Source organism: Patiria miniata, unplaced genomic scaffold (genome assembly GCF_015706575.1).
Source record: "Patiria miniata isolate m_02_andy unplaced genomic scaffold, ASM1570657v1 HiC_scaffold_30, whole genome shotgun sequence".
Classification (NCBI taxonomy): Eukaryota; Metazoa; Echinodermata; class Asteroidea; order Valvatida; family Asterinidae; genus Patiria; species Patiria miniata.
The window spans coordinates 7,959,648-8,524,465 of record NW_024037070.1 but is presented as its reverse complement, the minus strand read 5'-3'; the positions used below and the strand labels follow the sequence as shown (position 1 = coordinate 8,524,465).

The 564,818-nt window shown below is 39.4% G+C and overlaps 35 protein-coding genes and 1 non-coding gene across 45 annotated transcripts; 13 read left to right on the top strand and 23 right to left on the bottom strand.

Moving 5' to 3' along the window:
• Positions 1-11,703: 11,703 nt before the first annotated feature.
• LOC119739387 (CKLF-like MARVEL transmembrane domain-containing protein 7) lies at positions 11,704-17,192 on the bottom strand. Its single transcript, XM_038214321.1, has 5 exons — positions 17,100-17,192; positions 15,376-15,546; positions 14,195-14,362; positions 13,422-13,517; positions 11,704-12,395 (listed from the first exon to the last, which is right to left on the bottom strand). Exons 2-5 carry the CDS (start codon positions 15,490-15,492, stop codon positions 12,276-12,278), a joined length of 501 nt encoding a protein of 166 aa, XP_038070249.1. The 5' UTR covers positions 15,493-15,546; positions 17,100-17,192; the 3' UTR covers positions 11,704-12,275.
• An 8,472-nt stretch (positions 17,193-25,664) lies between these two features.
• LOC119739113 (dynein heavy chain 5, axonemal-like) lies at positions 25,665-67,065 on the bottom strand (the record flags this gene model as incomplete). Its single annotated transcript, XM_038213943.1, has 51 exons — positions 25,665-28,818; positions 29,451-29,663; positions 29,886-30,038; positions 30,780-30,936; positions 31,214-31,374; positions 31,688-31,789; positions 33,017-33,133; positions 33,642-33,797; positions 34,344-34,726; positions 35,332-35,497; positions 36,046-36,167; positions 36,970-37,160; positions 37,562-37,676; positions 38,369-38,612; positions 39,441-39,623; positions 40,287-40,442; positions 40,617-40,772; positions 41,269-41,437; positions 42,045-42,172; positions 43,158-43,295; positions 43,867-43,953; positions 45,066-45,194; positions 45,767-46,009; positions 46,597-46,698; positions 47,264-47,486; positions 48,140-48,366; positions 48,843-49,007; positions 49,567-49,720; positions 50,254-50,384; positions 50,764-50,956; positions 51,444-51,550; positions 52,465-52,644; positions 52,798-52,907; positions 53,354-53,567; positions 54,551-54,673; positions 55,219-55,353; positions 55,454-55,596; positions 56,202-56,451; positions 56,627-56,767; positions 57,115-57,356; positions 58,005-58,251; positions 58,883-59,044; positions 59,666-59,800; positions 60,157-60,351; positions 60,502-60,868; positions 61,603-61,775; positions 62,437-62,661; positions 63,738-63,899; positions 64,650-64,857; positions 65,811-65,974; positions 66,877-67,065. Coding segments are annotated over 51 exons (9,123 nt in total), but the record flags the coding sequence as incomplete, so codon positions are not given.
• A 2,920-nt stretch (positions 67,066-69,985) lies between these two features.
• Trnaa-agc lies at positions 69,986-70,058 on the bottom strand. The gene has a single exon. It is a non-coding gene; the product is annotated as a tRNA-Ala (tRNA).
• Positions 70,059-113,689: 43,631 nt separating this feature from the next.
• On the bottom strand, positions 113,690-152,587 carry LOC119739282 (dynein heavy chain 5, axonemal-like). Of its 2 annotated transcripts, none has more exons than XM_038214157.1 (27): positions 145,085-145,185; positions 136,154-136,288; positions 135,132-135,219; positions 134,791-134,826; positions 134,089-134,249; positions 133,490-133,618; positions 132,640-132,867; positions 131,779-131,955; positions 131,153-131,266; positions 130,258-130,365; positions 129,558-129,867; positions 127,639-127,775; positions 127,373-127,458; positions 126,338-126,659; positions 125,340-125,546; positions 124,695-124,866; positions 124,036-124,181; positions 123,318-123,474; positions 122,342-122,620; positions 121,386-121,573; positions 120,695-120,812; positions 119,773-120,111; positions 119,005-119,240; positions 118,089-118,307; positions 117,033-117,334; positions 114,640-114,880; positions 113,690-113,916 (listed from the first exon to the last, which is right to left on the bottom strand). In XM_038214157.1, the coding sequence occupies exons 1-27, from the start codon at positions 145,139-145,141 to the stop codon at positions 113,713-113,715; spliced, it is 4,896 nt and encodes a 1,631-aa protein (XP_038070085.1). In that variant the 5' UTR covers positions 145,142-145,185; the 3' UTR covers positions 113,690-113,712. The 2 variants fall into 2 exon arrangements, with proteins under 2 accessions (XP_038070085.1, XP_038070084.1); XM_038214156.1 differs by lacking the exon at positions 145,085-145,185 and adding an exon at positions 152,209-152,587 and having other exon boundaries at positions 113,691-113,916.
• A 2,417-nt stretch (positions 152,588-155,004) lies between these two features.
• LOC119739057 (carbonic anhydrase 1-like) lies at positions 155,005-165,541 on the bottom strand. Its single transcript, XM_038213892.1, has 7 exons — positions 165,279-165,541; positions 158,972-159,163; positions 158,177-158,295; positions 156,834-156,992; positions 156,194-156,245; positions 155,886-155,995; positions 155,005-155,574 (listed from the first exon to the last, which is right to left on the bottom strand). Exons 1-7 carry the CDS (start codon positions 165,307-165,309, stop codon positions 155,437-155,439), a joined length of 801 nt encoding a protein of 266 aa, XP_038069820.1. The 5' UTR covers positions 165,310-165,541; the 3' UTR covers positions 155,005-155,436.
• A 1,804-nt stretch (positions 165,542-167,345) lies between these two features.
• LOC119739501 lies at positions 167,346-177,154 on the top strand. Its single transcript, XM_038214476.1, has 6 exons — positions 167,346-167,783; positions 170,212-171,636; positions 171,900-172,019; positions 172,555-172,665; positions 173,048-174,367; positions 174,675-177,154. Exons 1-6 carry the CDS (start codon positions 167,666-167,668, stop codon positions 176,021-176,023), a joined length of 4,443 nt encoding a protein of 1,480 aa, XP_038070404.1. The 5' UTR covers positions 167,346-167,665; the 3' UTR covers positions 176,024-177,154.
• Positions 177,155-178,590: 1,436 nt separating this feature from the next.
• On the bottom strand, positions 178,591-185,260 carry LOC119739389 (palmitoyltransferase ZDHHC3-like). The gene is made up of 8 exons (XM_038214323.1): positions 185,169-185,260; positions 184,004-184,198; positions 182,910-183,095; positions 181,887-182,032; positions 181,482-181,557; positions 181,117-181,198; positions 180,544-180,677; positions 178,591-179,710 (listed from the first exon to the last, which is right to left on the bottom strand). The coding sequence occupies exons 2-8, from the start codon at positions 184,160-184,162 to the stop codon at positions 179,546-179,548; spliced, it is 948 nt and encodes a 315-aa protein (XP_038070251.1). The 5' UTR covers positions 184,163-184,198; positions 185,169-185,260; the 3' UTR covers positions 178,591-179,545.
• A 289-nt stretch (positions 185,261-185,549) lies between these two features.
• On the top strand, positions 185,550-189,213 carry LOC119739388 (exosome complex component RRP42-like). Its single transcript, XM_038214322.1, has 5 exons — positions 185,550-185,697; positions 186,372-186,805; positions 187,210-187,333; positions 188,033-188,188; positions 188,516-189,213. The coding sequence occupies exons 1-5, from the start codon at positions 185,641-185,643 to the stop codon at positions 188,609-188,611; spliced, it is 867 nt and encodes a 288-aa protein (XP_038070250.1). The 5' UTR covers positions 185,550-185,640; the 3' UTR covers positions 188,612-189,213.
• Positions 189,214-190,059: 846 nt separating this feature from the next.
• LOC119739258 (schlafen-like protein 1) lies at positions 190,060-197,010 on the bottom strand. 2 transcript variants are annotated; one of them, XM_038214116.1, is made up of 7 exons: positions 196,814-197,010; positions 194,554-194,690; positions 193,226-193,401; positions 192,609-192,711; positions 191,745-191,865; positions 191,433-191,513; positions 190,060-190,761 (listed from the first exon to the last, which is right to left on the bottom strand). In XM_038214116.1, the coding sequence occupies exons 2-7, from the start codon at positions 194,664-194,666 to the stop codon at positions 190,741-190,743; spliced, it is 615 nt and encodes a 204-aa protein (XP_038070044.1). In that variant the 5' UTR covers positions 194,667-194,690; positions 196,814-197,010; the 3' UTR covers positions 190,060-190,740. The 2 variants fall into 2 exon arrangements, with proteins under 2 accessions (XP_038070044.1, XP_038070043.1); XM_038214115.1 differs by having other exon boundaries at positions 194,554-194,687; positions 196,806-197,009.
• Positions 197,011-197,128: 118 nt separating this feature from the next.
• LOC119739256 (AFG3-like protein 2) lies at positions 197,129-211,637 on the top strand. The gene is made up of 16 exons (XM_038214114.1): positions 197,129-197,607; positions 198,307-198,487; positions 198,993-199,279; positions 200,463-200,531; positions 200,867-200,991; positions 201,349-201,516; positions 201,684-201,786; positions 202,079-202,216; positions 205,682-205,835; positions 206,349-206,478; positions 206,917-207,014; positions 207,606-207,716; positions 208,561-208,676; positions 209,059-209,259; positions 209,543-209,737; positions 210,706-211,637. The coding sequence occupies exons 1-16, from the start codon at positions 197,515-197,517 to the stop codon at positions 210,931-210,933; spliced, it is 2,397 nt and encodes a 798-aa protein (XP_038070042.1). The 5' UTR covers positions 197,129-197,514; the 3' UTR covers positions 210,934-211,637.
• Positions 211,638-213,478: 1,841 nt separating this feature from the next.
• On the bottom strand, positions 213,479-223,736 carry LOC119739169 (E3 ubiquitin-protein ligase MYLIP-like). Its single transcript, XM_038214001.1, has 4 exons — positions 223,457-223,736; positions 222,399-222,592; positions 218,364-218,747; positions 213,479-217,199 (listed from the first exon to the last, which is right to left on the bottom strand). Exons 1-4 carry the CDS (start codon positions 223,541-223,543, stop codon positions 216,536-216,538), a joined length of 1,329 nt encoding a protein of 442 aa, XP_038069929.1. The 5' UTR covers positions 223,544-223,736; the 3' UTR covers positions 213,479-216,535.
• Positions 223,737-226,503: 2,767 nt separating this feature from the next.
• On the top strand, positions 226,504-230,877 carry LOC119739168 (glycine cleavage system H protein-like). The gene is made up of 5 exons (XM_038214000.1): positions 226,504-226,802; positions 227,958-228,043; positions 228,624-228,687; positions 230,048-230,179; positions 230,630-230,877. Exons 1-5 carry the CDS (start codon positions 226,616-226,618, stop codon positions 230,728-230,730), a joined length of 570 nt encoding a protein of 189 aa, XP_038069928.1. The 5' UTR covers positions 226,504-226,615; the 3' UTR covers positions 230,731-230,877.
• Positions 230,878-235,020: 4,143 nt separating this feature from the next.
• Positions 235,021-238,427, bottom strand: LOC119739112 (peptide methionine sulfoxide reductase-like; the record flags this gene model as incomplete). The annotated part of the gene is made up of 3 exons (XM_038213942.1): positions 235,021-236,961; positions 237,468-237,719; positions 238,327-238,427. Coding segments are annotated over 3 exons (576 nt in total), but the record flags the coding sequence as incomplete, so codon positions are not given.
• Positions 238,428-239,174: 747 nt separating this feature from the next.
• Positions 239,175-259,168, top strand: LOC119739221 (homocysteine-responsive endoplasmic reticulum-resident ubiquitin-like domain member 2 protein). Of its 2 annotated transcripts, none has more exons than XM_038214072.1 (9): positions 239,175-239,527; positions 248,367-248,561; positions 250,448-250,700; positions 252,380-252,457; positions 253,022-253,326; positions 254,239-254,367; positions 254,865-255,203; positions 255,887-256,001; positions 256,387-259,168. In XM_038214072.1, exons 3-9 carry the CDS (start codon positions 250,557-250,559, stop codon positions 256,585-256,587), a joined length of 1,311 nt encoding a protein of 436 aa, XP_038070000.1. In that variant the 5' UTR covers positions 239,175-239,527; positions 248,367-248,561; positions 250,448-250,556; the 3' UTR covers positions 256,588-259,168. The 2 variants fall into 2 exon arrangements, with proteins under 2 accessions (XP_038070000.1, XP_038069999.1); XM_038214071.1 differs by having other exon boundaries at positions 248,367-248,769.
• On the bottom strand, positions 241,306-246,964 carry LOC119739222 (cathepsin Z-like). The gene is made up of 7 exons (XM_038214073.1): positions 246,677-246,964; positions 245,714-245,877; positions 244,814-244,993; positions 243,834-243,990; positions 243,415-243,493; positions 243,115-243,204; positions 241,306-242,530 (listed from the first exon to the last, which is right to left on the bottom strand). The coding sequence occupies exons 1-7, from the start codon at positions 246,802-246,804 to the stop codon at positions 242,417-242,419; spliced, it is 912 nt and encodes a 303-aa protein (XP_038070001.1). The 5' UTR covers positions 246,805-246,964; the 3' UTR covers positions 241,306-242,416.
• Positions 259,169-259,936: 768 nt separating the features above from the next.
• Positions 259,937-271,804, top strand: LOC119739219 (charged multivesicular body protein 4b-like). Its single transcript, XM_038214070.1, has 5 exons — positions 259,937-260,255; positions 268,362-268,539; positions 269,012-269,126; positions 269,567-269,681; positions 270,570-271,804. Exons 1-5 carry the CDS (start codon positions 260,084-260,086, stop codon positions 270,626-270,628), a joined length of 639 nt encoding a protein of 212 aa, XP_038069998.1. The 5' UTR covers positions 259,937-260,083; the 3' UTR covers positions 270,629-271,804.
• Positions 271,805-272,549: 745 nt separating this feature from the next.
• On the bottom strand, positions 272,550-276,762 carry LOC119739218 (thymidine kinase 2, mitochondrial-like). The gene is made up of 4 exons (XM_038214069.1): positions 276,402-276,762; positions 275,368-275,749; positions 274,735-274,895; positions 272,550-274,418 (listed from the first exon to the last, which is right to left on the bottom strand). Exons 1-4 carry the CDS (start codon positions 276,618-276,620, stop codon positions 274,335-274,337), a joined length of 846 nt encoding a protein of 281 aa, XP_038069997.1. The 5' UTR covers positions 276,621-276,762; the 3' UTR covers positions 272,550-274,334.
• Positions 276,763-277,084: 322 nt separating this feature from the next.
• On the top strand, positions 277,085-280,636 carry LOC119739217 (deoxynucleoside kinase-like). Its single transcript, XM_038214068.1, has 6 exons — positions 277,085-277,488; positions 278,227-278,355; positions 278,826-278,989; positions 279,567-279,655; positions 280,266-280,426; positions 280,535-280,636. Exons 1-6 carry the CDS (start codon positions 277,156-277,158, stop codon positions 280,616-280,618), a joined length of 960 nt encoding a protein of 319 aa, XP_038069996.1. The 5' UTR covers positions 277,085-277,155; the 3' UTR covers positions 280,619-280,636.
• Positions 280,637-282,809: 2,173 nt separating this feature from the next.
• On the bottom strand, positions 282,810-286,224 carry LOC119739365 (deoxynucleoside kinase-like). Its single transcript, XM_038214280.1, has 6 exons — positions 285,864-286,224; positions 285,579-285,707; positions 284,966-285,129; positions 284,747-284,832; positions 284,467-284,624; positions 282,810-283,932 (listed from the first exon to the last, which is right to left on the bottom strand). The coding sequence occupies exons 1-6, from the start codon at positions 286,065-286,067 to the stop codon at positions 283,849-283,851; spliced, it is 825 nt and encodes a 274-aa protein (XP_038070208.1). The 5' UTR covers positions 286,068-286,224; the 3' UTR covers positions 282,810-283,848.
• A 377-nt stretch (positions 286,225-286,601) lies between these two features.
• LOC119739364 (dehydrogenase/reductase SDR family member 4-like) lies at positions 286,602-297,363 on the top strand. Its single transcript, XM_038214278.1, has 9 exons — positions 286,602-286,878; positions 289,168-289,345; positions 290,053-290,130; positions 290,974-290,997; positions 291,352-291,422; positions 292,511-292,562; positions 293,689-293,823; positions 294,531-294,586; positions 295,343-297,363. Exons 1-9 carry the CDS (start codon positions 286,709-286,711, stop codon positions 295,455-295,457), a joined length of 879 nt encoding a protein of 292 aa, XP_038070206.1. The 5' UTR covers positions 286,602-286,708; the 3' UTR covers positions 295,458-297,363.
• An 810-nt stretch (positions 297,364-298,173) lies between these two features.
• Positions 298,174-298,692, bottom strand: LOC119739111 (pulmonary surfactant-associated protein A-like). The gene has a single exon (XM_038213941.1). It carries the CDS (start codon positions 298,690-298,692, stop codon positions 298,174-298,176), a length of 519 nt encoding a protein of 172 aa, XP_038069869.1.
• A 17,461-nt stretch (positions 298,693-316,153) lies between these two features.
• Positions 316,154-334,433, bottom strand: LOC119739304 (purine nucleoside phosphorylase-like). The gene is made up of 6 exons (XM_038214189.1): positions 334,140-334,433; positions 327,277-327,446; positions 326,478-326,581; positions 323,716-323,891; positions 322,278-322,465; positions 316,154-319,973 (listed from the first exon to the last, which is right to left on the bottom strand). The coding sequence occupies exons 1-6, from the start codon at positions 334,166-334,168 to the stop codon at positions 319,762-319,764; spliced, it is 879 nt and encodes a 292-aa protein (XP_038070117.1). The 5' UTR covers positions 334,169-334,433; the 3' UTR covers positions 316,154-319,761.
• A 1,498-nt stretch (positions 334,434-335,931) lies between these two features.
• LOC119739214 lies at positions 335,932-344,227 on the bottom strand. Its single transcript, XM_038214065.1, has one exon. It carries the CDS (start codon positions 343,608-343,610, stop codon positions 340,905-340,907), a length of 2,706 nt encoding a protein of 901 aa, XP_038069993.1. The 5' UTR covers positions 343,611-344,227; the 3' UTR covers positions 335,932-340,904.
• A 2,060-nt stretch (positions 344,228-346,287) lies between these two features.
• On the top strand, positions 346,288-401,261 carry LOC119739226 (membrane-bound transcription factor site-1 protease-like). The gene is made up of 23 exons (XM_038214078.1): positions 346,288-346,372; positions 348,610-349,067; positions 350,255-350,406; positions 350,935-351,058; positions 351,249-351,355; positions 352,551-352,665; positions 353,132-353,352; positions 354,028-354,144; positions 356,121-356,188; positions 356,907-357,009; positions 357,612-357,763; positions 358,419-358,583; positions 359,321-359,417; positions 363,520-363,612; positions 365,201-365,338; positions 366,808-366,980; positions 368,293-368,408; positions 368,805-368,961; positions 369,156-369,280; positions 369,667-369,882; positions 371,451-371,573; positions 390,304-390,433; positions 400,175-401,261. The coding sequence occupies exons 2-23, from the start codon at positions 348,863-348,865 to the stop codon at positions 400,506-400,508; spliced, it is 3,231 nt and encodes a 1,076-aa protein (XP_038070006.1). The 5' UTR covers positions 346,288-346,372; positions 348,610-348,862; the 3' UTR covers positions 400,509-401,261.
• An 8,631-nt stretch (positions 401,262-409,892) lies between these two features.
• On the bottom strand, positions 409,893-444,211 carry LOC119739396 (calbindin-32-like). 5 transcript variants are annotated; one of them, XM_038214337.1, is made up of 13 exons: positions 443,825-444,210; positions 442,876-442,934; positions 430,508-430,594; positions 422,589-422,675; positions 418,500-418,556; positions 418,171-418,239; positions 417,506-417,561; positions 416,847-416,886; positions 416,042-416,068; positions 414,335-414,355; positions 412,308-412,364; positions 411,350-411,424; positions 409,893-410,993 (listed from the first exon to the last, which is right to left on the bottom strand). In XM_038214337.1, the coding sequence occupies exons 1-13, from the start codon at positions 443,931-443,933 to the stop codon at positions 410,862-410,864; spliced, it is 876 nt and encodes a 291-aa protein (XP_038070265.1). In that variant the 5' UTR covers positions 443,934-444,210; the 3' UTR covers positions 409,893-410,861. The 5 variants fall into 5 exon arrangements, with proteins under 5 accessions (XP_038070265.1, XP_038070264.1, XP_038070266.1 ...); XM_038214336.1 differs by lacking the exons at positions 414,335-414,355; positions 416,042-416,068 and adding an exon at positions 415,495-415,545 and having other exon boundaries at positions 443,825-444,211; XM_038214338.1 differs by lacking the exon at positions 414,335-414,355.
• Positions 444,212-449,669: 5,458 nt separating this feature from the next.
• LOC119739110 (alpha-N-acetylgalactosaminide alpha-2,6-sialyltransferase 6-like) lies at positions 449,670-450,997 on the bottom strand. Its single transcript, XM_038213940.1, has 3 exons — positions 450,728-450,997; positions 450,043-450,428; positions 449,670-449,781 (listed from the first exon to the last, which is right to left on the bottom strand). The coding sequence occupies exons 1-3, from the start codon at positions 450,995-450,997 to the stop codon at positions 449,670-449,672; spliced, it is 768 nt and encodes a 255-aa protein (XP_038069868.1).
• Positions 450,998-454,543: 3,546 nt separating this feature from the next.
• Positions 454,544-460,942, bottom strand: LOC119739109 (alpha-N-acetyl-neuraminyl-2,3-beta-galactosyl-1,3-N-acetyl-galactosaminide alpha-2,6-sialyltransferase-like). The gene is made up of 4 exons (XM_038213938.1): positions 460,937-460,942; positions 456,016-456,392; positions 455,314-455,421; positions 454,544-455,074 (listed from the first exon to the last, which is right to left on the bottom strand). Exons 1-4 carry the CDS (start codon positions 460,940-460,942, stop codon positions 454,828-454,830), a joined length of 738 nt encoding a protein of 245 aa, XP_038069866.1. The 3' UTR covers positions 454,544-454,827.
• LOC119739250 (dual specificity protein phosphatase 22-like) lies at positions 460,563-465,276 on the top strand. The gene is made up of 8 exons (XM_038214109.1): positions 460,563-460,718; positions 461,867-462,069; positions 462,416-462,449; positions 462,724-462,806; positions 463,240-463,289; positions 463,583-463,657; positions 464,144-464,315; positions 464,934-465,276. Exons 2-8 carry the CDS (start codon positions 461,884-461,886, stop codon positions 465,120-465,122), a joined length of 789 nt encoding a protein of 262 aa, XP_038070037.1. The 5' UTR covers positions 460,563-460,718; positions 461,867-461,883; the 3' UTR covers positions 465,123-465,276.
• Positions 465,277-469,125: 3,849 nt separating this feature from the next.
• Positions 469,126-474,773, bottom strand: LOC119739248 (tRNA-specific adenosine deaminase 1-like). Its single transcript, XM_038214106.1, has 8 exons — positions 474,546-474,773; positions 474,208-474,282; positions 473,696-473,750; positions 472,703-473,524; positions 471,972-472,165; positions 471,011-471,110; positions 470,740-470,826; positions 469,126-469,697 (listed from the first exon to the last, which is right to left on the bottom strand). Exons 1-8 carry the CDS (start codon positions 474,676-474,678, stop codon positions 469,568-469,570), a joined length of 1,596 nt encoding a protein of 531 aa, XP_038070034.1. The 5' UTR covers positions 474,679-474,773; the 3' UTR covers positions 469,126-469,567.
• Positions 474,774-474,875: 102 nt separating this feature from the next.
• LOC119739249 (dehydrogenase/reductase SDR family member 1-like) lies at positions 474,876-483,805 on the top strand. 2 transcript variants are annotated; one of them, XM_038214108.1, is made up of 10 exons: positions 474,876-475,031; positions 476,333-476,462; positions 476,832-476,902; positions 478,791-478,850; positions 478,908-478,934; positions 479,581-479,660; positions 480,997-481,129; positions 481,900-482,043; positions 482,326-482,392; positions 482,620-483,805. In XM_038214108.1, the coding sequence occupies exons 2-10, from the start codon at positions 476,342-476,344 to the stop codon at positions 482,832-482,834; spliced, it is 918 nt and encodes a 305-aa protein (XP_038070036.1). In that variant the 5' UTR covers positions 474,876-475,031; positions 476,333-476,341; the 3' UTR covers positions 482,835-483,805. The 2 variants fall into 2 exon arrangements, with proteins under 2 accessions (XP_038070036.1, XP_038070035.1); XM_038214107.1 differs by having other exon boundaries at positions 474,877-475,031; positions 478,791-478,934.
• A 2,625-nt stretch (positions 483,806-486,430) lies between these two features.
• Positions 486,431-490,638, top strand: LOC119739153 (dehydrogenase/reductase SDR family member 1-like). The gene is made up of 8 exons (XM_038213984.1): positions 486,431-486,669; positions 487,087-487,151; positions 487,644-487,787; positions 487,945-488,024; positions 488,120-488,252; positions 488,624-488,773; positions 489,354-489,420; positions 489,662-490,638. Exons 1-8 carry the CDS (start codon positions 486,555-486,557, stop codon positions 489,874-489,876), a joined length of 969 nt encoding a protein of 322 aa, XP_038069912.1. The 5' UTR covers positions 486,431-486,554; the 3' UTR covers positions 489,877-490,638.
• Positions 490,639-491,755: 1,117 nt separating this feature from the next.
• LOC119739166 (dehydrogenase/reductase SDR family member 1-like) lies at positions 491,756-496,569 on the top strand. Its single transcript, XM_038213999.1, has 8 exons — positions 491,756-492,022; positions 492,839-492,900; positions 493,332-493,475; positions 494,223-494,302; positions 494,585-494,717; positions 494,860-495,006; positions 495,473-495,539; positions 495,723-496,569. The coding sequence occupies exons 1-8, from the start codon at positions 491,908-491,910 to the stop codon at positions 495,935-495,937; spliced, it is 963 nt and encodes a 320-aa protein (XP_038069927.1). The 5' UTR covers positions 491,756-491,907; the 3' UTR covers positions 495,938-496,569.
• A 19,704-nt stretch (positions 496,570-516,273) lies between these two features.
• On the bottom strand, positions 516,274-520,364 carry LOC119739135 (N-acetyllactosaminide beta-1,3-N-acetylglucosaminyltransferase 3-like). The gene is made up of 2 exons (XM_038213964.1): positions 520,094-520,364; positions 516,274-518,488 (listed from the first exon to the last, which is right to left on the bottom strand). Exon 2 carries the CDS (start codon positions 518,032-518,034, stop codon positions 516,436-516,438), a length of 1,599 nt encoding a protein of 532 aa, XP_038069892.1. The 5' UTR covers positions 518,035-518,488; positions 520,094-520,364; the 3' UTR covers positions 516,274-516,435.
• Positions 520,365-521,543: 1,179 nt separating this feature from the next.
• Positions 521,544-534,562, bottom strand: LOC119739075. The gene is made up of 12 exons (XM_038213911.1): positions 534,164-534,562; positions 530,851-530,998; positions 529,925-530,061; positions 528,147-528,282; positions 527,459-527,542; positions 526,117-526,247; positions 525,826-525,926; positions 524,422-524,572; positions 523,831-523,935; positions 523,002-523,160; positions 522,689-522,784; positions 521,544-521,910 (listed from the first exon to the last, which is right to left on the bottom strand). The coding sequence occupies exons 1-12, from the start codon at positions 534,314-534,316 to the stop codon at positions 521,779-521,781; spliced, it is 1,533 nt and encodes a 510-aa protein (XP_038069839.1). The 5' UTR covers positions 534,317-534,562; the 3' UTR covers positions 521,544-521,778.
• A 5,417-nt stretch (positions 534,563-539,979) lies between these two features.
• Positions 539,980-546,006, bottom strand: LOC119739543 (N-acetyllactosaminide beta-1,3-N-acetylglucosaminyltransferase 3-like). Of its 2 annotated transcripts, XM_038214523.1 has the most exons (3): positions 545,616-546,006; positions 541,602-543,684; positions 539,980-540,350 (listed from the first exon to the last, which is right to left on the bottom strand). In XM_038214523.1, exon 2 carries the CDS (start codon positions 543,225-543,227, stop codon positions 541,632-541,634), a length of 1,596 nt encoding a protein of 531 aa, XP_038070451.1. In that variant the 5' UTR covers positions 543,228-543,684; positions 545,616-546,006; the 3' UTR covers positions 539,980-540,350; positions 541,602-541,631. The 2 variants fall into 2 exon arrangements, with proteins under 2 accessions (XP_038070451.1, XP_038070450.1); XM_038214522.1 differs by lacking the exon at positions 539,980-540,350 and having other exon boundaries at positions 541,362-543,684.
• A 1,075-nt stretch (positions 546,007-547,081) lies between these two features.
• On the bottom strand, positions 547,082-564,553 carry LOC119739137. Its single transcript, XM_038213965.1, has 12 exons — positions 564,261-564,553; positions 556,703-556,850; positions 555,778-555,914; positions 554,132-554,267; positions 553,437-553,520; positions 552,112-552,242; positions 551,821-551,921; positions 550,293-550,443; positions 549,685-549,789; positions 548,860-549,018; positions 548,230-548,325; positions 547,082-547,455 (listed from the first exon to the last, which is right to left on the bottom strand). Exons 1-12 carry the CDS (start codon positions 564,411-564,413, stop codon positions 547,354-547,356), a joined length of 1,503 nt encoding a protein of 500 aa, XP_038069893.1. The 5' UTR covers positions 564,414-564,553; the 3' UTR covers positions 547,082-547,353.
• Between the last annotated feature and the right edge of the window lie 265 nt (positions 564,554-564,818).

Below are 564,818 nucleotides of genomic sequence, written 5' to 3'. Positions count from 1 at the left end.
GCATGCGTACATCCCGCAATTAAGGATTCCATGCTTACAGGGTAAGTGCATAATTTTTCAGCTAGTGCAGAGACATTGAAAATTGCTTAGCGCAGAAAGTCTTTGCAGGGAACTTGCCAAATGTCATGGGATTTACGTTGCTTAGACTTGGCCTGATCTCAGAGCTCCACCATGATTGCTCCTTACCGGAACTTTAAAGGGGCGCTGTTACTTGTTCTGATGTTATGCTTGAAAATTTGAAGATTTAAACCAAAATTTAATGACCAATTTCAGCCCTTTTGGGACCACTGCTTACAATATTTACATATAGGACCAACTACCACAAAATGAAAAAAAAGAACTCTTCTGACATTTTACTTTTTTGAAGATATTGACCAATTGTTAGAAGTTGTTAGATCTGTTAAGGTTCTTTAATATAAAAACAAAACTTAGACTAATCATGATGTTGAAGGTTTTTATTGACAAACACTTGAGATTCTAATTGTTGTGAATTAAACAAATTAATTACAAGTTTAACTTTTCCATGTGTTAACGAATCAGTGTTTTCTAAAATATTGCTTTAAATTGAGTGTTGTGGCTGCCACCAAAATATTGCATTATAATTTAGCTGAGTTTTTATTGGTGTTTCATATTTTCTTATTACTCTTTAATTGTCAGTGACAGATTTTTATTCCTTTATTTGGTGATTGACCAGCTCCTCTTGAACAAAGACATTGACAAATAGCCAACAAATTGGGAACTGCCAGACATAGGGCTGGATAGCTCAGTTGGTAGAGCACTGGAACGGCAATCCAGAGGACGCAGGTTCAAACCACGCTCCAGTCAATGTCTTTGTTCAACCTTATATTGATTGCTTTGGTGTTGGTGAGCAATTTTACAAGTTAGGTATTATACTGTACGGTGCAAGGGTTTAATATTAACAGTTATGGTGCTTGGTGTATAGGTAAGGTGCTTTGCTGTAAGTACATTGTAACACTGTTTTCTCCCTGCCTTTTGTAGGTTATGGTTGCTAACTTTTTACTGCTTTTTGTAGCTGTGCTGCTTTTCTACTACTGTTTTCATTGCACACCAATGGTGATATTCATATTTTTTTTGGAAAGATATCTATATGGGTAGCAAGTTTGTTTTGTGGAGTTCATTTTGACTTGGCCTGATGAACAAACGCATAGATGGATAAAATAAAAAGCATGTTTGCCTTATTAAACACCAAAAATTGTGAAATTATTTCCTAGCTTTAATAAATTACGAATTAGAGGCTAACCCCCTTGAATTTTTTTCAGTTTTGGCCAAAAATTTAAATTGCGCCCAAACTTCCAGGAAAGATGCCTAAGGGACCCTAGAAGACATTCCAACTCACAGATGTGCCGATAGACAGGAACAATGCGTCGAAAATTTGGGTCAAAATAAGTTTTAAATATCATTTTTTTTCTCAATATATCAATTATTTTTGCCAAAATCTTCGAAATATTGGCAGTTAAGTCTGAATTTTGTATGATACTCTCCTTGCATCAAGTCATTTCTGCGTCGTTTGGAGAAAAGTCATTTTTTGACCAAATTTGATTTTTTTCAATTTTGGCAAAAAATTTAAATTGCGCCGAACTTCCAGTAAAGATGCCCAAGGGACCCTAGAAGACATTCCAACTTGATGTACGGACAGATGTGCCAATAGACGGGAACAGTGCGTCGAAATTTTGGGTCAAAATAAGTTTTAAAAATCTATTTTTTTATCAATTATTTTTGCCCAAATATTAGCAGTCTGAATATTGTATGATACTCTTCTTGCATCATACATGTAAGTTATTTCTGCGTCGTTTGGAGAAAAGTCATTTTTTGACCAAATTTGATGGAAAATGTAAGGCTTACCCCTTGCATTTTTTTCAATTTTGGCCATAAATATAAATTGCACCAATTTTTCCAGGAAAGATGCCTAAGGGACCCTAGAACGCATTCCAAATCGATTACAGGACAAATATGCTATTAAAAGGGAATTTCCGTCAAAATATTAAGGTATAATCGCTCAAAAATTTATTTATTTTTTCTCGAAAAATTGTTTATTTTTGCCCAAATCTTCAAAATTATGCTTGTTAGAGTATTGTTTGATGTTCCTCTTGCATCCAGATGAATTTCTGCCTTGTTTTGAGAAAAGTCAATTTTTGGCTGACTTTGACTAAAAATGTAAGGCTAACCCCTTGCATTTTTTTTCAATTTTGACCAAAAAATGAAATTTCTTGAAAGTTGCTTGAAAGATGCCTTAAGGGCCCTATAAACACATTCCAAATCGATTGCAGTATAAATGTGTTGTTAAAGGGGAATTTCCGTCGAAAAATTAAGGTAAAACGCTCAAAAACTATTTATTTTTCTTCAAAAATTGTTTATTTTTGCCCCAATCTTCAAAATTATGCATGTTCGAGTATTCTTTGATGTTCCTCTTGCATCCAGATGAATTCTGCCTTGTTTTGAGAAAAGTCAATTTTTGGCCGATTTTGACTAAAAATGTAAAGCTAACCCCTTGCATTTTTTTTCAATTTTGACCAAAAAATGAAATTTCTTGAAAGTTGCTAGAAAGATGCCTTAAGGGCCCTAGAACGCATTCCAAATCGATTGCAGGACAAATGTGCTGTTAAAGGGGAATTTCCGTCGAAAAATTAAGGTAAAATCGCTCAAAAATGTATTTATTTTTTCTCGAAAAATTGTTTATTTTTGCCCAAATCTTCAAAATTATGCGTGTTAGAGTATTGTTTGATGTTCCTCTTGCATCCAGATGAATTTCTGCCTTGTTTTGAGAAAAGTCAATTTTTGGTCGATTTTGACTAAAAATGTAAGGCTAACCCCTTGCATTTTTTTTCAATTTTGGCCAAAAAATGAAATTTCTTGAAAGTTGCTAGAAAGATGCCTTAAGGGCCCTAGAACGCATTCCAAATTGATTGCAGGACAAATGTGCTGTTAAAGGGGAATTTCCGTCGAAAAAATAAGGTAAAACGCTCACAAACTATTTATTTTTTTTTCAAAAATTGTTTATTTTTGCCCAAATCTTAAAAATTATGCGTGTTCGAGTATTCTTTGATGTTCCTCTTGCATCCAGATGAATTTCTGCCTTGTTTTGAGAAAAGTCAATTTTTGGCCGATTTTGACTAAAAATGTAAGGCTAACCCCTTGCATTTTTTTTCAATTTTGGCCAAAAAATGAAATTTCTTGAAAGTTGCTAGAAAGATGCCTTAAGGGCCCTAGAACGCATTCCAAATTGATTGCAGGACAAATGTGCTGTTAAAGGGGAATTTCCGTCGAAAAATTAAGGTAAAATCGCTGAAGAATTTTATTTATTTTTTCTCGAAAAATTGTTATTTTTGCCCAAATCTTCAAAATTATGCGTGTAAGAGTATTGTTTGATGTTCCTCTTGCATCCAGATGAATTTCTTCCTTGTTTTGAGAAAAGTCAATTTTTGGCCGATTTTGACTTAAAATGTAAGGCTAACCCCTTGCATTTTTTTCAATTTTGGCCAAAAAATGAAATTTCTTGAAAGTTGCTAGAAAGATGCCTTAAGGGCCCTAGAACGCATTCCAAATTGATTGCAGGACAAATGTGCTGTTAAAGGGGAATTTCCGTCGAAAAATTAAGGTAAAATCGCTGAAGAATTTTATTTATTTTTTCTCGAAAAATTGTTATTTTTGCCCAAATCTTCAAAATTATGCGTGTAAGAGTATTGTTTGATGTTCCTCTTGCATCCAGATGAATTTCTGCCTTGTTTTGAGAAAAGTCAATTTTTGGCCGATTTTGACTTAAAATGTAAGGCTAACCCCTTGCATTTTTTTCAATTTTGGCCAAAAAATGAAATTTCTTGAAAGTTGCTAGAAAGATGCCTGAAGGGCCCTTGAACGCATTCCAAATTGATTGCAGTACAAAGGTGCTGTTAAAGGGGAATTTCCGTCGAAAAATTAAGGTAAAATCGCTCAAAAATGTATTTATTTTCCTCGAAAAATTGTTTATTTTTGCCCAAATCTTAAAAATTATGCGTGTTAGAGTATTGTTTGATGTTCCTCTTGCATCCAGATGAATTTCTGCCTTGTTTTGAGAAAAGTCAATTTTTGGCCGATTTTGACTTAAAATGTAAGGCTAACCCCTTGCATTTTTTTCAATTTTGGCCAAAAAATGAAATTTCTTGAAAGTTGCTAGAAAGATGCCTGAAGGGCCCTTGAACGCATTCCAAATTGATTGCAGTACAAAGGTGCTGTTAAAGGGGAATTTCCGTCGAAAAATTAAGGTAAAATCGCTCAAAAATGTATTTATTTTCCTCGAAAAATTGTTTATTTTTGCCCAAATCTTCAAAATTATGCGTGTTAGAGTATTGTTTGATGTTCCTCTTGCATCCAGATGAATTTCTGCCTTGTTTTGAGAAAAGTCAATTTTTGGCCGATTTTGACTAAAAATGTAAGGCTAACCCCTTGCATTTTTTTCAATTTTGACCAAAAATGAAATTTCTTGAAAGTTGCTAGAAAGATGCCTTAAGGGCCCTAGAACGCATTCCAAATCGATTGCAGGACAAATGTGCTGTTAAAGGGGAATTTCCTTCGAAAAATTAAGGTAAAATCGCTCCAAAATGTATTTATTTTTCTCGAAAAATTGTTTATTTTTGCCCCAATCTTAAAAATTATGCGTGTTAGAGTATTGTTTGATGTTCCTCTTGCATCCAGATGAATTTCTGCCTTGTTTTGAGAAAAGTCAATTTTTGGCCGATTTTGACTAAAAATGTAAGGCTAACCCCTTGCATTTTTTTTCAATTTTGGCCAAAAAATGAAATTTCTTGAAAGTTGCTAGAAAGATGCCTTAAGGGCCCTAGAACGCATTCCAAATTGATTGCGGGACAAATGTGCTGTTAAAGGGGAATTTCCGTCGAAATATTAAGGTAAAATCACTGAAGAATTTTATTTATTTTTTCTCGAAAAATTGTTATTTTTGCCCAAATCTTCAAAATTATGCGTGTTAGAGTATTGTTTGATGTTCCTCTTGCATCCAGATGAATTTCTGCCTTGTTTTGAGAAAAGTCAATTTTTGGCCGATTTTGACTAAAAATGTAAGGCTAACCCCTTGCATTTTTTTCAATTTTGGCCAAAAAATGAAATTTCTTGAAAGTTGCTAGAAAGATGCCTTAAGGGCCCTAGAACGCATTCCAAATTGATTGCAGGACAAATGTGCTGTTAAAGGGGAATTTCCGTCGAAAAATTAAGGTAAAATCGCTGAAGAATTTTATTTATTTTTTCTCGAAAAATTGTTATTTTTGCCCCAATCTTCAAAATTATGCGTGTTAGAGTATTGTTTGATGTTCCTCTTGCATCCAGATGAATTTCTGCCTTGTTTTGAGAAAAGTCAATTTTTGGCCGATTTTGACTAAAAATGTAAGGCTAACCCCTTGCATTTTTTTCAATTTTGGCCAAAAAATGAAATTTCTTGAAAGTTGCTAGAAAGATGCCTTAAGGGCCCTAGAACGCATTCCAAATTGATTGCAGGACAAATGTGCTGTTAAAGGGGAATTTCCGTCGAAAAATTAAGGTAAAATCGCTGAAGAATTTTATTTATTTTTTCTCGAAAAATTGTTATTTTTGCCCAAATCTTCAAAATTATGCGTGTAAGAGTATTGTTTGATGTTCCTCTTGCATCCAGATGAATTTCTGCCTTGTTTTGAGAAAAGTCAATTTTTGGCCGATTTTGACTTAAAATGTAAGGCTAACCCCTTGCATTTTTTTCAATTTTGGCCAAAAAATGAAATTTCTTGAAAGTTGCTAGAAAGATGCCTGAAGGGCCCTTGAACGCATTCCAAATTGATTGCAGTACAAAGGTGCTGTTAAAGGGGAATTTCCGTCGAAAAATTAAGGTAAAATCGCTCAAAAATGTATTTATTTTCCTCGAAAAATTGTTTATTTTTGCCCAAATCTTCAAAATTATGCGTGTTAGAGTATTGTTTGATGTTCCTCTTGCATCCAGATGAATTTCTGCCTTGTTTTGAGAAAAGTCAATTTTTGGCCGATTTTGACTAAAAATGTAAGGCTAACCCCTTGCATTTTTTTCAATTTTGACCAAAAATGAAATTTCTTGAAAGTTGCTAGAAAGATGCCTTAAGGGCCCTAGAACGCATTCCAAATCGATTGCAGGACAAATGTGCTGTTAAAGGGGAATTTCCTTCGAAAAATTAAGGTAAAATCGCTCCAAAATGTATTTATTTTTCTCGAAAAATTGTTTATTTTTGCCCCAATCTTAAAAATTATGCGTGTTAGAGTATTGTTTGATGTTCCTCTTGCATCCAGATGAATTTCTGCCTTGTTTTGAGAAAAGTCAATTTTTGGCCGATTTTGACTAAAAATGTAAGGCTAACAATAACCCCTTGAATTTTTTTTCAATTTTGGCCAAAAAATGAAATTTCTTGAAAGTTGCTAGAAAGATGCCTTAAGGGCCCTAGAACGCATTCCAAATTGATTGCAGGACAAATGTGCTGTTAAAGGGGAATTTCCGTCGAAAAATTAAGGTAAAATCACTGAAGAATTTTATTTATTTTTTCTCGAAAAATTGTTATTTTTGCCCAAATCTTCAAAATTATGCGTGTTAGAGTATTGTTTGATGTTCCTCTTGCATCCAGATGAATTTCTACCTTGTTTTGAGAAAAGTCAATTTTAGGCCGATTTTGACTAAAAATGTAAGGCTAACCCCTTGCATTTTTTTCAATTTTGACCAAAAATGAAATTTCTTGAAAGTTGCTAGAAAGATGCCTGAAGGGCCCTTGAACGCATTCCAAATTGATTGCAGTACAAAGGTGCTGTTAAAGGGGAATTTCCGTCGAAAAATTAAGGTAAAATCGCTCCAAAATGTATTTATTATTCTCGAAAAATTGTTTATTTTTGCCCAAATCTTCAAAATTATGCGTGTTAGAGTATTGTTTGATGTTCCTCTTGCATCCAGATGAATTTCTGCCTTGTTTTGAGAAAAGTCAATTTTTGGCCGATTTTGACTAAAAATGTAAGGCTAACCCCTTGCATTTTTTTCAATTTTGGCCAAAAAATGAAATTTCTTGAAAGTTGCTAGAAAGATGCCTTAAGGGCCCTAGAACGCATTCCAAATCAATTGCAGGACAAATGTGCTGTTAAAGGGGAATTTCCGTCGAAAAATTAAGGTAAAATCGCTCAAAAATGTATTTATTTTCCTCGAAAAATTGTTTATTTTTGCCCAAATCTTCAAAATTATGCGTGTTAGAGTATTGTTTGATGTTCCTCTTGCATCCAGATGAATTTCTGCCTTGTTTTGAGAAAAGTCAATTTTTGGCCGATTTTGACTAAAAATGTAAGGCTAACCCCTTGCATTTTTTTCAATTTTGGCCAAAAAATGAAATTTCTTGAAAGTTGCTAGAAAGATGCCTGAAGGGCCCTAGAACGCATTCCAAATCAATTGCAGGACAAATGTGCTGTTAAAGGGGAATTTCCGTCGAAAAATTAAGGTAAAATCGCTCAAAAATGTATTTATTTTCCTCGAAAAATTGTTTATTTTTGCCCAAATCTTCAAAATTATGCGTGTTAGAGTATTGTTTGATGTTCCTCTTGCATCCAGATGAATTTCTGCCTTGTTTTGAGAAAAGTCAATTTTTGGCCGATTTTGACTAAAAATGTAAGGCTAACCCCTTGCATTTTTTTCAATTTTGGCCAAAAAAATGAAATTTCTTGAAAGTTGCTAGAAAGAAGCCTGAAGGGCCCTAGAACGCATTCCAAATCGATTGCAGGACAAATGTGCTGTAAAAGGGGAATTTCCGTCGAAAAATTAAGGTAAAATCGCTCAAAAATGTATTTATTTTCCTCAAAAAATTGTTTATTTTTGCCCAAATCTTCAAAATTATGCGTGTTAGAGTATTGTTTGATGTTCCTCTTGCATCCAGATGAATTTCTGCCTTGTTTTGAGAAAAGTCAATTTTTGGCCGATTTTGACTAAAAATGTAAGGCTAACCCCTTGCATTTTTTTCAATTTTGGCCAAATGATGATATTTCTTGAAAGTTGCTAGAAAGATGCCTTAAGGGCCCTAGAACGCATTCCAAATCGATTGCAGGACAAATGTGTTGTTAAAGGGGAATTTCCGTCGAAATTAAGGTAAAGTCGCTCAAAAATTAATTTATTTTTCTCGAAAAATTGTTTATTTTTGCCCAAATCTTCAAAATTATGCGTGTTAGAGTATTGTTTGATGTTCCTCTTGCATCCAGATGAATTTCTGCCTTGTTTTGAGAAAAGTCAATTTTTGGCCGATTTTGACTAAAAATGTAAGGCTAACCCCTTGCATTTTTTTCAATTTTGGCCAAAAAAATGAAATTTCTTGAAAGTTGCTAGAAAGAAGCCTGAAGGGCCCTAGAACGCATTCCAAATCGATTGCAGGACAAATGTGCTGTAAAAGGGGAATTTCCGTCGAAAAATTAAGGTAAAATCGCTCAAAAATGTATTTATTTTCCTCAAAAAATTGTTTATTTTTGCCCAAATCTTCAAAATTATGCGTGTTAGAGTATTGTTTGATGTTCCTCTTGCATCCAGATGAATTTCTGCCTTGTTTTGAGAAAAGTCAATTTTTGGCCGATTTTGACTAAAAATGTAAGGCTAACCCCTTGCATTTTTTTCAATTTTGGCCAAATGATGATATTTCTTGAAAGTTGCTAGAAAGATGCCTTAAGGGCCCTAGAACGCATTCCAAATCGATTGCAGGACAAATGTGTTGTTAAAGGGGAATTTCCGTCGAAATTAAGGTAAAGTCGCTCAAAAATTAATTTATTTTTCTCGAAAAATTGTTTATTTTTGCCCAAATCTTCAAAATTATGCGTGTTAGAGTATTGTTTGATGTTCCTCTTGCATCCAGATGAATTTCTGCCTTGTTTTAAGAAAAATCAATTTTTGGCCAATTTTGACTAAAAATGTAAGGCTAACCCCTTGCATTTTTTTCAATTTTGGCCAAAAAATGAAATTTCTTGAAAGTTGCTAGAAAGATGCAACTGTCGAAAATTTGTGTCAAAAAAGTTTCAAAATCAATTCTTTTTCTCAATATATCAATTATTTTTGCCCAAATCTTTGCAATATTGGCAGTCTGAATATTGTATGATACTCTCATTGCATCAAAAGTCATTTCTGCGTCGTTTGGAGAAAAGTAATTTTTTGACCAAATTTGATGAAAAATGTAAGGCTTACCCCTTGCATTTTTTTTCAATTTCGGCCAAAAATTTAAATTGCGCCAAACTTCCAGGAAAGATGCCTAAGAGACCCTAGAAGACATTCCAACTTGATTTCTGGGCTGATGTGCCGTAAGACAGGAAAAATTACGCAAATACTATCATAGCTTTTGCCTTGGACAAGTGCATGTATTGCCCTTTAACCTTAAATGCTCCTCTGAAATTTTTTTTTTTTGGGGGGGGGGAGTGGGGGGTTGGTAAGTATGATATTCAAAACAGTAAAGGTAAAAAACGATGACATAAGTTACTGGAAGACTACTTGGGTTTAATTAACCAGATATACACTGTACACACGATAGCCAATGATGGGTCAATATTCTAAACACAATGGAATTTAATTAGCTGCTATAATGGAACTACGTCTGTAATAACAATTTAGTAGGCAGGTCAACGAACAAGACTTTGAACCAAAAACAACCAACTAAATTGAATTTGATCCAACAAAAAGATGATAAAATTGAAATTTGCTGATTTTCCCTCTATAGATAAATAGTAAATTTTAACATCCTTTGTATAACATGTAGTTTCTGTCATGATCTACTACACCTTTAAACTAGACATGAATATGTAAATTCATAATAACAATACAATGTACTAGAAACACACTGCTGAATCCAAACAGATACATATGTAATACTGTATCTATCCGCTCCGTTCACAAGTACCCCCTCACCGGCAAAGAAAGTACAGTTGGGGGTGACCAACCGACGCCATCTTGCCTGACTGCAGTATTTTGCAGTGGAGCGCGGCCACTGCGCGTACATAGTACAAATCCCCTGGTGTACGTGCGTCACACACAAGGAACGGTGCGCGTGCGTCAACCAGCGAAATGTATGTGTCCCGCCCATGGGACATCATTGCTAGACAAAAGGGCGCCCTCTTTCGTGCTGGCACACGGTGCCCATAGAGTAGACTTTGCATGTGTATCTCTCTTGAAATGTGATTGGTGTTAAAGTGGTGACATTTATAATTGTTTAATGTGGAAAAAATAACATGCAAAACATACTTAAATGTTGGGGCTGCCTGTCGGTTGGCTATTAGTATGATGTCACAGGTTAACCATTCACAACTCCGGGATGAAACATCAAATAAAACTTAGTTTTGTTTCAAATAGCTTTCCGGAATTCCTGTAGTATTACCGTGTATTCTCGTGAGCAAGTTTACGGCAATTGGATGTTTACTAGTTTTAAAGTTTTTCATTGTAATGCCATTTCAATTCAGCTTTTGGGCTGCGATAGTGGCTTTAATAAACCAGAATAATAATAATGATAAAAAGATGGCCCCTGATCCCAAAGAGCCAAAATTGTGACAACGTATTTTTACCTCATAACGGAGCACTTGTTTTTTACTCCAATTTTGGGATAAAATGTCAAAAAACTAAAAGCCATTTTAAAGTCCCTTCCCCAAATATATAATAAGAATACAAAAATTGATGTAAATTTTCTGATTGGGGCATACCCTGTTCCAGTATCCACAATGACATCAGACCCTGTCCCATTTAAAACTTTTCCCTAAGAACGGATCAATCTTGAAATATATGTTTACATTGTAATAAATGTATAAATGTAAGAAAATACAAACAAAATCCAACCCTGTTCTAAAATCCATAATAATGGGGATCCCTGTAAGGATTTTAATCCTTCCCCGTCAATGATATAATAATAATAATAATAATGTGTATCTATAAGCACACGTATCCACCAGTATTGGTGTTCAAGGCGCTACATCATTATTACCCTGCTCATTGGGCCAGTGAAACATTCCAACGACAATCTCAGCTCCCTGGGGAGTATACAGCTCATCATCACATCATCATCATCTTCAAGTCAGCCACAGCCGGGCTGCGATAGTATACAGGGAGTATAAAGCTCAATGCTTCCATTTCAGCGCAAAACAGCTAAATTCAGTCACAATAACCATCTCTGCCCTCACAGGTACCCATTTAATCCTGGGCGGGGAGAAGCAATGAGTGACATAGTGCCTTGCCCAAGGGCACACGCACCGTAACCCCAGGCTGGACTCGAAACCAAAACCTACAGTATTGCCGGCAGACCACAAATTCAATGCTCCAGACCATGAGGCCATGGCACTCCACAAAATGCCTTGTAATACCTTGTAAAAACCTGGAACCATTAAGTAGAATGTTTGAGCAAGTTTTGGGGCAAGAAAGACAAGTGATTTTATTGCCAACTGAGGAAAAAAATCACCTTTTATGCAGCACACTAAATGACGACAAAATATAACCAATGTTCACAACAATTCTAAAAACAAGCTAATGAAAGCTAACAAAAACTTATAGTACCCTTGCAAATACGTCCAACTATAACCTAACTCCTTAGAATTCCTTAAACCACCAAAAGCCATCACTGTGCAGTAAACCAATGGAACATTCTTGTCAAAAATCCCATGTCAGGAGTGCAGAACCAAATCCTTCAAATTGAAACAAATTCAAACAATGGAGTTTGGAGGATGTGGGACAACAGAGAGTGTAATTTGACCTCTAAAACCCGCAAGATTTTACGAGAATACAGCACATCCGAGCACCATGTAGGATGGGACGCCCTATTATCGCAGTATTTATCACATTTCTCATTCCGAATAGATATTGCCCACTAACCTTCCCGAATTGTCCTGTCCTTTGTGTTAAACTCTTCCTTTTCAATTGATATAAAACAAATCCGACGGTGGTGTGGTTTATTCCGTGTAAGATGCCTGTGAAAATAGACATGCTCGGAGTATGCGAACGGATATGGACTCCCTAGATATATTATCGCGGTAGACGGGAAGTGTTTTTTATAATGATCTCAACTTTTTTATTCATAGTTAATGTTTGACCAAAACATCCCCTGATTGTTGAAAATGTTGCGAACTGATGACTATTACAAGATTAAAAAGGTTGGCCTCAACTTCCGTTCAATTGATCACACAGATTATTGGGTAAATTCAAACACGGGAGTCTGAGACTAGACTAGTCAGTGTTTGGTACCCAGACTTGCACGCTCTATTCTAATCCAATCCTGTTACCTGTACGTTTGTTTCTAATAATTTGCGTCATAGCTTTGGTTTGAGGTCGGGGGTCGTGGTTTCAACTGACGCCACCTCTGGAAGTTGAACCAAATGCTGGCGCCGAAGGACAACATCGCGATAAAACCAAAGATCTGCGGAAATAGAATCAAACCAACAAACACTGAGCATGGGCAGTGGAAAGTACAAAATGTCTGTAAATTGCACAGTGGTGCATGAAGATTTGTTATACCTCTGTCTTGAATACTGTATTTTCATTGGCCTATAACGACCACGTGTTCAGCTTATAAAAAGTCATGGCACACTCCCTGTTGGATATCACGCACGTGATATCCCACAGGGAGTGTGCTATGACTTTGTATGTACGCTTGTATCGTTGGTACCCACGCTATTTTCACCATGTTTTTACACATGAGTGGGAGCAGCCGACATGCATGTGAGATGACGTTCGATTGTCATGACTGTTGTGTTTACTGCTGTTTGTTTTCAGGATTTTTACATCAAAATCCAAAGAATCCAAAACAGAGGTATAACAAAACAATTGTTAAATGAAACCTGGGGTGGGGACTCTAGGGTGAGGGCTGTGGGGTGGGGGTGGAAAGGGGGTCGGGGATGGTGGGCTAGGGGTGGGGGCTGGGTTGGGGGCTTGGGGTGGGGAGAAAAGTAATCATCTCCTTTCAGCGTGAAAGTCAATCTTGAAAAGGACAAAGATTCAAGGAAACTGTACTACATGTACATACAAACAAAAAAGTTTTGTGGGACATTTCTTTATCATCAGCGCCAAGTTTCATGTATCAGATTTACCTGTCCCTTCAGCAGTGGCCTCACTTGGGGGGAGGGGGGTCAGATTGGGGGAGGGGATTAAAAAAGGTGGCTTTAGACAAAGATAAAGTTGGTGGAACATTTCTGTAAGGGTGGGGAAGCTGAAATGATTTTGTATCCGTGATGTGCGCTGCAGTTTGCTCAATGTTTTGAGCACTGCACTTCTCATATCCAGTGGGGCGCTTGGGTATCCTATAGCTGCACCAGTCGGTGTGATGGGAGCGCAATACTTTAGTATGTCTGTTGAGACTGCTTCTCTGAAGGCCGAGTGTTGACTCCAATCTTTCACAAAGAAAAGGGTGTTTTTAATTATCGTGCCCAAATTGTTCTGTACTTACGGCAGCAGCAATCATGGCAGGTTGAGCAATGTTGAATACCGAGGCCAGACAGACGATGAAGTAGGCTATCGTTCCAAGGATACTGACCAGAAAATCCTGCAACACAATCACAACAAGAAGTAATGAGACGGCATTTCAAAAGAACAAGCTGTTCAAATGAATTGTCAAAGGCATTCCCGTGTTCTTATTCACCCCGTTACTTGTGACTGGACTTGTGACTGGACTTGTGATTTGCAAATGAAAAGACTTGTGGTCGCTTGAAAACAACAGGGGAGTCAGGCTGGCGTAGCAGTACTTTCCTCGCCTTCCACCGCTGTGACCCGGGTTTGAATCCCGCCTGGGCCAATAAGTGGATTGGTTTTCAGTCCCTACCTGATTCTGTGGGTTTCCCCAGAATATTCTTCTGGGGTTTTCCTCCCACCTCTAAAACTGTGATTTCTTCTCATTATCTCCTCTCTAGAGGTTTCTTCAGGCTTGCGAGCTACAATGCCGAGGGCGCTTTTGAGGAGTCCTTGGTTTCAGTACCAAAATTTATAATAATAATAATCATTAATAATAACAAGACTGTGAAAAAATAATAAATTAAAATGCGCCCGTCTGACACCAACATTTTACAACAAATTTGATGTAACAATTATGGGCATTTTCATTCTGCAATGCTCCTGCAAGTTTCAAGGGGGAATCATAACGTCTTATCATCCCTGAAATATAAGGGAGCAGGGCGGGAAGGGTTGAAACAACGAGTGTTTACTACACACGTCAGGGCTACTCACAAATAAATAAATGTTTATCCTCGTGATGTCCTTGTCCTTGGAGTACGCGAAGACGATGAAGAGGCCAATACTCAGGAACAGACCGCAGAATATGACAACGCCAAAGAAGATGTTAGCAATGCTGACGCCAGACACCAGGCAAAGAATGAAGGCGATCAGAGACCATCCCTGAAGAAAAAAGACACACAATGCATCATGGTTCTGTCTTAATTTAGTTGTTCTAATGAGCTATGAACAAATGCATACGTAAATGGGTTGTCATTATAGAGATTGATATTACTACATAACAGTACAGAGTCCATACGATGAATTTTCTTAGGAACTCATTTTGTGCAATATTTTACTCCTCTTAAAATGTATGAAAACTATTTGACATCCCGTTTTGGTTTTATTAAAAAATGGATTTCTTTAAACATTTGAAAAATGTCCATTCAGGACAACTGAGAGAGGGCGGTGTTGCTGTGATGTCATTTCAGGAAGACACTGTTCAGTTTAGGGGTTTTCTGTTCAAACTGTGAGCCCAAAATTTGCTCTTTGAAAACATTAGTGAGAAAGGGTTGCTCATTGGCTTAATCATGCCATGTACTTACACAAAAAAGAATAACCAAAGAAAAGGAAATTTATGACAGCAAAATATCCAAAATTCTAGCAACTGTTTGTGCAGAAATAGCTGTAACGTTGAGGTTTCTGCCCAGAATGACATCACATCATTTCCAACGAAAGATTTAAAAAAATGTACATTGCAGGGCCCTTTATCTCCACATTCCTTTGTGCAACCTTTGTACAGTCATCTTAATCCCAAGGCTTCCAGATTCTTCAAAATCCACCACGAATTTGTAAGGAATTCTCAGGAATAAGAAAGGCTGGCCACTACAATAGAATGTCGCTATAATCAACTCCACTATAGTCCTGAACATTTGGCTAAATAGCGAACATCCCCTTTGCAGGGTTCCTACATCTTCAGGCCAGTAAAACTCCACAACTTTTCCTTGCTTTCTGCCTTTGCTTTAAGAATTTTATTGACTGATCGTGTCAAATGTCAAATGGCCACCATACCCAACATTAGACCAGTTCTTTTGAAGACCCCACTGCGTTCAATACAGTGACATTCTAGTGACTCTACTATATTACTTTCCATGGGGCTTAATTAACAAAGAAGTTTATTTGGAAAAATTCAGTACCATCATCTTTGCTTTGAGCACACCGTTGATAGACTTGACATAGCCCATGTCCATTCCACATTTGCGTTCAGCCCCACTGCTTCCACCACCAGATTCTACTGTTTCTTGGTCGGCCATGACTGATGGTTAGTTTATCACCAAACTGCAAACTTCTCAAGTCAAGCACTATAATCAAATTTCAAGAAGAATATTTAAAGTATGATTTCATTTTAACGGGCTTGGGTAGTTTTTCTTTATTATATCATTTTGCAATGCATAATTCCAATTCCCATTAGCACAGATTTTTTGGGTCAAAATATAGGCACTGGATCTTTGGCCGGCACTGGCTTTCTTTTAGGAAACAATATTCAGCCGGCACAGCAGTGAACATGCACAGTGACTGTTTTTTGGGACTTAAAAAGATTTTTATCATGACAAATCTTAGTCTGGTTCTGCATCAACATTGTGACTTCATAGATGGGAATCAAACCACATTTACAATTTTGGACTTTACTTCCCTTTAAAAAAAAACTCCAGAGCCACGAATCAGAAAAAGAAAATGTAGGCCTAATACTCTGCAATTAAATATAGAATATTCTTATTTTTTGGGATCAAAAATGAATTTTTGAAAATGTTGAACAGTAGTCGAACGTGCCTAACCAGTCGAGCTACTGAAGAGTTCTGTTTGGACGGGCAGTTATTAATGTCAAATAGATTCGCAATGGTGCAATACCATAATGATAGCAGTTGAAAATTGCGCTACGGCTGCCATAACAATAGCCTAGGCAGGTTATGACGTTCAATTCATTGGATGACGTCAATCAACCCTGATCATCATCATTTAGGGTAGTCCAAGTAACTAGGACTCTACGTATCGCCTTTTTTAACATTTGGACATGGTCTGGCGTCAGTAGAGTCCTACTCCTACTCCTAGGATCATCCCCTTATCGCGTGTACCATTAATCAGTTACACTCATACCCCCAATCAAAATCTTCAGATTTCACCACAAAAAGTCCCGAAACTGTCTTTTGTGCCCCCTGTAGGCTTTTGAAAGAATTTAATATTCTAACAGTGGTGGTTAGGTTCACTTACCTTTGGGAAGAAAAGAGAAATTTTCCGTTCAATTCGGAAACCATTAGGCCTAGGCCATTTTTCAAACCCCAGCTTCGGCCTGTATCCGGGTCCAGCCCCATTCCTAACCTGTATGAATGGACCAGAGACGGAGCTGAAGCTGGGCCTGGGTTTGAAACGGCCAAGATGGCAGCCTCCAGCACGACGACTGCTAGTCTCAGTTACAGGCTAGACTAGCTGACTACGAGGGTTCCGAACTGATGGACAATTTCTATTTTCTTCCCAAACGTAAGTGAACCTAACCACCCGTTAGAATTTTGGAAAGAATGTTGCAACCTGACGCCACTTTTTTCTTCATATATCCCTTCAATGAAGGTCAGTCATTGCAAAAAAATAAGAGTATTAAGACATGAATCTGGGACTGAGAAATTTCCAATTTTGTTAGGGAGGGTCGTCTTCTTCAGCTTCATCATTCATATTCTTAAGAAAATTTTCTTGACTCTCCATGCTTTGTACACAACCGCTGAAGAAGTGGCGTCAGGTTGCAAGTTGCAACACTCTTTCCCCATTAAATTCTAATTTTGAGCTTGACATACGTACAAATTAACCACACTTCAGAAATTATGTATTCGTCATTTGGTTTAAAATAAAGACATTTTTATAGGCCAACCTACCTGATTATCGATCGCCAGTCCACTCCCACCATTGATGTATGGTGGATACCCTGACGACCATATCGGTTTAGACATAGTTTCAAACAATCAGTTAGAGGGACCTGCCTATCGAACGTGCGAGAATCCCCACACCGCATGGGGGCGCACTCGACACCGAAATAAACACGCCTCTCCCAATTTTTTTTGGGAAAGATTACTAATTTTTAATTATTAAGCCATTATGAGAAATTATGAGAACTGTTTACAAAACTAGTTACCCAGAAGAGTTCCCCTTCAAGAAGAAAAAAATGGTAGTTCGGATTTGTGATTTTTTTAAGCGACTGGTAACTGAGAACTTAGTAGTGTGACGTAAGCGCGCGCGCGCTTTCAGCTTGTTTACAAACACGTCACTTGGTTGGCATGTCACACACATTCGACGAAGGATCCAGAGCAGACGAAGACGAAATTTCACGGCAAAAATCGAGCGAGTATTTCCCATTCTTTCTCTGTGATTATTGATGTTTGAATTGAATACAGGAAATATTAACAAAGTATGTGAGCGGGATTACCGTGGCTGTTTTGCCATTATAATGAGCGCAAGCTTACTTAGATTATGCTGCAATGATTTTGAAGTTGAACACAAAACATAATATGCGCGCTTTAACATTCCATACTGCATGCTTGACCGATCGGAGTATCATCAGCATCAACCGTAGTAGAAGGTAACAATTTCATTTAACTGCAAACGGTAGAATTAAAAAAACTCAGCTCATTTCAGCTCAGGCTTGCTTGCCCAGGCCCTATGTACCAATTTCCTGAGGAGAAATTGTTTTAATTAGATGGCTAATTATCACTTCCTTTTTTAGTTTTTTTCACTTTATTTTTTTTTTTTTTTTTTTTGACGGTAGACAGAACCATGTAGAATAGTGTAGGCCTATCTCCTTTTGAGATATATGCTTGTGAGAACCTTTGTTTCCATTATTTCATATGAAAACCTTTCTTTTAATTAGGCCTATTTTATAACACTTACAAACAAATGTAGGCCTATTTTCCTTTTTCTTATCCTCGACGGTTTTCATAGAAAAACAAGTTGAGTCCGCCTTGACGACGCACACGTACGTGGTGACGTATGCTACACGTCATCTGTGAGAGCGCGAGTTTTCGATGAGTCGATTTTCCCCGACGACCATAGTGACGTCATAAAATGTCACTCATTGTAACCAAGAACTTGACACGCGGTGCATGCATTGTGTGTACAAAAGTTGTGAAGTTTTCCATAGAGTATTTTGTTCTTGAACGTATAGGCTAGAGAATAAGATTAAGATTTAAAAAGAAATTCCATACTGTGGAATTTTCGTCTAGTTTCTCACTTGCTTTTTGGGGGGTAAGCTCCAAAACGATTTGGGATACGCCGTAACTTGAACATTATGGAACCAAAAGCACTTGACTAAAAGGCAGGAAAGGTGAAGTGTTGGCATAAATGAAATCACTCGATTATGGTAAGATGATATTGTTGGTATTTCTCTCTCTTTTTTTTATCACGTAGGCCTATTCATAAATACTCAGTTATTTGTGTAATATTTTAATTCATAATTTTGACTTAGGCCTAACATATTAAATGTATATATATATATTAAATGCATATTGTAAGGCCCATGCTTAGATCAAGCCCTGTAAATTTATAAAACCGTGGCTTAGTAAATAATGTTGTTAGTCTAGGCCTTCACTATTTCGACAAATTCAACATATTTCTTTAGGCTCAGCCTGTGCATTAAAATTCACAATCTAAATACAAAAGGACCTTTATTTAAAGACCATAGGCCTACTTCCAATGGGTGTTCCTGAAGATGATGAAAGAGAAATAAAGGAAAAGGGGAACAAGGAAGAAGATGATGAAAAAAAGGGCAAAATTGAAACAGAAATAGAAGAGATCGAATAAGAGAAAAAGAATCGCACATAAAAGGAAATAGGCCTAAAAGAAAAAAGGAAAAAAGAAAAAAAAGAGGGGAAAAAAGAGAAGAAAACAGAGCAGGGTTCCCAGGAAGAGCAGTGTCATGTGTTGATGCTGATGGGTCTACGCACTTAAGACGTGCCTATACCCTGGCCGATAGAAAAGGGGGAGAACATAAGAAAAAAGAGGGGGAAAAGAAAAAGAAGCTAGAAAAAAAAATACGTACAAGACTGAAAAGAAAATAGAACACATTGATAAAGAATAAGAGAAAAAAGAAAGAAGGAAAAATGAAAAAAAAAAAAGGTTTTAGGAAGAAACAGAAGATGCTGAGAAAAGATGAAAATGGCAAAAAAGAACAAAAAGATGAAGGAGGAAGGACAAAAGGAAAAGCAACAGTCAGCATTTCTTCATTTCAGGTTTGTCTACTTATATTCTGTTGTTTGTTTGTCTGTGTATTGTTTGTTTGTCTTCAGATTTGTTTGTTTGTCGTCAGCAGGGTTCCCAGGAAGAGCAGTGTCATAATTGTGGATGCTGATGGGTCTACGCACTTAAGACGTGCCTATACCCTGCACTAGGGCCTAGATAGCTAGTTTAGACAATTTCTTGTTAAGTCAGTTATAAGTTCACTGTCTTAGTCCGGCCACAGGAAATAGGGGGTGAAGAATGACAAACTAATTGATGCTTTTGTCTGAATTTACTTGGATAACTTGTTTCTTGAGACCGATGACAAATGCAAGATGAGTTAAAACACACTTTAATGAGTCGAGGATTCAGGCAAATGAGTTGGGGGGGGGGGGGAATGGAGGAAAATCTCAGAAAAACAGGACGAATTTAATGAGAATTACACAATATGTGCTGAGGTGGCAAATCTATGAATGTCTATCTGGTTTTTGCATTTTTTTTCAGTGTGGCAGGTTTCAAGAAAGAGCAGTGTCATGAGCTGATGCCGATGGGTCTATGCACTTAATACGTCCCTATACCCTTTTGAAAAATGTAAAAACAGACATTAAATTTGTAATTTGATTGGATGCACGGGTTGGCGGAGGTCCTCAAAAGTAGATGGGAGGGTGGATCTTAATTTAATGATGGTGTAATAAGTACATATTAATGAAGTATAAAACTGTGTATTTAAATGCATTTATGTTGTGTCAGTCTTAAGCTGTTTACTTAGTGTTCAAAAATTTAAATTTGAAGCCACATTTCAAATGAAACTTAGTTTGACCTTTGACAAAGGTCACTGATGGCAAGTGTTCTTAAAATATCATTCAGTGTATATTATTTTATATATAAAGGGTGTGTCTGCATAAATTAGCTATACCACCATGAGTAACAGGTGTCTGTGTGAAGTGACAATGGTCCTTTCCACGGGCGTATGTTTGCTTCATGTTGGAGCCAAGTAATGGGGTGCAACATGTTACATAAATGGGTCACTACATCTACATCTTGAGTCGTATGTGCAGTTATCTATTTGGGCCTTATAGTATATGATCACTTAGTTTGTCTACAAGTTTACATATTTGTGTCTACTTACTATTTATACATTCTGTTTTAAAGTGTTATAGACCTATGTATTTGTTTGTCCGTATATTTGTCTGTTGTTTGTTTGTTAGTTGTAAGCAGGGTACCCAGGAAGAGCAGCGTCATGTGTTGATGCTGATGGGTCTACGCACTTAAGACGTGCCTATACCCTGCAGTAGGGCCTATGTAGGTAGTTGAACCATGAAGATTTTTATGCATTAATTTAAATTGAGCAATCACAGGCAAATCACAAGTCAATCACAAGTCAATCCTAAGTCAATCACATGTCAATCACAAGTCAATCACAAGTCAGTCACAAGTCAATCACAAGTCAATCATAAGTCAATCACAAGTCAATCGCAAGTCGGTCACAAGTCAATCACACGTCAATCACATGTCAATCACATGTCAATCACAAGTCAATCACAAGTCAGTCACAAGTCAAATCACAAGTCAATCACATGTCAATCACAAGTCAATCACAAGTCAATCACAAGTCAATCACAAGTCAATCACAAGTCAATCACAAGGAATAGGGAATGAACAATGACAAAAGAAGGGCTTTGTCAGAGTTCATGTGAGTTACTTGTTACATGACTTGAGACTGGATGACTAGTGATATTCCTTAGATGACTTGACTAAAACTTGTAGGTTTACTCTGACATGTAAATGATGGATGGTTGGAGGTGGTAAGATTTAGGAGGGTGGACCATCAAACATTTTGTACATTTAGTGCGGCTATTGTATTTGATAACCTGAATATTATACATGTAAATTTATGTTTATTTCCAATTATATTCAAGATGATGGAGATGAATTAGGACATTAGAGCAGATCTCGAGATTCAATTGAGGGAACACCTTTTTAAAAGCAATATGTCAGATTTGACTACAATCTCCCAGGTGAAAATTCCAGTTAGTAACCAACTCAACTGGTTTCAACTGGTTTCATCTGGTACCAGTTAAACTGGAAATTAGTGACTGGTTGTGATCTGGTAAAAACTGGTTTTGAACTGGTAGTTAACTGATTTTGAAGCAGTTAACCCAGTTCAAACCAGTTCTAAAAACCAGTTACCAAGTTCCAGTCAACTGGTTTCAACCGGAATTTTCACCTGGGCTGTCTGTTTTTGCAATGTTGTTCATTTTCCTTGATAGGGTTCCCAGGAAGAGCAGTGTCATGTGTTGATGCTGATGGGTCTACGCACATCAGACGTGCCTATGCCCTGTTGAAAATGACTGTAAAAGCAGACAGACATATTGTTTTGTAATTTGATTGGTTGGATGGTCGGAGGCGGTCCTCAAAAGTGGATGGGAGGGTGGACCATGTTATGCAATCTGTAGATGTATTTGAAAGTAGGCTTACCACAGCGCACTTTTACTTTTACAAATACTCTTGTATTTTATAATTGTGATTGACTTACTGTATATAGGCATTTCAGGAAATTATTAGTCCAGCAGTACTTATATTCCAAGGTTGGTTTTGATCTGTTTGTTTACTGTTTATTGTCCATTTGTTTGTCTGTTTGTAGACAGCAGAATTCCCAGAGGGTGTAGTGCAATCAGTCGATGCTGATTGCCCTAACTACTTATAATATGCCTGTACCTGCTTGAAATTTAAAAAAAAAAAAGGAAAAGAAAACAAGACAGAAAAGAAAACAAGAAAGGAAGGAAAGAAGAATAAAAAAGAAGAGACTGAAGAGAAAAGAGAAAAGAGTGAAAGAAGAAACAAAGAAAAAAAAAAAAAAGAAGAGGAAAAAAAAACATGAAGAGAAGATAATAAAAAGAAGAAAAAAGGGAAAAAAAGAAGGAACAAAAGTAAGAAAAGATGTCAATGAAACAGTTGCCAGAAGATAAAAAGAATATAAAAAAACGGCAACCAAGATAGAAGATGAAAAGAGAAGAAGAAAAAAGAAAAAGAAAAAAAAAGGGTTCCCAGGAAGAGCAGTGTCATGTGTTGATGCTGATGGGTCTACGCACTTAAGACGTGCCTATGCCCTGGCTGGTTGAAAAAAAAGTAAAAAAAAAAAAAAAAAAAAAAAAAGAGAGAGAGAGAAAAGAAGAAAGAAAAGGATTAAAAAAAACCCCCAAAAACAAGCAGAACAAGAAGATAAGGAAAAAAAGGACTGGGATTCTAAACAAAGTAGGCCTACATGTATTTTAATTTGGCTAGTGGGTCATCAATGGAAGATTATTGGTAAGTATCATTGCAACCATACAACATTACAAAACCACTTGTTCGTATGTGTAGACTCAAGATCTAGCGATCTATAGCCAACATTTCTCTTCCAGGGCTGTATGCACTTGATGTAGTTTGTCTGTGTATTGATTGTCTGTCTGTGTGTTTGTAGTTACTAGATTTCTAGCGTGTCTTTACCCTGCATTTAGGCCTGGAAATGTTCATTCGTAAATTTTTATTTCAATATTCATTTCATACAACAGTAATTGTTAGGTGCTAGGGGCCATATTTTTTTACCAGATTTTTCATAACTTCTTTTCTTAGGTTTAGAAGTCAGGTACGCAATTGCATTCCTTTTTCAAATGTGTAGTTTTCTGTCTCTAAATTTTGTTTACCCTTCTGTTTGTCCGTTTGTCTAACTACATGTATTTGTTTTTGTCCCTTTGTGCGTCCGTAGTCAGCATGGGTACCCAGGAAGAGCAGCATCATATGGATGCTGATGGGTCTACGCACTTAAGACGTGCCTATACCCTGCAGTAGGGCCTAGGTGGCTGGCTTTCCGTTATGAAATGGATGGATGGTTGGGGTGGTCCTAAAAAGTGGGTGGGAGGGCGGACCAGGAATTGTTTTACAGGTTGTTAGGCTATGGTAAGTCTTTTAGTTATGTTACCTTGTTTGTCAACATGTTTATGCTGTCTGCTTGTTGATTGGTTGTATTTTTGTTCTTTGAAATTCTTAACACATAATTTCCAGGAATTTTTTTTTTGGGGGGGTGGCACTTATGATTTGTTCGATATGGAATTGTGGACATGTTTACTCTTCAGATTGAAATATACTGAAAGTACTTTGTACTTGGTTTTGGAATTTGTGAACTTTTCTAAATATATCTTAATTTGTAAAACGCTAATGGTATATATAATATATGCCAGTGTGAATGGATGGTTCAAGTACATGAAGATATCTTTTGTCAAATTTGTACGTACGAGTGGTTTCTGTGCCATTGTTTATTTAAGTCACATCATATAAATAGGGTATATTTATCCAATAAATCGAGTTATCAAAGACATTTGTGCTGGTGATAGATGGGAAGAGACACTCAAACAAGATCCAAGCTTGAGAAAACTTGCTGATATTCAAATACACAAGAGCAAATCAAGAATTAGAGGCAAGATCAAGACAAGCTCGGACAAGGGCAGTAAGAAAGATGCAGAGTTGAAGACTTCAAAGGATCAAGTCAAAGAGTTTATCAAGAGGGGGAGATTGCAAGATCAAGAAAAATGATATAAGATCAAGACCATAGGGAAAGGCCCAGCAGAGACTAACTTTAAGAATTCTTTTTTTTTTAGCAATGAATGTAATTTTTAGTTTTGATAAACTTTGGTTGATTTTGCATATCTGTCTGATTGTGCATACATATCTGTCTGATTTTATGATTTTTTTTTGTCTGCGTAACTTCATTTCAAAATGTTTAATCACACAATGTAATTGTCAAATAGTTGAGTGAAAACAATTTCAAAACATTAATCTGTGGATAAAAGTGCACATAAATTAGGTCAAGAATTTAAAAATAAAAATGGATGGATGGTTGGTTGGAGTGGTCCTTAAAAGAGGGAGGGTGGGTGGACCATTGTTCTTTACGTTTTTATGATTGTAGTTAGTTGTCATTGTTTAGAAATCAAAAGAATTATTTTAATATGTGAAAAAATTCTTCAAAAATTCACAGAGTCAAGTAAAATAGAAAATTACACATATCTCTTTTCCTTCATTTCATTCAACATGATTTTTCTTGACTCTTTTTAATGACAGGAAAGTCAGGTAGGCAATTGAAGTCTGACAGTAGTGTTTCTAAAATTTGTTTTCTTTGTTTTGTCCCTTTGTTTGTTTGTCTGTTCGTCTGTCTGTTAGTTGTAAGCAGGGTTCCCAGGAAGAGCAGTGTCATAGTTGTTGATGCTGATGGGTCTACGCACTTAACACGTGCCTATACCCTGCATTAGGGCCTAGATAGCTAGTTTAAGCAATTTCTTGTTTACTACTACGTTGTAAGTCAAATTACGAGTCAATGTACGAGTCAAGTCTGGTCACAGATAAAGAGATAAACAAATATGGCATTCCTTTGTCATTCTTCATCCCCCAATACTTGTGACTTGGCTTATAATTTTACTTGTGACTGACTGGACAGGGTTTGGTTCCAAGTGGGGGGGGGGGGGGGGGGGGGTGTTAGACAACAGGTGTTAATAGGTGTCTGGTACTGGTTTTTCCTGTGTTTTCCCCCATTTTTGGCGGCCCAAGAGGTGGGGTTTACATCCCCAAACCCTCTTCCTCGATCTGCCACTGCTTGATAAAAAAAAAAATCCTGGCCATCTAATACTGTGAAATTATATTGAGATTACATTGTATTAATAATGAAGAACAGCTTGGTAGCCATTGCAAAAAGGTGCATTGTGACAATGACATAAGTATTAAAGTTAAGCAAACGTGACAGTTTTGTTATTGTAAGACATAACTTTGCAAACACTTGTAGTGCTCTTCAAGAGTTTGTAAGAAAAACTACTTGACTAGGTTGCTTAGGTAAGACTTGCATGGTGTTTGACATAAGGTGTGGTTGGATGGTTGGTGGGGGTCCTTTACAGAGGGAGGGTGGGTGGACCCGTACATATTTACTTTGCTGCTTGTAGTCACATTGGTCATTGGGATAAAAGATTTGATAAACGTTGGGCAGTGATCCTGAAATGTTGATGAATTAGTGGTTATAAATGAAATCTTCTTAAAACAATGATAAACATTTTCAACCACAAGAAAATCATGTAAAATCAAATGTAAAAAATTGGTGAAATTTCAACTATGAGGTTAGGGTTATTGGTTCAGAAAATGGACGTGACACCTTATACGTGAAAGAGAGCAACAAACTCTAGATTAAACTGAAAACTTGTTGACGATCAAATTTGTAACAAATCAGAACATTTATTGAATTTTACTCACTGCAGAGTGCGTGCTTATTCCATTTCACACAAACAGAGCAATAAGCAAAAGTATGTTAAGAATGGATTGTTCATAGTAACAGAGTTTAAAACGAAACTGAATGACAAAATCTTTAAATTGTTTATGCGAAGTAAAAAATGAATTTTACTAAACAGGACACTATTATGGGTTGAAGGAACAATGCAATGTAAGTACATTCACTAGGCAAGAAACAAAATTCTGTAAAAACTTGTTCTAAAGGAATGTTCATTTTGCGCACAGCATTTTTTGTTACGTATCACAATTCAAACCATTTTTAAAAAAACAACACTTGAATATCACAATTTGTAATGATTTTTTTCAATAGAATGTTAAAAAATAAATTACATGGAAAATTGATTCAACTTCGATAGAGAATTGATGAAAATTGACAATTTTGAGAGCAAAATAATCTACATTTGCATAACAATAAGGTTCATACAATTCTAATTTAGATCCTACACTTAAGAAAGACAGAGGATTCCTTAAAGCTAAACGCTATCATCTCAACATTCTGAATGCATAGAATAAAGTTACTTTTGTTCATAAAAATAAAACAATTACTTTGAATTCGGCTATCAAATCATCACAGCACACACATGGAAAAACATCACTACAATTTAACCAATTTTACCAAATTTGATACTTTCATATTTAGTCATACACTTTGTCCGAATGTAAGTGCATAATTTTTATTCGAATTCAGTATGCAAGTTACCTGACATTTGCAAAATTACTAAATGTGCAAATTTTGTATCGTTTTGTCTGACAACGAAAACTGTTGAAAGCCTCCATTTAACAAGTACGCTTAAAACTAGTCCCAGCACCACATTAATTCAATTTTAGGTACTTTTTATTTTTAAATTTCAAAACATATCTCTTCAATCTGCCAAAGCTCTTATTAACACAAAGTTAAGAGTAGATAAGCACATCTACTGGTCATGTTCCAACAGGTAAATAGAAAAAAAACTTTCTCAGTGCTGGAATTTTAGTTGCCATTTCATGAAACTCTTATATTTTCTCTGAATGACATTTCAAAATCCATGTAAAAACATTTGCCATTGTTCGTTAAAACTGTCCCTTCAAATTTACCAATTCACGTTAAACCCAGATTTTTTTTTATATTTACATCTTCTTGTCACTGAATTTTCTGCGTGTGTAGTATTGACTTGCAACGTCCCGCAGTCCCTCTAATTGTTTTTTTACGGGTTTATTTTCAGCTTCACAGGATAAACTGGTTCGAATACAACAATACAATATAACCAGTTCCACATGAGAAAACTGAATCATAAACCCGCAAAAAAAACCCTAAGAAATGGCTTTTATTCATGGGAAGCATGAGCTACTAATGTAGCATGTTTGAGAGTATGCAACTAGAATACATGAAGTGAGCATGGACGGAATCAAGCAATGAACAGCGAAGAAGCACCATGTCCACATGGTGGTTAAATAACAAACAATGTGATCTTTGGTTGATTTTTCTTAAAAAATATGATCCTATAAATGTTTAGAATTTAATTAAGCACGTTTAATAAGCCTCTGTACTGATGATGTCACGCTTTGTTTGCACATGTGCTTTTGGATGGGAGCCTGGTGGGGCGTCGGTTTTGAAGCCTCATAGAAAAGCGCACAAGTAAACAAAGTGTGATGTCATCAGTACAAAGGCTTATTGAATAATGACAAAATGATTAAGAGTGACATGATATATTAAACTACGTGGTGCGAAATAGGAGTAAATGTGCAGAGAAATGGACGGATTTATAAGATTAGCATATAACTTGAACTCGATAATCTAGTTATGATTAAATTTATTCACAAGATGGAATGTCACGTCGGCTGATTTTGATCTTTTTAAAAAGTAGAAAAAATAGAACATGTACAAGTGAAGTATCAACGATGCATAAGCAGTACAGCGCAATGCTGAATTCTATCAAATTTATATGTACAATAGATTGTGCAATAGACAGGCATTTTACTTTGTCGAACAAGTATTTAACAACTTAATTTAAAAAAATTGCAGGATTTAAGAATTAATTTTAGAGTAGCATTAATTTAAGCATGCTCGCACAGTTAGTATGGTGTAAATTTTACAATGGGTTGCACTTAGTTAAGCATGGTGGATGGAATAAGTTAGTTATAATACTAATTTTCCTGTTAACATGATTTGAGCAAAAGAAAGGTGTGAACAAAGAAATTGACTGGAGTGGTAGTCGGACCTGTGACCACCAGAATACAATTCAGGCACTCTACCAACACAGTTATTCAGCCCTGTGTTATTCGAGTTATCCGACGTCCAGTTTCTCAATGTCTTTGTTTACTGGGTTCTAGCGTCAAAAACCATAAACGTTGTCAGTTTCTCTTCGTTGTCTGTTAGATGATAAGCATGCAGTGAGAAAGCTTGTTAGGCTTTCTAATGTCCATCTTGCTTGAACATTTCAAGGCAAAGTTACTTTTTGGGTGATTTTGTGGCTGCATCAGGATATATTGACAGGAATATCAGAAAATGAAAGAGAAATACTGCAGGTCTTTGCATGGAAATGCTTTCGTTTCCAGCAGAATGGCAGAAAAGTGCAACTGAATTTGACGCTGTCAGGCACATGCATGAAATGAGAAAGACGAGAGATAGTGTGGGTTTTTGGAAGAAGTTAACACCTTGTGTACTGTTCACATGGTGTTAATCATTCCAAAGAGACACACAATACAAGAGGGATCTACTTGATGTCGCAGAGTAACGCCACACCACGCAGAATCCAGTGATCGGGATTCTGGGTCGTCTTGAGATCAACAGTCGCGATGAACGTCAAATCCGTCCTGACAGGCTTCTTGTAGATGGGACACTCGTACATCCTGGGGTCCTTCCCTCCCGTACTGTTGATGGCGTAGATGTGAATGACAGGCAGAGGCTCAAAGAGGACTTTGGGTTTGGGTTCGATGAGGCGGATACCACGACGGTCCCAGGATGCTCCTTCTAGGAAGAGACCACTGACGTAGACGCCTTCGGCTGGTGGCTGGTTGATGTCATCTTTGAAGAATCTGGTGACGTCGTTGTGGAGGATGACACTGTCCAAGGCCCAGCCCTTGTGAGCACGGGTCACTTCCTGGAAGGTTTTAAAAAGCACGGTACGATGCATGAAGGATAAGCTCTTGCGATATTGAAATAATACTTTAAAAGAGGCCTCATCCTTAATTTGACAGGTTGCAATTGCTTAATTAAAGAGATTGTTATGATTGTAGGTGTAAGCCATGCTGTCACTGACTATTTTAGTCATAACCAGTTGATTTCAGTGTTTTACTTGGGTCAATATTGGTTAAGTGACCCATTGGTTTGTTATTAAGTAAGCCAGGGAAAGTGGAAGGAAATTTGTTTGACCATTTGTGACCTTTTAAACAGCAGGAGGGTTAATTGTTCAAAATCTTGTCCCCAATCATTATCTGTTCGACTAATCGGGTAAAATTTCCTTTTTTTCATTCACACTCCAAGCAGAATATGCAAGATCAGTTTTCAGTAGCATATTGCGATATTTTCCCCTTATTGTAAACTTTCACGATTGATTAAGGTTAGAACTCCTTGTCACTAAGTGTCTTTATTGATATGGTTATAAATGCCATGATCCGTTTTGATGGGATTACCAGCTTTTTTAATCCTTTACAACAGACAGCAAAATGAAATGCAGCAAAAAGATGACACGGACAAGAAAAGATGGGAAGACAATCTTCAAGGAGCACCCACCTGTCTCATGGCCGTCAAGAATCCCTGAGGATTGAAGAAGCCTGTCATCCAGAAGGTGTTGGGCCGACCGTCGAAGCACCATGAGCGGAACTGACCGTTGCGCTCTATCAACTCGGAATACCAGAAGCCCAGGGTGGAGGATGCCCAGGAGATCTTCTTCCAAGACTCTGGGATGCGAGCATCAAACATGCAGTCAAGGGCATCTCGTAGGTTCTGCAAAGGGGAACAACAATTAAATTCAATTGAAAAGTCTATGTAAAGCTTTGTATGTTGGATGGACAGGATTTTAAGTTGGATAATGAAGACGTATACCCATTCTCTTCAAAAATTTGACGTTTTTTTTCACAACAAATTTCATTACTAACGAACAGTTCATTATGTCCATGTTGCTTAAAGTTTGAGTTTAAAGCTTAACTCGTTGAGTAAAATCCTGACCTCATTCATGATGATAGTTCCATCGATAGCCAGCTTCAGATCTGTCAGTGTGGTCCTAACCAGCGTAATAACTCGCTGCATGCGATCTATCTCCTGTTTCAGGAAGATGTTCATCGGCTGTAAAGCTCCCATCTTGACGATCCGATCCTTGACCTGTTGGAGAAGAAAAAAATGACAAGCTTGAGAACAAATTTTAACGTGCAGGGAGGAGGCAGTTATGATGTTTGTTTCTGTTACTTAATTATGAATTCTTTCAACTCAAGACAGAGTTGAGCTCTACATAGCTTTGTTTTTTTTTCCCGAGGCCAGAAGGTACGTTGTCAATCCATAAGCATTTCAGGCACAGGTCTGAACAGGTCAAATAAGCGTTTCTGTTTTGAGCATTTTAAAACATTAAGGAATGTTAATATATTGAATTGGTTTACATGTATAATGGAGCTCTCTCATAGGACACCGTCTTTGTAGGAAATTTACAACTGCTGGTTCAACGTCATCAGGTGCGCGTACGCGCAGTGTGCAAAATGCTCTAAACACGCATGTGTGTTGCTCAAAATTTCTTTGAAATACGGCGCAGCCAATGCGCGTCACGAAAACTTGACGCCAAAATGCCTATGTACGTGGCAATCAGTAGGAAGCGACGTCATTTGAGAGGGGCCTATGGCCATTAAGACAATTTGTGTGGATCTTTTTAGCTAGCGATTTTATTTCAAGATGTCTGTTTATCTTAAGATTTCACATACTTTTGTACATCTATAAGCACTTTCTAGACATTATATACGATTGTAATGACACAAAATATTTTTCTAATTTGTGAGATTTCTCTTCCGTAATACTAGGGAGCAGCCTCATAAGCCTTTAAGACATTCTTGATACAGATAAGAGTTGTTATCGTACCTCATATGCGATATAATCCTGAGGTAGTTTCTCCAGCATGTCGTCGGCCATTCTCTGTACCACCACCTCCCTGGTCTCGCCTCCACTCCCTCCACTGTCCTTGGGTTGGATGCTCAAGATGGTGCTCAGTACTTCCCTGGCCGTGTTACTTTGATATCTGTGTGAGGTATGAGATATTGAATTTAAAATTTCTCCTTAGCAGATGGTGCTGCCGTCAAGATACAGGTATTGGCTGTAGTTCTTGGAGAGTTTTTTTTTTTTTTTTAGAGTTGCCTCAAAAATTGTAAGGATGATATTATTCTCTTTCTCAATACCCACAAACCCTCGTTAGACCTCTGCCCAGTTCTGTCTCATTTTTTGCCAAAACGCCTCACAATTTTCCAAACTCATAATTGAACTCAATGTTTGTTTTTGTAGTCTTCATGTGTACTAACGTGATATCAGCGTTAGGGTGTAGCCCAAAGACTTCAGGGGTGTCAGCGTTGGGCAAGCCGTTGATGTAATCCACGTAGTGCTGGACCTGGGTCCCTTTAGGAATCTGGTAGCCCTTGTAGAAACAGAAGCTGCTAGTGAACATCTGCTCACTGAACCATACCTGTTAACAGAAGAAAAGAACAAATATGTAATTTAAGGAAACATACTTGCATTTGCTTGTGATATACACAGGAAATAAGAAAGTAAAAGTACAAAGGCTTAACTCTAAAACAGACTGAATGTTAAGTAACTTGTCTTGTTTGAAGTATTTTGTTTTAATATGAAGTATGTGAAGTGTTGGCAATGTTAAAATATTACCTTGGCATAAATTAACTTCGTTGAACACTTTCTGTTTTAGTCTCCAGGGACAGAAATGAAATGTTACTGAAAGACAAACTTTCCCTTTAATGATTTTAAGCAAGCGGAATATTTACCCTTGCAAATGTGTTCAGGAGGCGCTTGTCAAAATCATCAGTGACACGACCCCCATACTGGATCTCTCCTATCATGTAACGTACAGTCAGCCACGACACACCCTGAAGGTAGGAGACAAAATATCAGAAATCAGTAAACAAGTAACAAATCAAAAATAAGCTAGTTAATTATGCAAATTTTTTTGTAGTTTCTTTTTCAACTTTTCATACGTTTTGTTTATCTTTACCAATCTGCTGCAATTTTGGTTGCAAAAATACGCTACAAAAATATCTATTTCATTTTTAGACTTTTTTTTACTCAAAATGGTAAATAAATTCTCATTCATAATACCGACCCACTACCTGATGCTTATTTGAGACTTGGTTATTAATAAGGGAATAACAGTGTGAGGAGCCGGTCTTCACTGCGTGATAATGACCGGGTGTGGGGGTGACCGCTGTTAATGGACCGTGTGGGGGTGACCGCTGTTAATGGACCGAGACGAAGTCGAGGTCCATTAACAGCGGTCACCCCCACACCCGGTCATTATCACGCAGTGAAGACCGGATCCTCACACTGTTATTCCCATTAATAAATACCTTTTTAACGAAATAAACAGTTAAAATGCTCCAATTTTGTGACTTTCTTTCGGCGATATTTCCAGACTTTTTTGTGTTCATGTTCATGGGCCATATTTTAGCTTAACAGCTATAACGACGTAAACTCAACAGAAACTGCTGCCGTAGCGAAACAAATTACAACAATGTTTTCATATCTTCACCTGATGGAGGAAGCTGAAATCTCGTTTACACATTCCTTGTGTCCGGAATTACAAAGATGCTTGGTTTAGGAAAGGTAAATATGTCGGTGGGTGAAGTGTTCAAAGAAAATAAATCGTAGATCTACGCTTTCGTCGTAAACATCCTCAGTATGTACTGCACTGCTGTATACGATGTCGTTTCAAAACTTCCTTACGCGCGCGCACGCACGCATCCCTAGCAACTGTGTTGCGTACGCGCGCGTCAGTCTCACGCGATGGGGGTTGAGCGCATGTGCAGTGCTCAATTGTTACAAGCTACCGCAGGACTGTTACTATATTTTGACCAATCATTGGCTTGCATGGGGCTGAACGGGGCTGGATCAATGCTGATTCAGGGGCCATTTATTCGCTTGATCTTTGAAGCCGGTCCATTATCACCGTTAATGACCGGCCACGTGATCGAGTCTCGGCCAATCAGAAACCATCAACTCTCCAAGGTATTTATTAATTTCCTTTAAAAAACACTGATAAGGGTAAAACGTCAATTCTCAGTGTTATCTCACAAAACATAGTAGCTATCTTTCAATACCTTTTTAATATCCATATCATCCAGGTGATTCTGCATAAACTGGACGGTGGCAGTGAAGTCAGCCGAGTTGAACTCATAGGGGATGTTCCAACCAAGAGGACCAAACTTACGTCTCTCCTGATTAAGACAAGAGGAAAATGAAAAAATGACAACCTTCTAATAAATGTTCAGAATACTCAGGATTAAAAAACACGATGTCATCAAAGTTGAAATAAAACTAATTTTCTAATCACAAGCAAATTTGATCAAACAAATTACAGTTATATTCAAATATTAAAGGCATAACTTTGTAAAATTGCACAAAATTTCCCAAATGCCTCAGTCAAATCTGTCATGTTAATCTAACTCTGAGCTGAATATATTCTCCTCACTGAGCTAAAATTGTCTTAGAATGCTTATGGATAAAGTAAAATAATGGTACAGCACATTAAGAAACAAAGTTGTCAGAAGCGGGTGCTTTATAAATGCACAATATTTTATAATTATCTACATTTCTTAAATATTGCTTATTTTAAACTATGCCAAAGAGAATCTGGTCTCTGATATTGATTTTGTTCAGAGCTCAAACTCAATTACTTAATTGGCAGGTGTTGCGCATGTACTGAAAAAAGTAGGGTCATTTCACCTGTACGACTGTGTGAAGTACAGCAGTAGCATACAGCATTGGTTTCCACTGGGGCATGTTGGAGACGTCCAGCTGATCCTGACTGATACCTGCATAGGTTCGCTTCAAGCCTGCCTTGACTCCTTGAGGAGGCTCATTGGTAAACTTGATGCACATCTGGTGGGTGAGAAAGGAAGTTACAGAAATGTTAGGAAAAGACGAGGCCATCAAACTGTAAGGCAGAGTTGTGGTCAAATAAATCATGAGCCACACCTGTTTCAGAAAGGCGTTCCAGAGTCATGCAAAACCAAAAAAGTCGACCTCAAATAGATTTCTGACGAACTTATATTAATTAAAATTTGAGCGAGACGGTTGAGTCATTCCGAATAACTGCAATAGTCCATCTTTCAATGAATTCTATATGATGTCACCTTCCTGTTTCAAACATCAAACTTATATAAATCTTGGGAACAATTTGGTTTGGTGATTAGACTTTTGGTTTCAAACAGTAGAACTTTGTGTATTAATTTTACTTTGACTGGTCTCTGGAGTAATTCAAAATGAATGCAGCAATTGATTTTTCCACTGTTCCAAACGTCAAACTTTTCATGTACAAAACTCAAATCTTGGGCATAATTTGGTACGCCGCGACTCTGTAACACCAATCTAAAGTGAGTATTACTCGATTTCTAGAAGGAATTCACTCAGTTTCTCATAACTCACCTGCAGTAGACTGATAGGGAAGCTAGGATGTACCTCCGTAGTCATCCACAACCTGAACGAGTCATGAACGTTCTCTGTCTCCACCACGGAATCCATGACCTCACCGAGGAACGACAGCGACAAGTGACAGTTCTGCAGCAGCACCCATCCGCCGTTAGCCTGGGATTGACTCATCAGGCGTCGGGCGTGGACCTCCTGCCCCTGACCCATGGAAATAGATCGACATTCGATCTTCTTTTTCTTAGCCAAGGACTCGATCATGTTGGTGGGGTCGCTGCCCATGGAGAGGAAGCAGATGAGAGGAGTGCGCATGTCTGATTCCTCCCAGGTTGTCTCCAAGTCTAAGATGACTCCCTCTGCGTAGCGTTCGCCCAACGAGTCCACTGTGGTATGGAAGACAAAAACGTGTCAATTTCTTGTGATGTATCTGTAGGGTTTTTTTTTGGTATAAAGCGATAGTAGGTATGCCTTCAAATTCCAATAGTTATTATGGAATGATTTGAAAAGATCTGGGGAACCATGCATCTTGCAGGACTTGAGAAACTCGGCCAAAAGTTAGAGGAACCACTCTGCAAGCCATACCTGGGTCAAATATCAAGGCTTGCTTACTTTGAGCGACGAACCTCCTCTATTACAGAATTCTTCAGGCTAACGGTTGGCATATCTCACAGGTTAGACATTGGTTACTTTGGCTTGTGAGCATGCGTAGGCCTGCATTCCATAACTTGGGATTACGTGCACACAGGATTAGTGCAGACTTTCTGTCCTGCCGCTGTACGCACAAACTGGTGTATCATAAGCAGAGAAGTCTTTGGTTGAAGTAAAGACATCATGATAGTTTAGATGATCATGATTCACACGTGTGAATGCAAACAAGACACCTCTCGGTCCAGGTGCATGTTGAAGCTGCTTTGACCCTTTGATTTTTAATATATCTTACGAGATGTTTTGCATGGGATGTCTGAGTTCTTGTTGGCAGTTTACTCACCGATATACTTCCTAGCCTGTGACAGCGTCCTATCAGGGCACCAGGATCTGACTAGGAGCAATCTCCTGAAGACATCCAAGGAGTTCTGGTATCCGTCAGGTATGATCTCATCTTCGGGCGCTTCCTTGTCAAACCAATGCTTCCACTGCTTCTCATTGCGAGCAACCTAGGATGGTTCCAAGGAGCAGTGAGTACAAGTGTCTCCACATTTACAAAGGGAACCTGGGAATGCTTGTAATGCAATTTTGACATGCTTGCTCTTTTTTCGAAAAACATCTATGAAAAAAACCCTTGGGTTTTAAGACTTGGAGGTACTAGTAGTGATGAAAAAGCAGGCTACTAATGAGTCTGTGTTTCATAGCATCCTAAATTCACACTACACCGGCACTGCTGCGTTCTGCGCCACATTGCGCAGCTTGCGCCACATCGCGCAGCTTGCCCCATATCGCGCAGCTTGCGCCATGCGCATGCCAATCTCCTTATAAAGAGATTTTTAGTACTATTTGCGAGAGGCACATAGCTAGAGGGGTGTTTCAAAAACACGGAGTAAAATTTGTTGAACAAATTCACTGGACATTTATAATTGTTGACTTGTTTTGATTTTTTGACCGAAAGGTATTTCGAGCCATAATCGGCGACCGGGCCCCAATAGTTTTAAACGAACTTGTTTAAAACCGGCAAAGCACATATTTATTGCCTTATTATTGTTCTGACCTGGTTCAGGACGTCGCTGAAGTGCTTGAGTTTACTAAGCTCCACCAGGTTCAGCCAGGTGATGTCAAGGACCCACTTGCAGGGTTTGGGAGGACAGGCCTTCAGGTCCAGGGAAGCACCACCTGTAGGCACAGACACGTGGGATTAGCAACACTCATGAACCCATACACCCTGGCTGGCCATGATTCCTGAATCTTCCTAAAATACTAGAAACCCTTCCTGAGGGGCCAATCCCTACTACAGTGAAATCCCGATAAGGCAAACCTTAGGGGAATGGACTCAAATTTTTAATTTAAGCAGAGTTTTGAGTTAGCAAATGGATTTTCTTTTCAACAACAATTGACGGGAATAAGTTCTTACTATGATTAAGAAGGGTTTTCGAGTTAGCAGGTTTTGACTTGTCGATATTTCACTGTATTCAAATTCATGGATCCATCCAAATTCAGTGCTTTACCTTACACAATGGTACATTATTTGGACTTCAACAAAATTTGGACATTTAGCACTGTATGAAGACGTAGTGCTAGGTTGTTCAGTTCATAATACATAAAAAAAATCAAACAAACCCGAGAATTAAATTTCGAATGTGAGAGTGTTTGAGTAAACGATTCACCCTGCCACCCCCACCCCACTCCCCCCCCCCCCCTAATAAAAATGAATACAAGGAACGATACTGTCATTCTACAACACAAAATAGTTGTAATTATGTACGAAATAAAAAGCTTCCACAAACAGCTTACCAACAAGAGCAAGAAACACACACATCGTAAACTTATCCAGGCCTGGCATTCAGTCCTAACACAATCTTTCGCAAAAGGACCTTGGAGAGGATACGGCTTTGCGAGATAGTTCTAGGATCCGAGTTTTTTGGTCCTGTAAAACTTTTACAAATATTACAATAACTTCTGACGTCAATAAGAATACCTTTGATGAGCGTGCTGAACTCCTCATGTTTGACCTTCCCACCGACCATATCGACCTTGAGGGTCAGGAGAATGGTGAACATCAGCTTGTCACTCTCGTACAAGCCACGAGCGGCGTACTTGTACACAGCAAAGGTCATGAACTCAATGATGTTGGCAATACGCTTGCTTGTAATGGGGCTCTTCGTTGAACTGTGAATTGTGAAAGAAACATTATTTTACCAAAAGAGACACTGATAAACTGGCAAAACGGAAACAAGTGTCAATACATGGTCCGATTATAATTTTAGATTAAGCAGAAATGTTCAACTTGTGACCTCCACTGAAGTTCGTGATTTCTCCTGAAGAGGCACCGCACAAGGTCTTTCCAATTAAAGTGACACACTACCACCGAGTTCAAAAAGTTCGCACAACATTTCAAAAAGTCCCCAGAATTAAAGTAACTATCACCAAAAGATATGCCTTAGTAAAACTAGTTCTTGTTTTTTTTTAGTGAGGCTTAAAACTTTATTGGCATAAACTTTCCAGCTTTGTAAAATGTTAAGTAAAGCTTCAGTGAAGGTTTTTTTTTTTTAATGGATCGGCAAACTTACTTTGTCATGGACAGATCAAACAGGCCCAGGAACTGCTTCAACGAAGTCTGGTACATGACGTTCACCATGCTCATCTCAGTGATCAAGAAGTACAGGATACTGCCTCTGTTGGCCACTGGTAACACAAGTACAAAAATATCACATAACTATCCAACTCGGGACATTACTGGGCTGTTACTATGTGACTTCACATTTTGCAGGATACAGTCCTCCCATTATCCACATTTTCGTGACCACAATGATCATGACGGCTTCTTTAAAAATGTCCCCTTCTGTAAAACTAACAGAATACCAACTATCGGGGAGGATCATAATTTAGGAAAAGGTAGGAGGTTAGCTGTAAACGAGAGCAGTAGGCATGTCCATTCTTGAGGTTTCCAGTGGCATACTGCTACTAAAATTGCGAAACACAGATGCACGTCTTGCACTTGGGACATCTTTAACCCTAACCCTCCAGGGGATTTTGACCAGAAATCCTGCCAAACGCAGCAACATGCAACACTTGTCTAAGTGACAAGCCTGCCCAGTGTGGCAAGATCCATCAGGTCAAAAGTCTCAAGGCCACACTGCCTCAGAGTCCCCATGGTCACCAAATGCAGCAGGATACAACTGTGGCATTGGTCTAAGGGACTAGCTCTCACTGTCTCAGAATTTGCCGTTTATGAGCTGGTGTTGGTAGCTGAATGCATCAAAGTGCAACAGACTTTTCACCTGATGCACTGTTCCCTCTGGCAGGGTTAGGGTTACGGAGAGATTGGGTTTTATTTACGCGATGTTTTCATTCACCACCGAGTATTTATCCCTTACCTGGTCTGAATTCTTCTCTAGCCGTATTAATCTTGACTTCCGTCTCAGCAGCCACCTGTAGTTTCTGACTGACCTCCTCCGCGGTGGTCTTAGTGTTGGATAAGACACTAATCAAGGACTCATCGTCCACCAGAGACCCCTGGGTGCTCGTCAGGCGGTATAGCAGGTTATCTTCTAGCTCTTTCATCTTACGCTTGTTACTGGTGACGTCCTCCACCAGTTTGGTGCGTTCTGCTTCCAGTTCCTAAAAACACAACAAATGGGAGGTACCTGTTTTGAGTATCTTGATGCAAATTATTTGAATGTGTTGACTTGTAACAATGTTCCCAACATTATACACTCAAGTTTCAGAACCATTTCCCCACATGTTTTAGGACTTGGTTGATTCTTTCTCTCTTAAATAAGAAAAAGTTGAACGAAATAAGGGCCCAATTTCATAGAGCTGCTTAAGCAGAAAATTTGCTTAAGCACGAAAAAACTTTGCTTAGTAAAATTAGGTTACCGGCCAAAACTCCATGTGATGTACATTGCTTGTAACTGGTATTTAGCTGTTGTTTACTTAGCATAACAATCGCATGGAGTTTTGGCCGGTAACCTGATTTTATTAAGCAAGACGTTTTTGTGCTTAAGCAAATTTTGTGCTTAAGCAGCTCTATGAAATTGGCCCAAGGTCTTTTCCTTTTGCATGTTCTTCACAACCCACTTTAATAGGCAACATCACCATATTATTTTACTAGCCCTCATGAAACTTGACTAACCTAACTTGAAGATTATTTTACAATTTCAAAAATATTCGAATGAGATATTACAGTTTCATACAGGTGTTTTTAGTGGGTTTTTTTCCATAAGCCCATTTTGAAAGTTGAAAAATTATTTTCATAATCTTCCAACAGTTTGTCCAAGTGTATGTACCGCAGGCTAGTACATAAGGCCTGATGGTCTTTGAAAGTCTAAGGACAAAGAATTAACTATGGCTTACTGCATACTGAAAGACTTGAAGGATTCCAAGTAAAAATGCCTGGAGATATTGGTTTTAGGAGAACACAAACCCAAGACAAGTGTCTTGACTTACGTTCTTCTCAGTCAGGATGACCCGGCCCAGCAGCTGATCCTCAAGACCCTTCATGGTGACAGTGAAGTCAATGATGGATGTCTTAGCGCTGACCTCCGGAGTGTATGCTGGATTGGGTAGCTTAGTAGTGATGTACAGACGGAAGCCGTCCATGACGTCAACTTCCTTGTCACCTACTTTGACCTGTTGGACCGACAAAAATCAATCCTTAGAGAGGGATCCAGATTACAACCCTAGATTATCGGAGAAAGTGCCACGCTGCATTGTCTGACTTTATCGTTCAAAATCAACACAGAGTTTTTTTTCAGGAATTCACATTTAGATGTACTGTCCAAACACTGTGACTTGACCGAGGGCTTGTTTGTTGACTGTTAAACATTTCTGTGGCGGATCTGGGGGGAGGTGTGTTTGGGGGTTGCACCCCCCTCCCCCTTCAGCCGCTGACCGAATGGAATGTTTGAGTTCCTAAATTTATTCTCAAATTGCCTTAGAATGCAAGAGCAAGCATCGCAGGGTACGCCTCTGGATCCCACTAGCAGGGCATGCTTTCGGCACGCCTTCACTCAACACCAACACCCCTCCCCCCGTTTCATGAAAGCTGGGTCCGCCCCTGCATGTTCACTTATTGGAGTACATATTACAATATTAACAAGAAATACAAGATTGTTTTGCACATCGGCTCAAAGAGTTGCTCAATTAATCCGACTTATTGCAAAACTAACATCCATAGAAGAACTTTATGCTCAGTGCTGGCCAAGTTCTGAGACACGAGATTTCAGACAATAAAGAGTATACAGAACATAAAACCAAATGATATTGTCATCTGATCTTTGCTACAGTGTTTACCTTGAAGGTGCTTCCACTCTTGATGAAGTTCTTTTCCAGGACGTTGTCCAACGCAGGGTCCAGCTCCTCACCGATGTCTTCGATCATTAGTGGTCTGCCCAGGGATAGGGAGTCCTCAAGATGGGTCCTGAAGTACTTGTGGTTCAAGGACGTCAACTGGGATTGCAAGAGGAGGATGAAGTAGGAAATTATTTTTTTATATAAACTATTTTTTTTTTAAATATCTACCGCTGATAAAAAGCTCAAATCTTGACCCATATCTTCTCCTGTTCCTGAGGGTCATATACTTACTATTACCCAAAGCAGAAGCTTCTTACACCAACTACTGACCTGCATTTCATTCTTGGCCTCTCTATTCTTGATCCATATCTTCCCCTGCCCCTGTGGGTCAATCAGCAATGGGAAGCGAGCAGCCTTGGTGACAATGATACCGTTCTGGATGGACAACTCATCGTTGGGCAGACCCTGCATGTTCCACTCCGCAATCTGGACAAAGAAAGAAACAAGGATCATGATGTCAATGTGATCTGAGACTTTGTATGGTAGAGAGTACAACTTGGAAGAAGTTTGTGGATATGCCAGAAGTCGGGAGAATTTAATTGATATGTGAAGTGACTACTCTGAAGAGGAGGTGGTTTGAAGAAATAACAGCGACTTTATCTCAGAACCATTTGCCTTTGCAGTCAATTCACACGGTTGATCTACAAACTCAGTTCTGAGGTCAGGGGTTCAAATCTTATTATTAGCCATTATTTTGTGTCCTTTGGCAAGCCACTTCACCCCAATTGACTCTCTCCCCCCCCCCCCCCCCCAGCAGAATAATTGGCACCAGCATTAGCTGGGAGCAATCTGCGATGGACTGGCGTGCCTTCCACGGGGAAGAGAAATATTCTCAGTTGTTTCATGCCTCTGAAACCGGAGATAAATGCCGGCCTGATGAGCCACATTTCTTTGGGATGACCTTTACTATCAAGGAGCTTACCGTAGGGTTATCAACCAGCATCTCAATCAGGTTGATGTTGGTGCTGTAAGGAATCTTGCGTGACTTCAACTCTTTCTTCCAATCCTGGAGAAGCCGAGTACGGAACTCCTGGTTGAACGGTCCCTCGTAGGATAGGAAGCCGGTGGCTAGTAAGACGTCTCCAACCAACCTGTAACGAGTAAAGTATAACACACAGATAAGATTCATTTGTTCTGAGGTCAGGGGTTCAAATCTTATTATTAGCCATTATTTTGTGTCCTTGGGCAAGCCACTTCACCACAATTGACTCTCTCCACCCAAAGACAAACATCATACGGTTCAGTAGTAAAAGGTTTATTTTGATTTTAAAGAAACAAAGCTTTTTCTTGAATATATCAGTTAGCTATTTTCTCTTTAAATTGATTGTGGGATGATCAGTAGCTTGCAAAAAAATTTTTTTAACAAGAAAAAGAAATGTATTTAATTTGTTTTCCTTACGTATGTAAGTCATAATTAAATGCATTTAAAACCGGATGAAGATATAACGTTAGGACTCAATAGCACATTACTTAAATATCAAATTTTCAAAAACCATAGAGGAAAACTGACTAGGTACATTTATAATATTTTTGAAGTTGAATGAAAATATTGACCGAAGCGGGTTTTGAACCTGCGCCCTCTTGAATACCATTCAGGTGCTCCACCAACTGAGCTGTGTATAGATAGGGCATTGGTCACACCTTAAATCTTTCGAGCAGTTTGTGTTTTAAAGTGTGTTTTGGATTTCTGTAACTAACCTTCCGATAGCGGCTTTGAATTCTTTGTTTTGTTGCGTCCACCGTTCCTTCTCACCACCCAAGCCGTTGATCAGAGCTGAGGCTGAGTTCATCTTACGGCGACACGTCTCCGCATCATCAAGAAGGTCCTAAGAAAATAATCACATCTTAAACATTTAGTATTGTTGATCAGTGATTATTATTATTATTACTCCAGAGATGAAACTGGCTTTGGCAAAAAGCACAGCGCATCAATGTCATAGGTCAGTATTGAACCTTTTCTCCAGCCGGAAAGCATCTGATCAGTGTTAGTCTAGTTGTTTTACACTTGTGCACATTTTACTTGCCATTTTCATTGACTTTTCTTGGAAATAATATTTAAAAAAACATTTTGTGGAAAATCCTTAAAAAAAAATCATTTTTGAGGGATGGTTAAAAAATCTGAAATTTCATTGGAAAAGTTTTAAAAATCTGATTTCAGATTAAAATCTGAAAAGTTTCATCTCTGTTACCCATGGTTTATTTTTATTAAACTTTCGAGGCCAAAATGCCCAATAACAGTTGAAATTACAAATACTACTAAAAATTACACATACATCCTAAGAATTAGTCATATGTCAAACATTTACTCTGATAGCTCATTGATTATAAGAATACATCCAAAGCAAGGTGTATAGCATTTGCAGTGTTATTGAAGCAAGAAGGCAGGTTTTTGAAGACCAACTTGAAGAAACTGTGTATTGCCATTATATATTAAGAAAGCAAGAATTCTTTTCCATATAATCCATGAACCAAAAAAACCCTGAGAGAACGTGGTCACAACAGTAAAGCCTTGGATCACTTGACACGACACTCAAGTTTGATCAAACTCAAGTCAGGAGTTTATTACAAATAATACAAATACAGGAGACATATGAGACTCAACATTTATTGCTGATTACACCAAAAATGTGATTGGTTAAATTACCAGGCCTTCATATCTTCATATTTTTTTAACGTAAGACACATCCTACTGATAGTGTGCTCCATAAAATAACCACACATAATGGCGATGCTGTCTGAAACTTTTCCAGGTATAGATTGTCTCACTTTCTCCGTATCATTTCTGATTTCTGATAAGAAGTGTTTTCCTACCTGCTTCTTCTTCATGGCAGCATCGTACTCTGCCTGGGCGGCATCCAACTCCTTCTGTTTCTCGTCAAGTTGGGCCTGGGCTTTAGCCAAGTCTTTGTTAGCTACCTCCAGCCTGGCTTCCTGAACTATCAGATTGGCCTGGTGAGAGACGCAAAGTTACATCAATTTACATTTTTAACAAGTACAAATATCTGATATGGTGTGGTCACACGGCTGTAACACCATGGCCCAATTTCATAGCGCTGCTTAACAGTTAGCAGAAACGCTAAGCTTACTATAGCAGAAAATCATGCTGCTTGCTTTAAGCACTATTTCATGGCGTGGATGTGCTAACGGTTGCACGCACATGGAGATTTCTATTGTTACGTCACAGATTCAAGCAACTTATCCTGGGGTTAAGCGTGCTCTTGCTGTGCTTACTGATTACAGTCTCTTTGAAATAGATCGAGGCTTAGTAAGCACAAAATCGGCTGTTCAGCAGCGCTATGTAATTTGACCCAGTTGTTCAGCATAAAGTCTTTAAACATGAATGTACTACTTTCACAACGATCCCCCTGGCAGACCTTCATGTACCCCACTGCTCTTGTGTGTGCATTTTGACTTGTTAACCATACCCTGAACCCACGACAAGTGAGACTGCATAATCCTTCAACTGGCCACCATTACTAGTTCTAAAATATTTTGTAACAAACAAAGAAGAGTTGTTTACCTTAAGAGGAAGCACTTCTTTATTGATTCCATAGAAGAAGGCCATGGCTTTGGTCCATGAGCACAGACCAGCCACATTGCCGCACACCTGTCAAACAATCACAGCCAAAAACAAATTATATTCATTTCTTACCAATTCATTAAACAATTCAATGTTTGTCACTCATTTATAATAAGGCCAAAAAAAAAAATAAGTCGGTCTCTGGTCAGCGCGCGTCGATTTTAACCATGCGCGTCAATTTTTTTTTCAAAAGATGTTCCGCGGTAGCTCCAACAGCGCCCTCTATTGCCGCACCTCCTCAATTTTTTTTACCAAAGAGCACCGAGGAATGGGAAATTGCAACAAGGCAAATGATCGAGAGAACCAAGGCAAATTATGGAGGACACCAATGTACATGAGGACACCAAAAAAGCAAAATAGTACCCCACCTTGTCTGTACAATCCAAGCTTGAAGAAAAAAAAAAAAAGCAAAAAAAAAAAAAAAAAGCCGCGTCCCCGCGTCAATTCCGGAACTTTGGTCTGACCAGAGGCCGAATATTATTTTTTTTTGGCCTAAACTAGAGAAAATACCTGAATATTAGAAAGTAAGAAATGAAACTGTATAAAATGTGAATAAAACAACAATTTATCAGTATCTGTCACTCTCACTATGTGAGGAACCTATCAAAATCCCCCTTAATAAGCCATTTGCGAGTGACCTATACCCTTTGGAATTTAAATTTGAAAAACATCTGGTACACTGACTTGCTCAGAATGCTTGGCATTTTTTAATGTTGAATTCTCCAGACCAAAGACACTGTTGCTAATCACATAATTCGGGGCAAGCTCTTGCATAGTTACGTAAGAGACACTCAGCACCAATACATTGCTCACAATGGGTGAGAATGGCACAAAGACACCAGACCATGCCGGAGCTGGGGTTGCTAGCATAAGGCTTGCCCCGAATCACGTGATATAGTAACAGTCTCTTTGGTCGGGAGATTGCAAAGTTAAAACATGCAAAGCAAGACAGCGTTCCAGATTTTATTCAAATTTAACTCGCAAATGGCTTATTGTCTACTCTTCTTGAAACCAAAGGCACCTTTTTGTACTTGAAACTTTCAAGATGCATTGACCCTAAATATAAAGTAATATTGGCTGTGCACTACCTTCCTGAATCTTGGCGGGTTAGGATTAACCAGAGAGTATTTCTTTCTGACCTTTTTGGCAGTTTCCAAGTTGTAATCTTCGGAGTCTAGGTACGGTCCCAGCAATTCCACGGTCTCTTCGTTGATAGAGTCCTTGGGGAACTTCAGAAGATTACCCAGAAATCCACCACCACCCATCAACTGCAAAACAACATCCGTTAAATATAGTGATAAACGGTATGGTAAGTAAGTAACATGTTCAGAGAATCATCCAATGCATGAACATTTATGATGAAAATGGGCCTTCCCCTAAATAAAAAACCTCCGATCCGGGCTTACTTCTGTGTGCCTACCATACAATCTGTGTGATGACGACTAGTAGAACAAACTGGCAATTGACCTATCGCCGTTTGCGAGTTAGCCACGCCCATAAGACAACCCTATGGAATTTTGTATGTTAAGTTTTGCTTGTCTCAGACTGCGCGCATTCCACGTCCATGTAATTGGACAATATTTCACAAGCTGCATCGACGCGATTCTACCGTGATAGGTCAATACAGATATCGCGGTGCTGTTTTCATCAAATTCGTTGAAATTTAATTAAAAAGTCAAACTTTGCAGGGCAAAGATCATTAGAAAAAAAACACAGTTTTGGAAATAAATTTGAAAAAGTCGGTATTCCGATTACAATCGGAAAAGTTTAATTTCTGGGAGTGGGCGGGGCTAATGGATCAGTTTGTTGGGTCAAGATAGAGATCTAGTAGGTGACCTACCTTGAGTGAGAGACCCCAAGAAGCCTTGGGACTCGGCCGATCAGGATCCATGGATGTCGGCTCAATCTTGACCTGGAACAGCAGCAGTACGCAATCCATAATACGCTGGATCAGCGACGGTGGCTTACCCAGCTTACGCACTGTGGCTATGTCTGCCGGTTTGATGGTGTTAAGGGCTGCTTCAGCTTCCTCCAGGGCTGGCTTAGCCGCTTCTAGTTTAGTCAAGGCTATGGCTTTATCCGCCTATAAACAGAAGTCATTTTTGATTTTGTTATTTATTTCATTTTCTGTACTTTAAGACGCTATGGATATGATGCTTCATCACATTATGGAACCCACAATATGACTTTTATTCAAAATTATGGATAAAGGAGGAATGAAAAGAAAATGGGGTCCACAAAATCTGCTCTGAAACCATACTCACAATTAGGTCACGAAAAAGAAATCTGTACTCCAAATTTCTTTCCAGAATAGGAATTGAAGGTTTGCATGGTGACGATAGCAATACGATTCATATTTACAGTAGCACCATGTCACAAATCTCTTTTGTGAGTTTGTGAGATTCTGAAAAGAACCGGGGGACCCAATCTTTTTGGACAGTATACTCTGCCCGTTGTGAGCACTCTTTACAGAATGCTACGCTTGTAGGCTTACAACGCAGTTTTGGTGTGAGAACATAAAATTGTTGACGTCAAAATAATGTTGTTCTAATCCCCTTTATCATCCTGAAAAGAACATTCATATCAGAAGATAGTTTCATCAAGAGCTGATGACAAGCAAATGATTAACTTTGCCAAGGTCAAGTGTCATGGGTCAGGGGTCACACTTACATTGATCTCATCCACAATGGCCTGGGCTTTGTCCTTAACCTTCTGCACCTGGGCTTTGACCTTTTCAGCAGCCTGCGCCTTTTGGGTCACAGCTGCCAAAACCTAGCATTTAGGGGAAAAACAAAATCCATTAAAAAAAGTGCTTCACCTATGACTAAAGAAAGGAAATAATTGTAATAATTCAGTGGTAAGTATGAAACACAATTGACTGATCATTTAATCCACGCCCCATAATGTTTGGACCAATCACAGCTATGACTGCAAGGCCAAATACCCAACCAAAGTCCGAAATGCGTGGTCTTAAACACGTCGCAAGTGGTTGGAACCTAGGCCAAATCAAGAATGGTCCAACGGTACAGATGAAACTTCAGTTTACAAGCATTTTTGACCAATTCTTCATTCCTAGATTAGATTTAGTACCAGAATAATGAACTTGTCGAGGCTCAAACATAAACGATAAGCATAATAATTTTTTATCGTTTTATCTGCAGTGAGCATGACATAGAGTTTGGAAAGCTCAAAAAATATTTGCTCAGCAGAAACGGGTTACCAACCAAAACGTCATACAATGTATACTACTCAGCAAAATTTTGTTAAGCACATAAATCTGCTAAGCAATATTTCTTTGCTTAATGGCTCCATAAAATTGAGCCCCGCAGTTACTTACCACTTCAGCTTCTTTGGAAGCCACAGCGAGCTCCTTCTCTTTGACGGCCAGCTCTTTGCTGAGTTCAGCGACAGACAGAGAAGCCTCCACTAGCTTATCCAGACCGGTGGTCATCCGGTTGGACAACTCGTTGATCTCACCAAACTTCAGGGAGTAGATGTTCTTGTAGCCGGCGATGAAGGATAGATAGGACTTGGGGGTGACGTGGGTCGCCCGACGGAACCTGAGGAGTGAATTTTTGGATTGTGAATACAAAATTTGTCACTATGGCTCCCTAGATATGTTGTCAACCTGCAAGATCATTACTGCGTCTTTTCATTTATTATTAAATGTACAGCTTTCTACCTTGACTACCTTTTTAACTGGCATTTATTTTGCCATTTCTACATGTGCTTCAGCCATTTCGACATGTGCTTTAGCCATTTCTACATGTGCTTTAGCCATTTTAACATGTGCTTTAGCCATTTCTACATGTGCTTTAGCCCTTTCTACATGTGCTTTAGCCATTTCTACATGTGCTTCAGCCATTTCAACATGTGCCTCAGCAATCACTCGTAGCTTTGCTAACAAGCTTTCAAATGGATTTTTCAAAAAATTTGATGAAAAGTGGTACAGTTCTGACAAAATTCTTTTTTTTCCAGTAAATAAACCATGTTTTATTGCAATGAGAGCTCTCATTGGACATTTTATTATACTTGTGACCAATGGTCAACACTTCAGCATGTGTATGAAGCAAAACCAGGGAATGCATATGCATGATCACAGCGTCAGGCAACCCACAATGCTTTGAGTTTCCTCCTGAATAATTTGCAAACTGGTTAACTGTCACTAGAACACTTCAATAAGGAAACGTTATGAAAATGAAGTTGATCTTACCTCTCGAAATACTCCACGCAGGACTCAGCCACGCCATCCTGAAAGGTACCCATGGCTTGGACCAGCTGTTTCTTGACGGGGTCCGTACACGCGATGTCAAACGACGCCAGGAAATGGTCAGCGACAGCAATGAGGGCGTCCTTGGGCCATCGGCTGAACCAATCAATGGTACAGCCTGAGATCAGACCGGGGAACTTCAAGGCTCGGTTGCGGAATTTCTCTCCTACCTACGTTTCAAGAAACAATGGGAAGATTTAAAAGTAAAAACAGAATACAAAACTGCTGTTGCATTGTTCTAAATGACTGTTGCATTGTTCTAAATGACATAAATTAGCTCAGTCAGAATTTTGAAGTGAGTATTCCAAAATTATAATAACACCATTCTGACTCTTAGTCAAAACTTATTTTTAAAAGCAAAGTTATATTTTTACAATATTTTTGCTAAAATCAACGAAATCTCTAAAAAAAAAGTGAACCCTGAATTTTAATGGGTAAAATTTTTGGCGAGCTTCCATTTCGAACTGAAGAAGTCTGTAATTAAATAGCAAATTTGAGATAAAAATCAAAATTAGAAGTGGCCTTAGAAGATTAACTCTGCCATTGAGGGAAATTTGAATTATGCAGCTCTTGGCCAAAATGTACACTGCAAAATGCTAAAATTACTGAGCAATTTTGATTTGTAAAACAAAAATCATTGGCTTACAGGTGAGAAGCAGAGTACAACGTGGAGGTTCTGCCTGGAGCGAGTGATGAAGTAGTCGTAGAGATTCTCAGTCGTCGGCGGTCGGCGTGGGTATTCCTTCTTCATGATTGGAATCAATTCTTGCTGGATCTCATCAATCTCATCACGGGCAAACAGGTTGGACACCTGTCACAGAAATGTGGAAGTTGTCATTACAAAGAAGTCACTGTCACAAGGACTGACCATTGTCATTTTCAAATCCTTGGTACTCCTTGAGGTACCCCTTTAGGTATTCTAGGATACTGTCCTTAATTTCGACATCTTCAAAATTAAAACTGTCATTTTTTCACCCACTGTTCCACTCACCTGTCCAACGGGTGACAATGAGACGTCCTCCAAGACTTCCTCTGTAATGTCATTGTCACTTTGTGGCATTGTCCCTTTTCAGTCACTGCCAAAGTCTACTCTGGAAATTTCCACTCATTTTTCCTGAAGACTGCACGTTACTGAGCTATTTCAAAAAGCTTTCATCTTGATGTCATTGTCACCATTATGGTTGTCGTTACTATCACTACTGGCACAAGTATTACAACAATCACTGTGACAATTGCTATAATTGTCTCTGTCTATTTAAGTTCAACACACCTGTCAAGGTTAGTTATTGTTGTCATTTTTGTCACCAATGTGTCACCAGATTTTTGTGATCATTACCGTCATTGTCACTGTCTGTTTAAGCCTCACTCACCTCTCCCGATGACAGCACGTTATTGAGATACTCCAAGAAGCTTTCCTCTTTGATCTCGTTGTCAGTGAAGATGAAGGTAATTCCCTTGCCTTGCTGGCCGGCAGTCCGGTACAATACCTTCAGATCTTCCATCAGGTTGGACTGGTTGTAGGATCTTGACATTTATAAAACAAAACAATTAACATTATTTCATTATTTTGCAGTTGTAAAACCCGTACTTTTAAAAAGCCCGAAAGATCTTAGAAAAAGGAACGAAGAACTTGTCAAAGATGGCATGACAAAAGATAAATTTTTTGAGACTGAGATATTAAATGGTAAAACAGAAGGATTATACCCAATAAATATCATCTCTTGAAAGTCAAATAAAGAATGGCCAAAAAAAAAAATAGAATAGAAGGCATGAATCGGGGATCAATTTACAACTTTGCTAACATTTAAATTAAAAGTGTTTTGATCTGTTGATTCTATAACTGAATAAATAAAAAAAACAATGACTCGATGCGTTAAAAAGTGTGGTTTAAGCTCCTTTCATGTCTCCACTGTTTGAGCACACCAGATTCATAAGAATAGTAAGCACTGATATCACAGAGGAATCTACTAAGCTACCGCCTCTAGTCCAACAGTTGAATACAATGGACTTTTCCACCACCAATCAATTAACTAAATAACGGGTAGTTTTAGCTTTACCTTGTTAGTGTGATTTGGAATGTCTTGTAGCCAGCTATAAAGGACGCAATCTTGGTGAGACTCTGTTTGCCTGAGCCTCCAACACCCACCAGAAGGGAGTTACCTCGAGGGGTGCGAATCACTCTGGAAATCTGAACAGAAAGAAACAGTGTTGTAGTTGAATTCTTAACGAGTCCTCAGATGTCTACACTAGCCTCCAGTCTCAAGTCAAGTAACAAGCTATCCAGGTGAACTGTAGATAACGGCTGTCCTCTTTCATTCATCCTCAGTTACTGAGATCTGACTTAGGAAATTACTTTTAATTGACTTTGAAAACAACAAAGGAAAAATAATGGTGTATTTTTGTGTCACATTGCAGGTTTTTCACAGGTCTTTCAATAAAAGCGAAACACTTCCAAAATCGATCTAAATTTATTGGATTAAGTCACATTTTATCACTGCGTTAAAAAGATCGAAGTCGAATTAGGCAGCCCCCAGATTTTTTTTGGGATGAGAGCACATTTGAACTACCTTGACAAGATGTATCATGGCATCCCTGAAGAACACCAGATCCATGTTGGCTCCTCGGATGCTCTCATTGTACTGCCCCATGAACATCTGTAGGCGTTCCTCCAAGACTTCAAACGACTCGATGGGCTCGTAGACCTTGGGCATGTCAAAGTCTGCGTCGTCGGGCTCCTCGCCTGTCGCTTCCGCTGCATCCCTGTTGGGCGGAAAATAAAAGTTTACCAGTCAAAATGCAATATGAGGTGTACGAGTATGTATGGTTCTTGGCAAAATTTTGCTTAGCAAATATGCTATGCAAAATAGTATCTGTATAGTACCTCAATGAAAATTAGACCTTGATTGTTTAAAAAAACATCTATTAAGAAAAGAAAGTGCAAACGCACAATAAAACCCTCATTGGTGCAAAATCACAAAACGCTGCAAGAAAATGTAGGAATCGTTTCTGGTGTGCAACAATCCTCAATATACAAGTATGAAAAATCTGTGACAACAATCTATGGTAATTGCTATTTTGTGGGATGTAATTTTCCATTTGGGAGTTGCAAATTCAATATTTCGTGTGAAAAAAAAAAAACAATATTGAATCTATAACATGAACCAGCACAATAGAAGCTCTTACTTTAAGATTGGTTTTGGTCCTACAAATGTTGTTTGCAATTTCCTGAAAAGTCTAAGACTCTCACCTCATGAAATCCACAAAGAAGTGATCATGTTCTACATAGCTCTGTAACTGCTCCCCTAACTCCTCTCCTATCACACGAGACATGGTCTTCTTGAACCACTCAGTGTCCTGAAGAATTGACAGAGAAAAAGAGGTTCATTTAAAAGTTTCTTCAAAGGGCTTTAAGAGGGAGTGTCTTAGCATTAGACTGAGCCTACCTAAAAGTATCTCAATGAGGGTATTGACTTGTGATTGACTTGTGATTGACTTGTGATGACTTGTAATGGTCTTGTGATTGACTGGTGATTGACTTGTGATTGACTTGTGATTGACTTGTGATTGACTGGTGACTGACTTGGGATTGGCTTGTGATTGACTTGAGATTGACTTGAGATTGACTTGTGATTGACTTGTGATTGACTGGTGATTGTCTTTTAACTGACTTGTGATTGACTTGTGATTGACTTGTGATTGACTTGTGATTGACTTGTGATTGACTTGAGATTGACTTGTGATTGACTTGTGATTGACTTGTGATTTGACTTGTGATTGGCTTGTGATTGGCTTGTGTTGTCTTGTGATTGACTTGTGATTGACTTGTTATTGACTTGAGATTGACTTGTGATTGACTTGTGATTGACTTGAGATTGACTTGTGATTGACTTGTGATTGACTTGAGATTGACTTGTGATTGACTTGTGATTGGCTTGTGATTGGCTTGTGTTGTCTTGTGATTGACTTGTGATTGACTTGTGATTGACTAGTGATTGACTTGTGATTGACTTGTGATTGACTTGTGATTGACTTGTGATTGACTTGTGATTGACTTGTGATTGACTTGAGATTGACTTGTGATTGACTTGTGATTGACTTGTGATTGACTTGTGATTAAATTGTGATTGACTAGTGATTGACTTTAGATTGACTAGTGATTGACTTGCGATTGACTTTTGATTGACTTATGATTGACTTGAGATTGACTTGTGATTGACTTGTGATTGACTTGTGATGACTGTGACGACTTGTTTACAACTCTTACTTACCTGTGGATTGGTGAATCGATCAGCGATGACACGCATACATTCATGTTTCCAGAGCCACATGAGGACATTCTGTGAGTTCACCACCTCAGAGAACGTGTTGATCATTCCTTGCCAGATGCGAGACAGATCACGGAGATTGAAGACGTAGTGGAACTTGGCTGGTGTGGGTAACATCTTGATCTGTAAAAGATGATTCGTGTCACAAACAGTGAGAAACTTATTGCTGCAAACTGCTAACTCACTGAAGTGACATGAAAAATACTGATGCGAAGTCAGGGTTAATCACTGAGGCAAGAATTATGATGGTATCTGACTATGTAGGGAACCACCTACCTTTGTAAGTTGCCACAGCCTGCGGGTGATGGGGACCAGTGTTTTGGCTAGTTCCCTGACTTCTTCCTTGAACTCACGCTCGGGACAGTAATGGCCAGAACCAATCACACCTACAAAGAAATTACAACATTCAACAATCACAACAAAATTTTAAAAAGAACCAAGATTATTTAACAACCTCGCTGTAATATTTTACAGGGCTAGTCCCAAAATTAGAGTCCGTATAAGTTACATATCCTCATTTGACCATGAGTACCTTAGTTATTTAAGTAACATTTCAAGATAAATGTGTGAGAATATTGGGATATTTTTCAAATCGAAAACATGTGTGAATATGCACTATCGTACAGGTCTGCGAACTCAAATGGGTCAATACATCAATAAAAGAAAATTGTCAAAAGGTTGAGTCAGCTTTTGTAAATAGTGGATTCTGCGCCCTCCCCACTTCAAAAAGAGGAAGGTGGGTGTTTAAAATTGGTTTGGGGGCAAGGTTGCTTGTGCCCTTTTTCAACCCTTTATGAAAATACTTCAAGAAACAGTTTTTCCAGTGACTGACCAAAGATCTTGTCGATGGAGGAATTGGACGGCAGAGTACAGTTGAAGATGGAGAACTCTCTCTTGAGTCTCTGTGGGATGTCATTCCTTCCACCGCCTGGTTGAATCATAGCTGCCATCATCTGAATATCAGCGATGATGGTGAAATCGCCCGGTTTCTCTAGATTATAGAAACCGCCAAATTCCATCATCTGACGGACGATCTCATTGGTGATCTAACAGTAGGCAAAGAGAAGACAACATGAAGTTTGTGATGCATTACTGTGCCAGGACATACTGGTACTACAATATAAGAACGATGTATTTACAACTTGAAACACTTAAAACTTATGAAATCAAACACGAGATGGTGAATATGCATTCTAATAGGCATGATTCTTGGTTTTGCACTTTGCCAATGTAGTTTTATAAACACGATCAACATAAAAATTGTTGGAAGTGGAATTAGATAATTCTCTATCTAGATATCAAAGTACAGGCCTATTTTTCAATCAAAATACAGGAATATTGATATTTATTTCTCTAATCATTTGAAAGTTCTTGAGAAAATATTTGAGAAATCTGACCTGAACATCAAAATATTGTATACAGAGTAAATACATGGATATTAGAATAGTTATTGACTCACGCTAAGGCCAAAAAAAAAAGTCTCCGATTTCTGGTATGGAGCTTGCCCAAAAAGTGGTGTGGCGACGCGGCCTTTTTTTTTTTTACCTGATTTTTTTGCTTCAAATGTCGGCTGATGACTGCAAATGGTGCCAGACTAAACTTAGTACAAATATATGGGAGTCCAGAGAGGCCACATAAAGCTTATTCTCGACCATAACCCAATCTAAAAACACATTAAAATCGTGCAGCAGCAGGATTCCAGTCAAACCAGTGAGTTTGGCGGTTTTGAGACATCATCTTTCATTGAAAAAAAAAAAATTTCATTTTGCCGACGCGCATGGCTACGGCGACGCGCGCGCATACCAGAAACCGGAGACTTTTTTTTTTTGGCCTTATAATCCAATTGTACTCGGTGTCACACTCATGTATTACAGAGCTAAACAGTATGTCTTAGGTCAAGATTAGTTTTGTGAAATCCATTGCCAGACTGCTCAATTCACAGATTTCTGTAACTAAGTATTTGCAATCCAAATGTCCCTACATTCTAAAATCATCAGCCCGGAGGACAAATATTGAGTTTACTGGTTACCTGATCTCCCCATTCATTAATGATGGGCATGTTGACGTCGTCCACAAAGACAGTCATCTTCTTGCCAGCAGGAGGGCCAAAGGTGTTACCCATGCGTTTATCCACATAACTCTCAATGGTACGCTGGATCAAGGAAAACAGATGAGGTTGTGTCATATCTGTGCTTTAAACATTCTGACGCACCAGCTTAGTGTATCAGACTTTCAAATATGGCTCAACATCATGACCCACAGTATGATCAGAGTGGAATACCGATGACTAGTACTGAGTAACTGCACCAGTAACGCAATTTTAAACTAATTTTACTCAGTGTCTGAATAGTGATCTAAAAAAAGCAATTGTCATTTACCAGTGATGAATTCTGCTATCTTAACTGAGCTATAATCTTACTTTTCTTTCAGATTTTCCTTGAATACCAGGAATTCAATGTACAACTACTAAAAATGACCAAGGCCAGGAACCAAAGAAATTATCATTACAAGTTTGGATGTACTACATCATTGATGTTTCTTAACATCCCTTTCCAGAATCTAAGATTAAACGTTTCCTACCAAAATCACCAGAAGAAGTTCGCTGTGCTTCTGAGCATCCCCATAAATTTTACCCACAAGATATTATTGGAGAGCGCCCTCAATCGATCAGGAAAACAGAGACTAGGGTCTTCTTACCTGGAACATGAGCGGCGTGGTTGCGGAGGAGAAGTTAAAACTCTTGCTCATGTGTTGCTCTGGGTTGTATTTAGACATGTATCCCTTGATCATGACAGTCTTGGCCGTACCTTGCTCACCGATAAGCAGAACAGCCTGGAAAGGAGGCAAGGAAAAATGGACGGTAAAGCAGGAGGTTTGGGTTCGAATCCGAATTTGAAGGCTTTTCCTTTAAATGCAATATTGGCTTTGTTACCTTGCTCTGCTTGGCTACGGTGTGGATCAGGAAGTCAGTGCGTACGTTGTCCACGTTGGGTACAAGGATGGAACCATACTCTGGGGTGGAGTCTGTTGGGTAAATCCAATCCTCGACTCTGGTGTTCCAGTGCTGCCAATTCCCTGAAAATTAGAAACAAAAGTTTTGCAAATTACAAAGAAGGTATTGTTTCGTTAGATTAGAGGCATTTCACTCGTTACATATTTTGGTTGACATAACCAAATCAGCCATTTTTGCTGGTATTGGTAACACAAATTTTGACATATACTTAAATGCAATTTTGGCCTTTTGCCCAGTGCCCATGCGAAGACGCCATAAGTTTGTGCACACTGAAAAGCAAACAAGTTGCGAATACTTCCGTGTCATACGGGCGCGAATAAGTGCTCAATTGAACTGCGGCCTCCACTAGTGGTTCTTGTGAGAAGGCAACACAGCAGTGCTGTGGTCGAGTCCATCAAAAGTTCAGGCACAACTTAATCTCAAGTCCTGTCAAAAGTCCAGTCACAAGCAACATGGCATGAACAATAACAAAGGAATACTTTTGTCACTGTTCACTTGAAAAGCTTAAGACTGGATGAGTTGTGATGAACTTGGGATGGACTTGTGATGACTTGTGACAGACTTGTGAAGGCTTGTGACGGACTTATGAAGGCTTGTGATGGGCCTGACTACAACACTTCAACACAGCTCCATATACTGAAAAGCTTTCACTCTACTGGCCACTTACCCTCATTGTCAATCAAGTAGTCAAAGATGGTCTCATCTGATCCAGGTTTGAGGGACGGCAGGTTCAGCGAAAACTCCTCATGATTCACGATGAAGTCTTGCAATTTGGAGCGATCCTCCAACTCCAGCAAGGCACCCACGCTCCACATGACGACAAAGAGGTAGAGCTTCTCAAGATGGTCGGCGGAGCAGCCGCTGCCTCCGTCCTTGTCATCCTTGGTGGGGATGAGACCTTGGAGAAGGGTGATGGCCTGAGGACAAGATGGAGTAAAAACGAGACAGGGATGATGTCAAGCAAGATTTCCTGGACAGAGAATTCTGGGACATCTTCTGTTTGGTTGCAAGGATGTCGTCTTTTGTTCTAGAACCAGATACACCACTTCTAGAACTAAACCTTTGAGTAAAGCAAAGGCTCTGCGGACTCACCTGTGCTATGACCATGCACTCCAGGCTATCCATCTTGAAGATGAGGTTCTGCAGGGCAAAGGTGTAGATGAGTGGGAAGGAGTTCTCAAACAGGGTACGGATCGTCTCTGCTTCCTGCATGTTACGCTTCATCAGCCAACCCTGCAGGCATCAAGAGAATGGAAATATGAGAGTCATGCCAGATAATGGGAGTGTCAGAAAACAAGGGTTATGGTCGAGTCATCATAAGTCAATCACTAGTCATCACAATTCAGTCACAAGACAATCACAAGGTACCACATGTCATTAGCAGGCAGTCATAAGTTATTACAAGTCATCAGAAGCCAATCACAAATCATCATAATTCATCAAAAGTCAGTCAAAAGACAATAAAAAGTTATCACAAGTCAGTCAAAAGCCAATCACAAATCAATCACTATCACAATGCCAAAGACATTCATATATCACCGTTCATCCCAAGAACGCACCAAAACAGGACAGATACTTACATCTAAGATGGGCTTCCAGTTCAAGCCAGATGAGCTCATGTAGACCATACCGTTGCGAGACACAGTGGCCGGCGAAGCATTGTCGATGTTGTGCGGCTCAAAGACAATCTTACAGTTAGGAGCCATGGGGATGCGATCTCCATTAGCCAGGGTCAGGGTTTTGTTGTCATCCAGGACAGAGTTGAGGTTCTCAATCCAGATGGCGTCCACTGGACCGTCAAGAACCAGCCACACATGCTCACCTATGGCAAAGTAGAAGGTACATGATTGATATTATATCTTCAACTGTGGATCCATTAACATATTCGTGATGAATCAAGGATAATAATATTCTGTATATTATTCAGAAGTAAAAATGTTTTGGGTTCATTTATTAAAAATGTATTAATTTTTTTCTTAAATGTATCCTGTTGCATTTTGATAATTTGACTGTAGGACAAACTTTTGATATGCCTGGACTATATATCAGATAACCCTTATTCCTGGTGTATGTAGGATACTTTCCCATTTTCCATGAAACTTTTACGTGACATACATAGAAGCAAATATTCTAGTACATAGGAAAAATATGTTGCAAACTTACAAACAATGGAAAACATTTCATCTGATGCACCAACTCAAGTTGATATGAGCACTTTCAGCATTTGAGATCCTTGTATTACTAACAAGCTGTGTTTTACAATGTCAAACTAATTTAAAGTTCATTTCTGTGCCTAACAAAAAGTTGGTAACTGTAGTTGAGAACTGTCTTTGTGAGGTTCAGATTTTGACATTTATGGCTCATAAAAACAAGTTTTCTAACCAAGCCAGATTGGTCACCTAATTATTTTCAATAACCCACCTAAAATTTCAAATCAATAAACTAAAATTGACAACTGCTGCGTTCTAACCTTTCTTGGCCCTGAGCGTCCGTCTCCACAGCGTTGAGAAGATCCCATCCGTCCAGTCATTAGTGGCGACGTCCAGCCGTCCAAACATCTGCGGCGCTGTGATAGCCTTAGGATTCATCCTCATCTCACGGTGAGGCTCACCGCAATCCGTCATGGCTTTCATCAGCATGTGGATACAGCACGTCTTACCGGCACCAGAGGGGCCCAGGGCCATCATGCCGTGACGCACTCGCTGGGTCTCAAACAGCTGGAGGTCATCACAGAAACAAACCAATCATTGGAAGTCAGAATGTCAAATGAAAGCTGCAATTTGCTAATAATCCATGCTATACACAGATTCAAGTAGATATTGGCAATTGCCTCAACTAGGTGAAAAGGTTTTTATCTCCACCATAAATAGGGTTTTATCTAGTAAGACAAACTATTTTTTTTAAAGAATTTAAATTGCAAGGGTGCAATTATTGGTGTAACACAATCTGTTTTAAAACAGGAATGGTACAACAAAAGTTAAGTGTTGTTGCAGAGTATTGCCGTTATACTTGATTCACAACTGCTCTAGTGTTACAAACAGGTTTTTTGGGGGGAAGACACCTACAAATTATAGCCAACTTCACTGCAATACTACAACAAGACTTTGCAAAAACACTCTTTACCCTCATTGCGGTGATTCAAAAATACAGTTCCTACTATGCAAATGCAAATTCCACTTAGCCTCACTACAATGGACCATTTTGGAGTTGGCCATAAGACCCGCCCATCTTTAGTTTGTGTACAAGCTACCATGGTCACCTGACCAAGACGTGTGATTTAATTGGTCAATGCACAATGATGGACAGGCAGAAATAGCCTGTGTAACAACAGATTCAGGGGCATCATACCTGGATGAGTTTGAGACACCATGGGGGGTGGTTGACTAGCCCCGCCTCCTCAACCCTGAGATTGATAGCTGCCTCTAGCTCAGGGTAGCCGGCCTTGTCTAAGGTGATTCCTGGGAAGAGATCATTGATGAGGGAAAGGAAGAGCGGCTCATCCTCATCAACCTAGGAGAAAAGAGAGACAAATGAATATGAATATTCATTAGTGGGTATAAATATTACATATCATGAATATTCATATAATTGCATACAAAGGATGGGACAGATCGTTGATGAGGGAAGAGAGGCTCCTCCTCATCAACCTAGGAGAAAAGAGAGACAAATGAATATGAATATTCATTAGTAGGTATACTACATATCATGAATATTTGCATATTTGCATACAAATGATGAGATAGATCGTTGATGAGGGAAAGAGAGGCTTCTCCTCATTAACATATAGAAAAAGAGAGAAATAAATATGAATATTCAATAAGTTGGGGTATGAATAATAAATATAATAACTATTCACATATGTACATCCAAATGAAGGGACAGATAGAGTCATCTTATTGGAAGAGGCAGAGAAATGGATATAAATATTCATTACTAATATGAGGGTTAAATTTACATAATAAATATTTATAAATGTACATGTACTAAATATTCATATCTGTATAGGAAAAGATTCAAAATAATCATGCAGATTGAGTAATATAATTTGTACGAAGCAAAAGTCAAAACATATTTCCTTTTGAAAAACTGTGCTTTTGTTCTATGAGATTTATGTGCATGGTACGTTCTTACCAGTTTGGATAGGTTCATGTCTCGTAGTACCCGCATGACGATGGTAGACTCACTATCAGTAGGGTTAGCCCTCTTGGCTGCACCCAAGGTACGTAGGACGGACAGAATGTTACGCAATCCAAAGTCATAATGCACCTGACACGGAAGATGAATTTGCATAATTAATTGGATACAGATAAGACTAATAATCTGCAGGAGCTGTACGTATGTCGTGAACCTGTAGTGTCTTCACATGAGAGGGATGCACTTGGGAACTAACACATGAAAAAGAATCCCACTCAGGCATCCGAATCTTGTAAAAAATTTATCACAACTTATGCATAGAGGCCATCGTCAAAACTTCTTATTGTTTTGTTAAGTGTCTTCTTTAGGCACAGAGTGGAGATTCAGATGATAAAATAAACAACAAAGAAACAGCGGTTCTGGAGTTGTAACTTTCGGGGTCTTGTTTCTGTGTAACTTGTGTAAAGATTGACGTATTTGACCCCTACCTGTTTAGTCAACTGTTCCTCACACAGCTTATACAGCGTGTAGAATTTGCGCGCCAGGATGATGTTCTCCATGAAGCCGCAGCTAGCCAGCTTGACACGGATGATGATCTGTCTGTCAGGGACCATCATGGCTACTGTACGGAAGTTGATCTTTAGGTTCTCTGGTAGCTCCTGCCGACCAGCGTAACCAGGGTTCTGGCAAAAAGAGAAGGAATAATAGTTGTAATCATAAGTCAGTCACAAGTCATCACAAGTCATCACTCACAACATGACACATTTTAAAGTACATTTAATGATCAATACCAACTAAATTCTGAAGATTGTAAATTGACAAGCTTTATTTACCATTGTAAGGAAGAGTCCAAACTCTGGATTTAGATCCACGTTGTCGCCATCAGTGAATACAAACACCTTCTTGCGCTCCTTCTTTGCAGTCAAGACAATCGCGATCTGCTGAGCAGCCACCGACAGCACCGGCAGGTCGATACGATTGAACTCATCAAAGCATCCCCAGCTACCTGACTGAGCCAAGCCTTTGTAGATCCGACCCAAGCCGCGGTAGTCCATCTGATCGGAGCAGTTGAAGACTACGACGTATTTGCCCAGGGCTCGTCCCATGTCCTTGGTGGTCTCGGTTTTGCCTGTGCCGGCGGGCCCGGCTGGGGCACCACCCATGCTCATGCCCAGGGCCTGGGAAAGGGTGATGTAGCATCTAGAATTTCAAAGAAACATCAAGAGTAAGAATGTCTCAATTGGGCATTTTTGTCTTTGGCTATGACCATTCACTGTAGCAGGTCAATGGACAAAAAGATAGCCGTATCCACAAATGATTCTGACATTCTCAAGCTCTTCCAACTACTCATCTTAAGCCCGGTTCATAATTTAAGCGAATGGGAATGCGAAGTGAATTTGACATCATGAAATTTTCGCTGCGAAACTCGCCCGAGTTGAAATATGTTCAACTTTAATGAATTTGCAGCACAAATATTCCCTGTTACGTCACAAATTCGCGTTCTCTTTGGCTTGCGCGCAGACTATGAAACCGGCCTTTAGGCAATGTCAAAATTTACGCCTGATGTTTTGAAGATAGTCGGGACATCAAAGCACAAAATGTCACAAGAAACCAACTTAAGATAGACTTTTTGAACAATATTGACAAGAACTGGATATGAACCAGAAGCCTCCAATACAACCTAGAGGTGGCTCTACCAAGTTAGCTATCTTGCCCCATGTCAGCAATCTTAAAAAACACAGCCAGTGACTTTTTCATTTTCTGAATTTTCTGACTTTTTTTAAACAAATTTTCTGAATGTTTTGAACAAATCTTTGAACAAATAGCTGGCTTGCAGATTTAAGTGGAGTCAGTTTAGCACAGTAGTTCATGCCTGTTCTTCAACCTCTTTAGGCGTTTGAATTTTGCGAGGGTATTACTGCAGGAAACTTTACCTATCTGTGAGAGGCGTGATGACCAGTCGTTCAGTACATCCAAGGAACTCATTCTGATACAGGAAGTCAACGTCGGTAATAGACACCAGCATCTTGTCATTGTCTTCATTGAAGTAGAAACGTGTCTGCTTCAGCCATTCAAAGTCAGTGGGGGACTTGATGTGCATCCTCACCTAAAAATAAATGGTCAAATTATTTTCCAAATTGAATGGAATAAGAGGTATCTTAAGATGAATAAGGGAATAAATAGCTGACCAATAATCTCATTACTTCTACATTTCAGGATGATGTAGAACTTGGATGTAGAAGCACTGCTCAAACTTTTTTTTTAAATTGGTAATACAGGATTATTACTAATGGTTATGCTGTGAGAATATTAGTGAATCTCCTATTCCACTTGGAAAAATATTAAGAACTCATTGAAAATATACCATGTTCACTGAAGAAATTTTACCAATTGAATATTGAATCTGACGTCAGAATATTGGACAATATTATTTACTGTGTGTGTACAACAAAAGCTAAAAACTTGTAGAATTGTGATAAGAATTATATGATCTAAGCATGTAGAGTCTACTCAGTACATTTTTGGACAGGAAGTTAAACAATTTTGTCAACTACTTTTTTATATTTTTTATGTATCTCATCTAAAAACGTGTCTCTAAAGATCCAATTGAATGCCACAAATGCATTGCAATTTACAAATTTATGTAAATAAGGAATTCAATGATAACATACATAATGATTTAAGCCATTACATCACATTTTGGCGAAATCAGAGGTAGTGTCTTTGCTAATCACCAATAATTTCCAGGCTATTTCAATCCAACTCACCAAGTCGTCAAAGATATCCCTCTGATGGACATGGATGGTAATGAGCGTCTCGTACTTCCGACGTTCCACCTTAGTCAGGTTGCGTGTGGTCTGTTCAATCAGGAGGTTCAGCAACTCCAGGAAGGCCTGGTTGGTTTGCTGCATGACCTTACGATCGTACTTGGCGTTGACTAACGCTTCCTGGGCATCGCGAGTCCAGATCATCTGGATGCCTAGAAGACCCACCTGTTCAATGGGAGACAATGTACAGGTGTTTAATTGATTGATCATTTGACCATTTCATACTCAGGACTTACGTTTCTCTATTCATGAAAGTTTGCCCAACCTGCGGCTTGGACAGTACAATTAGTGTTGCTTTTTACTAAGGAAATAAATATGTGCCTTCGGCTCGGACTATTATCCCAGCCAGGCCCCTAGCTGGTTTTAAACGTACTTGCTTTATTTAAACCATCCAAGCACATATTTATTCCCATTCATAACTGCCTTTTGGTTAAAAAGTCCAAACAAGTCAAAATACACAAATTTCTAACGATTTTGTTCAACAATTTACTTCATGTTTTGTGAAACACCCCTCTGGCCATGGTTATGGTATGTGCCTCGCATGCGTTGTGCTAAAATTCTCCTTATATGGAAATGGTATAAGCACTGCAAGCCTATTTATTATCACTATGAAAGCATGCCAGCTTGGGCCAAAAAAATTATGTGCAAGGGGGTGTATTTCTTAAACTTTCTTTCGAAAGCAAAGTCAAGGGCCCCGTGATCTGGGCCTAATTCTGCTTACCGTTGGTGAACAATCCCTGCTTACTGTAGCAGAAAATTCTGTGCTTACGGTAAGCGTATTTCTCAGGTTAGCAAGGAATTGTGGCCTCTGCGCATGCGTACATCCCGAAACTAAGGATTCTGTGCTTACAGGAAGAGTGCAGAATTTTTTCTGCTAGGACTAATAGCACAGAGTGGTGATCGTAAGCGTGGAATTCTGTGGTTAGCAGTGCTCTATGGCCCAGGTTCGATTCCTGCCCTGGTCCACATGTGGATTGAGTTTTCAGTCTCTACCTGATTCCGTGAGTTTTCCCCAGAATATTCTGCTGGGGTTTTCCTCCCACATCTGAAACTGCTATTTCTTCTCATGGTCTTCTCTCTACAAGTTCCTTCAGAATTGCGAGCTACTCGTGCCTAGAGCGTTTTTGAAGAATCCTTGGTTTTATGACAAGAAGTAAATAAGCGTAACAATAAACAAAGTCCCACAACACAATTTCCCGTAATACGCAAAAACACTTATGAGAAAGGGAGCTTGACGTTACCTGTGCTGGGTAGGAGTTCAGGAACTCGATCAGATTAAAGCTAGTATCTTGGACCGCCATAGCTGCCGTACGGATGACACCGTGGACCGATCGCTGTGACATCATCATCAGATTCATCAGCCAGATCTCCACATTACCCTCAGCCTTGATGGGCTTCTCAAGCTACAAAATATAGTGATTCAAAAGCAATAATAATTATTGTAAACAAAATAATAATTTTTGTAAACATGGTTAAATGTTGCTGTGATCTTTGACAAAGTTGCCCATTTTTTTCATCAATTTTTTTTATGAGTTTTCGCGACCGAATTCATCTTTTTAATAACAGATAATTTCTTCACAGGTATTTTGCCATGCAGACTCCTAAGAAAATTATATGCATTTTGGTAATGACTGTTTTGGACACTATAAATAGGGAACATTTAATTGGTCGGTTTCAACTCACATTTCTATATTTGAATATAATTGGAAAAATAAACGAGTGGACTTTTGCCAGTCTTTTTTTTTTCAAAGAATAAAAAATGATAGCAAGACTCCTTAAGACTCCTGGAAAACTGGCTTACAAAATGTTCAAATTAAAGACTTATGACCTTAGATCAACTTTATATACCCATTATGGTTTCCATACCAATTCTTTGTAGTCTAAAGACCCTTATCTTTATCAAAACTTTTCTGGCATTATATCAACAACAACAAATCCTAACATATATTCCTCATTTTGCTTAAATCTTTCACGTCAACAGTACATAAAATGCACAAGCAACATACACAAACAAAATTAGGATTATTCCTGTCACGAAAGGTAAATTTTTCATTCATACTTTTCCAATATTTTCAATTTTCTTTCATCATTTTCTTACTATTGATTCTAAATCACTACCCAAACCAAATCATCAATGCCAACTGTTCCCTCACCTCAATAGTTTCTCCTTCCTGCGAGATGATTGCCAAGATCTGATCGTAACTCTTCTCATGGAACTTGACGTTCTTGGTGTTGTCAAAGATACTCAGCAGATGGGCCTGGATGGTGTGCGAGTCAGAAGCCTGGCCCAGGATCTCTAGCAGGGCCGGGTCTGAGACAAAGAAGAAACGCGGGAACAACAGACGCTTCTTCTCCAGGTAGCTGTAAGGAAAAGAGGAAAAGTAAGTTTCAGAATCTTAGAACATCACCATCTTTCTCTTCTTGTGAAGCTATGCACTTACAGAGTCTTCAATGGAGGGAATTTCCACTTCGATACAGAGATGTTAGTGGGCCCAGACATTTTCTAAGGTAGAAAATGTGAAAAATACAAGGAAAGTATATAGCAACAAAAAGAAAGTATATTTAAAAGACAGAAACTCCTTTAATTGCAGGGGGACTTTAACGGCACGTGGCTTTCCATAACTGCTTCTGTCACAATTCTCTGTGAGGTTTTTTTTACAAAGTGTATGATTTCAATGGTATAAACTACATGGTCATACACAAAACAATTTATTCTTGAACTGTTTCCTGAAATAAATTTTTAAAAATCTAACGATATTTTCCAGTTCTCTAATATAACCAGAACTGACATTTCGGAAAAAATATGTGGATATTTGAAATGGAAATGACAAAATTTGACAGTTATTTTTTTTATCTGAATATTCACTCACCACCCAATAACCATAATGTTTTCCCTGAACACTGTTAATAATAAAACTCTGGGGATTTTCAAAATCTCAGCTTCACCCCTGGTTTCAGAACCATTGTAAAAACTTTAACATCCAAAGCAGATGGAAGGACTCTCAACTTTGGCCACATGCTGGGGGGGGGGGGGGGTTTATAGTCAGCCAAGCAACTGTAAAGTCACCCCCAAAAAAGAGGAAATTCCAAGACTTCAGACTTTGTACAGTGTTTTTCAATTTTAAAAGGCAAAAATGGGAATTGAAAATAAAAGAAGCAAATCAGCTGATCCGTTGCAAGCCTGTGACAGAAAATGGACCCATAGCGAGCCAGAGTCACCCAATTCTGGGCTTAAAAGTTTCCTGAAACAGAAGCTGGATATAAAACCCTTGAATGTTGACCTTTGACCAGACAGTGGTGACCTTTAACCTTACCCTGTGAGTGACTTCTGGCACAGTTCCAGCTGCTCCAGCAGATGAGGTAGCAGCTGGCCCATGAACTCATCCCCCACGCAGCACTGGACCACGTTGGTGTTCTCGTGGGCTCGCACCATAATCTTGACCCACGATTTGTCGATGTTGGAGAAACGTTTGGCTTCCTTGTAGGGTTCAAATCGTAAACAATAAACCAATGAGAACTCAGTGAAAAACAGAGAATTTCATCTATGAATGAATCACAAGAACTCAGGAATATATGGGGCTTTCATCCACAAATGGTACATACAGAATTTACAAGACCAACATTAACTGTGAGCTTTTACAATTTGCTTTAAAAACAGATTTAGAAAATAGTCTAATTTGGGGAAAAGCCATTTTCTGAGGAGGAATCAGGTTAAGCGGGTCATTTCAGGAAGTCCACATACATTCCAGGCTCCTTTGACGAATAGGGTTACCAAAATGTGCGTGCGTCTTTTCTTTAAGAACGCATGCAGCATGAACGCAAACGTGGTGCCACATCAAAAATAGCTTCCAAGTTGAAATTGCCGAATAAGTCTATATTTTCAATTACAAAAGTAAATGAAAACAACATCTACGGACAGAATGCGGAATTAAAAAAAAACACCACTTAATTTAAAAACTAAACAATTAATTGGAAAAAAAAGGAAATTAATAAATTTAAGGAGAAAAAAAAACGTCTGATCTTCAGCCTTCGATGGACCGATCCAGTAAGCCCCTCCCACTGCGCACGTGGGCAAATTAACACGCGCTCCTCTCCAATGCCACACTACATTTTCCTACCGCGTGCATCATACGCGCGTGCACGCATATCGGACTTTTGTGCACGCACGTCGGTCATAAATCACAGCTGCGATTGGTCAGAATACCATGGGGTGGTGCTTACTGGATAGGTCCATTGCCAACCGAAATGACCAGCCACCCAATCCAATGAATGGTATTATTTATGCTAATTTCAAATTTAAAAAAGAGGGAACAAAAGTTTTTGAAAAGAAAGGCAAAACACAGTTCATCAGGAACCCTGATGACAAAATTCCAAGTGTACCTTCGGCAGCTGTTTGGCGATGTCCCCACCGACAAACACGGCTTCCAGGTAGACCCACAGGTTCTGGACTTGCATCCATTGCTCAATGATCTCACTGGTGTTGGACAGATTCTGAACCCATTGTTGAATGGTCTTCTTGAACGGCGCATTGTATCTGCAGGTGAAAAACAGGTGGAAACAAAACGCAAAGGTTAGATATTATTGTAAAACAATAGGGCGTGTTCAATGACGGCCATCTCTGTAGGAGAACTGCAGCTGCGTGTTTTTACACAATCAAGCACGCATGTGTTGAAAATGTTCCAAACACGTGCGCTTGTTGCTCGAAATCTGTTCGAAATACGACACAGCCGATGCGCGTTATGCAAGTTCCCAATCAAAATGCCGATGCACGTGGATGGTCTGTAGGAAATGACATCATTTGAACGAGACCAATATATGGTTGTGAGTGTTTGATGACTTACACTGCATGCTATGCATGAACGCGCTTTGCCACCACAAACGAGATCTCTACGGGTGAAAATCAACAAAGTTATTAGAAAGTACAACAGAAATTCACTGGAGTGGGGTTTGAACCTACAACCTCCAGATTGCTGTTCCGGTGCTCTACCAACTGAGCTATCCAGCCCTATGTTGGAACTTCCCATTTTTAATGTCTTCAAGGGGGGCTAGAAAACCTCTTTGAAAATCTAAGAGAATATATTATTGGTTTAATGGTTTTGTGAAAGCTAAATCAAATATCTCCTCTCCCCTTTCCAAAAAATAAGACTACCACATCATGTGTAAGTAAGGTTAATATAAAAGGTAATATACCTCATAAACCACATATATAACGTACCATGTATGACACTTTTTTTTCACTGTCAACAACTTAACTGTACACGTATATATCTTTATTAAAAAAAACCGGCTAATATTAAAAAAGCAATCAAATTGCATCTAAGTAGACGTCAGTTGAGTGAAAGGGACACTACTTTAAACTGTAATTATGTCAATCTCTTCATGACAGGAATTGTGCTCTCTTTTTTTTAAGTCAAACTTGATCTTTACACAAAAGGAGAGATGAAAAGACAGCAGTAAAAATTTCATTATCAGAGAAGTCAAGTGTTTGTTAGGGACGTGTCCCCCATGACAGGCTGATTACTCCAACAACTCGGGCTTAATATTAGCCATCAGTTGTGCATCTACATGTTGAGTTTGCTATGCAGAGGACACCTTGGCAGTGTATCTTTGGCGCAGAGGATATGTGTCTGCACAAGATTGCTATTAATGGCATCTTGACATGAACAATTCATTCAGCGCAAAACAACTTGGTGTGTGAGAAGCTTTCAGAGTCTTGTTACGGCAAAATACCAGAATTTATGGTGATCAACTTGGAGCTCCCAGTCCTCCACATTAATCTATTTGATGTACTAGTTATATCATCAATCTGAAGCAACTTTTAACTACAATGTCGTTGGAAGGATTCACTCTCTGGAAAAATGAATGATTCATCGACAGATCCTTTGGCCGTGTCCCCACTCTTTGTCGCTTTCCGTACTTGTTTCATCAGCTGCCTTGGATTGCTGATCATAGCTGGAAACATTCTTTCCATTGTCGTGACTCGTCAGGTAGCAGACTTGGCAGACAGTACTAAGATCTTGATGACATCTTTGGCAGTAGCTGACCTCACAGTTGGGTGTTTGACACCATTTAGTGTCGTAGCTTCGGCTACTTCGGCGATATTGCTTGTCAGGCTTTCGCTATTGTTCTAACACAAGCTTTTTTTGTGTCAATATTTTCCCTCATCTGTTTGAACATTGAGCGCTACATTGCTGTCACCCGACCCTACAAGTTTCCAGTGTGGTGCTCCCGGCGTCGTGTTATTATCAGCGTCATTTTGTCATCAACTCTATTTTTGTGTTTTATCACTGCAACATTATACCTAATTGGAGTACAGTATTTCGAAGCTCCAGCTGTATGTTTTGCCGTAAATGCTTCTGTAGCATTAAACACTTTGGCCCTTCTATTCTTTGACATAATTCCAGTGTTTATCATGATGTGCATATACTATCGCATCATTAAGATCAGCCGAGAGCATGAGAAACGAATCAACCAGAACGATCCTAACAACAAAAACAACATAAGGGATAACAAAGCTCTGAAGACGTTCGTCGTCGTCACTCTGGCCTTTGCAGTTTGTTTCACCCCACAAACGATAACCAGAATCATTGAGGCTTACACCAATGTGGAGGCTGCATATTGGCTTCAATTTATGGTGATGTGGCTTTTTGTGTCCAATAGTATCTGCAATGTTTTCATCTACTGTCTGTTCAATTGCTCCTACCGACAGAAAGCCAAGAAAATCATCACAAACAGATTACTCTGTTGCAAAAGTTCAGTGGAACCTGTGAACATTCAAGTTTAAGGGGAAAAACATCATTGCAGCCCCATGGGAAGAATAAGATGAATTTGTGTTGCCAACCTTTACATCACTTGCTGTACAGACTAACATACTCTACGCCATTCAATACTTTCAAAGAGTATTCCTTTGAGAATGCAGATGTTTCCTTTAACTTTGTGCTTAGTGTGATAATCACTTTTGTAATCAAGCAATAATTCACGAATCAACTCATCCACTTCTCAGTAAACAATTTACAGTCCAATTTAAATTACACAAGTATAAAATAAAACTATGTCCAAAAAAGTTCCCAAAAAAATTGAAAATCTGGTATAAAGTCTTCAGTTTTTTACATTCCTCACCAAGAGGCTAATATACATGTATTTTGCAAAGTTAAACAGGCGTCCGTCTAGAATTACGTCTTAATCTTTGCACCTTTGATCTAACTCTTGGACCAGTATAACAGGTTAAAGAAAACTGTTGAAAATCTGATCAGATATAAGATTTTGCAATCTCGAGTGTTTTGCAATATTCGGATATTAGATTTGCTGGTGCAATACTCAGGTTATTATGAGAGAGAAAAGTGACGGCTCGAGTCAATAACTAGCCTGGTAGTTATTAATATAAGGCCATGAGATTCAGCGTTTGCATTTCAGTTGACAGAACACTCAACTGCGTGTGACACGAGGGACTCTTGTTCCAACAACATTTCCGTAAAACGGGACCACATATTGACTGGAGTGGGGTTTGAACCTATGACCTCCAGATTGCTGTTCCGGTGCTCTACCAACTGAGCCATCCAGCCCTATGTTGGAAGTTCCCATTTTTAATGTCTTTGTTCAAGGGGGACTAGAAAACCTCTTTGAAAATCTAAGAGAAAATTTTATTGGTTTAATGGTTTTGTGAAAGCTATAAAATCAAATATCTCCTCTCCCCTTTCCAAAAAAATAAGGCTACCACATCATGTGTAAGTAAGGTAAATATAAACGGTAATATACCACATAAACCACATATATAACGTACCATGTATGACACTTTGTTTTTCACTGTCAACAATTTAACTGTACACGTATATATCTTTATTTAAAAAAAACGGCTAATATTAAAAAAGCAATCAAAACTGCATCTCAGTAGACGTCAGTTGAGTGAAAGGGACACTATACTTTAAACTGTATTATGTCAATCACTTCATGACAGGAATTGTGCTCTCTTTTTTTTTTAAGTCAAACTTGATCTTTACACAAAAGGAGAGATGAAAAGACAGCAATAAAAATGTCATTATCAGAGAAGTCAACTGTTTGTTAGGGACGTGTCCCCCATGACAGGCTGATTACTCCAACAACTCAGGCTTACTATTAGCCATCGGTTGTGCATCTACATGTTGAGTTTGCTATGCAGAGGACACCTTGGCAGTGTATCTTTGGCGCAGAGGATATGTGTAAGCACAAGATTGCTATTAATGGCATCTTGACATGAACAATTCATTCAGCACAAAACTACTTGGTGTGTGAGAAGCTTTCAGAGTCTTCTTACGGCAAAATACCAGAATTAATGGTGATCAACTTGGAGCTTCCAGTCCTCCACATGAATGTATTTGATGTACTAGTTATATCATCTATCTGAAGCAACTTTTAACTACAATTTCGTTGGAAGGATTCACTCTCTGGAAAAATGAATGATTCATCGACAGATCCTTTGGCCGTGTCCCCGCTCTTTGTCGCTTTCCGTACTTGTTTCATCAGCTGCCTTGGATTGTTGATCATAGCTGGAAACATTCTTTCTATTGTCGTGACTCGACACGTACCAGACTTGGCAGACAGTACTAAGATCTTGATGACATCTTTGGCAGTAGCTGACCTCACAGTTGGATGTTTGACAGCATTTAGTGTCGTAGCTTCGGCTATGAACCACTGGCCCTTCGGTGATGTTGCTTGTCAGGCTTTCGCTATTGTTATAACACAAGCTTTGATTGTGTCAATATTTTCCCTCATCTGTTTGAACATTGAGCGCTACATTGCTGTCACCCGACCCTACAAGTTTCCAGTGTGGTGCTCCCAGCGTCGTGTTATTATCAGCGTCATGTTGTCATCAACTATATTTTTGTGTTTAGTCACTGCAACATTATACCTAGTTGGAGTACAGTATTACGAAGCTCCAGCTGTATGTCTTGTCGTAAGTACTTCTGCAGCATTAAACACTTTGGCCCTTCTATTCCTTGACATAATTCCAGTGTTTATCATGATGTGCATATACTATCACATCATTAAGATCAGCCGAGAGCATGAGAAACGAATCAACCAGAACGAACCCAACAACAAAAACAACATCCAGGACAACAAAGCTCTGAAGACGTTCGTCGTCGTCACTCTGGCTTTTGCAGTTTGTTTCACCCCACAAAAGATAACAAGAATCATTGAGGCTTACACCAATGTGGAGGCTGCATATTGGCTTCAATTTATGATGACGTGGCTTTTTGTGTCCAATAGTATCTGCAATGTTTTCATCTACTGTCTGTTCAATCGCTCCTACCGACAGAAAGCCAAGAAAATCATCACAAACAGATTACGCTGTTGCAAAAGATCAGTGGAGCCTGTGAACATTCAAGTTTAAGAAGAAAAACATCATTGCAGCCCCATGGGAAGAATAAGATGAATTTGTGTTGCCAATCTTTACATCACTTGCTGTACAGACTAACATACTCTACGCCATTCAATACTTTCAAAGAATATTCCGTTGAGAATGCAGATGTTTCCTTTAACTTTGTGCTTAGTGTGATAATCACTTTTGTAATCAAGCGTTAATTCACGAATCAACCCATCCACTTCTCAGCAAACAATTTACAGTCAAATTTGAATTACACAAGTATAAAATAAAACTATGTCCAAAAAAGTTCCAAAAAAAATTGAAAATCTGGTATAAAGTCTTCAGTTTTTTACATTCCTCACCAAGCATGCCAAGAGGCTAATTATTTGCAAAGTTAAACAGGCGTCCATCTAGAATTACGTCTTAATTTTTAAACCTTTGATCTTACTTTTGGACCAGTATAAAAGGTTAAAAAAAACTGTTGAATATCTGATGAGATATTAGATTTTGCAATTTTGAGTGTTTTTGCAATATTCGGACATGAGATTTTGCTGGTGCAATACTCAAGTTATTATGAGAGAGAAAAGTGACGGCTTTGTCCCGTTTCGAGACGCCTCTCTCTCAGACTGATCATTGATATTTAACATGTCTGAGAACATACATGTATCTTAACAAATTCAGTGTTGAATCATTAGCAAGATAGTTCCAGGCACTGAGCCTTGTTTCAGATAGAAATAGTGAAGTTGTCTCGTGGCCTAAATGTAGATGTTGTTCAGTGATTTGAATGGAACTCACAGAATTGTATCATTTCAATGACATAGACTTGCCGCCTCATTTGGACTGGAATTGTTGATCTACACATAAAGTAAGTACAAGTATGTCCATGATGTTGTCGTAGGATTTCTCCCTTGAAAAAACTGGGAACAATGTTTCTTTATAATGAGCTGGGGACGCATGTTCAATTCAAGTAAAAATAACTTCAACTGCCACCAATGAGCCAATTATAAAGTCCCAATATCATGTGTCAGTACATGTAATGCATAACAGATACAGGGTGAGTAAAAACAAAGCGGAACTCAAACCCCAAAAATGTATGTCATATATAAAAAAAAATATGTAGCACCAAAAATAATGACTGGAAAGCTTATTTCATGAACTACTTTTCGATGAAAAAATTAACTAAATTGCTAAATCCTTTCAAGGTACTGGTATATCGCCATTTAAACACAATGAAATCTGTTTGAAATACGACACAGCCAATGCGCATTATGCAAGTTCCCAGTCAAAATGCAGATGCACGTGGATGGTCTGTAGGAAATGACATCATTTGAACGAGACCAATACATGGTTGTGAGTGTTTGATAACTTACACTGGATGCTATGCATGAACGCGCTTTGCCGCCACTAGCGAGATCTCTACGGGTGAAAATCAACAAAGTTATTAGAAAGTACAACAGATATTGACTGGAGTGGGGTTTGAACCGACGACCTCCAGATTGCTGTTCCGGTGCTCCACCAACTGAGCCATCCAGCCCTATGTTGCAAGTTCCTATATTTAATGTCTTTGTTCAAGGGGGACTAGAAAACCTCTTTGAAAATCTAAGAGAAAATGTTATTGGTTTAATGGTTTTGTGAAAGCTAAATCAAATATCTCCTCTCCCCTTTCCAAAAAATAAGGCTACTACAGTGTAAGTAAGGTAAATATAAAAAGGTAATATACCTCATAAACCACATATATAACGTACCATGTATGACACTTTTTTTTCACTGTCAACAACTTAACTGTACACGTATATATCTTTATTAAAAAAAAACCCAGCTAATATTAAAAAAGCAATCAAATTGCATCTAAGTAGACGTCAGTTAAGTGAAAGGGACACAACTTTAAACTGTATTATGTCAATCTCTTCATGACAGGAATTGTGCTCTTTTTTATTTAAGTCAAAACTTGATCTTTACACAAAAGGAGAGATGAAAAGACAGCAATAAAAATTTCATTATCAGAGAAGTCAAGTGTTTGATAGGGGGCGTGTCCCCAATGACAGGCTGATTACTCCAACAACTCAGGTTTAATATTAGCCATCGGTTGTGCATCTACATGTTGAGTTTGCTATACAGAGGACACCTTGGCAGTGTATCTTTGGCACAGAGAATATGTGTCTGCACAAGATTGCTATTAATGGCATCTTGACATAAACAATTCATTCAGCGCAAAACTAGTTGGTGTGTGAGAAGCTTTCACAGTCTTGTTACGGCAAAATACCAGAATTAATGGTGATCAACTTGGAGCTCCCTGTCCTCCACATTAATCTATTTGATGTACTAGTTATATCATCTATCTGAAGCAACTTTTAACTACAATTTCGTTGGAAGGATTCACTCTCTGGAAAAATGAATGCTTCATCCACAGATCCTTTGGCCGTGTCCCCGCTCTTTGTCGCTTTCCGTACTTGTTTCATCAGCTGCCTTGGATTGCTGATCATAGCTGGAAACATTCTTTCCATTGTCGTGACTCGTCGGGTACCAGACTTGGCAGACAGTACTAAGATCTTGATGACATCTTTGGCAGTAGCTGACCTCACAGTTGGATGTTTGACAGCATTTAGTGTCGTAGCTTCGGCTATGAACCACTGGCCCTTCGGCGATGTTGCTTGTCAGGCTTTCACTATTGTTCTAACACAAGCTTTTATCGTGTCAATATTTTCCCTCATCTGTTTGAACATTGAGCGCTACATTGCCGTCACCCGACCCTACAAGTTTCCTGTTTGGTGCTCCCGGCGTCGTGTTATTATCAGCGTCATTTTGTCATCAACTCTATTTTTGTGTTTAATCATTGCAACGTTATACCTATTTGGAGTATCTGTACAGTATTTCGAAGCTTCAGCAATATGTTTTGTCGTAAATACTTCTGCAGCATTAAACACTTTGGCCCTTCTATTCTTTGACATGATTCCTGTGTTAATAATGATGTGCATATACTATCGCATCATTAAGATCAGCCGAGACCATGAGAAACGAATCAACCAGAACGATCCCAACAACAGAAACAACATCCAGGACAACAAAGCTCTGAAGATGTTTGTCATCGTCACTTTGACTTTTGCAGTTTGTTTCACCCCACAAACGATAGCAAGAATCATTGAGGCTTACACCAATGTGGAGCCTGCATATTGGCTTCACTTTATGTTGACGTGGCTTTTTGCGTCCAATAGTATCTGCAATGTTTTCATCTACTGTCTGTTCAATCGCTCCTACCGCCAGAAAGCCAAGAAAATCATCACAAACAGATTACTCTGCTGCAAAAGGTCAGTGGAACCTGTGAACATTCAAGTTTAAGGGGAAAAACATCATTGCAGTCAAAGAGGCGTCCGTCTAGAATTACGTCTTAGTTTGTACACCTTTGATCTCACTCTTGGACCAGTTGAAGAGGTTGAAGAAAACTCTGTTTAAAATATGATTGTTTTTTAGTGTTGAGTGTTTTGCGATGTTCAAATACAACACTTGGCTGGTGAAATACTCAGGTTATTATGAGACAGAAAAGTGACGGCTTTTTCCAGTTTGGAGATGCCTCTCTTCAGACTGATCATTAATAGTATACATGTTTGAGAAAATATCTTATAATATTCAGTGTTGAATCATTAGCAAGATAGTTCCAGGCACTGAGCCTTGTTTCGGACAGAAATAGTGAGGGTTACGAGTCGATACATTTTTTGATGAAAGCCAATTTGCCCGGACTAGTTGGTTGGGCAGGGGTACCCTTAGATATTTCTTTCCATTTGCGCACTCATCAGTTGCTAGATTCAAGTGGCCTTAATGTAGATATTGTGCAGTGAATTGAATGCAACTCACACAATTTGACTTACAGCCTCATTTGGATGGGAGTTGTTGATCTGAACAAAAAAAACAGGGAAAATCAAAGATGTTGTTGAAGGATTTCTCCCTTGATAAAAACTTGGACCAATGTTTCTTTATAATAGGTCAAGGAAACATGTTAAAAGTCAAGTAAAAATAAACTTCAACTGCCACCAATGCCCCAAGTTATAAGGTTGCAATATCGCGTGTCAGTACAGTAATGAATGACACGTAGTGTACACAAATTGCAGAGGATTTTGTCAATATCATTAAAATCTACTATCGATCAATGTTCATTTAAAAGGAACCCAATTAAACAGGGCAATTAAAACTGCATTAAAGAGGGAGGCATTATCACAGAACTTCAAACCCTATTTTGTCAATCACTTCAGGATAAGAATTGTGCTGCATTTAAAGCCAACCTTGAAGTTGATCTTTACACAAAAGCAGATGTCACTGAAGCAATTAAAGTTTCATTATCATGGTAGTAGGCCATTAACTAATGATGTGCCACTGCTAGCTGCTTGTTCACATCAATAACTAGCCTGGTAGTTATTAATATTAGGCCATGAGATTCAGCGTTTGCACTTCAGTTGACAGAACACTCAACTGCGTGTGGCACGAGGGACTCTTGTTCCAACAACATTTCCGTTAACGGAACCATAAAGATTTGATGCGAGTGCTCTCGATAGAGACCCAGTTGGTTTGAGAGAAGCTTTCACAGTCTTGTTACTGCCATAAACAAGAACCGTTGGTGACTCTACCCAAGTAATTTCTGTTAAAAAAAACAAACATTATCCTGTCAGCTTGGAAGTATTAAGAGCAGCTACCCATTCAACTACTTGGTATTACAGACTGCTTCTATACTCCATCTGATGTCAGGATTAACTCCTATTTCGTTGGAAGGATTCACTCTTTGGAAAAATGAATGATTCATCGACAGATCCTTTGGCCGTGTCCCAGCTCTTTGTCGCTCTCCGTACTTGTTTCATCAGTTTCCTTGGATTGCTGATCATAGCTGGAAACATTCTTTCCATTGTCGTGACTCGTCAGGTAGCAGACTTGGCAGACAGTACTAAGATCTTGATGACATCTTTGGCAGTAGCTGACCTCACAGTTGGCTGTTTGACAGCATTTAGTGCCGTAGCTTCGGCTATGAACCACTGGCCCTTCGGCGATGTTGCTTGTCAGGCTTTCACTATTGTTATAACACAAGCTTTTTTTGTGTCAATGTTTTCCCTCATCTGTTTGAACATTGAGCGCTACATTGCCGTCACCCGACCCTACAAGTTTCCAGTGTGGTGCTCCCGGCGTCGTGTTATTATCAGCATAATTTTGTCATCAACTCTATCTCTGTGTTTAATCATTGCAACATTATACCTATTTGGAGTATCTGTCAGGTATTTCCAAGCTTCAGCTATATGCTACGTCGTAAATACTTCTGTAGCATTAAACGCTTTGGTCGTTCTATTCAGTGACATAATTCCTGTGTTAATAATGATGTGCATATACTATCGCATCATTAGGATCAGCCGAGAGCATGAGAAACGAATCAACCAGAACGATCCTAACAACAAAAACAACATCCAGGACAACAAAGCTCTGAAGACGTTTGTCGTCGTCACTCTGGCTTTCGCTGTCTGTTTCACCCCAAAACTGATTACTGTAGCTGTTGAGGCTTACACCAATGAGGAGGCTGCATATTGGCTTCAATTTATGGTGACGTGGCTATTTGAGGCCAACAGTATGTGCAATGTTTTCATCTACTGTCTGTTCAATCGCTCCTACCGACAGAAAGCCAAGAAAATCATCACAAACAGATTACTCTGTTGCAAAAGGTCAGTGGAACCTGTGAACATTTAAGGGGAAAAACATCAAGACACTTCTCTTGCAGACTGATCATGATTGTTAACATGTTTGAGAACATATCTTATAATATTCAGCGTTGAGTCATTCGCAGAATGGTTCCAGGCACTTAGCCTCATTTTGAATAGAAATAGTGAGTGTTTCATATTGATGTAAATTTTTTGATGAAAGCCAATTTGCCCAGACTAGTTGGTTGGGCTGGGGTATCCCTATTTCTTTCCATTTTCGCAATCATCAGTTGCTAGATTCAAGTAGCCTAAATGTAGGCATTGTTCAGTGAATTGAATGCAACTCACACATTTTGACTAACAGCCTCATTTGGATAGGATTTGTTGATCTAAACATAAAACAAGTTTATCAGTGATGTTGTCGTAGATTTTTTGGTTACCTTGATAAAAACTTGGACCAATGTTTCTTTATAACAAGCCAAGGAAATGTGTTAAATTTAAGTACAAATAAACTTCAACTGCCACCAATGCCCCTAATTATAAGGTTGCAATATCTTGTGTCAGTGCAGATAAAAATGACAAGTAGTGTATATATTTGCGGATGATTTTGTCAATATCATTAAAAAAAAAATACTATCCATCTATCTTAATTCAAAAGGGTCTAACTTTACCAGGGTAATCAAAATTGCATTAAAGTGGCAGGCATTTTAAGACAACGTCTAATCTTATTTTGTCAATCACTTCAGGACAGGAATTGCGCTCCATTTAAAGCCAAACTTGAAGTTGAGCTTTACACAATAGAGGAGAGCAACGAAGCAATTAAAGTTGCATTATCAGTGTCCGCTATATGACAGGCTGATTACTTTGAAACCTAGACTGGTAATTTTTAATATAAAGCCGTTAGATCCAGCGTTTTGTAGTTCAGTTGACGAAACACTCAACCATGACCATGCATGGCGCAAGGGACTCTAGTTCCAACAAAACAGAATCATGAGTATTCAACACAGTCCTAGATGGTGTGAGAGAAGCTTTCACAGTCTTGTTACTGCCATGGACAAGGACCGATGGTGACTCTACCCAAGTAATTTCTGTAAAAGGAATGTTTTTCCTTTCAGCTTGGAGTAAGGGTGGCTAGGCATTTAACTATTTGATGTACTACTTCTATACTCCATCTGAAGTAACTTTTATTACGGCAATTTGTTTGAAAGGACTCCTTTTGGAAATATGAATGATTCATTGACAGATACTTTGGGCATGTCCCCGCTCTTTGTTGCTTTCCGTACTTGTTTCATCAGCTTCCTTGGATTGTTGATCATAGCTGGAAACATTCTTTCCATTGTCGTGACTCGTCGGGTACCAGACTTGGCAGACAGTACTAAGATCTTGATGACATCTTTGGCAGTAGCTGACCTCACCGTTGGGTGTTTGACAGCAGTTAGCGTCGTAGCTTCGGCTTTGAACTACTGGCCCTTCGGCAATGTCGCGTGTTATGTTATTGGCATTGTGATAACGATGGCTATTTTTTTGTCAATGTTTTCCCTCATCTGTTTAAACATTGAGCGCTACATTGCCGTCACCCGACCCTACAAGTTTCCTGTTTGGTGCTCCCGGCGTCGTGTCATTATCGGCGTCATTTTGTTTTTACCTCTATCTCTGTGTGCAATCATTGTAACAACAAGCCTATTTGGAGATTCTCCAAGGTATTTCCAAGCTTCAGCTGTGTGTTTTCTCGCAAATACTTCTACTGAATTAAACACATTGGCCCTTCTATTCTTTGACATAATTCCGGTGTTTATCATGATGTGCATATACTATCGCATCATTAAGATCAGCCGAGAGCATGAGAAACGAATCAACCAGAACGATCCCAACAACAAAAACAACATCCAGGACAACAAAGCTCTGAAGATGTTCGTCGTCGTCACTCTGGTTTTTGCAGTGTGTTTCACCCCGCATATAATAGCCAGATTCTTTGAGGCTTACACCAATGTGGAGGATGCATATTGGCTTCAATTCACAGTGACGTGGCTACTTGCGTCCAACAGCATCTGCAATGTTTTCATCTACTGTCTGTTCAATCGCTCCTACCGTCAGAAGGCCAAGAAAATCATCACAAACAGATTACTCTGCTGCAAAAATTCAGTGGAGCCTGTGAACATTCAAGTTTAAGGGCAAAAACAGCATTGCAGTTAAAGAGGCGTCCGTCTAGAATTATGTCTTAGTTTGTACACCTTTGATCTCACTCTTGGACCAGTTGAAGAGTTTGAAGAAAACTCTGTTTAAAATACGATTGTTTTGAGTGTTGAGTGTTTTGCGATGTTCAAATATAAGACTTGGCTGGTGAAATACTCAGGTTATTATGAGACAGAAAAGTGACAGCTTGTTCCTGTTTGGAGATGCCTCTCTTGCAGACTAATCATTGATAGTATACATGTTTGAGAAAATATCTTATAATATTCAGTGTTGAGTCATTAGCAAGATAGTTCCAGGCACTGAGCCTTGTTTCAGATAGAAATAGTGAGGGTTGCGAGTAGATATATTTTTTGATGAAAGCCAATTTGCGCAGACTAATTAGTTGGGCAGGGTTATCCCTATTTCTTTCCATTTGCGCACGCATTAGTTGCTGGATCCAAGTGGACTTAATGTAGATATTGTGCAGTGAATTGAATGCAACTCACACAATTTGACTAACAGCCTCATTTGGATGGGAGTTGTTGATCTGAACCAAAAAAAAGGAAAATATTGAAACATTAGATTTTGCGGTACTGAGTATTTTGTGATATTGAAACATTTGATTCTGCAATAATGAGTATTTTGTGATATTGAGATATAGATTTTGCGATTTTGCAGTACCAAGTATTTTGTGATATTGAAATATTAGATTTTGCAATATCGAGTATTTTGTGATATTGAGATACTAGATTTGGCAATATCGACTACTTTGTAAAATTGTGATATTAGATTTTGCAACATTGACTATTTTGCGATATGTAGATATTAGATGTTGCAATATTGATTGTTTTGTGCGATGTGAGATATTAGATATTGCGGCATTTAGTGCCTTGGGATATTGAAATATTAGATTTTGCAACATTGACTATTTTGTGATATGTAGGTATTAGATGTTGCAGTATTGATTATTTTGTGAGATGTAAGATATTAGATATTGTGGCATTTACCGGTAGTGCTTTGGGATGTCGAAATATTAGATTTTGCAACATTGACTATTTTGCGATATGTAGATATTAGATTTTGCAGTATTGATTATTTTGTGAGATGTAAGATATTAGATATTGTGGCATTTAGTGCTTTGGGATATCGAAATATTAGATTTTGCAACATTGATTATTTTGTGATATATTAGATATTGCGACATTCGGTGTTTTGGGATTTCAAGATATTAGATTTTGCAGTATTGAGTATTTTGTGAAATAATAGATTTTGGGAATATTGAGTTTATTGTGATATTGTGATATTACGTTTTTGCTGAAGTAATACTCATGGCATTTAGACAGAGAGAAAAGTGTTGGCTTTGTCCCGTTTCGAGACGCCTCTCTTGCAGACTGATCATTGATAGTTATCATTTTGAGAACATACATGTGTCTTAACAATTTTAGTGTTGAGTCATTAGCAAGGGGTGCGTTTTGGCGGTCATAACCAAGCATTGGTTTGATGGTTTCTCTTTGGTTAATTGTTTTGGGAATTTGAGTACTACATGATCATGCGTAATTCCAATCCAATTCAAATTTAAGAAATTCACAGACAAGAAACCACCGAACCAATTCTTGGTTTTGACTGCCAAAACGCACCCAAGATAGTTCCAGACACCGAACCTTGTTTCGGGTAGAAATAGTGAGGTTGTCACGTGGCCTAAATGTAGATATTGTTTGAATAGTGAATTGAATGAGACTCACAGAATTTTATCATTTCAATACTAGCAGCCTCATTTGGATGGGATTTGTTGATCTACACATAAAACAAGTATATCAATGATGTTGTCATAGGATTTCTCCCTTGGAAAAAAAAAACTTGGAACAATGTTTCTTTATAATGAGCTCGGGACGCATGTTAAATTCAAGTTAAAAAAACTTCTCAACTGCCACCAATGCCCCAAATTATAAGGTTGCAATATATTGTGTCAGTGGGGTAATAAATGACACGTAGTGTACACAAATTGCAGAGGATTTTGTCAATATCATTAAAATCTACTATCGATCAATGTTTATTAAAAAGGGACTCAATCAAACAGGGCAATCAAAACTGCATTAAAGGTCACCTGAAATAAAAAGCGATGTTGGGCTTAATAAACGAGCTTTGTATTGTAGAAAAAGACTTGTGTCGTTTTTCTTTCGTTATGCATTATAAGAGAACTTCAATGTTATTTTGTCAATTATTTCAGGATAAGAAGTGTGCTTTATTTAAAGCCAAACTTGAAGTTGATTTGTGCACATTAGGGGAAGTCAATGAAGCAAAGACGATTGCATTATCGTGGTAATAGGCCATTAACTAGTGATGTGCCACTGCTAGCTGCTTGTTCACATCAATAACTAGGTTGGTACATGTAGTTATTAAAGGGAATACACAACATTTGCAAACATCCAAAAACAAAACTACCAAATGTTTGCAAAATACCTTACTAGGATGTTGGTAAATGGCAGTCTAAGGCATCCTGTCAAATTATGGCACCTGGTGTGAAGCCATTATATAGAAAAGTGGTATTTTTGTATAAATTTCCAACGGTAGTTGGCCAACCACCGTTGGAAAAACCTAACTATTTTTCAACTACTGCTCCAAATTTACCATTTTTTTTTCAGTCCAAATTGATCCATTTCATCTTTAGTGGAGTCAGGGAACCAGACTACTTTAACATTTTTGTTATTCTTGGTTTTTCCTGAATTTTCGAACACAAAACCTTAAACATGTCAGTGTAACAATATTTAATCTATACAAGACACTTCAAATCTTATTTGACAATTATTTCTAGATAAAGAATTGCGCTGCAGTTTAGCCAAACTTGAAGTTAGGGCGCCACTTTGTAATTCTTTGGTACTCATTTCCAACAGACCCTTTTTTTTGGCTCCCGACCGAAGAAAAAAAATACTTTTTTATTTTTGTGCTGCCCACCCTGTCCTGAATTTCTTACCAAGAAAAAAAGTTACGAACTACGGATAATCTGTCCAATTTCATTGGGGAAAAAATGCTCAAGTGCATTCATTCATCACGGTACGTCATGGTTTGGATTAAGCTGATTAAGCTGCAATTAACATATACTTTTTTTTACCCCATTTTTTTTCCAACTAACCTACCCTCCTTCTGGCCAGACAAAATTGAGATAATCGAAAATAGGGTGCCCTTAATTTGATAGTGAATGGCACTGAAGCAATACAAAATGCATTACCTGTGACATGCACATGACAGGTCAATTACTTGGACACCTACGTTGGCAAATTTAATTTACATGTACAGCCATTAGATCCAGTGCTTTGTAATTCAGTTGATGAAACACTCAAGCACGTACCAGTATGGCACAAAGGATTTGTGCTCTTACAAAACAGAATCATAAGGTTTCTGCCTATGAGTATTCAACACAGACCTAGATGGTGTGAGAGGAGCTTTCACAGTCTTGTTACTGGCATGGACAAGAAGTGATGGTGAATCTTAGTAATTTCTGTAAAAAAAACACTAACAAATCCTTTCAGTTTGGAGTTAGAACACTTTGCCATTCAACAACTTGTTATACTGCTTCTATACTTCATCTGAAGTGAAGTTTAACTGTCATGTGGGTGAAGGACTCGGAAAAATGAATGATTCTTCGACAGATCCTATGGGCATGTCCCCGTTCTTTGTTGCTTTCCGTACTTGTTATTCAAATCACATTTATTTCCTCTTTATGACAAAAATGAAAATGTAATATAATTACTTAAACAAATAAAGGCCACTAGAGGTGGCAAAACCTTAAAAGCATAGCTTGTATCAGGCATGCCATTACACAAAACAGACGAATAATAACAGGAAAAAAACAAACAATTAAAAACAAAGACCAATTTGTCTTGTTTCATCAGCTTCCTTGGATTGCTGATCATAGCTGGAAACATTCTTTCCATTGTCGTGACTCGTCAGGTACCGGACTTGGCAGACAGTACTAAGACCTTGATGACATCTTTGGCAGTAGCTGACCTCACAGTTGGGTGTTTGACACCATTTAGTGTCGTAGCTTCGGCTATGAACCACTGGCCCTTCGGAGACATTGTTTGCCACATGTTCACCTACACGGGAGCACTGGTCCTGACTCTGTCACAAGTGTCTCTGATCTGTTTAAATATTGAACGCTACATTGCTGTCACCAGGCCGTACAAGTTTCCTGTTTGGTGCACTCGACGTCGTATCATCGTTTGTACAGCTCTGTATACAGATTACTTCTTCGACCATTTTAGGAGTACCTGTCAAGTATTTTGAAGCTGCCGCTGTATGTTTTCTTGCATATAACTCTGCAGGATTAAATGTACTGACTCTTCTTACTTTCATTGTTATTCCAGTGGTTATAATGATGTGCATATACTACCGCATCATTAAGATCAGCCGAGAGCATGAGAAACGAATCAACCAGAACGATCCCAACAACAAAAACAACAAAGCTCTGAAGATGTTTGTCGTCGTCACTCTGGCTTTCGCTGTCTGTCTGACTCCTGTTCTGATTGTCAAATCGTTGAGTCTTACGCCAACACTGAAATGCCACACTGGCTTCAGTTTGCTGTTATGTGGATCTATGTCATCAACAGTATCTGCAATTTGTTCATCTATTGTCTGTTCCATCGCTCCTACCGACAGAAGGCCAAGAAAATCATCACAAACAGATTACGCTGTTGCAAAAGGTCAGTGGAGCCTGTGAACATTCCAGTTTAAAGGAAAAAACATCATTGCAGCTTGCAGACGAAAAAGATGAATTGTCTCACCAACTTTTAGAACCACTGCTGTACAGATTAACACTCTACCCAATCCAACGCTTTCAAAGAACATTCCGTTGATTCACGAAGGAACCCATCCAATTCTCAGTACACAATTAACAGACCAATTTGAACTGAACAAGTAAAGTATGTCCCAAAAAAGGTTATTTTTTGTTACATTCCCTCAACAAAATTTCCAAGGGCTTGTCTTTGGAAAAGTTGAACATGTGTCCATCAAGAATAAAATGTTAATTTTACTGTATGTCAGTACAGTAATGAATGACAAGTATGTGCTCACAAATTGCAGAGGTTTTCTCAGTGTCATCAAAAACTACTATCGATCAATCTTAATTACAAAACGGACCACAATCTACCAGGGCAATCAAAACTGCATTAAAGTGGGAGGCATGATCAGACAACTTCTAATCTTATTTTGTCAATCACTTTAGACATGCAGGAATTGCGCTCCCCTTAGAGCAAACCTTGAAGTTGATCTTCAGACTTCACGCATTAGGGCGTCCCTTTTTTAATTCTGTGGTTCTCATTTGCGACCGACCCTTTTTGGGGCTCCCGACCAAAGAAAAATAGTACTCTTTTTGTGCTGCCGACCCTGTCTTGAATTTTTTACCTAGAAAAAAGTTAAGAAATAAGGGTAATTTGTCCAATTTCGTGATGGAAAAAACGCTGAAGTGCGTACATTCACAATGGTACATTGCGGTACGGATTGAGCTGAGGTGCTGTGCCAGTGCCAAGCTTTGTGTGAGCAGCTGCTGCGTGCGTATTTCGAAGACTGCACGCCCTACACACCCTATATAGTTCGTTAGTGACGTCGTCATATACGTGGTTCCAACGCTATGTGCAGTGGGTGTGGTTTAAGGAACCAAATAGTGGCATATTTAAATTCCACAATTTCAGGAGTTAAGATCGCGCAAGGTATGATGGGAACCAACATGGCGCAGCCAGATCGTACCCATGGAAACGAGGTCGTGCATCAGGGGCAACGTGTGTTCAACTTGTTCACGTCCTTACAGCAATTTATTTGTTGTCGAAGTGTGAGTGAAGTTACAAGTAAAGTAATAAACTACTTTTTAAGTTAAAAAACTAACAAGAGGTGGTTATTATTCTAAAATCTTAAATCCATCCACCTCTCAAAATTGCGCAATCGTGTTACAGGTTGTGCACAGTACAGATACACAGACTGCACAAATTTGCTAATCATGCGAGCACGTGTTCACCATGGCGGCGTCGACGGTGAAAAGGTTCATCAGCTGCATCGTCACATGCAGATAAAAATGCCGAAGATGGGTGCTTTTGATATTCATTTAAAAATCATAGAAATAAAAGCCAATTCAGAACGAGACAATCATGTATCCAACAGTTTGCGTCATTCTATTTAGCATTTTTTGCAATTAAAATATACTTTTTTTTTAACCCAATTATTTTTTTCAACCGACCGACCGACCGACCAAGGCCAACACAAACTGAGCATCGTAGATTTAATAAGGGACGCCCTTTGTGAATGGCCCCGAAGCAATACAAAGACATTACCTGTGACATGCATGTGACAGGTTGATTACTTTCAAACCTAGACTGGTAATTATTAATATAAGGCCGGTTATGCTAATGAAACACTCAACCATGTATGGCACAGGAGACTCTAGTGCCAACAAAACAGAGATTCTGCGCCTGAATACTAAGCAGAAACCTAGGTAGATGGTGTGAGAGAAGCTTTCACAGTCTTGTTACTGCCATGGTCTCGAATTGATGGTGACTCTACCCTAATAAATTCTGTATAAAAAAAAAAGCAGCTAGCCATTCAACTACTTGGTATAATGATTCTATGCTCCATCTGAAATCAAGTTTAACTGCAATTTGAGTGAAAGGATTCACTTGAGGAAACAATCGAAAAGGGAAACATGAATGATTCATCGACAGATCCTGTGGCCGTGTCCCCGCTCTTTGTCGCTTTCCGTACTTGTTTCATCAGCTGCCTTGGATTGTTGATCATAGCTGGAAACATTCTTTCCATTGTCGTGACTCGTCAGGTAGCAGACTTGGCAGACAGTACTAAGACCTTGATGACATCTTTGGCAGTAGCTGACCTCACAGTTGGGTGTTTGACAGCATTTAGTGTCGTAGCTTCGGCTATGAACCACTGGCCCTTCGGAGACATTGTTTGTCACATGTTCACCTACACGGGAGCACTGGTCATGACTCAGTCACAAGTGTCTCTGATCTGTTTAAATATTGAACGCTACATTGCTGTCACCAGGCCCTTCAAGTTTCCTGTTTGGTGCACTCGACGTCGTATCATCGTTTGTATAGCTCTGGCAACAACTGCACTGCTCTGTATACAGGTTACCTCTTCGACCATTTTAGGAGTACCTGTCAAGTATTTTGAAGCTGCCGCTGTATGTTTTCTTGCATATAACTCTGCAGGATTAAACGTACTGACTCTTCTTACTTTCATTGTTATTCCAGTGTTTGTAATGATGTGCATATACTACCGCATCATTAAGATCAGCCGAGAGCATGAGAAACGAATCAACCAGAACGATCCCAACAACAAAAACAACAAAGCTCTGAAGATGTTTGTCGTCGTCACTCTGGCTTTCGCTGTCTGTTTTACTCCTGTTCTGATTGTCAGAATCGTTGAGTCTTACGCCAACACTGAAATGCCACACTGGCTACAGTTTGCTGTTATGTGGATCTATGTCAGCAACAGTATCTGCAATTTGTTCATCTATTGTCTGTTCAATCGCTCCTATCGTCAAAAGGCCAAGAAAATTCTCACAAACAGATTACTCTGTTGCAAAAGGTCAGTGGAGCCTATGAATATTGAAGTCTAAGGGGAAAGACAGCAATGAACACAACCAACCCCCCCCCCCCCCCCCCCCCCCCCCCCAAAAAAAGGGAAAATATACTGTCCCTTTCGGTGCTTGTTGATCATAGCTGGAAACATATTCTAAATGTAACTTCCGGGTTCTACACGACATGGCTTCTGTGTCCCAAAAGTCAAAAGGAAACAATGATATTTGAAAAAAAAATAACAATATTTACATGGTTTGAGACAGTGAGGTACCAAAAAGGGGATGACTCAGTCGGTTAATGACTATAAAGCAAAAATTGGCTGAATGCCATTTAAAGTATGAAGTAAACATTAATGTCACTGCATATTAAAATCTAAACACTTAAGACTATGATAGCCACTACTTTTCATTAGTATCTCAGAACGCTACATAGTAAAGGCTTTTTCTGGTTATAAATAATTTTTTTTCCTCTCACAAATTGAGTCATTAAGCAAGCGTCGTTCATTTATAATGCATTTAATTCCGTGGAAATTCACAAAAGAGTATTGCTGATTGATCGCATGGATGACTAGGCTTGTAGTTATAAATACATGTATAAGGCCATTATAGATTCAGCGTTTGCAGTTCATTTGACTGAACACTCTCCCACGTTTGATTCGATGCATGTGTACCCAACACAAACCTAGTTGGTGAATGAGACGCATTCGCAGCCTTGTTACGTGACTTACACAAATAGTTTAGTAAGAAACTAATTGTTCTTCTTGAGGCAAGAGCAGCTAGCCATTCAACTATTTGATGTACTGCTTACATCATCAATTGGAAGCCAAGTGAAGTAGATACATTTTTTCAAAGGATTCTCACTTGAGAAGGAAACATTTGAAAAGGGAAAAATGAATGCTTCATCGACAGATCCTTTGGCCGTGTCCCCGCTCTTTGTCGCTTTCCGTACTTGTTTCATCAGTTGCCTTGGATTGCTGATCATAGCTGGAAACATTCTTTCCATTGTCGTGACTCGACGCGTACCAGACTTGGCAGACAGTACTAAGATCTTGATGACATCTTTGGCAGGAGCTGACCTCACAATTGGCTGTTTGACAGCATTTGGTGTCGTAGCTTCGGCTATGAACCACTGGCCCTTTGGAGACGCTGCATGTCAGGCGTTCACCTACACGGCAGCACTAGCCATGACCATGACGGTATTTTCCATTATCGGTATAAATGTTGAGCGCTACATTGCTGTCACCTGGCCGTACAAGTTTCCTACTTGGTGCATCCGACGTAATATCATTGTTAGTGTCATTTTAGCATTAACAGTATCTCTGAGTTTACAATTTATAAAATCAGCTGTTCTCGGAGTATCTGTCAAGTATTTTGATGCTGCTGCTGTCTGTTTTTATGCAAATACTACTGCAGTAGTAAACATTTCGCAACTGCTATTCGGTGACATAATTCCGGTGGTAATCATGATGTGCATATACTATCGCATCATCAAGATCAGCCGAGAGCATGAGAAACGAATCAACCAGAACCACAGAAACAACATCCAGGACAACAAAGCTCTGAAGACGTTTGTCGTCGTCACTCTGGCTTTCGCTGTCTGTTACACTCCACACCTGATTGAGCGAACTGTTGAGTCTTTCACCAATATGGAAGTTCCAGAACGGATTCAGTTTGCCACTTGCTGGCTGTATGTTGCCAACAGTATGTGCAATGTTTTTATTTACTGCCTTTTCAATCATTCCTACCGTAAACAGGCTAAGAAAATTCTCACAAGGAGATTTTCTGTCGGGAAAAAAAACATTCGAACCATTGAACATTCCAGTTTAAAGGTCCAGTTCTGAAGTCACAAATTGACCAAGGAAAAATAATATTTGAATGCAATAGTGTTGTTCAATGATATTTGTTTCAAGCTTGACCTCATCTGGATGGCTAGCATAGCTTGAGACATTTGTGATGACACAACATGACCAAGAAAGACATTTTGCATGATTGCGTGTGGAGGTGAGTTCAGGTGTATCTTTATTTTTTGACCAATGTATGTCAATAAAAAAAAGTAGAACTTTGTAGTTTTAGCATAAGTCGACATGTCATACAATCACAGTGAAGTATGGCAGTGTTTTTAGTTACTGATATTTATTGCCATAATAATATGGAGCCGGATGGGAATTTTCCCATCTTTCTCCCAAAAGGGTTTTTCGCCCCTTCCGTGATCAGCAAATGTAGGCCTATAGAAATATATTTTCTCGATGTCACAAGGAATGTCCAAATTGGTCGTATCTACTTGTTTCACCTTAGGCCTTTTGGAAAGTCTGTTAGCGATGTCGTTTCAAACTGTACATGTTTCTTTGTAATAGTTTTACAATATTTATAATAGTTGCTTTGCAATCATGCAGTAATCCCATATGATTCTATTCCATTTCATTGTGTTGTATTGTATTGGTAATGTTTTGTACATAGATGTGTTGTCATTTGTAGTGAATGCAGGGCCCCAATGGAAACCAGTTTTAAACTGCTTGGGCGTACCCTGGGTAAAGAAATGTAATAAATGATTGAAGAAGTTGAACATAACACAAACGCAGATTTTCATCTGAATATTTTGGTTGTTTAATATTTGATTATGGTAATTGATTGTTTGATTGTTGTAATCAAGGGCTGCACGTGGAAATTGTTCATTACTAGCTTCTTTACAACTGGACCTAATCAGGCAGTATTTAAAAGTCAGTCAAACACCAACTGAATGTATTCATGTGTTATTTAAAGGGAATATACATCATTGACTTTTGCTGTAATTTTCAGAAATGAACTATTTGAGGGGTTGGTATTATAGATCGAATATTGTTACACTGAAATTTTTGAAGTTCTGTGTTCTAAAAGATTGGAAAAACCAAAAAAAACCAAAAAATGTTCAAGTAGTCTGGTTCCCTGACTCCACAAAAGATAAAATGGATCAATTTACAGATGATGTAAAATTGTAAGGCAAGGGAACCAGTCTAGCTGGCCTGCACCCGTTCATGAACATGTAACCAATAGCAAACAAAATTTGGACTGAAAAAAATGGTAAATTTGGAGCAGTAGTTGAAAAATAGTTAGGTTTATCCAACGCTGGTCGGCCGACCACCGTTGGAAATGTTTACAAAAACACCATTTTCTTGAAAATGACTTCACACCAGGTGCCATACTTTACAAGATGCTTGAGACTGTCATTTACCAACATCCTAGTAAGGTATTTCTTAAACCTGGGTAGTTTTATTTTTCGATGTTTGCAAATGTTGTATATTCCCTTTAATGTCTTCATGTGCATATTGTATTTATTCATTTGTATATTTTGGATACAATAAGTTTTGTAAACCACACATTAACTAATGCACATTTCATTTCAATGTTTATAACTCTAAGGGATGTGGTTCTGAATTCATTTTTTTTTTAATGAAGAAACTGTCTCAAGGGAAAAGCATGTTTTATAGGCCTGTGATAATACTTGACTATAACTTCACATTATTTACATGTACTCCTAATTCATATTTGTAACTTTTAGTAATTTACTTTCAAGATTAGAATAAAATGCCAAATATTTTTGTGCAATCTCATATGCTGATACTCAAAATAGATTACTCCACTGTATGTTTATTAACGAAAATTGTTCTGACGTCACTTCAATGTTGTCTAACATTCATAAATACCTACAACACTTTATCCAGGTTTTGACCTTAACATTTTTTTTCACAAGACAGTGAAAAAAACAGACCGTTAACTAGCCCGCGGATAATAAGTCGGCAATATCATGTGTTAGTACAGTAACGAATGACAAGTAGTGTACACAAATTGAACCGAATGCTCAGACTGAACAGTTCAATCAAAAATGCATTAAAGATATAGTCCATCATTTGTAATTTGTGCATGTTGTTCGTTTGAAGCAACAAAAGTGTTCAAAGTCTAATGAAGGATACTGAGCAACTAACCTGATGAAGTTTCAGCTCAGCTTCAGCTGTATGAGAAAAACGGCATTCTAGTATCTCAATTTCAAATCAAAAGTTGCTGAATCATGTTTTGAATTGTTTTGAATTGCAGCTATACGCGATGTCGCGCATTGATCCGATGAATTATAGCAACCGCGCGCGCCTCTGCGTCGTGCCAACGCTTGCTCACGCTGAGCCGAATAACAAAACAAACTACTTTAAATTTTTCTACGATGCGCCTTAAGACGCACCGTTGGAAAGGCCTTCTTTCGTTGATTACTTCAAAATGATAGCTTGCCAGAAAGATTAATTTCACAGGGAGTTTAGTCCACTTACTATCTTTCAACCAAGTACATGTATGTTTTTCAACAATAATACGCCAGTTTCTTTTTTGGATGGCTGCAAATGATGGACTGTAGCTTTAAAGTAGGAGGCGTATGACAACTTCAAATCTTATTTGTCATTACTCCAGGACAGAATTGCAATCTATTTCAAGACAAAGTTGAAGTTGATCTTTATACAATAGCGGATGTCACTGCGGCTATTAAAATTACATTACCAGTGATGTGCATATGACAGGCTGATTACTTGAAACCTGGACTGGTAATTTTTGATATACCGGTAAGATCCAGCATTGTGCAGTTCAGTTGAACACTCAACCAAGTATATGAGGTCAATGAAGCAATTAAAGTTGCATTATCAGTGATGTGAATATGACAGGCTGATTACTTTGAAACCTACAGTAGACTGGTGATTTCTAATTTAAAGCCATGGTGTGAGAGAAGCTTTCACAGTCTTGTTACTGCCATGGACATGAATTGATGGTGACTCTACCCAAATAATTTCTGGTAAAAAAAAAAAAAAACATTATCCTGTCAGCTTGGAAGTATTAAGAGCAGCTACCCATTCAACTATTTGACGTACTGCTTCTATACTCCAGCTGAAGTCAAGTTTAACTGCAATTTCTTTGGAAGGATTCACTCTCTGGAAAAATGAATGATTCATCCACAGATCCTTTGGCCGTGTCCCCGCTCTTTGTCGCTTTCCGTACTTGTTTCATCAGTTGCCTTGGATTGTTGATCATAGCTGGAAACATTCTTTCCATTGTCGTGACTCGTCGGGTACCAGACTTGGCAGACAGTACTAAGATCTTGATGACATCTTTGGCAGTAGCTGACCTCACAGTCGGATGTTTAACGCCGTTTTCTGTTGTTGCGTCAGCCATCAACCGCTGGCCTTTTGGAGAAGTAGCTTGTTTTGTATTCACCTATGTGGCAATGCTAGTCGTGACTTTGTCACAATTTTCTCTCATCTGTTTAAATGTTGAGCGCTACATTGCTGTCACCAGGCCGTACAAGTTTCCTGTTTGGTGCACCCGACGTCATACTATTGTTAGTATAGTTCTGGCAACAACTGCACTGCTCTGTTTACAAATTACAATTTCAACCATTTTAGCAGTACCTGTGAGGTATTATGAAGCTTCGGCTGTTTGCTTTTATGAAAATACCCCTGCAGGGTTAAACATCTTTTTTCTTCTATTCTTTGATGTTATTCCAGTGTTTGTAATGATGTGCATATACTCTCGCATCATTAAGATAAGCCGAGAGCATGAGAAACGAATCAACCAGAACGATCCCAACAACAAAAACAACATCCAGGATAACAAAGCTCTGAAGACGTTCGTTGTCGTCACTCTGGCTTTCGCAGTTGACTTTACCCCACTAATGATAACCAGAACTGTTGAGGCTTACACCAATGTGGAGGCTGCATATTGGCTTCAATTTAGTGTGATATGGCTAAATTTTTCAAACAGTATCTACAATGTTTTCATCTACTGTCTGTTCAACCGCTCCTACCGACAGAAAGCCAAGAAAATCATCACAAACAGATTACTCTGTTGCAAAAGGTCAGTGGAGCCTGTGAACATTCCAGTTTAAGGGGAAAAACAGTATTAGAAAACCTCCCCGCCGCCCCCCATAAGGGAAACAATATTAATTGTGTTCCCAACTTTTGGAACCCTTGCTGTACAGACAAATATACTCTACCCCATCACAACACTTTCAAAGAATGTTCTACTGATGACAAAAATGCAGATGTTTCCTTTAGCTTTGTGTTAAGTGTAATAAATCACTTTTGTAATCAAGCGTTAATTCACAAATATACCCATCCAATTCTCAGTACAAAATTTACAGCCCAATTTAAACTACAAAAGTAAAGTACATATGTCCCCAAATAAGGGTTTTAATATATTCAAAATCTGGTATAATATATTTAATATATTCAAAATCTGGTATAAAGCCTTCATTTCCGTACAGTCCCTCACCAAGACAACCAAAAGCCTGTCTTTGGGTAAAGTTAAACATGTGTCTGTCTAGAATAATATGTGTTAATATTAACACCTTTGACCTAAAATAGGTTGAAGAAAACACTTATTTAAATTATGATGAGATATTAGATTTTCCAATATTGATTATATTGACTAGTGATATGGAGATATTAGCTTTGTGGTACTCAGTATTTTGTGATATTGAAATATTAGATTTTGCAGTGTTCAGTATTTTGTGATATTGAGATATTAGATTTTGCAGTACTGAGCAGTTTTGTGCTATTGAAATGTTAGATTTTTGCAATATTGAGTATTTTGTGGTATTGAGATATAAGATTTTGTGGTACTGAGTATTTTGGGATATTGAAATATTAGATTTTGCAATGTTGATTTTTTGTGATATTAAGATATATTTTGCAATGTTGAATATTTTGTGATATTGTGGTATTAGATTTCGTAATATTAAGTATTTGTGATATGTTGATATTAGATTTTGCAGTATTGAGTATTTTGTGAGATATTTGATTTTGCGAATATGGAGTTCATTTTGAAATTGTGATATTAATTTTTGGCTGAAGAAATACTCATGGCATTGTGACAGAGAGAGAAGTGAGCCTTTCTCCCGTTTTGAGACGCCTCTCTTGCAGACTGATCATTGATAGTATACATGTTTGAGACAATATCTTATAATATTCAGTGTTGAGTCATTAGCAAGATAGTTCCAGGCACTTGGCCTCATTTCGGATACAATTACGTAACTGTTGCCAGGGTTTCATGTCGATGTGTATTTTTTGATGAAAGCCAATTTGCCCAGACTAGTTAGTTGGGCTGGGGTATCCCTATTTCTTTCCATTTTCGCACTCATTAGTTGCTGGATCCAAGTGGCCTAAATGTAGATATTGTTCAGTGAATCCGATGCGACTCACATAGTTTTATCAGTTCAATGATATTTAATAGACATACAGCATCATTTGGATGGGAGTTGCTGATCTAAACGTAAAACATTTGCAAATAATGTGGAGGGATTTCTCCTTTGATAAAAGTTGTGACAATGTTTCTTTAAAATGAGCTGGGGACACATGTTAAATTCAAGGAAAAATAAACTTAAATTCAACTGCCATCAATGCCGTAAAATTGTAAGGCTGCAATATCGTGTGTCAGTACAGTAATGAATGACAAGTGTACACAAACTGCACAGGATGTTGTCAATATTTAAGATCACTTTCGATCTATCTTCATTCTAAAGGGACTAACTTAAACAGGGCAATCAAAATTGCATTAACGTGGCAGCATGATCAGACAACTTCTAATCTTATTTTGTCAATCACTTCAGAATTGCGCTCCATTAAAAGCCAAACTTGATCTTTACACAATAAAGGAGGTCAATGAAGCAATTAAAAATGAATTATCAGTGACATGCATATGACAGGCTGATTACTTTGACACCGAGACTGGTAATTTCAAATATAAGGCCATAAGATCAAGCTTTGTGCAGTTCAGTTGATAAAACACTCAACCTTGTATGGCACAAGGGACTCTTGTTCCAACAAAACAGAATCATAAAGATTCTGCCTAAGAGAAAATTTCACAGTCTTGTTACTGCCATGGACAAGAAACGATGGTAACTCTACCCAAGTAAATTTTGTTTAAAAAAAAATTCCTTTCAGCATGGAAGTAAGAGCAGGTAGCCATACAACTATTTGATCAACTACTTCTATACTCTATCTGAAGTCAAGTTAAACTGCATATTGGGTGAAAGGATTAACTCTTCGGAAAAATGAATGATTCATCGACAGATCCTTTGGCCGTGTCTCCGCTCTTTGTCACTTTCCGTACTTGTTTCATCAGTTGCCTTGGATTGTTGATCATAGGTGGAAACATTCTTTCCATTGTCGTGACTCGTCAAGTAACAGACTTGGCAGACAGTACTAAGACCTTGATGACATCTTTGGCAGTAGCTGACCTCACAGTTGGATGTTTAGCGCTGTTTTCTGTTGTGGCGTCAGCCATCAACCATTGGCCCTTCGGAGAAGTAGCTTGTCGGGCATACACCTACATGGGCGCACTGGCCACGACTTTATCACAATTTTCTCTCATCTATTTAAATGTTGAGCGCTACATTGCCGTCACCAGGCCGTACAAGTTTCCTGTTTGGTGCACCCGACGTCGTATTATCGTTGGTATAGTTCTGACAACAATTGCACTGCTCTGTTTACAAATATTCATTTCAACCATTTTAGGTTCCCTGTGAAGTATTTTGAAGCTGCTGCTATTTGTTTTCATGCAAATACCTCTGCAGGATTGAACATCTTCGTTCTACTTATGTTTGATGTAATTCCAGTGTTCATAATGTTGCGCATATACTATCGCATCATTAAGATCAGCCGAGAGCATGAGAAACGAATCAACCAGAACGATCTCAACAACAAAAACAACATCCAGGACAACAAAGCTCTGAAGACGTTTGTCGTCGTCACTCTGGCTTTCGCTGTCTGTTGCACTCCACTCCTGATTGAGCGAGCTGTTGAGTCTTTTACCAACATGGAAGTTGCAGAATGGCTTGAATTTGTTGTTATATGGCTTTACCTAATCAACAGTGTCTGCAATGTGTTCATCTATTGTCTGTTCAATCGCACGTATCGTGATCGGGCTAAGCAAATTCTCACGAAAAGATTACTCTGTTGTTCAAGGTCAATAGAACCTGTCAACATTCAAGTTTAAATGATAAACTTTGTTGTAACAAACAGACCCCACTAAAAAAAAAAAACCAAATGGATGCATTAGCATTGCTGATTGACCCGTTAATTTCTTCAACTGCAGATGTGGCTGAATAAAAAACAGTGAAACAAAACTCTATTTGAAATTGGAATGAAATATTAAGGTTGATGAAGGAGCACTGAAATAATTTTGAAAACTTTTAATCCAGCAAAGTTGGTTGATTCACGTCATTTAATGTTGCATTCAAGGCAAATGTCTTGACAACTGTTGCTATATTATTATGGATTTGTTTGACCTTTACAATTAGCTTTTAGAACTTACTTCATTCTTAAGTTTAAATTTAGTATGAATTGCTTTTAAGGGTTGATAGTGATGTTTATCGATGTTTAAACGAAGACTGTGATGCGTGTACACACTGTGTACACACATCACGGCTAGCAACGGTGCATAATGGCTGGCTGTGCCATGCTAGCTCAGCCCTCGCATGCCAGCCTACGGTAAGTTGCACGTGTAAATGCTGCCGTGCTTTGACGCTTTGTCATTCAGCGCATGCGTGCTTCACGCAAGTTGCCTGCTGAGTAGCACTTCGTATGTGCGTTGTGATTGGTTCTTTTTGTTGATTTATCCGCAATCTAGACATCAGGAAATTGTCAGTACATCGATTCAAAAGATGTTTTACAATGTACTGAGATTTTTCTCTAATAATTTATCAGCAAGTGATCAATAGAAAAGAGCACCCTTTCTGAAATGTGTCGAAATTTACAAAGGCAGTTTCTGGAAATACAATAGATCAAATGGAATTGGGTACTCATAATTGGCGCGTCGGGTTACGGGTACCCGGGTAGGCCTTAATAAACACAACGCACCACCGAACCCTCCTAGCATAAGGTTGTGATATCGTGTGTCAGTACAGTAACGAATGACAACTAGTGTACACAAATTACACAAACTGTGTCAATGCCATTAATACTATTATCAATCTATCCGAACAAAAGCAGACTTGACTTTACCAGGGCACTCAAAATTGCATTAAGGTAGTAGGCATTATTAGACAAACTTCATATCCTATTTTGTCAATCACTTCAGGTTAAGTATTGCGTTGCATTAAAAGCCAAACTTGAAGTTGGTCTTTACACAACAGAGGAGATCAACGAAGCAATTAAAATTGCATTATCAGTGACATGCATATGACAGGCTGATTGCTTTGAAACCTAGACTGGTAATTTTTAATATAAGGCCATTAGATCCAGCGTTTTGCAGTTCAGTTGGCAAAATGCTCCACCCTGTACGGCACAAGGGACTCTTATTCCAACAAAACAGAATCATAAGGATTCTGTGCCTGAATATTCAACACAGACCTAGAAGGTATGAGAGAAGCTTTCAAAGTCTTGTTACTGCCATGGACATGAATTGATGGTGACTCTAACCAAGTGATTTCTATCAAAAAAAAGTTTTTCCTTTCAGCTTGGGAGTATTAAGAGCGGCTACCCATTCAACTGCTTGATATATAGACTGCTTCTATACTCCATCTGAAGTCAACTTTAACTGCAATTTCGTTGGAAGGATTCACTCTCTGGAAAAATGAAAGATTCATCGACAGATCTTTTGGGCGTGTCCCCGCTCTTTGTCGCTTTCCGTACTTGTTTCATCAGTTGCCTTGGATTGTTGATCATAGCTGGAAACATTCTTTCCATTGTCGTGACTCGTCGGGTACCAGACTTGGCAGACAGTACTAAGATCTTGATGACATCTTTGGCAGTAGCTGACCTCACAGTTGGGTGCTTGACAGCATTTAGTGCCGTAGCTTCGGCTATGAACCACTGGCCCTTCGGTGATGTTGCTTGTCAGGCTTATGTCTACATGACAACAGTAGCCGCACTTGTAGCACAATTTTCACTGATCTCTTTAAATGTTGAGCGCTACATTGCCGTTACCAGGCCATACAAGTTTCCTATTTGGTGCAGCCGACGTCGTATTACCGTTAGTGTCATTGCTGCGTCAATAGTAGCTCTGAGTTTACAATTTGTATTATCAATTGCTCTCAGAGTGCCTGTGAAATATTTTGAAGCTGCCGCTCTCTGTTTTTATGCAAATACCTCTGCAGGATTAAACGTTTTCATTCTTCTAATCTGTGACGTAATTCCGGTGGTTATAATGATGTGCATATACTATCGCATCATTAAGATCAGCCGAGAGCATGAGAAACGAATCAACCAGAACGATCCCAACAACAAAAACAACATCCAGGACAACAAGGCTCTGAAGATGTTTGTCATCGTCACTCTGGCTTTCGCTGTCTGTTACACTCCACTCCTGATTGAGCGAACTGTTGAGTCTTTCACTAAGAAGGAAGTTGCAGCCTGGCCAAAATTTGCTATCACCTGGCTCTACGACATTAACAGTGTCTGCAATGTGCTTATCTATTGTCTATTCAATCGCTCATTCCGTGACAGGGCTAAGAAGATCCTCCTGAACAGATTACCCTGTTGCAAAAGGTCAGTTGAACCTATGAACATTCAAGTTTAAATGTCAAATTCTTCAGCAGCAAATTGACCGAACGTAAAAAAAAAATTGAATGTAATTAAAAGTGTGCACTGATTCTGGATAAAAAAAAAACCCACTTGATTTCATTTGGATGAGCTTGTGTTGAGTAAGACAATTGTGATAAATCCTGACAACACAACACGACCAAGTAAATCTTGGTACAGAAGTATTTTTCTTGATTTACCAAAGTTTGTTAAAAAAAAAAAGAAGTCAAGTTGTAGTTTTAGCAAATGAAGACTTTTGACAAAATGTATTTGTGTTTATTGTTGAGTCAATATGTCACGCAGTGTTTTAAAGTCACAGTGTATTGATGTTTAAGGCACATGTAGAATGGACAAATATTAATGCAAATATAGATTTGCGTGTGTCTGAAGTAAGCAGTTTAAGATATAACTCAGAAAGAAAAACAGATTTTTGTTTTAAAATGTGGGCAGATGAAAGTTTGATTAGTAACTTACAAGATGAATTATTTGCGGCTTGATGTGAAACAAAACTCTATTTGAAATTGGAATGAAATATTAAGGTTGATGAAAGAGCACTGAAATAATTTTTAAGACTTTTTAGCCAGCAAAGTTGGTTGATTCACGTCATTTAATGTTGCATTCAAGGCAAATGTCTTGACAACTGTTGCTATAATTATTATGGATTTGTTTGACCTTTACAATTAGCTTTTAGAACTTACTTCATTCTTAAGTTTAAATTTAGTATGAACTGCTTTTAAGGGTTGATAGTGATGTTTATCGATGTTTAAACGAAGACCGTGATGCGTGTACACACTGTGTACACGCATCACAGCTAGCAACGGTGCATAATGGCTGGCTGTGCCATGCTAGCTCAGCCCTCGCATGACAGCCTACGGTGAGTTGCAAGTGCAAATGGTGCCGTGCTGTGACACTTTGTCATTCACCGCATGCGTGCTTCACACAAGTTGCCTGCTGTGTAGCACTTGGTACGTGCGCTGTGATTGGTTCTTTTCGTTGATTTAGCCGCAATCTAGACATCAGGAAATTGTCAGTACATCGATTCAAAAGATGTTTTACAATGTACTGAGATTTTTCTCTAATAATTTATCAGCAAGTGATCAATAGAAAAGAGCACCCTTTCTGAAATGTGTCGAAATTTACAAAGGCAGTTTCCGGGAATACAATAGATAAAATGGATCAGGTACTCATAATCAGCGGTTGGGTTACGGGTACCCGGGTAGGCCTTTAATAAACACAACGCACCACCGAACCCTCCTGGGATAAGGTTGTGATATCATGTGTCAGTACACTAACAAATGAAAACTAGTGTACACAAATTACACAAACTTGTCAATGCCATTAATACTATTATCAATCTATCCGAACAAAAGCAGACTTGTCTTTACCAGGGCACTCAAAATTGCATTAAGGTGGTAGGCATTATTAGACAACTTCATATCCTATTTTGTCAATCACTTCAGGATAAGTATTGCGTTGCATTAAAAGCCAAACTTGAAGTTGATCTTTACACAATAGAGGAGATCAACGAAGCAATTAAAATTGCATTATCAGTGACATGCATATGACAGGCTGATTGCTTTAAAACCTAGACTGGTAATTTTTAATATAAGGCCATTAGATCCAGCGTTTTGTAGTTCAGTTGGCAAAATGCTCCAGCAGGTACAGCACAAGGGACTCTTATTCCAACAAAACAGAATCATAATGATTCTTGCCTGAATATTCAACACAGACCCAGATGGTGTGAGAGAAGCTTTCACAGTCTTGTTACTGCCATGGACATGAATTGATGGTGACTCTAACCAAGTGATTTTCTATCAAAAACAATTTTCCTTTCAGCTTGGGAGTATTAAGAGCGGCTACCCATTCAACTGCTTGATATATAGACTGCTTCTATACTCCATCTGAAGTCAACTTTAACTGCAATTTCGTTGGAAGGATTCACTCTCTGGAAAAATGAATGATTCATCGACAGATCCTTTGGCCGTGTCTCTGCTCTTTGTTGCTTTCCGTACTTGTTTCATCAGCTGCCTTGGATTGCTGATCATAGCTGGAAACATTCTTTCCATTGTCGTGACTCGTCGGGTACCAGACTTGGCAGACAGTACTAAGATCTTGATGACATCTTTGGCAGTAGCTGACCTAACGGTTGGCATTTCGACAGTGTTCAGTGTTGTCGCGTCAGCTATGAACCGGTGGCCTTTCGGAGACATCACTTGTCAGGCTTATGTCTACGTGACAACAGTAGCCCTACTTGTATCACAATTTTCACTGATCTCTTTAAATGTTGAGCGCTACATTGCCGTTACCAGGCCATACAAGTTTCCTATTTGGTGCAGCCGACGCCGTATTATCGTTAGTGTCATTGCTGCGTCAATAGTAGCTTTGAGTTTACAATTTGTATTATCAATTGCTCTCAGAGTGCCTGTGAAATATTTTGAAGCTGTCGCTGTCTGTTTTTATGCAAATACCTCTGCAGGAATGAACGTTTTCTTTCTTCTAACCTTTGATGTAATTCCGGTGTTTATAATGATGTGCATTTACTATCGCATCATTAAGATCAGCCGAGAGCATGAGAAACGAATCAACCAGAATGATCCCAACAACAAAAACAACATCCAGGACAACAAGGCTCTGAAGATGTTTGTCATCGTCACTCTGGCTTTCGCTGTCTGTTACACTCCACTCCTGATTGAGCGAACTGTTGAGTCTTTCACTAAGAAGGAAGTTGCAGCCTGGCCAAAATTTGCTATCACCTGGCTCTACGACATTAACAGTGTCTGCAATGTGTTTATCTATTGTCTATTCAATCGCTCATTCCGTGACAGGGCTAAGAAAATCCTCCTGAACAGATTACCCTGTTGCAAAAGGTCAGTTGAACCTATGAACATTCAAGTTTAAATGTCAAATTCTTCAGTAGAAAATTGACGGAGGGTAAAAAAAAAAACTTGAATGTAATTAAAAGTGTGCACTGATTCTGGATAAAAAAAAAACACTTGATTTCATTTGGATGAGCTTGTGTTGAGTAAGACAATTGTGATAAATCCTGACAACACAACACGACCAAGAAAATCTTGGTACAGAAGTATATTTCTTGATTTACCAAAGTTTGTTAAAAAAAAAGAAGAAGTGCAGTTGTAGTTTTAGCAAATGAAGACTTATGACAAAATGTATTTGTGTTTATTGTTGAGTCAATATGTCACGCAGTGTTTCGAAGTCACAGTGTATTGATGTTTAAGGCACATGTAGAATGAACAAATATTAATGCATATATTTTTGTGTGTCTGAATTAAGCAGTTTAAGATATAACTCAGAAAGAAAAACAGATTTTAGTTTTAAAATTTTGGCAGATGAAAGTTTGATTAGTAACTTACAAAATGAATTGTTTGCAGCTTGATGTTGTTTGTTCTAATCTTTGGAAGTAATCAGGGGGTTTTTTAAAATCAGTTGAACACTGGTCAGTTATTGTGTTCAGGTCTTTGTTATTGTTACAATATGCTTTGTATCTCTAGACCTTATCTGAAACATTTTCTTTAAAAGTTTATAAATCAAGGGCTTAACTGCCTTCTATTTATTATGAAGAAACTCTCTCAAAGAAATGAAAGGACGATAAGATTGTGATATCGTGTGTCAGTACAGCAACGAATGACAAGTATTGTACACAAATTGCACATTTTGTCAACGTCATTAAAACTATTATTGATCTATCCGAACAAAAGCAGACTTGACTTTACCAGGGCAATCAAAATTGCATTAAGGTGGTAGGCATTATTAGACAACTTCATACCCTATTTTGTCAATCGCTTCAGGATAAGTATTGCGTTGCATTAAAAGCCAAACTTGAAGTTGAGCTTTACACAACAGAGGAGATCAACGAAGCAATTAAAATTGCATTATCAGTGACATGCATATGACAGGCTGATTGCTTTGAAACCTAGACTGGTGATTTTTAATATAAGGCCATTAGATCCAGCGTTTTGCAGTTCAGTTGACAAAATGCTCCAGCAGGTACAGCACAAGAGACTCTTATTCCGACAAAACAGAATCATAAGGATTCTGCGCCCGAATATTCAACACTGACCCAGATGGTGTGAGAGAAGCTTTCACAGTCTTGTTACTGCCATGGAAATGAATTGATGGTGACTCTAACCAAGTATTTTCTATCAAAAACAATTTTCCTTTCAGCTTGGGAGTATTAAGACCGGCTACCCATTCAACTGCTTGATATATAGACTGCTTCTATACTCCATCTGAAGTCAACTTTAACTGCAATTTCGTTGGAAGGATTCACTCTCTGGAAAAATGAATGATTCATCCACAGATCCTTTGGGCATGTCTCCGCTCTTTGTCGCTTTCCGTACTTGTTTCATCAGTTTCCTTGGATTGCTAATCATAGCTGGAAACATTCTTTCCATTGTCGTGACTCGTCGGGTATCAGACTTGGCAGACAGCACTAAGATCTTGATGACATCTTTGGCAGTAGCTGACCTAACGGTTGGCGTTTCGACAGTGTTCAATGCTGTCGCGTCAGCTATGAACCGGTGGCCTTTCGGAGACATCACTTGTCAGGCTTATGTCTACGTGACAACAGTAGCCCTACTTGTATCACAATTTTCACTGATCTCTTTAAATGTTGAGCGCTACATTGCCGTTACCAGGCCATACAAGTTTCCTATTTGGTGCAGCCGACGTCGTATTACCGTTAGTGTCATTGCTGCGTCAATAGTAGCTCTGAGTTTACAATTTGTATTATCAATTGCTCTCAGAGTGCCTGTGAAATATTTTGAAGCTGTCGCTGTCTGTTTTTATGCAAATACCTCTGCAGGAATGAACGTTTTCTTTCTTCTAACCGTTGATGTAATTCCGGTGTTTATAATGATGTGCATTTACTATCGCATCATTAAGATCAGCCGAGAGCATGAGAAACGAATCAACCAGAACGATCCCAACAACAAAAACAACATCCAGGACAACAAAGCTCTGAAGATGTTTGTTGTCGTCACTCTGGCTTTCGCTGTCTGTTACACTCCACTCCTGATTGAGCGAACTGTTGAGTCTTTCACTAAGAAGGAAGTTGCAGCCTGGCCAAAATTTGCTATCACCTGGCTCTACGACATTAACAGTGTCTGCAATGTGTTCATCTATTGTCTATTCAATCGCTCATTCCGTGACAGGGCTAAGAAAATCCTCCTGAACAGATTACCCTGTTGCAAAAGGTCAGTTGAACCTATGAACATTCAAGTTTAAATGTCAAATTCTTCAGTAGAAAATTGACGGAGGGTAAAAAAAAAAAACTTGAATGTAATTAAAAGTGTGCACTGATTCTGGATAAAAAAAAAACACTTGATTTCATTTGGATGAGCTTGTGTTGAGTAAGACAATTGTGATAAATCCTGACAACACAACACGACCAAGAAAATCTTGGTACAGAAGTATATTTCTTGATTTACCAAAGTTTGTTAAAAAAAAAGAAGAAGTGCAGTTGTAGTTTTAGCAAATGAAGACTTATGACAAAATGTATTTGTGTTTATTGTTGAGTCAATATGTCACGCAGTGTTTCGAAGTCACAGTGTATTGATGTTTAAGGCACATGTAGAATGAACAAATATTAATGCATATATTTTTGTGTGTCTGAATTAAGCAGTTTAAGATATAACTCAGAAAGAAAAACAGATTTTAGTTTTAAAATTTTGGCAGATGAAAGTTTGATTAGTAACTTACAAAATGAATTGTTTGCAGCTTGATGTTGTTTGTTCTAATCTTTGGAAGTAATCAGGGGGTATTTTAAAATCAGTTGAACACTGGTCAGTTATTGTGTTCAGGTCTTTGTTATTGTTACAATACGCTTTGTATCTCTAGACCTTATCTGAAACATTTTCTTTAAAAGTTTATAAATCAAGGGCTTAACTGCCTTCTATTTATTATGAAGAAACTCTCTCAAAGAAATGAAAGGACGATAAGATTGTGATATCGTGTGTCAGTACAGCAACGAATGACAAGTATTGTACACAAATTGCACATTTTGTCAACGTCATTAAAACTATTATTGATCTATCCGAACAAAAGCAGACTTGATTTTACCAGGGCAATCAAAATTGCATTAAGGTGGTAGGCATTATTAGACAACTTCATACCCTATTTTGTCAATCGCTTCAGGATAAGTATTGCGTTGCATTAAAAGCCAAACTTGAAGTTGAGCTTTACACAACAGAGGAGATCAACGAAGCAATTAAAATTGCATTATCAGTGACATGCATATGACAGGCTGATTGCTTTGAAACCTAGACTGGTGATTTTTAATATAAGGCCATTAGATCCAGCGTTTTGCAGTTCAGTTGACAAAATGCTCCAGCAGGTACAGCACAAGAGACTCTTATTCCGACAAAACAGAATCATAAGGATTCTGCGCCCGAATATTCAACACTGACCCAGATGGTGTGAGAGAAGCTTTCACAGTCTTGTTACTGCCATGGACATGAATTGATGGTGACTCTAACCAAGTATTTTCTATCAAAAACAATTTTCCTTTCAGCTTGGGAGTATTAAGAGCGGCTACCCATTCAACTGCTTGATATATAGACTGCTTCTATACTCCATCTGAAGTCAACTTAACTGCAATTTCGTTGGAAGGATTCACTCTCTGGAAAAATGAATGATTCATCCACAGATCCTTTGGGCATGTCTCCGCTCTTTGTCGCTTTCCGTACTTGTTTCATCAGTTTCCTTGGATTGCTAATCATAGCTGGAAACATTCTTTCCATTGTCGTGACTCGTCGGGTATCAGACTTGGCAGACAGCACTAAGATCTTGATGACATCTTTGGCAGTAGCTGACCTAACGGTTGGCGTTTCGACAGTGTTCAATGCTGTCGCGTCAGCTATGAACCGGTGGCCTTTCGGAGACATCACTTGTCAGGCTTATGTCTACGTGACAACAGTAGCCCTACTTGTATCACAATTTTCACTGATCTCTTTAAATGTTGAGCGCTACATTGCCGTTACCAGGCCGTACAAGTTTCCTATTTGGTGCAGCCGACGTCGTATTACCGTTAGTGTCATTGCTGCGTCAATAGTAGCTCTGAGTTTACAATTTGTATTATCAATTGCTCTCAGAGTGCCTGTGAAATATTTTGAAGCTGTCGCTGTCTGTTTTTATGCAAATACCTCTGCAGGAATGAACGTTTTCTTTCTTCTAACCGTTGATGTAATTCCGGTGTTTATAATGATGTGCATTTACTATCGCATCATTAAGATCAGCCGAGAGCATGAGAAACGAATCAACCAGAACGATCCCAACAACAAAAACAACATCCAGGACAACAAAGCTCTGAAGATGTTTGTCATCGTCACTCTGGCTTTCGCTGTCTGTTACACTCCACTCCTGATTGAGCGAACTGTTGAGTCTTTCACTAAGAAGGAAATTGCAGCCTGGCCAAAATTTGCTATCACCTGGCTCTACGACATTAACAGTGTCTGCAATGTGTTCATCTATTGTCTATTCAATCGCTCATTCCGTGACAGGGCTAAGAAAATCCTCCTGAACAGATTACCCTGTTGCAAAAGGTCAGTTGAACCTATGAACATTCAAGTTTAAATGTCAAATTCTTCAGCAGCAAATTGACCGAAGGTAAAAAAAAAATTTGAATGTAATTAAAAGTGTGCACTGATTCTGGATAAAAAAAAAACCCACTTGATTTCATTTGGATGAGCTTGTGTTGAGTAAGACAATTGTGATAAATCCTGACAACACAACACGACCAAGTAAATCTTGGTACAGAAGTATTTTTCTTGATTTACCAAAGTTTGTTAAAAAAAAAAAGAAGTCAAGTTGTAGTTTTAGCAAATGAAGACTTTTGACAAAATGTATTTGTGTTTATTGTTGAGTCAATATGTCACGCAGTGTTTCAAAGTCACAGTGTATTGATGTTTAAGGCACATGTAGAATGGACAAATATTAATGCAAATATAGATTTGTGTGTGTCTGAAGTAAGCAGTTTAAGATATAACTCAGAAAGAAAAACAGATTTTTGTTTTAAAATGTGGGCAGATGAAAGTTTGATTAGTAACTTACAAGATGAATTATTTGCGGCTTGATGTGAAACAAAACTCTATTTGAAATTGGAATGAAAAATTAAGGTTGATGAAAGAGCACTGAAATAATTTTTAAGACTTTTTAGCCAGCAAAGTTGGTTGATTCACGTCATTTAATGTTGCATTCAAGGCAAATGTCTTGACAACTGTTGCTATAATTATTATGGATTTGTTTGACCTTTACAATTAGCTTTTAGAACTTACTTCATTCTTAAGTTTAAATTTAGTATGAACTGCTTTTAAGGGTTGATAGTGATGTTTATCGATGTTTAAACGAAGACTGTGATGCGTGTACACACTGTGTACACGCATCACAGCTAGCAACGGTGCATAATGGCTGGCTGTGCCATGCTAGCTCAGCCCTTGCAGGCCGGCCTACGGTAAGTTGCAAGTGCAAATGGTGCCGTGCTGTGACACTTTGTCATTCAGCGCATGCGTGCTTCACGCAAGTTGCCTGCCGAGTAGCACTTCGTATGTGCGTTGTGATTGGTTCTTTTCGTTGATTTAGCCGCAATCTAGACATCAGGAAATTGTCAGTACATCGATTCAAAAGATGTTTTACAATGTACTGAGATTTTTTTCTAATAATTTACCAGCAAGAAATCAATAGAAAAAAGCACCTTTTCTGAAATGTGTCAAAATTTACAAAGGCAGTTTCTGGTAATACAATAGATAAAATGGAATTGGGTACTCATAATCAGCGGTTGGGTTACGGGTACCAGGGTAGGCCTTTAATAAACACAACGCACCACCGAACCCTCCTAGGATAAGGTTGTGATATCGTATGTCAGTACAGTAACGAATGACAAGTATTGTACACAAATTGCACAAACTTGTCAACGTCATTAATACTATTATCAATCTATCTGAACAAAATCAGACTTGACTTTACCAGGGCAATCAAAATTGCATTAAGGTGGTAGGCATTATTAGACAACTTCATATCCTATTTTGTAAGTCACTTCAGGATAAGTATTGCGTTGCATTAAAAGCCAAACTTGAAGTTGAGCTTTACACAACAGAGGAGATCAACGAAGCAATTAAAATTGCATTATCAGTGACATGCATATGACAGGCTGATTGCTTTGAAACCTAGACTGGTAATGTTTAATATAAAGCCATTAGATCCAGCGTTTTGCAGTTCAGTTGACAAAATGCTCCAGCAGGTACAGCACAAGAGACTTTTATTCCAACAAAACAGAATCATAAGGATTCTGCGCCCGAATATTCAACACAGACCTAGATGGTGTGAGAGAAGCTTTCACAGTCTTGTTACTGCCATGGACATGAATTGATGGTGACTCTACCCAAGTGTTTTCTATCAAAAACAATTTTCCTTTCAGCTTGGGAGTATTAAGACCGGCTACCCATTCAACTGCTTGATATATAGACTGCTTCTATACTCCATCTGAAGTCAACTTTAACTGCAATTTCGTTGGAAAGATTCACTCTCTGGAAAAATGAATGATTCATCCACAGATCCTTTGGGCGTGTCCTTGTTCTTTGTCGCTTTCCGTACCTGTTTCATCAGCTTTCTGGGATTGTTGATCATAGCTGGAAACATTCTTTCTATTGTCGTGACTCGTCAGGTAACAGACTTGGCAGACAGTACTAAGACCTTGATGACATCTTTGGCAGTAGCTGACCTAACGGTTGGCGTTGCGACAGCATTTAGTGTCGTAGCTTCGGCTATGAACCGGTGGCCTTTCGGAGACATCACTTGTCAGGCTTATGTCTTCGTGACAACAGTAGCCATACTTGTATCAGAATTTTCACTGATCTCTTTAAATGTTGAGCGCTACATTGCCGTTACCAGGCCATACAAGTTTCCTATTTGGTGCAGCCGACGTCGTATTACCGTTAGTGTCATTGCTGCATCGATAGTAGTTCTGAGTTCACAATTTGTATCATCAATTGCTCTCAGAGTGCCTGTGAAATATTTTGAAGCTGCCGCTGTTTGTTTGAATGCAAATACCTCTGCAGGAATGAACGTTTCCCTTCTTCTAATCTGTGACGTAATTCCGGTGGTTATAATGATGTGCATTTACTATCGCATCATTAAGATCAGCCGAGAGCATGAGAAACGAATCAACCAGAACGATCCCAACAACAAAAACAACATCCAGGACAACAAAGCTCTGAAGATGTTTGTCGTCGTCACTCTGGCTTTCGCTGTCTGTTACACTCCACTCCTGATTGAGCGAACTGTTGAGTCTTTCACTAAGAAGGAAATTGCAGCCTGGCCAAAATTTGCTATCACCTGGCTCTACGACATTAACAGTGTCTGCAATGTCTTCATCTATTGTCTATTCAATCGCTCATTCCGTGACAGGGCTAAGAAAATCATCCTGAACAGATTACCCTGTTGCAAAAGGTCAGTTGAACCTATGAACATTCAAGTTTAAAAGTCAAATTCTTCAGCAGCAAATCGACCGAAGGTAAAAAAAAAAAATGGAATGTAATTAAAAGTGTGCACTAATTCTGGATAAAAAAACAACTTGATTTCATTTGGATGAGCTTGTGTTGAGTAAGACAATGGTGATAAATCCTGACAACACAACACGACCAAGTAAATCTTGGTACAGAAGTATTTTTCTTGATTTACCAAAGTTTGTTAAAAAAAAGAAAGAAGTGAAGTTGTAGTTTTAGCAAATGAAGACTTATAACAAAATGTATTTGTGTTTATTGTTGAGTCAATATGTCACGCAGTGTTTCGAAGTCACAGTGTATTGATGTTTAAGGCACATGTAGAATGGACAAATATTAATGCATATATTTTTGTGTGTCTGAATTAGCAGTTTAAGATATAACTCAGAAAGAAAAACAGATTTTGGTTTTAAAATTTTTGCAGATGAAAGTTTGATTAGTAACTTACAAAATGAATTGTTTGCAGCTTGATGTTGTTTGTTCTAATCATTGGAAGTAATCAGGGGGTATTTTAAAATCAGTTGAACACCAGTTATTGTGTTCAGGTCTTTGTTATTGTTACAATACGCTTTGTATCTCTAGACCTTATCTGAAACATTTTCTTTAAAAGTTTATAAATCAAGGGCTTAACTGCATTCTATTTTTTATGAAGAAACTCTCTCAAAGAAATGAAGGGACGATAAGGTTGTGATATCATGTGTCAGTACAGTAACGAATGACAAGTATTGTACACAAATTGCACAAACTTGTCAACGTCATTATAACTATTATCGATCTATCCGAACAAAAGCAGACTTGACTTTACCAGGGCAATCAAAATTGCATTAAGGTGGTAGGCATTATTAGACAACTTCATATCCTATTTTGTCAATCACTTCAGGTTAAGTATTGCGTTGCATTAAAAGCCAAACTTGAAGTTGATCAACGAAGCAATTAAAATTGCATTATCAGTGACATGCATATGACAGGCTGATTGCTTAAAAGCCTAGACTGGTAATTTTTAATATAAGGCCATTAGATCCAGCGTTATGTAGTTCAGTTGGCAAAATGCTCCACCAGGTACAGCACAAGGGATTCTTATTCCAACAAAACAGAATCATAAGGATTCTGCGCCCGAATATTCATCACAGACCTAGATGGTGAGAGAAGCTTTCACAGTCTTGTTACTGCCATGGACATGAATTGATGGTGACTCTACCCAAGTATTTTCTATCAAAAACAATTTTCCTTTCAGCTTGGGAGTATTAAGACCGGCTACCCATTCAACTGCTTGATATACAGACTGCTTCTATACTCCATCTGAAGTCAACTTTAACTGCAATTTCGTTGGAAGGATTCACTCTCTGGAAAAATGAATGATTCATCCACAGATCCTTTGGGCGTGTCCCCGTTCTTTGTCGCTTTCCGTACTTGTTTCATCAGTTTCCTTGGATTGTTGATCATAGCTGGAAACATTCTTTCCATTGTCGTGACTCGTCGGGTACCAGACTTGGCAGACAGTACTAAGATCTTGATGACATCTTTGGCAGTAGCTGACCTCACAGTTGGCTGTTTGACAGCATTTGGTGTCGTAGCTTCGGCTATGAACCACTGGCCCTTCGGTGATGTTGGTTGTCAGGCTTATGTCTACATGACAACAGTAGCCGCACTTGTATCAGAATTTTCACTGATCTCTTTAAATGTTGAGCGCTACATTGCCGTTACCAGGCCGTACAAGTTTCCTATTTGGTGCAGCCGACGCCGAATTATCGTTAGTGTCATTGCTGCGTCAATAGTAGCTCTGAGTTTACAAGTTTTATTATTAACTGCTCTCGGAGAGCCTGTGAAATATTTTGAAGCTGCCGCTGTCTGTTTTTATGCAAATACCTCTGCAGGATTAAACGTTTTCATTCTTCTAACCTTTGATGTAATTCCGGTGTTTATAATGATGTGCATTTACTATCGCATCATTAAGATCAGCCGAGAGCATGAGAAACGAATCAACCAGAACGATCCCAACAACAAAAACAACATCCAGGACAACAAAGCTCTGAAGATGTTTGTCGTCGTCACTCTGGCTTTCGCTGTCTGTTACACTCCACTCCTGATTGAGCGAACTGTTGAGTCTTTCACTAAGAAGGAAATTGCAGCCTGGCCAAAATTTGCTATCACCTGGCTCTACGACATTAACAGTGTCTGCAATGTGTTCATCTATTGTCTATTCAATCGCTCATTCCGTGACAGGGCTAAGAAAATCATCCTGAACAGATTACCCTGTTGCAAAAGGTCAGTTGAACCTATGAACATTCAAGTTTAAATGTCAAATTCTTCAGTAGCAAATTGACCGAAGGTAAAAAAAAAATTGAATGTAATTAAAAGTGTGCACTGATTCTGAATAAAAAAAAAAAACACTTGATTTCATTTGGATGAGCTTGTGTTGGGTAAGACAATTGTGATAAATCCTGACAACACAACATGACCAAGAAAATCTTGGTACAGAAGTATTTTTCTTGATTTACCAAAGTTTTGTTTAAAAAAAAAAGTGAAGTTGTAGTTTTAGCAAATGAAGACTTATGACAAAATGTATTTGTGTTTATTGTTGAGTCAATATGTCACGCAGTGTTTCGAAGTCACAGTGTATTGATGTTTAAGGCACATGTAGAATGGACAAATATTAATGCAAATATAGATTTGTGTGTGTCTGAAGTAAGCATTTTAAGATATAACTCAGAAAGAAAAACAGATTTTTGTTTTAAAATGTGGGCAGATGAAAGTTTGATTAGTAACTTAAAAAATGAATTATTTGCAGCTTGATGTTGTTTGTTCTTATCATCGGAAGTAATCAGGGGGTATTTTAAGATCAATTGAACACCAGTTATTGTGTTCAGGTCTTTGTTATTGTTACAATACGCTTTGTATCTCTAGACCTTATCTGAAACATTTTCTTTAAAAGTTTATAAATCAAGGGCTTAACTGCATTCTATTTTTTATGAAGAAACTCTCTCAAAGAAATGAAGGGACGACATGGTTTAGGCCAAAAAAAAAGTCTCCGGTTTCTGGTATGGAGGTTGCCCAAAAAGTGGTGCGGCGACGCGGCTTTTTTTTTTTTTTTACCTGATTTTTTTGCTTCAAATGTCGGCTGATGACTGCAAATGGTGCCCGACTAAACTTAGTGCAAATATATGGGAGTCCAGAGAGGCCACATAAAGCATATTCTCGATCATAACCCCCTCTAAAAACACGTTTAAATTGTGCAGCAGCAGGATTCCAGTCAAACCAGTGAGTTTGGCGGTTTTGAGACATCATCTTTCATTGAAAAAAAAACTTTTTCATTTTGCCAACGCGCATGGCTACGGCGACGCGCGCGCATACCAGAAACCGGAGACTTTTTTTTTTTGGCCTTAGGCCAGTTCATCAATAATTTTTAAACGTAGTTCATTATTACTGTAGCCAGTCTGTCATAATATGAAGATTTAACTGTTGTGAATGGTAACGCCGAAACAAAAAAATATTTCTGCTTCCTGTTACCCTACCTACCCTATTTTGACAGCCCCAATTCTTTTGGGGGAAAATGAAGGGAAAGAACGGAAAACCATCAATTACTACCTCTCACCCTTGCTACACTCAGACACCGCCAAATGAACGTACACAAACAAAATTGCCCCCCTCAAAAAAAAAATTTCCCTACCTTCCTACCCTATTTTCAAATGCCATGTAATCGGAAGCAGAACTTTTTTTTTTTTTTGGCCTAACCACATTATTTGGATTTGAGGAAAAGATTTTCAAAAGTCCACTCAAACAATAATTTACAGCAAAATATACTTTCTAATTCAACATTTTGACACGTGTCAGACCTTACTTGGGTTGAATAATGACGTTTCAAGATTAGAGAAAAATTAACCCCAACTCCCTACTTACTTTTAGTAAGTAGAGGACCATTTCCGTCAAAATCCATCACTCACTCAGCTTCACATACATGACATGATGAAATCCACTGCTGAGGTGCTGGTGGATTTATTAATATTATTGACCTCAACTTCCGTTCAATCGATCACCCAGATAAAAATTGGGTTAATTCAAAAACGGGAGTCTGTGACTAGACTAGTCTGTGTTTGGTACCAAGACGTTCACAGAAAAAGTGAAAGTGGACTGGTGAGACTTACAGACACGTACTACTGCCAGACATAGTGCTACATGTACCAAGTCTGGTTCCTAGCTTCTTATATCATGTAATGTACATTGCCCTAGTTGGTATCTGGCTAAATCCTATTATTCAACCCAAAGCAGCCTTGTTTTGTAAAATAAGCACAGCTAAAAATAAAATGCATGTTGTAAATAATGGCCACTGAATCTGTTTGTACATTAACATTAACTGAGTAACCTGTCGAATAACCACAAACACATAAATAAAACAGTTATCTGGAATTTGGTTGCCTTACCTGTTACTAAGCAGTGACCCCAGCACCATGAGGCTGTCCTCCATGAAGCTGATCACCTCCGTGATGTTATCACCTCTCAGGAGGAGCTCCCCTCGGTTCTTGAAGTTAGCGAAGATGATCTCCCGAGCGCTCCATTCAGCGATGGTTGCCTTCAGCTTGGCTTCAATGTCTTTCTCTTTGACGGCTGAGATACAGATATCCTAGTCGACATATGAAAATAGGACTTCTTTCAGTACTACTTTGAAGACTTTTTCATTCAAAAAACTCGATAGCAGCATTTAAATACAGATCGCACCAGAAGATATTATCCAAAGGTAATATGTGGATGTAGGCAGAGATAATTTGTTTAAAAATTGTGGCCAATTAAAAAAGGAAGAAAACGATATTGATTTGATCTCTTTATCCTAAAACAAGTCCAAAAAAATTGCCACTGATTTACTGCAACACAGTTTGATTATAAAGGACTGAGAGAAAACTCCCCATAAAAAATGCTAAAGTTCATTTCAATAGCTTACTACTGGGGGGAGGGTGGCCTAGTGGTTAGGGTTCAAGACTCATGATCAGAGGGGCAGGGGTTCAAATCCAGCTGCTGGCCATATGTTGTGTCCTTGGGCAAGCCACTTCACCCCATTTGCCTCTCTCCACCCAGGAGTATAAATGGGTACCGGCATTAGCTGGGGAGTAACCTGCGATGGACTAGCATCCCATCCAGGGGGAATACAAATATTCCCAGCTGTTTCGGGCCAAGGAAACCGGAGATAAATGCCGGCCTGATCAGCCATATTGGCTCGTGACAGACTTTACTTTTTCCTTTTATTCTTGAAACTGGATGACTTATGATTGACTTATAAAGACTTGACAACTCTACCATCTCTGGCACTGAATATTATGCCAACCTCTGAACTTTGACCTAACAAACTGACCTCAATATCCTCCTTGGACTGGAGCAGCGGTGCCTCCATGATGTTCCTGAGACAGAACGTCTCACTCTCCACATCAAAGACGTGTCCCGTCGTCTCTGCCATCCTCTGCCAGTGACGCGGCTTCATCGCCTTGTTGGTCATCAGCTCCAGGAGAGGACACGTCTCGTTGAAGTCATCGATGGTGTTCTTAAGATCATTGAAAGCCGGCCACTCCTTCAATGCACGCGGAAGCTTGCGACATCTTTCCAAAGACACAGACTAACCAAGTTTAATGTCACGTCCTCAAAAATACCGACTCTTCTGTTTAGGGCGATGGCCAAGTTGTTACAGAAGCAATTTTATGTTTTCATTCAGTTGTGGAATTCTAAACTTCCTGTTTTATTTTTTAAAAGTAACCAATTAAAAACCAAGTGCAGGTTATCAATGATTCAATTCAATAACCATGTTTGGCCACATTTGCGAGCTGTAAACCACAGAAATATTAGACAGTTTTTTTAACGTACAAAATAAAACAAAAAGCGATTCCTTCTTTTCTCTTTATAACACTTTGTATTTTTGACAACTTCTAGCAAATTGGATATCATCTTAAACTTTTCATTACTTAGCTTACAAGAGGACTAAACTTTTCAGAATATAACTCAAAGAACAACACTTGGAAAATACAATCAAACAGCACTCATGAAATGTTATGGTTATGGTTAGAATACAAAATGCGAGTATAGTTTCACCGCAACCATGCACAACCCAATGCACACCAAACATGAAACATGAACAAAACTCAGGAATTTTAACATTAATGATCATGCAATAAGTCTGTGGGAATTTTATAAACGGAATTAACTGACCAAAGTAGGGTACCCTATTGAAAAAACACCCGGATGCCTGTTAAAGAAATCCAACCCAAAAAATGAAATCTCGGAAGTTGCTGTTTACATTGTTCATGAAAGTCCGCACAATAATACTACCACGTCGCTGCTTCAATACAGAAAAATACAAGTGTGTACAGTGAGTTCTTTAGCGTTACAGTTTAAAGTACATTTTTGCAAGCGTCACAAATGTGAATCCATTTAGTTTTTCCATTTAGCCTGGTTTTCATTTTGAAAATTCCCAATAAATGACATTCAAAATCTTTCTTTTTCATTGTCTGAGAAGATACTAAGTAATATGTCAAGTTTATTACAGGTACCCGATTCCATAATCTGGAACCGATTCCTGACATCAGCGGTCGGTACTCGGGCACCCGATTCCGATGCACAGCCCTAGACGGAAGGTGAACACATTGACTTAAGGTTTTTGAATAGGACAAACCAAAAAGTATTTGAAATGCTGATTTTTTTTTCACCAGGTAAATATAATATCCCCAGAAAACTTCACAATATGTTTGATTCTGATAACTTTCGGGATAGATTGTGGAATCCTTTTTTCAGGAATTTGGCTAGCTGTGGCTCAGGTTTGAGTTGTGGGTGAAGGGCTGGTGGTCAAGGGCGGGTGGGGTGTTAGGGAAGGATAAGACATTCTGTGCTGGTTAGGGAGTGTCTTTAGAAGACGTCACAGGCATCCATCATGCAGAGGGCAGTGAAAGGCCTCACCGACAAACAAACAACAAAAACAACACCAACAACCGATGCAAACAGCCCACCTGTTAGTAAACAACTCACAAAAGCAAAGAGAAACGGAGGTGTTAAGAAAATACAAACAAAGCAAGGATTTGCAAACAGAAAACATGCAAATAGAAAACATGCAAGGAATGTGTTAAAATTGGGATTATGGAACATCTGATTGAATGCACTGGCAGACACTGATTATTTTGATCACTTTTGATTTGTACTCAAAACACAGGGATAAATGAGGGTTAGTCAACCACAACCTTAATGCCACATCACAACAAATCGCCAAGCCAATGGAATTCCAAAGAGTTGTAATAAAGTCAACCACAAGTCAAAAATGATCTATCACAAGTCAATCACAAGTCAGTCACAAGTCAAGTCACAAGTCAAGTCACAAGTCAATCACAAGTCTATAACAAGTCAATCACAAGTCAAATCACAAGTCAATCACAAGTTAGTCAAAAGTCACAAGTCAATCACAAGTCAGCCACAAGTCAATCACAAGTCAAATCATGAGTCAAATCACAAGTCAAGTCACAAATCAATCACAAGTCAAGTCCCAAGTCAATCATGGTCAATCACCAGCCAATCACAAGCCAATCACAATTAACAGAGGTTGAACAATAACAAATAACTGAGCCTTTATCAAAGTTACTTCGAACAGCTTGTGACTAAACTTAAGACTGGTTGACTTGTGATGGACTTGTGATGGACTTCTAATGACTGCTAACGACTTGTGATATCCTTATTACAACTCTAGAAACCCTTTTTCTCTTGAGATCGCACCTGTTCTGAAACTCAATCAGTTCCTGGTTGATCTTCTCGATATCCACATCCACCCACAGGATATCATAGTATCCATTCACCCGATCGATGACGTCGTTGTACAACCCGTACAGCTTCTGCAGGAGATTCAACTCCTTCTTGATCTGCAGCAGCTCTGGGTAGTCGGTGACCGATAGGCCGAAGAGCTCCTCACCCCCGGTGTAGGTGATGTACTTGCGGTACAGGGTGTCGAATCGGTTCTGGTAGATCACTAGACGATCACTGGCTTCCTTGGGCGGGATACCGGTGACCATGGGGCCGCTCTGGAAAGAGGAAGACAGCAGGGAACAATGAACGAAAGTCAGAAAGTCGATCATAAAAAGAATTTGATGATAGTGCAGGGATATAATTTCGTCGTGTCAGTGCAACAAGGTCGTAACTCCATTCTGCAACAAAGTCGTATCTCGCGCCAATACGCTCCATGCAACAAGGTTGTATCTCAACGTCCATTGACTTTGCGTGTACATCCGGGTTATTTTAAGCAAGATACGACCTTTTGACATTCTAAAACTCGCGTTTTGCGTCGTTCATGCCATTTTAGGAGATACGACCTTGTTGCACTGACGCGACGATTTGATATAGCTGTTTTAAAAATCATGAAGCGTTACCTGCAAATTTCACCAGAATTGAAATGTATTCAAATTTGGCAAATTTGCAGCGCAAAAACTTGCAATGACATCACAAATTCATGTTCATATTGGCTTTCGTGTTGAGTATGAACTAGCATTTAAGCCGATTCAATACATGACTTTTGATTTGTGAATGTACCAATGCTGTAGTCACAATACATAGGGGATGACGCCCCAATTTTGAACCCCAACAAATGTGCAATTAGTTAATTAGATGTTTGATGTTTGAGGCTGATTCCTAAAGCAAGACTCCTATGGCAGTTGACAGTTAAAAAACGAACACAACTCATTAAATAAACCACATGGTGAAACTGACAAGGTTCATTTTGTATCAATATAAGGACAGGCGAAGAAATCAAGTGGAGTGGAAATCGAACCCAGGACTCACATCGTGATAGTCACCGTAGAAGTCACCACAGTCAGAGATGAAGTCCTGAACATCGCTGAGCAGACCCCCACGGAAGTCTGGCTGGATCTGCAGCAGGTGATGTGACATCTCGATGGACTGAGCAGCAACCCTCTCCCAAGAGTAACGCAAGGTGTCCACCTTCTCTGCATCCTCCTTGGCTATCAACAGCTCGTACTTGTTGAGGAGGGCGTAAGATTCCTGTTGAGGGAGGCGGTACAAGACAGGACCAGATTAGTCTGGAGCCAAGACTCTCTCCTTTGATACAATAAGGAGAAATTAAAGAGCTCTCCCGCAAAGTTGCGTAAAAGCTTTTGTTTTTGTTCCGAATTTTTTTTGTTTCTTGGGAGTTCCATCCCAAAATCCTCTTTTTTGGCGTTTATCTTTGTCATATATCAATCAAAGTTAGCATAGGCAGAGACCCCATAGCAAAGTCATGCAGTGAAAAGTGACGTCATAATTACGTCATCATGTGTCATAGATGAAAATTGAGGTAATGTCATAATGACGTCCTCATATGATTTTATATGGACTTATCGCAATATCTCACAAACGCAACTTGCTAAGTTCAAAATTCTTTTTGTAATGGGTTTGTTAGGCCATAGACAAGTGATGACTGGTCGTGAAAAAAAAATTATTCACAATGTTGTGTACTTTTTTTCACTAGTTGTAAAAAATTTGCAACGTCCTTTATTTTTCAAACTCAGTCATGAATTTTATCGCATCAAAAAAACTTGAAAAAACAATTCATGTCTCGTGAAAAAAAAATCAAGACGTGGCAAAAAAATTCTCGTCTTAATAAAAAAAAAAATTCTAAAATATATACATATATACTTGTGATGACTTGTGACTGACTTGTGATAATTGATTACACCTGCTCTAATCTCAATCCACTTACCTCAATAGGACCAATCTCCATATCAATGCGGATCTCATTGACCCGCACCTCCTTGAGTGACTGCATGACCAGCCGAATATCGTCCAGATCCTTGATGGGTCGATTCAACCTCTTACTGACTTCATCAATGAAATCAAAGATCTCTTCCATCATGGTGCGGTATTTGTCATTACAGGCTCGGCTGTAGGCTAGCTGCCAGGCATGGGTCTCGGTGGTAAGGGCTAGCTTCAGGTTCTCTGTAAAACGAAACAAAAATAAGTCAAGGTTATTTTTTAAAATCTTTATAAACCACTTTTTTTTTACCCAGTGTTCAACTGTCCGAGATGTCGGGAGGTGTACATGTACTTCATATAGGGCTTTTGAACTTGAGATTCACATTGTAACAAAATTAAAAAGGGCCCAGGGTTAACTCTTTCCATATTTATATATTTACGTATGTCTAATGAGCTGAGGTCAGAGGTTCAGTTATGATAAAAAAAAATTCAGAGGACAATGACTACGACTTTTAATTTTGTAGTTCATTCTACAACTTTTACAGCCATAAAACTGCATCATACAGCTTGTCCAACTTATCAGAAATCTTCTGTGAGGCTGTAAAATCCCCCCAAAAATTGCACTGAAGTCCAAACATTAAAACAAATACACATCTACTTTTTGAGCCGTGAAGTTGAACGGACTCACCATAAGACTAAATTTACATTAATATTTTTAATTTTTTAATCTGAAACTAAAAATCAGTCTATCCTTCACATCCAATTCCACACTGACCTGTGAATAGAGCGATAGCGCCAACGTTATAGAACTCCGGCTCGGCAGTGATTTGGGCTTCCAAGTCACTATAGTGAACCAGCATGGCCTGGAAGTCACTCAGCTTGGGTCCAGCCGCCAGGAACTCCTCCAGCATCTCGCTGCGCTCCTTCTGCCAGATGGGATGGTAGTGAGCAAAGCGCTCCAGGGCTGTGGTCACCTCCTTCTTGGTGGAGTTGACGCAGGTGGAGAGAAGGGAGACCAGCTTGGCGATCTCTTTGTTCTCGCTGACGCTCTTGAAGTAGTTCTTGACAGGGATCTGTGGGGTGATGGCCTGGACTGGGGTATCTTCTGGACGGCCTGTTAATGGTAAAATGACAAAAATACAAAATATTAATTTTGGGGGTGCATCATCCTAGGGCTCATACCAGTCAACAAAAGCTAACTGACGTTTTCTGGAACATGAAATAGTGTAGTGCTTGAACTGTTAGGAAGTTCTGAAACTTTGGGAGTCAGGTTGGCACAGTGGTTACTTTCCTCGCCTTCCATCGCTGTGGCCCGGGTTCGATTCCTGCCAGAACCACATGTGGATTGGGTTTTCAGTCCCTACCTGATCCGTGGATTTTTCCCTAGAATATTCTTTTGGGTTTTTACTCCCACCTCTAAAACTGTAATTTCTTTTCATTGTCTCCTCTCCACAGGTTTATTTAGACTTTCGAGCTACAGTGCCTAGGACACTCTTGAGGAATCTTTACATTCATTACCAGAAAGAAATTGAAAAAAAAAATTAAAAAAAATTAAAAATAAACACTTCTCCAAATAAGATATCATTTTGTAACTTAGTCATTCTCATTCTCATCAGTCAGTCTCCAAATGCAAAAGCTGAACCCACCCCCCCCCAAAAAAAAACAATAAAAAATCTTGATCCATATATTTATCTTACCTCCTTTGCGAGACACGATATCACTGCGGGAGCTCTCAGATGCAGCCATACTGGAGATGCTGCTTCGTCTTCCTTGGTCACCGAGGGCGATGGCTCGTAAGTCTGCCTCCTGCTTGGCCTGTGAGAAGAAAATCAATAAGAGTGACTGTTCATTGCAAGTCAGTAGAGGTAGGACCAATAAGCGGAGGAAGAAGTGAGACAATAAGGTAATTGCTCCCACTTCTGAATAGTAATAGAAACTGCCAATGTACCCTGTTTAGATGCAAAGAACCACAAAGAGTCAAAAGATCCCCCCATCCCTGCCATTTAGAGATGTTTCTTCATTTCAACTTTGACCCGTGTAAATGCCCTGTTCTGTTTCCCAGTCTACTGAAGAATTAAAAAACCATTCATAAAGAATTTTTTGTAGCAAACAGTGATTTCAACTTCAGAAAATATCCAGATTTTTATTGGGTTTCATGAGACAGTGCTTAAAATATTCTACTTGGCAATTAAAGAGATTTCCCGAATTATAAGGTACTGAAACTTGGACCCAATGACTAACAGATTTCTCCTGGGACCTTAGGGAACTTAAAAATTAATGAGTTATGGCTGCCAATTGGTATCAGCTGCTTTCAGAAGCACACGTGCAATTGCAAGTCGTAGTCAAGTAATCTGGGCGTGGCCTTGCAAGACCTGGACCGGTTCTCACCTTTGACTTGCGTTCTTTGTTCCACTGAGCCACGCCCTTGGCCACGCCCAGTATCAACTGAGCGGCTTTATTGACAGCTTGTTGGACCTCATCCAGGGCCGGTTGCATGATGATGTTAGGGATGGACAGGGTCACGTTGCAACGGAAGAAAGGGCTGTCCTTCTTCTGTATGTCGCTGCGTTGAAGGTCTTAAAACAAAAACAAGAAAGCAAGTATTTTTTTACGACAGTTGAATTATTTTGGCAGTCTAGGGGAGGGTCCAGACTCAAGTAAAAAGCAAAAGCAAAATTTTTTTTGAAGATGTCCACAACTATTTATAAGATGGAAATTGCGTCGGGGAGATGAATATACATCTCTTCCATCAAATTCCATCTTATTAATACTTTGGTTGCGGCACTTGCTGCTGTAACAAATTCGAACCAGCCAACCGACAAGCTGGGTGGTCATGTGGTCAGACGTCTGCACTAGTAAGCGGGAAGTGGTGGATTTGAGGCCTGCCTGAGTAAGCTTGTGATGTTTCTTGCAACTCCTTGGACAACACTGAGTATACAGTGTTTATAAAATATGTCAACAACTTTAATTTCATATTCACGCTTGTTTTTAACCCTGACCAATTAATTTTCCTCTGAAATTCTGTGAGTAACAACAGTTTTTTAATTGACAAGTTATCCCAATGCATATGTGTGGTAATACATGTAAGTAATAAATGATGGAAAATGTACTCCAGGAACGTAAAATGTTAAGTGGCTTTTCTGAGTCAAACAATTGGTAGCTCGTTGTGATACAAATCCATTTTTTAAAGGCCTGTCTGCACCCTTTCAGCACTGTCAATACTTCTTCAGTGCCATGTTCTATACAAACATCCTCTAGATCTCCAATACTTTTAACAACACACACGCTGAAGCCTGTGGATACCCCAAGTGTCTGAGTGAAAGGGTTTATAGTCCATGACTCACCAATGTAACTCATGTGAGAGCTGCTAGTCACTCTCTTGCGGATGGAGTCCAACGTCTGCCGAGTCACTTTGAGCAAAGCGTCCAGGTTCCGATGGTTGAAGTGAGCCAGCAGTTCTTGGGCTACCTCCTCCAAGTTCTCCTGCATCTCTCGTTTACGTTTGGCGACGTTCATCGCGGCGGCGGAGTGGGCTCGAGATCGGCCACCACTGCCTAGGCTACGAGACGTGCTGCGAGCACTCAGGCGGGACGGGGTAGGGCTGGTATGACGCTTCTCCCCATCTATCAAGACAAATATTTTTACATCAAAAATCATCACCATGCGAAACTGACTGGGGTCTCTTTTCATCAATATTCAGTTAAATACAGAAATCAACGGGATAAGGATTCGAATCTCCAGAAAGAGAATTCCAGAGAGTCATACCAGTGTTGGCTCAATTCCAACTCGTCCCATTTTGTGTTACGTGAATACTGAATGTTCATAAAGGTCAGGCCCTAAGCAAGAAGTACGAAAAAAACTTAATTGTGAGTCAAAGAAGCCTTGTATTCAAATTAAGTGACAGTTTCAAGCAACTCTTCAGAAAGAAATTTCTTGAAACTGTTTAAAAGATAATTTTGCAAGTAAATTTTCTTGCTAAACAAGAATCAAATGGAAACCATGCACATCACTTACCACACGGAAAGTGGCCAGTTACCTTTTTGACAATTGAATCTACAACAGACATTTCTGAAACCGTGGCTTTGTCTCAAGCTTCACCTTCAGAAGATTTGAAGCCTTTGTCTTGGGGAGGGGGGTGTCTCCAGCTCAATAGGCCTTGATCTTCTTTAAGAACTTTAGATCCTCAAACATGATGCTAAAGTTCCAATATGTCTTTAATTTTGTTTGGACTTTGAAGGCGTCTTCATAATTTTGAAGGCACAGATTAAGCCAGACCTGAAGCAGGCCCAGATTTCATAATCCCTTTACAAGATGTCTTACTTTCTTCAGTGACATCCTTCTCTTTCTCCTCTTCGTCCTCTTCTTCCTCTTCTTTCTCTTCTTCAAAGCTCATTAGCATATTAATGACCTCATTGGCTGCCTCTTCGACCTGAGTACTCTTGTTCTGTATGGTGATGGCGCCACGGTTACACAGATCCTACATCCAAACAAAACGCATCATTAAATTTGGAACAAATTCGGACGATAAACAGGAAACTGCTGTCAACATTTCTCTCAGTCTTCCACAAAGCAGAATTTTTTTTAGGACTTCGCAATTCGAATACTCCCCAAGGAACATCAAATTGGGAGTCTAATGTGCTTACAACATTCAAATGAGAGTACAATCTGGGTTTTTTTTATACTTGTTCCATAATATTAAATCAAAAGTTAGCATATGCAGCATTTTTCTGACAAGAAACAGCTTTGAAAAGCCAGGGCCCAATGTTATGAGTATGCTTAGCAAAGATATTGTTCCATTCTGACGTCGTTAGTAGTATGAATCACAAGACATTTTGAATGGAAACCTGTTTTAGCTAAGCCAATATTTTCTGTGTTGAGGAACTTCTTGAAATTTGTCACAAGTTCCTGTATTAGCAAATTTCAATCCCTGGAAAGTTTTGATCCTCTAATAACTCCATTGCTTCACGTATCATTCATTGGATAACTTATTCAGGATAAGCAATGTTCTATTATCACAATTCAAGTTGTAAGTACCAACCTGTGTGTTCTGTAAGAACTGATCAATGGTCCAGGGTTCATCCTCAGGCAGTTCACACAGCGGAGTGGTGCTCATGTCCAACAGGACTGCATTGATACGGAACTGGCACAGGTCGTTGGCTCGGTCCATCAACAGCTCCAACTCACCTTAAAAATGAAGAGAAAATGCATGCTTTAACTTGGTACTTACTTGGTTGGTTCTTCTCCTAAGGACTTCCACAAGGGAGTATAACTAGGAGGCCAGAAACACCGGGGCAAACCCCTTCCTTTAGCGATAAGTGTTACTGGGTTCTTTTACGTGCGTTAGGCCTTATACAACACACGGGACCTCCGGCTTAACGTCCCATCCGAAGGACGAAGCAATAATGGTTAAGTGCCTTGCTTAAGGGCACAAGTGTTCGGGCAATGACTTGATTACAGCTCTTATTCTTTTAGAGCCCGATTCTTATAATGAGAACCTTCCTTCATAAGTTTCTTGAGCTATTTAGCCCTTGAGTGTCCTAACCTCACCTAAAGCTACAAAATACTACTCAGTAGTAACCTGTAGTATGCATTTCTGGTCCTTGACCCCCAAAGAGCCCTAGGACGTTAGGGTTAATGTAGTACAGTTGCTAAAGGGTTAATTGAACTTGCTGTAACTTGAACAGACACCTATCTTACCTAATGATTTGTAGACAGATTCCACATAGCTATCAATATTCATGCTAGTCCATGACAGCATAGTCAGTCCTGGCTCGATCACGTTGTCTAGCTTGTTGATATGAGGTAGCATCAAGGGCTCAAAGACGGGGTGAATCTTGGCACGCACTCGCTTGTTCTCCTCCATCAGCAACTAAAGGGGACGCAAGAAGAAAGGACAAAACAAATTATGTATAAACCTTCTCACGCAGAATGGTTCTATTTAAAATCTCAAACTACGGGGTAAAGAGAGTGCATCTGAAGATGTGTGAAGAGCGTGAAATTAATTTCAATTTGCATAAAAAGTGACATTCCTTCACTTTGAAATGCTGCAATAGTATATTTTCCCCTCAAGAAAACAACCCAAATCTTCCCCCTTAAAAAATGCTTCTGAAGCTTGTGCTGACAATGATTATAAGTAACCACATTTTCAACGCAGTAATAGGAGGAAATATTTAAAATGGCTGTAAACTCTTCCCATTTTTATTATCATGACATAAGTAAACATTTTAGACATTGTATCTTATATATCTTAAAGATCTTGTGTTGTGCAAAACCCTGTTGCACACTTTGATTCTTGTGACGGACATAAGAAACAAAACAATGATCCTGAGAATTCCTTCCTACCTGTAATTTATTGAAGTTTTCTTTGAAGGTTCCCTGTTTCTGTCTGATGGCCCGAGCAGCCAGCGGGATGTCAAGACCCAGACGGCTCATGCACTCCGTCTCCCTGATCAGGGTCAGGATCTGAGGGTCAAAGTTCACGAAGAGTTCGTTGGTCTCTGGGTGACTGACCAAGAGGGAGGCGTGGAGACCGGACTTGATGGCTTCAACCTGTAGCGGCAGAAATCAGAAGAAAACAAAAAGGTAAGCCGAAGTTAAAATGAGATTTCTCAATTTTTTTTTACATTTTTAAGAGACATGCATCTCACTTCTTTTATGATCTAGACTTTTCAAATGACATGTCATGACTTTTGATGGAAAGTTTGACTTTTTTTCGCACAAACTAAGTATACAGTATACGGGTCATTCCATAAATTTGGGGTCCACTTTTTTCTGTCCCTGTTACATCTGACGTCTATGATTTTATAATTCTGATGCACTCCTTAATGCAGTCGTCCTCCAAGAGTGATTATGAATAGCAGACTACCTACCTACCGTAACCAACTTTAATATTACTTAGTAACTTCTCAGACAATGAAGAAACTGGTTTTGAATGTCTATGTGGAGAAATTTCAAAATGAAAACCCATCTATATGGAAAAACAAAACAGATTCACGTTTATGACACTTGCTAATTTAACCATTAATTGCTAAAATACACCATTGCTAAAATACACCATTAAACTACATGTATTGAGCTAACTCTATACACACTTGTATCTTGTAGTAACACATCGATGTGGTATAGTATTATCATGCAGACATTTATGAACAGTCTGTACAGCAACTTCTGAGATTTAAATTTGGGGGTTGGTTTCTTTCACGAATACCCGGGTACCCGTGTTGTTTTCAATCGAGTATCCGATTCCCGTACTACCCATTAATGCACACCCCTACAGTCGATTACAACACTGGTCTTGCATTGTGACATGTGACAGCCTTGTGATAATAACTCATCTTTACCTGTCTGAGCCAGGCCCGGTGATACAACACCTCAAACTCCATCAGGACCTTAGCCAGTTTGTTGTAATTCTTGATGATACGCTTCGCCTCAGCTCCTTGGAGTAAGTGAGGCATAGTCTGGAAGACCTCCATGGGTTCCTGGATGCGCTGGAACATCTGCCGCGCCCAGGTGATCTTGCCGGCGATGGGGGGCAGGTCGCGGGCTACCGGCGGCTCGTTCTTGTGACGCTGGTAGTTCCGGGAGGTGTTTTCAATCTCACGGCCGAAACGGGAAAGGATGAGGGCGTACCTCTCAGTGATGCCCAGGCCAGTGATGGTTATCCTGAGGTCGGGAAAAGAAAAGTAAGACACGACAAAATATATTTTATTTTCAGGAATTTATTTAATCTTTTCAACTCCGCTCCATAATAGTATCTGATACAACAGAATGATTCAAAGGCTCAACAAAGCTAGTTTTATATTAATGCCAACACTGTGATCACTACTGTGTCGTGTTCAATAAACTCAATTTTGTCCATAAGAGACATCCATACAACAGAAAATGAAAGTTGAATAAAGGTCAAGGGTCATGATGTGTGCCAACCCACCAAATTCTCAAGTTTGTCATGCTATTTTGACCTCTAAACCATACACACTGCATGGATGCAGTGGTTCAACAAATCTTTTGACCACGTTGCAATGGGATTATTTTGACATTGACCGGACCCAGGCTCAGGATTGTTTTTCACAAACGTCGATGCTAGATTGGTTCAGGGCGTCATCTGCAGGTAACACACCCTGATATTTCCGGCCTCGCTTGCTGCAAGTGGGTCACAGAAAGATTTTCCCGCCTCACTCGTTGCGAGTTTATCTGTCATCCGTTACGAATACCGCAAAACCTTTGCGTGTATAAACGTCATCCGACATGAACTGGTTAAAGCACTCACATCTCAGTGATATGATTAAGTCCATAACAGTGACAATCTGTAGACAACTGACAGAAATATCCACTAGCATGGAAACAACAGTTTAATTGAAAAGATAGCAATCCTTTACCTCTCAAACTTCTTGATAAGTTGCAGGGCCCTGGGCACATTATAGATCTTGTCGAATGTAGCGTCCATGAAAGCCTTGATTTGTGCCTGTATAAATAAACAAAGTGTTACCAAACAAGCTTTGCAAAGTAAGAAGAACATTTCCAGTCTGTTACAATCCCCGGCCCAACTTCAAATTCAGATTGCTTGACGGAAAGAATAAATAAGAGGAAGTACAACAGAGAAGGTCTGAATATTCTCTTTAAGATTTTCTTTAAAAACACTTACTTGCAACTCTCCGATACTCCTCTTGAAGTCTTGGTAATCGTTGTCGTAGTCCGTCTTGCGTTGATCCAACAGATCGTAGGGTTTCTTCTTCATGGAGGTGTAGATCACCACAAACTTGTTGGCCATAATTTCCATGCCTGTGGCAAAAGATGAAAGAGGCTCACTTTTAAAATGGCAGAGAAAAACAGTACACGGCAGAGGCTGAAAAAGAAAACTTCAACCAAAGCAGAACAGTTGTAAAAGCACGCCAGGTAATATTCTGAACTTTCTCTAAAGAACACAGCGTACTTTTTTCAGTCGTTTCAGGCCTTAGTGAAAAATAACATGAAATTTTCAACCTTAACCCTAACTCCCTACTGAGTTTTACTGAGTAGAGTTCCAAGTCTGTCAAAATCCATCACTGACTCTGCTATACATAAAGCCAAACGACCAAATCCATTGAAATCCACCACTGGTGCTGGTGGATTTTGATGGACTTGGTACACATGGCTTATCTGCCAAAATCCCACCAAATGGGGCAATGGATATTGATGGAGTTAGGGTTAAGCATGAACAGTGACAAACAAATTCTTGGAAAGGCCTTTTGGTAAACTCTTTGGTCAGTCAAACAGTGCTAACTCAACAACTCTTTTGTTGTTGTTTTTCTTCATGACTATTCACAGTGCTTTAAATTCATATAAGTTGAATCCCTCTCCCAATGCATTTAAAATGTCAAAGCTTGGATTGTTTTCAAAAAGTTGTGTTTCAACCGGATGAAATATTGAAGATTGACAGGTGTTTTTCAAGCCTTTTCTGACAGATTGATACATCAATGACATCCTGCCTCCTGCTAGACTACAGGTGGTCTCTATGTAACTGTCCATTCATGTAGCGATAGCCATGTGATGGCCACAGCATCTATTCAACAATTTCCTCTTTGTTTTCCGCTGACAAACGACAAAACCTCATGTTCTGAATTGTTAAGTAGATTATGTCAGTGCGTTCATCACACAGCTTGTCGTCTGTCACTTTTGCAGATGGACTCAAGGCAGATGGGAGACGGATTGGGGAACTTTTCCAAGCAAGGTTGTTCAACTTTTCATTTACCATTTCAAGAGGATTCACTGATAGTGAATTCAGGGGAAGGCAGCATGTAACTGGGCAATTCTAGCGTTATGAAAGGAATTGTAATGTTTAGACGGAGCTAATTAACCATGATATCTAATTAACGATTCAGAGAACTGATCCTACTCTGTAATCTCCTTATTAAACCATTATTAGATGATGGATGAGTAAAATTTGAAAAATACATTTCCATATTTATTCACTGAGCTCTTAAAAGATGTGTCTCGGACACTGCATAAAACTGGAATTGCCCAAATCTCTTCTCCTGTTCTGATTATCCACACATTATTTTTTTCAGTGAAACTTTTGATTTTCCCTTCACATGTGAGGCCTGTTGCTCTTCAACGTTTGGCAGCAAACCATTGGTTCTTTGGCTATCCATTATTCCCTCAATCCTCAGGTTCCCTACTTTTTCTAGTCAAAACAATAACCGACACAGATTCTTATTGTATATCTTTGAAAATTAATTAAAGAATAAGGAGAACACTTAAATGACACATGACTGAAAAATCTAAATAATTTAAAGGATCAAGCAAAATTTGACCAAAGACTTGAACTAATGAACTCTGACTGTCTTCTTCACAGCTTTCAGAAACTTTTTCTTAATTGATTAAAAATGTAGACTTTAAGTATTAAGAAAACAAGACTGAACGAAGAACTGATTATTAATACTTTTATGCCAAAACAAAAACAAATAACAAACCTAGTCCATGTTATTTAAAAATCATGATAGAGCATTACACTGAGCTGTTTTAAAAGGCAGAGAAAACAGTCCTGTAATTTCCTTCATTCAAACCAAATCAATGTCTCCTTACCCTCAATCCGTGTCTCAGCCAGATGCGAATACATCTCCATGGTATCAAACATGTCAATGATCTTCTGCAGACGGCGCTCGAAGGTGTCAAACTTGCCAAAGATGTACATCTCGGAGAACTCAAACTGCCGCTCGTTGGGCATGGTCTCCAGCTTCTGCTTAGTGCGTTGGAAGTGTCGCTGGTACTCGTGGTTCAGGTGGATGCATGCCTTGAGTTTGGGGATCAGTTCTTCCGTTGGCTGGTCCCAAACATTCATGGTACCCCGCTCGCTGATGTAAGCCTTGCACGATGTGATCATTTGGTTGGTTACCTGTTAACACGATGTCAGTAAGGATTCATTTAAAAATGGGTTCTTCATGTGTACGTTTTCACCATTTAAAGAACTCCCCCAAAATAAAGAAACTGGCAGTTAACTTGACTCACTGTAAACTCCTTTGTACTTTATTAACTTGAAAACTATCAGAATCCATCCAAATCTATGAGCAAAACATGAAATTCAATCGATACTAAACTTATAAACCATTTTCATACATCTTCAATTACGATGTAAAATGAACATTTGCAAATTTACAGCTGTACAACATACACTTTTTAATCTTGCACGTCACAAACGTATGATGAGCTAGTAATTGTTCAGAATAGTTTAAGCATGTTGCCTTTCTAGTCGAGAAGGTGGAAGTAGGAACTGAAAGCACTGTACCTTGACGAAGAGTGAGGTCATCCTTTCAGAGGTATTGTAGAATCGTGATATGCTGTGGATCATGCGGATTGCGTTGATCAGGCCGGGAATGGTTTCAATCATTCCAATCTAAAAATGGAAACAAAAATCAGTAGAATACAAGGCTTTAGAAACAAGTCTGGGGGGAAAAAAAGTTTCGTTAAAATTACTAAGCTGTTTGACAATAATTTTGTTGTACAAATTGCAGAGTTTTTTTTAAATCAAATGATGTGGTTAGCTATTCTCATGCAGGAACTCTAAAGGGTCCTCTGTTATCTGGTCCAGTGGTTACGGTGTTTGACTCATGTATGATGGTGCATGGGTCCAAAACCTGCCAGGACCATGGTGTTTGTGCCCTTGGGCAAGACACTTAACTACAATTGCCTCTCTCCACCCAGGATGAATGAGTACCTGTGAGGACAGAGGACCGAACAACAGGATACTGGGGTGGTTTAGCCCTTCTCAGCGCCCTGTTTGGGCGGTGGGTACGAGCGAAGAATGTGTGCTGATATCGGCTGCCACGTGGTCTCGTGGCCTAATGAATGAGCGAATAATTGCACTTTGAAAGATTTTTTTAATAGCGAAAATATTGGTGTTTGCGTGTCTTTACTGGTTCATCAATGAGAAGAAATATGCATGCATGTTTGACACCATTTTTTAAAAGTGAATGTTAATAAACACATCTGTTTGACACGTCTTTATGAAACAGGAATGCACATAACCATGAATTACACAAAACTGTCCTGTTAACAGCAGATTTTTCCATTATTTACTGCGGATGATGTTGTATATAGAAATATAATTTAAATTTTTTAATATTTTTAATTATTAAAAAAAAAAAAGGAATGAAAACAAATTCAACAGAATCCGGACTTACAGGATCACTGTTGTAGAGAGGATCACAGAATTTATCCAGCGTGTACAGGAATTTCACATTGTCCTTAGCTTCATTGGCAGCGTCTGTGATGCGTCGATCTAGATCCATCCAAGTCTGGAATAAATGAACAACAGAGTAAAACATACAACCACTGTGTAACACACAAATACAACATAGATAAAGGGAAAAGAACTGGTTGAAAATTAATAGTCCCAAAGGGCTAACCGATAGACTGATTTAAGGAAAAAAGGTACATTTGGCACATCAACATATACAGGAGAAATAAGTCTACTTTGGGCAGCCTGTAGCTATAGACCAATCCGGGCACGCTGTCAATTCCATCATGAAGGCCCCCTTCAATGGCGAAAGCATTGTGCTAACTAGTGCTCAGATAATTCGCCATGTGGCAGTCGCTTTGTACAATAGCATGCACAATGGTTTCTCCATTGAAAGGGGCTTCGCGTATGCAGTGATCACACACCTGGATTTGTCTATACTAGGTCACGCCAAGAGATTTAAGTAGTAAAATTACCCCTCCAAAAGGCAAATCTGGCCCATTTTTTGTAAGTTGATCATTTGACGACACCTGTTGAAGCCTGGACATAATTTTGATATTTTTAACTTACCTTGATGGAGCGACTCTTTGCTGCTTGTAGGACTCCCAGCACCGCCTTGACCTCTGGTTTCTTCAACTGCTCCAGCAGGTAGTTGAACCGAGCCATTCTCTTCTTCCAATGTTCCAGCTCTGCCCGAGGCCCAATGTTGTCGGCCTCCTTGCGCATTTGTTCGCTTTCGGTTAAAACCTGTGAGATTAAGTTAAGAGTATATTTAACGATACATAATTCTAATTTGATGATTTAGGATGTCATAGTAAAAAGTGGATGCACAAATACTTGTTTTTATTCACTGCAAAATGTAATCATTCAACTGAAAACAATGAAGACACTGTTCAGTTTTGAGATTTTCTGTTGAAATTGTGAACCCAAAAAAGTTGCCCACTGAAAACATTTGTGAGAAAACTTTGCTTGCTGGCTTACTGAAACAACAACAAATCACCAAAGAAAGAAAATTTACGACAGCAAAATGTCGCAAATTCTGGCAAATTGTGGTGCTAAAAAAGCTGTAACATTAAGCTTTCTGCCTGAAATGACATCACACTTTTGCTCATGAATATGGATATTTGCATTAGCATAAAAATCAAAAAGGCACCCAAATGCCCTTAAAATGAAAAATGAAAATTAGGTTAAATGGGACAAAAAGGTGCATTTTCAAGGATTGCATTAAACAAAATTACATTATACGAGCCCTTTTAAGCGCTGGCGTTGGGACTTGCACCCACAACCTCCTGCTTATAAATTAAGAGTGCAGTAAAGCTGTGAAGCTGTTGGAGAGTACTGAGCTGACGGGGCATAGAACATCATGTTGTTGGGCAACATTCCATCAAACTCCAGTGTTAAACTGTTCAGTATAATCATCTCCACACTTACTTGTTCGATCTGTTTGATCCACACCGCCATGATGCCCTCAATCAACTCCAGCTCCTGGGTACTGTTAGCCACAGTGATGTAGTCTGAAGCCTTGGTCAGCTTGCTCAGATCGTACGTCTCACACTTGCGAAGCTCTACTCTCTCTTCAAGGGAATCCTGGGCGGCGTTGAGGATTGTCACAAAGGCATCCAACGATTGGACGAATTCTTTACGAGTTCCCTGATTGGCCTAGGATAAAAAACAGACACGCTGGGTTTGGTTCGGTGTTTTTTTTAATTGTTCACAAGAATCAATATTTTAAACAACAGGAGAGGAAAAAGATGTTAAGATAAAGAAATGTACTTTACAAAACTGGAAAACTCAACGGACACTTTTGCAAATAATTTCTAGAATTTGCAAGAATCAAAGTGCAGAAAATTGAAATAGTACATTGATTTGTACTTTCAAAAACAAAACAGAACGTCAAGCTCGCTGTGAACTACTAGTGGCTAATGGAATAAAATGATCAAAGCCTTTCATTTTTGGGGCAATTTTGGGGTTGTAGTCATCTTATTTTGTTATATCTGTAATGGGAGAAGCGATAGAGTGAGAATGGTTGAAGAAATTGTCATCAGAAGGTATGCAGGTTTTTTGGCCAATATTATAAATCTGAAGAAAAAAACGGAACCAATTTCAGCTGCAAAACAGAAAATTTGCTTAGGAAATGTATGTGTTAAGCAACATCAGTTGAGAACTCGTCTAAGGTTATACACATTGCATGACTTCTCGGCTGCCAACCCATTTTTGTAAGCAAATTTTGTTTGGTTCTTAGCAACGTTTTATACCCAAAATTTGATCCCGTTGTGATTACCTGAGAGCCAAGTTGACCCCAACCATTCTGGTTGCCTTTCAGGAACGGCAAGAAGATGTCGCCCAGGTACCTCTCTATTGCCTGGAGTAGGCCAATCCTGCCCGTGTCCAACGAAGTGAAGATCAAATCCTGAAAATCATCACAGAAGGAAATAAATTCAATTCAGAATGATTGACTTTGTGACTTCTTTTGATAAAAACAAGGTTTGGTTTCAAGTCAAATTTGAATTACATTAATAAGTACGTTTGCATCATGCAAATGGAAAACTATTCAGGGAGGACAGTGCATTGAAAAGTGATGGGACTACCCTGGTAAAATAATACAAAATAAATATATAAATAAATACATAAAGAGAGAAATTTGTCTTTCACAAGACGTGGCTAAGTACAAAACTGAGCTATGATTGTGTCCACTGTCATTATGTTCTCTGGATGCGAGATTTGGATGGGGTCTGTTGCAACAAACAAAAGAAACTAGCAAATTTTTTTTGGGGGGGGGATGACATCACTTTGTGCATTTTATCCACTGAGGCTACAATGTGCAATGAGTCCTTACATGAGGGTTTGTTAGTTACCTCTGTCACGAATCAACAGACTTACTTTATGGACGTTTTCTGCAGTGATAGGCTTGCTAGGATTGGCTCGTAGGAAGAACACGCAGATGCCACACAACGGTGCGTCCACACCGTCCGTTACAAACAGCTTAGGTTTGCCGGTCTTGCCCGACTTGACGCTTGCTGGACCCAACCTCATCGGCTCTCCTGAACAAGAACATGGTCTCAGAATAATTAACGATTTGTCAAGACACCTCAACACCTGGCAAGTTCTTAGCATTCTCAGTTACTAGGCACGGGTTCAATTATTTCATCTTCGTCTCTGCTTGACTGTGAGGGTTTTTTTTATTCGTTTTGTCCTCTTGGGTGTTCATCTGCTTCTAAAACTTGCACTTCCTTTCTTAACCATCTCACTTCAAAGGAAAAAAGGCTTCCTATGATAGGTTATTAAAACAAAAGCATAAATTGATGAACTTTTAGATAAGTTTGTGCCCATCTCTTGTTAGTTTTGGGTGTTAATACGATTCAAAAGGAAACAGTAAAGAGCTAAAGATGTGGCAACAGGGCCATCACTTTATAAAATGGATATACATTTTTAGAACTTGTTTGCGTTATCCCTGCTTTTTCCACTGAATGGGGAACCTTTAATTTACAGGTCTCAATATTTTTTTTCTTGTTAAATCTTAACTAATCTGTATCATTATTATGTGGAAATTGCGAATAAATCAAATCAAATCAAAAACTTTACCTGTTCCTCCATCTTGAATCCAGGGATGTTTGCCACCTACAAAAAAAGGCAAGCCATCACAAAAAAAAGGTTAAAACAAATTTAATAAAACAAAATCTATCAACTTTGTCACTCATGTGTGTAGTTACTACTGCTATGAGGACACCTCACTGCAAAAATATGTGTGAATTATTAGGATTTTTATTACAACTAGCAATACTTCTTTGAACAGCAGACTTCTAATACAGTACAGAATGCAAATGTATTGCAATGCCCCCTTTACCAACTTATAAATCAGTATTTAAGTTTTTACAATTTTTGTAATCAGTCCTGCTTTCATATATGCCATGATAACGACCAACCTGTTTCTTGGGACATGTCCATCTCCTGATAGAAGAACATGAGGTGGCTGGAGGCCTCCGAGTCAAAGAATTTATCCATCTTCTCAATCTGTTCAAAGACAAATACAAGCATCAATCATGAAAACTGACTTCGCTTTAAAAAAAGAAGAAAGTTATTAGATCTATTGCTGGCAAATTGATCATCCCTTTGCAAGGGTGACATCTCTGGCTAAAAACTAACCGCAAGAGGTTAGCTACTAAAATTTGATCGCGAAGGAAATATCTAGAAACCCACATTTTGTAGTGGAAAATAAAGCTACCTTTGAAGAAAAATGAAGAACGAAATACTTGCGCAAATGGGCAATTCTAGCATAATGAGAGGTTGTAGTTGAGTGTCTTGCCCCAGACAATAAAACATAAATATCTAATAAATGATTCAAATTGATGATCCAAAACTCGTAGTCTGTAATCTCCTTGACCATTACAAGATGATGGAAATATACCAGTAGACCAATACATTTTCAGGTTTATTCCTTGGGCTCTTAAGGCCACAAAAAAAAAGTCTCTGGTTTCTGGTATGGAGCTTGCCCAAAAAGTGGTGCGGCGACGCTGCTTTTTTTTTTTTTAACCTGATTTTTTGCTTCAAATGTCGGCTGATGACTGCAAATGGTGCCCGACTAAACTTAGTGCAAATATATGGGAGTCCAGAGAGGCCACATAAAGCTTATTCTCGACCATAACCCAATCTAAAAACGCGTTAAAATTGTGCAGCAGCAGGATTCCAGTCAAACCAGTGAGTTTGGCGGTTTTGAGACATCATCTTTCATTGAAAAAAAAACTGTTCATTTTGCCGACGCGCATGGCTACGGCGACGCGCGCGCATACCAGAAACCGGAGACTTTTTTTTTTGGCTCCGTCACAGAGATTGCATAATGCTGGAAATGCTCACGTGATCTTCTGAGCACTACATGGCTTGTGTTCAGAGCAACGGGAGCCAAACTTTGAAGATCACTCTTATTTGGTAGTAATGTTTTACAACTTACAGTGTTTCCTTCCAAGATGGCATCCTCCACCTCTGTCTTGTCCAGACTGAGACTCGCTGCCGTGGCATCAATGATGAATTCATGACGGGAGTCCAAGTGAGCTCGCTTGGCTTCCTTCTCCTCCTTCAGCTTTTGCTGTTGGACATTCAAGAAAATCACCAAGAGGTTAAGAAAATAATGAGCCACAATGAAAGAGGCTCCTTGTATGAAGTGGTCTCATCCAATTGAAAATCCCCAAAGTTTTCAGACTTTGATTTCAAGTATTAAAGTTAAAATGTTCACAATAAACTCTTAAAGGGAATATACATCATTTGCTTTTGCTGTAATTTTCAGAAATGGATGGAATTGGGGTGTTGGAAATATATAGCAAATATAGTTACACTGACTTTTTGGAGGTTTTGGGTTCGAATATGCTATAAAAACCAAGAAAAACAATCATTTTCCTGTAGTCTGGTTCCCTGACTCCATTTAAGAAGAAACAGAGCAGTTAACATATATTTGGGAATTGTAAGGTCAGGGGACCAGGCTAGCTGGCTTGTACCCGTTCATAGGTGTGTAATCGATTGCAAACAAGTGCGATGGTCAACTGGGGCCAGTATTTGAAAAAAAAGCCAGTTTTTTTCCAACGCTGATCGGCCAATCAGCATTGGAAATTGATACAAAAATACCACTTTTCTTGAAAATGACAGTATACCAGGTGCCATGATTTTACAGGATGCTTTACACTGTCATTCACTAACAGTCCAGCAAGGTATTTCAAAATGATTTGGTAGTTTTATTTTTTGATGTTTGCAAATGCTGGATTATCCCTTTAACTTCGATTGTCAGAAAGGGAGAGTTGGGGGAGACCACTGGAAAGACATTCGAATGTCTTGGGGAGTCAGGTTGGTGAAATTATGGTTACTGTCCTTGCCTCCCAGCGCTATGGCCTGGGTTCGATTCCTACCCAGACCACTTACATTGTACCTGTACGGATTGGGTTTGCAGTCCCTACCTGATTCTGTGGGTTTTCCCCAGAATATTCTTCTAGTGTTTTCTTCCCGCCTCTATAACTATAATTTCTTCTCACTGCCTCCTCTCTGCAGATTTCTTCAATCTTTTGAGCTGGAATCCTTGGTTTCATTAAAATGTCGACAACACCCGACGCTCACGTGAAGACACAACGTGCCCATTCGGAATAACACAACTTGTGTGTACTTTTCGCGCTGTGTTCCATCCATATTGTCAATAAAATGCAAAAGTCAATTCTGATCATATGGTGAGAGAACACAAAGGCACCACCCTAAACTTGCCACTCAAATGTAGAGGAATACAATGCTCTGTGATTTCAATTACATTAAAAGGTTACAACAGATGTATGGTATGTACTTTGGTTGATGTATTAGTGACACTCAAATCTTGAGAGGGAATCAGATGCGCAATTTTCTCTAATGGAACATCAATCTCAAAGCTTTCAAATTATAAACTCAAAGAGCATTTTGGTGATTAAATTTTGGATGTCCAGGGCAGGAGACCCATTTTAATGGTTGATTTAATGAAAAAGTCAACATGGTGATCAATTGTGAAACTGCCATCACTTAAAAGGACGGTAAACAGTTTCAAGACACTGCCATGATTACTTGTCTAAATCTCCGTATAGGGACCTCCTATCTCATAGAGGAGCAAATCTAAAACAGGATGGTAAACACAATTAAAAGTGATTTTCCCGACGACATGCGCTTCATCATCAGGTATTAAAGCCGAACATCGTCGGCGGCAGCGATCACTTGTGGTCGAGTATGATCGTCTAACAAGCAGGCTTTCATTTGGGTCCCTGCGAACCCCGAGTGGCTGACATAGCCTGATCCTTGAGCCACATAATCAGCCACATACATAGCAGGAAAGTCCTGAGGTACCGTAACTCGACATCTTTGGAGCTGTTTTTTTTTCTTGCTCTTTTCTGAAGGCCCGTTTGCACTTTTCCTCCTGCTGTCGTGCTTGTTCAAAGTGTTCTATCCCTTCTTACAGTAACTACCTCCAGAGAGTCGCTCCAGTGCAGTGTCTCAGTAGTTAATACTACTTCACGAGAAGACGCTATTGCTTTGAGCAGATTCAGAATAAACCAACTTGTGCGTACTTTGCGGGCTGTGTCCCATCCATATTATCAATAAAATGTTAAAATCAATTCTGATGAGAGAACATAAAGGCACCACCCAAAACTTGCCACTCAAATGTAGAGGAATACAATATTTTGAATTTCAATTAAATTAAGAATAAAAAAAAGATGTATGGTACAGTATGTACTTTGGTTGATGTATTAGTGGCACTCAAATCTTCAGAGGGAATCAGATGCGCAATTTTCTCTAATGGAACATCAATCTCAAAGCTTTCAAATTATAAACTCAAAGAGCATTTTGGTGATTAAATTTTGGATGTCCAGGGCAGGAGACCTATTTTAATGGTTGATTTAATGAAAAAGTCAACAGGAGGATTAATTGTGAACCTGCCATCACTTGATAGGTTGGTAAACAGTTTCAAGACATTGCCATGATTACTTGTCACAATCTCCGTATAGGGACCTCCTATCTCATAGAGGAGCAAATCTAAAACAGGATGGTAAATACAATTAACATTGACTTTCCCGACGACATGCCCTTCATCATCAGGTATTAAAGCTGAACATCGTCAGGAGCGGTGATCACTAGTGAGCGAGTATGATCGTCTAACAATGGGATTGATTGTGAAACTGCCATCACTTGAAAGGACGGTAAACAGTTTAAGACATTGCCATGACTACTTGTCTTTATCTCCGTATAGGGACCTCCTATCTCATAGAGGAGCAAATCTAAAACAGGTTCGTAAACACAATTAATAGTGATTTTCCCGACGACATGCGCTTCATCATCAGGTATTAAAGCCGAACATCGTCGGCGGCAGCGATCACTTGTGGTCGAGTATGATCGTCTAACAACCAGGCTTTCATTTGGGTCCCTGCGAACCCCGAGTGGCTGACATAGCCTGATCCTTGAGCCACATATTCGGCCACATACATAGCAGGAAAGTCCTGAGGTACCGTAACTCGACATCTTTGGAGCTGTTGTTTTTTTTACTCGCTCTTTTCTGAGGGCCCGTTTGCACTTTTCCTCCTGCTGTCGTGCTTGTTCAAAGTGTTCTATCCCTTCGTACAGTAACTTCCTCCAGAGAGTCGCTCCAGTGCAGAGTCTCCCATGTGTTGACATCAATGTTACACTTCATGGTGTCCTTGAAGTGTTTCCTCTGTCCTCCGCTTGAACAGAGCCCCTCTCGAGGCTGACCAAAGACCACTTGTTTTTGGAAGGTGAAAGTCTGACAAACTGAGTATGTGGCCGACTGTCTCAGTTAGTTACAGATAGCCACGTCTTCGATGCTTGTGCTGTTCGCTTACTCCAGAATGCTGATGTTGGTTCGTCTCTCTTCCCACTTAATGCCTACGTGTACATAAAAGTTGGTGACAAAGACATTGCAGCTCAGAGGAGAGCAACTGGCAAGGCTGCAGCACAGACCCTGAGTCGTAAATTGCTAGAAACAAGCAGCAGCTTGAGACGGTAGCTCTCCAAAAGGTATCATGGCTTTGTCTGATAACATGTCTCATGTGGATACAAGTGATACTCCAGCAGTTCTTTCTCATGTCAGCATTATACTGAATTTTGTGTTGATTTCAACTTGGAATCCGTTTTGTTTGCTTGTTACCAATCGGATGACTACTATTCAACCATCCACTAAAGCTTTCATGTCGTCTCTCGCACTTTCAGATCTTGGCATGGGATTATTTGAACTTTTCCCATCGATAATCTGCAGATATGTAACATGTCCTTATTCGGTTAGAGACGCAAATTTCTTTCTTTTCAACGTATTCTTAATTGAGTGCATTCTGTCACTGCTGCTACTGACCATCGACCGGTACCTTGCCATTGCCCGGTGTCTGCACTACCCACGATTGGTGACACTCCGTCGAGCAGTGATTTCTATTATTTGCAGTTGGGTGATTGCTACACTATTTTCCACTTTAGTGCACATGGTAGTGCACATATACAACCAATTTTATGCTATAACCTTTATGAGAATGGGAATGATTTTACTGGTGTTGTTTACTATTGTGATTTTATACCTACACATTTTGTTGATTGCAAGACGACAGGCTCGACGCATTGCTCAAGAAAACCAAGTGGCACCACAAAGAGTCAGCTCCAAGTCTTTCACCACTGTGGCTATAACACTGGCATTTTTGTCTGTGTGCTGGATTCCTTATCTCACATGGATATTTCTTGGAATGACAGCCACACAAGTATCTGAGAGCACCAACGGGTTTCTCTTTGTTTTTGTTATAACCACCTTCTACATGACCTTCTGGTTGGATGGAATAATCTTACACATGCGGAACAGCGAGTTCAGGAAGGTTCTCTACAAGATAGTATCTGCTGGATTCCGTAAAGTCAGACAGAGATGTAAAGGCAACCAGGCTTAATCATGTCCAACTCTTCAGAGACAATGTTTTAGATATATCATCGCGTCAGTGAAACAACATCGTTCTCCATTCTGCAACAAAGTCGTATATCGAGCGAATACACTCTGTGCAACAAGGTTGTATCTCGCATATCGTGATGTCCATTGACTTTGTGTGTACATTCCAGTTATTTCAAGCAAGATACGACATTTGACACTGAAGATCAGGTTCCACGTACATGACATCACATGCCATTTAAGGAGATACAATGTACGTCCTCGTTGCACGATATGACGATATAAGCCAGTCTGGGCAGATCAATCACCGCACTCTTTCGCAGACACTACACATAGAAGAAATACATTTTAGCTCTAGGGGCGAGATTTTTCGTCTTTCATTTATCATTTTTAAGATTTTTTTAAAAGAACTTTTTTCTTCGATGCTTTAAATTGGAACAAAATTTCACAATCGAGATGGTTTCCTTTTGAAGGAAATTATGTGAATATGCTAACATACTTCTTTGTGCTTACGTTGGAAACACTGTACCGAACTTTCATTCAAAGAAATGTTAATAACAGTTGTCATTAATGTCCATACTTATAATGTCTGATTGACAGAACTCTGCAAACAATGTTTTTCTCCTATGAAATTAAGGCTGCTTGATCTCTTAGAACTAGTTTCTTGCACTCATACTTCAATAAATTTAACCTTGGCTGGTTACCGTACATTGTAAATTTTCAAAGTAATAGACCTTTCTGCATTAACGCGGAGTCAGCTAGAGCAATGGTTTTATATCGCTAGGCTAGGCAATGAGTAACCCTTCGTGTATTGTAATTAATTGTAATTGGCAAACAAAATTCCCTGAGACACATGTACAATTGGTCTATTATTTCGAGAAATGTTGCTCTGTATCACAGACTACAAAATGTGAGACAAACACTTCTTTAAAGAAGATTTTACTACTACCATTAGGTAGTTCCTCACAAATTTCAATCATTAATGGACGGGCTACTATGACAGCAACTTCACACCTATTATCCAACTAAACAAACAAACAAAGGCTGTCACCAAGCGACAGGAAGCCAATATGACAGCCCATTTCATAATCTGGGGCAGAGTCCCCACATTGTATGCACACACACTTAACCTGTTTGCTGTCATATTTATGGACTGCGGGATTTTGAAGCCTGCAGGGATAAATGTTGATTCAATTGACTTTATGACAAGTCCGGACAATGCACATAACGTGTACATTAGTTTCTGTTCTAAACGCATGTAACTTTGATATCTTGTGATAGGTGCATAGTGCGTTCTAAAAGCTGAATTAGAAAGTGCCCAAAGTACATGTGTGGTGTTTGTGTGAAATTAAAAGTATGCCTAAGTATGCACTGTAATTACATATTCTAAAGTAAGTTACTTTGATGTTTTGGGCAAGTTCCTTGGTGTCAGATGTACAGTTTGGACTATTCAATAGTGTGCATAATTATAATTATGAATAATCATAAAGTGGAATTTAATTTCTGATAAAAGGTATGAGTTGATTCAGGTTTGAGTTGATTGTAACTAATAGTTACTACAATGATGTGGAGAGGAATGATTCATCCATCTTTAGGTCCCTATTGCTGTTGTAGAAATTGGCTCAAAATGCCATGATGTCAGACTAGACAATTTTATCAATTTTTGAGTGTATCATCCATTTTTACATATCAAAAACTCTATCTGATGTGTTTAGACCTGTAGTAATCTTTTTCCTATTTGTAGTTTCATCACATTCTAACAAATACATTTTGTGTCAAAACATGTTTTTGGTTGATTGTGACTTAAAGAAATATATGGCATTGATGGGTGTTGGACATACATTTATTGGTGTCGGACCTACATGTACATGTAGGTGTCTGAAATTACATTACAAACTAGGAAATGATCCGTTTGTTATGATGTTTTTCTTTTACAAAAAAAAAAGTTTCGGCATAAATTATGGCCACTTCTCTTGGCCTTAAAAGCAAAAACTCACAATAACACTTGCATTTTGCATATTAAATGTGTAAAAACAAGGTACCAAAAATGAATACCTTACATAATTTATCACCAAAACAGTTTTTTTGGACCAAAAAATTATCTACATCCCATCTCGCTAATTTGACACCACATTTGAGGTTATGATGCTTGTATTTCTGACAATTTAACAGAAATTCCGATTTTCACCTTTACTTTCGAGTGGAATTGCCCTTTGAGAAATTAATTTCACTTCATACAGATGTACGTATATGTATGTACTTTCTACATTCTTCCATCTGTTCCAATCCACAGCCCCCTCCGCACAAAAATATACAACCCGATCAATCAAATTTGGTCTTGTTTGATATTCTTGTCAGTATATTGAAACAAATGTCTTCAATTAGGGAAAGCTTTCAGGGAAAACATGGATGTGTCTTTTCATAGGCCATACTTTCAGAGGAGAATCTACATGTAAAAATGTAGTACAGAGCCTGCTACACAAAACCAAGCCATCAATAGTACAGTTTGACATTTCAAGCTGTCAACATCTGTAAGTCAGAAAGGGTAACAGATGGTGTGTACATGGAAACATTTTGTGGTTTCTATTTTAAGGGTTTGACAATTTGTTTAAAAATCTTTCTGTCAAGGAAACCTAAGGACCTCTGGAACTGCCATCCGACATGTTGAAATCCTGCCATTATATCTCTGGATGACGACATATTACAGGCAAGATGATGACATTCTGAGATAATTTATCACGGGATGACGACATCCTGAAAGTACGATGACGACGCCCACCTACAAGATGCATTCTGAAATGAAGTATCTCAGGATGTCGACATCCTAGTCTAAGGATGTTGTCATCCTGTGATAAATCATCTCAGGATGCTGTCATCCTGTTTTCAAGATGTCATCGTCTTGCCTGAATGTGTTGTTATCCTGAGATAAAATTTGTCAGGATCTCGACAAGACGGATGACACTTCCAAAGCTCCGTAGAAACCGATTTGATAAAAGAAACCATCCATGGAATTGTAAGAACCAAATTATTGAACAAAATCTCACACTGATGCTCTTTGTAATGTTTGTACTTTTAGTTAGAGTTCTCTTTTAACTCCCTTTTAACATTAATCAATGGTCTTTCGTGTATGCTGCGACAGGCTGCAGTACGTCGACCGGCTCGACCCATAGTCGACCCAAGACCATTAGCTTTTTACTATTAATGACAAAAAGCGCTTGACGTGAAACACAACAAGGCAATATTGTGCACAATAACACAGTCCAGTAGATGGATGGTGATGTGAAGAGATTCACATCACCCTAATTGCGTCCTCCAGTAATATTTTCAGAAACAAGATTACCCAACCCTGCAGGCCGCACAGGAACTCAATACATTTCCAAATAAGTGTTTTTTTTGTTTCAGATCGTGCACCCAGTACTCAGGTTTTGTGCACCAAACTCTTTGGTATAACGTACATGCAGTTGTGCATGTGTATTTTCTTCAAGGAACGTCTCTCTTATTCTTTTATTCTTTTACCCGCTTCACATCCTAAGGGTTGGGACAACTGCACTGGTAATTTACCCGCTTTGAAGGAAATCTTTTATTTACGGTTGCTTCTGGCAAATTATGACAAGTGTTTTGAAGACCCCCTCCACGATGCCATTAGCATTGAGACCCACACAACCAGCGATGCACTTTAAAAAGAATGTTCCATAGTGTGAAGTGTCAACAGCCGTGTTGGGGACATGTAAGTGTATGTGTGCACTTTTCTCTGCCAACTAGCGTTTCTGAATAGTTGTCACGGAACCTTTTCAAAAAGGAAGAAAAGGATCTTTGTGAGTGTGTCAAGGCAACATGTCGAGATGTATTGGCCACCATGCTCTCTGTCAAAGCAAATTAGGCCTAAGTTCCAAGATTTTTACTGAGTGGACTGTGTTTTCATTTTACATGGATAGAAACAAAAACAAAATGGAAGACATGGCCGCAAAAAGAACAATTTACAGAACCACTACAATTTAGTGAAGCTTTTTTGAAAATTTCAAAACCTTTTCTAGAAATGAAAGATGTGGCTTCAAATCTTTACACGTAAGTTTGTATAAAGTTACATGTAATCACAGCGAAGATTTTATAACACGTAATAAATTTCATTACCTTTCACTCTGAGTCATGCCTTTCACATTCAATAAGTGACTAAACTAATTACTCACTAATCAGTAACTAATTAATGTCTACACCAACGTAGAATTCAATTACGCCATATCTCTCTAGTAATTGAACAATTTGACAATCCGTGTTAAAGACTTTGTTCTAAGCCTCATTTTTCCGAGGTGAATCTTTGGAATCTGAAAGCCACAAAAATAATCTTAACTTGTAGAAACTATGGAGTCAGTTCTCAACCATATTTTGTCAACAAGTCAGATTGTAAAGACATTTGCTTTTAAAAAAACTATTAAGAATGAATTGCAACTTTACATTTTTCTTAATCCTGTCTGTGTTCATCAGCGCCATCGCTTGAGCAAAGGAAGCCATCTCCTTGACGATGTTTCATCCACGTATCCAAGGCAACGGAGCATGAAGAAAACACACACGTACCGGTATGTATGCACCAGTGGCTAAGGAAACACAGCCAGTCTGGCCGTCTCCAAGCGAAAGATCCGATTTCTGGATTTGGTTTCTTGGCGATGTCAGGTATGCCTGGCTTGGCGGCGTGTTATTCTAATCTTCCCTCTTCACAGACTATTGCCAGCTTCGGGGGTAAACACTGTGCCCCGTTGTGTGTGCTCTTGCTAAATATTAACACTAGCCACTCGGCAGGCCTCTTATTAACATGCAAAGCTGTCACAAAGCCAGGCTAAGACGTCACGAGGAACGGACAAAGGCAATCACCGACTGAACGGTCAGAAAACTTCTGTGAGTGGCTGCAAAACCGGACCAAACCATCACGGACTATAAACACCGACTTTGACAAACAGAAGCGGTCAACTGAGCCATTTCACAAAGTGGATGTGTAATTCCTTTATGTAAGATTAGAGTCAAGCGTTGCCCCAGAACACTTTAATTATCACAATTCAATCGGTTTTAAAATGGCAGTGCCGTATTTTTTATCGAGTGAGGTCTGATCCAAAGTCTGTTGCTAAGGAATAGTTTTCTAAGAGGCCTGTCTTCACTTGGCTAATGATTAACAACTTTGCAACGATTTCAAGCATCTTGGCATGAATTTTTTTGGGGGGGAGGTAATAATATCACATTATTGGTTAATAATTCCACAGGCACTTTAGTACACATAACCCTGCAAAAAAAACACTGAAATTCTTGCAGCTTTCTCGAAAATTGATATTTTCATGAAGAATGAGCCATTCTGGCTAGTGCTACACATACATGTAGCTCTATTGACTTTTTGGAGCAGGGTTAATGTTGCATTACATTTACAGCTAATACCGGTATTTGCTTCACACAGAATTTCACTCAGTAGCTTGGTTACCAGTGTCGCAGACCGCACCCTTGCATCGCTCTACCGTGATTACGATAGTACAAATTTAGCCTATTAGCTAATAAATTAACTCAGACAATACAAGGAATCGATTTAACGCGTCTTATGAACAACCGGCTACAAAAATTTCATGGTAGTTATAATGCTAGTCACCATTAGTAAATTTGCTAAGTCAAGTGTATTACAATTTGCTTAAAGTGTATGCATTTCATAAGCATTTTTTTTCTGCTTACTGCATACTACTTTTATGAATAGCCCTGAGGTATAACATGCATTCATTCATAAATACCTCAAACAGTTACCCATTCCTATTGGTTGAGAGTTCATCACATGGGTGGTTTTAAACGGTTGATATAACACCGATTGGTTTCAGACACTTTTTTGCGGTGTCACATGAAATTTGGACTCCTATGAAACCTGGTCCCTTTTAGTTTTTACCCTTTTATTGGTTGAACCCTCACATGTGACCAGTCAGTCTCTTAATTATCTCCACTAATAGGCATGAGCAATACTACCAATGATTCCGCATTTGAGTCTTAAATTCACACTACACCGGCACCACTGCCTTCTGTGCCACACTGTGCAGTATGCGCCACGCGTGCGCCAATCTCCATATAAGGAGATTTTTACTACAACTAGCGCGAGGCACATACCATAAAAACAACTCAGGCCATAAACAGACTTGTTTAAAACCAACCAATCACATATTCATTCCCTTAATATTCAACGTTAATCTCAGTAGCAGCCTGACACCTCAACCCAAGTTGAACATTTATGCACAGGAGCAGATTTTTTTCTCTTTTCAATCCTGTTTTTTTTTTAATTAATGACAATGACAAAGTTACGGACGGAAAATTGCGTGCAAATACGGTTTGATGGACCAACTAATTGCACCACCTGTCCCAGTGTCTCCAGCAAGTATCCCTCTACTCTGTCACCATGGCAACCAAACATGTCAAAAATGACAGCCACCCACTGCTGTTTAAAAATTAATTGTTGAGACCGAATGCTTCGCCAATAGTGAGTTAAAGATTCATGATAAAATTGATCAGAGGCGTCGGTTCAGTTGTGAAATGTGTGGAGGGTGGCGCTGCACATGTTACAAAAACATGGACCGAGAACATTCAAATTGAACATGAATCGCATGGCAGTGTAACTTACATAGTTTGGATCAGACAAGAAATACTATCATTTGACATGAATCATACAATGTTTCAGCAGTGATTTCTACGAGAATGCATAATTTATAAACACTCTTGGCCCTATCCCAACATTTATCCAAACTACCCCAAAATGAATTTGGGTATGCACTTCAACTTGTCTTTTGAAACAAAATATTAAGAACACGCACTGAGACATCCTGATGCCAAGACTTTTTTGTAATTTTCAAATTTAGGGCTAACAAAATGGAAAAATATTTTCTCAGGGGAAATAAATTTCATGACAGGCATTCTTTTTATCACTGCTGTCAGTGCACTATTTTAAGTGCAATGGATATACAGTCTGTTGTCTTCATTTGAAATGTCAGCAATTAATTATTCACAAATTGCAACGTTCAAGTGGGATTTTATGCGGCGAAGATGACAAGCAATCTGCCAATGTATGCCTTCACCGATTTGCCTAAATGCCATATGTACATGTACATGTAGATCAGCACCACACTGGTTCATACTTCAGATAACCATGAAAAGAACAAAATTACTCTCTTTACAAATTCACACTCACGTAATCCTTTATAACCAAGTTGTACCAGGATCTAATCCACAATCTAGAAGTAAATTATATTCCCACACAAACATCCACATGTACGGGTAAAAGCCATTTCACACTAGAGCCTCTCAACCCGGGTTGAACTCAACCCTGGGCAAACCCAGTGCCGCCCCGGGTTGAGTTTTTGATTTTTCAACCCCGCGTTCCACCCTGCATCGTTTCACACTAGTTTCATGCAAACCGAGCTTATTTCGCTCGGTTACTGTTTTGAACTTTGTCAAGAGTTTCAACCAAGGTTAAAAATCTCAACTCTAGTCTGTAGCAGGGTTGAGTTCAACCCGGGTCGAACTTAATCTCAGGGTTGATGCAGGGTTGAACATTTTCAAGTGTGAAACCCTGCATGTTTTCTACCTTGCGTCAACCCCCCATCAACCCTGAGATTTGTCTAGTGTGACTCAGCAAAAGTACCCCTACATTTTCCAAGTGATAGTTTGTTGCCTAAAGCATTGGAATGAACTGGTGAAGAAGATAGCGCGCCATGTAATCCTACAAGATAGCGTGGGTTTTTAAGCTGATGTTAAAATAGTTAAGTACATGTGGAACCGGACAACCAGTATCCTGGGTTACCAACAACAAAACGTAATAGGCTTTGGCTGAGATTGATTGCACATAACATACATGCGCAGGGACTGTTGACAAAAAAAACATGTAATCGATGCAGCCTTTCTGATAAAGACTTAAAATTTGTTTTCATGCTTTTGTAAAAATCAGTGTTCTTCAAGTACAGTGTATTAATATGATAGTAAGATTTGCATCCTCACTCACCGAACAAAAAAAAACAACAAGAGAAGCTTGGTTGGAAGATTAAACAACTTAGCTGCTTTGAAAATTAGTTTTGATTCCAGTAATTCAAATTAAAATACAGTCAAATCAAATCAAAGTTCAGACTTTAAAAATGCTGAAGCCTCTCACAGAAAAAAAGGAGAAAAATATTTCTCTCCCAAAACATACCTCACGGACCGCATGTATGTTAACTTCACACACAGAAAACTTCTTCATCCTGAGACGATTTCAACTGATTCACGTCAAAACTTGGCTGCATCCACCAAAAAAATTTGTCTTTAACACACTGATCATCAACACAGAAATAGACACAGTGTTCCGATACAGCAAACTCTTGCTGTGAAAGATCCTGGCCGAATGAAACAAAGGCCGGTCCACACAGGACAAAGTACCTCAGGATAATTGCCAACTTCTCACTTTACCCAACCAACCAACAACAAGGGGATCAGTGTTTTATGCCTGACTGAATTTTCAGCCAAGTGGTCAATTAATAATGCTTAATGTACCTTGAGCATGTTGCCATGGATGAAAGGTGAACGAGGGTAACGAACACGACATGGGTAGACATAACCAAACACAAATTTTCTACTTCTACAGAGAAACTGAATGGGTACACGTACGTCTGTGAAGGGCAAAACCTGAGAATTGATTAACATGTATGTCTCTGTAAATAATGCAATAACAAGTCAATTAAAAGTTGCTTGAGCTTTGTATTTCAATAAAAGTGTTTAAAATTACAGATTTTTTTTCATTTCCAACATGTTAAAAGCTTACTTAGAGCGCTGTCATTTAAATCCATATGTTGCAGTCACATTCAAGTCAGCTCCAATGTTAATGTTACATATTATTGCTACAAATAATGTGGATCAATTTGAATCACTGCGCGGTAGAATGTGGACATACATGTAGGTAGCATGTTATTTTGCACTGGATTGCGATGTTCAACCCAGGTCATGAACAATGTAAACATTCTTGGGATTTTGAAGGTAGTGCAATAGAACCTACAGGAAAGTTGGCTAGGTCACAAGAACCAATTTCAAAAGTTCTCACTAAGTAAAATTAAATATTATAGATTTGACAAATACAATGTATCAATATTTAGGCTACTCAATATGGTTGGATTCTAAGGACAATGTCTATGGGAAACCAATTCCACTTTCTCACACAAAAATGTACAAATAACAAAATTGTAGTTTTTCTGTTTTGAGTGTTCTCTAAAATCAAAAAAAATTGAAACTGATATTTATTATGACAACTTTATTTAAAATTCTTTCCACTGGAAATGGGAAAAGAAGGTTAAACAGTCTGGGAAAGTGAGTGGTCATGATTTTTGTGGGTTTTTTTTTAAGAATATGCTGCAGGGATAGCTTCAATGGAAGAAATGTATGTCACCCAACTTTCTCAGAAAAAGTTCAGACAACACTAAGCTCCAGAAGATTCTTAACAAGGGATTTGTTCCTAAGGATGCTTAACATACAAATAGGAAGATGCTGGAACCTCATCTCAAGACTTGTTGGATGAGATTATCTGTGCCCAAATTCTGTCAGGGATTACATGACAGGATTTAAAATCTCAAATCCTTAGGAGTGCATCACAAGGATACATGTGTAGCATCGTGCATTGTGCATTATGCTGAATGACAGGTAAACCGTATTTGCTTCCACAGGTGCGCAACAAGCCCTACAAATTTAGAAATGAACAATTTCAAACTGAGCCAAAAAGGTGAAAACCTGTTCACTTATTTTTTCAATCCTACATACATTTACCTGAAATCTGTTAAAAATGGAAGCTCGTTATACAAAACATGCAAAGTACATTGCTACCACCACAATGCTATGAACAGGAAAAAAATACAACGTAGACTGCTTTGGCCTAATGATATAATTTTGAAATTGCTGGCATTTTCGAATATCCTGTCAAATGCAGTTTTGAGTAATCGAATACTAAATTATTTGAAATGGACAGCCCTAAAACTTGCTAAATTGGAATGAAGAAACTTTCTACTGAACCAGCCATGTCAGCTCAAATGAAAGCCACGCTGATTTTCACCACTTGCAAACATGCCATAGCTAGACCTTTATTTATTTAAGGTTTTTTTTTTAGTATAAATAGATATTGTTACCGGTCACAGTTCACTTGTAAAGGTGTAAAGTCTCCAGTTGCATTTTGCCAATCACAGGAGCTTCCAAATGCTGTAAATATTAGTAAACACTTTTGACTGAAAAGTCGACAACAATAAATATCCTTTATTTCCGACCATTCTTTTTAGTTGACGATGAGCTCCAGTGTCAAATTTAAAATTCTATCTGTGTGGGGACCTCTTTATGTGACTGCAATGGTTTGCTTTCAAATGGCACTTTCGAACCGGTTTTGTGGAACATAATCTTGTTTATTATTATCGGATGTAATACTATCAAAACAACGCTTGTTGAGGAAGTAACTGAATAATGAACATTTACGTGCAACTTAAAGGGAACCGCAAGTCCGTGCTCCGTCGTGTCCGATGTAAACAACCAGGTTTCTCGGGAACGGTAGGATATTAGGTTGGCTTCCTTTCCATTAGATGTTTGAAATTGGATAAGTAAACAATCCAAAACATTTTCGGGGATTTCAGGACCTAGAGCCCCTTTAAAGATCATCACATTTTTATTTACGAATTAGGCGAAGTAAAAAAAAAAACATGTTTAGCGTCCCCGCCCGCTTCCTTTTTAGAGGCCGCCTCCTTTTTTTTTTTTTTTTTTTTTTTTTTTAAAAGACAAAAATTGATAAATTTTAACGATCTCTGACGAAAGAAATCGTATTTTTAGACTTTTATACCGTGTATAAAGCTGTGGAAATAGTCAATGAGTCCAAGTGGCGGCCATTTTGAAAAAAGCTGGTAACCATCTTGAAAAATAGCCCGGCCGCGTTGCCTTGAAAAATGTGTCGGGCGGCCATTTTGAAAAGAAAAAAAAAAAAAAAAAGGGCCTCCTCCTTCCTTTTTGTCAAAGAGGCAGGACGCTAAACATGTTTTTTTTTTATTTTGCCTTATCTTTGGAGTTTGGTGTTTTCTTGTGCAATAATTTTACAAAAGAGGAGAAAATATCTGAAGACAATGCAGAATAACACAAATTTTACCAAATACTACTCACTGCAACATTCATTATTTTAGTTAATTATGCCACTCTCCAAGCCTCTTAGTTATACTTCCTTGAGGAGTTCTGAAGAGGATAACCACCAAGTACCAAGTACCAAGTACATGCAACAATGACACAGACAGTCAAGAATAACATAATTATCTTTCAATGCCAACAATTTAAAAAACCTCCACGTAAAATTTCTGTTTAATGTAACAAGTTTTAATATCTAGTACAATATATACAGGCCCTATGTTAACTGAATATTGAAGCCAAACATCCTCTAAAAAGTATAATTTCTAATAAAAAAATATATATATAAAAAACACCCCAAAAAAAGCAAACCAGACAGGCATAATTAATAATACAAAAAGTTCCATAAAAGCGTTTTGGCAGTTCGTTATTAGTTAAATAACTTCTTTCTCAAGACTACAAACCTGTCTTTCCTTGAGATTTTCCCCCGGTGCCAACGCCGCCAGACGAGATTTATTCTTCGGGTCGGCGCTGCCAGGATTCCGCTTGGCTGTCGCCTTCACGCGGTGATGTCCCGGCGGCCCGGCAGTCGGCCCGTTGGCCGCGGTCTTCCCCGCTTCAACATCGGCCATTTAGAGGCCCAAAATACACCTAAGACAAAAGACTTCACGACTCTCCGACTAGCTTAGAGTCTCCTCTACATTGACAAGTTCTACTCTCTGCAACTGTGCTCGATAAATGTCATTTCATACGGCATTACGAAGTTATTTTGTTTTGGTAAGTTTTACGTTAAAAGAGGAAACGGCAGCCATTTTGACCAGATTGTGTGTACAACATCACCTATGAGACGACATTGATTTGCATAAGCTCGGGCGATACCAATTTTATATGGGGGATTTCTGAAGGGGACTGTTAAATTCGAACTCTGTCGCGAATAAGTTCAAAATGTACAAGGCACTATTAACGCATTTCCCTTTCAAATTTCATTCATTTAAAGTATGAAAGTCTCATAGATACAACAAAATATAATTTTTAAAGACTGATTTGTGAAAACATCAGGTGCACTCAATATAATTGATTGGTTCCCACCTGCTGAGAATCAACGAGTCTACGTATTCAACTTTGCCAACAGGTACTTCTAAAGCGCAGACTAGCTATACGTCGCACCTGTGGTCGGGGCGAAAATAAATGATTGATCCATTGTGTGGATTTTATTGATCTGTGTCTGTTAATATTTAATACTATAAACGTGCGAGAAAATGTTGTTTGTATAATAAGCTGAACACATGCACAAAGATCCCCAAGAAAATGTCTTACTTAAATGTAATCATTTGCCAGGAGAAAAGTGCAATCCGTGTCGCTACCCACTGTGTCTACACGGTCTGTGCCCAATAGACCATGAATAGACTATTAAATGCAGATATGCCTAGATCAAAGTGTCCCCGTAGACAGTTTATTGGTTATTTTATGGGTCTCTGTACTGTTGAGGTCATTAAAATTTCCACCTAGTTTCCATACAAACCCAGAAAGAGGCGTACGTAAAGGTAGTACCTGAAGTGCGCCACCTCGCGACTACGTACATCTGTCATGTTGGTCTTCGCTCGTCCCCAGGGCGGTAGTGTCTTATAAACGGGAGGACACGCCTCCAGTCCCCGCCCTGGCCGCACTCAGATTTTAGGGAAAGCAAACATCTTCCTAAAAACCCACTGAGGCCCCTAAGCATCCCCCCCCCCCAATTTGACACAGGTTACGCCACTGCACACAAAGACCAAAGAACCAAGATTTGCAATATTACATGACATTATTCCCAGAAATGATACATTGGACATGTGCAGGGCATGCAGGCTAACCAGCCAAACCACCCGACCCAAAATCCATCTTGCAAAAATGTCAACCGTATGCAAGAAAGTTTTGCGCGTGTGCGAGACATCTTCAACTTCTAAGACGTTTTAATTACCTTCACAAACACAGGATCCTTTTTGCTTTGGAACTTTTATTTTCGTTTCTTCAATGAATGCTACATCTACCGCAAATTAATTATCAAGCAAATTTAGTATTATCAATTCATGATTTGAGCTTGAGATTCCTCTTCATTCTGCTATTATATAAGAACATAAAGACACCAAACATTTACATCGCTCTTGCTGCCTGTAAACAGTTCATAGCTATCTAAGAATACAGCTGCCAAAATAAGTCAAAAACTGAAATATATGCATTTTATATTTTTCTGATATAGATTTTGTAGAAAAATATTTATTACCAAATGTCATTTCATGACTATATCTTTATAAGTTACCTTTATAAATTCTGCATGATATTTAATTGGATATTTCTATGATATTACATGAAATGTTATTAAACAAAAATAGGTTTGTCTTTATATCTTGCATAACTGTCAGGAGGGAATGATTAGTTAGCGACAAGCGAAATTCCGTATTCTAAAACTGGATGTAACTTGATTGCATTTATGCATAGACAAGCCTAATATAATAAGACACAATTTTCAAGTGTTTTTTTATGACCCCCGCAAATTAAAGTACACAGCTGCAAACCCATTGCTATTGTATCCAAAATAATATATCATAATACTGAATAAGAAACAAAAATGGAAAGTTATAAGCACCATATAATGAACCGAATTGTATTAAAAACATCTTTACGCAAACGAAATAGGCCCTTACTTATTGTAATCTACCGAAAACCTAAAAATACAATTTCCCATTGATAATGACATATTAGATGGTGCAGTTTAAATAACACCATAGTTTTTAAATTTATATTTAATTAATTTAATGTGTGCATAGACGAAATGCCACTGCAATCTTATAGGAGAACCCCATCTTTTGGGGAAAAACACAATCACACAAAAATATAAGTTCCGCGTTATCAATCCCAATTTGTTTTTATTTTTTAAAGTAACAGCTTTCCTAACCCAAAATTTATAATTCTATTAATTTAAATTCATTCCTTGTTTGTTGTTATTCCAATCTCATGCAATACCTTTGAATCATTTAACACAAAGTCAAAGTGACAATGTCGGATGTAAAAAAGGTTAAATTTTCCTAAATTACACCCAAAAATGGGCTGATTTCACAGTTGTTAGTCTGCAGAACACGTCATTGTCAAGGGTTTTACTACCAACCAGAGTGCATAGCAACCTTATCCATTACGTCACAAATAACTAAATTTACCTCATGTATGAGATTTAAAGGCATATAGGATCATTTGCATTTATATAAAAGTAACCTACCAAAAAAAAATTTCACAAAAGTGTCCTCATATTGAGGCTCGTACTGGTACAACATGAACACCCCGTGAAATTATTCTGTCCGGCTTGCTGTCATTTAGAATAAATATAGACATGTACATGTAGGTGATTTCCAACAATCAGTCAATTGACTGAATGTTGGAAATAGGGGGCGCTAATGACGAAATATGATGTTTCGTGATCAAAAGGTTGTGCATGGTTTTTCACTGTTTTCTCGAAAAGTGTAATATCCACTGAGCTGAAACTTCAGCTGGTTAGGTTTTGAACTTTCGTCTTTGGATTTTGATTGGTGTAATTAATAGGAAACAAACAAACAAAGCAAATGATCCTATATGCCTTTAAACTTACACATTTGCATGCTCCTGTTTTTCTTATGCATGAATCGATATGTCACTTCATATTACTGTGTTTGCTATCGAGAACATTATGCTTGGAAGGATGCTGTGACTACGCGGCCATTGAGCGGCATAGTCGGACGGTAGTTGTCACCAAGATGTTCCGGGCAGCCGGTATCGGCACAGCATCCTTGCTTGTGAGACCGCAGATCTCGCAGTGTCTTGATCTAAAGAGTGGAATGAGGAAAACATTTTTTTCTTTTACAATTCTAGAGTTTGTTTCAAAATTAAAATTTATGTAATGAGCATGAGAGAAAAATACTAAACTTAAGACAAATTTTTGGTTCAAACATAAATTTTATCCTTTTTTTCTGAGGAAAACTAGTACATGTATTTATCAAGATATAAGAACACAAGAAGTGTTATATAATTCTAAATGTTCTGCAGCAATGGCCAAAGGTCTGGAGTTCTTTTAAGATTACACGAATTCGTGTACGAAAAAAAAACCGTCTAAATAAACTGGAGTTTATTCCATTACCTGTTGTGCAGATATCTCGACGGGTTCCCGATAAATGATGAACCGTGCACTCTCGTAGCACGGCGGTGTCGTCAAGGATCCTTCGTAGGTCCAGTAATCTTTCTTATTCTCTGAAATAGGACATTTGCAATAGATTTATTTGATGCACGTGGAAAGCTGGCTTCTGCATACGATTTCAATGGCAAAGTGGAGATATCACAGAGCCAATCAGGCAATTGGGAATATATTGATCAGGTAGAAGTACTTTGTTGCAAAAGTTTACACTTGTAATATTTCCAAATCCAATGATTAAAAAACATTAAACTTACCAGGAAGTAAAACAGACGGATCAAATCCCTTTTCCACTGCGCATTTATCATCCTAAAGTTGCAAAACAGAGACATGATTTTTGATTGATTGTAAAAATATAAAACCTCCAATTATTGATTTGCACCTAATTCTAATGATAACTCCCATATTTTTTTCTCATCAGTGCGAACAGATTTTGAAATTTAATTTTGACAATTGTTTCGCACATATCCCCCTCCCCCCCAAAAAAACGTTAAAGTGTGCCTCAAAGTAAGGAGAAACCGTTTTCCTGTTTGGTCAAACTTTTTTTGTCAGGCAAAGTGACCATGTTATTTCCTTGAAAGCATTGCTTAGAGATTAATACTATCGAGAAAAAAATGCAATCACATTACAAATACTCATCAGGAGCGTTATCGTGCTGACAAAGAAGTAAACTTTAAGATCATAATTTATGTAAAGTTAATAATGTTAATAATGTAAACGGATTCTGGAATGTCGGGCCCTGTCTGATCTTTGGCTACGGCTGAGCTGTATGTAACACGCGCACCATACGGAAGCCATTGCCTAGCGGATACAGCCACTTCCCACTGGTGCGTTATTGCCGGTCGTAGCCAAAATGATTCAGTCATCGTGAGATACGGCCTTGGCCTTCTCGCTTACTTTACACTTGACTTTGCTCAAGAGCGCCACCAGTTGTCCCCAGGCAGGATTCTCCTTGCCGACCTTGATGAATGCCGTCAGAACGGCTAGGCCCTTGTCATGTGACAGGGCGTCTCCCACGGCTTGGAAGAGATCAGTGTTCCAATGGACCAGATGGAGCTAGAATGGTGGGGAAAATGAAATATTTGATAATATTGACAAACGATTTATTATATTGATCACTTGATCGATCACTTGATTATTATAATTGATAAATTCATAATATACCTACGTGTAAAACAACACGTCCTATAGTTTTGATCCTAACTTAAATAGCTCTGTTGTTTACCAATGGAATTAAACCAACATTTCAGATCATGTAAACAAAGCATGGCAAAATTTATGGGGCGACTTTTATATCAGCTTTGTGCAAGAGGGTGAGATTTAAACGCCATACAAAAAAATACTAACTTTCAGAATCTACCATTTTTGACTTGGTTCTCTATAATGTCGATTCAGCGCTGGAGACGGTGGCGGAAGGCGCGTGCTGCTGCCGAAAGCTTCGGAAGGAATGCAGGATCACCCCTGATGTCATTGCACACCTCCTCGATCGAACACATGACCGAGGAGGTGTGCAATGACATCAGGGGTGATCCTGCATTCCTTCAGAAGCTTCCAGTCGCAGCAGGCGCCTTCCGCCACCGCCTCCAGCGCTGTATCGACATTCTGAAGGTGAGTATTTTTTTTGTTCGGATGACGTTTAAATCTCACCCTCTTGCACAAAGCTGATGAAACTCGCTCCATAAAATTTGTCATGCATTGTTTACATGATCTGAAATTTTGGTTTTAATTCAATTGGTAAACAACAGATTTATTTAGGATCATAAGTAGGATTGTTTTTTGGCAAGTAGGTATGAGTAGAACATGTCGGAAACCAAACTGGAAAGCTTATTTAATATTCCAATCAGGGAACCGCATTACAGTCATCGTGAAACAATTTCATTTAGCTTGTATATAGACCGAAAATAAGCAGATAAATGTGTTGAGCGAAAATTAGCCGGGAAAAGTATCAAGTAATACACACTACATCCGATTTTGGTTGGTTGCCTGTTTTGCTGAGCAAGTCATTTCAATGCTTAACTTCAATAGACGAATCCGGGCACGTGATACAATCAAGCCGGGCCGGCCCCCTTCAATGGAGAAACCATTGTGCACGCTATTGTACAAGTAACTGCACTGTGACGGATTATCTGAACTATAGCTAGCACAATGCTTTCGCCATTGAAGGGGGCCTTCGTGATAGAATTGATAGCGTGCCCGGATTGGTCTTTTACAAACTGGGTCAAAACAGGATAGATAACTACCTCTGCATCGTATGGTTTGCCATCCACGGTGTGTTCAGATCCCAGGCCGTCCTTGCTGCCCCAATGGCAATGGAATTGGGCAAGCTTATGGTTGTTGGAAAGCGGTCCTCCGCTTAAATCTGAAAGTCAATCAAAAGACAAAAGTTACACCAAAAACTCCAACGTCAGATTGACCCGAGATCATGCAGAATCCAAATTTGCTCAGTCCTTTTCTGAGTCAACACTGAACAATGACGCTTTTCTGAGCCAAATTGACCTAGAAATTGACCTGACTCAGTTTGACCCCAAAAGAGGTCATTTTTGACCGGAAAAGGACCGAGCAAATTTGGATTCTGATTCCGGGTCAATCTGACACAGCACTGTTTTAGTGTCTGTCTATGTCAGCTGTACATGTTGAATAAACTTTTAACAGCAGATTTCTTTGTAACTCGGTGTCAGTCATAAATCTGGAAATGATGCACGTTCATGCATGTCATTAAAAGACAATAATTTATGCAGGATTCGAACCATCGTTGACTTTTTTAGGTAGAAAGTAATCTTACTATTCTTAGTGACCACCAATGCTGCACGAAAATGAGTTGCCCTAGATTCTTGAAAAGTTGTATTAAAGTGAAATGTTGGAGACACTCAGTCCATTCTGGAGAGTGAAAAGTTTGGGTCAGAGGCTGGAGTGGCAATCTTGAGGCTTCGGGTTCGAGTCCTGGTTAAAGCCAGATATTCTGAGCTCTACCAAATTCTGTAATATCCCATTAGTCTCTTTTCATGCCGCTAATAAGACACACGAAGCTCCCTTACTGGTGCCGCTGGAGGCAACATTCACTTGGAACGTGAATCCGTTGTTGAAGAGCTCTGTACATTCAGCCGACGTGTAGTCGATGTTCAGTGGGCCTAGAGACGCGTCTATCTTGGCGTCTTTCGTCACGATGTCGATGGGAGACTGGCGGTTGCCTTTGGCAGCGGGAAACTTCTCACACCAGTGCGATGGTCCTTTGATACATTAATAACAATAATTATTAGATTTTTTTTATTTAAACGATGGGACCGAAAACTTACTTTCTGTATTTGTCATCTTCACTTCAAATCATCAAAACTCGTTTACAGAATAGTTGAGAAAAGAAATATACATTGACCGGTTTATAAAGGGGTGATGCAGGAACCAAATTTGTAATATTTAAAGTTTTTTAATACTTAAAGTTCTATGGTGTTGTACACAACCCATATACATGGGCGTCGCAAGGGGGGGGGGCAGGGGACACTTGCCCCTGGAAAAGCACCCCCCCCCCCACTCCAAAAAAAAGGAGGGAAAAAAGAAGGGAAAAAAGAAGAGGTATGAAATCATATTGCTTTTACTTTAATGCACATTTAACAACATGGGCGTCCGCGGGGGTGTCAATGGGGGTGGGGTGGGCAAATGACCCCGCCCACCATGGAAAAAATAATAAATTGTGAATATTCTAGATGAAGTGACACGATTTTGGTAAATGATGTGCTTTGTCCCCCTCCAGAAAAATCCTGGCGACGCCCATGCCCAAATACATCAGCGTCGGTTACCTCCAAAAACGGACCATTATACCGAAAACTTTTATTTTATTTTATTTTTTTTTTTTGGGGGGGGCACTTTCCTAGGCACAGAAATTTTCTTGAAGAAGGTTGCAGAATATGCTCCTCATCACCCCCGATTTGTACATATGAATTGGAAAGTCTACCGAGGGTCATATAATCTCTAAGATTTTTTCACCCAGCCTGCCAGACAATAATTAGGCTTGATCAAGTTTCTGATCTGTTTTAGTTTGTTAGCATTAGCAACTTACTACAAAATGCCAAATGTTTTTAATTTTGTGAAGCTATAGGGTTCTTCGAAGAACTTTGACGCACTCGTGTGTGTGTCCCTCTTGTGGGCGTCCCCACAAACCCTTGGAGGATGTTCTTGTCTACAAAGGTAGACCAACATTCTCTGATTAATGTTTGGTCCAAAAAATCCCTCAGAGGCGTTCGGAAATTTCATGAAAAGGTTTGTTTTCAATCCACCTGTCGTCCTTATAGAAAGATATTCTTTATCGTTTTACAGTCGTCTGTTTTAACATTTAAATTTTATTTTGATTTGAAGGGATCATGAAGGCCCATGATGCAAATGCTTTTACTATAATATGCAGGCATTTTGCATGCCAGACTTCTTTGTACTCGGTAACAAAAAAAAAACACATTCAGGAGATTCCATTAAAACGAGTGAGGCTGATCGCATGGTTGATTATGAACGGCCATTAAGTCATTGCGCAGACAAGGAGGAACCTAGAGACCATGAACTTTGGGGGTTCGCTGTGGCGCAGGCGCACACTGCCGCACAGCACATTCGAATTGGCCAAACTTGCCCCAATTGTGTCACTTGCGCATAGAAACATTAAGTATAGAAATTACACCGTGATGGATTACTCTAATTTCATAAGCCAAAGCTCGAGCCAGTCCCAATTAAATGACTCGAAATGTTCAATCAGGACCACAGCAAAAAAAAAATCCACACAATAGAAATATAGGATGACGGATCTATATTACCTATATTTCTATTGTGTGGATTTCTTTCTATATATAGCCTGATGTAAGACTCTACACGGGCGGATCCAGGAATTTTTGCGGGGGGGGGGGGTTCATCAGCAAAATAATTCTGAAATGGCAGGTTGTTTTCTATGGACACTTGGCCTCCGAAAATCAAAGGGGGGGGGGGGGGTTCTTACCATACTTTCAATTGGGGCAATGTTCAGATCCGACGTTTATTAACACTATGTTACAAAATAGTGTACAAATAAGCTGTCCGTATTTTGTGCACAGGCGGACATTATTAGCTGTATAATTTTTTTGGGGTGTCAGAGCGGGGGGGGGGGGTTCGCATTATTTTAATGATTTTCTAAGAAAATATTTTTAAGACGGAGCTGAAAGGGTTTTTGACCCCCCCCCCCCCAGATCCGCGCCTGCTCTGAGATCGTCTTGTTGCAAAAATATTCCTTTATTTACCAATCCAGAGACAATTTCAATTTCAAAGAGAAATGCTCTTTCGATTTCAAGAGTGTGCAGCCCGTACTGGTAATTCTAGACCTAATACAGCCCAATAAAAGACTCTAATTTAATTTAGATGAATGGAAAACAATTAAAACGCACGGCGTGACTAATTACATTGTTTTCTTTAGATTTTATTCACGAACGTCCGGGCTTTTCAATTCTGCATATTGTCAGTCATGAAGGCTTCGTTAAACTCAGAAATGAGCGAATATCCTGTTATGTCACAAACCGCATTTTCTGAAGGCCAAATCCAGGGATGAACCCAGCCACAGTGATATATGGAGTTAATATTCTGTGCTTCATTGCGAGACAGTCTGCCCTCGCTCTGAACTCCCTGTGGGTATATGGGTTGGGGGCTGGGGAACCGCTTGCTAATCTCAGTCAGGCCCCCGGCCCCAATCCCCTCCGTCTCGGAGTATAAGAACGTTCAATCAAAGCGTTCGTTTGTAAATTTCAGGGAGCACCATAACGAAAGTTTGCATGAATCGTTTTGCATCATCAGCATATTTCCAAGTGATGGATCCATAATTAAGGTCTGGCCGTGTTGCAAGAATTCATGAAATCGATCAAATTGATCCTAACTGTCCGAGCTTAAAAACGCGACGCCGTAAAATGCGATGCCGATGACACATTAGGGAACACCATGCAAACTTTTGGTAAAGTTTCAGGGACAGACAGACAGACCATTCGACCGACCGACCAACCGACCGACCACCAAGTGACATGTAGAATCTCCTGCCAGAGCTTAAAAAAGCTGAGGGGGCCCGAAAATGGAGACGAAACCCCAACTTAGGCCTACATGCGGGGCACATATTCACTCATGTGGGTCGAAATTTCTTTTTTGAGGCACCGTGCATCAAAATAATTACCAATTCACAGTAACCCCCCCAACAAACAAACAAAAAAACAGGGGGAAAAGACTTACATAAAGTGAAAAATGGGGGGGGGGGGGAGGATATAGGCACCAAACATGCGGGATCACGAAAGACTCACAATAATGCTATCTTCATATGCCATCCGAGTCTGACTCGGAAGCGAAGTTTCAACTTTTCCAAAAAAAAAAAAAAAAAAAAAAAAAACCAACTAAATTAATTGAACTTCAAGTGTCAATAATAATATATTTCCGACTAATAGGATATTAAAAAGGGGAAAATAGAGATACAACAATGTTTACATTCTTAGGGGGAAAAGGAACATCTTCATCGTAATATTGTACAGTTTCTGATGATAAAATAATGTTTTGAAGAATGATACGTGTGAATTCAAACATTCTAAAGAATGTTAAGCCTTATAAAACCCTGGATTTCTATGAAATAAACTGTAATTGAGCGCTTTAGTTGGGAGTTTGGAGGTCGCCAGTTCATGTTTCCGGCCTGCATGCAATTGGATGCGAAACGGAGCTTAAAATCAAAGGTAAATAGTGTCGGTCACAACGGGGTGAAAAGTCTTCCCTTTCCGCAATGATATTGCTTGCTTGATAAACATAATAGTTAACATTCAGAAACGCATTATTGTACAATGAACATTATATATAGGCTATACATGTACATGTTCAACTTCAATTGACTTGAGTGTTTGTTTGCTTGCAAATTCGAGTCTAGCTGAAATCAGAGAAATGCAAAACGGCGGGGATGTTCAATATTCGTTGCATTCGATAAATAAATGAATTCGTTAATAAATGGCTTATGAGATGATCACCAGGGGCGTACCCAGGAAGCTGGGGGGGGGGGCGTTAGTTGTAAAGGCGGTGTGGGGGGGGGGGAGCAGGCATGTATTTTGTTTTTTTTTTTTCAAAAATGTCTTTTTTTTGCGGCCCAATTTTCGTTTGTCTTGCAATCCAAATTAAGGTCTCAATTGACAGAGAAAGAACCGGGGAACTATAGACCAAACCTCAGAATTCGAAACAATCATTTCATGAAATATGTTGCGTTCAGACTTTACTGAGCTGTATACGTGTACGTCGCCTTTAAAGGATCGAATTTTATGAGTGCAATTCTGACTAACGTCATCTACAGGAGGATTTAAACAAAATAGCAATCATAAAAGAGATGTTTCAAATTCTGTGATAAGAATAACGTCGACTCGGAATTTAGCAAACTGGCTGGCCATACACTCTACTGACATCAACTACATGATCCGAAATATAAGGTTGATTAAACGCACCTGTGTTACCCACATAAGCGAAACAGTTCACATAATTTGACCCAGATCTCATGTTCGCGCGTTCCCTAGTCCAGCCGGATTAGTTTTCCAGCATTTAAAGAGCAATAGACTTTCCTAGTTCCCCATTCAACTTGTCACTATTTGACTTCTTTTTTTGTGATACTGAAGTTTGATTGATACAAAAGATTACAAGAAAAGTGCCAAATTTAACAGTTGGTAGGGGTAGGATTGTCCAGACTGAATAATCTGATGATCTTAGGGTATCGCAATCCATCTAAATGATTTATTTTAAGCATTAGCGGCTCAAAGTGTCAATTAGATAAAGTCGTATTGTCCAATAAATCTCAGGCTCCGAAGAAAAATGAGAGACAAATCTGCCAAATAGAGAAAAAAAATCTAAGTGACATTAGGTTAACAATTATGGCGTGACTTCAACATTTTCCGTGTCGGCGATTCCCGATTCACGCAGTACGTGGCATAAATCGAATTTAGGGTCCCGAGAAGGGTTAACATGGCACATTGGCTTCAGTTTTCTCCCTCTCAAAATAACATCTGCACGAATGCAACCAAAATGAGAAAACCGTACGGTTAAAATTGTGTCGGTCTCCGAAATATTTCATTTAAAACGTCGACATTTTCAAGACATATTCCGATCCTATGGAGATTAGGCAACATATTTATTTATTTAAAATCGACACCAGTCAAAATTGCTTGTCAAAATACATTTGAGATATGATATATTTATTCAGATTATGTTTTACTAATTTGCATACTCCGAGAACGTGACGAATTTACAACGACTAGATACTCGGTGGTAAACATTATAAAATTCAGGACTTTAGGATCATTGCTACATCCTATTGTTTGCTTACGAACAGCGTGCGTGTCGGGCAACAAACGATCTCCATCAAAATTTGATTTAAACGACCCAGCTAAGTGGATGCGCTGTCCCGCTTTGTGCATTAAAATAGATGAAAATACAAGGCGCATACATCCTAACGAATATAAAGTCTTCTTCAACAATGATTGACGAAGCATGAAATTGTGTCTTTGATTCGTGACACACGCTACGGTAATTTGATTGAAAAAATAGTTAGCAAGACGAAAGATTTTTTTTTTAATGGACCGTAACTGATCGACCTGTGTTGGCGCTAAACGAACCAAGTTCACGACATTTGCGTTAATCGAATTTGCTGTACGGAGACGTTTTTGTGCTGAGCTGTACAAAAACGTATAGCTTGGATATTGCTGTGATACTGTTCGTGTAGGCTAATGGAATTGATTTCATTCAGAAAACGTCCACGTAATTTTATTCAGATACAATTTCCACAATATGCAGTTCAATTGAACACTATATAGGGGCCTAGCTTCGTAAAACAGATGCTTTCTCAAGCTGACTATACAAGGATTTTTTTTTTGGAAATAAACGGTTTTAAACTAATTCCCAGTGTGGAGCTTACAAGAAGCAAGGCTTTTTTAATGAAGTTCTAGATGCAGCACTTTCAAAATCTAGAATATGAAAGCCAAATTAATAAGCTTTTTTTAGGTACAAAAAGTCATTAAAATCACTTATGTACTTTTCAAGTTACGGAATTTTGAACACAAACACCGTTTTAAACTTCTGTCCACGGATCTGAAAAAAGGTGTTCTTTCAGCAAAACGAAAACAATTCACACAGGACATCCCTACGTGAATTACAATATATTATAATGACAAAGGGAATGCAATATTTTTTATTTTTACATTATTGTATGAAATACTTTGTTCATGTATAATTTACAAAAAAAATGAACAGACTAACACGACAAGAACATTAATAAAAGAAAAAAGATGCCAAAATACAACTGTATATAAGAAATCAGGTGTGCAGAACATTTTAAATTCGTACCTTTATCTCCAGTATAACCCCACTGAGCCATTATCAAACGAAACGAGAAGAGATCCTTCGCGACGAAGAAAACAAATCAATTTCCCAAGACGGAGAAGATGTAGATCTTACGGGAGAGAACACCTTGGGCTAGTAATTATGATAGCACAGGCAAGGTGAAGGAGCTGCTCACAATGTGGGCGCTGGGTGATGAAGTGGCCGGGGAAATTCGTGTGTAGCGTTGATATAGCATCAGCTGATGTGGTGCCGTACGATTTACGTAGATGGTTAGTTTAATATCCAGGGGCGTTTATGTGCATTATTGTTTGAATCAGTGTCATGTCACAGTACACGCAAAATGAGTAATGCTGCAAATGACTAGTCACGCGTGTGGCGAATTAAGTCACTTCCTCAACGGAATTTGGAGCATAAGAAAAGGACAAAGATGTGGTTGATTGGGTAAAATAGTCGGGGAGGGGAATAATTATGGAACCATTATTATACAGTCATTTAGTCTGCATGCTGATTAGGCAGTGGGTTCGGTGTACTTTGGTATTGTGCCTGCATTATGATTGATCTCTCCAAGGACACTTGTCTTTGTTTCGACTCTCATTAAACACCGGCTGGGGGGGGGGGGGGAGATCAGTATTGTCGGCATATACATGTATAGTTGCCTCAACCTGTGCGCTGTGATATTTATGAAAATCACCTGTGCGAACTACTTTGCAAATTTTATATTTTGCATCCTCACTTGATCAGCAGACCAAACCTTTCAAATTGGCGCAAACAAGAGAGCCAGCGGCGTAGCAAGGGTTTTCAGCGATAGGGGGCGTGTGTGTGTGTGTGTGTGGGGGGGGGGGGTGAGGTTATGACGGAGGGGCGCTCAAAAATTGCATCCGTGCTGACATGAAAGGGGAGGGGACGGGGCTGGTCACCTTCTTTTCATAGGGGGCGCTGTTCAAAACGTATATTATGGCTACATTGGACAATAACTATACCGCTATTGGCTTTCCAAGGAACGTTACAATAAACAGCCACTCACAAAATCGAGGGGGAAAACGTAATTTCATGTTCCTCCACCTAATCGGGGTAACTCATATGGCTGTGCTTAGTATTTTTCTCAGCTACTCCCCTCCTATTTTTTGAAAGGACTCAGTACAAGTCCAGGGTTGAATTTGACTTACCCCGATCGGGCACCGTTCAAATCCGGCGCCAACATTGGACTACTTGACAATTTCATGGTTCTGCCGGCCTCCCCCATTAGTATTAATGAAAAATTCTCTTAACAGGATCATCACCAAATAGCAAGATGGACAACGTATTCATAATTTGTTCCTCGTCATATAGGTTTATCGCGAAATGAATGGGACCATTTTCTTTTCCTCCACCGTTTCACACCGACGGAAGGTGCCCCCTTTTCTGAGCAAGTGCCCCTTTTGGGTGTTGCCCCCCTCCCATCCCCCCAGTTTGAAAAGCGTTCTGTCGCTCATGCATTGCTTGTAGCGTTAGCGTCGTTTGAGACACGGTTATTACCATTCAAGAATGCTGACAGTTATTCTTAAATGATGGTAACTGTTGTTTGGAATCAAACAGAGCTGCAGTGCTTAATTATGATCTCTTTTTCCCCGCCCTTACTGCCAAATCTTGTGACTCTTGTTGATATATTATTTAATTCTGGACGACAAAGCGGAGGGATAATAGACACCTATAGCACAGAGCGCCCTCACTGAGGTAAAATTATATTATTTCACTGAAAGTGCAAAGTGTCCACTCGTACGTATCGCGTCTATTTGTGAGGGCGTTCTACATGCACGATGTCCATTGTTATCGCTGCACAGTGAGGGTGATTGTGTTGAGTGGTACTTTTTTAGGGGGTGCCAATTATTTCCAAGTTCTTATCACATTACAGGCGAAGGAAATGAAAATAAACACGGGGACCACGAAGCCTTGGTGTCGATCACCAGCCGATACAACACGGGTTGTCCATGACCTGTCACTGACCTTGGCACTACCTTGGTACCACCTCGCGACGAGTGCGCGGCCCAGGGATAATTTCCTCGTACTCACCGACCTATCTAACAACACTGGTGACCTCTAATTTCTTCGAGCTCTCATTGGATACATTTTTGTCCAGTCAACGACACCGGGTCAAGACTTCCGCTTGCGAACGGAATGTAGGTGCAGTGACCGTCGCAGTTTAATCTACCCACAATGCCTTGCGTTTCCTTCACAATTGCAGTCACCAGCACCCCTGGAAAGGAAGTTGGGTACAGTCAAAGCACCGGGTAGTAATCCGAGTCACGCTGTATAGGCATCCAGTGTGTCACAACCTCATTCACTGGTCGAACCTCGGCGAGTGTGCGAGTTGAGACTTCCAACCGATCGCGCGGTTGAACACCATCCTGACCATGATGGAGGCACTTGGCTCTCAAGTTGGTGCAAGAGCCGAGTTTTCCTCGCGTCGGGAGCGATGGAGACTGGTCTCATTGTGGATTCTTTTGACTATTACACTTGCAGCAAAGTCTGGTGAGTTTCTTGCTCCACAATCTCTGCAGTGACTGTTTTCCTGTATAAATATAATTGTTCTTCCTTCATCGTATGACATATAATTTTCCTGTCCGATATTTTCTCGCATCTTTTTCCCTTCTGGAAAGTTGCTGAAGTATAGAACAAAAATTGGTCCGACACGGACTTGAAAAAGTTGTTGCACTCTTTCGAAGGCCTTTTTTCTTCATCTCCCTAGCGGAGATAATGTTAGGATATTTTTCCTCCCAAGTACCAATTACCAAATACCAAGTACCAAGTAAACCTATAAAGCAACGGTGTTCAAAACTGAGGTGTTCAATCCAACACTTACATGAGTTCGGTCAGTGGCCACACTTTGAAAGTGTTAAATCCAGCATTTTCAATGTTAAATCCAACTCTTACAATTTTCGTTCAACATTTTGAATGTTGTAAAGAGTTAGTGCAACATTTTCAAAGTGTTAAACGTGAAAAAAATGTTGAATCAACACTTTACAACATTTAAAATGTTGAATTAACATTGTAAGTGTTGGGTTTAACATTTAAAATGCTGGATTTAACACTTACAAAGTCACTGACCGAACTCATGTACGTGTTGAATTCAATACTTCAATTTAACTGCGTGTCACAAAATGTGGAAATTTACATGAACTTTAAAATGGCGATTAATGTTGCAAAAACATTGTTCCCAAGCCTCGTCAGTTTATCATGTAAGATGGCGAATCTCAAACATCAACTTGATCAAGATACTGGCATCTTACGGTGAATTTTAAGGACATCCATTGTATTGTTACGGTACAAAAATAAAAAGCATAGACCAATCATGGAGGATCTAGGCAGGAATAGACGGGCCAATGTATATGTCGTTGTTGGTCGACGATAGAGCATATGAAAATGAATTCATGCACTCGGTGAAAAATCAATTGAACGCGTGCCGAGCACCCCATACGGTGCTCGAGCCCACCAGAAAAATATCACCTGTTCGGAGTTTGTTTTTCTCTCCATGAGATATGTAAACAACCTGTATTCAGCCCTCCTACTTTGACGCGGTCACTCACCTTCACCCAAGGGTGCAACCAAGAACATGTAAATAAATTCCCATAACCAGTGATAAAGGCGCATACTTCAAAATTCTTTTAAAAATACTCAGAACTCTCACAGGTGTTCAGGCTGCACAGAAAAATGATGATCAACATGTCGTCTTTCATTTTCCTTTCTTCTTTTTGGTGGGTTGACCAATGAAGATCTTGAGAAATTTTCACCCAAAGAAGACCACCCCTAAAAACGAATATTTCCCAAACTGGAAAAGTAGCCATTTTGAAAAAGGATCCCTCCACAACATGGCAAAATAGCGCCACTTTCGGACCCAATTGCATCCAAAATGCTCAGAATTGGAAGCCCAAGTCCAGGCTAGAGGTATTGCCATATCTCTTCAATTTTTCAATTCCCCAAGTCTCTAATATAGTTTGAACGTTCAACGTACAAATTATTCCTGAGCCCGACAGACGGATTTTTGGCCTATTAAATTTTACTTGGTCGCAGCCCAAATCAGAAGTGTTTTTAACAGCGCGGACAGCAATTTATTTTAGCACCCTTGTCTCTAACCATAACACGCATGCGTGAACGGACCACATGGTTGACTATATATGATATCACGTGACTGTAGATAATAAGTTTATTGGTGGAGTGAGTTGATAGTTATTGTTACACAGAAAAATGTTTGTGAAGTAAAATAAATGTTAGTACGCATGGTAAATTTACATGATTCGCACCCACGGCCACCTTTGAACCTGTTCATTTTTGTTTTATGCAAAACAAAAGCGTAGCGACAGTTGGGGGTATTCGATTCCCCCGTCTAAGGAAATGAAATGAAAGGAAAAGCAGTGAAATAGAAAGAACAGGCCTGAAGTCAATATATTTATTACAATTTATGTGCAGACAAAAGAAATTCAAGCAACTGTTGGGGCCTTAGAAGTTGTTATACACGTTGCCTGTTTTTCTTAATTATACGTGCCCGGAGGAGATTTATTACGAAGCAGAAGAAACACATGTACGAACAACCTTACATCATGAACATTTTCCTAGGTGTCAAAATGATGTCGAGCCCCCCCCCCCCCTTTCCTATTCTTCCTCTACCGGCCCGTTATTAAAAAATATGTTCACGGCTTACAAAAAGTTTTATCGCTATACTGTTAGCGTCATAGTTAAAACAACGAGGACAAAGTCTTCCAACAGTATTTCCTCATCAGAAATTTAACAACTTCTTTACTAATCCTCTACATCAGAGGTCACCAGAAGAAGGCGGTTTCTAATCGCCGAAACGTCGTCAGAGACAACGTGAAAGTGAGCCCAGAATTTGAATGATAACTTATACAATTCTGTACAATTTGTTTCATACTCAACTGCATTTATTTGTGCTTTTAATTGACAGGTGTTGCCAGTGACTCCCCTGTTACGTCCAACGTGGGAAGGATCTTTTCCTTTCTGGTGCCGGGCAACGATGTCAATCTAGGCAACGGCCCGCGTCTCTACATCACCTCCCCGCCGGCATCAGGCAGGGGCAAGACACATGTCCGAGTGATTGTCCCTAAAGCAGAGTTCTCCACATCTGTCTTGGTAGATCCAGGCACCACGGGTGTTGTTCAGCTTCCGTTTACAGCCATGGGTGTAGGTACCGGTCCCCAACCGGGCACCGTGCGCGTGGAAGCAGCTTCACCAGTAACGGTCCAAGCGATGGTCAACCTTGGCGGTCAATCTTCGGAAGCCTTTCTTGCCCAACCCTTGGAATCTCTCGGCATGGAGTACATCGCTTCGTCTACAACCCTTAGCATTCAGTCAAATGAGACCGATCGATCCCAAGCAATGTTGACTATTACTGGAGTATGCGACGGGACGAGCGTGTCGGTTAAAGCGGCTCAGCCTTTGTCATACCTAGGTGTTGTCTACAAGACGGGCCGTACGTTGCGCGTCATGGTAGACAGTGGTGGAAGTATCCAGATTCGAAGCAATGGGGGAATGACAGGTACGCGCGTTACCAGCGATAAACCAATCGCCGTACTTCTAGCGAACACGTGCCCCGCAGGCGCGGAAGAATATCACTGCTTCTACTCGGTGGAGCAACTGTCTCCGGTCTACGCGTTAGGTAAACAGTTCCTCCTTGCGCAGTTTGTGGCTGACACGGACTCGGGTGTGGTCGATGAGGTGCTCGTCCTAGCCACTCGTCCGGGGACGACGGTTGAAATTCCTGGGTCTAGTATGAGCCGAAGGCTTGGCCGAGGCGAGCAGTGGCATCTGCCAACTGCCCAAATCAATATCCCATTCTTCCTCGTTGCAGATCAACCGGTGCAAGTGACCCAATATTCGGTTGTGTTGAATGACATCGGCTGCTCACCTCAACAAGAAAGCTGCGCCGGCCGTTTCAAAACGATGACTGTAGTACCGCCGCTAGAACAGTTCACTGACCGTGCAGATTTCACCGTGTTGAGTGCGGAAGAAATATCGCCAAATGCTGAAGAGGAAGGAATAGGCCTACATGTACAAAACGTCTTGACAGTTTTGACCAACGTTGCCTGTGATGACCTAGATTCAGGACTGTTGTTAACTTCTGACCAATCAGAGAACACCACGTGGGCAAAAGTGGGCGTGTCAAACAGGTCTGACGCGTGTGTGCTGAGAGCAGAAGTTCAACCGGGAACTGTCCATTTGGACGCTGATCTACTAGGAACCACGGCAGCAAAGTTTGCAGCGCTACTGTACGGCATAAGAGGCCGTCGCGCCTACTCCTTACCAGTGACGGCGGGCGGAACTCATCTGAGGTACATCTCGCGGGAAATTGAGAAGCATGAGTGCACAGTGGGTAAGGAAAACCACTAACTAAAACATGAAAACCTAAAATTTGCCACGCTGACGAGATTGACTGGGTGTCAAGACGTCAAGATTTAACTCCTCATCCTTACAAGATCGTTGGCTATACTGACAAGACAGCATGTTCTATCTTGTTATAATCTCGTATATAGGCATGGCAAGTTTGGGTTTTCAGTGAAACTTAATTCGGAAAGGTTTAAAACACTAGCAGAAACGTCTCACTGTCATCATTAATTGATCAATACTTCTCCCCAGATTCGTTTGATCCGTGTGAAGACAACCCTTGTCAACATAGAGGAGATTGCATAAGAGATGGTGATGGATATCAGTGCAGTTGTATCAGCCCCTTCTATGAAGGACCACACTGCGAAACAGGTAATGCTTTATGGCGTCATGAAACCTGCAAACAAAACTCTTAGGCCCGACTGTTCTACTTTCCAAACTCGGCCCACTTCAAGTAAAACCTGGACAGTTAGCGGTAGGGCATATAGGATTCATGATCGCGGGATTGTGGGTTAGAGCCCGGCGCTGTGGCCATGTGTGTTGTGCCCTTGAGTAAGGCACTTTACCTCAATTACTCCTCTCAAGTCTCAACCCAGGTGTTAAATGGGTACCGGCATTATTCAATGCTGGGAAGGTAACAGACACACTGTGGAGCGGAGGTTTGGCGATTCCCCCACAGCAGCTTTTCGTGGACTCGAGTCAGGGCCAATCGCTTCAAAAGAGAGATTGGCACTTCAAAAGAGAGATTTTCCCCCCCCCCCCCCATTGATATTTCGTTTTCTATTTTTTTGTGGGGAAGAATCTAAAAAAAAAAAGGTGCGTCTTCCTCCTTTATTACCAATCCTTGAGAGAGTAACTATAAGTTTACAATCTCATTGACGATTGTTTCCGTTCACATTTTTCTTAGAGGTGGACCCATGCTCTTTCGAGGTACCTTGGTGCTTTAACGGAGGCACCTGTAACACGGAAAGCGAGTGCTTGTGTCCGCCAGGCTGGGGTGGGACGCACTGCGAACGTGGTAAGGATCATATCCGGTAATTGACAATATTCTTAAGGTGTCTTTCTTTAACCAGACTCTGTTCGTTGATCCAATAACTTTGAGAGTTACATCAGCAGTGTTGTTGGTTGAAAAGATGTTCCAGCTTGTTTGAGATCTTTGAAGAGAAAGAAGCTTTCTAACGATTTTGATTTAGCACCAAACTTGATCAATCATGAGGTCGTAGTTCTGAGTTCCTACTACATAAATATTTAAGGATAACATACTCCATGTTCACTACACTCTTTGTTTTCACACGGACAAAATAGTAAGCTGAGAGATTTCTGAAAACTTCGACTAATGGTTTATCAAAATCCAACATGGCAGAAAAATGGTTCACATTGCCTTGTCTTTTCTACTCCAGATGTAAATGCCAGGGCTGCTCAGTCTAGTGGCAGAGAATTTGTCTTCACCTTCATGGAGCACCCAACTCCACGACGTAGTCCATCAATCGTTGTCTCAACCGATGGTGGTAAGGGTAACACTCTTGTCAACGTAAGCGTTCCAATCAGTGGTTTTATGGAGTCCTTCTCAATTCCACCAAATCAGGCCGAGAAGATACAGATTCCTGTAGAAGCAATATCAACTGGCTCCCATAAACAGCCCAGCGGAGTCTTAGTCAGTGCCAGTCAGGACATTACTGTTGTCGGTTTCCATAACAGCATTGCACCTGGAGATGGTTTTCTTGCCTTACCTGTCACTGCCCTGGGAACGCGACACCACGTGGTCGCAGCCCGACAAAGAAAGAAGCGTCATGCCGAAAAGTCCCAGATTGCAATTGTAGCTGCTACTGACGACACAACTGTCTTCATCAGAATATATGCACCTGTTACATTTGAAGGGAAGGCTTATGCAGCGTACAGTTCTATCATGACAAAGCTACAGATGTTAGACGTCGCGCAACTCCAGAGCAAGTTTGATATGACCAGGGCACAGATCTCCAGTGACAAGCCAGTGGCACTGCTCTCTGGGAGCACATGTGGTTACACCATGTATGAGGAAAATGACCGGAAGAGATGCGACTTCATGGTAGAGCAGCTACCACCGCTGAGATCGTGGAACAAACGCTTTGTCGTAACACCCTTCATGGGTAACTCTAATGGCGAAACTACAGTCAGGATCATTGGGGGTCCGGGAAAAACAGATTTCAGCGATGGATCTGCAAGGTTAGGCAACTTGTATGATGGAAGCATGCAGGAGTTGTATATCACTCGACCCACTTACATATCGGCAACACAGCCTGTTCTTGTAGTGGCTTTTTCCGTTCAGGCCACCTCGCACTGCTCTGAAAAAAATTTCAATGACTGTGAGGTAGTGTCATCTCCCACCATGGCAGTCGTACCTTCTCTAAATCAATTCACAACCTCCGCTATCTTGTCCACCCCTTCTGTTGTGAATTTGTATTCCCTCTCCTACAAAAACTACGTCAACATAATAGCGTCAGACTGTTCAGATATCAGACTTTCTCGACACTCCGAGATCGCAACTGAGAAGATCGAGTGGCACACGGTCGACAACATACCATTTACGGGTCTCTGTTTTGTCAGCAAGGAGATCGATCCTGGACAGTATCTCATCAGTTCTGAATTTGGTAAGGGTGTCTTCTCAGCTCAACTCTATGGCTTCAACAACCATGGGAGTGCTTATGGATTTCCACTTGCACAAAATGGACGTGCAGCTGAAGGTAAATATTTGCATAAGCAGGAAATGTTAGACTACAATACCATATGCGATGCCACTTAAAAGTTTCCCTAGTATTTATATAACATGAGGCGTTCAGTATAGATTTTACAAAAAATGTATATACACAGGGTTACATTTGATTAAAAATGATTCAATGACAGTTTTCTAAGATCTGTTATCAACGCGGTCTGCTGTTACCTTCCTGTACCAAATCATGCTTGATGTACAAATTTATGATCATACTCGTTTAGAGAAGATGAATGCATATGTACATACAAACTTGGTCTTCCGCTGTTCTTTTCCCTCAGAATTTGTCCAGTCATCAACCGGCTCTGAAGGAAAGGAGTTTATTCTGACTTTCCTATCCGGTGGTAACTATTACCCCACTGAAGGACCAAGACTGCTGATTACGTCCTCAACTGATGCTGCCAAGACTGAGGTAACAGTATCAGGCAATGGTCTGGATGTAAGCTTGACTCTTGCGCCGTATGAGGCACAAGTTGTCGATGTTCCACCCACTCTGATTGGAATCCAAGGACACCAACCATACCCTGATATCGCAGTTCATGTGCGTTCATCTCACGATATCACGGTGTATGGTATGAATGATGCTTATGTTACCACTGAGGGATACGACACTGTGTCTGATGGTTATCTAGCGCTGCCTGTTCCAGCTCTGGGAAGGGAGTACTCCTTGGTGACTTCTTGGCCGATATACCAGCATTATCCTACACGTTACGTGCAGTTTGCCATCATCGGTGTCCACGACGGCACAAGGGTGGATATCACATTGAATTCAGCAGTGTTCTTTGATGGCACAGTGGCGTATGGGGGTTCATTGAAGACCATCAGACTCAATAAAAAGCAAGTGGCATACTTTAAGTCCTACAACGACCACACGGGAACACGTGTGATCAGCACAAAGCCGGTTGCTGTCATTTCTGGGACAGACTGTGGGTTTGCACCCAGATACCCCAACGATGGACCCCTGGACTATCCTTGCGATCACCAGGTACAGTTCTTGATGCCGGAAAGCAGATGGGGGCGCACTTTCCTGCTTGCCACTCTCCAGGGATACCAAGGTGGTGACGTTTTCATCAAAATCCAAGTACCCCATCATTTCACCAGTGTGAAGTACGGATCCGGCACCGATGCACAGGCTCTGCAGGTGACGAGGTTCAATGTCGGAAGTCGAGGGTACATCAACTCAACAATCCTTAACAGTAACAAACAAGTGAGTGTCACTGCTTTTACAATCTACCAACCCCTGCTGAACTGTGTGAATGAGAATGGTTCTTGCGAGGGGCACAGCCGGCCACTGATGTTCACCATTCCGCCCGTGGAGAGCTTCAAGAGGAAGTTGGTATTCCCTTCCTACAGGATCCGTGGCGCTGACGATATGGCCAACTACGCTGACGTTTACACAAAGTGTTCCGAGGCTGAATTCGTACTGGTCAACGGGGTTCAGCAAAGCTGGGAGCACCCACTGGAGGAGATTGAGGAGTCTGGATACTGTGTCTTGAGACTTCAGCTGGCATCTGATGAGACCGTCACATCTTACATGGTAGAGTCTTCCTTGGAAGGGGGTAGACTTGGGGTGATCACATATGGGTTCAGTACTCGGTCTGGGTATGCCTTTCCTGGTGGGTTCAAATAGACGAGCCTTTCACAGCAAACCAGATGCCATTACTTTCTGGATTTTCTTGCCATACAGAGGGAACCTTAAAACTTAACACTCTCAACAGTCGAGACTCTGATATGCTTTGTGCCTCACATGGCCCCATCATATAATGAGTGTCAATAACAGGTGTGCTGATTTGAAGCAGGTGGAATGAGAAAGTTCAGATCTAGAGGAAAATAACTACTTGGACACTGTAAAGTAGTCATGTTATAAATAAGATATAAACATTCACATACACATCAGTTTTTTCATAAGTACTGTAGTCTTGGTTACGAAACTTGTAGTCGTATATTCATTTTTCTTTATTAAATTTTGCTTAAAAATTGTAAATCTGAAAAGAAGTACTGGTACATGATCATTATTTGTGTTTTCACAAATTTAATTTTCCTTCCCAATATTTTTGTTTGTACATATGGGAGCCACATATTTTTTTAGACAATATTTAGTGATTAAATAAGAACAGTTTAAGTTCACTTTGAATGTTATCATTAGAATATGAAATATACAAACTTAAATGACATAAATTATACATATTTCATAAGCCTTATGTACAAATGAGTGCAAACAATGACAGAATATACAAAACGAAACAAGTAAAAGAAAAAAATTGTACCGACATGAACAGTTTCAACTTAACCAATATACATGTACATGTACATTGTACAATTAAAAAATGTTCTTGTAGTCAAACCAACAGTATAACGTATACGCTCAGTTCATTATCAGTAATAAATAACAATAGTTTCTTTAACTGAAGACTTTTCTTTGACTACTCACCAACCTGAAGATGACGTGACACCTAGTTTAGCAAAGACTAGGCAACAGCCAAACCACGGTAGTCCATGGATCCATTTTGGTCATATTCCCAAGGTCCTCACTTGCATAACGCATCCTGGCTCCACTGGGAGCCATGAAATGCATGGTGAGTTGGACACTCGCATGAACAATGAAGGGCAACTGTGGTCAATTTTTACAGCAAATTACAACTTCATGATGCAGTAGCTCTGTTAAGAGATCTCCATCAAGATACACTCAACCAAAAAAGAAAGTCCCCCCTTAATCCTTTTTTGTCTAACTCAAAAACTACTGGGCACATCTTGCTCAAATTACGACTGATCAGTACAGAAATTCCTTAGCAATCAAGCCATACTCTTTGTTTGGCCCAAAACAGTGATAATGTGTACAAAATTACGCATTTTTATGACAAATGGTACCGAAAAAAAGTTGCACTGTTGTATACGTCCAAGGTGAGTGTGAACCACATCTTGCACGTATACTAAAGTGCAACTGTTTTCTGAATCACTTGTCGTAAATTGCATAAATTCTTACACATTATCACTGTTTTGGGCCAAATAAAGAGTATGGCTGGATTGCTAAGGAATTCCTGTACTGATTAGTCATTATTTGAGCAGAGGTGCTCAGTAGTTTTTGAGTTAGACAAAAAAGTATTGGAAAGAAGGGAGGGGACTTTCTATTTTGGTTGAGTGTATGTAGCTTCAAATACCAAAAAGAGTTTACAAATTGATTTAAAGGGAATGTACATCATTGGCTTTTGCTGTAATTTTCAGTAATGAACTATTTGAGGGGTTAGTGTAACAGATCAAATATTGTTTAACTGACATGTTTGAAGTTTTGTGTTCGAAAATGCTGGAAAAATCAAGAAAAACAAAACTGTTTAAGTAGTCTGGTTCCCTGACTCCACTTAAGATAAAATGGATCAATTTATAGATGTCGGAAAATTGTAAGGTAAGGGAACCAGTCTAGCTGGCCTGCACCCGTTCATGAACATGTAACCAATAGCAAACAACATTTGGACTGAAAAAAATTGTAAATTAGGAGCAGTAGTTGAAAAATAGTTAGGTTTTTCCAACGGTGGTCGGCTGACCACCGTGGGAAATGTATACAAAAATACCATTTTCTTGAAAATGACTTGACACCAGGTGCCATAATTTTACAGGATGCTTAAGACTGTCATTTACCAACATCCTAGTAAGGTATTTCGTAAAAACTTGGTAGTTTTATTCTTGCAAATGTTGTATTTTCCCTTTAAACCGATTCAATAACCTCAACTCCGACTAATGCCCACTATCCTTCTCAAGTCTAATGGTGACTATCGTGCAATAATGTATCATACACTAATTAAACAATTAACGGTGTGCATTGATAGCTGTCCGTGGAGCACCAAGAAATGAATTATCAAAATTGTGGCACATGTGGAAAACACTGTCTGGAAGTACTGTAGTCAAGTCCATCACAAGTAAAGTACGAGTCAGAACATGTCACAATAGCAAAATAATTGTATTGTCGAAGTTCATTTAAAAAGCTTGTGACTTGTGATGGTTTATGATTTTTGAGGACTTGTGATGGAATTGTGAGGACTTGTGATGGACTTGTAAGGACTTGTGATAGAATTGTTAGGATTTGTGATGGACTTGTGAGGACTTGTGATGGACTTGTGATGGACTTGTGATGGAATTGTTAGGATTTGTGATGGACTTGTGAGGACTGGTGATGGAATTTTGAGGACTTGTGAGGACTTGTGATGGACTTGTGATGGACTTGAGAGGACTTGTGGTGACTTGTGAGGACTTGTGAGGACTTGAGAGGATTTGTGAGGACTTTTGATGGACTTGTGGTGGACGTGTGAGAACCTGTGATGGATGTGCGAGTACTTGTTAGGACTATTTAGGAATTGTGAAGACTTGTGAGGACTTGTGATGGACTTGACTACAACAATGGTGTCCAGATCAGTCATAATAGTCATTTCACATCTAAAATAACAGATAAACGTCTCAAATATACACACATACCCGGTGGAGTTTTACCTCAAACAAGTCTAAATGACACAAAATATGAAAGACTGATCACTATGAACGAGAGACAAATTTCAGGAAGGCTTCAGTTTGGAAGTTCAACTTGGTGCACCAAGTTGAAAAACTGTCAAATTTGTACGTCATCTCAACCAAAACAATGCTGTCTTGAAACATTTAACATGAACACAGAATTAAACCACCATTCCCCATTAGCAAACAATTTCCTGTATGTACAGACAGAACATGATCTAAAAAATCATTCATTATGCATATATTTTCCGGCATGATCCTACCCTTTTTTCTCTCTTTGTTAAAAATTTTCTGCAAATTCGATTCACTGGCTCAAAAAGTTCATGAAATTTACATTTACCAAATTTCACCAGACAAAACACACATTATATTGAACCATTCACACTGAGCAAATTGTGTACAACATTTTTGCAGTGTACTTTAAAGTTAAATATTTTCATTGAAATTAGTGCATTTTTCAACAAAGATTTGTTTTTTATTTGATCGGCCAGGCAAACACTGATATTCACAGAAAAAACAAATTCAACAAAAATTTATTTCATTTGAAAAAGATTACAAAAAAAAGTCACTTAGGTTTGAACCCGTGATTGAAATAAATACAAGAAGCACTTGTTGTGTTATGGAATTCCTTTGGACCCTAGACACTACGGCCTAGTCATACGCTGTACATGTACACTTCCTCTTTTCCCCATTTGGTATCTGGGGAGACAAACGGATTCAGCCAAGCCAGAGACATCTTCTGGCCGAAGACTGATTTCATGGACATACAACGTGTCTTCTTGACCCAGGTTGGCTTCTCCTGCTTGAGTTGCTCAATGCCCTGAGATGGAAAAGGGGGAAACAAAATGAGTCTGCGGAAAACATTTTTGGTTACATTTCGTCACCTTTTTCACGAACTGACACGCACATGCTGTGTGCTTTCTGTTCGCAAATACCACGTAATCAATAATTATGGTTTTGTCAAACCCCAACTTGGAAATTTTATATGCGAGGACGAGTTTAAAGCCCTTATGGCGTTGAGGTCCAGAAAATGCTTAAAGGCCCGGAAAATGTTGGATCCTAAATGCTCCGTGGTGCAATCCGAGGCATTTCCTGGTCACTTTCAGGGTCCGACTTTAGTGGCAACCCGCTAGCCAAATGCCACTCAAAACAGCGGCGGGCTAGTCAAACTATTCCGTAAGTAGCCCGGCTGGCGCGGCAAAGATAAAATGATAGAAAAAATTAAATCATTTAATTCTGAGAGCACACCTGTATTAATTTGTGTCAAATTTTATTAACTGATTAAGGTTATTTTATTAGATCTGTTTATTAAAACAATGACAAGATTGCCTCAGGATACACGTTTTACATGTATGCATATTGTTGTTTATGAGACACAGTGTTGCGCTGATAACATTTTGTTCAAAAGGTCAGGCAAAAGTCAGGGTTCGACCTTAACTGTTTTTTTAAATAGCCAGCCGGGCTACTGAAACAGACTCTTAACTAGCCCGCGGGCATGTTCACTGGCCCGCATGTTTTAATTTAATAGAGTGTCTCATAAACAACAATATGCATACATGTAAAACGTGTATCCTGGGCAATCTTGGCATTTGTTGAACTCATCACTCAGCATTCGAACCCCTCTCCCCAGCGTACGGGCCTGGGTATGCTTACCGTTTCATCGGTACAAATGGAGTAGACCTGTGTGCCAAACATGATGGCTGTGAAGAGGGAGAAGAGAAGAGCTTCAAAGGTCAAGATCATGATGAGGATGATGGTGGCTGGAGACGAGAAGTACAGACACTCCGCTGGAAAGGAATACAAGAAAACAGAAATAATCAGATACATGTAAAAATGTAAACCAGTAATAAAATTAACCAGTTTCTCATCCTGCTTCCTTTTTGGGGAGATTCTTCAGAAATTTAACCGAAATTAATATTTTTGGGCAAAAAAGGTTTTTTTTACGTGATGTAGTACAAGTGACTATTGTTCACTAAAGTGCTGCTAAAGTGCTGCTTCCATCATTTCTTCATAAAAGCCTGGATGAGAAAAACTTTTTTGTACTCCAGCTCTATGTTAGCGGTTCCCCATTTTATCAGTGTCTTTGTTCAAGGGGCGCTAGTCAGAAGCCATAAACCTGTATATGCCATGTAGCCAGAGATAACACCTAAAGTTACGATGCTAGCAACATTAGCAATGCTGCAAACCTGTTAAATAGCAAACTGGAATTACTCTGGTGCTACTTACGTCCCCACTGCGACCGAACGCACAAAAGGCAATGAAAGAGAATCAACATGATTGCATGGAGAGACATCAACATGATGTACATCTGAACAGAAAAGACAAAAAACAGTTTGTTAAATATAATTTTTGATTATAAAGATCCCCCTTTCAATGTGCTAAATGATAATAAAGATTTATTGATAATACCATGGAACGTCGTTATAACGAACATCGCGGGATCCACAGAAAGTGTTCGTAATAACGATCGTTCGGTATAGCGATTTTGAATTGCCTGTACCCTCTTTTGACCAATAGTGTACTGGCATTTCTCACGCCCCGCAGCCGCATACTGTAAATACTGTAAATAAGACAAAAGGCCCCGTACTTACCGTAAATAAGACAAAGAACTTCTGGTTGCTTTCACCAACACAGTTGTTCACCCAAGGACAATGATGGTCCATTTTCCTGAGGAAAAAAGTCGGAGGACAATAAGATAAGATGTTAAATATAAGAGTCCGAATATAAGATGTTAAAGGCTGCTCCATCATTTGTAATTAATGTTTGTTTGAAGCAACAAAAGTGCTCAAGATCTAAAGAAGGGTGCTAAGCAACTAACCTGATGAAGTTTCAGCTAGGTGAATGCTGTATATTCCGGAAAAAAAACAATATTCTAGGATTGTGATTCCAAATCAAAAGATGCCGAATCATGTTTTGAATTGGGCCTGAATTCAGCATCCATGACACGTTCTCACTGAGCCGATTGCAGCTAATTACGTGTCAAGCTTGCTACGTACTTGATACACCTCCTACAGATACTGCAGTGGTGAGCCCTCTCCGGTTTGATGCTGATACACTTTGGGCAGCGATACACCACCTGACCCACACTGAGACCCATGTTATTGATGTGTTCCCTGGTGGCGTTACCTAACGGTATGGCTCCCTAGAATGAAAGAAAAATATAGCACTGGTCTGTTCACTACATTAACCCTAACCCTGCCAGACGCAACACAGTGCATCAGGTGGAAAAAACTTTGATGCATTCAGCTACCAACACCAGTGCATGAATGGCCAGCTCTGAAACAATGAGAGCTAGTCCCATTGAACAATGCCACAGTTGTATCCTGCTGAATGCTGTGACCACAGACTCTGAGGCAGTGTGGCCTTGAGACTTTCCCCTGATGGATCTTGCTGCAATGGGCAGGCTTGTCACTTAGACAAGTGTTGCATGTTGCTGCATTTGGCAGGGTTTCTGGCCAAAATACCCTGGAGGGTAATTTAAAGGAATATAAAATATGCTCCGAGTCTCCAATTTTGATAGAGACAAATCTTGTCACCGCATCATATCACTGTTCAATTATGGCGCCCCCTTATAATGGTGGACGCTCATTGCGCAGCTAATGTACATCGTCACATCTGTATGACAGTGAGGCCGCATCTGAATTACATTGTTGAGGCTTACAGTAACACACGCATCTATGGACCCTTTTACAGATAGATCGGAAGTGTGCAGTATATGTATGCTGCGCCCTGGGAAAGTTGGCGTGATGAACAGGGATTTTGTGCGGAGCAAAATGCCCCACAATGCAGTGTAACCAATACGTTCACAGCACGTTTGTGGTCTACGGGAAGCGTATTTGGCTGCTTCCATAAGTACATGTGTTATTGCCGGCCGTGGCCAAAAAATTCAGAACTGGCCATTTTCGGGACAACAGGTCCCAATTTCATGTAGACAACGCAGTAAGCAATTTAATAAAAATAAATAAATAAACAAATAAATCTACATGAAACAACTATTTAGGACAAAACTGCACACTTACAGGGTCGGTCATCATTGCGCGTACGTGGGACACCACCGAGTTGCCCGACAATATGCAGAAGAGGATACCATGAAAGATTGTGTAGAGATCTAGACCCCTGGGAAGGAGAAGGCATGTCATGACAGCGAACGTGCCGTAGGCTATGAGGAGATAGGTGAAGACTGCACAGACAATGCCACAGGGATCCTGAAGTACATGTACAGGGGAAAAATAAGAAATGAAGAGGACTTTAGTTAGTCTGAACACAGCCTTGCAGATTTTGGATCTTGCGTCTGAGACTGGCCAGTGTGTAGTTGACCTAATGACCTTTTATATAGGGGTCAGCATAATTTAATATCTATCCTGCGTTCCACATGAGGTGGGCGAGTGCTGGAGAAATTTGCCAATCACACATCAGGGAAGATAACATCAACCAATAAGATTTTGGCATTAACTCAGGGTACTGCCTGTCCTCATATATACTTGTGTGATAGGAGGTCAGGTTTCTCGTTAATTTTTTTAAGTTAGGTCAGGTCTCTCGATGAGGTGTTTTTTGTTTTTTTTGGTAGTGGCGAATTTTCTTCTTGTAAACTGAAGCGTGTATTTTTGAGTTCTGGAGAGAGAAAAAAATCAATTATTTGAGTATTTCGCTTCCATTAATGATGTCCATTGTATATTTTCAATGTGAAAAGAAAACACAGACACGAATCACTAATACAGGATTTATGAAAGAGACTTCTCGAAACAATCATTCCTCTTTCTTAACGGTAGTATTGGGAAAATCCACAAACAGGAAAAAGTAAAATATTATTGAAAACAGAGGGGACATTCATCTCCTTTATGAGCATTCAACAACATATTTGAAAACCTTCAGTTCCATTTTTAAGTCAGCTTTGCCACGCTGTCCCAGCTTTGCAGGGAAACTGCTTTGATCAGTTGATTAACAAATTAAGCACACACCAATACAGGCAGCCCAAATACACACATCCTTTTTTGCTTTATAGAAAAGCAGTGATAAAAATGTTCCAAATGAACATTAAAAAAAAAGAAGCAAAGTCAACACATATGGGAAATGTTTAAGATAAAAAAAAGAAGAAGAGAAATTTCGATCTCACCCTGACAAACCACTCATCCTGTACGCCTAGCTTGGCAGTCAGACCACAGCATTTGCAGCATCTGTTGCTAGCTGCCAACATCTTCAGTTTCTGGTTTGCTGCATCATTGTCGGGAGCGTCTCCATTATTTGGATGCAGTGGCTCTAGACGTAAACTCATGATGACAGCTGATGATATCAAAGAGGAGAAAAGTTCCTGCCAAAAGTAAGTCAGAAGAAGGAAATAATAAAACATGAGGAACGTGTATTCTTGGTACTCAGTCCCTCAGCATTTTCGCTCCGAACCTTCCATTAATTAATCCTGAAAAATCCTTCACTGTAGGCCTACACTAGTGTACAGAAAAGTACAAAACCAATTATTTGTAGTTAAAACTTTCCAGGAGCATCAAGTCTCGTAATCGTATAGAGTAAAAGATGATGTAAAGATGATGTAGAGATGAAGTAAAAAATAAACCAGTTTCTTGTCCCCGCCTGCTTCCTTTTTTCCTCACCGCCTGTTTTTTCTTTTCTTTTTTAATTCATTTGCAATATATTTTGTACATTATATCGTCTTTTATTTATTTGTTTCCAACAAAATTGTAGCTATGTAAAAGGGTTATGGGTCCTTTGGAAACAATTTTGTATCAGCAAAGTAGTTGAGATAATTGAAGAATCCATCCGCCATCCCTGAAAATCCGCTATCTTTGGAAAAAAAAGAAGAAAGCCCGCTACCTTCATTTAAAAAAAAAAAGACCGTCAAGAAACTACTTGTTGTTTTTACTCAGCCTTACAATTAATGGTTACATATTTGCAATTCCAGCGTAAACATTAACAAACACAAAACAGATAATCACGTTCATGACGGTGATAAATAAATAATCAGGTTAGAACATACAATTTTATTGCAAAATACAAAACAAAAGTTGCAGCCACAAATTGCCCCTCCCTTTCCTCACAACACACATACACATATTACAACTAGTACTAGGTTACAACGCATGACTCATCTATTCCAGTATTCGTTGACCATGCATGATTGACACTGAGTGACAGGCCGCAAACACGTCAATTATTAGCCAAAAGTCAAATCAAAATAGTAATACAAATGTACAAAATCAAACTGCCGAAATGTAATATCCTTTACACTTTTACACCATTTTCAAAAGACTAAAATTAGTAAATATTACCTGAAAAATATAAAATACAGCGCGGATCAAAATCAAACTCGCTGAGACGAGATGAGAGTTTTTCAAGTAGAACGCCCTCTATCGATCCCGGAAGTGAAAATCAGCAACTGAACAATCCACTATACAAACGGGGATTTTTTACGAAAAAATAATAAAGAGAATTTGTAATTTGGATCAAGAATTATCAAAAAAACTTTTAACAATCAATATTGAATTAATATATATAGAATTAATATTTCCAATTTTCATAAGAACATTATACAGAGAAATGACTAAAAGAATCTAGAAATACTTTACCAATTACCTCACTAAAAGAAATGTTATGATCCAAGAACTTTGATTTAATGGTCGTACACCCAAACTCCTTAGGTAAAAATCGAACGTTATATACGAAAATACTGACTAGGTTAACTGTTAATATCGCACGTTTTTTGCTGCATGTTCTGCAAAAGTTATATGTGGAGGCGGCAGGATGGCGAAAGTTCAGCTTAGTTTGGGAGAAAAGACTTTCATTATACACGGTGTACAGGTAAACCTAAGGCAACATTTCATTTAAATCCCTTAAAGTTTAAAGAAACAAAGATACCCAACAATACATGCCCAATGAGTACCCCCCCCCCGAAAAAAATTGCCTGTGCATGAGGGCGCTGTTGTCATTATTTTACATAACTTAACCAGCTAAAGATTAATTAAGTTTATTTTAATACAAGAGGAGAATTTTAGAAACAAAATGTTGCAGCCTGACACCACTTTTTTCTTCATTATCAATATCAACTCAATGAAGGTCAGTCATTGCAAAAATGATGATCAGACATGAATCTGGGACTGAGAAACATTTCAAATTTTGTTAGGAAATAGCCTACTTAGAAAATTTTCTTGACACTTCATAGACTTTGTACACAACCACTGAAGTGGTGTCAGGTTGCAACATTCTTTCTCGAATTTTAATTTCCCTCTTACTGATTAGATAGAATTATTTAGGCTATTGTAAGATAAATACTAGAATCACAGTAAATCATTTCAAGTTGTCAACAATGATCAATTTCAGAAGGTAAAGATAAATTAAAGTCTCTGATATGGATTATCAAGGCCTATTAAAAGTATTTATTTTGGGATACAGAAATGTCTGATTTTCTTGACTTTCTAATGGTGCAGGCCCTAATTAGAAATTTAATTTGAGTTCACTTATTGACTTGACAATAGGATGGTCTCCGCACAGATGGACGAAGCTGCGATGCATTTCGGCCAATGGAGCTGGAGTGTGGTGTCGTCTCAAACACCAGTGGCTCATCTCGGCTCCGCCTCTCGAACACCGAGATCCTGGTGGGCGTCAAAGCCGAGATGGGCAAACCACGACCGACACGACCCAACGAAGGCTACTTGGAGTTCTTCATTGACCTCTCGGCCAATGCATCCCCGGAGTTTGAAGGTCGCGGAGGCGAGGAGCTTGCCACAGAGATTGCTAACACACTGACCTTGACCTATGACCTCAAGAACGTGTTGGACTACCAGGCGCTGTGCGTGTTACCTCAGCAGTGCTGTTGGGTGGTGTATGTTGACGTGGTGGTCTTGGAATGCGGAGGCAACTTATTTGATGCCATTGGGATCGCTGTGAAGGCAGCTTTGTACAATACCAGGTTGGATTATAACTCAGATTTTTTGTGATGTTTTCAAATTTTTATGAACTTTCTGAGAATTTAGGCTAAAATGTAAAGTAAAAAGGCAGATTTGAACATTAGAATAACTTGGCTTTTTTTACCTCCCTCTCTGACCGGGGGTGTTAGTTGTTACCTGGAAGAAATTAACGTCAATAAATGTACTTATGTTGTGCCATTGCAGGATTTTTTTCTTTTATTTTGAGAATGTTGGTTTCACTTTACAAGATGTGAATTGATGTAATTTCCTGCTTGCTCAAAGTCTCAGAACTGAATATAGATTTTAACCGGTAAAGTGAGTAAAGATTTATTGCTTACTTTAATAATGAACAATCCTCTGAACACTATTAACTTATAATTGTATTGTCTGTATTTTATTGTGGCAGAATACCAAAGGTCAAAGTTCAAGTAGATAGTGAAGGTCAAGAAGAGATTGAGGTTTCTGATGATCCTCACGATGTCGTCTTGTTAGACACCTGTAACATGCCGGTATTGGTCACCGTCAGTAAGGTAAGAAACTAAGATACTATTCATTCAACAGGCAATTTGCCGACTTCTGATTATAGATATTAAGTGTGTCAGTAATGTTTTTCCCACGGCGGTGCGAAACACGCCGGGGGCTTGAGCTGCTTATGTTGGTTGGTTGGTTTGTTGGTTGGTTGGTGGACAGTTAACTCGGTGTGTATTATACTGTTCCACGCAATGCGTGTATCACAGCTTTGCCAGTGAGTTTCTATGGAATACCTGCAGTTTTGTGACACTGATGCGCATGCATCTAATTTGCATATTAGATCACGCCCATTGCATTGCAAAATTCGCAGTTGTACGGTTCGTGGAACTGCTGTGGGTTGTACCACTTGGTACTTGTTACTTATGCTGCTGTTGTAGTCGGTCCATCACAATTCCTCAAAAATCCATCTCAAGTCCTCCAGTCCCAAGCCAACTCACAAGCTATTCAAATGAACCACAACAAAGGCATTCTTTTGTTTTTGTTTGTCCTCTGTATTTTGCGACTGGACTTACGAAAGGACTTAAGATTTGCAACGGACTAGAATGCAACAATGGCTCACACCTATCCCCTTATCAAAGGATTGGCTGCTAATTTGAAATCTGTCTGTGGAATTTTTTTAACCAATGCAGACAGTTAAGATTGGAGTCCGTATTCACAGTTTATTTTGTTTATGGTGGTATATTTTGTCCTTTCGTTAGATTGGTCAGCAACACGTCGTGGACGCAACGCTTGAGGAGGAGGCTTGCTGCCTCGCCTGTATCGTCATGGCTGTCAACGCAAAGGGCGCCCTCGTGGGCATGGAAAAGAAAGGCTCTAGCAGCCTCACTATGGACAGCATACAGGACATGATCACGGCAAGTATTACAGAAATACTACACTTTTTGATCCGTTACTGAGGTTACAAAATTGTATCGCAGAAAACTAACCTTGACATTTATACTGTGACAATATATAGATTTTATAAAAACAGAAAGAAAAAAATTGCCCAAGAAATGTAAAAATATGCCTGGAAACTCAGTTTAAAGAGTTGGTCACATATTATTGCTAAATGCAAATATTTCTGTCGGGCAAGTTATAGATTCTGGATTCGGCCTAGCAAGATTACTGTTTGGATATTTCTGGGTGATTTACTCGCATTTAACTAGTTGTTTATTTTTTTGATTGTTTATTTTTGTTTGCAGACTGGCAAGAAAGTGGGCATGAATCTGAACAGCAATCTGTCGTCTGTTCTTCAAGAGATTGGACGAGACGCTTCCAGCTCGGGCTTTCTGTCCTGACCCGCCAAATATGAGAACTAAACAATTGAATGACCCATACATGTGCTATACGCACACACTGTTATTAAGAGTGCTGCGTAAAGCCAAGAGCAAGTAACTGGAGGTGGCAATCACGGCACATATACTTCCTCACGTGGTCCGTCACTCACATTTATGAATCGAGGATACCTCTAGAACCAAGGATGCCATGGAAGTATCGTCTCAGCAGACTGGATGCAGTTTGACTGCTAGAAGACTGATGCGACACAGGCCTTTAGCTTCTCGTCGCTTGTGAGGAAACCGAGATGTTCACGAGCTTGCTTTGAAAACACTATGACCGGACTATGGGCCCAAATATTAGACAAACTCTGCGTTTCTGAACATCAAATGCCCACACCAAGAATAACTTTTCTGCATTCTGGGTTATTCTCAAACAACGAATGTGACTTGCTTTTTTACCCCCCCCCCAAAAAAAAAAACCTACAGACAAGCTTTTTTCAACACTTTTAATATAATTTCATACAAAATTCATAAAGAAATATAAACAGTGAAAAAGCAAGTGAATTATATGTAACATAATCGGAAGAGAAAAGTAACTTCCTGAGTGCAGCAAGAAACATTGACGTACACGCATGTAGCACCATAACTGAGTTAATTGGTCACAATGATTTTTGTATGCGTGTAGTCTTTAACCCTAACTCCCTAGGCCTTTTTGCTAGGATGTAGCCTCAATCCTGCAAAATCCTCCAATTGGCCTCATGGAAAAATAGCATATAGCCTCAATCCTGCAAATTCCTCCGCTATTTCTTGAATATGGTCCATGGAGGGGTGACTACTGCCTGAATCCTGCAACATCCTCCGGCTATGACTGTCAATAGGCAGAGGCAGCGACATCCTGGAGCAGTGCGGAGGATGTCAAGTATAATCAAGGGCTAAATTTATGCTAGGCTGAGCGTAAACAACACAAGGTCCAGCCCAAGACCTTGACACAGTGCGTACTCCGAAATCAGCAATGCACTTTTGCCATGTAACCTCAATCCTGCAAATTCCTCCAATTTGCAAAAAGGATTTTGGAGGATTCAGGGCGGTTAGGGTTAATACAAACAAGTACAGATGTATAAAACCAAACTATTTTTTTATGAAATGATTCTAATCAAAATCCTTGGTTTTAAATTTTGAATGTAGGGGTTATCATTCAAGATAACACGAATGGATCAACGGATAGAAAACTCATCACTACTTGTTTAGTTTTCCTTCTTTCAAAATTTTAGTACTGTGAATAAACTGAATACATAATAAACAAAAATTAAGGCTGAAAGACCCTTTTCCCAACCGTTTTTTTTGCAATATGTTGGCTAACCAAAGGAAATGATTTCGAAATAACTTTCAATTAACCTGAAGTGAATTGGCCTTTTACAAGTGTCTGAAGTATAGAAAATATAATCATCATGAACACTATTTTTAAAACGATTACGGGTGTTCATAATCCAATCGCTCATTTTCAAAATAGAAAAAAGAAAAAGATACTGCACATTTAGTAAACAAAAATGAAAAAAAAAAACCAAATTTGGGTGCTTCCCCTGCTCTTGATATTAAGCAAAAAAACCTCATCTGTAGTTTGTGAATAGTGTCTAAACAAATAGAAACAATATTTAGATTTTGGTCATATGGCAAGGTTTTTGATATTGCTGGATTTTATTTACAATGTTTTGGGGGAAATCTTGCATCTTTTGTGAAAACTGTAAACCACAAAGAACGGCCGACCTCAAAGAGCTTTGCAACCAGCTTCACTGAGCACCAGGTTTTTTTTTTTTGCTACGAAAAGCAAGTACCTACACTACCGGGTGGAGAGAGGCAGTGTCTTGCTCAAAAACAAAGGCACCAAGTTCCAAGTCATGGTTCAAACCCACGTACCACGGCACATGAGTCAAACACCGTAACCACTTGACCACAGCGCACCACACCAGACAATCTGTATAGTTTAACTGCAGCTAATATGAAATTGTTGCAAAAATTACATTTTTGAAATTTTATTTTGAACACATCCATTTGCTCAGAAACTGACTTTGCTGGTGGTACTTTATAGCGAGGCTGCTCAATGTAGTTGACCATCTGAAATCAGCTGCTTGAGTGAATACTTTTGCCATTGGCTACAAACGCTGCCCCAGCATCTGAGGAATAAAGAAAATGGCTCAGCATTAGTTGTTAAGCAGGAGGTCTTGGGTTCGAGTCCCACCCTCGTAGCTTGTGACTTTTTTTCTTGCAAGTCCTCGGACAACAAAAAATATTTTGGTGAAGTGCAATACCCAATATGTGACCTGTTCATCACAAAGTGAGCTTAAAGTCGGAGCTTAAAGTTGAGATATTTCTTTATTTGAATTGTGCAGAACAAGAGCTTTCCATGGTATATAACATTTAGGGGTACTGATTTCAGTAACAGAAATAAAAACCAATTCTTGAGAAAATGGCATTTAAAAATCCTGCAGTTGTGTTACAGCGAATGAACAGTCAACTAATAAAACGGGAAGAAAGTAGGCTTTAAACATGTTTGACGACAACAAAATTGGAGAAAGCTAAAAGAGGGCTTGCAGACCAAGGTTCACCTGGAAACAAAAAATCGACCACACCTTCAAATTTTGGCTTTATCCCTCTGTACTGCAAAATGGCAATTTCCGACTTTAAGCTCAGTTTGCAATGACAGATTACATATTGAATGTACATCTCCCCGATGCAAACTCCATCTTGTGAACAGATAAGACGCTGCAACACGGGTCTCGACAAATAAAATGGGGTTTACCATTTAGCTTCTAGAATTCAGGTTTGCTTGGAGATAAACTCTCACCTGCTTGTACTTTGTTATTGCAAGATCCTTTATCTGTAGCGCATTTTGGAGCTCGATGCTGCCGTCCCGTTTGATGAATACCTGAGATTAACACACAAATACAAGTTGTAGATTTACGATTATTTTGTACTCCTAACGGTTTGGTTGGAGAAAATATCTCAAAGGTTTGTTCAATTAGGAGAAAAGATACGTTCTAGCCATTGCTGGCCTGACAAAATATTGAGTAGCAAATTATACACATTGGGAACATGTCAAAATTGTACAAATGTACGTAGTTAAGGGTCAAGGGCTGTAAAAATGCCTTTAACTTGCCTTGTGGTCACTAGTCTCGAAGATATCTTCCAGCGTCCCTGCCTTGACAGATATTTCAATTACTTTGTAACTGAAAAACACCCGGGATCCATTGGGGGAACACAGAGGTATCAGTCGTACACTGGTCAACCAAAAACAGAGGAAAGAAAAAGGCACGAGTTAGAATCTTACATTTAGCCTTGTTTGTTGAAGTAGCCTGGATTGGACTGGGGTAGGTGGGGGTGGGTGGGGGTGGGTGGGGATGGGTGGGTGGGGTTTGGTGGGGGGTAGGTGGGGATGGGTGGGGGGTGGGTGGGGTTGGGTGTGGGGTAGGTGGGAGGTTGGTGGTAGAGGTTAGGTTAAATGCCGAGAGACATTTTGGTTACATTTAACGGCAAGTTTTCTTACATATTTAATGTTTACGTTGAACACAGAAAATTGCCCCAAAACAGGAATTGAAGTAGTGATATCTGTTAAACCAAGTCTCTCTGGGTGCTGTTGTCAAAGTCATGCATAATGGACACCTAGCCAAGGAATCACGTCACATTATTAAATGCAGCTCAATCAAACCAAAAAAAAAAATCATTTTCTGGATGAACCAACTCACTGTCAGTTTAATATCCACCCAGATTTTAGACAAATTAATTTTCTCTGGTAAGTCAGCTTTGATCTAACGAATAGTAAATATTTGCCATGGGATGAATTTTTCATAGGTACACATTTTGTGCAACTTTCTACAACTGTTAAATATATGAAAACTGTTTGACATCCCTTTTTGGTTAATTCTTAGGTGACTATGTTCCGACACCTGACACCCCGCACATAAGATTGTGTTACTCCCGGTTAGATCCTGTAGGATTCAGCAGGGTTAGGGTTAATACTAACCTGTGGCAGGGTGGTCTGGGCAAGAACTTATCAAATGCCTTTTGGATGGTGCGCAGTATGTGTTCTTCGTCTTTCGCTGTGACATACACACCCATGATAACACCTGCAGACAAAATGGATACTAACAATTAAATGATACATGAATAAGTATTACCATGGGGGAATATCAAGGTTTTTTTTGAAATTCCAATTTAATTAATAAGATTGATTTAAAAGAAAATACAGTTCTCGTCTGGGCTTTTTGAAAAAATGATGGACGGTCCGCCTCTTTTTTCCCAAGATGGAATATTTTCCAAACTGGCAGATGGATTATTCCCATTCTCTCGACTCTTTTGGCTGATACAAAAATTGTCAACCTTCTAGCTACAATTTTTGTTGGAAACAGATAAAAAGACACTATATTGAGTTAACATAGTGTTGTTTCCAACAAAACTGTAGTTACGTAAAAAGGGTGACACCTTTTGACACACTTAGCAAAACATATGTATTTAAAAAAGAAAAAGAAAAAAAAGAAGCGAGTGGGGACTAAGAACTGGTTTATTTTTCCACTTGGCCTAACTTGTAGTCAATTTTTACTCCGACACTCCACTCTCCCATCAGTTTCAGCAAGTACCAACCATTGTCTTTTATCCCGAGATAGAGCGTCCCCCCTTCTCCGTTGGCAAATGCACAGCCATACTTCTCGACAGCTGAGGGTAGAATGTCGTAGATGTAACTCCCTTGGGCTGCCTTGAATTCCACATTACGATTCTCTCTGGTGTCTAGAAGACCGCCACTGATGTAATACATGGACCTGGACAGGGAAAACATTGGAAGATTAAAACATAAAGACACTTACAGTCTGTTTATGCTTAGTGAACGACCACTTGGTCAAGTTACGGACACTCATAACTGTGCAAAGACACTCCAAGTTACCCTAACTCCCTAGCATGATTTACTAGGAACCATACCCATCCTGGCAAATTTCAACACCATATGGGAAACTGCACACACACATTTCTGACTTTGATTCTGGAGGTGTGCCAACCCAATGTAAAAGACTGTCAGTTTAGGGGTACTGTACCCATCCTGATGGATTCCAACAAAACATGCCGTTGGGGTTTGATGGGTTGAGTTTTGTTAGGGTTAAGTGTCCTGGGACAGCTCCAACTGACAAGTTCATTTTGACTGAGTGTTTTTGTTTCTGATTGAATCCTCTCAATGTGCATAGACCATGTGTCCCACATGTGATGTCATGCCAACAGCAAACCGCTGGACAAACCAAACATTTATACATCTTTTGACTAAGGCCAAAAAAAAAAATGTTGGTCTCTGGTCAAACCGAAGTTCCGGAATTGATGCGGTGACACGGTTTTTTCTTTTTTTTGGTGGCTTTTTTTTTTTTAAGCTTGAATTGTACAGACAAGGTGGGTACTTTTTTGCTTTTTTGTGTCCTCATTATACATTGGTGTCCTCCATAATTTGCCTTGGTGCCCTTTATCATTTGCCTTGGTGCAATTTCCCCATTCCTTGGTGCTCCTTGGTACAAAAAGTTGAGGCGGTGCGGCAATAGAGGGCGCTGTTGTAGCTTCCGTGTTAATTTGAAGAAAAAAAAAGGTTGACGCGCATGATTAAAATCAGCGCGCGTGCTGACCAGAGACCGAGTATTTTTTTTTTTTGGCCTAAGCGCTGTGGTCCAGTGGTTACGGTGTTGGAATCTTGTGCGGTGGTACGTGGGTTCGAACCCTGACGGGGAACAGGTGCTTGTGTTCTTGGCAATACACATTACTACAATTGCCTCTCTCCACCCAGGAGTATGGGTACCTGTGAAGGTAGAGACCAGAATGCGTTGACTTTGAGCTGCTGCAAAAACTGGTCTCTTGGCCTGATGAACAGGTAGTTGGGGCATTCTAACAACCCCATCTCAGTTATAGGGATGTTCAAATTAGTTTGTAGAGAGCCAAACCTGTAAGACACTCTGGAGTTGCTGGATGAAGCTTCTGATAAATCCTCGTCCCTTTTGGCTGGAGTGATGGTGTATTTCTGCTGCTTGGAAACGACCGATGGCGTGAAAGCCATTGTGGATTCATTCAACTAGATCTGAAACAAAGGAAGCAGAGGGAAAATGTGAGGGAGAGATCTTGATGTCATGCTATCAGAACTAAAACAGCCCAGTCATAGACCCCATGCAGAGTGTATCGGAGACTCCCAAATAAAAAGGTAACCAACAGGGTAGTTGGTTTGGACTTAGAATTTTTTCAGCAACTCCCATTCCTTTTGTGTTGCTTTGTTCTCAAGCATTATCAAGGGGACTCCCACTCCCTAGCCGCGTAGCCCATGTAGCCGGCAACAGGATAGTTGAGTTGGACTAAGAATTTTTTCAGCAACCCCCATTTCTTTTGTGTTGCTTCGATCTCAAGGGGACCCCCAGTCAGTGTCCACGTATTTTCACATGTCTCAAACATTTTATTGCAGAGTAGGCCTAGGCCTACTACATTTTCTTTTTTTTTCAGATTTGTGGCTCTGGACTGGAGTGGAGGATTTTTTTTTAAAGGGAAATAAAGTCCGAAATTGTAAAATGGTCCAAGTACAAAAATACAGTAACTGCGCATGTTCAGTGCATATCCGGCAAGCCAATGTTTAGGCCTACTAAGAAAAAAAAGGTTTGACGTCTCCGGCTAAATATCCACTGCCTTTATTTTCAGGGGTGTATTTCCGAGTGGCGGGATATTCTGAAATTTACAATTAGGCCTAGGGGCCTACTGACCGTGACGATGTCGAGCGCAATTTGAGTCCCCCACGCAAGTTTAAACTTGCGCACGCAAGTTTAAACTTGCGCGAGGGACTCCTGAGGCACGCAAATTACACCGCGCCATTTTAATTTGCGTGCGCAAATTTAAACTTGCGCAAAGGCGATCGCAACCTTCTTTTGCGGGAGGGATTTTCATTGATGAAGAAATTTTTTTTCAAAACACGAGTACATGGAGAATCAATGGAATAAATGAATGAATAAAGAAATAAATAAAAAGGGGAATTCAATTAGGTAGTGGATATTTTGCCGGAGGTAATGACGGCAAACTAACGATTACTAAAGGTTTGCCGGCGGCAATCCATATCAACAGAGGGCGCTGTACTCTTTAAAATAGGGCTGAATTATAAGATGTATTAAATTCCCACCAAAAGTTATGTAGCACGTTTGGTGTAACGGTTAAGCAAAGGCTCTAGTAAGCGGGATGACTCGCGTTCGATTCCGACCTCACCACATTTTTAAGGTTTTTTTTCTCATCCCCAAATAAATAAGAATAATCTTCTTTTATTATTTTAACATGTCTCAAACATTTTTTGCAGAGTATTACATTTTCTTTTTCAGATTTGTGGCTCTGGAGGATTTTTTTTAAAAGGGAAATAAAGTCCGAAATTATAAAATGGTCTGAATCCCATCTTGTGAATACGAGGTAACAACGATAATTTTGGCATGGAGCCAGACTAAAACTTGTCACCGGAAAATGTTTAAGTACAAAAAAACAGTAACTGTGCATGTTCAGTGCATATCCGGCAAACTAACGTTTACTAAAGGTTTGACGTCTCCGGCAAAATATACACTGCCATTCAATTAGCGTCAATGAAAAGAAACATTGAGATTTAGCAGTGCTTATCAGAGAAGTTGTTTAAGGGTACGTGGGGGCGGGGCCGGAGAGGGGACCGGGCAAGCAATCAACTTAAGCACACTAGCGGCAGTGGCGTAGCCAGGAATTATTTTAAAAAGTAAATAAATTTGCAAATGATTTTCCTAATTAATGAATTTAATAAAATGTTTCAAAAAAAGGCATTAAGGCATTGTCTCCCGAAGCTCAGCGATTCTACTAAATCGGAGAAAAAAATCTGCTTTAAAAATAATGTTACTTGTTGTTACATATCTGCATGAGTATACCCGGGGGAAAAAAAGTTTAGCGGCTCTATATGCGTGGCTGGGAAGCGAAAATCTATGCAGTGCGCAAGTTTAAACTTGCGTGCGCAATTTGTAGCAAGGAAATGAATGCGCGCGCAAGTTTAAACTTGCGTGCGCGCAGGTTTAAACTTGCGCGCGCAAGTTTAAACTTGCCCGGGGGACTAACTTTGCGCTCGACAACAACAATCATGACAATTCAAATTGAAACATTTTATTTTTAAACAATGTTTAACTTAATTTCAGACGGGAATAAAGCTATTTAAAACCACCTCAGCTGCTGTGTTCATACTCTTGTCGATCCCCCAACAACCATGTCCATCAAATCACAAATTTATCGCTGTCAGACGGTAGTTTTCTTGTGCAAAAAGCCATGTACAGAAGTCTAGTCAAGAGCTTGAAAAAATCAAGACGTAGACTAGACAGTTCGAAAGTACCGCCGCGCCCTACATTGTGGAGCCCGCCCTCTTGCGGTTGCGATGGCTAATAGACTGTCAACAAGGTGACTAGCGCCCTCAAGGTGTTGAAGGTAGTTAAATTTCGTCTGATACCTGCAAGGTCGTTTTGTTTTCCCCACTTCATTTCACGTGCAGGGTCTGGATACCGCACTCATTGCAATTATTATTTAACAAAAAAATAACAGAATCGTTTTTTGTTTCTTGGTTATCCAACAATTTTCGTAAAGTCATCGTCTGTTGCATCAGTTCGTGATGTCAGTGAGCTCAGCATATTTATAAACAGACGTTCCTACTGCAACTTTGCATCAAAATCTGCCGAGATTATTAGAAACAGAAAATGGGTAGCATTCTGTGAAAGAAAACCCGTTCTCGAACATTACGACGAGCGAAAATGCACGTAGGCCTATGCACAACATGCATGACATGACAAGCCACTAAGTTTCAGCGCTTGTCACACTAACAAACACTGTGTGATTTTTGTATCAAACTCATAATTTTGTCCTTACATCGTTATTGAATAACGATGGCTTTGAGATGTTGTGGATCACTGCAACTCGGAGTCAAAGGATTCAGCTTTCGTCTCATCAGCCCGTCCCTTCAAAATAGACACCAGAACGTAAGTTAAATAAAAATGAACATGATGAAAAACAAAGGGCAGAACGGAGGGGGGTGGGGGTGGTGATGCCTCAAATTTTATTTGTTGTGATGCATCACATAAATATTGCTTTCTTATTAAACAGATAGGCCTATGTTTTTCCTTAATTGTTACGGCGATCGTGTAGTGTAGGGCCCTGTTTTGTTTTGATCAAATTTGAATCAATTTTTTACTAAGACAAGTACTCAAAAATGACATTTTCAACCTTAAGCAGACTTTTCTCAATATAATGACACTTTTTTGTAATGTTTGAAAAGTTTCTTTGGGTAGAAATTACGATTTTCCTACATAGTTTACGGTTGGTGCCGTGCGATTCAGCCTGCCTTGCACGCTCACGGTACATCGCGCGGTGATCGCCATCTTTATTTTCGTGTTTTGGTAACAATAGCAGTTGGCAGTGGCATTATGGCTGCCATAACGATAGCCACGGCGTAAAACATTTGTTTCCTTTCACTTCAGTCGGATTTCAAAAGTGCATCAAGATTGCAGTGTGAGAAAAACCTGTCAAATATCAAACAATTATATTTGAATTTGTTTAGGTCAGTTATCTGGAATAGAAGTATGAATCATTTTGTGCCCTTGAAATATGTAATAACTTGCAGTAGGGCCTAAATGAACGGTAGGCTTGTAAACTAATAAGTATTTTCCTGTATTTTCTAGGTTGCTGTTTTACGGAGATGTAACCGACTGTTCAGCAGCACGCAGCGAGTGAGCAACGCCCTCAGGAAGTGGCTTGTCTTCAGTAAGGAGCCCCCCAAGGGCTTTGAGAAATTCTTCCCCAGCTCCAAGAAAAGTGCCGCACCCCCTCGGCCCAAGAATGCAGCATCTGCAAAAGATAAGGGTAGGTATTGCTAAATGCTAAAACCTTCCCAAATCCTCCAAAATCCTCTTTGCAAAATGGAGGATTTTGCAGGATTGAGGCTATATGGCAAAAAGGTGTTGCTGATTTTGGAGGATGTACTGTGTCAATGTCTTACGCCGAACTTTGTGTTGTTTATGGTCAGCCGTGCATAAATTTAGAACAGGATTATACTTGAAGTCCTCTGCAGGGCTCCAGGAGGTCACTGGCTCTGCCTCAAGATACTGACAGAGATTGCTGGATGATTTTGAAGGATTGAGTCAGTGATCATCCCTCCAAGGAACGCATTCAAGAAATAACCGATAATTTTAGAGGATTGAGGCTGTATGCTATTTTTACAAGGAGGCAGTTGGAGGATTTTGCAGGATTGAGGTTGCATCCTAGCAAAACATCCCAGGGAGTCAGGGTTAATAGGCAAAACTTCTCAATTGATTTGTCTTGGACTTCAGGTGTAAAAGATTACCTTTCTCTTGTTTTATTTCTGTAGGTGAGCCTACGCCCAGCAAAAGCAGCGAGAGTAGCCGAGGAGGAGACAAGCCCCAAGACTTCTGGAAGGGTCTGATGGGAGGGGGCGGGGCCCAGGGAGGCAAGCCAGGGGGCGGATTGCCCCGGGGTACCAACCCACCCATCGACCCCAACAATAGGAACCAGCTGTTGTTTAGTATAGCGGTGACCGTGACGGGGGCGGTGGCCGTGGCTTGGCTACTTGGGGGCGGATCGGCTCCGGAGATTACGTGGAAGGATTTTTGTCAGGAATATCTGATGGCTGGACAGGTATGGATTTGAGCTTATTTCAGGCATGCAACTTTTCCTCGGATCCGCTGATTTCCTCGTTTTTTACTTCTCAAGTATGCCATTACAAATTGAAAAACATTGTACAAAATGTTGTGTGGTTCGGAATTTCCTCGTTTTTTGTAAATTCCCAGTTGCATGCATGTTTTTGCAATGGGGCAATTTTAGCATTACGTAATGTGTCAGAGCTTTTACGTGCTCAGTGAATAAACCTGAAAATGTGTTTACAGGTCAAGTTTGAAAATGCACTCATTAGCAGATTATTACACACTTGTCTTCCAAACATGTAAGAGACTGTTAATACAGGCAGAGGCTCTTAGAAATCTTTAGCATAAAATGTACAATGAAAATGAATAAAACTGCTGCAAGCTGCTTGCTGACTGGATTGAGCTAAAATACAGGGTGAGTAAAAAAAAACAAACCAAATGTCGGGACCATTGTTTTAGTGAAGTTCTGCATGTAGCACTTTCAAAATCTAGGATATGAAAGCCCAATTCATAGGCTTTCTTTTAGTACAAGAATCATTCAAATCACTCATGTACTTTTCACGTTTCGGAATTTTAAACACAACTACCGTTTTCAGGTTCTGTCCATGGATCACAAAAAAGGCAAGTGTTCTTTCAGCAAAACGAAAACAAATCACATAGAGATGCACGTGAATTGTTTTAGTTTTGCTGAAAGAACGCACACCTTTTTTTGTGTTCCGTGGACAGAACTTTAAAACGGTGGTTGTGTTTAAATATTCCATAAGTTGAAAATTACATGAGTAATTTGAATGATCCTTGTACTAAAAAAAAGCTTGTGAATTGGGCTTTCATATCCCAGATTTTGAAAGTGCTACATGCAGAACTTCACTAAAACAATAGTTCCGAATTTTTTTTTTTACTCACCCTGTATAAAAATCAAATCAAATTAGACGGGGTAATTTTTCAATATTAGCAAAAATTTCAATTAGATACCATCATAATCAGGAGCAGGTAAAAATGTTTGTTTCCTTATAAATTATTAAGTTCTGTTCATTTCAAATATTCAAGGACACTGGGAACTCTCCAGTATACATTTGAATGGTTCGATGACATGCAGAAACTTTTGAATGCAGATTCTTTGGCAGAAGAAATATCTTTCCTTTGAATCGTCTTGTGGTTTTTCTTTCCTCTTTGAACAGGTTGAGAGGTTGGAAGTTGTCAACAAGAAATACGTCAGAGTGTGGCTGAGACCGGGCCATTCTAAGGGGGTTTGTACTTTTCTCTTATTCTTTTTATATGAACACTGTTAAAAAAAACCTTAAGCATTTCAAGATTGAAAATAAAGTTTTGTCCCTTTGCACTGTATGACAGCATTTTGTTCGTGGCCCATATGAATGTTTACAAATGTTGGTCAAGCCTGCTGTAGGTCTGCCAATTGTTGTAAGTTGGGAGACCACTGACATAGGATTCACTTTGAAGGTTTAGAATGCTTCTGGTGAGTTAGGGATTAGGGTTCAATTCGTCTGTTGCATCTTATAACTATCAAAGACAATATTATCTGTTTTGTTAAAAACAGTCTTTGTATTTTTTTAATTTTCTGCAGAGGTATGTGTGGTTCAACATTGGCAGTGTCGACGCCTTTGAGAGAAATCTTGAGAACTCCCAGGTGGATCTCGGAATCGAACCCAACAACTATCTGTCGGTCGTTTACAGCTCGGAAAGTGATGGGTAAGGCTGGCTGTGTATGCCTTATTTGTTTTTGTAATTACTACTTTTTTGTACAAAAGAAAAGAAAAATGGCAAAATTATGATTTGGTGAATTTACATCAAAGTTACGGGGAGTGTGGCCTAGTGGATTTAGTAAAATTAAGGATTTTTTAAAATCTTTTTAAAATGAAATTTCATTGTAAATTGTAAGTAAATTTAAACTCTAGAATAAAAAAAATTAAGAAAGTGAACCGATGTGTTTCCTGAAATGGAATTGGAAACCATAGCATGGTTGAAAAAAAATGTTGTGTAATAAACATCCTGTAGTGTGACCTCTTGTGAACTTTGTCCATTTATGTGACCTTTGACCTTCCACAGGAGTTTCCTACTGAGCCTGATTCCCACCGCTCTCATGATCGGCTTCTTCTTCTACTTGTTCCGCAACAACCCCGCTGCGGGAGGCCGTGCCGGCAAGCGAGGAGGGATCTTTGGCTTCGGAGAAACCACGGCCAAGATTATCAAGGAAGACGTTGGAGTACGGTTCAAGTAGGTTCAACATTTCCTGTTTAAATGTACCAGTGTGGAATTCCAACCTCACGTTTTGGATTGTAACAACTTACGTCTTACCAAACGTGCAGAGATTTTTCTAAAATCACTTTTTTTTTTAGCAAATTGATAAAACTGTTAAGGTGATTCTTCTTATTCGTTGACAGGGATGTTGCCGGATGTGAGGAGGCCAAGCTAGAAATCATGGAGTTTGTCAACTTCTTGAAGAATCCTCAACAGTACATTGACCTCGGAGCCAAGATCCCCAAGGTAAGAATGGAACAGTCTATTCTTATACATGCATCACAAGGAGTGCACTGTTGCCCTCATGAAAGTGGAGAATTCCATCGGTGACATTTGGGGAAGAGGTACTTTCCTTCCATCATTGTGATAAAGTGTCTTGCCCAAGGACTCATGTGTATCACAACAGCTCTGGCTGGACGTGAACCCACAACCTGCAGAATTACCCACAGATCTTGAGTTCTGTGCTCCAGACCACTAGGCCATGGAACTCTTTCAAACATGCACACTCACTTTTCTGTATACGTTCTTCATGCTACAGGGAGCCATTCTTAACGGACCACCAGGAACGGGCAAGACCCTCTTAGCTAAAGCTACAGCCGGTGAAGCTAACGTTCCCTTCATCACCGTCAGTGGATCCGAGTTCTTGGAGATGTTTGTTGGTGTTGGTCCGTCTAGGGTAAGAAAGCGTTTCACTATCTTAACTTATAGTCCAGCGGATATGTGACAAAATATCGATGAATTGTGCACTTTTGCATAAAAGCGTGAAACTTGGCACAGATGTTTATATTCATGCGAGAAAATGTTTTAGATGTGGAGCCATCGCAAATTTACCCTTTGAGGGGCGTGGCATCCATTTAAAAAAAGGGGGGCGGGACTTGTCATGCCCGCAGTAAAAATGGTTTTTCCCACTTGTTACAAAAGCAGGAAACTTCACAAAGACATAATTATATAGATTATTAGTGTTTTCCAGATTCGGAGCCACCACAAAAGTACCTTTTTAGGGGCGTGGCAGCCATTAAAAGAAAAGGGGGGGGGTAATTATTATGCCCACTTTGGAAAACATTGTGCCCATATTTCATGAACGAATAAAACGTCCCACAGACGTTTATATTCATGAGAAAAAAATTCCAGATGTGGAGCCATCTCGAACACACCCTTTTAGGGGCGTGGCAACCATATAGGAAAAAAAAGGGGGCGGGGTTTTCATTATGCCCACCCTGGATATATTGTTCCCACACTCAGAGAGAAATGGAAATTTCCACAAACATTGACATTCATGAGAAAACAAATTCCAGATGTGGAGCCATCTCGAACACACCCTTTTAGGGGCGTGGCAACCATAAAAGGAAATAAAGGGGGGGGGGCGGGGTTTTCATTATGCCCACCCTGGAAATATTGTTCCCACATTAATAGAGAAATGGAACTTTCCACAGACATTGACATTCATGAGAAAAACAATTCCAGATGTGGAGCCATCGCGACCACACCCTTTTAGGGGCGTGGCAGCCATATTGAAAAAAAGGGGGGGCGGGGTTCTCATTATGCCCAACATGGGAAAAATGTGCCCACATCTCATAAACGAATGAAGCTAATTCCCACAGACATTAATACTCACGAGATAAAAATCATACGTGGAGCCATCGCAAACACACCCTTTTAGGGGCGTGGCAGCCATAATAAAATGGGGGGTAGTCATGATGCCCCTATAAAAGAAAGTTGTGCCTTCCTTTCATAAATGGATTAAATTCCACTCGGACAATATATTCATAAAAATGTTTTTGTTTAATGTGAGGCCATCACAAACCTACCCTTTTAGAGGTGCGGCATCCATTTTTAAAAGGGGGGTACTCAATATGCACAACGTGGAAAATTTTGACCGCATTTCATATAATAAAATCCACCTCAGACAGCTGTTTAATGTGTTGGAGTAGGGCCGCCTTTATAGTTGGAATTTACTGTTAACAAACCCTTTGTTTTCTTACACTATGCATTCTTGCCTCATCTATATTAACCCAGTTACTGGTTCTTTCGTCTGTAGAATTATTGATAACCTTTCAACTGCATCAATATCTGAATTAGTTGTATAAACTGGGGTACCTCAGTTAGTCCTGGAAAGACTAGTGTTACTTCTTCAAATACATTGTTTCCCCTGCCTTTTTTTCTGATAAACCAAAAGGCATATGCAGTGTCGCACCTGTATAACGTATAATTTTTTTTAATGGATTTGGTCGGGGTAAAAAAAAACACTCATAAGAGCTTGATATACCATTTTTAAGAGAACAGAGGTGCTGTGTGGTGGGGGTACAGAGATTCATTGAATGTGAAGTCATAGTGGACGTGTCCACCACTTTGTGAGGCGAGTACATCGTGTTGTTACCCAATCTGCTGTCAATGTGGTGCAACGGGTAAGGGGTAGGGAGATTTTATACTCCCCCCCCCCCCCCCCCCGTAAAAAAAAGGATTTCCATGGCCCTTTAATGTTAAATGTTAGAGTTTAGGGCTGCCATTGTGTGCTGTGTATTTGTAATTATGAAATCACTCTGGAATTTAGATGTGCATGATAATATAGGTGCAAGTACACACATTGAACAATATAACACGGGTTAGCCTACCGGTACTTACCCATGCTCTTTGGGGTAAGTCATTGTATTACCAAATAATATAGGTTATGGGCCAATCAACATTATAAGAAATCAACAACAAAATATAAACATTGCAATTGTGGGCACAGTGAATAGGCCCCTCACACCTCTAAAAGGATGAGTTTGCTGTGGCTCTACATAAGAACTTTCTTTTATAGGGGCATCATGACTACCCCCCCCCCCCCCATTTTACTATGGCTGCCACGCCCCTAAAAGGGTGTGTTTACGATGGCTTCACGTGTGACTTTTTTTTTTCTCTTGAATATTAATATCTGTGGGAATTAGCTTTATTCGTTTATGAGATGTGGGCACATTTTTTTCCCATGTTGGGCATAATGAGAACCCCGCCCCCTTTTTTTCAATATGGCTGCCACGCCCCTAAAAGGGTGTGGTCGCGATGGCTCCACATCTGGAATTGTTTTTCTCATGAATGTCAATGTCTGTGGAAAGTTCCATTTCTCTATTAATGTGGGAACAATATTTCCAGGGTGGGCATAATGAAAACCCCGCCCCCCCCCCTTTATTTCCTTTTATGGTTGCCACGCCCCTAAAAGGGTGTGTTCGAGATGGCTCCACATCTGGAATTTGTTTTCTCATGAATGTCAATGTTTGTGGAAATTTCCATTTCTCTCTGAGTGTGGGAACAATATTTCCAGGGTGGGCATAATGAAAACCCCGCCTCCTTTTTTTCCTATATGGTTGCCACGCCCCTAAAAGGGTGTGTTCGAGATGGCTCCACATCTGGAATTTTTTTTCTCATGAATATAAACATCTGTGGGACGTTTTATTCGTTCATGAAATATGGGCACAATGTTTTCCAAAGTGGGCATAATAATTAACCCCCCTTTTTCTTTTAATGGCTGCCACGCCCCTAAAAAGGTACTTTTGTGGTGGCTCCGAATCTGGAAAACACTAATAATCTATATAATTATGTCTTTGTGAAGTTTCCTGCTTTTGTAACAAGTGGGAAAAACCATTTTTACTGCGGGCATGACAAGTCCCGCCCCCCTTTTTTAAATGGATGCCACGCCCCTAAAAGGGTAAATTTGCGATGGCTCCACATCTAAAACATTTTCTCGCATGAATATAAACATCTGTGCCAAGTTTCACGCTTTTATGCAAAAGTGCACAATTTTTTCACATATCCGCTGGACTATTAGTAACAGTGATTGCTGGAGCATTGTGCAGGATTGAGGCAGTCGTCACCCCTCCAAGGGCCACATTCAAGAAATAACAGATGGTTTTGGAGGATTAAGGCTGTATGAAATTTTTACATGGAGGCAGTTGGAGGATTTTGCTAAAAAAAACCCAGGAAGTTAGGGTTAACAATCATCTATATTGTATCTGGTTGATAAGATAGTTGCCTATCATTGAAAATGTAAACATTAGCTTCCTAGGATGCGATTAATGCTTGTAATGCTTCGTAAATGAAGAGGTTTTCAGGCATCCTTGATTCCTAAACTAAAACCGAGTGATTTATCGTCCGTTTTTTGTTGTAGGTGCGTGACATGTTTTCCATGGCCAGGAAGAACGCTCCTTGCATCCTCTTCATAGATGAGATCGACGCCGTCGGAAGGAAACGAGGCAAGAGCAACTTTGGCGGACAGAGTGAGCAGGAGAACACACTGAATCAGCTCCTTGTGGAGATGGACGGTGAGTTGCCATGGAAACTAAGGCTTTTGGGCGATGATCCTTCGTCTGAGAGGCTGCTGGGTTATTGGATCATTCCATGCAAGGGACAGGGGTGTCTGATTAACCAGCTTTGGCTTATGTCTGAATTTTAGCAGTCTTGAAATGGTCTGAAAAAATGAAAACAAGGGATTCAAGTTTAATACTTGATTTGGCCCTTCACAAATAAAACTTGTAATAGTACTTTTTGTACAAATGTGGAGGGCTACTCTGGTGGGAATCGAACCCACAGCTTTCTGCTTAATAGTGCAGACGTCTTGCCACTCTACTACCAAGCTTGCTAGGTTCAGCCGGCTGACTTGAATCTGCAATGGCAGCAGATACTGCAATTAATCTTGTTTGATGACCCGGCAAAACTTAGTCAATAAATTTACATCTCCCCAAGGCAGAATTTCCTCATACAGGATAGGTGTTAATCAGGTTGTTGATTTCTTTCACCAGCAGTAAATCCATCTCCTTAATCGTTCTTATTTGCAGGATTCAACACGACCACCAACGTGGTAGTCCTAGCTGGCACCAACCGGCCAGATATTTTGGATCCAGCCCTGCTCAGACCTGGTCGCTTTGACAGGCAGATATACATTGGAGCGCCTGACATCAAGGGAAGGTAGGTCACTTGATGAAAGAAATGCTCTGGAAATGTTTGTCTCTGGTTGAACTCTGTGATGATTGTTTGAGAGGTAGTTGTAAAGTTTGTTCATGTTGTTGTTGTTATTATAATTATTGTAAATGAAAACTAAGCTTTCATCCATCACTACTGTAGCTAGTTAGCCCAGAGAAACTAAGAAGTGGAGGAAAATGAAGAAATGTTCAATTCTCAAGATAAGGAAAACCCCAAACAAATATTGTGCAAAACCCATGGAATCAAGTACAGACTGAAAACCCAATCCACATGTGGAACCGGGCAGGATTCGTCCTTGGGCCAAAGCGGTGGAAGGCGAGGAAAGAATCACGGCCGTTTCAAGGCAAGAAAACCGGGTATAGACACATTACCTTATGAGCCATACTCCCAATATCATCAAATATTTTTGCTTGCGTTTGACAGAGCGTCCATCTTCAAAGTCCACTTGAAACCCCTCAAGACAGATGTTGACCAAGAAAATATGGCCAGAAAGATGGCGGCACTCACCCCCGGCTTCACAGGTCAGTACAGAATGGATACAGTTGGCATGACAACCAAAAAGAGTAGCATTGCCAACAAGAAGAAATGCCATGGCAACGGGTGAACAAAATGGTCGGAGAATAGTGAACATTCTCACATCAGTTATGTTTTCTCATATCACTTGTCTCCATTTTCTCTGCCACCGTATTATAAAATTATGAAAAATTATAAATAAATTGCCAAAACATCAATTCAATATTGGGTTTTGCCCTTCGCCGTCATATTTTTATAAATTTGGTTTACTCGGGTGATTGTGAGAAACAAATGCACAAACTACTCGGGTGGGACTCTAACCCATGACCTCCTACATACTAGTGCAGACGTCTTACCACTCGACCACCGAGTTTGCCGGGGTCGGGGGATGGTTCAAATCTGACATAGCAGTGTGTACAGCAACCAAAGTATTCATAAAATAGAATTTGTGTCGGATGATGTAAATTCAATATCATATAAATTCAAGTCATATGAAAACACTTCACTGGGGTTATCTCAAGTCTGGCAGATTATCCTCCCACCTCTAAGACTCACTTAAACGTACTGACAACCTTTGATCATACTGTTCTTGACTACAGGAGCGGATATCGCCAATGTCTGCAATGAGGCGGCTCTGATTGCCGCTAGATACGGCTGCAAGGACATCAACTCCTCCCACTTTGAGCAGGCCATTGAACGAGTCATCGCAGGTAAGACTCTTCTCTAACCTTCTATATCAGGCCGAGTTAGTTGAATAATTTCAAACTAGTTCCGTTTTATGAAGCACATTTATTGTACCAATGCGAAGTTATCAGCTGTGCTTACATTTGTCCTCCCAATTCAAACCTATCAAACTTTGTCAACTACTATATGTAATTTATAAAAATCAAATCTGAATCTTGAAGGTCCCATGCAATATAATTTTCTAATGCAATCCTTGAAAATATACCCTTGTGTCCCATTTAACGTTGTTTTCAATTTTCATTTTGCCATTTTCAAGGGTATTTTGGTGCCTTTGTGGTTTTTATGCTAGTGCAAATTTCCATATTCATGAGCAAAAGTGTGATGTCACTTCAGGCAGAAACCTCTATGTTACAGCTATCTCAGCACAAAAAGCAAACAGAATTTTGGATGTTTTGCTGTTACAAATTTTGGTTTCTTTGGTGTTTCGTTGTTGTGTCAGTACATGGGAAAGCCAATGAGCAAACTTTTCGCACAAATATTTTTAATGAGCAGATTTTTGGGTTCACATTTGGACAGAAAAAAAAACCTAAACTGAACAGTGTCTTCCTGAAATGACATCAAAGCGCCCTCAGTTGTCAAGAAAAGCATGGACAATTTTAAACGTTCAAAAAGTTCAGGGAGTCCTTCAGAACTTCTAAACAATTCATTTCCTCGATGTCCTGAGAAAACATGGAAGGGGAAAAAAAAGAAGAAATCTTTATGAAAACCTTCCCCACTATAAACAACCAATAAAGTCTCACAACATGGACAGTTTATTTCTTTTACCAGGACTGCTTAATCTTGAAAAGTCATGTCTCCTTTTCTCTCTAGGCCTGGAGAAGAAGACGCAGGTTCTGCAACCAGAAGAGAAGAAGACGGTAGCGTACCATGAAGCAGGTCATGCAATCGCTGGGTGGTTCCTGGAGTACGCTGACCCACTACTCAAGGTAAGCATCCAGCGGAACGAACATGGAACATTTTTCTCTTTCAACTTGAATGACAAGAAAACTGAAAAAGGCGCAAACTTTTAAAACTTCCAGGTAGATGATGGCATATGGTGTTTTTACCTTTAACCAGTTCACGCCGAGATTATTTTGACAAGAACGGAACAAGGCGCAGGATTACTTTTCACTGGACCTCAAGCCAGGTGGATTGAAGCCATCACCCTCGGACAGCACACTCATATTTCCAGCCTCGCTTGTTGCTTGTTTATCTGTCATCCAGTACAAAGGCTGCAAAACCTTTGCGTGTATACACGCTCTCCGGCGCGAACTGGTTAAACAACGACAACTAAAATCTTTTTAACCTTTTTCGGTCATTTACTGCCAGGTTTCAATCATACCGAGGGGTAAAGGTCTTGGCTATGCCCAGTACCTCCCTAGAGAGCAATACCTCTACACTAAGGAACAGCTTCTAGACAGAATGTGCATGACGCTAGGAGGACGGGTCTCTGAACAGATCTTCTTTGGTAAGATCACGACGGGAGCTCAAGATGACCTCAAGAAGGTCACGCAGGTCGCCTATGCCCAGGTCAGTCATACCCCTAACCTCCAACCCCACCCTTCCCCCTGCCGCACCCACCCGTAGTCCCATCACTGCAGTGGTAATACACCGACATGAAGTGATTTAATTGTAAAACTTTTCTAGCTAAATCATTTTATTGTACCAGAACTGTATTCAAAAATTGCTACATTTCACACGAATTAAATAGAAATTGGTGTACTCTGGGGCCAGCTTTACTGGTCTTGCCTTGCCTTATTTTTAAAAGAAATTCCTGACCTCGTTTCTTATATCGTTTCTTGAACCGCCAAAGATTGTCCAGCATGGTATGAGTGACGTCATCGGTAACGTCTCCTTTGACATGCCCCAGCAAGGCGAGATGGTTCTGGAGAAACCATACAGTGAAGCTACGGCCAAAATGATTGACGAGGAAGTCCGCAAGTTGATCGGATCGGCCTACGATCGCACTATGGACCTGCTGACTAAACACAAGGAAAATGTGGAGAAGGTGAGTTTCTCAGTGTAATATGCAAATATTAACTGCTATTATGACACTATGGACCTGCTGACTAAACACAAGGAAAATGTGGAGAAGGTGAGTTTCTCAGTGTAATATGCAAATATTGACTGCTGTTATGACACTATGGCCCTGCTGACCTAAACACAAGAAAAATGTGGAGGAGGTGAGTTTTTCAGTACAATATGCAAATATTGACTGCTATTATGACACTATGGTCCTACTGACTAAACACAAGGAAAATGTGGAGAAGGTGAGTTTCTCAGTACAATATGCAAATATTGACTGGTATTATGACACTATGGCCCTGCTGACTAAACACAAGGAAAATGTGGAGAAGGTGAGTTTTTCAGTACAATATGCAAATATTGACTGCTATTATGACACTATGGACCTGCTGACTAAACACAAGGAAAATGTGGAGAAGGTGAGTTTTTCAGTGCGATATGCAAATATTGACTGCTATTATGACACTAAGGCCCTGCTGACTAAACACAAGGAAAATGTGGAGAAGGTGAGTTTTTCAGTACAATATGCAAATATTGACTGCTATTATGACACTATGGTCCTGCTGACTAAACACAAGGAAAATGTGGAGAAGGTGAGTTTCTCAGTACAATATGCAAATATTGACTGGTATTATGACACTATGGCCCTGCTGACTAAACACAAGGAAAATGTGGAGAAGGTGAGTTTTTCAGTACAATATGCAAATATTGACTGCTATTATGACACTATGGACCTGCTGACTAAACACAAGGAAAATGTGGAGAAGGTGAGTTTTTCAGTGCGATATGCAAATATTGACTGCTATTATGACACTAAGGCCCTGCTGACTAAACACAAGGAAAATGTGTTCTATTTTCCCCAGGGTGGAGCAATATTCCCAGCATGATTTTAAGTGGCCTTGTTCACCAACTTCTAGTTCATTAATTTTTTTTTCAATATTACAATTCTAGGTTGCCTTAAGACTTCTAGACAAGGAAGTCTTGAACAAGGACGACATGGTGGAACTTCTTGGTAATCGCCCTTTTGCCGAGAAGTCGACTTACGAGGATTTTGTGGAAGGAACCGGAGGCATGGAGGAAGACACGTCACTACCGGTCGGCCTTAAGGACTGGAACAAGCAGAAAGAAGCTGCCAAAGATGCACCAGAGGGAGGGAAACTACAGCCTGAGACAGTGTGATGGGTGAACAGAGGGAGTAAGCCTACATCATGACACTGCAGTGTGATTGTGTAATATCATTGGTCAGGAAATGTCTTCCCTACAGCATGTGCCTGTTGGGCAGTTGGGCTGGTGACATTCCAGTGAACATGCCTAACCCCTCTGGAACGGATCGATTCCATGTTGCTGAAGATGGTCTTGACTTTTACTTTGCAGCTGGGGTGATACTGTTTAATGTAAAAGCCTAATGCTACACATGATGATTTACTATAAATAAATGTCATTCTTAATTCAGAATTTGTCGTAACAAAATTTATATCGCCACGTAATTGAGGGTATGTAAACTTTATTTTCAGAGAATTGTTTGAATTCATTGGAAAAAATACCATATTTCATAAGGTTTAAAGAAAAAAACCCAGAATTACTGTATCTGGATCATTCGGGTAGCTTCTGTTCAGAAATTCTCAAGATTCTTTTGGCCCATCTGTAATGTAAACTGAAAATTGAACATTGTCCAGAGTTGAAACACAAGTTTGTAGACAGTGCAGAATGAGCACAGTCAATTTAGAGTTGTCCCAAGCACGTAAATGATCCCAGCAGAAACGACACATTTTTTGTGTGTGTTTGAAAACAATTGTAAGAGATTACTGTGTGTAATTTTCACTGTAAAAAGTGCTGATAGGAAAGAGTAGTCACAATAAAAATTGTCATCATTTTGAATCGGTTTTCTGTAGTCAGAATCGTCACATTTTAAATGCTGTTTTTTGGCAACTGAGGGCGCTATTGCTAGCTGATGTCAACAAGGAACATGTACTTACATGTACTTACATCATGAATTAAGAACAATTTGTCTCGCCTTGGTTAATCTTCAGAATGGACACACGTGGTAGGTGATCGCATAATGCACCTGGGCGTCGCCAGGATTTTTCTAGAGGGGGCAAAGCAAATTTCCCCCCCCCCCCCCCCCCCCCGAAGTCCCTGTACTTCTCCAGCATATCCTCGATTTATCATTTTCCGAGGGTGGGCAGGGACATTTGCCCCTCCCACCCTATTAAATTAACAGCAATATGAAATCCCACCTCTTTCTCTTTCCTTTTTTCTCATTTGTTTTCTCCCCTTTTTTTGGTTTTCGTTTTGTTTTTCCAGGGGGAAAAACAACAGAGGCAGGGGGGGGGGGCAAGCGCCCCGCCCCCTCTTGCCCTCCCCCCCCCCCCCCTGCGATGCCCATGATAATGGACCACCTGCAATTTTATAGAGTCAAAATTGACCCTCAGAAATACCCCTTTCATTTTGCACTTAGTAAATTAATGGCCATAACTTGATACTCAATAGGCTTGACCTCTAAATTTTAATGGTCCTTACATCAGCTGTGAATGGCAGGACACTGTCCGTTGACAATTGAAAGCATTGGGTGAATCACTGGTCAAGTTTAACTGACCATGACCAAACCACTGACCGTTGTCCAGCTCCGGCCAAGGACACAAGAGCCCATACCTTGACCAATGCTGCATTATCGCTCCGCCTGTTTTCCTTCCTCCATGATTGAGTCAATCTGCCTGTGGATCAACTTGTGTGCAGTGCATTTTAATGACAATTCATTTCTGTCCTGGCCTAGACACACTTGTTGAGCTTTCGTATAATGCAGGTAGCTGTTGAGCATGATGTGACTAGCATAATGGATTTTTTTTTTTGCATAATATTTAGGGCCATCTGGGAGGCTGGTTTGTTCATATTAAAACTACCTTTATTCACAGCCACAAATCAACATATGGCAGTATTTTTATGAGTGCACGCAACCGAGTACATTGCCATTGTCGTACAGTCATATAATTGTCAGTCAACCCCTACCCTACCCCCCCCCCCTAATAAAAGGCAGGAAAAAACAGCTGTTTCCTAGGTCATAGATAGACTTACATTCTTCCATCCAAGTTCCAGTACATCAAAGCCAACAGCTTTCAAGTTTTCGGTAAAACATTTTTGGGCAATGGTTTAACAATTTATCTAAAACTGTACCTATACACGCATTTCATATTGGACCCAGAATATTCATATAACATCCGATTTGTTGCCAAATGTCAAAGTAAGCATTAAATCCCCAGGGTTCCCTGACGCCACGGCTGGCTTCCCTTTCAACCTGATTCCTTTTTTATTGAATCCCTACGCGGATGTATTGAGAAAAACAAAAGCTTTGACAAGACCTTTTTGGCGAAAAAATATACAGGCCGGTTTTAACACCCTGGTAAAAATCACATTCCAAAACATATCCCCATTGCATCACTGGAATATGCCTAGAAAAACTCGGTAATATATACTGCAGCTTCCAACTCCATGACCATATTTGTTTGATGGTTATCCCCCCCCCCCAAAAGCTTGTATACGAAGGTTTTTTATTGTGCCTTTTGCTGTTTTGCAGTTTTTATGGTTTTTATTGTTAACAAGCCATCAAGTGAATGCGTGGGTGGTTGAAGTACAATACATCGTTAAGAATATATTTTTGGAAGGAGTGGCACGTACTGGGAGATGTCTGCTGTACTACATGGACAAATCAGGACAGATACATCTTCAATCTATTTTCTGTACTTGGTACAATTGTTTATTTCATTTTACTGACAAAGCTACAAAATATTTTTATGACGAGTTGAGAGTCATCCTCCACTTCCTGCTTTCAGAATCCAACAACATATAATGAACTAAAAGACAATATTATGACATGAAGTTTGATAAAATTACGGCATAAAAACTAAAACCAACTTCCCACATGGGACTATCTATAACAATATGCCAGCATATAGATTGATCTTTAAAATAGTCTCTCATGCTAATTGGGGACAACCAGACGTTGTCACATATGCTAATAAACCATCTACTAATTATATTCAATGTTCGAAGCATGCTCATGATTCTATGCAAGTATATTGTGTTAAAGACCTTCAACTTAACGATCAAAGAGTTCATCCGAAGGTAAACTAAGTGAGACTACTAAGAGCAAGATCACGTTTGCAACTTGTACATGCTTCATCCGACACTTAATGTCATTAAAAGATTTGTAAATTGGATTTAACGCAAGTGATGTCAACATTTTGACTTAATTATTCAAAATAACACACCCGGTGCATATCCAGAGTAACATGTTTGAGGTAAAATAAAAACATCTTAAAAATACCTTTGAAGAGAAGACATTCAAACAAATTGGAACATTGGAACAGGGTAAATTCAGTGGCCTTTTCCCCATTCCCTAAAAAGAACCAACATTTTTCTGGAATGAATTAAACACTTAGTAACAAAATTTAATCTGTGAACTAATACTGCTTTACCTGACGCTTCAAACATAAACACGTTCACATGACAAAAGAGGAATTTCCTACATAATCCAAAAATTGGGTCTAATTAGCATCTCACTTTATAAGACAAAAACTATTGATGAATTCTACTTCTGAATGTATGCAAAAGTACTTCAAAGCACAAGCAATGTGCAAGTGCACATGAATAATTTGCAACGAATTCATTTGAGGGCTAAACGAAACTGTGACTCTTCTAAAATCTTGAAAGTTAATTACCTAAATACACGTTCCTTTTTACATTTACAACATGTCTTCTTTTCTGGGTAAAACAATGTTATACAATACAAAATATGACTTTATAACCTACTTTAACGATTACATGGAATCACAAAGCGTCACAGATATGATCTGAAAAGAAATTTCCTCATTTAACTGCTATAAAGAAATTGTTGGTTTTTTTAATAAATATGTACGACCTTGAGTAGTTCTGGAAAACACGCACACACACAAAAATGCAAATATGTTCATGTGACTTTCAAAAAGATTTTTAAATAGTTACAACATATATTTAAAAAAAAATAACAAGTAGGAAAGGGTTTTACTGCATTGCTAGTTTCATAAATTGCATTGATATAAGATAAATGATGAATAACATGAACTGATTGTTTCATTGTCTGCTGACACAGAACGACTAACAAAATGTAGTATCATGTATCACAATCACATATATGAGTAGACAAGGTGTTGTGATACCAGAGCTTCAGCAATGTGACTTTTGCCAATCTAAGTAGTCGTAATGGGTCGGGGTGGGGGGGGGGGGGGGGGAAAGAAAATAATAGGGCAAGAAACAAGTATATGTGACGTGTTAAAGTAATTTTTTTAACAACTTTTTTCTCCCAAATAAATTACTTTTTACAAACACCCGATAGTTGCGTACATGTAAGAATGTTTTCAAAACCACATTACAACATAGCAAACCTTACAACTGATCCAAAAATCTATACAGACAAGAACTAAAAATAAAGGAAAAGAAAGATCTTCAGTAACAAAACTTTCTAAGAAAGTAGCACGGCACAAAAGATGTTACATGTATCTTTTGTTCGCCATTTTGTGAATAGTCAGATGTACACTTCAAAGATATGTAAACAGATTTGATCTGTCAATAAATATGAAAAAATAGCTAATTACAAACGTTACAAACAACACCGAGCAAAAACTACAAATTACAAAACAGAAACAATGATATTTTTTTTTGGCAATTTTGACAAACTAAAACCTCATTAATTTTGACAACAAAAAAATTATGAAGAGATTCAAGTATTCAGAAACCTTCAGGAGATTTTGTTATTAATACTGTTTTTCACTTTGTACACAGACCTTTGATTAAAAAAAAGGCATTATAAATAAGGTGGGTTGATTTCAGACAGTCCATTGTGCAATTGGCGGACAGGAGTTATTTCGCAAATGTGACACCTTTCAAATTCTGAAAAATACTTAAAAGTTGTTGTATTATTGTGAGTTTAATGTTGGCCATGAATTATGACGTTTTATCAGACGAACCCCATTTTCAATGGGTGTTGCTGTCGTGTTCACGTATGATCCTTCACACACTGCCAATGCACAATAGACAGACTCCAGCCTTCAGAAAAAAATATTCACATACAGCAACTAAAATACAAACTTTCCAAACTTTGTCAGATCAATGACAGAACTTAATGTTTGGAAATTAAGTTTGCTTCCACAAGTTGTAATGACACTTAAATAATCTGTAGAGTTCAGATCCAACAAATGTACATTACACCGTTTTCTACGAATAACTCATTAAAACGCATCTTTAAAATTTGAAGGGGAAAAAAACCCACATTTTTTTTCAGAAACAAAAAGATGCAGGCACATGGAACAGAAAAGTTTTGACACCATGGTACCTTGTGACATTGAAAAACTTCTTTCACAAACAGATATTTTAGACTTCAGACAAAAAGCGTATATTGCACTCCTAAGCTAAACTGCTCATGTATTCATTAATGAAAGCTACCAAATGAAATCCTGTTGCTGGATTCAAACTGAAGCAAGTATGCCTGAGACTGAACAATAAAAAAGCATACAGTTAACTCGCATTCAAACAAACTCAGCCGAAACTGTTCATTTTTGTTTTATCTGAATTATATATTCACAGGAGCGCCTAAACATGCACGATCGGGACCGAGAATTTATTGTTCAGTTTATGTTCATTATCACCAAAATGTTGTAACAGAGTTTGAATTAATGAGAGTCAACTACATGTAAACATGAACAAAAGTAGGTAATGTATGATATGAGTGTCAAGCTGAGTTGTGGCCGAATCATTCGACTTGGATTGGACACTCATCAGAGAGGGACTCAATTGACAAGAAGATGCGAAGTCTCTGTTGGATCGGTCCCCTACAGTGAGGACAAACCTCCACCTGTTCAGCGCAGGCCCCACACAACAGGTGACCACAAGGGAAGAAGGCTGTATCCAGACGGGTGGCCATGCACACCTTGCAGGTGAAACCGTTCGTGATTGTCTCCAGTTTGTTCTGTAGGACTTTAACACTGGATTCTTCGTCCACGCCGGTCATTGCACAGGCTGCTTCCTCCTGCTCTGCAGGGTCCGTGAATGGACTCTTGGTCACAGTAGCCCCGGCACGATGCAACGTTCTTCTGGTGTGGTCATACACCTCTTTCCAAGTGCGCTGCACGTCAAACATGAACTTCTTGCCGTATTCGGTATTCTCAGTGAAGATGGAGGCCAGGGTCCCCTTGAAGTCGCGCACGCACTCCGATCGGATCTCCTTCTGGACCGTATCGCAGATGAAGAATTCGTGTTTCTCCGTGATGGCTCGGTACAGTGCCTCTGCGGCCTCTTTGCTCTGAAGTTTGACTGACGTGGTGACTGGAGACAACTCGCCGTTGACTTCGTGTGGATAGGTCACGCTGAAGCACTTGCCGTTAAGTGACTCCTTCAACATCAGATCAAGACCAATTCTGCAAGTGATAAATAGAAAAATACTTTGTAAATTGCCTTTAAATAACAGTAGAAATCAACAAATATTTTTTTCGAAAAAGGAGAAATGTCATGTAACAGAAAGTACAATTTTGAATTTTCTTTAGCTGCTCAACTTTTATTACAGCAAAATGTGCTTCATTCATTCATGTTTTCTTTATAAAATAACAAATTGAACTTCTTTAATCACAGATTATTTAGTTTGATGGATTTTCCCAGGGTTTAATTCAATGTCCAATCCGTCTATTTGTTGCGGAGATCCCTTAGCGCTTGTTTGCATTGAAATCCAGGCTATGTAAAGACCCTACAGTCCCAACAATAGCTGGTGCGTGTTCCACGCTTCAGTGAGTTTCCAGTTCAGCCCCACTGCCTAACACTTTGACATCCGTGTAATAAACAAAATCATAAATCACTGCGAAGGTGCCAGGATTCCTAAGCTTACCACATGAACCCCCAAAAAAGTGTCTCCACTCCTTAACAGGTGGCATTGTGTGCAAATCTCTGACTTATTATGTAAACGATTGGGTTATATAAATATAATGGAACTTCGAATGGTACAACTATAGGATATTATTGTAGCAAATCAGAGACAAAGTGCTCAGCTAGGCTAAAAATATTGCTCAGCATAAGCAATTTTGTGTGCGAAGCAAAAAACATACATGTACACGAGAATCAGTCACATGAACATCACATGTCACTTGGACCATTGCCACTAAAATGCCAGCCCTGTTTTTTTTTGGTCTAGAGATTAGCCACTACAAATGCCTTGCATTGCATGATTGGTGCATGAAGGAGTCATTGTGCAAGGCAAAGCCCAGAACAGATTTATTTGTGGTTGGATATTTACGCTCAAGTAACCAGCATAGTATTAATTTTGAAGAGATACTATAATACAAAAGTATCCATGTACTAAATAATATTTTTTTTGGACAAATTACCTTAGATGATATACTGCCTCTGCAAGTTTAGAGGAACATGCTTTAAAAATATGACCAGGATTGAAAATGAAACTGTATAAGTAAATGTAGACACAAGTGTCCATTAAAGGAAGAGGCGTAAAGTGTCTGTGACTGACAAAAACAGGAAATGAAATTCTTAAGTCTGTTAAATTGTTGTCGACGACTGTTTCAGAATATTAATCTCACCTTTCGAGGCATTCCATCTTGGGCTCGGTGCTGTACAGATGAATACCGTGTGGGCCGACGCCAAACAAGACACTCCTTCCGTTGGTATCCTTCGCGTCGTAGAGCTCCACTCCGTAACTCTCCAGTGCCGCCACCTCCTGGAAGAACTTGTGCTCGGCCTGGGACTGTTTCATACCGCGCAGCCTGATGTGCTCCGCCATGACCTGCGTGATGAAGTCATCATTACAGCAAGTGTCTGGAAGGCTGGCGTAGTGCTGGCTGTGTGGGTTGTAGTTGCCTTGCTCGGCCTGGGCTAGCAGGGCGGCGAGACGAGCTGTTTCCTTGACCGAGGCGATGAGTTTGCCGTTGACAAGGTCTAATTTCAGATCTTGGAAGAACAGCCGTCTGCAGAAATGAGAAAAAAAGGAATGACATGTTAATTCACAAGAAACACATTTAGTTTTTTTTTGTCTCAAATTGTCTCATTGTTTTCATGACAATAAATTTGATCTATCAAATATAAACGCAATGCCACTATCGCATGTAGAGATCAGCAAATAATTAACTTCTTCTACAATGTACGTTGTTATTAACTGATCTGAGAAGAGTCTGCCATTTACAGAAAAAAAAATCATCAAATTATTTTGTTAACTTTATTAGATATCCTGGCTACATTCAAAAGCCTTCAGTGTTCGTATTCTTATTTTCACCAACACTTTAGTTCCCCCCCCCCCCAAAAGATGTTGAACACAAAGATTATTTTCAAAATTATCTTAAATTCTCATCGATCTCAGCCTTTCTCACCCCAGGGTTTTTTTTTGTACATGACATGATCCAAGTTTCCTGTACATAATGTATACATGTGTATCTGCCCACTCATAGGCCTCATCATCTCATGAGCCCCTTTGGCTTTGAAACAATGTGATCTAGACACAAAATTCAATAACGCCGACATTCCTTCGGGGTAAAAAAAGAAGAGACAAAAGTGATTAGTCAGTCTGAATTTACAAATTCAAGTAGGGCTATATTGGGACAATTCTGGTATGAGTGTAAAAAAAAGTTGTCATTTCGTTAACAAAACTAGAAAAACCAATAAAATTTACAAACCCTACTTCTTTTTGTTCTGGGAGAAGTTTCTGGGTTTTTTCAAATTGAAATCCCGACCTCCCTTTTGTGTGGTCCCCGTGTACATGTTCCACCATGTACAAAAACCAACTGTGTGGATCTCTTGCCACTGAACCATGAACATGGATACTACATCAAACTTAAATTGCAAAATAACAGATTAAATCAAACAAAACTGTTTGATTATCATTCATGCAAATGCATAAAGAAAAAAAACAATGGGTTTAAACCATGCATACATAGTTTTCTTTTTATGCTGACAGACTTGAAGCATTTCACTGTCTGTTCGAATCATTAATCACATGAGCGGGTATGTGTGCAGTACGTGCATTAATGGAACAACACAAAACACGCCCACATTGCATTGTATGCTGATTAGCTACCAACAAAGCAGTGACTATATAGTACCACTGCATATTAGTTTTATTGCGCCATGAAATCTGGTTTCACAGAATAGTTGTTTGAGACTCATTTCCAAAGATAAATGCATGGCAACTTTTACTTCGTTTTACATAAAGTTATCTTATTAATAAATTAATTACTAGAAAATTAATATGTAAATTGGCGTGTAAAACTTAAAATACAATTTCAATATTTTTTTCCACATGCCGTGGTTAATCAATGTTAATAAAGTTTGCCACCACTTTGGTAATGTTCAGTTACACATGATTCATGTTCAGTTACACATGATGTTACACATGTAAGCCCATGATAAAAACCTGCACCACGTATGTATAATGCATATATTATTAAAGCCACTCCCATCAATAGTTAAATATTCATCGATCATGTAAGAATGCATTAATGTTCAGTCATGGTTCAGCCTTCACCTCACCCTGTGACCAGGTTGCTTGACCCATAATTGACCACTCACTGACCACAAGACACTGAATTATTTATGCCTGTGATGTCACAAAAATTCCAAGGCTTCTTCCCTGAACTGTTTAGCATTGAATGAATAGCATGCACAATGCATGCAGTGGATGCATGCTGTCATGTCAATATTGGGCCTGGAGAAAAAGTTTGTTGCACTGATGTTATTTAATTGTGAGTGAGATCGGGAGAGGACTAATGCCCCTGTGTAAACAAGGAGTGCCTGGGAGTGTGTAAACAAAATTCTTTTTACTGATCTGTTGACTTGAAGTACAGGGAATTCACTTTAGCTTTTCATTGTTTCTTTCTTTTTTGGAAAGGGGTGGGGCGCAGCAAATGGATACAAGACTAGTTACATAACAGGATATAAACGTACAATTAAACTCTCCCATTAAAAGAACCCAAAATTCTTTCCTTCTTGATCAACAACCTTGTTTTGAATTTGATGCAAATTAAAAAAAATACTTAAGACTGAAAAAAAAAAGTTTATATACAGAACCAATTCAGGGAAACTGGCCTAAATACAAACTGAAAAGGGTTGCTTGACACTGCATGCTCACAACAATCACTCAATTCGATAGCAAAATTAGGATTTGGTATCAGCAATGTCCCTAGAAACTATTATTGTTGTTTAGATTAGAAGTGGAGTTCAAAAGACAAGGCAGGCACCTGTGTACACAAAGCCTGGCATCTATCAGGGGAAAAGTTTGTCGACCTGATGTGTTTACATCTAGGCTTTATTGCCAGGATTGTGAGCTGGATTTCAAGGTAACACAGTTTTATAGAGGAACTTGCTCATAAAATAACACAGATTGGCGTCCAGAAAATACGCTTAAGTGTTTGTAAAGGCAGCCTCTTGGAAAGCTGTCTTGAAAACAATTGCTCGCCCAAGGTTTGCCTTTGTAAACAAAACCTTACATTCCCCCCCCAAAAAATGTAAAATCCTAGCGGTTTCAATTCCGATGCATATTTTTTTGAAGGGGCCACTAAATTTGTATTAGTTTACATGTATCACAATGACGGAATGCCAGCTATCACCGACACTTGTCGGAGGAATTCTATTCTTTATTGCTAGATAATAGCATCTAATTCTGGCAAAACATGTTGTCAGAGCCATGTGTACAATAAATGTCAAAAATGCAGAGCCTTTGTAAAAACTTTAACTGTAAACAGTGACTATACAACATGACTCAGATTTCAGATCACTTTTAAATAAGATTCTGAAAGATGCCAAATTCATCAAACTGACACTCCTTATAAATTCTTTTACAAAAGGTCCCACTGCCTGACCACGATGAGTAAACGCCATTTCAATTTGATTGTGGTGTGTGTTGCATGTCATGACATGTCTTTCCACACAAGTCAACCTGAGGAAAACTCCCCCACCATTTTCAATGATGATGTCATTGTATTGTGCAATCATTGATAGTGTCGGACTTTGCATGCATTATTGCACTGAGCAGTCATCAATGACACACAAAAGACTTCCCACTTCTTACATAGCTCTTCAACAAGTTATTCAATGAGTATTGTTGCAAATTACTTGATCATCTAAAGTAACCTAAGTACGAATACTGCAAACAGATATTGTTTACAAGAAAACATTGAGAAGTACATCATTGAAGTTTTGGAAAACTAGTAAAAAGTACATCATTGAAGTTTTGAAAACTATTTTAGAATTTAGCAAATTTAGACATATTTTTTTAGGCCCACATCAAATTCCCAACATTACTTTCTTGAAAAATTAATGAGTCTTGAATCTTCTGTCAAGAATATCACATGGAATACAGCTTACAAGGAAATATATCTTATAAGTGCAAAAGATGATTTTTGATTGATATTACCTTGCCTCCTCTACTATATTTAGTCCGGTATTTCATGCTTTTCCATAAATTTATAACTCTTAAAACCAATGGTCAGGCAATATTCTGTCAGAATTGTTCCAGTAAAGAGGTGATAGTAGTAGTGGAGAACTAAATTACAATTTCAGAAGATATTGAAGCTAGAAAAGAAAACAAAGACTGATAAAAAAAGACGAGATATTTTATAAGATCCTACCTCGTAACTTCTTGCTGGACTAAATGTGGCTGTACATGAAATTTGACACGAAGCTGCAGTCGAAGAGGTGACGAACCGGTCACCTGAGAGTTGATCGGGTTTCGTAGGTTCAGCCACATTGGGTCACCACCGTTTTTCCTCGTAAACTGCAACCCAAAGTAGTCACTCTCAATCGTTCCTAGTTTCTGACAGACCTGTCAAAAAAATAAGAACAAGATTTTAGTGAATTTGCAAAAACAGCCACTTGGGCCCACTTTGCTACAAACAGGACCGGTTAAACCTAGTTTAGTTATTATTAAATAAGTATAAACTCACGATTTTACAAAGACTTTGAAATTTTTACAACCAAAAGGAAGTTCTAACTTGCAATAAAACAGCTAAAACATTGCAATAAAATAGCTGAAACATTGCAATGAAATAGCTGAAACATTTATATAAGATAGGCCTTATTAAGTTTGAAAAAAGCTATTGGAATTTCAGTTCAATCCTTCAGCAGTGACAGTGTATGTTTGGTTTAAACTGGACCTAGTGTCAAAAACATTTTAAAGCTTAAAAATCAACATTATTAAAAAAAAAGTTCAGAGAGATTAACAAAAACTACTTCCAAAACTGTGGGTCCTAAACTAAAACGAGAGCAAAAAAGAGATAAACAATGAAACAGAATTTTATCAGGTGGAGTTTTATATGATGATTACAGACTGTTATTTTGACAAGATTGATGATGATGTTGTCGGTTGTATTTGTAATTAAATTCATTCCTGATTCTTTCTTCGTCAAACCATGGACGTAGATGTGAAATTAGAAATTAAGTAGGCCCTAAGTTAATTTTGTTTTCTTGTAACATTTTGAGCTCTATCCACCAATGAGAACCGCAATTAAAATACTAAAAATACCAGCAACCGGACTGATTAAAATTCTGGAAGTAACTTTTAAGTTAAGTAGTTGCGGAATGCATAAGACGGAACGGAAATATTAACAGAAAGAACAATGACAACTGGTATTTAATTTTAAACCAGCTGATGGAAAAGCTAGCTAAAATAAATTCAATGTTTCCTTACCTGATCGAGGCATTCTTGTCCCAGCGATTTGGGGTTAACTTCGATCTCACAGATGCTCTGATCAGGCTTTTTCACGAGCACGATCATTTTGGCACATTCAGCTAAACTTGATCAGCTAGAAATGAAGGATTTAAGCACTAACAGTTCCACAAACTGTCCTCATTTCAGGAATTCACCCAACTCTCTTGCGAAATCCTCACAATGGATTGGTAATCGTATCCATCCACTACACGTCACTTTTTTTCATTGAACGCAAATAGCAGTCATGCAGTAGGCCATGTAGGCAGTAAAAGACCTGCTTTCGATTTAACATTGGGATGAACCAATATCTACGTGAGGGGTGAATACTTTCAAAATGCAATACAATTGACTTGAAAAAATAAGTATAAAATAACAGTATTGTCAATATATAATAAACAAAGTTATCATTTAGTATTATTATATTTTTACCTTTATAGAAACGTTATATTATTATTGAAAACAAAACAGCAAATAAAATAGAAATTTTGAACTCCTATTTTGAGTGGTACATTCCTTTTGTATTTTGTGACAAACAACAGCGATCATGCACGTGCAGCGTGCAAGAATTACCAGAAAACCAATGGCACCGCACGGAGACAGGGGTCTAAATATTCTGACCAATCAAAAGGGGGAATCCTTCCAGCTGGCGCTACGTCATACCTGTTTACCGCAGGAAAACCCCTGCCCTGGCAGGCGTCCAGCTGCGTTACCAGGGTCGCTTCAGGACTTGTCAAATTTTGTTTTAACCAACAGAACTTCCTCAATCTTATCTTCAAACTCAGATAAGGATTAAGTTATGTGCTTTTCCTGTAACGGTTCACAGTTTGATGTAAACAACAGTCTCAATGGATTCAGCTCCAGGCTTTGTGAAAACGAAACGGTTTATTTGAAAAACTAGCGAGTGCAATTGTATGCTAATTTTACAATGTCAAGGTTGATGGGTCATGCATTATGCATTTCCACTCCATTCAGGTCAGCTCGTCAGCTGACTAAGCGCGTGACTACAAAGGGAATGTGGGCGGGTGAACAATACAACGGTTTTTAATCCCCGTTACTAAAACATTCTTTAGGGGATATGTCATAATATTCTACAGGACCATTTTCATTCAAGGCTCTGAAGTTTGACAGCTCAGCATCGTATTATTTGTAAGATCGAAGTGGTGTGAAATTGCGCCCACAACAAAAGTACAGGAACAAAACCGGACCGGAAGGTATTGGCCGGCTGCAGTAGATTCATCAGTTCAAACGGGGGCGTGGGTGCCGGTGGGGGTGTTGTCGGCCAGATTGCGAAACCTTCAATTCTCCCTTTATTGTGGATTAAAAATGAGAAATAATATTACTGTTTATTGACTATTGTTGTAATTATAAGTCTTCATAAAATTTTAAAAATAATTAAGAATGCAATGCAAGTGGCGGGGGAAGGGGGAACGCATGCCGGGAAAATGCACGTGCCCCCGCCCTCCCCCCCCCAAAAAAATTGTCCGTGCCCCCCCCCCCCCCCCCCCCCCCACCACCACCACCACCACCACCACCACCACCACCACCACCACCTCCACCACCACCGAAATACTGATGCCTCTTTTCCTTCCCGGCAACCAAAAGTTGTATTTTTTTTCAGTTAGCCAATAAGGCTTACTGTTTACAATTTCTTATGTCAATGGATATAGCGAGGATATATGGGGCCCGCGACCACTGGGAAAAACTGCAATAGGATGTTTGCGATATAATGTGCCATGATATTCTGATGCCCCCCCCCCCCCCTGTGTATGGGCGCCCCCCCCCCCCCCCCCCCACTAAAAAAAAGGCCTAGCCGTACGCCAATGTCTCGAGCTGCTGCAGAAAACTTGAAAATGGTCCTAATGAACAGGCATTATTGTGATGCGCATTATGATCATAATATATGGAATTTGCACAATATAACAAAATTATAAACTAATATTATTATTAAAGAGGGCGCTGTCGTAAATAATGTGATTCCGTGGATGGTTATTTTTTCAAACAAAAATGTTGACCTGTAAGCCCAACCGTTTACTATTCCTCCCAAGGTTTGGATTGGGGTTGTGGGACCGTATTCTACCGACTTTCCTTACACATTCAGTGTTGCCAAGGCCTTTAAAGGGAAGATACAACATTTGCAAACCTCACAAAACGAAATCATCAAATTATCACAAAATACCTCACTGGATTGTTATGGAATGACAGTATAAAGCATCCTGTAAAAGCGTGGCTCATGGTGTGCTGACATTTTCAAGAAAAATTGTATTTTTCCAACGCTGGTGGGCCGACCAGCGTTGGAGAAAACTGGCTTTTTCAAAAACTGCAAAAACTGCAAGAAGTCTTTGCAATCGATTACACACTTGTGAAGGGGCACAAGCCTGCTAATGCTAGACTTGATTCTCTGTCCTTACAATTCCCCAAAGTCTATACATTTTCCGTTTTATCTTAAGTGGGGTCAGGGAACCAGACTACAAGAACATGAATGGTTTTCTTGTTTTTCCAGCATATACAAGCCCAAAACGTGAAACAAGTCACTTTAACAATATTTGCTATAACATGCTAATCCTCCAAATCCATTTACTTCTGAAAATTGAAGCACACTAAGCAAGTGTTGTACATTCCCTTTAAGGCCATATGTTGCCCAGATTCGTTGACCAATGACCGGTCGTTGTTTTCGAGTTTTCGAGTTTCATCCCGAAAAATAAATTACTTTGCTATTTTTTTAGCAATTCAAAAGTTATTAAATTTTGGGGAGAAGGCGTTTTTGGGGTGTGACAAAAACGGACCAATCACACAGTCTGATTGCCGGCAACTTGCGCTCCACTGGCTCTATTACGAAATGCACTTTCTTGGTTTCTTTGGACATATTTAACCTTGATTTGCCGGTTAACGTTTCTCGGAATATTTGATAACACGTTTTGTTTTTTCCCCTGAAAATTATGTTAATTTTCCTACCTCCATGATTAAATTTAATACGAATTAAAAAAAATAATCATGGGCCTACCTACATATAACCGCGAGGGGGCGCTCTTTACTTTTCTCATATCGCGGTATTCGATCTTTGCAACGTGAGTTTAGCTTAAAAGAAAAACCGGTATATTTACTATCGAATTACTCAGTTTTCTCTTATTTTCCATCGAAATGTCGTGTCCTAGGCTCCTTCAGCAGTCTGCCAGTTTGTGTTCTAGAGTATGTAGAGCGGCTGTTTTGACAACTCGACCGAATTTTACAAAAGTAGGCCTAGCATTAGCAAGACAACAACTTCTGCCATTTTGCCGTCAAGGTCAAACTCCAAGAGAATTCAGTTGCACATCAGCTGTGAATGCAGGTAGGCCCTCCATTCTGTTTTCATTAATAGAGCAGAGTCATTTAGAATAGACCATAGCTCCATCAAACGTAGTAATAGTATAAACTACTCGAAACAAGTGCTAGAAAAAGTAGAAATGATAATACCAAAATGCATGCTGATTTAATTACATACACATACAGTCTCAGCTGCTCAGTGACGGTTGACTACCCCACTAGTCTCAGCCTCAGGAACATCAACTTCAAGCATCTTGGTCAGATGAAAAATAGAAAAAAAGTCAGTCCCAAGTTTATGTTTTTTTAAACGCTTCATATCGCAGTGGCTATTTGTTAAGGAAGTCGACCGTCTGGTTTCCTGACATTAGTATTCAACGTCAGGATCTTTACTTCTTTGAACCAGACTGTCAGAGCCACAGGAAAGATTTCCATATAAGAAGTTCACTAATTTTCCTCTGTATTGACTAACAAGCCCCCAGATAACAATTTTATGTCATCAAAGTCAATTTGAGCAGTGAGAAAATACAAGCATTTTCTTAGAAAACACTTAGAATTTTTCAGTCCACTCTCATAGGGTTTGTACACAGGGTGTTGAGTGAACTTCTTATATGGACATGATGGAATTGGAAATCTTTCCGAGCCACATATTAAGATGAAGAAAATGAAGTCTACTTCAATAAAAAGTAGGATTTGATTAAAAACCATAAAAGTAAATGAAAATAGGCCCTAGTAGAAGAAAAAAAAATGAAAAAAAAAATTGGCATTGTACGGATTTGATGCCAGGACCTTCGGCATGGAGTCAAGCATTTAACCAATTAATCAAGCTGCCAAAGCACTCTGGTTTGATTCGGGATGGTGTTTTTGCAATAAACGATAGCAGATAAAAATCATGTCACACTTAATTACAGCTGCCGTAACGATAACCACTATATTTGCAGTCAGTCTCTATGGTGAAAAAACATAAGCCCCTTGTTAATGCACTCCAGTAGTAGTACCATTATTTATTTTATAAAACTCTCTTTACATGTTTTGGCCTAGGAAATTGGAATTCAATATTTACTGGGAAAGTAAATCACGGTTTATCTTAATACACTTTGTATAGCCTACGTTTTGTGTGCTTTTGGTGAATGCTTGGTTTTACAACCTCACACTATTCGGTATTCCTTGGCCTTTTGGTCAGATCGTTTATTCTCCAAGGATCATGAGTGGCTTCTACCAGATGACGCCAAGAAGACAGCAACAATTGGAATCAGTGACCATGCCCAGGTATGTCAAGATGAACGTAATTTGTTGACTTTTTTTTTCTCTAACGTGATAGAATTGCCCCACATGGAACCAAGCTGAAGGCTAATCCTCTGAGCTGAGAACAGAGTGATCCATTACCCATTTGGTGTTTCGACCAATCCAAGCCATGATATCCCCTAACCTTCCCAAATCCCCCAAAATGCTCTTTGCAAATTGGAGGATTTTGCAGGATTGAGGTTACATGGCAAAAGTGTGTTGCTGATTTCGGAGGATGCACTGTGTCAAGGTCTTGGGCTGGACCTTGTGTCGTTTACGCTCAGTCGTGCATAAATTTAGGCCTAGATTATACGTGAAACCCTCCGCACTGCTCCAGGATGGCACTGGCTCTGCCTCAACATTATTGACAGTGATTGCTGGAGGTTTGCTGGGGCAGTGCTCACCCCTCCAAGGACCACATTCAAGGAACAACGGAGATTTTGTAGGATTGAGGCTGTATTCATAGTTCAAGTTCTAATGTATACATGTATAATTAACCACAGGCCCATTTTTCCTGCAGTGAATTCTTCTCCATGTTTTGCCCATTTTTCTTCTGCAATTTCAGGAGGCACTGGGAGACATTGTATTCATTGAACTGCCGGAGGTCGGAGCAAAATTTGCACAATCCGGTAAAGACAGTTAAGAATGTTTCCATAAAATTAAGTTGTCAAAATCTCCTCAGACACCCATCATGTCATTCTTCATTTTTGTGAAGATGGTAATGGTTTATGGTTTATTTTTTCATATATCACAAAAACATAAACAAGAGTCTATATATAAGAATGACAAAACTGATACGAGGGATCTAGGTAAAAAGCATATGTTTGTACAAGACCTGGCACCAGTAATAACAAGTTAAGCTAATAAATTAATATTTACATACTCTAGGCTGAATTATATCAGGTGAATACATGTATACTAATTAAATTGAAGAGAAATTAAATTAACAGCAAATATTCACATTCGTATGTATATACATGTATACTTTTACAAGGAAATAAATCAATTAATTACAATAATACCGGAGAGAAAGGAAGAGGGAAAGGAGCAAGAAGTGGCCTAGGAATTATAAAACAGTGATACTTTTCAACAATCCGTGACATGACATGAAATTTAGTACTTAATTATCAGTATAATTTGTCAATAGCAACGGTTTCATGTAGTTTTGGAAGTGCTTCATTGATCTAAAGATAAACATTGGTTTGAGGTGGTTTGAGGCTTTTGAGAAGTCCAAAAATAAACCGACTGTGTGAAGGGAGTTGTCAAGTGAGGAACTTACGTGTATTTTATCAATGAGGTCAATCAGTGCCAAATAAGTTCAATAGTTGCCCCTAAAACCGTACTGAGTCGATGACAAAATATTATATTTATCCATAAAGTTATACATTTGATTTGCTACAAGTCTTTCTAATATTTTTGAAAAGTATGGTAAAATAGAAATAGGACGGTAGTTACTTATAAGGGATGGATCGCCATTTTGGGAATAAGTTTAGCTATTTTCAAATGAGTAGGTACTTTTCCTGATTCGAAGGTTAAAAATTGTTTTCAAAGGATTTAGGATGTACAGTGCTATATCGTTAATAAAGTGATGATCGATCTCATCATGTCCTCTGCTTTTTTTTTACCGAGAAGTTTAATAATACAATTACAAAGTTCTTGGCTCTTAACCCTTCAGAGAATTTCCGCTGCCTCAACTCATAATTTGAAAGCTTGTAACGGAGTTACAAATGTAGCCAAATATTGCTTTTGTTGTCTGGGGCACCATTCAGAGCCAACATGCTAGCTCTCCGTTGGCAGGGAGTTAAGTTTGGCGTGCCTTAGTTACATTCAGCCATAGTATTCTTTCACCAAATCAATGAACCCATTCGTGATTTGAATGAGCTTACCAATTCCTATCTGTACTAAGAAGATTTCTTTATTAGAAAACTGCAGGTCATTGGTTCGAATCTCACCATGTTCTTAACTTTTCATTTTGGTTCCTGTGTTCAGATTCCTTTGGTGTGGTTGAGAGTGTGAAAGCTGCCAGTGACCTCTATGCTCTGATAGATGGAGAGATCACGGAGGTCAACGACGCGTTGTCTCAAACACCGGAACTTGTTAACAGTGACCCACTAGGAGCAGGTTTGAAGAAATCATCCTCTCTCCCCCCTCCCTCCACTCCCCCTCCACTCCCCCCACTGCCCTGAAAAGTTTTGAAAATAACCTGGGGAAACTCAACGTTTCGAACGACGGAAAAGAGCATACTGTCCCAGATGTTGAGTTTCCCCCGTTCTTTTCAGAACCTCACAAACGCACAAATGAGATTTGTCACATAGTGCTACCGTAAATCTTGATCTTAATAACTGACCATTTGTTGTAGATTAAGCCAGTAGCACTTGTATTACACTGTATTACATTGTATTTATTCCCTAATGAATCCATATTCATTATAGAGAGTTGGGGCGGTTTGGGGCAGTACAGGGAGTAACAGGCAGGGCAGTTTAGGACTGTACAGGGGCAAATGGCTTAAATTGCAAAACCTACCATAGGAATTTTGAAAAATATTTTTTATTTACCCCTTTCTCTTAATAGGATGGATGATCAAAATGACCATTGCAAACCCAGCCCAACTCAACGATCTGATGACGGAAGATGCATATCAAGATTTCCTTAGTGAAACTAAAGAGGAATAATAGAAACAAAATATGATTTTCTCCATTTTTTTTGTTTTGAGAGTAGAACTTTAAGTCCTGTAAATAGGGTGATGTGACAGCGGCAGATGCCTGCCTGGAATGTGCAAGTGTTCCCTTCTCCAAGAAAATGAAGCAAACAGCAAATTATTGAAAGTCTATGCAAAGTTGTGTGATTTGTGAATTTGAAATAGTCATTGGACTCAGTGTATGATATCATTCACTTGGTGTTACCGCAAACCTCCCATTCTTTAGTACTTGGCACTTTTTTGCCAATAGACCATTTATCATGTTGCGGCCATCTTGATTTTTCCCATTCAAATCAATGTAACCAAAGCGAGACTGGAAGGGAAAATAGTCAGGTTTCTTTTTGCGCAAAAACAAATATCATTCAGTACTGTTATTGGATACAGGGAACATGACTGAAATGGTGGCAGCATGATAAAGGTCTATAGACCTGAAACATTGCAGGTGTCTCTAATGGTGTTCTTTGTTATTTGAACCCTCCTATGCAAACATACATTCTGTGCCATGTTGTCCTTGCAGTCAAAATCAATCAAGTGACTATTTTCAACAGTTCAGAGCTCCCAGCCTACATAAAGCAGAATTGACTGGCTGTGACTGTTTATGTAACTTGATACAGCTATGCTTTGACTGTAGGTGATTGATAAGCCAGCTGTGCCTACCACTCGCCTGCTTTTGTCTGCTGACTGAACTTGACTAGTCACAGTGCTTGCTTGAAATATGATCTGACTGTTGGTGACTAGCCTGTGTAAAAGGCATGGCGGGGAAAGAGGATTGGTTTTTTTGACTGTCTGTGACTGTTCAGATAGAAGGAGGTTTCAATAACAATGCATGCACACACAAGTCTTTTCATGCCTATCCTGGTGATGCAAAGCCATTGCCCTCTAACGCCGCCTCAACGCATAGGGTCTATGCTAACAAGACACAAAGTAAGCATGACTGCAGCGTCTCTGTGTGAGCGCCTCATACAAGGTTGCAATGGCATTCCCGAGTTTACCAAACTCTCGCTTTGTCACTGATGGGGGGGGGGGGATTTAGAAGTCCATAGTGTCAATAGTTAGCTCACATTTCCCTGCAATATAAAAACAAAATTGGCCTCAAAATTATAAGCAGTTTCTCTGCCCAACTTTAAAGTTATTGTAGGGTTTTAACCCCAATGAGCATGGGTTGATGTTGTTACTAGCCCAGGTGGTCGCCCTTACCTCCCTACGTTACCTCAGTTGTAATGCCATGAAGACGTCGTCCAGCCTGGGCTAATGTTACTACCCTGGCATACAAACTCTAGTGTCTTGAATTGAATTTTTGTTTTGTTTTTAATATGTAATGGTTTTAAACCATCTTGGAAGTCGTCATTTTGGAATGCTTGGTTTTAAGCAACTGGTATAAATGACGGAAATTTTTCAAGTCTATTTTGGTCAGTAAATCTGACTACAATCAGAATAGGCTAGGAAGGATTGAGCTAGATCTGTGGTGATGTGTAGCATGAGAGTGATGGAAAAAAAAGAAGTTTCTTTTCATTTTTGATTCATTAATACCTGTGCACTTCAATTTAACTTGCACGACATTAGTTAATGACATAAAAAAAAAATCAGGATCAACTAAAACCCTCTTACGTACTAGAATGCTTCGTGGTCGGTACCGACTTTTAGAAGCAAACCTTGGCCGGTACTGGCTGGGTTATGGCTGTATAATGGTTTGGAACTTAACAATTAGAGTTGTACTTGTCACTTTTTCAGCCTGCACTGGTTTGAAGCTATATAAAAATGGGGATTTCTTGAGGAATTAAGCCTTTGATTGGCCAAAATAGAGCTTATTTGTCTCCAGCACAGTGCGTACTGGGGTCATACTGCTTGCTCTGACATCAACATGGAAGTTAGGATGAAAAACTTTGAATGAAATAACTTTAAAAAGTTTTGCAGTGTGTGTAAACCACAAAGGTTTATAGTGAAGAAACAAATGGTGGAAGGGGGCTTGGCTAGATCGATCGCTCGTGGTCCAAAACATAAATGTGCCAAAATTTGTGGGGGTAGGATAAGGTAAAATGAGGGTTAGGGTCTTGAAAGTTAGAATAGTTGTGTGCACAAGCCTATGGGAATGTCTCCCCTAAGGTATTCTCGGTAATAAGAGTCTTCATATACGACTTGAGGGTTTGCATGGTGGACATGATCGATAGGAAGGGAGGTTTGCGTCAACATCATGTGAATGATATCTCTTTTAGTGAGTTGTGTGGTTCTTCTCGGAACCGGTTCCTGTCAGAACCACACAACTCACTAAAAGAGATATCATTCACATGGTGTTAACCCAAACCTCCCTTCCTATTAACCCGCCGAAGCAGAAACTAGCCCTTTTGGGGACCCAATTTTTTTAATTACCTTAATTTAAAAAAAAAAATTCGAACCAATTCTGGTGATCTTCCATCTAATCCTAGCCAGAGACACCCACTACGGATATATGCAGTCACTTTTAGTGTGTGACCCCGGGTCAGGCATATCTGAGCCTGACAACATGGGCTTAGGACCGATGCAATTTCTGCCCACCCGGGGACCCACCATATACACGTGCACAAACAAGATCACTTGCGGGTAGACAGTGCACGGCTTGACCACAGACTATGTATACAATACACCTCCTTAGTCCACAGACATGGCAAGATTGCGTTCATTTGGATACAGTGTTGTGTAGCCTCAAACCGTGGCGCTAAATATTTGGGTCCCCGGGGGACCCCTTACTGTAAGTGTGTTACTAAATGGGCTTTCTGCGTCGGAGGGTTAAGAGTCATCACGAAATGCTTCACAGTATTTTTTTACATGCTTGAGGTACTCACTGGTACTTATTGCTGATTAGTTGGGTGTGTCCTCGATAAATGCACCAATTGATTTAATACGTGTGTACCCAGAGATATATTACAAACTCTCTTTGCCATGTCTTAACTAAGACAGACTGGTGTATGGTTCGTTTGAGATTACTTCTTTTTTTTGTTTTTGAAAGTATTCTGGAAATATTACTCATTGTTTGTTTTTGTGACAAAAGCAGATGAAATTCAATCACCGCAGCTGTATATATAAGAAATACAAACCTAGAATGGCACTAGTTGCCTTGGGCAATAGATGTGTTTGAGTGAACTATAAATACATTATCTTCAACGAATTTTGGAAATACTGAGAACTGCGAACAGGGCATTAATTTGAAATATTGCATTTCACTTTAAATATATGTTCGTTTATTTGAGCTCCCAGGGGATATTTCTTTTTCCAAACAGCATTTTGGCCCAAAATCCTTTCTTTTTCATTGTACACCCCACTTTAGGCGCCATTCAAAATTATCAAGGTTTATTAAATTTCAGGATTTTTTTTCGCAATTTCTTTTTTTTTTGATCGATGGCTTCAACACACCCTCCCTGAAAGGCACACATGTATTTGGATTGTGTCGAATAGCAAGTCAAATTTTTCAAAACTTGGGGTGGGTGGATCAAAACATTTGAATTAAATTGAAATTTAAAAACTTTGATAATTTTAAATGGCCCCTGATGAGTTGTACAGAAACGCAGTATTTAAAGAACTCAATATTGCTTGGGTTTACGCAGCCTATGTTTACTTCAACTAGGTTTGTCATAACTGTAAGAAAGACGGGTGTGAGATTTGATCAAGATTACCTCTTTTTTTTAAGTAGTTTTGGAGAGTAATTTTCTTGGTGTTAAGTTGAAACCAAGTTAGAGATCATAAACCATAGCATTGGTAAAGTTTTAAAAATGTACATTTCTTGCTGTTGGTTTCAATAAATAATACATTGGTTCAACTGATGATGTTTTCCCTGAAGCCTGAACTGTTTTTTTTTTTAATGTGATCCTTTCATACAATTCATCTTCATCTTCACAATGTGCACAATTTTTCATTGCCAGCTACTCACATAAAGATTATGTCAAAGTCAACTTGAAGGTTGGATTTTTATGAATTTTTTTCACAGAATCTTTTATTATTTAATCATTCAGAATCTTTGTCTTTTCAAGTTTTTTCCCTTCAAATTCCTGGAAATGCTTTGGGAACTTGTTGCCTTTTACAAAGTTGTGATTGTCCAGGCGTGCAACTTTTCCTCGGATCTGCTGATTTCCTCGTTTTGTACTTCTCATGAATGCCATTACAAATTGAAAAACACTGAACAAAGTCTTGTGTAGTTTGGAATTTCCTGGTTTTTTTTCAAAATTCCCAGTTGCATGCCTTCTCACCTTGGAAGAAAATCAAACATTAAGTCCAATACTAAGCGACACAGAAATAAATTCCTTTTTTTTCTCACAAATATTTATTCCAAATATACTCTGAAAGACACATATATGTACCAACAATCCTCCCCGCAGAAACCATTTCGACCCGTGAATGCAGACGGTTTGAACCCGCCACTCGTGATAAAAATCAGTTCGTTGACTTCAAGAGAGTCTTGAGTTGGCCAACAAACGTCATGGAAAGTGGACGCGAACAAAGAAACAAATGCATTCACCGCAAAATGAAGCGTTTCATGTGGGGAAATTTTCCATTCATAATATAATAATTAATGCACATGCTGTACTTATTAGTTTATAAAAAAATTCATATTAGTTGCAGAGTAGGGGATGACTGGTAACTTGATTTTAGTCAGAACATGGGCTGGTTTTTCTAGGACTTTAATTGGGTCAAATAAAAAATGTTGCAAATTTATGCACTGGAAAGCCAGAGAAAAAAAATCAGGATTCAACCGAACTTAATGAATCTGGACTGTAATTACAAGATCTTTAAATATCCTAAGATCAACTTGGAGTTACACATGTAGATCATTGAATAACAGGATATGAACGTCTGAAATGAATGTGAAAGTTGGGCCTAAGGTCTCGAAACCAAAAATGTCAATTTCTGATAAATCACGAGTCCATGAAGTTAACAGTGTGGATGCTTGATATACATACCTATTACCTAACAAACTTTCCCAATACTTTCCACTTGAAAAGCTTAAGCCAACGATTAATCAAGGATGACAAATTCTAAGGTATTTATTCATAATGTAAATAAAGGGGTTTAACAATCCAAGCTTTTAAACTCTGATGCCCGACAAACAAATCTGAACGGAATGATCACAAAAATAATCTGTGACTACACCAACGAACCTAGTACTGAAAAAATAAGATTTGTGCATAAATTCTGTAAGTTAACTTACAAATAAACCTCTTACAAAAATAACCAGGGCGACCTCAACCATTAAAAACCTAGAGTTGTAGTCAAGTCAATCTAAAGGTCACAATTAAAGGTAGAATGGACCATTTGTTGTTTGTGCATTTTTTCTTTCGTTTGAAGCAACAACATTGCTCAAATTCTAAAGGCGGGTGCTTAATAACTAACCTGCTTAAGTTTTCGCTCTGTGAATGCTGTATATTTTGAGAAAACAATATTCTGGATCTCGATATCAATTTAAAAGTTGCCGAGTCATATATTGAATTGCGCCCTCTCGTGACATAATCCCAAAATTATCATTCGGGACATGATTCAGCCGATTGAAGTTACGTTATGTCACATACTGAACCGACAAATAATAATACAGTGCGTCGTGTCAAGTCACTTGCACCTATCTGCCCATTCACGGATTCGCCCAACTATGGACAAACATTTCCAAAAAAGCGTCACTTGACACATCCTTGGGAATGACCTATAGATTGTTTTCTTCAAAATGACAGCATGCCAGAAGGAATAATTTCACAGGGAGTTTAGTGTCATTACTATCTTTAAACCAAGTAAGTTTTTTGAACAATAATTTGGTGGGTTACTTTTTGGATAGCTGCAAATGGTCTACTCAACAGTTAATGGGATGAACAATGAAAATAATGCCTTCGACACATTTTGTTTGAATAGATTATCAGGTTGTCAATTAACTTGCGACTTATTGACTTGTTATCCGTTGATGAACTGTGACTGACTTTTGGTTGACTGGACTACAACGCATGATCCCACTTCTGCCACCGCTTTTGCCTAATTATGCCCTCCCATCTTGACCTTCTTGCGGACATATTCCAGCTGTTCCTCATTCAAGCCCAGGTTGTCAACCTCCAGTTCCAGGTTCTTGAGCATTCCGAATCCTCCCAGGTAGCCGTTGAGACGGGCAGCCACGTGTGAGGTGATAATCTGCTTGGGGCTAAGGCTAAGGCTCTTCAGAAGGCCCTGGTGGTGACGCAGCATGTACTTCTGGTGGTAGCTGTGAAGTGGATTTTTTTGTAAACAAAATATGCGTTAACCCTTTCACTATATTACTTGATCATTTCGTCCTTACTGAATGCTAACATTTGACCTGTAATGCTATGCTGTTTCATTTACCTGTTTCATTGTTTGATTAACCAATAGCCACAAAGAAGTCGCACTGGGAAACCTTTATATTTTCAAAATATATACTTTCTTTTAAATTTTTGGCCATATGTGACAATAAAAAGTTTGAGGCCGACAATCTGGCCTGAAAAGGTCCAGTAAGTCAGGTTATTGTAACCACACAATTTTTTTAGGCGTCAACATTAGATTTACTATATACGTGTAGAAAATTTCCACTGAAGGACGTGCTTTTTTCCATACAGATACGCATGAGTAGACAACCTCTTGTGCACTTATTGTTACAGAATAAAAAAACCCCAAAAAACCAACAACCTCAAATATAGCCCATAAATGCAGAGGGTATGTTCTTGCTGCAGTTAATACACCACTTATTCTTACTCTTCGGCATCATAGAAGGTTTCAGCAAGCTTGATTCGAGTCTGGATTGGACGGGTGACCTTCTTCTGATGTTCTTCCTTGGTTTTCTCGGCTACTTGTTTCTGCTCTTCGCTGTGATAGAAGATGGCAGACATGTACTGGCGGCTGCTGCACGCCGTGCTGTCGTGGTTGTTCCAGAAGATGGTGAGAATGGTTTCATAGTTGGTTTGCTTGGGATCAAACTCAACTTGTATGGTCTCCGTGTGATCACCACTGTGTAGGAATACATGTAAATAAAGTCAAGATTAAGGATGTGGCTCCGCACATAACCACAACTTCAAATGCGACTATCTCGTGATAAACTTTTGCCAGAGTTAGAAGTTTTTGTCACTACTTCTCATATGTCACTTGTCGCTCATTTGACACTTCTTCTCATGTGAGTATGTTACAATGTACTGGTTCGTACATGTACATGCTCACTTGAAAATGTGTTTCACAGTCTGCACACCAATTTTATGCTGGGCTTGACTTTGGCAGTGGTAGCTTGTTTAATAAGTATCTGTTTCAAAGAATGTGCATAACTTGTTCAGACACATATAAATGCATACTTGCTCTAAAAAACGATAAAAAGATTTCACTTTGAGTAAAGAGCCAAAGACACTTTTGAGAAATACACAAAACTAGTTGGACTTTGGCAGCAGTCGGCATAAATGACTACATTTACATGTAGTGTTATTTTAATATTAATATTAATTTTAATATTATTTTACAAGTACTTCACTTTTTCGGTTGTTAAGAATATTGAGATACCAGAATAAATTGGTTGAAATAATCAAGGATTCTTTTTTGGCTAGGTAGTCGTTTTTAATCTGATACTTACAGGCTGTGGTAGGTAGGGGACTTTTTGGTCCCTCCCGTGTACCCCACCCTGGTGTGGATGATCCCCTTAGCACAGCCAAACTGTGCCTCGGGGAACCAGAATCAGCTCAAGGCAAAGGTAGCCTTCTCTGTGGGCATGTCTGGCTCCTTGCGAGGCATGTTGGAACGTGGCAGCTGAAATTCATGAGAAAAACAATTGACAAGTTTTATCACTAATATTAATCAAAAGGTGAATAGTTATTTACAATCTGTGCAAGCTTATTTTGTAATCTTGCGTAAAATGATTCACGAAGCAAATGATTGACTTGAAACAGAACAAAACTGAATACAATATGAAAAAAAAAATGATTTCAGCGGCTGTGTTGAGACCAAATTTCACCGTCTCTGTCATTTTTAGACCACTGGCTACTCTGATGGACCTCCAGCAATAAATGTTGAATTCCTGATGAGCAATGGAGCTGGAGCTTGGAGGTTCTCAAGCTAGGCAATAGGCCACAATGCACCAAATATAAAAACTTGGGGTAGCGTACATGATTATGAAGAGTATTAAAATGTCCATTGTTACCATAATTACATTATTTTCCTTTACTATGTTTTAATAATACAGCCTCTCCAGGAAATTAAATTAAATTATGCCAACATTAATTAACATTTTTTAAAGCGAATGTTATTTTAACATGTTTAATGGTTAGATACTTTAAACATTCACTGACAAGTGACATTGTCAAATGTCAGAAAGCTTTCCAAAAAGGTGTGTTTTTTAAAATCTAGTTTAAATTTACATTCAGACTCTATTTATATTTGCAATTACCACATTTATGAACAATTTAACAGAAATTTTACCTGAAGTTGAAGATCTGCAAAAGGTTAGAAATTTACCTCTTCTGAATATCCTCCGCCCATAGGATTAAACTGGTGAAATGGCGGACTCAATGCTGATAAAATAGACCAGGAAGAACGACACCTCGACCCGATAACACTGGTTCTAGAAACAACGAAACTGCGTGTTAGCAAACGGATGGCAGTATTACCAGCCAATCTCGACGACATCAAGGACGTGAAGGAAAAACGAAATAGCGCAGCCGGCCGCTAGTACGGAAAAAAAGTGATCTGACGTCACTGCATATGCAGGAACAAAACGAGGAAGGAAGGTGCTCAATGAACAATGTCACGAGTCAGTAAGCTTCCACTACCTTGGGAAGGTCAGTGTTAAACAACTTGTTTATTACAAACAGCAATGATTTGGCATTTCTTTTTTATTTATGTTGTGCCCATTCTTGAAAATCACGCATTCTCGAGAATGGGCATGCACATTCTTGAGAATGTGCAACTGGATCCTTGCTCAATCTTGGCAAAAAATAACTCTTCCAGATTGAGCGCACATTCTCGAGAATGCGCGACAAGATAACGGTCTTGTCGATGCCGAGCACCGGCTGCGCTTGGCAAGTCTAGCTGAATCCTCGTTCACTGATTCTCAATAATTATACTGTTGCAACGCAAGGCTCTGAAAAGTAGAGTGGATATGATAAGTAAAGGCGTATTGATATGGGGGGGGGGGACCGGGAAAATATAAGAGACATAATAATACTAGTGCAAAGAATTCCTATGTTTGGGATAATAAAAGCGGGGGGGGGACGTAAGAATGAAGAATGTGAAGAATGAGAATGAATACTGCGACATCCCATAGTGCTAATGCTATTTCCCATTTAAATTGCCACCAATTTATTGTTCACATCCCACCATAACGTCGCAGAGCTGGATTCTATCTAGTCAAAAGAGCAATTTTGGCAGCTTCTGGACATCGTTTTTTTTTTGTGGCACGCATATGATACATGCAGGGACTTGTAACTTGTCTAGCCTAAACAAAGCACTTCCCAGACTAGTTCCCAGTCCTCCGTTATTACAAAACTTCCCATAGTGGGCAGAAAAAAGCAATAATAACAGGTTTAATTTGATTCAAATTATCGTAATTATACGAGTACAGAAGCATAGCACATTTTCTTTCCTCTTTATATGAATTGTTTCCCTTTTAACCGCTATACAATTCATTTAACATAATTATGTCGTGCAATGTTTGTTAAGATTGGGCAAAATTCATAAATTGTGCACGTGATATTCCCAACCAATCTTAAGAATGAGCGCTCATTCTTAAGAACGCGTGCTCGTTCTTAAGAATGGGCGCTCATTCTTAGAATGCGCGCCCATTCTCGAGAATGTGCATGCCCATTCTCGAGAATGCGTGATTTTCAAGAATGGGCACAACATTTACACTGGACTAATGCTGGCGCGGCCGGCGCGCTCGCGCGATTGTTTATTTGGTTTATGTAATTTATTTAAACAAATTAACGTGTAGTTTGAGCGACTACGGAAGCCGAACACACAATCCGCACCTGTATGAAATACGAAAATTGGTTAAATTTAATATTACCGTTGTATTTCAAATGTTATCCAAGTGGAAGTTGTAAGTCTAGAGAGCCTCCTGAATCACATAGATCTTCAACTTCCTCTTTAACTACTTTCCTTTACATATTCCAGTATTAATATCTCAGCGTTTCCTGGTATATTCGGGATTTGTTCATGAGGAAGCTGGAATTTTGTTGCACATGCATTATGTTCAATCAGATTCAGTTCAAAACCCTTTATAAAATATTTTAAATATTTGTTTCATGTTCATTTGAAATAAAGATTCCTTCTGTCGTAATAAAGTCAAAAAGTAAAATTGTTTCTCCAATTCCCTTTTTTCCCTACATTTTTTTTCCCAGTTCCTTCCCCAACGTCCCTTGTTTTAATGGCTTGCATTTGCATATCATTCAGAAAATGACGAAAAAAATAAATAATTTCCAGCTAGCCCACAGGTTTCAGCAGTACTTATACATATTTATTTTAGAAAACAATCCAGATAAACTTATTTAAAGATTACAGAGTACATCCACCTGTATTTTTATTCATCACTTTAAAAGAAATGAATATTTGAAATCAATTTTGAGAAACTGTGGTTTATTCAATACCCAATTTGAAAGAAAAATCTATAAAAGTTAGAAAAGTAGAATAATTCTAGACTTTACAAGTAAACAAGGCTGTTATAGCATAACATTAAGGACAAATGAAGTTCACTAACGTTAATCAAATTATCAACTAACATTACATAGATCAGTTTGCATTTGAGAATAGACCTTATGCATTAGGGCAAATATGAGAGACGGAGGGCAATGGTTTTGTAATGCTTGGAAAGGCACAACTACACTGTAAACCTTTTTGTGCACAGCACATTAAAATAACAACTAACACGAAAAAAACTCAATACAACAGATTATCCAGGGTTTTATCCAATTATGATAACGGAAAGCTGGTACCCAACCCTCCTTTACATTCAAATTCCCAAAGGATTGGGCGGGAACCAGTATAGAAGTGGGAGCTTTTCCCTCACTGGTTCACATGCACTATTATAACACTTTAAGAATCACTGGATACCAGGGGATAATCCTCAAATTACAGCAATGTTTTCAAATTTTCAAAATGAAGGGTTATAGATGGTTTGCACAGCGGCCATGTTTTAGGTGTATGCTTTTGTTCAACAGGGGTACAATAAGTAGACTTTTTGTGCATTCATTGTTAATAAATTAACATAAAGCAGAAAGTAGAAATTTCTAATCTCGCTCTAGTCAGTTTTTTTTGTTCAACCTGAACCACTTTTCCGGGTTTTTTTTAAACATGAACATATACATGTGTACAATGTACATGTATATCTAATCCTAGACGATAGAGTCTTTGGTTAGTACTTGATTATTATTGCATCTCTGTTGTTGTTGGTGTGATATAATGCCACGTTAGGCAACCTACAGATCAGAAGGCTTTTCCATGTCAGGTAAAAGTTCAACAAAAATATGACAGAACGTAACGTACGAAAGGACAAGCATATACAATTTGTGAGAGCTGCGAGAGACAAACGGAAAGTAAAGGCAAAAAAACAAACAGTGACTGTTCGGTAAAGCACAGAGCCAGGAGTGCGGAGCGCCAATGATCCGCATCTCTTTCGACACTATTTCATATTACAGTAGCAAAGAACTAATGTCTCCTAAAGACTTCTAGCGTTATACACTGATAACATCGCCATAGGAACAGCTGTTTTCTATTCCTAGATTGTACTGGCCTCCCATGCCGTTCTTGTAGGTGCTGGTGACGGTGCGGTACCATCCAGCCTCACCCTGCAAGGGGAAAAACAAAGAATAGACGAGTTGAAGCACAGGTCAATTAAAATGCTTGAATAATAACCCCTTACTCGAAGGTGTTTTTACAAGAAACCTCCCGAGCCCTCCAAAATCTTAAATTCTCCAGAAATGCAAAGGCACATCTTTTGTACTTAAGCATTCAAGGGCCATCAAGCCCCATGTAAAGCAATAGTGGCTGAGCTCTACCTTCCTCAATCCTACAAAATCCTCCACTGTGCGGGAACCCAATGGCACACTCTTTGTACCTACCAAGTTTGAAGGGGCATCAAGCCCTATGTAATGTAATAATGGTTAGGCACTACCTTCCCCATCCTTCAATTCCTTCCAAAATCCACCAAAATCTATCAAAACCTATATACCTCCAACTGGATTATAGAAGATCAAGGACTTGGTAAGAGGGCTGGGGTTAATAAGGTGAAGATAGTAGGTATTTGAAAATACTAATAACTCAAGAAGCTGGGGGCATTATTCAAAAACTTGTTCTGAGCATTTGTAAGACCTCTGATCACGTAGACACTTTCTCCCAGATTGTAACCAATGACCAATCAAGGAATTCTTACCCAGGGTTGTCCCCAGGAGTTGCGGACGACCCAGTACTCAATGCCAGTCTCATCCACTCCCCAGCCAGCTACAGCGATGGCGTGGTTGATCTAAAGCCATAAAACGGTAAAAAAGGGCCAAGAGTTGAGCACAGAAAACACATACTTTAAAGAGTTTCTGTTCAAAGTTTTAGCACCTAGACAAAACATATTTACAGAACACAGAAAGCACACACAATCACAGACTTTCAATGACATCACTTGTTGATACTTGTTATTACAATTAATTACAATTGAAAGGTAAATAACAGCAATTTTTACCTCAGGATCTGGTACATACTGTGTGTACACTTTGCCTCCTCTGAATTTCTCCAGTTCTGGTGTAGCTTGGATCCCGCAACTGTGGACCAAGAGAAACAAATTTAGGAAATTTCCCCAAAAATGTTTCTGTTTTTTCCCTGAGAATTTAACAGTGTGTACAAGAGCAATTTCATAATTTTTTTGTTTTGAAGGGGGTGGGGGGGGGGGGGGGGGGTGGTGGCTGGGTCGGTATCTTTATGTCTGCCTGTACATATTTTGAAAGGGGGAGGGGGAATTCAGTTTCTCCAAATGGTCACTTTTGAAATAATAATTTTAGAATTTAACCAACTTTATTTTGTAACCTGAACCTTCCTCCATTAATTTAATTTAAATCAAGATGTTCTGTATTAACTTTTGAGTCGTTCATAATTTCCTTTTACCTGATTGGTCCATTTTTGAAGATTTCCTTCATCATTGTCTCGCGGCCAGAGATTGGTCCGTAATCGCCCACCATCCAACGAGTGTAGTTCTTCTCTGAATAGGCAAAGCAATCTCCAAACGTCGAGCAAGTTCCACACTCATTGAAAGGGGTACAATCTGTCCAAAAGTTGTGAATTGACAAAGAAGCAAATTTAGAAATGTATTTACATTATCTTGGCAAATGGAAAGCTAAGTTTAACACCTCTGAAAAATATACTATTATCATTCTTGTTTCAATTAAGTAAATTTAAATTTTGAATAAAATATGCTTCCAAATTGAAGAAATTATCCAACATCAAAATCACATCTTAAGAGTCTCCCAAAAATTGTTGGACTGGTTTGAAAAGTGTTCTACTCATTTCCATGTGACTTAAAGGGAAAATACAACATTTGCAAACATCAAAAAATAAAACTACCAAATCATTTTGAAATACCTTGCTGGACTGTTAGTGAATGACAGTGTAAAGCATCCTGTAAAATCATGGCACCTGGTATACTGTCATTTTCAAGAAAAGTGGTATTTTTGTATCAATTTCCAACGCTGGTCGGCCGACCAGCGTTGGAAACAACTGGCTTTTTTTTTTCAAATACTGGCCCCAATTGACCATCGCACTTGTTTGCAATCGATTACACACCTATGAACGGGTACAAGCCAGCTAGACTGGTTCCCTGACCTTACAATTCCCCAATGTATGTCAACTGCTCTGTTTCTTCTTATATGGAGTCAGGGAACCAGACTAGAGGAAAATGATTGTTTTTCTTGGTTTTTATAGCATTTTCGAACCCAAAACCTCAAAAAAGTTAGTGTAACTATATTTGCTATATATTTCCAACCCCCCAATTCCATCCATTTCTGAAAATTACAGCAAAAGCAAATGATGTATATTCCCTTTAAAAGAAAAAAAAAATGTCCATAAATAAATTGAAAATGTATACACACTTTGATTCTTGGCCTGGTAGTTATTACAAGTCTCGTCGGGAATTCCTTTCTCATGAGCGTAGCGATAGACTCCAATTGGACTCCCTCCTTCACAGCTACCAGCACCGCCACAGTCGATGACATTCTGTGGGGACAAGTAGGCTGATGGCCAGGCACCTTTGCGAAGGATGTTGATGCGATCTAGAAAACAAAAAACAAATCTATTACTCACTGGACACAGATGGTCATTGCAAATTTTTACAAAAAAAACTCCTCTTTCATTTATGTGCCATTAAAGGGAATATACAACATTTGCAAACATCGAAAAATAAAACTACCAAGTTTTTGCAAATTACCTTAATAGGATGTTGGTAAATGATAGTCTAAAGCATCCTGTAAAATTATGGCACCTGGTATACTGTCATTTTCAAGAAAAGTGGTATTTTTGTATCAATTTCCAACGCTGATCGGCCGATCAGCGTTGGAAACAACTGGCTTTTTTTTCAAATACTGGCCCCAATTGACCATTGCACTTGTTTGCAATCGATTACAAACCTATGAACGGGTACGAGCAAGCTAGACTGGTTCCCTGACCTTACAATTCCCCAATGTATGTAAACTGCTCTGTTTCTTCTTATATGGAGTCAGGGAACCAGACTACAGGAAATGATCGTTTTTCTTGGTTTTTATAGCATTTTCGAACCCAAAACCTCCAAAAAGTCAGTGTAACTATATTTGCTTTATATTTCCAACCCCCAATTCCATCCATTTCTGAAAATTACAGCAAAAGCAAATGATGTATATTCCCTTTAAAAACTGCCATATCGTTAGCAGCATGTGACTAAGCACTAATGAAGTGGTCTATGTGTTGGTTCCATGTTACTCAAATTGACCATTGAATGACTCATAACTCATACTCACCAGCTAATGAGCTAGTTGGGCCCATAGACCAGCAGCTACCACAGTACTGAGGTATGTGTTGGTTTCGGGTTGTGCTTGCGTAGTTCACTCCACTGATGTTGCGCCAATCCCACTGTTTGGGGAGATCAGACACCTTCATGTCCCAGTGAGGCCTTGGATAGGTACTAAATGAAAAAAGAAAAACAATTTTATTTTTCAATTTGTTTCACATCAATCACCAATACATTGTTGAACTTTGTCAAATATGGCATCATCCAACTCTAGACGGAGACCTCAAACATGATAGCTCGCATCACATTTCAGGATCAATAGCAACATTCCATCACACGTCATTCCATTATGATCATGGTAAACAATAACTGCCAGTCAAACATGTTAATTTATTGGTTACATATCTCATAATAAAAAGGATTCATTTGTATAGCGCAAATTCCATCATAACATATGTTCAAATGCGCTTTTCATGTTAAAATTCTTAAAAATACACTTAGAAAAAAAATATCTCAGGGAGGAATTAAACAGTTAAATGCTGGCTTTAAAACAGCTTGAGTAATTCCAGCTCTTATGGGATAAGCATTAGAGCTGGAGTTACTCAAGCTAGCTTTACTACATTACTAAAATACTAGCAATTAAAACACTTATTATAAATACCAAAAAGTACAAAAAATAAAAGTTAGACAATACACAAGTTTTGCAATAAAATTAAATTTTAAGTTTAAGATAAGAGACAGATAATATCAAACATTTAAAATCATTTTGAAGGGCAAATAAAATTGGCATGTTTTAATAGAAAAAAAATCTACAATTAACATAACAATTAAGAATCAAAAATCAAATTCACAAATAACCTGTTTGATAAATTGATAATGACATGATAAAAAGCAAATACAAACTAAGGCATAAGGGAAAAAGCAATTAAAAATCACAGGATGTGGAAGAAAAAAAAAATACTGATTTTTTTACCTGACCCCCTTTTCCTTTTTGTCCATTTCAGTTCTGTAACATGGTTTCCCCGGTTGGAAATATTTCTGGGCCGAAATACAGACAGCAGCGCTGAGAACAATCACAAGTGTTACAATCTTCGCCTCCATGATTCGGCAAATGACATCAACTGTAATGTGCCAAACAAAAACGATCCAAGTTTATATACCAAGCTGGTTTGGAATTTAATCTGTGTGTCACAGTCGAAAGTGTAACTGTGTAACGAAAGCTTATGATGATGCAAGTGTTGTAAACAGTGAGCATGTGACTGTGCGTGTGACCCTGCACGTGACAGTCTGGTCCCCAATTCAATATTACCAAGTAAAAGCGTTTAAGGACGACTGGGGACAAGCCAAAATGATGTAACCACAAACGGTCGTCAACGTGTAGTTCATGCGAAAACGGTGGCCTGGAAAGGTCATGTCACACCGGGTGGAAGTGGATCTACAAAGGGGGGGGGGGGGGGGGGGGGGGGGGGAGGGGGAGGAACTAATAATTGAATATGATATTTCTAACAAGGGCAGAAGAAAGTATAACATCCTACTTAATTGTATCCCTCGGGAATGATTTCGTGATAAGCAAATTGAGGGAGATGTGTATTACAATTATTTTAAAGAATAACCTTATCATTGCCAAGAAAATCCCTATTTTAAAAGTATACTTACAACATTATGATTGATAAATTCATGTCGGAAAAGCAAAAAGGCCTTTTGGAATAGTGCTTTAATATCAATTTGGAGAATGAAGACTTAGAGGTGATTCATAAATGCAATTTTAAATGTACTATTGAAACCAGACTGAGATCTTTTTTATTATAAGATGTTCCATGGGGCCATTGCCTTTAATAATTTCTTTTCAAAAGTGGCAGGGAAAAAAAATCCCCAAACTCTTCTTTTTGTGGAAAATATCCTGAAACTTCACTTCAATGTACGTATTTAATGACTGTGAATGTGTCACACCAATCATGTAAGACCTCCTTTGTTTCAATAATCAAAATCTAAAAGATTCTGTACAAATTGGGAAATATGAGATCTTATTTAGTTGGCTTTTTTTTTGCTAAATTTTATTTTTATAGGTGTAAATTTCAAACTCAAAGTCCCTCCTTTACTGGGTTAAGACTAAGATATTTTTTAAAAAATCAACACGATATCAAATACAGGATTGCATAGAAAAATCAAACCCTTACTCTTTATTATAAGAAATGGGAAATTTAAATATCTCAAAATTATTTTTTTGGCGTAAATATAATATTTTATTGACTGTTCTTCATGGCTTCGCTCTTTGAATAAGTGTTGTTTTGACTGAGTATTTCTCCTAATTACTGTATACTGTTCTTCAACTACCTTAATTTTTCGGGATTCCTGCTTTTGTTTTCCAATGTATACTTGGCTAATCAATAAAAAATAGAAAGTAAAAAAAAAAAATAAAAAGGGGGGGGGGGGACAATTGCAATATACATTAAAATTCATTTGGATAGAATACTTTTGGGTAACTGGCCTTACGGAGAGGGTTTTACAGTCTCTTGTGTATACTCGTTTTGAATAAGATGGTAATTAAATTCATTTGAAATTTTCTTTTATATAATTACTCATCTAGTATTTCTATTATTTTGTCCTAAAGAACTCTCTCAAAGATTATGCAAATCACTCTTCACTTGTTTCGCCAACCACAGCGCGCCATATCAGCGAACTCATCACGTGATCTAAACATGACGTCACATAACTAGTCGTCTGTGTTTTTATTGACGATTTGCCGTGAAAGCTCGTCCCTGGTGCGGAAGTAACATCATAAATACCTACAAATTTGATGAAGTTCCCGGAGCCCTACCTCTGAAGTGGACCACCGAAGACGGCAGACGTTACCCAAGGTTAATATTCTCACAAAAATTCCTGCAATTTGCATGATAGTTTGATTCAGAAGCGAGAGTGAATTAAGTGTTTTGTTGGATCCTGAACGAGAGGAATTTACATTGGATTGTACACGTTTTCACGAATCCGGATTTGGGCGGTGGACGAACTGCATGTTCCACGACGTGACCGGTGCGGCTGTGTACAAAAACACTGTCATTTCGTTTGGTATGTAGACTTGCAATTTGAAGTTGGGGAAGGTCAGTTTTGAGGATTTTTGAAGCGTTAACATTTGGGTGATTGGGTAGTTAAGGGTCCCTCTTTCTTTTTGGTCCTTAACATGCTTAAACTGTTTTTATTCTGAATCTAGAATAACTTCAGCAAGTTGCAACCTGAAACATTCTTCATGGTTTTATTTTAAATCTAATGACCTTTAGTTTTTGCAATTTTGAACCACAGCAGAGTATCATTACATCGGCCGTAACAAGGTAAATGTATATACATGTAGTACTAGGTCGCAATGGTGTTGTTGCAATGCTGTAACGATTACGGGAGCCGATTACGATAGCATTAGCAGTTGAAAATTACGGCTGTCGTAACGATAGCCACTACAATTTTGAATAGTAGCTTTTGGTAAAAAAAGCAATTTTCACATCATTTTTTTTTTCAGTTGAAGCCATGCGAATTAACACGGTTTTACGCATTCGCATTTCGTGTTGGTTTTGTCGTCAGCATTGTCATTTTTACCCAAAAATTTCCCTATAAAATCAAAGCCTTTTCCTCTTTCCACAACATTCCTGTTGGTTTTGCTAACTACTTGGGTAAACTAAAAATAATTTTTCAGTTCTGTAAAGTAATATAGGAATGGGAATGTAACTACACGATCGACAAACATTTAAAAATGGATGTATTTGAATGATACTGACCCGGTTAAATTACAATTTATCTGTGACATTTCGTGACTTAACATTTTTAATCACAGAGTCTACTTAAAATTATTGACAACTTAAATTTGAAGTGTTAAATTTGTGAAATAGTCAGCTAGCGAAAGTGCAGTGGAACATCATTTAATTTTCAACAAGAATTTCTTTGGTCGTTGTACTTTTGTATTTTCCTGGTTTTCTTCAGTGGAAATATTGTTTAAACTTGGTCCTTAAAAATCATATCACCAAATATAAGCTGCGATAGTGCGAACACTTAGAACTTAGTTTATGATGCAAATATATGTGACGCTATCAGTAAATGGCTGATAGACGTTAGGCAAAGTGCCACATCAGCATAAAACACTTACAGCCCTAACAGTCCTGAATCCTCCAAGTTTAATATGATTTTGCACAACCCCTAGGGAGTTAGGGTAAATGCATGATATCAAAAGAGTACATTTTAAAAAAAGTATCAAATTCTGATGTTTTAAAATTTTGAAGACTGGTTTTCATTTTTAATAAGAGAAGAACTTATTGCCCAACATACATTTATAAGGGGACCAAGGTACATGTAAATGACAATTGAAACTAAATAATTGGTTTGACCAATTAATAATTGGTTATAATTTTTTTAAAATGGCATTTACAAAAACTGGCTATTGTTGCAAGTTTGTCTATGATGTCAATCAACTTTACACTGTCTACCGTACATCCTACACAATCTGACACCACATTTTGTTTGATTTTGGTGGATTCGGGACGTTGTAGCTGAGCCACCATTACTTCATGAAGGAAAACTTGAGATCAGAATTCACTTTAAGTAGCAGTACTAGATTGTAACAAATTGGTGTAGAGCATTATGTTTGATTTTTGTGAGGATTGAGATTCTTGGCCAAAATGCCCATTAAGTTGGGGTTGAAATTACTCATTAATTTATTCATCTATTAATTAATGAATTTGATCTTTCCCTTGCTTTTGGACAGGAATCCTTACCAGTGTTGATGGAAAATCGGAGATCTGTCCTGCTTAACAGTCATTTCATTATCATCAACTTTATATCCGACGGAGACTTACCTTCCAACGCTTGTCAAGATGGAGCAGTTAGCAGGCAACCCAGTCACGTTATTAATCAAAGCGCCTAACCAGAAGCTTGGGGACCAGACCGTTCAGTGCTTCCTGGACTGGAGTGTGCAGAAACTCAAGAACCACCTCGCCAACGTTTATCCGAGTAAACCAGTGAGTCAAACCATCAACAACATTTTATTTTCAAAGTTTGAAATTTACTTTTTACTCAGTCTGAGTTATTCACGGGTATGCCCAAGAAAGTTGTTTTGATTTTTATCTCGTAGAAGATGAGATGGGAAATAAAAGATTTAGACATGGGAGAAAAAACATTCTAGTGACAATCATCAAAATAAGGCAGGGACTGAAACCTGATCGACATGGTGGCCTAGTCGGGAGTCGAACCTGGGTCAAAGTGGTGGAAAATATTAGTACCTCAACTCGATTCCCTTTGTTTATTCTCTGGGAGTTAATCTTGCACTAGTAGCACTGTACTGACTGAGTAGTACATGTACATTGTAGCCATCACCATACGTCCACACGATTTGACTACAATTTGTGGTACAGTGTCGTATCGAGGTCCTCACCATAAAATTAATGCAAGATGCATGCATACGTTTACTTTCTGAATCTCACAAACAATAATATTGTGGTTTTTACGTGGTATCAATAAAAGGGCAATAATATTTGTGAATATTTTTTGAACACATCATCTGAAGGGAAGGCCATATGTATGCATTTTACAGGTGATTAACTTTTATTTCTGTGCTGAAACCTTGCAGGCCATTTAGCATCCCTCACTGACTAATGACAACATCTATTATTTAGGTACTCAATTGTTCAGCCTTGTTCTATATCAGAATACTATGCTGGTACTTGGATACGTCATAATTATGGGATAAGTTTTAATACGAATATGTGTTGGAATTTTGGAGAATCTCCAAGTTCAACCCTTTTTGCCAGATAAGTTCTAAATAATGTTATTGGGAGATACTTTTTCACTTTTCTTCTAGTTTTATGCTGGAATAAAAAAAAGGCATTTTGCATAATAATTTCAATACCTTAGAAAATGTCAAAATAAAAAAAGGCATTTTGCATAATAATTTCAATACCTTAGAAAATGTCAAATTATACGACACTATCATATTATATGTTGCTATCATTCATGTCATTTGCTACCATGTTGCTAGGATGCAACCTCAATCCTGCAAAATTCTCCAACTGCCTCCATGTAAAAATTGCATACAGCCTCAATCCTTCAAAATCCTCCATTATTTCTTGAATGTGGTCCTCGGAGGGGTGACCACTGCCTCAATCCTGCAAAATCCTCCAGCAATCACTGTCAATATGTTAAGGCAGAGCCAGTGACATCCTGGAGCAGTGTGAAGGATTTCAAGTATAATCTAGGCCTAACTTTTTGCACAGCTGAGCATAAACAACACAAGATCCGGCCCAAGATCTTGACACACTGCATCTTCCAAAATCAGCCACACATTTCTGCCATGTAGCCTCAATCCTGCAAAATCCTCCATTTTGCAAAGAGCATTTGGAGGATTTTGGAAGGTTGGGGTTAAAATACTTTTTGTATTGGATGATTTCACAATGTAAGAAAGTGATGTGTAAATGATGAATGGATATCCCCAAATGAAAAAGAAACAGCTTTGCGGTAAGAATAGTAACACAACTGAAACCGTTCTTAAAATCATATTTCCTTGACGCAATGCTTGTATTTCCTTGACGCAATGCTTGGATAAAATTTTCATTTTCTGTCACACACAGATTTCACATTTAATATTTTCTTTAAATCAGTCCCCCATTACTCACAGTGTATTGTTTTCTGTTTCTACTTTTAGAATGAGAAGAACCAGAGAATTATTTATTCTGGTAAACTCTTGAAAGACAACCTGCTGTTGAAAGATGTTCTGAGATTGGTGAGTATTTGCGTACAATATTATTATTGATATCTAAATATAAATGCATGTGGATAAATATTTGGAACAATCTTTTTTGGGTATTTTTTGTTTCTGTTTCTACTGTCATGTGCACGTGTTGATTTGGTTTTTCACTTTTGTATTGCAAATAATGCCATTGAAAAATATGTTTCGTTTTGGAAATGTTGCGTGGCCATGAATGCTGTGCTTCCTTGACATTACAAACAAAAAAGAGATTCTCATGAAGCAGTTTCCATTTTTTTTTTATAAACGATGATAAATGTTATCCACAGAAGTAATGATTCACATAAAGAAATGTATTGACTCATAACTTCTCCAGTTTTGAAATTTATTGTCAAACAAGAATGTCGTGATTAACACAAAAAAATTAAACCTCATTCTATAAGTTTTATATCTTAAGTCCTTAAACATACTTTGCGATGCATATCAGTTTGAAGATAATTACACTTTGTTAGGTTTAAAGTTATGGTTTACTCCTACCTTATATTGAAGATTTTGTTCCAATAAAATGACGCTTTTGGTCTTGTTCTGTTTTTGTTTTAGGATGATAAGACCCTTCAGCAGCACACCGTCCATCTGGTCTGCTCACCCTCCCCTGAAGATCTCATCCAATCCTTCAAGCCTAGCCCCGTCACCCGTCAATCCAACCCATCCCCTTCATTCAGTCCCACACCATCAACAGTACCAGGCGGCTCTATGGCAAGCACCTCCACAGAGGGAGGGACGACCACTCCAGTAACTGCACACAGGAGGCAGAGTACACCTGTTGAGCCTGCACTACCAGCCACCGGTGGGCTGAGGCATAGGACTGTCAGCACTCCCTCCTTCTCCAACTTCTATCCGTACAGGTTTGTACTTCATGTATCTGCCGAGGAACTGGATGGTTCCCTTATTTTACAGTCCCGTAATTTTTTTAATTTTATTTGCCATTGAGGTAGTTGTTTTATTTGGGCTTTTAGGGGTACTGGCACTGCAATAGGATCAGACACAAGCTAAGATAGTAGCCACTCTGTGGCTAAATCAGAGTGGCTAAATCAAGAATCTAACTTGGGTGGCAAACTTTCACTTAGTAACTTTTATACCTTGTTGGAGAAATCTTCCATTTTTTTTGTGTCTAACTGTACTTTAGTGACAAACTCTGGAAAGTTTTTTGTCCAAAAGAATGTTCTGTCAGTTTTGAATTAGCTTCTTTTAAAATATCTGAGAAAAGTAAAAAGTAGTAAAGTCTGTCACGAGCCTATGTGGCCCGTCAGGCAGGTGTTTATCTCAATTTCAGTATCATGAAAGGACTGAGTATATTTCTTCTCCCTCTGGATTGGATGCTAGTCCATTGCAGGTTACTCCCTAACTAATGCGGGTACCCATTTAAACTCCTGGGTGGAGAGAGGCAAGTGGGGATGAAGTGGCTTGCCCAGGGACACACATATGACCGGCAGTTGGATTTGAACCCCTGACCCTCTGATCATGAGTAACAACCCTAACCACTAGGCCACACTCTCAACAAAATATCTGAGAGTAGAAACAAACAAGTATTTGTACTAATAAGCATGACTTAGCCAGCAGTAATGGAATAAACCCCCACCTGAGCAAGGTTGTGCCTTTTTTTCCTTCCAAACTTTCAGCACTGAGCACTGAGTATACCTTTCTAAAGTTCAGTGAACGGCAACATTGAGTACATGTACTAGAATTAATATCTCCCTGTTGCAAAACTTTGTAGTGTTTGTTTTTTAATGAAACAACAACAATTGTGTCTTTGTCAGTTATGGGAACTACCCGATGCAGTACGGACCCAGAGGTAACCAGCCAGGCTACATGGCAGCTAACCACCAGCAGCAGGCAATGTGGATGCAGCAGATGTATGCACAGCAGATGGCGCAGTACATGCAGTAGTAAGTATTAAGAAAACTAGACTTTCCTAGTCAATATGGCCCTAAAAGTCTCCGTTAGGACATTATTTATACCAAGTGACGCATTCAGTTAGTCACTAACTCAGTCATTCATAGAACAACTAGGCTGTGCCTTTGGATCCATCAAGAACCTGTAGCAATATTTCGGGTACTACAACTAAAACCATTTCTGAAAAATTGTTTCGAAACAATTGCAATTTGTATTCATTTTCATTTCAGTGAAAAATTTCATTTCAGCAAAAAAGTACAATAAAGTGTCCCTGATTTTAAGATAGGTCCTTGTGATACAATGCTTTGCTCACAAATCACAGATCAATGATTAAAGACTGATCAAGCAGACTGCCTCATCGGTCAGCTTTAGTGGAAATAAAATTCTTTGCATCATTCATTCAATTTCTTTAAACAAATTTCAGGTTAACATGCAGATTTTTATTTCAAACAGAGATGGTAATTGTCAAATTATTTGTCACTTGTTACAGCTCTACCCAGTTTCAAGCAGGCGGTGCGGGCCTCAATGCCAACCTCCCCCCAGCCCATGCACCTGTCGTGGTCCCTCCGCCTCAGGTCCCCGATCAACCTGGAGTGGGAGTGGTCAACCCCCCGGTAGCTCCAAACGTCGCTGGGCCCGACCAGAATGTCCGCATGAATGCCGGGCTGGGGCCGGCCGTGGATGACGACGATGACGAAAACGTGAACCGCGACTGGTTGGATTGGATCTACACGTTCTGTCGTTTTAGCGTCATGCTCAGTTTGGTGTATTTCTACTCGTCCCTCAGTCGGTTTCTCATGGTGGTCGGCTTCATGATATTCATGTACCTGTGAGTGTTCTTCCTTGTCTTTTTTTTTTTAAATTTCACCTTGCAGTTGGCGACATCTGATTGATTGTTTAAATAAATAATGTGCTTTGCCTCATCTACTGTGGTACAGCCACTTATCGCCAAACTTTTTATATTCAGTCTGAAATTCTAATTGATGAGTCTTTGTTATTGATCTCAGACCATTAATTGTGAAGTGCCCTGTTAATTTTTTACAGTATTAACATTGTACATCCATACAGACGATGACATCTTCATTGTGCATGCATACTGTTTTATATGCATTTCTATTGATATGTTTCAGTGAATAACATTATGCATAGCATGCATTAGTATTCGTATAATATAAATATTAATACGTTGCAGTGTACAGTAGTACTGATGAAAATTCCTGGGGGGGGGTAATTTTTCCTTGGCAAAAGTTTGAGAATTTGGAATTCTCAAATGATCTGGTTTCACTGGTTGATTTGTATGCAGAACTAAACAGATGGGAAATCAACCAACAGTTGAAAAAGAAATTTTGAATGGTGTTGCAGAAAGGAGTTTGCATCCTTAAGTTTCTAAGTGAAATCAAATGGCTACGTTTTGGGTGAAATTCAAAAGTTGAAAAAAGTGATAACTGTAAAACTGAGTATTCTGAAGCAAAATTCGTTTACAAGTGATTTTCTTTTTTCACCCCAATGCAGATATCAAAAGCGTTGGTTCCGGCTACAACGGACGCCTGTCGCCAGGGAGAGACTGGAGGATAATGGGAATGTTGAGCAAGAAGACAGGGAACCAGACAACAGTAATCAGGAACAGGTAGGAATAAGAACCTTTAACTGTTTGTCAGTTATGGAAGGTGAAGTCAAAGGAACATCAACAATATCCATGTATGGTTTGTTCAGTGTAGGTTACAGTATCATACATGTGCGTGGTCACTGCTATACATTGCTATACCTCATACATATTCATGATCGAGAGCCGAGTTCTCACTGGTCCATTCGCCATCATGTGTCAGCCTCTAGTTTTGCTGTTCACCAAGTGTGCATGCGAGGTTTCATGCACAGGTTAAATATGCATGTGTAGTAGACTATCTCACTGGTTACCGGTGCGCTAGCGCACAATATCGTTGGTCTCTGAAGGCACCAACTAAACTTGCCTGTTAATTGACAACCTAAGTTTTTCTTTCTCTGTGCTTCAACAGCCGCAGCAGGATGAGTCTTCTGAAAGAGAGAGCAGTACGGAGTCACAAGAGGAGCGAGAGACAGACTCCGATTCCGCCGAGAGACCACCAGCTCCTCCTGAGCCACCCAAGCCTGGTGTCCTGACCATCGCCTGGGTGTTCCTGTCAACGTTCTTCACTTCCTTGTTTCCTCAAGATCCCAACGTGGCCGCTGCAAACTAACCCTAACCAATCAGAATTAGTCACACTCCATCCAGAGCGAGGTCGGGTCCCCAAAACAGGCTCCCCGAGCTGCGGCTCGACTACTGTCGGCTTCTTCCCACGTGGTAGTATGTGCGAAGACCTAGACAATTGCTGTAGACAAACAATTTCAGCCTAAGGCTTCCTGAGACATCCCCATTATTTCCCTGTAGCTGTTTTGGCAGTTTTGAGTACCACTTGTACGGAGAGCCATGAACACAATAGTCAGGCACCCATCAGGCAGTGATTGGTGTCCTAACTAGTTGTGTGTTGGGTTCTGGTATCAGACCAAGATGGCGACAGCCTGAAAGACTCTAATTTGTCAGAGGTACATGACTAATTTGTATATTAAGCCTTCCCCGTCCCCCTTCCCTCTCCCTCGAAAATCAGAAAAAAAAGACCATGTCCATCAAAAACCAATACTCACTCTGCTTCACATAATGCTTCAGGACCAAATCCGTTGAAATCCATCACTGATTCTGGTGGATTTTGATGGACTTGGTACACATGGCTTATCAGCCAAAATCCCCCCAAAAATGAGGGGATGGATTTTGATGGAGTTCGTAAGATTAGGGTTAATTATTGAGCTTTGCAATCGATGTTTTCTTAATGAATACATCAGTTTTGGGGATTTTTTTTTCTCCGCATATCCTATTTTATTTTCATTCAGTTGAACTCAATTTGACTGACTGATCTTTCCAGTCAATTTTTTTTTCTGTGTTACCTTGACAAATCGTGATGATGAATCAGTAATTATAATTAAAATGTAAAAAAAAAAAGACAAGGTCCCTATAAAAATTCATGAACATTTTTGGTTTTCCACTTGAGGTTATTAATTAGGACCAATTTATATAGTTAGGTGAAGGGTATGTTCAAACTAAATTTGCACTCGTTTATTCCCTTGAAGTCCTTTCATTATGTTAGATCCCTGTAAATAGAAATTAAAGTCGAAAAGGAGAAAAATGCATTCACGCGTCAAAATAAAAAATAGCTTAGCTTGAACTCTGCCTTTGAGAAATATCAGCGAATTGTTCCTTCCAACAGATTAGGTTCAATCTTTTATCCCCCCCCCCCCAAACAAATTTTTTTGGAGTCCAATATACTAAAATGAAAAACACCTAACGTGCCTCTATTTTATACTTATGCATTTGTTGTATAATGTGTAACTGACAAGGTTAAATGGTTTTTAGACCTTTTTCAGCCTGCATACAAGTTTTGAGCCCCTATTTTGAAGGGAGGGGACCCTCCATCTCCCCCTTCAATGGAACCACGCCTCTTGCAAAAACTACACATATAATCCAATTACATGTGTGTGCCATGTTTTTTAATATCGGCTATTTCTAACATCTTGCATGTGAATACAATAAAATAAAAAAAAAGGATTCAAGAATATATGCATATAAAACCATTTGCATGAAAGTACAATAAGCAGTGCAAACAGGAATGTGTACCTTGAATACTGTATGCGTAGAAAGTTGCTGCAGTTTCATTTTAGGTAAAAGCCCAATAAATAAAGGGATTCGTCTGGCTGTGGTGTTGGTATTGTTAAACGGTGGCCAACATGGGATGTGTTTTTGCAGTGGGGTGATCGATAACAATAAGTGCTTCCAAAAGTGTCGTTTAAACATCGTAATCTTGTTTACGTGGACTTTGTGAGGTAGATGTCGGGGTAATTTGCATGACACTTTTGCCCTTTCTGATATTTTTATCATTTTTATCACCATGTCATTTGTATTCATATTCATAACGTCAAATAATATGCGTAGTGCGAGAAAGCTTTTTGGAAACGATAATCATTTGCATCTCTTGTAAAGAAAATTAATATATTATATTTTTTGGGGGGGGGGGGGGTCAGGATGAGAGTTTGTCTTGTCTTGTCATGTATTAAATTGGGACTAGAATATTTCCTTGTATTTACTAATTGAAACAAATTACCTTTTATTTTTTAAGAGAACTTGGAGTTTTGTTTTGTTTTGAACAGATGATTGTTTGAAAAACATAAATATTTAATTTTTTTGTCCAAACATGAATTTTAGCCAAATGCAGAAATGGTGGTAATGGCAGCTTTTGAGTGAAGGTTTTAACATTTTACTTTTAAAAAGTGTACTTGTTTTGGTCGCTCTACATTTTGCATTTTGCAACAAATTATCGCAAGGCATGGACTGCTCCCGACAGGAGAGGCCATTATGCGACTGTTGGAATCAAGCTTTTTGGAGCTATGACTTGTTAGTTATAGATTTACTGTGGCTTCACAAGGCCACATTACTGGGCTGTCTTAGTTTAACCTTAAAAAAAAAATAACAGATTTAAAACTAGGATTGAGTGGATTTTTTTTGAGTTGTTAACTTTCTCAGTTCATTTGTTAGTGTGGCTTTGTCTGCCCTCACTAAGTTCCGGAGAAAATGGTTCATTTCTATAAATAAGTGTAAATACCTAAGTCTGCATATCCAATGTTATTCTGTAAATTAAAAATGTACAAACATATAATGTATATAAACTATCAACGTACATGTAATTGAGATACAGCTCTTGCTTACGATTAAAAACACAAATTGAAAAGGAATTTTTGTGACGTGTAATATTTGTGTGTCATGTTTACGTTTCAAAATCAGTTGTAAAGGCCATGAGAGTTGCAGATTATGAAAAACAAACTGAACGATTTACATACCTATAAACCGCGTGATTTTAGTGTCTGGCATATTTTGTGGCCAATACGGGCGATTCCCAATAGTGCGCCTCCAAGAGTTTGCAACGCGTTGGCCAATCACAATGCGCGAAATCAGTCGACCTTTTCCAAACGCGCATTGGGTCGACAGATTTTGCGCATTGTGATTGGCCAACGCGTTGCAAACTCTTGGAGGCGCACTATTGGGAATCGCCCGTATTGTGAAAATAAGACGAATTGACTAGGTTTTGTGAGTTTTTCAGCGTTCACTCATTTTCGGGGAAAATTGTATCAGTTTTTGGATGGTTTTCTTTTTCCTGCATTGATGTTAAATTTATCATCAGGTTTCCTGATAACTGATCTTAATTGGTTATTGGTCTCAGTGCTTTAAAAAAAAACAATCATAAAAGTTTCATCTATGCATTAATTTAATTTGTTTAAGTGGGAACAAAGGTTCCTCATTTACTGAAGTATGCAGGCCCATTAATGTGGAATGGCGCCCTCTGTTAGTTTGATTGACGGTCAATTGCTCTTCCTATAGTTGAAGGCTCCCTGACTGCTCAAGTTATTTAACATCGGCCTTTTACTAGGAACCCGCCTATATTTGTGTTTTCCACTTAACTGGTTTCCATCCCAATGTAATTGCCATACGTGATGACGTCGGTTACCACATAAAGTCATTTGCTATTTTTATATTGTACACTCACCTACATCACCTACATACGTCTGTGAATCGAGTGTTTACGTTTAATCACACTTTCGGAACAGGCAAATCCCGAATTTTCTCTGTCTTTTTAACTAGTGTGAATAAAGATGTCGTTTCTTTTCGGAAAGAAGAAGCAAGCGGCGCCACCGACAACTGCCGAAGGAATCCAGAAATTGAGACAAACAGAAGAATTGCTTGAGAAAAAGCAGGCGTTTTTGGAAAAGAAAATCCAGGAAGAAATTAAAATAGCAAAACAAAATGGCACGAGAAATAAAAGGGGTAAGTTCGGGAAGTTCAACCACAGGCCTAATTTTCATTCTTTACATTTTATTAAAATTTCAACCATGTATGGATGGCAAGCATAAAAACTGTCATCTTCAGCATGTTCAGACGGGATCGCTGAGTTTAAATTTAACCCTGCCTCGCTTTGTTACAATTTACAAAACACTTCAATAATATTAATATTTGCAAATTTTGCTTGTCATGCTTCACATACGAACTTGGCCTATGCATCGTGCGGGAATTTGCACGCCTGCGCACTTGCAGTCATTTTTAGAAAAATATGTCGGTGACTTGCCTACGTCACAGACAACCCGAACGTTTGCGGGTCAATCCAGGTCAATTCCCGCGCGGACCATCTATTTTTGAACCGATCGATATTGCGGTCGGCCGATATGTAATCTGATACGTTCCCACGCCACGGCCAGGCACTATGCATACATCCTGCATACAAATACGTATACGTGTATGTACATGTATTGGATGATCCAGGGGATCGGCGAGCTTCAAGTCAATTTTTTTCAAATCGGAGTTCGACTCGAACTTGCTTCATTTTATTTTTGACCAAAATGCAATTTGGGATTACATGTATATTCAAAGTTACATAATAATACAGCAAATATGAAAGACCGTTTAGATCTGTACATCATTTGTTGTGAATTAGCCACTGGAAAACACAGTACAAAATAACTTTATTTAAGTTTAATAACTATTCAAAATCTGCACCTGTGGTTTTTAGTATTTTACGACGATGGAAAAAAAACATTTTTAAAGTTCTTTATCCTTTTTTCCCCGGCATATTTTTAAAGTTATATTTCATTGTCATAGTGCTAGCCCAGGGCGGATAGGCATCGTGTCTTTTTGCTATCAGTCTTTATGTTATCATTTTAAAAATTATTGTGTTTTACAGGCATGTTTTATTCATAGGTTAATTTAAGTGTAAGTTTTACTATTGTCAGTTCTTGCATGCTGTTTTTACTGTTTTTACTCTTTGATTTACACCAGGACAAGAATGTGTTTGTTTTTAACTTAGATGACTAATACAAGTACGAATATGAATGTTCACCACTTGTCAATAATGTCGAGAAGTTATAACAACAAAGGCATGAAAATAAAAGGAAATACACTTGATGCCAACTTCACGAAAGGGGTAGATCATGGGGGCAATTCCGAAGAGTCGTCAAAGAACAGACGCAAAACAAACAATCCAGATTATAATCTCCCCCAGGCTAATACATAGTCAAAAACCCGTTCTTTAAAAATCGAATCAGAGTAAGTAAGCAGTAAGCAGTAAGCATGACAAGTCTTTTAAAAAATAGTTTTGAAATTTTTGAATCAAATTGCAAAAGGTTTTCAGCGTTTTTACGGAGGGACTAAATTATCAATCCAAAAATCATACCTTTTTTCAAAATTCTTGTTCCGGCTGAAATTGCACGCAACGAACATTTTTGGAAAGAAGTCTGGGTCAAAATCAGATAAAATCAACGAAATCATAACAATCAAATCAATGTTGAGAAAACTTCACCTGAATGTCTTTTGATTTTTTACGAAGAGACAAATTCGTGCAAAGGGTGGGGAATGGGTATCGGCAATTTGCCAAAACAACAAGTGTGTGGGATTTAGTTTTCACGACCAGACAAACATCTATGGGGATTAGTTACGATACCGGTACCTCGCAATTGTTGTTCCATTATTCTGTAATTGGTACATCTTTGAAGTTTCATCTGTGTTTCAAAAGTTAGTCAGTAGTATGCGAAATGTTTATTCCAAATCGTGACCAACTTAAAACCTCTTTTCTGACAACCACTGCAAGTTCAACGGGTGCATTATGTTATACCTGTTCCCCAAACCTAACCCTAACCGTTAAACCCCAACACCTATTGCGGCAAATTCACCCCTTCGTGAAAACGCTGACAAATTGGAATAAGCGAAATCTGGATAAAGTCAACACTGATAACTCAAAACCTGAAAGTCAAACCATCCCTCCATGGTCAAAGAAAACTGCATAGTACTACGAAATAAAACAATATATATACCCTGATTAACCAAATTTCGAGTTGTTCCGTAGCTGCATGGGAGGCTATACTATCAAGGTTGGGGCCTTAGGCCTATATATCGCAAGTCCGACTCCTCCGATGATAAACCTGGACCCCCGCCACGCCTCGGAAGTCCGAAATTTCCAAATTATTAGGCGTCGGACTGATGAGGTGTCGGACCTAGGCGTCGGAATTTTATAACAGTTATGGGCCTTATATTAGATTTTGCCGGACTTGGGGCCTATATGCGTCTGACATAATTATATGAGGCTTAGCGGAGCCCTTAAGATTTCCCTTTAAGTCCAATGTTATTGAAAGGTCAGAAACGATGGAAAATGATGAATACTCCGAATACAAAATACTCTAAATAATTATGGAGAACTAGTGATCAAAGGCATCTTGTGAGCGAATAGTTCGACAGTACTGATTGTTATTCTCCTCTGATGTCATTGTGTATCGTCTAAACATGAGAATGCAGTTTCTATTTTGTTGGTTTCTGACAAAGGAAGGCATTTCAAATACATGTATTTTGCTCCAATTTTTAGAGAAAATATTCTGAACTTGCGGAAAAAGGACCCACCAAGTCAGAACGTCGGCCAAAGAGGCGAAAAAAGATATTTTTTTTTTTGCATGCGGGAGGTGCTTGGTACGCCCACGGGGGTACGGACGTGCGGATCCAGATAATCCACCCTAAGAATTTCTGTGTAATAAGCCATGCTAGAGTAAACTTTTAAATAATAAAACATGAATCAATGAAGTTGGAGGCTCACTCAGATTGCAGGTAAGGGAGCCGCTGGTACGTTCAAGTTTGACACCACCGAGGAGAAAGAGAAGGCTGCCGGCCAAGGCTAATGCAGCTAAGGAGAAGGAGAGAATCAAGGCCAAGAAGGAACGGGAAATGAAAGCCAAGATTGCAGAAAAGCCAAGAAAGCCAAAATGGTGAATAAAGTCAAGAAACCCGCGCCGAAGAAGTCACCCAAGAAAGCTGCCAAGAAAACGCCATCCAAGTCAAATATACATCTGTCAGCCAAGCCAGCCAAGCCAGCCAAGAAGCCAGCCAAGAAGCCAGCCAGCAAGAACACATCGAGCAAGCAGAAGAAAGTGTCGGCCAAGCCTTCGAAGAAATCATCGAATCAACAAACTAAAACCAAAACGGCTCTTTTCAGAGCCACAACATTTTCACAAAATAGATATGAGATATTCGTTTCTGCAATTTGCATTTTTATTAAATTTTATATTTTTCATGATTACTGTTTTTAAGTTTTCGTATAAAGCCCCCCCCCCAAAAAAAACCCAAAAACATCATTGCATGAAAATAAGATATTTTCACCCCATATTCCATTCCGCGCCAGGGGACAGCGCAAAGGGTGAATAAAAAAACCCATGATATTCCAACCTCCTGATTCGGAGTACTCTAAACTCCCCCCCCCCACACACACACACACCCACGCTTAATTGCACAGGCGTAGAAGTGGGGACGCGGCCCCATCCCCCATTTGCCCCCATCCCCCATTCGCCCCTCCCCCCGTCCCTAACGCCCCCTTCCCCGGGGTCTGGATAATGGTGCACGGAAAAAAGGAAAAATTAGGAACAAAGGAAATTTTATCCCCGCCCCGCCCCAAGGGGTCGGGATAATTGGCAAGGCCAAAAGGGTCAATAAAAAATGTGCATGGAGTGTTCCCGGTGCACCGCCCCCTATCTCCCCACCCTTCCAACCTGCACTCCAACCCGCGGGCCTCCCTCACCCCACCCACTCAACCCCGTCCCGTCGCTTTGGGATAGTAAGGGACGAAAAAAAGGCCATCAACAAACGGAATCCTTGCTTTGTAACGCTTCTTCCATAGCTCCTGCACGGGTGCATGTCTATGTTCCCCAATTCCGATGTTCCCTAATACCGATGTTCCTCGAAATCCTTACCAATATAACCCTAACTCTAACCCTAACCCTAATCCTATGGATTTGGGGGAACATCGGTATTGGGGAACATCGGGTAGATCCCCTGCTCTGCTGCACGTACGTACGTGTATACTGTATACAGACTAACTGATCATTCGCAATTTTTGGCATTTCCTTCGAAAAATGTCCATGCATATTGCTCGCGACCATCGCACAATCAAACCGACCACCCACATGTGGCACACCATTCGACAGCTAAAATCCTCAACTATTCGAAATAAATTCATTTGAATTTGAACCAAATACTGGAAAGAAGACAAACGGGATTGAAGAGATGGACTCCTACTCCTAGCGAGAGTGGCCGAAATTGATCGACGACGATGTCATGCGCGTATTTTAAAGCAAGAATTTGACGATTGCGTCATAAAATTCGGCGCTGTTCACCTAATTTGCATACGAAGGTTTCTGTGAATAGTTTGTCGTGGCCCCCACCCTCTGCCCCAAGGATCGGGATTATAATGCAAGGACCAAATCAAAAGAAGATTGAGAAATTCCAGGCCCTCCCCTTCTGATGCTCCCCGGGATATTCAACCCTCCTGGTTTGGAGTACCGTAACCCCCCCCCCCCCCCCCCACCCCCGACTCATGCGGCCCCACCACCTCTCTCCCCCCAAGAGCAGCACGTCTAAAGATTAATAACTAAAAGAACATAAAGGACATTCCACCCTCTTTGTTTTGGGAAATCCCCCCGCCCCCACAACCCCTACCCGGCCTCAACGGGGTCCGCTCATAAGTCCGACGCCTCATAAATCCGACAAAATCACATCCCCTAACCAAATAAAGGCCCATAAGTCCGACGCCTCATAGGTCCGACGCCTAATAAATCTGACGCCTCATAGGTCGACGCCTCATAGCTCCGACGCCTCGTAAGTCCGACACTCGTTTTTCCGTTGTCGGACTTTTGAGGCGTTGGACTTATGAGGCGTCGGATCTATGAGGCGGAATAAATAAAGTCCGACGCCTCATAAGTCCGAAATTTCGGACTTATGAGGCGTCGGACCTATGAGGCGTCGGACTTATGATACGGTCCCGCCTCAACCCCGGCCCGGTCCATGATATCGCAGTAAAAGAAAGTCTGGTCGGGAACGTCATTGCACCAAATTAAAAGACAAACTTCACTTGTTGGAAAAAACAATTTCAGCCCTCTTGGCGTGGTTTGAACACCACGATCCGCCCCCCCCCCCCCCACCGCCCCATCCCCAGGGTCGGAATATGGTATCCAGGGCAGGGGAAAGGAAAAAAAGAAAGTGGTATTCCCAATAATAAAGTCACATCATTTATCAGAAAACAAAACATCTTGATTATTTGCTGACTGCTCTATGTTCCGACACCCCTGTGTTCCGACAACCTAGATTGTGTTAATACTCCCGGTTAGGGTTAGGGCTAGGAATAGGAATATGTGCAGTCGGAACATTGGGGTGTCGGAACATAGAGGTGTAACCGATTATTTTATTAATCTTGGGTTTTTATTAGAACGCGCACGGTGCCGGCGGGCCGGATATAACCGGCGTGATCATTTGAAAATCATTCGCAATTTTTGGCAGTTCCAGTGATGAATTTCCATGCATTTTGCTCGCGACCATCGCACTATTAAACCGACCACCCACTTAGGCCACACCATTCGCCAGCTAAAAAACTCAACTACTCGGAATTAATTCATTTGATCTCAAACAAAATGTTGGAAGGAAGAAAAACAGGATTGAAAGATGGACTCCCTTGGACAATACGAAGTTTGAGTTACAAAAAGGAAAACGCTAAAACAATATTTTAATCGTCAAAACTCACCCTTTCATTTAACAATTTTGACTCTGTCTTCGGCAAAAGGAAGCGGACATGATTCTGTTGCTTTCAGCATGTAAATTTCTGGCAGGTGCATCCTCCGATGTAGGCCTACAATGATATTATTCATAAAACTGAAGGAGTCTGGCCGAAAATTGGCCGAAGTAGATGGCATGCGCGTAAGCAAGAATTTCATGATGATGCTATAATGAGCGGCGCTGTTTACCTAATTTGCATATCATGATTTCTGCGTTGGTTGGGGCCCCCACCACCCATCGCCCACTAGGGTCGGGATATGTTGCAAGGACCGAAAAAAGGAAAGGAAATATGAAATTCCACCCTCCTCCTTTTGAGCCCCCCCCCCCCCCGGATTTTAAGCTTCCTGGTTTTGAGTACTCTAACCCCGGCCCCCCTCTACACTCACGAGGCATCCTCCCCCACGCCCCCCCCCCCCCCCTCCACCGGGAACCCCTTATGTGCACTCCCCTTCCATGGGGTCCTGATATGGTGCAGGTGTAAGAAATGAAAGACAGGAATTATTCCATTATCCTGGTTCTCAGTACCCCCCTCCCGTTCCTTTCCCCCCACCCAGGGGACCCCACCCCGCCCCTCAAGGTGTTGGGATATGTGCAATGGCCATTCAACCAAAGAATGTGCATATTCCACCCACTGTGTCTTTGTTCCCCCGCCCCCCCCCCCCATCCCCTCCCCCTCCCCCACCCACCTGCAGGCCTCCCCCACCCTACCCGCGGGCCATCCCCACCCCAACCCACCGCCCAACTCCGTTGCATCGGGATACAGGGTAAAAGAGACAGAAAAAAAAGAGACACACACACATTTCATCAAACGGGATCCCTTTAATCAAACGGGATCCCTTAATCTTCGTAACCGCCTTTCACTGAGCTATATATATCTCCTGCACGTTGCACGTGTTTATATCACGTGATTACTTCACTATCATTCGCAATTTTGGGCAGTTTTAGCGAGCAATTTTTATGCATATTGCTCGCGGCCATCGCCGTATCAGACCGGCCACCCACATGTGCCACACCATATCAAAGCTGAAAACCTGTTCTATATGGAACTAATTCCGGTTTTCCCGAACCAAATTCGAGAAGAGAGAAATTTAGGATTAAAAAGATGGACTCCCTCGAAAAATAAGAAGTTTTGGTTCCTAAAAAAAAAACCGCTAAAAAATGTTTCAACTGTCAAAACTCAAGCAATAGGTCATCGATTTTGATGCTTTCTTCGGCAAAAGAAAGCAGATATCATGAGCTTTTCTACTGTAAATTTCTGGCATGTGCACTCTCCGATGCATAATGATTTCATTCATAAAACTGAAGCGAGTCGGGCTGAAATTGATGGCATGAGCGCAAGCACGAACTCAACGTTGACGTCATAATGAGGGGCGTGTTGACCCCAATTTGCATAGGTGAATTTCCGCGATAAGTTTGTATGTGTGCTTGTTACACTACAGTAAAGTCAATGCTAGCATGGCCTGTAAGAGTCTAGTCCAACAATGCATGCTGAAGGTATCCGGATCAAATCTGAGATCTTGATGGGTTAATTGTTTCCTTTTAAAAACAATAGTTTTCTTTAGTCTTTACTGATTTCTTTTCATGTTTTTAATTAATATCCTACTTTTTGTAACTTGGTCTAGATTTAATTTGTTTCCTAGTGATTCGTAAAAAAGTAAAAATCGATAAACACACAAATACTAGAATTTGTATCCTTGTGGAGTCATTTCGTTGTTCTCATGTGCTAACATTTTAGAGTTTGACATTGTAGTTTCAAAATTTCCTATTTTAACCAGAATTAATTTCCTGGGCTGAATGGCTGAAATTCAGACCTATTATCTTCTTCTTCATTCATTTTCATGATGACTTGATGAGTTGGGCCCAACTGTCCCTGTCGAGCATAGCATTGGAAAGAGATGGACCACTCAAACCAGTTTCTAGCTCGATGGATGTTTTAATATCCCTTACATAAAATACTTCAATTTGCGATGGATCAACACACCTTGGAAATTCCTAGTTTTTGAGCAAAATCCATATCTATTTCGTGATAACCTTGAGGAGACATATTCACCTATAGAAATTGCCTTGTGGCGACGTATAAAATCTGTTGTTCTCTATTATGCACAAGTCTCCACAGGGTAGGCCTACCGTGTATCAGGTCAAGGCTTTGCCTCGCCTGCTTCATTGGTGAGGCGAGGCGCATGAGCCTGTTGCCTGCTTCACAGGTGAATCAACCACAACTCATGAAAACTTTGTGCTTTATTGTTTAGCGGTGATATTACATCAGTTTGAAAACTTTTACTGCCTTTATTACTGTAGCGGCTATCATGGCATTGAAGAGGAAGAAGAGATTAGAGAAGCAACTTCAACAAATCGACGGCACATTGTCGACGATAGAATTCCAGAGGGAAGCACTAGAGAACGCAAACACAAACACCGAGGTTGTCAAGACCATGGGATTTGCCGCAAAGGCCCTCAAGAGTGCACAACAAAACATGTAAGACTGTAATACATGGACTTGACATGGATAGTTCAACCCTAAGCCCTTGAGCACTTTTACTAGAAAATATCCTAAATCCGCCAAAATCCAATTTTGTCATGTACAAAAAAATGTTGGTGTCCTGAGTCCATCAGAATCCACCAGTGAGTCCATCAGAGTCCACCAGTGAGTCCATCAGAATCCACCAGTGAGTCCATCAGAATCCACCTGTGCACACCAAACTTAGCCAAGGATCGTGAATCCATCAAATCCCCCAACTGCTCAATATGGATAAAAGTTTTTTCAAATGCTGTATTAGTTCAAGTTTTGGCACCAATTTTTAAGGTGCACGGTAACTTTGCTGACTTTGATATGGGAACAAATATTCAATGTTCAACAGAGGTTCGACTTGGACATGCTGGATGCTGTATATTGAAAAGAGGTGTCATAGCTACGTGTGATTTCATGTTCTATGTTATTATGTGTGTAGGGGTGTAGAGGACGTGGATGATTTGATGTCCGACATCCAAGAACAGATGGAAGTATCCAATGAAATCAGCGACGCAATCTCCAACCAGATCGGATTCGGCCAAGATGTCGACGAGGTAAGTCTGTCAGGGTTCGTTCTCAAAAAATTGAAACATTAAAACTGTGCAGGCATGGTTCTATAGCAGAATCCGGCTACCAGAATTAGAGGCCGTTACTGCAGTGGTGTCCCGCTCACGGGATTGCTGCACACGTTCTTAAAGACAAGGCGTGCAAGTTTTGGTAACTATTGGTCGAAGAAGCCCAAAGTGCATGCGTACAACCTGAGCGTGACTCACTATTTGGTTGGAAATTACCCAACTCCCCAAATTTCTTTTCTAGATATTATCCCCATGGAAAATCTTCTGAAAATTTTGTTCTCTGAAAAATGGATCATCTTTTTGAGCCCTCTCCCCACCCCCCCCCCAAAAAAAAATGGTCTAGGGCCATTCCTGTATCTTTGTCCCCTGTGAATTATGATAAGCTTCTTGAAGTGGGTGTGATATTTGTTTGATTTCAGGATGAACTATTCAAGGAATTGGAGGAGTTAGAGCAAGAGGAATTAGACGAGCAGCTTCTGAGTGTTGGGCCCAGCGTTGCTCCGGAGCTACCCGATGTGCCAACAGCAAGACCTGGTCAGTATGCTCCCCAATCAAACCACTGGCAGATCCAGAACAAGTTTTCAGGGGGGGGGGGGAGGAGCTTGGCTTGATCCCATTTCATCGGGGGGCGGGGGGGGGTCTGTTAAAAAAAAAAATGCTGGTTTTTAAAAAAAAAAAATTATTTCACAATCCTTGGAAGGAAGGGGGTTGAGGTAGACTACAATTTTGATCCTGGTTTTTCTCAAAAAAAAAGTTCTGTTTTAATACCAACCCTCCCCGATCTGCCAGAATCCAGTTTCACGCTAATCGAAATTGCATTTATTTCTTTGATATGACTGAAGTAGATGGAAACTGTGATGGTTGACTTAGGAGCAAATTCGTTGGGAGGATCCACCGTTTTGGAACAACTCCCGATTCTAGTCCATGGATTAATACCAAAATAATACAATTAATACGAAAACATTGCCTGTCTGAAACGAACATTTTTATGGTTCGCGGAAACTCTGGAATGCAGGTCTGAAATGTTTGAGAGAACCTAACGAAACTTGAAAGTTCCACCTTTGAATTGCTTGGAGGCCATTTGACATTGCCCATAAATTTATTAAGCTTTAATCCTGTTCAAATTTAGTTTTACCTTTTGTCTATCTCCCAACCTTTGTTGAAGGCTGATTTGTTTCCCCCCAATTGTTATAACAAAGGTTCTAGATTGCCATTTGACACTTGGTTTTACAGAATTAATTTTGGAGGATTCTGGACTTTAAATCTAACACGTATTACTTTACGTGGGGCTTGCAGTTTAAGTACCAAAAAAGGTATCATTGCTTTACAGGAAAGTTGAATTTTGGCAAATTTTGGATATTTTTTAGCAAAAGAATATTTTGAGTCCGGGCTAATTTTGCTTCTTTACCCTTTTCTTTTCAGCCAGAGTTGCAGACCAAGAGGATGAGGATATGAGAGAGCTGGCTGCCTGGGCGTCCTAGCTTGCAGGGAGACTATCCGATCCAGATAAATACACTCTTATTATATTCCGAACGGTACTTTCATGTCTGATTTTGAGCAGAGCAGACAGTCTGTTTATATGAGACAGCTCTGAGCAGCTTTGTCCGTTAGAAAGTCAGTCAACGCTAGTTATCTAAAAAACTTGTAAATAACGTTAGAAATCACTTTTATGCTTTTTTTGCAAAATCGCATTTATTTTGTTATCTCTTTTTATGATTTTGCTGCGTGACAAGCTGTGATTTTCCATATTTATGACTAATTTTATAGTCCGTAAGATCTCCCTGTGTCAACATTTACCTGTGTAAGAAGTAATACCCTCCTAACACTAATGCTTGGGTGGGCTCTGTTCAACCTCGACATTGCCAAGATGTAACAAAAAAATCAAAAGAAATGTCGAACAAAATATTTATGGGATTGTCATACCACAACTAGTGGTCCCCCTGTCATAACCCATAAATTGCCCTTAACAATCCAGAGGCTTTTCCCCAAGGGAAGGGGCTTACCCTCCCGTACGTTCACAGGAAGGCAAAACAATTTGATCAACTCATGGAAAAGGGAACAAAATTTGTCGGATAATAAGCAAAACGCAAAAACAAACTCGAATGTTGCAGCATGTAGACCTATATCGGACTCTGTCAAATTGACAGAGAAGTTAATACTTACCTTTCAGAGTCTATTGGTTAAGCATAACTTAGCTTGCGAGGTCGTCACGACCTCTTCATTCAGCATTGTGGCTAAATCCCTCCGCTCACGTGACCACCTTTGGGGCGGTCACGTGAGAGCAGATCGTCATAGATGGCGGGCAGGTCATATCCCGCGTCCCTGTTGAGTGTTGGGTTCTGGGTCTTGATCGGTATGACCTCCCTCGAATGTAGCATTTTGTTTTGCATGTTTTGTGAAATCGGTACTTTTCTAAGAAGGCGTTCTTGTACATGTTTGTAAAGGGAGATTCATTTAGAATGCATTTGCTGTGGCATATTCTCAACCAATCCAAAGTTCACGCGCTAGCTTTTTGAACAAACAACAGGCAAACCTGGTTTTTGTATGTGTATCACCCTGTCGCCCACCTTAATATTCTTGAGTGTATGTATTTGTAATGGTGATGAAACATGAGAAAATGTTAAGTATTGGATCAATGGTCTCAAATAGACAGATCTGTTAAGCCCTACGCATGTGGGGAAACAACACATGTGCCTCTTTGATGCCACATTGTGCGTTTCAGCTAGATACGTGCATCTTCTGCGCGTGCAAGCATGTCAGACTGTTGTGCAAATTGTAGAAATGAACAGATCCTACAAATACACCCCCCCCCCCCCGAGACATGGTGACATCACGCTTTGTTCATCATACAATGTACTTTCTGGTCTGCAGGTAATTCTGCACGTTGTGGGTTCGGGTCTTGCCTGGGGTCATGGTACATGTACCATTGGGCAAGGCACTTTGTAACACATTGCTTCTCTCCACCCAGGAGTAAATGCCAATGGGTACCTGTGAGGGCAGATGTGGTTATAAATTGTGGTTGATTTAGCTTTCTTGCGCCTAACAGGCAGCATCAAGCTGTATACTCCCTAAGGGAGCTGAGGTTTCAGGAGTGGTTGCTCGTTGTGACAGGGAAATAATAATTGTAAAGCACTTTGATACCCCGTTGCGGCGTGAAAGCGCTATTTAAATGCCTACTTTTAATATTATTATTATTATTATTGGAACTGGGTGGGGACAATGTCCCCTTAGCATCCATAAACAAAGCGGTTTCAAAAGGATGATATGAAATGGAACACTTTATTTCTGGTATATGTAAATGTACAACGTTTCTGTGAGATACTGATTGAGTAGCTCATACATGGCATAGGCGCAACATCTGATAGTCTTTGTAAGATTGTGGGGGACAAATTGAACCAGTTGTGAAAGAAATACACGTAGTTTTATTGGTTTATTTGTCATTGGAAGAAATCTCTTGATAATTGAATTCATATTCTGTAGATACATGCAGCAAATTATCACCATTACAACAAAAAGTTGACGTGCTTTAAAAAACCAATTCGGCTCATAAAATTGACGTACATACATAGAAACTCAAAAAATGGTAACCTACTTCATGTAATTAAAATGTATTTAAAAAATAGTGTAGGTAGTCACATGAATGGAAGAAAGTGACCTAAATAGTTAGCATTCACATGAAATTATGACAGTTTGATTTTTGTGTAAATAAAATTGAATAAAAATGGTGTATAGTTACTGTACAAGAATCTACAAATTTTATTCCAGTTTGGCTGTTGTCCGAAGCTTTTGTAATTTTGGCTATTATACGATACAAAGACTACAAAAGTATATGTATGTAACTGAATAGTGATACAAAAAGCATAAAAAGTCTAAATTTGGTTGATGGAATGGAGATACATGTAATAAGTACATTAAAATACTTTTTATTCATTGAAGGTATTATAAAATGCAATCTGCATACCATAATCAAACAATCAAAATCTTGTTTAAAAATGCAGAAAAAGGGAAAAAAAGTTACAACCCCTTTCCTCCCTGAGAGAAAATTGCAGTTTCCCATGACGATGAATATTATTCCTTACAAAATCAAGGATTTTCCAAGTTTGTTAAATACCTTCTGGCAAGCAATCTAGACCCATGCTCTGTGCAAAAAGTGTACATGTATTTCAGATATGAAACCTCGCATTCTGTATTTCATACAAACATTAAAAACAAATTGCGCAGAAATACGACTACAAGTCTTAACATCTTCATACCTTCGTCGGTCAAGTAATATCATGCTTGCTCCAAAATGCCAAACAAGGAATACAGGGTCTTGGAGTGATTACATATACCTGTCTATTTCATAACACTTTTCAGTTGGTTACAAGATATTTTTATTTTGGTATAACGTTGAATGCCATGGTTCATACGTGTTCACAATTCATACTTTAATAGTCATGTTTGCATAGCTCGTAAATTGAAATATTAAATTTTTAATTTAAAATACCTTTCTTTAATACATGCTATAAACTATTAAAAAAACCATATTAAATTGGAAGTACGAGGGCACTTTAAAAACAATAACATATCAAAAACATTACTTTAAATATACCAAATTCAAATACATGCACATGTATTATACAGATAATAATAAATTTCTTTGGACCACTTTTTTACTCACCGAGAGACGCATCCTGCAACCATCTTTTCTCATGATTTAATCACGTCACAAAGAAGCGTTTCAAATCAAATTTGTACAAGTGTTCTTCCAGGCATTGTAAAATAATTATGTACCCTGTTTTTTTTTTTACAAGTGCCTGAGTCGTACATGTATGTATAAAAGGCAGACAATAAGGTCGTGCATGTACACTATGGAAAATTGGGTAAATTTTTCAAGTTGAAGTTATGTTTCCACATCTGCAAAATATCATTTAAGTCAAATAGTGGTCTGGTTGGAATGTGGCATCAAACAATACATCAGTTTTGGGCCATATATGTTAAGTTTAAAAATCAAAACTTAAAAAATTTGAACTTTGTTTTGTTTGGTCCACAGCGAATATTAAAAATCGTTTACACATTTTTTTCCTGTCTAAAAAGCTTTAACTAATGTTAAAGCAGTAACAGAAATTAACATTTTCTATTCCTATTTACACGACTAGTGCTATTTTCTATACAGTCCTAAAACATGAGAAACATGAATGAATTGTATCATAGATTTTGGAGTTGAAGTTTCTCCTCAAGGAATGTAAATTGGTCTATCATCTCATCAAGGGGTTGTGTAGCATCCAGAACCTGCAATGGAAAGTTACAACTTGAAATGAACCACGCAAAACTTGGGAATGTGGGATTAACATTCTGCAAAAATTTTAATACGAGCCTGTTCATGTGTGCTGTACTGGTATAAAAAAAAACTACTAAAGAGTAATATTTTCAAGACCTAGCCAAAAAAACCAATTTTTTTTTCAACATTGCTCACATTTCCATAGAAATTTAAAATACATGTACTTGTAATTAATGTAAGCAAATTAAAAACCTGAAAAAGAAAAAGGGATGAAAAGTTTGTGTTTGGGGAATTGTAGCTTGTGGTCAGAAAGTAACAAGCACTTACCAATACTGGCGCAGGAAGTTCAAACTTTGTCTTCCTGAAAAGCCAATCCTCGTGCATCTCATGAAGATCTCGGAGATAGTCTAGAGGTATCCCGCACTCCTCTGAACGACTCCGTTCCATGATACGTCTCTCACACTGCTCAGGGGTGCTACGGAGGTACACTGGATCAACAAAGAACATGTACAACAAAATCATTAGAGAAAATAAGAAATGATAGCCTTTTACACAAATTGCTTGGATTTTACCTCAATATTGCAGAATACCGTCTCCAACTGCCTCCATGTACAAATTGCATTAAGAATCAATCCTCCAAACTCGTCCGTTATTTCTTAAATGTGGCCCTTGAAGGGGTGTCCACTGCCTCAATCCTGCAAAATTATCCAGCAATCATTGTCAGTACGTGGAGGCAGAACCAGTGGCATCCTGGAGCAAGGCCTAAATTATTGCAAGGCTGAGCATAAACAATACAAAGTCCGACCCAAGACCTTGACAACGTGCATCCTCCAAAATCAGCAACACACTTTTGCCATGTAAATGATGAAGCCTCAATCCTGCAAAATCCTCCAATTTGCAAAGAGGATTATGGAGGATTTGGGAAGGCTAGGGTTAAAGCAGATTGTGTTCTTGTCTCACCTATATGGTCAATGTGCAGGTCTTTTGTCGTCCGCAGCCAATCAAACCACTCGCTCAAGACATTGTACTCGGGCCTCTGTAGCTTCTTCGACTGGTACAGGTTTTCAATGAAGCAGTACTTGCTACTGTGCAACGATCGTTCCATCATCTTGACCTGTTTTTTTGTCTTAGCCTGATGCACCTGCAGCATGGTAAACTGCACGTAGGATTGGAAGGCAAAACTCCAACGACTCAGATCCTGATACAGTAGATCCAACATGTTGGATCCTCGGTTGTCCTGCCATTTGTGCACAGGCTCAGGGAAGACTTCGATGCCCTTCTTTTTACCAAAATACTGCAGTAATGTTGATTTTCCACTGCCGATGTTGCCCTCAATAACAATCTGTCAAACCACAATTATTTTCAAATACATACATCAGGGGTCAATTTAGAAAATAAGTTACATTATACATGCACAACTGAGATTTACTTATAACACAAATTTGACATAATCATAGTTCACAAACAATTATTTAACGTGATTGGGATTTTTGAATATTATAAATGTTTTGAATTCTCTTTTGAACTGTTTCTGTTCAATAGACAATAGACAAAATAACCACATTTTTGTAAAAAAATGGGGAAAAAAAATGTTGCAACTGACGCCACTTCAGTGGTTGTGTACTAAGTCTATGGAGAGTCAAGAAAATTTTGTAAGTAGGCCTAGGCCTATTTGAGTATTTCCTAACAAAATTGGAAATGTTTCTCAGTCCCAGATTCATGGCTTATCATTGAGATGATATATGAAGAAAACAGTGGCGTCAGGTTGCAACATTCTTTCTGTGACGGACTATTACAACTTTCTTTCCAAGTAAAAATAAAATATAAAATTGATTTGATAGGCCTAATTAGGCCTAATAATATATAAATTAAGCACAAACTAAAAAAAAGTGATTAAAACCGACATGAACCAACGCAATAGGGCCTACAAGAAAAAAAAAATTAATTTGAAAATTTCAAACATCTTAAACAACATCCTTGTTTCATACACTTACTGTCTTTGGTTTGTCAGTTTTAGGACCAATGCTGCCACTTTCATTGACGATGTTGGCGACTGCGCTGATATCGCCCAGCGGTGCCCGATCGTGCCGATGTTGAGAATTTCTTGAATTCATTCGACTCACGTCGAATCGGTTTTGTCGAGTCAGAATCATATTTGTAATGGGGCTGTGCAACTCCCCATCACCAGAATTTTCCTGATTTTCGTTTGACATCTTTTACAAATTATTTTCGGAACTGCAGAGATTGAGCCAAAAACCACAAACACAAGTAGCAGGGATTTTTGTATGCGGAACTAAAAATTTACTGTTGAAAAATCCCGCGCATATTTATGTCGTCTTAATCCCTGATCAAAAAGTATGTTTTGTATGAAACAAGTGTACGGGCGCCTGTCTAAAGTAAAACCTTTGTTGAATTCAAAAGCGATACCACTTTTCGTTTAGGGGGAAAATAATGTAATTGTAACCGGGCGTTTCGTTCAGAATTTATTTGCAGTCAATGAAAAGGAAGTAATTACAATAAAGGTGTAACACCTGTTCTATTTTAAATCATTTTAACTTGTAAAGTTATCATTGCATCCAAAATGTTTGTTTTTAATGGCAAGAACTTTATATCAACCCGTTGCGGGCATATTTACAATGACCCGATAAGGCGCGGGGTTTTTAAGAATTATGCGCGCCGGCCCCGATGGTGCATGTTTTGTTATGTACAACTTGTAAGTTGTAGTGGCATTACCGTAGTCTAAAGTTGATGTTTATGTGCATTTCCCGACCATTTTGTCGAAATTTCCAACGTTCTTTATTATTCTTGAAGAATACTTCATTCCAAATGTTGGGGGAAAATCAAGAGAATTCCGAAATCATGTCTCAAAATCGATCAAATGCACCTGCGGCAGAAATGAAACGAAACCGAAATCGAAACCGGCGCGAAAAATCTGAGGGGACTGGCGTTCATCACAGCAGCGCACCCACCAGCTGCGGCAGTAGTGGTACACAAAATCGCGTTCCACTGAGTGATATAAGTTCACACTGCAACATTACAATTAGTGGAAATGGCACCAAATCTGCTGAAAAACCAAGGACGGTAAGTTGCGTGGTGTATCAGGATTTCCGTGTATCAGTTGTATTTTTTGTGTTGACTGTTGACTGTTGTTAATGCAATAAACATGATTAATGTCTGAATGTTGCCGTTGGACAATCCTAGTCCTACGTTGAAATGTGGGGGGGGGGGGGGGGGGGGATGCCAGGCAACTAAAGGGTGGGGGATGAGGGGCATTGGGGGAATACTTAAAAAGCCGAAGAACTAGGCTAACTTATTTATATTTTAACAAGAATTTAGAAGGCAAACAAATAAGTTACCAGGTTGACACTATCCGACTACTCTATGACTCTCGCATTAATTTAATGTCATTTTCTTTCAAATTCAAGCCAAAAAAAGCGCAAAGGAAAGAATGTTGCAACCTGACGCCATTTTTTTCTTTACAATAAACAGATATCATCTCAGTTAATAAGGTAATTTCTGCAAAAAAAATAGATCTGCTTTCGGTTTCCCTACCTACTCTATTCTAAATGTTGAAAAGACATGAATATTTTCTTGGACTGATATTAAGAGATAATGTGATGATATGAATGAAAAACTTTTCGAATTTTGTTAAAAAAACACAATGAAAATACACTCAACTCTTTTTTTCTTCTTTTTTTAGACTTTGTACACAACAAAAAAAGTGGCGTCTGGATACTAGGGGCTACATTCTTTCCTAGAATGCCTGCAGCCTAGGCGAAAATCCAAATTACAAACTGTGTAAAATGTTTCTTCTGCTAGATTGTTGTGGAGGGAAACATCGGAAGTGGAAAGTCGACGTTGCTGAAGTATTTTAGCCAGACAGACGGCATTGAGGTCTTTCCTGAGCCGGTCCATAAATGGCAAGACAACAAGGGACATAATATATTGGTAATCACTTAACAGACTAATCAGATTTACTCTCTAGTCTTAGTCTTACCAGGATTGCTGGAGGTTTGCCAATCAACATTGTGCAGGGTCTGGGAGGATTTAGGGCATGTAGGGTTGCACATTCTGGTCTTGAATCTGACTATTTTATTAATTTCTAGATTGAGATTCTATACTGGGTATTGAGTTTTGCAGATTCTGGAAGTGAAAGCTACGTAGCAAGACAAATTCTGAGGAGATTTTCTGAAATAACGATTTATTTATTAAACCTCGAGACATTAAGATCTTTAAAAAGAATGAGATTTCATCTCATTTCTTGAGATGATTGCATTACTTTATGATCTTTTACGATTTAATGAAATTGAGAGAGTTGTCCAAAAAACAGATGGATTTCAAGTATATATTGGGATCTCGATTGTGCTTTCAGATCCCTGCAATATTAACACTTTTGAGTTCACCTTTTTGCCCTTTAGGATCTTTTCTACAAGGACCCAGAGCGGTGGAGTTTTGCCCTTGAATCCTACGCTCAATTCACCAGACTACAGGTGCATGAAGCAAAAACAAACAGCAGGGTTAAACTGATGGAACGCTCCATATACAGCGGCAAATATTGCTTCACTGAAAACCTGTACAAAAGGTAGAGTATTTGTTATTTTTCCGTTGTGGTGTTCATTGATCATTTCCAGGTCTGAGTACTTGAGCAAATGGTGGAAAGACTGTTGCAACCTAACGCTGCTTTTTTTCTTCATCATCTCAATGAAGGTCAGTCGTTGCAAAAAATGATGATAATACTTGAATCTGGGACTGAGAACATTTCCAAAAATGTTAGGAAATACTTTCTTCACTCTCCACAGACTTTGTATACAACCGCTGAAGTGGCGTCAGGTTGCGACATTCTTTCCCAAATGGTAGTAGTGGTCACTGTGTCTTAAACTGGAAAGGCAACTTCATATCCACTGTCCAGACCCGATTGCAGCCTAGGCTCAAATTTGGTCTTTTTTTGATGTCAACTTTCTGTTTTCCTACTGTTCCATTTACAGTGATCTTCATTTTAAATTAAGCTTCAATGAACAATTGTCAGAATTTTAGATATTAAGCTTTGAAATTTGTCCTTGATCTTAAGAAAACAAATTTCAGTATACCAGATGAGAAAGTATTCTCCCTCTCTTGAATTGGATTGACTTCTACAATTTGCTTTCACTTTTATTTCACAGTAAGCAGTTGAAGAGGCCAGAGTACAATGTGTTGTGCGAGTGGTTTGATTGGCTGAAAACGACAAAAGATCTTCACATTGATCATATAGGTAAGAGGCAAGCCTACAGATCCTGTGCATTGCAGCCATCTTTGAGGCAAATACTTGAGTAGACCTGGTGTGTATTCACTGTTACTGAATTAAAATATTACAAAAAGTACCCCAAATATGGCCGCTGAATTGACAGGGTCTATATAGTATATTGCTATTTAGGCCCAAAAAAATAGTTCTGCTTCCAGTTACCCTACCTACCCTATTTTGGCAGCCCCTATCCTAATTATATTTTTTTGGGGTGGGGGAGGGGGGGGGGGAGGAATGAGAAAAAAACCAGAAAACAATCAATTACTACAAATTTACCCCTGACTGCACACAGACACCTCCATTATGATTGTACACAAAAAACATCCTCCCCCCCCAAAAAAAAATCCCCTACCTACCTACCCTATTTTCAAATGCCATGTAATCGGAATCAGATCTCTTTTTTTTTTTCTTTTTTTTTTTGGCCTTAGGATATGGGCCTTTTATCCATTTAATAAATCAACTTTTGACTTAGTTTTTCGAAAAAAAATTATTGCATAAAATGTTATGCGCACTAATGAAATGAGTATTTTACCTAAATGTGGCAGAATATGATAAAGTTGTTTTTCCCTTAATTCACCAGTGTACCTCCGTAGCACTCCTGAGCATTGTGAGAGGCGTATTATTGAACGCAGCCGTTCGGAGGAGTGCGGGATACCGCTGGACTATCTCCGAGATCTTCACGAGACTCATGAAGATTGGCTCATCAGGAGGACAAAGTTTGAACTCCCGGCACCAGTGCTGGTAAGTTTCAAACAATACATATATATAAATAAAACTGATGAACACATTTTATGCTTTATCGTTTTGACTTTATACAAAAAATGTCTTATTTTTTCCTTTTATCGTCAGGTTCTTGATGCCACAAAACCACTTGATGAGATGGCCAAGCAATTTCAACATCTGGAGGAGGAATTGAATTTAAAATCCATTTGATTGTTTCTTGAATTTCATTTCCATTGGGCTATTCACAATGCAGTGCGCCACCAAGAGTTTGCATGGAGAATCTACTTTTCAAGTTTACAGTCGACAAAACATGGCCTATTTGAATGAGTGTCAGTAGACAACTTGAGCTAACTTGTTATAGATTGGGGCATGGCGTTCTGCGCCTTACAAAAAACAACAAATTGATAAGAAAAGAAAAAGGCAAACATATGCTCGAAACAAATACTTACGAAACTACTGACTGGAAAAACTAACAATTTCAAATGTAACGCGCTGCGAATTTGTCAACCATCTCCCACAATGCAATGGGAAATATGCACCCTCGTGGCAAACTCTTGGTGGCGAACTGCATTGTGAATTGCCCAAATTGTCATAAAGAAATATTGTAGTTAAGACATGACAAGTCCAGTCATGAGTAAATCACAAGTCCATACAAGTAAATGTTCTCGTGTCTGGACTTGGAACCGGGTAAATTTGAGATCAACTTGACTAAAACACTGCTATAATGGGTATTCTTTATTATTTGTTTAAATGATGGTATGTTTCTTTTGTACACTGCCAATTTTAGGCCAAAAAAAAAAAAAGTCGGTCTCTGGTCAGCGCGCGTCGATTTTAAGCATGCGCGTCGATCTTTTTTTTTCTCCAAAATGTTCCGCGGTAGCTCCAACAGCGCCCTCTATTTCCGCACCTCCTCAATTTTTTTTTACCAAAGAGCACCAAGGAATGGGAAATTGCACCAAGACAAATGATCGAAAGCACCAAGGCAAATTATGGAGGACACCAATGTACATGAGGACACCAAAAAAGCAAAATAGTACCCCACCTTGTCTGTACAATCCAAGCTTGAAGAAAAAAAAAAAAAGCAAAAAAAAAAAAAAAAAGCCGCGTGGCTGCGTCAATTCCGGAACTTTGGTCTGACCAGAGACTGAATATTTTTTTTTTTTGGCCTTAGACGTACTTTTTTTCTTCTGTATTCTGTACAAAACCTTTTGTATTTTGGTTTATCCTGAAGAGTTAAAATAGGCAAAAAGTGTGTGTGAGCTGTTCAGGAAATGTGTTTTTATTTTATTTTATTTTCATTTTTTCCTAAAGTCAATGCAATTAATGTACAACTTTTGCACCAATAATGTTTATATGTTTTAGTTACATTTTAAGCTTTATGATGTACATGTACAGGTTTTTCAAATTTGAAAAAAAAGAAGCTTTTTAATGTTAGGATTTTATTCAATCTCAGGTACTGTCGCAGGGTTGTAATAATAACAGGTTCTTATATAGCGTATTTAACTAAGATCAAAGCGCAAGTGTGAGTAGCAAACAAAAAAAACCACAAAAATTTAAAACGATTTCAAATCTGTTTTTAAGAATGTAATTTCAAAAGGAAGTACTTTTGTACATGTATATACATGTAGAATGAGATTTACATCACTGACCTCAAAAAGATTTGTCAAAATCACAATTCAGGGACAAAGCCTTAATTTGTTTTAATCAGGTTTTTTTTTCATAAAATCAATGCGTGTTGCATTGTTTCTCCACTTAATTATACTGCAAGTACCTCGTTATGAAAGCCATGGAGCTTGAACCTTTTGTCACCGACGGCATTTTTGTTTAAGGATGTACATGCATTTTCTGATTCAATCGTAAACTCTGGTGTATTGTAAAGAAATCTTAGTGCACATAAAGTAGACTAAATGTAGATGCAAGCTCCCATTGTAAAATACTTATGGTCTTGTATGAAAATAAATATTGTTATACAGTGGCAAATTTCTAAATATGCATTATTGGATTGTTTTTTCTTGTGTCGATAGCAACCAGATATATAAGTCCACATGACTGTCACTGATTTCATATAGACCTTTTGCGTTAAGGCGGAGTTTTCATATTGCTTGGATAGACATGAGTAAATCTTTTGTTTATTCATTGTAACTGAATTAAAATAACAAAGAACACCCTCTCAGACACCACACACGGTGCATAAGGTCTGTTTACAATTACATTGTAATTCCAAAAAAGGACAGAAAAAAATATTTTTCTGATGATCAGAACTTCAGGTTTTTTTTTTACCCATCCAAAGCCTTTGGCTGTGAACTGCAACATTCAGAACTATGGATCCGCCGCACTCTTCATTCCAATAACCATGACACCACTTGCTTCTCAATCCAAAACAAGTCAAATTGTACATTCATTCATGTAACCATTTCCAGTGAAATTTTTATTGATTCTCATTACTGACAGTATCTTTACATGAATATTAAAATTATTTGCGCTGCATAACAGAAATGGAAACTAATTCTGGGACTGAATATACACATCGTATTTCATTGAAACCTGTAAAAGATTGTAGGAGGCAAATCATTAGTTAACATTCAATTCATTAAAAATCCAAATGATATGAACAAGGGTCATGTCATTACTTGTTATAAAGGTGATATTCATACAACAGAGTTTGAATTTGAAAATAAATTTTCTTGTAATCTGTGAGCGGTTACAATACATGTACTTTGAAGAATACATGTACACAATGTAATAGTAAAACTTTATACATTGTAAGTATCAAATGAAAAACTAAAAAGAAACATTTAATATGGAAGTAAAAACACTTTCATGTACAATACATTTCATTACATGTAAACATTAAAAAGGGCACACTGGCTGTAAACCTTAACAAAATGCATTGTATTACATAAGAGTGACGGGGCAAAAGACCAGTCTACATAAAAAAATGTCTATAATACATGTACAAATTCAAAAGTTTGCCTAACAAAACACTGAAATTACATACTTTCAGGGAAAAGGAGGATGCTGTTAAATACCATCTCATAATTTTGACCCCTAGTTAGAATGTGCTGCCAAGAACATTTTTTTTTACTGGGAACACCCTTGTTACAGAAAGAAACACTGAAGAGGTATTGTAGTTTGTGTTTTTCAGTCAAAAATGGGGCCAAATGAAATACATGTATCCCCGAAATAATCACCAGAGGATTTCGGGGTTGCCAAGGGCTCCAGAGAACCCTACAGTATATGTTTATACATGCATAAAGATACCCCTAATAAATTAACCATTTCTTTTGAATTCCATATTTCAAAAGGAAATCTTAAAAATTTAAAATCTCATCTACAAGGGTTTACAAAACAGTTTTACTGAAAATCTAAGTTTGGATATTCTACATAAAACAAAATTCAAATATAATATTTTTACAATGTACTAAGTGTAAAAAAAAAAATCATAGTTGATCAAATTCTAACTCCTCCTCGAGGAATTTGAACTGTTGTAACATCTCATCCAGAGGCTTTGTGGCATCAAGAACCTGGGAAGAAGATACAATGTGTTGTCAAAAGATCAGATTACAGCAAGAAATGTGAGCTAAGAAAATAAGTTTATACACAGCAGCATTTAAGAACAGGTGGCAGCCAGATTATGTCAGAAAAATTAAATGTGAAATATAAAAGAATATATGAGATTTAACAAATATTATTGTTATAGACAAAGCTGGTGTTATGTGGTTATCATATAGGGTTAAAAGGGACTTGTATATACAGTCAACTCTCATTAGTACAAACTGTGTTAATACAAAATTCTGGTTATAACAAACATAAAGCCTTGGTTCCGACTGTGCATTTATGTGCACAATGAATGGGACAGATGTTACTCTTAATACACAATTCTGATATAACAAACAATTTGGCTAGGTTCGAACGAGTTTGTTATAACGAGACTCGACTGTATATATACTGCTGCATACCAAGTGTAGAACAATAAGCGGCATTACAACAAATGAAAAAATGAGTTATATCTAAAAAACAAACTGCAGTGATAAAAAAAGCCAGAAAATCAAACTTACTAATACTGGTGCGGGTAGCTCAAACTTTTTCCTGATGAGCCAATCTTCATGTCGCTCGTGAAGATCTCGTAGATAGTCCAGCGGTATCCCAGACTCCTCTTTGCGACTACGCTCAAGGATTCGCTTCTCACACTGTTCAGGTGTGCTCCGAAGGTACACTAGCAGAAAGACAATTGAAAATCAGTAACAGTTGGAAATGTCATTCAATGTATCATTGAAACATCATAGCTGAATCTTTAAAAAATTATAAAATAAATCATTCTTGTTTCATCTGACTCACCTATATAGTCAACCTGGACGTCTTTTTTGATCAACCAATCAAACCACTCGGTAAGCACATTGTACTCGGGTGTCTGCAACTTCTCACTAGAGTTTTGCACAGAAAAAAGTAAAATAGATACGGTCATCTGAAGCAGAAATTGGCTGTCGTCCTGTCGAATAAATAGGAATAATTTCATGAATATTTGGCTTAGCAGGAAAATTATAATGTCGACCTTACCTTTCGTACAGGCTTTCAATGAAGCAGTATTTGCCACTGTAAATGGAACGCTCCATCATTTTGATTCGGCAGTTGGGTTGTGCTTGGTGCTCCTGAAGTAACGTGAACTGATTGTACGATTCAAACGCAAAGCTCCAACGACTTGGATCCTGGTAGAACAACTCCTGCGAAAATAAAATCAAGGAATGGCATTAAGATAATGTCTTGCATTCATGTACTTAAGAATAAAAAACTGCACAAATTTGTTATTTAACTTCCATAAACAAAACAGATAAAAACTCTGATGATGTGTTTATAATAACACAGCAACAGTATTCATTTTTAATTGCATTGCAATATGTGAGTCTACTTTTTTACTTTGCATATTTGAAACTTGACAAGAAAAAAGTATACAAAATATGCATAGCAGTTTGCTATATTCAAAAGTTTTTAAAAAAAATTGCTCATTAATTGAACAATAAATTTCTCCCAAAGTCGCAAACAATATGGTTGCATTAGGGTTTAGCATTTTATTTCAACTTCGTAACTTACTTCAACGACGTAACTTCAACTTTGTAAGTTTGAAATAATATTAATAAAATCTTGAACGAGTTGAATTTTTCAAGTTTATTACCAGCATATTCTCTCCTCTATTGTCCCTCCATTTGTCAACTGGTTCAGGAAAGACCTCAACATTATCCTTCTGGCCAAAATGTTTCAGTAATGTAGACTTTCCACAGCCAATGTTGCCCTCAATAATTATCTGAAAATGGAGAAATATCAAACAATTGTCATTTTTAAAATAAGTAAAATAAGGTTATCAAACTACACGGGTACTTATACGCACAGAATTTCAGAGACTATCAGTTGAAATTTAAAATGTTAAAAGGTAATTAATCTAATACACTTCTGTACTTACTGTCCTTGGCCTGGTCGTATGTTGGTTATCTTCAGTCACCTTGATATTTGCAAGTTTTGAACTGATGTCACTCAGTGGCTGACGATTTTCGCCTCCCCCTTTCGACTTCGACTTCGGTGTTCTGATGGATCTGTCGCCACATTTCGGATTCATTTTCGTCGATATGTGCTGCTGGTTACATTCTTTATTTTCTCCCAACATCATTGGAACTGCGTGAAAATAGGAACAAATAGATATCCAGTACTGTAGGTAAAATCAAATCACAGATCTATCTGTGTGATACACGAATGATATTAAATTCTTATGATAAACAATCAGTTTCGCGCGTTGATGTTGAAAACCCCGCGCTTCCTCAATTTGGAAGATTCGAACAACCCAAACATCTTGGGGTCAGTTTTAAAATTGTCTGATGAGATGTAAATTACCACGAAATACTACTCATATTATAGATACCTTTATTTGATCATATTATTTTGATAACTGTTTTGACATCCAAATCTTCCAAATTTATCTTTATACATATTTTCAGTGACTGGAAGTTTGAACACAATAGTATTTGAACCCCCTTGTAAAAAGTGGTTTTGCTTCAGATAAGGTTAAAAGGTCATGACAAATAGAGTGATACCCGACTTATCGCGAAACTACTGTGCGCGTATAACCGTAAGCAAGGTGGGAACAAGACTTCTATGTTATGTGTGCATTTTTGGGGCCTTGCACAAATAAACGAATGTAAAATAAAGGGTATAAAATAAACACCGGGAAAGTTCAACACCAGTGGACTTTGGATTGACGAAAACTGTTGGTTTTGGGGAGATAATCACCTCAGATCTTTATCGAAAGCAATAATGAGTCTCCTGTCGAACCATTTACGGGCGTTTCTAGGTTCCACATTTGTGAGAAAAGTCACTGCAGGCGGTCACAATCGGCAGCATAGTTTAGTCAGAAGCATGGCGAGTGCTGTTGCTTGCAAAAGATTGGTTGGAAAAGTTGCCGTTGTAACGGCATCTTCCGAGGGGTAAGTAAATGAGTGAACAGCCGGCCCTGGTAATGCGGGCCTGTTTCTGATTAACCGATAAGTTCATGGTCGAGGAGGAACCAAATGGTGAGTGCAAAAACGGTGGAATTAAGTTTGAATTTGCCTCTGCTGTGTTTCCAATTAATTCCAAATAAAATTTGAGATGCCAACCCCTCCCACCCCCCCCCCCCCAAAAAAAACCCAACCACCCAAATATTGAATTTTGGTATTATTAAGATAGTGGATATTTTGCCGGAGGTAATGACGGCAAACTAACGTTTACTAAAGGTTTGCCAGCGGCAATCCATATCAACAGAGGGCGCTGTACTCTTTAAGATAGGGCTGAATTATAAGATGTATTAAATTCCCACCAAAAATTTTGAAGCACGTTTGGTGTAGTGGTTAAGCAATAGCTCTAGTGAGTGGGATGACCCGGGTTCGATCCCGATCACTGCCACATTTTTAAGTTATTTTTTCCCATCCCCAAATAAATAAGAATATTCTTCTTTTATTATTTTAACATGTCTCAAACATTTTATTGCAGATTATTACATTTTCTTTTTCAGATTTGTGGCTCTGGAGGATTTTTTTTAAAAGGGAAATAAAGTCCGAAATTATAAAATGGTCTGCATCCCATCTTGTGAATACGAGGTAACAACGATAATTTTGGCATGGAGCAAGACTAAAACTTGTCACTGGAAAATGTTTAAATACAAAAAAAACAGTAACTGCGCATGTTCAGTGCATATCCGGCAAACTAACGTTTACTAAAGGTTTGCCGTCTCCGGCAAAATATACACTGCCTTAGGAAAATGTTCTTGACTCTCCATAGAGTTTGTACACTACTGCTGAAGTGGCATCTAGCTTAAATGCATTCTTTCCTAAATTTTTCTATAATTTATCTATAATTTTTCTAATGAGTACTAACTACACTGGTGAACATAAAAGGGCTTTGCTTGCAGTTGCATGCACAATGGCGGGTTACCAGTTTTGTAGCAGCTTTAACTCAAAAGGGAAGATCCATGAATATATGTCCCTTTTGTATAAGACAGGTTTTGTTTGAATGTTTTGGAAAATGTGTAAATAGATTTAGAATTTTTTTTTAAAACATTGAAACGTGTAAACCTCACATCCTTACTTTTTGTTGATGTTCTTCAGTGGAACTAAAAGTAAAATCTTACCAGTTGAAGACATCTTCTCAACAGTTTTGGAGATACACGTCCCTCAAACTTGATCACAAATTTAACTTCTGGCAAACTTCAAACCTGTTGCTGTACAGACGGATACAGTTCTAATGATATCCACAGTCTATTTGCATCCTAAATAATCAGGAAAAAAACCTCTGCTGACAGTCATTACAATGTAGGATGCATGGTTAATATTGATGCAAGTTTAGTCAAGCGTGTCAAGTTGAGAAAGATGCCCAGATGTAGAGGGTTTTTGGACACAAAGAGGAAGAGACAGTCAAAGTTAGATAAAGGAGGGTGGGGCCTGACAGAAGATTAGTGGTTGGGAGGGAGGGGAATCTAGTAACAATAGCGGGAAGTTGGAGGAAAAAGATGCAGTAAAATGAGTACTTGTGCATGTGCATCACCTGATTGTGCTTGTAGTTTGCAATCTCACTTTTCATTGTGGAGAGTGACACATGGATTTAACGTCACAATAAAAGACTAAAAGAGAGAAGACACAAAGTTGGAGGAGTCAGGTTGGTGTAGCGGTACTTTTCTCGCCTCCCACTGCTGTGACCCGGGTTCGAATCCCGGGTTCGAATCCCGCCTGGGCCAGCGTGTGGATTGGGTTTTCAGTCCCTACCTGATTCTAAGGGTTTTTCACAGAATATTCTTCTTGGGTTTTCCTCCCAGCTCTAAAACTGTAATGTCTTCACATTGTCTCCTCTCTACAGGTTTCTTCAGGCTTGCGAGCTATAGTGCTTAGGGTGCTTTTGAGGAATCCTTGGTTTCATTACCAGAAATAAACAATAATAACAAAGCTCTTATCTTAAGATAATAATTCTGACTAGAAAATACTGAACAAATCCTGTTTGTAAACCATCAACTTGGTGTGTGAATTTGAAATACAGAAATTAATTCATTGATGCTTCAACCCTATCGTGGTAGTCATATTAGTTATGTGGTCTTTAATTTATAACTTTTAAATGGGAGTTTAATGCAAATCGACCAATAAAATGAAGAAGAAACAAAAAATAATAATAATAACGACAACTAGACCATTAACAACATCCAATTAATTTTAATTTATTTAATTATTTTTTAATTTTTTTATTTATAGAATTGGCTTTGCAATTGCCAAAAGACTCGGCAATGAAGGTGCTCATGTGGTGATTAGCAGTCGTAAGCAGGCCAATGTCGACAAAGCCCTCAAGGAGTTACGAGATGCTAACCTGAGCGTGAGTGGTATGGTGTGCCACGTGGGAAAAGCTGAACATCGCACAAAACTCATCAGTGAGGTAAAAGAAAAAATTGGTTCAATTTCAAATTGAGTTTCCTTATCGTAAAAACTGAGTGTTGAGGAATTTGCGAATGTGTTGAGGAGAAAGTTCCTGGAGTTGTACGCAACTCTGTGTGATTCCACCATGACAAAAGAAATCTGTTTTCATAATAATGTAGTTGGTGGGTCTTAGTCAATGACTGTTTTATTATGAATAAAGTGAATTTTTTCACAAACATCCATTGTTTAAGTAATGGTAATTAGAAGTGTCGCTAGAATTTTCATTCAGGGTAGGGGAAAGTTAAAACAGTGTTTATGACAAATTTAAGGTGGGGGAACTTTTCTGCTAAGGCGGGAAAAATCAAACTCATGATGTGGCACACAATTTCACAGAGTGGTGCACTGTTTTTTATAGGGTAGGGGAAAAGAATAGTTTTAAAAATCTACGCAAAATGTTGCGCAGCTTTGCTACGTTTTGTGAAATCCACTGTGAAGCTATAAAGTTTTAAGTCAATTGAAACTACTGATTTTATACTGATCGTTTGAAAGTTGCTGCTGCTTGTTATGCAGCATATGTTGAGTCAAAATTTGGGTCCATAAAAATTACGATTGTTATTGGTAATTTTTTGTTAAACCTTGTTTGGAAAACCTGGAAGAACTTTTTGCCTGTATAAATATTTTGAAGATTTTGATTTTCTTTTCTATGTGGTGAATTTTCTTTTTAAGACTGTAGCTAAGCACGGAGGTATAGATATCCTGGTGTCAAACGCTGCAGTGAATCCTGCCATGGGACCGTTTCTTGAGGTGAGGACACATTTGTTAAGCGTAAACACATTTCGCTCCATGAGAGTAGGTTACCAGGCAAAGGGCCATATGTTATGTGTTGCTTTTGACTGGTTCTCTGTATGTTTTGCTAAGCATGTAAATTTTCTAAATTTGATTAAATTTAAAATTGGCTGCTTGATTAGAGCTCAGTAAAGAGTTGGAAAAGCTGAGTTAACGTGAGTTGAGTTAAATTGTGACCCCGAAAATGAGATTACCAAAAGCTTATTTTTTCATGGCTAAAATATTTTCTCGTTGAGCGCTGTGGTCCAGTGGTTTTGATGTTCGACTCACATGCCATGGTACGCGGGTTCGAACCCTGACAGCGAACAAGGTGCTTTTGTTCTTGGGCAAGACATTTTACTACAATTGCCTCTCTCCACCCAGGAGTATAAATGGGTACCTGTGAAGGTAGAGACCAGAATGCACTGATCTCGAGCTGTTGCAAATGCTGGTCTCGTGGCCTGATGAACAGGGGTAATAATTGTGAACATTTTGAGACCTTTGGTACAAACTGCTATATAAGCACCAAATTATTATAAAAATGTTGCCCAAGTCAGGTGCTTCTTTGTCGTGTACTTAATTGTACCAGTACTTAATTTTCTGATATTTCTTTTCTTTTCCTGTATGTCTTAATAATCCTTCATTGTTGCGTATATTGTTCACTGTGGGAATATTCGTTTAACAGTGGGAGCTTGCACACAACTTTTCAGAAGCACAGTATTTAAAGTTTTATTTTCTTGGAAAACTTCAGATCTTAGAACCTAATCTTTTTCTCTCTTGGCATTCTACACTACTTTGTCAATCTTTTTTTTTGCTTTTCAGACGACAGAAGACCAGTGGGATAAGGTGAGATGTCATATTGTTTTTTTTTATTTTTGGTATTTAAAATATGCTTACTAAATACATATTTCTTGAAAAAATTGATGTTTGAATCTAAAAATGTTCTCTTTTTTTGGTAATACGCTAAAGTTTTTTCACAACACAAAACAAATCAGTGGAAACATAAGAAAGTCGTTGTATGAAAATGACAAAAAAACTGTAGCTACTCTTTTTCCCTTTTGGAGAATTTGGTTCATGTTTTTTTTTTTAATTGTATACCTAATGCTAGTTATTGTACCTTGTCAGTTGTATAAAATGGCAGTAAACTGGAATAATTCCCTTTTTGACTGAATTGTGGAATTTTGCCCTTTTCCTTTGCAGATTTTCGATGTCAATGTTAAAGCCACGTTCCTTCTCATAAAGGAGTGTGTTCCGCATATGAAGACCAGAAAGTAAGCTCCTCTTTAATGTATGAAAAATATGCGACATCCCTTTCTGGTTAATTGAAGTGAAAAGTGCACTTCCTTAAAGGGAAAATACAACATTTGCAAACATCAAAAAATAAAACTACCAAATCATTTTGAAATACCTTGCTGGACTATTAGTGAATGACAGTGTAAAGCGTCCTGTAAAATCATGGCACCTGGTATACTGTCATTTTCAAGAAAAGTGGTATTTTTGTATCAATTTCCAACGCTGATCGGCCGATCAGCGTTGGAAACAACTGGCTTTTTTCAAATACTGGCCCCAATTGACCATCGCACTTGTTTGCAATCGATTACAAACCTATGAACGGGTACGAGCCAGCTAGACTGGTTCCCTGACCTTACCTTACAATTCCCCAATGTATGTAAACTGCTCTGTTTCTTCTTATATTGAGTCAGGGAACCAGACTACAGGAAAATGATCGTTTTTCTTGGTTTTTATAGCATTTTCGAACCCAAAACCTCAAAAAAGTCAGTGTAACTATATTTGCTATATATTTCCAACCCCCCAATTCCATCCATTTCTGAAAATTACAGCAAAAGCAAATGATGTATATTCCCTTTAAACATTTTTAAAAAAAATTCCCATGTTTTTCTGGACAAATGATGTCACTGTTAAGATGTCATTTCAGGAAGACACTGTTTAGGTTAGGGGTTTTCTGTTAAAATTGTGAACCCCAAATTTTGCTTATTGAAAAATTTATGAGAAAAGTTTGCTCATTGGCTTACTGCTACATGTACTGACATGTACTGACCCAACAAGAAATCACCAAAGCAAAGAAAATTTACGACAGCAAAATATCAAAAATTCTGGCTACGTTTGGTGCTGAACTAGCTGTAGCATTGAGTTTTCTGCCTTACCAAAAAGGACCAAAATAACCATGAAAATGGCAAAACGAAAATTGAAAATGGGGTTAATGGGACATAAAGGTGCATTTCCAAGGACTGTAGTAAAAAAATGTAAATTGCATGGGCCCTTTTAAAACACCATGTACTGTGCATTCATAGAGTCTATACGATGTTGGTTAACAATATGTACCATTTCTTTGTTTCAGAGGTGCTTCTATTGTTATTGTGTCATCCATTAGTGGATTCAGTCCCTTTAATGTAAGTCGAAAAATCTGAGGCATTCTAGCAAAACGAGACGGAACAATGGCACAGGCCATAGTGGAGAGAAATGAAAAAAAGAAAAAGAATGGGGATGAATTTTTTTCTGATTTTTTAGATTGATTGATATTTAAGCTTTGAATGATATGTGTACTACACATATTTTAAAGAAATACACATGTAGTATAAAAATTGTAGAATAAGAGTGTTTTGGCATCTTTTGTTTTCACGTATACAAAACTCAAAACTTTAAAAGCCTTTTTTTCCTCAGTATTTTACTCTTTTCGACATGTCAAAAAATGTGAAAATTAAACAGCCATAACTTGTCAACGGAATGTCCGATCGAAGTGCAAGAAACAAGATTGTAAGGAGAATTGTAAATTGTCTTTCCTAATACATTGTACAAGCAAACCCTCATTTCGACCTCTGACCAGTTCTGTCTTATTTTGCAAGAATGCCTCACAAATTTTAATTTGTCTTGCTTCCAATTTAATTTCAATTTTAAACTTTGTATATTCATAATTTAGCATCTGAAACCTTATACCTGAGCAAAAAAAAAGGGCAAATTTCGCTGATGCAAGCCTTTTGATTTCAAAATACATTGTTGCGTTGGGTTTTTTTTCTGATTCTCTTTAGCACCTTTCATGGAACAAGTTTTATAGTTTTGATCTGCCTTTTGATGAACTAGGTGATGGAATTTCATAATTTGGTCGTGGAAATGTTTGTACCTAGGAAATGTTTGTACTTTGAAAAGGTGCAGTAACCCTGTAACTGGAGAACCGAGAATTGTTGTTTGAGAAAAAAAATTGTCGCTGGATTTTCTTCATTAAATAGTGCTAATTAAGGCAGGTTTATACTCGGCGCAAAAGTGAATGCGAACTCGAATTGTGGCACCAGGGCAAGTTTTCGTGCTGCAAATTTGCAAAAGTTAAACACATTGCAACTCTGGCGAATTTCACAGCGAATGTTTCGTGACGTCAAATTCTCATCGCATTCGCATGAAACCGGCCTTTATTCTCACTCATCCTAGCTGACTGGGTTACTGATGCACTCTTTTCATGTATGTAGAGAGTGTATGCTATTTCATCTTCTGTCCTAATATTGTCACGTTGTCCACCTGTGGTAGGTGTTGGGGGCTTACTCTGTCTCCAAGACTACCCTCCTAGGATTGACCAAGACGTTGGCTGCTGAGTGTGGCCCAATGGGAGTCAGAGTCAACTGCATCGCTCCCGGCATCATCAAGACAAAATTCAGTGAAGCTGTGAGTAGAATCAACTGTTGGTCCTAATAGGTCTTATACTTGAACAAGTGAGGGCGCTATAACGATCAGGGATGTAAGCAGATGTGTATCAGGCATGCATCTACAGTACTTGTATTCTTCAGATCCGCTCATTTCCTCCATGACTTCACGTACATGTAAGCCTACAAAAATTTACTTTCAGCAGGCATGCAACTTTTCCTCAGATCCGGCTGATTTCCTCGTTTTTTACTTCTCATGAATGCCATTACAAATTGAAAAACAAATGCACAGGGTCTTGTGTGTTTGGAGTTTCCTCGTTTTTTTACCTCGAAATTCCCAGTTGCATGCCTGTTTCAATTCAGTACTGTCAGCCTAAAATATTCTTTAATTTTAATTACAAAGTAAAATTTAGTAATTTTATTGTGCAAATATGAATATTTTGATTGCACTATTTAAAATATGCGGCACTAAAAATTGTGTTTCCAAACATTCAAGCTGAACAATTCAGTCGGTTTTAGTTCCCTTCAGAGTGCTGTGTTCGGCAAATTTTATTTTGGTTCGGGGGCAGTTCAGTTGCAGCACTAACAAAGCTAGAGACCCAAATCTCTTTAGCATAGGAACTGTTAGTGTAAAATTGAGTGTGGTCACTGAATTCTAACAGAGCTTCATTATGAAGTCATTTCAGTTTCAATTTTCAGCTTTTTTTTTTCTTTCTACTGTGACCTTAGTTGTGGGGTGAAGAGACTTTCTTAAAGCAATCCTTGATGACTGCTTCAATCAAACGGTAAGCATCCGAAGGCTCTGGTCCATACCCCCCCCCCACTTCCTCCTCATCCAATCAAAATTCTATTAATATGTCTAACACTTCAAACTCCTTCAGTAGTCTGAAGAGAGTTCACACTACTTGCCACGAGTGCCATGGCCTCGTGGTCTGGGGCATTGAATTCATGGTCTGCGGGTGATACTGCAGGTTGCGGGTTCGAGTCCAGCCTGGGGTTTTGGTGCGTGTGCCCTTGGGCAAGGCACTTTGTCACTCATTGCTTCTCCCAACCCAGGAGTAAATTGGGTACCTGTGAGGGCAGAGATGATATTGTGGTTGATTTCAGTTGCTTTGCACAGAAATGGCAGCATCCAGCTGTATACTCCCCACCGAGCTGAGCTGGTATCTGGAATATTTTATTGCCCAAATAAGCAGCCAGTTTCTTTTATTGACCGTATGCTCATTAACAATAATGAACATAATAAAGTGAGTTGTGATGCAGTAAACTCCAATTATTACACAATCAGCCAGAACTAGCCAAAATGTTTATCGTATCAGAATTTTGTACTAAAGAGGAGCACTGGTCCCATTCATTGTGCACATAAATGAATGGTCAAGACCGAGACTTATGTTCTCTATAACCGGAATTTTGTTGTAACAAGAGTTTGTATTAACGAGAGCCAACTGCAGTTGCCACTTTAATGAAAGACACGTTGGGGTTCACCTGTCCAAATTAAAAAAAAAAATTTTACTTGAAAGTTTCTCTCTGATTCTTCTAAGGGCTGGGGAGCCGGAGGAATGTGCGGGAACCGTGGCGTTCCTTTGCTCCGACGATGCTTCTTACATCAATGGAGAAAACATCCTCATCACCGGAGGCATGCAGTCACGACTGTAGTCAGGCTCCTGGTAAACCATCCAGGGGTTTACCATAAAGCCAAACGTGAGGTATGACCTGGCTGTGATTTTTCTTTCTGCACCCATGTTCAGGCAACGATAGTTCCACTATGCCAAACAGACTGCTGTGAATCTTGAACCCAGGACAAAAATAATGAAAGATCAGCCAAATACAGGATCAAATGAAGATGACATTTGTAAATTTTATATATTTTTTATTATATCTAATGTAAAGGAGAAATTGTAAAATCTGAATTTTTTTTTATGGAATGTAAAATTGTCACAATATATTATTAAGGTAAGACAATTTGTTTTCCTGAATTGTTTAGCATTGAAGTATGTTCTTTTAGACACTTCGTCTTGTTGATTAGGATAAATGCTGTCATTAATACAAAAAAAAAACTTCGACAATAAATGTCATGTAAGTGTTGATAAAATATGACACTTTAAAGTTTTCAACTCAAGTCTTTCTTTGTATAAGCAGAAACTATTTTGAAATACGTCAGCTTACAAATACTTCCCAACTGCTGCAAGTCTTTGTTTAATTAATTATTGGTTAATCACTTTTTTCCTCACACATTTTCTGATTCTGTAATATATAGTATTTTAGTTGGGAAGCAAAGTAATAAAAAGCCTGTGTTTTGATCTTAATACAATTCTGAGCATCATAAGTGTTCAACAAGCCTTGATTTTCTAAGAGAAAATTCCTTTGAGAAATAAACAAGGAGTACAGTGGAATAGTTTCATTTAAATGGTAATATATAATATTTATGTCTATTTGCAACTCCAGTCAGATTTTCAAAGAGAAACTGGTTCTTCTCAGAACCACACAACTCGCTAAGAGATGTCAATCACACGATGTTACCGCAAACCTCCCATTCATTGTTCTTCTGACTGGAACAAAATTCTAAGTTCCCCATATTTACATCAGATTACACAATTTGCACATGTTAAGCTGCGTGTATGTTTCTAACAGCTGACAAGTTATTTAAAATCTCAACCATATTAAAATTTAAGATTATTTGTGATTTAGATTTCTCCCTTATTGCTGCCAAGGAAACATAACTAAATAACACATCAAAACAACAGCTATTTACAAATGACCTAATAGTTTGAAAGATTAATGAGTGACTGAAAACGACGATAATAGACCCACTCGATGACCTTTTCATTGAAATTACTACCTCTACTTTTCTATTCTTTTTCAGTTCTTTTTTTGTGGGAATATATGAAAAAAACGTTGCAAGCAGGATTAATTCTGCTTGGGCAAAATCGCAAATTGTTTTAAGGAAAAATATGAGGTTTTTTTTTCAATATCCATGGATGTCTGGAATTTAGGGAGGAAGGGGGAATATCAGGAATGCCAAAAGGATACAAATATTTCCAGAAACATATTAAGCAAACGGACATCAATAATCGACCACACCTGTGTATACATGTAGATGCATGTGCTGTGTAATGCACATTGATAATATTTGCCGTGAAAGAGTATTCAAACTAAGGCTCTTTTTTTTTTTTTTTTTTTCTGGGGTTTACTTCGAATAAACATTATTTATCAGTGAAAAATGTTCCCTGATTTTATTAAAACTAAAACGTAAATTTACAGAATTGCTTAAATTTCACAGTCTATCATCGGTATCAATGTCGGTACAGAGAAATCACAATTAAAAGCTAAACTACTGCAATAAAAATCTTTATTCTGTGCAGTCACCCGACACATAATAGTTTTTAAAAATGGGTGAATAAAAAGACACTGTGCAAATAGTATATGTAATTAAATCACTTAAGACATCAAAGGTAAATGAAGAAAGTAAATATTTCTCGCCAATATCTCTTTTGCGTAAATATGCAAACACCTTATATACATGTAATCCATCAGAATTCTTCACGATTATAGCAAAAATGAAGTTTATCGACAAGATGACAAGAAAACCGTGTCCAGTTTTGCTCTGTTCACAGATGTAAGAGCTTAAAGTTCACATTCATCATAATATCGCCAAAACTTTTTGTTGTTGTTTACTGAACGCATTTCGAAGATCTGGATTGCAGGAAATCCACATCATGTCATAATTTACCGCGCAAATGTTACTCGTATACTGCAGACAAGGCCAAAAAAAAAGTCTCCGGTTTCTGGTATGCGCGCGCGTCGCCGTTGCCATGCGCGTCGGCAAAATGAAAAAGCCAAACTCACTGGTTTGACTGGAATCCTGCTGATGCACAATTTTAACGTGTTGTTAGATTGGGTTATGGTCGAGAATAAGCTTTATGTGGCCTCTCTAGACTCCCATATATTTGCACTAAGTTTTGTCGGGTACCATTTGCAGTCAGCCGACATTTGAAGCAAAACAATCAGGTAAAAAAAAAAAAAAAGCCGCGTCGCCGCACCACTTTTTGGGCAAGCTCCATACCAGAAACTGGAGACTTTTTTTTTGGCCCAACGACTCGGTTTTTTTTATTTGACGACTAACATTTTGAGCATCAAAATTCCTTCGCGAGAAATAATATAACATAAAACCCGCAAATTTTCAAGATTTTGTTGTGTGAACAGTTACATAATGTTCTACTTTAAAATGATCGTTCCAACTATCACAATTTTGTGAGAAGCGTATTTTAGAGTCAAAATTGACAAGTGTTTTCCTAAGGTTTTTCCTTTTGCGATGACACCCTATATAAGCTTGGTGGTATATAACTCCTTGACCATGACGTGACCGGTCAGGCTATGGGTGAAGACGACCATCAGCGCCGAATTCCATGCAAACCATCGACGGCAGAATCTTCTCGGTAGATTCCTCAAGAAACGGGAGCTCACAAATGGCGAAAAAGACGCTGCTGCAGCCAATGGCGAACCAGTTACCGCTGTATAAATACATCTGTACGCAACTGGCTGCGTTGCCTTGACCGGCGTCGGTATCGGAATCACCAGGCGTATTCTGGAAATTGGTGTACTCGCAAGGAGTGCCATCAGCATGCATCGACTGGGTGTTGCAGTCGATCCAGATGCCGTTGGATCTTCCAAATCTTTGGGCGGCAAAGTCGTACAGGAATGTCTGCTCGGCGGGGGAGTTGGGTACTGCTAAGCTGCCTCCCATGCGGGAGCATGCGGCGGTGGCGTTGACCCACGGCATAAACCCGTCGACCAGACAGTAACGGGTTTGATCAAACGATTCCCCGTCTTGGCAGTTGGTACACGATGCTATACCGAAACAGAACAGCAGGAGTACCACCAGAGATTCCATTTTGCCAGGTGAATGTAACAAAATTGATGCTTCAAGTGTCCCAGGCGTTAATATTGAAATTTAAAAGCAGTGTCCAGTGACCAGAATCTTTATTGGGTTAATGCAGAGATTCAGTTCCGTATTTGCATCGCAGATGACCACAAACCTGTCTCAACCTGTAGGCCTACCTCTTCTCGCCAGTTTCTATAACAACGAACTGCGTGTCGCTAATAGCGAACAGTTTAACGCCTTCCGTCTTCAAGAAAAAAATCGATGATGATAATTATTGTCGAGGCGCTCGGCCATTGGAAAGTCAGTATATTAAGATTGTTTATAGCTGTGATCTCAACCAGCTCACGCAAAATTACTGGTTGTCATGGTGATATTGTCAGAACAGGGATATGGCCAATGGCATCATCTATATTCTAATGAGGGAGATGACCGTTCTTGCTGCATCGAAATAGTAGCAAGATGTGTCGCGGTCGTTGTCTATTTGGCGTCCACAGAACTACTGAGGTGAAAACCAAGTCTCACGTGACGCTATTGGGTTAATGCAAAGATTCAGTTCCGTATTTGCGTCGCCGCGGATATCCACTGTCTCGGTGTCTCTCGCCAGTGTCTGAGCAACGAACTGCCCGTCACCAATAGCGAACAGTTTATTAACGCCTTCCGTCTCCAAGAAAAATCGATGATGATGATAATTGTTGCGGCGCTCGCTTTGTTGAAGATCGACAGAATCGGCCATCAGTAGAGCATGATTTGGTTGTATAAATAGTAATAATGGTTGTGGCCTCAACCTGCTCATGCAAAATTACTGGTTGTCATGGTAATATTGTCAAAACCGTGATGCAGGGGTATTTGCCATGGCGTCATCTGTAATCTAATGAGGAGATGACCTGGTAAAAAAAACGTGCGTCCACCAGCTTCTCTCGTATACGGTCAACGTGATGAAAACCAGCTCAGCGTTCTTGCTTCATTTAGAGATCGAAATTGTCGAAATTGTAGCAAGATATGTGTCGCGGTCGTTGTCTATTTGGCGTCCACAGAAATACTGAGGTGAAAACCGAGTCTCGCGTGACGTGTTGTTGATTACGTAGTACTAATTACGGTGGCCTTAGACGCTTGGTATAATTTTGTTGTAAAGCTAATTATCAAAAGGCTCGAAACGGATGTGAGTTGGGGACACCAAGGCTAAACTAATTCTTTCGATCATCGATTGAAGGTTTTTCGTGGCACAAAACTGAATTGCTTTCATTAGATACGGTCAACGTGTGATGAAAACTAACCTTTTCGAGCGGCTTAATTAACTAAGTTAATTATTATGCTTGGTGCTTGCAAACTGTCAAAATAAACAAATAATCTTTAGAACTTTCTCCTTCAAAAGGTTAACAGATATTTTATGCGGATGGTCATCAATAAGTGTGTATAAAACACTGATGTCACTTTTTTTGGGGGCAACTGTTTTTTCCCCCGTCTTGGTTTGCTATTATCAACGTTACAAGTAGGCGCGCTTCTAGAGCCAATATTTTTTTGGGGGGGGGGGGGGGGGGGGGGGGGGAGGGCTAGCAGGGCGGATGCAGAATTTTTTTCAGGGAGAAGTGCTGAAATGTAGACCGGTTATTTTCTCCGGACACTGAAGCCCGGTTCATACTCGGCGCGAAAGCGAACGCGAATTTGTGACGTCGTGGCAAGTATTCGCGCTGCGAATTCGTAAAAGTTGAACATCATATTTCAACTCGGGCGAATTTCGCAGCGAATGCTTCGTTACGTCAAATTCGCTTCGCATTCGCATTTGCGTGAAGTATGAACCGGGCATTAGGCCTCCGAAAATCAATAGGTGCGGGGGGGGGGGGGGGGGGGGGCTCGTGCCATATTTTCAATGGGGAGCGCCAATACAATCCTACAATTAGGCACACTATATTAACTACAAATGCACCCTTCAAGTCACGACTATTTCTTTAGGGGGAGACCGTTCGCATGTACGTCACATTTCTTCTTTTTGCTAATGCATTTTTTTAATGGAATTTTCTTTGGGGGAGGGGGGGGGCGGGGGCTAGACAAAATGGGGAGGGGGGCTACAGAACCGCCACTGGTTACAAGTCTGTATACGTAGGGTTTCACACTAATCACTAAGGTTGCATTAACGATTCTTAATCATTTTTCTTGAATTAGACACCAAAAGTCAATTGTATATATACACAAGAGATAATACGTGTAGGCCTTACTAGACAAAAATATGCTTATCTCTCACCAATGTGTCCGATGACTTTAGTCTTTGCTGTATCTGCTTGTCAGAGTGTCGTCCATCCTGCCAACAATCTTGCTGCATTTACATTTCGAAATAAGAGCAAGAGTTATCAAGTAACATATCTTTTTTGCCGGCTTCATTGCGAGTGATGTCATTCAGTTGGCAGATCTTCTCCCCGCGGCTGACCTGTCGCAGATTGAAGGAGCGGCATCGAGGCTCATCCCGGCACACCGAACCACATGCGATGACACCCTTGGTGGTGGAGAACTCCTTGATGACGTGACCGGTCAGGCATTGGGATGTGAGGCGGCCATCAGCGTCGGTCTTCAGGCAGAACAACGACGGGGAAGCCAACTTATTGACGCCAACTGGGTCGACAGTAGACTCGGTATCGACTCGGTTGACAGTAGACTCGGTATCGACTGGGTCAACAATCGACTCGGTATCGACTGGGTCAACAGTAGACCTGGCATCGACTCGGTTAACAGTAGACTCGGTACGGACTGTGTCGAAAGTAGACTCGGTTGTGGCAGTAGTACACTCGGTAAGGATTTGGGTTTCACAAATTACGTGCTGTTCATCGTAAAACGGGAAAGCGTACAGAATATCGTACCACATAAAGGCGCACTGCTTGCCAGATCTGATTTTTGGTTTATTTTCTTGCCAGCTGGTGTAACCACACGGCTGTTCATTTAGTTTCTCCCATTTGCCCGTCATCGAATTGTTGCAGCAATCAATCCATACGCCCTTTCCTTCCAGCTTCCGAATTATTTGGTTGAACATGTCCCACATGAATCTGTGCTCTGTCGCAGAGTTAGGCACTGCCAAGCCACCACCGATATCAGAACATTCCCTTGCGGCGGCGTCCCATCCCATTGTCTTGTTGATGAAATGATAGCAAGAATCGCCGAACTTTTGCTCGCAATCTGGGCAGACTGCTGATGCGCCTGCTGTAATGCTTAGGAGTGCAATTACTATCACTGCCGACATGATCGGTGCAGCAAAGATATCTTTTCACAATTAAATGTCAGCCGTCTGTGATGCGAATTGCAATGAGTTTATTTCTTCTTCAAAACTGCAAAAATCGACAGTATCCGTGCAGTGTATGATTGCCGACTGAAGCTTCAAGAGTGATAGTTGAAAGCGTTTATCTCGTCATGCTCTCGTCATACGGTCGAATGAACTTGAAAAATCGTGGCTAATAATTACCAAGGTGTGAGCCAATTAGCCTTAACATGGCGTGGCTGTCGATTACGTATAGTAATACGAATGGTCTTCGGCGCCAGGGATTATTTTGTTTTACTGCTTAATTACAGACTCAAAACAGCGTTATACGCTTGAATTCGCGTTGTCAGGTAAATCCACGGGCTCTCAACGTCATTCGTTCGATCACCCATAGGAGTTTTCTGAGCACTTGATTCGTGGCACCAATCTGGGAAAGAATCTTGCAACCTGACGCTACTTCAGCGGTTGTGTACAAAGTCTATGAAGAGTCAAGAAATTTTCAAAGTATCTCCTAACAAAATTGGAAATGTTTCCGGCAGTCCCAGCATGCCCAGATTCATGTCTTATCGTCATTTTTGCAACGACTGACCTTCATTGAGATGATTATGAAGAAAAAAGCAGCGTCAGGTTGCAACATTCTTTCCTCAATCTGAAGGTATTAGGCCTATGTGCTCTCATTATGTTCAAGGTGATAGAAACAAATCGTTGGAGTAACTTAAACCCAGTTAATATTATTGTTACGTATACATTGTGTTTAGATTACTTATTGCTTGCAAAATGTAAGATGTCCTCAATTAATAACACAAATAACCAATAGGACTCTATGCGTACTAATACCGACCGCTGTTTTATGCGGTTGGTCAATAATATCTTTGTATAAAACCACACAGTTTGGTGAGAGGTTTTATGCAAAAGCCATCGCTGTTTTAGAAGAGGCATGGAAAGTGCATTTATTGGATGGTATTATGGTAACTTGGAATTGTTTCTTTGTCTGCAAATGTTAAATGTTAAATGTTTCTTTGTTTGCAAATGTTTCCTTACCTTGTTTTGCTGTATCGTAAATAACATTCTTGCTGCATTTACAGATCGAAATAAGAGCAAGAGTTATCAAGGTCCTTGTCTATTTGTCCGGCTTCTTTGCGAGTGATGTCATTCAATTGACAGATCTTCTCTCCGCGGCTGACCTGTCGCAGATTGAAGGAGCGGCATCGAGGCTCATCCCGGCACGCCGAACCACACGCAATGACACCCTTGGTGGTGGAGAACTCCTTGATGACGTGACCGGTCAGGCATCGGGATGTGAGGCCGCCATCAGCGTCGGTCTTCGGGCAAAACATCGACGGGGCAGCGAGCATATTGACACCAACTGGGTCGACAGTAGACTCGGTGTCGACTGTATAATTGTCTGATTCAGTATCGACTGGGTTGACAGTAGACTCGGTGTCGACTGGGTTGACAGTAGACTCAGTACCGACTGGGTCGAGAGTAGACTCGGTGTCGACTGGGTTGACAGTAGACTCGGTATCGACTGGGTTGAGAGTAGACTCGGTATCAACTGGGTTGACAGTGGAGTCGGTGTCGACTGGGTTGACAGTAGACTCAGTATCGACTGGGTTGAGAGGAGACTTGGTGTCGACTGGGTTGACAGTAGACTCAGTATCGACTGGGTTGACAGTAGACTCGGTATCGACTGGGTCGACAGTAGATTCAGTATCGGCTGGGTTGACAGTAGACTCGGTATTGACTGGGTTGACAGTAGACTCGGTATCGACTGGGTTAACAGTAGACTGGGTATCGACTGGGTTGGCAGTAGACTCGGTGTCGACTGGGTTGATGGTAGTAGACTCGGTATCGACTGGGTCGAGAGTAGACTCGGTATTCCAGTCGACCATGGCTTGGTCGACAGTAGTAGGATTGGTGGTGGTTGGGTAGATCGGAAAATCGGTAGCTGTGGTAAGCTCATCAACAACGATCGGCAGTATGCAAATGGCAATATGGTTGTTGGTGCAGTCGGCCGCATACATGTTTCCAGATTGCAAAATTGCACAATCTTTCTGAGGTTGATTTGATCCGGCGGTAGGCTGACATTGCGAACCATCGGCCTGGACCCATGCGTTTGTCCCATTTAAGTTTTTCTTGGTGCAATCGATCCATACCTGCATGTGAACAGAAGTCCCAAGCTTGGTTGATGTGAATGTAATAATTTCTTGTACTGCGACAGTGGAACCCGATATCATGCTACCGCCCATTCCAGAACACGTATTTTGAGCGTTGTGCCATGATTTTTGTACTAGAGGACAGATTTCGAAATCTGACATCCCAATTGGGTCTAAATTCCAGCAAATCGCATCCACTCCACCAAAGACGAGAGCTATCACTAAAGCCATCAATAGTTCCATCTTTGCAGCTGAAGCAAACAGTTATCTTCTTTTCAATAAACCGCAAATATATAACAGCACTTTGTTAGAAATAACAAGTGCATAAATTCGGGTGTTCCTCAGATGTGATGCTATTTTTTCCTAGATTTTGCGTTCAGATGTTAACTAGAATCGGTGCAACCGTCAACGGAGAAGACAGCACGTCAAATGTGGAAACGCTCGGGAGTGGAGCGATGATATACAGGTACTCCTTTGTGTTGCGGTGCTGAAGCAAATCAATATATTTCAATTTGTGCGCTGAATTCATTCGCCAACTGGTACGGTTTTGAGAAATACTGCAGTGCAGTTTTTCCGTTGGTTAATAGAAGAAAGATGGCCTCCAACATCAATAGGCATCAAGACACGGTGACCTGTCCAATTGTTCTCAAAAAGCGGCATCTTCGCTTCTATTAAATCAACTGCTTCGGGAAACAAGTCGACCGGAAACTTTATATATATTTCGCATCACTCAACTTTCATTTTTGTCACAATCACTCCGTCATAAGGCTAAACATTATATTTAAGGCCTTTGTCTTCTTTTTTTTCAAAAGCCGCGGACCATTGCAAAATTGCAAGGGGTTAGCCTTACATTTTTCATGTAAATTGGCCAAAAAACGACTTTTCTCGAAAAAAACGCAGAAATGACTTTTGATGCAAGGAGGGTATCATACAATATTCAGACTGCCATTATTTCGAACATTTGGGCACAAATAATCGATTTATTGTGAAGAAATCTTCTTTTTCACTGATTTTGACCCAAATTTTCGACGCATTATTCCTGTCTAACGGCACATCCGTCAAGAAATCGAGTTGGAATGTCTTCTAGGGTCCCTTAAGCATCTTTCCTGGAAGTTTGGCGCAATTATTTTTTTTGGCCAAAATTGAAAAAATTGCAAGGGGTTAGTCTTACATTTTTATCAACTTTGGCCAAAAATGACTTTTCTTCAAACGACGCAGAAATGACTTTTGGTGCAAGGAAGGTATCATACGACATTAAGACTGCCATTTTTAGGCACAAATAATCGATTTATTGAGAAGAAAATCTATTTCTCAATGATTTTTACCCAAATTTTCAATGCATTGTTCCTGTCTAACGGCACATCCATTCAGCAATCTAAATGGAATGTCTTCTAGAGTCATTTAGGCATCTTTCCTGGAAGTTCGGCGCAATTTAATTTTCTGGCCAAAATTGAAAAAATTGCAAAGGGGTTAGCCTTACATTTTTCATCAAATTTCGTCCAAAAAATGACTTTTCTCAAAACGACGCAGAAATGACTTTTGATGCAAGAAAGGTATCATACAATATTCAGACTGCCATTGTTTCGAAGATTTGAGCACAAATAATCGAATTATGAGAAGAAAATCTTATTTTTCACTGATTTTTACCCAAATTTGCGACGCATTGTTCCTCTCTTACCGCACGTCCGTCCAGAAATCGTGTTGAAATGTCTTCTAGAGTCCCTTAGGCATCTTTCCTGGAAGATTGGCGCAATTAAATTTTTTTGGGCAAAAATTGGTAAAATCTCAAGGGGTTAGCCTTACATTTTTCATCAATTGTGGCCAAAAAATGACTTTTCTTCAAACGACGCAGAAATGACTTTTGATGCAAGAAAGGTATCATACAAAATTCAGACTGCCATTGTTTCGAAGATTTGAGCACAAATAATCGAATTATGAGAAGAAAATCTTATTTTTCACTGATTTTTACCCAAATTTGCGACGCATTGTTCCTCTCTTACCGCACGTCCGTCCAGAAATCGTGTTGAAATGTCTTCTAGAGTCTTTTAGGCATCTTTCCTGGAAGTTTGGCGCAATACAATTTTTTGGCCAAAATTGAAAAAATTGCAAGGGGTTAGCCTTACATTTTTCATCAATTTTGGCCAAAAAATGACTTTTCTTCAAACGACGCAGAAATGACTTTTGATGCAAGAAGGGTATCATGCAATATGCAGACTGTCATTTTTTCGAAGATTTGGGCAAAAACAAGCGATTTATTGAGAGGACAATCTTATTTTTCACTGATTTTTACCCAATTTTTCGACGCTTTGTTCCTGTCTTACGGCACGTCCGTCCAGAAATCGAGTTGAAATATCTTCTAGGGTCCCTTAGGCATCTTTCCTGAAAGTTTGACGCTATTAATTTTTTTGGCCAAAATTGAAAAAATTGCAAGGGTTAGCCTTACATTTTTCATCAAATTTGGCCAAAAAATGACTTTTCTCCAAACGACGCAGAAATGAATTTTGATGCAAGAAGGGTATCATACAATATTCAGACTGCCATTTTTTCGAAGATTTGGGCACAAATAATCGATTTATTGAGATGAAAATCTTATTTTTCACTGATTTATACCCAAACTTTCGACGCATTGTCCCTGTCTTACGGCACGTCCGTCCAGAAATCGAGTTGAAATGTCTGCTACAGTCCCTATGGCATCTTTCCTAAAAGTTTGACGCTTTTAATTTTTTTGGCCAAAATTAAAAAAATTGCAAGGGGTTAGCCTTACATTTTTCATCAAATTTAGCCAAAAAATGACTTTTCTTCAAACGACACAAAAATGAGTTTTGATGCAAGAAGGGTATCATACAATATTCAGACTGCCATTATGTTTGGAATATTTGGGCAAAAAATCGATTAATAGAGAAGAAAATCTTATTTTTCACTGATTTTTACCCAAATTTTCGACGCATTCTTCCTGTCTTACGGCACATCCGTCCTGAAATTGACTTGGAATATCTTCTAGGGTCCCTTAGGCATCTTTCCTGAAAGTTTGACGCTATTAATTTTTTTGGCCAAAATTGAAAAAATTGCAAGGGGTTAGCCTTACATTTTTCATCAAATTTGGCCAAAAAATGACTTTTCTCCAAACGACGCATAAATGACTTTTGATGCAAGATGGGTATCATACAATATTCAGACTTTTTTTTTTCTCGAAGACTTGGGCAAAAATGATCGATTTATTGAGAAGAAAATCTTATTTTTCACTGATTTTTATATACCCAAATTTTCGACGCATTTTTGCTGTCTTACGGCACACCCGTCCAGAAATCGAGTTGGAATGTCTTCAAGAGTCCCTTTGGCATTTTTTCCTGGAAGTTTGGCGCAATACAATTTTTTGGCCAAAATTGAAAAAATTGCAAGGGGTTAGCCTTACATTTTTCATCAAATTTTGGCAAAAAAATGACTTTTCTCCAAACGACGCAGAAATGACTTTTGATACAAGAAGGGTATCATACAATATGCAGACTGCCATTTTTTCGTAGATTTGGGCAAAAATGATCGATTTATTGAGATGAAAATCTTATTTTTCACTGATTTTTACCCAAATTTTCGACGCATTGTTCCTGTCTTACGGCACGTCCGTCCAGAAATTGACTTGAAATGTCTTCTAGGGTCCCTTAGGCATCTTTCCTGAAAGTTTGACGCTATTAATTTTTTTGGCCAAAATTGAAAAAATTGCAAGGGGTTAGCCTTACATTTTTCATCAAATTTGGCCAAAAAATGACTTTTCTCCAAACGACGCATAAATGACTTTTGATGCAAGATGGGTATCATACAATATTCAGACTGTCCTTATTTCGAAGATTTGGGCAAAAACAATCGATTTATTGAGATGAAAATCTTATTTTTCACTGATTTTTACCCAAATTTTCGACGCATTCTTCCTGTCTTACGGCACATCCGTCCAGAAATTGACTTGGAATGTCTCCTAGGGTCCTTTAGGCATCTATCCTGAAAGTTTGACGCTATTAATTTTTTTGGGCAAAATTGAAAAAAATTGCAAGGGGTTAGCCTTACATTTTTCATCAAATTTGGCCAAAAAATGACTTTTCTCCAAACGACGCATAAATGACTTTTGATGCAAGATGGGTATCATACAATATTCAGACTTTTTTTTTCTCGAAGATTTGGGCAAAAATGATCGATTTATTGTGAAGAAAATCTTATTTTTCACTGATATTTATATACCCAAATTTTCGACGCATTTTTGCTGTCTTACGGCACACCCGTCCAGAAATCGAGTTGGAATATCTTCTAGGGTCCCTTAGGCATCTTTCCTGAAAGTTTGACGCTATTAATTTTTTTGGCCAAAATTGAAAAAATTGCAAGGGGTTAGCCTTACATTTTTCATCAAATTTGGCCAAAAAATGTCTTTTCTCCAAACGACGCATAAATGACTTTTGATGCAAGAAGGGTATCATACAATATTCAGACTTTTTTTTCTCGAAGATTTGGGAAAAAATGATCGATTAATTGAGAAGAAAATCTTATTTTTCACTGATTTTTATATACCCAAATTTTCGACGCATTATTGCTGTCTTACAGCACACCCGTCCAGAAATCGAGTTGGAATGTTTTCTAGAGTCCCTGTGGCATTTTTCCTGGAAGTTTGGCGCAATTAAATTTTTCGGCCAAAATTGAAAAAAATTGCCAGGGGTTAGCCTTACATTTTTCAGCAAATTTTACTCAAAAATGACTTTTCTCCAAACGACGCAGAAATGAGTTTTGATGCAAGAAGGGTATCATACAATATTTAGACAGACATTATGTTTGGAAGATTTGGGCAAAAAAATCGATTTATTGAGAAGAAAATCTTATTTTTCACTGATTTTTACCCAAACTTTCGACGCATTGTTCCTGTCTTACGGCACATCCGTCCAGAAATCGAGTTGGAATGTCTTCTAGGGTCCTTTAGGCATCTATCCTTGAAGTTTGGCGCAATTAAATTTTTTGGCCAAAATTGAAAAAATTGCAAGGGGTTAGCCTTACATTTTTCATCAAATTTGGCCAAAAAATGACTTTTCTTCAAACGACGCAGAAATGACTTTTGATGCAAGAAGGGTATCATACAATATTCAGACTGCCATTATGTTTGGAATATTTGGGCAAAAAATCGATTTATTGAGAAGAAAATCTTATTTTTCAATGATTTTTACCCAAACTTTCGACGCATTGTTCCTGTCTTACGGCACGTCCGTCCAGAAATCGAGTTGAAATGTTTTCTAGAGTCCCTTAGGCATCTTTCCTGAAAGTTTGACGCTATTAATTTTTTGGGCCAAAATTGAAAAAATTGCAAGGGGTTAGCCTTACATTTTTCAGCAAATTTGGCCAAAAAATTACTTTTCTCCAAACGACGCATAAATGACTTTTGATGCAAGATGGGTATCATACAATATTCAGACTGTCCTTATTTCGAAGATTTGGGCAAAAACAATCGATTTATTGAGATGAAAATCTTATTTTTCACTGATTTTTACCCAAATTTTCGACGCATTATTGCTGTCTTACGGCACATCCGTCCAGAAATTGACTTGGAATGTCTCCTAGGGTCCTTTAGGCATCTATCCTGAAAGTTTGACGCTATTAATTTTTTTGGGCAAAATTGAAAAAAATTGCAAGGGGTTAGCCTTACATTTTTCATCAAATTTGGCCAAAAAATGACTTTTCTCCAAACGAAGCATAAATGACTTTTGATGCAAGATGGGTATCATACAATATTCCGACTTTTTTTTTCTCGAAGATTTGGGAAAAAATGATCGATTAATTGAGAAGAAAATCTTATTTTTCACTGATTTTTATATACCCAAATTTTCGACGCATTATTGCTGTCTTACAGCACACCCGTCCAGAAATCGAGTTGGAATGTTTTCTAGAGTCCCTGTGGCATTTTTCCTGGAAGTTTGGCGCAATTAAATTTTTCGGCCAAAATTGAAAAAAATTGCCAGGGGTTAGCCTTACATTTTTCAGCAAATTTTACTCAAAAATGACTTTTCTCCAAACGACGCAGAAATGACTTTTGATGCAAGAAGGGTATCATACAATATGCAGACTGTCCTTTTTTCGAAGATTTGGGCAAAAACAATCGATTTATTGAGAAGAAAATCTTATTTTTCACTGATTTTTACCCAAACTTTCGACGCATTGTTCCTGTCTTACGGCACATCCGTCCAGAAATCGAGTTGGAATGTCTTCTAGGGTCCTTTAGGCATCTATCCTGGAAGTTTGGCGCAATTAAATTTTTTGGCCAAAATTGAAAAAATTGCAAGGGGTTAGCCTTACATTTTTCATCAAATTTGGCCAAAAAATGACTTTTCTTCAAACGACGCAGAAATGACTTTTGATGCAAGAAGGGTATCATACAATATTCAGACTGCCATTATGTTTGGAATATTTGGGCAAAAAATCGATTTATTGAGAAGAAAATCTTATTTTTCAATGATTTTTACCCAAACTTTCGACGCATTGTTCCTGTCTTACGGCACGTCCGTCCAGAAATCGAGTTGAAATGTTTTCTAGAGTCCCTTAGGCATCTTTCCTGAAAGTTTGACGCTATTAATTTTTTGGGCCAAAATTGAAAAAATTGCAAGGGGTTAGCCTTACATTTTTCAGCAAATTTGGCCAAAAAATTACTTTTCTCCAAACGACGCATAAATGACTTTTGATGCAAGATGGGTATCATACAATATTCAGACTGTCCTTATTTCGAAGATTTGGGCAAAAACAATCGATTTATTGAGATGAAAATCTTATTTTTCACTGATTTTTACCCAAATTGTCGACGCATTCTTCCTGTCTTACGGCACATCCGTCCAGAAATTGACTTGGAATGTCTCCTAGGGTCCTTTAGGCATCTATCCTGAAAGTTTGACGCTATTAATTTTTTTGGTCAAAATTGAAAAAAATTGCAAGGGGTTAGCCTTACATTTTTCATCAAATTTGGCCAAAAAATGACTTTTCTCCAAACGAAGCATAAATGACTTTTGATGCAAGATGGGTATCATACAATATTCCGACTTTTTTTTCCTCGAAGATTTGGGCAAAAATGATCGATTTATTGAGAAGAAAATCTTATTTTTCACTGATATTTATATACCCAAATTTTCGACGCATTTTTGCTGTCTTACGGCACACCCGTCCAGAAATCGAGTTGGAATATCTTCTAGGGTCCCTTAGGCATCTTTCCTGAAAGTTTGACGCTATTAATTTTTTTGGCCAAAATTGAAAAAATTGCAAGGGGTTAGCCTTACATTTTTCATCAAATTTGGCCAAAAAATGTCTTTTCTCCAAACGACGCATAAATGACTTTTGATGCAAGAAGGGTATCATACAATATTCAGACTTTTTTTTCTCGAAGATTTGGGAAAAAATGATCGATTAATTGAGAAGAAAATCTTATTTTTCACTGATTTTTATATACCCAAATTTTCGACGCATTATTGCTGTCTTACGGCGCATCCGTCCAGATATCGAGTTGGAATGTCTTCTAGAGTCCCTTAGGCATCTATCTTGGAAGTTTGGCGCAATTTTAATTTTTTTGGCTAAAATTGAAAAAATTGCAAGGGGTTAGCCTTACATTTTTCATCAAATTTGGCCAAAAAATGACTTTTCTTCAAACGACGCAGAAATGACTTTTGATGCAAGAAGGGTATCATACAATATGCAGACTGTCCTTTTTTCGAAGATTTGGGCAAAAACAATCGATTTATTGAGATGAAAATCTTATTTTTCACTGATTTTGACCCAAATTTTCGACGCGTTGTTTCTGTCTTACGGCACATCCGTCCAGAAATCGAGTTGGAATGTCTTCTAGAGTCCCTTAGGCATCTTTCCTGGAAGTTTGGCGCAATTAAATTTTTGGCCAAAATTGGAAAATTGCAAGGGGTTAGCCTTACATTTTTCATCAAATTTGGCCAAAAAATGACTCTTCTTCAAACGACGCAGAAATGACTTTTGATGCAAGAAGGGTATCCTACAACATGCAGACTGTCCTTTTTTCGAAGGTTTGGGCAAAATAATCGATTTATTGAGATGAAAATCTTATTTTTCACTGATTTTTACCCAAATTTTCGACGCATTGTTCCTGTCTTACGGCACATCCGTCCAGAAATCGAGTTGGAATGTCTTCTAGAGTCCCTTAGGCATCTTTCCTGGAAGTTTGGCGCAATTAAATTTTTGGCCAAAATTGGAAAATTGCAAGGGGTTAGCCTTACATTTTTCATCAAATTTGGCCAAAAAATGACTTTTCTCCAAACGACGCAGAAATGACTTTTGATGCAAGAAGGGTATCATGCAATATTCAGACTGCTTCTTTTTTCGAAGATTTGGGCAAAAATGATCGATTTATTGAGAAGAAAATCTTATTTTTCACTGATTTTTATTGACCCAAATTTTCTTACGGCACACCCGTCCAGAAAGCGAGTTGGAATGTCTTCTAGAGTCATTAAGGCAACTTTCCTGGAAGTTTGGCGTAATTTAATTTTTTGGCCGAAATTGAAAAAATTGCAAGGGGTTATCCCTTACATTTTTCAACAAATTTGGCTAAAAAATTTCTTTTCTTCAAACGACGTCATGTCATATGAGCTACATTTGATTTATGCTAGGGCCAAAACTCCTGATTCCCTGGCGTAGAATACATTCGTGTGTGTATAACTGATTCAGCAGTTACCAAAACCTATGGTTTGCTATATGGCTATGAAAATTTACGTTTTACAAAAACATGACTGTGTAGGACAGAGTATCACATGCACGACTAAGGCTGCAATTTACTCCATTTTTAATTAATTAATAACTATTCAAATGTACGAAGCTAGAGTGCGATTCAACCTACTGGTACCATACTGTACATTTTGAATAAAAACATTATGAAATAAATTAATAAAACAAAAATCTTAAACATTTTTCTTTGATTACCCAACGTGGCGAAACTAGGGTTAAACTTGGGGGGGGGGGGGGGGGAGCGGGGGTGGTACACGGGGTGCATACATTTTTCAGCGGGGAGGCACTGAAGGCAAATGCTATTTATTTATGTTCAAGTCAAAATGTTAAATGGGCGGGATGAACCACTGGGGTGCAAGTGCCCCCTCCCCACTGATTACACACCTATTTTAGTGAATGCAAGTTGTACACACCAGAGATAATAGGCCTACACGTGGGCCACACCAGACTAAATATGCTTATCTCTCACCAATGTGTCCAACGACGACTTGAGTCTTTGCTGTATCTGCTCGCAGAGTGTCGTCCACCCGGCCAACATTCTTGCTGCATTTACAGATCGAAATAAGAGCAAGAGTTGTCAAGGTCCTTGTCAATTTGTCCGGTTTCTTTGCGAGTGATGTCATTCAATTGACAGATCTTCTCCCCGCGGCTGACTTGACGCAGATTGAAGGAGCGGCATCGAGGCTCATCCCGGCACGCCGAACCACACGCGATGACACCCTTGGTGGTGGAGAACTCCTTGATGACGTGACCGGTCAGGCATTGGGATGTGAGGCCGCCATCAGCGTCGGTCTTCAGGCAAAACATCGACGGGGCAGCGAGCATATTGACACCAGCTGGGTCGACAGTAGACTCGGTATGGACTGAGTTGACAGCAGACTGGGTATGGACCGGGTTGACAGTAGACTTGGTATCGACTGGGTCGACAGTAGACTCAATATCGACTGGGTCGACAGTAGAATCGGTGTTGACAGTAGACTCGGTATCAACTGGGTTGACAGTAGACTCGGTATCGACTGGGTCGACAGTAGGCTCGGTATCGACTGGGTTGACAGTAGACTCGGTATCGACTGGGTTGACAGTAGACTGGGTATCGACTGGGTCGACAGTAGTAGACTCGGTATCGACTGGGTTGACGGTAGACTCGGTATCAACTGGGTTGACAGTAGACTCGGTATCGACTGGGTCGACAGTAGTAGACTCGGTATCGACTGGGTTGACGGTAGACTCGGTATCAACTGGGTTGACAGTAGACTCGGTATCGACTGGGTTGACAGTAGAGTCGGTATCGACTGGGTCGACAGTAGTAGACTCGGTATCGACTGGGTTGACGGTAGACTCGGTATCAACTGGGTTGACAGTAGACTCGCTATCGACTGTGTTGACAGTATATTTGGTATTTACTGGGTTGACAGTAGACTCGTTGTCGACCGGGTCGACAGTAGTGGACTCGGTTTTGACATCAGGGTCGATCGAGGATTGACCGACGGTATTGAAGGTGACCAAGACTTGGTCGACAGTAGTAGGATTGGTAGTGGTTTGGTCGATAGGAAATTCCGAAGTTGCGCTGGGCTGATCAACAACGACCGGCAGCTTGCAAATAGCGACACGGTTGCTGTTGCAGTTTGCTGCATACCATTTTCCGTGGTGTATAAGCACACAATTTCCTTCAAAAGGTGCGCCCGATTTCCATGCGATATTTTCACACTGCGAACCATCGGCTTGGACCCATCCGCTCATCATGTCGTTCTTGACACAGTCGATCCACACCCGATAAGGCCCGTCTCCTGGTAATTCGTCCATCTGTTTGAAAGTGTTCATCATTGTCCCGGTAGTCGGAGGTTCAGGTACTATAATGCTACCACCCATAGTAGAACATGTATCATTAGCGCTGTACCATGATACCAGTCCAATATAACAAAATCTGGAGTTTGATAAATCAATACAACTTGCATCCACTCCGCCAAAAGCGAGAACTGTCGCTAAAGCCGCCAATAGTTCCATCTTAGAAGCTGAAGTCAACAATAAGATCCTTTTAAATAAGTCGCCTGTATTAGAGCTCTTTGAAGTCCTTGCATGGAGTCAAGTTAAGGTTCCTTAAAATAGCCCATGCATCTTTTCGCCTAACGTGTAGGCCCACTGGTGTGTGGGTAGACGGAGTCCGTTATTAGGGACTAAGCCTATATAGGTGTTCCACTGATATGATGCTATTTTTCAAAACAATATTTTGCGTTCAACTGTAGATACAGAATCGGTGCAACCGCCAAGACGCAACACGTCTTGTGTGAAAACTCTGGGGAGTGGGGCGATAAAGTACTCCTTTTTCTCTTGCACTGCCGAAGAAAATCGATACATTTTAATTTGCGTGTTGAATACATTCGCCAATTGGTAGGATTTTGAGAAATACTGCAGTGCAGTTTTTCAGTTAATTAAATAGAGGTAAGATGGCCTCCAACATCGATAGGCATCAAGGCACGGTGACCGGTCCAATTGTTCTCCAAAAGCATCTTCGCTTATATCAACTGCTCCAGTAGGCAACACGTCGACCGGAAACTTTAATATTGAGCCTCGCATTTGTCTTTTTAATTATTACCTTGACTCTGGCCTAAAAATACAAAATGAGTAAATGAACCGTTGAGGCCACGTTTCGTGCTTCTTTTAAGGACAGACTATCATTCGATTTCTCAGTTTTGTGACCTGAGCATTATTTTTCTGCTTGATGCCGAGGGTTCCGTCGTGGCGCAAGCAAATCGTGGGTCGACCTGTGGCCGGCTTTAGAAACAGAAAAGTAGGGATCGTCGCCGCCCACGTACGGTGCTACTGCATGAGGTACTTGGCTGGGAATCACTCAATTTCACTACAAACCCAACCATGCCAACCCCCCGAAGACAACACACTTCAATTGACAACACACTTCCATTTATAAGATAATTATAAGATGGAATTTTTGCGTTGGGGTGATATAAATCAAATTATAGGTTTTGCCCTTCACCGACGTTTAAACACTGTATACTCAGTGTGTTACCTCCCGAATGAAAGTTGGAAACAATCACTCGGGTGGGACTCGAACCCACGATCTCCCGTCTTATAGTGCAGACGTCACACCACCAAGGGCAAAACCTATTATTTGATCCATTTATAAGACTTTTATGCCAAGCACTTGCTCCATCATCAGGAGGGGAAAAGAAATAGTTTACCACTCCTACATTGTCTGGTAAAACTGGGAAATACGCTAACATTTTCACAATCTGGGCCACTAATCGTGAATCGATTTTCACAAGAAACAATCTTAACAGATCTTAACACGTCCACACAGAAATGCAATGCAGAATACACAACAGCTTTTATTCTTCAGATAAAATTCAAAAATAGAACCATTTGGGACAATTTCTATAGGAAATGGTTAAATTGCTCAAACCCTAAACATGCTCAAACTTATATCACACGCGGCGTGGTCAACTCACTCAACTGATAACGCCCTCTATATTGACTAAAAAATAAGAAAGTGCTGGCCACATTGCTGCACTTTGCAATTGTGTTACTCCTCACAGCCGATCCCCCCCCCCCCCCAAAACAAATAAAATGTCTATTTTGCTTATGTAAAAATGTGTATTTTACATAATAATACTTGCAAATTTGTATTTGATGCATTATTTAGCCTGCCAGTGTTTATTTTAAGTATATACAAATATGAATTGATATTACTTCATATTGTTCCCTTTCACAATGGTAAAGTGAGTTCAAAATCCAATCTGTACAACTTCTTTCATCATTTCGCAGTTATCTTTACAGAAACGCTCTTATGTAACATAAAAAAAATTGATTACATTTTGATTACATTTTGCTTAAATTCGGTTTAATATTTTGTTACTAAGGAAAGCAAAAGGAAATCCCCTAATTTTCATCACACACACACACCCAAAACCTCTGATAAATGCCCAAGTCACATGATGGTAGTGTGATTTTGTTTTTCTCAAATGAAAACTTTTTTCACTGATTTTGAGGGAATTTATCTTGGTTTCAGCCATGCAGAATGGAAGCGCTGTGTTTTGTACCTGAAAGTTTCCAAGAGTGTAGGTTTCAATCCATCAGAAAATAAAATTGTGACATATCTAGAGGGTGACTGCTCTATGTTCCGACACAACTAAGTTCCGACAACCCGCACATAAGACTGTGTACTCCCGGTTTAGGGTTAGGGTTAGGGTTAGGGTTAGGGTTAGGAATAGGAATATGTGCAGTCGGAACATAGGGGTGTTGGAACATAGGGGTGTAACCATCTAGAGTCACAGTCATATAAGTAAATATGCATGCCTATCATAGATGGTGAACCCAGAAATGACTACGTGTATAAGCATGCCAATTACGTGGACATCAGTTGAAGAGCCTCGATAAAAAAAAAATTCTTAATTAAGACGGTCTCAAGGACAACATTTGTCAGAAGCCCCGCAAATTTCAAAAACTTGCTTGTGACACATCATGCATAATATTAGCGTGTACATGGAGGCTAACTTCAAATCATTTCAACTAGTAAGCCACTATAACACAAACACAAGTAAATAACACAACTAAGTGTGTGCTCCTGACAGGCGGTAACATGCAGTGCCTATCAGGAATACTGATAGGTGACAGGGAATTTGGAGGCACTTGAATGAATTACAACAAGATGGAAGTTAGGGGACTTACTTTCCTTTGCAACTACTGCTTCAACCACAGTTAAAAGGCTACCCATATGCTAAAAACAACTCACTTTTTAATCATATTGAGTGCATACACTAAATTTAAAAAAATGACCACATCCAAAAGCCAGATTAAACAAAATATACAATATTTCTCTGTAGGAAATTAGACAAATGTTACAGTGTAAAATTAGAAGAGTGCTACACAGAGATACCATCCAAACCATGTCTACCGCTCATAGAATAGATAACAAGACAATAAACAAATCTGTGGAAAGAAAAACTATACACAAAATTTCTGGGATTGAAAACATAGGTTGAAGAAAATTACAATTTCAAATGTGTAATTTGTTACAATGATATGCACCACCTATAATATGGAGGCAAATCTTTAACTTCTGTACAGAGTGAAAAGAAAAAGCAACAAACTTGTTTTCAAAGTTAACAGGCCATTAATACACAGCAAAAATAAATATATATTCAATGTACTTTCCAAAGTTACATTAGCTCACACCAAAATGCTTATGAGGTACATTTCAAAGTAGATCGCCATGATTATATGTACTATGACTACCACTTCAAGGAAAGTCATTCACCATTACGAATGGACTGATCCAGTAAGCCCCGCCCACTGCGCACGTGGGCAAATTAACACATGCTCCTCTCCAATGCCACACGCACTGCATTTTCCTGCCGCGCGCATCATACGCGCGTGCACGCATGTCGGACATAAATCACGGCTGTGATTGGTCAGAATACCATGGGGCAGTGCTTACTGGATCGGTCCATTCAAACCAGATGACAAGGCATGGGATCATGAGTATTTTGACAATGGACAACCTACATATTTCCTGGAAGATATTTCAAATAGTGTCATTTAGTAGCCTATTCAGCTGTACACTGTTCCTAAAAGTCTTGAATGTTAAATTGTTATTTACAATTTTAGGATTACTGAAACTCAGAGACCGAAAAGAAGATTATTGGACACATTCTGGAGTACAGACTTGGGGAAAGGTAGGTTGAAAAAAGCCCCCAACATTCAAAATACATTGCACAAAAATTGCTCTTTTGTTTATTGTTGCTCAATTGTTTATTCCCGTCAACATTTTTTTCGACTAAACTGTTACTGTAACACAATACCTTGGGCTGTCATCTTAATTTTTTTAATCACTTCCAATGAACAAATGCTATGTTTTTCCTGATTTTATATCAAAAATAGATGGAAGCTTTCCCTGAAAAACAAACTTTCCCTGAAAAACAAAACAATTAAGTTCATAAACTTGTGGGAACTTAAAATATGTCTCCATTGCACTCCATTTCTATATTTCCATGTTTTGATCTTGTACTGCATGGGGGTATGTTGTGTCAATGTTCTCCCTTTTTTTGCAAAGTGTTTGTTTTTCTCACATTATTCGTCTAGTGCCATATGCTTTTTTTTGTCTGGTTTATATGTATGGCAGCTCAAAAGCAACTTGTGATCTTCCTGCTTAATGACAAATGTTTTTTTTTCTCTGCCATAATCAAGTTTCTCTTCAAATGTGCTTTAAGCTATAAATTTAATAATGCTGAATTCAGAGTAATACCTACTACATCAGAATGTATCTATCAGAGTTGAATGTTCATCCAGTAAACTAAAAATATCAAGTATGCATGCATTCAAGCAAACAAAATAAGAAATAAGGGCGAGTAACACCTCATTATACATGTAAAACTCACTGCTTCTCTCCACCCAGGAGTAAATGGGTACCTGTGAGGGCAGAGATGGTTATTGTGATTGAATTAGCTTGCTTGCGCCTAACAGACAGCATCGAGCTGTATACTCCCCAGGGAGCTGAGATGGTATTTGGAACGTTTAATTGGCCCAATGATCAGGGGTAATAATAATACTGTAAGCGCTGTGATTTGGTTTACTAATAAGAGTGTTCTTAAATGCCGATTATTATTATCATTATTAAAACTCAAGTCTATAACAATTTTTTTTATCACACTTGGGTATTGTATATATCTGTAAAAACAAAAATAATACATTCTTTAATTATTGAATTTGATTTGAATATGTCACTTTTAAATCTTCATTGTAGTAATTATTTTTCAGGGTGGTAAGGACACACCACTGCATTACAAACTTTAATAGCTCAGAAAAATAATGGTCCACTTTTTTTTCAAAATAGCCACATGTACATGTATCTATGGTTATCTATCCCCATAACGACTGACTTTATCTCACTGTCGTATTCTCTCTCTCTCCTCATCAGTAGTTGTCCATCTTTTCCACCACTTTGGTGACCAACTCCTGCAAAATCTCCTCTCTCAGCTTTCCCGTCTCCAAGACTTCTACGTGATTTGGGGCATCTTCCTCTGTCAAGTCAACGTCCATCAGACACTTGTTGGTGACCAGAGACATACCAAAGACGCGCATCCCACAGTGCTTGGCGGTGATTGCCTCAGGGCATGTGCTCATACCTGCGAGTGGTGCAAGAAGAGAGTTTGCCAGTCATGGAGTACAAAATTGCGTACTAAGTACTCTCACTGGATAAGGTCAATGCAAACAAGTGTTGTACCCTGGACAAGAGTTGGAATCATATCATCACATTATTTATAACATGTTAATCACAAGTCCTATCAGACTCTATATTGGTGTCACAAACTATTAGCTGTCACAAAGGCATTTCCTTCATCGTCATTTTATCCACTGTAACATTTGACCCGATTTGTGGTTTGACTTTCGACGGTTTTTTAATTAGACTTGTCATGGTCCCTGTACATGTACTTATTTTAGTTGACAATTATTAGGGCATAAATTTCCCCCTTCTCCACAAAGCTAGGTGTGGGCCGATTCTACTGGTGAATACTTACCGATAGAATATTGCTACATATGCATTGTTCCCTAGAAGCCCTTACGAAAATGTCCTGTGGTATTCCTGTGGTACTTCTGTAACACATATGTTTACCACAGAAATTACCACAGGAAAAGTATATATCACCAGAGTACCACAATGTGGTAATCCAAACAGTGGACAACGCGGTCCTGTGGTATTCTTGTGGTACATGTACATGTAGGTACCACACAAAGTACCACAGAACAGTAGCAGGATTTGAGAAGAGTACCACATACATGTGTGTAGTATTTGCCACCAATCATCGATATCCTGTGGTACTTCTGTTGTACTGTACTAAATACCACACAAACTACCACAGGTCAGTGGAATTGGAGGAGAGTACCACGTAAATGTGTGTGGTACCTTCGATATCCTGTGGTACTTCTGTTGTACTGTACTAAATACCACACAAACTACCACAGGTCAGTGGAATTGGAGGAGAGTACCACATAAATGTGTGTGGTACCTTCGATATCCTGTGGTACTTCTGTTGTACTGTACTACATACCACACAAACTACCACAGGTCAGTGGAATTGGAGGAGAGTACCACATAAATGTGTGTGGTACCTTCGATATCCTGTGGTACTTCTGTTGTACTGTGCTAAATACCACACAAACTACCACAGGTCATTGGAATTGGAGGAGAGTACCACATAAATGTGTGTGGTACCTTCGATATCCTGTGGTACTTCTGTTGTACTGTGCTAAATACCACACAAACTACCACAGGTCAGTGGAATTGGAGGACAGTACCACATAAATGTGTGTGGTACCTTCGATATCCTGTGGTACTTCTGTTGTACTGTACTAAATACCACACAAACTACCACAGGTCAGTGGAATTGGAGGAGACTACCACATAAATGTGTGTGGTACCTTCGATATCCTGTGGTACTTCTGTTGTACTGTACTAAATACCACACAAACTACCACAGGTCAGTGGAATTGGAGGAGAGTACCACACAAATGTGTGTGGTACCTTTTATATCCTGTGGTACTTCTGTGGTACCATGCTAAATACCACACACACAAAAATGAGGACATGAGGTTCAAGGAGAATATCTGACAAATGTGTGTTGTAATTGCCACAGACCGTGGTAGTGCTGTTGTACTGTGACAACCCACACAAATTACCACAGGGCAGTGAAATTTGTACAACATAATGTGTGTGGTATTTACTACATGTATATCATCGATATATCATGTGGTATTATACAGTGTTATACTATATCAAACAAATTACCACCGGGGTAATGCAATTGTTATGGAGGATCGTGCACATACATTTGACACTTAATTTGTCACAATATACCCATCTGTATATTTACACATATGTGACCCGCTCCACAAAAATGAGTCTGTTGTGGCAAAACTGACATTTTGAGTTAACTAAATTAATAAAATGGGAATGAAATAAGCTTTCATTTGGTATATCATGGGCCTCTCTAGGGCGTTTGGTTGCACTGTTGTGCCTTTTTCGATTCTGTCAAGTTTTTGCAAAGCAAGAAATGTCTCAATGAAGAAAAAAGGGTTTAAAAATTACAAATACACTGTAACTAACCAAGAAAAGCACCAAAAATCATAAATTTGTTAGTCTTTTTCTTACAATATTTAAATTTCTGTGTAAGATATCTGAACTAAAACTATCAAACAACCAAAATAAAACAAAAACAAAAAATCCCAATTTTGAGCAAATTTTCACTGTTTCCATGTAAAAGTGTTGAAAGCTGGAATTCAAGCTATGCGACATCAGACTCATTTTTGCAGAGCGGGTCACATATGTGCAAACTTTAAAAAATATGATATGCTACCACATAAATCACCAAAGAAAAAGAGATTACCATCCAATATACAAAAATTATAACGGGTAGATTTGATGATCTTACCCACAACATCACAGGTTAAATTGAGAAGTCTGAGTTCAGCTGGTGATTCAAAGGATGGCCCACCAACCATCGCATACACTCCCTCTTGAACGAAGTCTGAACAGCCAATTTCCTTTGCAATATCTCGGGCCAGTTTTCGCAGTCCGGCATCATACAAATGCGAAGTGCTGATGAATCGCTCACCAAATCTACACATAGAAAAAAAGTGCATGTCAATGAAAACAAACAGCTACATTAAAGGGACTTTACAACATTTTGCAAACATCGAAAAATAAAACTACCAAGTTTTTACGAAATACCTTAATAGGATGTTGGTAAATGACAGTCTAAAGGGGCAATTCCACAGTTACTCACGTTACATTTTTGATGTGCTTTTGAGTTTCCTTGGGCTGTAATTACCTTACTGAAAAGGTCTAATAACTGTTATCCCCATGGTAGATAGAGTAGACCTAGACCTACTTAAGCACCAAAGATGACATCCAGAAAAATGTGTTATGTATGATAAACAAGACGCACAAAATCGGTTACTCATGTTACATTTTTGTAACGTGAGTGTGGGAGTCCCGATATTGTAGGAAACCGTGGATATGGGTCGTTCTATAAATTAGGGGTTCCATTTTGCTATGACACCGCTGCTGTGTATTGTGTGCAGAGGGACTTTCCCCGATGAGAAATAATTTAGTGTGGAGAACACGATGAGAAATCTGTACACTTGCATGCATGGGATGGAACATGCACTAATGTCAGAGCAGTCATCCAAAAACTGAACTTTAAAGGGAATGTACATCATTGGCTTTTGCTGTAATTTTCAGAAATGAACTATTTGAAGGGGGAGTATAATAGATCAAATTTTGTTACACTGACATGTTTGAAGTTTTTTCTTCGAAAATGCTGGAAAAACTAAGAAAAACAAAAAAAATGTTCAAGTAGTTTGGTTCCCTGACTCCACTAAAGATAAAATGGATCAATTTCCAGATGCCGGAAAATTGTAAGGTAAGGGAACAAGTCTAGCTGGCCTGCACCCGTTCATAAATATATAACCAATAGCAAACAAAATTTGAACTGAATAAAAAATGGTAAATTTTGAGCAGTAGTTGCACAATAGTTGGGTTTTTCCAACGGTGGTCGGCCGACCACCGCTGGAAACAGATACAAATATGCCATTTTCTTGAAAATGACTTCACACCAGGTGCCATAATTTTACAGGATGCTTTAGACTGTCATTTACCAACATCCTAGTAAGGTATTTCATAAAAACTTGGTAGTTTTATTTTCGATTTTTGCAAATGTTGTATATTCCCTTTAAATAGTGGATGGACCCCAACCCTAGACTAAAAGTAGGGCACATCACCACAGTAAATATTTGTTTTGACTATCAGTATGTTACATAAAGTGACATTGTTGATTGGGTCACATAGGACTAGAGTTAGGAACGTACTGTGACATATTGGGTCCAACGAGGGGATTCATCCCAGCCAATCCTGGGAAAAACAGGTGATCTTTTATGATCATGACGTCACCAACGTTGTAATTCTTGTTCATGCCACCGGCAGCGTTTGTGATGAAAAGTGTCTTGACTCCAAGCAAGCTCATCACACGAACTGGACTGGCAATCTGCAGCAACAGAAACAATTTTAATACAATTAATTACATGAAATCTGTGATGTAAACTGGACACGGTTTCAGGATTTATTCTCATGAAGAGTCAGAGGATTAAAACACCGTAATCGTCAGCTTCACTGAGCAAAGAAACAGCTGAATGCATCTTATTCTAGCCAGTAGTTGCCAGTGTTCTCCAACTTTGAAAATTAAAGGTCGGTGCGCTGTCAAAAAGCGAAGGGTGGGGGCGCTATATTCTAGGGGCGCTCTGTGCAGTCATACATTTCTATAAGCTAGGGGGTGCTATTTGCAGATGAACATGTAATTTATGTATGGAAAACAGCTTTTAGGCCATTTCTAAAACAGTTACACTTACAGTTGAGTACAATACTGGCTCAGCATCATCTTTTTTAATACATCAGTGCCCAGGGACTCTGAGGCAGTTTGGCCTTGAGACTTTTGATCTGATGGATTGTAACAATGGGCAGGCTTGTCAGTTTGACAAGTGTTGCATGTTACTGCTTTTGGCAGAGTTTCTGGCCAAAGTATACCCTGGAGGGTAAGGGTAGTCTCACTGTCATTTTTATTATTTTTTCCTTTTTCTTTCAAAGCATGGCGAGCAACTTTTTAAGCATGCTTGGCGGCAACGTTTTAAGCTTGGCAGCAACTTTTGAAGCTTGGCAGGTGCCTCAGAAAGCTTGGCAGGGCACCAGGTTATTTTTACAGGTTGGAGAACACTGGTTGCATACACTGAACAGAAATGAATTAAGGTGCATTTCCGAAAATGGCTCTACATACAGTACATGTAGCTGAACAACCAAAGGCAAAATGACAATGGTATTGTGTTAAGCACTGGCAGAAATCATAAAACTATTTGCAGTGTGTGATAAAATACCACAAAAAAAGAAATGCATGTTTCTGTCCTCCTTTTGGAATGTATTTCTTTGGCTGTGGAGAATTCGAAAATCTGAGGGGGGGGGGGTTCCCATGTAAATGAGTGCAATTGCATGTACATCTGCATACATCTGCAACCAATTACTTCAGGACAGTGTTTTTCATGTTCCTTTGCTGATTATGAAAATCCAGTTTTTGATGATCCTGTGACCTTGTCAGGTACAGCCTCTCAACTGGTTAGGCCCTACAGCCTCTCTGGTCGATCCTGACCAGTGCTGAATTTCACTAGAGGTCTGGACTTGGTAGAAAAGTTGTGTCTAGATAGTGTGAGAAAGGGTTCTTAAACCTTGGGGTTCCCTTGGGATAAGGATACCTCAGGTTTTTTCCGAGCAGTCACAAGAAACTACACATACCGTGTAGCACAAACTCAAATGAGTTGAGCTAGAGAACGTTTGTTTTGATCTTGCCAGCTTTACAAAAAGTTTCTTCCAAACCAAAACAACCTAAGAATTACAACCCTGTTCAATTCCCAGGCTCTGATCTAGTATATCAGGTACCCCCCCCCCCCATGTAGGGTGACCTTCTGCATTGGGTCTCTACTTTGAAGAAAAGCCCTGGTATTTCAATTCATGAAACCTCTTGAGACCAGGGATAAAATATGCTTCTTTCTACTGGGTCCTACAACTCGACTTTTGGATAGTTTTCATACATGTAGATAATTCTGAACAGCAGATGGTTGCTAAATATTTTGGACATCTGTCAGACATATCAACTTGCATGTATAATTACATTTTATTTCTCAAATATTAAAAAAATAGAAAAAAAGGTACTAACTTTACATATCAAATTCCCACAAGGTTTTGTGCTTTACAAAGGATGAGCAATATTAAACCATTGACAATGGAATAAATTGCGTTCATCAGCAAAAAAAAATCAACAAACAATGTAATGCACGAAGCTGAGCTCATTAGCTTGTGTCCAGTGGGTACCATTCCAACCCCGTCTTAACCAGGGTTGAATTTTACTTGGACCATTTTTTGGTGGCCCTTAAACTAGAACATGTTTCTGACGTCACAGACGCGAAACATGTTTCCAGTGCACGGTGAAAACGCCTAACCCCAAAATTGTTTGTGACTTCATTTTGTAAACAAACACAGTGGTGAGCAGACCATCATGAACACCTTGGGAAGACCAATGTTTTGGTCAATTTTACACGATTTGTAAGCGGAAGTCAGGTAGTTACGTTTCCAGCATTTCCCTAGGCAGATTAATTGTTATGTATCAACTTCACCCAAACGACTGTACAAACCCATGTTTAAATTCCTTTTGTGATAACAAAGTAACGTCGTCTGCTAAAACGTGTTTACCGCACCATCTTGAAACATAAGTGAACCAATCGCAAGTCTCAGTTCAACTTTGGTCGGAACAATGACGTAATTTCAGTGTAACCCAAGCGCCAAAACGGTCCCGAACCAAAAACATGTTTACAGTCACATGCAGCGCCAGCACGCGGCCCTGCGTAATGTGAAGGACCCTTGTAAAAGCCATCACAGGTTCTTATTTGCCAGTGTGAAAGGGGTAGGCTGAAATCTTGGAGACTTTGAACAGTGTGAAAAGGCAAATTCACACATTGTTTTCAACATTTGTTCCTCGCACAAAAGCCTGAAAACTTTCTGACCCGTTCGAAAATAAAACATACTTCATTACCTTCCATGCTGGATATCCTTCATAGAGATGAAAGCGTCCCTGCATACAGATGACTGTTTTCCCCTTCATTTTACCCAGGACAAACTGGCCATGGTGGCCCTTGACTGTTGACAGGAGTAGAAACAATTCATACTTTTAGACTTAATTTATCAAAGGGCCAATGGACAAATTGTCGCCTTTACTAATATTTATTTTATTATAGTTCTTATGACGAATATAAGTATTACATTTGATTAATTTCCAGATATATACTTTTTTCATGGCATTTACCAGCTGATTTCTTCACATTTTGGGTGTTTTTGTATTAATGTGTTTTCTCATTTGTTGATTATAAAAACAATATATTAATGACTATATAATTTAAAAAAAAATACGAATACATAAAAGGTAAAAAAGGTAACAAAACCATCAAGAAAGAGATGCCAAGTGTTAACCCTTGGATGTGCACATATCTTTCTCTTGTCACATCTCATGTATTTTCTCTCTCTGAATTTTGCATACTCTTATGATGTGGTCTTTGATGTGATATCTGAAAAAGGATGACTCTCTTTAGTTACTCTCCCACTTTTCAACTCCCCCCAAACAAGCCACCCCCCCCCAAAAAAAAGAATTGTTTTATATTTCCAAATACAAAAGTTGTCTGAATGTGTTGAAGAGCATGGGTTTCATATTTAAGAATTAATATGGAGTGCTCAGTAGTACCAGGCTTGGCCTGTACGTTTTTCTGTAGGCCTCCTACATGTTCAGGCTTTTAAATACACTATTCAGGAATGCAGGGGTTTTGTTCTGTTTTGTTTACCTGTACTGACTGGGAAGTGAGGAATGTCACTGTATGGTATGACCGTTTTGTGCTCAAGGACATCCGCCAGTCCACCAAGGCCGGTACCACAAATGATTCCCACACTGGGCTTGTGTTCAGACCGGTCCTGAATTACTTTGGCAAAACCCTCCAGCTCGCTGTAAGTATACCTGCAGATGAGAAGAAACACCCTCATTGGCAAGTAAGATTTGAGGCTTTGCATGGTGGAGATACTAAATAATGAAAGGTTTGCGGAAACACCATGTGCGAATAATTTCTCAACTAAGAGAATGGTTCTGAAAAGAACCAGAGGTATGAACTCGACGTTCCGGTCAGTATGCTCCGACCGTCTTCAGGAGACCCTCATTGGCACAAAGATAATTCCTGTTTTCATCTGAACTGAGAAATATTGCATTTCGAAAAAGGTTGGGGGGGGGGGGAAATGGGGGTCACACCCCCCCCCCCCTCTCACTGGTGTCAATTATTATTTTGTCAAAGAAATGACAAAGGTTAATTTTCTTTGTTAAACGTAAAAGGTCTTTTTAATAAGTCGTTTCTGTTTATATTGTTTTAATCATTAAAGCAGAAGAGAGCTACTCGTCCCCTTACACCTCTTTAGATTCATGAAATAATAATTAAATGAAAAACAGGAAAAGAGTGCCCTCTTTAGTCAAATGAGGTCTGGTCCCCTCCACACCAATTTGGTTCCGGATTCGCCTTTGTTTTGCACACAGAGTGTTTCAAAATAAAGGCAATCCTACTTTAAAGGGTAAATATGGCCAGACTATACGTTGTGCAAACTTGGGGTTGGTTCACTTTCATGTTGACATTCGAGATGAAGGAGCAAGCTTAGCATAAACAAATTTGAAGACTTCGGTTCTTTTTGCATCATTGAATTTTATTCATTTTCAAGCATGAGTTTTTGAATTTCACTTATTCGCCATGACACCTCCCCTCTCCACACACTTTGACATCAATGCCACAGCTCGTCTCGCAGTATCCAGAGCATCTCTTAAAATATCCACTTCGCTCTGAAGCCAGTTGCGCAAATCCAGCATGTTGGGCGGTGGGGTGCTGAACACTTTTATTCTTCAAATGGCCCCACAAAAAGAAGCCACAGGGCGTGGGGTCTGGTGACAATCGGGGCAGTTCAAAGCAAACTCTCGCTCGCAAAAGAGTTTCCGCAGGCGATTCAAACAGCAATGAGACAGTAAGTGGGCCGGTGCGTCATCTTGAGTCAACCACAGATAAATGGACACTCCCATTTTCCTGGCGTTGAAAGTAGAAAATGTTTTACTCATGAATAAAATTCAACGATTGACAAGAGCCCGAGTCTGCTTCATTTTTTGTATGCGCTTGTGCTCTTTAAGCTTGAAAGTCCTCTTTAGCTAACCCTCCTATGGCAACATGCATTGTCAGCCTGGTTATATTACTTGGGTCAATATTGGTCAAGACCTCCATTGGTTTGTACACAGAATGCCAGGAGGTGAGATACAAACATTTTGACCATTGGTGACCTCTTAAATAGTAGGAGGGTGAATCTTGAAAGTCCTCTGGTAATTGCTGATTCTGTTGGACATGAAAGTGAACCAACCCCAATTTTGCACCACATTTTCAAGACAGACGTGCTCAATGAAGTGTAACAGTGGAAGGTCAACCAAGGTATCACTGAAAAGCACGTAGATTCTGATTTAAAATGATACCATGCTTTTTGCTGGTAAGCGTATCTAGTCTGGCCAAATTAACCCTTTAAAGTATGATAACCTTTTTTTAAACACCCTTTATAGTATGACTTTACATACTTTAAATCAAGTCTATTTAATCTAAAGATTGGTTTTACTATGTTGGAAATCAAAAGTGTGCTCATTTAGTTGGAGGGATGGAACTGAACATATCTTCGAAATTTCAATAATGTATTTTACATAACGACTTTAGCTGCACAATCATGACATTACGAGTCGCTTTGGGATTAAAGTTTTTGCCAAATCATGGATCAAATGTCTCCAGGGTTCCAAAAGATGTTGAGTCACATCCTGAGTGATGCAGCAGATAACATTAAAGACTATATGTTCAGGAGAAAAGAAATTGATCATGTTTCAACAAGAAAGTTCCCACAAGCAGTTCAGGTGCAAACATACGTGATATTTAAAATGTTCATGTCTGAATTGACAAATTCGCATGACAGACTAGTTATAATTTAAATATTTTCACAATTTCAAGGTTGTTTGTTCCCTGTAGGCAAAGCTGAGCCTGGTTAAGTGCACTTTGCAATTTCAGTTAAAACCAAGCCATCCATACCTAGTACCTGCATAAAATCCTTGAAACGTAGCCACTTTTAAGTTTGAAAGCAGGCAATAAAAACTCCATTATATAGAATGAACAATGAATGGCCATGAATCATTTATTATGACTGATCCTGGCCAACCCAGCATTGAATGGCTTTTACTGAGTACTCACAAAAAAAACCAATTTTGGTGACAACTGATACGAATGGCTGGCTGGCATATGTAAATGAAATCAATTCAGGGCATAATAGGGATTATGCGTCTCCTCAAGCATGTCAAGCTAAGGCCCCCCCTCCCCCAAAGTCTCCGGTTTCTGGTATGCGCGCGCTCGCGTCGCGGTAGCCATGCGCGTCGGCAAAATGAAAAAGTTTTTTTTTCAATGAAAGATGATGTCTCAAAACCGCCAAACTCACTGGTTTGACTGGAATCCTGCTGCTGCACAATTTTAACGTGTTTTTAAATTGGGTTATGGTCGAAAATAAGCTTATGTGGCCTCTCTGGACTCCCATAGGCCTATATTTGCACTGAGTTTAGTCGGGCACCATTTGCAGTCATCAGCTGACATTTGAAGCAAAAAAAATCAGGTAAAAAAAAAAAAAGCCGCGTCGCCGCACTAGTTTTTGGGCAAGCTCCATACCAGAAACCGGAGACTTTTTTTTTTTGGCCTAAACATCAAGTGTATTGTTGATGGTACCTAATTTTCTTGAGCACCCTGCCTAATTGGAATAGTTTTACCCCAAACTACTCAGAAAATTAACTTCTGGTGAATTTAAACAAGCCTATTTGACCAGAATGGGCCATTTTTTGGCTCTTATTTGCATTTCACATGAACTAATAATAGTGGGATATAGATCATAAAAATATAAAATAAAAAGTGCACACAGCTACGTAAAATTTGAATGTGACATTTGAAATATGGGTAATCAATCAAAAGCAGTCAATTGTGGTGGTTTCTGGATGTATCCTTGAATATTCCAGCCCATAAATCTTGAAATTTCAGCAAATTATTCCAATTTTTTAAAAGCACAGTGAAACATGTGGGAAAATTTTTGACAAAAACTCAATTGAATTTAAGAATTTTACAATAGAGACGTTTTACAATATAGGTTTTCCTGCCTATCAAACTTTCGTTCCAAATCACCAATTCTAATATTCAAATTTGTCCGAGAAAAACTTCACATGCTTATTACAAAATCTATTGAGTCGATTATTTATGTTTCAATCTCTAAATTTGGTCAACCTATTTAAGTATTTGGTCAGGAATATTTGGTCAATGTAGATTGGATTTGTCTTCAATATCAATCACTTTAATACTTGTTTGAAGTAAACTAGTCTGGTGTGTTCTTATGCTTTTTTCCTTGTGCCCTCGAGCACAATCTGAGTGGCACATTTGTTTACATTCATGATGTTATCAGACTCAGAGAACAATCAACAAAAGGAAAATGTACTGATCAACAAGAACACAAAAAACAACGATGTTTACACATTAAATTTAAATTGACAATAAAAAAGAATAAGTGTTAAAGTAAAATAGAAATGTTGCAAAGTACAACGGTAAAGGTAAAGGTAAAGGTCCCATAGCCATTACTGGCCGTAGGGGCAGTGGGATGTTAGAGGTCCACTGTGTCTTGGGCGCGGCATATGAGTGGCGGTGCCCAGTCCTCTCCTCTCCCCGTCTTACCTTCTCTGAATGAATCAGGTACCCATTTTACTGTTGGGTCGTCAGAGAGAGTTTTCCAGTTTTTGGTCCGAAAGGGATTTGAACCGCCAACCTTCCACTCTGTAGCTCCACGCTCTAACCGCTCGGCTACGAGGCCCCTCTCAAAAAGTACAATGACCCTTAATTTCATAACGTTGATTTTGTGTCTGCCAAAAATGGAATCCAGTGTATTGTTAAGAAGATAAAATTAAAAGGAACAAACGATTAATTTGAAATTAACAAAAAAGGAACGAAATCATGATCAAATTGTTTGGCATCAGACAAATTTGTTTTCTGAATGACAAGACTCGGCATAGATGAGATGAAATTGAAAACTCCTTGACGAATACGCATGTGTGCTCATGCATGGTCTGAATTTGCTTGCACTAAAATTGAAATTGCATGATGGACGAAATAAAATATTGGAAATTACACTAACTCGAGTTTGCTGGGTGAATTTTAATTGGTGAATTTGAATGATAAATGTTAACATAGCCGGGAAAACCTATATTTACATTCCTCAGCAAAAATTACAAAATACAAATTGAAGGGGGGCCAGACATGTTTTTTAGACACCTGGCACCAATAGATAACTTTGCAGGAACAATTATTTTAAGGTCACTTCAATGGACAATAGTATGTGTACACTATGGCCCAGATTGATACTTGTTTGCATAATGTTTAAAATAGATGACCTTCAGTTGTATCTGAGAATCCTATGGCCTCATTAACCCTATTATATAACTCTCTTTTAGTTTTACTGGCATTAGATCCACTTCCCTGGGTTTCAAGGCCCTCTTTTGTCTGGACATAGGGAAATATTTCACAAGATTAGCCCCACCCTCACTTGAAATGCCATTAGCCCCACACAAACATTGTAAAACCTTTTCAAAAGGATTATTTTGAGAAGACATATCACTTCATAATTGCTACAACCACATAATTTGGTTAATTTTGGTCCCTATAAATGAAGGTGCCTGGGCTCTAAAGAACAAAGACGTACCCATGACAAAATTGAGACATCCAGCAATTAATAAAAGCTGGATGCAGCGCATTTGGAACAGAATTGGTATGGTGTATGTATAATTTCTGAAGGTCCGAGTCAAACCATGTTTCATTAAAACAAAATTTCCTATGTACATTTAAAAAAAAAAAAATCTGCATTTGGTTGTCCCATGATTTTCAAGGTAAAGTGCAGAAAATGCAGTACAAATGCAACAACTCTTGGTGTACTGCAGGTGTTAAAATTTAAAATGGAAATGATTTACTGAATAGGTCTTTCTCAAATGCGTCACAGCCTACAAGATTGTCACTCACATCAGCATTTTAATGAGACTCTACATAGTACATGTAGATAAAGTACTCTCTGAAACTGAAAATGCTCAGCAGCAGCAGCAACAGCTGTACTGAAGGAGGAAGTTGCTGATGTGGCACTTTGTTTACATTTGTCATGGGACTGACACCTGTGGACTTGTGAGCAGATTGTATCCATGGAAATTTTATAATATTAACTGTCAATGAAAAAAAAAAGTGCAGCGTGGATTCCATCCCAGAACCTTCGGTATAGTAGACAAATGTTTTAATGGGGCATTATGGCCTGAATTACCCGAAAATTGTATGTTTGGATAATTTAATTATCTTATTTCACAGAAAGGTCTGGTTGAAAGGAAACTAACCTAATATCTTACCGTTCCTGAGAAAACCCAAAACACACAAAAAAAACCCCCAAACACCCTGTTGTTTACATTGGACGCAACAGAGATTTTGTGGCATACATACGCATACCGGGACATTATAGTCCTATACATTGTGTGTGTGTCACAATACATACAGCACCAATACACAAATGTTGTTTCTCTGATTGGGCCGTATCATCGGAAAAGGACATGGCCGGAAAAGGACCATTTTTGTGGAGTCAGTTTTTTTTTAGGGACACCTTTTTTTACTGCTGGATAGAACGTACATTGACCTCCACCATTAATACCCCTAGAACTATCATGACTATTATACCCATAGTTCTAGGGGTAAACCTTTAACTGTCGTCTTGTTGAATTCCTGACAAGCATTTGAGCTGGAGTTACTCAACCTTATTCGCACTGCTGTTTTGCAATGGTGTATTGATCGCAGTTGAACATCGTGTTATGGCTGCCGTAACGATAGCCACTACATTAGCTCTTACATAGCCCTACATGTTGCTCAAGTGTGAAATACAGAGTTTACCAGTATAGCATGAATTTTAAAAAGAGGCAAAGTTAAAAGCAAAAAGCACATCTGTTTCTGTAAGAAGGAAAGAATGTTGCATCCACTTTTTTTCCCTTTATATAGGCCTATTAATTATTTCTAATATTAGCTTAATCAAGGTCAGTCATCACAAAAATTACCCCTAGAACTATGGGTATTAAACGTATTACGTGTAATACCCATACTAGTTCTAGGGGTACACAAAAATTAGCTGGAGTTACCCAGCCCTGAGTTTTATCATTGGGTTGTGAACCCAATGATAAACCTCAGGGCTCGGTAACTCCAGCTACACAAAAATGTGGAAAAGACATTGGAAAGAATTCCATACTGGGCCACCACTCAGACTTCCTGCACTAAGTCTATGGGCCATGACAGTTTTAAGAATGTTTGCACTCCTTAAATACTGTTGCTTCATCAGATTTACAACTTTTTGTAGGCCTACTTTTCAGATTATGAGTGGTGGTGGAATCTGGGACTGATGACTGAGAAACATCCAATTTTATTAGAAAACACTTAAAAATGCATGCAACTCTCCATAATCTTTGACTTTGTACACAAAGAAGAGACGTCTGGATAAGGCCTACGTCTGGAAATGGAAGCCAAAAGGCAATAGGCCAAATGAATGATATAAATCTTACATTGGCATTCCATTCGCTGTGGTGGCCATGGTGACTACAGGTTAAAACTGTTGCAGAAGTTCGAAGAGAATTCGGTGCCGGTAGACGACAAAAACGTGATGATGAAGAAGGCTGGTATTATACGTGTCTGAACACACAGTTTGCTTTGTGACTAGACACCTACAACCATCAATCACAATGAGTCAAGAAGTTACACAAAACGTCGAGATTGGTGCGAAAGATCTGCAATATTAAATGCTCAGTTCAGTGTGTGCAAATGTTTCGATGACTAGTGAGTGGGTAGTGCTATGCCGCGCATACATGCATGACATGTAGATGCCGCGCCACTTTGCGGGGTCATTGAGACTGGTCCCTTAGCAGGTCATTCGACAACCCTACTGGCGAATAGGCGTGCATTGTCAGTGGAGTCTGGGCCCCTAATATGGTGTGTGGCGAATGCGTAATGTTTACTAACAGTATTATTATGAATGAATTGAGTGACGTCAGGACACACCCCCAGTCAGGACACACCCCTAAAAAGTTGCGCGCATTTCATCACGTAGTCTTGCCAAACCTCAATATTGATGAGCTTCAAATTCACCAAGTTGCTTAGTGGCACAGTTACCCTATTAAACTTTTATGGAAAATCATGTGAACAGTGATAACATTGTGATATTTAGCCCAGAAAACAAAAATGGGGACAAAACGAGGTGTCTGTAAATTGGGCTTTAAATAGAGGGACGAGATTGCATCAGCCCTTCCCAGCGCGGTGGGTACGAGCGAAAATAGGCCCCGGCCGAAATTTTCGAGGAAAAAAATAGAGTTCCAGCGCCCCAGTTACTGAATGCTGGGTGTAGTTTTTTGTTACTGTACTTTTCTATTATTTTTTTTATTAACGCAGTGGCTACAATTATTACGGCGGCCGTACATGCGATTTTTAGCTGAATATGACTAATCACAAGAGGGCGATGTTTCCCCTTTCAACCCCAATTCGTCTCACAAGTCCAGTGGTTTCCCTTGGTTTCCCATGCAATGACTAATCACAAGAGGGCGATGTTTCCCTTTTCAATCTTAATTCCTCTCACAAGTCCAGTGGTTTCTCATAATGCTATTTAAATGACAGCAATAAAGGCAATTTGACATTATCCCTACAAATATTTCAAAATAAGCTTTTTAGCAATTTTATCATTTACCCAATAAGAAAAAATGATTTAATTTTCTAATTGTGCTACTGCTGGAACAGGGGTCTAATGAACATGTACGTTTACCCTTTTTATCTAGAAAATATATTTTGCTACTTAATATGAACACATGTACATGTAGCATCAATTTATTGTGGAAACTTCCCCTTAAACGCTGTTCAGCTTCCACTTTCCTTGTTTTTAACGTTAAATTGCTAGAGGCCCGTTTCTTATTCTCATTAGACACCAAAATGCTTATTTGCTTCAAATGTTACATACTGGTCAGGCGCGGATCCAGGGGACCCCCCCCCCCCACCCAGCTCTGTCAAAAAAGAAATTATCATATAAACTCCTCAATAATAATACAACCCCCCCCCCCCCCTGCTGTGACACCCCCAAAAATTGTATACTGGTATAATGTCCGCCTGTTCAAAATACAGTACACCATTCTGTAATCCAGTTTTAATAATCATCGAATTTGAACAGCACCCCCAGTTTTTTTCTTTTACGAAGGCCAAGTGTCCGGAGAAAAAAACCTGTGTACATTTTCAGATTTTTTTGCTGATGACTGAAGTGCAAGGAATAATGACCAAAAATAACTGAAAGGAACATTGTCCAGAAAAGCAACTTTCTCAGTTTTCATTTGATTCTCTTTATTTGAAAAGACTAGAGTTTCTGTAATCATTTTCATACATGGAGCTGTTTTTGAACCATTTTGCACTGCTCAGCATTCCTCTCCTACTTTTAACCGCTGACAGTGAACTAAAAACATGATTTTGTGACATGGGAAAGGCCTCCCAAGTCAAACGTGCAAAATGTCGTCAATAGTTTACAAGAAACCAAAGACACATACTTATCAGCTGCAAGAAAGAGTGCTTTTATAAAGGTTGTGAACGAACACAGGTGTAACAATTTATATCATTCTGAATAAGGAAACTCAGCAAATCTAGGCAAACAAAGCGATTCCTCACAACATGGTCAGGCACACAACTTCCTATTTGCATTGATGTTTGAAATGGACCGATCCGGTAAGCACCGCCCCATGGTGTTCTGACCAATTACAGCCGTGATTTATGTCCGACATGCGTGCGCGTCACGCGCGTATGATGCACGCGGAAGGAAAATGCAGCGTGGCATCATTGGAGAGGAGCACGTGTTGATTTGCCCATGTGCGCACTGGGCGGAGCTTACTGGATCGGTCCATTGTTGGTGTACCGCAGCCTCCAATACATACTGGTACAGGCTATGAAGATTCAAATGAAAAGAATACAAGCCCTAGTGTGTTTTAGAAGCCCTATCTTGATGCCCTATTCCCAAACGAGAGAACTGGATATTTATGTACGTGACCTTGGACAGATCTGGATATTAATTTCATTTATTTATTTGTTTATTGTTTTACTTTATTTAATAATTCTCAGCATTGTTTCCTGGTGCATCCTTCAATTTACTAGTCAGCCACTCTCTTTTCTTCATTAAATATTTAATTTCAATTATCACTCCACGCTGAACTTCACTCTATCACATGACCAGCCACACGAAAAGTATGTACACAAATTGCACACTTTACACTTTGGAATGCAGTTAATACTTGTGTGTACATACATGTAATGCATCAACCATTCACAATTGATATGCAAAAATGAAACCAATAATGAAGGACGTGTTTAACACTTTAAATCAACACAACACAACTGTCATGACACAACAAACACACCAACTTTCCTGACAAGCTGTTTCCCCTTGCTCTATGGTTTGATTGTGAAACAATTTTCCCTTTCACGCACAGGGTTCTAAGTTCTAACTACCCTTTTACCACAATGACAAAGTCTGTATCTGAAAAAAACACATTAGAAACCATCTCTGTGGTTAAAGAAATATATCTTAGTGGTAGTTCCACAAATCACCTGGGATATACGGTGTTCAATGTTTCCTTTGTTCTAAGATTGCAAGGTAGACGGACATTCATATTTCATGGCATTGTAAACTCTACACCACAGCTTTACAGGTGCTGATTTGTACATTGTACATGTACAGCATCACTGCACTTCAAGCTACACCGAGCCTTACCATATTACCACTGGAAATCAAAGCCTTATCAGTTTCGATGAAGCGATCAAATATTTACATACAAAAAAGGTAGGGTTGTCAGCGATAAATGATATAAAGAATATTCTTGCACTCATACATAGTAGAAAAAAATAAACCTACCAAGGCCTCTCTCTCATTTGAAACCAGCCAATAACAACATCGATCCAATTGATCCAATATTCAATATTCATTTGTCCAATATTTATAAATCTAAATGTCATTACTGCTGCTCATCTTCTGTCTCCAAAGGAACATCTTTTCACTTTAAATTAACAGATTAACATGCCAAGCAGTTGAAGATAAATATTGTCGACATTTGCAGTACTTCTTCAACATCGAAAACAAATTGTGAATCCTCCATTCACTACAAATACATAATCACATGTAAACTGTCACACACTTTTCTATTGACACTATCATCAAAGCTTCAAAATCTCATCTGCCTTTAACATTCAACAAATATAATTAAGAAACCATTTCAAATTTGGTGATGCAAGTGCCCTCCCAAGCTCAAGAATATCTTCTACAGCAATCTCCCATGTTATTCACATGTAAGTCTTTCGTATACGCTTACAAGTATCATACAACCTTTCATTTATATATAACACTTCAGATTTAAATAAATATTAAACTACTGTATGAATTAAGGTAAAATAAATAAATTTTCAAAATGTACATATTGAAGTGAAAATGTATATGTGTAAACCATGATGACATTTTGTAAAATAATAGCAAATACATCTTTTCAATGATAAAAATGTCCACGAATGTTACATTTCTGTTGGTGACTGACTCATGACTTTCACTTCATTTATATTCCTAAGAGAAAAAGTGAAATGTCCAATTAGATTTTTCGTAACACACTGCATAAATTCCAAACTTTGTAAAATCTATTTCGGTTTTAAAAATGTTACATTATGAACTCATAAGTCATTACACTCAACCTTCTAGCCTAACTCTTATCAGATTTATGTGAACGATTAAAGGTTTGATTTAACAAGACATGTAGTGAAATTGATCCTTTTTTCAAAAGAGACATCATTTAATCAGAATAATTTATCTGAACACCACCTCTTTCAACTCATTTTACCAATAGTGATACATGGCTTTCACAAATGTAAATGTATCATAGTATGGAAAATACCTGATGTTTTTAACCTACTTATCACTGTGTAACAGGCATACGTATTCAAAGGGAACATCTCATATCCATCTCTTGATCAGGGTGTTTGCATTACCACAGCACAATCACAGCTATAAGATTAAAACAAAATAATTCTCCAAAAACGTTCTCCTTTCTTTACCTGGACATGCATGTACATGTATATACAGTCGACTATCGTTAATACAAACTCATTCGGACCAAGCTAAATTGTTTGTTATATCAGAATTGTGTATTAAGGGAACATCAGTCCCATTCATTGCGCACATACATGCACAGTCCGGAGCAAGGCTTTGTGTTTGTTATAACTAGAATTTGTATTAACAGAGTTTGTACTAACGAGAGTCGACTGTATATATACATGTAGATAATCAGCAAGTACATTTTACGAACAGTTCAAGATTTCCAAGCATAAAGTTATCTCTCTGAGTACCAAACTGATTGACTTCAACTAGTAATTGCCACAATTAAAACTATGTGCATCATCTACACGTATGAGCCAATAAATTGGCTCTCCATGTCCCGCAGGCACAATTCTGAAGAGCTATTCATTTGGTAATGATTGTTCACATGGCAATGCGAGGGACTAGTTGATGTTGTATAAATTCTCTCAAATGTTGTGCAAACTATCTACAACAAGCCAGTTCAGTATTTCAACTGTGCATGTGCACAATGATATGGTCACAATTATCGAACATTTTGAAGGTGCATGAACACGGGCGCTCGACGCTTGCGTGTAATTTACCAGCAGAATGGGCGTGCGCGTAACATCACGTCAGCGATGTTATCACGAATGACCTCTGGTCACTGAAAAACCGAACTGGCTTAATGTTGATGGAGCCTATTCAAAGCAACAAGTGCCCAACAATTCTCAGATTCCTTTTGCTGTAAAACGCACATCAATGAACCAGTGCACAATGTCCTTTCTTATTGTAGCTCTCCTGGATTTGCCACAGAGCACCATAGCAGAGTACATACAATTTACAGAAAATAGAAACAAGCCAGTTTGTCCTAAAATGTAGCAGTGTACACATTACATGTTAGTCTTAGCCCAAGATGCTAGTGATGGACAGCGGATCGTGCATAGTGCATCCTCAAACGATACAATAATTAGACCAGTGCGCCGGCTCACACTAAACGTCTTGGTAATCTCGTAGTAGTGGTTTAACTTTTACTTTATTTTCCTCCCTAGGCTTTCCTAGGGAACCAATCAGCCATTATGAAATGGTTTATAGTTAGTTGCGCGCATCGCGCGACGGTTGTAAATATACGCGCTACATGCGAAAATTCAAAGTGTGGCGATCAAGCATCACTAATTAGATATGCAACTCAGTGATACCCCTGCGTGACTACTGGTATCAAATAGGAAGCCATTTTCTTTTACGATAGGAATATTTACACCGATGGTCTAATTTACATACAACGGCCACACCCCTGTTCCTGCGAAATCACCAAGACGTTAGTGAGAGAAAGTAAAACACAGTTGCGTGTGGGCACTCTACAACAATAACTAAAATCACTATCGATCACTGACGTCGGGGCCCAAGACAAATTACATACATGTATGCATCATTAAGTTTTTCTTGATCAGCCCCCCCCCCCCCCCAAGGCCAAACAAAATAGTGTGTTTATGGTAACGGCCTGAAAAAAACTCGTTGAAAATAATTCCAAATAATGCTCATTTAAAATTCTCAACTAGCATAATGGCAATAAAATGTCCGAGGTTGGCAATTTGGCCGCAAAAATTCCAGGTAAGTCAGGTTATCTGTACACACCATTTTTCTGTTTGGCCTAAGTGCAAATGATGTACAATGCCCCCCCCCCCCCAAGCCCCGCCTCACAATTTTTTTCCAAGGCTATCCTTGCTATGCACATCCATATCAAGTACGAACAAAACAATTTCAGATACTGACTTTTGAATTCCAAGTTGAACTAAAATCTAGACAAGCCATTTAAAAAAATAGGTTCATTGCAAATCCACTATAAATTACAAAATGCAATAATTTTGTGGGAAATGACCACTAAGCATTTGTGTATATACTGCCCAACACTAACCACAGTGCAATGATGGTAACATTAGAATTTGCATTGTCAAACATTTTGACTTCAATGTATTAAACTAGCAAGTCTCTTTTTTTTAAATTATTATAATAAGTTACATGAGAGTATTAGTAACATGACTTTTTGAAACTGTTTTGTTTTGCATGCATGTAACTAGTTGGTAACAATTTGGGAACTAACATGGGACCTATAAAATATATATTGCATAAAGTGTTTCACTCTGAAAATTTATACATTAGTGGTATGTGTTCGGACACATATTGCATAACATCGTTTAAAATGTACTTGATGCAACTAAAGTAAGAAATTCTTGATGACGGCCTGTATGGATCTGCGACAAACAGGACATGGTTTCCCACGATGATGTAGCTTTTTTGCACACGGATAGCAGCAGACTTGGTGACCGGTGCGGCCATGAATGATACTCGCAGTTTTGGGCCGACTGTAGCAAATGATGCACAAGTCATTATAGTGTTTTGTTACAACATTTGCCTGAGCAGATGAGGGGCCCGCCCCAGGATCACTTTTTCCAGTTGGTAAAGAATGCGACAGCACTCCCATCCCCACTTGCCGAATGGTAGAGTTGCTACACTTCAATGATTTTAGTACACTGAAGGAGGGTCCACTTTGCTCCGGGAGGTCGGAGCCAGACGCTGATCGCTGTCTCTTTCTAGGTGGGTAGCCTGGTGCATTCTGTACTTGGCTTTTCAGCGGAGTTACAGTGGGCAATGTTGGTATCTTCGATGATGTGCTGAGATCATTTGTAATGGAGCTCTCTTGAGTCAAACCAATTCCAGAGTCTTCCCTTCGCTGGATGCCTTGTTGAGTACTCTGTGACTTCTCTGCTTCAGTCTGTGAGTCCGATTCTGTCGAGTGTCCATGTGAATCCTGTGCAATGACAACAGTATCTTGCGAGTTTTCTCCATACTCATCACTGATGGTTCGCTTGAGTTTCTGTTCTCCAGAACTGCTGATCCCGGTGCCTGCCTCATCCTCATCACTGCCAACATTCCCATCTGGGATGTCTTTTCTTAGATCAAAGGTCAATCCATCAGCAACATCACGTGAAATTCCAGGCAGATTTGGGCTGAGCTCTGTGACAATTGGATTGATGTTATGTGATTCCTGCACTGTCGAGGGTGTAATTTCACTTTGGAGGGCACCAGTTGCCAAATTAACAGGGGTGCACGGAGTGGGTGCAGGGCACCAAGGAGACGGTGGGTTGATGTTTCCAGCGGGGGCTGAGAATGATCTCCGAAGGGATCGGTTGGAATTTTGCAATCTCTCCTTCAGGGTCATTCTCTGGCTGTCAGGCAACCAGCCTTTACGCAGAGCCCAACAACGGCTGCAGTAACGTTTAAATGGAGAGTTGCGCATGCTGCATTCCATACACTCCCATTTGTCCAAGTCAGAAATCTCGGTATCGGTGGTGTCTTCATCACTGTTGTCAGCAAAGTGCGAATCCCCACTGTCTTCCCTTTGCAAGAGAACATCATACACCATTTCAGTGCCACTGCTGCTATCGTCTGAGCTCCCTTTATTGATGGTGTAATCGTCACTGGAATCAGATGGTACTTCGTACTCCACTGGTGTCCCCTCGTCCTCGTCGACAAACCAGAGATCATCCGATGAATCAGCAACAATTGCTGTTTCGCAATCCTGAATACTAAGCACTTCACTGCCCTGCGACTTCAACTCTTCGCTGGGATGATACAGCATGCAGTACCAAGGTCGGTTTGCTACTTTGTCACTCTCTGAGTTCTGATGACTTGTGATGCGAACGCAATCTTCGGATGAATCTGAGGTTAACCGACTCTGTTTTCTCTTGCGCCCACAGCTGAATGGTGGTCGCAACATTGAGATTCCCGGGGCAACTGCTGTTGATTGAGTTGGCAAGTCAGGCATGCGTTTAGTCTCAGCAACAATGCTCATGCTGCTCAGTGATGTTGTGACAGTGCATGAAGCTGGCGATCTCTTAGACATGGACTCCTTGCCTGCAAGTAGTTTTGGTGCTACAGGGGGAGCCTGGTTATGTTGTCTGAGGGCACTGGTGGGGTTAATGGCACAGGTCACTTCATCACTCAGTGGCATTGTTGTACTGCTGGGCATGTTGAACTCTGATGCGACTGGTAATCCTTTTGGAGCAGAGGTGACTGATACTGTGTAGTCATGAATCGGCTGCCGTGGCCTACTTATGTGTGCACTGTCTGGCAGATCTTCTCCCCTGAAAACAGATGATTCAGTGAACTTGCCACCTCCACCAGTCCTTTTCACTGACGAGGAAGGCTTATTAATGCTGTCCACTTGATTGAGCCTGTGTGATGCCGAAGGCAAAGAGTGGGGTGAGGGGGCGGTGGCTGAACGTGTCGGTACTGGCGTTGGTCTGGTAACATCTGTTGTTTGTTGAGCTTGATGAAACGTGTAATACAGCTTGCGTTGCTGTCTCTGAAATGCATCATTGTGTTGTGATTGAAAGTCTGGAGACTCTCTCAACACCGACATGTTCTCAAACAGGAGTTTCCTTGCATCTTTTATGGTGAATGTTGGAACACCAAAGACTGCACCCAATGGATCTTTCTCACAGTAAACTCTTTTGGGGTCTTGTTGGACATAGAGTTGGCGACTGCTGATATATTTAATCAGATAACACAACACTTGCCTGGCTGTAAACACAGGTCCTTGAGCCCCAACTGTTCGAAGCAGCTCCATGAAGTTGGGCTGTGGCTGCACCAGAATATCTCGGCTTGGGAGTTTATGCTCAGGCCGAAGCTCACTGGCAAGAACAGTCGCCATGGCGATTGCCGCCTCCTCACGGGATGGTGCTTTGGAGGATGAGACTGATGTTGCTGTGGCAATAATGGTTGGCCTACAGGTAGCAGTTGTGACCTCTACCGAGGAACTATGGGAACTGGAGGACCGTTTTTGATCTCCAGAATGATGGCAATGTTTAGACCGCCGCCGTTTTTTTGAGACTGGTGTTTCACCATGTTCACTTTCCATCTTGTCCAAAATATTCTGCAAATGATGTTACCGTACATGAGCAAGTACTCCCGATCCATAGATCTGTCTGTTACTAGTACCTATGATATGCACATGCCACAATAAAATGCACTAGGTCGAAGACCGTAATGATATTTACCGTGTTCCAACAAGTCTACAGTGGACATGTTCAAACTTGCCCGGCAGATGAACGTGTAGATTGTCGTATTGCTGCATACACGGTAAAAATGCGGGGGTGTTCCCGATTCAGTGGCAAAGCGCCAAATCTTTCTCTAGTCTAGACATGCTGGATGGAAAACATCGAACCAGACATGTTTTTGACGATACTGCAGACTTGTAACAAATAGTGCGTCATTTTAGAGACAAGAGACAGACATTTTTCTGATAAAATGTTTACAGAAACAAACAGCGTTCACGTAGTTTCAACGCTGGTACGCGACATCAATATAGTTTCCATTGTTAGCACACGTTTATACTGACGTGTATTGCTCAATGCGCCGGGGTACCAGGCACTGATATTTGGAGCTCATCATGCGGCGGCGCGGCGTGATCGGCCGGACATGCCGGATGGCACTAGGTTGAAATTCCGAAAGGTTCAGCTAGCTTGTGAAAAATATTTGCTCTAAAACCGTAGGGAAACAAACCCAACAGAAGATATTTCAATCATCTGTATCAACATGCGAAGTTGCATTCTTTCATTAGCTAAATGGCTTTCACAACATACATGACACGTCCCAATATTTGTTGGACTCAATGGCGGGGGGGGGGGGGGGGGGGGGGGGGGGTGCGTTGCATGAACTTTAATCATGGACTGCATTCACGTCATTTCATCGAACATGCTTGGACTTGAACTAAACTTGTAATCACGGATCACGTGCATTATTATTGTACAGGAGGTTGTTAGGACGAATTAAAGGGGACTTCAACTGGTCCATTTACATATCCACCTGATGAAGACCGTAAGGAAATTGTGAGTGCAGCGCCGGCTAAAACCTGAAACCCGTAAAAAGTGGAAATTTCTATTTATGTTTTTTTTTTCAACAACTTATAAAAAAATATTTTAGTCCTAGCCCCCTTTTCAGTTCCTGTGATTCATAAAGTTTAAGTTCGTGGAAAATCTTCGAAATAGTTTCTTGTTAATTCTTAAGGATCTGATCTTGAGCAAATGTCTGTGTTGAAATTGGGATTTGGGGTGTTTCAGTGCTATATTTTTTTTTTACTTTCATTATTTTTTTAAATTAATTTCTGGGGATTTTTGTTTCGTACAATCTATCGAAATTGCGGCCGCTATATAGCCTTTCTGCAGAGGAGAGGTGGTCACGGTGGTGGGGTCTTAACCGATTTTAAAGTTGAATATATCACGTGCTATGAATAAAAGTGGATATTTTTTTCACGTCACAAATTTTCAATCGAGTATGTTTTATTAATAACGGGTAAAAATACCTTATTCCGAATTTGAGCGTCTGCAACTCTCTGAAAAAGGGGATCGAACCCGCAGAGCCGAATTATTGTCTGGCAGCTAATTGTGAAGAAAAAATTCAATAACAAATGTCGTTTTATCATTGTGTTCGCTTAATTGTGTCTCATTCAAAAGTGAATAACTTTAAAATTGCTATTGCTAAGAAAAGGGGTCTACCCGATATTCCCCAATACCGATGTTCCCCGAAATCCTTAAAGGGTAGGGTTCATCGGTATTTGGGGAACATAATATGTATTGGAGAACATAGACCTGTATGCATGCACCCCTAAGAAAATGAGCAATTGGAAAAGAAGTGAAACTCGAGATTAGCATATCTTAAAGCATATCGAGGAACATATCTTAATATAATGTCCTGTGTGAAACACAATGCAGAATAACCTTATAATTATTCTCACTAATCTCAGCCTGACGGTGCAGCCGGGAAGGAATCAACAGCAACAAGTGACAGTTGAATGAGCCTAATCACTAATCTCGCGGTGCATAATTATTGTAACCATGCAGACTGGAGGAAGTTGTATTATTTTGCGTTTTATGTTAAAAGGAAATTGTGCCGCCAATTAGATTCTAAATATTCTACCGCAGTAACGAAAACTACTAATTTAAAACAAATTATAACTACATGGCATTTAGCTGGAGTTACCTCAGCTCTAAATCTTGTCATTTAACAAACCTATAGAGCTGATATTGGCAACTTTTATAGGCTTTTCCCGCCAATTCCCCCCCCCCAAAAAAAATTATTGTAGTGCCCGGCCCATTCAGTTTTGTTTAGAAATTAATCATCTACAATCACTCTCCAAACCCTTTGTTTAATGTGAATTCGAGAAAAAAAACCTCATTTTCAAATCACCAAAAATAGTGTTTTTTAATGCGGGAAGTGGGGGAGGGGTCGAGTTTTAATTTTTTTATTTAGATCGGTCGAATACGCTGTTCTGTTCAGAACTACTTCCTTGTTTATTTGTGTATACATGTACAATGACATTACGACGATTGGAGGATTTGGACACATGACTGTGAGCTTGTAGTTCCGTTCAATTTGGATGAAATTGAGTTGAATTTTTCAGTTATCAAGTAGCCTTTGGCAAACGGTCGAGTTGGTTCGAGTCGAACTGGTAAACACTCGAGTCGAACGGATAACCAGTGCATGCAATGTGTATGTAAGCACATAGCGCGGGATCCAGCTACGTAATGCATGCACTGTACTGCATTAGAACTATAAGGTCAATTGAGGTCAGATTTTGCGATCATGGATCGGATCAACATCGACAAGGCCAGAGAATTAAAGGTGGATAGTTTTTCTGTTTTCCAGTTTTCCAAAGAAATCTGTTGTGTAATTTCAGATTTAGCATTTAACAAGGGGTGTTAACTGTTATTATGTAAGCCAAGGGATAATGGAGAGGCAATGCATCCTCGTGAATTCGATTGGATAGACCACAAAACTAAAAAAGAAGGCAGTGATATTTACTATTTAGCCTAAAGTGACAAATTTTAGTCTGGCTCCATGCCAACTTTATCGTTGTAACGGTGTATTCACAAGATGGGAATCAGACCATTTTACAATTTCGGACTTTTTTTCCCTTTAAAAAAAATCCTCCAGAGCCACAAATCTGAAAAGGAAAATGTAACACTCTGCAATAAAATGTTTGAGACCATGTTAATATAATAAAAGAAGAATATTCTTATTTTGGGGGATGGGGAATAAAAACCTTAAAAATTTCGCCAGCGGGGATCGAACCCGGATCTTTCCACTCATGACATCCGGTGCTTATCCACTAGGCCACAGGTGCTACACAACCGTTGGTGGTAATTTTATATATCTTATAATTCAGCCCTATCTTAGAGAGTACAGCACCCTCTGTTGATAGGGATTGCCGCCGGCAATATATCCACTATAAAAAAAGAAACACGGTCGATGACGGTAGCCTGTTTTTCTGTTTTAAAAAGGCGGGTCCCTTGACAATATCATAAGGTCAGGTTCGTACAATGTTGACATCGTCTGGGTACCTGCACGTAGAATCGTGTGCGGCTAGTACTTTTAGTGGGTAGGTAGGCTAGGAAGGAGGCTATAAATTTTTTGCAAATATATTTTCCACAAATTTGTTTTTGATGTGGTTTTGTAAAAACTAAAGAAACATTTGAATACAATCTTGGATTCTGTCATTGTCGGAATCTGCAAACCAAAAGAAAAATGGATTTGAACCAAAGACAGGTCAACTGGTACGGGAGCAAACTCTTAGCGACTAACGATCCATCTCCGGTAGAACGTCTGATATATCTGAGCATGAGTGACATCATCTCATTCCGAAATCTGGACTTGGTCAATTTCGGTGCCACGTTTTTGAAATACAACAACCTGTACAAATATATGCTACTCATTGTGGGCGTGATGTCTACGCACGCGGGGAGCTTGCATTATGCTGATTGGTCAGTTTCTTGAGGTCATACTCATACGCAGTCTAGTTGCATAATTAATCGCCGAATCTGCTTATATCATAGACCATGGCCGGCTATGCCAGGGGGACTTTGTAATTATTTTTTTTCCACATTCAGACTTTATTTGTAGTTTATTTACGCTTTAGAAGTACACTCACCCTTTTACTAGCAATGTAAAAGAAGTATTTACTTTTTGGCTAGTACTGAGAATGACTTAAAATATTTTTAAATTTGATAAATGATAAGATTTTTGTAAACTTACGCCACATCCAACAAGGTTGATTCTATGGTGTTCAATTAACCTGAACCTACATGTACAGTGTACATTCTTTCCACCAAGGAAAGAAGAATTTGAAGCCACATTTTCATCTGACCTGTATTCAGTGATCCTCAGTAATCGTTCAGATGCCAAAGTTGGGACTGGCAAAATGGCAGAATACCCTGCAACTCATGTGTCCACCTGGTGTTGGCAATGGTGTTGGCTATGGTGTTGAGGTCATGGTCTCTCAGCAAACCTTCTCATTGCCAGGCGCGGATCCAGGGGGAGGATTTTGGGGGTCAAACCCCCCCCCCCCCAGCTCTGTCAAAAAAAAAAATATTATCATACAGATTTCTAAAAAATAATGCGAACCCCCCCCCCCCCTGCTCTGACACCCCCAAAAAAATTATACTGGTATAATGTCCACCTGTTCAAAATACGGTACACCATTCTGTAATCTAGTGTTAATAATCGTTGAATTTGAACAGCGCCCCTATTGAAATATGGTACCAGCCCCCCCTCCCCCCCCCCCCCACCTCAGTTTTTGAATTTACGGAGGCCAAGTGTCCGGAGAAAAAAAACTGAACATTTTCGGATTTTTTTGCTGATGAAACATCCCCCCCACCCTGCGAAAATTCCTGGATCCTCCCCTGTGGTTGCCTAGCATTGCCTGTACACGTGTTATGGTTCATTGCATCCAATTAATGTCTTCCTATTCTTACACTGTATCCATGTATGTCTGCCATGAGGTTCAGCTGTTGCACTGTTGCTGGATCATGAATATTTATGTTGTACATGTATGAATTGATAATTGTATGTTTTATTTGCAGTTCTCCTGCCACAGTGACAATGCTTGAGGTAGAAGTATAGCAGACAAGGGAACAGCTTGCTGGCCCATCTGAACAGAAACCTTTAACTTCCTGGGACGTGTGGTACTCAAACTACTCTTTCTATCCTCAGACTGTCTACAGTCTGAAAAAAAACTTGCTCTTTTGCCGTTTCCGTCACCATGATCAGCTGACCAAAGTGTTCTAAGTATTTCTCTGAACATCTGGGATCACTCAGTGCCAGCCTAGCCTCAACATGAAAGGCTGGCTGTGTATAGTACCTGTATGCCACCTGTGGTTAGTGCTCATATTATGCCCTCAAGGGACGCTTACAAAGCAAACACTGACCAGTCACGAGTATTCAGCAGAGGAACAATTGCCATCTCCGTGTGACATCTTCAATGAGACAGACGTAGCTCCTGATGTTCAGATTGATTTTACCACCCAGTCTGTTAGTAATGGTAAGTACTTCTAAATGATGTAAAGATAGACCCAATGTTGCTGCACAGCTTAGTGTAAAGTGAAGAGGCTCTGCTATTAACAACAGCAGAAACATTCTACTGCAATGGGTACATGTTTGTTAGCATTCAGGCAGTAGCTAAGGAAGATCGTAGTTACAATGTTAAAGGGAAAATACAACATTTGCAAACATCAAAAAATAAAACTACCAAATCATTTTGAAATACCAAGTTGCTGGACTGTTGGTGAATGACAGTGTAAAGCATCCTGTAAAATCATGGCACCTGGTATACTGTCATTTTCAAGAAAAGTGGTATTTTTGTATCAATTTCCAACGCTTGTTGGCCTGGAAAAAACTGGCTTTTTTCAAATACTGGCCCCAATTGACCATCGCACTTGTTTGCAATCGATTACACACCTATGAACAGGTACAAGCCAGCTAGACTGGTTCCCTGACCTTACAATTCCCCAATGTATGTAAACTGCTCTGTTTCTTCTTATATGGAGTCAGGGAACCAGACTACAGGAAAATGATTGTTTTTCTTGGTTTTTATAGCATTTTCGAACCCAAAACCTCAAAAAAGTCAGTGTAACTATATTTGCTATATATTTCCAACCCCCAATTCCATCCATTTCTGAAAATTACAGCAAAAGCAAATGATGTACATTCCCTTTAATGCAGAGTTTGCCAGAATATGTTAATGTTGCAAGCACTGAATGGTGATTATCAGTGACAGTTAAATAAGCAGATGGACAGCCATCCTATGCATTGAGCAATAAAGGGCACACAACCTGTCAGCAAGACAAATAGACAAAAACATCCCCCTCTCCCCCCCCCCAAAAAAAGAGAGAAAACAAACAAGTGAACAATGAAAAAAAAAACCACAAATAAAGCAGAATGGATACATTTATTTATCTTCAAGTTAACTTGTATCCTCGATTCTGATTGGTCGATCCATGGCAACAAGCCGTGCTACATATAACCATGTAACACCGCCACGGTCCATACCGCACTCTGCGTGTTGCGCTATTCCAAGATGCGCGCGCCATTCCGTACAAACACGCATGTGTAATAGGATAAGTGCTGAAGTTTGTGTACAGCGTGCGTTTCATCTTTATTGTGCGTCAAGTTTGCTTGAAGATAAATTATTATAATGTACAATACATTTTTGTATCTTCTTCTTTACAGAATATATTGTGGTTTTCAAGAGGTATTACTTTGAGCAGACAAGACTGAATTACATATCAGCAGCACTCAGAAACAGTCCGCCATTCTCCTGGAATGTTGTTTCTCGCTCCAATCCTGCCGCCAAATATCCCAGTGACTTTGAAGTTGTCAGGGTAAAGTGACATTTTATTTGAGGTTCTGTTGTAGACTTTTCAACAATCGAACCGGCCAACCGATCCCGTTAGCTCGGTGGTCGAGTGGTAAGACATCTGCACTAGAAAGCAGGAGGTCGTGGGTTCGAGTCCCACCCGAGTGATTTTTTCCAACTTTCACTCAGGAGGTAACACACTGAGTATACAGTGTTTAAAAACGTCGGTGAAGGGCAAAACCTAATTTGAAAAATCTGTTTCTCACTTAAAATAACATGTACTTTGTATGTTTATGTTAAAAATAATTTCTTGTACCATCATAAATAAATTTTGAGTTGAAAGGTCAAACATAACATGTACACGAATGCCCACATAATCCCACTAAGTCTTAATATTACCTTTCTTGATGAAAAATATGTTAATAAAGTGTAATTAGGTTCTTTCACAGTGATAGACATTGGAGGATTTAGGGAAAATCCAAACAAAAATGTCTCAGGAGTCATGGGCACTGCTAGAGTCCAAACCTGAACGGACTTCTACTTTAAATTTCAGATAACGGCAGGAGAAGAGGACAGTGTAGCATCTTTAGAGCATCATCCGTCTATTAAGCAGGTTACTCATCAGAGACAGATTACTCGCTCCATTAAGTCAATGCCAGAGGATGAACAGCTTCAAGGTGATCATTGCTTTTCATGGAAGACATTTTGTCATGAGTATGGTTTGTTGTATTGGTGCAAGTTTGTTGAAGACCACAGTCAAATAGTGTTTCATTTGTGTTTAGTCAAATGATGATCAAACGTCATTATGAAACTTCTCGACAAGGACATAAGAAGAGGAAACTAATGATGTTTTTTCCTTCTATGTAGATGAGGATGAAGATGAAGGAGATATGTGCAATAGTGCCGTCGATCCTCTGTGTTGGGCTCCCAAATGGAAATCCTCCAGGTCAATGAGACGGGCCAGTCTAGGCTTGGTAAGATTTAAATCCAGGGCCCAATTTCACGGCGCTGCTAAGCCAAAAAATTTGCTAAGCAAAAAAATTTGCTTAGCACAAAAAAGGCCAGGCTTATAAAAGCAGTTTACCAGCCAAAACTCCACATGTTTTTCATGCTATAGCAAACAACAGCTGAATACCAATCACCAGCAATATACATCACATGGAGTTTTGGCTGGTAACCTTCTTTTATAAGCCAGACTTTTTTGTGCTAAGCAAAATTTTGTGCTTGGCTGGGCCGTGAAATTGGGCTCAGGTCTATTTCTTTCTTCAACCTTAATTTCTTGAAAAGTGAACCTGGTCATTTTCTCATGTTCGGATCTTGTCAGCTATCGCTAAGAAACCAACCTTCTGAAGGTGTACTTGAGTACATGTGAGGGTTGAATTTCTCTGGAAAAGAAGAGTAATTTGTCAGAATGATATACATGTACAGTGCAGTGTTCCCCAACTTTGAAAATTAAAGGTCAGTGCTCTGTCAAAAAGCGAAGGGGGGGGGGGGCTATATGCTAGGGGCGCTATTTGCAGACGTACATTTCTTTACAATGTATGCTAGGGGTGCTATTTGCAGATGAACATGTAATTTACGTATGGATAACAGCTTTTAGGCCATCTCTAACAGTTAAGTACTGGCTCAGCATCATTTTTTTTAATACATCAGTGCCCAGGGACTCTGAGGCAGTTTGGCCTTGAGACTTTTGACCTGATGGATTGCTACAATGGGCAGGCTTGTCATTTTGACAAGTGTTGCATGTTACTGCTTTTGGCAAAGTTTCTGGCCAAAATATACCCTGGTCCCACTTCTATGTCTTTGGTATTATTTTTTAATAAATTTTTTTGAAGCATGGCGGCAACTTTTTAAGCTTAGCGGGTGCCTCAGAAAGTATGGCGGGGCACCAGGTTTTTTTTTACAGGTTGGAGAACACTGCAGTGTAGTCATTGGCTTTTTGAAACTTTTTTTGCAGTAGCACCAAGTACATGTAAGTATGTATGTATACTTCTTTTGTCTGTTGTAGTTATAAAAAGAACCAGTTTACTCAATTAACCCCTTCTCCATAGAACCACACCAAATTCTCATACATGTACATGTACATGGGGCTTGTGCCACTTCTTTAATTAAATGAATCACCACCGTGCTTTCTTTCTCAAGACTTTTTCTTTGCTATATTTCAAATAGGGCTCATCCTTTTGGGAGACAGGACGCCATGCCGGCAGAAAGTTACTCCGTGCCTTACCAAGAGAGATTACTGATATCCTGCAGGCTAATGTGCTTTGGGATTTGGGGTTCACAGGTAATTCACCAGATAATAGGGAATACGCCACTCACGATGTTTGTTCTCACCACTTCTCTTGTCTGTCCGCTCCGTTCACAAGTACCCCCTCACCGGCAAAGAAAGCACAGTTGGGGGTGACCGACCGACGCCATCTTGCCTGACTGCCATGACGCGCGGCCGTATCATGTACCACTGCGTGTACATACATGTAGTACAAATCCCCAGGTGTACGTGTGTCACACACAAGGAACGGTGTGCGTCAACCAGCTAAATGTCCCGCCCATGGGACGTTGTTGCTAGGTAAAAGGGCGCCCTCTTTTGTTGGCGCACGGAGCCGATAGCTGTGCTCAGTAGAATTTGCCATAGACTGCCTTCAATATGCCTGCATACGATTTTTAAGTATCTTTATCGGAGTCTTTAATGAGACATTTTGAAATATTTAGTTGCCTATTAAAAAAATGATATATCCATTTCTGATCTGAAGGAGCTGGGGTCAACATTGCCGTCTTTGATACCGGCCTGAAGGAAAAACACCCCCATTTCCGGAATGTGAAGGAGCGCACTGACTGGACCAATGAGAAGAAACTGCATGATGGACTGGGTCATGGCACTTTTGTGGCGGGGGTGATCAGCAGCACCTCTGAGTGTAAGGGTTTTGCCCCCGATGCTAACCTGTTCATCTTTAGGGTATTTACAAACAACCAGGTATGTTGGTTTAGTTGAGTGTTTTGTAACAGCATGTGTCTCCAAACCCAATTAAATTAATTAAATGTCATTATGCATACTTTTGAGTTGATGACCTACCCTAAAAGGAGCGTTTTTAAATTTTGTTTTATTTCTCACAGCCAAAGGTGGATGGGGGAGGGGATTCCATGTTAGTAGATCCTTGGCTGTCTGAGAAAAGAATAAATCGATGTTTGGTATTCATCGAAATACATCGCCAACATTTTATGGTCATTGACCCTAACGTACCTGAATCCATCAAAATCCACTTCCCTGTTTCAGGGGATTTCGTGGATTCAGGATACCTCCATTTTGCACAAACTAGGGAATTTTGATGGATTCAGGATTGTAAGCCTAGCGGTCCTGCTGGATTTTGATGGATTCAGGATACCTCCATATTGAGCAGTTGTGGGGATTTTGATGGATTCAGGTTCTCAACAGTTTAACTTTTTGGCTATGTTTGGTGTGTATGAGGTATATGTACTACACTGGTAGATTCTGATGGACTCACTGGTGGATTCTGATTTTTGGCGGATTCTTGTAAAATGCTCAAGGGGTTAGGGGTAATGAACCCTAATTATCAGAATTTTTAAAATATACAAAATGTACTGGACTATTAAATGCTGATAAACATGTATATGTACTTTGACTCCCAAGGTTTCTTACACATCCTGGTTCCTTGACGCCTTCAACTATGCCATCCTTAAGAAAATCAATGTGTTGAATCTCAGTATCGGGGGACCAGACTTTATGGACCATCCTTTTGTTGACAAGGTAAGTCTGTGAAGTTTTTGGTATAGTTGTGGGTTTCCATATTGATTTTGTTAGGGCAAATCGAGATCTCAGTTTGTTCTTTTGACCCCGATATCAAATTGAATGTTGGACATTATTTGGTGATAGAAAGGCATGTGAGTGATTACAGCTGATTACAGCTCAATCGCACTATGAACATGATGAATTGCAAAATGAAATTTAGCCTAAAAATTGATGCAGTGTTTCTAAGAGGTATTATACAATGCCTGAAAAAATCCCCATCATCTGATTGGCGGGTCGTTAATCACGTGTCATTGAATTATTTGTCCCAACCCGTGGCCCAGCCGCACTGCAAAAAAGGAAGTCCCAGTCCACCGTCAGAAGTTCCATTTCACGGTCACACTAGTTAACAATCAGATGAAGGGCATTTATTCAGGCGTTGTATAAAACAAATGATTGTTTGATATTTGTGACCGGTTCCACAAAAAAAGGGTATTATGTCGCAAAAAAGTGAATTGAGTTATATACATGGTTGGAAAGCCCACAATGTAAGCTTTCATTTGGTATGTAATAGAGCTCCATAGCCCCTCCCAATCTGGAGAAATGACGTATTTGCATATTAATTACTTCCTTTGAATTCAGATTACACAACTGAGAAAACAGGCTTTGAAATAGCTGGCTTTGTTGTAGAACAACAGAACGATGCACACAAAATGGTTGTTTTTTACACTTTGTTCATCAAAATCAACATTTCTGTGAGTGAAACCTGAAACTGTAGGTATTAAAGATGTCATTCATGACAAAAAATGAAAATCACATTTTGACGAAATTTTCACCTTCTCATTGTTGAGCGGGCCATTACACAATAATGCTAAGGGCGACTTAATTCCCTTTTTTTGTAGAGCCGGTCACATTTGTGCAATGGAAAGAATAGTTAAATAAGGTCATATGCAGTGTTCCATTACATGACGCAAAGCAAAGTAGAATGGAGTATTCCATCTGTTACCTCGTGAAAGTATTCTTAACATTGCACTCATAAATACTCATTACTTGTATACTTACTACCAGAATCTTACTCTGGCCTAAAACTTGGCCTAAAACTGAATGTGTAGCCAGTCCATAGCAAGTGCAGCGAAAGCCCTAGCCTGCAGCAGTAAATGGCACGGTCAACAAGATGAAACAATTCCAGTTTAGGGAATTCTTTCACTCGGACCCGAGACATTCCCAGCATACCATGCGTGCTATATATGCCCATGAGTTATACTTGGAATTTCCCTGGACCAATTGCTGAGATTCCGAAGACTGGATTTTATTCATCTTTTTATAGCATCTTCTACTGCGCTTGCCAGGACAAATCTTCCATTGAAATTTTTCTCACCTGGTCATCAAAAATGTTTAGAAAATACTGGAGATATATTCCAGAGGTAGTTTATTTTGTTAAGTTAATCCATTAGCACTTTTACTTGTAAAGTAAAATGATATTGTAAACATTGTTTACAACCCCTCTCGTAAACAGACATCTTCGTAGGCAAATTACAGCTGCGTATTCCACGCCATCAGATATATGTGTGCGCAGTGTGCAAAATGTTCTAAACACGTGCGCATGTTGCTTAAAATTTCTTTGAAATACAGCACATTCCATGCGCGTCACAAAAATTTGACTCCCAAAACACCGATGCACGTGACAATCTGTAGTCAGTGACATCATTTGAGAGATATCTACAGGGCGAGTCAAAAAAAGCGGAACCCAAACCCCAAAAAATATATTTCATATTTAAAAAAATATGTAGCAACAAAAATAATGACGGAAAGCCAATTTCATAAGCTACTTTTAGATGAAAAAGTAACTGAAATTGCTCAATCCGTTCAAAGAATATCACCAATTAAATGCAATGACAGAGGAACTAATGGGTTAATGTACATGTAACTACTGCAACAAACAACATCATTTCTTGAATGCATTTTCAGATGATTCTCTAACATTTGTGTTCACATAGGTGTGGGAGTTAACAGCCAACAAAGTGATCATGGTGTCAGCCATAGGAAACGATGGACCACTCTATGGGTAAGAACATACAGACAGCAAATTACTCATTGCAGTTCCTGTACTCTGTTTCCTTTGTTTTAAGGCCACCCTGGCTGAATTGATGCAGCAAAGATATTGATGTTCTGCTAAAAGAGCCTCTGTCTTTTTCACGGAGACTGTAAGCAGTAAGCACAGCAAAGTTAATTTCAAAGACACGGTCTTTGTGAAATAGTAACAGCGTGTACACAAAAGGTCTGACTCCCTGCGAAATTTTTTCTTTCTTGCAAGCTGTCATTTTGAAGAAAACAATGAACAAAGGCCTTTCCAACAATGCGTCTTAAGGTGCATCGTTGGAAACTTCGGTTAGTAGTTCGTTTTTAATTTGGCGAAGCGTGCGCAAGCGTTGACAAGAAGGACATGTGCGCGTGGTTGCTATAATTCGACGGTTCAGTGCGGGACATCACGTGGCTGCAATCGGCTGGATGAGAACGTGTCCCATACGCTGAATTCGGATGCAATTCAAAACATGAGTCGGCAACTTTTGATTTGAAATCGAGATCCTAGAATATTGTTTTCTCGGAATAAACAGCATTCACTGAGCTAAAAATTCATCAGGTTAGTTGTTAAGCACCCTTCTCTAGATTGTCAGCACTTTTGTTGCTTCAAACGAACACAATTCACAAATTGCAAATGGTGTACGATACCTTTCACATTAGATTATTCTCAGTCTCTGTGAACTGTTTAACATCTGCTTCAGGACATTGAACAATCCCGCTGATCAGATGGATGTGATCGGTGTTGGAGGCATCAACTTTGAAGACAACATCGCCAAGTTTTCATCGCGAGGCATGACAACTTGGGTAAGTTCATACCACCGGTAGAGACATTTGAACGCATTGCCGACGCCTGACGCTCAACGCGAAGACACTGTGGCTCTGTGCATATTCAGAATAAAAGAAGTCATGTGTACGTTGCGCCTCGTGTGTACGATCAGTACGCGCACGCGGTGCGTCCCGCCCAACGGGCTGTCAAAAGCAGTAAAACAGCGCCCTCTCTTGTTTGCCTCGGAGCCCATAGGGTTAGCACACGATCTCTGTGATAGTGCAGTTGCGGTAGCTTAGAATGGTGATCAGTGGTTATCATCATCATCATTGGGCGGCCGCAGCCGAGATGGATGCAACCAAACTCTTCCAGACTCTCTTGTCCGCCATGGCCGTGGTGATGTCATCAACGTGCTGGCTCACATCATTGCATACAGAGTCATCGTAGTTGAGGGGTCTCCTCCCTCTGTTGGGGCAAGGCAATCTCCAGCAGGTGAGGTCAGAGACAACTTGCTCTTTGACTCTGTAGCAGTGGCCGGCAAGGCAGGCTCTGCGTTGTGCCACTGTAGTTGAGATTGGTTATTAGAACCATGATATTGTGCTGTGGTTTGTAAGCATCCGTGATATTTTCTTTCTCACAGGAGCTACCCATGGGCTACGGCAGATTGAAGCCGGACATTGTGACGTATGGTTCCACTGTGCGTGGGTCTAGTCTAAGCGGTGGCTGTAGGACTCTCTCAGGGACGTCTGTTGCTTCCCCTGTTGTAGCAGGTGCTGTGGCATTATTGGCAAGGTTGGTAGAAGTTAAGTCTGTTTTAACCCTTACCGCCCTGAATCTTCCAAAATCCTATTTGCAAATTGGAGGAATTTGGAGGATTGAGGTTACATGGCAAAGATGCGTTACTGATTTCGTAGGATGCGCTTTGTCAAGGTCTTGGGCCGGAGCTTGTGTTGTTTTTGCTCAGCCATGCATAAACATAGGCCTGGATTATGCTTGAATTCCTCCGTACTTCTCCAGGATGTCACTGGCCAAGCCTCAACATATTGACAGTCACTGCCGCAGGATTTTGCAGGATTCAGGCAGTGGTCACCCCTCCATGGACCATTTTTAAGAAACAATGGAGGAATTTGCAGGATTGAAGCTACATCCTAGCCAAAAGGCCTAGGGAGTTAGGGTTAAAAGTGTCCATGTACATGTAGTGTATACAAAGGGACTGAACCTGAGTCTGAGTCTAAGTTGTAGCAGTAGACTGTTCAATCTCTGTGCCGTAATGAAACTGAGAAAATGATTGTATCGGTCCTGTGTTAAATCTTGTGATCTGATCATTTAGTGCTGGATTCTGACTATTGCATGAAATTGCAGAATGCTTGTGGGCTAACATTCAGATGCCAACATCAAAAAACAACGACGACTTCTAAAAGTTGAATTCTGTTGTTTGTCATTGTAGTTCTGTCTGGGATCGTCAGGAGATGTTGAACCCAGCCAGTATGAAGCAAGCCCTCATGGCCTCAGCTAGGCGCCTACCAGACGTTAACATGTTTGAGCAAGGACATGGGAAACTAGACCTAGTCAGGGCCTACCAGGTGCTCAGTACCTATAACCCACAGGCAAGGTATGCATCTCATTCAGTTTCTATTTATATCTAACGCCTTGTTGAAATTACAGTTTTGATCGCCATTGCTGGGATGCATTCTGTAAACCTCAGATCACATCACTTAAAGCCAGAGTCCATCATTTGCAGCTAGCCAAAAAGTAACTGGCGTAATTATTGTTGAAAAACATACTTGGTTGAAAGATAGTAAGGGAACTAAACTCCCTGTGAAATTATTCTTTCTGGCAAGCTGTCATTTTGAAGTAATCAACAAAAGAAGGCCTTTCCAAAAGTGCGTCTTAAGAAGCACTGTTGGAAATTTCCATTAGTAGTTCGTTTTTTAATTCGGCAAAGTGTTAACAGGAACGGAGTGCCCATCTCTCTTTCGTTAGCGATTGGGCCAGACTCATATGCTGCTGTGGGGGGATCGCCACACCTCCTCCACAGCGAGTCTGTTACCTTCCCAGCATTGAATAATGCCGGTACCCTTTTAACACCTGGGTTGAGAGGGGTAATTGAGGTGAAGCGCCTTACTCAAGGGCACAACACGCATGTCCACGATGGGGCTCGAACCCACAACCTCACGATCATGAATCATGTGCTCCACCGCTAGACCACAAGTGCCCACAAGTGCCCACACATAGTATCATCGACTATTGTGCACAGAATCCACACCTCGGCACTGGTGTTTCATTAAAAGTTAACTAAACTACAACATCAAATCTTACGAAGAAGCGAATTGTTTTTTTTTTTTTCAGCCTGAGTCCCAACTACATTGATCTGACCGAGTGTCCGTATTTCTGGCCCTACTGCACACAGCCTATCTACCATGGAGCTATGCCTACCATTGTCAATGTAAGTATCATGCCCATGCTTCGCCAATCTGTGTGTTGCTTCTGTGAAAACCAAAGTTATCAATGCTATCATTGAATTGGATTGAATTTTTATTCCCCTGGCTTTCTCCAAGAATCTACGATAGAGTATTCCTTCTGTCTGTCAGTGTTCCATTTTGGTTAGGTTAACTGTTTAGTGCTGTCATATGAAAACTCGGTCTCCAATATCAACCAAACTTGGTGACAATAATCTTTGGGTAGGGGGACTTGAGATGACTTGAGGTCAAAGGTCATCTAGGGGTCAAATGAAGTCATTGTGTTTAACGATCAATATTTCAATACCATTAAATTGAATTTTTGAAATATGCTCAACAAGTAGGTGAAAATTGCTGTCAAAAATGGGTTTCCTTCTTTTTGCAGAACCCTACAACTATAAATCCATTACCTACTATTGCTGTATCGAATCAGGTTGCAGGAAGCAAGTTTGCCAACCCTTTGGTTACTATTGGAAACAAAGTTGAAAATAAAGCAACCTCTGGGGACGTAACATGTTCAGATGGACTAGAAAAAGATTGACTCGCGACTTGACTTGACGTGTAAAAAATTGACTTGGTTATGACACTTGAGGGTTTGCGGATTTGCATCAGTACTACAAATAAGACTGGCAATCTTAACTTTACCCCTAGAGCCAGTTCTGACCTTTGAAGTAATTTCCCATTTTGGAGTTGTACTTGTACTTGGGGTTTTGACCTTCACTGACGTAATTTTATAGCACTGTTTGCCCACTGGTTTTTAAAAGCTTGTGAGAACAATTTTACAAGCTTAATTGCTTGGGTCACGAATCCATCTTCTGCTAACTTGTGTAGATGTCTTAGTAATCGACTACTTTGCCAGGGTCAGCTGGCAGCAGGGTTGTTTGATTTAAATCACTTGATATAAATTTAGAAAATCATTAAAAAAAACAATTTAAATAGTATAAATTACATGATAATTAAGAGTACTTATCTGCAGTATTAATTCACTGATGTTTTTTTTCTCATTAAAACCAGTCCTGGCAGTTGGTTCATTATGTTTTTGATACGTGTACATGTCTTATTGCTGATACATGCATGAAGATGCAAGACACATGTTACACATTCAAAAAGTGTTTAAGAAGTAACGTATTAATTTTTTAAAACAGCATATATAACGCTTTTTGAGAAATCTGTGAAAATAATTTTTCAGTTTTTCGACGCAAAGCATAGATTTGAGTTAAAAATCACTTGAATATATTTACTTTTAGTGTCTGATAACCTTTGCAAAATTTTAGTCCACTGATTTGGGAGACATTATCTGAATATAGATGTGCATGTAGGTCTACATTGTGCTTTTAAGTTTTATACAATTTTAAAGGGAAGATACAACATTTGCAAACATCAAAAAATGAAATGATCAAATTATCACGAAATACCTTACTGAATTGTTAGGGATTGTGGCTCCTGGTGTGCTGACATTTTCAAGAAAAATTGTATTTTTCCAACGCTGGTCGGCCGACCAGCATTGGAAAAAAACTGGCTTTTTTCAAAAACTGCTCCTATTTTTTCATATTTAGTTATTCCGCATTTTTTTGCAATTGATCACACACCTGTGAAGGGGTACAAACCTGCTAGAGTGATTCTTTGACCTTACAATTCCCCAAAGTCTTTAAATTTCTCTGTTTCATCTTAAGTGGGGTCGGGGAACCAGACCACAAGAAAATGATTGGTTTTCTTGGTTTTTCCAGTATAAACAAGCCCAAAACGTGAAACAAGTCAGTTTAACAATATTTGCTATAACATACTGATCCTCCAAATCCATTGATTTCTGAAAATTGCAGCAAAAGCAAATGTTGTACATTCCCTTTAAAGGAGCATTAATTTCTACAGAGGCCAACATTATGTGCACATGTATTTGCGTTTGGTTTGGATGATTATTGGGCCAGGGAGACGCCAAAGCTGGGCAGGAAGCAGTGATTTGGCATGCTTTGTGGAAAAGAACCTTGGCTTGCTGGGGCACATGTAGGTTGCATAGCGCCCTCTATAGTACCAGTACCTGCACGGATCCAATGCAGTCACCAGTCCCCAATCATGTGCCAACTGGAACATGTCCAGAAAGAAACAAAACTTTCTTAATTATGTACGGTACATTTTGCGAAAAATGTACAATTTGAGAGTTTCAACATAAAAAGTACAATTAAAAATGAGTACATGTACTTGGTTCTATGATATCATTGCAATTGTACATTTGAATCATACCGCCCCCACACAGACCATGTAAACATGACGAGGACACTCCATTTAACATTTGATACGCTGTGTACATGTCCAACATGTTCAAAACAAGCTGATAACAGCCCACACATATACTGGAGGTTGCTAACCCCTTACAATGAATGACAGCTGCCCTGGCTCTGCAAATTGAATTTTTATAAAAAAAGGAAAAAGTTCATCGTGAAACCTAATCCCTCCATGGCATTGCGTTAACTGTTTGGTGTGGAGTATCAAGTATTCTCCAGTAGATGGAGACAGGGAACCCAACGCTCTGCTCCATCTGCCTCGTGCTTTCTTAAGAAACAACAGCCCTTATCTGAAGTGCTAAATTGACGTCTTAACTCTGGAAGGAGACTCTATATCAACATCTTTTGCTAGGGAGTAAGAAATGTTAATCCATGTTTTCAAGCAGGTTCAATTTCAAAACAGATTGTATGCAGGTGTACTTGGACTGTCAGTCAAGCTATGAAAAGTTTTGTGTCAATCAACAACCAAAACAACTTAAGATATTCTGATGTTATTTTGCCCTCATGAAATGGTAAATATGTGAACACTCTAAACCACCAATTTTAGCCGTGCAGAATAGAATACTGTTGATCCTCCGCAAACACTAACTGTCCTTAATCCATCACATTCCCTAGCCTGCTTTGGCAGTTTTGGGATGGAGTTGGGACTACAGAGCACAGCAACTGTCACTTTATAATTGTAGGGCATTGATATCCTGACTTTAATAAGAACACAGAATATTTCATGGAGTTAATTTGAGGCTACACAAAGCTTCCTTCATATTTTGTATGCAAATTGTTGTGTCTGTATAGTGTCAATGCACTTTAAGATGAATTGCATGTATGCACAAATAGTCTCCAGTTACAGAAATGGAAATACCAGAGTGGTCCAGAGGAAAGACAATATGTTGAGACTTTGGGTTAGGATGGAATTACGAGGTCAATTGAAACTGTGCCACTGTATTGATCATCCGATGATATGCAGTACTGTTTGGTCGACGAGTTGACTTCAGCACCACATATGACATTGTTTTAGAGTACAGTAATTGTTTATTCTGCTTTAAGCATTAATTATAGTCAATTGACAGAAAGATGATCCTTTCTTAAATTTGTCAGTAATTTGTTTCCATTATTAGTGAAAGTGTTAAATTTCAGACAGTGAGCAAGCAATTTTGATGGAGGCATGATCTCTATAGAATCTGACTTTATCCCGTATGACACACAAGACACAAGCACTTTTCTGCTTTACTAAGATAACATAAAATGATTGGACTTGTACAAAATCAGTCATTTAGATGTTACCTACTACAGACATTGTTACCTCAAAAGAAAGAACTGATTAGAGCACTGTTTCAGTACAAATTATGACATAATTCACAGATGTCCCGCATGACACGTTTTGCCTGTCCCGTACGACGCGCTGTGCTAAAATCTGTAAACTCTTTCTATTGAACATGTTCAATAAAAATTTTACTTGAGAGATCCTAATATCTGACCTTCCTTTAGATGTTTTTTTTGAATGTTTCCAAGTAGGTTAAGAGAATCTGCCACTGATTAACTCACAGAGATTTTTTACCCAAATTCATTGTCGGGAGGAAAAAGTTCTACGTCCTGCACGACACGTTACATTTTTAGGGATATTATTCTGAAAAGTAGTTTTTTCTGCCGAGTTCATGCTATTTTATTGTGTCCCAGCATTTGGTGTGTGTGTGTGGACCTTTGTGGACAGATTGACAAAATAAACTTATATAAACAATAAAAAACGCACACCTTTCAAATCCACAACTTTTGTTAAAAACCTGTTATTTCTTTGATTTCAATTGTTGTGTAGATCACCATACTGAATGGCATGGGTGTAACAGGACGAGTCATTGAGAAACCAGTGTGGCAGCCATTCACGCCACAGAACGGAGACAAAATTGAGGTAAAACATGTCATTGTGTTACATGTAATTGTGTTACAGTAATTTTCTACTTTTAATACAGCAAGAAAGTTAACCAAATTTAAAAAGAACATTATATGTATCATAGTTTAATCTTTTTAAAATCATGGCACCTGGTGCGCTGACATTTTCAAGAAAAGTGGAATTTTCGTATCAATTTTCAACAATGGTCGGCCGACCATTATTGCAAAAAAAACCTCGTCTTTTTTTCAAACACTTCCCCCAATTTACCAAAGTTAGTTAGTCCAAACTTGGTTTGCACTCAATTACACATCCGTGAACGGGTGCAAGCCAGTTGGTATGGTTCCCTGACCTGACGATTCCTTGACGCTATAAATTGCTCTGTTTCGTCTGAAGTAGGTTCAAGGAACCAGATTACCAGAACTGCATTATTTTCTTGGTTTCCCATCATCTATGAGCACAATACGTGTAACAATATTTGCTATAAAATACTAACCACCCAAATCCATCCACTTCTGAAAATTACGGCAAAAGCAAATCTTGTATTTTGCCTTTAAGTAACTTTTCTTCCTATGTCCTATTCCAGCATTCTGTAGCCATGGTCTAGAATGTCATGTCACAGTGTCATTTTGTTCTATCCATTCAGGTTGCTATGTCCTATTCCAGCATTCTCTAGCCATGGTCTAGAATGTCATGTCACAGTATCATTTTGTTCTATCCATTCAGGTTGCTATGTCCTATTGCAGCATTCTGTGGCCATGGTCTAGAATGTCATGTCACAGTATCATTTTGTTCTATCCATCCAGGTTGCTATGTCCTATTCCAGCATTCTGTGGCCATGGTCTAGAATGTCATGTCACAGTGTCATTTTGTTCTATCCATCCAGGTTGCTATGTCCTATTCCAGCATTCTGTGGTCATGGTCTAGAATGTCATGTCACTGTATCATTTTGTTCTATCCATCCAGGTTGCTATGTCCTATTCCAGCATTCTGTGGCCATGGTCTAGAATGTCATGTCACAGTATCATTTTGTTCTATCCATCCAGGTTGCTATGTCCTATTCCAGCATTCTGTGGCCATGGTCTAGAATGTCATTGTCATAGTATCATTTTGTTCTATCCATCCAGGTTGCTATGTCCTATTCCAGCATTCTGTGGCCGTGGTCTAGTATGTCATGTCACAGTATCATTTTGTTCTATCCATCCAGGTTGCTATGTCCTATTCCAGCATTCTGTGGCCATGGTCTAGAATGTCATGTCACAGTATCATTTTGTTCTATCCATCCAGGTTGCTATGTCCTATTCCAGCATTCTGTGGCCATGGTCTAGAATGTCATGTCACAGTATCATTTTGTTCTATCCATCCAGGTTGCTATGTCCTATTCCAGCATTCTGTGGCCATGGTCTAGAATGTCATTGTCATAGTATCATTTTGTTCTATCCATCCAGGTTGCTATGTCCTATTCCAGCATTCTGTGGCCATGGTCTAGAATGTCATTGTCATAGTATCATTTTGTTCTATCCATCCAGGTTGCTATGTCCTATTCCAGCATTCTGTGGCCGTGGTCTAGAATGTCATGTCACAGTATCATTTTGTTCTATCCATCCAGGTTGCTATGTCCTATTCCAGCATTCTGTGGCCATGGTCTGGTTTCCTGGCCGTTTCTCTCACCGTCTCCAGCAGTGCAGCATCATGGGAGGGCATCGCACAGGGTCAAATTACACTCACGGTGGAGTCGCCACCAGAGGTAGGTCAGCTTGCAGCAGGGTCAAACTCATCGTTGTTTTATTTATACTGTCAGTGCTCTTCTAAAATTCCAGGTTTTGTTCTAAAAATTTGGCGATTGTAAAGTGTTGGGCCCCTGTTTTGTTTTGATCAAATTAGAGTAAAAAATGATTTTTATTGCTCAAAACGTACCTTTACAATCAAAAACAGACTTTTCTCAATTTTAATGACACCCGTTTTGCAATTTTGAACAGATTCTTGGGGTAGAAATTTTCCTGCACGGTTTGTGCCTTGCTATTCAGCACGCAGTGTGTGCTCACGGTAGTGCGTGCTCACGCCATCTTTATTTTCGGGTCGCGTGTTTTCGCCGCGCTGTCATCATCATTTTACCCCCAAATTTCCCTCAAAAAATCAAAACCCTGCCCTCTATCTGTGACATACCTGTTCATTGAGAATGTCGCCAACTAGTTTGGTAGGTCCAATAATTTTAAAGTGGATTTTGTTCCCTTGTACTAGGAACAGGGCCCTACACTACACGATCACCAACAATTTTTATCTTGTGTGTTTTGTTTTATAGATTTTTGTTTTTCAGTTTTGGGTGTTTGCAAACCTTTTAAAAAAACTGTTCTTGTTGGTTGCTTTTGCTAAGGAGGGTAGTTCCTGGTCCGTACATTATTGATTCAATTGGCGATGGGAACCAGTTTACCTTGCAAGAACTGAATTATTGTCGGGCTGCAAATTTGTAAAGTAATTATTCCATAGCATGCTCTTTGGCGAGCTGGGAAGCAGATGCGAGCATACGCAATATCGATTTCCGTCGCCCCGGCCGTCCACCGCATTCAGCTAAAAATGTTCAAGTTTTTGCTTTTGGCTAATTCAGTTTCAAAAATAAAATGTTATCAGCTCTACAACTTCCAATTAGGTTTGTTGCCTTGCAGGAAATTTATGATTTTGTTGTTGAATTTTAATTTAATTTTTTTTTTTTTAAAGTTTTTAATTCATACATGTATGTGCCGGTATGCAATGTGCATACATATTAATTTCCGAATACATGTACTTGTACATGTAATTTTAGAGGAGCATATTTGGTTTGATCTTTTAGTTAGTTCGATCTTTTAGTTAGTGGGTTTGGGTTGGGGTTTGGGGGTAGGGGTGGGGTTGGGGTGTGGGAAGTGGTAGTGATGTGGTACATGTACATACATGTAAGGGCATTTGTTGATGGTTTATGTTGGCATATAAAAAAAAACTGATCCCTACACCTTGGCACACCATCCTGAATCCTGATCCCCATCATGCCCAATCCCAACCCTACCCTTAGCCTCCCTTCCCGCCTTCGACAGAACGCCATGGCTCCTTGGTAATACGTTTTAAAAAACAACAGACACTTGAAATAAAAAATGAAATCGTGACTGGTTGAACTCTTTAAGAACATATGAACTAGTACCCTTTTTCCAACCCTCATTGACAAAATGTGTTTCTAATTCTATTTAGAGTGGAGAGGATCAACCACGGCAGTCAGTTCTCAAGCTACCTGTCAAGGTCCACATAGTCCCGACACCGCAACGTAACAAACGCGTCCTATGGGATCAGTATCATAACCTACGCTACCCACCGGGGTACTTCCCACGTGATAATCTACGCATGAAGACCGATCCTTTAGATTGGTAGGTCAATGGATTCTTGATGTATCTTTCTGTTGTAGGCATCATGCTTGATGCCTAGTTTCGCATTTATGTGGTTGGCATATCCTCTATCTACATCTGTAGGATACTGTGCAAACTCCTTAAGCCCTCTTCACACTAGACAAATCTCGGGGTTGACACAGGATTGACACAGGGTTGAAAACATGCATCGTTTCACACTTGAAGAATTTCAACCCTGCGTCAACCCTGCGTCCAACCCGAGATTGATTTCGCCCCAGGTTGAACTGAACCCTGCTGCAGACCAGGGTTGAGATTTTCAACCCGGGTTGAAATTCTTGCCAGGGTTCAAAACAGTAGTAACTGAGCATGATAAGCTTGATTTGCATGAAACAAGTGTGAAACGATGCGGGGTTGAACGCGGGGTTGAAAATTAAAAAACTCAACCCTGAGCGGCACTGGGTTTGCCCAGGGTTGAGTTCAACCCGGGTTAAGAGGCTCTAGTGTGAACAGGGCTTATGTAGGTTATCCAGCACAGGGCACAGACGCGGTACTTAGCACCATATTAATTAAGAGCCCCCTTTGTGAGTGTGAGGAGGGTTGTGTTGTTGGTTTTGGATTTGAAGACAGTTTGACTTGGTGAGTCCTCGATATCTACCGGTAGTGCCTTCCCTTGGGCTACAGTTCTTAGCAAGAAAGAAAACTTGTAGCAATCCTTATTTGTTTGAGGACGAGAGAATGACAGGCCTGAATTTTGTCTAGTGAATCTTCTTTGGCTGGTAATGACGGAAAACTTGTTGACATTGATGAAGGCAAGCGTATGGTGAGCTCTGTACAAGACGATCTGCCGATACTGAGATGGCAGATAGGGAGGAAAGACAAAAGTGGTTTACGGAGTTGTTTGATTTATCCCATTAGCACTATGTACAGTGGAATCTTGATTTATAAGTCAAAGCTCAGGGGAATCGGCTCAGATTTTGAGTTAAGCAGAGTTTTGAGTCATCCAATGGATTTTCTACAGGAATAAGTTTTTACTTTGAGTTAGAAGGGTTATGAGTTAAGTGGTTTTGAGTTATCGAGATATCACTGTACATTGTACTCATTCCCTGATGAATCCAGCCATTAACCCTAACTCCCTAGTGGGTGTGCAAAATCATATTGAAATTGGAGGATTTAGGACTGTTAGGGTTAAATCATAGAGTGTTGAGGTAATGTAGGGGCGTACGGTACAGGGAGTAACAGGCAGGGCAGTACAGGCACTAATGAGTTATAGTATTGTTCCATTGTCACAAATTCTTGGAGTCAAACTGAATTTGTGTATCATTTATCTTTTCAGGAATGGTGACCACATCCACACCAACTTCAAAGCCATGTATCAACACTTGAGGGAAGCTGGATTCTTTGTGGAAGTTTTGGGAGCACCGTTCACCTGCTTCGATGCTAAACAATATGGTACACACAAAATTCTATTTCATACTTTTTCTCACTTTGGTTGAGTTTGGTAGCAGTCACATGCAGGTGAGTGCAAGTCAATGTTTACGGTGTTGTTTACGGTACCGACTATCCACCCTCAAACCATGTTGTATTTGTATATTGTTTTTCCACAGTATAGACACCAGAATCATTGTGATTGACTGCCACAGTCGATTATTTAACTGAGTTGCTCCTTACTGTTTCACAGGTCGAACATTTTGTGTACCTTACTCCTCAGATTTATTTGTTATAGCGTGACTCTGGAACACCAGTCTGAAACAGCTGTTAAGCTTCTTTGAGAAGTGCCAGTTCTGATAGCTTAGTGTCTGAAAGTCTTTTCATATGTGGTCTTTCCTTCTCTTGTTTTTTTTCTAGGAACTCTCCTTATTGTTGACCCAGAGGAAGAGTTTTACCCTGAGGAGGTGTCCAAGTTGAAGCGTGATGTTGATCAGGGCCTGTCTGTCATCGTCTTTGCTGACTGGTACAATGTCACTGTCATGAAGAAGGTGAAATTCTACGATGAGAACACAAGGTAGGTTGGTCTGGGCTATCTAATTGAGGTATTGATTATCAAACTCCAGAACAATATAGGAAGTTGACATTAAAAGTAAATAAAAAATAGTTGTTAAAAAAAGTTTGGAGGTGTATATTGTATGTATTGTTAATTCATCAAGTTACTTGCCCAAGTTTGAACTCACCGGCCCCTACCTTTTGACTCTTGTTAAGGCAATGGTGGATGCCGGATACCGGTGGCAGCAACATCCCGGCTCTCAATGATCTCCTGGCGCCATTTGGCATGGCGTATGGCGACGGCGTCTACGAAGGAGACTTCCACCTAAATGATCATAAAGGTATGGTGGACCTACCGGCGGCAGGAAGTAGGAAAATGAAGCCTGGAAATCTGAAGGACTGGAACACCAAACTTGAATTTTGTTTTATCCAGTGTCATCAGGGTGATAATCGGTCATCAACTCAATACATTGTATGAGAACAATAATTCGTTAGTTAGCAGAACTTCATGGGTTCAAGCTCGTTGTCATCTTTTCTCACAAGCTATACACCACCAAGTATACAGAGCCAATAAAATGACAGCACCCAGAGGTAAAGTCAGTATCAAAAACTTGTTACTCGCCATTCTCTCAAAGCAGAAAAGGCAACCTGCTCGGAAGTCTAAAACAATGAACTTCCAACTGAGCTGATTTTGAAATTATCTGTTTATATTTATTTTTTTTTCCAGCTTCATTTCTGTCAGGCAGCAGTATCGTCAAGTTCCCGTCAGGAGGTCTTCTTATTCACCAGACCTTGAAAGACCAAGGCCAAGACGTTATCCACGGCAAAGGAGACCTGGTCAATGGTGTACCCATCTTGGGGATGTATCAGCATAGTCTGGAGTCTGGCCGCATTGTCCTTTATGGAGACTCCAACTGCCTGGACAGCAGTCACATGAAGACCGGTGAGTCTTACACCATACCAAACCTAGAGCACAGATAGGAAGATTTTCCTAATAATGCTGCCTTAGTTTGCAGATTGACTTGCCCAATCAGAATTCATTGGGGTAGCAACAATGGGCTAGTACATAATAATAATACAATAATAATGATCAGCATTTAAGAATGCCCTTATTAGTAATCTAAATCACAGCACTTACAGTATTACTATTACCCCTGATCATTGGGCCAATTAAACATTCCAAATACCATCTCAGCTCCCTGGGGAGTATACAGCTCGATGCTGCCTGTTAGGCGCAAGCAAGCTTAATCAATCACATAACCATCTCTGCCCTCACAGGTACCTATTTACTCCTGCGTGGAGAGAAGCAATGAGTGACAAAGTGTCTTGCCCAAGGGCACACGCACCATGACCCCGGCTGGACTCGAACCCACAACCCGCAGCTTTACGCACAGACCACGAATTCAATGCCCTTAGCCACGAGGCCACAGCACTCCACACAATGTACATGCTTTAGAATTGAACTGGTCCATGCGGGCTGAACATTAATTCATAGATGTTGCAATTTGGTATTCATGTTGCTCTAGTAGACATAAGTGGTGTTTTTTTTACACCCATGGGGAGAATCAATGAGTGACAAGGCCATTTTTTAAAAATCACTTTGATTATCGATCCGCCACCGAAGAAAATTAGGAATTGAAAAAAAAATCGTCAACCAAAAATTCCACTTTTAGATAACCAAAAACAAGTAAACAATTGAATAACCAAACAAATCTTACCTTCCGAGTATTAATAACAAGCTTGTGATTCACTTTTAAACCGCAATCCCGGCACTTAGCCCCCCCCCCCCAAGAGAAAGTATCATATATTTCCACATGTAGCCTACGTACCGCACGCCTTAATCCTTGATCCTTGATCCATACATGCTGAAGAATTCCTCCATGCATGGTCCATGCTCCACCCTCGATTACGTACTGCGTGTTTGTGCTCCGATTCCCATCCCCAAAAATATCTTAGTTGGAACGGACGGCAACCAGCTGCAAAAGCTGATGTCATCGACCAGTCAACGCACGCTTGCTTTTCATTATTTAGCGACAAAATATTTCAGAAAAAAATACCAAGCAAACATCATTTGGAACAAGATAAAAAAAACGACGGTTTTTGCTAAGTATGCGAACTTATTTGTTCTTCGTTATGTATGTAATTTATATGTGATTTCGTAGGTTTCACCATTGCAGTTCATGCCAATTAAAACATGCTGTGCATGATGTGCGCGTGCCAGGCTGATTCTGCTTCGGCACGCGAAGTACATGTACAGGCGGTGTTCGTGCAAAATTTCCAATATAATTGTTACTTTTTAATTTTTAAAGTTTGATAACTATGCCCGGGAATTTTTTTTATATGTTTTGTGCAGTAAAACTGAATGACAACATTTCGTTTGAGCACTTTCGTGTCCGAATACTGGGTGCACAATTATGGGCGTGCTGTAAAGGGCGCCCCCACATCTTGAGTACTAGACCACAAGACCACAACACTCTACTTTCACGTTTGATATTTATAACCTATTGACAGATTGTTTCTGGCTGTTGGAAGCCTTGATGCAGTACACGGCCTATGACAACTTGGCGCCCATGTTCGGCCAAACCAAGCATATCTCACTGCCCCCAGCTGTTGCCTTGCCTACTAGAATGGAAGGTAAGTCAGTCTCCAACCTCGTTCCCATGGGTACGAGATCTTGCTGCGCCATGTTGTTTCCCATCATGCCTTGCGCGATCTCAACCCCTGGAATTGTGTAATTTAAATGTGTCAAAATATTTCACTTTATAATTAGGCTGCAGTTTATCCGTTTTACGTGCCGACGCCATCTTAAAAAAGTTGAAAGTTGTGATTTTGAAGAATCAATTCAAACATAAGGTATGGACGTTGCATTATTTAACAAAGATTTGTATTAAATTTACGTTCCCCTTTCGTCCCTTTGCAACCGAAGATACAGGGTTTTTTTTTAGCGAAAAACGAGGCTGCCATAATCCATATGGTACAGGCATCGCGAGTTTTGAATAACAAAAAGCATTCGTACGTGACGTGATGTGCAAAGCACGCGAGTGCATTGTGGGCGCGCCCGGCGTGCAATCTTCGAAATGCGCGCAGTACGCTGTGAAAAGCCAGTCAGCATGGCTTACGTGTACATCACGGCCAGGGGTTAGTGAAGGAAAGCGCACGCGCCCATGGAGTCGAGGCTGGTCAGTCTCTGTCCGAATGATTGGACACCGGGTTCAGACTTGACTGGTGCTCAATCAAATTATTCTGGAGATGTGTATTAAGTACATGCATAGTTCGACATTTGAAACTAATGGGCTCCGTTAGTACCTTTAACGGCCAGAAAAGGAGAGTTGGAGAGACCTAGACTGATTCCCGGTCCATCCACTGTGGACTTCAAATATATGAGGGGCGGAGACAAGTCTGAGAAACTTCAAAAGAAAAATATCGCAGCATGTCGACACAAAATACTCACAACCAATGCTTGTGTCACCCATGACGTGATGTTCCGCGACAATTTCACGGCATAGACAGTCATGTGATTTCTTTAACAATAAGGGAATATATATTTGCTTGGCCAGTTCGGCTTGGGCCATTATATGGTCTGAAACATACTTGTATTCCCATTCATAAAGAAATTGAGTCAAAAAGTCGAAAGACATAAAAATTATAAATTTCAAACGATTTTGTTCAAAATTAGCTACGGTATGGTATGTGCCACTCACAAGTTGTAGTAAACGATGTCCTTATATGGAGAAAAGCACGCACGTGCTGCATGATGTGATGCAGAACACTGTGTGCCGGTTTAGTGTTCTGATTGGCTACACCATGAAAAAGGATGATTTTGATGCGTGCACGATGTCGTAAATTAACACAGATCGACTGTGATTTGATTCCCCCCTGTCGGGAATACGTTGTAAAAGTCGAAATGTTCCACGTTTTGGACTGTTAATTTTGTTGTTGCCAACTGATTCCGATCGTCTTAATGTTGTCGCAAGTACACTCGGGTGTCAGAAAATTGGCGAGTAATTAGTTTCTGACTGTCGTGGCTCCAACTCAGCTTGATCCTGAAAAGCCAATCACCGACTGATCTGTGTCGTCGCAAGGTCGACCTAAGGGTGGCTTAACATGTCTTCGGCTTGACCGCATTGTAGCTGCGTCCTTTGCAATTCAGCTGCTCGGAGTAAGGACGATTTGCCCCCCCAAATTTAGTCATTTTATTTATCATTTGTACATGTATGTCCTCCAAACCCATTGTTGTGAGAAGAATTCACTGGGTACATGCAACATTGGGCTGTGGTGCTTGAAAGTACTGTTTAATTATTTTCTCTGTTGTGTGTGTGTGTATGATTTGATACACCGCGCCCTCTGGAGACATGCACACAATAGGGAACAAAAGATTGTATACGTCTCCACAGGGCAATTTCTATAGATGAATACGTCTCCACAAGGTTTTCACGAAATAGATGTATGGATTTTACTCAAAAACTAGGAATTTCCAAGGTGGGTTGATGTGTCGCAAATGGAAGGGTTTTAGAAAAGGGATATTAAGTCCGAATTTTAGCCAAGGAAATTAATTCTGGTTAAAATAAGAGCATTTTGAAACTGTACTTTCAAACTTGAAAACTTTACTACGCGAGAACAAAGAAATGTCTCCATAGGAATACAAATTTCAGTATGTGTGTTTACTTGTATTGAGAGGTATCCCATGTGCCTGAAAGGTACCACTGAATCCAAGCTTAGCTTATCGATGCAATAATATTGCTTAGTTCCTTCAGTCTACTGATGGTGACGAGAGTGCACTAGTCCAAATGTTCAGAAGATCCCTCTTTCACTCGCTGTCACTTTAATCTTTGACGTAGAGGATGTGCTACATGGTGTTTTGGCCATGTAAATGATATCACAGTCTTTTGTACAAAATGGACAATAGATGGTTGTAGACGAATCAAATTAAAGTATCAAAGACAATTAAACATGGTGCATGACGGTCCTACCTTTATCATTGCTATAGGCTTCATTTGTAAAAAAAGAAAAAAGAAAAAAAAGAAGAAAAGTTCACTATACATAATGTAAATTACGTGCGGCAGGAAAGGTCCATTGCATCCCACAGTAATTAACTTTCATGTTATTACATGAAATGTTGTATAGTGGATGAAATGAAAGCACATTACGCATTATGTGGCGCAGCTTGCAGGAGTGCGTCTGCATTAAATATCAAGGTGAAGCATGCTGTGCTATTTGTGTAGGGTCCTTACTTGTATGCTTTGCTTGTGTTAACAAAAGCTGCGAACAAATAAATTGTGTGTTGGAGTATGCCTAGCTGCATTCAACAATTGTGGGGCTCCACAATGTAATGTGTGTTTTTTAAGTGGGTAAAGTCTGCTTGCAAAATAAGCTCAAAAAAACCCAAAACAGGTGGATTTAACGTACCCAGAGCATTCACCAGTGCAAGACCGTCATTGTATAATTCATGACGGGAAAGCATATGGTCTATGCCAACGCATATCGACCACAAACTTAATCCACTGCAAGGCACATGTATACATGTGTACTCTTGTTCACGTGTAGACTAGGAATAATTCATTTTATCATATTTTCCAAAAAAAAAATACATTTTAATATGTACCTTTACCTTTTCAGCAAACTAAAAAAAAAAATGTTCAATACAAAGGAAATTATGTTCAAAGTGTCAAATTTTACAAAATAAGGGACATCGTGTACATAAGCATCTTCGCACACATACATCATGGTTATTGTATCTTAAGGCTTGGAATACATGTACATTTAAAGAAGAAGTTTTGTCCATTACAAACAGCAAGTACAACAGGATCAGAATTCCACATTTTATGATTAAATATCTGGATGAAACAGCAGTTAAAAAAACAAAACAAGTGTGACCAAAACTCAATTCAAAGACGGTCGACTATGATCAATGCTAAGAAATGTTGATGCTGACAGCTACTCCCCTGGTCACGTTGTCCTACAGCTGTGCACAGACTAATATACAGTGCATTACAAGATGTAAGATTGCCAAGTAGTACCCTCCGCCTCCGGTGATAGGATCAGGCATCCAGGCCATATGTCACCTGTAATTCCATTTCCCAGGGCAGGCCTTATTGAAAGGACACGCATGTTGATATGAATAGTATTTCTATGGCAACGGCAGGTTCCCTTTTTGTGTGTTTGCATGCTCTGTTTGTCTGGAATGTGGGAGGATTAAAGTGGAAATAGAATCAGCTCAAATGACTTACATTCATTACGCAGGTATCCAATTGGCATAATACTGATCCAACAGGTACATGTTTATTACACTTTGCAGCATTTTTTAATTAAATGACAGAATCATGTAACGCAGTCGATTTAATCGGCAGCAAAAAGTTTGAAAAATGTAGGGTATTTACCATTTCCAAATATGAGAAGGGATGCATAATATATTGACACTAAAAGTTAACGGAAAATGTAACCTCCGAAACATGACAACGCTTAATGACATAGCTACAGAACGGAAACAGAAACAGTGGTCAAAATTATATGGCAGAAAGGTCCAACCCTTGTGCTTAATCACAGCCCAAAAGCAACTTGGAATAGCATGCTCAATAATATAAATAAGTTGAATTAAAAAAAAGGTACCTAAAAACGGACCACTAAAAGTGGTACGATTAAGCCCCTTCTGGGGTCTGAGATATCCCTATGAAGAAACACGGGAACTTTGTTAAGCTACCCGAGGTAGCCTTTAACCCAGGTTAGTTGTATGACCAAAAATCTAAGAATTCCATCCACTGGTTCAAAAAATATAGACCAAAACCTCCGCATTTCAAAGTTACACCACTGATTGTGAAAATGGCCGTATGTGCTTAGAGTGCACATGTAGAGCCAACTGCAAGACTTTAGTTTACTGTACGTACCCGGTACCCTGCAATGTGTCATTGTGTTATTCACATGTATTAAAGGGAAAATACAACATTTGCAAACATCAAAAAATAAAACTACCAAATCATTTTGAAATACCTTGCTGGACTGTTAGTGAATGACAGTGTAAAGCATCCTGTAAAATCATGGCACCTGGTATACTGTCATTTTCAAGAAAAGTGGTATTTTTGTATCAATTTCCAACGCTGATCGGCCGACCAGCGTTGGAAAAAACTGGCTTTTTATCAAATACTGGCCCCAATTGACCATCGCACTTGTTTGCAATCGATTACACACCTATGAACGGGTACAAGCCAGCTAGACTGGTTCCCTGACCTTACAATTCTCCAATGTATGTAAACTGCTCTGTTTCTTCTTATATGGAGTCAGGGAACCAGACTACAGGAAAACGATTGTTTTTCTTGGTTTTTATAGCATTTTCGAACCCAAAACCTCAAAAAAGTCAGTGTAACTTTATTTGCTATATATTTCCAACCCCCCAATTCCATCCATTTCTGAAAATTACAGCAAAAGTAAATGATGTATATTCCCTTTAATGTACTCGGGAGTCAGAAATATAGTGACAGCATTAATGCCAACAACAGATTGCGCCAACAATCTGTCACCGAGACGACTGAGACACAGAAAGAAGAACTGGCAGAGGTGTTTGTGCAGACTTGTCTATTTTTAGTTTGTCCCGTGGCATGGTCATCTTAAAAGGAAGCCATTAAACATGTCAAATAATCAAATGCACAGCATGAGGAATTGTGTTTCAAATGAAATCTCCTGCAATTTGATCGATTCTCTAGTTTCTTCACAAAATATGTTGCTGAAATGCTCATTGCAGAGCGGGACATTTGAAATTGTTAGTTTTTTTCCGAATTGTTAGTAGTTTTGTAAGCGTATGATTCAAGGATCCGTTTGCCCTTTTCTTTTCTTCTTATCAATATGGTGTTTTTTGTAAGGCGGCAGAACGCTATGCCCCAATCTGTAAAAAATTAGCTGAAGTTGTCTTCGGACACTCATTCAAATGGGCCGTGTCTTGTCGACCATCAACCTGAAGAAAAATGGACTCTCCATGGCAAACTCTTGGTGGCGCACTGCATTGTGAATCGCCCGAATTGGTTGAAGGACATTTCATCCGTTCCATGTGTTATTATGAAACCAGTCAGTCATTTGTTGACATATGCTGCAAATAAACCTCCACTTCTACCTCACCACTTCAGGTAGCAGACCAGTAAATAAACTTCCATAGACCCCAATGGTAAATGCTCCCACTTCAAAAATTCGGGAAAAATACTCACAACTCTCCAAGGTGTTCGAGACACACATCAAATTAAAGCTTATTTCATCTTCTTTCATTTTCTTTTCAATTTTCGGGGGATCAACTGATGACTTTTAGGAGAAATTTCCATCTGAAGATGATCACCCCTGAAAATAGTCCTGAAGCTCATCACCATTTTGAAAAACGATGCCTACACTCCATTGCAAAATAGAGCGCTTTTAGGGTCCAAATTACATCCAAATTACACAGAACTGCAAGTTCCCAGTCCTGTGCACGGCTTCCAACCATATTTTGTACAAACCCTCAAGTTCATGGCCCACAGCATGCTCAAATACTGAAGATTTTGAGGGCATGCAAATCGTGATTTGGCCGGCGTAGGCAATTTCGGACCGATTTACTGGTCTGCACCCTATTCAGAATCCACATGCACTGTCATTTATTAATATCCTGATGGATTAGATCATTACGCAGTCAAGCCAATGAGTATCGGCTACGGTATCCCACAGTGCCAATAAACAAGCAACCCCTGGGACCGCTGCAACTCTTGCATTACCATGAGCGACCTGTTTCCTATCGCACATCATATCATTTTCTGAGCTACATGTATTTGAGCCGGTAACCAAAGGAGAAACTGTCCCATGCAAGCTGTTGTTGTTCAGCCTGCAACTACATGTATTAAGCCCCCCACCGGAATTCCCACTCTATCCGATGGCACCGTTGCACTGCTCATTTCATTGTGACTATAGCTGCCATGTTCTTTGATTTCCAACACTAAATTGGCTCTTCTTTGTACCTGGGTGGAACTGATAGAGCTGGTAGGGGTATATTTTAATTGTTGTGTGGATTGGGCCGTCCCAATACACAAAAGCTGGATGTGCTATTTGCACTGCTCAAGATTTTGAGGAAGTTTTTTCTTCTTCAGCTTTGGAGAGATTGGATTTTTATGACCAAACGATCACCAACTCTCCACTGACTGACCCTTAATAATCATGTCTGTAAACATAGCTACTGTGCTATACATGTTGGGGTTAAAATAATGCAAAGGTTTCCCATGGCATTGGTTACTGTACATCCATGTGTGGGTATATCCTCATGTAGTACAGACAGTCGTGTTTTACTTTACTCTCGAGGACAATGCTTTGTGTTTCCCTTTGTCCCTGTAATATATCACTCTCCCATAGACTAAGCACACAAACTTACTACAGAGGACCCAACTCCCGAGGACTGAAAGGATCTGTTGTTCTCCCTTTGTGTGTCGGTCCTCGGGGGTTATGTAGAACACGTACATTTATACGTGACAGTGGATCAAAACATGTTACACATCTTGATTGTCTAACTCTGTGAGGTTTACACTCATACATGGACTACCATGTACATGTACTGCGCCATGTACCGATACATGTATCGGTATGTACATACGTGTACATTGACCAGCTGTCATTACAATCAAATGAACTCTTTTGTCTGCAGAATCAATTGCCTTAATTAGAGGGGAAAGAAAATGCATAATCAACAATAAGGCCATACAGTATATTGGTCATCGTCATACTATATATGTACATGTGTACATGTGCACATTGTACATGTATCGTACATTTGATTTGTTCTGCAGGTGGTCAGACATAAAAAGAGTGAAAAGCATGTACAATGTACGAGAATATATGTAGTTCACATTGAATCTTTTTTCTTGTGTGCCTCCTTTGAATATGGGACAAGAGATCAAAATGAATACCTTGCAACAAATTTGCCAGAAATGTACTTTTGTGCAGGTATCCCAATTCAATGTACATGTAGATTACTTTAATATTCATCAGATCGTTCTCTTGCCTAGTTCTTTTGTTTATCCTGTGCCACCGTTTTCATCATGTCTGCCCCTCCAACACCCCTAGAGACTCCCAAGCAATTTCTTTATTCCTCAGCTTCCAGTTTGACAAATACATTCATCAGATCAGACCAACAGAGCAAGGGGCCCAGTAGCTGGGGGCTCTTGTTAATCATTTGCCTGGGTTCCCAGACGGCACGATGAGGTGAAATCTTTTGCGATTATTTAAGCCATCGTCCGCAATAACAGTGCTATCAATCAGGCCATGAGGCTGTTTGCATCAGGCTGTGTCTTCGTATCCCTCGTTGCAACCATGCAGCTTTCACCAAGCGTATAGCTGACGCCTTCAATGTGACTCTATATAGTCTGTCTCTTGAATATTTCATTTGTTGCATGAAAAATGGAAGGATTCGCCAAGCCTGTATCTATAGGCTTAAAGACTCTGGATAGAACATGAAGTGATTAATGTTTTTACTTTGAATATCCTGGAGCAGTGGAAACAGGAACTTTTTGGACAGACTTGTTTTGGGCAAAGATTATGATTGACAGTTGTGGATCATGCAGGTAATGAGGATCCAAAGATTAGAAGCCATAATTGTAACCCCTGCAGTTGGACTCCAAATCCAAGCAGGACTTAAGCTCCTATGCAATGATCTTCAGTGAAAAAAAAATGTTCTTAGGGAGCTTGGCGTTACAATCCAGCAGGACAGATGTTCAGTATACATGTACACTGTACACTGAAATCAGAGAGAATTCTGGACGTCTAAATTAAAACTACACAATGTGAAATAAGAAACTGTGTTTGTGTAATACTATACGTGTACAGAGGAACGCCGCTGTAACAAAAATAACGGGATGATCCACAGAGATTGTTCGTAATAGCGATCGTTCGCCATAGCGATTTTATGCTGCCATTGCTCCGATACTCACTTTTCAATAAATAGTGCCCTTAGCAGAACTTCAGCCTGCACGCCATGGTAGTTACTGATTACTTTGAAGATGTGCCGACTATTGAATAATGTAATTACCGTTTTTCAGCTTACTACCTACAGCAATGGGTGGCTTTCCCGTTCTATTCCTTGGGGAAATAATAGCCACTTGTCACTCTTCTATTGATATTTTTCAACAACAATGTTTGGTATGTTTTGTACACAAAAATCAGGAGCCAAGGACGATATATTCGGTATAGCCATATGTTCGGTATAGCGGTATTCGGTATAGCGACGTTCCGCTGTATCTGTAAATCTTTATAATAGGGACCATTAGAAGCAGTACGTGTACAGGACACGTATGTAACTTTGAAAGAGTTGCCTAAATTAAATCACCATTTTCAGGGATAATTTCACCAGACATTCATACATTTCAATATTTTGGTGTGATCTACATGTATATATTGCAGATAGTGTGCCCGATGAAATACATTTGTAACAACTCAAATGGTGTTTAAATTAATAGGCGACTTTTCCCAAGATGCTGTAGGTGTGTACACCATTCCTAATGGTCTGTATATTGTGGCGTGTGCTTACAAATGTACCTGTACATTTGGTATGTCTGCTTTTACAATTACAGCAATGTTCTCAGAGTATAATTGAGGACCTCCTTTGACAGTTAATGAATATCCTAGTATCCATACATTACATGCAGTTACTGAATACAGAACACAAGTTACTGGTATACTGGTATCTGTGGGTAATTTGACGCTGGCTTATGTAGCTATACCGGTACCGTTTTATGACAAGTTTAAAGATTTTTTTTTTTAAACATCTGCTCCAGCAGAACGTACCAATATCATATGTGTCATTGTTCATGTACCGGTATGTTCAAAAAATAAAATCCATGTGGTCGTGGTCTTCATGAAAGTAACCAATTTAAGCTTTGAGATGGTGGGTTAAAACGCAGCCATAATCTACCCACTTCGTACATATGTAATTCAATCTCTTGCATAATTCAGCAATTTTGCCAAAAACTGGAGTTTTTTTTATCCTACTGCTGGAGATGAGAATTTTAAAATTTGGAAGGAATTATGATGTTGTCAGCAAAATTTAAAATAGTGACAAAGATATAGTGAGTCAATATGCTAGCTTTGGCATACATAAATGTACAATGCTTCAGGTGTGCCTTATTGTTGACAAGAAACAGCTCATATGAAATGACTTTGCCACAAGGTATGATGGGATGTCTTTTAGATATTGGTCGATGACCTTTTAATTGTAAAGACCGTACTATGCCTGCACAGAAAGTCCTTTCATGTCTCGTTCCTGAAAAAAATGCCTGTTAGAATACACACAGAGCGAGGAACATTGGAATACGTAGCACAACTGTATCTTTTTTTGATTTGTCAAGTTTGCTTCTTCACCGTGTGGATTTGAAGAAAAGTCAAGTTTGTTTTAAAAGCCTGTAAGGGTTTGTCATGAAGGTCTTTATTCCCTGTTCTAACATGATATTATTATTCAGTGTCCTTGGGATGAGAGTCTATCTTTCAAGTATTTGTACATAAAAACTTTGACAAGAAGACAGACAACTTTGACAGTACTTACAGAAGACAGAGAAAAAGAAAGCCGACATATCCACATGGCAACAAAAGCTGAATGCTGTTTGATAACAATGTACTGTAGTTAACTGTACTGTCCTCGCTATTTTTCAGTTCAATTTGAAAATGTATGTTGTTTTCAATTCCTTTGTTTCTATGATTACAAATTTCTCTCATTTTTTAAATAAATATAAATGAATGAAATATGTATTTTCATTAATTTTGAATTGATGTTTGTGGCCCAGGGTGTCTGGTTCCTGCCTAAATCAGAATCGATAATGTAGGGACTGGGAACCAGTCTACTCACAGGGCAGCTCTGTTTGTTTAAAAGAAATAAAAATACAAAACCTTTTTTTTACAGAGGATTACAGATTCCCAACATAGAAAAACTGAGTTTCTTTTCCGTTCGAAAGTTTGTTAGGAGAATAAAAGTTCAATCTGTTGAAGATCACTTACAGAAGATGTTAAATGTCGGTAGGGATTTTGGCTAAGCAATATACATGTATGCTGAGATATCTGGAGCCTTCATCTACTGTTTTGCACTTCTGCGATGTAATTCAATGAATGTTTGGGCAAAACTGTATGTTTATTTTTATAAAGTTTCCAAGCACAAACACAAGTTCAAATTCTGCATGCGTGAATTATCAAAGAGGATTCGATTGGAAACTTTACTGATAGTTTCATGACAACACAAAGTGATTGATTTGTACCGTACGTACTCTCTGACTGTACATGTGGGTAGGCATTACATTCACTGTGTGGACATCCGACTAAAGAGGTCCACATAAACCAGGTAGAGGTGACGTTGCGTGGACTTGGGGAAGTCCACACACTGTTTCCCCATTTCTAGAAAACAGGTTTAGTGGCATTTTGGGGTTTGGTTTATCTGTGGCAAAATGAAGAGAAACACTGAAGGGAATCATAGAAAAAAAATTGGGTTGAAAGAGTTTTCACAGTTTGAGAAAAATGAGTTTTTTCACTAGTTTTTCTTAACTACACGAAACCAAGGGAATGTCCACACTTGGTATGTAACGTAAACATGTGTGTACATGTACATGTATGTAGTGGATAGTGAGGCATGTCTCATATGCCATTGGATATGCTAAGCATATCTACATGTACTGGCAGGCAAACCTCTTTAAATCATGCATTTTTCGTCCAGTTGGATATTCTTTTTGAACTTGGTTGTGTTCAAATTTTGTTCAAAAGAGCAATGGCATGTACATGTACATGTAAATGTGCAGCTGGGCAATTCCACGGTTACTCACACTACATTTTTGATTTGCTTTTGAGTTTCCTCGGGCTGTAATTACCTTACTGAAAAGGTTTAATAACTGTTATCCCCATGGTAGATAGAGTAGACCTAGACCTACCTAAGCACCAAAGATGACATCCCGAAAAATGTGTTATGTATGATAATTAAACAAGACGCACAAAATCGGTTACTCATGTTACGAAAATGTAACGTGAGTAACCATGGAATTGCCCAACTGCTGTTTTGTGTGGATGCAAAGACTGTTTTAGTTTTGTACAATGTAGTATGTTGAATTTTTTTTATTGAGCCTCACTAACGATCTTTCTGACATGCACCGAACCCTTCTCATTTATGAAGCACTTGCATACCTAAATGGCATGATTGGTGATGTATTAGAGACACAATCAGCTGTGACAGTGTCCAACCTCCCATTCCAACTTCAAAGTGTAGTGACTTGCCATGCAATATAAGGGCTATCCATTTGTGCCTGCACGTTCCACAATGACCATTTAAGAGTCGTAGCCATCATTTTTCATCTGAAGTCGTTTTGCCCTTGATCCTGTAAAGGTTTTTGCCCCTGAAACAAATCGCTTGTGATTGATTCACGGTATCACAGTACTCAGTATTGTATTTTGGAAGCAGAAACGTACATTTTCAGGGATGCTACAAATTAACTGCTGAGTGCAAACCATCGCGAGCAATGTTCTGCCTACAGTTTGGCTTAAAGCAAATGTGTGCGTTAGCTGCATGACTTTTGTCAGTGTAGTCAGTGGGCTTATGGTCGAAAATTACACCCCATATGCAATTTCGGGTACATTGTTTGAAACTCTCAGGATCACTAGAGGATACCTCAAGAAGTTCAAAACCACTTGATGCCATTTTTTACTGACCCTTTTGTGGGCGTGGCCATGATTTTGAAAAGTGGGGGGCTTCGCGCGTAAAAAATTATTTAAAAAAAAAAAATTTTCTTTTTCACATTTGGACAGTTAACTCAAGTGCTACATCACAAGAAAAAAAAATTCCACAATTGTGCCTCTTTTGGGGGTGGGGCAACCTTTTAAAAAAGTGGGGGCACACGTTGCTAACAGAAAATCGACCTGTAACAGGCAATCTTGAGTTTTTTTGTTTTGTTTTTGTATTTGTTACAATCCCTTATATAGTGGTAGTGGAACGATGTGTTAACCCTAACCTGCCCAAATCCATCAAAATCCATCCCCCCATTTTGGGGATTTTTGGCAGGCAAGCCACGAGTACCAAGTCCATTAAAATCCACCTATAGTAGTGTTGGTCTTGTGGTGGATTTCAGCAGATTTGGTCCTGAAGCATTATGTGAAGCAGGGTCAGTGATGGATTTTGGCGGACTTGGTCCAGTACTTAGTAAAAGACTCTAGGGAGTTAAGGTTTACTTTTGCTTAGGACAAAAATATGGCATAGCATACATGTACCTGTTGGCATTAGTGGTCACTTTTTTTCTATTTAAATTGTTCTAAGCCTTCCTTCTCTGGCTGGCAATTTCGACAAGGCCAGCCCAGCAGTCAAAATAGATCAGTTGACTGTTTTTAACCCTTGGGTGTCCCTGCCTTCAAAAAGCAGGTCTGACATGCTGTGATTGTTATGATATGGCTATTGCTTTGACTGTAGGAGATTCATAAGCCAGCTGCGTGTACCAGTTGCCTGCTTTTGTCCGTTGATGGAATTTGACTGTCACAGCGCTTGCTTGAAATATGATCTGACTGTTGGTGACTAGCCTGATCAAACAAAAGGGGGGTTAATGGGTGCATTTGTTCATTTTTGTTTGGAAGGTTGCACATTATAAATGTATACTACATGTAGTACATATATTGTGAACAGATAATCAAAATGTATGGTCATCAATTGTGGGGTGCTGTGGTCCAATGGTTACGGTGTTCGACTCGTGTGCTGTGGTACCGTACATGGGTTCAAATCCTGACGGTGGGAACATGGTGCTTGCGCTCCTGAGCAAGGCGCTTTACCATTATAACTTCGTCCTTCGGATGGGACGTAAAGCCGTAGGTCCTGTGTGTTGTGTAATGCATGTTAAAGAACCCAGTAACACTTATCGCTAAGAGACGAGGTTTGCCCCGGTGTTTGCCCCGGTGTTTCTGGCAGTGGCTGCAATATGCGCTGCAGCACCTTGTAAACCATTATAAGGTGCTACATAATGGGTCTCATATTTCTCATAAACTTTATTTACTTTTCTTTAATAATAGACATAATCTCCAGTGCCTTGAGTACCTAATTGTTGGTAGATACGTGCGCTATATAAGACTCCATTATTATTATTATTATTATAACAAATAATCAAAATGTATGGTCATCAATTGCATTCTTGAACCAAAATGAACTTGGGACCTAATACAGTCTCTCATGGTGACATACGGTAGCTCCAAAGAATCGGTAACTTATCTCTTGGAAAATGATGATGTGGGAAATTTCCTCCCAGTGAAATAAGTTCCCATGTTCTCGGTCGATGCAGCACAAAGCAGAGTAAACATGCATTTCCCTCGAAGCTTGCACTTGAACGGACATTCAGCAAATAAAAGCCAGGCCCAGTATGTACAAGATTGGATTTCCTCTTCGCAGCGATGGGAGATGTTTGGTATAAAATGGATGTAAGTGCGTCTAAGGTTTCTCCCACTCCCTCACTCCTCAAAATGGTTTGGTGCATATATAATGAGAACCCTTGTGAATGTGATTCAGCAATTGTGCTCATGTGTTGGTGTTTCTCTGTCAAACTGCATGGGCCCAGTTTCTTGGAGATATGTAGCGTAAAAAACATGAGAACCAGTCAGTAAAGGCCCTGTCACACTGTCACACATGGCGTTCATATTGCGTTGTTGAAATTCTTAAAAATGTAATAAAACGCCATGAAGACGCAGGATCCATGGTACCAGTGGCTTGCAAGCCATCCTTCAGAGATAATGATACATCTTTGTGAAGTCCATGGGAAGTCTAGGAGGTCCGTGTGGCGTTCTATAGCATCCTTGCAGCGTTCTCTAGAAGTTCCATTGAAGACCGATTAGAAGTCTGCGCGGCGTCCTCGGCGTCCTCGTACAACCGTGCTTATTTGCTCCAGAAACCTGACTGCACACAAAGGAAGTCTTGCTCCCCTTGATTATCACATGCTGCCATGGTTGCTAGGATATGGCTCGATAAGATTACCAATACATTCACAAATATTTCACACCTTGGGACGGTATGATATTTTGCGTTGTATCAATTCTTCTGCTAACTTCATTCAGCTCAATTAACATTGTGGGTGATTTTTTATCATATTTTTTTTTCCGGTTGATGTGCATTGACATGTACATGTATGTATCTGTTTGCCAAATGTTAACAGACATCTTCTCTTTACTCTGAATCATTAATTTCATTGACAATGGTTATTTGAAGACAGATATTAAACATTGAAACTCCCTGATATTTTGGTACTTGGTAGATGTGTTTGCCTGTATCTCTTATCAACATTAAAGGACAAACCTCCCCCTTTCCCAAGGCCCCTCCTCCTTAAGAGGGCATACATACACCAACTTGAACTTATATTGGCATTGGTCTATCTGATATTGGCATTGGTCTAGTTAAATTACAAAGTATGTCGATCTGGTATACAAGGTCTAGAAATATTTAGGATACTGATTCGTAGAAATTCAAACCATGTAATACTAGCGGAGTAGTTCATTTAAAAACTTGAATCAACAACACATACATGTCCTCTCAACACGATATTTCCCAGTTAGTCAATCATTCAGTAAAGGAACTTAAAAACCAAATCATGTAAAGAAAAGAGCAACATTTAGGGAGACTGCCAATGTTTTTTAGAAGACAGAAAAAGAACATGTTTATGACTCATGATGCTAATACTGCAATGCTTTTGTCCAGCTTGAAATAATACGTAGTGTTAATAGAAGTCGGCTTGTCTTAGACCTATCCTTTTACACTGCCTTCTCGGCTGGTATCAATTTTAATTACACTTGCACGTGCATGCTTATTCAAGTATTCCAAACATACAGGCACATATGTTACACAATGAACAAGTACCTACAATGTACATGTACGTACGTATACATACTATTGCTTCCCAAATAGAAGTCGTAGAGAGGAACAATTTGATAGCCGCTAAATAACTTTTAACTGTGAATAACCAGTTTTTAAAACCTTTTTCACAACCCTTTTGTTTTACAACCCCTTTGCCGTAAGTACATGTACAATGTTCATTGAGCTGTCATGTTGGTACATGTACATGTATCCTCCCGATAATGACAGAAATGCACATTTTGTGGTCGTATTCAAGCTGACGATGACACTCTGCCGTGAGATTGTGTGACCCTTTATAATTATCGCACGACTCTCTCAAAGTTTGTCATATCTTATAGGACAAACAAATTAAAGCATCAGCTTTCAGTCAAATTTTATATTGAAGCAATTTTTGTGTGTGTAATAGCAATTGTCGTAGTGAAACTGCTTTTGCTGATGTCACGCAACTTGCTTTGCTTTCATTTTCTGTGTGCAGTATGACATAACCACCATACAAAACGGTGCAAAATTGTTCTGACTTTGAGAACTTAGTAAAAAAAGATTGTCTGTTATGTTTTTGGTACAGTAATCAGAGTAAGACTTTCAGTAGATGCATCAGATATTTTCAACAACTAGCGGGTGCTAGCTGGGTGGAGTCTATACTAATGTATTACTTTGACCTCAATTTGCATGTTGACCCCAAGTGGGCGTGGTAAACCTTGGTGAAGCAATTTCGCCACATTTTTCATCATCAACGTTATGGCTTGCACAAGAGCAATACTGTTGGAGTGTTTTCATAGAGATAATGTAATATTTCACTATTCAAAGTCTGAAAGAAACAAATTTGCCGAAAAAGCAAAACAAAACAAATAAATCGTTTTTTTCACATGCCAACGATGACTTCAGAGGACAGTGAAATCGGAGCATTATACCATTATAAAGCCAGAGTCCATCATTTGCAGCTATCCAAAAAGTAACTGGCGTCATTATTATTGAAATATATACTTGGTTGAAAGATAGTAAGGGGATTAAACTCCCTGTGAAATTATTCTTTCTGTCAAGCTGTCATTCTTAAAAAATCAACGAAAGAAGGCCTTTCCAACGGTGCGTCTTAAGAAGCACTGTTGGAAATTTCCGTTAGAAGCTCTTTATTTTATTCGGCGAAGTGCGCACAAGCGTTGACACGACGCACATGCGCGCGCGGTTGCTATAATTCGTCGGATCGGTGCACAACATCGCGTAGCTGCAATGGGCTCGGTGCCAACATGTCTCAGACACTGATCTCAGGCCCAATTCAAAACATGATTCAGCAACTTTTGATTTGAAATCGAGATCCTAGAATGTTGTTTTTTTTCGAAAAATGCAGCTGAAGCTAAGCTGAAACTTCATTAGGTTAGTTGTTCAGCACCCATCTTTAGATTTTGAGCACTTTTGTTGCTTCAAACGAACAAAATGCACAAATTACACATGATGGACTATACCTTTAAGGAGCTGCATACAATAACCAAGCCTCTTCATTAATCAGTGCATTTTGTGCTTGCGCACAGTCTTTACGCCTTTTACAAAAAACGTGACACATAGACATCAGACAGACATCAGACATCAGACAGACGGTGTAGGATCTTTTCATACACGATGTTTTTACTTCGACCTGACAATATATTGTCCAAAACATGCATGGGTTAGCTTCATGCATGTGCTAGTTTCATATTACCATGATTACACACAAGCACGTATGTCACGTATTTGTAATGCATGTACTCTCAAGAGAGCGATAGCACAGTGCTACTGCTGTGCAAAACACTCCCCATTAAAGGGAATGTACATCATTTGCTTTTGTTGCAATTTACAGAAATAAATGGATTTGGATGATTAGTATGTTATAATAAATATTGTTACACTGACTTGTTTCACGTTTTGGGTTCGTAGATGCTGGAAAACCCAAGAAAACCAATCATGTTCTTGTAAGCTTAAGATGAAGCGGAGCAATTTATAGACTTTGGGGAATTGTTAGGTCAGAGTATCAGACTAGCAGGCTTTTACTCCTTCACAGGTGTGTAAGCAATTGCAAACAAAATGCGGAATAACTAAATTTGACAAATTAGGAGCAGTTTTTGAAAAAAAGCCAGTTTTCTCCAACGCTGGTCATCCGACCAGCGTTGGAAAAATACATTTTTTCTTGAAAGTGTCAGCACACCAGCAGCTACGATTTTACAGGATGCTTTAGACTGTCATTCCCTAACAATCCAGTAAGTTATTTCGTGATAATGTGATCATTTCGTTTTTTGATGTTTGCAAATGTTGTACAAGTATGTATTTTCCTTTTAAATCTCCAAAACATGTTTGTGACCTACCGGTACATGATGTATGTATGTACATGTACATGTACATGTACATGTAAAAGAGACAAAGTCAGTTATACACACAGATGCTCAACTTCAACAGGACACGTAAACATTCATTCAGACCCTGGCTTATTTGAAGATGACTTCTTAATTTATTTCCATAGATATGGTACAATTACGAGTACCTTGTGTTTCTATGAATATCTCCATTATTTTTACTTTCAGAAAACAATCAAGAAACCCTATTCCTTGCCTTTTGTTGTGCTGACCTCCAACTTTTTCAGTCAAAAATCTCAGTCTTAAGCCTAGCCATCTCCAAACCTTCAAAATCCAACTGCATGTTTTGTTGGAATCTGTTGGAGTAAGGACTGCACTAGTAAACTGATTATGCTTTACATGGGGTCAGGCATACGACCATAATCAGAGACCAACAGTTTGGGTGTTGAGTTACATATATACTGGGTTGGATTTTGTAAGAATGAGGAAGGTTCCTAGTAAATCACTCACAGGGTTACATAAAGTTCATATACTCAATCTGAAACCATCAGTCTGAAAGCATTAGTCCACCACCCTCAAGTCTCACATGGCAAACCTTAAAGCTACAGTCTATCATTTGCAGCTTAAGTAACTGGTGTAATTATTGTTGAAAAACATACTTGGTTGAAAGATAGTAAGGGAACTAAACTCCCTGTGAAATTATTCTTTCTGGCAAGCTGTCATTTTGAAGTACATGTGTAATCAACGAAAGAAGGCCTTTCCAACGATGCGTCTTAAGAAGCACCGTTGGAAATTTCCGTTAGTAGTTCGTTTTTTTATTCGGTGAAGTGCGCGCAAGCATTGGCACGACGTACACACACGCGCGGTTGCTATAATTCGTTGAATCGGTGCGTGACATCGCGTAGCTGCAATCGGCTCAGTGAGAACGTGTCTCGGATGCTGAATTCAGGCCCAATTCAAAACATGATTCAGCAACTTTTGATGTGTAATCGAGATCCTACAATGTTGTTTTTCTCGAAATATACAGCTGAAGCTGAGCTGAAACTTCATCAGGTTAGTTGTTCAGCACCCTTCTTTAGATTTTGAGCACTTTTGTTGCTTCAAACGAACAAAATGCACAAATTACAAATGATGGACTATACCTTTAAACCCGACACACGTGTTTTACCTGAATAATGATGATTTCTTTGTTTTTGATATGACCTCACAGGCAACCACCTGTATCGCTATTCCAAGGTATTGGATCCTCATCAGCTAGGGGATCCCAAACCACGCCCCCTTCCTGCCTGCCCTCATCTTGCATGGGCCAAAGGAGAACCTCTCAACATATCAGCTCCAAGGTAAGTGCAAGCTCTTCAACAGCCGTCCTATCATTCCATTCCATCTCACTCATTACTCTAATAATCAAGAGATTCCTTTTTGCAGCTGTGCTTGTCAATTTATTCATTTGAAATTGATACAACTCTCACTCAGTCATCAAATACAAATTGCTATATATAAAAAGACATTTTTTTCATTTTTGGTAAAGTTTGAGTGCCAGATTAGCCTGTAGATTTGCAGGAGCGATAAGAGTTCTTAGTAAAGCCGCATTATAATGCAAAGTCCTTTAGGAATGAACAAAAACAACGGTAGAGGGAAGGAGCGAAAATAACAAGTCCATTAACACCAGGGGTCTGAGATGAAGTAGAAATGACACTCTGCTGTGTAGCGGAGTGTGGAGCATTGACAACGTGTTACTCCTGCCGTATTTGCATTCCCCCGGAGGGTGCTGTCCTCAAGATCTCTCCAGAGAGCTACTCGATTATTTTTAGCCATCTCCTGACTCTGTATGCTAATGTCAATGACCCACCCCTTCACATGACAGACAATTCCCAACAAGTTTGAACCTTAGCATTTCGGTAATCTTTTTTTTTTTTTCTCAGCGCAGACTTTCAGAGATTTGCCAAACCATTGCAGGTTGGCTGTTATATTTTTCAGAGGTTTCTGGCTAGTCCATGGGTAACACTTCTTTAGTATCAATGCAAGGTCTTCCCTTGGCCTGACAAGCCCTGATGCCAGCCTGGGTTCTTGGCCGGCCGTCATGAAAAATTCATGGTGTGTGGAGCTGGCTGAACTGGTTTCTCTATGGGGATTTTTTGTTCCGGGCTAAGACAAGATTCAGGGATTTGGAGGAATGATGCTATCACTCAGGGGGGAATCGACTTGGAGGGTCTCCTTTTATGTCTGGACCGATGGGAGGGCACAGACTCTAGAGAATGTCAAGTGGGCCATTGGAATGAGGTTTTCTGGGCAATTCACTTGCAGTGGATTGGACGCTCTTCAATGCTGATTGTTTTAGTGTTAATGCCAAATGACACCTCCTTCCAATGACACACTGTTCAGCTTTTTTGTGTGTTGGATTTCAGCTTTTTTTTCAGCTTTTCCCTCACTTGCTGTGTACAAAAGTATAGGAGATTTTCAAAGTTCAGCTTTTTTTACACCTTTTTCAACTGTTTTCAGCTATTTTTATTAGTGGTCACTCACACTCCTGATGACAATCTGGCTTTTTTTTTCTTCATTTCCTTAAAATTTAGGGAACCGCCAACGTAGGGCTGGATAGCTCAGTTGGTAGAGCACCGGAACGGTAATCCGGAGGTTGCAGGGTTAAGCCCCGCTCCAGTCGATTTTTTTTTTTTTTCAACTTTGAAAATTATAATAATGAGCCTACAGTTTGCCTTGTGGTTTCTGTCAAACTTTAGTTAAATTACAATGCCAGATTTTTTTCTGCCATCGGACAAAATCTGTACTTTGGAAATATCTTGAATTTTCCTTTCAAGATTGATGTGATTATTTGACGCTACCCTTTAAACTCACCTATAGGCCTATGTGGCCTGTGTATTTTTTCTCCTTCAACTGACCTCCATCTTCAATGCCATGAAAAATTTATAATTTACGTCACACTACTTTGGAACCTACTGCATTGAGTTTGCCTGTGTCTTATCAAAGACTTAAGAAGCCGAAGGTGTGAAATGCTACTCGGGAAGTGAGGGGATCTGGTAACAGGTCCATGCATGCAGCAAGTGATACGGCCGAGTGTCTAGGGAATGCAAGCATTAGGCTGAGGGGGGCATATCAGGGTACCAAGGGAGACCGACTTGACAGACAAGATCAGCTGGTTTCTGTAAACAGTACTTCACAAATTATTTCGCTTTGATGAACATGTTAAGTAGCAATTAGTTCAAGGAAAAGGAGTATCTGTCCTATTCTCACACAGGATATTTTAGCTGTCTAGACAGCTAAAATTAATGGAGTCTGGTCTTTGGAAAGATCTTGAGGACGGGATCCTCCAGGGGAATACAAAAAAAAAAGGAAGTTTCAAAATGGTCATTAACTGGTGCCTCTGATCTTCTAGGTCTGTTTGTTTTATCATACGCTTGTTGTTAGTGACAAAAACACCATGTGTCCGTATGTATACATAACATTAGGTAGATTCATTATAAAAACATGTTTCCTCATAGAAAACTTCGTCAAACCAGCGTTCCATCTAATTACTCCAACACCAACCTCCAAATTGAAAGATAATGCATTTACATATCTAATGCATAATTTAAGTTATACTGTGGTGCCAGTACATTTCAATGTACGATGTACCTATCTGTGGCTGTTCTAAAAATAACAAGTGTAGAGATTGATGAAGCGTTCATTTGAACACACCCTGACTTAATGTCAGCACAGAGATAGATTCATAAAGATGCGATTGAAACAGAAAAGCGTTAAAGCAAATTGTATCGCTGAAGCTCTGCCTCAGATAACATTACCGTTTGTATTATGCACCCAGACTAAAACTGGCAAGACATAAGTTTTGTCATTTAAAGGGAATATACAACATTTGCAAACATCAAAAAATGAAACTACCAAGTTTTTACGAAATACCTTACTAGAATGTTGGTAAATGACAGTCTAAAGCATCCTGTAAAATTGTGGCACCTGCTGTTAAGTCATTTTCAAGAAAATGGTATTTTTGTATACATTTCCAACGGTGGTCGGCCGACCACCGTTGGAAAAACCTAATTATTTTTCAACTACTGCTCCAACTTAACACTTTTTTCAGTCCAAATTTTGTTTGCTATTGGTTACATGTTCATGAACGGGTGCAGGCCAGCTAGACTGGTTCCCTTACCTTACAATTTTCCGGCATCTATAAATTGATCTATTTTATCTTTAGTGGAGTCAAGGAACCAGACTTCTTGAACATTTTTGTTTTTCTTGGTTTTTCCAGCATTTTCGAACACAAAACTTCAAACATGTCAGTGTAACAATATTTGATCTATTATACTAACCCCTCAAATAGTTCATTTCTGAAAATTACAGCAAAATCCAATGATGTACATTCCCTTTAAGATGAGGGTATTGTATTGTATACAAATGTTCATATATATGGTACATTCCAATTAAGAACATCATGAGATCTAAACTAGTAGGAATATGAGAAAACGGGACTCCTGGGAACAGTTTACATTTAATACGGGAGCTAAATTTGTAATTTTTTTTAAATTCTTTTTAGAAAAGAGGGATTTTACTCACACAGAACGCTGGACAATTTTACAATGTGAAGACAAGAATAATAAAATTTGGCTCAGCTTTTGAACAAATATTGGTCTACGTAGCTTTTGGTTCAAGTAAAGACAAGCCAACCTTTGAAGTCTCGCAGTACAGTTAACAAGATTGTACACAGACGTTCACTTATTAATAGGTATACATGTTCAGTTGGGTAACATGCGCACTTGGTAACAAACTGAGTATACTATTGAAAGCGCAGCATCCCGCTAGCTAAGTGTCTTACAAATGATCAGTGCGCCCTGAATTGACGCATTTTTTAGTCGGGTTTTGAAATGCATATCGTACAAATTCATAGAATTCGGAGGTAAAAAAATCCCATGGTACATTGTATTTAAAAGTTATTCATCAGTGCGCGCGTATCGGTAAAAGATCAGTGGCGGAAAGCTGGATTTTGTTGTGATAACTTGTGAATAGAGAATACAAATTACGTGAAATTTGCACAGTTTACTTTATTCCCATGTTATGTATAATAATAAATGGAGCAAGCCATATGTTTGAAATATTTTTTTCTAACTTGTTCACTTTCTTCTTTGACTCGCCGTGTAGAGGAAAAGATACACAGCATGTCAGCATGGACTGAGTCCAATGTGTTGATGTTTCATTAATATGCAAATCCACAGTGTCTGAAGGGAGTCTTTGTACCTTATCAGCGTGGTTTTGTTTTGATTATCTGCTATTACAAACTTCAGTAAGATAAAGATGATTGCTACAGAGTTATTGAGTGACAAGTACATGAAAGCTTATATTTGCACATTCAAATTCAAGCACAAAAACAAATCTGATGGATATGGCAAAAAAAATATATTTCTGCTTCCGATTACATGGCATTTGATTATAGGGTAGGTAAGGAATTTTTTTTTTTTTTTTTTTTGTAGTCAAGGGTAAAAGGTAGAAAATGATGGTTTTGGGTGTTTTTTCCTCATTTTTCCCATTAAAAAAAAATAGGGTAGGGGCTGTCAGAATAGGGCACCGGTAGGTAGGGAAACCGGAAGCAGAACTATTTTTTTTGCCTAAGTATCTCAGTTGTCCAGTAGAAATAATTCAATAACTCTTCTGAACCATTCTGCATAGATAACATTTAAAGATGTCCGTTGGTGGAAGGTTTAAAAACGTCATTTTGTGTTGGGCAGAGCACAGATAAATGACCACCCACCACCAGTGCACTGAACAGATGCACACATCAATTTTTTTCTGTAATGATCCACATGTTGATTTTTCACTCCGTCATGAAAATTTAAAAAAAAAAAACTCAGTCGGTTGGCTGTTTTTTCCTCCTTATTTTCTCCATAATTGAGTAGTTCTAGTATTCTTTAGATGTTCTGAACAATTGGGGCTTCGCTTCGTGGAATGGAACATTCCATCTGTCATTCCATCTGTCATTCCATCTGTTGGTGTCTTTCATTTTCACAAATTCTTGAAATTTTACAGGCCGTTTTCTCAGTATTTTAATTTTTGACATGTCGATAAATACGAACTTTGAACAGCCATAACTCGTTTTTCACTTCAAACTTATGCCTTCAAAAATTGAAAACCACTGTATAAAGTCCTGTACAGCTTGGACTGTCCTCCGTTTGGTTACTACTTACTTCCCAGTTGTATGCCTGATGTATTTTGTGTTGCAATTATCCAAATTTAAATTGATTTTTGTCTCAGATATCATGCACTTTTACTAATTGACATAAGCCTGTTTGGTATGCCTTACAAACGTACCATTTCGTTTCTCAGTGGAATCAATTTGTTGCTCTCAGATCCAAGGTTAGAAATGCCGCTAATGCATTTTCACAACTATGACTTAATTGTATTAAAACAGCAAATTTACCCTTTTGCAGGGATCCTCAAATTACAAATGTTTTAAGTGCATAAAAATTACAAGAAATTGTTGTCAGCTCTCTTGGACAAATGAGACACAGCAACATTGCCAACTGAGACGTAAAGGGTGTATGTGCACATACATGAAAATTAACAGAGAGAGAAAATTACAGCTCCAGGAAAATGTGCCCCTATCTTCTCTTGAATTCGGCTGCAGGGCATTTTGCCTCATTAATATCCTCCAAAGCGGAGAGTAATTATTCACTTCATCAGGCCCCACTGTCTTCATCACATCCATGTACCAGTGTATTGAGTTTCACCGTTGGCTGCGTTGGGGGAGAAGGGGGGGGGGGATATTTTGCTCATTGCATACCCTGCCAGGGGAAAGTGACATGGCCATACATAATGCTGCCGGCCAGACAAGAAGGCTTGTGTGGATCTCGGCAGATCATAAAAAAAAACTCGTTAAAGAGACACTGTATGGGCTCAGTTATTGTCCTAGAAACCATGCACCTGGTAAAGTAGACACTGTCTGTTGTTTTGTTAGTTTTCGGGATATTCATGTAGATTTACAGTGCTAGGATGATGAAAAATGTCCCGAAAACTGGGCAAATATGGACCGCTGTGAAACAAGTGGATCCACCTCTGTTTTTGAAACCTGACACGACGCCTCATGTTGAACAGTAATCCCTGCGATGTTTGGCAGGATCGGTGTCATGTCCGAAAACACGAAAGCAAAAAAGGGAAGACGCCAATCTTCTGGTTATCTTTCTGGAAACCTGATCTCACATACAGATGCATCCATGGCATGTTTGGAAAAACCTGCATAATTACTTGACTCTTCAGTACTATAAGCCTCACTCCTTAAAGAAATTTCTTCAAAAATCTTCCTGTGCATATATTATATTCAAAGAATCTAATGCCAAAATACCTCAAAATACAATGCACTTTAGTCATTATGCAATTTATATTCTGCATGAAAAATGAATTGTATGGCTACAATCTGAATCCCCAGTCCCCCCCCCCCCCAAAAAAAAATCCACCATGTAACATCTTATTATGGCTATGAGTGATTTGTGATGGTTTCGGAAGCATTGGAAGAATTTTTAATCTGTGATAAATGTTCAATTTTCACAACTCTTTTGATTCTTTTTATAAACAGTAATCAAGAAGTTTACCTGTGAAAGGAATGGACTAATGTTTGGGGTGCTGTGGTCCAATGGTTACGGTGTTCGACTCGTGTGCCGTGGTACATGGGTTCGAATCCTTACCGTGGGAACATGGTGCTTGTGCTCTTGAGCAAGGCACTTTACCATTATTGCTTCGTCCTTCGGATGGGTAGTAAAGCCGTAGGTCCTGTGTGTTGTGTAATGCACATAAAAGAACCCAGTAACACTTATCGCTAAGAGAAGGGGTTTGCCCCGGTGTTTCTGGCAGTGGCTGCAATATGCGCCGCAGCACCTTGCAAACCCTTATAAGGTGCTACATAATGGGTCTCATATTCTCATAAACTTTATTTACCTTTCTTTAATAATAGACATATCTCCAGCGCCTTAAGTACCTAATAGATGGTAGATACATGCGCTATATAAGACTCTGATATTATTATTTTTTTTAAATTTTATAACCAGTGGCTTGTTCTCACTGTGTCTGAAATGTTCCGTTATTTCCTGCATGTTGCATGACTCATGCCTTCAGAACTGATGATAAAATGTAGGGTGTCATGTTACTCATCAGTGACTTTGCCCAGAGCTGTACACCATCCTTTTAATGTGTTCCCTAGGCTATGTGGTTTCATTTCTAACAAAATCTGCCCCTCTGTTGCCATGGTGAGGGAGACAGTAGGGCTCTGTGTTTGCAATACACAGGAAATGTTTACATGTACATAAACATGTATGGACATGGGTCGTTTGCATGAAGCACTTTTCAACAAATCAGGGCCCAATTTCATAGCACAGCTTAACAGTAAGCAGAAAAGTTGTGCTTACTATAGCAGAAAATCATGCTGCTGCTTAAGCACTATTTCATGCTAACGGTTGTGCGCGCATGGAGATTTCTATTGTTACGTCACTGATTTAAGCAAAGTTTTCTTCTGGGGTTAAGCGTGCTTTTGCTGTGCTTACTGCTTAACAGTCCCTATGAAATAGATGGAGGCTCGGTAAGCACAAAGTTGGCTGTTAAGCAGCGCTATGAAATTGGGCCCTGATCATGGGGGGGGGGGGATCTTTTAATGGGTGATGAGTGACATTGGTGATGTTTCAGTGGCCTGCCTTGTGCAACATGTATTGCGCTCCTACATGTATATTGTTACAATGATGTTATCGATTGAGGAGTTTAATACTGACTACCTCTCCTTCACTTTGTCTCCGAGTTGCAGACACTTTAGTGTGGAGTGAAATATAGCAATTTTCCCAGCTCTTTATGTGTATATATTTAAATTTAACAAAGAATAAAGCAAACATTTGTATTTTAGAATTTTTAGGAAACAATTTGTGAGTTACTTTTGCCTTTTTCCCCAAACATGCACACATACATTTGTTATTCCAAATGTCATTTTAATGTGTCTGTTGATAATACCCATGTGACTGCATGCACCAAAGAATCCTTTGTTCATAGCTACTAACTTTGGAAACTAGAACATAAAATTCCAAACACATTTGGGAAACAAGTTGAATTTCCAGGCACCAGATAATCTTATGAATGTTTAACATGAGCCAGCCATGAATTCCATGGTTACCAGCCACTGAGTGAAATGCATGCTTCTGCTGCAGTAGTCATGTGTAAACATTTTCCAGGCCTCTGTCCACACAGGTGTGCCTACTACATGTAGGCCTAGTTCCCCCCCCCCTTCCCCGCCTCTGCATGTAGATGTATGTTCTAGTTATTGTTTTTAGGTTTTTTGACATTCTAAGAATGGAGTGGCATGTATTTTTTTTGGGGGGGGAGGGGTTGAACAATGAGCAGTAAACCAATTTTCTATGCATGTAGCTTTTTGTGTTTTGGACGTACATGTAATTATGAATCTTTGAAAGTGATGCACAATCTGTACAGGGGTATTATGGTTTCTGGTATGGAGCTTGCCCAAAAAGTGGTGCGGCGACGCGGCCTTTTTTTTTTTTTTACCTGATTTTTTTGCTTCAAATGTCGGCTGATGACTGCAAATGGTGCCCGACTAAACTTAGTGCAAAAATATGGGAGTCCAGAGAGGCCACATAAAGCTTATTCTCGACCATAACCCAATCTAAAAACACGTTAAAATTGTGCAGCAGCAGGATTCTAGTCAAACCAGTGAGTTTGGCGGTTTTGAGACATCATCTTTCATTGAAAAAAAACCTTTTTCATTTTGCCGACGCACATGGCTACGACGACGCGCGCGCATACCAGAAACCGGAGACTTTTTTGGGGGGGCCTTATCTGGAAACCCGTCAAGGCGCCTACTCACAATCAATAGTCACGCGCCAGTCTAAGTGAAATAACTATTCAAGTAAATGACATTTTACTTCTCTTTTGAAGATGTCCAGGAATGTTATAAAACAATATTTAAACATTCTGGATACATGTTAGTATATTCCAAGGTAAATAATTCTCAAGCACATGAATGCAGTAACATGTGGCGTATATTGTAGCAAGTGGCTGTGGCCATTTTGGTCACACGGTGTAAGGGAAGGATACCTTCATGCAAGGGGTAATTATTACTATTATTAACCCTAACACCCTCAGATGTATAAAAACTATTACAATTGGAGGATTGTTAGGCTTAAGAAGTAAAAAAACATCACACAAGTTGACCATGGGTTGACATATTTGAAGAACATATCACTTCAGTCAACACCTTGCAGTCTCCACGCTAGCCTACATCTCAACTTACACTATAATGATTACTCCAACTTACTTTACATTCTCAGCCCCCCCCCCAAAAAAAAAACCTCTCCCCAACAGAACATCAGGACAGCACCAACTGAAAGTACATGTAACTTTAAATTCATGCTGAGGAGTTATTAGACATGATGCACTTCCTCTTTAATAGTTTGATTTATTATTCAACTCTTGTTTTACTGTAGAACACTGCAACCATATGATGACTACTGCTGTACCAAACATTTAGCTTCAACAAAACTTCACTTTTGCTCCCCAATTTATACAGAGAATTAATAGCAACAACTTGCTACAAAGCATGAAAACTATATCAATCTTGTATGGACCCCGTTGTGTTCATTATCGTGACAATGTATATAATGCTGGACCTAGAAAGATGCTAAAGGGCCAGCTCATTGCCATATGACCGACTGATGACTGACTGGGACAATTACTGACTGACTCTGGGTCTGGCATAGTAGGCAAGCCGATTCTTGTATAATTTGTGTCAGGCATTTCATTCTCTGCAGTTTAAAAACTTGTAATTATTCTTATTAATGAGATTTGAAGGTTTGCATGGTGGAAAGATACTAAGACAAGATAAGTTTGCAGTAGCACCATGTGAATAAATCTCTTTTGTGAGTATGTGTGGTTCTGAAAAGAACCGGAGGGACTCAACGTTTCGAATAGTATGCTCTGCCCGTCGTCAGGAGAATGAGGGATTTTAACGATGATGCGATGTTATAAGGATGAGTGCGGTGAGGCTTATTAATGTTACAACTATTGTTGTTCTTTTTTTCCTTTCTCTACTCTTCCAGCAATCTCTTTAAACACCAGAAGCTCCTCTCCATCCTAGAGGGAGTCCCACCCCCGGCTGTGGTTGCCGGGGCCAACATGAGACGGGATGAGCCTAATGTCCCCGGTCTTCAGGAGGATGTCCACTGGGATCCCCGCAACTCGGGCAACATGGTGGTCTCTGACAACTGGAGCACTGTCACCCTTCTGGCCTTCGTCTCAGGTTTCCTAGTGCTCGGGTTCTTTGTCAACCTCCTGTACCGAAGCCGACGAAAACGGAAACAGGCTGTCACGTGGCGCAAGAAACCCACGAGACTTATACGCAGGACCAAATATACAAGAGTTCCCGCTGTATAGCATTGGCAGTAGTGCCGTGTGTATATAAATTTGTAAGATACGGTATTTTGTATTATGATTTATTTGTATGTTGTGTCGAGACATTTGGTGCCATTTCGCAGTATCAGCACCCTTTGTGAACTAGTCCAACTGAATGTGCACTCAGTGTCATTTCAGTGTACTGCCTGTGTCAGTACTTATTGAACGTGCACTCAGTGTGTGCTCTGTGCTCTGTGCATTCACTCAAAGTCAACTCAGTGCACAATCATTGCATACTGAGTATGGACCCAATGACCACTCAGTGTTCATGCACTGAATACTCAGTGTGCACTCTGTGCTCTGTGCGTGCACTCAAAGTCAACTCAGTCTACAATCATTGCATACTGAGTATGGACCCAATGACCACTCAGTGTACATTCACTGAATACTCAGTGTGCACTCTGTACTCTGTGCATACACTCAAATTCAACTCAGCGTACAATCACAGCATACTGAGTATGAACCAAATGACCACTCAGTGTACATTCACTGAATACTCAGTGTGCACTCAGTGCATGCACTCAAAGTCAACTCAGTGTACAATCACAGCATACTGAGTATGGACCCAATGACCACTCAGTGTACATTCACTGAATACTCAGTGTGCACTCTGTACTCTGTGCATGCACTCAAAGTTAACTCAGCGCACAATCATTGCATACTGAGTATGGACCCAATGACCACTCAGTGTACATTCACTGAATACTCAGTGTGCACTCTGTACTCTGTGCATGCATCAAAGTTAACTCAGCGCACAATCATTGCATACTGAGTATGGACCCAATGACTACTCAGTGTACATTCACTGAATACTCAGTGTGCACTCTGTACTCTGTGCGTGCACTCAAAGTCAACTCAGTGTACAATCATTGCATACTGAGTATGGACCCAATGACCACTCAGTGTACATTCACTGAATACTCAGTGTGCACTCTGTACTCTGTGCGTGCACTCAAAGTCAACTCAGTGTACAATCATTGCATACTGAGTATGGACCCAATGACCACTCAGTGTTCATGCACTGAATACTCAGTGTGCACTCTGTGCTCTGTGCGTGCACTCAAAGTCAACTCAGTCTACAATCATTGCATACTGAGTATGGACCCAATGACCACTCAGTGTACATTCACTGAATACTCAGTGTGCACTCTGTACTCTGTGCATACACTCAAATTCAACTCAGCGTACAATCACAGCATACTGAGTATGAACCAAATGACCACTCAGTGTACATTCACTGAATACTCAGTGTGCACTCAGTGCATGCACTCAAAGTCAACTCAGTGTACAATCACAGCATACTGAGTATGGACCCAATGACCACTCAGTGTACATTCACTGAATACTCAGTGTGCACTCTGTACTCTGTGCATGCACTCAAAGTTAACTCAGCGCACAATCATTGCATACTGAGTATGGACCCAATGACCACTCAGTGTACATTCACTGAATACTCAGTGTGCACTCTGTACTCTGTGCATGCATCAAAGTTAACTCAGCGCACAATCATTGCATACTGAGTATGGACCCAATGACTACTCAGTGTACATTCACTGAATACTCAGTGTGCACTCTGTACTCTGTGCGTGCACTCAAAGTCAACTCAGTGTACAATCATTGCATACTGAGTATGGACCCAATGACCACTCAGTGTACATTCACTGAATACTCAGTGTGCACTCTGTGCTCTGTGCATGCACTCAAAGTCAACTCAGTGTACAATCACAGCATACTGAGTATGGACCCAATTACCACTCAGTGTACATTCACTGAATACTCAGTGCGCACTCTGTGCTCTGTGCATGCACTCAAAGTCAACTCAGTGCACAATCATTGCATACTGAGTATGGACCCAATGACCACTCAGTGAACATTCACTGAATACTCAGTATACAGCTACATTGTACTTCTACTGGTTTGCACTCAATGTCATCTTGGCATGCATTCACTGTACAATGAGTGCATGTACATGTACATGTTCATCATGCACTCAGTGCATAAAGTACAACAAGCACACGATGATCACTTGACTGTGCATTCAAAGTCGATGCACTTAACAGTCATAGGCACTCTCAATGCTTGCTGCACTGTCGTTGTCCGCTCGATGCCCCCCGGATGTGCACTTCATCTGCCATCCATGAATAGCTGATGAATCGAATCGGTCATGGGTCAAGTGCTGTCACTTGATAATCCCAGCATAACAAGTGGTTATATGACACCCAAGTTATAAAAGGTACTGCTGGAACAGTGCTCGGAGACAGTTACAACAGAACGCAAACTGAATTCCAATGAATATTTAAATGTTCAGCATTCCAAAGGCCTTTAAAAAATAATGTGGAAATTGAGACTCAAGTTTGTGCAAACATTATACATGTACAGATATCGCGTTTGTCTTGTTCGACTCTATAAATTTGTAGATCTTTGGATCTAAACACAGGGTACCAGGGGGTAGATGCCCACCAGTAACCTACCTTTTAATGTGAATATTCCACAATTTCATTTGATTATAAATTCCCTTTCATTAGTGCTGCTATCTGCTCAGGTCAAGTGAACAGTCCACCTTTCTACCTCTTTGGATTTTCCAATGCCCCCCCCCCCCCCCTTAAAAAATATAAAAAAACGTCACACGTTGCGCTGTTTGCGTAGAGCAAAATGAAACGCTCATTTGCTGATCGTGCGTTTTGGTTTTGGGCGTATCGGCTTCGATGATGCACCGGTATGGAATACAAACGCAGATATGCAAATAGCCATACAAAAGCCGTACACAATTTCTAGGTCTCCATAGGTTTGTGCACAAACATGGATGTGCCCATCAGGTATTACTTTGTACATCGAGTTAGCGCTCTAGTAATTTAATATAGCTCTATGCTTGTGAATGACTTGTGTTTGACTTGTCAGGATTTGACTTCAACTCTGGTGTAAACACGTACATAACTTTGTAAAAAGCAAGTTAATATAATGTATTCTAAACTTTAAGGGCAACGAATTGAAAGTTTTTATTTATTTCAGACCCTTGGAATACAGAATGTATTACTGGAGGTATTCCAATCTTGTTCCTTCATCACTAATTGATTACAAGTTGTGGCGACTAATCATCGACTCCTTCCATTTTCATCCAACAAAATTCTGCAGATTCAATTAGGGGACGGGATTTCTCCAGCCGTTTCTTTCCAAATGAAATCAGCGTCCCATGTATTTGGCAGTTGTCTCCTGTGATAGTTGCATAAATCATTCCTGAGCCAGCCAATTGGATTACACTTTAGTGTGCTGGATTGGATTATTAAAAAAGAGCTGATGATCTCGGAATCGTGATCTTCCTTTGCACTGTATGTGGACGGATTAAATCTGACACGACTGCTGTTCCTGGGTTCAGAAAAGACACAGTGCATTTGGTGTATGAGGATTAGGCAGCAGCGTGCCAAGGCAACTATTTATTTACTTGGATGTTTTGGACGCTGAGACATCCAATATGAGATGCACTTGCAACTGATGTATGGCTGTAGCGGCTACTATCCTTGCACTGTATCATTCATGTTCAAGTCCGTGCTGCTATCGTGATGCATTGCAATAAATGTCTGTATGTTAAACTCCCAATGGCGCAACCAGTAGGGGATTTGGACATGTCTGTTTCTGTGTTTTATTGTTTCTGTCTTCAGAACTTGATACTACATAAATCAGAAACAATGGGAAACACTTTAAAAAACAAAATTTTAATTTGTTTTTTTTTAGGGGGGGGGTAAAAACGGTGAGTTAAGTTGATATAAAATTGTGAGTGCGTGGGAGTACAAATGCCTGATAACTTGAAGGATATTTTTTGAAAGCTTTTAAAACCCTTCTCATTGTTTTGTAAAATAAAAATTAGCAACCTGAGCAGGCAGTGTTTTTGACTTGATCATGGTTTATTGGTGCGTTTGAAACATGTACATGTATGTATTCCAAGTAAACTCGGGGCTTTCTCTGAATTATTTAAGGTGTTCAAACTCTACCTTAATGAACACTGTTCTTGTCTCAGAAATGATATATATGTATGACAATGAGGGACTTGATTTAATAGAATAAATACATGTACCAATCAAGGCATTCTTTCATAGGAATCTTTAGTGTGATATTCGGCAGAAACAGTTTGACATTTATTCACAATGTTACTTGAGAATTATTGTTGTAAATACTGATTTTCCCCCCCCCGAGTAATAGCTCATATTCATTAGTACTGATTTTTTTTCTGCTTGATTGGTTGGTTTTTCCTGATTGTATATCAAACCTTCTACTGCTGCTATTAATTATTGGTGATTTTTTAACACTTTGGTGACAGGATGTACATATAAAATCAAGTTGTATATTTTGTCCATTTGTACGATTATAGAAGACAAATAAAGTTTATTTACCACGGTAAGGAATAACACGATGGTCTGTGAAAGTGTGATTTATCTAACTTCGCTCTCCTTTCCCAAGTTCCAAATTTGAAGAAAAAATCCAAATGGCAGAATAAGACCTATTTATAACAAAACCCCCCAAAAATGGACATGCACACTTTTCACGTGTACGACTGGCTGCATCTGTCGAGCGTTTGTCATTCGTCACTTAATACTTAATTTTCTCATGCCAGAATTTCGCGTGACACTCAGATTTCACGACAAGCATAATTAAACACATTCACTCCTTGTTGGTGGGACGCAAGTAGAAACTTCTGTGAAAAATTCCCAGGCATAATGTCCACAATTGGAGCGCGTCTCGATCGATCTTCATTACAGCTGATTATAGTGACTCGTTGCCAGGACAACCGCTGTGTTACCATTGTTACCCTTGCCATTATGTGTGTGGAAAACAGCATGCGTTGCTTTTTTTTTCTCGCATGAAATTTTCTGTCGTTTGCCTCATAAACAGACTTACATTTTTTGAAGCTGTGAATTTACTTTTATTTATTTCAATTGAAAAGAAAAAATATATAATTATTTTTATATTCAAGGCCAAAAAACCCCAGGGGAGTCGGGTTGGCATAGCGGTTCTTTCCTCGCCTTCCACCGCTGTGACCCGGGTTCGAATCCCGCCTGGGTCAATATGTTGATTGGGTTTTCAGTCCCTGCCTGATTCCGTGGGTTTTCCTCAGAATATTCCTCTGGGCTTTTCCTCCCACCTCTAAAACTGTAATTTCTTCTCATTGTCTTCTCTCTACAGGTTTCTTCAGGCTTTCGAGCTTCAGTGCTTAGGGTACTTTTGAGGAATCCTTGGTTTCATTACCAGAAATAAATAAATAAATAAATTAAAAATAAATAAATTAAAAATAAATAACACACAGCTAATTTCAAGTGTTATTTTTCAATTCTCGAAGATCTTGATTTCGGATCGATACAGTTAACTGATGAGGATTTCCTCAATTAAATACTTTTCCATCGACTCCACCCTTTCTGATATCTCAACGTGCAGATACAGCAGTCGGAATGTCGATGTTTGTGGAGGTAATTCAATTATGATTCAATGCTCAGGGTTGGTTTATATGCAGTATTTACACAGAGGAATCAATCCTTGGCTGAAATGATCTGAACCCATACTCATGAACTGAGTATAGCGACATGGTAGCTAATAAAGTTATAACATTATTCACTTAGATGTACTGGAAGCACAGTAATTAAATAGACGATAAATGGATCTCATGGGCAGGAGGAGTGTGTTATATTTTAAGAACGAGTGATCTGCCTGGGCGTTGTCAGGAATCTGAAAGCATGATTATTTGGTCTACATTAAAAAGTGTTTCAATACGAAGTTAACAGAGTTGTCGCTGCCAGCAGTTCATGCAATACAAACATCAACCAAACTTGCTATGTACAGTAGTTACACAATGTTGCGTATCGTGACCCATCTTAGATCTTGCCCAGTTGGGGGCGAAGCTCGATTAAACCAAAAAAAACTGGGGGTGTAAACAATAAAAGCTCATAAAAACGGTATTTAACATCCATTTTCCTTGTTTTCCTATGCTTTGAAATACACTGAAATATAAAATAAGACATTCTCAGCCTTGTGGTTGCGAAGGCTTTGCGTCAAGCGTTGTTAAGCAGATTTGATCCGATTGCGTACGGCCGATGACGCTAAAAATAGAGCAGTGAAATCAATGCACCCCCCCCCAAAAAAAAAACATGGCTTTTTTAACGTTCAGCTTTTCATAATATATGCTCAGTATGATTGAAATGTTACATTATAACAGAAGAAGAAATTCTAAACTTTATGTCTGTGAAAAAAAAATCGCCGTTATTGATGCCGAAACGTCAATACTGGTCACTGGTAAAGCTGACCTAAAAGTCGTGGAAATATCGTTCGAAAAGGTCCCCCAAATCTTTTTACCAATTCTGAGCATTTTGGATGCAAAATTATTGGGCTCGAAAGTGGCGCGATTTTTGCCATATTGTGGAGGGATCGTTTTTCTAGATGGCTACTTTTCCGCTTTGGGGAAAATAGGGGCCGTCCTCTTTGGGTGAGAATATCTCAAAAACTCAAAGGTCAACCCACCAAGAAATGAATGGAAAATGAAAGATGACATGTTTCATCATAATTTTTCTGTGCAGCTTATATACCTGTGAGAGTTCTGAGTATTTTTAAAAGAATTTTGAAGTACGGGCATTAAGCACTAGTGTCTATGGGAATTCTAATACAAGGCTGCACCCTTAAAATGATTTCTAGCCCATTTTGACCCCACATGCCAAATTCCATGCTTTTAAAACAAAGTGCAAGAATTGGGCCAAAAATGGACCTAAGCAGCTCCACTATAAACACATCCATCGGAGTCTGCTTGGGCATGGCGAGGAGAATCAACAAAAGCCAACAAAATAAATCTAAAACAGCCGGAGAAAGATCTGACCAGTCCCGTAATTTGCAAAAAGCGTAAAAATGAAGCAAAGACAATCACTGCTGAAGGCTAGAAAGCTGTCAATCATTGCACTGATTGCTCTGGGCAGGGACCTTAACTTTATTCCCACCCTTTATAGAAACCTAAAAGGTCGACCATCCTTCGCTATTCCCACTCATTCTTCATAAAGAGACTTCGTTTAAAGATGGGAGGGATCAGTTCGACCGTCGGACTCGCATCCATTCAAACTGCTGATGCCGATAACAAATCCTCATTTCCTTCCCCTTTAAATCAATTTTAATTCACGTTGGCAATTTTCTTATTTTCCACCAATTCCATGATTTTTGACTGGACGTACCGGTTCTTTCTCGCATAAAACACTTCTCTCTCTCTCTCAAAAAAGGCAATGTTTGACAACATCAATCACCGGTGGCGGCCCCCTAAAAAAACATCCCCGTCCCGTAAACTGAACGTAATGACATGATCAGGGTGTCATTTTAAAGAGGAGATTCAACCCTAACAGAGGATATCTCCCTTTGATTCACATGTGCCCTACTTCTGTTCCAATTAGCAATACTATCTCGGTTTTTTTTTATCCACCCCGTAGTGTCAAATCTATAGTCAGTGACGTCCTTAAGGAAATTGTTCCCTATTTTGAAGTTTTCTTGATAAGCCATGGTAAAATCTGTATTTGAAGCAATGTGACAAGACATAACGTGAGCAGGGCACCTGGGAAGGATTTACCTATATATATTGTTTTGCCAGCGTTTTTACCGGCATGAATGGTTTACTTTGACAACAGAAAGGATACACGTCAGACACGGAATATGAAAGTCTGAAGAATTGACAATGTCTTTAATTTTGCCAAACCAACAGCGAAAAGGCAACGGTGTTGTTACTAGGGAAACATAGCCCCTGGGTCGACAAAACAAAAAGTTGAAAAGTGAAGGATTTAAGAAATACGTTCTACTGTGTGTACCTCATCCTGACGTCACTACTGGCATTTCTTGCTGCAGTTCTTCTGCCCGAGTAGCTCGTAGGCCTACACATAAATAATATTGTTTTCCTCTTCTGCAAGTAGTGCACGTGTGCCTAGGTTGCTGAATGATAGCACCGTGAATCTTTGGAATTTGTCCCGTGATAGAAAGTGATATATGTTATGTGCTTACTTTTATACTGTGCTATTCTGCTATAATTATTTTAATAAAGGAATCATGACTGCCTTTTTCTGTGCACACGGACCTCGACGACCAGTTTCACAAAGCCTTTGTCACTGTTGATAAAAATCCAATAGTTTACTTACTTTTACTCGAATACAATAAGCTTCAATAATTATATAGCAAAAAGTACATTTTACGTCGTAATATCATACAATCACTCGTAAAAATACACTAATTTCTTCATTTCCAACTCGTCTTGGTGAATGACATGCTGAACCTGCAGTCGAACATTTCTTACTGCCGTTAAATTCTCATTGGTTTTTTTTTGTCCTTTAAACGAACATCGTGTTACGACAAGTCCAAACTTACAACAGATTGGGATGTTCAGCGTCAGGTTGTGCAATGAAAGATCATTATACGCCTATCTGATATTCCAGTATGTTTAGTTATGGCGGTTTGTAAAACGCCGTTTCTTGTCTCTACCTTCGGGCAGGTTTAGCACTCCGTAAAAGGCAGGTTTAAAGTGTGTGTGTGCACTATGCATAAAGCAGTAAGCCACACATCACAATGTACCGCCGTCTAACAGGAAATCCCATTTCTTATGTCTTTTTTGTTTAATTCTCGACATCACTGCACTTTCCAGTGATTGTTGAAGTGATATATATCGGGTGCATGCCTGCTAGTATCGGATCGTATCACGAGCCTATAGAAATTCAATCAAAAAGATATGTCCTACATATCTGGAGGCATATCTTCGTCGAAAGACTCGGCGATAGGCTTTGAAATTTGAATGGTTAGATTGAGTGACACATTTTTCGTTGGATTGTGGAGATAATTATGCAGCATTCCGCACAAAGAGTAATCAGAAGACAACAGGGCCTACATTTTGTAAGCAGCAACATTGACATGAAGAAAATCACGCACTATACATAAATCATGAAAAAATCCCTCTTAAAAATTAAAGGCAAAAAGATGGCGTTAAAAATAGAAAAGGCATAAAATGCAAATTTAGAATGGAATGCTCAATGACAAAATCTAATTGGTTCGGTATCATTAATCTCCTGTTGCGGTTGAAGTGCGGATGAAGTGTAAACGCTAGGTCTGGCTTTATTTGATATGACGAGTATGAATTAGTTCTTAATTAGTTTGCAATATTTGTTTACCACCTGATGCATACAACCGTTCAAGGTAATTTGTTTTATTAGTCAGATGTTGCAAACTTTGGAAACTTAAACTAAAATGTTAAAGATAAACAACGGATTATAAAAAGCTTCAAATAGTGCAGTAAACATCAAAATGGTGCCAAAGGTATAAAATGTATATTAAAGAAACTTTTAAAGAGCAATTTGATGCAATTTCATTTTTTTTAAACACGTTTTAAAGCAAATCAAGATGAAATCCAAAACTAGGAATGTACTGGATTAAATGCAGCATGGATAACAAGATGAAACCATTGAATACCACGGTTCACTTCCGAGTCTAAGATAGAACAGGTTCGAGCACGAGCAGTGTGTTTCGACCACGTGACTATTACAGTTCGGTATACAACGGCCCTAGTCAAACAATAATGGACAAATTGCAAACTGCACCCACATCTTCCGTTTGTTGCATTTCTCATCACTCTCGTGTCTCTCCGTCGGTTCGTCCCTATTGTGCAATTACTTTCAAGTCAGTGGTCCCCTTTGCACTTAATTACGAAACAATTGTTTGGAATCAGTGAAGCAACATTGGCCCCAGTTTCAAATAATCGACTAGCATGGTTATCATACTGCGGTCCGTTGAAGGTAATCGAACTATGGTTAACCACACCTCACACTTGAACTTGCTCTAGATGTCACGCAGACGAGATTGATAAAGACCGATGCTTAATAATGCATAGAAAAGCAGAACGAGTTATCTAAATGAAGATGAACTCACTGTCCGATATAGCCACATGGACATTTTGATATAATTGTGCGTTAGGCGCACTTTTGACAATATAATGCTTATAGCTACTATTTAGATACTTTAGCCTATACTTCCTTCTCAGTCAAGATCAATTTTACACACTTATTGATACTCTTTCAGTATGTTTGTTATATGCTACAATAATATTTTCTTACGAAAACATGAAAACCAACATTACATCAATCAAAGCTATCAGTTATTTTGTAATATATCATATGTAAGTCGAAGGCAAGGTGCTATAATGTTGCTACTTTAAGTGAGTGTAATCGTAATATACCGTACGTGCAGCTATCAACTATTGTATATATCTACCAATGATTCCGAGCAGTCTAGAAGGAATCGGCAAAAATGACGTTTAAAAGGGCAAAAAGGTCAAAGTTTAAAATGTGACTATGCATCATCCGACGTGACGCCGAGGAACATTTTGAGTTCATTCTCTGAGATCATCTGGTCGTTGTTCTTGTCCACCATTGTCAAGATGTCTTTCGCACATCTTGCTAACGTACTCTCCACCATCGGCCCCTGAACATGGACATAATAGGAATATGCATAATTAATTTTAAATGTGCCTAATAGAGTCAGTTCTATGCAGTCTTGTTTAAGTACCTGCACATGCGTAGTTTATGTGACACCGCAAAAGAACGGCACCAGATCGAAGAGTGCAAGAGTTGCACAATTATTGGTGACACAATAATGTGCTCTCATAACCTTACGATGCCATTGATCACTTATCCGTGTCGCACAAAAGGTGCTGATATTTAGATACGATAACGGAATTAAACAGATCATGGCAACAACTTCAGTCATTGCATTTTACTCTTATATCAGTAAAGGGTGTCTTGTGAAATTCTCTTGCGTGGGGATTATGACTGTCTTACCGAATCAGCGTGTAAGATAACCAGGTCCTTGAGGAAAGCCGTCAGTTCATCACCACTGATGACATTGTTCTTATCCTGCGAACAAAATCACCACAGAGAATGACAAAATATCAAAACTGCGACATCAGCAGCATACCATAAATCGCTCTTTAAACTGACACAATAACGCCGTAGCTAAATCATGGGGGTATGTGATGTGCCATTGAAACGGGCCTATGTTTACGGGCTTCGTGAAAATGTGTGTCTGATTTGAATTGTACGGCAAGATTACAAGAAGTACCATTCCGCTACAGATGCACATCAGTAAGGCGGTGATTTCAAATGCTTTGTGTGTCTCTAAACCCTCTTCTATTTGTCAAGTGGCTTAGATCCAAATATTAACAAGATCGTGAGCGACTGGTCAAAAACACCAAACGTGGCAGATAGATTCGTATAGCCCAAGAGCAGATAATTTGGAAGGGGTGTCACCCTGAAATTCTATTGGGAAGGGTGCCTAATTTGCATAAATCAAAAATAGCCGCTTTGTAATATATTTACTTCCATGTTTTGGTATATTTTCAATTTTTTTTCTTCATTTTTTTGAAAATATATTTTGGGGATTCTACTTGCATATCCTTGCTTAAAGAACATTTTCTAAAGCATATTGGATAATTTTGACGAGGACATGTGAAAGATCCAAAATGGCTACCATTATACCCCCAAGGTGCGCACAAATACCTTTTCCCCAGATTTCCCCAAATGGTCTCCAAATCAAGGGGTAAACACGTATTTCACTACGGTTCCTCGAATCAAGGACCAGGCAATATCAAATACTGCAAAGACCATTTCGCTGTGTGTAATCAGGACCACTTTTCGGTCCAATTTGAGGGTCTTTCATACTTTCTAAATTAGCTGTTTCAAAGAGAGACCGATCAAGTATAAGTCATTTAAATACGGCGAATGTACACATGTCTAGTACCTTGTCGTAGTGCTGAAAAACTCTCTTGAATTCCTCATTGGACACCTTCACCTTCTTCTGTTTGCAAAGAAATTGGAAAGTGGGAGTTGAAAACTGAGCAATGTGACCTCAGATCTCATTTTTACAGGACATATTTTATCTTTTTTGTCACAGTCAAAACTAATTTACCAATAAATTCATTATTTTTCATCATTTCTATTGACAAATTGAACATTCCATCATTCATGTTAATTAAGGGTTTCCGTGTCCGTGCACTTGAAACAAATAAAATGCTCATATCGGCCGCCATTCAAGTGACCTTTGACCGGCTCGTTCCATTATATGGAGAGTATAGCTCCGAGTAACTGCAAACACACATGGTGCATCTTGTGATGTGCGACATGCATAGACTATGATGATCAAGGAAAGCTTGCCCGAAGCAATGAAACTGTACTCATGAACTGATGACAGTGGAAATCCTGCGAACAATTGCATAGGGTATACATGTTTACATCCCTGCGGTTGTTTTTCCCTGTACCAAATTCAAATAATCACCCAGTCTCTACGGATTCCTTAGTAGGCCATATCGTAACGATCAGATTTCACTTACCACGACAGCGAGATGGACAATATAGAGAATGAGGTGCATAATAACAACGTCGTGTGGTAGTGTTTATCTACGGTGCTCCCGAAGGGACAACTCTGTTCCATCATTCTCCATTGGGAAGAAGTTTTCATATGAAAAAGGCTGGAGGCAAATAAAGGCCTCCGTATAACCATGCACCTATCTAGCCTCGGGGGTCTGTACTACTAAGTTTGTGCATATACCATGCAGTGGTTTCTAATGTGTTTCGTGATTGAATGTGCAATATTTCAAAGCCTTGAGATGCTTAATGAACCTCGAACTAGGTTTTTCATTTCTACAAAATCAATAATCTCATCTACATTTTTAACCATTTAAGAAATGGCTAGATTGAATGGTTGATATAGATATCGAAGATCACGTCACTGGGACTCATGCAAATGCCGCTTGCGGGATTAAGGGGAAATGGGACACTAACATGCATGTGAACAAAACAAGTAAATAAAAACGAAATGATTGTGATGACGCATGATAATGTAATGCAAACACTTTTCTGAGAAGAGATAATAAAAGAAAAGCAGTGAAAGAAACATAATGGTTGAAGAATTGACGATACTTCGGGCACAGGATACCCATGCAGAGTCTTCGGTAGATGTCAGTGAACTCACGCTAGTGGTACAATCTCGACTGGCAATCTAGTTATTGATCGACCAGCAATAATGGCGCTTCCCCTGTTAACAGCTTTTCCCGGCAGCGTCTTTTTGCTCCTTTTACTGACGCAATCAGTTTGCATCCATTAATTAACAGATCCAATCGTCTCCTTAATGACATTTAACCAAAGTCTGTTAATAACTTGCTCGTGCAACAAGCCTTTAATTATGCTTCTCAAGCATCACTCCTAGATCGTGTCATCAAGGGGGACTTCAGCAGATGTTTAAATGAATAGACTGCCACACATTTGTCATAAATATTTATTCTATGAAATGTCTCCCTTTGCCTTTCTCTCTTCACTGTGGATGCGCCAAGCGTTTTCAGGTCATCGTAATTCATTTATTGTTTGTAACAACATTTGTCAATCATTTGAAAGACTTCATTACACCGTTCTCAATCGGACAATGGTTTCCATTGCGTCAATACCTCCGAAAACGAAGAATGTTTAATGCATTTTATGGTCATCAACTGCACCATGCACTGAAATTCCATAATCCACAAGTGGAGTATAGGGCATCCCCTGCATGCAGAGATATCAGTGAAAGAAACAATAACCCGCCACCTCAGAAGCTGTGAATATTAAATCTACCAATTGCCGCTGCAGTTCCATTTTAGCTTAACGCCAAGTATTAACAAATTCAGGAATCTGGCTGCCTTTTGTATGAACGATCGGAAATGTCGAGCACAAGGTACCCTGTACCCAAAGTATTCGGTTTCGTGTGACGTCCCATCGCAAACTACCTTATGTACTTACGCCTTTCTCTCCCAGAGATCCCTGCGAGTTTGATAAGTGATAGAGCGCCAAACGGACAAGAAGTTGGAATAAAAAAGTAAAAAAAATAACACGAACTATCAATAACTGATGTCAAGCAGGCTCTTAAATGTGAATTATTCCAAATGTTCCTGCAATGTCCCGCTTGTTGTCCAAAAGGGAATGCTCATATATAGCTTTCTAGTGTAATAATTTCTTGGACGAATTTCACAATTTTTTTGGACGTCTTTACGACTGGGTCTGCATGCATGTCCAGGACATGTGCTTACATGCATGCACATGTTCAACTCACAACATGTACATACAATGCTTACTTCGGGGTTAACTTATATCAGATAAGGACCATGCATTACTGTGTGTTCATCAACACAAACTCAGAGGATGTAATTGTATCCTTTTTCATTATTGGGACAACTAGTTCAGAATGTTGCTCTTCTTCCAAATTGGTGATCGCTCAGCCTATAGCAAAACAAAACGTGTGATAATGGGAACATGGCATTGATGATGTCGCAAAAACTCAAGAAATTATTGCAGGATGACGGCAAGCCTACGTGGATAGCTCACTGCTTTCCTGTTACCCTGGTAACAGCTACGTGATCACAACTATTACGTTAATCAACACTAATTAGACTACTGAGTTAGATCTTGCACAGCAACCAAAATCATTTGACATGAAAAACCCGTACAGGACAAATACATGAGCAAGGCTTCATTATTTCTTCTTAAATTATGATTTCCTAAATTAGGTAATGTTTAACAAATAATCACACTCAAATAATGAGATAAGCTTGAGTGAATTTGAGGTATTCTTTGAATCCGAAGTAAAGCGAGTGCTGTTAGTGTCAGTAATTTAAATGACTTTTAGTGATGTAATAATAAAGCGCAATAGACACGAATGAATTTTCGATTAGATGGTTGGGCTGCTTCAAAGATGGCGCAATATTATTAGCAATGCAGAACTCGCAACTTTGCGCATAATTACGACTTTGTTTTCTTCCTGAAATGTAACTGTGTTTGTCAAAGCGTGAGTTGCTGCATTTCTCCTGTATTGGTCACAACGAAAGTAATGCCTTGGGTGTAAACAAATGTGGAACGTCACCAGGTTCAACCTCACGATAGGACGGGGGTCGACAAAGACTTACTGTGGGCAAGAGGTGCGAACTTGGGTCGGGTATGTTACCTTGTAATAGAGACTATTACATGAATATAAAACAAGATATCAAGACAGGTTACAGGATCTTGTGTCTGGTTGGGTGCTTGACGGTGACTTAAACAGATGGGCCAATGGGAAGAAAAGAGAGTCATTCTAAATTCATTGAGGGAGACTAGATCTTTTTGTGTGAGATGGACATTGACAAGGCATGTTTACAAATCCGCCATTTTGGGGCTGAACTGTTAAATTTAACTGGTTTCCCGCACCCTTTATCATAAATCAGCACGTTGATACCTCGCACCAAATGATACTGGTAACACACCATAAGCGTGTAACAATTATGATAACGCGGTACAGTATACCAGCTAAATCGCAGACCCCAAGATGGCTGAAATATGAACAGGCCTAGGCTAAAATACAAAACAAAGGGTAATACCAAAGAAAAACTGAATTGTTTCAGATTTGAGAGATGTGGAAGGTGGTACACGGGGAGCCATTTATCCGAGCGTAAACAGGTATTTCTCTGACCCACCCACCTCGAGCATTGCTTCCAAAAACGAACTCTGAAATAAGAATACTGATGAGTTATTATCAAGTATACGATTTGGGGAGAAAATGGTTTAAAGAAAACTGTTGGGCTTGTTTCTGACAGGCAAAAGCTATTACGAAAACCAGTTTGTGAAGAACGATAACACGGCACAATTGTAATACTACACGTGTTGAGAGCAGGACTTTTTCTGTTGTTGAAAAATGTGTTGTTTTGTTTTGCTTTGCATTGTTTTTGTCGCTTCTGTCAGGTCGAATTCTTCAAACACTTTTTAATGAATGGGAAAATGATCGGACCCCTTTTACTCCCGGTTATACGTTTGTTATTAATACCCTTTAAAATAGGTCACTTGGACGTCACAGAGCTGGAAACGTAATGGCAAATACGAATTACACCGGAATAGCAAAACCTTAGTATATCATTGCCTGAAAGTCTATTGATAGTCCAGAATTTGAATTATTCGTGTTCAAATATAGATCAACCTAATTGAGATGCATACAATACTTTAACTACCATTTGGATTTTAGGCTTTCTGCACCAGCTGCTCCAAATGTAATCCTTTCATCTGCTGGGTCTTTGATGTCTCTTTGAGATTAGGCCTAATTACAATTTATAAATTAGTAATTCTCTTTGAAAGTCAGTAGTGAGATAATGATCAAAATCGGACGAGTTTAGGCCCGAGGCCTTATCAACCTTTCGGTTTTTTTTCTAAGTTATATTTATACCGTTTGAAAATTTCAATTGTGGAGAAAAATGACATCTGTCTTGGTCTCATATTTATCGTCAGTACTTACCTCAAATTGCAGGAAAATGTTTTCCTTCACCGGCACCAGTCTACACAAAATAAACAGGCAAACGCAATTACATTCCGAGTTGGCATTCGTCATTGTTGTTATCAATAAGCTGAAAATTGTAGTCGACTATTATCATTGAGTCCTTTTCCTTTTACCGTCATGTCTTCCGTTGGGAATTGTAAGTTATACATGAACATCAATATTCTTCCTTTATGTGCGGGATTTTGATTGATGTGCCTGTCGTTCCGTTTGTATCTCTTTGCAGTTAAAGGTTTTTAACTTTTAATCAAATGCTTTCATTCTTAGTCCTCTTGGCAGCGATTCGAGGGGACCCCGCCTCGTTCATTAACATTTCAAAGAGAACAGAGTGCCTAATCTTGTCTTGAAGTATATTCCTAAAAAAAAACTTTCAAAATAAAAAGGAGCATCAAAATAGGCCGTTGAAAGGCAAACACGATTATCACGACAATTACATTTTAATTGGGAAGTGAGCACATTTTTTTGCAAACAAACAATGGCCTGATTCATCAGTGAGCGATTGGTCAACAAAGAACTATTTTAAACACTGGATCAAATAAAGGTCACTACAAAGCAAAATAAAGAAATCAAACCAAAACGAATTAATTTAATCAAATAACAAAATCACAAAGTGCTCTTACTTGAGCATTTCTTTGAAGCTGAGTTTGTTATCCTTGTCGACGTCAAAGAGTTTGATCTAGATAAAAATAGAGAAAACGTAGTCAAACATGAGTTACACCTGTTATCTTAATGAACTAAATACGATTCGCTATGACGAGATGAAGAGCTTGTCTTAGAAAAGCCATCCAACCCTTTCATCTTGAAATATTTCAAAGACAAGAAAAAGGTTTTCGCAGCGGGGATAATTACACATGTGGATTTCAGTGACGCCAGTAAGTTATTTTAGATGAAGGTGGGTACATACGCCTGTATCCTGTCAAGAGAAATGTAAAGTCCTATGACGTGCTCAAGTCCAATCTTTCCATTTATAAATAGATGTTTTGTACCAAACAAAATTTGCGTCACGGCATCAGAGTGGAAATAAAGAACCTGAGAACGAACACTGATGACGTCATTCACCACTGCGTTTGATAGGCGCAACACAATATACCAAGTAAGGAGCTTCGTCGATTGTTATGCAGTTCTTACATAAATTTAAATTCATGAATAAAACTGGGCTAAATATAAGGTTGATACACAAAGCAATGAATATATGTATTTTGATATCGGAAACCTCGATCGGAAGCTACATCCTTGTAAATTTCAATACAAACAAAAAGATGAAATGAAACCAGGTGAGGCTTACCATTGCGTCAGTGTATGTCTGGAGCTTTTCGTCGCTGAGTTCAACCTTGCTCAGGTCCCTTAGAAAGTTCTGTTGAATCAAGAAACATAAAAACGTGCCAACGATGTTCTAGGAGAAGCATTCCATTGAAATATTAAAATCTGATGTCTTGTGAACCATGTAATCATTTCTCACAGTAAATACACGTAAAGGGCACATTAAAGAAACTATCTAAATCAACAAGATTGCAGGATGGATCATTTTTCACAATAATAACGTGTTAAATACGTATTAAAATTGGTCCCTCTCTAAAGCAATCGACCCTGTCGCAATTTCTATCATTCTCCTACCTTTAGTTCGGATTTGTCAATGAAACCATCTCTGTCCGCGTCATATTTTAACCAGATCTGTACATAAAAATCAAAACATCATCTCACAATCACTGATTAATTCCATTTTCACTTTGTCTTGTATGTTCTACGAACGTTATACCCTCTTGACTAGCTGCCACATTTGGTGCGAAAACCGTTAAGAAGTAAGTTTTGTGCTTGGAAATGTAGGATTATTTTAGTGCGTTTTGGTAGGCCTACATCGAGTCCGTTGCAGCTTAACGGGTCAGGTGGTGGCAATGTTTTTGCGGTGATTGGTTGAAGTGTTTTTCTCCGAGCAAGATACATTACTGGAATTGGATTTTTTTCCCCTGTAAGCAAAAATGGTTATAGTAACCTCATTTTGTAGGTAGACATTATCCGTGGATCCAAGCATGACTTAGGTGCTTCGGGATGGTTCGATGATAGCTAAATGTTTGTGTTGCTGCCTTATGGCATCACAAGCAGTTCTACCTAACGATACAAAATGGCTGCTATTATATAGCAAAAAAACCCCGTGAACTGTGTTACACCATGCCCATTCGGTATACTTAATTAAAATTGTGGAAAGAGAGCACACAAGAGACTTGACAAATTTCAGTCTTGCCACCGACATACCAACCTGTAATAAAAACGTAATTGGTCCTCACGATGAGGTTTTTATATTTTTCTTCAAACCAATGATTTCCTGTGTTCGTATCTGACAAACCATGGGCTAATTGAGTTGGTTCCCGCGTTCAGAGCAGTAGAAATCAAGCATGTCCTCGTGTGCGTGCTTCATTTGCTGCGGTGTGATCAGGGGTTGAAAGCAAGACTAAACACTCAACGACTGTTTATTGCTTGACCTGGTGCAAAGAAGATAGTTTCTCGTGGAATGTAGTCCATCATCAACGATTAAATTTCCTTCGTTCCTCTTGTACATGTGTTAAATGGTATCCGACTATGTAATGAGGTTTCAATGGAAGTTCAAGAAAAATAAACTTCAAGCGGGACTCGCACTTGCCATATCCATCATAAATACCTGTTGATCTATCCTGCCCTATGATAACAGTCGCCCAATTTGCCATGTCATTCGTCTGCGGCGCCAGTCCCCAGCAAGAGTAATGTCAAGAAAGGCAAATCCATCAAGTGGCGCCAGACTACAAGCCTAGGCATTCCTATCCTCATTTTTATCAAAACTAATTCATTAAAACCGAATTTTATCACTGTGTCAGGATTTACTTTTGGAGGTGACACCTTTCCAACTATCATTTAGTTTCAGTTCAGTCTGAAAGACAAAGTGTTGAATACAATAAAACTAGACAATACGTGGAAAATTAAAAAGAAAAGAAAAAAGAAACCGATACCACAAATTAAGTGCACATGTGAATGATGCTTGACATGAATTACATCACGTCTTTGGATGCCTAAATGCCAGTAAAGTGTGCGGAGTAACACGATCGACATTAAATTTGAATCCCGACAGTCCCAATTTATGAACCACACTGGGACGCAGGCATGCATAAAACAGCCTTCTGGTCGGAAGACACAGCCACTATGCACATCACTTGGGGCCGAATCTACTTAACGGATTGTGACACGTGTCATGGCGGGAAAATGCCACTTAATTCCCGCCGAATTTGTTGCTGGCACGGCGCGGCGCGGCGTGGCGTGGCGCGGGCGATGCTGTCATCTGACCGCTGCCAAGGCGATTTACTGCCCCACGAGTCGAGAGGAAAATGGCTCAAAGGGAAGATACAAACAAGGATGGTTATGACTTTGATGTTCCTGGATCAGGATATTGAATTAAAAGAAAGATTCACACGGAATCCTGTCCATACACAAAATGAATCCTGGGGGCGTATTATGACGACAAAGTTTCTCGCCTCAAGGTGGCTGAGTTGTTTTACGAAACACGTCACATCGGCTTATTTCTTCGCGGTTTAAAAGGGTTTCACTGAACGAATCGCACTGTTCCCCGATAGGGACGACAGGCGTTGTTAATCAAACCTTCAAATGTCTCCTTCGTTTCACATCACACATTTAGATAAAGAGAGCTTTTTATATTATCAGACGGCAGCACAGAAGGATCCAATGAAATGTTTTGGATTTACAGAGTACCGAACTACTTGTCTTGGCACTAACTAATGTATTCCCCACCATCGTAAACCAATATTGTTCCGCGACAAATACACCCGTGATTAATGCATGATCAAGGAAGAGTGATCCGTACGCACACAAACACTGGAGGCGAAAAAGTCTTCGAAACTGAAAACGTGCGTACAGACAAAGTACGATTGACCCGAGAAGTTCAATAAGTGGCGGTGATTGTATACGCTGGTGTCAAAATGATAAGTTGTCTTGGCAACTCATCTGAGTTCACATCCTGATCGAACAGGCAATTGCAGTCCGGGGGCATCACATGACTTGGGCTGGTACGACAGGCATGTGGATTGGTCAAGGGTTGGGATTACTGACGTCGTCGTCTTCACCGGTTGTTTTGATTAGGCCTTTAGCGGGTCTCATCGGATTGATGTGGTACATTTCCGGTTGATTCCTACACTTTGCTGACATGGAATTCCTGTGTTTTATTCTTTAATAGTTAGAAAAAATGTGAACATTCAATTCCGGATCGAAAGAAAATTCCTTAGTTAATAAACCGATTCATAATATTCCCTTTTCCTAAAGAAGCTAGTATGAGCATGCTAAACGAAACGTCAAATGTTTACCTAAATGTTTCGTTTGCAATCATCTTATCTTCTTTCTATTGAGAAGAGATATCTTTCCACGGTCATTGAACAATTTCAAATCTTTCTTCAAATCTAACTTAGTTTTTCAATATTACTTTTTAAAATCTTGCTTGAGATACGGGTGTGATCCTCAGTACATATCGACATTTTGTCCCAACTTTTGGTCACTTCGCTTTATCTTTTAAACGGTGTATAAACCATTATGTGGCCAACATGGTCCGACCAAAATTGCGCATACACCACCGTATGTAAGAGAGATACACCGTCCTTCCGTATTCGTGGTGCCTATTAAGTATAAAGGAATGTGCAAATTTTCATGGCATTGTGGATTTTTTTTTTTTTTTTATTGTTTTCTAATCAACAGTTTGAGAAAATATGGTAGACAAAAATATAACGTAGTTAAAGGGAAATAAACAGTCCCTCTGACAATATCCGTTGTCTGAGGTTTTGATATATGCCGCTAGGCAGACCGTTAGGGGCAGGGCCAGACATCAATTTCGCCATCGCTAGTCAAGCAGCTGACGCGCAATGTCTCGCGGATATCCGTCTCATTTCCTGGGCTCTTTTCCCATTCATCCGTGTCATCAAGATCCTGCCATCGACAAGGTTGTTGGAGAGTAGGGGAGCCGGGGTGGACTTGGTGGGTTCAAAAGGGAGTAGGTCAGGTGTGCCTAAGACCCTCGGGTGTGCAGGTGTACAGGTCTTCGGGGGCGGGAGGACAGACATTGCGTGTGTAGTCTGTCACCTTGCATGGCTTGGCAAAACTGCCAAGCTTAAACTGATTGAAGGGCGGTAGATCATGCTCCCCAGCGTGCGTGATATTGAGGAACCGTCATTACTCTCAACATCCCAACAAGGCAATGAAACAGGTCAAGTTTTCGGATGTTTCCCGGTGCCTCAGCTTTTCCTTAAAGTTTTCTTTTTCAAATTAAAGGCACTTGTGATCAATTTGTAATCGCCCATTAAAATCGAGTAAAAACCTTGCTCGAAGTGAATATAGGGCTGGTCCTAAATACCAAATTAAACTATGAATGGTATCGTTCGGAAGAAAACAATCACCAAAGGTGGTAAAAAGAAAAGTGTGCCAGCCGGCATACGTTAACAATGTTTTCGTGCGTTAGCATTGGAATCCAGTTATTAAAGAAAGAACCAATTAATGAAGATCATTTGACCTTTACTTTCAATCTATCAACACATGCAGTTCCTTGCGTGTAGGCCTACATTACAAGCTGCGTTTCGGAATCATTTGTTTACATGGAATATGGAAGTCATTCGGTTGCGAGAATATCACATTTTAAAAAGGTGGCTTAAGATTATGAATCTAGACAGATCTCATACTCACGTCATAGAACTCTTTGCTGGTCCGGGGTGCCTCCTTGGAACGGAACAGGAGCAGGAAATTCTGCTCTGGCTTCATGATTTCCGCCAACTGTGAAGACAATAATAGAACAGTCTCGTGAAATTACTTATCACGTTTTGTTAAAATAGTTGCAATGGCAGTGAAGGTATATCAACAGTTATTTCAGAAGAACTACTCATTGGGCCCATTCCCACGCTTCTATTCAACGTGAATTGAAAATGTATTCCTAATGCACGCCTGCTCCAAAAAAGGAGGTATTTTGTGAATCGATCTTCAGAACAAAAGTATCTAAATTGCGAAATTTATGGGTATTTCATGCAGGTATTCAATTTGTTTCATTATGAGTTATTTAAATAGCTATATACATCATTGAGTAAGATCCCTACATGTTGTATCGGTAACAACTGTTTACAATAGAACAGTTACATTTATTATGAGTTGTCCTTAATAGTTCCAGCTTCTAAATATGCATTAGTTGCACAAACTTGGTATCAATACGATAACTTGGCCCAAATGATCAGTTAACCAAACCATGCACAACATTTATTCCAATGTCAAAGTCGTCTTTTGACCCTCCCTGTTCCGTAACATGGATCCTATCCTTTCTACGTCTCCTTCTGCAGGCCTCTGTGCGAATTCAGATGCCCACGTGTTAGAAAGGTGCATTTGACAGCTAGCCCCCAAGGCCCCATCATGCATTTTGCATGAAAGGGGGCACCAAATGCACCACGCGGCGCCATTCTAACGCTGTATCACGAGCGAGGTGTGCGGAGCACTACATGAGGTGCAAAATGGGCGGGTGGGCTCTATTTCTGACAAAGGGATGTCTTACCAATAATGTATAACAAGGAATCACGAAACGTGCCACGAATATTACCAAGCCTTAACTGGCACTGTTACAACACATACACTTGACATTATGGGCTAAATCTGTTATAAACAGTTTTCGTGTTTATCTGTGTACTTAAATCTCAAACCCCATAACATTTTTAGTGGGGTACTGACATTTCTATATAATTGTTCATATTGTTGCTCTTACAGTCCCTTACACGTAGTAAATTAACCATACCTTTTCAGGCGTTAAATACAAGTAGTCAGGATAGCATGGTCAAGGGTCTCAAGAATTACACTTGTGGTTCCCGTACTTCACAGTCTTTCAGAACCACAACTGTATTTTGTAAATATATTCAATGTTATAAAACTGGTTTGTTATTGCCCTGGCGAGACGGCACGATCAAAGAAGTAGGTACCATATGAGGCCCTGCATTTATCAATTTGATGCCTGATTTCACAGCCAAAATGCGCAGCCAAACTCGAGTTGCAATTTCCGGCATTGACATGAATTATGCAGGCGGCCTATTTGCTACAGGAACCCCTGTACTTTGGCGACATTATGTCCGAGTCGTACCTTTTAGGTGTTTCCCTCCATACCTAAGCGTGCATTAGCAATTACGCCTTTAATTGGAATTTCGATCTGGAATTTCTCGGAGTGCAGCGAACAATAGCGGCGCCTGGATGGTAGCTGTGGGATATTTTGCACATGAATGAGTCACGTCGATAATGCTTACATCTGGTGATGGATTTTTAATACTTTACGAATTAAAGACAAGCAGATGTGCTGTCAAAAATGTAAATACATATATAGAATACTTTTCGCAGCAGTCTATTATGCCGGTTAAAGGGCTAGTTTTAGCGCACTAAAATGTGCGCCCAGTTATGGTAGAATGACTGGACATGAGAAACCACTGAGTTAACCCTTCAACGATACGCAGAGATGCAAAACACAACAACAACAACAACAACACAACAACAACAACAACAACAACAACAACAACAACAACAACAACAACAACAACAACAACAACATGCTACATATAGGAAAGTCCTAAAATATTAACTAACACAATTAGTAACGATCTGATGTACAACCCGTATGATTTCGTAAATATTATGATGTAATTTCACATCATGACGCATGAAAATGAGTCCAGGTTTACACCTGATACATATCGCTTGTTTTCCCTTCAGCTGCACTAGTTCATTTCTAGTTACGATATCTTGTTTAACCATTCTTCTCAAACCAGGCCAACATCATACCGACTAAAGTCTTCTCTCTCTCTGTTTATCTTTCCTATCTTGAAAACTATCTTGTCTTATCTTGAGTTACTTTTTTTTTCCATCCCGAAGACTTCTCATGTAAGGCTGCATAACCAGCAGAGCCAGACAGGAAACCATTTCTATCCCGAGGGTCGGAGCAGGAAAAACGGAAGGAACAGCGAGGGAGAAAAGTCGTGCTTGCTAGGTACCTCACTCCTAGTCACGATTCCTTGATAAGGATGGATAGTCAGGCGGCTGCATTCATGACTTAAATGCTTGATTGCCAACAGCGAAGAAGCCGTTCTGTCTGTGGCTGTTTAATGCGTAAAACCTTAAAATGCAAATAAGATGATAACCATGGAAAATGTCACCCGCCTGACGGTTTAACCGCCAATTTTACCGACTTGTACCACACTGGAGTGGATCAGATGGAGAGTGCAGTAGAAATAACCGGGGTGTAGGGTAACTATTTTACACGATAATGCGAGTAAATCATTTAACAGCGCAAAGTGTTCTACATTACCCGAAACACTTAAAAAAAATTAAACCTCAAATTAGAGTCGAGGACATGGTACACTTATCGTTACCAGGAAGAACAGGGTCACTGAATACGACGTTAATCAGTGGTACCATTGTAATATCAAATCGGGTTTATGGCTATAAATAGGTGGGTACAACCGCTGCTCTGAAATGACGGTGAGGTAAATTGAATACATCACAGCCTGTCTCTACTGAAACCTCGAACGTTTTTAATATGTTTCTTGTTGTGGGTATAGGTTGAAGAGCTTCAGCCCGAATGGTTGTCATTGCTTTATGATTAAAGACCCTCTAGAAACGAAGTTGACATGCCTCATTGAAATGAAAATACGTGACATATGCCACTCGACCTAGGTAGCCAGCTGGTTGGTTTTGGGACAATGTCTATACTTCACCATCATCAATCCATCAAGTTAAAGGGCAAACTAGAAAGACCTCTGCATGTTTTAACCCTGCACCTTGTACTCTAAAGTGCCATGAAATGGAAATATGAGTCGTGGCGAAACCATGAAGGCTTTTTGCTCAATATTGTGCGCGTATTTATTGAGCTTTTAGTCTTATTATCTCCAAACCCATCCACAGGTCAATATGCAAGACAATTTACCCTGCTTTGCCTAATAAGTGAGCTATTTACGCTATTAGAGTTGATATTTAACATGTGAGGGTACGGCACACGGCAATGAAACGATTGACCGCCGCACAGTTAATTATTTTTAAGGAAGCCATTCGTATATCATGCCGTACGGGTTGTTTTAATTGAGTTTGCAAGCGGAATTTAAAACTTTACTTTCAAAAAGTGTCGAGGCCAACCGCCATGTTTCATTATGTCATGAGACTCGATAACCAAAATTGTGCCTTTTTTTCTACAAAATGTTGGCTTATTCTGAAGCCGTTTCTCTCTTGGGGTCAATCGAACTTTACACATCACACGATATACGGAGCCACTGAGAACAGTGGAAGCTCCACAAATATATAATTCATGGTGTTGTAAATGTTTTGAATAAATAATCACTTTCAGACTCATGGCATCGTGAACAGTGCCTGTAGGGTTAAACATCACCAAATGCTGGGACTTTGACTCAACTGACGAAATTAAGCCGAAGTTCACCCATGCAATAAAATGTACCAATACATTTTATTATAACAGCCGTGAACATAAACCAACAACATATAAGAATATGATATCGTTCTCCATGTATTGACAGGCAAATCATTTACTAATTATTCGCCAATGCCGACCGCCGCTTGCTGATTCTGCCGAGATAGATGGCGGGAAAGTGCGATAGTTACCATGACAACATCAGAATAACAGCACAGTAGCTGTTAGCTCTTCATATTGATAAATAATGTGAACCGCACCATCTGTATACTCTCGAGATTGAAATTTTGATAATAATATAATGTCCATATACGAAAAGGGTTTTGAACAACGCCAGCATGGATGGGACTTTCTTTGAAAAATCATTTTTCCATAATATAGTATGAATAAATTATTAGAACGAGCTACAATGAAATAATGTCGAATGTTAACAAGGTGACATTTCGACGGTGGACGTGCATTGAAAATGACAAGAGACGAAACAACCAATGGATATGAAATTAAAGGGGGACAAATAGATTAGTACAAGCCTATACATTTGTGCATCAGTAATGTTGAATTTGCTCATAAGGCAATGCAAACTATAAATATTTGTAATGATCTCTCTGGGAAAAGCGTTAAATACAAGTGCATGGATCTAGTGAATCGATATTGTTTTAAATATTATCAGATGATGAATAAAAGTCCTGTTAGCGCGTCATGTCATGTTTATAGACCTCTGCATGATAACCATTATATTTTTTTTAAATTTCAATTCGGTAAAAATGTATCAGTGAAAGGGTATCCAAATGCCTTGGGCATAGATAGGAGAAAGGCGCTACCTTTTGTTAATGACTGCCGTGCGTAATGTCTACTCACAATGACATTGCAATATTTCAACCAATTTATCCAAACCAAAACGGAAAAATTGCCTTTTGTCCTCCTGTAAATTATCTGATACTGCTGACGTTTTATGATTGAGGCAATTTCTATCAAAAGTGGTGTAGTTCTAGCACTGGACACGGTAATGGGGAGTTCACTGGGGCGTATCAGACCCTCATGCAAATCTAATGGGCATTGGTTCCCCACGACTGATTCTGAGTGTCTTTACTCGTCATATTAATGGCATGCAACGAGCGTCGGAGGCAAAGGGGCGCATCAATATTAAAGTTCCTTAATGATGTCGTTACAGCAACTTTAACCGCATGGGATCTACAGTTGACCTCGAGAATGCATGAATACTTAGAGGACAACTGCAAAACGTGCAGGGAATCCACTTTCGCGGAGAAAAAAATCATCAAGTATATTTCATGGTTGTGTTCGTGTGTGTGGGGCTTATTATTGGAAAAACACCATTGAGTCTTTCAGCATTGACGTTTTCGTATCAAGAGATCAAGACATCAAGAATGTTCATGACTCACCCCACTGCGTGTTTATAAGCTACTCAAGCAGCTGAATTACAACAATAATTTTATTGCGAAAACCCAATAATTTGTTTTTGAATATCTTAGACATTGCAGTTACATCCAACAATATACTTATAATGGAAATTATCCCGAGATATACTTCAAATTATGCTGTTCATGAAACCATCTGAAGTTACAAACGGATAAAGATAGTAATATTTTAATTTCAATTATTCTTACGCACTGTAAACTTTCTTCATAGATATTTTGAATCATACTTCACTTTATACCCTTCTTTTATCACTGTATAGGCCTGTACGGTTATACTACATCACATAATTATCGGCGGACATTATAGCGCGACTTAAGAAGGCTATATTGGTTGCATGTTGACGTTGTTATGCAAACAGAAAACAAAAGGCTTTTCCACTTACAACTAACAGACAAAGACAGGTAAATCTCCCTGAGACATTTCCCCAAAAGGTGCTTAATTGGATTTTCAATTACATTGGAAGATAATGAGCTAATGTCTATTAGGCGGCGCGCTTTCACATCATGAGAGCACAGAAACGCATGCAGGCAGAGTTGATTCAATTGGTGTCCTAAAATTATCATAAAATGCAGAGAAAACGTAGTCATTTCAGGAAACCTCCATCACCAATTAGCCTAATAGAAATGGTAAAAGGGAAGGAAAGAGACAAGCTGAGACCCCATGACGATAAATCATATTTTACGACGGACGAAAACGGTGCAAACTTCCGTTGGGGCTGTTTAATACGTATGAACAGCGCCGCTGAAGTCAAATGGATGTGTATAGCCTCAGCCCCTTTTTATAATTTTCCACGGCCGCAAAATGTCCAGATTGTTTTCCAGTCCACGCCCCGCTACATATAATATTCACTGTCGCCTTGTATAGAAGTGGAGTAATTAAAAATAGCCGCAGCAATTATACAGCAATTAGAAAACGAAATGGAAAGTACTGGTCAGCCGTTTGTTTTTAGGGCATCCACAAGATGTAATTTCGCAATCCATCACCTCCTATCTCAATGACACCTTCCCTGAATTATTTACAAAATCTACAGGGCACGGGGAGAGCCTGCATCCCATGGGTAAACACAGGCTGGTGGGTCCGGGGTGTCAAAACACATTTACCCCGGTCCCTTATAATGGACCATCGTGTCCATTATGCCGAGTTCAAACCAAGGATTGCTTTGACCATTTTCTTCCTCTGCCGTTAAGATTTTTTCCCTGCCCGGTGGGCGTGGCGCCCTCATTGCAAGGTCACTGTTTTCAATCGGACACTTATGATGACCAATGGCATTCTCGCCTGCTTCCATGAGCAACGGAAGAGATTTCTGATCAACAAGTTTATCAATTTCTTTTTTTAAAAGGGGGGGGGGAAGAAGGTTGACTACATTCGTTATTTGATTGTTATTTACATGGCTCAGTTGACCGTTATCGATTGCTTTGTAATTTCATTCTTTTTAAATTGATTTAGTAACATGTTCAGGCATTTTTTTTTCAAATCTGTTTCTCCATTTATTCATTAAAATTATTATTAACTCTTAGGTGAATCCTTCTTTGTCTGTTTTTTTTGTGTGTTTGAACTAAAACAAGAGTTGAAATTGAATATTGTTACTTTTGTTATTGTACACCAAAGTAAAGACAAACAATTTTTGAATTTTTAAATATTTTTCTTTTTTTCCCCCTTCTTTTGTGCAACTTAAATACAAATTATACATGTTCGTCAGTAGAACTGTTGAACTAAAAGATTTACCAGATAATAGTGAACCGGGTTTTTTTCCGGGTGTTAAAATATCGCCATTATAAAAATACCGTACACTCCGTGTGGAATTGTTCGGAGAATATTTCCATGTCATCAAATTAAATTTCATGCATCAGTTATAATCAAATCAAGCCATACGGGTGCATTTGTCCTCGACAGCATAATACAGGCTGACATGTGTATCTCAACTTTGCATAATTATACAGAAAACAAAATATGACAGAATAACCATAATCAATTTTGGTCCCATAGGCATTATGAAGCGTCGTTATTTTGATATCAACGCAAAATGTGGAAGCACTGTTTTGCAATGATGGCATGGCATACGCTGCTTATTCCTGAACGACAGATCACGTGATAGGGTATTCAATTCTGCTGGAGACCAGACTACAGGTAATCTGGACCCAACACACAGGGGTAATGATGTAATGCTGAACCCATCCGTTAAAGAGGCAAATTCTACAAAAATTCGCCGGTTGATCCAGAATTGTAGTTGCTATATCTTCTAATTAAATAAACTAAAAACCTATAGGTTTGACTGATTTTGAAACTCAAATTTGTGATTTTTCATGTAATAATTTTTGATCACCAAGATACCACAAACAGGAAGATAAAGAAAGGGAATTACTGTCATTTGTTTTTAATACAGATGTGTACTCAAACGGCGGTGCTCGCTGCGAAGCCCACTCTTGCTTCTTACTTTCGAAAATACGTCATTTGACATAAAGCAATGGTTCATAATGTGATGTGGTTTAACAAAGCAGGGCAGTGAATATTATCTCTTTTTCAGCAGTTGTTAAAGTTGCAGTCCCCGTTCTAGTTCCGAGGTTTTTTTTATTGGAATAAAACAAAAAAATTGAAAATTTATTAAGGAAAAAAAAAATTGTTGAACACGGGAAACGCAACTTTCAAGGAGTTGGAGATTGAACGTGGACAAGCTTTCCCCTTGCGGTCCCGGATGTTGATTTCGCCTCATTCTCAGGGCTGTATTACTCACCTCCATCATCTCAATCCGATTGTCGTTGTTCTCATCGTATATCTTCATGTATGTGGCGATGGCTTTCTGCAGACATTCGTCGGACTCCTGTCAACACAATGAAAAAAAGAAAGAAAAGCTTGAATGCGTTTTTAATGTCTGGTATTTGAACCAATAAGTATCGAGATAATTCGCAAAAGCCAGTGAAGCCTCGACCCCAGGGAGCTCAGACTGTCCGTAGGTACTCAATTGATCACGATTGGTCGTAATCGATCCCAAACACCGTCCCAATCTGCCCTCACAGGAATCTAATGTTTCTTCTTCCGGATTCGGCTGCGGGAGATTTTGAGGCCATTGACTTAAAACATTTGGCTCATGATACATATTCAATGAGTCTTCCATTTTGAGCATTATAGAGGCTTCCACATGATTCTGGGGGCATAATAGCCAAAGCCATTGCGACGAAGCTGAGGTTTGGAAAGACCTAATTTTTAGGAGGCCGAGGCGACAATATCAGAGTAAACTGTCAATCTCGGGGACATACACACCGTACCGTGACACCCCATCGGCTTTGGTTTGAGTTACTCTTAACGTTCTCACACATAAATAATTGCAAAAACTGCCATACCACGATGGTCCTCAGAATTGAGCGGCTTCCGTTCGCCGACTCTGATTATTAACAATCAACATACTCGCTGTATTAAAGATATGAAATGGTAAACGTTTTGTTGATAGGGTTATACTTCCAAAAGTGAACTTGAATTTGCCATTATCTGTGGTATTGTAAATTATAAGAACTCCGAATGTGAAAATTGTTACAAGGTTTCTATTTTGGTAAAAAGCTATTATTATAATTAAAAACATGAATTTGACGTGTCCTGCCAATGATCAGCCAGCGAAACCAAGATCCCTATGTTTATGTTTCAGTGCAAAATGTTGCATGCGCTACCAACATTCAAACGTGATCTGTGACGAAACTCGTGTTAAAAAAATTGCAATGTCACCAGTTTATCCTAGCTGCTGTAAACTAAAATGGCATCCCCGTGTTGGTCTATCTTATCCAAATCATGATTTTCGAATGTCACGCAAATCGGAAAAGCTCAAACAGCATGTGACATTCAGGCTCTTAGGAATGACACCGCTCGCATGTTTACACCATCTTGGTATCTATATAACGGTCTTGTTCAATCGGCGTCAAGGTTTGTGGATAAGAAGGAAAATTAACTGGCGCTGACATGTCGATCCGACCGTTAGCTCTAGACCCGTCATTGTAATCTACCAATCTAAACGAGTCTGGCTATATAGATGTTAGAAAACTGCAAATTGACCTGTAACATTCAGACTCTTGTGAAAATAGCAATCAGCCAGTCGAAGAAAGTTAAACTCAGCTCAGAGCCTGATTTCATGGCTGCCGCTTGCCGTAAACGTTGGCGAAGAACCTGCGCTATTTTACTATGGAACAACCGTTTGACGTGTAGGCCTAAGCAAGGAAGTATGGTTTGTGCGCAACACAGACGAACATAATGATAATGTTAGTATGTGCGACCGCAGTTTGCACAAAATGGTTATCAAAAAAGGCGCACAAACTTATGTTTCGTACATGCCTGACTAACTTATTCCGACCATACCACAGACGCGAATGTGTTAAGAAGAACAAATCTACAGTAAGATACTTCAACCAAAACAGGCTTAACTACATCATATAAAGTTTGTAACGTTTATATCTGCTTATAGACTAAAAATGTATTTTAGCAAACAACCAAACATAAAAAGAGTAAAACTCAAACTTTCGTATACGTAACTCGACCCTGGAGGGATACACAAACGTCAGTAACGGATGTTTTCGGCAGAGATGAATAATTGGACTCCGTTTTATATCCCCCAACACATACCGCCTGAGACCCCGTGTTGCACAGCCGATCTGAACGGCACGCTAGTAAGCACGCCGTTAGTCGCGCACTTTCGGTTTTTCGCGCCAAAGATCCTGGCGATTCCCGCCAATTTACGTCAGAGCGGGAACCCGCAGGCAGGGCGCGTTTACAGTGGGTCGTGCGGCCACATAAAACAACATCGATTTGCCACAGCCCACGTCAGGCAACCTGTGAAGCTGCATACGCTGGGTGCTGCCCAATTTACAGAGCAACCATTTCCGGTAACAGCTATGGAACGGTAGCTCGTTTGCATTCACAATAATGTCATTTGTAAAGTTTGGCCTAGAGGAAAGAGATTAACTGCCGGTATCTGTTGACATGTTTTGGCTTTACAGAGGTTCTATTTGCTCATGGATCTACAAAACAGGTGCTTTGCCTTAAGTTCGCCTTGATCATTCTACTATTCGGGTGATTGTATGGTTACAAAACAAATGTAAACGATACACAAAGCTTCAATTTTAAAAGACGAATGGAAAGACCGAAGTGTATCATGTTACTTTGGGGCTGGTCCACTTTAAGGCCAAAAAAGTCTCCAGTTTCTGGTATGCGCGCGCGTCACCGTAGACATGCTCGTCGGCAAAACGAAAAAGTGGGGGTTTTTTTTCAATGTAAGATGATGTCTCATAGGCCCTAACTGCCAAACTCACTGGTTCACTGGAATCCTGCTGCTGCACAGCAGCAGGGTAGGGTAGGGTAGGGAAGGGAAGGGTAAGTAGGGTAGGGAAGAGTAAGTAGGGTAGGGTAAGTAGGGTAGGGTAGGGTAAGTAGGGTAGGGTAGGGTAAGTAGGGTAGGGTAGGGTAAGTAGGGTAGGGTAGGGTAGGATAGGTTATCAGGTTGGGCAACTGGTCAGGAAGCGGGTTTTGTTGTGTTCATTGTTTTCCCTTCGTTTGTGTTGGAGCTTTGAGTTCAATACCTGTAGCTATCTTGGCACAATGTGCCACTCAACGGAAGGTTTCAAACTTGTATAAAAAGCAACAGTGAAACTTAGTAAGCAGGTTATGCCAGAGTTCTGGATATTATTGGGATTCATTGAGTATACCGGGCAGAAGCGTAACTAGGGTAATCTTATAGGGGGCACCTGGGGGTGCACCGGGTGTTTTTTTTTTCAAGGGGGCACTGAAGGCAGCTGATAGTTATAGTTATGCAATGCAAGATTTACATGGGGGGGGGGCACCCGCGGGGGCACGGACCTCCGCTGGGGGGATGTACCCCCGTAGTTACGCCACTGAATAAAGGTGAACACTGAGTCATCGCCCTTTCGATTCCATGGAAACGAGACGTGCTAATCGATAATGTCTATCGAATTCTGGTACTCCGACGGGTGCTGCGATCAGTTAACAGGGAGTCACTTATTTATCAAATCCTCACGAACCAAAACAGATGACTTTACTGAAGGTCCATTGGACGTGAAGTAGCCCCTGAGCATGAAATACGAACCACTTGTTATTTGTTTTGAAAGTTCAACGGTGGACAAATAGTAACTGTATGCAGCACTGGATTGTAAACCGGGACGTTTATTACGAAAAAACGAGACGGATCGAAATGACTGATCATATGTCCGAGTGTTTTAAAGCAATCTGGTCTTTTGTTTTGCGCGGAATTTGGAATAAAGCCGAAAATGCATCATGCATGCACTCAAAACCAAGACTCTTTCGTGTCGTTAGGTTTCTCAGCCTTTACGTTAAAATCCATTGTTAGGTTTAAATCTATTTTCAGTCGCGAGCTTCGTTTCAGCCAACTTCGGTGCAAAGCGCCATCGTATGAATGTAGCGTATATGTGGAATTGCGTCAAATACGGCATTTTGCCAGTAATTGAAATACCGGTAGATATGGTTAGTTCTTTTTCCTTTCATTTTCTTGTGCTATCCGTGACTTTATCGGCTGTAATGGTAAGCTTGGACGGTGCAGGTTTATTAATGGGATAGCTTTGGGCATCGATTGTTTTTAACGGACGTGAAGCACCCTTGATATCCATAAGCTAAATTTAGCCTTTTAATGGAACCCAAGACTCCACTCGGTAGTCTCATATGGCTCTGTCATGTGCGCAGAGTGGCTATTTTGAGCCACAAATATAGCGGCAATCAAAAAAGCGGAGATTGTATTCGTGACGTGCGTGAATCTTATATTACTCAATGTGGCTACGTTAAAGGTGCAGTGACTGCATGTGGTTTTTACATGATATCGTACTTGAAGTTGTCCGTCGTTCCAATGGTTCAATATGGCAATCTGACATTAAACAAGGGGGCAGACCACATAGGTTTCATGTCACAGTACGTGGCACATACTGTAAGTCACTTCCTGCCGAGGCCTCAAGGGTATAAAAGTTCCTTAACCCTGAATAAAAGGCTGGATTACGCCTTGCAGAGCACCTTGATCCCAGATAAGTGCCCCGGCGATACTCAGATGTTGAATCTTGGCAGGTTCAACATGATAAAACATCTTCACTGAAATGTTTCATGTTATTCATCGAACTGTTACTGATTAAGCTTAATGGCGACCCACTGCTTAAATATAAAATCAGCAGTTCAACATTTTGTATCGATGGCGCCAACGTGGATGCGCACACGATGAACCAATCCTTCAATTATTCACCGTGGAAACCATGGTCCAATCTAGAATAACCCAGTCGAATCGTTGATCATATCACGCCAGTACAGGATGACACATACAATGTTTATCTGTCTGCGAGATACTGCAGGTGTGAATGGAAATGACAGATGGTGAACCTGAAACTGTTTCCCGCCATAAAAACCACAATCCGTAAAATGCGTTTACCAAGAGGTGAGAAAACTGCCAGAGCAAGGGATGGATATATGGTAACTAACACAGGGGTTGATTTGGAGATCCAGAAGCGCTCTGGATTTGGATCCTGATAAAGATGCGTGTTACCAAAAATATCAGCTGAAAGGCCTCGATCTACATTTCATAAGGTTCTATTCATAGTTTCATACGAGTCTGTTATACATTCAACTAGGTAAATAGGTCAAACACCCCACGCCATAGTTTCTATTTATTACCGCGCAGTGACGGCTGGGCCGCTTATAACCGGTAACTATAGTTCGAGGAAACCAACGGGATGTGCCACAGAAGATTGGAATTCCGATCGGGCATCACGGCTAATCTATCAGCGAAATACAAGAGTCGCTGGTGCCCGCCGGGCGGCTTCAATGAAAAGCCGCTCCGACTTTTGTACTTAAAACTGATGAGGGGTGCTTCATCATGTTGAACAAGGCCGAGTGGCTTCGGTTTGAGCTTATCAGATCAAAATTGTACTGCTGTTAAGCATAAAGACAAAGATCATTTCCCAAATGAATTAAAAAATACTGTGAGAAGCCCGACAACATAATAAAGACCTTATCAAATTTATGTGCCAGTTTTCGAAGGGAACCGACACCACAGTGTCTGAGTTATTTACCTTAAATGTTTATTATTTATGCACATGTAACTTTATTATCTATGCAAGGTAAAGTTAGTAAATACATATAGGAATAGTATAATGTTCAGCAAATTATAAGTCTTTAGCATTTTATTAGGAAAAGGAGAAGTGTCACCAACGACCGTAGATCAGACCAACTACTGACGCACACACATTTCGCCATCTGGGCATCGATTTCCAACCAGTTTCAGTCAGTTCAGCGTGTTCTTGATCTATTCGTAAAGTATCACAGTTTGTCCTAATTATGAGAGTGATCTTTCGAAAGCATGTGTAATAAATGAACGATCGATACAGAAATATTGGTCGTTTGTTATTACTTGCAGCATGCAGGCCGACTTAACGATTCGAACACCCTTTTCAACGAAGGAAAACAACTCAGTTTTATTCCGATAGCCTTGGGTTCTCTGAACGAGTTTCCTCGATATTTGCAATCGTCAAAGCTATATGATGAAGCTTTGTTGTTCTTCTGTTTGTTTCTCTCTCTCTTTCCCCTTTCATGCCGCGGAAAAAGAACAAGTTTGGGCGCGGGTTCTATAATTATGTTGAGCTCTTTGTCAGTAATGTGGATTTGCGATGGAGGTTGTGATGAGCTGCCTTGCATGGCTCCAAGCTATCTCATCATTAATGACAGCCTCCTGATTGGAACGTCGATGCAGCAAACAAGCAGCCAGAAGACAAGAATTATTAAGGAGCTGCCACGGTGTGATCAGACCGCTTTGAATTCGCGCCTTAAATGAAAACTGGGGGCTCAAACCGACGACCGTTTCATGCCTGCTACTAAAGTCCAAGTCGGCCATGTTTTACCCTCCAAGCGGTCACCAGTGGGAACCGGAGACAAATGGGTAAAAACGGGGTGGGTCTGTCAAACCTGATACGAAGTGAACCGACTGACTCTGGACTACTGGCAGGGTTACATCTGAATGGCAACCCTGTATGTTGAATCTTTAAACTGATTTTGTGTGTAAGTTGAGCTTTCGAAAAGCATGCAATGGAAGTGCGGAAAAAATAGTTGCGTGTTGTGTGGCGAGCCCATGGCGTCACAACGGTTGAACTCGTTGGTGTTGGGGCCAATGAGTGACGACGTGTGGTAAACGCAAAGCCGATATCGACTTGAGCGTAAAGAGAGAGCGACCGCTGGCATTCTTCAGCTCGCGTTAGCTGTCGACTGGCAAATTCATTTACAAAGCCCCTACCGGGCTTGACATTGTCAAAGTGATTAGAAAGGCTATGCAGAGTAGAAATTCATTAAACCGCTTACCAACGCCTTGAAAGATGGGTCTCTCATGTGTGACACTTTGCTGTGGCTACAAGTTTACCATGCCCAATCATCTTTACAAAAGCCTCTCATTTTAGAACCAAGTGCTATGTCTTATTCCTGTTCTAAGTTTTCATTTATGATTGTGCAGAATTCAAAAGTGGAATTTAGCATTCTTACTCCAGGAAACCAAATAACAAAATTAATATATCTCTTGACATTACATTTAGGATATGTTTCCATAATCTCTTTAAGTGTCACTTCAAACTACCTGTTTGATGGCTTCACAGAGTTGACAGTTGATTCTGATGGTAAATTATGAATTTAGTGTGTACCACGCCTGCTGTTTTAGCAGCCAGTAAACTTAAAGGGAATGTGATGAAACAAAACTCATTTTGTAGAAAATTCTTGAAAACGTGGCGTCGCTATACAGTGGTAACTATTCGAAAATGTAATAACCGATTATCAAAGAATTCTAAAAAGGAAAAGGCTTCACTTTTTCAGTGCACATGTAATAGCCTCTGTGAAAAGTTGTGGCCGCATATTTCATGCATTAATCGTGCTTCTGTATGCCTGAGGTAACAAAGCAATAGCAAAAGTGGACACGTGGGACCAAAAGGTGTTCTCCCCTTTTGAAAAACGGGTTGGCCTACAATTTTTTTGTTTTGTTATTTCGTTCCAAAGTCACAGCACAATCGTAGTGGTGTGGCTGCTCGCATATCTCGATCCCCTGGCCATGTGCATTCTGAGCCTGATTAAACCAACATAGTGGCTAGCACCACCGCCATTCGGAGAACAAATTTCTTCGCTGCATAAATGAGTTTCTCTCAGATCAAATTAAAACCGCGTACACTGCACTTTACACGTCCAACCTCTCCAGGCTTCAGGTTTTCAAGCGGTTCTTTTGCAATGGTATACATCCTGAGCAGTTTGGTGCAGGGCAGATTGAAACAGCGTCTGATGAGGCCCTCAGCCGCCAGCTATTGCAATGCTATTCCCAAGTCATTATTTTCAGGTTTTGCAGCGCTTACATGGACTCCTTGCCCACGCGTCTTATATTAAGAATGATAAAGAGAGAGAGAAATAAGAGAGAGAAAGATGTTATCTGAGACCTACAGACTAGCCGGAGGAGAAGGAAACAACATCAGCCCGGGATTTAGTTTGATTATGGAAAGCACTTCAAAAGGGTTCGCTACAGATGGGATGGGGTTCGTTTTCTTTAACCAGCCTACGCATCGTCTACACTCCTGACTCTACATAAGATTAGCATTTGAGGCAGTCACGATTTCAAAGCCTCCCGCTTGCATCTTGCATGCAATTTCTTAATAGTCCATGATACTGGGGATTTACCACAATATCCCTACAACTGGACGGTGGAGTGAATTGTCTTTCAAACTAATCGTTTGTTTGTCTGCTATAATACACCATCTGCCCGTAAACTTCAAAGAAAACAAACAGTTGGTCGGTTTGTCCGTTCATTACATTTACCCACTATCGTAATTCTCATCAGCAAGATAATAAGAAAGTAACAAAACTGCCACCGCATGAAATATTTACAGGACATGTGCAGATATTACCAGATTTTATCATAGAAAGAGACAGAGGCCGGAGGTGAAATCCAACGGTTACTGGAAGTTTTGGTCCATTTTTGCAAAATACTACAATTTCATAAATGCATGATTGAGTCACACAATCACTCAGGTATCCTAAACCGCTGCATCGATGATATCGAATACGAGACTTTATCCTTATTAAATACTGAAGCTAATTTCCTCAGAAACTCTTTAAATCCATGAGTTCAATAGATAGTGGTAAGTTGTTGGCCGGGGAGGTGGGGGATAAGTTGTTACTGACAACAAGGATTTAGAGGTCAACAATTCTTGAGCCGAGCACGGTTGAACTTTTGCATAACTGCACTGCCTGGGGCAAGTGATTTCGACAATCTGTAAAGTGTTATGTCTGTAATGTTGTGCAATATACGCGACAAAAAATTGCAGTTTCAAAGATTGCCTGAAACCGTTCCGCCATCTTGTTATTGCCGCATAAATCCCCATCGATTTTCCCGCCAGGAACCTTTGCTGGCCTCGAAATTGTGCATTTTCTCGCCTCAGCTGCAGGTGACCCAATAAAAGTAATGGGCCGCCATCCCTTGCCACGACATCATGCATGGCTAATATATCGAATTGGCAAATTCCATTTCACCGCGGGTGTGGGAGCTATGAAATATTCATAAGTAGTATCAGCTTGTCTCAAGAATAGAAAAGAAGCGACACATGAAAAGGCAGTGGCTGAGAAAGAGCATATAAAGTTATCGCTTTTTGAGGCCGTGTTCGCGCATAACGAATTCAGCATAGATCTTGTTCAGCGCAAGAGACATACTCCACCTGTTTCAATGTTCTCACGTGAAACCGATTTCGGCTGGTATGAATCCCCGACCCTCGACTTTGCACACAAGAGACTCTTTGGGCATGAGGAGAAATCACCATGGTTACGACACGTTTCCAGGGTTACATGCTAGGCGTTTCAATGCACAGCCATCAGAGGACAGTTTATGGATGCGGGTGTTCTGTCCGTGAGCCTCGTGTTTTTTAGTCCTTCGTGTCTCTTTGTGCTTGTTCATATTGTATGCTGAGCTGTCCAAACACGGCTCTGGTAAGGTAGGTTTCACTCTCTCACGCACACCTTGTGGAAGGCGGTGGAACGGTGTAGAAAATGGTCAATAATGCTGGACTGATCTGTGGTTTAGTGTTAAGCTCGGGGGCCGCCCGATAGTCCGAAGGTCCGATAGTCCGAATGCACCCAATTTTCATAAGAGGGGGTTCGTTAGTCCGAGTATGAAATAAGGTACGTTAATCCGATCATTTGATGCAATAGTCCGAAGGTTCATTAATCCGAAGGTTCATTTATCCGAAGGTTCGATAGTCCGAATTTAGAGTAAGGTTAATCAGTCCGGAGGTTCAATAGTCCGAAACGAAAATAAGGTTCAATACTCCGAAGGTTCGCTATTCCGAATTGACAATAAGGTTTGACAGTCCGAAAAGACTATAAGGTCCGATAGTCCGAATCGACTATAAGGTCCGATAGTCCGAATCGGCAATAAGGTCCGATAGTCCGAATCAACAGTAAGGTCCGATAGTCCGACTGAGTGCCAGACTAGCTGACGAACCGTATTGCCCATTCGGACTATCGAACCTTATTCTCAATTCGGACTATCGAACCTTATTGTCAATTCGGACTATCGAACCCTTCCGTATATTCGGACTATCGAACCTTATCATCTATTCGGACTATCGAACCTTATTGTCGATTCGGACTAATGAACCCTATCGTCTATTCGGACTATCGGAACTTCGGATTATCGAACCTTCGGACAATTGCACCTTCGGACTAACAAAACTTCGGACAATAATGACCCTTCGGACTAAAGAACCTTCGGACTATCGAACCTTCGGACTATCGGGCTGTAACCGTTAAGCTCAGGCAGCATTGTAACACCTGTTAATCACTCTACGAAAAACAAGGGATATAGTGTTGCTTGGTGGACTGACTTATTTCAGGTTCAATTTATACACAATTTTGCTGCTTTAGTTTATAGGCCTAACAAAATGTTCAAAAATTAATTTATTGAGTTTCTGTAATTTCGATCAGATTCGGACGAGTGGTTTCAACGGTACGCATGTCTGATACGAGTTGAGTATTTCATTGTCGGGTTTAGTTTCCACACACTGTGTAACGAACTACAGGACTGTATTGCAAGGTTATTCTCTCTCGAGTGATATAAATTGCATATGTCAGTCAACGCCTCTCCCCGGCTGTCATATTTATCATGAAATGTCAAGAATGATGATAAAGATCGCAGTGTGGTGATTTGTATAAATACACGCAGACTTATTATATTGTCAACCTCTCTTGTTTCTAGAATTCTTTTTTTTTTCTTTACGATGTTCGCCGCTGTCAACGATATTGAAAACTGTAATACACTTGGCTCCACTCTCGCTGTAATGCGGTATGACTATAACGCCATATGATGAAAGGACTCGTGGATTGTATTGCGAGTCTATTATGCTGTAACGTTAAATTGACCGTGACCACTGGAATCAAGCTGACGCCACGTTGATCTTTACAAGTGGTTGAAGTTTCCCGCATAATAATGGCCACCTGCAGCGATGATAATTAGTGAATTGCACAAGATGCGTCGCCAGGTATACAGAGTATAGAGTATAACAAGTATACTCTTCGTTGACATAACGGCCGAGTTGGCGTTATTTGGTATCCAAAATGTGTGCATGGCAGGATTTAGGCAAAATGACAGCAAATCACATGATTATGGGCACACCTATCTTCGAGGTAGTCACCACCACATTAATATCATTAAAACCCCATAACCGTGCTCAATTCAACAAGATTCTGCATAGTTTAAATGAACCCTGGATGGTTGGTTCCCAATTTCCTTGGCAAACTACATCTCATCAATTCATATGGAAACAAGAAGGCCATAGGCGCTCATGTTGTGGGCGCAGGGTTCTAGGCTAGTTGATGATCAAATGCTCCCGAATTAACTGTTGTTGGCTCCGGCCATAATTACCCCCATCCCTTCAGAAATTTCAATGTCAGGGTTGGGCACTCCCTATAGTACGTAAGGCGGGTGAAACAACAAGGTAGGTGCACCGGTAGTAACCAGCACCCTTTTTAGTCATCAATGCAATCGAGTTGAGGCTAACTCTCCTAACTCTATCAGAATACATGATTCCCTAAATGTAACCGGACCACAATGTAGCTCGCCTGGACTAGCGAAATGATATCGCCCTCACTTGCCCCTGCTGTTAGGCTAAACAGCGCCCTCTTATGTTAAAGTGCGAACCGTATAGGACACGTTTCGCACACGTTCTTTCCACTGATAATTATGTACATCTGAAATCAAGGTATACACAGTGCCAGCCCACTTATAAACGACAGCGATATCGTTCATGAATATTTCTTATTAATTCTACAAGTGTCTTTAAAACAACTAATAACCTTGCATCGTGCTAGCAAATCGATCATTATTTTACACAAATTTGCAGGTAGGCCAAATTATATGAATAATAATGCATGCATGCGGCACAATCTGCATTACGTGTGCATTCAACCATGTAAATATCAAAATCGTAAGCAATAACAGCGGGTACATAATAATATATTCTGCACAATTATTGTCATCTCATTACGCAAGCAGACCGCAATGCATTGTGGGATTCATGCTATGTGGTGTCATCCAATCTTGCTGCTTGTACTGACCAGTGATGTGAGAAACCTGCAGTTTAACATTGTTAACCCTTCTTCATGCCACGCCCATGTGCCACATTCTGGTTATGAGTGACCGCAGCTTGTATTTTAATCTATGTAATATACGCACGAGCGCGCCAATTTTTCGGAGTACATCGGACTTCGTTCCGGCACATTCCGAACCCATGCACCCGTTTCTGGACAGTACGCAACTTAAAAGCCTTCAATTGAGAGTTCTTCATATCATTTTGGTATATAAATGTGATAGGAAATGAATAAAAATGTCACAGACGCATAGTGAAGCCACTGCGGAATTCTGAAGGTTTTGAGTTTATCAAGACCTTTTGAAGTGGGACATCACTTCAAACAACATAACCGACCTAATATTTGTTTATTTAAGTACCATGTTGGGGTCTATACCATTTCAGAAAGTTTAGTTATCGCATTAATAGTTTATAAATACATGACATATTATTATAATAACGAGGAATTGTCACTTACTATATCGATGAAATCCCTGAAAAAGAACTCCAGTTCACTGCCTTCGATGTAGCCATTTCCTGGAAAAGAAAAAAAATGAAAAGTAAAAGGGTGAGGCATATTGGATCAACACGGCATGTACAAAGCAAGAAACAGTTTGATATAGGCCTAGCTATCTAAACTGTAATGTGCACGACGCATAAATTTCCATGTAAGCAAATGACTTCATTTCTCAATCATTTTTCATGTGTAAATTTCAATCGTTGAAACAGGCTGCTTCATTTTGAGGATAATTTTGTGGTAAAATTGTTATTATCGATCTCTACAAGTTCCTCCTCTATACATTAAATCTCACGGATATTTTGTATTCAGAATACCCTTTGGAATCAATATGTCTTTCCTTTATATAGGTCCGTGTATATACCTGCGCTTGCTTGGCGTTTGATTCGAATTATAACTTGTGAATATTATTTTTTATAATAAATAATTACAGATGTTGTTTTGCTCCTTTGCAACAAAAGAGTAATTACACAGCTGTGGCTTGATTCAACAAGGTGGATTTACCGATGAGAATGCTTCGTTTATTTAAAGTATATTTTGGGACAATCGGTATGGGGATTTAAAGGGATTTTGTTTTCTTTCAAAGATGAAATCGTTATCTTCTTGTTAGACCAAAACTCCTTCCATTTTTAAGTTGAAAATTCGAGGACCTACAATGGACTTGTTCCACAAAATGATGACGGAGGAATCGAGAAAACCAAGACTGACTCTGCCTAAGCCGTTGGATAAACTCCGGATGCAAGCTCAGCTTGATAATATCTTTTCAAAAAGAAGAGAAGATTAAAGAAACGCGCGTAGATCCATGAATCGCACAACGAACACCTGTTAACCAAAGCTGCTAAGGAAAACACTTGCCCAAGTGGGCTGATTCTGGACGCATGATATCTATGCCACTAAGTATTACACTTACCATCACGGTCGTACTTGTGCCATTTTTCGGCAAACTCATCGGCCGTCAAGTTCTCGCACTTCACCCGAAACTTGGCCAAACAGGCGTCCTTTTCTCCACTCTCGGCCATATTTCTTGCTTGTTGCTGTAGCTCGGTTAAGAATAAATTCTGATTGAAAGATGCGTTTTGCCTTCCTCAGGTTTCCACCCGTATTTAGAGATGACGGCGATCGCAGAGACGCTAAATATCTCCCGGTCTGTGGCGAAAGCAGAGATCAAGGCGGTGTGTTGTATAACAGAACTGGCGACGTAGCATACCCTCCTTGTATGAAATTATCGTCGGTATACTGGCTGGCTGACTGCACGCCCCGATGTGGAAATGTGATGCGTGCGATACAGACAGTCCTGGGAAATCGCCCACAAAAACCTCTCTAGCGTGAGAAGCCTGTGCGCATGCGCAGCCAAACAGCTAGGGACAACTCCCATATAGTGTTTGTATATTGTCATTATTCCAGGCAATGCATTTTCAGTGGCTGTGTGCAGCATCATAATGAAAGCAGAAATTCTGGGCATAATTTAAGAAGTGTCTTAAACACCCATTGAACACATAAGAATTAATAACAATGTATCTGGGGGAAAACTCCTGCTTTATTGGGTTTTTTAAATGAAATTTCAAACTATTTTGACAAACAAAAATGTCGGTAGCTCTTTTTGGAACATGCCTCATAAAGTCAGCAGTCCATTTAATAATGGTTCTACTGCAAGACTATTATTAATTTCATTTTTTTTTCATACCAAATGTATTTGATCCCAGGCTACACAAAATTCACATCGCATATCGTGTCTGATGATTTGACTTTACGAGTAGCCAGACACGTCAGGCATACTGAACATGTAGGCATACTGAACATACACACATTAACTCTCGTCGTCAAGGCCTACATCCCCCATAGGCAAACACATAATGAGCAAAGCTCATTCAGTGGCAAAGTGAGAGCATTATGAAGCTGATGCCATCCAGTCATTTGTAATGTAATAGCAGACGAGCCGTGGCCTAAATTGATCTTTTTTTTCTTTGCAGGGATTTCAAGTGTATTCTCACACATGATCCTCATGAGAATGCCAATCTACTATGCAGTCATAAATATCACTATCATTGGCCACGTCACGAAGCTATATATATAGCTGATAGACTGCTTGTTACATGAAGAATGACGTACCCCTGAAATCGGTAGTTGGCGTCCTTAAAATCGTCAGGAAAATTGAAATGTCAATAATGTGGTTCTGACGTGGAGGAGGGGAGATGATGAAGATGTACTACTGTTGTTATACAAAATTACAGTTAAGACATTGATACTCCAAGTGTCCAGACAAAAATGGTGCTCTGCATGCGATGATACCTTTTGTTCAATTCACAGTGACTGACTTTTGAGTGTTCAATGACAATTTGTGGTGCGTTCTTTCAATACCTGCCAGCAGAAAAAGAAAACAATATTGGGGGCAGAAAGCAAACGGGAATTGCCGTGGTTTTTTGGGGTTGTTTTTTACTGCGAGCGAAAGAACGGTATGGTTCAACAGGTTGAGTGCGCTTTTCCTCTGAACGATGATATATTGCTTCATCTGCGTATCTGCAAGTTTATTAAGGCTGGGGCATAAAAATCTGCATAATGAGCTATTTGCTGATGAGTTCAATTAAGGCATGCATTATAGGTCTATGGATGCGAGAACACAGCGTGAGTTTGGCTGATCTATGAAGCCAGCATGCGATAAAGCACCGTTGAAAGACATATTTATACAAACTAGTAAGTGGATGACTACTGAACAGGTTCTTAAATTGTCAGTGCTACTTACGCAAAACTTCAAACAATTAAAGTATGTTTTGTATATCGCTGATGGTTGGAGTTTTGTCCACTGTTTTTTTTTTTTTTTTTTTGGGTTTATCTTTCTGGATGTCTATCAGATGATAAAGCCACAAATTTGTTCAATTTTAATGCATTTGTGCGCTACATTTATTTCCGATTTATACTGGATCACAAAAATATGAACATTACTTAAACAAGACAGTGTGACTTTAAAACGGCTGCAGTTTCCATGTCTTTACCAAAGGATGAAAATATCGACTTTTTATGAGAGGAATTCATAATTTGGAGTCGTAGACCTATGGCATTCAAGCCGCCCTGTTGGTGAAAAAAAGGCCTTCACATTAGCGTATTGATCTCCTCCATTGGATTAACATTCCTATATCGGTGCAATGAGGAGGTGACACATGGTCGATTTAGTATGAAACACCGTCGGCTTAGGCACGTACAGGGAGCAGGAAAATTAATCAGCGTCCAAACTCCGAGTATCGTTGTCTTTCCTGTAGATCGCGGTATACATATACCGAGGAATGACTGGAAACGAACGCTTGCACGAGAATCACATGCAAAGGTGCGGTCAACGTTTCAATATCAATAACATGGTAATAAAGCGAGCAGTAGTACTTCAAGTGATGTTCGATGAATATTCTTCGCACGTCCGTGTGTGTTTACACCGATAGAATGGTTACACATTGGGGCATGCCATTTCCATACCCCACCCTTGGAGGCACCGCCCTTTTGAACGTTACAGAGGAACCAACGGGTAACAAATTATCCCGCCCAATTGCAGAAACGGGGCGAATGGACTGACATGCCCCCTTTTCATCCAAACGTGAAATGAAACACCAAATTCTCAACCGTTAAATTTGAAGGAGGGTGCATCGGTTTTGTCATTTATAACAATGCCGTATAATACGTACAGACTACATTTATTTTCTTTTGAGAGCACTCTATTTCAATCGTTCTTCTTCCGCCTTGTTTTATTTCAGTTAGTAAAAGACTATTCCCTGGTAATTATGCAGCTAATAAATAACAGACTTCTGATAAAAAAAGTTTGCAGTCTGTTGCTGGAAATTAACATTTGGTACATTTTGATCGTTATTATATATATATAACAAGACATTCTTGAGCATTATTGGCCCGAGTCATAACAAAGTTCTATTTTCCCCATCTTCTTTATTTAGTGATATGACAACTCCCAGCCTCGTACCTCTTTAAAGCGAGACAGTATCATGAAGCCAGCCCACTGGAGCCTTGAAGAGATCCCTAAAGCGGTTGGTGTTCGATCGCAGGTGAGCTCTATGGGTTGGTAATCAAGCCAGCCAAGGTCAAGGTAATTGAAGTCATCAGTGCCTGGATCACAAGGCTATGGATGGCGGCATATTGTCGACATGCTACTTGGCAAGTCTGTGTGATTAGCCCTATACCTTATGATCAGCCACTAAACCACTCATTAATATTAATTTGCATTAGTTGTGTACCTCATGCATGCATACAATGTACGGATGGGCGTTAATCGCGGGGAATAGGGGGGGGGGGTAGATCCCTACTTTATTACCAGGGATGGGCCATTGGATCATCCCCAAAATTTAGTGTGTGCTGAATGTAGCCCCCAAAATTAAAGCAACTATTTGAACTAGTAAAATTTAGGATTAAATTTGACCCAATATCGCAATTTTGCAATGGTGTGCATGGTGGGATCAGTTTTCAAAATGGCTATTGCTTTTGGGACTACTTTTGCGGGATATCTTTGGAGGGCAAAATCACCCAAAAGTCATTAACTCCGAAAAAAAAATTAACAAAAATTGAAAGACGGTAGAATGAGCTTTAATTTAATGTATGTCTTGAGCACAAGCATGTGAGAGGATTTTTTTACCATTTTTTTTGGTTAAGTGGGGGAATTTATCATTGGTGTCTATATGGAAATTTATGCTGGTCTACAACCCTATAATCTCCCAAACCATATCAAAACTTGTCCCACCCTGGATCAATTCACACTACATCTTACAACTCACTTTTTGACTTTTACAAGCGCATATTGACTAAATTGCATTATGTGTTATAGAATGTTTATTATCATTACATGTAATAATATACCCATGTACGTCTCTGATCAGTTTTATGTATGAGCGCCACCTAGTGTCTAATGGTGTCCAGCCGGCCCCTGCCCCTCCCGCTTTTCGTCATGGAAAGTTTCACGTCATCCCCCGGTCGTCGATACAGATTTACGCTATTGTATAGCAAGTAAGTTTGCTGCATACAAACTACTTGAACTGCATAAGTTACAGGATCTGACGTAATTCCTATAATGTTTGTTTGAACGTACGAGACAGTATGCCCTCACGCGTCCGAATGAAAACATAACCAAGTCATATTTTTAACATCTTGTTAAATTTTGTCTGAATGACATTGTTTCCTACAGGCATATTTCCACATTTCAAATAAAAAAAGGAACATTTACGGGTTTTTTTTCGCATGAAAACATCGAGGAAAACAGATATTTTATCCCTTCCACAAATCCATACGAAGCATCGACTACTGTTCAAAACATTTAAATTAAAACGTAAAAACTGTGCCGCTACAATTACTTGTATGAGACAGTGTTGCGTTAATCAATTTAACTGTTGCACTTTGCAAAAGACCATTCATCAAAGGTGAACTTAACCTTTAAAAACTCTAGATGGCGCTATACGCCCTTATTAGGTGTTAGTAAGTCCTAACTTCGAATGTAGAAAGTCAGCAGTTTCGAATGGGGGCGCCATCCCAATTGTGTGTTAGCTACTTATTTAAAAAAGCCTCGTTTTTCATCACTACCGCGAGTGCCGAGCAGTCTATTATAGCGGGCATTCCTGGAATGCCCTACAAGACGGGTTGTGGAATTAACTTGGACTAGACATGAAAAGGCAAGTGCAAGTTGAGTTTCGAAACTTTCAGCAAAGCTTTAGTGCGAACAAATTCTGCCATCATGGAGACATGTATTTACAGCCTAACTGAGCTTAGACTTGGTGCCAAGTCGGCTATTGTTCACGTATTTTTTTACGCCGGTTACTGGTTCCACGCACGCAAAATATCACTGCAATGCGCGAAGCCAGGGTTCCCAGACCAAATGATGCTGACTATAATGTCGCAACCCGGCCAATTAGTACTAGCCTTATACCAGCCGTGCCGATGGAGTTCGACTGAAGTTCACAGACAAAATACGACTATCTAACGACTTGTCATCAAATCTAAACTAAACTCAGAAACCGTTTTAAATTATTTCTTAAAAACAAAAGGTTAAGGTTTCCTTCGGTTATCCACGCCTAGGTTTCCACTTTGGGAAATGGAATGAGATGTTATACCGTGCAGCCCAGCGTGCGTAGACAGATTTTTCTGCGAGGAAGCGATGAGATTTCCTCCCCGTGGGCCGCTCAGCTTGCCGGTACACCGTACACTCATCCTCGGAAAATTTGTCAAAGTAGTGATACCGAACGGTCGAATTCGGATGAATCCTGTGGATAGTTGCCAAAGTGAATTCGTAAATAACTCTAAACTATTTGAAGGACTAGATTTTAAATACAAACAAAAGAGCCGACCTACTAAAAACCCTCTAACAAACAAACGAAAAAAGGTACACTTCAACTAAAAAGTTACTGGGTACTTAGAAATTCACTGTACTCCTTAAAATGCACAAACTACATTCACCTATACCAGTACCCCAATTTTATGCAGGATTGCATGCAGGCCTCCCTTATAGTCAATGATTCTAAAACTGAATCCGTAAAGAGCTAGTGAGGTACCAGTCGTTACTTTTTTGACTTGTGTGAACCGTGAGTAATTCTCACCCCCTGGTAATCGTGTTCCCGGACAGATTTACCGGGTCGGGCAATGTAAATGCCATATACTGACTCGCACTCTTTGTTGAGGGTACATAGCGCCCTCTTTAGGTCATATAGCGGTCTATCTGGCATTAGTAACATGCCAGTTTCTGAAACAGCAAGACTTTCATTAAATTTGTAATAATTTACTTACGAACAATAATCATGTGGAACCATCCCATAAACATGAATCTCTCTACACAAGTCGGCTGCAACCATCAGTGTATACCATCCCGTGGACGGCCTGGATTTGGTCTTTTCTCTGAAACCAAATTAATTTTTCAAAAGTCAAGGTTTACCCGCTATGGCGTCTGAAACGTATGTAAAAGATAACACATAAATATCGAACATCGAACATATTGTACAACCGAAATTTGCAACGTTTGACACGCCATAACCCGCAATGCCAAACTGACTTTTGTTGAAACCTCAATTAAGAACTGTAGATATGTAACACAATAGCTCTTATTTAATACAAAGATCGTTTCGAATTCATCATTTCAGCGATTGGAAAAATACTTACAAAGATCGCCCAGTTTCAAATGCAAACAGTGATGAAGTATAGCGCTCGCCCTCTAACGTCAGATAAACAATAGTCGTTCGTCGTCCAACTCTTTTGGACATCTCTTCAACTTTCCTCCTGTAAAGACCTGGCCTGTCATCTAAATATAACCCCCAGATGAAGATGGCCTCGTCTGGTAGTGGGATTCGGTTAGCTAAGGGGGCCGCAATGAAGTTCATGACCCGTGCGGTCGTCCGCGTGCCTACGTCGCGACCGTGACCTTTGACCGGGGCAAGATTCATCCTGATGACGCAGTGTTTGCGGTCTATCTCTTTGCCAGCCCCCTTGCCGATTAGAAATCCTGAACTGGAGACCAGAGCACACGAAGAGCATCTGAAAGTCATTGGCTGTATGTGAATATGAACCAAAACCAGAGTTATATAATTAAAGGCGACACAGATTAGGCAAATTTCGCAAAAATTTGTTTTAGGTTTATTAATTTTGTTAAAATGTTTACAACTAATATTATAATAAGGATGTTTGAATATAATAATTGCAAACTATTTTCGTAAAATCATGAAAACGCTCCGCTCAAATTAAAGTTCACACTGATCCCCATGGAGGCCGAGGAAAACTAACCTGGGACTAAAACTAGTACCACGTCTGACTTTACTATTACAATAATCTAACAATCCAAAGACAATACCCGGTCGTTTAGCAAAGACGTGTAGAAATGAAGGATGCCATGTAGTGACGGTGGTGTCACAGAATGAGAAGGCGCCCTCTGCCGTTGGATTATGGCACCATGTGTACCATTATCCTGAGTTGTGTTAGCCTTCTGATGTTCCCTTGTTGAGATTATGTCGTAGGGAAGAGGTGTGTACGATATTTTTACTATAGGGGAAATTATAGCATATAGCACGAAGCACACAATCGCCACTACTAACGCTGTGACATAGAGTAGAAGAGGCTTCATCATTTGAGGTTTCATGTCCCAGAAAGTCAAATCTGCATGGATAAGATACAAAAAAAATATTGTTTATCATTGTTTTTAAAAATTCAAATGAACCACTAAGGGAAACTGACTCGGTGAATTATGCGTTCAAAGATGCGGCTTAAGAAGCATTTTTAGGAAATTTCTGTCAGTAGTTCGTTTTTAATTCGGCGAGGCCGCAAATGGGTGCGCGTAATTAGCGTTGACACGTCGCACACGCGCGCGCGGTTGCTATAATATAATTCGTCGGTTCAGTGCGTGACATCGCGTAGCTGCAATCTGCTGAATGAGAACGTGTCCTGGACTCTGATTTCGGAGCGGAGCGCAATACAAAACAAGACTCAGCAACTTTTGAATTGAAATCGAAGTTGCTTCCAAAAAAAATGTACAAATAACAATGATGAACTCTAAGTGTAAAAGACTTCTGCTGCTAAAAGATGTTAGGAATCACGTTTACATTCAGTTAGGTTATAGGTGCAGCAAGTGTGAAGAAAGTCCTCACGTATAGGCGCCTTATTTATAGGTTTTTCCGGCTATTTTAAAACGTTTTTCATTCAAATTCACCAACTCTAACATTGCTTTTACTAAAACCAATTTTTACCATTCCATTTCAAAGTTTGGTCACCCTCTTTAGTCACCGGGTAGAGAATATTCGTCATTACAGATGAAATTCGTCTAAGCTGTTGCCAAATGTCAGCATTCAGAGATCGAATTCGTCTTACATAAATCAATTAGACGAATTCGATTTCTTAATAACAAGGTTTGGCGTATAGACGAGAGGAAATCGAATACTTCGGGACGAAAACGTGGGCTCATTGTTTGAACTTAGTGAACTGCATTTGAAATTGTCTTACAAAAGACGAAAGTAAACATTGGAAGTGCACTAAATCGATGTTGATGGACGAATTTGAAGATTAGAATCGTTGAATTCGACTGGTAAACGTTTTAAAATAGCCGGGGAAAACCTAAATTAATATATTTACCGTAAATCAACAAAGCTATAGTCTAGGTCCACTTGTTGGGGACTAAACTTTAAAATTGGGCATGCATCTTGAGGAGTAGGGTTTGTACTCACCTAATATGTGTGTGGCGATGCAAGTAAAGGTTCAGGAAAACAAAATAAATTGTCATGAGGTCAGTACTACGGAATGGGAAACTATAGTCATTACTACTACTCTTTATTCGAACCACGTCCACTACAGCGATATGCGGCATTCCACATGCTGCAAGGCATTTACACGATGTGAACGATAACGATCAAAACTACATCAAGGTTAAATTAAAAAAACAACAAAAATCTTTCTGAGACAGCTGCTGTACCATTTTGTTTTTCTCACTCAAAACAAAACGAAAAAAACAAAACAAATCAATATTATTGATCACGTCGCAACCGTTTCTGTGTTTGTGAATATATAATTAGAGCTTTTTCCGGCTATTTAAAATTAAAAAAAATTCCATTTACATTCACCAACTCTTTCATTTAATTTCGTCCGGGAAAATGTTCACATTCTTTTAATAAAACCAATTTTGTCATTTTACCATTCAATAAATAATATTACTTTTGGTCACCCTCTTTAGTCTCCGGGTCAAGAATATTCGTCATTACAGATCACATTTGTCCACGGCTGTTGCCAAAATTAATAGCAGCATTCAGAGATCGAATTCGTCTTATGTAAATCAATTGGACGAATTTGATTTCTTAATATCGTGATTCGGCGTAGACGAGACGAAATTGAATACTCCGGGTCGAAAACGTGTGCTCATTGTTTGAATTTGTTTAGACTAAATTTGAAATTGCCCGACAAAAGACGAAATTAAACATTGGAAGTGGACTAAATCGATGTTGCTGGATGAATTTGAATATAAGAATCTGTGAATTCCCGAAGGAATTTTTTTAAAAATAGCCGGGAAAAACCTATAATTATTGAAAGGAGTAGAGGGTTCTACACATTATCTGCTTTTGCGTTCAGAAGGCCTATATATGTGCATGTTTGAATCAATCCTCCAGTAGATTGGGTCGTCATGCCACCTAGTCGTCCCATTTGGAAAGGAAATTAATTCTGGTTAAAATAAGAGCATTTTGAAACTGTACTTTCAAACTCGAAAACTTGAGTACACGAGAACAAAGAAATGTCTCCACAAGGATACAAATTTCAGTGTGTGTGAATAATACATGTAACAGTCCAAATCGTCAAGGTGATGCATACAACACCGTGGTTAATTTCATCCTCAAATCCAGCAAAAATGATGAGGAAAAATTTCGCCAGTTGCAAAATGCAGAAACTATTATACTTTCATGAAAATTGTGACGTTCCACAGTGTCGTGTACACGAAGTCACAGTTGCATAAAAAAATACAGACAAATATTTCAGCCTGTAAAGTCATACAAAAATTCAATACAAAGGGTTTTTTTTATATTAAAATATTATATTTCATTTCGGTCCCCAGATTGCCGTTGGATAAAGTTTCTCCTTACTAAATCCTTGCATCGAAATTTCACAGTAACGTTAACACTTTGTTCAATTCGTTTTATTCATAAACGAACAAAATGCTAGTCAAAGCAACTGCTAATTTTTATTCATACGACTCATGGATATGTACTTTATGATGTTTTTAATATTAATTTTACGTGATTCACATTAATAAATGCAGCAATTTGTGCACAAACATATGTTTTTTTATATTTTCAAGGTAGCCCAGACCCAGCCTTGAAAAATGCTTCATTTTATTCAAATAATACAGACACGAGCAAAATGCTTACAAATTGGTAATCAAAGCAAATGCTAGTTTTAATGCATACGACCCATAGTATATTATATACATGTACTTTATGATTTTTAAAAATCAATTTTACATGTTTAATATAAATAAATGCAGCAATTTTTGCACAGACGTACTTGCTTAATACATGTATATATATTTTAGGTGCACTGACCCAACCTTGAAAAATGATAAGTAGATATTTGAAATCTGAAGCATTTACTCCTTTGTAAACAAACGAAACAAAGCAAACGCTATCTGGCAAAACCTAAAAAGTAACACAAGTAAATAATCTCAGAACTTAAACATACGAGTACATGCTTAAAAAATGGTAGTAAAGCAAATGCTAGTGTTTATTTATACGACCCAATGTTCTATACCAAAACATGAAACCAATTAGATAAAGCGCCATCACTTATTTGGCCTTCAGTGGCCTTGGCGGCCATTTTTATAAAAAAAAAACCTCTCTCCAAGTGCCTCGGAGATGGCACTGTATTTTAAATATAGGTTTTCCCAGCTATTTTAAAAGATTGTTCATTCAAATTTACCAACTCTATCATTCAATTTCGTCCACGAATTTTTTTTGATTTCTGAATAACAAGGTTTGGCGTAGACGAGACGAAATCAAACACTCCGGGTCGAAAACGTGTGTTCATTGTTTGAATTTGCTGGAACTGAATTTAAAATTGTCGGACAAAAGACGAAATTAAACATTGGAAGTGTACTACGTCGATGTTGATGGACGAATTTGAATATTAGAAACTGTGAATTCGAACGATAAACGTTTTAAAATAGCTGGGAAAACCTATAATATTAATGTTTCATGAATATCAATTAGTTACCAACTGGGCTTAGTAAACAACTACATGCCTTTTTAGTAACCAACTAAGCTTAGTAAGGTTTAATGAATATGGCCCCTGGTTTAAAAACATGTGTACCATGTTTCATGCTTTTACCACAAAGTGCAAAATCTTCGCACATACCCGCTGGACTCGTCGTGGCTAAACTCAAATCACGGCTGACGCATTCTTTGAACTGGAGTGAGGCCAAGTTTATTTCCGTCGCAAAGTACTCCTCACAAAAGGAGTGTCCAGCCTTGTGAGGTTTTCTCTGTCTATTGTCCACTCGGGGTGGTGGAATGAGAGGTTATATTTCACAGCCCAGCGGGCAAAGACTGCTTTCTCCGTCATAAATCGGTGAGCACCCTTGGAGTTCGTCTCTGAATCCTTGTATGTCGCGCACTGCTTATTCCAAGGACTATCATAATAGTGGTAGGGGACATCTGCTGTTCCATTCATCCTTACCAAAAGAAAGGGAAAAAAAGCAATGTAAAATCAATTGATACATAAATTAAGGGACACGTGCTGAGCCCAATCCTTCCTGCTTCCAAAAGTCTGTTCATTCCTATGACAAGAGACAGTTTTGGCAGCCTTCCAGATTCTTTCATTTTATCAACCCTCCCGTGTTTTGTCTCCAGAATTCATTTCAGGCCCAACATTTTTAAAAACTTGCATGGAGCCTTGAAGTTAGATACCTACGTGCAGTAATAGGAGGGAACCATGCCATATACATGGGTCTCCTGGCAGATTTCCAGGGCAATCATTAGAGTGAACCAACCAGTGGATAGCCAAGAATTCGTCATCTCCCTGTACAGAATTAAAGGAGAACGGATATCAAATTTGAAATATTAGATTTAAAAATTTCTAAGAGCCACATGCAAGAAAAGAACCAATTTTTTTTTTTAATTTTTGGGGGGCTTCCGCATTTTGTTTAATGCTTATAGTTCGACAGCAAAAAGCCCTTGAAATCACGTGACACATTCAAATTTGCTCATAATTTGTATACATGTGAACAGAACTTTTACTCGTACTCATACTCGTATTCACGGAATACTTGCGTTGTACTCGTACTTATACTGATGACAAAGGTATTGTACTGGACAACACTGCCATCGCCTTCATCTTCACCACAATCATTACTAATACGATTTCATCGTCTTCACCATAAACACAGGTAAATCATAAACATTCCTAAGTCAAGTTGTATTAAAGTGTTTATAATGTGGAAAGGTGTTTTGTCAGTGTTCATCCCTGGTTAATTGTGACCTGATTGTGATTGAGTTATGATTACGCCCTAACTTGAGATTCAACTACGATTGGGCCGATTACAACTCTCGTCTTATGTCCTATCATCACTGTTATCCATGGGATCAATATTTGAAAGCCGTAATGATTGCTTACCGCTTACGCCCGGTTTCCTCCGCAAACAACTGATCTGCTTCTATCTCGCCTTGCATGGTCTGACCATAAATTGTAGATCCCGCACTCAGGCTCCTCATCAAAGTCTGGGCATTCTCCAAATGCGATTTCCTTGGCAACAACCCCCAAACCATAATCTGACTGTTAGGCGGTAGCTCATAGGGATTCACGTTGAACATGAAAAAATTCATGACTCTTAAACTGGTCCTTTCGCCCACGTCGTTCTGGTAACCTTCGACAGGAGCCATATTCATCCTGATGACGCAGGAGTGACGGTCGATTTCTTGGCCCGCCCCCTGGCCAAGCAAAGTTCCGGAGCTTGACACCACAGCACACGAGGAGCATCTCAAAGTAAACGGCTATACCAATACAAACAAAATGCAAATACCAAAATATAATCGGTCAACGCACGAAAACTCGTAAAATATTAGGGGTCCGCCCGATAGTCCGAATTTTAAGGTTCAATAATCCGAAGATTCTTTATGATGTAAAACATCATACGATCTTTTACAACAGCAAAACATCCAAAAATCCTGACAACTTTGGGTGCTGAAATAGATGTTTGTGCCTGAAACGTCATCACACTTTTGCTCATGAATATGGAAATTCGCATGGCATTAAAACAAAAAAGGCAACAAAATATACCCTCAAAAATGGCAATACAAAAATTAGAACACAAAGGTGCATTTTCAAGGATTGCATAAAAACAAATACATGTACACTGCATGAGCCCTTTTAATGGAAAGAAAGAAAAGGGGAAAGGGCGCCCTATAGGAAAAATTGAGGTCTGGCCCTCAGTCTTCGCTTTTCGAATTACAAAAGGCCGACGGACCGGCCACTCCCGCCCCCCGAAAATACAGTCGGTGATAATATTACGAAATTAAAGTTGAAAATGTGTTTTTTGAAAGAGTTCTACATGCAAAAGATTTACCCCACCATCCTTAAGCGATTTATAATGTCGAGTAGCACTGAAGACCGGCGGTTGATGAGTCTGATTTGACGTGGAGGAACTGGACGCTTTCTTTTGGTGAGTTGGGTTGGATGGGAAGGAGCTAGGCACTGTCTTTTGGCGAGTTTGGTTGAATGTGGAGGAACTAGACGCTTTCTTTTGGCGAGTTTGGTTGGATGTGGAGGAACTAGGCACTGTCTTTCGGCGAGTTGGGTCGGAAGTGGAAGAACTAAGCACTGTCTTTTGGAGAGTTGGGTTGGATTTGGAAGAACTAGGCACTGTCTTTTGGCGAGTTTGGTTGGATGCGGAGGAACTAAGCACTATCTTTTGGCGAGTTGGGTTGGATTTGGAAGAACTAGGCACTGTCTTTTGGCGAGTTTGGTTGGATGTGGAGGAACTAGGCACTGTCTTTTGGCGAGTTGGGTCGGATGTGGAAGAACTAAGCACTGTCCTTTGGCGAGTTGGGTTGGATTTGGAAGAACTAGGCACTGTCTTTTGGCGAGTTGGGTTGGATGCGGAGGAACTAAGCACTATCTTTTGGCGAGTTGGGTTGGATTTAGAAGAACTAGGCACTGTCTTTTGGCGAGTTTGGTTGGATGTGGAAGAAATAAGCACTGTCTTTTGGCGAGTTGGGTTGGATGTGGAAGAACTAGGCCTTGTCTTTTGGCGAGTTTGGTTGGATGCGGAGGAACTAAGCACTATCTTTTGGCGAGTTGGGTTGGATTTGGAAGAACTAGGCACTGTCTTTTGGCGAGTTTGGTTGGATGTGGAGGAACCAGACGCTGTCTTTTGGCGAGTTGGGTTGGATGTGGAAGAACTTGGCACTGTCTTTTGGCGAGTTGGGTTAGGCACTGTCTTTTGGCGAGTTGGGTTGTATGTGGAAGAACTAGGCACTGTAGGCTTTTGGCGAGTTGGGTTGGATGTGGAAGAACTAGGCACTGTAGGCTTTTGGCGAGTTGGGTTGGATGTGGAAGAACTAGGCACTGTAGGCTTTTGGCGAGTTGGGTTGGATGTGGAAGAACTAGACGCTGCCTTTTGGCGAGTTTGGATGGATGTGTAGAAATTTGCAACGGTCGGTTGGCGAGTTTGCTTGGCAGTGAAGGAACCAGCAACTATCATTTGAGTTTGGTCGGATGGTGAGGAGCCAGCAACTAACTTGTGGCGAATTTGATCGGAGGGTGAGGAGCCTGCATCTGTCTCTCGGGGAGTTTGCATGAACGTCGAGGTACTGACAACTATTATCTGGTGGTAATAAGATGTCCAAATGCTGAGAAAGAGTAAGTTTCCGAAACTCAGCATTGCCAGACCTATGAAGAAAATTGCCAAACATCGCATCTCGCCCTGTAGCTTACCGTAAACAACAATTCAACCAATCTAAAACTGTTAGAAAATGTCCCTATACAGCCAGTCATGTGACTTCATTCCATACAGTGTAGACAAAATTAATTGTCGAGCTATAACATCTGCCATATTTCCGTTGCAGCTGTGATATGCATTTAACCACTTGTGTTCAGCGGGCCTAACCGTCACTTTGTAAAATATCGACAGAAAATTCCGACAGAAAACGCCGTTGTTTCATGAATATCCAGAATATACCGGGAGGCGGGTAGCGTACCATCAGAATATTCCACTTCGCTTCATGCTGTTTACTAGGATGCTCAGACAAGCCGTTGTTGGAAAACGGCGTCCACTTATTACCAATAATCCTAAAAATGAACACGATTTAGATGATTCTGGATGTTCGATCTACTTCACGTCTCTATTGTCTGAGGGTCTGCATGTCCTCCGACGACAAAGATGATTACAATGACTGCCAAGCACTAATCGTTGTTCACAGTCATGTAGCACATCATCGATAATAACGTAACAGATGGCCTCCAATGGATGATGAAATCAGTGGAATTCACATTGCTCTGCCATTTTTTGGAGTCAAAACCCGTCCTCTCCAAACAGGTTCCTTTAAAAATTGCTGTCTCTAAATAAGTTACTCACTTTTAAAGGAGAACACAAAACAAAACAGCCGCCCATATGATAATATAAAATTACATATATTATGTACTGTCCTTGAGGTGTTTTTTTTTTTTCGAGTTTCACTCCGAAAATGTATGGGTTTTTTATTTGCTTTTTTTCCAGCTTAACAAAATTGATGCACTTTTAAATGAGACATCGATCGAAAAAATACTTGATTGGTTGACGGACTAGATCTCCATTCAAAGAGCAAAAACTGATAATTCAATTCAAATGAGACATCGATTTCATGAGCTCTCGATTGCACGCATTTGTTATACAGAATTCAATTTGGAAAAACACGCAAACATAATTAAAGCGTTCAACTTGGCGCGGACTCTTCCGTCGCGGTAAGCATTTTGGGAATTCAACTTCGCGAATAAGCAAGCATTTGTAACATTTGTGCAATGTTTTTTTTTCAATTAATGTTAATCTTTAAAATTGTAATTTGTTCTGTTTGAACAATTTATGCAAACTATAGAAGGAAACGTGCAGTTTACAAGCAGAGATCTCTCATTACACTCATAGATTGCCGTCTGGGGAAAAACTTGTTCTGTCGGCTCAGCACTTGAAATAAATACGCGATGGTAGCAGCTCGTGCGAATCTCATAGTGTCGATCGAGGTCGTTTGATTGAGGCGTTCCAGGGCAAGGCCAAGATTACCTGGAACTGACAGATTTTCTAGGAATAAAGAAATCCACAGCTAGATTCATAGCACCATGCACCTAGTCTAGAGGCTAGACGTTGTTATTGTTTGTACGCCGCCGCGCGAGGGCGCTATCACGACCTGCCAAAACCTATCACGACCTGGGAAAACCTATATTATATCGTCAAAATTGTTTTAGGGGATCATATAAGCATTCTATTCACGTTATGAGAAATGGGTTGTACTTAAAAAATAATTTATTCATCAGAAATAAAATGCGACTTTCTCTTTCAAGGCAAACATGAAGCTGATTTTTCGGTCATTCACCCGTTGGGCGTCATAGACAATGGATAAAAAAAACTGTGTCTTGCGCTCTGTATCATGTTACGCGATAATGCACCCGGCTGTTGTTGTATTACAAAACACGTGCCTTAGTGACCAATCAAACAATTTAGTCCTGATTTGGGAATGAAATGAAGTCACGATTTAGTAAAGTCGACTCCGATTGGCTGGCGCCCAGCTTGCATACATGTATCTCCCGTGGATAATGGAAGATACTCAGACCCCCCCCCAAAAAAAAAACCAAATAACTTCTCTATAATATATACCTAATATTGATAAGCATTGCTAAACAGCGTTACTATTTTACAGGTCACCTTGATCCCCCTTTTTATTAATTTATACGTTCATTCATTTATTCCTTGATACGTTCATTGTTTTTCTTCATCAATGAAAATCCCGCTCGCATTATTTTTACACCCAATTTTACACCACGTGTTAATTTACTTAAATACTAGCCACACGCGTTTACCTACCTACCGCACGGGGCGCCCTTCCCCAATGGTAGTCTGGTCCCCAGACCTGACAATTATTCCCGACGCTGCAGGGCGGGGGGTACGAGAATCTTTTGGTCTGGGAACCAGACTACCCCAATGCCCGATTTGATGACGTTCTCGTGTTTCACAGGTCACCGACTCACCGTACAAAAAGATACCGAGCATTTTTGTAAATAAACGCAAGGTCAAGGACGACCGTGACGGTCTCATCCGCTGTCTCATCCGCCTGCCTGATCATCATATTTTGGTAGGAAAACAGTAATTCTTTATCGTTGTATTTCTCGTTGTTTGTAGAATGAAAGTAGTCCAAGTAATGTTTAGGACCCCGTTCCTAGTATAAGGTTGATAGTGGATATTTTGCCGGCGGTAACTCGGCAAGTAAAGCCTTTGCCGGGGGCAATCCCTATCAACAGAGGGCGCTGTACTCTCAAATATAGGGCTGAATTATAAAATTTATTAAATTACCGCCATTGTGTAGCAGCAACTGTGGTGTACTGTGTAGTGGATAAGCGACAGATCACATGAACGGGAAGACCCGGGTTCGATCCCGATACCCGCTGGCGATATTTCTAAGGTTTTTTTCCCCCATCCCCCCAAAATAAGAATATTCTTCTTTTATTATTTTAACATGTCTCAAACATTTTATTGCAGAGTAGACTATTACATTTTCTTTTTCAGATTTGTGGCTCTGGAGGATTTTTTTTAAAGGGAAATAAAGTCCGAAATTGTGAAATGGTCTGATTCCCATCTTGTGAATACGAAGTTACAACAATAATGTTGGCATGGAGCCAGACTAAAATTTGTCACCGGAAAATGTTTAAGTACAAAAACAGTAACTGCGCATGTTCAGTGCATATCCGGCAAGCTAACGTTTACTAAAGGTTTGCCGTCTCCGGCAAAATATCCACTGCCTATAAGGTTAAAAGACTCACCAAAACAGCTGACTAGTAAAAGGCACTCAAAAGTTAGGCACAATTGCAGACTTCAAAAGTAAGTCCATTTTGCGAAAACAGAGGCAAGTACATATTTTGTGTACTTTTTATGGTATAAAAAGCAAGAATGAGTTTTCTTCACTGTGAGCAGGGACTTGCACCTCTGCACAAATGACACCAGACTGTGTATAGTCCCATAAATGGGGCCCAAGATACAATGTACTGGACGACCGCCATATACTGAGCCCCACTGTTACTTATGGACAAATTTGCATTGTGTTGGTGGACGTTTTACAGCCTTACGATAACCCTATGATAAAATTTAGGGCTGGGTAACTTAATTCCAGCTAGAAACACACAAAGGAAAATGAAGTAGGAATTCGTAGATGTCTAGTTTTCCTGTCATATCTGCTAAATCTTGTCTCTTAAGTAATGGATTGCATCAATTTCGCTTTATTTTCAGCATGCTGACATGAGTCAATGATCAATCCCATTGCTGGCCAGTCAGTCAGAGTCTCCATCATCCAGGCGGTGTCGATGTTACGTCATCTGTGCTGCTTTTCAGGAAGGGAAGATCCACCGACATTTGCTGAGCTTCGTCAGCAGCACTTTCACCAGGCTTTTGATTATTGTCCCACCCGCAATATGGGAGTTGGAATGAGTGAGGTAGATGTTTATTTGTTTTTATAACACCTCACCCAGAGATTCTGTGTCTTGATTGGCCGAGAGCGAGTCACATGATACTCTTTAAAAACAATTCAAGAGGGCCCCCTTTCGGGTGATGATGTCATCATGCCTTTTTTTTGCGTGTATGGCATCCACCACTAAACATTTCCGTAATTTGTTTGGTTGTAGTAAAATGCTTCCGTTTTTAAGTTACATTCAATTCTCATTGCACTTCCGGAAGTAACGGTGTAATCTTTGAGCTCGGAGATTTTTAGAGCATTCTGATCACAGCATTCATAATTAAATTGTTACATTGTGTGATAATGTTTTATGTACTTCCCCACAGATCATTCCTGGTCTCTTTGTTGGAAACTTCAGAGGTAAGATTGTTGTATTGCTATGTTTTGAAATACAATAGAACGTTGCTACATGTACACAAAAGATTCTTCAGTATAGTGCTCATTTGTTTATTTAGCAACTTTTTGCTACCATGGTCTGATTATCCAATATGGCTGTATGGTATCCTTGAGACTTGCATGTACTTTCCCTGCTTTTCAATTGCAAAATAATATAAGCAAAAACAAGCTATAAGGCCTAAAACAAAAAACAATAAAAAAAATGGAAATGATGGCTTGTAATATATTTTTTTCCTAGATGCAAAAGACCAGGAAGCGTTGCATAACAATCGCATCACCCACATTGTGACTATCCATGACCATGCAAAGGCGCCATTACCAGTAAGTAAAGATTATACTTGAAATGTGATTGGTGTTTTCATACCTTTAACTATCGTGATGCTTGGTCGGAAAGCGCAAACTAGGGTTCGTTAGTTTACAATTACAGACATGACAAATGCACAGATACAAAGATCACACAAAAGCTGGGCATGTGACAGTGCGAGCGGCAAGAACTGAAATTCAAAAACGGTAGAAATTGGACACAAATTTAAAGTTGACGAATTCTGATAAATCATTGTTATCTCCACTCCCATACCCAACTATAAGTTTTTATAAGTTTTATAGCCGGGGAAACCTATATTCACAATCTCACAGATGTAAAGTTTTTACCATATATATGTGGATGTTTCTACAAATGATAAAGGTTAATCCAAAATTGGCTTTTCTTTTTTGCAATCGATTATTCACAATTTTTGGCCATTATTTGTTGCAGCATTATGAATACCTGAGTTTGAATTCAGCTGATAGTCCAACAGCCAATATGTAAGTATGCCGCATAATACCACATGACTCAGAGTAATCCTGAGGAACACAAAAATGAATTTATGAGGTTTTTGATTATTTAAAGCATAACCGAAATAGGCATGATAAATTTGCAAAAATAATCATACACAGCACCACCTAGCATGGGACGTCATTGCTAGGTAAAAGGGTGCCCTGTTTCATTGGCGCACGGAGCCCATACACATTAGTTATCCTCTGTCAGTCATTATTCAATGTAAGTCTGTAGCAATGTTAATGCTCTTCTGCCCTCTTTCTGTGTAATTCCCCTTCAGATCCCAGTTTTTTCACAAGGCTACCGAGTTCATACATGACTGTAGACTACACGAGGGATGCGTACTTGTGCATTGGTAAGTTACCCCCAGTTCTAGGCATTCCAGAGTCTCGCTGAACCGAAGAGATTAGGAGCGACTCGAGTCGACCCAAATAGATATTGGTTTCAGACAGGCGAACTTAATACACTGGAGAATTGTGTACAAACAAACATACACACGATCTTAGCAATAAGCCGACATTGTGCAGTGAGGTCGATGCATTATGGGCTGCGTACGCATTTCTTCACTAAATGCCTGGCCGTGTATGTAGAATATACGTATTAACGACACTGATTGACTATTCAGAGCGTACTGCACGCATAGCGAAGACAGCTAGGCATACAGCTAGCACGCCACATGCGCTCGCGCCCTCTCTTACACGTCACATCGACGGTCTAGCAAAATTTTTGAACTAGTGGCTATTGACATGAACCCTGTTGTATAAAGGATGAGGATATTGTGGATAATGCTATCTGGTTGGCACAATTCAAATAAGTTATCTTCGTGTACCCTTTCCTACAGCATTGCCGGTGTTTCCAGGAGTGTGACTATCACCGTTGCCTACCTGATGTGTGTAACTGACCATGGCTGGAGAGATTGCCTACGCGCGGTCAAGCAAGCCCGGGAAGTAGCCAGTCCTAACTTTGGCTTTCAGAGACAACTGCAGAACTTTGAGAATACCGAGTTGGAAGAGGTGAGCAAATTGCACTTCAGGTAGATCCATTAACCCTAACGATCCCCAACCAGCCAAACTCCAACACCAGGGTTTGTTGGGATCTGGCAGGATGAGTACTGCACTGACTGTGCTTTATGTGGGATTAGGTACATCGCAAATAAACAGAGTCCAACTGTTTGAGTGCACAGTTTACCATATGGTGTTGGGTTTTGCAAGGAAGAGGAAGGTTCCTAGTAAATCATCTTAAGCCCTTTTAACACTAGACAAATCTCAGGGTTGACACAGGGTTGAAAACACGCATCGTTTCACACTTGAAGAATTTCAACCCTGCGTCAACCCTGCGTCAACCCCGAGATTGGTTTCGCCCCGGGTTGAACTCAACCCTGCACCAGACCAGGGTTGAAATTTTCAACCCGGGTTGAAATTCTTGCCAGGGTTCAAAACAGTAGTAACTGAGCATGATAAGCTCGATTTGCATGAAACAAGTCTGAAACAATGCGGGGTTGAACGCGGGGTTGGAAAATAAAAGAACTCAACCCGGGGCGGCACTGGGTTCTCCCAGGGTTGAGTCAACCCGGGTTGAGAGGCTGTAGTGTGAAAAGGGCTTTAGTGTGGCTGTTTTGTTTTTTGTGACAGGTAAGGAAGAAGATACAAGAGAAATACCCGGACACGTTGAGGGAACGGGACACAGCAGCAATACAGCAGCTCCTGGATAAGTCCAATCAGAAACCAGAATCCAAAAATGTCGACGAGGAGATGTACCCGCTGGCGTTCAATGCGTACGCATCACAGCCTCCTGGAGACATGCCACCACTGGACAGATAGTTGTCTGGGTTTGTGAAAACGATTTGGCTGCGCCCAAATTCTCACAACTCACAGTACAGTAAACTCCGGCTAAACCGACATCGTACAACTCATCAAATCGCGTAAGTCGGCCGTCTGACTAAAGTCCCGATTGTCCGTAATGCATTTCCATTGAAGTTTTTATTTCTAAGTCGGCTTTTATAAGTCGCCATTTCGCTCAAGTCGTCGTGTTACTCTCTGTCCCCTTTCTATAAAAAGCATTACAAAATCCTTTGTGTAAGCCGGCATTCAACAAATCACGCAGTGGCATCGACTTCTTGTACTGCGGTTGGCAAAGTGTCGAGTGAAAAGTGGTTTCGCACGGCCCGTGATCGCTGCATGCATCGGTGTCGAAAAAGGGTGTCCTGCTGCATACATCGCATATGCCTCGTGAGCATATCAATACCAGTACCCCCTCTAGGCTGTTCGCATGCGCTCTGTTCATTTTGGGGTCATCTTATTGAATGACTCCTATGCTGCAGTCAATGCGTGCGTGGTACGGCATATATACCGGACCACGCACGCATTTAATTCGTTACTGTGCACGTACATAATTATGTATCATGGTCTCCACTATCAATACCCCAAACGTGATAATACAATTCAAGGATTAATTTGCTGGATTCAACTCGAGCATTACGGAGATAATCCAGGGTAAGTCAGAGCCAATTAGTGCAATGAATCATGTGTTCAAAAGACCCTTCATGTAAGTCAGCAAAATGACGACTTACAGCAGATATCGGCATTCGCGTAAGTCGTCACAAATTCTCAGGTCCCGAGAGTGCCGGTTTAGCCGGAGTTTACTGTATGTAGGTTATAAATTGGTTGCATTGAACTAAGGCAATATTTTAGGCACTCATTTTGAATTGGCAAAGTAGAGATTTTGAGAAACCATCAGGTTGGATGTTTAATGTTAACAGTAAATGTTGTGTATCTTGAATGATGTGACGGGGACAAACTGGCTGAACTGTCGTATCATTTGAATATTTAATAAGGTTTTCAGTTACACTGCTTCGCTGGCCACTGCTACCGTGCTGTAAACCAGGTCATATCTGATGTATTATGTTGGAGACTCCCATGCTGTAATAGACGAAGACCTTTCAACTACATTGATGTGATTGGCAGAGACACCCAATGTGAAATTGAAGACCTTCCGTACATAATGAGGGATAAAGACACCTGGCGTGGCGTTGTGAACGAGATCTCAGTTGCGACCACTAGATGATGACGATGATGCTGAAAAGGTTTAGTTACTAGAATAAATACAGAAATACAGTTTTGCAGTCAGTGTGTATAAACCAATCTCCAACTTTATTGATCACTTTGACCCGAGAGAGAAGGTTGGAGTGCAGACTGCAGATGGTAAGGGTTTAGAAAAAAAAGTGCTTTTCAAGATTATTGTTTAGGACTTGAGGCCAGAAAGAAAAAAAATATTTTCTGAAAATTTTCAAAAATTCTTTTAGGATTGTGATAAATAGTCGTAAAAGGTGATTTTTAATTTTGTTACGATCTCATGGTGTTGTAATGCGTATGTCATTGTATGTGATTTCTTCTTTCATAAACAATGATTAAGATACAATGATATGTACCATCTAAATAATGCTCAAAGTTCTAGCCAGTGAATTTGGATCTTTATAACCAACGCCTTTCTGCCTTCTAGGAGCTATGCATTTTAAGATGTCTTTTAGTTGCAATATATTTTTGTACATTGTGCCATAATTATGCTACAGGCTATTTGTATATATGTATAGTTTTTGTTTACATAATTAGGGTTAATCGTTATTGGGGGCAGCAAACAAAACATAGTAAATCGTGACGTAATAAACAGGACTCCCGATGCAGCGTAGTATTAACGAGTCCTGTTTATTACGTCACGATTTACTATGTTTTGTTTGCTGCCCCCAACGACGACTTTTACACAAATTGCACGTTCGGGTCGAAACAGGACCTAGAAAACAGCTGTCAAAAGTACCTTTTGTACTCATTTCATGACAGACACAATAGTCGTTTTTATTTCATCACACCTTAGGCTACATATACCCGAAAAATGACAGAAATGTCTTCGAGCATCCCACAATCTCTTTAACAAGTTCCACCCGTTGGATTCTGTTCTGAGATTTCAGACTTAACTGCCATCAAATTCAGTAGGTGGCCTTGCTTTAACCATAGTAAATGCAACATCTTTAACCACAGTAAATGCAACAACATCTTTAACCATAGTAAATGCAACAACATCTGACCTGTGGCCGGTTCTGTTGGACTCAGTGGGTTTCAGTAGAAAACAATTTTGTTGTAATCTTTTGGATTCAACATGGTTCCCACACTGACACCAAGTTCTGGATTTTGCAACGTTCATTATGGTGTAATAATAATCAATGAGATTTTGTCCCATTTTGAGAAGGGTAAGGATTGTGTTTGAACAATCTAGCGTCCAATTACAACTCTTTTTAATCCACTCATTACAAACTTTGACATTTCGGTGTAGAACCAAGTGAAGTCTTTTCATGACATGAAAGGTCTTGTACAAGTTGTTTGTAAATTTGAGATTAAAACTGGGGTATAAGAATATCCAAACTTACTCAAATGTCACAGAGACACAGTTTCAGTATCTCACCTTTTTTATTCCGAGTGATATCTAAACATTTTTTGCAATGCCTTTTTGAGTTGTACAGAAATGGCGATTCAAATTAGAGCTATTAAAACAGTATGATTCAATTGATAGTTGATAGATTCTTATATGAAAATAATAATGCATTTATAGATGAAATGAAGAGTTTTCAAGATAAACGTGTCCTTCTTGCATAGAGGGTAGAACCAAAATGTTACCACCCAATGTTCTGAACATTTTTGAATGTGACTCCCCCAATCACACAACTGAAATAAACAGAAAAGCTAAGTTACAAGCAGCCAGTATTTATTACAAGATTTATAAAATACTTTAACTATTTCCCGTTACTCCCTGAACCGCAACATACAAACAGCATTTTGAGGGCAATTTTTAGATTTGTGTTTTGTGAAAACACACCCATTATAAACGTTACTGTTTCCAGATACTGTTTCTCACGTCTTTGTATAACAAATATCCACCGCTTTCCAGTCATTTTTGAATCCCTTCAATTTCATTGCTTTCACTGCAAGGCAAGTCACTTGCTGTATCTTTCAGTTCAGAATAAACGTGCATTTAATGGAATATTAAAATGATATGTAATGTTATGGATACTGTCTAAGGCAAAGTAAAAAAAAAAACCAAGTTTCTCGTCCCCGCCCGCTTACTTTTTGGAGGCCGCCTGGATTTTTTTATTATTTTTTATTTTTGAAAAATGCAGTAAAAACACTGAAAAAGTCCACAAATTCATCGGAAAATAAATACTTGCGAAATATGCGAGTCAAAGTTTTCAGTATAGACTCTGTCGGTCACTTTGTACACCACATAATATCGACGTGTGATCGCGCTACCCCTGCGACAGTGCGAGCATGGCGAGTTCACAACAACTCACCCACTTGGTTCCCAGACCAAAAGATTCTGACTATTCCTGATGAATCTACGCGCCCATGGAGTCGAGGCTGAGACTTGAGCGTCAGGAATAATTGTCAGGTCTAGGGAACCAGACTACGTACATGTATGTCTATTGATAGTTTTAGACTACAGTCGTTTGAAAATTCAACCGGAATCTGTCAGCTCACGCTGGAGCATGTGTTTAAAGAATTCGCTTGCGACTTTTGGCGGTTAAAAGCAAATGCATCTAAAACTGTTCTTGGTAGACCAATACAACTCTAAAGGACACTGTAAATATGTTCAGTTGTATTCCAACTTGTCTTTCATTTTAAAAGTGTATTTGAACAGTGGAAACACCAACGGTTGCAGGATAATTTTAAAATGGTGGCCATCTTGAAAAAAATAAAAAATAAAAAATAAAAAGCCCCTCTTCCTCCTATTTTTCAAAAACCCGGACGAGAAACTTTTTTTTTTTTACTCGGCCTAATGAGTGTTTTCCGCACTTTTAGACAAACACTTTTGAATAAGCTCACTCTAGGGGTACTCACACACTCCTACTTTCTAGTTCATGGGTCGGCTGAACTCTTGAGTTTTTGAATATTATTATTGGGTTGGGACTTAAAGTCATATTCGGGGAAACAAAGTGAATTTTTAATTTAAAGGTACATGTAATTTTTTTGTAAAAAAAGTTAACATTCTTAAGAATTTGAGTTTGTAAATTCACAGATGTGATTTTTTGACAGACTTTCCATTGAGAAAAATTATGACCTTTGAAATGGCTTGCAAATGATTCAATAACAACTGACTTCAGATACTTGTACTCGGACCTACACCAAATTATTTGGACAACAGCACAAAGCATAGAACTCTTTTCTTTCTAGTTTGTGTAAGACATTTTAATTTGAAATCCACAAATGTCACACAATGATAATTAACGGAACAGCAAGTAATCCTGAGGCTTTTTCACCCAAGTGTTGAAAACGATGAGCAATCGAGCAAGCGCGTCTTGATATGTAATGGCTGCCATCTTGTAATCATGGTATGTGTGGAGGTCGGCTCTCCTATGGAGGAAAAGAAAAGGCAAGTTTAGTCAGTTCGATATTGGGCTTTGCCCTTTTTATTTACCCATGTCAGTATTTTGCATTTTGTTTTTATAAACACTGTACACTCCGTGTTGTCCCATGGGATTGTGGGAAAAATTCACTCTTACTACATGTACATGTATGCTCATGCCAATGCATTTGTGCACCACTTAGTTTTTTTTTCCCGCATGCATACATGACCAGAAGATTCTCAAATCGTACATTTTTTTGAAAAAAAATCCCAACATAAGTTGGCCCTTTCAGCTGATGATTGCATGGAAATGGAAAGCAAACAACGATCTAAAACAACATTTTCTTGAAAATGTCGAATAAAATAAAAATAAAGTCATTCAATTTCATCAAGTGGCATGCATTTCACTTGATCTAGCAACATGAACAGGATGTTTTCAGATGAAAATTGGCGCGTCTTTCCTCTCCGCAGTGCCGAGATTTTGGCGCATGCGCACAAACTAAAGTGAGAGGGATGAACATATGTGACTACTGCAGACGTCTTGCCACTCGACCACCGAGCTTGCCAGGGTTGGATGGCTGGTTCGAATCTGATATAGCAGTAGGTACCGCAACCAAACAAATTCCATCTTATGAATAAGTTTGGTCATTCCCTCTATCCAGAAAAAAATTGTAAGTCTAATGTCTGTTACTGTGGGGATTTGAATACTTCTAGGCTGAGCTGTCATTACTGAGCTTGATATCCAAACTTTTTGTAAGCACTAGAGTCTGTGCCTTTAGTACTACACAGAGTTGAGGAGGTTCAAGCCAAAATGCAGTACCCAGCCCAAAATAAGGGGTTTAAGCCCTTTTTATATCACCCTGTTCTGAGATGCTCGCTTTCCTGTTGCATGAACGTGTAACAGAAAAAACACTGATAAGTGCCCACACTTACTAGTGTGTCAAGTCTGCCTTCTGGCTTGTGGGACAGATGCACCACTTTATCTCTTGTTGCACTCGCGCTCGTGAGATAACTAATAATCTATGCCTTGTACTTCGTGGATATATATACCTCAATGTTTGTGGACGTTCTTCCTCTGGAATAGACTTCACCAAGTCCTTGAATGACTGAAACATCTCAGCTTTACACACGCTGCATCTAAACAAAAATTAAAAGTAACGAAATAAAAATCAGGATTAACAATAATCAAGGAATATCTTTGTCACGTTTGTTTTAAACGGCTTTTTACCTGACTTGAGATGCGATGAATTATGAACATGTTATTAACTTTCTCTTGACTACAACTCCGCTGGTTAAATTGGTTATTTGACGACAGTCTTACCTAGCCTCCTGTTTATGAATGTTCTTGGTAATGACGCCTTGTCTCTTGCCATTAACTGACACGTCCAAGGCTTTGTGCTCCACGCTGGCCCAGATGATAGCTGTCAGAGACAAACAAGGTCAATGACAACGATAAAAACATCAAATTTACAAGATGCTGCCCAAAACACACAGGGTTGAGTAAGCACATTTAGTATTCCCGCTTCACATGTGCACATTGAGATTCCCCTTTGGTTTTAACGTTGCAGGTAAGTGTACATAATCAATCTGTGTAACAGTAACCAACTCTACAATTTGCACTTTTTGCAAGCAACGGCCAAGTTCGCGCAAGGACTTGCCCGAACTCTGTCTAGTCGACGGTGGTTGACTACGCTAGTCGACTATTTGGAACCAGCCTACTGGGGCTGGTTGCATCGATGGTTACCAATATCCGCGCGCATTCATAACGCTAGCAGAGAGCCAGGATCCAGAAGTTTTGCGATGACATTTTGACCAGCGTTTGACTAGAGACGTTCGCACGTTGCTATCAGTGCGCAGGCGTAAGGTACGTCACAAATCAACCACTAGTCAACTAATCGTCCTTGCCTGAACTTGGCCAAAAAGAAGACGGACTCATTTAAATGCAGTGTGGGATCCTAAGCACCGTAAATGCATGAGCAGTCCAATTTTTTTTTGGAGAAGTCTTGTACCTCCTTCAGAACAAACTTATTTCCTTAAATGTTGATGGTAACATTCATTAGTTTGCTGGTCAGTCACAAGTCCATCACAAGTTTGGTCAAGAAGTATAGAAGGAGGAACAAAAATAAAGGAATGGCTTTGTCAGCAGTAGAGAAGCAAGAACACATTGATGAGGGTTTCAAATTGTAACCAAAGCTTTTTTTCCAGAAATGTTTTGGTTTGATGCCAACTATGGAAAATTTGAAAAGGTAATTGTACGCAATTGACAAGCACATATATTCTACCTGCCCCAGCTGGTACCAACTTCACCCTGTCCCCTGCTGCATTTGAAGACTGAACTGCCTCCTTGGAGTCTGGGAACAGTACTTGGGTTGAGACAATTAGAGGAGCATGAATACAATAGTGCTCTGGAAGGTCAGAAACTTGCTGTAATCTACCTATCAGGGCCCGCTCTGTTGCCTCTTGATTGAATGGACATCTACAAGACGGGACAAAATATACAAATATACCGTACTGAGTGATCCTGTACCTATTACTGTACTATTATTATCATACATTGACAACATGAACAGCCTAAAAAGCAAACCATCCTAGCCCTACCCATGCCACCATTGACTTACCTCGGCCCAACCCAGGCAAGTAAACCCAGCCAATCCCAGCCAAGCCAAACCCAGTCTAAATGAAACCAACCCTATCTTCTTCCCAAACCAAAAAATCCAACATTACTCCCATCAATACCTATGTAAGCTACTCAGCCCAACCTGATGCGAACCCACCCAAAATCAGCCCAACCAAACCAAAGGCAGCCCAGCCCAACCATGCCCTGCCCTACCCCATACTTGGTACTTGCTTGGTTCTTCTCCTAAGGACTTCCACAAGGGAGTATAACTAGGAGGCCCAGACTATAACTGGGAGTAAACCCAACCCAACCAAGCCTACACCAAACAAACCAAAACCAACAAAACCAAACATTCCCCCCCCCCCACAAAAACATATCTTGATATTTCCCCCTTACTTTCCAAATATCACAGCCGTCATGTGAACAGGTCTAGCCAGGAAGTGTGACAACAGTGCCCCCTGCCATCCCACAACGTTCCACTTGGCCATCTTGTCACTGCAAGACATGGACAATGTTGAGTCTCCTCGTCCAGGTTTCAACCGCAACAAACCTACCGTGTGGTAGTCAGCTCCACTCAGGAGTAAATCCTGGGGGCCACCAGGCACACATTTTGCCCCAGTCCGGTGGATGTCTTGGCAAGCCCCTGAGGAAAAGTCTATTATTTCTTGTGGTTGATTTGAAACTGCCGGGCATCCAGTTGCTTTACATGTAGTTTTGTCAGTTTTGACTGTAGATGTTGCACTACAAGTATTACTCCTTTGTTCTACACTTTGATTATCCCCTTCTGAAACAGAGGAATGTGAGTTTCTATGTTGCTCAGAAGGTGTCTTTGATGTAAACTGCTCCATTACTGCAGACTTTTCACTTTTCAGCTTCTTGTTGCAATGTGAACAACCACTTGGCAAATCAGACAAATTATGTGAGCTGATTTCAGTTCCTTCTAAAGACTCTCCCGAACGCTTGAGCACACCCTGGTCTGTTGCCCTGTTTTGAGAGACGCCCCTTGCTTCATAATGATCGGCGTCTGAATCTTTTCCTGGATCATCACTGGAATATGATTCCTTTGGAAATATCGAAGCATCTCCACATGGTGTGCAGCTGGTAAAGAAATAAAACGTGATGAAACCCTTCAGAAAACAGCGATAATCCTGGTCAGGTCTTCCAAAGATAGTCTCCTGAATTCCTGAATAGGCATGCTGAAGCTGCTCATAGAGGTACCTGCATCAAGGCAAAAAAAATCAAGAGCACACTTGACATGTATTTGTAAGAGTTATATTAGATACCCTACATACATGTACATGGAGAACTTGCAAACATTGCTAAACCATATCCTTACTTGAGAAATACTAGTAGCCAAATGACATTCTTTTTTAACCTGTATGTTTTTACCTGAGAAAAGCTCGCCTCGCTAACACTTCTGCATGACTGTCATTAATAATGTCCCCTGAAAAAAAAAATGGATGAACCATGCATAAATTTGCTAAGGTAAAATGAATTCCACCAAAAATTTACATACATTTAATTTGTACAAGTATGTTTTGTCCTCGGCTACAGTCAGCTGATGAAAAACAGTCACAAACTCTTCATTATATTTTGGCTGGTAACTTTTGTGACTGGTAACATATTCTGTGCTCGGTAGCTCCATATCTGACAATCACTTGATTCCCCACCATATAGTTGACCTTCCCAAGTCCTCAAAAATCCTCTTTACAAAATGGAGGATTTGGGAGAATTGACTCTATATGGAAAAAGTTTGTGGCTTCGCCGGCGCGGCATAATACAACCAAAATTAAAAGAAACTTTCTTGCCATCCCACTTTCTCACAACCCCCCCTCTGACAATAATCATGTCATAATTCACACTTTTGAACATTAATCATCAAATTTCACGTTTGAATTTACCTTCTTTACTCATCTTGCTCTGACCAATGCACTTTGTTCCTGTTGCCATAGCAACAACTTTAAGGTCATCTGTTTCTGTTGATGCAGAAAGGAGTATGATATGTTTACTGTTCATGATCATCATTCTAAAAAAAAACAATGTTGTAACATGTTACTGAACTTCATATATCATCTCATTGAAGGTCATTCATGCAAAATTTATGATGAGACATGAATCTGGGACTGAGAAATATTTTCAATTTTGTTGGCAAAAAAAGTTTCTTGACTCTCCATAGACTTTAACACAATCTGACAATGCGGAAGTGGCGTCAGGTTGCAACAATTTTTCCGTTTCTTACTTTCATTTACTTGTACGACTGCCGCAAGCAATGTCCACTCCTTGCTGGCCTGTGGCTTGCCCTTTTTAGGAAGTACTTCCGTGTAGTGTCTAACACACAGGCTGCTCACTTTTGATGCTAAATCTTGATCCATAATTTTCACCACAGCTCAGCCCTTTAAACCGGCGGATTGTACGTTATGCACACGTGTGCACATGCGGTCACTGCGGCGGGGTTCACTGCGTGCCGATCGATGATTAACGACCCGATAGTCGGGCTCCCTGACAGCCGGAGCATAATTGGCCGCTTATATTCGTCTGGACTCCTGCATTATGTAAACAATTCCACGTGCTTATGCAATTTTTCAGTCTGAAACTTTCTCCATCCATTGTCCACGTTGTGTTATGTTCTGCTTGCAGACATACATGTACATGACATAGCGAGTGTTCCAGTGTTCCCTTTGCTGGTGGTACGGTGGAGTTGTGGAGAAACATTCCAACATTTCTGGTAAATCATTCTTTTAATATAACGTTTATTCATAGATGAAACTTAGTGGTCGACGACCATGGTACGACGTTCACGTTGCTACATACTCCTAGAACTATAGATGTAGAAGCCCGCAAAATTGTCTGCAGCACAAAACACTAATAAAGTACAAAAACGTCCATCAAAATGCAGACATTTCACACAGAACCGCTGCACAGTTTGCCCCTATTCTCCGTATTTTACCTCTTGACATACTCACGTATCTTGGGCACAACTAACATAGGCGGATTCTGTCGGTTTTTAGGCCAAAATGATGAAAAATATGCCCTTTCCGCACTGAGCCAACCGAACACTTGAAACGTGCACGCATATGATCGAGCGATGATTTTCGGTTCGCTCGGAGCGCGCCGCGGGGGGTACGGTATATGCACTTGTACGCATGCACATACTATCATTTCGCTTGTACCGTACCCCCCGCGGCGCGCTCCGAGCGAACCAAAAATCATCGCTCGATCATATGCGTGCACGTTTCAAGTGTTCGGTTGGCTCAGTGCGGAAAGGGCATATTTTTCATCATTTTGGCCTAAAAACCGACAGAATCCACCTATGTTAGTTGTGCCCAAGATACGTGAGTATGTCAAGAGGTAAAATACGGAGAATAGGGGCAAACTGTGCAGCGGTTCTGTGTGAAATGTCTGCATTTTGATGGACGTTTTTGTACTTTATTAGTGTTTTGTGCTGCAGACAATTTTGCGGGCTTCTACATCTATGAGGCTCCGCTCACGCGGAGCCTCATAGTTCTAGGAGTATAGTTGCTACACACATGGAGAAATTTTATTTCTCCATGCTACACAGTACAATGTATGCAGCAGCTGGCCATATTGTGTGCGCCGCCAGCGCGGGATATTCAAGGAACTTTGCATGGCCGGCCCCAACTAAAGTTGTAAACTTGTAGTCTGAGTATCAGATATTCACGTGTGCAGAGCCACGACAAGGGGGGATGTTCCATAGACTAAGTCGGTACTGCCCGAAATTATTTAATAGTTGGGAGTGTCCCAACTTAATTAGGGATTTGGCTTAATGGGGGGGAGGGGGGGGGGGGGCTCGCAACAAAATTCAACGTTTTTACTTTAAGAAGTTAAAATTTTGTCAAAAAATTTGTCCAAAATTCGAAAATAGAAGTGTAGGTCAGACATGTGAAAATAAAACATTTACAAGTAGTTTGGGGAATTGCAAAAGTAAAGAATTTCAACTTTTTCAGCTGGTAATCTGAGTATAATGTAATAACGGCAACATTTTGGTACTTTTTATGTTTTTACCAGTATCGTTTGATGAATGTTATGGCCTCTTCACTAACGGGTAAAGTCTGCCTGGTGACTGGTGCCAGTCGAGGGATTGGACGAGGCATTGCACTGCAACTTGGCGAGGCAGGGGCAACTGTTTATATCACAGGTAAAATAGGAGTTGGAGACAAAGTCTAGCGAACAATATCAGTGTATGAAAAGAACATGTACTTCCATCAATGGAGTAAAATACTCTATAAAATTACAATTCTGTTATTGGACAAGCTGTATTCATTCCTTGATTAAGCCCCCCCAAAAGAGTTCTGCATCCGATAAGGCATTCGAATATAGGTTAGGCAGTTAGGGAGTTTTGATTGGCATCAAGTGGATCTGGGTTTTATAGCGTTTCATTAATAATCCCTGAAATTTTCAAAGAATGTTCCCGAAATTGCACACGGTAGATTATTTTTTTCCGTTATATAAGTCAACTGACCAAAAGATGTACACTAGTCTTATCAAGTATCTGCATTTTCACCAGGTCGAACTCTAAAACCAAAGTCAGATGATACTTCAGAGAAGCAGCGTTCCCTGCTGAACACTGCTGAAGAGGTAAAACTATGTTATACATTGTACTGTGGGAATCCACATTTATAAAATGTTGGTTCACAATTTCAACATTTTAGTCAACACTTTGTAGAGGCTGCCACCTGCCCCAGTATGTGTGGGGCAGCAAACAGGAAAAGGGTACAATTATTAAACTTCTATGGGAAATTTGTAAACAGATTTATATTTAGCCTTTGTTTACAGCTTTTAAGATGTGGTGACAGTACTAATTGTCCAATTACTGTACCAGATACTCCTCCTGTCTGGCGCAGTATTGTGTTAAGATTATAACAAGGTGATAATTTGCCTTTTGTTGACATTCCCTTTGATACTGATCTTGGCTATTGTCTGATTGAATACTGATCTTGTCTCCATGGGGAGCGGGTCCAGGTACCACAGATTAGCACAGACCAAAACATCCAATGCTTAGGCCAAAAAAAAAAAGTCTCCGGTTTCTGGTGTGCGCGCGCGTCGCCGTAGCCATGCGCGTCGGCAAAATGAAAAAGTTTTTTTTTTTCAATGAAACATGATGTCTCAAAACCGCCAAACTCACTGGTTTGACTGGAATCCTGCTGCTGCACAATTTTAACATGTTTTTAGATTGTGTTATGGTCGAGAATAAGCTTTATGTGGCCTCTCTGGACTCCCATATATTTGCACTAAGTTTAGTCGGGCACCATTTGCAGTCATCAGCCGACATTTGAAGCAAAAAAATCAAGTAAAAAAAAAAAAAGCCGCGTCGCCGCACCACTTTTTGGGCAAGCTCCATACCAGAAACCGGAGACCTTTTTTTTTTGGCCTTACTGTTCCATAGAGTTAAATATACAAAATGTTTCGCCTATCCTTAGTGAACACTTGCTGGCTACTAATGTATTCCTTTCTATGAATGTCTGAACTGGAAGTGCCCCATTTGTATGAAATTCAGATTTTCGTCATGTTTTCTCATACTGAAAGATATTTTGGACACTGTAAGGTTTCAAGGAGACTCAGAGTTAGGATATTCTCTATTAAAATGAAAACAAGGAAGAATTGGAAATGATTTGAAATAAAACATGTTATCCAAATTATGACGTAAAAGTCCAGCTATTACATTTAAGCAAAACGTTATGCTGCCTTTATTTGATACAAGAAGGTTTTAGGTTGGATGGAAGTTTTGGATTCCATGCTCCCTTAAGTTTGGATGAGAAATATAATATTCAAGGTAACATGCAATGTAGCAAACATTGAAGTAATTTAGCACAGTGGTGGATCCTGGATTTGTGGCTGATGTGTTTAAGTAAACGCATACAGAGACCAAAAGCCTTACGCAGTGAACTGAGATTTGCAATAATGTATGACATTATTGGTTTTCCCTGCCAAGCTGTATACATCCCTGTCCAACTACTCTAATTTGTAAAAAAAAAAAGAGGGATATATTGATAAAAAGTATTCCCTTGTAGTGTGTATTGTGTAGCTACATTGAAAAGGTTGTGGAATGCTCGAAGACATTTCCGTCATTTTTCGGGTATATGTAGCCTAAGGTGTGATGAAATAAAAACAACTATTGTGTCTGTCATGAAATAAGTTGGGGGCAGCAAACAAAACATATTAAATCGTGATGTAGTCCTGTTTATTACGTCACGATTTACTATGATTTGTTTGCTGCCCCCAATGATGACTTTTACACATTGCGCGTTCGGGTCGAAACAGGACCTGAAAAACTGCTCTCAAAAGTACCTTTTGTACTCATTTCATGACAGACACAATACTCGTTTTTATTGCATCACACCTTAGGCTACATATACCCAAAAATGACGGAAATGTGTTCGAGCATTCCACAACCTTTTCAACAAATTTCCCTTTCATAAAACATTGCAATGTGTGCTTTTGTTTTCTTCTGTACATCGTCGAATAGATCGAAGCACGTGGAGGTAAATGCACCCCAGTGCAGTGTGATCACTCAGATGATGAACAGGTCCAGGAACTGTTTGATCGCATCAATAAAGAGCAAAATGGACGCTTGGATCTCCTTGTCAACAATGCATATGCAGGAGTCAAAGTAAGATACAATAGTTTGTAGTGTCATAAGCTATTGGTTTTTTAAAAATTATTTACAACATTATTTGCCATTTGTATGCGCAGCGATCAGTTTGCATAAATTTAATCCATGGTTGGCGACGTGTTTTGTTTGTTCAAAATTGCACATCTCTACTCTTGGTATTTTACAGGACATTCTTGTTTTTTTTGTAGTGGCTCTTGATTATTCAGGTTTTGTTTTTAATTTGCATTAAAAATAAATGATCAAAATGGGAGTATGTGTGCCTCTTTCTATATTTCTATGAATCCCATTTGTTTAATAAGCCAGTTCGGTATTTCAACTGTGTATGTGCACAATGATATGGGTCATGGGTCATTTGGGATAATCGAAGGCGTATGAATGCGTGCGGAGCATGAACGCATGCGGAGCTTGGCGCACGACGCTCGTGCATGAATTACAACCAGAATACTAGGCGTCCGCGTAACATCACTTCAGTGATTTTATCCCAAATGACCTTTGACCTGGACTACTTCATCGAGATACGGAACTGGCTTTTTAGTCATGTGATACATCTGGTGCCTTTTGAAGTACCAGTTGTATGAACAAAAAATCAAATGACCTGTTTTGGGAGAATATGTCATATATAAATGTAAATGTACTTTTGCAGGATATAATGGACAATATGGGAAAGCCATTTTGGGAGACGCCGTCATCTGTGTGGGATTCTGTTAACAATGTTGGATTGAGGTGAGGTTTGCAAATTGTTTGGTGATATTGTCATATTGTTTGGTGTAAGGTTATACAGGCCGAGTAAAACAAAATGAAACCCAAATGGCAGGACCAATTTGTGAATGAAGTTTTGCCTGTAGCACTTTCAAAATCTAGGATATAAAAGCCCAATCAATAAGCTTTCTTTAAGTACAAGAATCATTCAAAGCACTCAAATACTTTTCAAGTTACAGAATTTTGAACACAAACACCGTTTTAAAGTTCTGTCCATGGATCAAAAAAAGGTAAATGTTCTTTCAGCAAAACGAAAAGATTTCACAAGCATCCCTATGAGAATTGATTTTGTTTTGCTGAAAGAACACTTAATATTGTTCGTATTTTTTAACCTTCAATTCAACGTGTCTACCCCTCCTTTCAACACACGGTCAACAGAGGCCGTACGATGTTTGACAGCTTATTTCACAAACACTGAATGAGGCAATCTTGGCAATAATGTGTTGTGATGAACATAAACTGTAGTGATGAACATGAGGGACTTATTGAAAGCTGGAAATCATCGTTTTTGAAGATGCAATAGTGACAGTATTTAAATTCATGGTTTTACCCATACCTATTATTGTTATACAATTTTACCTTTCTTAGTTCATTTTTTCAACACAACTGCATCCTCTTTATAAATTAAAGCTACATTCCATCATTTGCAGCTATCCCAAAAGTAACTGTCGTATTTTTTTTGAAAAACATGCTTGGTTGAAAAATAGTAAGGGAACTAAACTCCCTGTGAAATTATTCTTTCTGGCAAGCTGTCATTTCGAAGAAATCAACGAAAGAAGGCCTTTCCAATGGTGCGTCTTAAGACGCACCGTAGGAAATTTCCGTTGGTAGTTCGTTGTTTTTAAATTCGGCAAAACGCATGCAAGTGTTGGCACTATACGCACACGCGCGCCAGTTGCTATAATTCGTCGGATCAGTGCTTGACATCGCGTAGCTCCATGCTCAGTGAGAACGTGTCTCGGACGCTGAATTCAGGCCCAATTCAAAACAGGATTCAGCAACTTTTGATTTGAAATCGAGATCCTAGAATGTTGTTTGTCTCGAAATATACAGCTAAAACTGAGCTGAAATTTCATCAGGTTAGTTGTTCAGCACCCTTCTTTAGATCTTGAGCACTTTTGTTGCTTCAAACGAACAAAATGCACAAATTACAAATGATGGACTATACCTTTAAATTTATGATTTTACCCATAACAATTGTTGTTATACAATTTTACCCTTCTTAGTTCATTTTTTTTCAACACAACTGCATCCTCTTTATAAATTAACAGATAATGACCAATTTTTTTTTTCCTATCAGGGGTCATTACATTGCAACTTGGCACGCTGCCAAGATGATGGCACCAGTAAAACAGGGGCTAATTGTCAACATTTCATCTGCTGGGGGCATCGGTTACTTATTCAATGTCGCTTATGGAGTTGGAAAAGCAGGGGTGAGTAGAGAGATGCCAGTTTTTTTTTATATTTGTACCTCAGAACTGGTGTGTGTTTGATTACTAGAGCACATTAACCATTCATTCCCTTACACAGAAAACTTTCAAACAGTATTTGAATCAGACATTTAAATCAACGGTCTTCTTAGAATACATTGATACAATTTGGAGAGAATTTTACTGGCGAGTTCTAATAATGCAATGCGAGAGTACAAGTGTGGATGCATAAATTGGGTTTCATTAGCATCGAAAAAAGTGCACTGGCACAACACGTGTGCATTCTTAAAGAACAGAGCGAAATGAAACATTCATTTACTGATAGTGCATTTCCCTTAAAGCATGCTGGCTTCATTTGAGCATTGGTTTTGGATACATATGCAGATATGCACTTACCCACACAAACACTGTACAAAATTTAAACCTTTTACCCAGCAGGCCACAATGTATGATTGAATTTGCTTTCTATTGAGTTTAAATAGCTCTGTGGTTTGTATCCATGCTTAAATGATGTTCTGTTTGGGATACTCAATGGGTTTTTAAAATAAAAAGGTAATTTTCACCCTCCCCAAATACTTATTAACTAGGACGAGCAAGCTGGTGGCAGGGTCCTGAGCCCCAATGCCTACCAGTTGCACCATTGGTGAGAGAAATGGTTGTGAAAATAAAATCAGCGGTGCCTGAACAGTTTCCCCAACTTACTTGTAGTTTCCACAGCTTAGCCTCAAATCTCAATATCAACCAGAGAACTTGACCCATGTTTGTTTCTGTAGTGTGACCGGATGGCCGCAGACTGTGCCATAGAGCTGAGAAAGCACAACGTTGCCTGCATCTCACTGTGGCCAGGCGCTGTCAAGACAGAAATGTTCCAAGAATTCTCGGCTTCAGATAAATTCAAAAGCATGGCAACGGGCCTAGTAAGTACACAGATTGTGGCATAGTGTTTAATGCTCGTGTTTCAAAATTGTGTAGGTTTTTCATTTTCTCTGTTTTATTGCCCCTAGCTTATATTTTCAGGGTTGGAAGAACTAATGTCATTGAAAAATCTTGCACTTTCCCAAATATAATTTGCTGATCTTTGTCTCTCAATTGTTATTAATGTTGCACAATTTGACGAGCAGATATCCGTATGCCATATTGTGTACAGGATGCTATAGTGCGCATCTGATTAACACTAAGTGTCGAATTCATTTTTGCAGCAAGTAGCGTTTGAGAACGGGGAGTCCGTGGAATATGCTGGCAAGGCCATTGTTCATCTTTTACAAGGTAAGAAATAATGAACTTAAATAATATTGAAACGAAATGCAAAAATAATGGGTTCATCTGTGAAAGCTATGAATTATGACTTATGACTTCCAACAAGTTTAAATATCACTCAGTCTCATAAGAGCAGTCGAGTGATCAATCTTATGAACATGTGCAAATACATGTACAACAAGTCACAAGTAAGGCGTTAAGTAACTTGGGATGAACATGACTTCCTCCACTTTCAGATAAGAACATCATGAAGAAGTCTGGGCGGGTCCTCTTGACTGCCGAGCTTGCTGGGGAGTACGGGTTCCAGGACATTGATGGGACTTCACCGGTCAATTTCAGGCAGATTAAGTCCCTTTTCGTGGTGACTGGCCATCCCTGGCTAGCTGCCATCACGCCGTCATTCGTCAAGTTGCCTTACTGGTTGTGGACGGCTTCAAGTAGCAAGTTTTAGAAGTCACACAGCGTTGCACTCTAGTTTCTAGTAATGGATCACATATCATATCACAAGTCCGTCACACATTAGTCATAATTGTCAACCAGTCCCAAGCCAATTCAAAAACTTTTAAATGAATTGTGATGATGGCATTGCTTAAAGTTCATGCCTTGTTACGTTTGACTTGACTTGTGAATTGACTTGTGATTTTAACTTGTGATCAAATCATAGCTACCTTGACGACAACACTGAAGTCAAAAGGTTTAGAATTTTGTGTGCAAAATTCCCTTTGAACCTCCCTTTGCCAAGGGCAATGATCCACCGCATTGTAGTTTTTTTAATAATAATTTATATATTGTTTTAGCAAATTATTTCTTTCCCTGTGTTGTCATTGAAATGCTTCTGTGATAAGGGAAATTATTACATACAGTACGACTGTTCATTGTTATTTTTAATATCCATTCGAAATTGATAGTTTTTAAATCACAGTGTGCCTGATTTAACCATTAAGTGTGTGAATGGACAGTATTCTTATCTAACTTTTTGATAATTCAACTTTTTCCTCAAATAATCCAAACGTCCCAAATTTGTATTTTAATGTTTAAATTGAGACCAATTTTCCCACCGACATTATTGAAATTAATCTGAGGTAATGCAACCATCAGGCAGCTTAAATCAAGTATGTAAAGCTAAAAAAAATTACCAAAAAATAACTTTCTGCAATTTGTTTCATCTGCAAATCTGCAATTTGTTTCAGCAAATATTATATGTCGTTGATGATATTACCTATGGAAAAACGAACTGATTGTTGTCCTTATATTGTAATTCGAATGTCTTTCTTTTTCTTTTTTTTTCGTTTTTAATGTGATTTTAATTCCATTGATGATGTTGTCTGAATATACAATGCTGATTTTCAGTTGTAAATCTGATATTTATATTGGATGTTTTATTTATTTCAATAAATCATTAGAGAATCCTCCAAAAGAAAATGCCAGTAAGACGATCAAAGGTGCATTATTAAGGGAATAAATGTGTGCTCCGGAGGTTTTTATCACTCGTTTAATACCGCTTAGAGTCTGGGTGCTGATAATTACCCGAGCCGGAGGCGAGGGTAATTATCAGCACCCAGACTCTAAGCGGTATTAAACAGAGTGATAAATACCGACCGAGCACATATTTATTGCCATTCATAAATACCTTATCCGTAAAGAAATATTAAATAATTCGTTCAAAAAATCCCGATTTTGTTCAACAAGTTCACTTCATGCTTTTTGAAACATCCCTCTAGCAAAATAATGGAGTGTTCAGCTGGCGAGTAAGATGTAAACAACCCTTTTATGGAGATTGACGCGCGCGTAGCATGTTCTGCGCGTTGTCGCGCAGAACGCACCTGGGGCGTTGCGTTTTGAATTTAGAACTATAAAATTCTGACTCGCTTGTAGTGTTGCGCATGCCTACGTGAGGATTGTGAACGTTCAACCAATGAAACGGTAAGAGGCACTGGATTTTTAAGAGTCCACATTTTATTGTGACACTGGAAAAGTGTTTAAGACCAACTAGCCATGTCTATATCATCCGTCTAAGACCGGCCACGTGACGGGCTCTCGACCAATAGGAATAGCTAAACTGTCTGAGGTATTTATGAATAGTTTATTAAAGTCACTCTGTAAGAAGTAAAAGGAATGTCATTTTTTTTAAGATAGATACATTTATTTCGAAGCTGCATAAAGGCAACCTCGTCCCCAGGGTGTCGAACAGTACGCGCCCATCACTACCTGCTCTCTCACCCTGGTATTGGATCATTTGCATGTGCAAGATTTTTGAACACGTATGCAAATGAGGAATAGTGTGGTGCCTTGGATATCCTTTACATTAGCGTTTGTTTTTGTATGCGGTGTCTGGGGTAAAAACAGAGTCAATTCGTCGCAGCGCGAGCACGGCGTGAGTTACGAAAACACGATTTTTTAAATTAAACTGTTACGATCTTATCGAGACAACATGCAGTATCACATTTCATATTAATATGAACAAACTGGAAAGGAAATTAGTATTTTCGAGAAGGCGTGGACGAATGATCGCGAAAACACGTACTGCACGTTGTGATTAATAACACCAAGTACACGATAAAAATCCATTACTAGCCAATTGCGGTATCGAATCAGGATACAGGAAGAAAGTTTCCTATCCAGGGTTTACTATTGGAAACGAGGTTGGAAATAAAGTAAGCACTGGGGACGAGGTTGGCATAAAGGATGATACATAATTTATTTCGAAGCTGCATAAAGGAATGATACATAATGTTATATATTCAAATTGACAATTTGACATAGTACATGTAGTATTTAATGTTTAATTATAGGAAACATATACTCTTTATTTTGACTCTACTTTTTAATGATTGAATGTATGAATTGTATTTAAAACAGGACTGTTTAACATTTAACAAAATTAATACAATTTTTCAGATGTCAATAAATTGTTCCAAAAGTAATCAAACGTATGTCCCATTTTTTCCCTTTTGTGAATTTTTTTTGAGGAGTGAGTTCATTCAGTTAAACGTTATATAAATATATATTTTGTGAGAGAGTTGTAAATCGGAATGAATTCGGTAACTCAAAAAAATCAGCAGAACACTGACAATAGGTTCTCCTAAATCACCCCACTGACGTTCCCGTCATGCCTGACGATGGTTGACACACATGTACAATGTTTCTTCCTACGTTGCTTGAGCCCTCACCGCCTGCTCTGCCTGCAGTGCTTCGCTTGTTCTCCACGCCGTTCTGGTCTCGGTCAGCTTGTGCCAGTTTGACCCTTGCCCGGAGAGACCTATTCTTTCTTGAAGGCATTCTTCTCCTTCTTTCACGCTTGCACGGCGCCGGCGTGAAGTCAAACTGGATGATGATGCCTAGCGGCGATATCCAGTCAACTTTCTGAGATTCTGAGATTGTCTTTCCAATACTGAGGCGGGAGACCTCATTATTTGTTTGGGCAGCCCTCATCGAACAGGCTTCTGCGTTTCCAGGGTGGATCAAAAAAAATATTATGACTTCACACTTCTTTTTCTTTTCTATTTCTTTTCTTTTATTTCTCCTTTTTTGTGGCTTTTCCACCCTTGCCCCATCCTGGCGACGGTCATGATTGTCAGCGTAGAGCAGATCAAAGATGACGGTCAACAGAGAGCGTTTTTGTTTCAGTCTGGTTTCCTCTGAAGCCTGCTTCACCACAAGGCCAAACAGCAATGGAGCAAGAAAAGTCGAAAAGTTGTAATCTTTCCACTCAGTGGTACCTCATGGAAACTGCGAATGAGGAACACCAACTTGCTTGAGAAACTGTCAAACGCGGCGGCGGGGAAACAAAACTTTTGGCGCGGCCTCATGTCACACCCCGCCATTCAAATTGGTACGGCGACGCTTGGTACAATCCATTATATACAAAAAAAACCCACGTTTTGTGTAATTTTTTTTCTCTGTCACACAGAGACATTTTTTTAACCTCGCAGCCAAAGATCCTAGGATCTTTGCTCGCGGCCGTGAATGTCCCTTCGAGGCCATCATACTGCCATGTCTAGCATCATAGCATTCTAGGTTCATCAAGGTCGTGATACTGTAGCAAATAATAGCACGCATACGGGACCAAGTGCGCCGTGCTGTATGTTGTATGTACTTGTACTTTTGGCCTACTCAAATTCAAAAGTTCATGTTAAGTTTCCCTGGTCCTTAGGCCCATCACAAAACTGCCATGACTAACAAGCGACTGGCAGGCAAAGTTTGCCTAGTGACTGGGGCTAGTCGGGGTATCGGTAGAGGTATAGCCTTGCAGCTCGGTAAAGCGGGAGCAACAGTCTATATAACAGGTAGGCCTGTATAATTGATTGAGTATGATCGGTACAGGTGTATCGTGCATGGATGATATTTGATAATAAGCTATATGTATTCGCATTATTGCCCGACCCATCTGTACCGTACAGCTGGCTATACCACAAACCATGGATTATATTTTGGCTTTAAACCTATAGGCGGATCCGTAATGAATGAGGCTTAGGCAGTATCATGGGTTTATCTGGCGGGGCGGAACAGTTCACTTTTTTATTTGGTTGGGTTTAAAATGGAGGATATAGGGCCTATAGGCCCTAAAAGATTTTAAATTTCGTTGTATAACTGTACTGTATGTAACAAATATTTGTGTACTTAACAAATATTTGTTTATTTATGGAATAACTGAATTGTTCATGAATCCGATAATTTTCGACCTGTATTGTGTGTGTATTCAGGTCGCACGTTGGACCCGACTGGTACCGAAGGCTCACGGGGCTCCCTTAGGGAGACAGCTGAAGAGGTAGCAGCTTTATGGAATATCAGAAATTAATCCTTAACCCCCCCTTCCACTAAAACCCAACAGGTTCCACCACAGCGATCACCATCACGATCAAAATAAACGAGCAATGCAAACGATCTGACATGACTTGTATAGACATTTTTCGAAATATATCAAATAATAAATCGTCTAATCTTCCACATATTTCATACACCCTCCTTTAGTCTAGTAGGAAGATAGGGTTCCCATGCACCCCCTGGGTATATATTTTTTTTAACCTACTTTTTTTGTAATCCTCAAAGTGTCTAGTGAACGGATTTTGATGTTCCCAAGATCAAATATTGTCCCATGGGGTTCATTTGGCGGCCATCTTGGATTTTGACGAAAATCGGTAATTTGACATAACTTTTAAACCAGGCATCACAGGAAGACAAATAAACATGTTTTCCCGGGTAATCTGGGCGTGAGGAATCGATTACAAGTGTTATTTGTATAATTTGGCGGCCACTATAGGTGGAGGCACGAGGCGGGAAATGTATCCCTGTACAGTGCGATCACGCTGATGACGAGCAGGTGGAAAAACTGTTTAACCGCATATCCCAGGAACAAAATGGCCGCCTAGATCTCCTTGTCAACAACGCCTATGCAGCTGTAAAAGTAAGTATACTGTCAATTCCTTTTTCCCTCAAGTTTTGGCTGAATTGTTAAACACAGCAAAACAGTAGCTTAGCCGAGTCAGAAGTGATGTTTTAAGTTGGTGCTTAAAGGTAAACCATGTATAATCTGGTTTGCTTTGTGTTTTTTTTTCTTTCAGACGTTGCTTGCGTGCCAAGGCAAAAAGTTCTGGGAAACGCCTCCCACTTTATGGGATGACGTAAACACTGTTGGACTAAGGTACATCTTGATTCCAACATCTAAAAATTACCAGTTGCATACAAAATTCTCCATAGAATTTAGTGAGATCGATGTTTGTCTTTTTTTTTTCAAAGGGGTCATTATATTGCCACATGGCACGCTGCCCAATTGATGATACCGGCCAAGCAGGGATTAATCGTCAACATCTCATCCATTGCTGGACTACGTTATTACCTCAATGTTGCATATAGCGTGGGAAAAGCTGCGGTGAGTATTTTTTCCCGTCCAATTCACCAAAGCTTTGTACTAGACAAACGACTCTCTATAGATTTTCCAATGTATACATTATCTATAGTTGGTATTCTCAAGAAAATCGCAGCACTACTTGTCCAAATCAAAGTTCTTCACGAGTTCATAAAGAGTATACCTTAAATTGAAATATACAAAATCATTTTCTTATATTATAATATTATGTGGTCGTATGGTCTCAAGAATTTATTTATCGCAGTGCTAGGTGTACATAACGACGTCACAACTTAGACCTTTTACAGCGCTCATGATAGTAACGCAGTATAAACGTCCCATATTGATTGGATTTGGTATTTAGGCCTAAAGACTCCGTTTCTTTTTCTTTTTAGTGTGATCGTTTGGCCACAGACTGCGCTCTTGAGATGAAAAAGCACAACGTTGCCAGCGTCTCCCTGTGGCCAGGCGCCGTCAAAACAGAGATTTTCATGGATCTGGTGGCCGCCACATCAGACACCACCAGCAAAGCCGGAAACACACTGGTAATTCTGATCTCTTAAAAGTCGCTATCCTTGGCACAATAACGTTGCGTATGCCACCAGTCAAGTCAAAATTAATGACAAGATATTCAAATTATACATGACGAAGGCATTTATTTGGCATTGTTCATCCTATGTTATACTCGTGGCCTGACCTGTTGGAATGTGATTTACATTTGACTCAATACTCATTGCAAGAGATCTTATTATTTTACGTAATATTATTTTAATCGTTAACCACAAAGCAAGTTTTCGTCGGAGCCCTCCCTTCTAAAAATTAATGTTCACCAATTCGTTTTGACTTGCACCATCTTGTGGTATGATCACAGTTTATTACTCTTCAAAGAACTTCAAAGAATATGTACGGAGCTTTATGGTGAAAATGCGAAACATCGTTATAAATGCTGGTTTTCAATAATGCTCAAAATATTGACGATTGATAAAGTGAATGCAGCGAACCAAAGGTAAAATGAATGTCTCCCTCTAAATTGATAGTCTTGCCATCCTTTGTGTGATCTAGTACAAAGGATGAGGAGCAGGAACCATAAAGATCATAATGGTTGGTGCAATTTTTGTTTTTCAGATTAATGTCATCAAAAATGGAGAGTCGGTGGAATTTTCTGGAAAAGCTGTCGTTCACCTGGCAAGCGGTAGGAATCCACTCAATAACTTTTTTGTTATAAGATTGAATTTTTGCTCGGGAGGTAACACACTGAGTATACAGTGTTTAAAACGTCGGTGAAGGGCAAAACCTAATTTGATTTAACTTTTTTGTTCAAATCAAAAGTAGAAAAACGTTCACAAAATTACATGATATGACTGTGTAGCGTGTAGAGAAATAGTTTGCACTTCAGTTACTTCGATTTCTTATCATTTTTGTTTCACATCTAGACCCGAACATTATGAAGAAGTCCGGACGGGTCCTTCTGTCGGCGGAGTTAGCAGACGAGTACGGCTTTACCGATATTGACGGCCGGAGTCCCCCCAACTGGCGGCAGGTCAAGACCATGTGCATCATGTCGGGACACACGTGGCTGGCTGCACTTATTCCTGGCTTTATTAAGATTCCATTCTGGCTCATAGCAGCGGGAAATAGCAAGTTGTAAAGATAAATCAAAGATTTTAAGCCCAACTTCAGCAAACCGATAACGAATTAAAGCTAACATGTTTTTTTTTTCTATCAAGATGTCGCATCCACGCGCCAGAGTTGTAACGAGTCACTGAATTTTGTTTTGGCGAGTCGAGTCATTTTAAGGAAGTGGCTTGGGTCGAATCATTAGGTCAAGAAGATCGAGTCGAGTCGAATTTATGCTCTAATAAATTGCAGAATGGAAGAAAGAACGTCAGGCACTAATTTATTATGAAGATCCTAAGACTGCTTCATGTTACTCAGTAGGCAGCTTCTGCTGGTCGTTTCTACCAAAGATCTACGTAACAGTTAACAAAAAGTGCAACTTCTGTTTTATCTCTGCTTTGGCTTTGAGTCTGTACGATAATTTGTGCTTTCTACTCAAGTCGAGTCGAGTCTTGTGATGAGTGACTCGAGTCGAGTCGAGTCATTTGCTCCCAGTGACTCGAGTCGAGTCAGTTACCCGTTGGGAATCGAGTCGAGTCGGGTTGCCAAAAATTGCGACTCGAGTCGGACTGGAGTCGAATCATTGACGTCGTTACAACTCTGCCACAGGCTGGCTCATGCAGCGCGAAGTATCAGTTGCTAGAATATTAGATAAATTAAAAAACACACGCAAAAAACACCAACAGTTCTTCGAAAAGCTTATCTTATTTTTAATTAGAATATCACAGCTGGTCTGGAGTAATTGGGATGGTGGTTTTGGTTATACTATGATTATGAATTAAATCATCCTCCCTTTTTATAGGAATAAATATTGCATAACTTTTGCTTTGTGATGTTCTTAATTGTTTTGGCTGTGAAAGTTTTTACCTCAATTGAGTAATTCTATTTTATATCACTGTCTGTATTTAACTTAATAAAACCGCTGCCACTTCGCTTCCTGAAAGTCTGAAACTGCAGCAAGTACATGCACGTCCATAAATTGATTTTTTCAGTTGAAATAGCACTCAAAGTCCTTAAAGAAAACATTTATATCCACTGCTAAAATTAAGTCAAAGTGTATGTAAGGGTTGTAGGCCCATTCAGATTATTGGCAAACGTTATATTCAGTAGTTTGCAAAAAGGAGTACATTTGAACTGTTTATTTCAATTTACTATAAATCGCTGTGAATTGAAATATTAATTCAGTTTACGATTTTGCATGATTGTTGTCAAGAAGCTATTTTTTTCTAAGGTGGAAGTAAAAAAAAACAACTGTAATAATGTGAAGTGATATGTATACATCAAAAAGAATTTAGATTTAATTTGTAGCTTATATATAGGCCTAGAGCGTGTAAATTTGCTTCAAAAAAGCTGCAGTTTTTGCCAAAACATGGGGACTTTTGGGAATGTTATAATTTTCAAGTTCTACGTTGCCGTTTAACATTAAAGTAAACCAATCTGAACAGGTTAAAATATGATCTGCAACACAATTGTGTCCCTGTGTCATTGTGTCAACTATTTGTTGAACCTTGGACGTCTGATAGTGCGAGCAAACTTTGCTTATACTGGCGTGTTGATCTTTTCGTAGTACCCTGGATGTAAAATCATTAATAAGTCCAAGTAAGGCAGCCTAGACTGAAATCTTTGAGTCTTCCGTGTTTTGATTAATAGTGTGGCGCTTAGGGCCTATATGGCGCTTTTATACCAAAGGGCTCATAGTGCTTCACATTATTGAATGGACCGTCTTTGTATGCGGATGTAGGTAGACGCCGATGCCGTGTTGCCTCAACCTCGTCCCCAGTGCTTACTTTATTTCCAACCGCGTTTCCAATAGTAATAGAGAGAGCAGGTATATAGTGATGGGCGCGTACTGCTCGACACCCTGGGGACGAAGTTGGTGTTGCCTTGACATGATATCGCATTGACCTTTTATCGACACAAAGTGCTAAATCTCAATGCGATAAACAGCTATTTTTGTAGTGGCTTTGCATTTTAAGCAGACACTCACTTCACGTAGGCCTACTATACGTCTGATTAAGGAGCGTTTTTGTAGAGAACGTTGTAGATTTTGTTTTATACAAGCATGGCGGATCGACCACTTGTTGGGAAAGTTTGTCTGGTGACTGGAGCTAGTCGTGGTATTGGAAAGGGAATTGCTCTACAGCTTGGAGATGCTGGTGCCACTGTGTACATCACTGGTATATTGTTGTATTATTTACATTTCGTAATATGAGTCATTATTGTTAGCTTTCATGCAGCAGAGTTGTAATATGACATGAGTCAATGACAAGACTGGATACTCGAATCGCTTTTTTTTTCAATGACTCGACTCCACTCACTTCGAGTCACTTAAAAATGTGTGCAAGACTTCTTTCGCCTCTTGTCAAAAGCTCATCAATGAAATAATTACGGTGACTGGTTGAAGAACATGGGCCTATTTGACCCTGGGCTTACAAAGATGGCTTTCGCTTGCAAGGCGCTCGCATAATAGGTCTAAACGTCTTTTGAGAGTTCAGCCTGGCGCTATCGTACACCCTTAACCAGACTATATACGGCCTAATGTTAAGATAAGGAATCACCCTCAATCATCATTAACTAAGCAATTAGCCTACACAGGGTGAGTCAAAAAAGCAAAACCCAAATGTCGGGACTATTGTTTTAGTGAAGTTCTGCATGTAGCACTTTCTAAATCTAGAATATTATGAAAACCTTATAAGCTTTCTTTTAGTATAAGAATCGTTCAATGTACTTTTAAACACAACCACTGTTTTAAAGTTCTATCCACGGATCACAAAAAAGGTGTGCGTTCTTTCATAAAGACCAAAACAAGGCACACACATCCTATGTACTACATTTAGAAAAAAAATGTGAAACATGTTTCGGTTTGGGCTCCACTTTTATTGACTGATGACCCGGTATAAAGGGTACGCCTTGAGATGTATCCTCACATGGTACGCCTCTGTTTCTCACTACCATTGACCCAATCATGCACACCCAAATTTGTCTTTGGATAGGTCGGACGCTTGACCCAGCTGGCGATGGGAAACCCGGCTCGTTGAGAGAGACAGCAGACGAGGTACTTACACCTCAATATTTTTCAAATAATAAAGTACATGTATTTCCAATCACTTTAATACTTAGTTCGAACACACATGCCCAAAGCCAATACGCCCTTAAAATTAAATTTAATTAAATAAAAAATCAGTAAGATTTGAGGCTTTGCATGGTGGAGATACTAAATAATGAAAGGTTTGCGGAAACACTATGTGCGAATAATTTCTCAACTAAGAGAATGGTTCTGAAAAGAACCAGAGGTATAAACTCTAAAAATAAAAATATCAAAATAGGACACTTTATATCCATGACAAACGAAGGACATCTTATCAAAATGAAATCAGATTGGAAAGGGTCCACGTGGACGGTCACTTCAAAAGGCAGTTGAGTTTACTTGATGACAATCACTCTCATGATTTGTGATTCTGTGAGTATCTGGAATTGTTTGAACAGATTGAAGGGCGGGGAGGCAAGTGTATTCCTGTGGAATGCGATCATGGAGATGATGAACAAGTCAAGATGCTATTTGAGAGAATCTCCAAGGAGCAAAATGGACGGCTTGACGTCTTGGTCAACAACGCCTTCTCAGCAATAAAGGTTTACTGTGTCGAATACATCTTCAATTTTCGTCATTGAACCCAGCCACTTTGAAAAGAATATCATACGGAGTGATTTGACGCAGTATTGCCCTTCTCCCCTTTCACCTGTTGTGGTTTGGGTTTGGGGAGGAGGGGGATATCGTTTGTGAGATGCTGGCGCATTCGTAAATTTCGCCAAATAACTAGGACCTAGAGCAGGGGCGGATCCAGGAATTTGTGCGGGGGGGGGGGGTTCATCATCCAAAATTGTTGAAATGTAGACAGGGTTTTTTTCTCCGGACACTTGGCCTCCGTAAAATAAAAAAACGGGGGGGGGGGGGGGGGCCTGGTACCATATTTCAATAGGGGGAGCTGTTCAAATTTGACAATTATTCACACTAGATTACAAATAAGTCCCTATCCAAGCTGTCCGTATTTTGCACAGGCGGACGTTATACCAGTCTCATTTTTTTTTGGGGGGGGGGGGGGTGTCAGAGCACGGGGGGAGGGTTCGCATTATATTTTAGGAATTTACATGAAAACTTTTTTTTGACAAAGCTCGGGGCGGGTTGACTCCCCCCCCCCCCCCCCCCCCCCCCCCCCCCGGATCCGCGCCTGGCCTAGAGTGGGAGACAGGGGGACCAGGAGTTGCGTCTGAGATTGGCAGTACAAGGGGAAACAATTTAAGAGCTTATCAATGTGTTTTCTAACGATAATTTTTTACTTTTGAAGTAATGACTTTATGCATTTTATTCATTGGCTGTAGGCGTTGTTATCAACGACTGGGGAGGCGTTTTGGGAAATGCCAGTGTCTATGTGGGACACGATCAATCGAGTTGGATTGAGGTAAAAAAATAAATAATAATATACATTATGCAGTTTAATATTTACATTATGTAGTTTAATATTTTTTTTCTCCTGATGAACCTACATTGTGTGGTTTATTTGAACGAACAATTTGTGGGCATCTACAACCCTCTTAAAAAAGGATTTTAGGTGAGGTTGCATTTACCTACAAGTAATAGTACAGTACAAGTTAATAGTACAGTACAAGTTAATAGTACAGTATCGACAGTAGCGGCAACTGTCAAATCTGATGATAGTTTTCCACGTTGTGTTCCCTTGCAGAGGTCATTACGTAGCTACATGGCACGCAGCACAGATGATGGTTCCTGCCAAACAAGGCCTTATCGTCAACATCTCATCATGCGGTGGTCTCATCTATATCTTTAATGCTCCTTATTGTGTCGGCAAATCTGGGGTAGGTAGTGGTTACCGCGGTAACTGTCTTTTTGACTCACAGTGTAGCTACAGGGTTTTTTTTACGCATATCATTATCGGGAAACCATCTCCACCATTCTGATAGGGTAAAGTTGAACTTACTATTCTTTTGGTTGGTTTAGTGTGATCGCATGGCAGTAGAATGTGGGCTGGAGCTGAAGAAACACAATATAGCCGTGGTGTCACTGTGGCCTGGCCCGGTGAAGACGAAGACAGTGCTGGATACTTGGGCCGTTGAGACCAGGACTGAGACCGAGAAAATGACCTATGTGAGTATGTAGAAAAGACACTGACAGACATGTGAAGGAACGGACTGACAGACGGTCGACCAATGTAGGCCTATATAATTTCCATAAAATGAGGAAACAATGGATCAGCCGATTTAGATTAACTCGTGTTTGAATTATGAAAAAGAATCAGTTCAGTCGAAGTTCGAGTAAAAACTCGATCTGTTCGATTGCGTTTCACTCTGAATCGTCTTGTCCTGAGTTTCAGAGGAACAAAGTGAACATTCAGAAACCTGCTGGGGTGGATCAGCTTTTGCTCAAGGGTTTGGGGTCGGTAAGCTGTCGGGGGGGGGGGGGTATCAGGCAAGTGATGCATTTGTATGTATGATTGTCCTATACGGCACGAGGGAGGGGGGGGGGCTAACACCCTAATCCCCCCCCCCCGAGCCACCATTTGAGTCATAGATTGACATAATTGATTTTTTAAAACTGATTTTGACTATAATAGGACTACGTCACCAAATATGGAGAGTCTATCGAGTACCCAGGAAAGGCTGTCGTTCACCTTGCCAAAGGTAAAGATGAGAAAACTATAGAAACTAAAATATAGGCCTATAATATGTGCATTTACATACACGTTTCTCTTTTCAAAAACCAATGAATAAAATGTTTTGTTATTACGCCGGAGAATTATGTTGTTTTTTTCAAAATGCATGATGCAATTGGGTCTACAACCAACCTTTTTTTGCTTCTTGTAGATCCCAAAATCATGAACAAAACCGGTCGTATCTTCATCACAGCCGAGTTGGGACATGAGTACGGCTTCAGGGATATTGACGGTTCAACTCCGGCGAGCCTTCGTCAAGCCAAGACCCTGTTCCTGTATACCGGCCACCCCTGGCTGGCTGCGCTGATACCCTCATTCATTAAATTCCCGTATTGGCTCATCTCACTCGGAGGAAATCACTTCTAAAAAGATCATTTTAACTCAGGATATAAGAGACAAGATCAAAATGTCTCAAACTTTGGCGTACCTCTGGGCTTACTCCACCCACCAGAACGTTTGGCCCCCTACATAAAAAGTAGGTTAAATTAGGTATTTTACTTATATTCGTTTTACACTTAGTTGTTGCAGTTCTGAGGCAAATGCAAATAAGTCGACGTTTGATAATGTCTGAAGAGTTTGTCACGCGAGACTGCAACTATACCGCACACAGGACTCAATAAAATGATTCAACATCGAATGTTCAATTCATTTCAATTCAATTCATTTCTGGCTATTTAAAAATAGTACCAATGAATTAGGAGTAAAAGATTTATACAATTTCGTATGATTAAAGGTTGCTTGTAATGTAACAAAATAATTTTAAAACAATTCTGAAAATCACTTTTCGGCATTAACATCGTTTTGATGTGTATGCACAGCAGTAGTCAATTATCTTTACAATTCTCTCGCCGACTGATTAACAGCTTCAAAAAATACCACTTTACTTTATGTATTTACCCGTTCGAAATGATATAACAATAAGAACTTGTGGCTTTGAAAAAAAATTGTTATTATGCTGTCAAAACGTTTGGGTGACATTGGTCTTATAAATACGATTGGAAGGATAACTCTGGCCTTGGTGATAATTGGTGAGTTTTTGTTTGTTTAGTTTCTCCCCTGCATTTGTTCGACAAATTGTATGTTTTATTTTCATTTTTTGTCTTCAGTTGGCGTCAGCAATTAACCCTCTGAAGAAGGATTTAGTTTTTTATTCCAAAACTAAACTCGGGCTGAATCCCCCCTCCCCCCCCCCCATAATTTCGTGGTGAAAACTCGAAAATAGCGGCGGCAAATATAATCATTGCAAAGATAAATCGGTATGAATACCTGATATTTGTTTGTTTGTTGGGAAGTCTTGTCTTTTCTGGGATCGTGCATGATTGCATTGCCAGGGCGGTAACTTGCCCATAATACTTTGCGTTTTCTCGCAAAATTTTGCAAAAGGCGCATATGCTATACGCCTGTTATACTGCAATATTAAAAATCTATGCTTTGTTTTTCCTCAACATGCTGATGATATCATCGTTTCTCGTCATCTTGCTGATATTGATGATATAATCGTTTCTCATCGTCTTGCTGGAATTTCAAATAAAAGGGCCTACATGTACCACTTCTAGTGCGCATACAAATATAATAGAACAAAAAGGTGTTTTGATGTGGCTTTCATGGGCCACCGTACGTAATATTTGTTGACTGATAGCCGTGCGGTTAACTACGCATGCGTACTGTCGTTGCATGGGGAAGCTCGCTTTCGAGTCAACTCGTACCTTGGGCGACTCGTACCTTGGACAACTCGTACCTTGGACAACTCGTACCTTGGACATCTCGTACCTTGGATAACTCGTACCTTGGACAACTCGTACCTTCAATTAAGACGACTCGTACCATCAGAATAAAAAGTAGAGTACATGTACACTGTACGTGCGCGACTTAGTGTGTGGTTCCTTGACTCCCAAACGATACGATTCTTTTCAAGTCAAAGTTAATTTCCTTCTCACAGAACCACATTCAAGATCTAATGGCTTTGCCAGGCAGCATTAGTTTACGCATTGGGCCTGGCGGGCCGGCCTCCGAGGGCGCGAGCAGCGGTCGGTCGTGCGCGGTACCGATGCCGGTGACTCGGAAGCGGCCGGCGGTTTAACAAGTACATGTACACCCAAAGTGTCGCTCATCTATTGAAGCGTCGCTCATCTATAGAAGTGTCACTCATCTATTGAATTTTATAGTGGAGAAACTTCAGATGCGGATTTGGTGTGGTTTAATTATGAAATACAGCCTAACCACCGTAACATCCTGTTTCCAGAGCGAGCTTTATTAAACTCTATTAAAACCAACCGACAAAATTTATAAAAATCAAATTTAAACATTTAATGTGTCTAAATAAAGTAATTTCTGCGTTTTCTTGTGAAGTCTAATAACCAAAGTATACAAGAGCAGTCAGTACTTTTAAATGATTCAGTCCTTTCCTAGTTATAAGTCTGAAAGTCTAAAATGTAAAAAAAAAATTCACAGTTGGTTTATTCATCAACTGGTTTATTCGAAACATTTACAAATTGGGGGCGGGGGTTTGGCCACTTTTTTCTTCATATATATATCATCTCAATGATGGTCATTCATTGTAGAAATGATGGTAAGACGTGAATCTTGGATAAAAACATCAGTTCCATAATATTTTCACGTAGCCTAAGTCTCTAAACGTAACGGCAGACTGCATCAATGTCACCGTGCACAGACGTCCATATTGACCGGTCAGCGCGGCGCAAGAACCGTGTCACTTTGCACGGATGCCGCGTGGGCCTGTGCATGCCGCGCACACAGTGCGTGTAAGCTGCCGCGGCCGGCTTCGCGCTAAATAAATTCCTCTTTTTGGGGGCCCGGGAAAGAGACCCCATACCAAAAAGAGATTCACCTTTATTTTAATAAGCAGTCCACTCCCAATGAGTTACGGTCCACTTATTTCAGCCTCGGATCATTATCCTGATTGACGGTACGACTTGTCTTACGCGTGATGGTACGAGTCGTCTTAACTGAAGGTACGACTTGCCGAAGGTACGAGTTGTCCAAGGTACGACTCGGTATAATGACGTCGAGTTGAAGGTACGAGTTGTCCAAGGTACGAGTTGCCCAAGGTACGAGATGACCTGTTACCGGGAAGCTCGAAGTGAACTGAAACGCCGAAGATATCAATTTAAAACATTGGAAACAATCGCGATATATAATCATTAAATAATGACAGACATGAAGACAGAAGTAGGCACCGGACAGGCAGATCCTAAAAATGTCCAAGACCTAACACAGTTTGTAAGTATGACTTTGTTTCAAGAGGTGTTTCGATCAACTGAAAAAGGTTATTCACAATCTGAGTTGTACTGCATCAGTTTCGTGAAAACAGGAGAAAGGTGTTTAGTTTTCTGCCAGGTCTGTAGCCAACACGATACGTTCCCTTTAGGAAAAATGTTGCAACCTGATGCTGTTTTTTTGTTTTTTTCTTCGTATATCATCTCAATGAAGGTCATTCATTGCAAAAATGGAAAGATTCCCATACCTGGCCATCACTTGTCACCCCATGCACAAACCAGTATGACTGAGACTGGTCTGAAAATTTTTAAGTCAGTAGGCCTAAGTGTTTTCTCAATAAATACTTCAATATTTTCCCTGCTAATTTTGACTTTTTACAACATATTACTATTACTTATTAGCACTTTCTGAAGGCTGACACTATTAGTATTACTAGTGATAGGTGAGTCAAGGGGAAAATTAGTGATGGCCAAATACGGGAATCTTTCCGCAAAAATGACGATGAGATATGAATTGGGACTGAAAAACATTTTCAATTTTGTTAGGAAATAATTGAAATACTTAGACAATTATTTTGACTCTCCATAGACTTTGTACACAACTGCTGAAGTAGCGTCAGGTTGCAACATTGTTTCCTAACGTTATGTTTTACAAAGAAAAGTTCACCCTAATCATCTGATACCTTTATAGGAAAAGGTAGTATCCAGACACCATTTCAGTGGTTGTGTACAAAGTCTATGGACAGGAGAATCAAGAAAATTGAAAATGTTTCTCACTCAGTCCCAGATACATGGCCTTATTCTTACACCGTTTGAGATCACAACAAGGGTGGGCCTCGTTACATTTCATTTACTTTGGAGGGTAATAATAATATGGGTAAAGAGAGGTGTTATGGAGGTCTAATAACTTATAATTGATTTGTTGCCCTCCACTAAGGTTCAACAATTGTTGCAGCAGATGCAGGACAACTTTCAGAACATGTCTGACAGAATCATTGGAAGAAATATCCTTTTCAGTGTAACCATTTTGTGTACCTTTGCTCACGAAGTGCTAAAGTTGTAACTTTGGCCTCCCAGGTCCTTTAAAATCAACCAAGGAGAATTTGGAAGAATTTGGAAGAGTTTTGAAGGATTGGGAGCCCGGCCACTACTGCCTTAGTACATAGAATTTGATCCCCTTTAAGTTAAACTTAAATTGTGCTATTGGTTTCTTACAGAATGGTACATGTAGGTTTTGGAGGATTCATGAGGTATTCTAGCAAATGTTTGGCGGGATTAAGTATCCATTGAGGGAAAGGGGAGGAATATACTACAATATTGTTTCCAATTCCAGTTCTCTGGTTTTATCAGTACCCACTTGATGACGGGATTTTTTTGGGCCTGAAAAGTGAAAACACACTTTTTTTAAAAGACAAGTACCAAATTTTAAAATTAAGTCAAACACCATAAAATAATGATAACTCTTGAGAATCATTAGTACTAAGTTTGTACAATACTTTTCACCAAAGCTTCATATTTTGCAACACCCGAGGCCCCACCTTGGGACGATATTTGCTACGTTGGGGGGGGGGGGGGGGGGGGGGAGCTTGATGATTTAACCCGTCACCTGCCCCTGCGAAAATACGTTGTCAGATTGTATTTACGTGTCCTCCAGTGTTAAATACATGTAGTTTTAAAGCTATAGTCCATCATTTGTAATTTGTGCAATTTGTTAGTTTGAAGCAACAAAAGAGTTCAAAATCTAATGAAGGATACTGAACAACTAACCTGATGAAGTTTCAGCTAAGTTTCAGCTGTACATTCCGAGAAAAACAGCATTCTAAGATCTCAATTTCAAATCAAAAGTAACTGAATCATGTTTTGAATTGTTTTGAATTGCAGCTATACGCGACGTAGCGCACTGATCCGACGAATTATAACAACCGCGCGCGCGTGTGCGTCGTTCCAATACTTGTGCGCGCTGCGCTGAATAACAAACGAACTACTAATTTAAATATTCCTACGGTGCTTCTTAAGAATCACCGTTGGAAATGCCTTCTTTCGTTGATTACTTCAAAATGACAGCTTCCCAGAAAGAATAATTTCACAGGGAGTTTAGTTCCCTCACTATCTTTCAACCAAGTTTGTTTTTCAACAATAATTACGCCAGTTACTTTTCGGATGGCTGCAAATGATGGACTATAGCTTTAAAAAGAAAGCTCCTTTTTTTGGCTTCCCTCCTCCCCCAGAATTGTCATTGACATGAAAGCATTTAGTGTTGCACATTGATAACATCTAATCAAATGCAACATGTTTTTTTTCACTATTTTTCTTTAACATTTAAACCTCTTACCCTGCCCCTTGTTTGCATTGTATGTACATTAAACAATTGTAAGGAAGAGCACACAGACACTTGTAAAGTGCCTGACTTTGTTCATAATCAGAGGCAGAATAACAGGCATCAAATTGAAAGCAATAAAAACACATACTAATCAGTGAGGTCAAAACCTTCCTTAACCTAAGCTTCACTAGATGAAATGGGTACACGTATTGACGATCTTGAGAAGAACATCGCTGAGCTAATGATGCAGGCTGGAGTAGATGAACCACAGGACAGTAAAGGGGAGAAATAATGGATGTATGTGTAATAGGTTAGTAGCTTTACATTTCCCGTGCATTCTCTTGAAGTACAGTTTTTGTTATTTATATCTTCCAAAAACCGGATGCAGGGAGTGGGTATTGCTGCTACCTTACCCCGAAAAAAAAGAAGGAATAAGCCAATATATTAGATGGGACTGTCTTGTCAGGATGATGTGAAATTTCATGGCTTTGCCCTACAAAGACAGTATCCTTCATGCAACTTCAGAGCGATGTGAATTTGTAAGACAAACAGTTAAAGGGCCTATGTAATTCAATTGTTTTTAATGCAGTCCTTGGAAATGCACCTTTGTGTCCCATTTAACCTCATTTTCAATCTTCATTTTGCCATTTTTAATGGCAGTTTGGTGCCTTTTTCTGGTTTTTATGCTGATGAAAATTTGTATATTCATGAGCAAAAGTGTGATGTCATTTCAGGCAGAAAACATAATGTTACAGCTATTTCAGCACAAACATTTGCCAGAATTTTGGATATTTTGCTGTTGTAAATTTTCTTTTCTTTGTTGATTTGTTGTTTCAGTACATGACAGTAGGCCAATGAGCAAAATTTTCTCCCAAATGTTTTCAATGAGCAAATTTCGGATTCAGATTTGAACAGAAAACCCCTGAACTGAACAGTGTCTTCCTGAAATGACATCACAGCAACAGCGCCCTCATTTATCCAAAAGAAAAATTGAACTTTTTAAAAAAAATTATAGAAGTGCACTTTTCAATAAGATTAACCAAAACGTACAATTCATGTCATGGGCCCTAATAACATCAAAACATCCACTTCCCATTCGCTTTCATGTAAAGTATGGATTAATGCTTCAATGTTACGAGCACTTTACTTACTATGCTCTGGGACTCCTGAGAGCTTTTGAAAAAAAATAGTTTGAAAAAAGTTGTTTGTGTTTACTGGTGTAGATGTCTCAGCCAACATTTTCGATAGACTTTCACTCCCTATTATTTTACAGTCCCAGTTTGACACCCAACTCTAGAATGTGCATGTTGTTTTGCTCACTTTGACATGCTTAAAGGAATAATGTTTTTAATTTGTCTTTCGTCCTTTTTTTTTTAATGACCAGGCACAAGATGGCTTGCTGTGTGGGGGTTAGTTTGGAGAATCACCGTTTGCACAAGAAACCTCTTCTCATGGATATCTTGTAATACCCATGCTCGCTCTCCAAACAGTCCCGGCTTGAATCATTTTTCCATCCAACGTTGGCACGATGCAGATTTGATTCATCACATTTAGTGAATACATGTTCATGAACTCCAATTTTTGGGGTGTAAATATACAGTCGAGTCTCGTTATAACAAACTCGTTCGCACCTAGCCAAATTGTTTGTTATATCAGAATTTTGTATTAAGAGGAACATCTGTCCCATTCATTGTACACATAAATGCACATTGTGAAATGCCTTTATGTTTGTTATAACCAGAATTTTGTATTAACAGAGTTTGTACTAACGAGAGTCGACTGTACACACTTTGCCTTATCATAACACAGAGTTATTTCAACAGATAAAAGTGTTACCTGGATTGCTTGTTGTGCAGTGGGTGATTCAACTCATAGTAAATGTGTACATTGTACAGATACCCTGAATATAGCTTTTTTAATAGACGTGTTTAAACCAAAAGATAAGATGATACTATGAGGGAAACAATTCAGCTTTTGTGACCTGTAGCTGTGTGGCCCTAAGGCCCCCCAAAAAAGTCTCCGGTTTCTGGTATGGAGCTTGCCCAAAAAGTGGTGCGGCGACGCGGCTTTTAAAAAAAAAAATTTTTACCTGTTTTTTTGCTTCAAATGTCGGTTGATGACTGCCAATGGTGCCCTACTAAACTTAGTGCAAATATATGGGAGTCCAGAGAGGCCACATAAAGCTTATTCTCAATCGTAACCCCATCTAATTGTGTAGCAGTGCTCAGGATTCCAGTCAAACCAGTGAGTTTGGCGGTTTTGAGACATCATCTTTTATTTGAAAAAAAAAACTTTTTCATTTTGCCGACGCGCATGGCTACGGCGACGTGCACGCATACCAGAAACCGGAGACTTATTTGTTTTGGTCTAACTTCATACATATTGGGTTTTTTTAATAACCATTCTTATTTTTGCATCAAAAGGGACGCCTGCAGTTCCTAGTGTTATATAATTCTTAATGAACACAAAAAGATGCAAAAGTACTTTGAAATACAATGTATAGTGTAGCTGGGATTTAATGACCCAGAAAAGTGAGTGTAAATCAAACCAAAAGACTTTGTCAATGTTTTCCCGCATTGGAAGCATGCCTGTACATGCAGGGTCATTCTGGATACCCTGGGGTCAACATATTTGGATTTGAAATTAGTAAAAACTCATTCATCATCAAGAAGAGGCCTGTTTAGATGGTGATTTACTGCCGCTCATGAAATTGTTTTTATATCCAAATGACTAAACAAGAGATATCAGTGCTAAACTACATGTAATATTACAATTAAAGATTTTTTAATGATTAGCCTGCTTTGTGGTAGATATTTAAGAATATTTCTTCGATTTTTACAACAGTTTGTTTTCTAGATGTTTAGAATCAGAAAAAAAAATCATGTCAAATAGTGATCTTTTGTTTACTAAATTCGTAAATATTGAAGTGATTGCATTATAATTGAAGATATAATTTATTTGGTTATTTTCTGTTTATTTTATGATTAGTGTGTTTTAAAAGTTACGCTTGTGTTTCTCTTTCTGAAACAATCTATGCAACAAACATCAACATATTACTGCATGTCATCTGTATATTAGTTGAGCTCAGTAATTTAACCACACGTGATTGGAGCAATGTAGCACGTGACTCGGGTCTGGTTGGTTAAATAGTCGGATGCAGGTTTAGTAGTTGAATGTATTTGAGATTCCTATCCTGACACTCGTTTCGCACACAAAACGGATAAACCTGTTGAAAGAACAATTTCTTCGAAACACCTGCCCACTTTGTAAATATAAATGTGGCGGACAAATTTACAGGGGGCTTTTTGGTTTGTGTAAATTGCGATAAATACCAAATAGTTTCCACAAACCAAAAGAAAAAAAACACGTTCTCCTATTGTGTCCAAATCTCGAAAAGGTGGTATCACCTCGGCTAAATCTTTTTCAGTCTCGTTTAGTTCGTCTTTGTACATGTTAGTGATTTGCTTGTTTTAGCCAATCACCTGAGTTCTGTTTTCAAGGAAAGCTTTGACGTTGTGTGATATTGATACGTAGACTAAATTGGAAATAAAGAAATAAAAGACGGACGATAAAGATTTTTGCTCTATAATGAACGTGTGCGTATTCTTCGTTTACCTTGATTGGTGGCGATTTTGTTTTCACTTTGAAATTATTTTTACTATTCTGTCGGGCCCTGGAATCCACAAAGCTAGCCTCGCCATTGCTTCCACAATTTTCGTGTCTGGGTCGGGGTTAGGCCGTCCAACATGTAAAATGACCTCAACCGGTACAGCGTCTTTTTAGGTGCGACAAGTATTGTATCCCCCTGGAATAAACTACCCCCGTTGAAGTAATAGAAATTCTTGATGTCTTTTGGTATGATCCCAATATCTTTCAGCATGATACCAACGTAGGCCCGCCTATACATCCTCTTGCAATTTTTTCAATTTTGGGCAAAAAAACATTATTGCACCAAACTTCTATGAAAGATTTTTTTCTCAATAAATCGATTATTTTTGGACCTAAATCTTCAAAATAATGGCAGTCCGAATATTGTATGGTACTCTCCTTGCATCAAAACTCATTTCTGCGTCGTTTGGAGAAAAAGTCAATTTTTGGCCAAATTTAATGAAAAATGTAAGGCTAACCCCTTGCACTTTTTTCAATTTTGGCTGAAAAATTAAATTGCGCCAAACTTTCAGGAAAGATGCTTAAGGGACCGTAGAAGACATTCCAACTCGATTTCTGGACGGATGTGCCATTAGACTGGAACAATGCGTCGAAAAGTTGGGTCAAAATCAGTGAAAAATGAGATTTTTTTTCTCAATAAATCGATTATTTTTGGACCTAAATCTTCAAAATAATGGCAGTCCGAATATTGTATGGTACTCTCCTTGCATCAAAACTCATTTCTGCGTCGTTTTGAGAAAAGTCATTTTTTGGCCAAATTTGATGAAAAATGTAAGGCTAACCCCTTGCACTTTTTTCAATTTTGGCTGAAAAATTAAATTGCGCCACACTTTCAGGAAAGATGCTTAAGGGACCGTAGAAGACATTCCAACTCGATTTCTGGACGGATGTGCCATTAGAATGGAACAATGCGTCAAAAATCTGGGTCAAAATCAGTGAAAAATAAGATTTTTTTTCTCAATAAATCGATTGTTTTTGGACCTAAATCTTCAAAATAATGGCAGTCCGAATATTGTATGGTACTCTCCTTGCATAAAAACTCATTTCTGCGTCGTTTTGAGAAAAGTCATTTTTTGGCCAAATTTGATGAAAAATGTAAGGCTAACCCCTTGCACTTTTTTCAATTTCGGCTGAAAAATTAAATTGCGCCACACTTTCAGGAAAGATGCTTAAGGGACCGTAGAAGACATTCCAACTCGATTTCTGGACGGATGTGCTATCTGACAGGAACAATGCGTCGAAAATTTGGGTCAAAATCAGTGAAAAATAAGATTTTTTCTCAATAAATCGATTATTTTTGCACCTAAATCTTCCAAATAATGGCAGTCCGAATATTGTATGGTACTCTCCTTGCATCAAAACTCATTTTTGCGTCGTTTTGAGAGAAGTCATTTTTTGGCCAAATTTGATGAAAAATGTAAGGCTAACCCCTTGCACTTTTTTCAATTTTGGCTGAAAAATTAAATTACGCCAAAAATTTCAGGAAAGATGCTTAAGGGACCGTAGAAGACATTCCAACTCGATTTCTGGACGGATGTGCCATTAGACTGGAACAATGCGTCGAAAATTTGGGTCAAAATCAGTGAAAAATGAGATTTTTTTTCTCAATAAATCGATTATTTTTGGACCTAAATCTTCAAAATAATGGCAGTCCGAATATTGTATGGTACTCTCCTTGCATCAAAACTCATTTTTGCGTCGTTTTGAGAAAAGTCATTTTTTGGCCAAATTTGATGAAAAATGTAAGGCTAACCCCTTGCACTTTTTTCAATTTTGGCTGAAAAATTAAATTACGCCAAACTTTCAGGAGAGATGCTTAAGGGACCGTAGAAGACATTTCAACTCGATTTCTGGACGGATGTGCCATTAGACTGGAACAATGCGTCGAAAATTTGGGTCAAAATCAGTGAAAAATAAGATTTTTGTTCTCAATAAATCGATTATTTTTGGACCTAAATCTTCCAAATAATGGCAGTCCGAATATTGTATGGTACTCTCCTTGCATCAAAACTCATTTCTGCGTCGTTTTGAGAAAAGTCATTTTTTGGCCAAATTTGATGAAAAATGTAAGGCTAACCCCTTGCACTTTTTTCAATTTTGGCTGAAAAATTAAATTACGCCAAATTTTCAGGAAAGATGCTTAAGGGACCGTAGAAGACATTCCAACTCGATTTCTGGACGGATGTGCCATTAGACTGGAACAATGCGTCGAAAATTTTGGTCAAAATCAGTGAAAAATCAGATTTTTTTTCTCAATAAATCGATTATTTTTGGACCTAAATCTTCCAAATAATGGCAGTCCGAATATTGTATGGTACTCTCCTTGCATCAAAACTCATTTCTGCGTCGTTTTGAGAAAAGTCATTTTTTGGCCAAATTTGATGAAAAATGTAAGGCTAACCCCTTGCACTTTTTTCAATTTTGGCTGAAAAATTAAATTGCGCCAAACTTTCAGGAAAGATGCTTAAGGGACCGTAGAAGACATTCCAACTCGATTTCTGGACGGATGTGCCATTAGACAGGAACAATGCGTCGAAAATTTGGGTTAAAATCAGTGAAAAATAAGATTTTTCTCAATAATTCGATTGTTTTTGGACCTAAATCTTCAAAATAATGGCAGTCCGAATATTGTATGGTACTCTCCTTGCATCAAAACTCATTTCTGCGTCGTTTTGAGAAAAGTCATTTTTTGGCCAAATTTGATGAAAAATGTAAGGCTAACCCCTTGCACTTTTTTCAATTTTGGCTGAAAAATTAAATTACGCCAAAATTTCAGGAAAGATGCTTAAGGGACCGTAGAAGACATTCCAACTCAATTTCTGGACGGATGTGCCATTAGAATGGAACAATGCGTCAAAAATTTGGGTCAAAATCAGTGAAAAATAAGATTTTTTTTCTCAATAAATCGATTATTTTTGGACCTAAATCTTCAAAATAATGGCAGTCCGAATATTGTATGGTACTCTCCTTGCATCAAAACTCATTTTTGCGTCGTTTTGAGAAAAGTCATTTTTTGGCCAAATTTGATGAAAAATGTAAGGCTAACCCCTTGCACTTTTTTCAATTTTGGCTGAAAAATTAAATTGCGCCAAACTTTCAGGAAAGATGCTTAAGGGACCGTAGAAGACATTCCAACTCGATTTCTGGACGGATGTTCTATTTGACAGGAACAATGCATCGAAAATTTGGGTCAAAATCAGTGAAAAATCAGATTTTTTTTCTCAATAAATCGATTATTTTTGGACCTAAATCTTCCAAATAATGGCAGTCCGAATATTGTATGGTACTCTCCTTGCATCAAAACTCATTTCTGCGTCGTTTTGAGAAAAGTCATTTTTTTGGCCAAATTTGATGAAAAATGTAAGGCTAACCCCTTGCACTTTTTTCAATTTTGGCTGAAAAATTAAATTGCGCCACACTTTCAGGAAATATGCTTAAGGGACCGTAGAAGACATTCCAACTCGATTTCTGGACGGATGTGCTATCTGACAGGAACAATGCGTCGAAAATTTGGGTCAAAATCAGTGAAAAATAAGATTTTTTTCTCAATCAATCGATTATTTTTGCACCTAAATTTTCAAAATAATGGCAGTCCGAATATTGTATGGTACTCTCCTTGCATCAAAACTCATTTTTGCGTCGTTTTGAGAAAAGTCATTTTTTGGCCAAATTTGATGAAAAATGTAAGGCTAACCCCTTGCACTTTTTTCAATTTTGGCTGAAAAATTAAATTACGCCAAACTTTCAGGAGAGATGCTTAAGGGACCGTAGAAGACATTTCAACTCGATTTCTGGACGGATGTGCCATTAGACTGGAACAATGCGTCGAAAATTTGGGTCAAAATCAGTGAAAAATAAGATTTTTTTTCTCAATAAATCGATTATTTTTGGACCTAAATCTTCAAAATAATGGCAGTCCGAATATTGTATGGTACTCTCCTTGCATCAAAACTCATTTTTGCGTCGTTTTGAGAAAAGTCATTTTTTGGCCAAATTTGATGAAAAATGTAAGGCTAACCCCTTGCACTTTTTTCAATTTTGGCTGAAAAATTAAATTACGCCAAACTTTCAGGAGAGATGCTTAAGGGACCGTAGAAGACATTTCAACTCGATTTCTGGACGGATGTGCCATTAGACTGGAACAATGCGTCGAAAATTTGGGTCAAAATCAGTGAAAAATCAGATTTTTGTTCTCAATAAATCGATTATTTTTGGACCTAAATCTTCCAAATAATGGCAGTCCGAATATTGTATGGTACTCTCCTTGCATCAAAACTCATTTTTGCGTCGTTTTGAGAAAAGTCATTTTTTGGCCAAATTTGATGAAAAATGTAAGGCTAACCCCTTGCACTTTTTTCAATTTTGGCTGAAAAATTAAATTACGCCAAACTTTCAGGAGAGATGCTTAAGGGACCGTAGAAGACATTTCAACTCGATTTCTGGACGGATGTGCCATTAGACTGGAACAATGCGTCGAAAATTTGGGTCAAAATCAGTGAAAAATAAGATTTTTTTTCTCAATAAATCGATTATTTTTGGACCTAAATCTTCCAAATAATGGCAGTCCGAATATTGTATGGCATCAAAACTCATTTCTGCGTCGTTTTGAGAAAAGTCATTTTTTGGCCAAATTTGATGAAAAATGTAAGGCTAACCCCTTGCACTTTTTACAATTTTGGCTGAAAAATTAAATTACGCCAAACTTTCAGGAAAGATGCTTAAGGGACCGTAGAAGACATTCCAACTCGATTTCTGGACGGATGTGCCATTAGAATGGAACAATGCGTCAAAAATCTGGGTCAAAATCAGTGAAAAATAAGATTTTTTTTCTCAATAAATCGATTATTTTTGGACCTAAATCTTCAAAATAATGGCAGTCCGAATATTGTATGGTACTCTCCTTGCATCAAAACTCATTTTTGCGTCGTTTTGAGAAAAATCATTTTTTGGCCAAATTTGATGAAAAATGTAAGGCTAACCCCTTGCACTTTTTTCAATTTTGGCTGAAAAATTAAATTGCGCCAAACTTTCAGGAAAGATGCTTAAAGGACCGTAGAAGACATTCCAACTCGATTTCTGGACGGATGTTCTATTTGACAGGAACAATGCATCGAAAATTTGGGTCAAAATCAGTGAAAAATAGGATTTTTTTCTCAATAATTCGGATAATTTTTGGACCTAAATCTTCAAAATAATGGCAGTCCGAATATTGTATGGTACTCTCCTTGCATCAAAACTCATTTTTGCGTCGTTTTGAGAAAAGTCATTTTTTGGCCAAATTTGATGAAAAATGTAAGGCTAACCCCTTGCACTTTTTTCAATTTTGGCTGAAAAATTTAATTGCGCCAAACTTTCAGGAAAGATGCTTAAGGGACCGTAGAAGACATTCCAACTCGATTTCTGGACGGATGTGCCATTAGACAGGAACAATGCGTCGAAAATTTGGGTTAAAATCAGTGAAAAATAAGATTTTTCTCAATAATTCGATTGTTTTTGGACCTAAATCTTCAAAATAATGGCAGTCCGAATATTGTATGGTACTCTCCTTGCATCAAAACTCATTTCTGCGTCGTTTTGAGAAAAGTCATTTTTTGGCCAAATTTGATGAAAAATGTAAGGCTAACCCCTTGCACTTTTTTCAATTTTGGCTGAAAAATTAAATTACGCCAAAATTTCAGGAAAGATGCTTAAGGGACCGTAGAAGACATTCCAACTCAATTTCTGGACGGATGTGCCATTAGAATGGAACAATGCGTCAAAAATTTGGGTCAAAATCAGTGAAAAATAAGATTTTTTTTCTCAATAAATCGATTATTTTTGGACCTAAATCTTCAAAATAATGGCAGTCCGAATATTGTATGGTACTCTCCTTGCATCAAAACTCATTTTTGCGTCGTTTTGAGAAAAGTCATTTTTTGGCCAAATTTGATGAAAAATGTAAGGCTAACCCCTTGCACTTTTTTCAATTTTGGCTGAAAAATTAAATTGCGCCAAACTTTCAGGAAAGATGCTTAAGGGACCGTAGAAGACATTCCAACTCGATTTCTGGACGGATGTTCTATTTGACAGGAACAATGCATCGAAAATTTGGGTCAAAATCAGTGAAAAATCAGATTTTTTTTCTCAATAAATCGATTATTTTTGGACCTAAATCTTCCAAATAATGGCAGTCCGAATATTGTATGGTACTCTCCTTGCATCAAAACTCATTTCTGCGTCGTTTTGAGAAAAGTCATTTTTTTGGCCAAATTTGATGAAAAATGTAAGGCTAACCCCTTGCACTTTTTTCAATTTTGGCTGAAAAATTAAATTGCGCCACACTTTCAGGAAATATGCTTAAGGGACCGTAGAAGACATTCCAACTCGATTTCTGGACGGATGTGCTATCTGACAGGAACAATGCGTCGAAAATTTGGGTCAAAATCAGTGAAAAATAAGATTTTTTTCTCAATCAATCGATTATTTTTGCACCTAAATTTTCAAAATAATGGCAGTCCGAATATTGTATGGTACTCTCCTTGCATCAAAACTCATTTTTGCGTCGTTTTGAGAAAAGTCATTTTTTGGCCAAATTTGATGAAAAATGTAAGGCTAACCCCTTGCACTTTTTTCAATTTTGGCTGAAAAATTAAATTACGCCAAACTTTCAGGAGAGATGCTTAAGGGACCGTAGAAGACATTTCAACTCGATTTCTGGACGGATGTGCCATTAGACTGGAACAATGCGTCGAAAATTTGGGTCAAAATCAGTGAAAAATAAGATTTTTTTTCTCAATAAATCGATTATTTTTGGACCTAAATCTTCAAAATAATGGCAGTCCGAATATTGTATGGTACTCTCCTTGCATCAAAACTCATTTTTGCGTCGTTTTGAGAAAAGTCATTTTTTGGCCAAATTTGATGAAAAATGTAAGGCTAACCCCTTGCACTTTTTTCAATTTTGGCTGAAAAATTAAATTACGCCAAACTTTCAGGAGAGATGCTTAAGGGACCGTAGAAGACATTTCAACTCGATTTCTGGACGGATGTGCCATTAGACTGGAACAATGCGTCGAAAATTTGGGTCAAAATCAGTGAAAAATCAGATTTTTGTTCTCAATAAATCGATTATTTTTGGACCTAAATCTTCCAAATAATGGCAGTCCGAATATTGTATGGTACTCTCCTTGCATCAAAACTCATTTTTGCGTCGTTTTGAGAAAAGTCATTTTTTGGCCAAATTTGATGAAAAATGTAAGGCTAACCCCTTGCACTTTTTTCAATTTTGGCTGAAAAATTAAATTACGCCAAACTTTCAGGAGAGATGCTTAAGGGACCGTAGAAGACATTTCAACTCGATTTCTGGACGGATGTGCCATTAGACTGGAACAATGCGTCGAAAATTTGGGTCAAAATCAGTGAAAAATAAGATTTTTTTTCTCAATAAATCGATTATTTTTGGACCTAAATCTTCCAAATAATGGCAGTCCGAATATTGTATGGCATCAAAACTCATTTCTGCGTCGTTTTGAGAAAAGTCATTTTTTGGCCAAATTTGATGAAAAATGTAAGGCTAACCCCTTGCACTTTTTACAATTTTGGCTGAAAAATTAAATTACGCCAAACTTTCAGGAAAGATGCTTAAGGGACCGTAGAAGACATTCCAACTCGATTTCTGGACGGATGTGCCATTAGAATGGAACAATGCGTCAAAAATCTGGGTCAAAATCAGTGAAAAATAAGATTTTTTTTCTCAATAAATCGATTATTTTTGGACCTAAATCTTCAAAATAATGGCAGTCCGAATATTGTATGGTACTCTCCTTGCATCAAAACTCATTTTTGCGTCGTTTTGAGAAAAATCATTTTTTGGCCAAATTTGATGAAAAATGTAAGGCTAACCCCTTGCACTTTTTTCAATTTTGGCTGAAAAATTAAATTGCGCCAAACTTTCAGGAAAGATGCTTAAAGGACCGTAGAAGACATTCCAACTCGATTTCTGGACGGATGTTCTATTTGACAGGAACAATGCATCGAAAATTTGGGTCAAAATCAGTGAAAAATAGGATTTTTTTCTCAATAATTCGGATAATTTTTGGACCTAAATCTTCAAAATAATGGCAGTCCGAATATTGTATGGTACTCTCCTTGCATCAAAACTCATTTTTGCGTCGTTTTGAGAAAAGTCATTTTTTGGCCAAATTTGATGAAAAATGTAAGGCTAACCCCTTGCACTTTTTTCAATTTTGGCTGAAAAATTTAATTGCGCCAAACTTTCAGGAAAGATGCTTAAGGGACCGTAGAAGACATTCCAACTCGATTTCTGGACGGATGTGCCATTAGACAGGAACAATGCGTCGAAAATTTGGGTTAAAATCAGTGAAAAATGAGATTTTTTCAATAATTCGATTGTTTTTGGACCTAAATCTTCAAAATAATGGCAGTCCGAATATTGTATGGTACTCTCCTTGCATCAAAACTCATTTCTGCGTCGTTTTGAGAAAAGTCATTTTTTGGCCAAATTAGATGAAAAATGTAAGGCTAACCCCTTGCACTTTTTACAATTTTGGCTGAAAAATTAAATTACGCCAAACTTTCAGGAAAGATGCTTAAGGGACCGTAGAAGACATTCCAACTCGATTTCTGGACGGATGTGCCATTAGAATGGAACAATGCGTCAAAAATCTGGGTCAAAATCAGTGAAAAATAAGATTTTTTTTCTCAATAAATCGATTATTTTTGGACCTAAATCTTCAAAATAATGGCAGTCCGAATATTGTATGGTACTCTCCTTGCATCAAAACTCATTTTTGCGTCGTTTTGAGAAAAGTCATTTTTTGGCCAAATTTGATGAAAAATGTAAGGCTAACCCCTTGCACTTTTTTCAATTTTGGCTGAAAAATTAAATTGCGCCAAACTTTCAGGAAAGATGCTTAAAGGACCGTAGAAGACATTCCAACTCGATTTCTGGACGGATGTTCTATTTGACAGGAACAATGCATCGAAAATTTGGGTCAAAATCAGTGAAAAATAGGATTTTTTTCTCAATAATTCGGATAATTTTTGGACCTAAATCTTCAAAATAATGGCAGTCCGAATATTGTATGGTACTCTCCTTGCATCAAAACTCATTTTTGCGTCGTTTTGAGAAAAGTCATTTTTTGGCCAAATTTGATGAAAAATGTAAGGCTAACCCCTTGCACTTTTTTCAATTTTGGCTGAAAAATTTAATTGCGCCAAACTTTCAGGAAAGATGCTTAAGGGACCGTAGAAGACATTCCAACTCGATTTCTGGACGGATGTGCCATTAGAAAGGAACAATGCGTCGAAAATGTGGGTCAAAATCAGTGAAAAATAAGATTTTTCTCAATAATTCGATTGTTTTTGGACCTAAATCTTCAAAATAATGGCAGTCCGAATATTGTATGGTACTCTCTTTGCATCAAAACTCATTTCTGCGTCGTTTTGAGAAAAGTCATTTTTTGGCCAAATTTGATGAAAAATGTAAGGCTAACCCCTTGCACTTTTTTCAATTTTGGCTGAAAAATTAAATTACGCCAAAATTTCAGGAAAGATGCTTAAGGGACCGTAGAAAACATTCCAACTCGATTTCTGGACGGATGTGGCATTAGACTGGAACAATGCGTCGAAAATTTGGGTCAAAATCAGTGAGAAATAAGATTTATAAATAAATCGATTATTTTTGGACCTAAATCTTCAAAATAATGGCAGTCCGAATATTGTATGGTACTCTCCTTTCATCAAAACTCATTTCTGCGTCGTTTTGAGAAAAGTCATTTTTTGGCCAAATTTGATGAAAAATGTAAGGCTAACCCCTTGCACTTTTTTCAATTTTGGCTGAAAAATTAAATTGCGCCAAACTTTCAGGAAAGATGCTTAAGGGACCGTAGAAGACAATCCAACTCGATTTCTGGACGGATGTGCCATTAGACAGGAACAATGCGTCGAAAATTTGGGTTAAAATCAGTGAAAAATAAGATTTTTCTCAATAATTCGATTGTTTTTGGACCTAAATCTTCAAAATAATGGCAGTCCGAATATTGTATGGTACTCTCCTTGCATCAAAACTCATTTCTGCGTCGTTTTGAGAAAAGTCAATTTTTGGCCAAATTTGATGAAAACATGTAAGGCTAACCCCTTGCACTTTTTTCAATTTTGGCTGAAAAATTAAATTGCGCCAAACTTTCAGGAAAGATGCTTAAGGGACCGTAGAAGACATTCCAACTCAATTTCTGGACGGATGTGCCATTAGACAGGAACAATGCGTCGAAAATTTGGGTTAAAATCAGTGAAAAATAAGATTTTTTTCTCAATAAATCGATTATTTTTGCACCTAAATCTTCAAAATAATGGCAGTCCGAATATTGTATGGTACTCTCCACGCATCAAAACTCATTTCTGCGTCGTTTTGAGAAAAGTCATTTTTTTGGCCAAATTTGATGAAAAATGTAAGGCTAACCCCTTGCACTTTTTTCAATTTTGGCTCAAAAATTAAATTGCGCCAAACTTTCAGGAAAGATGCTTAAGGAACCGTAGAAGACATTCCAACTCGATTTCTGGACGGATGTGCCATTAGACAGGAACAATGCGTCGAAAATTTGGGTCAAAATCAGCGAAAAATAAGTTTTTTTTCTCAATAAATCGATTATTTTTGCACCTAAATCTTCAAAATAATGGCAGTCCGAATATTGTATGGTACTCTCCTTGCATCAAAACTCATTTCTGCGTCGTTTTGAGAAAAGTCTTATGTTGGTTGTTTGTGTTTATTCGGACATTTTGCAAGCACCAAACATAATAATTCATTTTGTTAATTAAGTCGCTAGAAAAGGTTGGTTTCCATCACGTTAACCGTATATAACGAGATCACTTGGTCGTAAATATTACCTTCCGATGGGTGCCACGAAAAAAAACTTCAATCGCAGATCGAAAGAATTAGTTGAGCCTTGGGTGTCCAAGGTTCGTTAGTCCGCCCTTACCATGGACCATGTACCACTTGTGGGGTACCTGACCTTTGTTCGAGGTACCCCACAAATAAAAAGTTTGGAAAAAAAAAGGTACCCCGCTACGAAATGATAAAAAAAGGAAAGTCTGAATTTAGAATGTTTAATAGTCCAAAGGTTCAAAAGTCCGAACCGAAAATAAGGTTTAAAAGCCCGAAGGTTCCTTATTTCGAATTGACATCAAGGTTCGATAGTCCGAAAAGACCACAAGGTCCGATAGTCCGAATCGACAATATAAGGTCCGATAGTCCCAAGTGTCATACTGACGAACCGTATTGCCCATTTGGACTACCGAACCTTATTCTCAATTCGGACTATCGAACATTATCATCTATTCGGACTATCGAACCTTGTTGTCGATTCGGACTATCGAACCCTATCGTCTATTCGGACTATCGAACCTTCGGATTAATTAACCTTATTCTATTTTTTGACTAATAGGCCCAGTCGGACTATCAAACCTTCGGAATATCGAACCTTCGGACTAATGAACCTTCGGACTAACGAACCTTCGGACTAATGACCCTTCGGACTAAAGAACCTTCGCACTATTCGGACTATCAGTATGATACCCGTTTTAACCACGAAACAAACGCTTATAACGCTCACGGTGACTTGGTCCAGGTGGAATCCACAAAGCTAGCCTCGCCATTGCTTCCACAATATTCGTGTCTGGGTCGGGGTTAGGCCGTCCAACATGTAAAATGACCTCAACCGGTACAGCGTCTTTTTAGGTGCGACAAGTATTGTATCCCCCTGGAATAAACTACCCCCGTTGAAGTAATAGAAATTCTTGATGTCTTTTGGTATAATCCCAATTTCTTTCAGCATGATACCAACGTATACATCCTCCCAGGGAAAGAGAGGTGTCAGTAGAGACTGGAGGTACAACCTGTTCACCAAGTCCGCGGACATGATGTAGCCAAGCCCCACACAATAGTCTGGGTACGTTGATTTCGAGTAGATGTCTTTGGGCACGTAGAATTTCTCCCATTTATCACGGAGCACGGGGTACGACTTGGCCAAGCGGCCAGTGATGAGCACTCTCCTCGGCGCAGTGTGTAGGTACGCCAGAATCTTTGGTATGTTGACGATGATATCATCATCGGTTTTCATGACGTAGCGGGCGTCGGAGCAAAAGCGGCTGGCCCACTTGAGTCCCATCACGGTCTTGGTGGTCAGGTTCAGGTAGGAATCCAGGAAATCTTCCACGATTAGGTCGTCATACTCTTCTACCTCCCTCTGCAGGTCGCTAGGTAGAGTTCGTCCGCTGGTAAGGTTCGCGACTCCGAGAAGGAAACGAACCCTGACCTCGGCGGACAGAGTCGTGCTCCCGCGCGGAGCTCCCCACGTCTCCCTGATGACAGCACGCCTCTCGTTGTTGTTCGGATGAGAAGTCACAAGTACCAGCAAGTCAATACGGTCGTGTGTCTGACAAGTGGTTGTGGCGGGGTTGACCAGGTATCTGTAATCGTGAGGATCTATGTAAGATAACCACAGAGCATTATCCAGAATGCCACGGGTAGAAGGTTTCGATATGCGGGACGGGACGGTGGCATCCCGGTGTCGGCGCGGTTTCATATCGATCTTCCTTACTACAGGACTTTGTGTCATCTCTCCGTCATCTAAGTTTTCTTTCCAGGTTTCCCCGGCATCCGGTTTCGGTACATCACGTGATACTAGTACTGGTTTCTTGGTGTAATACCGCTTCTGTGCCATAACAGCCTTTGCTGTCAGCCTGCCTCTTGATCCATTGATGTACCGATCAATGCAGACTCGATGTAGTCCCTTTGATGTCTTCAGAAACTTACACGATTGTCGATAATCCACGTTCTTGTATTTCTCTTTTCGCACATCCACAGGCGACCTCGATCTGGACAGTGTGTCGTCTGTTTTGTGAGAGGTTTGCAATGCCTTGGAATCCTTGCGGTTCTGGTTCGTATCAGTCGCTAATGTTTTTTCAGACAAACTTTCAGGTTTCTGTTTTATTTGCGCCATTTTCTTGACGGTGTCTAAAGATTGATTTGGAAATTGAGATCCCTGCCAATGTGGTCGGCGTTCGTTTAGGAACGGTCCCCTTGCCATTTTATCCCGCAAATAGAACTCTTGATATCTTAACCTCTTTTGAGAAATCGGATCCACTATGAGGAACTTCCAAACAGCGAAATACACCGGCAGTATCAAGGCCGCTGCAGTGATTAGCAACAGTTGTAGGAAAGTTGTCCGCACGATGGCCATGATCGGTGCTGAAAAATGCTGAAGACTCCTTTACGTATCGAAGAGCCACGAATCTCCGTTTAAATATCCTACTATGTAGGCTGGTCGATGAATAATACGTTTGTGATACAGTGGTGAAATGGAATTGGAGCTGTCCCTATCTCTATTATTTACTGGAGAAAAGCTGAAGATTCAGAACAGATCATCCCCGATGCGAAGAAATGTCTGGAAAATCCTTGTCGATCCATACTGCCAATCCATTCCGGCTATACAGATTGCAAAAGGTGGAACATTCAGGAAAATAATACTCGACTCTCCCAAACAAACATCCAAAATGTTCAGTTATAGATGAAAACCTTTCCAGCTGCAATGTCGACCTGTTTTTCTGCAGACTTCAGAAAGCACAAAAAAAAATTCTCAATGGATCAACATCCCCTTTTTTCCAATTGTGTTGACAACACGTTCAGCTCTTCCCCTGCAAATAAAAAAGAGCAAACGTAATTTTAAGTGCTTTTCAGATTTCACATGCTCGGAAAGGAGATGAAATGGAACATGTAGCAGCTTATTTGGCCAAACGTGCTCAGCACATCCGGCTTAAGAAATTGATTTGGAAGTAAATTTGGGACGGATATTGACACTCAAAATTTTACGTAATTACGGTTTCCTGGTAGGAAGTGTTGTTAATTAAATTTTGAGGGGGAAAAACAGCAAATGTAAACATATAAGATATTAAAGGTGAAGGCAGATATTTATTGGTCATTTTTTTTTAAAGAAGTGGTGGAGAAATCGATAACAGTACATTAATGTTTCAACTGCTGACGAACACTGTTGCTTTTTGATAAACAATGGATTAAACGTCGTTTATTTTTGGCCCGAATGCCAAATATTTTCAAAGTAGCTCAAGCAGTACGTGCAATCATCGCATCGTCTGATAACTTCAGCGCATGTGTGAAGGCACCTGTGGCTTATGAATAAATGAACTCGGGGATAATAATCATCAAGGAAATAATGGTTCGTCTTGCGATGTTCTTCTATCAACGTTACTTCCAGCCTGATGTATCGAAAACCAAAGATATCAACAATGTACGTATAAGACATCACTAGAATTTCGACGGACCGATCAGCTCGTAAGAATAGTAGAATAATTTTGCGTGTCCACCTTACAGCACGGAGGAAATTTTTGGGCGCCCCTCCATTGTAACCTCAAGCCCCCCCCCCCCCCGGGCCCCCCACACGCCCCCTAGGATGAGAATCCTGGCTAGTCACACATCCAATTATGCACCTGCTATATACAGCCCATCACGGGACTGATGAGGAATCTCAAGCAAGTCAAAATTTAGACTGGCAAAGTGCACAGGAAAGTGGAAATAAAAACAGTGATGACACACGCGATATACTTATCTTGTATTAAGGGCAGCAGGGCAGGTGCGACAGACTTACCTGAGTAGAAAGGACACTATATTATAGGCCTAATAAGTACACTATAAACTGGACAAACTGTGTTCAAACTTTAAACTCCGCCCACAGTGATGGTCTTGTGCTTTTTAAAATCCACTCTTGGTCGAGGCGTTTGCAAATTGTTAGATATTAAATAGCCACTGCGTTTGTGTTTTGTTTGTTTGTTTGTGGTTTTGGAGGTTTGAGTTCCACCTTCGACCCTCCTACCTCATTACAGTTCAATTTAGCTATATTTCTAGAGGACCTAACTTATTCACAATGTTGTTATGGAAGCCTAAAGGGTCTCAATGCCTTATTAATATCTTTTTTTTCTTTTAAATTCAACTAATAAGTTTGGGTTATATGTTTCTCTTTTAATGTGTTTCGACAGATAATAACACCGTCTACCACTGAAGAAATATGGGGAAAAATGTTGCAACCTGAGTGACACCACTTCCGCGATTGTGTACAAAGTCCATGGAGAGTCAAGAATTGTTTTTTTTTGGACGACCTTCATTGAGATGATATATGAAGAAAAAAGTGGTGTTGCGGGTTGCAACATTTTTCCCGACTTCTTTTTCAGTTCTATTTCCAACCCAATAGTTATAATTATCCGATGACACACTTTAATACTTGCACTTACCTCGTCATACAATGGCTGACAATCCTGCGTCGTGGTGGTTGTTGTTACTCGTTACTGTCAACTATATCAGAACTATTATTAACGAGTGATACTTGCAATACGAATTCACATACTGGCGTCACTAGAAATACATCAACAACAGACACCCACGGGCGACTGTGTATGAGTGAAGAATCAAGACTTGTGGGAGGATGTACACCGTTGTTCTTATTGATCGAACCCAACTCGCGCGCCCCCTTGGCCATCAACTATTAATACACCCTCGCTTTATTATGGTGCATTCCGAATCGATTATTAAACAATGATGTTTGAATGGAGGCTGAGGAAATCGACATTTACTGAGCAGGTTACACTAAATTGCATTGTGCAACACCAATGTTCAACATCTGACGGTCTTTTGTCCAGGATTGTCCACTGCCTATAGTATAAGGGTGCAACCCTGCAATAAAATTCCCATAGGCACTGGGCGTTTGCTTCAAAATTCTGGATGAGGTAGAAGAGGCCCTCTAGTGACCTACCATTGGAATGCTACAGATGCGGCCTCCCCAACTGGTCTATTTGAGACTACCATCCGGGACGTTTCAAACAACAGCAATATTAGCCACGGGCACTCGACCTCTAGCTCATGCCCACCTGGCAATCTTGGTTTTATTGTAATCATTATTAAGACAATTCTATTTAATACATAATTAATCGGTGAGAAAAACGTATTTTATCTTCTTTTTTACCTGCACATATATCGAGAGCATGGATTCTAGACAAATACTTAACATACGCGTGCCGTTGATCAACAAGGCGAAGGAGAATCACACTTCTGACAAAATCTCATAATCAGACGTGGGAAATCAATAGCGAAACGTAGGCCCATTCTTTGAAAACGTTATACATTGTATAAACATCTCAATCTAACAACCATTATAACAACGTTATGGACGTTCAACAATTAATTTACTTATACACTAAAAAGACAAAACCCACTAAAAAGACCAAGCACTCAAATCGTCAATATTACCAAACGTCTTTAGAAAACACCATACTTGATACATTATGTACGCACTATTTCCATCGGTTCCGTTGGAAATCGTTAAAGCCAGAGTCTATCATTTGCAACTATCCAAAAAATAACTGGCGTAATTATTGTTGAAAAACATACTTGGTTGAAAGATAGTAAGGGGACTAAACTCCCTGTGAAATTTTTCTTTCTGGCAAGCTGTCATTTTGAAGAAATCAACGAAAGAAGGCCTTTCCAACGGTGCGTCTTAAGAAGCACCGTAGGAAATTCAAATAAGTAGTTCGTTTTGTTATTCGCTGGATTCAGGCCCAATTCAAAACATGATTCGGCAACTTTTGATTTGAAATCGAGATCCTAGAATGTTGTTTTTTCTCGAAAAATGCAGCTGAAGCTAAGCTGAAACTTCATCAGATTGGTTGTTCAGCATCCTTCTTCAGATATTGAGCACTTTTGTTGCTTCAAACGAACAAAATGCACAAATTACGAATGATGGACTATACCTTTAATGCGAATGATTAAGTTTTTTCCAGGACAAAGTTGATTACACTTGCCACTGAATTAATAAGAGCCAACAGGAATGTATCAATGACTGAATTCTATACCTGCTTTGTATCAAACGTTAAAGATCGTTTTAAACGGGTGAGTTTAAATCTCCTTTGGGAGTTTCCTTGACTTAGATCACTATCTGTATATTCAGATCGGTCTGTTCTGTAGCAGATGCATCTTCCTCTGGTGTCGATTTCCTCGGTGGGTTCTTGGTTGCTATGTACTCCCGCAAGAAAGACAGAGTGGCCCGCTTTCCACACTGTGATAAGAACAACACAAATTTCCATGGAAACTCAGTCATTTTTTTATAAGGATATTCATCAAAGTTCATTTTATTTCTCAAATGCTTGAGGAAGCCTCTTCAAAGTTGATGTACACCATTCGAAAACATTCCCAAAACGAAACTGCCGAAATACATGTACTTTGAATTATCTTACTTGATTGTAAGCAAATAATAGGCTCAAGCTTCCTTTAAAATAATTGTTGTGAAATCTAGTGTGCTGTCATTGTTCAAGAAAAGAGGAATCACTGCAGTTGTTTCAATTCCTGGGTTTTTTTTAATACTGCCCCAACTGTCTGAAATTTAGTTCAGTTTGCAATCGGATCGGTTTCATAATTATCTGTGAATGATTTTTTTTCCGAGTAACGAGCGGGATCATGTACAACGAGAGGGTGTAAAGTATGACGGAAACCTTGCTTTGCGTCGAGAAAAATGAAGATAAATTATTCATTTTCATAGTTTTCTCAAAAAAAGTAGACCCGAGCTGAAATTTCGACAGGTAAGTTTTTTTTAAATATTCTAATTCAGTTTTATTAAACTGTTATTCCCTGTATCGACAAAGGTTCCCTTTTTTGACAATTGATGTTTCCATTACTTTTCATCTTTTAAAAACTGCCTTTTTTGATTTTACGGAGGCCAAGTGTCCGGAGAAATAAGCGTGTCTACATTTCACCACGGATGGGCAAGTACCCTCTTTCAAGACTCCCCCCCCCCCATAAAAATGACCGTGCTACGCCACTGGGTCTTATCCACGTACCTGTATCAGGAAGTTTTTATCGGCCCGCTCCGAGTTCCAATCAAAGGATTCTAAGTATTTTGTGTTGATGCCAATGGTACGACTGTAATCGGTGTTCTAAAGGGGAAAAATAGAAAATAACGAATGGTCAGAAGTAATATGTATACGAGTTATGAAAGCCGTCTTTCCAAATGCGCGTTTTTAGTCCATTCTGTGTTCGCTGCGCGCGTGGTTGTCTGTCATTAAGAAGTGGCCTTAGCACGCAACGAACAAGGTACCAGCCTGAAATTTCCCATGTGAAAAGGTGGTTTGACGACTTGGCAAAGTTTCTTACCCTGGTTGTGATTCGCTTAACGTTGAGCAGCAGCGTCTCTGCCATGGTGGCAAACAAGTCTGTCACTCCCTTGATTTCACACCGTTCATACCCATTCATTGTCTGAAGGAGGTTTATTCCTCGCTTTGCTGCTTGTTCGACAACCTCTTGGTAGTCTATCTGATAGGTTGGTATTGGGGAAAAGACACACAGTCATTTCATACAACAGTAGGCCTAGTTGTCTCAGTGAACATTCTATTACATTAATTTAAAAATATTGAGATACGTCCGTATGGCTATAACAAACCTTTGACTCATGCCACCTTGATACTTTCAGCGGCGGCGGAACGGTTTTCAAACTGGGGGGGGGGGGCATCACCAAAAACTCGAGGGTCACTTTTATTACCGCAAGAGGGGCACTTGGGTAAATGGGGGCAAGTGCCCCCCCCCCTCCCCCTCCCCTCCCCTCCCCGGTTCCGCCGCCCCTGGATACTATCGCTGTCTGTCCTATCTGGTCATGCGTTTCGGTTAGATCACCGAATTTCAAAATTGAATTGATCGAGCGAGCAACAAGCGCAACACATACCAAGCTTCCCATTTGTTTAACTTTAGTGTTCAATCCAACAGGCATTCTAGGCATTTGACCAAAAAATAATTGTATGTTTACCTTGGCATTATTATGTCTTATTCTAGTCATAAAAAACACATTCATGGCCACCGTTATACATTTGGTGTTTGATCACAATAGCCTACATGTAAATACATTAATGTTCGTGTACATGTCAAATCGAACTTCTTCTTTTTTGGACATATAGTAAACTGCAATTATGTTTCAAATAAAAGATCTCACCTGACCGTTATTGTCTTTGTCTACAACATCGAAGATAGCATCCGGGTCATTCTCACACTCAAAAAGAAGCTTTACGTCATCAGCAGACAAGGTCACGTTATCGTTCTTTAGAACAAGAAGAACTTCACAATTGAATACATGTATAATGGTGGTTATGTTCATGACCATTTGAGCATGGAGGACGAAAAGTGGATATCTGCTTTTCTGCTTTTCTGGTATAGCAGAAAGGCAGAAAAGCAGAAAATGGAATTTTTAAAAACGCTCAATCAAATTTTCTGCTATTTTGAAAACAGAAGAGAAAATATATTAATATATACACTTTTCGTCCGCCATAATTATTTTAGTAAAGAGAAGTTGAGTGTGCAGACCATTCCGTGTCCAACTGAAGCATGCACATTATGGTTACTGACTATGTAGAAAAAAATAATGCTTATTCAGCCCACATTACGTTTGTTTCAAAAGAGCTGGAAAAGGATGGCCTTCTTTCAAAATGTACAGTTCGGCACGCGGACAAAGTCGACTGCAACACTGACAAGTACTGATTAGAATAGAAGGAAGTTTCGTTAATAGAGTAGCTATGATTTCACAGACCTTCTTCCCCAGGGCATTGCGAAACTCCTCTCTGGAGATAATACCATTCTGATCCGTATCTGAATCTTTTAAAATCTTCATGAAGTTGTCCATGGCTTGATGCATGCCTTCCGTAGCTTGGCTGTGTCGTTCTTTCTTCTTTTTATTCTTTCTGTATTTTTAAAACACATTCGTTGAAGAAAGTCAGGTTAAAGTGGCATTACGGACTGGAATGCGTACAATTGGGCTACAAAAAAAAAAGCATTTTAAACGAAATTACATTAAATAGAAGGAGGTTAAGGAGCATTTAAATGTAGAATTTAACTGTCCACACAACCATCCTTTAAAACTCGGTGGTTTTGTGTTTAATATTATTGCGAGAACCATGCGAGAACGAATTTCAGGGTTGACAATTTATTTTGTCTCAAAAATCGAGCTGTTTAGTACTATTTCTGGTTCTAGTGTGGTCGTCTTCTTCGGACGTGTAAGAAACAACATTTGTGTGTTGGTGATTCGTCTGGTTCCCTGACCTGACAATTTCCCCCGACGCCCAGACATGTCTAAGGTCTATGTCGGGCCCCTCCGCGGTTATAAAATAAACATGACGATATTGACGGCCCTATTTCAAAGCTCGGCTTAGTTTCCGACTTCGCTTTATCAATTATAGCTTTTAATGTTCCGATCTAATTTTCAAAAACATACTTCATTCAGTTTGATATTTCTCAAAAGATTACGGGCTAACATTCGTCAATGTTTTCTTTGTAAAAAGCAACAACGAATGTTTACCCGTTATCTTAAAAGATAGAGACCCAATATCATCTTAGCAGGCGAAGCCAAAACAGAAACCACGCCAAATTTTCGAAAATCACGGTAACCGTCGCCAGATTTTACGCAGCTTAAATCTCGCCCCTCGTACAATCAGAACTACATAATTGATATAATAGATATATATTTGTATAATTGATATATATATTTGTATTGATATATTGGTATAATAGTGCGCGCGCATGGGTAGCGGCTACCTGACTAAGATTCATCACGAGTAGTCAGAATCTTTTGCTCTGGGAACCAGACTAATTCGTGCTGTGTGTAATTTATGTGACACACACGACGTGTATCGTACATTGAATGAAAACAACAGGAAATACGTATGCGTACCCCGTCGTGTCCAATGCTAACAACCGTTTTTTTTACCGTCGTTTCTCGGGAACGGTAAGACATTAGGTTAGTTTTCTTTCAAATAGACCATTAAAATAGTATAAGGAAACAATCGAAAACATGAAACTTTTGGGGATTTTAAGCCGTAATGCCCCTTTATATGGAGTACTGCATATGCACGGAGTCCAAACTGCAGTGTGCAATTGCTATCGCCAGCAATTGAGTAAAAACAACTGAACCTCAATTTGTAACAAGCTTGTGGTTTACCTGCTGATTTTACTATCGGGAAAAGCGATCTCTTCTTTACCGTAAACGGCGACTCTGTGGTCCAATGATTGCTTCATGACGTCTCGCTCGGCAGAAGAATACTGAAACGACATCAATGGGATTTGTTACATGTTTAGCCGCGGGATTTGTCATTTTGAAGAATTTTCCCGAAAGTCACAATGAAATATCCGGTCTCATTTTCTCAATCTGAACTACTGCTTTGATCCACAATACAATGAAATTAACTGATTTTCTTCACAACGGTTTACTGTTGAACTCATGACTTCTTACCAGGAGAACTCCCACTGTTTTTTCATTGAACGTTGAAAAACGCTCCGAGGGGTCCCATTCGTCACACCGCCCAACCAGACTGCCAAACTGAGCGAAGAAACTATCTGTAGGATCCATAGACAGAAACCATCCTGGAAGAAGGAAAACTTGTTGGTTTCATTTTTAATCCATGCTCGATTAGATCATAGTAAATATTTCACTTTGTGTTTAGTTTTACACGTATACAAATGTAATATTCGCCCAACTTTATATTTTCGTTCTGAGACCAAAACTATAGCATACGGAAGCCCGTTCGAGCCAGGTTTTAAACGTAAAACACATTTTTATTGCGAAATAACGCAATAGTATTGCGAATTAACGCAATAAAGTTATTGCGAAATAACGCAATAGTATTGCGATATAACACAGTCGCTTAAATTGCGAAATAACGCAATACTGTCGTGATATTCAGTTTGGCCTTAATTTGCCCATTTGGAGTTATTATTAATGCAGTTTCCTTCCGTCATTGCGTTTTTATCCATTGTGCTCTTGCCGTGGTACGGTTTTGATTAAACGGGAAATTGCGGTGCAAGTTGAAAACAAGTATGTTTGACCTTGTCAGAAAAACATTGACATAATAGAGCTCTCTGTGGCATGTGGGGGATCTATCCATTTTTTTTAAATTTTTGTTAATAAAACAGACTCAATATGTGCAAAAAGCACGAACGCATAGTTTAAGCAATTTTACCCATGCAATCGAATGAAACCAACATTAGACTGTGAATAACCATTTGAGTAAAATATTGCATCTACAGTGTATTGTTACAATGCAAGAGAGATTATCCTGATATAATTGCGTTTTAAGGAACGGGTTTTTTTTGGGGGGGGGGGGTGGCGTCAATTATACGCTCAATATTCCACCATGCTGAAGAAAAGAAATAAAGTTAACGAACAATAATTACATAAGAATAATTTTCCAACTTTAATATGTTTTCCACGCCAAATTCCCCCCTCCAAAAAAATTACATAACCGGTCCGTTCAATTTCAATTGATAAAGGATGCATTGCATCAAGGATCACTCTTGAAAACTGTATATTGATATGAATCTAAAAGTGATGTTTTAAGCGTGTTGGAGAAATGAAATTTGTTTTTAAATTAAAATCAAACCACTTTACTTATAACTCTCCATTTATTCTTAAAGACGTACTTTTAAGTATTGCGTTATTTCGCAATACTAATGCGTTATTTGGAAACAAATATATTATTTTTTACTTTGAAACCTGGCACGAACGGGCTTCCGTAATATCGCAATCGCTGCTGTAAAATATTCAAACTTGTGCGTTTTGGGGTGCTCAGACTCACCATCATAAACATGTATCGGGAAGTTGCACAATAAGCCGCCATCGACATACAGGTCTTCATGGTATTTCACCGGTTGTAACACACCTGTTTGGTCAAAAAGCAAAACATTTAGAAACTTTCTCAACAAAAAAATATAGCAAATTTGATCATTTTGCCTTGCTGTTTCACTTTTGTTTCTTTCCTTTACTTAACTTTTATTTGCTTTTCTTTTTGTGTTTCGTTTGAAAGAACTGGATGACGTTAGCTAGGCCAATTTTTTTTCAGTTGGCCATCAAGCAGGTCTGGCAGAGAGCCCGGGAAATTAGTCTCAAAACAATCTTTCAGTTGGCTTCTTTCAAGATCGCGCAGAACGCAGCAGTGGCGGTGCGTTGTAAAAAAAAATTTGGACTGAAACTCTGATCAAGTGTTGCGCATGCATACTTGAGGATTGTAAACGTTCAACCAATAAAACGGTAAAAGGAACTGGATTTCATAGAGTCCAAATTCCATGTGCCACATGACGGGCACGTGCATGGCTCTCGACCAATAGGAATGGGAAAACTGTCTTAGGTATTTATGAATATTTGTTTAATAACAATGTTGCCCCCACTTCCCCCACAAATCTTCTATCCTGCATTTGCAGGTCTCAATATAAAAGTGTTGTATTTTGTGTCTCGCTTACTGCTGTGGAATAAAATGACCAAATTACCAGGAATAGATGCAGACGCCCTCCCTGCAAGGCTGATTGGCATATCAGGCATCGTTTTGACATGGAAATATACGGCATCCATCAAATTCAAGTTGACAGAGACGGCGCACAGCTCTACACCACGGTCCTGGTAAAGCTTAGTGGGGAAATAACAGCACATTATGATATCAAGTTATATGTGAAACGTTTTGGGTACTATCAAAAAATGCAGAGAGATAATCTATCTCTAAAAACTCAGCTGCACAGATACCCCGTTATGGGTGATGTAGGGAACCGTCCCGGAGCAAAGGCGACCTCATGTGTCCTTTCCTAACTTTATGCATAACTATGTAGAAGTGACGTTCCATTTGCATTTATCTGGGTGATTAATTCCTTTGTAAAGCATTCTTTTGTTGATGACCTTCGTGCTTCTCGCGCGAGGACGGTTAACGCTTGTCTTCGTCAACATGAGAATATAGTTCTTAGGTTCATCGCTCATTGCAATTAATTCGGGATTATTATTGTATAATTGTAAACTTGTCCATCTTAATAATTGCAAGGTCCTGAAGGTATAGTTGTCTGGATGAATAATAGAGGTGATTGCTTTAGCGTAGATCAGACGAGTGACTCGGCAGCACATGCAAAATGTATACTTTCTCGGTCTTTTTGGAAGACTTCCTTTGACTGCATACATCATCACTGTACATATATTTTGCCGTTTCACCTACTGTGTGCATGCGTCAGCATGGCTTCTTCATGACTGCTTTGTGCAATGTGCAGTGTGGGATAGGGCACTCCCCCAATAAACCCCAGTGAATATCTTGTATTATATCCGCACACCCACAAGGTTTTCACGAAATAGATATATGGATTTTACTCAAAAACTAGAAATTTCCAAGGTATGTTGATGTGTCGCAAATGGTAGAGTTTTAGAAAAGGGATATTAAGTCCGGATTTCAGCCAAGGAAATTAATTCTGGTTAAAATAAGAGCATTTTGAAACTATACTTTCAAATTCGAAAACTTCAGTACACGAGAACAAAGAATATGTCTCCACAAGGATACAAATTTCAGTATAAATGGGTGTGTGTGTGTGTGTTTCTGGATTTGGTATTTTCCGGGCTTCTTAGTATTGAACTACCGCTGAAAATTGATTCATCTTATTAGGCACGTAAAAGGGACAGCTAGAGGGAGTATCTGGTTGCCAGGGAGCGACGTCAGATTCCCTATATACACTGAACTTATTATTGTTTCACGTTCTATTAGAATGAAACGTATATACTATGCAAACATCTCCTACTGTCCATGGACATGCACCGAAATACATTTACGATTTAGGTAGAAGCATGTCTCTGGTAATTCGACGGCGGACACAAATTCTTTGATACCACTCTCATTTTTGCATTTTAACCATGTATCATTGGACATTTGTCCACACCCACAAGCTGAAACGCCCCGCCCCAACCACTTAAAACGCCCCAACCACTTAAAACGCCCCGCCCACTTTACTCACTGCCCCTCTACAATTAACTCCCCCTCCTCTAGCTTAACCCTAAGGGCGGATTTTTTTAAAGTGACGTCGCCATAAAGGCGGGCATTGCGTACACAACCATCTTTTCCTCAAAATAATTTGGTTAAAGTGGTCAGTAATTGCCTCAGTTCGCACATCAGAGCATCTAGAATCCACATTTTTGGCCACCAAAACAAATTTGTTCTGGATCCGCCTTTGCTTGACCCCTTCCTTGATCTCTGCCATGTCTTGGGTTCTCAATTCAACATAAGCTGCAAACAAAGACCTACTTGTCTGAAGGTGTAGTTCCTATCGCCAGTCTTCTTGTAGACGCTGTCTGCGAACCACTTCTCCAGTCTTTCCCCGGGATGTGCTCCCAATTTCCGGACCATACCAAGCATTCTCCCAACGAGCCCCCATTTACCGTCTGTAAGCAAATAGATTCAGAAATATTACACGAATTCTCTTCGTCTGAACAAAACAAACGTCATCAATAAAATAATGAAAAGTTAACTTCATTTAAAAACAAACGATATAAATCTGGATTTTTCCTTCACTGGATCCTGCGAAAGAACGTTTTTTTCTTATTTGTTGTTTATGCAATATTGTGCCCTGCTTTGTGTAATGTACTGCAATTGTGCTCTATTTTGTTTTTGCTCTTTTTCTTACATGCTTAAATGAATCTCCGTGTATTTTTTTCCCCCATTTCTTTAATATTTTTTTTTGTGATTGCCAAATAACCGAACCAAGCCAATCTAATCAGACTTCAATCCATCACTCTTATTGTTGACAAATGACTGTTTTGGATAAACATCGCTGGCGATTCGTGGTTTATCAAAAACCTTTCATCAAAATGAGTCTTGTTTAAAGTTTACTATACAATAATTGCTACTGTACCAATCCTTTGCTCAAGGCCCTCGCCCGGGCGCAGACCACATGCATGAATAAGGTCAGGAAATAAGGTCAGGAAATAAGGTCAGGAAATAAGGTCAGGAAACTGCATTATTCATAAAGCGTACGTTTTACCGGTTACATGCAATACACACTTTAATAGATGGAGTCTTTCCATTGATTTTTTTTTTCAAAATATCGGAAACCCTATACAATGTTTAACGTCTTCTTGCATTTGACCAGCTCCATGGTCTGACCAAACAGGTTTTGTGCTCGTTTATAAAAACGTGCGCGTATGGCAGCTGCAATAACACTGCAGACATACCGTATACGTTTCGTGTAAAATCACCGTCCAAAAGCTCTTGAATTTCATAGGAGTCCATCCCAATAGCCAGAAATGTTGCTGCGGCACTCCCTGCGCTACTGCCAGCAAATCGCTTCATGTTCTTCATAAGATCCAATTCTTCAAACACCTACAGAAAATCGGAAAAACACAGGTAGTCTAGTAGGATTTTGAAAAAGGCTATAAGAATCAAGGGCCACTTGTTGGTAAAAGTTGGGAACTATGGGCTTTTCGGCATAATTCAGGTGTGCTGAATCCGATATTTTAATTTTTTCTACAGCGAACAAGCCCGCGGGTACCGGGGTGTTGTGGGTGCTGCAGCACCCCCAACTTTTTGGAGTGGGGTATTCATACGAACATGGTATCATTTGTACTTTATGAACTTTAATAAATGCAGTAATTTTTGCGCAGAAGTATTTTACTTTATAATTTCAAGGTTGCCCCAACCCAGCCTTGTAAATGAAAAGTGCATATTTGAAATCTGAAGCATTTACTCCTTTATATTCATACGAAACGAAGTAAACGATAAATAATTTTTTTCTGGTAATGAAACCAAGGATCCTCAAAAGTGAATGCCCCAGGCACTGTAGCTCGCAAACCCCGAAAAAAAAACGTAGAGAGAAGACAATGAGAAGAAATTACAGTTTTAGAGGTGGGAGGAAAACCCCAGAAGAATAGTCTGGGGAAAACCCACGGAATCAGGTAGGGACTGAAAATCCAATCCACATGTAGACCATGGGTGCCGATGCACAGCGCATTGAGCGCGTAAACGACATTGCGTTCGTCGCGTTTGATGCGCTTTTTTGTATCTGTCCTCCAGCACGTGACCCTCCCCGGTGCCGCTTTCCGTTTCGGTTATGATAGTTTTATTTTCTGCAAACTTATAAACATGTAAAGCTTTACATTTTGCAGGCCATTTACTCAAGAGCAAATGGTTTTTAGTAAAAGTGTTTGCTTAATTTTCATTCATACTGATGCGAGTAAATGCTTCGAAAGTGGTAGAAAAAGCAAATGCCATGCTTTATTCATACAAACATATGGTATCATTTGTACTTTATGAACTTTAATAAAAGCAGTAGTTTTTGCGCAGAACTATTTTGCTTTATAATTTCAAGGTTGCCCCAACCCAGCCTTGTAAATGACAAGTGCATATTTGAAATCTGAAGCATTTACTCCTTTTTATTCATACAAAACGAAGAAAACGATTATTAGGCCAAAAAAGGCTCTGGTTTCTGGTATGCGCGCGCGTCGCCATAGCCATGCGCGTCGGCAATGTAAGATGATGTCTTTCAATGTAGGATGATGTCTCAAACCACCAAACTCACTGGTTCGACTGGAATCCTGCTGCTGCACAATTTTAACGTGTTATCTCTCATAAAGTTATTTCTCATGTCTAAGTTTATTTCAAGCATGAAGAACAAAGGAAAATGGATGTTAAATACAGTTTTTCTGAGTTTTTTATTTTTTGCACTCCCCTTTTTGAAAAATCAAGCTCCGCCCCCCAAAATTGTGCAAGATCCAAGATGTGTTCACCTCTTAAAATTATTTTCAGCCCATTGTAACTAGACCTGCCAATTTTCAGGATTTTACTACCAAACCGAATAATGTTTTCTATATTGAACCAAACTGCTAATATATACCGCCTCTTTTGTACATTTAGGCCACGCCTACAAAATGGGTGGAAATTAACTGGTGTTCGAAAGCTAGAATGTTATATTTTATGTTTAAGTTTATTTCAAACCATAGAAAAACAAGGAAAATGGATGTTAAATACAGTTTTCATGAGTTTGTATTGTTTGCACCCCCTTTAAAAAAAAATCAAGCTCCGCCCCCAAAATGGGCAAGATCCAGGATGGGTCCCGATCTTAAAATGAATTCTAGCCCATTGGGACCCCACCTGCCAACTTTCATGCTTTTACCATAAAGTGCACTATTTGGGCCAAAAATAGACCTAAGCAGCTCCACTAATATAGCTTATAGCCCAATTTGCATGATTTCACATGATTTTCCATAAAATTTTGATATAGGGTTACTGTGCCAATAAGCAATTTGGTGAATTTAAGCTCATCAATACTGAGGTTTGGCAAGAGTACTTGATGATATCTGGAGACAAGGTAAATGCGCGCAACTTTAGGGTATAATAGCCATTTTGGATCGTTATTATGTCATAATAATATTCAGTCACTTATTATATTAGGCCTATGCTTTAAAACATGTTATTGAAGTAAGGGCGTGACCCCTGGCCAGTAGGCCTATGCAGTCGTCAAGGCCGGTGGTATACGGTGTAATAGGCGGCGGCACGGACGAGCCATGGATCTACCCTGTATTAGCTCCATGGACGGACTATAAAAAACCCGGCCAATTCCTGACTGGATTTCAAGTCTAGACCGCATCTAGTCCGAAAATTTGAGACTCTCAATACTATGTATGAGAGTCCCAACACTTTAGGTACTGAAAACATGCAATACAAGAAAATATACTGACATCTGCAACAACCAGTCAAATAACTTCTCAGTACTGCATCAATCATCAGTCGGCCGACTGTGCAAAAAGAAATATCTAGGATGTCGGGTACTCTAGAAAACTATTTCTACACATTTCTCCACAATTAAGCACCAGAGTAGTAACCTAATTGCCTCTCGTCTCCCATTAAAATTTTAACCCTCCTTTGGAAACATGCCGTGAGCCTCGTTATTACTTGGGTCAATATTGGTCAAGACCCCATTGGTTTGTTACTTAACACTATGCCAGGAGGTGAGGAAAGAAAGTTTGACCGTTTGTCACCTCGAAATAGTAGGTTAACTAATCATTTTACAATGAAATTTAACCCTGGCAGCCGAGGGTTTACTCTGAATAACAAAAAGCATCGAGGCCGTCCCAGTATTGTAAAGTATAGAAGTATTGGGATGCCTGGTTGGCTCATGGTCATGCAACTGCAAATCAATTTGGTGTGACGCCCGGATTTTTTTCTAGAGGGGGGCAAGGCATATTTTTCCCAAAAAAATCCTTTATTTCTCAACATATTCTCGATTTATCAATTTTAGAATGGGGCAGGGACATTTTGCCCCCCCCCACCCCATTAAATTTACACCACTATGACTTCGCGCCTCGTTTTCTTTTCTTTTTTCTCCCCCCCCCCTTTTTTTTCTTTTCGGGGGGGGGGGGGGCAAGTGCCCCCCCTCCCCCCTTGCGACGCCCATGTGGTGTGGTATCTGCAGTTATTGGGGATTTACAGTAGTACCACGTTTATGTACAATAATGGGAAAACAGTGCTGTTTGGGAAGTTGTCACTCACCCTGATCATTCCAACATAAGCCATGCCTTTGCTACCACCTCCTTCGAAGGCAAGATTCTCGAAGGGGAACTCATAGCCTTGGAATTCTGCTTTCTCCTCTGGCGTCAGCAGGGAGGAGAGTGGTTTAACCTTCTCAAAAGATGCCGACATCATTTCGGAAAACTGTACTGTCTAGTACGTGTATCATTTCATTTGTGCCAGATTAGTGATTATAGGCGCTATGCTTTGCTAATTTCCAACAATTTTCGGCTGAAGGTTCCCTGCACGTTCCACGGATCCTATACACACAAGGGTTCACGACCCCCGCTAAACTCCTGGTTAGACGCGTGATAACGGTCCGTACATGCACAGGTATAGCAATAATGAATATGGCTTGTCAACAAAGCTAGACCATGGAGCTAGGAACCAGGCAGCTTATAGCCTTGACCAAGGCTATTAGCTTGTTCCCATACGAGCTTGTTCCCGCTACCGCACACCGCGCGCGCCGCGACACAATCACTAGTTGTACTATACCGTTAGCCTCAACGACCCTTGCGTGTGCTTTGTGTGCATGTACGTACGCCCCACACACACTTCCGCAAACAGCCGTACAGTAAGTCGAGGCGGCAGATAACAATTTTTGAACAAACCCCTAACCCCTAGGCCCTTGTTGCTTACAACCATCCTCAATCCTCCAAAATCCTCCAAAATTTTCCAAAATTTTGAAACTCCGCCTAAATTTTTCAAAATTGTCAGACGTCCTGCCTCAAAATGCATTCATCCTCAATCCTCCAAAATCCTCCTCGTCCCAAAACTTTGCACTCGTGTTTAAATGAAGGATAACCAACGCCAAATCCTTCAAAATCTTCAGACAGTCCTGCCTCAAAATGCATTCATCCTCAATCCTCCAAAATCCTCTTGTAGTGGAGCTGCTTAGGTCCATTTTTGGCCCAAATCGTGCACTTTGTGGTAAAAGCATGAAATTTGGCAGGTGGGGTCCCAATGGGCTAGAATTCATTTTAAGATCGGGACCCATCCTGGATCTTGCCCATTTTGGGGGCGGAGCTTGATTTTTTTTAAAAGGGGGTGCAAACAATACAAACTCATGAAAACTGTATTTAACATCCATTTTCCCTGTTTTTCTATGGTTTGAAATAAACTTAGACATAAAATATAACATTCTAGCTTTCGAACACCAGTTAATGTCCACCCATTTTGGTAGGCGTGGCCTAAATGTACAAAAGAGGCGGTATATATTAGCAGTTTGGGTTTAATATAGAAAACATTATTCGGTTTGGTAGTAAAATCCTGAAAATTGGCAGGTCTAGTTAAAATGGGCTGAAAATAATTTTAAGAGGTGAACACATCTTGGATCTTGCACAATTTTGGGGGGCGGAGCTTGATTTTTCAAAAAGGGGAGTGCAAAAAATAAAAAACTCAGAAAAACTGTATTTAACATCCATTTTCCTTTGTTCTTCATGCTTGAAATAAACTTAGACATGAGAAATAACTTTATGAGAAATAACACGTTAAAATTGTGCAGCAGCAGGATTCCAGTCGAACCAGTGAGTTTGGTGGTTTGAGACATCATCTTACATTGAAAGACATCATCTTACATTGCCGACGCGCATGGCTATGGCGACGCGCGCGCATACCAGAAACCAGAGCCTTTTTTGGCCTAATAATCGTTTTCTTCGTTTTGTATGAATAAAAAGGAGTAAATGCTTCAGATTTCAAATATGCACTTGTCATTTACAAGGCTGGGTTGGGGCAACCTTGAAATTATAAAGCAAAATAGTTCTGCGCAAAAACTACTGCATTTATTAAAGTTCATAAAGTACAAATGATACCATATGTTTGTATGAATAAAGCATGGCATATGCTTTTTCTACCACTTTCGAAGCATTTACTCGCATCAGTATGAATGAAAATTAAGCAAACACTTTTACTAAAAACCATTTGCTCTTGAGTAAATGGCCTGCAAAATGTAAAGCTTTACATGTTTATAAGTTTGCAGAAAATAAAACTATCATAACCGAAACGGAAAGCGGCACCGGGGAGGGTCACGTGCTGGAGGACAGATACAAAAAAAGCGCATCAAACGCGACGAACGCAATGTCGTTTACGCGCTCAATGCGCTGTGCATCGGCACCCATGGTCTACATGTGGATTGGATTTTCAGTCCCTACCTGATTCCGTGGGTTTTCCCCAGACTATTCTTCTGGGGTTTTCCTCCCACCTCTAAAACTGTAATTTCTTCTCATTGTCTTCTCTCTACTTTTTTTTTCGGGGTTTGCGAGCTACAGTGCCTGGGGCATGCACTTTTGAGGATCCTTGGTTTCATTACCAGAAAAAAATTATTTATCGTTTACTTCGTTTCGTATGAATATAAAGGAGTAAATGCTTCAGATTTCAAATATGCACTTGTCATTTACAAGGCTGGGTTAGGGCAACCTTGAAATTATAAAGTAAAATACTACTGCGCAAAAATTACTGCATTTATTAATGTTAATCGCGAAAAAGTACAATTAATACCATACGGTAGTTCGTATGAATGGAAACTGGCATTTGCATTACTCCCATCTGTACGTTTCGTATGAATATAAAGGAGTAAATGCTTCAGATTTCAAATATGCACTTGTCATTCACAAGGCTGGGTTGGGGCAACCTTGAAATTATAAAGCAAATAATTCTGCGCAAAAGCTACAGCATTTATTATATGTTAATCGCGAAAAATTAATATTAACAAAGTTCATAAAGTACAAATGATACCATGTTCGTATGAATAAAACATGGCATTTGCTTTTACTGGTACTTCCAATTTTGAAGCATTTACTCGCATCTGTATGAATGAAAATTAAGCAAACACGTTCGTGTAGGTTTTATATGAATTAATCCCTAAACCCTATGATCTCAGAATAAATACAAGATTTCTATTGTTTTAGCCACTGTGACCTTGACCCTTGACCCTTCGACCCCCAATGCGATAGGCCTATGACCAAGAACGATCCACAAACCAAATTTGAAGTTCACATGTAAAGTATTTCTCAAGTTATCGCGCTGACAACATTTCTTTTGTTTTAGCCACTGTGACCTTGACCCTTGACCTTTTGGCCCCAAATGCAAAAAGCTTCTTAGGATTGCCAAGGACAATCTACAAACCAAATTTGAAGTTCATATGTAAAGTATATCTCAAGTTATTACGCTGACAAAATTTCTGTTGTTTTAGCCACCGTGACCTTGACCCTTGACCTTTCGGCCCCAAATGCAATAGGCTTTTTAGGATTACCAAGAAAAATACACAAACCAAATTTGAAGTTCATATGTAAAGTATTTCTCAAGTTATCGCGCTGACAAAATTTCTTTTGTTTTAGTCACTGTGACCTTGACCCTTGACCTTTCGGCCCCAAATGCAATAGGTTTTTTTAGGATTACCAAGGACAATCCACAAACCAAATTTGAAGTTCACATGTAAAGTATATCTCAAGTTATCACGCTGACAAGATTTGTCCGGACACACACACACACCCAGGTTTACGTTACATACCTTGTGTGGACATTCCTTTGTTTTCGTGTAGTTAAGAAAACTCGGTACAAAAAATAACTTTACTTAAACTGTGAAAACTCTTTCAACCCAATTTGTTTCTATGATTCCCTATAGTGTTTCTCTTCATTCTGCTACGGATAAACCTAACCCAAAAATGCCTCTAAACCTGTTTTCCAGAAAGGGCAAAACGTTATGTGGACACGGCTTAGTCCACATAACGTTAACACAACCTGCATTATGTGGACATCATTTGTTCACAAGTCCACATAGGGAATGTAAGACAAACTCACACACCCACCCACCCACGGAAGGACAAGGCGGAAACAGTATGCCCCTTCGGCTTCGCCGCGGGGCATAAAAACGCCTGAAAGGGCACCCCCTAGCACCCCCAACATTATTCCTTCCTTTTCAGTCAGTAACACATTACTCCCCCAAATCCCAACATCCATCTAATATAAATCCAACAGTACACACTGCAAGGAATGGACGCAGGCGCGGTTCTACCGGGGGGGGGGGGGGGGGGGAGGGGGGGGGGGGCTAGGGGGGCTGTAGCCCCCCAAATTTTGTCTAGCCCCCCCAAAAATAAATTCCGTAAAAAAAAATTGCATTAGCATAAAGAAGGATTGTGATGTACATGCGAACGGTCTCCCCTAAAGAAGAAATAGCTGTGACAAGGGTACATTAGTTAATATAGCGTGAATGATTTTAGGATTTTATTGGCGCTCCCCATTGAAAATATGGCATGAACCCCCCCCCCCCCCCCCCCCCCCCCCCCCACCTATTGATTTTCGGAGGCCTAAGTGTCTGGAAAAATAAACGGTCAACATTTCAGCACGCCTCCCTGAAAAAGTTCTGGATCCACCGTGCTAGCAGCCCCCCCCCCCTAAATATTGGTTCTAGAACCGCGCCTGAATGGACGTATATTCTGTGCACATTTTTATGTTTATATGCCTATATATATATATATATATATTAAACATATTAGAAAAGCAGAAATATCTGTCAACAAATAGTACTACAGTAAATACCGTCAGTACACAATGGTCTTAAGTACTTCCTCACAAACCAAATACTATAATAAACAAGTACGGGACAGCAAAATGCAATGTAAACTATTGCAAGAGCACTCAATGTTCTCATTTTTAAAACGAGGCTTTGCCCGGCCCGCTTTGCGAGAAGGGCAGCTTTGCCACCTGTCGCCAGAGATGTTATTGCAGCGTTTACAATCGGGCAATTCGGTAAATTCAGACGTACATGTCAGACACTTAAATGAGCTGCTGTTGGAAAAGTGAATGTGATACATTACTAATAATGTGACATTTAATGAGCAGAAAACAATTACAGACCAAAGTAAGGTACCACCACCTTAACGACCCTGTACATGTACATCATGTGGTCGGACGTACATTGTATTTTATAGAATTGCTCAATAATGAATAAACATAATTTACATACTAAAGAAAGATACTTCAGAATTTTCACAACCACCAAAATTAGTCCGTTTCGAATGAATTCTGTTCACAATGGGGTGTTGATGACTTCAGAAATTATAATTAAGAAAAATTGGATTTTTTCCCTTCACTGACGTAATTTTATAAACAGTGAATACTCCATAAGTGTTGTCAGAGAGCTTTTTCTTTAAGCAATATTCTAAAAGTCAAAGAATTGAAAGTTTAAGTTATTTGGGAGATTCACAATGCAGTGCACCACCAAGAGTTTGCCATGGAGAGTTCATTTTTCCCAGTGCATTGTGGGAGATGGTCGACAAATTCGCAGCGCGGGACATTTGAAATTGTAAGTTTTTTCAGGTCAGTAGTTTCGTAAGCGTGTGATTCAAGTATCTGCTTGCCCTTTTGTTTTCTTTATATCAATATGGTGTTTTTTGTAAGGCGGCAGAACACTATGCCCCAAAACAAATTAGCTCAAGTTGTGTCTACTGACACTCATTCAAATGGGCCATGTTTTGTCGACCGTAAACTTGAAAAATAGACTCTCCATGGCGAACTCTTGGTGGTGCACTGCATTGTGAATCGCCCGAATTGGATGTCAGTTATCTATTTTCACAATGTGTGCAAAATTGCATCTTCATTGTTACTCCTGGGAGGTGCACTTGCGAATCGGACTTGAAATTATCAACTAAGAACATCATATTTGAATTCACCTTGTATCCATCAGAATGCAGTTTCTTTAATGTCCTCGGCACCTCAGAATACACAATTCTAGACAAATAAAAATAGAGCATTGTAACTTGAGATTTTAATTGTTTTCACTTAAGTACTCCATAAAGAACTTGCACTCAGAGGCCCAGTTACTCAGACTTGTAATCAGAGGTGCAGGCACTCAGACTCAGCTTCACAAAACTTGTACTGGAAGGTCCAAGTACCTCGACTCAGGTACCGGTACGTGTACTCGTTCCAAAGGGTCAAAGTACTCGTGGTTACTCGATAGGTTGGTACTCCGCAACACTTTGTACTCCGATAAAAGTACTTGACTACAGCACTGGTTGTTTGTGGCAAAGGCCTTCATTTGTACGTAATATTTAATGATATATTAGGATGTACATGCATGTCGGAAAACTTGCCTCCAATCGTCGGCACTTGTAGCAAACACTTTTCCCGACTTTGTGGTAATGATTGTTCCATCCAGGTCAAATCCTGCAATCTAGGTGTAAAAAATTAAATAAAAGTGATAAATATTTCACATCAAAAAAGAAAAGTTCAAGGATATTTCAAAACTAATTATGTTGCAGTTCATGTTTATTGTTTAGGAAGGCTATTTTAGAAGGGTGTATTCCCAGTATTTTTGAGCAGTGTTTCTGGAGTTTCTAAGTTAGCATGATGGACAGAAATTTTAAAGAGGAGTTCATGACAAGTTCATGTACATAAACCTTCGTGTCCCACATACATCTATGTCTTTGTTTTGCCAAATTTGAGGCTGTCTTGCAGCCGTTTTTTAGAGCAGGGGGTACTGATGTGAAATTAAATTGATTTAATCGCCATTTCAAAAGAAAAAGAATAAATTTGCAACAGATCCAAAGAACACATGGAACTCATATCAAAGGGAAGAGCGAGGAAGTGTACAGGGTGGTCCTCAATTGGTCGTAAATATTACCTTCCGATTGGTGCCACGAAAAAAAACTTCAATTGATGATCGAAAGAATTAGTTGAGCCTTGGGTGTCCAAGGTTTGTTAGTCCGCCCTTACCATGGACCATGTACCACTTGTGGGGTACCTGACCTTTGTTCGAGGTACCCCACAAATAAAAAGTTTGGGGAAAAAAAGGTACCGCTACGAAATGATAGAAATAGGAAAGTCTGAATTTAGAATAAGGTTAAATAGTCCAAAGGTTCAAAAGTCCGAGACGAAAATAAGGTTTAAAAGTCCGCAGGTTTATTATTTCGAATTGACATCAAGGTTCGATAGTCCGAAAAGACCACAAGGTCCGATAGTCCAATCGACAATAAGGTCCGATAGTCCGAATCGACAATAAGGTCCGATAGTCCCAAGTGTCAGACTGACGAACCGTATTGCCCATTTGGACTACCGAACCTTATTCTCAATTCGGACTATCGAACATTATTGTCAATTCGGACTATCGAACCCTTCCGTATATTCGGACTATCGAACATTATCTTCTATTTGGACTATCGAACCTTATTGTCGATTCGGACTATCGAACCCTATCGTCTATTCGGACTATCGAACCGTTGGATTAATCAATCTTATTCTATTTTTTGACTAATAGGCCCAGTCGGACTATCAAACCTTCGGAATATCGAACCTTCGGACTAATGAACCTTCGGACTAACGAACCTTCGGACTAATGACCCTTCGGACTAAAGAACCTTCGCACCATTCGGACTATCAGTATGATACCCGTTTTAACCACGAAACAAACGCTCATAACGCTCACGGTGACTTGGTCCAGGTGGAATCCACAAAGCTAGCCTCGCCATTGCTTCCACAATATTCGTGTCTGGGTCGGGGTTAGGCCGTCCAACATGTAAAATGACCTCAACCGGTACAGCGTCTTTTTAGGTGCGACAAGTATTGCATCCCCCTGGAATAAACTACCCCCGTTGAAGTAATAGAAATTCTTGATGTCTTTTGGTATGATCCCAATTTCTTTCAGCATGATACCAACGTATACATCCTCCCAGGGAAAGAGAGGTGTCAGTAAAGACTGGAGGTACAACCTGTTCACCAAGTCCGTGGACATGATATAGCCAAGTCCCACACAATAATCCGGGTACGTTGATTTCGAGTAGATGTCTTTGGGCACGTAGAATTTCTCCCATTTATCACGGAGCACGGGGTACGACTTGGCCAAGCGGCCAGCGATGAGTACTCTCCTCGGCGCAGTGTGTAGGAACGCCAGAATCTTTGGTATGTTGACGATGATATCATCATCGGTTTTCATGACGTAGCGGGCGTCGGGGCAAAAGCGGCTGGCCCACTTGAGTCCCATCACGGTCTTGGTGGTCAGGTTCAGGTAGGAATCCAGGAAATCCTCCACAATTAGGTCGTCATACTCTTCCACCTCCCTCTGCAGGTCGCTAGGTAGAGTTCGTCCGCTGGTGAGGTTCGTGACTCCGAGAAGGAAGCGAACCCTGACCTCGGCGGACAGAGCCGTGCTCCCGCGCGGAGCTCCCCACGTCTCCCGGATGACGGCACGCCTCTCGTTGTTGTTCGGATGAGAAGTCACAAGTACCAGCAAGTCAATACGGTCGTGTGTCTGACAGGTGGTTGTGGCGGGATTGACCAGGTATCTGTAATCGTGAGGATCTATGTAAGATAACCACAGAGCATTATCCAGAATGCCACGGGTAGAAGGTTTCGATATGCGGGACGGGACGGTGGCATCCCGGTGTCGGCGCGGTTTCATATCGATATTCCTTACTACAGGACTTTGTGTCATCTCTCCGTCATCTGAGTTTTCTTTCCCGATTTCCCCGGCATCCGGTTTCGGTACATCATGCGATACTAGTACTGGTTTCTTGGTGTAATACCGCTTCTGTGCCATAACAGCCTTTGCTGTCAGCCTGCCTCTTGATCCATTGCTGTACCGATCAATGCAGACTCGATGTAGTCCCTTTGATGTCTTCAGAAACTTACACGATTGCCCATAATCCACGTTCTGGTATTTCTCTTTTCGCACATCCACAGGCGACCTCGATTTGGACAGTGCGTCGTCTGTTTTGCGAGAGGTTTGCAATGACTTGGAATCCTTGCGGTTCTGGTTCGTATCAGTCGCTAGAGTTTTCTCAGACAAACTTTCGGGTTTCTGTTTTATTTGCGCCATTTTCTTGACGGTGTCTAAAGATTGATTTGGAATTTGAGATCCCTGCCAATGAGGTCGGCCTACGTTTAGGAACGGTCCCCTTGCCATTTTATCCCGCAAATAGAACTCTTGATATCGTAACCTCTTTTGAGAAATCGGATCCACTATGAGGAACTTCCAAACAGCGAAATACACCGGCAGTATCAAGGCCGCTGCAGTGATTAGCAACAGTTGTAGGAAAGTTGTCCGCACGGCCATGATCGGTGCTGAAAATGCCGAAGACGAAGAGCCACAAATCCACGTTTAAATATCCTACTCTGTAGGCTGGTCGGTGAATAATACGTGGGTGATACAGTGGTAAAATGGAATTGGAGCTGTCCATTTCTCTATTATCTATATTATTTACTGGAGAAAAGCTGAAGATTCAGAACAGATCATCCCCGATGCGAAGAAATGTCTGGAAAATCCTTGTCGATTCATACTGCCAATCCATTCCGGCTTAACAGATTTCAAAAGGTGGAACATTCAGGAAAATGTTCTCGAGTCTCCCAAACAAACATTCAAAATGTTCAGTTGTATAGGCATATAGATGCAAACTTTTCCAGCTGCAACGTCGACCTGTTTTTCTGCAGACTTCAGGAAGCACAAAAAATTGTCTCAATGGATCAACACCCCCTTTTTTCAAATTGTGTTGACAACACGTTCAGCTCTTCCCCTGCAAATAAAAAGAGCAAACGTAATTTTATGTGCTTTTAAGATTTCACATGCTCGGAAAGGAGATGAAATGGAACATGTCTGAGCAGCTCATTTGGCCAAACGTGCTCAGCACATCCGGCTTAAGAAATTGATTTGGCCGGAAGTAAATTTGGGATGGATATTGACACTCAAAATTGTACGTAATTACGGTTTCCTGGTAGGAAGTGTTGTTAATTAAATTTTGAGGGGGAAAACAGCAAATGTAAACATATAAGATATTAAAGGTGAATGTAGATATTTATTGGCCATTTTTTAAAAGAAGTGGTGAAGAAATCTATTACATTAATACGAGTACATTAATGTTTCAACTGCTGACGAAAACTGTTGCTTTTTGATAAACAATGGATTAAACGTCGTTTATTTTAGCCCGAATGCTCAAGCAGTACGTGCAATCAACGCATCGTCTGATTACGTCAGCGCATGTGTGAAAGCACCCGTGGCTTATGACAAGGGCGGATCCAGGGGGGGGGGGGCCAAAGGGGGCCATGCCCCCCCCCCCCAAAAAAAAACGAAACCAATTTTTTTTTTTTTTTTTAATGTGACATCGCAATAAAGGCAGGCAATGAGTACACCACCATCTTTTCCTCAAAAAAAATTGGTTAAAGTGGTCAGAAATTGCCGCAGATCGCACCACAGAGCATCTAGAATCCAAAAAATTTTCGGGGCCCTCACGGGCCCCGAACCCCACGCCGTAATTTTTGAGACCCACTTTTTTGGGGGGACCAAATTTTTTTTGGCCCCCCCCCCAATTGTGTTCTGGATCCGCCCTTGGCTTATGAATAAATGAATTCGGGGATGATAATAATCAAGGAAATAATGGTTCGTGTTGCGATGTATCTTCTATCAACGTTACTTCGAGCCTGCTGTATCGAAAACAAAAAATATCAAAAATGTACGTATAAGACATCACTAGAATTTCGACGGACGGATCAGCTCGTGAGAATAGTAGAATAATAGGTTTTTTGCGTGTCCACCTTCCAGCAAGGATGCAATTTTTGGGCGCCCCTCCATTGTAACCCCAAGCCCCCCCTCCCAACACGCCCCCTACGATGAGAACCTTGGCTAGTCACACATCCAAGTATGCGCCTGCTATATACATCCCATCACAGGACTGATGAGGAATCTCAAGCAAGTCAAAATTTAGACTGGCAAAGTGCACAGGAAAGTAGTAATAAAAACAGTGATGACACGCGCGATTTACTAATCTTGCATAAAGGGCAGTAGGGCAGGTGCGACAGGCTTACCTTGAGTAGAAAGGACATTATAAATTACACTACAGGCCAAACAAGTACACTATAAACTGGACAAACTGTGTTCAAACTTTAAACTCCGCCCGCAGCGATGGTCTTGTGCTTTCTTAAATCGACTCTTGGTCGAGGCGTTTGCATATTGTTAGATATTAAATAGCCACTGCGTTTGTGTTTTGTTTGTTTGTTTGGTTGGTTGGGGTTTCGGAGATTCGAGTTCGACCCTCCTACCTCATTACAGTTCAATTGAGCTATATTTCTAGAGGACCTAACTAACTCACAATGTTGTTATGGAAGCCTAAAGGGTCTCAATGCCTTATTTATATCTTTTTTTCTTTAAAATTCAACAAATACGTTCGGGTTATGTTTCTCTTTTAATGTATTTTGACAGATAACACCGTCTACCACTGAAGAAAAACGGGGGGGGGGGGAATGTTGCAACCTGAGAGACGCCATCACTTCCGCGATTGTGTACAAAGTCCATGGAGAGTCAAGAATGTTTTTGAATGACCTTCATTGAGATGATATATGAAGAAAAAAGTGGCGTCGCGGGTTGCAACATTTTTCCCGACTTCTTTTTCAGTGCTATTTCCAACCCGATAGTTATAATTATTCGATGACACACTTTAATACTTGCACTTACCTCGTCATACAATGGCTGACAATCCTGCGTCGTGGTTGTTGTTGTTACTCGTTATACCTCTGTCAACTATATCAGAACTATTATTAAAGAGTGATACTTGCAATACGAATTCACACTGGCGTCACTAGAAATATCCCAACAACAGAGACCCACGGGCGATTGTGTTCGTGAGAAGAATCAAGAGTTATGGGAGGATGTGCACCGTTGTTCTTATTGATCGAACCCAACTCGCGCGCCCCCTTGGCCATCAACTATTAATACACCCTCGCTTTGTTATGGTGCATTCCGAATCGATTATTAAACAATGCTATTTGAATGGAGGCTGAAGAAATCGACATTTACAGAGCAGGTTACACTAAATTGCAATTGTGCAACACCCATGTTGAACATCTGACGGCCTTTTGTCCAGGATTGTCCATTGCCTATAGTATAAGGGTGCAATTCCTGCAATAAAATTCCCATAGACACTAGTGCTAAATGCCCATACTTCAAAATTCTGGATGAGCTGGAAGAGGCCCTCTAGTGACCTACCATTGGAATGATACAGATGCGGCCTCCCCAACTTCTCAACTGGTGTATTTGAGAGTACCATCTGGGACGTTTCAAACAACAGCAATATTAGCCATGGTCACTCGACCTTTAGCTCATGCCCACCTGACAATCTTGGTTTTATTGTTATCATTATTAAGACAATTCTATTTAATACATAATTAATCGGTGAGAAAAACGTATTTTATCTTCTTTTTTACCCGCACATATATCGAGAGCATGGATTCTAGACAAATACTTTACATACGCGTGCCGTTGATCAACAAGTCGAAGGAGAATCACACTTCTGACAAAATCTCATAATCAGACGTGGGAAATCAATAGCGAAACGTAGGCCCATTCTTTGAAAACGTTATACATTGTATAAACATCTCAATCTAACAACCATTATAACAACGTTATGGACGTTCAACAATTAATTTACTTATACACTAAAAAGACAAAACCCACTAAAAAGACCAAGCAATCAAATCGTCAATATTACCAAACGTCTTTAGAAAACACCATACTTTATACATTATGTACGCACTATTTCCATCGGTTCCGTTGGAAATCGTTAAAGCCAGAGTCCATCATTTGCAACTATCCAAAAAATAACTGGCGTAATTATTGTTGAAAAGCATACTTGGTTGAAAGATAGTAAGGGGACTAAACTCCCTGTGAAATTTTTCTTTCTGGCAAGCTGTCATTTTGAAGAAATCAACGAAAGAAGGCCTTTCCAACGGTGCGTCTTAAGAAGCACCGTAGGAAATTCAAATAAGTAGTTCGTTTTGTTATTCGCTGGATTCAGGCCCAATTCAAAACATGATTCGGCAACTTTTGATTTGAAATCGAGATCCTAGAATGTTGTTTTTTTCTCGAAAAATGCAGCTGAAGCTAAGCTGAAACTTCATCAGATTGGTTGTTCAGCATCCTTCTTCAGATATTGAGCACTTTTGTTGCTTCAAACGAACAAAATGCACAAATTACGAATGATGGACTATACCTTTAATGCGGATGATTAAGTTTTTTCCAGGACAAAGTTGGTTATACTTGCCACTGAATTAATTAAGAGCCAACAGGAATGTATCAATGACTGAATTCTATACCTGCTTTGTGTGAAACGTTAAAATTCGTTTTAAACGGGTGAGTTTAAATCTCCTTTGGGAGTTTCCTTGGCTTGGATCTCTATCTGTATATTCAGATCGGTCTATTTTGTAGCAGATGCATCTTCCCCTGGTGTCGATTTCCTCGGTGGGTTCTTGGTTGCTATGTACTCCCGCAAGAAAGACAGAGTGGCCTGCTTTCCACACTGTGATAAGAACAACACAAATTTCCATGGAAACTCAGTCATTTATTTATAAGGATATTCATCAAAGATCATTTTATTTCTCAAATGCTTGAGGAAGCCTTTTCAAAGTTGATGTACACCATTCGAAAACATTCCCAAAACGAAACTGCCGAAATACATGTACTTTGAATTATCTTACTTGATTGTACGCAAATAATGGGCTCAAGCTTCCTGTAAAATAATTGTTGTGAAATCTAGTGTGCTGTCATTGTTCAAGAAAAGAGGAATCGCTGCAGTTGTTTCAATTCCTCGGTTTTTTTTTAATACTGCCCCAACTGGCCGAAATTTAGTTCAATTTGCAATCGGTTACATAATTATCTGTGAATGATTTTTTTCCCGAGTAACGAACGGGATCATGTACAACGAGAGGGTGTATAAAGTGTGACGGAAACCTCGCTTTGCGTCGAGAAAAATGAAGAAAAATTATTCATTTTCATAGTTTTCTCAAAAAAAGTAGACCTGAGCTGAAATTTCGACAAGTAATTTTTTTTTAAATATTCTAATTCAGTTTTATTAAACTGTTATTCCCTGTATCGACAAAGGTTCCCTTTTTTGACAATTGATGTTTCCATTACTTTTCATCTTTTAAAAACTGCCTTTTTATTTTACAGAGGCCAAGTGTCCGGAATAAATAAGGTGTCTACATCTCACCACGGATGGGCAAGGGCCCTTTTCAAGAAATCCCCCCCCCCAATAAATATGACCGTGCTACGCCACTGGGTCTTATCCACGTACCTGTATCAGGAAGTTTTTATCGGCCCGCTCCGAGTTCCAATCAAAGGATTCTAAGTATTTTGTGTTGATGCCAATGGTACGACTGTAATCGGTGTTCTAAAGGGGGAAAACAGAAAATAACGAATGGTCAGAAGTAATATGTACGAGTTATGAAAGCCGTCTTTCCAAATGCGCGTTTTTAGTCCATCCTGTGTCCGCTGCGCGCGTTGGAAACAAACTGGCTTTTTTTTCAAATACTGGCCCCAATTGACCATCGCACTTGTTTGCAATCGATTACACACCTATGAACGAGTACAAGCCAGCTAGACTGGTTCCCTGACCTTACAATTCCCCAATGTATGTAAAGTGCTCTGTTTCTTCTTATATGTAGTCAGGGAACCAGACTTCAGGAAAATGATTGTTTTTCTTGGTTTTTATAGCATTTTCGAACCCAAAACCTCAAAAAAATTCAGTGTAACTATATTTGCTATATATTTCCAACCCCCCAATTCCATCCATTTCTGAAAATTACAGCAAAAGCAAATGATGTATATTCCCTTTAAGAAGTGGCCTTAGCACGCAACGAACAAGGTACCAGCCTGATATTTCCCATGTGAAAAGGTGGTTTGACGACTTGGTAAAGTTTCTTACCCTGGTTGTGATTCGCATAACGTTGAGCAGCAGCGTATCCGCCATGGTGGCAAACAAGTCTGTCACTCCCTTGATTTCACACCGTTCATACCCATTCATTGTCTGAAGGAGGTTTATTCCTCGCTTTGCTGCTTGTTCGACAACCTCTTGGTAGTCTATCTGTTAGGTTGGTATTGGGAAAAAGACACACAGTCATTTCATACAACAGTAGGCCTAGTTGTCTCAGTGAACATTCTATTACATTAATTTAAAAATATTGAGATACGTCCGTATGGCTATAACAAACCTTTGACTCATGCCACCTTGATACTTTCAGCGGCGGCGGAACGGTTTTCAAACTGGGGGGGGGGGATCACCAAAAACTCGAGGGTCACTTTTATTACCGCAAGAGGGGCACTTGGGTAAATGGGGGCAAGTGCCCCCCCCCCCCCCCTCCCCCTCCCCTCCCCGGTTCCGCCGCCCCTGGATACTATCGCTGTCTGCCCTATCTGGCCATGCGTTTCGGTTAGATCACCGAATTTCAAAATTGAATTGATCGAGCGAGCAACAAGCGCAACACATACCAAGCTTCCCATTCGTTTAACTTTAATGTTATCCAACAGGCATTCCAGGCATTTGACAAAAAAATAATTGTATTTTTACCTTGGCATTATTATGTCTTATTCTAGTCATAAAAAACACATTCATGGCCACCGTTATACATTTGGTGCGTGATCACAATAGCCTACATGTAAATACATTACATGTTCGCGTACATGTCAAATCGAACTTCTTTTTTTTTGACCTATAGTAAACTGCAATTATGTTTCAAATAAAAGATCTCACCTGACCGTTATTGTCCTTGTCTACAACATCGAAGATAGCATCCGGGTCATTCTCACACTCAAAAAGAAGCTTTACGTCATCAGCAGACAAGGTCACGTTATCGTTCTGCAGAACAAGAAGAACTTCACAATTGAATACATGTATAATGTTGGTTATGTTCATGACCATTTGAGCATGGAGGACGAAAAGTGGATATCTGCTTTTCTGCTTTTCTGGTATAGCAGAAAGGCAGAAAAGCAGAAAATGGAATTTTTAAAAACGCTCAATCAAACTTTCTGCTATTTTGAAAACAGAAGAGAAAATATATTAATATATACACTTTTCGTCCGCCATAATTATTTTAGTAAAGAGAAGTTGAGTCTGCAGACCATTCCGTGTCCAACTGAAGCATGCACATTATGGTTTTACTGACTATACTTTCTTGTAGAAAACAAATAATGGTTATTCAGCCCACATTACGTTTGTTTCAAAAGAGCTGGAAAAGGATGGCCTTCTTTCAAAATGTACAGTTCGGCACGCGGACAAAGTCGACTGCAACACTGACAAGTAGGCCTACTGATTAGAATAGAAGGAAGTTTCGTTAATAGAGTAGCTATGATTTCACAGACCTTCTTCCCCAGGGCATTGCGAAACTCCTCTCTGGAGATAATACCATTCTGATCCGTATCTGAATCTTTTAAAATCTTCATGAAGTTGTCCATGGCTTGATGCATGCCTTCCGTAGCTTGGCTGTGTCGTTCTTTCTTCTTTTTAATCTTTCTGTATTTTTAAAACACATTCGTTGAAGAAAGTCAGGTTAAAGTGGCATTACGGACTGGAATGCGTACAATTGGGCTACAAAAAACAACAACATTTTAAACGAATGATTACATTAAATAGAAGGAGGTTAAGGAGCATTTCAATCTAGAATGTAAACGTCCACACAACCATCCTTTAAAACTCGGCGGTTTTGTGTTTAATATAATTGCGAGAACCATGCGAGAACGAATTTCAGGGTTTACAACTTTGTCCCAAAAATCGAGCTGTTTAGTACTATTTCTGGTTGTAGTGTGGTCGTCTTCTTCAGACGTGTATGAAACAACATTTGTGTGTTGGTGATTCGTCTGGTTCCCTGACCTGACAATTTCCGCCGACGCCCAGACATGTCTAAGGTCTATGTCGGGCCCCTCCGCAGCTATAAAATAAACAGGACGACACTGACGGCCCTGTTTCAAAACTCGGCTTAGTTTCCGACTTCGATTCATCAATTATAGCTTTTAATGTTCCGATCAAATTTTCAAAAACATACTTCATCCAGTCATTATTTCTCAAAAGATTACGGGTAAACGTTTTCTTAGTAAAAAAAACCAACGAATGTTTACCAGTTATCTTAAAAGTTAGAGACCCAATACCATCTTAGCAGGCGAAGCCAAAATAGAAACCACGCCGAGATTTAGAAAATCACGGTAACCGTCGCCAGATTTTACGCAGCAAAGCTCGCCCCTTGTACAATCAGTACTGCATAATTGATGCACAAAATCGTCGTTGAATTTTAGGGTTTTTTTTATCCAATTTATGAATATTAATTATCAAATTAGTTAGTTAAATAAAACCTCTTTTATTTTATACCCAGAAATACCCAGGCGCTATCTGAGATTTCGTCGAAATACATTCGGCAAACTTTGGTCTTTTTTTCGGAAAAAGGAGGCATTCCTCCTTTGTCGAAACTTGTGACGTATAATAGTGCGCGCTACCTGACTAAGATTCATCAGGAGTAGTCAGAATCTTTTGCTCTGGGAACCAGACTAATTGGTGCTGTGTGTAATTTATGTGACACACACTACGTGTATCGTACATTGAATGAAAACGACAGGAAATACGTATGCGTATCCCGTCGTGTCCAAAGTAACAACCGTTTTTTAACAGTCGTTTCTCGGGAACGGTAAGACATTAGGTTAGTTTTCTTTCAACTAAACCATTAAAATAGTATAAGGAAACAATCGAAAACATGAAACTTTTGGGGATTTCAAGCCGTAATGCCCCTTTACATGGAGTACTGCATAGGCCTATGCACGGAGTCCAAACTGCAGTGTGCAATTCTATCGCCGACAATTGAGTGAAATCTGAACCTGAATTTGTAACGAGCTTGTGGTTTACCTGCAGAGTTTACTATCGGGAAAAGCGATCTCTTCTTTACCATAAACGGCGACTCTGTGGTCCAATGATTGCTTCATGACGTCTCGCTCGGCAGAAGAATACTGAAACGACATCAATGGAATTTGTTACATGTTTAGCCGCGGGATATGTCATTTTGAAGAATTTTCCCGAAAGTCACAATGAAAGATCCGGTCTCATTTTCTCAATCTGAACTACTGCTTTGATCCAAAATACAATGAAATTAACTGATTTTCTTCACAACGGTTTACTGTTAAACTCATGACTTCTTACCAGGAGAACTCCCACTGTTTTTTCATTGAACGTTGAAAAACGCTCCGAGGGGTCCCACTCGTCACACCTCCCAACCAGACTGCCAAACTGAGCGAAGAAACTATCTGTAGGATCCATAGACAGAAACCATCCTGGAAGAAGGAAAACTTGTTGGTTTCATTTTTAATCCATGCTCGATTAGATCATAGTAAATATTTCACTTTGTGTTTAGTTTTACACGTATACAAATGTAATATTCGCCCAACTTTATATTTACGTTCTGAGACCAAAACTATATCATACGGAAGCCCGTTCGTGCCAGGTTTTAAACGTAAAACACATTTTTATTGCGAAATAACGCAATAGTATTGCGAATTAACGCAATAAAGTTATTGCGAAATAACGCAATAGTATTGCGATATAACACAGTCGCTTAAATTGCGAAATAACGCAATACTGTCGTGATATTCAGTTTGGCCTTAATTTGCCCATTTGGAGTTATTATTAATGCAGTTTCCTTCCGTCATTGCGTTTTTATCCATTGTGCTCTTGCCGTGGTACGGTTTTGATTAAACGGGAAATTGCGGTGCTAGTTGAAAACAAGTATGTTTGACCTGGTCAGAAAAACATTGACATAATAGAGCTCTCTGTGGCATGTGGGGGCCGATTTTAAGGGATCTATCCATTTTTTTTTTTATAAATAAAACAGAATAGATTAAGCAATTTTACCCATGCAGTCGAATGAAACCAACATTAGAATGTGAATAACCACTCGAGTAAAATATTGCATCTACAGTGTATTGTTACAATGCAAGAGAAATGATCCCGATATAATTGCGTTTTAAGGAACGGTTTTTTTTGGGGGGGGGGGGGTGGCGTCAATTATACGCTCAATATTCCACCATGCTGAAGAAAAGAAATAAAGTTAAACGAACAATAATTACATAAGAATAGTTTTCCAACTTTAATATGTTTTCAACACCAAATTCCCCCCTCCAAAAAAATTACATAACCGGTCCGTTCAATTTCAATTGATAAAGGATGCATTGCATCAAGAATCACTCTTGAAAACTGTATATTGATATGAATCTAAAAGTGATGTTTTAAGCGTGTTGGAGAAATTAAATTTGTTTTTAAATTAAAATCAAACCACTTTACTTATAACTCTCCATTTATTCTTAAAGACGTACTTTTAAGTATTGCGTTATTTCGCAATACTAATGCGTTATTTGGAAACAAATATATTATTTTTTTACTTTGAAACCTGGCACGAACGGGCTTCCGTAATATCGCAATCGCTGCCGTAAAATATTCAAACTTGTGCGTTTTGGGGTGCTCAGACTCACCATCATAAACATGTATCGGGAAGTTGCACAATAAGCCGCCATCGACATACAAGTCTTCATGGTATTTCACCGGTTGCAACACACCTGTTTGGTCAAAAAGCAAAACATTAAAAACTTTCTCAACAAAAAAATATACCAAATTTGATCCTTTTGCCTTGCTGTTTCACTTTTGTTTCGTTCCTTTACTTAACTTTTATTTGCTTTTCTTTTTGTGTTTCGTTTGAAAGAACTGGATGACGTTAGCTAAGCCAATTTTTTTTTCAGTTGGCCATCAAGTATGTTTGGCAGAGAGCCCGGGAAATTAGTCTCAAAATAATCTTTCAGTTGGCTTCCTTCAAGATCGCGCAGAACGCAGCAGTGGCGGTGCGTTGTGAATTTAGGACTGAAACTCTGATCAAGTTTTGCGCATGCATACTTGAGGATTGTAAACGTTCAACCAATAAAACGGTAAAAGGAACTGGATTTCATAGAGTCCAAATTCCATGTGCCACATGACCGGGCACGTGCAGGGCTCTCGACCAATAGGAATGGGTAAACTGTCTTAGGTATTCATGAATATTTGTTTTATATTTTTTTAATAACAACGTTGCCCCCACCTCCCCCACAAATCTTCTATCCTGCATCTGCAGGTCTCAATATAAAAGTGTTGTATTTTGTTTCTCGCTTACTGCTGTGGAATAAAATGACCAAATTACCAGGAATAGATGCAGACGCCCTCCCCGCCAGGCTGATTGGCATATCAGGCATCGTTTTGACATGGAAATATACGGCATCCATCAAATTCAAGTTGACAGAGACGGCGCACAGCTCAACACCACGGTCCTGGTAAAGCTTAGTGGGGAAATAACAGCACATTTATGATATCAAGTTATATGTGAAACGTTTTGGATACTATCAAAAAAAATGCAGAGAGATAATCTATCTCTAAAAGCTCAGCTGCACAGATACCGCCTTATGGGTGCAGACCAGTAAATCGGTCCGAAATTGCCTACGCCGGCCAAATCACGATTTGCATGCCCTCAAAATCTTCAGTATTTGAGCATGCTGTGGGCCATGAACTTGAGGGTTTGTAAAAAATATGGGTGGAAGCCGTGCACAGGACTGGGAGCTTGCCGTTCTGTGTAATTTGGATGTACTTTGGACCCTAAAAGCGCTCTATTTTGCAATGGAGTGTAGGCATCGTTTTTCAAAATGGCGATGGGCTTCAGGACTATTTTCAGGGGTGATCATCTTCAGATGGAAATTTCTCCTAAAAGTCATCAGTTGACCCCCCGTAAATTGAAAAGAAAATGAAAGATGATGAAATAAGCTTTAATTTGATGTGTGTCTCGAACACCTTGGAGAGTTGTGAGTATTTTTCCCGAATTTCTGAAGTGGGAGCATTTACCATTTGGGTCTATGGAAGTTTATTTACTGGTCTGCTACCTTATGGGTGATGTAGGGAACCGTCCCGGAGCAAGGGCGACCTCATGTGTCCTTTAGTAACTTTATGCATAACTATGTAGAAGTGACGTTCCATTTGCATTTATCTGGGTGATTAATTCCTATGTAAAGCATTCTTTTGTTGATGACCTTCGTGCTCCCGCGCGAGGACGGTTAACGCTTGTCTTCGTCAACATGAGAATATAGTTCTTAGGTCGCTCATTGCAATTAATTCGGGATTATTATTGTATAATTGTAAACTTGTCCATCTTAATAATTGCAAGGTTATTACCTGAAGGTATAATTGTCTGGATGAATAATAGAGGTGATTGCCTTAGCGTAGATCAGACGAGTGACTCGGCAGTACCTGCAAAATTGTATACTTTCTCGGTCTTTTTGGAAGACTTCCTTTGACTGCATACATCCACTGTACATTTATTTTGCCGTTTCACCTACTGTGTGCATGCGTCAGCATGGCTACGTCACGACTGCTTTGTGCAATGTGCACTGTGGGATAGGGCACTGCCCCAATAAACCCCAGTGAACATCTTGCATTATATTTCCGCACACCCACAAGGTTTTCACGAAATAGATATAATGGATTTTACTCAAAAACTAGGAGTTTCCAAGGTATGTTGATGTGTCGCAAATGGTAGAGTTTTAGAAAAGGGATATTAAGTAAGAACTCCAAGGAAACTAATTCTGGTTAAAATAAGAGCATTTTGAAACTGTACATTCAAACTCGAAAACTTTAGTAGGCCTACACCGCCGTAATTTTTGGGCCCACTTTTTGGGGGACCAAAACATTTTTGGCCACCAAAACAAATTTGTTCTGGATCCGCCTTTGCTTTACCCCCTTCCTTGATCTCTGCCATGTCTTGGGTTCTCAATTCAACACAAGCTACAAACAAAGACCTACTTGTCTGAAGGTATAGTTCCTATCGCCAGTCTTCTTGTAGACGCCGTCTGCGAACCACTTCTCCAGTCTTTTCCCGGGATGTGCTCCCAATGTCCTGACCATACCAACCATTCTCCCAAGCAACCCCCATTTACCGTCTGTAAGCAAATAGATTCGGAAATATTACACGAATTCTCTTCGTCTGAACAAAACAAACGTCATCAATAAAACAATGAAAAGTTAACTTCATTTAAAAACAAACGATATAAATCTTGATTTTTCCTTCACTGGATCCTGCGAAAGAACGTTTTTTCTTATTTGTTGTTTATGCAATATTGTGCCCTGCTTTGTGTAATGTACTGCAATTGTGCTCTATTTTGTTTTTGCTCTTTTTCTTACATGCTTAAATGAATCTCCGTGTATTTTTTTCCCCCATTTCTTTAATATTTTTTTTTGTGATTGCCAAATAACCGAACCAAGCCAATCTAATCAGACTTCAATCCATCACTCTTATTGTTGACAAATGACTGTTTTGGATAAACATCGCTGGCGATTCGTGGTTTATCAAAAACCTTTCATCAAAATGAGTCTTGTTTAAAGTTTACTATACAATAATTGCTACTGTACCAATCCTTTGCTCAAGGCCCTCGCCCGGGCGCAGACAACATGCATGAATAAGGTCAGGAAATAAGGTCAGGAAATAAGGTCAGGAAATAAGGTCAGGAAACTGCATTATTCATAAAGCGTACGTTTTACCGGTTACATGCAATACACACTTTAATAGATGGAGTCTTTCCATTGATTTTTTTTTTCAAAATATCGGAAACCCTATACAATGTTTAACGTCTTCTTGCATTTGACCAGCTCCATGGTCTGACCAAACAGGTTTTGTGCTCGTTTATAAAAACGTGCACGTATGGCAGCTGCAATAACACTGCAGACATACCGTATACGTTTCGTGTAAAATCACCGTCCAAAAGCTCTTGAATTTCATAGGAGTCCATCCCAATAGCCAGAGATGTTGCTGCGGCACTCCCTGCGCTAGTGCCAGCAAATCGCTTCATGTTCTTCATAAGATCCAATTCTTCAAACACCTACAGAAAATCGGAAAAACACAGGTAGTCTAGTAGGATTTTGAAAAAGGCTATAAGAATCAAGGGCCACTTGTTGGTAAAAGTTGGGAACTATGGGCTTTTCGGCATAATTCAGGTGTGCTGAATCCGATATTTTAATTTTTTCTACAGCGAACAAGCCCGCGGGTACCGGGGTGTTGTGGGTGCTGCAGCACCCCCAACTTTTTGGAGTGGGGTGCTGGAATATGCTTCAGCACCCCCTACTCCCGGGCAAAAATGTGTTCCAGCCAGCAGTGCCCTACTACGATGAAATTGCGCCGCTACGCTACATTTTGCTTGCTCTACAAATATCTCCGTCCGTTTTGCTCGTTTTTAGCGTTGCCGCGGTTAAGCGCGGCGCTTCGAACGTCTAGCACAAACACCGTAAAATATCCAGAGGAGGTATTTTCTAAATCTTCGGGCAGAGCCGAATCGATATTTCTCTCCAACTATCTAAAATCATGACATGTCTATGATATTATGAACTTGCGCAATATTGTGGCGCCAGTGGAGTTCTGCCGTGATGGATATACTTGACCCAAAAGCAGTAACCTCCGCCATGACAATGTTTATGCTTGCCAGGAATTTTTCATTCGATCTTTCAATAGGGACAAACTTGTTCATACCTTTCCCCTGCAGGTTTTTTATTTTCATTAACAAGTTTCATTGACGTTGCTAGCATTCTGTACTAAACATTAACAAATATCACTGGGTTCATCCTGCGGTGACACCCCCCCCCCAAAAAAAAGGGAGGGGGTGAGGTGTCCGTAAATTTGACATTTTGACTAAGGAAATACCCCAAAATAAGAGATTATTGTTGTTTATAAATATAATTATGTCTACGTCAAAAAGTGTTCTTACCAATAATTTTGGGAATTTCCTTGAACTTGTTCAAGTATCTTACGTTTAACTTTGTAGATGACCCTTCACTATATAGTGGAGCTGCTAAGCGAAAAATCGTGCACTTTGTGGTAAAAGCATGAAATTTGGCATGTGTGGTCAAAATGGGCTAAAAATCATTTTAAGATCGGGACCCATCCTGGATCTTGCCCATTTGGGGGGCGGAGCTTGATTTTTCAAAAAAAGGGGGTGCAAACAATACAAACTCATGAAAACTGTATTTAACATCAAATTTCCTTGTTTTTTTACGCTTTGAAATAAACTTAAACATGAAATAAGACATTCTAGCATTCTAACACCTGTTAATTTTCCACCCATTTTGTGGGCGTGGTCTAAATGGTAAAAGAGGCGGTATATATTAGCAGTTTGGTTCTAATATGGAAAACGTCATTCAGTTTGGTGGTAAAATTCTGAAAATTGGCATGTCCAATTGAAATGGGCGAACATAATTTTTTGAGGTGAACGCATCTTGGATCTTGCCCATTTGGGGGGCGAAGCTTGATTTTTCAAAAAGGGGAGTGCAAAAAAAGAAAACTCAGAAAACTGTATTTTACATTCACTTTGTAAATTCTAACATTCTAACGTGTTATTTTCACCCTTTTGCGGGCGTGGCCTAAATATGTAAAGAGGCGGTACATTAGAGCAGCTTGATTCAAACGAGGGAAAATCATCATTTTTGCTGGTAAAAACACAACTTTTCTATCGGTTAACTATGTTTACCATACACTGTAAAGATAAGTTCAAACGGTTGCAAGACTAATTGTTGCCCTTTTGTTCACTCACCCTGTATACTTACAATGGCGGCATTTCCTAATTGTGCATGTATTATAAACACTATGGGGATCACAAGGAGAGGGAGGGGAATTAGGGGCGGCCCAATGAAGGATTTCTTGAAAGTGCTCTTCTAATATGTTCAATATATATATATATATATGCAATAAATTCAGAATATGAGTTAAACAAACTTTGGCATATCTCTCTTCTGGACAGACTGTTTCGTACCATAAGGCACTCATCAGCAGAATGACGAAAAATAGAATACAAGTAGCATAAGGTAAGATGCTACTTGTATTCTATTTTTCGTCATTCTGCTGATGAGTGCCTTATGGTACGAAACAGTCTGTCCAGAAGAGAGATATGCCAAAGTTTGTTTAACTCATATTCTGAATTTATTGCATGTTTATAGCTCTACAGAGATGTATCGAGCACTGTGAATTGTGATAGAAGACGATTTCATTGGATATATATATATATATATATATATATAGGCATATAAACATAAAAATGTGCACAGAATATACGTCCATTCAGGCGCGGTTCTAGAACCAATATTTTTTTTTTTGGGGGGGGGGATCCAGAACTTTTTCAGGGAGGCGTGCTGAAATGTTGACCGGTTATTTTTTCCAGACACTTAGGCCTCCGAAAATCAATAGGTGGGTGGGTTGGGTTGGGGGGGGGGGGGGGGGGGTTCATGCCATATTTTCAATGAGGAGCGCCAATAAAATCCTAAAATCATTCACGCTATATTAACTAATGTACCCTTGTCACAGCTATTTCTTCTTTAGGGGGAGACCGTTCGCATGTACATCACAATCCTTCTTTATGCTAATGCAATTTTTTTTTTACGGAATTTATTTTGGGGGGACTAGACAAAATTTTGGGGGGCTACAGCCCCCCTAGCCCCCCCCCCCCTCCCCCCGGTAGAGGCGCGCCTGCGTCCATTCCTTGCAGTGTGTACTGTTGGATTTATATTAGATGGATGTTGGGACTTGGGGGAGTAATGTGTTACTGACTGAAAAGGAGGGAATAATGTTGGGTTTTTTCGAGAAATTATGTAACTTCTTAAATAATGCGTTAGCAATGTCCAGTTTGCTGACGTCACGATCCTAAAACCTCACGAAGTCATTATGTTTTTCTATATAATATCTAAGGGTACGTTTGGTAAAATTTGGATGAATGGTTTTTAAATTAAAAATAGTCTAACTTTCTTGGACGTGCTAGGGGGTGCCCTTTCAGGCGTTTTTATGCCCCGCGGCGAAGCCGAAGGGGCATACTGTTTCCGCCTGGTCCTTCCGTGGGTGGGTGGGTGTGTGAGTTTGTCTTACATTCCCTATGTGGACTTGTGAACAAAGATGTCCACATAATGCAGGTTGTGTTAACGTTATGTGGACTAAGCCGTGTCCACATAACGTTTTGCCCTTTCTGGAAAACAGGTTTAGAGGCATTTTTGGGTTAGGTTTATCCGTAGCAGAATGAAGAGAAACACTATAGGGGATCATAGAAAAAAAATTGGGTTGAAAGAGTTTTCACAGTTTAAGTAAAGTTATTTTTTGTACCGAGTTTTCTTAACTACACGAAAACAAAGGAATGTCCACACAAGGTATGTAACGTAAACCTGGGTGTGTGTGTGTGTCCGGACAAATCTTGTCAGCGGGATAACTTGAGAAATACTTAAACATATGAACTTCAAATTTGGTTCGTGTATTGTTCTTGGTAATCCTAAGAAGCCTATTGCATTTGGGACCGAAAGGTCAAGGGTCGATGTCACAGTGGCTGAAACAATAGAAATTTTGTCAGCGCGATAACTTGAGAAATACTTTACATATGAACTTCAAATTTGGTTTGTGGATTGTCCTTGGCAATCCTAAGAAGCCTTTTGCATTTGGGGCCAAAAGGTCAAGGGTCAAGGACACAGTGGCTAAAACAAAAGAAATTTTGTCAGCGTGATAACTTGAGATATACTTTACATATGAACTTCAAATTTGGTTTGTAGATTGTCCTTGGCAATCCTAAGAAGCCTTTTGCATTCGGGGCCAAAAGGTCAAGGGTCAAGGTCACAGTGGCTAAAACAAAAGAAATGTTGTCAGCGCGATAACTTGAGAAATACTTTACATGTGTACTTCAAATTTGGTTTGTGGATCGTTCTTGGTCATAGGCCTATCGCATTGGGGGTCGAAAGGTCAAGGGTCAAGGTCACAGTGGCTAAAACAATAGAAATCTTGTATTTTTTCTGAGATCATAGGGTTTAGGGATTAATTCATATAAAACCTACACGAACGTGTTTGCTTAATTTTCATTCATACAGATGCGAGTAAATGCTTCAAAATTGGAAGTACCAGTAAAAGCAAATGCCATGTTTTATTCATACGAACATGGTATCATTTGTACTTTATGAACTTTGTTAATATTAATTTTTCGCGATTAACATATAATAAATGCTGTAGCTTTTGCGCAGAATTATTTGCTTTATAATTTCAAGGTTGCCCCAACCCAGCCTTGTGAATGACAAGTGCATATTTGAAATCTGAAGCATTTACTCCTTTATATTCATACGAAACGTACAGATGGGAGTAATGCAAATGCCAGTTTTTATTCATACGAACTACCGTATGGTATTATTTGTACTTTTTCGCGATTAACATTAATAAATGCAGTAATTTTTGCGCATAATTTTGTGCTTTTATATTTTCAAGGTAGCCCCAACCCAACCTTGAAATATGACAAGTAAGTATTTAAATTTTGTAGCATTTACTCCTTTTTATTCATAAGAAACGAAGTAAACGCTTATAGTGTAGCAAAAGCTTAAAGGTAAAAGTAATTATTTTCAGAATTTAGCAAACGGTTTTTAGTAAAAGTGTTTGTTTAATTTTCATTCATACAGATGCGAGTAAATGCTTCAAAATGGTAGCAAAAGCAAATGCCATGTTTTATTCATACGAACATGGTATCATTTGTACTTTATGAACTTTAATAAATACAGTAATTTTTGCGCAGAAGTATTTTACTTTATAATTTCAAGGTTGCCCCAACCCAGCCTTGTAAATGACAAGTGCATATTTGAAATCTGAAGCATTTACTCCTTTATATTCATACGAAACGAAGTAAACGATAAATAATTTTTTTCTGGTAATGAAACCAAGGATCCTCAAAAGTGAATGCCCCAGGCACTGTAGCTCGCAAACCCCGAAAAAAAACGTAGAGAGAAGACAATGAGAAGAAATTACAGTTTTAGAGGTGGGAGGAAAACCCCAGAAGAATAGTCTGGGGAAAACCCACGGAATCAGGTAGGGACTGAAAATCCAATCCACATGTAGACCATGGGTGCCGATGCACATCGCATTGTACACGTAAACGGCATTGCGTTCGTCGCGTTTGATGCGCTTTTTTTGTATCTGTCCTCCAGCACGTGACCCTCCCCGGTGCCGCTTTCCGTTTCGGTTATGATAGTTTTATTTTCTGCAAACTTATAAACATGTAAAGCTTTACATTTTGCAGGCCATTTACTCAAGAGCAAATGGTTTTTAGTAAAAGTGTTTGCTTAATTTTCATTCATACTGATGCGAGTAAATGCTTCGAAAGTGGTAGAAAAAGCAAATGCCATGCTTTATTCATACAAACATATGGTATCATTTGTACTTTATGAACTTTAATAAAAGCAGTAGTTTTTGCGCAGAACTATTTTGCTTTATAATTTCAAGGTTGCCCCAACCCAGCCTTGTAAATGACAAGTGCATATTTGAAATCTGAAGCATTTACTCCTTTTTATTCATACAAAACGAAGAAAACGATTATTAGGCCAAAAAAGGCTCTGGTTTCTGGTATGCGCGCGCGTCGCCATAGCCATGCGCGTCGGCAATGTAAGATGATGTCTTTCAATGTAGGATGATGTCTCAAACCACCAAACTCACTGGTTCGACTGGAATCCTGCTGCTGCACAATTTTAACGTGTTATTTCTCATAAAGTTATTTCTCATGTCTAAGTTTATTTCAAGCATGAAGAACAAAGGAAAATGGATGTTAAATACAGTTTTTCTGAGTTTTTTATTTTTTGCACTCCCCTTTTTGAAAAATCAAGCTCCGCCCCCCGAAATTGTGCAAGATCCAAGATGTGTTCACCTCTTAAAATTATTTTCAGCCCATTTTAACTAGACCTGCCAATTTTCAGGATTTTACTACCAAACCGAATAATGTTTTCTATATTAGAACCAAACTGCTAATATATACCGCCTCTTTTGTACATTTAGGCCACGCCTACAAAATGGGTGGAAAAAAAAATCAAGCTCCGCCCCCAAAATGGGCAAGATCCAGGATGGGTCCCGATCTTAAAATGAATTCTAGCCCATTGGGACCCCACCTGCCAAATTTCATGCTTTTACCACAAAGTGCACGATTTGGGCCAAAAATGGACCTAAGCAGCTCCACTAATATAGCTTATAGCCCAATTTGCATGATTTCACATGATTTTCCATAAAATTTTGATATAGGGTTACTGTGCCAATAAGCAATTTGGTGAATTTAAGCTCATCAATACTGAGGTTTGGCAAGAGTACTTGATGATATCTGGAGACAAGGTAAATGCGCGCAACTTTAGGGTATAATAGCCATTTTGGATCGTTATTATGTCATAATAATATTCAGTCACTTATTATATTAGGCCTATGCTTTAAAACATGTTATTGAAGTAAGGGCGTGACCCCTGGCCAGTAGGCCTATGCAGTCGTCAAGGCCGGTGGTATACGGTGTAATAGGCGGCGGCACGGACGAGCCATGGATCTACCCTGTATTAGCTCCATGGACGGACTATAAAAACCCGGCCAATTCCTGACTGGATTTCAAGTCTAGACCGCATCTAGTCCGAAAATTTGAGACTCTCAATACTATGTATGAGAGTCCCAACACTTTAGGTACTGAAAACATGCAATACAAGAAAATATACTGACATCTGCAACAACCAGTCAAATAACTTATCAGTACTGCATCAATCATCAGTCGGCCGACTGTGCAAATAGAAATATCTAGGATTGTGGGATACTCTAGAAAACTATTTCTACACATTTCTCCACAATTAAGCACCAGAGTAGTAACCTAATTGCCTCTCGTCTCCCATTAAAATTTTAACCCTCCTTTGGAAACATGCCGTGAGCCTCGTTATTATTTGGGTCAATATTGGTCAAGACCCCATTGGTTTGTTACTTAACACTATGCCAGGAGGTGAGGAAAGAAAGTTTGACCGTTTGTCACCTCGAATTAGTAGGTTAACTAATCACTGTGATTTTACAATGAAATTTAACCCTGGCAGCCGAGGGTTTACTCTGAATAACAAAAAGCATCCAGGCCGTCCCAGTACTGTATAGTATAGAAGTATTGGGATGCCTGGTTGGCTCATGGTCATGCAACTGCAAATCAATTTGGTGTGACGCCCGGATTTTTTTCGAGAGGGGGGCAAAGCATATTTTCCCAAAAAAATCCTTTATTTCTCAACATATTCTCGATTTATCAATTTTAGAATGGGGCAGGGACATTTTGCCCCCCCCCCCACCCCATTAAATTTACACCACTATGACTTCGCGCCTCGTTTTCTTTTCTTTTTTCTCCCCCCCCCCCTTGCGACGCCCATGTGGTGTGGTATCTGCAGTTATTGGGGATTTACAGTAGTACCACGTTTATGTACAATAATGGGAAAACAGTGCTGTTTGGGAAGTTGTCACTCACCCTGATCATTCCAACATAAGCCATGCCTTTGCTACCACCTCCTTCGAAGGCAAGATTCTCGAAGGGGAACTCATAGCCTTGGAATTCTGCTTTCTCCTCTGGCGTCAGCAGGGAGGAGAGTGGTTTAACCTTCTCAAAAGATGCCGACATCATCTCGGAAAACTGTACTGTCCAGTACGTGTATCATTTCATTTGTGCCAGATTAGTGATTATAGGCGCTATGCTTGGCTAGTTTCCAACAATTTTCGGCTGAAGGTTCCCTGCACGTTCCACGGATCCTATACACACAAGGGTTCACGACTCCCGCTAAACTCCTGGTTAGGGGTGCAGACCAGTAAATCGGTCCGAAATTGCCTGCGCCGGCCAAATCACGATTTGCATGCCCTCAAAATCTTCGGTATTTGAGCATGCTGTGGGCCATGAACTTGAGGGTTTGTAAAAAATATGGGTGGAAGCCGTGCACAGGACTGGGAGCTTGCAGTTCTGTGTAATTTTGATGTAATTTGGACCCTAAAAGCGCTCTATTTTGCAATGGAGTGTAGGCATCGTTTTTCAAAA

Coding starts and splice junctions, on each gene's coding strand:
- LOC119739388 (XM_038214322.1), top strand. CDS start 185,641: ATGGCGAAAGTTCAGCTTAGTTTGGGAGAAAAGACTTTCATTATACAC. Junction 186,806..187,209: donor GCAGCTTTGTACAATACCAG/GTTGGATTATAA, acceptor TTATTGTGGCAG/AATACCAAAGGTCAAAGTTC. Junction 188,189..188,515: donor GCATACAGGACATGATCACG/GCAAGTATTACA, acceptor TTTTGTTTGCAG/ACTGGCAAGAAAGTGGGCAT.
- LOC119739111 (XM_038213941.1), bottom strand. CDS start 298,692: ATGGAATCTCTGGTGGTACTCCTGCTGTTCTGTTTCGGTATAGCATCG.
- LOC119739137 (XM_038213965.1), bottom strand. CDS start 564,413: ATGATGTCGGCATCTTTTGAGAAGGTTAAACCACTCTCCTCCCTGCTG. Junction 552,243..553,436: donor CCCGATACATGTTTATGATG/GTGAGTCTGAGC, acceptor TCCTTCTTCCAG/GATGGTTTCTGTCTATGGAT. Junction 548,326..548,859: donor TTATGCGAATCACAACCAGG/GTAAGAAACTTT, acceptor TTCCCCCTTTAG/AACACCGATTACAGTCGTAC.
- LOC119739226 (XM_038214078.1), top strand. CDS start 348,863: ATGAAAGGCTGGCTGTGTATAGTACCTGTATGCCACCTGTGGTTAGTG. Junction 349,068..350,254: donor CACCCAGTCTGTTAGTAATG/GTAAGTACTTCT, acceptor TCTTCTTTACAG/AATATATTGTGGTTTTCAAG. Junction 369,281..369,666: donor CCACCTAAATGATCATAAAG/GTATGGTGGACC, acceptor TTTTTTTTCCAG/CTTCATTTCTGTCAGGCAGC.
- LOC119739249 (XM_038214107.1), top strand. CDS start 476,342: ATGAATGTTATGGCCTCTTCACTAACGGGTAAAGTCTGCCTGGTGACT. Junction 479,661..480,996: donor GTTAACAATGTTGGATTGAG/GTGAGGTTTGCA, acceptor TTTTCCTATCAG/GGGTCATTACATTGCAACTT. Junction 481,130..481,899: donor ATGGAGTTGGAAAAGCAGGG/GTGAGTAGAGAG, acceptor TTGTTTCTGTAG/TGTGACCGGATGGCCGCAGA.
- LOC119739389 (XM_038214323.1), bottom strand. CDS start 184,162: ATGAGTTTACGTCTAGAGCCACTGCATCCAAATAATGGAGACGCTCCC. Junction 181,558..181,886: donor ATCTGTAGGAGGTGTATCAA/GTACGTAGCAAG, acceptor TTTTTTCCTCAG/GAAAATGGACCATCATTGTC. Junction 180,678..181,116: donor CGTTCGGTCGCAGTGGGGAC/GTAAGTAGCACC, acceptor ATTCCTTTCCAG/CGGAGTGTCTGTACTTCTCG.
- LOC119739364 (XM_038214278.1), top strand. CDS start 286,709: ATGAGTCTCCTGTCGAACCATTTACGGGCGTTTCTAGGTTCCACATTT. Junction 291,423..292,510: donor CCGCATATGAAGACCAGAAA/GTAAGCTCCTCT, acceptor TCTTTGTTTCAG/AGGTGCTTCTATTGTTATTG. Junction 293,824..294,530: donor AGACAAAATTCAGTGAAGCT/GTGAGTAGAATC, acceptor CTGTGACCTTAG/TTGTGGGGTGAAGAGACTTT.
- LOC119739214 (XM_038214065.1), bottom strand. CDS start 343,610: ATGGAAAGTGAACATGGTGAAACACCAGTCTCAAAAAAACGGCGGCGG.
- LOC119739135 (XM_038213964.1), bottom strand. CDS start 518,034: ATGGCCATCGTGCGGACAACTTTCCTACAACTGTTGCTAATCACTGCA.
- LOC119739256 (XM_038214114.1), top strand. CDS start 197,515: ATGGCTTTGAGATGTTGTGGATCACTGCAACTCGGAGTCAAAGGATTC. Junction 206,479..206,916: donor GCGCCTGACATCAAGGGAAG/GTAGGTCACTTG, acceptor TGCGTTTGACAG/AGCGTCCATCTTCAAAGTCC. Junction 208,677..209,058: donor ACGCTGACCCACTACTCAAG/GTAAGCATCCAG, acceptor ATTTACTGCCAG/GTTTCAATCATACCGAGGGG.
- LOC119739218 (XM_038214069.1), bottom strand. CDS start 276,620: ATGTCAAACGAAAATCAGGAAAATTCTGGTGATGGGGAGTTGCACAGC. Junction 275,750..276,401: donor AAACTGACAAACCAAAGACA/GTAAGTGTATGA, acceptor GTGGTTTGACAG/ATTGTTATTGAGGGCAACAT. Junction 274,896..275,367: donor CCTGCACATTGACCATATAG/GTGAGACAAGAA, acceptor TTGTTGATCCAG/TGTACCTCCGTAGCACCCCT.
- LOC119739217 (XM_038214068.1), top strand. CDS start 277,156: ATGTTTATGTGCATTTCCCGACCATTTTGTCGAAATTTCCAACGTTCT. Junction 278,356..278,825: donor ACAAGGGACATAATATATTG/GTAATCACTTAA, acceptor TTTGCCCTTTAG/GATCTTTTCTACAAGGACCC. Junction 280,427..280,534: donor AACTCCCGGCACCAGTGCTG/GTAAGTTTCAAA, acceptor TTTTATCGTCAG/GTTCTTGATGCCACAAAACC.
- LOC119739396 (XM_038214336.1), bottom strand. CDS start 443,933: ATGGCCGAGAGTGGAGAAAAGGACGCCTGTTTGGCCAAGTTTCGGGTG. Junction 442,935..443,824: donor GCACAAGTACGACCGTGATG/GTAAGTGTAATA, acceptor TTTCTTTTCCAG/GAAATGGCTACATCGAAGGC. Junction 416,887..417,505: donor AGCTTCAAAGAAATGCTCAA/GTAAGAGCACTT, acceptor TATTTTGTGTAG/ACTGGTGCCGGTGAAGGAAA.
- LOC119739057 (XM_038213892.1), bottom strand. CDS start 165,309: ATGGCTCAGTGGGGTTATACTGGAGATAAAG. Junction 155,996..156,193: donor TCCGTCTGTTTTACTTCCTG/GTAAGTTTAATG, acceptor GTCCTATTTCAG/AGAATAAGAAAGATTACTGG. Junction 155,575..155,885: donor TCGAGATATCTGCACAACAG/GTAATGGAATAA, acceptor TCCACTCTTTAG/ATCAAGACACTGCGAGATCT.
- LOC119739365 (XM_038214280.1), bottom strand. CDS start 286,067: ATGATGTTGGGAGAAAATAAAGAATGTAACCAGCAGCACATATCGACG. Junction 285,708..285,863: donor ATACGACCAGGCCAAGGACA/GTAAGTACAGAA, acceptor CTCCATTTTCAG/ATAATTATTGAGGGCAACAT. Junction 284,625..284,746: donor CGTCCAGGTTGACTATATAG/GTGAGTCAGATG, acceptor TCTTTCTGCTAG/TGTACCTTCGGAGCACACCT.
- LOC119739110 (XM_038213940.1), bottom strand. CDS start 450,997: ATGAAGCCTCTTCTACTCTATGTCACAGCGTTAGTAGTGGCGATTGTG. Junction 450,429..450,727: donor CGTCTTTGCTAAACGACCGG/GTATTGTCTTTG, acceptor ATTCACATACAG/CCAATGACTTTCAGATGCTC. Junction 449,782..450,042: donor TTTGAAACTGGGCGATCTTT/GTAAGTATTTTT, acceptor ATTTGGTTTCAG/AGAAAAGACCAAATCCAGGC.
- LOC119739153 (XM_038213984.1), top strand. CDS start 486,555: ATGACTAACAAGCGACTGGCAGGCAAAGTTTGCCTAGTGACTGGGGCT. Junction 487,152..487,643: donor TTAGGGAGACAGCTGAAGAG/GTAGCAGCTTTA, acceptor CGGCCACTATAG/GTGGAGGCACGAGGCGGGAA. Junction 488,774..489,353: donor GCAAAGCCGGAAACACACTG/GTAATTCTGATC, acceptor TTTGTTTTTCAG/ATTAATGTCATCAAAAATGG.
- LOC119739168 (XM_038214000.1), top strand. CDS start 226,616: ATGTCGTGTCCTAGGCTCCTTCAGCAGTCTGCCAGTTTGTGTTCTAGA. Junction 226,803..227,957: donor CACATCAGCTGTGAATGCAG/GTAGGCCCTCCA, acceptor CCTTTTGGTCAG/ATCGTTTATTCTCCAAGGAT. Junction 228,044..228,623: donor GAATCAGTGACCATGCCCAG/GTATGTCAAGAT, acceptor CTGCAATTTCAG/GAGGCACTGGGAGACATTGT.
- LOC119739169 (XM_038214001.1), bottom strand. CDS start 223,543: ATGATCGTGCTCGTGAAAAAGCCTGATCAGAGCATCTGTGAGATCGAA. Junction 222,593..223,456: donor GACAAGAATGCCTCGATCAG/GTAAGGAAACAT, acceptor TTTTTTTGACAG/GTCTGTCAGAAACTAGGAAC. Junction 218,748..222,398: donor GTCCAGCAAGAAGTTACGAG/GTAGGATCTTAT, acceptor TCATTTCTGCAG/ACGGCTGTTCTTCCAAGATC.
- LOC119739304 (XM_038214189.1), bottom strand. CDS start 334,168: ATGGCCACCACAGCGAATGGAATGCCAAT. Junction 326,582..327,276: donor TCACTTCCCAGTCAGTACAG/GTAAACAAAACA, acceptor TCCTGTCAACAG/TCAAGGGCCACCATGGCCAG. Junction 323,892..326,477: donor AAGGATATCCAGCATGGAAG/GTAATGAAGTAT, acceptor CTGTTGCTGCAG/ATTGCCAGTCCAGTTCGTGT.
- LOC119739501 (XM_038214476.1), top strand. CDS start 167,666: ATGATGGAGGCACTTGGCTCTCAAGTTGGTGCAAGAGCCGAGTTTTCC. Junction 172,020..172,554: donor AGGACCACACTGCGAAACAG/GTAATGCTTTAT, acceptor CATTTTTCTTAG/AGGTGGACCCATGCTCTTTC. Junction 174,368..174,674: donor AAATGGACGTGCAGCTGAAG/GTAAATATTTGC, acceptor CTTTTCCCTCAG/AATTTGTCCAGTCATCAACC.
- LOC119739248 (XM_038214106.1), bottom strand. CDS start 474,678: ATGGATCAAGATTTAGCATCAAAAGTGAGCAGCCTGTGTGTTAGACAC. Junction 472,166..472,702: donor ACGGCTGTGATATTTGGAAA/GTAAGGGGGAAA, acceptor CCCGTCTTGTAG/ATGTCCATTCAATCAAGAGG. Junction 470,827..471,010: donor ATTCATAAACAGGAGGCTAG/GTAAGACTGTCG, acceptor ATTTTTGTTTAG/ATGCAGCGTGTGTAAAGCTG.
- LOC119739543 (XM_038214523.1), bottom strand. CDS start 543,227: ATGGCCGTGCGGACAACTTTCCTACAACTGTTGCTAATCACTGCAGCG.
- LOC119739166 (XM_038213999.1), top strand. CDS start 491,908: ATGGCGGATCGACCACTTGTTGGGAAAGTTTGTCTGGTGACTGGAGCT. Junction 492,901..493,331: donor TGAGAGAGACAGCAGACGAG/GTACTTACACCT, acceptor TTGTTTGAACAG/ATTGAAGGGCGGGGAGGCAA. Junction 494,303..494,584: donor ATCAATCGAGTTGGATTGAG/GTAAAAAAATAA, acceptor GTTCCCTTGCAG/AGGTCATTACGTAGCTACAT.
- LOC119739109 (XM_038213938.1), bottom strand. Junction 455,422..456,015: donor GAGGAAACCGGGCGTAAGCG/GTAAGCAATCAT, acceptor AATTCTGTACAG/GGAGATGACGAATTCTTGGC. Junction 455,075..455,313: donor GTTCCCTCCTATTACTGCAC/GTAGGTATCTAA, acceptor TCTTTTGGTAAG/GATGAATGGAACAGCAGATG.
- LOC119739387 (XM_038214321.1), bottom strand. CDS start 15,492: ATGGCCGACCAAGAAACAGTAGAATCTGGTGGTGGAAGCAGTGGGGCT. Junction 13,518..14,194: donor GGATAAACATTTATTTATTT/GTGAGTAGCCCT, acceptor ATTGTGTTGCAG/GATTTTCTGGTCAGTATCCT. Junction 12,396..13,421: donor CTGCCATGATTGCTGCTGCC/GTAAGTACAGAA, acceptor CTATTTCCGCAG/ATCTTTGGTTTTATCGCGAT.
- LOC119739075 (XM_038213911.1), bottom strand. CDS start 534,316: ATGATGTCGGCATCTTTTGAGAAGGTTAAACCACTCTCCTCCCTGCTG. Junction 527,543..528,146: donor GGCGTCTGCATCTATTCCTG/GTAATTTGGTCA, acceptor TTGACCAAACAG/GTGTGTTACAACCGGTGAAA. Junction 521,911..522,688: donor ATAAAAACTTCCTGATACAG/GTACGTGGATAA, acceptor TTCTTATCACAG/TGTGGAAAGCGGGCCACTCT.
- LOC119739282 (XM_038214156.1), bottom strand. CDS start 152,376: ATGGCCGATGTTGAAGCGGGGAAGACCGCGGCCAACGGGCCGACTGCC. Junction 121,574..122,341: donor CTCTCACATGAGTTACATTG/GTGAGTCATGGA, acceptor TTTTGTTTTAAG/ACCTTCAACGCAGCGACATA. Junction 120,813..121,385: donor ACAAAGAACGCAAGTCAAAG/GTGAGAACCGGT, acceptor TTCTTCTCACAG/GCCAAGCAGGAGGCAGACTT.
- LOC119739250 (XM_038214109.1), top strand. CDS start 461,884: ATGATCAATCCCATTGCTGGCCAGTCAGTCAGAGTCTCCATCATCCAG. Junction 462,450..462,723: donor CTTTGTTGGAAACTTCAGAG/GTAAGATTGTTG, acceptor TTTTTTTCCTAG/ATGCAAAAGACCAGGAAGCG. Junction 462,807..463,239: donor ATGCAAAGGCGCCATTACCA/GTAAGTAAAGAT, acceptor TATTTGTTGCAG/CATTATGAATACCTGAGTTT.
- LOC119739222 (XM_038214073.1), bottom strand. CDS start 246,804: ATGGAGGCGAAGATTGTAACACTTGTGATTGTTCTCAGCGCTGCTGTC. Junction 243,494..243,833: donor TTCAAAAATGGACCAATCAG/GTAAAAGGAAAT, acceptor CTTGGTCCACAG/TTGCGGGATCCAAGCTACAC. Junction 242,531..243,114: donor ACTCCTGGGGACAACCCTGG/GTAAGAATTCCT, acceptor TTCCCCTTGCAG/GGTGAGGCTGGATGGTACCG.
- LOC119739219 (XM_038214070.1), top strand. CDS start 260,084: ATGTCGTTTCTTTTCGGAAAGAAGAAGCAAGCGGCGCCACCGACAACT. Junction 268,540..269,011: donor AAGAGTGCACAACAAAACAT/GTAAGACTGTAA, acceptor TTATGTGTGTAG/GGGTGTAGAGGACGTGGATG. Junction 269,682..270,569: donor TGTGCCAACAGCAAGACCTG/GTCAGTATGCTC, acceptor TTTTCTTTTCAG/CCAGAGTTGCAGACCAAGAG.
- LOC119739258 (XM_038214116.1), bottom strand. CDS start 194,666: ATGGCTTTCACGCCATCGGTCGTTTCCAAGCAGCAGAAATACACCATC. Junction 191,514..191,744: donor TCGAGACTAGTGACCACAAG/GCAAGTTAAAGG, acceptor TGTTAATCTCAG/GTATTCATCAAACGGGACGG. Junction 190,762..191,432: donor CAATAACAAAGTACAAGCAG/GTGAGAGTTTAT, acceptor TTTATTCCTCAG/ATGCTGGGGCAGCGTTTGTA.
- LOC119739221 (XM_038214072.1), top strand. CDS start 250,557: ATGGAGCAGTTAGCAGGCAACCCAGTCACGTTATTAATCAAAGCGCCT. Junction 250,701..252,379: donor ACGTTTATCCGAGTAAACCA/GTGAGTCAAACC, acceptor TTCTACTTTTAG/AATGAGAAGAACCAGAGAAT. Junction 252,458..253,021: donor TGAAAGATGTTCTGAGATTG/GTGAGTATTTGC, acceptor TTTTTGTTTTAG/GATGATAAGACCCTTCAGCA.